The 445,562-nt window shown below is 43.1% G+C and overlaps 3 protein-coding genes across 7 annotated transcripts; 1 reads left to right on the forward strand and 2 right to left on the reverse strand.

The window, feature by feature from the left end:
* The first annotated feature begins 43,453 nt into the window (after positions 1-43,453).
* SLC4A10 (solute carrier family 4 member 10) lies at positions 43,454-316,499 on the forward strand. Of its 3 annotated transcripts, none has more exons than XM_073545734.1 (26): positions 43,454-43,764; positions 118,488-118,569; positions 211,537-211,689; positions 216,578-216,716; positions 229,311-229,471; positions 243,261-243,449; positions 255,805-255,896; positions 259,980-260,137; positions 260,588-260,675; positions 264,818-264,964; positions 267,266-267,366; positions 268,731-268,905; positions 269,016-269,149; positions 270,762-271,007; positions 272,212-272,317; positions 283,738-283,899; positions 284,064-284,177; positions 287,667-287,828; positions 288,616-288,867; positions 290,036-290,104; positions 290,783-290,956; positions 291,568-291,690; positions 292,457-292,524; positions 294,140-294,256; positions 298,258-298,295; positions 302,488-316,499. In XM_073545734.1, exons 1-25 carry the CDS (start codon positions 43,717-43,719, stop codon positions 298,268-298,270), a joined length of 3,273 nt encoding a protein of 1,090 aa, XP_073401835.1. In that variant the 5' UTR covers positions 43,454-43,716; the 3' UTR covers positions 298,271-298,295; positions 302,488-316,499. The 3 variants fall into 3 exon arrangements, with proteins under 3 accessions (XP_073401835.1, XP_073401836.1, XP_073401837.1); XM_073545735.1 differs by having other exon boundaries at positions 255,808-255,896; XM_073545736.1 differs by lacking the exon at positions 298,258-298,295 and having other exon boundaries at positions 255,808-255,896.
* LOC141049357 (dipeptidyl peptidase 4-like) lies at positions 316,361-409,831 on the reverse strand. The gene is made up of 27 exons (XM_073545737.1): positions 409,698-409,831; positions 403,748-403,785; positions 403,393-403,480; positions 375,603-375,698; positions 373,452-373,546; positions 373,294-373,368; positions 372,426-372,478; positions 369,585-369,657; positions 367,626-367,746; positions 365,555-365,715; positions 360,012-360,115; positions 355,033-355,162; positions 353,879-353,917; positions 346,229-346,330; positions 342,311-342,378; positions 340,868-340,915; positions 340,158-340,279; positions 332,752-332,799; positions 332,424-332,522; positions 329,683-329,752; positions 328,878-329,072; positions 327,841-327,895; positions 326,107-326,206; positions 325,473-325,537; positions 321,590-321,662; positions 321,026-321,099; positions 316,361-319,699 (listed from the first exon to the last, which is right to left on the reverse strand). Exons 1-27 carry the CDS (start codon positions 409,738-409,740, stop codon positions 319,601-319,603), a joined length of 2,334 nt encoding a protein of 777 aa, XP_073401838.1. The 5' UTR covers positions 409,741-409,831; the 3' UTR covers positions 316,361-319,600.
* Positions 409,832-419,270: 9,439 nt separating this feature from the next.
* Positions 419,271-431,702, reverse strand: GCG (glucagon). 3 transcript variants are annotated; one of them, XM_073545239.1, is made up of 7 exons: positions 431,576-431,702; positions 429,769-429,866; positions 427,387-427,548; positions 424,339-424,473; positions 423,645-423,758; positions 422,723-422,863; positions 419,271-419,836 (listed from the first exon to the last, which is right to left on the reverse strand). In XM_073545239.1, exons 2-7 carry the CDS (start codon positions 429,858-429,860, stop codon positions 419,815-419,817), a joined length of 666 nt encoding a protein of 221 aa, XP_073401340.1. In that variant the 5' UTR covers positions 429,861-429,866; positions 431,576-431,702; the 3' UTR covers positions 419,271-419,814. The 3 variants fall into 3 exon arrangements, with proteins under 3 accessions (XP_073401340.1, XP_073401342.1, XP_073401341.1); XM_073545241.1 differs by lacking the exon at positions 427,387-427,548; XM_073545240.1 differs by lacking the exon at positions 419,271-419,836 and having other exon boundaries at positions 422,719-422,863.
* Between the last annotated feature and the right edge of the window lie 13,860 nt (positions 431,703-445,562).

A 445,562-nucleotide genomic window follows, 5' to 3' on the forward strand; every position in this document is an offset into this window, starting at 1 on the left:
AGGGGACGGTGTGTGCAGACACGTCTCCAGTGTACGGTGTGAGAAGCGGCTCTGGAAACGGAGGGCCGCGAGGTGTGCCGTCAGTCGGACGGCAAGTGAAGAAATAAACTTGGACCTGTTGCACCCAGAATCTGCCTCCATCGTGTCTCTGTTGTCATCTCTGCGCGGTATAAAAGTAGGACCACCCCCCCAGCTCGGCACCCCACCACCGACACTACAATGGCTATCCCAATGTAATAAAGAGTTTGTTGATGTCGGTTTCCTATATGTCGAAGTCACTATTTCCCCTTTCTCATCCTTTTCAATCAGAATATCAAGAAAGGGCAGTCTCGATGTCTCAATAACTGAAGTGAAAAACAGGCCTATAGCATTATGATTAAGAGCGACAACAAATTCCTTAAATTCCTCAACAGAGCCCCTCCATACAACGAAAATGTCGTCTATGTACCGCGTCCATAACTCAGGGACACGGCACATAGACGACCCCTCTTCTTCACCACCACCAAAAACCAAGGTCTCCTCCCACCAGCCGAGGAGGAGATTAGCATAAGCCGGTGCACAGGGACTCCCCATAAATTTACACTGAGAAAGTGACTTCCTGTCCACAGAGAAATGCCGTTGTGTGCCGACTGGTTACAACTGCGGTCACATGATTCAGGCGAAGAGCAGTACAGAGCTGGAAACGGCAGTGGACAGCAACTAGTAAGTATTTCAATCCATACAAATACCATACTTTAGTTATAGTTAAAGGAGAGGGAAATAAAAAACAAACAAACACTGGAGTGGTATTTTAACCCTTTCACTACTTTGCGATTTTTCGTTTTTGCTTCCCCTCTTTTCATAGTCAGAACCTTTTTATGTTTTTGGCAAAGTAGCCATATGAAGGCTTGCTTTTTGCGGGACAAGTTGTGCTTTTGAATGACACCATTGAGTGTACTAGAAAAAAATTCCTAGTGCATTGATATTGCAAAAAAGTGCAATTCTTCATTTGTCTTGTGGGTTTTTATTTACCATGTTCACCAAATGCTAAAACTAACAAAAAATAGCAATAAACTAGCGAAAATAACAATTCACAATGACAGTCACGGGGGTCTTCTGCAGACCCTCGGCTGTCATGACAAACCATCGGTGCCCCACAATCACGTGACAGGGGCGTAGATGGTTGCGACTTGTGACGCGCTTCTGTCCGGCGCATATTAAATGCAGCTGTCAATCACTGGTTAACAGCAAAGGGTGGATCTCCGAATCACCCACAGTTGTTAGAGGCACATGACAGCTGATCAGATCATCTGTCATGAGGGTAAAGCGTTTTTCATACATTTCAACTTATATTGTTCCTTTGGTAATTTCAGCTATGTCAGTGGTTTTCATCTCAATTTATAGCAGTGGTCAAAATAATTATCATTAAATTCAGTTTGTACCTTGTCATTATATGCAGTGTCCTCCCTTATTATATGCAGTGTAATCTTTTATTACATTCAGTTTTGTCCCTTTTGGTGTGTTTCTTTTTTATTATATATAATGTTTCACCCTATTACATATATCACACAGATACAGCATTGTTACTTTTCATTAGAAATGGTGGGTTCTTTATTACTATGCACAGTGTGTAACCTTATTATTAGATACCATTCATCTTAGTTTGTCAAGTCAGGATGCATTACAATATTATATTGCTGGCTTTTCTTTTGTTTGCACATCTAAACAGCCTGATACATTGCACCATTGTCAGTCACACTCTTAGGGACTTGTAGCTCCCCTACACCAGTGGCGATCACTGGTGCACATTCATATTACACTCTGTTCCTTATTGGTCCTATGCTTAGATGTATGCCAAGTGGTCAAATTGCTGCCCTAGTTAATTTTTCCATTTGCAATATACTTATGGGTAGATCTATCTCTCTGTAGCTACATTTAAGTAGAACACCCATAGCATGAAGAACAAGGTGTGTCGTCCATTATCGTATAATCAGGGATTGTATCTGATTTTGTGATGTTCAATCACCAAAGGAACAAGATGTTAATAAAATAGAGAAAGCGCCTCCGGAAAACATGTTTCACCCTTATGGGCTTCATCAGGGGAATGAGGCAAATGGAAACCAAGATGGCAGAACAAACTACTTATAACCACCCCATCTGCCATCAAACCGGTGTCATCATTCTGATTCCCAATCTGCAGCCAATCTGAGCTTCCATAATGCCAAGCCAATGTTCATCTGTCAGAGTCGGGTCAGAGGTATACATCCATGTCACATGTATTATTACTGAACTATCAGTATGGTCTCTTGTATGTAGCCAATACAGCTCAGTTCGCCATGTGATTATTTGATGCTACTTTGGTGCAGATTAGAAACTGTGTTTTTAATGTGTTTTTTATAGTAGAGAAAAGTTTTGATTCTGCACTTAAAAGTATCTGGAGTTTTTTTACGTGTGTTTTTCTTAGGCTCCAAGTAGAAGAAAAGTGAGAAAAAAAGCGCCAAAACTGCCCAGTTCTATCTCTTTTTTTTAATTCACTTTGCTTGGACAGCTGTGCAAAGAAAAAGCAGCAGAAAACATGCAAATTTGCGACAATGACGCCACATGTGAACAATGCCTAAACTGTTAAGCGAATGTGATTCCATTAAATCTCCACCCTCTGTTCATCCTAAGACGCTGCTGAACGCTGCAGTTTTGCAGAATTTTTTTCTCTGCAAGATTCTTCTGAAAAAAAAAAATGCATGAGAAAAAAAAACGTCACTGCATTTTAAAGCTTTTCTGTACTTTTAAAAAAAGCGTTAAAAAAGCTCCGTGTCATATCTGCACCAAAATAAGAGAGAAAAGGCATAAAAAATGCAGCAAACATGCAATAATCTGAGAAGATTGTTATTGCGTTGTGTGGTGAGAACACCTGCAGAAAAAAAGCAGCAGAAAGAACACATTTACGCTACGTGCGAACACGGCCTCAGAGTTACAGTTTTATTGAAAATTTTATGGGTTTAATACAGAAATATCAATCACGGTATTTTTTTTACATTTTTCATTATTATTTTTTTAGTAATTTTATAGGATAAAAAAAATCTCTTCTCTCTCTAGAATAAAAAAAACGTAGAAATCCACTGATGTGCACAATGTACAAGTATCTCTATGTCTCAGTGTAATCTGCCTATGGAGTCAGAGCCTGCAGTACAGATGAAGTACGCACAATTCTCCCAATTACATCATCACAGCTTGTGCCTCAGTAGCTTAGCTACCTGCCTGTAATGTTACGTTTGGGGGTTCAAGACCTGGGTGAACTCACAGATTAGAGAAAATGACATTTTTGTAATTGGTACTTATTATTTTTACTACTTTTAGGGTAAGTGCACATGCTGCGGATTCACCTGCGGGTTTTTTCCCGCGGAAACGCAGGTAAAACCGCAGGTAAAGTGACCTGCGGTTTTGCTGCGGTTTGGCCTGCGGTTTCACACCTCTACTATGTTAAAGGTGTGAAACCGCAGCAGAATCCGCTGAAACAATTGACATGCTGCAGAAAAAAAACACAGCTTTTCCGCAGGTAAAAAACCGCAGCGTGAGCACTGCGGTTTTGAAAACCCATAGGCTAACATGGTGAAGTACCATGCCTGCGGAACTGCTGCAGTTCTGCAGGGCCAAAACCGCAGCAAAACCGCAGCAAAACCGCAGCGTGTGCACATACTCTTACAGGAACAAAAAAAATTGTTTTTCTTCACCTCAGTATACAGGGACAGTAGACATACATTGTTATATATACATGTATTTTTATGGACATGTATAATCTGCCCTGGGTTCACTGCCTGCAGTAGAGTTCAAGATTACAAAATTCTCCTGTCTGCATCCTTACATTACGTGGCTCAAAGATATAGCAGCTCCTTAATATAACCGACAAGCAACAAATACCTGTACATCATCAACTAATAAAAAAGAGTAATCATTTGCAAATAAAAGGAGCAAAGTTATATGTAACGTGCAAGATGTAACATAAATTAATGGTGTAAATAAATGTAAAACTTAAACATACATTAATTTATGTTTACCAGCCTATCAGCAAGGACTATGGCAGAGGCGGACATATCATCGGTGCATCCTGTGCAGCCGCACAGGGGTCCAGGAGATAAAGGGGGCCGCTACCACTTCCAAAGCAGGTGGAATTGTGCATTATCATGAAATATTGGACTGCAAAGGGCCCATATATTGTTCTTGCACAGGGGCCCTTTTCTGTCTGTCTCCGCCAGTGGTCTATTGTATGCAGCCAATACAGAGCAGGTCATCATTCGATTTCATCATCGGTGTAAACTAAAGCATAAAATGAATAAGACCCCCGTACAAGAACAGAATATAGTCCCTTTGCAGTGTAAGAATTTGTCTAACAGAAGCTGCTTGCTACTTTGGAGGTGGAGGTGGACCTCGGGCCCCCTTGTCCTTTGGGAGCCTGTGCGATTGTACGGGTTGTATAAATAATATATACTGCCCTACACATAAAACATTTTTTTGTATTTTAGGGGGCACATAGCATTGTATTATTTATTGTTCACAGTGTACAGAATGATTTATTACAGAGTGCGCTGTGTAATGTATTAGTATTGTTTGGGGGGATATGCTATGCATCATTTTGTATTTTGTTACAAGAAACCATAAAGCCTGTTAATCAGGAGAAAAGAGGCCTAGCATGTATTTTGCAATTAAATTCAAATGATAGTACATTTTTAATTTCCTCCAATATCAGGCAGGCCCATATTTACAATAGAGACCCCCATCTACGAAAGCAGGGGGGAGCGGGGGAGAGGTCAGCAATGTCTGGCGGGGGAGAGGTCATCATGTCAGGTGGGTGTCAGAGCATCATGTCTGGTGGGGGAGAAGGCATTTTTTCTGGCAGAGGAGAGGGCATTATGTCTGGTGGGGGAGAGGGCATCATGCATGGTGGGGGGAGAGGTCAGCATCTCTGGTGGGGGAGAGAGCATCATGTCTTGTGGGGGACAGGGCATCATGTCTGGTAGGGGAGAGGTCAGCATCTGTGGTGGGGGACAGGGCATCATGTCAGGTGGGTGTCAAAGCATCATGTCTGGTGGGGGAGAAGGCATTTTTTCTGGCAGAGGAGAGGGCATTATGTCTGGTGGGGAAGAGGGCATCATGCGTTGTGGGGGGGAGAGGTCAGCATCTCTGGTGGGGGAGAGAGCATCATGTCTGGTGGGGGACAGGGCATCATGTCTGGTAGGGGAGATGTCAGCATCTGTGGTGGGGGACAGGGCATCATGTCAGGTGGGTGTCAGAGCATCATGTCTGGTGGGGGAGAAGGCATTTTTTCTGGAAGAGGAGAGGGAATTATATCTGGTGGGGGAGAGGGCATCATGCGTGGTGGGGGGGAGAGGTCAGCATCTCTGGTGGGGGAGAGAGCATCATGTCTGGTGGGGGACAGGGCATCATGTCTGGTAGGGGAGAGGTCAGCATCTGTGGTGGGGGACAGGGCATCATGTCAGGTGGGGGAGAAGGCATTTTTTCTGGCAGAGGAGAGGGCATTATGCCTGGTGGGGGGAGAGGTCAGCATCTCTGGCAGGGGAGGGCATCATGTGCTTGATTGTTTTTTGACTACATGTAATAGAAGTCATAGTATGTACTAGTATAAACTTTTCCTTAGTTCTTTTTAACAAAAATAAAAAAAAACATTTCCCTAAATATAAATAAAAAAGATACAATTCATTATACAAATAATGAAATTATATTATATATATATATATATATATATTTATAATATAGTGAAAAAAAATAAAGTGCATGTGAATTGCTAAATGAGTGACCTACATATAGAGTATATCTTATATGGTCTTTTTGTCTTACAATGAATTTCGCAGCTGACATTTCCCTTGAAACACTTGCAATACATTTCTCTTCTTCCCCTCCCCCATGTGCAAGTGCTTATTTTTTTTCCAAAAGCCTCATAGATGCTGCTACATTTCCATGTCGACTGTCATCGGCAGTGTTTATGTGCCTGTAACCTTGAAAAGAAATCACTATGTTTTCTACTGTCAGAGTATTTTCTAGCATGGCGCCTTAAACAGATGAATGTTGTTAATCCATCGGTGCCGTTGTCAGGCCACATTGTGCATTGTACACATTAAGATGGTAATTAGAGTTACATTAAATAGCAGGTGTGCATTATGTTATAGATTGCAATATATTTTAGTATATTTTTGCTGATTGAATTGTTTTGTGCTTTACTTTATGATGTTGTGTTGCACCGTAGTATAAACACTGCGTTAGACACTTTCACACGTCCTAATATTTCCGGTGCTGGAAAAAACAGTACCGATACTATCTGTGTCCATGTGTTACATACAGTTGAAACCATACGGTTCCATACTGACCATATGTAAAGGTCGGCCAGGGACGTAGTCGTGGCTGAGCTTTTCGGGCTTTGCATGCCCTGGCATGGGCACGGTCTTTCCTCTGTGCCTTAAGGTCACAGTCAGCCACTTGTGGAATAACAGAGACACAATCTAATTGTAACAGAAAACTTTACCCTCATGTCTTTGCAGCACATCCAGAGTTAATACTGCATTTACATCAGGTTCTACATTGCTTCGGCTTTCCCATCACTTCTTCCCCTGTCACACAGCTCGAGATCGGGTCGCACCGTTCTGTACGTTTTCTCGGTGTCCTCACTGTCCTGACTCACTGCCTTTGGAGATCCCTCAGCCATTTCTCCCTGGTTCTGAGGGCATCCACCCATACTATGACCTGCCACATAGTGAGCAACTCCCGTCTGTTCTGCCGAGTTGTTCTCTGCAGCTTTCACACTGATAGTTCAATATTCCTGTATCTATTTTGTTTCCCACACTCTGTATGTGTTAGGCATCAAATTCCTGGCACTGCACAGCGGGAATCCAGAGCCAGACATCCTGCGGTCTCCCATTCTCCTCCGACCGCTCAGACTCCTGCTCAGCAGTCACGGCGAGCCAGGCATTCTCCTCAGACTCGTTCTGTGAGCCTGGATGTTGCTGCCACCTCCGGTGCAGCAATGGTAGCGCAACCTGCTCTGCAGGGAACCGCTCCAGAGGCTAAGTCCTCGTGCCGTGCTACTGGGCATGCTCGCAACGTGCCCTCTCACTGGAGAGCAGGGGTCACATGTGCAGGTCCTGTGTCGGATCTGATTGGTCCTTCCCAAAGTATTGGAAGGTCCCGGAAGCGCATGGCTATAAAAGCCCCGCATGGCGGCTCGGCCATGCGCTAGTGTAGCATATTATTCTGTGTGTGTATGGTGATGGATGCATGGACTGGTGTCTGACTCATTATGAAACCCCTACCCTCTGATATTACGAGTGGTGACCGAGTGTGTATAGTCAGCTCCAGGGTTGTGGCAAGCTACACGCCACTTGCTCCACGCCTACACTAGCGTCCGTCGGCGACTGGTCCTCGGCGCCGACGCTTACGGCTTTCTCTGCCGCTGCACTGTAGCAACAGCAGCTATTGGTGTTCGCGGCTGCGACGCCACACGCAGGCCTCTGTGACGCTAACAGGGTCCGTGCCATTGCTTTAGTGTTCGCCAAGCGACTCTGTGTTTGTACGGAGCCACCCTTAGCGTTCGGGTGACGTTAACCCGAGCGCAGTACCGCACCTACTAGGTGCATCTGCCATTGTTCAGCAGCGGTCTTGTCACCTACCGCACGGTGGACCCCGGGCGGCGAACGCACCTACTATTATTTATATTTGGTGCGTTCCGCCGACCCTAACAGTATGTCTGGGTTCTTCCTTGAACCTAACGTTATAGGGTCTTACACTTGCCCAGGCCAAGAGCCCGCCCGAGCTCTATGGGTGCCCTTTCCCTTCCACCTCTGTCCAGGAAGCTCCCTTCCTCTAATCACAGTGACCCCTCCTACAGTTAACTATTTACACTATTGCCAAGCCGTATCCTATATTATGCTCGTTATCTCCATCTAGTGGTCTAATACTAATATTCCACTTTCCCTATACAAAACATATATTACAGCATAGTTACACGTAGAAACGACACTACGGAGCAACAGAATATACTGTATATACATACAATATTTACACTTTAGACCGGAGGACATGCTCAGGGATTTAGGACGGCTACTCTGACCCCCTTACATTCTCCCTTCATTAATAATGGTCATCCCTGACCATATAACGCATAAACCAAAAACTTTAATATTACATTAAAAACTCCACGCAGGGAGACCAATGTAGCACAGTAGCTCAACATGAGGCAAGTCCAAGCAAAGTAAATGTCCACTACATCTTTAAAACAAGCGTATGTAAAAACAGTCCTCAGGTAGTGTCCCTTAAATCACCAATGTACAAACAAGTGACCCTCCTTGTTGGGTCTACAGTCCTTGAGGGTGACCCCCCCTTCCTAATGGGAGCACTATCCCATGCACCAGTGCAGCATGCCTGGTCCTAGAACACAGTCCATTGCTGCATCCGCACCCGGTCCATCAGTCCGCAGACCCGTTGTTTCGCCAGACAATTCCTGCTATTCAGCAGAAAGGGCGCAACAGGCGCAACTAAACATGTGTACGAATGTTTTCTTTAGGCCGTACCAGCCGCATTTGCTCCTGATTCTGGGAGTATAACAGGGCTCCTTTGCCCATAGGTATGCAGAAGATTCCCGTGTACTGATCATTTGTTAATAGTGCAACGAGCACAACATCTTACAGTTATGTTTTCTTCTTTTTAAACACACGCAGTTCAACGGCATACGTCCCGTGCCACTTTTTCATCAGGCTTCAATGCCCGCGTGCAAGCTGATGAGGACACTGAAACCGCAGAGTCCTTGGGCTGCTAGAGTGCAGCAGAAGCTGTATTGGAGGTGGAAGTCGAAGAGGCATGGGGTAAAGTTTTTCACGTTTCGGACCCGCGTACAGTTCCAGTCCATCATCCTCCGGGCACAATGTCACCGCTACGGCATAATAGCCCCTGGGGCAGTCCTCTTTAAAGTAAGAGACCCAGTCTTCTTCTAGTAGGGGTCTCCCTTGTTATACCAAGGCAGCATTCACATAAACTTTGTCATCCGTTCCTGCCTCCCGAATAAAGCCGTATCCTTGTTCTATAATGGCGTAAACTAATTGTCCATGAGAGCAGCGCCCAGCCATAGCACCCTCCTTGTGTTGGTGTAGCTGGGCCCAAATTTCTTTTTCCAGCAATTTCTTTTGGGCAATTATGTCCGCGATCCATACAGACTGTCCAGGAGTTGAGGACGGACTCTGCTCTGCTTTGAGTTCCCGGGGAGTGCCCTGCTCTGCACCTGCGCCCATCATGGGTCTGACCTCTCGTTCCCATCAAGGGGCTCGCTCCCCGGGACAATGGGTCGAGGGACAATACAGCATGGCGGGGTAGAATGCTGCGGCAAGGACCAACCTTCAGATGTCAAAGGTCATGGTTCACTCACCGCTGGTGGCCTCGAAGATACGGCTGCATTCACCCTGCATCCGACAGATCCTTCCGCGGATGCTGCTTTATGCACCGGCTCCCGATGACAAAGTTCCAGCCTGGCCTTCACTACCGGTTCAGGCTCCTCAGGAGATGGCACTGCTTTCGGTCCCCGCTGCTGTTGTGAAGCCGACTCCGAGCACAAAGGTTCTGCCTCCCGACGATGCTCCTGCTCCTGCCGTCGTGGAAGCTTCAGCTCAGCGTCCCGTGGCTCCGGTACGGCACGTTCCTCTAGCAGGTGCTCCTTCGGGGTGGTCGCTGTCTCCAGCTCCTGGCGGTGGCGTTCCTGTTCATGATGACGTGGTGGCTCAGGCTCTGGCAGCTGCCAGAGATCCTTCTCTGCAGGTAACGGACACCATTCAGCCATGTCGTCCTACTTCCGTCCAGGCCGAGTTCTGTCCTCCTCCTGCCGCCACTTCCATTCTAGGTGGCCTATGCCCCTGCAGTGGAGGGTACAGGAGTGGTGCATCACTGCCGACGCCGTATCTCGCATTGACGTTGTGCAACTGCAAACAGGACTTTCTTCTGGGCCTATCCGTTCCAGGGTGGGGTCACTTCCAGCCGCTCCACCCAATTTCTTGCAACCTGCTGCAGGGGGTGAGTCCTTCTCCTTCTCCAACATACCCACCAAGGGCGGACCAGGGGAGATTGCCAGCTTTTGACGCCATTAATGCGCTGTTACTCCCACGAAGGGCATCATCATAGTGGTTGCTCTCCTTCTTGGCGCCGAACCCCGCCATCTTTGTTATCACAATGTCAGTTCCAATCAAGGTTTTAGACAAGTCCAGCATTTCTCTCATATCCAACATTTCAGTAACATCTACAAAATGTTCAACTCTTTCTTCTCTGGTCAATCTGTTGCGCTCAAATTATCATCATCATCTTTCTTTGCGGTTCCTCCGCAGTACAAGGTAGCGGCATCCTGCTGACTACCCTAATTGTAAAGGTCGGCCAAGGCCGTAGTCGTGTCTGAGCTTATCGGGCTTTGCAAGTGGGTCGCCCTCCCAGGGCTGTGGGGTACTCGGTACCGGGCCGGTGTCAGGGGGATATGCTGCGGTGGCGGTGACTCAGTCCGTGGCCCTGGGCTCCCAATGTCAATGTTGGTTTATGAGATAGTTTATATGGATAGTCGTGACGCCACCTGTGGTGTTCGGCAAATATGGTGTTAGGCCGATGCTGCGTGCAGATCCTCTGGGACTGATGGTGTGTGCAGCATAGATGGTAAAGCTCCCCACAGGTGGAGCTGTAGTCCCAGGGCAGTGTAGATGTGGTGGGCACGGTGATGTAGCAGTGACGACAGGGTAGGAAGCTGACAAGACACAGCGGGGTGCAATTTTCTGTACCTTTACTTGGTAACTGCAGTCCAGGGTCCTGATTACAGATGGTAGCGGAGCAGCTTAGCCTGGAAGCAACTCTGGGATTCCCTCTCACAGACGGGCTGTGCAGTCTCCTTCCTAGCGCTTTGTGGTGTGAAGCACTCCAGTCTTTAGTTACTCTGAAGTTCCTCCTGTCAATTGTTCTTAGAACTCTCACTTGCACGGCAGACAGCTGTAGCCTATCTCAGGGACGCCTAGCTCCCGGCTCTCTATCCGTTTCGCTGTTGTGCCTCAAGTCTCAAATGGGTGCAGGGCATTTACAGCCTCCTACCCCTCTAGTATCTGTGGTAGGACCTTTAGTATCCTTGCCACCTTGGAGACCAGACTCCAGTTCGTGCGCTCTCAAGCTGAGGGAGCTCGCCTGCTGCAGGTCAACCTCTCAGCTTCGTTCTCCACATCTGCACACTTCACCCTCCGCAGACTAACTAACTCCACTTCCTCCTGGTCCTCAGAGGTCACTCCTCACCTTAATCCAGGTTTAGAGCTCCCCCTGCTGACCCGGAGTGGAACTGTGTTGCATGTAAGGATTGACTGTGAGAGAGATCCATCATTGCCTCCAAGCCTGGCATTACCCTGCCCTGGAGGAAGGCAATGCCAGTGTGGCGACCATACTCCTGGGGGAGCCACATTCCCCCCTAGTGCAAGTCAGCACTCCTGGGCTGAACAAAAAGAAACATATATAACATACAAACATTTGAACAATAATAATTGTACAAGATTGAAAAAGGGAAAAATGTACAAAAACCAAATGTTCCCAAAAATGGTCCTATGATGATAAGTCCAGCATCAATGTCCATGGTCCATTCCTGGGCAAATGGTAACTATTTATAAAGAAAGTTTTTGACCACACACAAGTCCTGTGGTTCAGTGTCCATAAAACAAAACTGGTAACTTTTAAAGGGAACTCTTACAGGTTACCTGTAGGTACAAAACTTGGAAAACAGTTACATATTTACATTCAATTTCAAGATTCACATTTTACTTTAGATGCGAAACCTAACTGGCAATATCTCCTGTGTGGTACGAGTGGATCTACGTAACACTGGTGTTGTAGTGTGTGAAGTACTGGCACAGGAATACGTGACTGTCTAGTAACTCTTGGACTCAACCGGGATACAACAGGTTCACCACTGGCAGGGCGAGGGTTCTCTGGCTCCACTGCTGGTGTGGCATCTGCTACCTGATTTTCCCGATTCTCTCAAGTCACGTCCTCCTGTGCTTCCACTTGGGGGAATAACAACACTGGCACCACGATTGCATCATTAATTCTGGTCCAATTCGCAGGGAACTCTCCAAGCACTGTGCTGACCTTCTCTTCTGCCTCTACAGGTCGGATGTCTTCTGACTCTTCTACTCTTGCTTTCAAGGGCATAACTTCAAATGGTCCCTGGATACCGCTGCTGAGGTCTCTCCTCCATCTTTACTCACAAGGCATACTTTAGCATTATCAAAGTTTGAGGTCAGAATGGTATAAGGTTCAGCCTCCCACTGATCATCCAGCTTGTGCAACCTCCTCTTCCTTTTGAGGACTTGTTCTCCCGGCAAAAAGGGAACAGCAGGTGCATTCTGGTTGTAAAGCTTCTCCTGCTTTTGCCTTGCCTGGGCCAGACTCTTCTCCTCACACTCCTGTACTCTTCTGTACTGCTGCTGCCTTTCTGTGTCCCAATCAGCATCTGGGGACGCGGCTTCCGGCATGAGGACTCCCATGTCCAAGTCAATAGGCAGCTTACCAGGTATTGCTCTCATCAGATATGCTGGAGTACAGTTGGTTGAGTTCACTGGGATATGATTATAGAGATCCACCAGATCTGGCAGCTTCTCTGGCAGCTTCTCTGGCCACAGATTCCTCTCCTCTAAGGTCAGTGTCTTTAGTAGGTCCATCACTACCTGGTTCATTTTCTCACACATGCCATTGGTCTGTGGGTGATAAGGTGTTGTCCGGATCTTCTTACAACCATACAAGTTGCAGAACTCATGGAACACTTCTGCTTCAAAAGCTGGACCTTGATCTGTGAGTACTTTTTCAGGATACCCATGTGGCCTACAGAAGTGCTGTTGGAAGACTCTGGCTGCTGTCCTGGCAGTTAGATCTTTGACAGGCACAACTAACAGGAATCTGGAATAGTGGTCCACAATGGTAAGGGCATAGAGGTAGCCTGTCCTGCTTGGAACCAACTTCACATGTTCCAGGGCGACCAACTCGAGGGGCTGTTTGGTGATTGGCTGCAAGGGAGCTCTCTGGCTGTCTCGATCCTTTCTGCGCAGGTTACACCGTCCACACTCTCGGCACCACCTCTCAAGGGTCTTCCTCATACCAGCCCAATAGAAACTCTCTCGGAGCAATGCTTCTAACTTCTTCCATCCGAAGTGTCCAGCTCCATTGTGGTATGCTTCCAGGACCATTGATGCCTCTCTCTTCAGGATTATTACCTGCCAGACCAGCTCATGTGTGCGGGCATTGATACTCCTCCGACACAGCTTCCCTTCATAAATGAACAGCCGACCCTTCTCCTTCCACAGCTGCTGGGTTTCTTCAGGAGCATCTGACTCTGGGCGTGAGTCAGCTTGTGTCAGCGGCTCCTTCACCAGGCGGACTGCAGGGTCGCTATCTTGCATTTCTGCCCAGTCATGATTGGGCAATGGGTTCAGGGTGACCGCCTTCAAGCCAGACCATCGATCTCTCACTCCTTGAGCACGTTGGGCTGCAAGTGGCTGGTGGAAGGGAGGTAGCTCTATTTCTTCCAAAGCTTCTGGGTCTTCTCCTGCATCTGGTAGGTTCGGCATTCTGGACAGCGCATCAGCATTGGCATTCTTTTGCCCTGCCCGGTACTTGATAGTAAACTCATAGTTAGATAGCCGAGCCATCCACCGCTGCTCCAGGGCACCCAGTTTTGCAGTGTCCCAGTGGATCAACGGATTGTTGTCCGTGAAGATTGTAAACTTGGCAGAAGCTAGGTAATACTTGAACCTTTCGGTGACAGCCCAGACTATGGCCAGGAACTCCAGCTTGAAAGAACTGTAATTATCAGGGTTCCTCTCAGTGGGACGCAGCTTCCTGCTGGCGTAGGAGATCACTCTCTCTTTTCCATTCTGTACCTGCGCCAGTACTGCTCCTAATTCCACGTTGCTGGCATCCGTGTACAGCACAAAGGGTTTCTCATAATCTGCGTAGGCCAGAACTTTGTCACCTGTGAGGGCCATCTTCAATCTGGTGAAGGACTTCTCCAATTCTTCAGTCCATTCCAATGTGGAGTTTTTCTGCTCGCCTTTCTTGGACTGCCCCACCAGAAGGTTTTGCATAGGGGTGGCTATTTCAGTAAAGCCCTTAATGAATCTTCGGTAGTAGCCTACCAGTCCAAGGAATTGGCGGACTTTATGGAGATCGCTGGGCTTCGGCCAGTCCCGTATGACTGTGACCTTGTCAGGATCTGGTGCCACACCTTCTGCACTGACCACGTGACCAAGGTACTGTACCTTAGGCTTCAGGAGGTGGCATTTGGAGGGCTTCATCTTCAGGCAAAAATTGGACAAAGCTTCAGATACTTCAGCCAGGTGTTCGAGATGCTCTTTGTAGGTCTTGGAGAAAACAATAACATCATCCAGGTACAACAGGACCGTTTCAAAGTTCATGTGTCCCAGGCAGCACTGCAGAGCCCAAATGGCATATAATTGAACTCACAGAGACCCATTGGAGTGGTAAATGCGGTTTTCTCTTTATCTGCCTCTGCCACGGGAACCTGCCAATACCCACTGGTGAGATCCAAGGTGGAAAAGTAATTAGCAGTTTTAAGTGCAGCTAAGGATTCCTCAATCCTAGGTAGTGGGTAGGCATCTTTATGTGTAATGCTGTTAATTTTCCTGTAATCAACACACATTCTCATGGTACCATCCTTTTTCTTTACAAACACTATTGGAGCTGCCCAGGGACTACAACTGTCTCTGATAACCCCAGCCTCCTTCATCTCCCTCAACATACTCTTAGCGCACTGGTACTGTGTTGGGGGTATAGGTCTGTACTTCTCCTTTATGGGTGGATGGTCTCCAGTGGGGATATGATGTTGCACCCCTTTTGCCTGCCCAAAATCTAGTGGGTGTTTACTGAATACCCGCTCATTCTCTTGTGTCACTCTGTTTACCCCATTTCTCTTGTATAAAAGTGTAGAGTCAGTTCCCACCTGCAGTTGCTGGCACCACTCCTCTGGCTGTTTCACAGAGCCATTGTCCTCCACCTGATTGGATGAGACCAAGGGTTTTGCTGCCTGCAAAGAGTTGTTATTAACTGTGAGCAGCTTGGCAACTGTGGCGTACCGAGGTATTGTGACTTCCTCTTCCCCACAATTCAAAAGACGTACAGGTACTCTCCCTTTTCAGACATCAACCACCCCTCTGGCTGTCAGGACCGTGGGCCTGCTTTCGGAGTATACTGGTTCTACCAATGCCTGGTAATCTCTCCCTCTAAGGCCTATAGCTGCCCGACACCATACCAACATTTCACATCTGGGGGGTATTGCAATGGGGAAAGCATCACTCACTCTGACGCTGCCAATCTCTCCGCCATAGAGTTCTACCTGTTGCCTTTGCATCAGGGCTCGGATCTCCTTCTGCAGGACTCTTTGTTCTCCGGATCCAGCAGTCTCAGCCACCTGTTGCAACAAGACAATAACCTCGGACAGACAATTTTCAATTACATTGGTGCCAAGAGTCATCATGGGATTGCATTCTCGTCGATCAATATCAACAATTATCAAACCTTGAGACTTTAACTCCACCCTCCCCACTATAACAGTAATTTCCTTGCACCCAATCTGCGGCAAGGTATGACCATTACTCGCAACTACTGTCAGTTCATCAGTGGGACCACGGGTGAGTTCAGAATCAGCCCAATACCTCTTGTAAAGAATATAGGGCATGGTGGTCACCTGGAAGCCAGTGTCCAGCAAAGTGTTCATGGGGATACCGTCAATCACCACAGGAAGGATTGGTCTCCCTCCCACATACTTGGCTCTCCAGTTCTTTGGGCCTGGGGATCCTACTCCTGGGGGTTGGCCCTCTTCCCCAAGGGTTGCTCGTTTAAAGGACAGTACCTTGCCATATGACCTGCCTTGTAGCAGCGCCGACTGATGGGACGTCCGTCCTGGTCATAGCGATCGTTGTTCCTTCCTCGAAGTGGCGGGGCTCTTCTCCTCCGGAGCCACGGGACATCCTGGACTAGAAGCAAGCTGAATCTTTTCTTTGGAGGACACCTGCAGGGACTGCATGGTTTTGGTAAGTGCAGCCATCCCTTTGGTCAACTCCTGGACCTTAAGACGCAGCTTCTCCGTGGGGTCTTTATCCAGGGTCTGTGCATCAGCCTCCACAGGGATGGAAGGGAAGGATGTTGCTTCCTGATGACAGGTGATCACTGGGCGCCTAGGGTGCGCTGGACGGCTGTCAGTGGATTCCTGCAGTACCCGGATAGCCCTGTCCTTGAATTCAGCAAAGTCCAGATCAGGGTTTTGCAGGGTTATTATCCGTAACTGTCCTCTGTGGGTACTGGACAGGAGTCCTTCGATGAACTGCTCCTTTAACAGCTTATCTTCTTCCTTTACACTGTCAGGGTCAACTTGTTTAACTGCTCACAGCGCCTCCTGCAGGTTGAGGGCATAGTCTCTGATACTGTCCTGCGCCCTCTTCTTACAGCCAAAGAACCTCATCTTGATTTCAGCTGCAGTGCTGGTGTCAAAAGTGCTCTTCAGCTTGGCCAGGACCTTTGCAACAGTCTCTTTATCAGTGTCCTGCCAGGCTTTCACCTCTCGCAGTGCTGCACCCGTTAGCTGTCCAATCAGGATATTCACTTTCTGGCTTTCAGACAGGGGGTAAACTTTGAACAAGCTACACAGTCTCTCTTTAAACTCACTCAGGGTATGCGACTCACCCGAGTACTGCGGTAGCCAGGCCGCTCCCGGTATGTAGGGCATGGACAGCGGCATGATGGGGACCACTGTAATGGGTCCTCCTCCTGGCGTTGCCACGGGGTTGGCAACGGCGTCCACCGCTGCATCGCTGTCTGGCGCGGACATCTTCTCCCCCCTAGTTAACGCTAGCCAGGGCCGGGGGGTTGTAGGAGCTCACCGGCGGCCGCTCCGTAGGCTCGGTGCTCCGGCTGTAGGCCCCATCTCCTCCTCCTCTCGCGCGCTGTCTTCTCTTCCCGCGCGGCACTTCTCTTCGCGCTCTGCGGCAGGCTCCGCCCACGAAGGCCGTCCCTCTTTCTTCCCACGCGCGCCAAGCAGCGCGGCAATGGCGGCAACTGGCGCCAAATTCACACAGTTCACAATCACAGTCTATGGCACACAGGACCCGGGGATACCGGGCTCCGTAATCCTGTTTGTGACGCCAAAATTGGGTCGCCCTCCCAGGGCAGTGGGGTACTCGGTACCGGGCCGGAGTCAGGGGGATGTGCTGCCGTGGTGGTGACCCGGTCCGTGGCCCTGGGCTCCCAATGTCAATGGTGGTTAATGAGACAGTTTATATGGATAGTCGTGACGCCACCTGTGGTGTTCGGCAAATATGGTGTTAGGCCGACGCTGCGTGCAGATCCTCTGGGACTGATGGTGCGTGCAGCATAGATGGTAAAGCTCCCCACAGGTGGAGCTGTAGTCCCAGCGCAGTGTAGATGTGGTGGGCACGGTGATGTAGCAGTGACGACAGGGTAGGAAGCAGATAAGACACAGCGGGGTGCAATTTTCTGTACCTTTACATGGTAACTGCAGTCCAGGGTCCTGATTACAGATGGTAGCGGAGCAGGTTAGCCTGGAAGCAACTCTGGGATTCTCTCTCACAGACGGGCTGTGCAGTCTCCTTCCTAGCGCTTTGTGGTGTGAAGCACTCCAGTCTTTAGTTACTCTGAAGTTCCTCCTGTCAATTTTTCCTAGAACTCTCACTTGAAAGGCAGACAGCTGTAGCCTATCTCAGGGACGCCTAGCTCCCGGCTCTCTATCCGTTTCGCTGTTGTGCCTCAAGTCTCAAATGGGAGCAGGGCATTTACAGCCTCCTACCCCTCTGGTATCTGTGGTAGGACCTTTAGTATCCTTGCCACCTTGGAGACCAGGCTCCAGTTCGTGCTCTCTCAAGCTGAGGGAGCTCGCCTGCTGCAGCTCAACCTCTCAGCTTCGTTCTCCACGTCTGCACACTTCACCCTCCGCAGACTAACTATCTCCACTTCCTCCTGGTCCTCAGAGGTCACTCCTCACCTTAATCCAGGTTTAGAGCTCCCCCTGCTGACCTGGAGTGGAACTGTGTTGCATGTAAGGATTGACTGTGAGAGAGATCCATCATTGCCTCCAAGCCTGGCATTACCCTCCCCTGGGGGAAGGCAGAGCCAGTGTGGCGACCATACTCCTGGGGGCGCCACACATACCTTGGCCTCCTTTCACATACAAATCATGTTTAACTTTCAGCTTACTTGCCTATCCGTCTTTTGCGCCATCAGGGTCTTTCTTCTGTTTCTTAACCCCTTAATGACTGGAGCTTTTTTTTCGGTTTTGCGTTTTCGTTTTTTGCTCCCTTTCTTCCCAGAGCCATAACTTTTTTATTTTTCCTTCAATATGGCCATGTGAGTGCTTATTTTTTGCGGGATGAGTTGTACTTTTGAAAGACATCATTGGTTTTAGCATGTCGTGTACTCGAAAACGGGAAAAAAATTCCAAGTGCGGTGAAATTGCAATAAAAGTGCAATCTCACACGTTTTTTGTTTGGCTTTTTTGCTAGGTTCACTAAATGCTAAAACTGACCTGCTATTATGATTCTCCAGGTCATTATTAGTTCATAGACACCAAACATGTCTAGGTTCTTTTTATTTAACTGTTGAAAAAAAATTCCAAAGTTTGCTAAAAAATAAATTGTGTCACTTTCCGATACCCGTAGTGTCTCCATTTTTCGTGATCTGGGGTTGGGTTGCGGCTTATTTTTTGTGTGCCGAGCTGACTTTTTAAGGGTACCATTTAATCAATACAGCATTTACATCACGTTCTACATTACATATTGCTTCAGCTTTCCCTTCACTTCTTCCTCTGTCACATGGCTCGATATCGGGTTGCACCCTTCTGTACGTTTTCTCGGCGTCCTCACTGTCCAGACTCACTGCCTTTGGGGGATCCCTCAACTGTTTCTCCCCGGTTCTGAGGGTATCCACCCATGTTAAGACCTGCCACATAGTGAACGACCGGCCCATCTGTCCTGCTGAGTTCTTCTCTGCAGCATTCACACTGGTAGTTCAATTTTCGTGTAGCTCTTGCAGCTGTATATATGCTGTTTCCCACACTCTGGATGTCTGGGCTCTTCCTTGAACCTAACGTTACGCGGTCTTACATTTGCCCAGGCCAATAGCCCGCCCGAGCTCTATGAGCGCCCTAGCCCTTCTACCTCTATCCATGAAGCTCCCTTCCTCTAACCACAGTGACCCCTCCTATAGTTAACTATTTACACTATTGCCAAGCCTTATCCTATATTATGCTCTGTCAAGTCGGCAGCCATGCCTGCCGCCGTTTCATCAGCGGCAGGGTCCGCCACCGCTCCCACTCACCAACCCACGTCACGCCGCACTGTGCTCCCCATCCAGAGGATTCCACCTGTCTCCTCCTCACTCCCTTCCTCCCGGCTAGCTGCGGCCCGCGCATGCGCCTTAGGCCGCGGGCGCACGCTCTGCAGGTTTCTTAACCCTGCAGCGTCTGCCCAGAAGCTCCTGCCATCCAATCACCTGCTGGCACAGGGTATATCAGGCGGCTCCTCCTTCTTGGAGGCATCTGATTACTGTGTACATTTCATGCGTTATTCTTGGCCACGTTTATAGGGGTTTGCCCTGTAACCAGTACCTCCTGCCCTGTATCCAGTACCTTGTGCTCCGTCCAGTACCTCCTGCCCTGTATCCAGTACCCTGTGCTCCATCCAGTACCTCCTGCCCTGTATCCAGAACCTTGTGCTCCGTCCAGTACCTCCTGCCCTGTATCCAGTACCCTGTGCTCCGTCCAGTACCTCCTACCCTGTATCCAGTACCTTGTGCTCCATCCAGTACCTCCTACCCTGTATCCAGTACCTTGTGCTCCGTCCAGCACCTCCTGTCCTGTATCCAGTACCATGTGCTCCGTCCAGTACCTCCTACTCCGTCCGGTCCCCTCTGCTCCTTCCAGTAACCTCGGTTCCGTCCAGTACCTCTCGCTCCATCCTGTACACCTAGTCCTGTCCGTAGCGTTTCCCTAGTCCTTTGAGCTGTCCCTCTTGGTTCCAGCTGTTGCGGTATCTGACTCCCTCGAGTCTGCCCCTAACGATCCTTCTATAGGGGTCGGCTCCACCTGGTCCACTCGCTCTCGGGAGCTTCAGTACCGCGACCCAGAGGGTCCACTCTCGGACGCCCACCATTCTCTAAGCGTCACAGTGTAATCAGGCCATGGACCCCGCTGGTACCTCGGCTGCTACACAAAAAGAGTTGCTCTTTTTGTGGGAAAACCAGACATGGATAATGTCCTATATGAAATCCATGGACACCTGGCTTTCTGCCCTACAGACCACCGATCCAGGGAATGCTCCTCAGCTGGCTGGGCTCCAGCAGGAGCTCGCACAGCAGCTTGATACCCAGTCCCACATCCTGAGTTACATGGCGTCCTTCGATGATCGACTACTCTCTCTTCAGTCCTCTGCTGCTGCCTCATGACCCAGTATCTCACCCGCCGCCACGTTTGGGAAAGCCTCCTAGATATAGCGGAGATCCCAAATTGTGTCGGTAGTTTCTGAATCAGTGCCATCTGCACGTTGAGCTCCTGCCCCAGCAATACCCCTCAGATCAAGCCAAAGTGACGTTTATCGTGTACCACCTTGAGGGGGAGGCCTTAGCTTGGGTAAATCCCCTGTGGGAGAGGGATGATCCAGTTGTATCTAGCATACAGAATTTCCTGGACACTTTCCACAGGGTATTTGATATGCCTGGACTGTTGGCCTTCACTACCGAGGCCCTTTTTAATCTCCGACAGGGAACTCTCACAGTGGGACAGTACGCCATCCGCTTCCAGACACTATCCTCAGAGCTGGGGTGGAATAATGAGGCATTGGTTGGGGCCTTTTGGAGAGGGCTCTCGGGTAAAATAAAAGATGAGCTTGCTGGCCGGGACACTCCCACCACCTTGGAGGATCTCATATCCCTTGCCACCCGTATAGATTTACGGTTCCATGAACGCTCTCGCGAGTCGGTTAGAGAGAGGAGACCCTTTAGGTCATACCAAGCCCCCACTCCCTGTTCTTCTGCGCTTCCTAGTAGTTCCGCTCCTGAGCCCATGCAGGTTGACCAGATAAAGTTGTCGGAACAACGGCGGAGGGAGAGAATGGCGCAGGGCTTGTGTCTCTATTGTGGCGGAGCCACTCATTTTCTGCGCACCTGCCCGGAGAGACCAGGAAACTTCACCTAGGCCAGGTAAGAGAGGCCTCCCTAGGTGACTCTTATTCCTCTCTGCCCCTTAACATTTCAGCTCTAGTTATTCTAGGTCAGGAGCGTAGATCTGTGGAGGCGTATGTGGACTCGGGTGCTGCTGTAACTTCATTTGACTCGAAGAAGTGGACAAGTTTCGGATTCCGGTTGTTACCCTAGAAAACCCATGCGTGATTACTTCTGTGGATGGCAAACCGTTACCTGAGCCCATCACCATGGTTACCACCGAAGTGGAGTTACAAGTGGGAGCACTTCATCTGGAAAGAATAGCCTTTTACATCTTGCCCAACTTGTCTCACGCCTTGCTCCTTGGGATACCCTGGCTCAGGTCGCATGAGCCGGTTCTTGACTGGCGCTCAGGGGCCACTCCTGCCATGAACGCTGTCTGCTGTCTGTTGCGCGTCCCAGTCCGCTACAAGTTCCTGCCGATCTTCCTGGGCTCACCACTGCTTATCACTCATTCGCAGATGTCTTCAATAAGAAGGAGGCGGAGACCCTGACGCCGCATCGGACCTACGACTGCCCAATCGAGTTGATCCCGGGAGCTACCCCTCCCACGGGGAGATCTTATCCACTGTCTCCAGCAGAGACCTCGGCCATGTCCGAGTACATTCAGGAGAACCTGGCCAAGGGTTTCATTCGGAAATCATCTTCTCCTGCGGGCGCAGGTTTTTTCTTTTGTCCAGAAGAAAGATGGATCCCTTCGGCTATGTATCGACTACTGAGGCCTGAACAATATCACAGTCAAGAATAGGTATCCCCTTCTGCTAATCCCTGAAACTCTTCTACTGCCTAAGGGGGGCCCGGATCTTTACCAAATTAGATCTGCGGGGTGCTTATAACTTGATCCGAATTCATGCTGGAGACGAGTGGAAGACTGCCTTCAACACAAGGGATGGCCATTATGAATATTTGGTCATGCCCTTTGGACTCTGCAAAGCCCCGGCGGAGTTCCAGGAGTTTGTTAATGAAATCTTCCGGGACCTTCTGTACTCGTGTGCCGTGGTATATTTAGATGACATCCTCATCTTTTCATCTGACTTATCCTCCCATAGGAGGAGTGTTCGTCTGGTCCTGCAACGCCTATGGAAAAATCGACTCTATGTTAAGATAGAGAAATGCCTGTTTGAGCAAACATCGTTGCCCTTCTTAGGGTATATTATCACGGACTCTGGGTTGAAGATGGATCCCAAGAAGTTGTCCGCCATGCTCTCATGGCCGCGTCCAGTCGGAGTAAAAGCCATCCAACAGTTTCTGGGCTTCGCAAATTACTATAGGCAGTTCGTCCATCACCTTTCCTCGGTGACCAAGCCAATCGCCGCTCTTACCCGGAAAGGGACAAAACCAAACGTTTGTCCCTCAGAGGCCGAAGACACCTTTCTTGCCCTGAAATGGTCCTTTGCAGTAGCACCGATCTTACACCAGCCAGTAGCCAGCAGGCCCTTCGTCCTAGTGGTAGATGCCTCCTCCACCGGAGCCGGGGTTTCCTGTGGGTTCTTTTCTAAATCATTTTATCCCACAGAATGCAACTATTCAATTGGAGATAGGGAATTACTGGCCATAAAGATGGCTCTGGAGGAGTGGCGGTATCTTCTGGAAGGGGCGATCCATCCCTTTATAATCTTCACTGACCACGAAAACCTAGCTTATCTTCAGTCAGCTCAAAGACTCAACTCCAGGCAAGCCAGGTGGTTTTTGCACTTTTCTCGCTTTGACTTCAAACTTCACTTTCGGCCCGGTAATAGAAATGCCAAAGCGGATGCACTTTCCACGTCTTTGCAATCACCTGAGATGGAGGAGGTCCCTTCACATATCATCGATCCTGCCAAATTCATCACAGTGGCACCCGTTAGTCTTTCCCGTATCCTGCCTGGCAAAACATTCGTCCCACAAAGTAGAAGAGTAGAAGTGCTACGCTGGGGGCACTCCTCCAAAATTGCATGACACGTCAGGACCAAGAAGACCCTCGTCCTCCTCTTCCGTTATTACTGGTGGCCTTCCCTTCGCCAAGATGTGATGGATTTCGGACCCTCCTGCACGACCTGTGCTTGGAACAAGGTACCAAGGCTTCTACCTTCCAGCCTTCTTCACCCTCTGCCTCTTCCTGAATCTCTTCTGGACTGCCCATATGACAATGTCATGTGTTTGAAAGCTTCTGATAGGTTTTTTGGCAACATCTGAGTTAATTAGAGACACACCTGTGGATGTATTTTAATGCACACCTGAAACACACTGCTTCTTTGTGTAGCATCATGGGAAAGGCTACAAAAATCTGCCAAGATATCAGAAGAGAATTTCAAGATACCTGAAGGTGCCTTGTTCATCTGTACAAACAATTATATGCAAGTACAAACAAAATGGGAATGTCCAGTGTAGGGATTCGCTCTGGTAGGTATTGGCAGGTGTTATGAATGGGTTACCAAGGAGGAGAGCAAGCCCAAGCTAAACCACAGAAAACCAGAGAGGTTGGTAACTAAGCGGATTGCAGACCCCTGATCCTATCCACACAATTAGCAGTAGCCGTGGAGCGTACCTACAATGATCCTAGATGCCTCGGCACAGCCGGAGAGCTAACTAAGCCTAAAGCAAGAAAGGGGAAATCTAAACTGCCCCAGAGCAGACCCCAAAGGAATAGATAGCCCCCAAACATATATTGTCGGTGAGACAAGGTGAAACCACAAACGCAGGCAGGAAAATAGCCTGAGCAAATGATGGGGCCCATACTGACTAGACAGGACAGAAAAGGAAAGATGCTGTCTGCAATCACGCAAAAAAACCCTGCAAAAAGTCCAACACGTCTGATGCAAAAACACTGAAGTTGCACGACTTCGTCCACTATATCACCACTCTGGTATATTCTGAAAGCAGAGCAAAAAGAGGCCAATCTTATAAGGGAGAAAAACAAACTGGCACAAGCAGTAACATATGGACGGTGATTCAGCACAGCCCCAGCCGGAGCTGGCTGACCCACACAAAACGGAAATTGACAAAACCAGTTCAAATGCAAACAGAATAGCAAATGAACACTTAGCTGAATATGCAGGGACTGAGCTGGAAACATCAGACCTCAGGAGGCAGAAGAAAATCAGCAGCAGGGATAGAGGGAGCCGGCTGTCTTAAATCCCAATCTGAAACCCCAGATCTCCAATTGTCGTCCTCATTATCATGTGGCAAGCCTCTGTTAATCAGATCAGCTCCATTACCTCCAGTAACCACCAGAGGGAGCCCAGAAAGAGAACTCGCAACCCCTCTGTCAATCTCATCCAAGAAAATCATGGAAGCATATAGCCATAAAGTAACACCGCTTTATTAGAGTCAATACAAAAACACAAACATATATACAGTACAATCTTAAAAGGAGATGAATATCCAATAAAACACCACAAAGTGCATATGCAATATAGAGATAGTGCGCCTGATGCTGGCACTATAAAAATCACCTGGGAGACATCACAGAACTAATTGTTCTAGGGTATAGCTGCAAATACACCCATATCTAACAGTGTTGGGCCCATATGGTATGGTTAAATAGGTCTCCACCCATAGGTGAGTGAACAGGGCTCATAAAATTCAAACAGTAGCAGGAGCAATGCTAAAACATTACATGAGAACTGCTTCCATACATATATATGCCTGAGTAGTATTATATCCCAGTGATGTAGTTAAGGTTTACATACATGATAGAAAAAATCTATTAGGTAAAGCAGGTTTTCAAACCAATAAATGGAGCAACTCATATTACAATATATAATACAAAAGTGACATCATAATAAAAAGAGTTGCTACTGCAGTCAAAAAAGACACATAAATGGTTAATGGTAGCAATACCAAGCAGTTGAATAGGATTACTGCATGTGCAAAGCAGGAGTGATCAAAGTGAACCCCATAAGGGTCCTGCATAGCACGGCTCCCATACTGTGAATGAATAATGTCAACCCAGTGAGACAAATAGTGAATGAAGCATACGACCTTGAGGTGTTGTAATCCCCAATGCGCGTTTCGCGTGAGCCTCGTCCTGGGGGGTGAGTATGGTTATGTGACCACCATAACCTTATATAGGAAGCCCCTGATGTAAATGTCCCTTGCATATGTGTACGGTCGGAGCCGCGGCTCCCAGCATGTGGCGTCACATCTGGTCGCACCCCCCAGCGCCGGGAAGGACGCGTAACCAGGACAACAATCAATGCTATGCTAACGTCACCCCAGTTCACGCCTCCCCAGCCGCCCAGCCACTCCTCCATCCAGCGCACCATGGTGGGGAGGCAGCCAGAGCGTGCCAGGGAGGGCACGTAACCAGGGCGACGTTCAACGCTATGCTGTGTCAACCTAATAGGTTGCACCCCCTTCCAGCATCTCAGCCCATAATGAGCATGCCTTCCCATATGTGTTACCGGGGCCAAAACTCCCAACATGCGACGTTAACCCAGGAGGCGCCTCCCGGCCACTCAGTCACTCCCCCACCAGACACGTCATGGTGAGGAGGCGACTAGAGCATGTCAGGAAAGACGCACTCCCAGGGCAACGCACAACACCGTGCCATATCATCACAGACAGACAGCTGGCAGCCCCGTCCGGCGTGTCAGGATGAAGAGGCCAACTTGGCAAAATCCGCAAACATCTGTAACACTGCAGAAAAAAATCACCAGCGGTGATAGAGGGAGTCGGCTGTCATAAATCCCAATCTGAAACCCCAGATCTCCAATCGTCATCCTCATTATCATGTGGCAAGCCTCTGTTAATCAGATCACCTCCATTACCTCCAGTAACCACCAGAGGGAGCCCAGAAAGAGAACTCGCAACCCCTCTGTCAATCTGACCAGCTCCACTACCTTCCGTAATAACCAGAGGGAGGCCAGAAAGCGAATTCACAACAGTACCCCCCCTTGAGAAGGGGTCACCAAACCCTCATCCACGCCACCAGGCCGATCAGGATGGGCCCGGTGAAAAGCACAAACCAATCTTTTGGCATGAATGTCAGAAGCAGAGACCCAAAAATTCTGCTCCTGGCCATAACCCCTCCGTTTGACCAAGTACTGGAGTTTCCGTCTAGCCAAATGAAAATCCAATATTTTCTAAACCTCATATTCCAAATTGCCTTTAACCAATACAGGGTCAGGAGGCACCGCCATAGGAACTACTGGCTCCACAAACCTCTTCAACAAAGATTTATGAAACACGTTATGGATCTTAAATGTAACTGGAAGAGCCAATCGGAAACAAACAGGATTAAGGATCTCCAAAATCTTATAAGGTCCAATGAATCTTGGCTTGAATTTTGGAGACGCAACCTTCATAGGAATATTCTTTGAAGACAACCAAACCATATCACCACTTTAAACCGGGGAACAATGGTCCTATGCCGGTTGGAAAACCGTTGGGCTTTATCCTGAGAGTGGGACAACTTATCCACCACTTGGTCCCAAATCTACTGCATTCTCTCTACCACAGTGTCCACACTTGGGCAGGTCGAAGATTCCACCTGCCCTGAAGAAAATCGAGGATGAAACCCAAAGTTACAGAAAAAGGGCGACATCAAAGTGGCAGAACTAGCTCTATTGTTTAGCGCGAATTCGGCCAAGGGCAAAAATGAAATCCAGTCATCCTGATCAACAGATATGAAACATCTCAAATAGGACTCCAAAGTCTGGTTTGTTCTCTCAGTCTGCCCATTGGTCTGAGGATGAAATGCAGAGGAGAAAGATAACTGAATTCCCAGTTTGGAACAAAAAGCTCTCCAAAATCTGGAAACAAACTGAACTCCTCTGTCTGACACAATGTTCTCAGGAATCCCGCGCAACCAAACCACCTGTTGTAAAAACAAGGGCACCAACTCAGAAGAAGATGGCAACTTTGGGAGTGGTACAAGATGGATCATCTTAGAAAATCTATCACAAATCACCCAGATAACAGTCATTCTCTGAGAGACAGGAAGATCGGAAATAAAATCCATTGAGATATGGGTCCATGGCCTCCTGGCACCGGCAGGGGCATCAACAACCCACTAGAACGAGAACAGGGCTTGGACTGAGAACAGGACCCACAGGACTGCACAAAATTCCTGACATCACGAGATAAGGCAGGCCACCAAAAAGACCGACTCACCAAATGTCTGGTACCAAAAATACCTGGATGACCAGCCAACGCGGAGCAATGAATTTCAGACATTACTCTCTTCCTCCACTGGTCAGGGACATACAATTTTCCCATAGGGCAACGTTCAGGTTTGTCCTCCTGAAATTCCTCCAGGGCACGTCTCAAATTGGGTGAGATGGCGGAAAGAATTACACCCTCATTTAAAATGGTAGTAGGCTCGGTCACATTAAGAGAATCCGCAAAGAAACTCCTAGAAAGGGCGTCCGCCTTAACATTCTTAGTGCCCGGAAGAAAAGAGACCACAAAATTAAAACGCGTGAAAAACAAGGCCCACCTAGCCTGTCTAGGATTCAAGCGTTTGGCTGTTTCAAGATAAATCAAATTCTTGTGGTCGGTAGGACCACAGCTTGATGTCTAGCTCCCTCCAACCAATGTCTCCACTCTTCAAATGCCCATTTCATGGTCAACAATTCCCGATTCCCCACGTCATAGTTACGTTCAGATGGGGAGAATTTTCGAGAAAAGAAGGCACAGGGATTCATCTTAGAGGTCACAGGATCTTTTTGGGACAAACGGCTCCTGCACCAATCTCAGAAGCATCTACCTCCACCTGAAATGGGAGTGAGACATCAGGTTGCCGTAGAACTGGAGCAGAAGTGAATCTCCGCTTAAGCTCCTGAAATGCCGAGACTGCCTCTGGAGACCAATTCACCACATCAGTGCCCTTTTTGGTCAGATCAGTCAGTGGTTTAACAATACCAGAAAAATTACTTATAAATTTACAGTAGAAATTAGCAAAACCCAAAAACTTCTGGAGAGCCTTCAAAGAAGTGGGCTGAACCCAATCATAAATGGCCTGTATCTTGGCCGGGTCCATTTCAATAGCAGACGGGGACAAAATGAATCCCAAAAATGAAATCCTCTACACCAAAGAGGCACTTCAATCCCTTAACATACAGAGAATTTTCCCTCAAAATCCGGAACACAGTCCGGACATGTTCCACATGAGAATCCCAATCACTGGAAAAAATCAAAATATCATCCAGATAAATGATCAAAAACTTATCCACAAAGTCCTGGAAAATATCGTTCATAAAAGATTGGAAGACAGAAGGGGCATTAGTGAGCCCAAAAGGCATCACCAGGTACTCAAAATGTCCCTCTGGAGTATTAAACGTCGTCTTCCATTCATCCCCGTGCTTGATGCGAATAAGATTATACGCCCCACTGAGGTCAAGCTTGGTAAACCAACAGGCACTTTTAACTCTGGAAAATAAATCAGAAATCAGGGGTAACGGATACTGATATTTAACAGTGATTTTGGTAAGGGAACGATAGTCGATACATGGCCTTTATGAACCATCTTTCTTGGCCACAAAAAAAACAGCACCTAAAGGTGAAGAGGATGGTCTAATATGACCTTTCTCTAACGACTCCTTGATATAAGATCGCATAGCATCATGTTCGGGTACTGATAAGTTGAAAAGCCGACCCTTGGGAAATTTACACCCGGGCATTAACTCAATTGCACAGTCATAACTCCTATGAGGAGGCAAAGACGCAGACTTACTCTCACTAAATACATCAGAAAAACCAGCCAAATAGTCAGGAATATCATGAGACTGGGGAGAGGTGGAGAAAACAGGAGTGTCACTAAGAACACATTGACAACCCCAACTCACCACAGACACAGATTTCCAATCCAAAACAGGATTATTAGTCTGCAACCAAGGAAAACCCAGAACAATAGTATCATGCAAATTGTGCAACACCCACCAAAAATTTACAATTTTCTTGGTGGTCCGGGGCGACCCGCATTATCACCTGGGTAGCCAAACTGGGGTTTATTCTCCGCCAAAGGAGTAGTATCAATACCCCTCAAAGGGATAGGAGTCCGTAGGGGTATCATAGGAAAACCACAACGTTTAGCAAAGTCTAAATCCATCAGATTCAAAGCTGCTCCTGAATCTACAAAAGCCTTAGCGGAAAATGTAGACAAGGAGCAGATCAGGGTAATTGCCAAAAGGAACTTAGGCTGTACACTGCCCACAGCAAATGTGTGAGCAAAACGCTTTTCTTGTTTAGGGCAGACAGAAATAGTATGAGTGTCGTCCCCACAGAAAAAACACAGCTTATTATGCCTTCTAAACTCCTGACGTTGCGCCCTAGACAAAACCCTATCACATTGCATGGGTTCAGACGTTCGTTCAAAAGGCGGCAACGCCTCTCGTGTAGTTTTACGTTCACTTAAACGCCGATCAACTTGAATGGCCAATGACATAGAGTTGTCTAGACCAGAGGGAACAGGAAATCCCACCATAACATCTTTTACGGTTTCTGCCAAACCCTTCCGAAAGAAAGCTGCTAGGGCATCGTCATTCCATTTAGTAAGGAATTTTTGACAATATAACTCTGCAGAATCCTGACCCTGGTCCAATGCCAATAAGGTTTTCTCAGCTTGATCAATAGAATTAGGTTCATCATACAACAACCCCAAGGCTTGAAAAAATGCGTCCACATTAGCCAGAATAGGATCTCCGGGTGTCAAAGAAAAGGCCCAATCCTCGGGATCGCCGCGCAGCAGGGAGATGACAATTTTAACCTGCTGCACAGAGCTCCCTGATGAGTTAGGTTTCAAAGCAAAAAATAGTTTACAATTATTCTTAAAATGTAAAAATTTAGACCGATCCCCAGAAAACACATCAGGAGTAGGGATTTTTGGTTCAACAGCAGATGATTGAGCGAGATAGGCAGAAATTCCCCGCACTTCAGCAGCGAGCTGCTCAACACGATCAGACAATTGCTTAGTCTCCATTTAGAAAAAGAAAAAAAAAATCTCCGCCTGCAGCCCCAGAAAAAAAGAGGAAAAAATATACAAGAAAAAAAAATTCTGACACCCTTTTTTTTTAAAAAAAAATTATTTCCTACTTTAGAGTACCCTAGAGTCTACAGTTAGGCTGGTGATTCTGTTATGAATGGGTCACCAAGGAGGAGAGCAAGCCCAAACTAAGCCACAGAAAACCAGAGAAGTTGGTAACTAAGCAGATTGCAGACCCCTGATCCTATCCACACAACTAGCAGTAGCCGTGGAGCGTACCTACAATGAACCTAGATGCCTCGGCACAGCCGGAGAGCTAACTAAGCCTAAAGCAAGAAAGGGGAAATCTAAACTGCCCCAGAGCAGACCCCAAAGGAATAGATAACCCCCAAATATATATTGTCGGTGAGACAAGGTGAAAACACAAACGCAGGCAGGAAAATAGACTGAGCTAATGATGGGGCCCACACTGACTAGACAGGACAGGAGAGGAAAGACGCTGTCTGCAATCACGCAAAAAATCATGCAAAAAGTCCAACATGTCTGATGCAAAAACACTGAAGTCGTACGACTTCGCCCACTATATCAGCACTCTGGTATATTCTGAAAGCAGAGCAAAAAGAGGCCAATCTAATAAGGGACAAAAACAAACTGGCACAAGCAGTAACATATGGACGGTGATTCAGCACAGCCCCAGCCGGAGCTGGCTGACCCACACAAAACTGAGATAGACAAAATCGGATCAAATGCAAGCAGAATATCAAATGAACACTTAGATGAACATGCAGGGACTGAGCTGGAAATATCAGACCTCAGGAGGCAGAAGAAAATCACCAGCAGGGATAGAGGGAGTCGCTGTCTTAAATCCCAATCTGAAACCCCAGATCTCCAATCGTCATCCTCATTATCATGTGGCAAGCCTCTGTTAATCAGATCAACTCCATTACCTCCAGTAACCACCAGAGGGAGCCCAGAAAGAGAACTCGCAACCCTTCTGTCAATCTGACCAGCTCCACTGCCTTCAGTAATAACCAGAGGGAGGCCAGAAAGCAAATTCACAACAGGCAGGGCTGCAGCAATGAGGTAACACACAGGCTTAAACTCTAATTTCAGTGGTTTAATGTCACTTTTCAAACAGCAGGTTAACAGAAAATAAGGGAAAACATAAATGTACTCCAGCTTGGAGAATCACTGGTCCCAGACTCACCCCTTGCACGGGACGGGCTTAGCTAAGCGGCTGCCAGGTCCTGCGGCATCCGCCAGGTGCCATTCCCAGGGTTGTTGAGAGTCTTGCTGCTATAGTCCCGCAGCACGGGGGTCCTGTATATAAGTTCAGGCTAAGTCCAGCCAAGTTCCTGTAACTTCCAGACACACACTCACCATGTGCCAAATACCAACCTCCATTACATAGCCCATAACCCCTCCCACCGGTGAGGTAGACATCACATGAGCTGATAACGTGACCATGACATCATCTCCCATCCAGTAAAACACCCTTTACTGTACCACATACCACCCTCCTATGTTCAACCCTAGAGAGGTGGACACATGACATACAGTGAACTCTGGACAGGGCATCTGCATTCCCCTGTAGTCTGCCTGCCTGATGTTCTACTGAAAATTTAAAATTTTGCAGGGACAGGAACCACCTGGTGACTCGGGCATTCCTCTGCTTAGCTTGACTCATCCACGTAAGAGGGGAATGATCTGTCACCAACCGAAATGTTCTCCCCAGCAAATAGTAGCGCAATGACTCCAGTGCCCACTTGATGGCGAGGCACTCTCTCTCCACAATACTGTACCTGGTATCAGCTGGGGTAAGCTTCCGGCTTAGGAAACTAACGGGATGCTCTTCCCCGTTAACCTCTTGAGACAGCACGGCACCGAGCCCTATCTCAGAGGCATCAGTCTGCACAACAACTCTCTTTTGAAATTTGGAGTGATCAGAACTGGTGTACCACACTGTACCTCTTTTAACTTTGTAAAGGCCCCCTCTAACTAATCATTCCAGTGGACCATCACAGATTTCTTTCCTTTTAAGCAGTCTGTTAAAGGCGCGGACAGGGTTGCAAAGTTGGGAATGAACCGCCTGTAATATCCCACCAAACCTGAAAAGGCTTTTACCTGTTTTGTTGTGAGGGGACGTGGCCAGTTCTGAATTGCCTCCACTTTGTTTACTTGAGGCTTTAGAACTCCTCTCCCAATGACGTAACCCAAGTACCGAGCTTCCTCCAACCTTATGGAACACTTCTTTGGGTTGGCAGTTAGCCCTGCTTGTCGCAGAGTCTATCACTGCCTGTACTTTTGCTAATTGACTTTCCCAGTCGGTGCTGTACACAATAATATCATCTAGATAGGCTGAGGCATAGCGGCGATGGGGACAGAGAACAATATCCATTAATTGCTGGAACGTTGCTGGTGCGCCATGCAATCCAAAGGGTAACACCTTAAACTGGAACAGCCCCTTGGGCATTACAAAAGCCTTTTTTTCCTTTGCCGCCTCTGTTAGGGGTACCTGCCAATAACCTTTTGTGAGGTCCAGAGTTGTAAAATACCATGCCTGCCCAAATCGCTCTATCAGCTCGTCAACCCGGGGCATAGGGTAGGCGTCATTAAATTTTCTAAAATCATTACTGAATCTTAGAGACCCATCAGGCTTGGGTATTAGGACTATTGTGCTGGCCCACTCACTTTGGGACTCTTCTATGACCCCTAACTGTAGCATAGTTTTTACCTCTTCCGAGATGGTTTGTTGCCGGGCATCAGGCACCTGATATGGCTTTAGTCGGACTTTGGCCTGTGGCTCCATGACAATGTCATGTTGGATTAGGGAGGTGCGTCCGGGGAGCTCTGAGAAAACATCTGTAATTCGGCTAATGAACTCCCGGACATCCTGAACCTGTCTAGGAGACAAAGTATCTGCAATTTTGACTGCGGGTTGGGCTTCTCCTGCCTCGCTCTGAGGTAACGGAGCCTTCTTCATCTGAAACGCAGGCAGCGAACTATCCCCATCAAGGTTTTCTCTATCTTTCCATGGTTTAAACAAATTAACATGGTAAACCTGTTCTGGCTTTCTCCATCCTGGCTGGTGTACCTTGCAGTCTACTGGCCCCACCTTTTCCATGATCTCGTAGGGTCCCTGCCACCTTGCAAGAAATTTGCTATCTACGGTAGGCACAAGTACCAACACCCGATCCCCAGGGCTAAAGATTCTTACCCGAGCCTCCCGCTTATAGATCCAACTCTGTGACTGTTGTGCTGCCTCCATATGTTCCCGCACTAAGGGTAGGACTGTCTCCATTCTTTCTTGCATTTTTGCAACATGTTCTATCACACTTTTGTGGGGGGTAGGTTGGTTCTCCCAGGCCTCTTTGGCTATATCAAGTAAGCCCCGTGGATGTCTGCCGTACAATAGTTCAAAGGGCGAGAACCCCGTAGATGCCTGAGGCACCTCCCGCACTGCAAACAACAAATGTGGTAATAAGAGATCCCAGTCCTTCTCATCTTTGGAAACTGCCTTTTTTAACATGCTTTTCAGCGTCTTATTGAACCTTTCTACCAGACCGTCTGTTTGGGGATGATAGACCGATGTGCGCAACTGCTTAACATTTAGCAAACGGCAGAGTTCCTTCATATTTTTTGACATAAAGGGGGTTCCCTGGTCTGTTAAAATCTCTTGAGGAATTCCCACCCGCGAAAACATACCCATGAGTTCCTTTGCTATAAGCTTAGCTGATGTGTGGCGCAGAGGAATGGCCTCAGGATATCGGGTAGCATAATCTAGAACTACCAGGATGTGTTGGTTTCCCCTTGCTGACTGATTGAGAGGCCCGACCAGATGCATTGCCACTCTCTCGAAGGGTACCTTTATAATGGGCAAAGGCACCAAAGGACTCTGAAAGTGAGGCTGCAGACCGGTTAGCTGGCACACTGGACAGGAATTACAGTACGGTTTAACTTCTTCATAGACCCCTAGCCAGTAGAACCGCTGCAGAATTCGGTCTAGGGTTTTCTCTTGGCCCAAATGCCCACCAAGTACATGAGCATGCGCTAAGTCCATTACCAGCCTACGATATGTCTGAGGTACGAGTAACTGTTCTACCAGTTCCCCACGTATTTTCTCCATTTGGTACAACAAATCTTGGTGTAGCTCAAAGCGTGGCAGCACTGTAGCTGCCCCAAGTTGTTGAGGTTCCTCATTGACAAACAATACATTTTCTCTGGCCCGGGCCAAAGTAGGGTCTCCGAGTTGCGCCTTACCAAAATTGTCACCTGACACATTCAAGTCTGACAACTCGGGTCCCGGCGGCAAGTCTTCCACCTCTCCAGCCAATACCTCTATGGGAGAATTTTTCCCCTCGTCCACTGAAGGGAAGGTTACCCCTACCGCCAGCACTTCTTCCTCCGGGCCACCAGGTTCATGCCCTACTTCTGGAGAATGTAACCTGGTTGCCTCTGGTGCCTGCAGTTGCTCTGTGGGTGAGACAACAGATGGCCACAGCATAGAAAATAAAGAAAAGTCTCTTCCAATTATCACCTCATAATGCAAATTAGTCACAACCCCCACCTCATGGCACCGCCTCCCCGCTGATGTGCTGATCACCACAAGTGCGGTGGGATAGTCTTTTAAGTCCCCATGTATACACAACACCCCAATTTTCCGACCCGTATACTCGCTGGTTTGTATCCAGCTGGCTCGTACCAGGGTTACAAGACTCCCTGAGTCCAATAGGGCCACAGTCGGGGTGCCCTCCACTTCAACCTGACACAAATGTTCCATATTGGGACCTTTCGGGGTGCCCATTGCACACATCGGTTCGGCATAGTGAGACTGGCGGTACCCAAAATTGGTGTCCATGGGCTCAGCCAGGTGGGGGCAATCAGCTCTCATATGCCCTGCTTCCTGGCACCGCCAGCAGATTATGGGGCTCCTTACTTCCCCAGATAAGTCCTGAGCCGCCTTCCTGGGCTCCGCTCGCTGAACCAGGGGGTGGAGACTTAGGGAATCTTCCTGTTACCTTCCGGGGAGTCCTTCCCTGTAGCTCTTTGGTAGCCCCACACCTTTCTATGAGGTCTATAATCTGCATGGCATTAGTAAGGGATGCCTGTCCAACCCATGTCTGGAGGGAGTGGGGCAAAGCCCTCGAAAGCTTATCAGTCACTATGCGGTCCAGCATGGCCATGGGGGACAACACCTCAGGCTGCAACCATTTTCGTAACAGGTGCAACAGGTCGTAATACTGGGACCGAGCTGGCTTGGAGGGGGTAAACTCCCACTGGTGTACCCGCTGGGCCCGAACTAACACATTTACCCCAAGACGTGCCAGTATCTCACCCTTGACGACCGTGTAGTCCGCCCTTTGCTCCGTGGGTAGGTCCTGATACGCTTTCAAAGGTCCTGGGGCCAGAAATGGAGCGATGATTTCTGCCCACTGGTCCCGGGGTAGCTTCTCTCTCTCAGTGACTCCTTCGAACATCTCCAGGTACGCCTCCACTTCGTCCAACTTCTCCATTTTGGGAACCGCTGTACGAACCGCTTTCCGGACTTAATGGATTCCCCGGTTAGTTCCTTTTGTCTGTGCTGTCGTGATATTCTGTATCAACAGCTGATTGGTTTCCTACTGCTGCTGCATAGCCTGCTGCTGCATAGCCTGCTGTCGCATGGCCTCCTGCTGCTGCCACATGGCCTCCTGCTGCTGCATAGCCTGCTGTTGCTGTCGCATGGCCTCTATGAGCGTTTTGACCGTGGCCTCCATTTCTAGAAAGTTCCCCACCTTGGTCTGTGCCACTTGTTTCACCCAGGACATAGGCTGGGGTACAGATCAAAAATAAGCAAAAACAGCCTGGCCTCACTGCGATTGCCCGCATTCAGTCCACCAATTGTAGGGATTCGCTCTGTTAGGTAATGGCAGGGCTGCAGTAACGAGGCAACACACAGGCTTAAAATCTAGTTTCAGTGGTTTAATGTCACTTTGCAAACAGCAGGTTAACAGAAAATAATGGAAAAACATAAATGTACTCCAGCTTGGAGAACCACTGGTCCCAGACTTACCCCTTGCACGGGACGGGCTTAACTAAACGGCTGCCAGGTCCTGCGGCATCCGCCAGGTGCCATTCCCAGGGTTGCAGAGAGTCTTGCTGCTATAGTCCTGCAGCACGGGGGTCCTGTATACAAGTTCAGACTAAGTCTAGCCAAGTTCCTGTAACTTCTCAACACACACTCACCAGTGCCAAATACCAACTTCCATTACATAGCCCATTACCCCTCCCACCGGTGAGGTAGACATCATACGGGCTGATCACGTGACCATGACATCATTGCAGGTTCTGTCTTTAGGGAAAAACCCGGCCAAACATTAATCTGCTGGGAGAAATGTATCTCCCATCAAGTAAAACACCCTTTACTGTACCACACCAGCCATCATACCGTTCAGGAAGGAGATGGGTTCTGTGCCCCAGAGATGAACGTGCTTTGGTCCGACATGTGCATATTAACTAAAGGACAAAAGCAAAAGACCTCGTAAAGATAATGGCAGAAGCTGATAAGATTGTGTCAATATCGACAGTGACACGAGTACTGTATCAACATGGGCTGAAAGGCCAGTCTACCAGAAAGAAGCCATTACTCCAAAAGAAACATCAAAAATAAAAATGCCAGATTAATGGTTGCAAATGTACACAGGAACAAAGACCTTAATTTTTGGAGACATGTTCTGTGGTTTGATGAAACTAAAATTGAACTTGTTGGGCATAATAACCATCGTTACATTTGGAGGAAAAGGGAGAAGCTTGGAAGCCTAAGAACACCATCCCAACTTTCATGTTGTGGCATTGTTTTACTGCAGGAGGAATTGGTGCATTTCAAAAAATAGATGGCATCATGGGAAAAGAAGATTATGTGGCAATAGTGAAGCAACATCTCAAGACATCAGCCAGGAAGTTAAATCTTGGGTGGAAATGGGTCTTCTCAATGGACAATGACTCGAAGCATACTGCCAAAATTCTAGCAATGTGGCTTAAGGATAGCAAAGTCAATGTTTTGGAGTGGCCATCACAAAGCCCTGATCTCAATCGTATTGAAAATTTATGGGCAAAACTGAAAAGGCTGGTGTAAGCAAGGTGACCTACAAACCTGGATCAGTTACACCAGTTTTGTCAGGAGGAATTGGTCCAAATTCCAGCCAACTATTTTGAGAAGCTTGTGGAAGGAGATCCCAAACGTTTGACCCAAGTCATTCAGTTTTAGGGCAATGGTACCAAATACTAATGAAATGTATGTAAACTTTTGACTTTGCACTAAGTAATAAAAATGCCTTAAAACATTCTCTCTCTCTCATTATTCTGGCATTTGGCAAATATTAATAATTATGGTAATCCTGATTGACCTAAAACGGGAAAGGTTTATTCTGACTTCATGTTAGATATTGAGAAAAACATGCAGATGTCTTTTATATAATGTATGTGAACTTCTAATTTCAACTGTACATGTGGTGCCTGAGAAGAAGCGCTGGGTGCTGAAGGCAGCTCTCATCATTGTCACCTGGTCTCCCTGCGACCAGGTGATAGTTGTATTTAGCACCCACTGTGTACATCGTGTATGAAATAAACAATTAAAAAAAATGTTGTGGGCTCTCATGTAATTTTCATAACCATCAGCGGGAAAGCCAACTGTTGGAGGCTGATTTTAATAATGTGGGAAAGGGTCCATTAGCCCAAAAGATTCCTAGGCTATCAATAGCAGCTCACAGCTGTTTGCTTAGCCTTTACAGGTTAGCTTACAGAGGACCCAAGAAAAAAACGATGTGGGGTCATCCTATAATTTCTAACCAGCAAAGGCTAAACAGACAGCTGTGGGCTGAAATTAATAGTTTGGAAAGGGGTCAGGGATACTGGCCCCTTCCCAGGTTAAGAACATCAAACCTCAGCTGCCCCAGAAATGGTGATTAACCTCGCTCTTCCCACTTGCCCGGGTGTGGTGTTTTATGGCCGCTGACAACAAGCCCATGGGTTAGTAAAAGAGAGGCGCCTATAAGTCAACCCCTTTACTAACCCCATAGGCAAATGTTAAAAATACACAGACACAGGAAAATTGATTAATTTGATATAAAGATGCCTTCATTTGAAATAAACACCCCTCTCTTTTTCTAATTTATTACTGTAAAATTAAAAATAATAAAACACAATATTCCTCACCTGTCCGAGGACAATCCATTTGTCCCATGAAGATCTCCAGCTCTGTTACATATGGATTGCATGGTTGAGCATTGGGATGATGCAACTGCTCAGTCATGAATCCAGGAGACACTGAGCTGAGCTTGGGCACAGCTTTAATGATGAGAGGTAATGTCATTGAGGCTACTGCAGGTCATAGTAAGCTGTTTCTATGCTCAGTTCAGTGTGAGCAGGCCAATGAATTGTGGTAACCTTCATGTTGTCACTGCTAGCACTGTGAGAAATTTCCAAACAGATGTGCCATTTCTGGGGTAACTGAGGGTCTTAGTCTGGGAGAGGGGCCAATATCCCTGGCCCCTTCCCTGGCTATTAATATCTGCCCACAGCTGTTTGTTTAGCCTTTGCTGGTTAAAAATTATAGTGGGATCCTATGTAATTTATTTGCTGGGTCCCCCGTAAAATAACCAGTAAAGGCTAAGGGAACAGCTGTGAGCTGTTATTAACAGCCTGAGAACCTTTTGGGCTATTGTCCCATTTCCCAGATTATGAACATCAGCCCCCAGCGATCGGCTTTCCCTCTGCTGGTTATGTGATTACGTGAAGTAATTATTCCCTGCTAATCTTGGTCAGGCTGCATCTGGAATACCTTGTCCAATTCTGGGCACTACGTTTTAAAAAAGACAATGAAAAACTGGAGCAACTTCAAAGAAGAGCTACCAGGATGGTGAGCGGACTGCAAGGTACTGTATGTCCTATGAGGAACGTTTAAAGGATTTGGGAATGTTTATCTTGCAAAAAAGAAGGCTAAGCGGAGACTTAATAGCTGTCTACAAATATCTAAAGGGCTGTCACAGTGTAGAGGGATCATCCTTATTCTCATTTGCACATGGACACACAAGAAGCAATGGGATGAAACTGAAAGGGAGAAGATACAGATTAGATATTAGAAAAAACTTTTTCACAATTAGAGTGATCAATGAGTAGAACAGGCTGCTACGAGAGGTGGTGATTTCTCCTTCAATGGAAGTCTTCAGAGGCTGGACAGACATCTGTATGAGATGGTTTAGTGAATCCTGCATTGAGCAGGGTTTGGACCAGATGACCCAGGAGGACCCTTCAAACCTTACCATTCTATGATTAAAAAAAATTACAAATTTCTTAATAATTCTGCACACAGGATAAGCATAGTCTATATGGCAGTAATGCTAATTACAAGTAAAGCTTATATAGCTTTAATGCAGTATGTCAGTATAGTCTATATGGCAATAATGATAATGATACCTTTATCTAATCAGTATATATGGCACAACTGTCTCTCTAGGTCACTGATCCCTAGTGCTGGAGAGCCCACAATGCTCCTGGCAGGTGAGGTTGTGCGCAGCGAGTGGCAGCAGGGTCCAGGCTGTGGGTAGCAGTGAGCAGCAGCAGGTGCAGGTACAGGCTGTGGGAAGCAGTGACGGGCAGCAGGGGCAGGTACAGGCTACGGGTAGCAGTGAGTGGCGACAGGGACATGTCCAGGCTGTGGGTAGCAGTGAGCGGCAGCAGGGGCAGGTCCAGGCTGTGGGTAGCAGTGAGGGGCAGCAGGGGCAGGTCCAGGCTGTGGGCAGCAGTGAGTGGCAGCAGGGGCAGGCCCAGGCTGTGGGTAGCAGTGAGTGGCAGCAGGGGCAGGTCCAGGCTGTGGGTAGCAGTGAGTGGCAAGAGGGGCAGGTCCAGGCTGTGGGTAGCAGTGAGTGGCGGCAGGGGCATGTCCAGACTGTGGGTAGCTGTGAGTGGCAGCAGGGACATGTCCAGGCAGTGGGTAGCAGTTAGTGGCAGCAGGGGCAGGTCCAGGCTGTGGGTAGCAGTGAGAGGCAGCAGGGGCAGGTCCAGGCTGTGGGTGGCAGACGCAGTGAGTGGCAGCAGGGGCATGTCCATGCTGTGGGTAGCAGTGAGGCAGCAGGGGCAGGTCCAGGCTGTGGGTAGCAGTGAGTGGCAGCAGGGGCAGGTCCAGGTTGTGGGGAGCAATGAGTGGCAGCAGGGGCAGGTCCAGGCTGTGGGGAGCAGTGAGTGGCAGCAGGGGCAGGTCCAGGCTGTGGGTAGCTGTGAGAGGCAGCAGGTCAAGGCTGTGGGTAGCAGTGAGTGGCAGCAGGGGCAGGTCCAGGCTGTGGGTAGCAGTGAGAGGCAGCAGGGGCAGGTCCAGGCTGTGGGTGGCAGACGCAGTGAGTGGCAGCAGGGGCATGTCCAGGCTGTGGGTAGCAGTGAGGCAGCAGGGGCAGGTCCAGGCTGTGGGTAGCAGTGAGTGGCGGCAGGGGCAGGTACAGGCTGTGGGGAGCAGTGAGTGGCAGCAGGGGCAGGTCCAGGCTGTGGGGAGCAGTGAGTGGCAGCAGGAGCAGGTCCAGGCTGTGGGTAGCTGTGAGAGGCAGCAGGTCAAGGCTGTGGGTAGCAGTGAGTGGCAGCAGGGGCAGGTCCAGACTGTGGGTAGCAGTGAGTGGCAGCAGGGGCAAGTCCAGGCTGTGGGGAGCAGTGAGTGGCAGCAGGGGTAGGTCCAGGCTGTGGGTAGCAGTGAGGGGCAGCAGGGGCACGTCCAGGCTGTGGGTAGCAGTGAGTGGCGGCAGAGGCATGTCCAGGCTGTGGGTAGCTGTGAGAGGCAGCAGGTCCAGGCTGTGGGTAGCAGTGAGTGGCAGCAAGGGCAGGTTCAGGCTGTGGGTAGCAGAGAGGGGCAGCAGGGGCAGGTTAGGCTGTGAGTAGCAGTGAGGGGCAGCAGGGGCAGGTCCAGGCTGTGGGTAGCAGTGAGGGGCAGCAGGGGCACGTCCAGGCTGTGGGTAGCAGTGAGTGGCAGCAGGGGCAGGTTCAGGCTGTGGGCAGCAGTGAGTGGCAGCAGGGGCAGGTCCAGGCTGTGGGTAGCAGTGAGGGGCAGCAGGGGCAGGTCCAGGCTGTGGGTAGCAGTCAGTGGCAGCAGGGGCAGGTCCAGGCTGTGGGCAGCAGTGAGTGGCAGCAGGGGAAGGTCTAGGCTGTGGGTAGCAGTGAGCAGCAGCAGGTGCAGGTGCAGGCTGTGGGAAGCAGTGACGGGCAGCAGGGGCAGGTACAGGCTACGGGTAGCAGTGAGTGGCGACAGGGACATGTCCAGGCTGTGGGTAGCAGTGAGCGGCAGCAGGGGCAGGTGAGGTTGTGCGCAGTGAGCAGCAGCAGGGGCTTGTCCAGGCTGAGGGTAGCAGTGAGTGGCAGCAGGGGCATGTCCAGGCTGTGGGTAGCAGTGAGTGGCAACAGGGGCAGGTCCAGGCTGTGGGTAGCAGTGAGTAGCGGCAGAAGCATGTCCAGGCTGTGGGTAGCTGTGAGAGGCAGCAGGTCCAGGCTGTGGGTAGCAGTGAGTGGCAACAGGGGCAGGTCCAGGCTGTGGGTAGCAGTGAGGGGCAGCAGGGGCAGGTCCAGGCTGTGGGTAGCAGTGAGGGGCAGCAGGGGCAGGTCCAGGCTGTGGGTAGCAGTGAGGGGCAGCAGGGGCAGGTCCAGGCTGAGGGTAGCAGTGAGTGGCAGCAGGGGTAGGTCCAGGCTGTGGGTAGCAGTGAGGGGCAGCAGGGGCAGGTCCAGGCTGTGGGCAGCAGTGAGAGGCAGCAGGGGCAGGTCCAGGCTGTGGGTAGCAGTGAGGGGCAGCAGGGGCAGGTCCAGGCTGTGGGCAGCAGTGAGTGGCAGCAGGGGCAGGTTCCAGGCTGTGGGCAGCAGTGAGTGGCAGCAGGGGCAGGTCCAGGCTGTGGGCAGCAGTGAGGGGCAGCAGGGGCAGGTCCAGACTGTGGGTAGCAGTGAGGGGCAGCAGGGGCAGGTCCAGGCTGTGGGCAGCAGTGAGTGGCAGCAGGGGCAGGTCCAGGCTGTGGGTAGCAGTGAGGGGCAGCAGGGGCATGTCCAGGCTGTGGGTAGCAGTGAGGGGCAGCAGGGGCAGGTCCAGGCTGTGGGTAGCAGTGAGGGGCAGCAGGGGCAGGTCCAGGCTGTGGGCAGCAGTGAGTGGCAGCAGGGGCAGGTCCAGGCTGTGGGTAGCAGTGAGTGGCAGCAGGGGCAGGTCCAGGCTGTGGGTAGCAGTGAGTGGCAGCAGGGGCAGGTCCAGGCTGTGGGCAGCAGTGAGTGGCAGCAGGGGCAGGTCCAGGCTGTGGGTAGCAGTGAGTGGCAGCAGGGGCAGGTCCAGGCTGTGGGCAGCAGTGAGTGGCAGCAGGGGCAGGTCCAGGCTGTGGGTAGCAGTAAGTGGCAGCAGGGGCAGGTCCAGGCTGTGGGCAGCAGTGAGTGGCAGCAGGGGCAGGTCCAGGCTGTGGGTGGCAGTGAGTGGCAGCAGGGGCAGGTCCAGGCTGTGGGCGGCAGTGAGTGGCAGCAGGGGCAGGTCCAGGCTGTGGGGAGCAGTGAGTGGCAGCAGGGGCAGGTCCAGGCTGTGGGCAGCAGTGAGTGGCAGCAGGGGCAGGTCCAGGCTGTGGGTGGCAGTGAGTGGCAGCAGGGGCAGGTCCAGGCTGTGGGCGGCAGTGAGTGGCAGCAGGGGCAGGTCCAGGCTGTGGGGAGCAGTGAGTGGCAGCAGGGGCTGGTCCAGGCTGTGGGCAGCAGTGAGTGGCAGCAGGGGCAGGTCCAGGCTGTGGGCAGCAGTGAGTGGCAGCAGGGGCAGGTCCAGGCTGTGGGCAGCAGTGAGTGGCTTCAGGGGCAGGTCCAGGCTGTGGGCAGCAGTGAGTGGCAGCAGGGGCAGGTCCAGGCTGTGGGTAGCAGTGAGGGGCAGCAGGGGCATGTCCAGGCTGTGGGTAGCAGTGAGGGGCAGCAGGGGCAGGTCCAGGCTGTGGGTAGCAGTGAGGGGCAGCAGGGGCAGGTCCAGGCTGTGGGCAGCAGTGAGTGGCAGCAGGGGCAGGTCCAGGCTGTGGGTAGCAGTGAGTGGCAGCAGGGGCAGGTCCAGGCTGTGGGTAGCAGTGAGTGGCAGCAGGGGCAGGTCCAGGCTGTGGGCAGCAGTGAGTGGCAGCAGGGGCAGGTCCAGGCTGTGGGTAGCAGTGAGTGGCAGCAGGGGCAGGTCCAGGCTGTGAGCAGCAGTGAGTGGCAGCAGGGGCAGGTCCAGGCTGTGGGTAGCAGTGAGTGGCAGCAGGGGCAGGTCCAGGCTGTGGGCAGCAGTGAGTGGCAGCAGGGGCAGGTCCAGGCTGTGGGTAGCAGTGAGTGGCGGCAGGGGCAGGTCCAGGCTGTGGGGAGCAGTGAGTGCCGGCACCCTGTGCTCAGCCTCCACACTCCGTGTGAGCCATGTGACTGTCAGGACGTGGAGTGTGTAATTTCCTCTGCTACATACACAGCTACCTGACCCGAATACTAAGCAGCAGCTCCGCCGAGAGACACTGCAGAGACGGCTGATCGCTGGAGCAGGGAGACATCCACAGGCAGTCATGGAGATCAAGGACCAAGGGGCACAAATGGAGCCATTGCTGCCAACGGTAAGAGCCCATCACTGTGCATGTATGTGCTCCTCAATGCCCCTGCATAGGATGCTGCTGGGGATGTGTGCCCCCGACTGATGGGCTATAATGGGGGCTGCAATACAGCAGCACTGCTCTCCAGACTGCAGGGCTCCTGTGTACACATGTGTGTATCAGCTGGAGATGATGATATTGCAGATATGATGCATTGTGTTCTCCTGTGTTGCTTGTATGAGTATGTAATGAGCCTGTCCTGTGGATGCATTGGGCAGAGCACAATTTACACATTTGGTGCATAATATAAAATCATCCCCCCCAGGCTTTCCTGTAGGCTGGACCCCATGTCCTCACATTTGGTGTGTCCCCCATTCCTTCTTTTGTGCCATAGCTCCATTCTTCATATCTGGTTTGTCTTATGTCCCATTTTGCATATCCCAGGCGTCCATACACAATGAATGTCCCATGCCATGATATCTGGTGTATGAGCCCTTTTATAATGAATGGTTCGCAATCTATGATTCTTATATGGAGAATTATAATAATATATTGTTATATGATGTATATCTTTATATATGGTGCGTTCCCCAATCGTCATATCTGGTTTATAATTGAGTCCCCTGTGTATCTTTATATTAGGTATACCTCATATCTGGTGTATATGTCATTCACTAATATGTGGTGAGCTCCATAGGTTTCCCCTATAGTAGATGTCCTGCTTCCATGTGATGCTTACCCACTGTCTCCATATGTAATGCACAGCCGTGCTGCTGTATATGGCGCACAGTCTATTTTTACATATATTCTATCTTAATAAGGTCAATTTTGCATCCATATATACTGTATAACCTGCTCTTCCCAAATGGCGTATACATCAATTCTTAATATACAGTTCAAACCCCATTCCTTCATGTATGATGTAGCCTGCCATCCATGCATTGCCCATGTCTTCATATAAAGTGCATGTCCCCGTCTACATACACAATGTCTTCATGTCTGATAATCATTGTCTTCATATGTGGTGTATATATCATACCTCCATGTTTGGTGCATTGCCAGTGTCTCTTTATGCTCTGTATATAGCTCATGTCTCCATATAAAGTGCATGTCCCAGGTTGCACACAGAATGCCTTTTATATATGATGCATATCATTGTCTTCATATAGGGTCTATATACCATATCTCTACATTTAGTGTATAGCGGATGTCCCTCTTATATTGTGTTTATAGCCCATGTCTCTATATAAGGTGCATGTCCCAGGTTGTACACAGAATGAATATCATTGTCTTCCTATATGGTCTGTATACCATAACTCCATGTAAGGTGCATAGCCAGTATCTCCTTATATAATGTATATATCCCATGCTCCCATAGATGGTGTATACCTCATTGCCCTATGCAGTCAAATATGGCTGCATTCACTGTCTTCATATACGGTGCATGCCCAGTCTACATATACAATGCCTACATATATATAAATATATATATAGTGACTATGCTTGTGTTCTCATATGGATGTATACAGTCTACCATCATTTTATGTTGCATAGTCGGTCTCTCCTTATGTAGTGCCCATGCTTTCGGAGATGGTGTATTATGCACCATGCATTTCTATATGGCTACTGCCACCCTCTTCCTATGCGGTGCATGCCCATTTGACGTACACAATGCCAGTGTCTCCTTATGTATTGCCCGTGTTTTCATATATGGTGCATGCTCCAGCTTGCACACAGTGTCCTCCCATATGGTCTGTAGACCATGCCTCCATACTTGGTGTGTAACCATTGTTCCCTTATATTATGCATAACCTATGCCTTCATCGATCTTGTATACTCCACGCATTTATACTATGTATGGCTACTACCACGTCCTCATATATGGGGCCTCTATATATAATCCATAGCCCAGTGGTGCCAGTCTTTCCGTACCCGGACTATTACTCTTGCCATTGTATGTGATGCGTACTTTATTCCTTTATGCGTCGTTGTAAAACTACTTGGACTCTGCACGTAGATGTATGTATGGGTAATTGTAATTTTGTAGGTATGACGGTGGTCAGCTTGGAATGGCTTTGAACCAGTATAGCCTGTGAGACAGGTACCATGTGTGGGTGTAAAATGTCGGAAATTATCATGTACTTTCGGCAATGACAAAAAGCCCCATGCTGCTTAAATCAGTCAATTAATCAGCGCCGGCACTGCTGATTATTCCAATGTAACAGCCTCAGAAAAGACCTGGTTCCTGACTCATCGACATCTATAATTATTGTCAAGTATTCCGAAGTGGAAAAAGAACATTGCCAGGAAAGGTTTCCTCTGTAGATATTTTTTGTGCTGTTCACTTGGTGAGCCATTTCTGCCCCATTAAATATCATCTTATGGAAGAAAATGATATTTGTGCCTTAGAGGGTGTATTGGAGTTTTCTTCCGCTTGTTTGTGTCTATGAGATCAATAGGCTGTAGTGTGAATTAAAAGGTTTTCTCGTGTTCCGTAGCTAATAAATAACCAAAATGTTGCTCTTAAAAGAGTTGTATTCGTAAGTCTTCCTATATATAAAGGGAGGTACTATAATAAGTCACAAATTATAGCCCAATCCTTCATAGATGGGGTATAACCCGCGCCTTCATGTATGGATGCTATCATGTATGCTACACAGTGCCTTCATGTATAGTGATATGATTGTCTCCTTACATAGTCCATAGGGTATACCATTATTTTTGGGACATATCTGGTGACTCTTTTGGTGTTGCCTTGCAGTCAAAGACGGTGTATTATACCCCATGCATTCATATGTGACAACAATTTGTGCAAATTTGTTGCTTTTTGCTAAATTGTGCTTTTCTTGACAAGGGGCAAGGGAAAGTTCATGGGGGGTTTAGTGAGAGCAGCCTCCTGTGATCCAACAGATTTGTGCCTAATGCAAGTCTACACCTGCTTATAGATCATCATGTTCCCAGTTATCCGGCATATCAGTTGTCCTGCTGGAAGGATCTTGGAGCCAGATCTATTGAGCTACGAACGCTGGACAGGTGCACAAAGTTCATAACTTTAAGGTTGTCCACTATTTTTACATTGATGAACTATCCTTATTATAGGTCATCAATTTCTGATCGGCGAGGGTCCGACACCCAGCACCCCCCGCCAATCAGCTGTTATCGGTGTTAGGGGTGGTGGCAACCGGCCACCGGCCAGAAGTGCTCACTTGCTATTGCTAAGCTGTTCTATCTTCTGATAGTGGCCAGCGCTGGGAACTACACATTCACCTTATATTGATTTGAATAGGAGGCGGATGAGCTATGCCAATTACCGCCCCGGAGAAGCTCAGCAAGTGAGAACTTCCGTCCAGCGGCAACTTCCTGATCAGCGGGAGTGCCGGGTGTTGGACCCCTGCCTATCAGACATCGATGACCTATGTTAAGGATAGATCATCAATGTAAAAGTAGTGGGCACCTCCTCTTTTAATCAGTTGAGTCTGGCTCAGGCAACTGGACACAACTAATGTATAGAAACCCACTTTAAGGACAGGTGCAGACGATCGTGTAACCTCTCATCCAAGAGAATCAGACTGATCATGCAAATCACACTCTGATCAGAGTGTGATTATACTCTGACCCGATTTTCTCAAATGAGCAGAAGCTGAAGAAAAAAATGTCTCCATCTTCAGCATTCTGTCCGTTGAAATTGGACTGCACTCAGATGTGATCTGGGTGCGGTCCAATGTTTTCTATGGACTCATTGACTTCCATGGCCGAGTGCGATGTTAATATCAGATCAAACTCAAGCGTGCAGAAATTTTTTTTCTTGAAAAAAAAAAATCAGACGTGCACGGCCCCATAGAATAACATTGGTCCCAGTGCAATCCGATGTTTTACCTGATCACACTCGGACTGAAAATGCAGACGTATGCACAAGCCCTTAAACTAATGTATTTATCAAATATTAGTCTTCGTAAACTCCCACCGTAGTTTTTTTGGTGCTTTTTATGGCTTCATGGGTTTATTCAAGCATTTTTGTTTTTTTGTTCAATTTTTTTCCATCAACTTAACAACATATATTTAGTTGAGATTTTTTTTTAAGTTGGCCGCATATTTTTAGTATTCAAATGATTCAGTCATTGGTGATGCCATGTATGATTCAGGGAATGCAAAGAGTCATGTAATTTTTTATTTTTATTTTTCATTTTGGAACAGTTCTGCGTTTTATTCAATGTATTAACGGATTATTCCCAAAATAGTAAGTTGGCCTTAACTTTGTCGCCCATTACTGGTCCCTCTCTCATCACGGGGAACATCATATTGGCCCCAAGAGATGCCTTTGTTTTGGCGTTAGACAGAAAGTAAAAGAGACAAAAAGTCTCTGCCACGTTCCTTGCTTTCCGGTACTGTAAAAATGTCTCTATCTCAATGGGTCTACGACTGAAGCTTGGTGACCTCCACTGACGAGTCTATGAGTGCGGTAAGAAGATATTTTAATTCCTATTTTGGACAATTGGATATAGACAAGTATGGTTTGGTAACTTTCAAGTCTCATTACCTGGTGGGACAGACAACCTCTGGTTATTGTGCATTGGATCTGTGCCACCCACCCTCACAATCATGAATCTGCTGTTTGGATCAAATATGGATTGGCGCCCTACTGTGCTTTCAAGACAAGCGCCATAAAATTCCTCCAAAGGTCACTTCCAAATTGTAAACATTTAAAAGGTCACCAAAGAAGGAGGGTTATCCTAATTTACAGTTAAAGGGTTAAGTTCCAAGGGAGGACATTTTGAATTAAAATGTTGGCTATTATAGAAAGTGGAAACCCATTGTTTGTCTTGATACTGTGCATCCAGGCCAGTAACTACAATAGGTGCAGGGTTTTTCAATGGCACCCGGGCCCTGGAGCCCAAGTTGCCCGATATGTCCCTTAGGCCAATGTGAATAGACTTTTACTATTAAAGAATCATAAAAAATGTGGGCTCCATTGGAGCTTTTGCATTGAGGCTTCAAGTTACGACACTGTGTAGCCTATACAGTGTTATGTCCTTTATTAAAGGGTCTCTGCAGAACGCTTTTGACTATTGAAGTTTCAATTCTCCATCTTGCGGCAAATAGAGAAGACCCATGTTCACAATGGGGCAGTATGCACCAAAAAAAAAAATAATGATAAAAAAAAATTCTAGGTGCATGGACTACCTGGTTTCTGGATTTTACTATCAATAACATGGGGATTTATGATAGATTTTCAAAATTGCACTTTTCTATTGCGAAACATTGTAAACAAGGCTTAGTACAAAAGCTGCATAAAAGTCGCCTGTGCAAGCCCAAAAAGCATAAGCCATGTTTTGTTGATACCACAGATTATTTTGGGGTCGTAATAAGCTCACTAAATTGCAAATTCTCTGGGTTTTCCTGCTTTTCTTCTTCATTGCACCAAGTCACGACTATATTCGTTACCTTGTAAATATACAGTCATATCTGGAATAAAATAAGATTCTTAGTACAGTTTTAATCAAGCTGTGATCTCCTTAATTTTGGCCCAGCATCCATATGTCTATAGCTGATTTTAATTAGTGCGGCATATAGCCAGGTTCCTACCAGGCACGCTCTACAGCCTGTGTGCTAGAGAGAGTTGAGCTTACTGTTTCTTAAACACTTCTCATCAAATACACATTTATACATTAGTATTTACTGTATGTCATATACACTATATCATACTTTCCTACCTATATAGCCCATACTTTGCCAATGATACATTACTTCACCAATTTTTCAAAGTGATCATAATTATCAAGTGGCAGTAAAGTCACTTGCTACATACCCATTACCCATTATGCTGCAATATAGCAAAACAGAGCACTCCAAGCCCCACACTAGTTAATCTTAGATTGGGGTTGACAGAAGGGATCATTATAAGTCTATTTTTCAAGGGCCCTTAAATACCTGGTGCTGGACCAAACAGGGGTTTCTGTTCTCTTCTTTTCCAAGCTAAGTGTCATATTAGAAAAGGAGTGTAACATTAGGAATACTAACAGAAAAAAACTGTCTGTATATGACTGAAAATATGAAAATCGCATACAAATGCTATGTGTCCTGAACTTGCCTGGAAATTCTCAAATTGTCAGACACAATCCTGGCAAATTACACTGAAGTGGGTGGAGTTTATGTAAGCACCGCCCAAATGTGGGTGCATTGGGCTTGCTCAGAAGGGTTACTAGGTGTGTCGGGCCTTCCTAAGATGGGTTGGTAGGTGGGACTTAAACGTTTCTATTAACCCAACAGAAAAATTGGTAAGTATTGATATGAGCAGTCACTTGACGTCACTTGACACAAAGTAGAATCCTAAAAGTGTGTACATTACTAAACTTGCCCATGAAAACCTCATGAAAAAAGGGGAACATTAAAATAAGCAATATGTACCAATGGAATCACTCTTCCTCCACTCCCGCAGGACCTAAAGTGATTATGCTGTGGTCACCACTGACCTGACTACTAAGACCACTGATGGTGGTTAGGATGTCGTTATTGCCAGTCAGAGATAGAGAATGTTTATTTAGGACTTGTTTACATTTAGGCCATTTTTACTCCGTTGGGGTTTTGTCAGAAATAATATCCCAAAAAATGGGATTCGGATATTTCCCCGGCAAGTTTTTTTTTTTTTGAGGAAGACACAGTATGGTGGTACCCTACGCTTTTTAGTCTGCCTTAGCAGAAATTTTTTGTTAGTTTAGAAGCAACTCCTGAAGATGCGATTGTGTGGCCCAAATTTGATGTCGTTAGGCCCTTATCCTGTCTGAGGCAAAGTCACATGGCCGTATGAATCGGACTGAGATCAGACCGCTATGCATGGATTTGCTGGAGGCTTTCACAACCCGAACATGTTAACGTCATATATTTCTATGCAGCTGTCACGCTCGGGTCAGTAGAGCCATGGCCAGACTACTTTACAATTCCAGCTCGGTCGAATTTTTATGGCCGTCTAACTGCGCCTTAATAGAGGAGAATACAGTAGATCTAATTAGACAACCACAATTTTTCAGTTTTCAGAAATGGAGAAAGTTGATAGTTAGCTCTTTGTCTACAAAGACATTATGATGGTGGCTTTTCTAAAGAAAAACCTGTAGATATAGGAGAACGCAGATCAGAAGAAAAGTTAGCAATGTAGTTAAAGGGTTTCATTACCTAAGTTCCAAGAAATGATCTTTTACATGGACATATTTCAGCGCTTTAAAAATTGCAAGATGTATTGAAATGTAATTTGACCACTATTATGTATGATATGTGACGTGATTCATCAAGTGACCGGCACCACTGTCAATACGTTGTTTGAAGGGGCCGAGGTGCTATGGCAAGTGACTTGTCCCTCTCAGTGTATACCATTGTGTTTAGTACAACCACTGACGACATTATGGAGTAGTGCCAGGAGGCCAGTGTCCTATCCAATGCAACTTTTATTGAGTGAGTGTTGAGAGTTGAACCTACAAATAACTGATATATATTCATCAGTTTTGTAGGACTTTAATGTCTATGTATAAAGTAGAGTTGCCCCTTGAAATTTTGGGGTTCATGCAGGACAAATGGCACCTCTGATTACACTGCAAGAATTTTACTGAAAAAATATATAATAGATGGAAAAAGTGAATTAATAGTTTGGTCATTTGAACGTTACAATATTTAGTCTTTAGGAGTTAAGAAGATTGGAGACCTTTTCCGTTCAGTAAACCAGTCAAAGCTAGAAAGCTAAGCCCGTTTATCTACCTTGACCTCTTCTTTGTCTTCTGCGTTTTCTGTCCATTCCTGTATACAGTGTATTATATCTTCCTATTATACACAGATACATAGTCACTTGATGGAAGCACAAACCGTACACAACCAATCTACTTCTATATTTGGAAGGCCTCAAGGTTGGATTGACATTGCCTTGATAAGCCAGGAGCGAGATGACTTATTTTCATCACGATCTTTAGAGTTGATTTTTTTAATTAAGACATCACTTTACGTTGTTTTACTTCTTGAAATATTATACAACCCTGGGTTCAAATATATAATAACCCTCTGACATCTCACCATCCGCCAAGATATCTTCTCGTCTCACCTGTTTAGGAGCCAATTTCCTTTTGTGTCATATGTTCATGCTTCATATATCTAGACTTCAGTAATATATATTCACAATTTTTATTTTGTTTAAGGTCTTAAATTATACTATATGCACAGGCTTGGTTTAAGGTTGGTGGTAGCCACTGTACAAAAAAATAGTTGAGGCTTCCACATTACTACTGGCATCTAGTTGCTACCTGGCCTTTGCCACCAATATCTATGTCCCACATTGGCCAAGTTGGACGAAACACGTTGAGATGGGCCATGGTGTGGAAATAAAATTCTCTTGATCTGATTGATTTAAAAGTTTTTATTAACACTGCTTTTCGACGCCAGTTTGGTTGTGAATGATTGTTGTAACAGCAACAGTAATAGGTCCCATCTTTGCTATTGGCCACCATTATCACTATGTTTGCATATACTAACCACATGATCATTTCTTTTAGAATCCAAACTTTTATGTAAGTATCCTCCAAGCATTGAAAGGTTATACATTGTTGAAATTACTTCATTATCTTATTTTTCTTCTTTCTCAACTAAACACTATGCTGTAGTGATTATTTTTAATGCCAAGTTCATGCTCCTTTTAGAAGCTGCTTACAACTGCTGATCAGCAAACATCTATACTCTACAGTACATACAAACAATTTGAGTACAGGACATTCCCTGTCTAAGCCTCTCTTCTTCCAAACTTGGTACTAATGCAGAGGAATTAACATACTCCGAGTGCCTGAATATAATGTATAGATCTTTACTGAGCAGCAGTTTAAAGGAGCTCCTAAAGGAGCATATAATTGGCATTGAGTCAGCATTGCAGCATAGTCTTTGGGAGAGAATGAAGCAAAGTAAGAAAATGAAGTATAAAAGTATGGTACAAAAAATTAAAACTTTGCAATATCTGGATGATAAATAAAAACAAAAGTAAAGAAAAGACAAAAAATGATTTATTTTGTGATGAACGTAAACGGAAAATCAGAATATTGGCACATAAGGAGTTAAATGTAAAACAAGTCTTATAAGAATAGTTACCATTAAATTTGCAGAGTCTCATAGCGATGACTAATTGTACATACTTAACTTCGCTAAACAGAAGAATCAGTGATAAGGCTGTCTTATTTTTAAATGTTGTGAAGAAACCTCTTTATATGGTTTCGTGGTGTGACTTTCAGATGCCCAAACTACACTCAGGCTTAAAGAAGACAGGTTGTCACATAAAAAAAAGACATTTTTTTTGCTTTTATTTTATTTCCGCTGCTTTCATGAATATTTTCTGTTGTTGTTTTTTTTTTTTAATCTGTCATACGGTTCCAGAGATATGGGACTTTATCCTTAGTGTTGGTTTTTATTGTTTTAACTAAGCGGAGAGGTGGCTGACCAGGTAATTATGCAGAGCAACCTAAAGACACGCCCCAGAGGATCATAAATTAACTCTACATAAAATGTCCCACTCGTAGGACCAGTATAGTGGATCTTGTAAAGGCAAAAAAAAAAAAAATTACTCAGGGGATCAGTACGAATGAAATAAAATCAAAACTGGTCACTTTTCACCTGGCAACAGAGCAAATGTGTTCTTAACGCTCCCCAACACTCATTGCGCATAAAACAGCCTAAGCTCCATAAAGGTCTTAATTTTCCCTACAGTCTATACAGAATACTTCCTCCACTGGACCGTGTGTTACTGAATATTAATATATTATTTGTACTAAGGACTACGTAAATCATCATGGCTCTTCATTAATTTTTTAAACATGATATGCAAGAAAGTAGGCTGGGGCAAGCTGCAACATATGATGGGTGAAAACTTTGTGATTGACCACTGATTTTGAGAACGAGGTTCTTAAAGGTCTTTGGTCTAATGATAGTGGCAACACATGAGCACCACCTCTAAGTTCACTTTCCATGGAACTGCCTAATCCTATGGATAGCTGATAGCTTTCAATGTACAAGTCATAAGGTTTCCAGAGATATAGGCCTTTCTGTTAAGTGCTACTTCTTATGCTGTTTTCAAGGGCGTAGTGCTCTCATGGTAAAAATGCAAAGCAGACTAAAGTCACACTCCCAAAGAATTGTGTGAGCCACGTCTTTTTGTGTAATAACCATACAATTTAGCATTTAAAGAAAAAGGCCCATATCTCTGGAACCATATGGCAGATAAAAAAACAAACAAAATAATAATTCGGAATACTCAGGGGAGTAGAACAAAATAAGACCACAAGCTGGCCATTTTTGACCTGGTAGCAGGTTTTCTTTAACTTGGATTTCTTCATCTCATGAAAATGGCATGACATCACTTTATGATTTTGTAGAGTCTGACCCCTGGGACCTCCACCAAACATGAGATTAGTGAGATTGGAGAAGCAGAAGGGTATCTAGAGATGGTTTGGAGCCAAGTCCCACTCTAATTTGTCCTTGGCCACCCGGTTGTGTTTGGAAACACAATCTGTTCCAGAACGAAGATGTTCTGCAGTAAAGGGGAAGTAGGACTGCAAGCTACAAGAGGTTGAAAAGACAGAAGGGTATCTAGAGATGGTTTAGAGCCAAACCCCTGTCTAATTTTTCCTTGGCCACCCGGATGTGTTGGGAACCACACTCTGTTCCAGAACAACGCTGGACTACAAGCTACAAAAGGTCGGAAAGGAAAATCCTTTTGAAGAGAAACCTTGGTCCCGGGTTCCTTCTTCTGGGATCTGCCCTCAGTTTTGTTGACAATAAATTGAGAAGAGAATGGATCCTCTAGCTCACGTGAGGAATGAGTTTGGATTGATATAGGATCAGTAATGGTCATGCCATGGTGAGCTTACTGCTATAGTTGTAGAGCTGTGATCTGTACGTCAGACTTTTCATTTAGCAGCGTCTTACGACTCAATGAGCTGGAATGAGTTACCGAAAGATGATGCTGGATGTGCGTGCATGGCTTGTGTCAAAAATGAAACCAAGCGCATCCTATGGCACAAATCCGCTAATAAGCTAGATTCAGATGTCAAGTAAGAGGTTTTTTGGTTGCTTATGAATGTTTTCTTTAAGCTATTTCTATGAACATGTTACCTTATATGTTGTCTAATATACATTTTCTTTCTGCATCAGTATATATATATATATATATATATATATATATACACAAGGTGGTTTTTTTTTATATATAATATATATATATATATATATATACTGCTGCAGAAAATGACACATTGTCAGGTTTTTCTATTAAATTTATTTAAAAAATAGCATTATTTTCATATCACAATCTGTGTTTTTTTAAAAAATGAAAGCTTGTAACTGTTTTCTGCTTTTTTTTGATAGATTCATACTTGCATAGTTTTCAGAAGTCTCATTATCATCACAGGCAGGAATACAATGACATGCAAAAACTTCAATATAAAGTAGAAAATGCAGGATCCAACATATGCTGCAGGTGATGTCTCAGCTCACCCCCAACTCCCTCAGTAATTGACAGTGACCACACACGCTCATTAAATGCTTCAATACTAAAGGAAGGAAAAGATAGGGCCTGAGTCAGTCTATTGCTGCTAATGTACATGGTGCATTTGCTGATGAAGTAAAAGTGCGTATTCAGTAAGACAAATCCTGGACATAGGAGCTTTATGCACAATTTTTGCAATACTTATATTTAGTATTTGCAGAATTCAGTTTTATTTTAGATTCATTTTAACAATGAAAAGATTGATTGTAAAATTGTGCACGTTGTGGGGACCTGTGTACAACCCTTCCTTTTCCCTTCTGCTATCTCTAACACCGAGTAAAGGGAGGGAGAGAGCAGAGAGCCGTCAGAATAGATCAGAAGTTTTTCCAGATTTGTACTTTTTTTTGTAGAAGCTCTAAGCTAGATAAATGACTTACAACCACTTTGCAGCAGCAAAATAGTAGGACGTTTTTGAAGAAGACTAATTAGAAAGGATGTAAATCAACAATTAAAACAGTTTGATGCAAAGGTGTAAATAGCCTCTTAATACAAATTGTGATTGATTTTTCTCTAAGTAAATTAAAGCCGTTGCACATAGTACATATTTTGACTCTCAGGTAGCTTCATATCATGGGTAACAAGCCTCTTTTCTCTGATTTTGGATAAAAATTTGGGCCTCGATTATAAAAAGCTCTTACCGGCACATTAAAAACGATCTAGTGATCATTAAAATAAGTTGGTTTTTCTGGACAGCAGCTGCCGTTTGATGTAAAATCAATCTGTTGATGAGGAAATTAAAGTGCGCAGTGTTCCCCGGCCCAGAAATCTGTTCCAAAAATATTCTGTAAATGCATTAAATCTCCCCTGACTTGATTTTCGTGTATAATTAATAATGACTAAAGCAGTGGGCACAAGTCGCCTAATCTGCTGCTATATCCGTTTTTGGCATCAATTCTTTAAATATGTATATCAGAGACTGGACATGTGCAATGTAACACCTAACACTTCAGTTCACAAAAATAGAATGTATACGGAAGAATGGGCCCTTTTTATAATAATATGATATCTAGAGATGAGCAAACCCGAACTTAAAAGTTTGGGGTTCGTACCGGACAGTTAGTGTCCAGAGCTAACCACCGAACATGGACTTCTCCCGGAAGTCCGTTGCAGTGTTCGGAGTTCCAGGGGAAGAGAGATATAGATATTTTTTTTTGCTGATCTGAATTTCATGTCTCCATTGTTTTCAATGGGGTTCAGGTTCTGGTTCGAGTTCGGGAACAGTTCTGGTACCCGAACCGAACTTTGGACTAAAGTTCAGGGCCGGTAGCAGAATCCAGACTTCCACGTGTCCGTTCAACCCTAGTGATGTACAATCGCTATAAACTACTCTGTGGCCTTATGTGCACGCAATGTCTTTTTCAGGGGGATTGCACCTGGAAACCCCCTGAAAAAGCGCTACGAAACTGCCCCCAAAAATGAACATTGTGCACAGCAATGTTAAAACGGAAAACTTAAAGCAGTTAAGAGAAGTATCATGTTCATTCTTCTGGCGGGTTCATTTGGAAGTTTCCTGCTCTATATACTTGAAAGTAAAGAGCAAGAGCTACTGCAAAATGGCTAGCGATGACGCTTCAGGAAAATAACCGCCTCAGTGGTTGTGCTGGTGTCTTAAAGACACTGTGGGAACATACTCCAAAAAAGGTTTCCAGTATTAAGATAAAAAAACTGTGGTGCTGTTTTTTCCCTCCCGTAATTAGCACCGGCATCTGTCCAGGGGCTGTTTTTGCAGCTTAGCTCTATTGAAGTGAGTGGGATTGAGCTGCAGCGCCACACACGACCTCTGGACAGATGTGGCGTTGACTTTGTAAGAAAGCAGTCACGTTTTTCTAATCCTAGAAACCCCATTCAGCAATCGTTATTTTACACATTGGTTTTGTGTAATTACCCATATTATTTTCAGGTCTGTAGTATAATACAAGGTATGAAATAATGTATGGGAAAAAATGTAAATGGGCTCCTTGGTGGTGGTGTTAATTCATGTCATTACTAGTCTTGCATTTTAGGACTAAACTGTACGTTAGTGTTAGTTCAGTCACATCAATCCCATTCCTCTATAGGAAAAAACTACAAACTGACCCTCTAGACCATTTTTATTCTACCTTCCATGCTTTTATTGTGGTGACTATTGGGGTCATAGTCTCTAGAGATTCTGCTAATATCTGTACATAGTGAATAAAATATACTGGGTCACATACTGCTCATGTTGGGAGTAAATGGCTTACTATTGCACAGGGGCCCACTGGAGGATCCACCTGTCTTGCTGTGGGCCAGTCCAAACCCTGTGACTTTGAACATCTTAATGGGTTCATCAGCAAATAACTTTGCGTCTGAATAACCAAGAGCATGTACTGTAGGTATGCGTCTCCATCACTATATTACTTAGGCTAAATGCACATTGCATTTGTGCACTTAGCCTACAGTTTACATTGGAAATTTTTTCCCGATGAAAGCTGTAATGTTGCCATAGGCTACCATTCACAAGACGGAGGAAAAAGTGTGCTCTTTTGTCCTCTGGCTAACAGATATGCATCTGCATATCATTTGTTTTACTGTATCAGTGTCATGATCTCAGTGCGGGTTTGACTTGCTCACGTGGGGTTAATGTCTGGAACCAGTGCTGATGACTGGCATTTCTGGGGTTAAAGGTTGTGATCCTAGTGCAGGCTTACCTGCACACCTGGGGCTGTGATTGTGGCCTCTCCCTGGTTCTGGGGGAGGCTTCTTATAGCCTCAGGACGCTCCCATCCCTGTCAGTTATACTTTCGCCCTTGGCATTGTGTGGTGACCCCTGAGTGTGTTAGTGCTGTGTTCTGGTTGCTTTGTAGTGTCGGTAGTGGGCCGAGCTGGGGGATGATAGGGGGTGGTCCCACTTCTTACCGCGCAGAGATGATAACAGAGACACGATGGAGGCAGATTCTGGGTGCAACAGGTCCAAGTTTATTCACGCTGGCCGTCCGACTGACGGCACACCTCGCGGCCCTCCGTTTCCAGAGCCGCTTCTCACACCGTACACTAGGGACGTGTCTGCACACACCGTCCCCTCCTTTACTGTCGACGCTCCTGACAGGTCCGTCACTGTGGCCGCCTTAGGCCCGTAAACCAACAGCGCTTCTACTGCTCAGTCGTCGTGTTACATACGGTGTCCTTCACCAAGAGCCTCGTCTCTGCTGCGCTCCTTTCCTGTCAGGACCACCCCCCTGACGTTTCCTCTCCTCAGTCCCCTTGGTCGGATTCTCCTCAGGGCACACAGACTGGCGTAGTCCTCCTGTCACCTGAGCTCCCCCTGGGGACTGGAACCTTCTGGAACCCTCCCTCAGTATTTATAACTCTCCCGGTTCCTTGAAACTGTCACTCTAATTGTCACCACGCCCCCCATGACCAACGGTTTCTAAAGCCCTAAGCTGCTGTAAAGTCCTTTGCTCACACTCCTCCCTGCCATCTAATGTCCACCCAAGGTACTGCACGTCCACTACACTTTCCTAGCTGTTTCCCCTCTATAATAACTGACACCTACCTACACTGTGCATACCTATCTTTCTCCATTCTGACACGTCCGTCCGTACGTCAGGTCACCTTCCCTACAGCTTGATAATCTGTGTATGACTCGGTCTCTTCTCTGGATATTGCTTTGGATTCTGCTTGGTACCTTCTATGTCTGTTTGGTTTTGACTTCTGCTTGGCCCTGACTATCCGTTCTGTCTCATCCCTGGTACGTTACTGCTATCTCTGTGTATGACCTCCGTTTTGCCTGACTCTGAGTATTTCTGTATTGTGTCCTGCCATCTCTGAAAGCAGGACGCTAAGTCTGCCCCCTTGCAGTCACATGACTGTAGGTCCTGTGACTGCTTGCTAAACTTCAGCGTCCACAGGTCCTGTGTATCTGTACTTTCCGGCTGTACCTGACCCCGGGCCCCCCTACAGTGCGGGTGAGTCCCTGCTCAGCGGAGGCTGCACGCCAGCACTGACAGGATCCTGACAATCAGAAAGTACATCAGACCTCTCTTCCCTATACAGAGGGCAACTGCAAAAATACTTTACTATATAGTATTCGTCTTTTTCACAATGGATCTCTATGGTGGATATATGCTTTGGCGTCCATCGTGACTGGGACCACTGTTCAGCACATGCCTTTTGAGTGTATGCATGGACAGTGGGCACAGGCTTAGTAGATACGTAGCCTCAAAGGGGTTGCCTCATCTTCTTCTGCATGAGTGTGCCCTTCCCCTGCCTCCTCGTTTACTGCTTGCCTAGGAAGGGTGGGTGGTGGTGACAATTCTGACCAATGGTATTGTTGTGCCTCTGGCCTTGACTGTGCACTCTCCGATGCTGCATGCAGAGGCAGCATTGCATCTGCAGCATCATTGGAGCGCAGGGGCATTGACGATTTCTGGATCCAGTGATTCTGCTAGCTTCAGAGCAGAGCTTACAAGCTCTGTATAAAAGGAAATTGCAAAGTTGTTTGTTTTTACAAACACTTTGCAATGTTAACTATATATAATGATGTAAATAACCCTTTAAACAGAGTAAGTTTCCACACTTAGGTAATGATGAGAAAGCAGAGAATGAGCAGAGCACAGCAGCCCATGATGATATGATAGTGCCGCTGCGCTCTGCATATTATTGTTATCTGGAAGTGGGTTCCTCTTATGAAAGTCCAAAGAGCCGAAGATGGTAACATATTGGTAGGATATTCAGGCTGCACGTTTCAACCCTGAATTGTGAAACGCGTGGCCTGAATGTCTGACTAATAAAGGAACCTTCACTACATCTAATCTCTGGATGGTCGTTATCAGCAAAGCCCGTGTCATGAATTTCCCCTTCTCTATATATTGGGAGTTAACAGAATAGTTAGCGGTGATACACTGCCACTCTGAGCGGACGAATAATGTCTCTCAATTTATCAACCTCACAATGAAATCCACTGGGAGCACCAAACAACAGTGATCTCTAATTAACTGTAGGGTTTAAGAGAACTGAAAAATGTGTTTCTATGAACGTTTTCTCCCTGATATTGTAGTTACAATACCAGATACGGCCACATAGAGAAGAGTGGCGCTGTTTCAGTAAAAACGATCAGACCATTTTCTAAGACCTATAATCTTATACATCCGTTTTACTGAAGTTTTAGTTGAATTCTGTATTTAATGAATAGTAGTAAAACATTACTAAAGATAGAGTGTAAGCATTTTCTATTTTATTATAGGTGTTTTTCTTGACTTGATGGCTCATCCTTAGGTTTCTTTTACACTGGCAGATTATTTGGAACAAGCGATCCTAAGTGTAAACAGGTTGCTCTTCACTTAACAAAAAAGTAAAATGTTAGTAGGTCGGGTGAAATTATTTTTAAGCTTTGCTCCAAAATAATCATTCTCGGCAGCACATCCTGCTGTGTAAACAGGACATGTGCTTCCGAGAACAATGATATCCTAGGTACACAGGACAATTGCTCTAAAAATTGCTCTGTGCACATAGAATTGCGGTCGGTCTGTCTAAACAGGCTAATAAACGACCGCCACTTACCTTCTATGTGTGCAATATGCAGGTATTTAGCAGTCATATGAAGCCCAGCGACCAGAGTGAGAAGCCTCTTGGCTCATGTCTACCACACAGAACTTCAGGCTTGTACATCTAAAAGGAATATAATTTAGTCACGTTTTCCATAAGATCATGAGATGTGCAGATTAATGATGATGGCTTTAAACTGCAACGCATTTTGGGGCACTTGGTTGGGATCATTGCGTTCTTCAAAAAAGCAAACAAAGACTGACGTGACCGGTAAAGGTCTGCTCCTGGCACCGGCACATATTGCCGTACCCAATAATGTGCTCATGCTCCTTTTGTTATAGAACACGTTATTTTTACCATTCCATCCTGTTCTTCAGCTATTCTAAGCACGTTTTGTGTCCAGGTCTTTTAGTTTTGTGTCTTTCCATCTTCAAAGCGTCAGAAATGGAACAAGACTCAAGAGACTCACAATAACTCATCTGTACGTAGACCGATAGAAGTAGAAAAAGGAATAAAACTAATTAAAAGTCATCATGCTTTTATCAAGTGAGAAATACGTGCAAGAAAAAACATACCCCCAACTCCCGACCTTCTGCTCAAATACAATATCAAGTAAAGTCAGAAGACCTGACAACTTGTACTCATCTGTCCTTTTTCACCGATTCTCTTGACTCAACATGTTATTAGATGAGTGTCATGGGATTACCAACTTTGAAAAAAGCAAAAAAAAACATGATTTTGTGATGCTTTGTCGGGAGACGTTTATGGTATGTTTGTCTTATGTGGCTGCCCTTTGGTCCTGATGTCAGTTACGACTCGGCAAGAGTTGTGCTATCACGTCACGATAACGTATTGACTTTCTTTTGGGAGTCCTTTATAGTGATGAGCGAGCGTGCTCGGGTAAGGCGTTATCCGAGCATACTCATGTCCTAATCGAGTCGCTGTGGCTCCACATAGGACAATGTGAGTGTACGGTCAGAGGAGCGCTAAGGACACAAGGACAAAGCAAAAGTTTCTTTAGCCCACAACGCGTTTTGACAGCAGTCCGTCTTCATCAAGTGGCAGGAAAACTCCCCTTTGAGAATCAACATCATGACGTCTGTTCTTCATTCCATTGGTGCTAGGTAAAATCCGCCCTTTTCCCCTTTCTACAAATCTGATAATTTAGGGATAAATAACAAATTTCTAAGTGTATTCATTAACTGGATATTTTCTTGTTTGTATCATTAATATTTTGGAAAAAAAAATTACTGTAGGTCTCGGGGAGAAAAAAAAAAAATCAGTGTCCTGATCTCTCAAATATAAAAGTCTTCAACTTCTTCCATGTAAAAATAAAAAAAAGTTAGAGAAGTGCCAAAAGGTAAAGTTCTGAAAAAACGTGTGCAGTTGCGTGTGGTTTTATGTACAGAAAAACATGACGCAGCGAAAAGTTTTCCATGTCAGCATGAGAGTTGAAATTGAAGAAAACTTTATTGCGAGAATAGGCAAGCAAGAGTTTTTTTTTTAACACGTTTCGAGTCTTGATAAATAGATAAAATAACAAGATACAAACCAGTGGTATAAAAAAAACAGAACAACAAACAATCTAATAACATCACGGCCGGTTATTGTTTCTGTGATTTTTCGTTTTTGAAAAGTCGTCGTGCTGGAGCGGAAAATGTTTCGGCATGACTTTGATTACAGCCGCTTGATGCCTCACAAGCCGTGTCCATCCATAGAGGAATGGATTGCCTTTAGCCCGAAACAAGCATCATATATATGTTGGATGGAGCCGTATCTATATAGTCTTTTATGCCATAGAAACACATGCCTTATCATTGCATTTTTTTTGCCTGCGTGACCCAAATGTAATAAGATTCATTTAATGATCATGGAACCATTGTGGTACTTACCCCGTTAAATGGCATCCAGTCAAATAGCGCTCGGTCAGGGCATGTTTTTCTATGCAAAATTCAATCTGGCCAACTTCAGAGCAGCACTCTCAAGCTCTAAATCAAAGAACTTGTAAGTGCTGTGCTCCATGGCTAGGAGGTTGACTACCTCTAATAGACTCCAGAGGTGGCCGATAACCTAGCAAATGAGCAGTAATCTAAAATTAAAAATCCAACTCTTTCTTTTAAAAGATTTTTAGTAAGACTTAAATTCCGAAGTTATTTTTTACACTCACTTTGCAATTTATCCATTTATAATTATGAGAAAACCTCTTTAACTTGTCATTATTAAAACACGTTGATTGCTATGAAAACAAAACGTTGAGCGCAAAATTCCCAAAATTGCTGTATTTTTTGTTTGGTTTTAGTTTCCCCAAAAAGAGTAACACCATTATTTGAATACATTATTTATATCTTGAAATAGTAGAAATAAAAAGTAGAACTCTCTTACGTCTACTCTGATGGAAAACCTGAAGAAGTTGTGACTAGAGATGAGCGAACATCATTGGAGTCAATGGGAGTAGAAATTAACTAATATGTTCAGAATCGATCATCGAATTTGGTTCCGGTACCAATATGGCAAATTCAGATTCGGCGACCGATTCCAAACATATTCGCTCAACTCTAGTTATGACTCTCAGAACGCAAAGATGCAAAAATTAAAAGGAAAACACACGATGCAGCGTTAGCACCCAAAATGGCAAAATTCTTAAGGGGGATAAAGAAAAGATTGAAATAATCAGTGGCAGCCATATGCTAAAGGGCAATTATACATCAATACTTTCATGTCTGAAAAATAGTTCTCATTAATGTCTTCATTCATAGGCTTCTCTGAAGATCCTTGGTGGCTACTCACTTCGAAATGCTAGGTCTTTGGTTTTTTTTTGCGACGGTAGAAGCGTATCACTATATGTTTTCTCCAAATGGCAAGCGTAATGATGCAGATTAAAAAAAAATGAAGTTACATAACAGAGCACAGTTTTGCTTCAATTTACATTTTCATCCATGAGAAACTGAAGAATAGCATCAAATAAAATGTGGGAAGAAGCCTGTGTACAAACCCACTGGGATGCGGTGAAACAACATGAAAAGACGAGGTTGAAAAATCTTAATCTTTGCTAAGTAATCATGGAATTACTCTATCATACCAGTACAACATCCTCTCCTCATCAGTATTTATGGTTTTTATGAGGGTCCGGATTCATGTCAGTATCTTTTTCTTGAATGTCTTTTGAAGGTCATCCGGATTATTAATATTTATTGAATGTAATACATAATATATCCGGAATTTATATTGAACATTAATGTATGATGTCTACAGGAGTACAAAGACTTGTTTCCATTACTGTTAGGGCGTATTTTGCGAGGGAGACAAAAGTTGCCGATTTCTGGTAAGGAATATTTGATCTGCCTTATATGGTTTACAAGGTCCATTTTCAAATAGTTTAGGGTATGTGTGATGACTCCTGTAGCGGACCCTCTGGATCGTGGCACCAACCCACCCTAGGCGAGCTGACCTAGTGAGGACCACCCCCTATACAGGGAGTGTCAAGGGCAGACCCAGGGGGGTAAGGTACCACAACTGCTGGAACCAGGTGGCCGGCTCAAAGGAGTCACGAGAGACCGTGTCTAGCAAGGTGAAGACGGGGACACGCAGGATATAGGAGTGTGTAAAGCGTGGACACGCAGGGTACGGGATGGTTCAGAGCATGTACACGGGGGCACGCAGGGTACAGGATGGTGCAGAGCGTGTACACGGGGTCACGCAGGGTACAGAATGGTGCAGATTGTATACACGGGGACACGCAGGGTATAAGAGTGAGTATAGCGTGCACTGACAAGCACGCCCGGGTAAGAGGCAAAGCAGAGCACGTGCTGGGAAGCATGCCTGGGTACAGAGCAAAGCAGAGCGCGTGCTGGGAAGCACGCCGGGGTACAAGGCAAACAGAGCACGTGCTGGGAAGCACGCCGGGGTACAAGGCTAAGCAGAGTGTGTGCTAGGGAGCACGCCATAGTACAGGGTAGTGGACCTGAGCACAGAGAGTGACCAAGCAGGCACAAGTAGCCAAGTAAGGAAGCCAAAGTGATAATCAGGCGCTGCCTACAGGAAGAGGCAGTCTGATATAGGGAGTTTGTGCTGGGACTTCCGGGTCAGGTCCTCCAGGACCATAGAGATGTCAGAGATGGTGAGGCAGCAGTCAGGCTATGGGGTGAGCGCATGTACGCTCGACGAAGCCCTGGAGCCGAGTATGAAAGCCATGGAGTTAAGCGCGAGAGGTGTGCATGCGCACCCGAGGGGACCCCTGGTCCGGCTGCGACACCTGAAGTGAGGACGTCGGGCGCTGTGCCTCTGCTCCGAGGGAATGCGGTGAGAGCGGCATGACAATATGTGCACACTACGACTTTTTCAGGTGGATTCTGCAGGGGAAACCTCCTGAAAGAGTATCGAGAAACCTTTAATACGAAAGAAGTACTTTGTTATTTTGCTCACTTATATAGTGCCATTATATTTCGCAGCACTTTACAGACATCATCATCGTCGACCCCATTGTGACCCATAATCTAAATTCCTTACCAATATGTCTTTGGAGTAAAGAAGGAAACCAGAGAACTTCATATGATGAGACTTTTGAGAGTCTTTTAACTGGTTCAGGTTTCCAAAGATGCCAAGCGGATAAAAGAATTGAACTGACCCTTCTTCAGGTGAATTCTGCTCTGAAAGCGCTCATGGCTTTACGATACGTCAACAGAAAGGCTTGCAAGATTCCCAGAATGTGTCTGGGCGCCGTTTTAAGCGTTTTTTCAGCGTTTTTGCTTCAAAAACTACTAGTGGTTTCTTCATTGTGAAATGTTAAAAAAAAGTAAGTAAAATGGCAAAAAATGGACCCCCCAAAAAATGCTGTGTACACATACCCTTATAGTCTACTTGTACATTGTTCATTATTCTAATCCCCCAGGCACTCATCTATTAGGCAAAGCCTAGAACAGCTGTACATAGCATCTTTCGCTCTGGAGGGCCTGATACAGTATGTCTGTACACTACACAGACAGCACATAATGTAATGCCTTGTTTCTCCTGAGCTTGCGCCGTGGAGGAATATAACACTTGCTGTCAGGTTCTCCAGCCGCAGATGATTGCTTGGGTCCTAGAGACGGGTAACGTAGATAGGTCACCTTATTAAGAAAGATTGTGCAACGCAGACAACCTCTTTAATCAAGGTAACTATACATGATTTGATTTGTGTCTTCCTAAAGGATGTTTTTTTCTGCTAAATATAACCAGATACTGATCGATATTCTTTTTTTTCCGGTGGCCATAGTAAAAACTTAATTCTGTTTTTTTGAAACACTGTTATAAATTAGAGCACTAAATTGTCTTCACTGCACATACTGAATATAAAAAACTTATTATTATTTATCCTTGACATCATCTTTTGTGTTTTTAATTATGTTTGAACATGCTTCTATTTGGTTGGAGGAAGCCTAAGGACACATGTCCACAATATGTATAACCAACTCTAAATCATCTTTATTAGAGCTGAACATAAACATTCTCCGCGCACTTGCCCATTGGCCACATCAGTATTTCATGGCTGCCGGACCTGCAAACATCCTTCTACCTGCCCGTAACCCCGGCAGCTCTTCTGATTAGTATTCTTGTGCTACGTCATACAGAGGTACGCCACAATGATGACATTGCACTGGTCCTACTAATCAGAAGAGGGACTAGGACTACCAGCAAGGTAGAAGGAGGTTCCCAGTGCTCTGGTCCATCAACCAAGGACTATTGGCCCTATGAAAATTTTTACTCGACTATAATCATGATGGATACATACTAAGCCATCCTGGGGAAATCATACTGATGATATGATGGTATGATGGAAAAATGAAGCATATCAAGAAAAGAACACTGTGCCTACTGTGAAACATGGAGGAGGCTCTGTTATATTCTAGGGCTGCTTTGCTGTATCTGGCAGAGGGTGTCTAGAATCTGTGCATGGTACAATGAAATCTCAAGACTATCAAGGGATTCTAGAGAGAAATGTGCTGCCCATTGTCAGAAAGCTTGGTCTCAGTCGCAGGTCATGGGTCTTGCAACAGGATAATGACCCAAAGCACATAGCTAAAAACACCCAAGAATGGCTAAGAGGAAAACATTGGACTATCCTACTGCACAGCACTTTCCAGACATCTTCCCTGTTTCCATTGGGGCTCACAATTTAGATTCCCTATCAGTATGTCTTTGAAATGTGGGAGGAATCTGGAGATCATGGAGGAAATCCACAAAACACCAGGAGAACATACAAACTCCTTGCAGATGATGTCCTTGGTAGGATTTGAACCCAGGACCCCAGCGCTGCAAAGAAACAGTGCTAAGCACTGAGCCACCATTCTGCCCTATGTTCTCCCTGTGTTTGCGTGGGTTTCCTCCTGGAATTTATATTGTGATGCTAATGGCTCTAAGGCGTTGCAGAACAAACAAGCACAAATAAATACATTTTGGTAATAAAAGGCCAACTTGAGGCTCTCTGGTTTATAGACGGTGATCTAGACCGTGCAGCCCCCTCTTTATGGCATATGATATCTATGAGAAAACCCCTTTAATTTGCCTAAACTGAGAAAACATGAACATTTCCACTGTTCATTGTGTGACATTGAACAAATTAAACAAATTAAGACTCCAACCTTATTGATATAAAAGAACGTTATTGACGGAAAAGTATACGGTGCACATTCCGACATCCCCCAGAAATAAACCGCTAATATACTATATTCATATAAGAAAGACTTAATGTACAGCATTATTGCTAAGCCAGGTTTAAGTAATTCATGACTAATTCTGTTTGACCTCTGACATACTATGTCAGTAAAGCTCCTTTAATGTAGAGTCAAGTTATTGAATTCTGAAAATAAGAAGGATGAAAAGAATTTGTAATCATGTTTACTAAAATGCCCATAACCTGGCGTGCAGGAACAGGGCAGTTGCTAGATTTTGCAGATTATCTCAATATCAACTATGATTTAATATTCAGAACCAACCAAATACCTTTGAAATTTTTAAAGAGATTGTCTCATAAAGGCAACTCAAGTCCATATGCCATCTGACCTATGCTAGTGGACCTATACTGGTCAGCTTTTGACACTATGCACATCTTAAAGCCCATTGGACCTTCTAATAAAGATAATGGCTCATCACTCGGGGTTCCAGATTCCAGACCTTAGCCTCAATATATGTCCCAATGTCCAATACCTCCAGGGGAAACCGGGAATAGTGAGATACTAATTATTATAGCTGTACCTGGTAATGCAAGTGTATCCCACTCAAGTGTTCAAAAAAGAGCCATCAACATATTAAAAGTCCAAAAATTATCCCTTTACCTCATCATTATGATTGTGCGTTAGGCCAGTGATCCCCAACTTATGGCTCTCTGGATGTTGGGCAAATGCAATTTCTTTATTTCCATAATGTTGATGCCAAGTCCTTCTAGGAGTTGTAGTTTTGCAACGGTTGAAGAACCACTGGTCTGAGACGACTGCATTAGACCAATGCATGCATTTTTGAGATATTTAGGTTAAAGTCTCCATTGGGTCTTGATGCAGAAGCTGGAATGTTCTTCTTTTTATGGGTCAATGTATTTATTAGAATGTATTGGCATAAGCTGATATTGCACAAGGACGTTATTAACCCTTCAAACCTATGTCTTTGCCTTTCATATTTGTAAGGCACATCCTTATGTGCTAAAAATAACTTTGGCATTTCATTCATAGCATTACTGTTTATATAAATTGGCTGCCTTCCAGGCATACCAGCCAGGTTGGCCATGTTTGTCCGGTATATCTTACTAGCTTAACTTCAAGGAAAGCATTTCTTGAAAATAAAGGACTTTAGCATGCAAAATAGAAAGCTGAAAAAAATCATCTCCGTGGGAAGATTTCTTTTTGCCGACTGCAAAACAAGATGTCACATAGTCAAGGTAACGGGGCAAGAGTTAGGCTATGTGCACACGTAGTTTTTTTGGTGTCCGGATTTTGTAGCGAAAACCGCTGGTAAATCCACAGGACAAAAGTCCTGCGGTTTATCTGCGGTTTTTCCTGTGGTTTTGCCCTTCAGTTTTACACCTCATAATGGATGAGGTGTAAAACTGCAGCGTTTCTGCACCAAACAATTGACATGCTGCGGATTGTAAACTGCAGCAAAACCGCGTGGAAAAATCCGCAGCATGTGCACAGCTTTTTTAAATTTCCATAGGAAATAAAGGTACTGTACAACGCAGCAGAATCTGCACCGTGTGCACATACCCTAACAACGTCAAAGCTCAAAAATTATACTTTGCTGAGAAAAAAAGATTACGTAATTTTTCTGACATATTTGATGATATTTTGCTATAAAAGTAATTGCTCAATCTTTGACACATTGTATCGGATCACTTTATCCCCATCCTCATCAATAGATCTCATCAGGTCTAAGAGATCTATTTAATATATCTGGTTTATATTGTGAAATCTGGTGACATATTTGATGATATTTTGGTAAAAAAAAAGTAATTGCCCAATCTTGGACACTTTGTATCGGATCATTTTTAATAAATGTAAGCCAAGGTGTGCCTATGGATGCCTAGGGCATAAGTACTGTAGCAATCACACAAGTCCTGGTGCCTGAAGAACCTCAATGGTCCATTACAAATATTTTTTTATAGGGGCCCATGACTCTGAATTTTTGTATGTTACAACTATACCCTAATTTAACCCCTCTCCCCCTTGGTCCTGAAAGTTACCGTAATAATCTATTGGTTACCTAATAAAAATCATTTGGCTCCTCTTCCATGACTACAAAGAGTTTTCATGTTAACTTGCTTGTATGTTCTTTACAGAAGGCAAAGGATCCTGCAAATTAAATATTACTTGGAACTGAGTCTTTATCATATTAGCCTCAATCACTACTTCAAGGCTACAATTTTCCCTGCAGTGTCCGGACATTTCTAGGAATTGTTCTTGTGTTCCAAATAGATTATTAGGAAACACGAATCAGAAATTTGCATAAATCCTTGAGATAAGGAAAACACTGAAGATAGCTTCTTGGAAGAGTCTCCCCAGCGAAACATTACGTTTGTCGTTTAGCAAGACTTAAATAGTCACAAGTATGTGGAACAGAATGAGATTATCCGTCGTTATTCTGAAATGTGATGGTGTTTGGTGAGAGGCCAAGATGTGATCGTTGGGGACCTTATTATGCAGCGATTATGAGGAAAACTGGTACATTATTAAATTAGTAAGGTGATTCCAGGGGTGTCCATCGGTTCTGTGCTATACAATGTATAGCCAAGTGCTCTATGTCCATTATGAAGCACTTGGACAAGTAGGAGGACAGCCTCTTGGTTATTCCTTCAATGATGTAAGGATTAGTCAGGTTGGGTCTTAGCTTGTCTGACCCATCTATGCTCCCAAGTTTGGTGGTGCCAGAGAGAGCCGCCACTTGAACCAATTTGCACCTTTGTCCAGGCTAAAAGAATAATTGTTTTAATTTTATAAAGAAATTGTGCACCTGAAAATATGTAACTTTCTAATGTATCAGATAAATCTGCTTCTTTCTCCTCCTGGACTGATCTGTCGCTTGCAATTCAGTGGTCAGGTCTATAGTCAGTGAAGATATTACCGATAAAGGCCATTTTGGGAAACCTTCACTGATGATACCCTCTCTACTTGCCATAGCCGAGTGAGCACCGCACTCTGACAGTCCATGTTTTATGTGGTGGCCATTTTTAACACCTGTGCAGATTCGTGCCTCTTCTGTTTCCGCTTTGGCCGCTGTTGCTTGTGACATGTGACAGCACCAGTCCTGTTTTCTGCCTGAGACTTTTAGTGCTGCTTTATAAGGGAGCTATTGGGTTAATTTTGGTCTAGGTTTTGATCACTCCTTCCTGAGAGACCTGGGAGGGGCAGCCAGCTATTTAAACCCCTGAAGCTCTGACTCAACTGCCAGTCAATGGTATTACTGTCCTGGTTAATACTGTTGTGCTCTGAACATGTTTGTTGTTCTGCTTGATCCCGTTCCTTGATCTGGGCTAAACTCATGACTACCTACAGTCATGGCCAAAAGTATTGACACCCCTGCAATTCTGTCAGATAATACTCAGCTTCTTCCTGAAAATGATTGCAAACACAAATTCTTTGGTATTATTATCTTCATTTAATTTGTCTTAAATGAAAAAACACAAAAAGAATTATCCTAAAGCCAAATTGGATATAATTCCACACCAAACATAAAAAAGAGGGTGGACAAAAGTATTGGCACTGTGCGAAAAATCATGTGATGCTTCTCTAATTTGTGTAATTAACAGCACCTGTAACTTACCTGTGGCACCTAACAGGTGTTGGCAATAACTAAATCACTCTTGCAGCCAGTTGACATGGATTAAAGTTGACTCAACCTCTGTCCTGTGTCCTTGTGTGTACCACATTGAGCATGGAGAAAAGAAAGAAGACCAAAGAACTGTCTGAGGACTTGAGAAACCAAATTGTGAGGAAGCATGAGCAATCTCAAGGCTACAAGTCCATCTCCAAAGACCTGAATGTTCCTGTGTCTACCGTGCGCAGTGTCATCAAGAAGTTTAAAGCCCATGGCACTGTGGCTAACCTCACTAGATGTGGCCGGAAAAGAAAAATTGACAAAAGATTTCAACGCAAGATTGTGCGGATGTTGGATAAAGAACCTCCACTAACATCCAAACAAGTTCAAGCTGCCCTGCAGTCCGAGGGTACAACGGTGTCAACCCGTACTATCCGTCGGCATCTGAATGAAAAGGTACTGTATGGTAGGAGACCCAGGAAGACTCCACTTCTTAACCCGAGACATAAAAAAGCCAGGCTGGAGTTTGCTAAACTTACCTGAAAAAGCCTAAAACATTTTGGAAGAATGTTCTTTGGTCAGATGAGACAAAAGTAGAGCTTTTAGGGCAAAAGCATCAACATAGAGTTTACAGGAGAAAAAAGAGGCATTCAAAGAAAAGTACACGGTCCCTACAGTCAAACATGGCGGAGGTTCCCTGATGTTTTGGGGTTGCTTTGCTGCCTCTGGCACTGGACTGCTTGACCGTGTGCATGGCATTATGAAGTCAGAAGACTACCAACAAATTTTGCAGCATAATTTAGGGCCCAGTGTGAGAAAGCTGGGTCTACCTCAGAGGTCATGGGTCTTCCAGCAGGACAATAACCCAAAACACACTTCAAAAAGCACTAGAAAATGGTTTGAGAGAAAGCACTGGAGACTTCTAAGGTGGCCAGCAATGAGTCCAGACCTGAATCCCATAGAACACCTGTGGAGAGATCTAAAAATGGCAGTTTGGAGAAGGCACCCTTCAAATATCAGGGACCTGGAGTAGTTTGCCAAAGAAGAATGGTCTAAAATTCCAGCAGAGCATTGTAAGAAACTCATTGATGGTTACCAAAAGCGGTTGGTCGCAGTTATTTTGGCTAAAGGTTGTGCAACCAAGTATTAGGCTGAGGGTGCCAATACTTTTGTCCGGCCAATTTTTGGAGTTTTGTGTGAAATGATCAATGTTTTGCTTTTTGCTTCATTCTCTTTTGTGTTTTTTCATTTAAGACAGATTAAATGAAGATAATAATACCAAAAAATTTGTGTTTGCAATCATTTTCAGGAAGAAACTGAATATTATCTGACAGAATTGCAGGGGTGTCAATACTTTTGGCCATGACTGTACTTGCTTTACATTTTTGCCCCTGACGTGACCTCTTGGCTTCGACCCTGCTTGATCACTCTTCTTGCCAGATTGCGCCACCAAACAGCAGCTGACTCTGTTGGACCCCCAACTATTAATGGTCTTTGGTAGTACTAGTTTTCTTGTATGGATCAAAGGAACCTTCTTGGCCTCTCTAGGCTCCAGGACCCTGGGTGCAACTACAACCCCACACTCACTGTAGTTACACCCATGCTCATAAACACAACTATACTACGGCTGTGTATCAATTATGGGTTATATGGAGCTGTAATATTGTACATATAGAAGCCCATTCCATAGAGCTATATTGTACCTCCATATGCCTCAGATTTTATGTTAAGGCACACGGGGGTCAGTCCAACCCAAAAAATGATGGCATGATATCAGTATGAGCGTAGGCATCCTGTGTGCCTTCTACAAGCATTTCATGAGTGATGAGGCACTGACTACAGAATATCTTTGGGTGCCAAATTATGATAGGAGTGAGGTACTACTCACAGCTGCATATGGCTTACATCAAACGTGCTCCCTGAATGGCTTCTTTTTATAACCGAACAAAGACTCCTCGCACTGTTACCATGGTATAAAGATTGTTCTGCGTCCTTTGCTTATGTTAGAATTCCATGTCCTTGTGTTTTGCATTTTTCAGATCATCTGATCTGTTCTGTACATCGAAGGACATTGAGAATTAGCCTAAAAGTTGATTGTAAAAACATAGCAAATGGAATAGTCATAAAAGTAAAGACACGTTGATACTGGTCATACTAAGCTAGCAGCGTCTTCTGGTGTTAGTCATGCAGCCAAATCATGTCTTATCGGTTCATTATTATCATGTATGTTTGGATAATTTCCCACAAGCCTATGCCATTTTATGCAAGTGGAAGAAGTTGGGGTAGGATTGGCTGTTGGCGTAGACAAATAATCCCAATTTAGCAAAATCTCAGGTGCATTGTCAGCTATAAAGGTCTAGCGCCAAATTTACAAATCGGTAATAGATTTATTGGAGAGTCAAAAGGTTGCCGAAAAGTATTGTAGGAAATATGGAAGTAAATGTAATCCAGCCCCACTGACTTCCTGGCTCTTCTCGATAGGTGGATGGAACTCTTGAGAAAAACTGTCCTTTTGATATTGGGATTGATAGAAATGATGAGACCCTTACTGGTCAAGAAGTGATGGCCTATCTTGGCAAAGGGGATACCATCAGTCAATTTCTAGACTGAATTAGAAAAAGGAAGTCTTCACAGTATGTTGCAGTTGGACCAATGTCAGAGTGTATTAGGGTCCAAGTTATCTGCTTACGCCTACCCCCTGGACCGTCTAGGACAGAGTTACTAGCAAAAACCATTTTAGAAACCATACATAGAAAAGACACTTTTGAGTGGCCACTAAGTCACCATAAGATTCCAGTAAGTACATAGAGGAACTTTTAGAAATACCAAGGACACTAAGCTTCTAGGAGAGAACACTTAGTACTATGACATACAATGGGTCAAGCCAAAAATATATGATATATAACCTCTGCATGGAATGGTAGGAAGAGACTTGGCGCCTAAAGTACTAAATGCAAAATCTGCAACAGGGCTTAGCAAACTATTATACAACAGCTGATATACTAGTATCCTCTTGGGCTGTGTTCCCATGATGAATTTTTGGTGATTTTTTTTACACTACATATTTTTGAAAGAAAACGCAAGTAGCCTATTTTACTTACTAGGTGCTGAAATGCTGCAGAAAATCTGCAACATAAAAACTCAAAAAAATTTCAGGGAATATAGCCTAAACGAGGTCTCAAGGTTTTGCAAAAACCTCGGTGCCTCAGCTGCAGTTTGCTTTACAAAACCCAAAATGAGCGTTACTCACCTTCCCCGGGTCCAACACTGAGTCTCCGCCGCTGCTCCAGGTGTCTGTTATTGTCTGTAGCACTGATGCCATATTAACAGCGCTGCAGTCAATAATTGAGGTCAGTGGCTCTGCCGATGTTGACGACATGAGCTGTTACAAGCAGATGAGCTGACTGATTGGCTGCAGCTCTGTCAATATAACGTCAGTTCTGCAGACAATAACAGACACCGATGACGGGGGGACTGTGCTAAGGTGAGTAAAGCACTTTAAAAAAAAAAAAAAACACCTGCAGCTGGGGAACAGGGCTTTACCAAAATGAAAAAAAAAATAAGTTTTTGGACCCCTCTAATTCCACGGGCAGATGTGACTATTACTTCTTCACTACATATAGTTAAAACGCTTCAATGGCTCACAGAGATAAAAAAATATGGGTACATGTCAGGCTAGGGTCGCCATATTACAGATTTTGTATAATTATCGATCCGTGAGTTTCTTTGAGGCACCATTGTTACAGCTTTGAGCTGAGATGCTAGAAAATGTGCAGCAATTATATTTTAAAGCAGATTTATGTAGGAGGAAGTTACATACATTTTTCTTCACTCTAAGCAGCGCGAGAGCATTAAAATTCCTTCTACACAGGAAAAAAAGTAAAATTGGCATAAAACCAGCAGAGTGAAAATCTAGGAAAACATTTCTAAAAGAAAATCCGGTGCTAGCAAAAGCTGTTTCTTATTTATAGATGGTCCATTAACAGAAAAAAATGTGTTAATTGCGTTTTCAGAAGATAGAAAAGACTACAAATAATAATTCAGTTGCACATAATCTTTAATTTGTGATAGTTGAGCCTCCGGTTTATCCAAGGTAATGAGTTATTAGAATTTCAGATTAGTGGACAATAAATCAGACCGGTCCTGATCTTTTGGGGTTACATACAGTTGAAGCTGGAAGTTTCCATACACTAAATAAAAAAACACAACTGCACGTTTTTCTCAATATCTGACATGAAATCAGGATGAACCTTTTCCCGTTTTAGGTCAATTAAGATTACCATAATTATTAATATATGCCAAATCCCGGAATAATGAGATAGAATGTTTTAAGGCATTTTTATTACTTACTGCAAAGTCTAAAGTTTACATACATTTCATTGGTATTTGGTGCCATTGCCCTTAAACTGAATGACTTACGTCAGACCTTTTGGGATATCCTTCCACAAGCTTCACACAACAGTTGGTCGGAATTTGGGCCCATTCCTCCTTACAAGACTTTTGTAACTGATCCAGTTTTGTAGGACGCCTTGCTCGCACCAGTCTTTTCAGCTTTGCCCATAGATTTTCAATAGGATTGAGATCAGGGCTTTGTGATGGCCACTCCAAAACAATGACTTTATCCTTAAGCCATTTTGTTACCATTTTGGCAGTATTCTTTGGGTCATTGTCCATTTGGAAGACCCATTTCCACCCAAGCTTTAACTTGCTGGCTGATGTCTTGAGATGTTGCTTCAGTATTGCCACATAAACTTCTTTTCTATTTTGTGAAGTGCACCATTCCGTTCTGCAGCAGAACAACCCCACAACATGATGCTGCCACCCCTGTGCTTCACAGTTGGGATGGTGTTCTTAGGCTTCCAAGCTTCTCACTTTTTCCTCCAAATGTAACGATGGTCATTATCCCCAAAAAGTTCAATTTTAGTTTCATCAGACCACAGGACATGTCTCCACAAATTAAGATCTTTGTTCCTGTGTGCATTTGCAAACATTAATCTGCCTTTTTTTATGTTTCTTTTGGAGTAATGGCTTCTTCCTGGCAGAGTGGCCTTTCAGCCCATGTTGATACAGTATTCATTTCACTGTGGATATTGACACAATCTACCAGCTTCTGCCATCTGCCATCATCTTCACAAAGTCTTTTGCTTTTGTCCTTGGATTGATATGTACATGTCGGACCAAAGCACGTTCATCTCTGGGACACAGAACCCTCCTTCCTGAGCGGTCTGATGGCTGGACATTCTCATCTTGTTTGTACTTTTGTATAATTGTTTGTACAGATGAATGAGGCACCTTCAGGTATCTTGAAATTGTACCCAAGGATGAGTCAGACTTGTGTAGGTCTACAATTCTCTTCCTGATATATTGGCTGATCTTTTTAGATTTTCCCATGATGCTACACAAAGAAACAGTGTGTTTCAGGTGTGCATTAAAATACATCCACAGATGTCTCTAATTAAATCAGATGTTGCCAAAAAAACTATCAGAAGCTTCCAAACACATGACATCATCATATGGGCAGTCCACAATTGTTTAAAGGCATAGGAACCTTAGTGTATGTAAACTTTTGGCTTTGCAGTAAGTAATAAAAATGTCTTAAAGCATTCTGTATCTCTCATTATTCTGGCATTTGGCAAATATTAAAAATTATGGTATTCCTAATTGACCTAAAATGGGAAAGGTTTCTTCTGTTTTCATGTCAGATATCGAGAAAAACATGCATATGTGTCTTTTTTTATAGTCTATGTGAACTTGTGGTTCAACTGTACCTTCGAGAAGTCAAATTCCTACAGTACTGTAGAACCCTCATGGATTTTTTACTATAAATGATATTTCTGGGAATAGTTTTAATGCATAATGGGATTCTAGAGTCAATGAATTACTTGGTGCTAGATTAAGCTCAATATCGTCAAAATGATTCAACAAAAAAAAGGAACTTCACTCCTCTACTCAACTACTCCAAAAAATCTACGTATGTAAGCAAGACTACACTAAGACTCCACGTTCCCAAATTTGTAGCTCTTATTATACCTAATACATAAATCTAACAATACTAAGGCGATGTTGTGTGCACAGATCCTGAGACTATGTATGGGATTAGAGATGGTCCCTGATATTCTGTATGTTTCCTGCTATGAATATTTAGGTACACCATGTTCTGCTGTATGGTGGCTCCATAAGCAATGCTTGCAAGGAACTAATTGTAGGGCACTACAGTTTTTCACCATCTAACCACTAAAGAAAGAGCCGGTGAACTGTCTATGTTGTCTTTTCTGCATTTGTTTGATACCAGTAACAATGTTCCTGGATGTCATTCTGTAGGACAAAGACAGTGGGTGGGTGCATTGTTATGGTGCCCTTGTTGAGGAGGACCCTCCCAAAAAGTGTGTTCTGGTGTCCTGAGTGTGTACAACAAGGTCTGGGCCTACACAGCCACCAAGGAACACATTGCTGGCTGAATAAGAGACAAAACGTGGTTGAAGCTTAAGACGACTTGAGATCAAGTTGATAGGCAATGTTGAATAGAGAGGGGGAGTAGAGATGAGTTTTGTATTATGGAAGCTCTCCCTTAATACTCCACTTCTCTACAAAGTGTCAGCTTGCGCTCGAAGTGGCTGCCATCTTTTACTTGCTCTTCAAAGAGCTGTCAGTCTCTGGAAGACGACTATCCCCTTGTCACAGCCTGTTTTTGTGGGGTTACACTAGCAATTCTGTATAGGGATTCCTTGTGCTTCCATCGGGCCTTGTGACTAGTAAGACATTATTTTTTGCAGAATTGCTACTAGGCACCGCCAGCTTTTCTTTTTTTCAGTGCTGTGGTCTTAGGCAACTTACAAATTATTGACGTCTCATATTGTTAAAGTTTCTACACAGCCCAAAGCATCTCCCCAATTCCATCTATTTTAGTGTTGAAGGTCTCTCCCAGCTGACACCGTCTCTTAAGGGGGTTTTACACTAAGCGATATCGCTAGCAATATCGCTAAAACGTCACTGATTTTGTGACGTTATAGCGATATTGCTAGTGATATCGCTAAGTGTGATACTTACCAGTGACCGGCTCCCCCGCTGTCCATCGCTGATCGCGCGAGAATGTCCGGCTCCATTTCTCGTCGGGCTCTTCCTGCTGGGGCTTCCTGCTGTGACGTCCAGCGACGCGTGGAGGCGAGCGGGAGGACGCAGGATCGCTGTGTGTGAATGGTAAGTATCGTGCGCTGCGTCGCTGCTGCATCGCTGTGAGGTCTTTCTGTATGAAAGCTCACTAGCGATCATTTAGCGATGCACCAGCGATCCTGACCGGGTCGGATCGCCGGTCGGATCGCTGGTGCATCGCTAAATGTAAAAGGGCCTTTAGAGTTTCCTCCATCCATGGCTGATGTCAACCACCATAGTGAATAACGCAACTTCTAGTCATCTTATTGATTTTCTTTAAATGGTAACACTTTATCTTTGGTGTACCATGCCACTCAGACTACTTTGGAGCTCTTCGTCCCTATCTTTAGTCTCGTCTTTCCCTGACAATTCTCTGACAGTTTTGTATTTAACACTTCACCATACTGTCCTCATGTTTTTTTTTTCTTTCCATACCATATTCTTCCACACGCCTTTCATCCTCTGAGGCAAGTCTCATGGGGTTGAACTGAAGACTGCAGCAATCAATTCACCAATATCATGCCTATCCATAGCTGCTTACCAGACTTCTCTTCCTTTGGAAGATCCTTTCTTTGAAAGCCACTCCATGCCTCCAGCTTAGTTCTCCTTTTTTCTTGAGCAACCAGGAACCACTGCCTCCCATGTGGCTTCAGCCACACACTAATTCACTTCCTGCCAGCAGCTCCTTATATAACCTATTGCTGTCATTTGCTGAAACAAAGCCAGCTAATGCTACCAGATAATATTACAGCATAACATAGGAGCTAAAAATGCAGCACAATGGTAAGGCATCCCTCCTCCCTTACAGGAATGCACAATCAATGTTACTGACAAAAATACTCTTTAGATTACTCAATTTTATGGCTTTACACTTTTTTATTTCATTAATTTATGAAAATATGATGTGATAAGAATGCTCAAAAACTGAGGTCAGCTTGCTTTTGGGAAAACAGTCTGAAATACGTGAAAAGAACGTCTCCAACAATTGTAATCTATTACTATAAAAAAGTAAAAAAGTCTTGTTCCGCACAGATCCCCGCATTGCTATTACAGAGCTCGAAGACTTTTGATGCCAAAAACTGCTTGCTTCATCTGGGGCTTATGTAAATTTAGAGGGTAAAGTGCGATTGATTCCTTGCCACTAATTATCATATTAATAACTTATTTTAACACCCAAATAATTATCAGCTGTCAACAGAAATTTTCTTTTTTTTCGAATTTGTTAAAAATGTGCTTAAGTTAAATCAAAGCTATGAGTAATGTAAGAAACACTGATCCTGCCTGATTATTTTCATTAGGCTAATTCCCCACATTGCAGATTTGTTGTAAACATTTCTGTCTCAGGGTTTATTTTTTGTTCTCATGTGGAGACACTAATATGCAGTTTTTAGGAAATTCTATTACTTTGCAATAAAGAGTGATTTAATTTTCTCAAAGTTATTTCCTGGGCTCCTGATCCCCAACCTATAGCTCTTCAGCCTTTCAGATCTCAACATGATCAGACATGGTCGGCAAGCTTTAGGTTCAGTAGTTCTTTACTAGAGTACAAGTCCCTTTTAGGAAACCTGACAGGTAGCTCATGCTGTCCGAATCATTGGCAGCATGATTCAGAGTCCGGCGGTGATACTTTAGCCAGTTTTGCTTTACTGTGAAGTGTTCCATCGTTTCAGAGAAAACATACTGTACATGTGGCTTCTCCTTGCTCAGCTCCCCTTGATCAACAGGACTCTTAGTCTCTCCCTATGAGGAAGAGACCAAGGGAAAAGTCCTGAGGAGAGAATTTGCATATTCCCAGTGCCTTGTGGGATAAGTGAAGAGTCTCCGCGAGCTCAAAGAACACTGGATTTTGGCCGTTGCAGCTGAAAGGAGGAAATCAGTAAACCGCTCACGAATTTTGGCACATTTTTCACCGCTTTGATATTTCTTTAACAATAAGAACATGGAAGAGGCCAGGAGCCATTTGGTGAGCTGCATTTCTTGCTACATGTTCACAGACTTATCAGTGGAAAAGCCAAACTTCACCTGCCAGAAATGCAAGCTTGTGTCCCTGTTGGAGGAAAAGTTGCAAAATCTAGAAGAGAGGTTAGCTACATTGAAAATAGTTAAGGAAGCTGAAGAGTTCTTAGACAGAGCAGAATTATCTCTTCATGTTACAGAAAGAGAAGAAATTCGAAAATGCACCTAAAGAAACAGAGGAATGGAGACATGTGACCCAGAGAAGCAGGAGGATCGGGAGGCAGTCAGCACCCATACTGCTCAGGAACCAGTACCAGGCTCTTACACAGGAGAACGATGAAGAAATACATCAGGATAAGACTTTACCCACAAACAGCAACCTTGTACGCCCTCAGAGTCCTCCTTGATGGAGAAAGAAAAATGTTGTGAAGAAGAAACGGAGAGTGGTGGTCATGGGGGATTCCCTGTTGAGAGGAACAGAGGCCGCTATCTGCAGACCGGATCTAACTTCAAGAGAAATGTGCTGTCTTCCAGGTGCAAAAATTAAAGATGTGTCTGACAGGATATCAGGACTCTTCAGACCTACAGATGACTACCCATTCCTGCTACTACATGTGGGGACAAATGACACCGCAAGAAACGACCTGGAAACAATCTGCAGAGACTTTGAAGACTTAGACAAGAAAGTGAAAGAACTGGGAGCGCAGGTGGTCTTCTCTTCCATCCTCCCAGTGGATGGCCATGGACCAAGGAGGTGGAATAAGATTCTGCAGGTGAACAACTGGCTACGTCGAAGGTGCCGCCAACAAAGATTTGGATTTCTGGATCACGGCGTGAATTATCTATATGATGGACTACTTTCTAGAGATGGGGTACACCTTACGAAGACTGGAAAACATGTATTTGGAAGTCGCCTTGCTACACTTGTAAGGAGGGCTTTAAACTAGAACAACATGGGAAGGGAAGCAAAAGACCAGAAAAAGCCATACACCTGACAAATGCTATTGACAATTCTGCTATTAGAAGTGGGAGGAAAGAACAAAGACAAAAAAAAATCTAAATAATATAAATATTGGAGAAAGAGAAACCAGTCACAAGCTAAAATGTTTCTATACGAATCCACAAAGCATCAACAACAAACATGGAGAATTGGAACTACTAACGCAGGAAAAGAAATATGATGTCATTGGAATCACTGAACCTTGGTGGGACGATACACATGATTGGAATACAAGGCTAGAAGGATACAACTTATTTGCAAATAACAGACTTGATAAATGTCGCATTGTATGTTAGAAACGCGTATATCTGCACAGAGATTGAAGCTTTAGAGACTGGGAGTTCTGTGGAAACTGTTTGGATAAGAATACAAGGACAGAACAATGGAAAGGACACCATTGTAGGCATTTACTACAGGCCGCCTGTGCAAGCTGAAGATATGGATGAACTCTTTAAGCATCAAATGGACAAATTCTCCAAAAAATATGACATAGTTGTCATAGGAGATTTCAACTATCCAGACTTTTGTTGGGAATCTCTCCCAGGCAAAACTAACAGATCAAGGAAATTCTTATCCTCTCTTGCTGACAACTTTATCTTCCATAAGGTAGGCGAGAAAAAAAGGGCATCTACTATCTTGGATCTAATCCTTATAAACAGGGAGGAAATGGTTGAGGAGGTAAAAGTGGCTGGGACCCTAGGAGGTAGCGACCATGCTATTTTAGAATTTTGGATAACTAGAGGAGGAAGACCTGTGAAGACTCAGACGTCAAGGTTAGATTTCAGAAAGGCAGATTTTAAGGGACTCAGAAAGAGAATTGGAGGGATCCAATGGATGATATACTTAAGGACAAAAATGTCCAGGAAGGATGGGAAATCTTGAAAAATGAGATTCTCAAAGCACAATCATTAACAATTCCAAATAGAGGGAAGAATAGGAAGCATTTAAGGAAACCAGGATGGATGAACACAGAGCTTAAGCACATGCTAAAAAGGAAGAAAGAAATGTTTATCAAATGGAAAGAGGGAAGCATATCTAAAGAAGAATATAATGCTATCTGCAGAACCTGCAGGGCACGAATCAGATTATCTAGATTATCTAAAGCTGACAATTAAGGCTTGCAAGAGACGTCAAAAGCAATAAAGAATTTTAGAGATATGTCAAAAGTAAAAGAAAAGTCAAAGATGCTATAGGATTTTTACAGGATGAAAATGATGAAATGGTAAGACAGGATGTTGAGAAGGCCGAACTTTTTAAATTCCTATTTTGCATCTGTTTTCTCTCAGAAAGGAAATGTAACATCAGATGATCTTCACTTCCCTATTAAGGGAATAGAAAAATCCAGGATATCGATAAACAGAAAGATAGTGAGGAAACACTTATCTAACCTAAGTAAATTCAAGTATACAGGCCCAGATGAATTACACCCCAGAGTACTGAAGGAGATAGCAGAAGAAATTTTTGAACCACTCTCCATAATCTTTGAAAAGTCTTGGAGAACAGGAGAAGTCCCAGTAGACTGGAGAAGAGCAAATGTTGTTCCTATCTTCAAAAAGGGCAAGAAGGTAGACCCAGGGAACTATAGGCTGGTGAGTCTGACTCCTATGCCAGGAAAGATCTTTGAACAAATTATTAAACAATATGTATGTAAGTACCTGAATAAGAATGAAGTGATTAAAGTCAGCATGGGTTTTTAACTAATAAGTCATGTCAGACTAACTTAATTTCCTTCTATGACAGAATCACTGACTGGGTGGATCAGGGAAATGCTGTAGATATAGTATATCTTGACTTCAGCAAAGCATTTGACAATGTATCTCACACAATCCTTATTAAAAAAAGTATTGAATGGACAAGGCAACTGTTAGGTGAATTCATAACTGGCATAGTGATCGGACCCAAAGAGTGGTCATAAATGGCTGCACATCCAGTTGGAAGAATGTCTCAAGTGGGGTACCACAGGGCTCTGTCCTGGGCCCTGTATTGTTCAACATCTTTATCAATGATTTAAATGAAGGAATTGAGGGTAAACTGATTAAATTTGCTGATGACACAAAGCCAGGAGGGATAGCTAATACTAGAGAAGAGAGAGAGAGGATTCAAAAAGATATAAATAAACTGGAGCAGTGAGCAGCAACTAACAGAATGGTTTTTAACAGGAAAAAAGGAAAGTACTACATCTGGGCAATAAAAATGAAAAAAAGCATATACAGAATAAGAGGAATAAGGCTAAGCAACATTACATGTGAAAAAGACTTGGGTATACTAATAGATCACAGACTGAACATGACTCAACAGTGTGATGCAGCAGCAAAAAAGGCAAATACAATTCTAGGATGTATTAACAGAAGCATACAGTCTAGATCACGTGAAGTAATTATTTCCCTCTACTCCTCTTTGGTCAGACCTCATCTGGAATATTGTGTCCAGTTTTGGGCACCACATTTTAAAAAAGACGATCAACAAACTGGAGCAAGTTCAGAGAAGAGCGACCAGAATGGTGACTGGTCTGCAAACCCTGTCTTATGAGGAACGGTTGTAGGATTTGGGATTGTTTAGCTTGCAAAAGAGAAGATTGAGAGGAGACGTAATAGCTGTCTATAAATATCTTAAGGGCTGTCACATTGTAGAAGGATCATCTTTATTCTCATTTTCACAAGGAAAGACTAGAAGCAATGGGATGAAACTGAATGGGAGGAGACACAAATTAGATATTAGAAAAAACTTCATGACAGTGAGGGTGATCAATGAGTGGCACAGGCTGCCACGAGAGGTGGTGAGTTCTCCTTCAATAGAAGTCTTCAAACAGAGGCTGGACAGACATCTGTCTGAGATGATTTAGTGAATCCTGCTTTAAGTAGGGGATTGGACCAGATGGCCCAGGAGGTCCCTTCCAACTCTACCATTCTATGATTCTAGGTGAGACCTGTCACTCAAGGGGAGCAGGGCAGGGTGAATAATATTATTATTAATATACCTACTACATATTGACATAGGATCTTGGAGATGGGAATACTATTGAACTCCTTTATTCACTTATATCTTACCCAGATGGTCTTGCACTAATATGAGTGCAATCTAAAGTCATGTATCGTCTCCTAGAAGGCTCCTCTCCATCATTACAGCATGGTGCCCCTTTCACGTCCTCTGGCCAAATGATGGTTCAGGTGATCGATCATTGGGCCGGCAGTCATATCGGCCATCTCTGCCATACACAGTAGCACTCCGAGCGCTCCTATGTTCTCTATAAGTGCCGCTTGCCAGATATTTTTGATGGTGGCTCATCTTTTAGGGAACAAAAGGACAAGCAGTCCGAAATCAAGCATGCCGGATCCTTATCTCTCCCATTATTGTCGAAGCCCTCCAACACATTAGAATGTTGGCTGAACCCATTAATTATATGCAGGTTCAGCCGATGATAGACCAATGTGTAGGGAGGGAGGCCTTCACGAAGGAATGTCATGCCGCTTCTACTCTCGGGATTATGGCACGGGGTGACATAATGTATGCTAGCTGGACCCTCTAATCTTCATTCCAGGTACGTTTACAGGTTGGCATTACATTTGGTGCTGGAACCAATTTTTAGAAATTTCTCCAAAGTATCCCAAGAACCATGTTGCTCGTTCTACTGTGAGCACACTGTGTGGCCTTAATGTTCTACCATGGCCTGCAGCTTCTCCAGACTTGTCTCCCATAGAACACATCTGGCAAATCGTTGGCCAGGAATTGCAAAGGTTGCTGCCAGCAGCGGTTATTTATGATTTTTCCAAGTGCATTCAACGTGGCAGATCATTCCTTACACAAAAATGAATAACCTCATTAATAACATCCAAGTCTGCTTGGATTTCTGCTCATACTAGATACTGAATAAACAGAGATATTTTGAATATTTTGTTTCCATTTTTTCATCATTTGCGCATCTGTAACATGTCTATCCATCCGGTGATTTCCAAAATTCCACCACTTTTCCTTCTTGGAAAGTTTCCTTGTTGAGGAGGGTAGATAAGGTGAAATGCATCCTAGAAATAGTTGACTGCATTGTATTATGTCGCAGTTTTGATCTCAGTTTACCCTACATATCTGCACTTTCCCGTTCTGGCGGCACATGCTGCTAGTCATTGTGGCCTGCCAGCAGTATGAGATGTGAGTGGGGGGAGGGCCCATGTTACATGAGCGAGCATCTGTCACACTGAAAGAAATTCACCATTCAGCTCCATGACAGAACACCACGTAAAAAGCCGAGGGGAGGGGGGCAACAACACTTTTATTTTTATATTTGTCATATTCCACTGGAACGTCGTCTTCTTTTTCTCCCCCCCCCAATCTGTGAATCCTCAGGGTAATGTTAATTCTGATTTGGAAGATTTTTTTTAAATTTTTTTTTAACCAGCTGACCAGTGAATCTTGACTTCCTTTTGATTTGGGTACAACCGAGATAGAAGGAAAATAAATCCATGGCAGCAAGATGGATTTTCCTGTGACAGTGATGAGCCGAGAGATGCTCTCGTTGGCCGAGGCTGAGTAGCTCTGGGCACTAAGCCTACCCCGTTCAGATAGCATTAACGTTACCACCGAGCAGATATCGGGGGCTGCGCAGCCCAGATCTTTTTAAGGCAAAGTCACATACAAACACGATTTTTTTTTTTTTTTACTTCTATGAAATCTCACAACAATAGGAAGATAAATGGGTCTCGGAGATCGTACGGAGATTAGAGACACAATTGATAGAGGCTTCTGGTATTAGTGGAGCCATGCTGTCTGGAAGCAATGACTTGTTCCAGGCTCTGTGTCACCAGGTAAGGCCTATTGGATTTTAGCTTTTTTTATGTTACTTTTTTGTATTGTTTTTATTACATTTATATCCAAAACATTTTCCAAGGCAGTTACAGGTGTAATGTAGAAGACATAGGGGGTGTAAATATTAAAATGCAATGATAAATATAAAAATAATCAATATCATTCTATTCTATTCTATTGAAAATTTGTAATAAAATCTAATAAATATTTACGATTTGTTCATTAGTAAACCTAACAAGGACTGCTAGGTAAAAACATGGAGATTAATGGTCAGATGATGACTTGCTTGTCTGATCCAGGAATTATGACATTTTATGGGAAACCTAATATTTATTTTTCTGGAATATTTTGGTGATACTTTCGTTACTAGGTCACCCGTTAAAGCCCTCTTGTCATAACAGCGTTAACTAATGCATGCTCAAACATGGCCAAGTCTGTCATGTTGTGTTAGGTGCCAGACCGGTGATGGCATCGCTCATTCATTATACATATTGATATTAACAGTCATTGTCGGAACGTTTCTAAACCATTGTTTCATATTTATTTATATATATATATATATGTGTGTATATATATATATATATATGTTTATTTATTTTTTATATTATAAAATTATATTTTTATAATTTTTTTTATATAAATATGATACAGTTATGCAATTAATCAAGGTCCTGACATGATGTGATTGCATTTTTTCGTCCATTTTACAGTCACAAGACCCAGATCCCTTTTTGAACAGAAATTAGAGCAAAAAGTAGATTATATATTGCTTTTCTATGCTCGTCTTGTTTCATAAAGGTCATATGGCCAAAACGTTTCTAGGTTGTTTTGCTACTATTTTTGTCTGCAAGACCGGATTCGGCTTGCAGTGCTAACACTTGGGCCAGTCACGTCTACAAATTGCACATGTGATTGTCTCTGATTTTGCAAAACTGACGAGCGCAGCGCAGGAGCCGTCTGTTATCAACATACACTAGTCCGGTCTGTAAATCGGACTGATTAGTGCATGGTATGATTTTTTTTTTGCGGCAAGTAAAATTGTGCATGTTGTACAGTGTTTCTCTTGTCAAACAACACATTTTTAGTACAGAATAATCTGCTGCAAATACTCAACACGTGGCACGTACCCATAAACGGATGGAATAAATAAAAGATGATGCTTTGATCTACCTCTGGTGCCTGGGAACCTTGACCAATATTGGAAATTAAATTACTGTAGATCCCCAAGGAAATCAATCTGAGTTCAGCTCTCTTGTTGGAATCTTGATCTTGCTACCCAAATACAGATGCTAAAATATACATTATGGCTGTCTGAGAACGGAAATGTTCAATTTTCTGCCCCCCCCAAAACTAGTAGAGACTAACCATTTTAATAAATATTACAAAATAGGGAATTATGACATGTATCATTGAATAGTCGGTTGTGTGAAACTGGGACCTACATAGGTGAATAAAAGGGGCAGAAGGCCAAAAAAAGATTAAAAAAAAGGTAAAAAAAAAAAGTGTTATTTTGAGTTTTGATGACTGGACAGCAGGGATAGAACCAGAGTCTTTTAGGCCCCAGAGTGTATGTTTATATACTCCAGGGCCTCAGCAAGTCACTTGCACGTGCTGCTTCCAATAATGATATCATACAAGTTATAAATAATACCACCATGTCATAACCACATATTAATACCGTATAATGAGTAAATTATACCATCAAACTGTTACTGAATGAAAAACCATTTAATCATATCAATATTATAAAAGTATCCACAGCGGCAATATAATGGTCGATCAGTAGATCAGTTTTGCACAGGCGCTCTGCAGACTATATAAGTGAACGCAGTACAGTTTAAGGTGTGGTCCAGACTTGGGTTTCAATTCTGCAGACTTGTAAATCCCAAAGTCAGGAGCAGGTGCGCAAGTTACCGCAAGTATGGAATTTGCTTACATGAGGTCACATGCCAACTAGACATGCTTGGACTCACTCAATACAAGTCTAGTCAGCATGTGGCTGAAATTATGTATATTGCATAATTGCTGACATATGAACACTATGTTATGATTCCACCACACGGCAGGGGAAGAGGGTGCCACTGAGCTCCACCCACCACTGACCCTACCTACTTGCCGGTCCCACCCTAGCCGGTGGGCGACAACTGGGCGGCGGTCCCTACCTCGGCGTAAGTGCAGGGAGCTACAGTGAGGGTAAACCGAGGGTGGAATGAGTGCAGGACAACCTAAGGGAGACAAGCAGCAGCAAGGAAGACTCCTAGAGTGAAACTAAAGAGTGAATGAACCTGAAGGGTAAAACCACGAAAACCCCAAGCTAACACAAAAATACTAAGATTTCAGCAAAGACCAAAGCGGAAAGCTGGAGTCCCAGAGGTACTCAACGAAAGGGAGACCGGGAGGCTGTCAGAGGTTGTACCGGACAGCGCTGTAGGGAAGACAGGAATCCGTACCACAGAAGAGTCACCGGCAGGGAGTGAGAGCCCTGTGGAGTGCTAAATAGGAAAAAGGCGGGACATAAGCACAGGAAACAGTGAAGCAGCCATTCACCAGAACGGAGGAAGAACAATGAATGAAAAAGAACTAGTTGATCAGAAACTGTATAATACGAATGGTTGTGTGGCACAGCAAGTAAGGCAGCGAGACTTGCTGTGGAAAACAGACTAGACCCCGGTACGAATCCTGACATTACCCCCTCCCTTATGAGGGGCCCCTGGACCCTCACACAGGGAAGGCTTCTCAGGAAAATTGATATGGAACCTCTTACATAACCTGGGATCATGAACCTCAGAATGAGACACCCACAACCTCTCCTCAGGGCCATACCCCTTCCAGTCCACCAGGTACTGCAGGACCCACGAACTTTCCTGGAATCCAAGATCTTTCTTACCTCAAACTCGGGGTGACCAAGTACAACAACAAGAGCAGGAGGTGTGTCAGCCGGACAAACTGGAGGTACATAAGGTTTTAGGAGAGCGACATGGAATACCTTATGCACTCTCATCGCCTGGGGGAGATCCAATTTGACAGAAACAGAGTTGATTATCTGAGAAATTTTAAAAGGACCAATGTACCGGGGAGCCAGTTTACCAGAGGGGACTCTTAGTTTCAGATTTTTAGTAGAAAGCCACACTTTCTGCCCAACTTCAAAGGAAGGACTTCTCCTCCTTTTCATTTTAGCAAAGTGGCATTGTGACTCCTGAGCCTTTTTGATGTTGCCTTGGACTTGCTCCCAAACTGACCGCAGATCAGAGGAAACAATCTCTACCTCAGGATTGTCCGAGGGGTCCTCAGAGAAAGAGCTGGATTTAGGGTGAAATCCCATGTTGCAGAAGAAGGGAGATATCCCTGTGGAAGAGTTTACCCTATTATTTATGGCAAACTCTGCCAGGGCAATAAAAGATGCCCAGGTCTCTTGCTTATCAGCCACATAGCAACGTAAGAATTGTTCAAGGGCTTGATTGGCCCGTTCTGTCTGCCCATTGGTCTCCGGGTAAAAGGCCGATGAGAAAGCAAGGGAAACGCCAATTTTACTACAGAAAGCTCTCCAGAATTTGGAGACAAATTGGGTACCCCTATCTGACACAATATTAGAAGGAATTCCATGCAGCCGCACCACATGATTTAGAATCAAGGGGACCAATTGCTTGGCGGATGGCAATTTGGGTAAAGGAATAAAGTGTGCCATCTTACTAAAGCGATCCACCACAACCCACAAGGTAGTCATTCCCAGGGAGGAAGGTAAATCAGTAACAAAGTCCATGGAAAGATGGGTCCATGGCTTGGAGGGAACAGCTAGAGGACATAGTTCACCCAAAGGCCGTGAGCGGTTAACCTTAGACCGGGCACAAAATGTCACACGCCTTGACATAGGCAGTGGCATCCCGGCGTAAAGTCGGCCACCAAAAATTTCTGGAGATTGACTCCATCGTACCAGAGATACCAGGGTGACCTGAAAGAGGAGAGTTGTGGTGTTCATTCAGCAGTCTCAAACGCAAATGACAGGGAACGAACCATTTATTATCAGGAGAGCCGGACGGAGACAAATGTTGAAATTGCTTAACTTCAGCAAACAAATCAGAGGAATTGGCAGCCAAAAATACTTTATCAGGTAAAATGGGAACAGGTGTGATGTTTGACGGTTGTTCAGGCAAGAAGCTTCTAGATAGCGCGTCTGCTCTGGCGTTTTTGCAGCCGGGTCTGAAAGAAATCACAAAATTAAAACGTGAAAAGAACAACGCCCACCTTGCCTGTCTTGGATTAAGCCGTTTGGCCGTTTTGAGATATTCAAGATTTTTATGGTCGGTGAGGACAGTAACAGGATGTTTGGCCCCCTCCAGGAAATGTCGCCATTCCTGGAAGGCCAATTTTATAGCGAGCAGTTCCCTATTCCCAATATCATAATTTTTTTCAGCTGGGGAAAACTTCTTTGAGAAGAACGCACAGGGTTTCAAACGAGTCAAAGACGAAGTCCCCTGTGAAAGTACTGCCCCTACCCCTGCCTCCGAGGCGTCAACCTCAACAATAAAGGGTCTCTCCTGATCGGGCTGGGTAAGAACAGGAGCAGTGGCAAAGCTCTCCTTAAGAAACGTGAAGGCATCCACTGCATCCTTACTCCAGTTTACCAAGTCGGAACCTTTCACAGTAAGATCTGTGAGAGGTTTCACCACAATGGAGAAGTTTTTTATAAACTTGCGGTAAAAATTGGCAAACCCCAGAAATCTTTGAAGAGCTTTCAAAGATACAGGACGAGCCCAATTAAGAACCGCTTTTACCTTCTCCGGCTCCATTGTGATGGCCTGGGGTGTCAAAATATGACCCAAAAAAGATAGACTTTGGACCCCGAAAATACACTTTTCTTGCTTGGCGGAAAGTTGGTTATTGCGGAGTACCTGGAGAACATCCCTTACATGATTTAAATGTGAGTCCCTGTCAGGAGAGAACACTAAAATATCATCCAGATAGACAATTACATAGCGGCCAATAGCATGTTGGAAAATATCATTGGTGAAATTTTGAAAAATCGCCGGAGCATTGCACAGCCCAAAGGGCATAACCAGACACTCGAAGTGGCCCTCGGGGGTATTGAAGGCGGTCTTCCACTCGTCGCCAGCCTTTACACGAATGAGATTATACGCCCCTCTCAGGTCCAACTTCGAGAACCATCGAGCCCCCTGAACCTGGTTGAACAGGTCCGGAATCAACGGAAGAGGATATTGGTTACGGACAGTTATTTCATTAAGACCTCGGTAGTCTACACACGGCCTAAGTCCTCCATCCTTTTTACTGACAAAAAAGAAACCTGCGGCCAGAGGTGAGGTGGACGGACGGATATGCCCCTTTCTTAGAGCCTCTTGTACATATTCACGTAAAGCTTCTCTCTCAGGAGGTGATAAATTATACAGGCGTCCCTTAGGGAATTTACAATTGGGAACCAAATTGATAGTACAGTCATAGGAGTGATGAGGTGGCAACCGCTCAGACTCCTTCAAAGAAAAGACATCTGCGAATTGGCCCAAAAGACTCTGAAGAGAAGCTTGTGCGGAGACGATACCACAAACGTGTGTTAACAAGCATTTCTGTGAACAAGCTGCACCCCACTTCTCCAATTCACCAGAAACCCAGTTAGTGTTGGGGTTATGGAGCTGGAGCCATGGAAGCCCCAGTATGACACTAGTTGGGAGGTCATGCATAACCAAAAATGACAGTTGTTCCACATGCAGTACACCAACCTGAAATGATAGCAATGGAGTACAGAGACTAATCTCCCCATTTGCTAGTGGGGTGTTATCAATACCAACTAATTTAGTGGGGTGAGCGAGTGGAATTAAAGAAATACCCAATGAGACAGCAAACTCATAACACATAAAATTAGCAGTAGCCCCTGAATCAATCATGGCAACTCCTTCTCCCTTAGAGGAGGTGAAAGCAACAGAAATTGGCACTAAGAGTCTCTTATAACTTAAAGGAATTACCTGTCCACCCACAGGCCTAGGTGGTGTATTCCGAGAAGATTCCTGTGGAGTGCCAGGGCGCCGCGGGCAATCCTTTATCCAGTGCCGAGGATCTCCGCAGTAAAAACAGGTTCCAAGTGCGTGGCGTGGACGGCAAGGACTTGGATCTGTGGCAGCTTGCATGGCTCCCAATTCCATAGGTTCGGCAGCTGGCAGATTCGGAACAGCCGGAGTGACCCTAGAGAAAACGGGAACTTGTGCTGCTGCCTGCTCCGATCTCCTCGCCCTTAACCTGCGATCTATTCTGACCATTAAAGCCATCAGCTCCTCCAGAGACTGGGGCAGTGTGTAGTGTACCAATTCATCCTTTAGGGCTGGTGAAAGGCCCCGCTGAAATTGATTCTGAAGTGCGGGATCATTCCAACGGGTAGCTAAGCTCCATCTACGAAACTGGGTGCAATAAACCTCTACCTCCTGATCACCCTGGGTCAGGGAGGTAAGGTTTGCCTCGGCCAGAGCAACTTGGTCAGGCTCATCGTAAATATTCCCTAAGGCTTGAAAGAAGTTGTCTACAGAATCACGGAGATTTGAATCTGGCGGCAGAGAGAAGGCCCACTCTTGGGGTCCCTCCCGTAAGCGAGAGATTATGATACGGACTCTTTGAGCTGGGGGGCCAGAAGAGATAGGTCGTAATTGAAAATATAATTTACAATTTTCTCTAAAAGAAGCAAATTGGCTTCTATCTCCGAAAAATGGCTCGGGTAAGTTAACTCTAGGCTCAGAATTAGTTGTCCCTGCAACGGCAGCTGCTTGAATTTGCTCCTGACGCTGGACCTGCGCAGCAAGATCTTGCACCAGCTGAGTAAGGCCCTGCATTTGATTGACTAAAGAGGTCATAGCGTCCATAGGGAAGGCCGGTGATTCTGTTATGATTCCACCACACGGCAGGGGAAGAGGGTGCCACTGAGTTCCACCCACCACTGACCCTACCTACTTGCCGGTCCCACCCTAGCCGGTGGGCGACAACTGGGCGGCGGTCCCTACCTCGGCGTAAGTGCAGGGAGCTACAGTGAGGGTAAACCGAGGGTGGAATGAGTGCAGGACAACCTAAGGGAGACAAGCAGCAGCAAGGAAGACTCCTAGAGTGAAACTAAAGAGTGAATGAACCTGAAGGGTAAAACCACGAAAACCCCAAGCTAACACAAAAATACTAAGATTTCAGCAAAGACCAAAGCGGAAAGCTGGAGTCCCAGAGGTACTCAACGAAAGGGAGACCGGGAGGCTGTCAGAGGTTGTACCGGACAGCGCTGTAGGGAAGACAGGAATCCGTACCACAGAAGAGTCACCGGCAGGGAGTGAGAGCCCTGTGGAGTGCTAAATAGGAAAAAGGCGGGACATAAGCACAGGAAACAGTGAAGCAGCCAATCACCAGAACGGAGGAAGAACAATGAACGAAAAAGAACTAGTTGATCAGAAACTGTATAATACCAATGGTTGTGTGGCACAGCAAGTAAGGCAGCGAGACTTGCTGCGGAAAACAGACTAGACCCCGGTACGAATCCTGACACACTAGCTCCAAGCACAGGTACTGAAGAATCCTGACAGCATGCACTGTGTGGACTGTGGGGATTCACAAGCCTGCACAACCCCTTTTAAATTCAGTGTTTTACATCTAGAGTCTTCTCTGCTTGCAGTTATTCTATTTCCCCTTTCTTTTCCTGCCAGCCCAGACCACCATGAAGCATCCTTCCAGCCAAAACTCGTTCCTGCAAATTTTCCAGACTTTTTACTCAGCGCCATAATAATACTCCTTACACAGTTAGTTCTTATTTAGACGCTTGTGTTTTTCGCTTGTAGAACATTGCATTTCACGTGTATCCATTACAGTCTATGGACTTGTTTACATCTGCTTTCCACAAATTGATTGTAAAAATGTTTGACAATTTTTACTCAAAAATGGATGAAAAATGGATCCAGCAAAATGATGAAAAGCAGTCTGTTTTTTTGTGTGCGTAAAACAAAATGGATGTCTGAAAGAAGCCCAAGGGTCTGTTCACATAGTAATAGGGCCCCCCAACTGTGCCCCAATATGCTCCATACAAAGTATTGCTTCCCTTTGAGTCCTCATATGGTAGTAATGTCCTCTATTAAAGAGAATCAATCAGTAGGATTGACGCTTCTAAGCCGTCTATATGGACATACAGGTCATAGGAAGCTGAATAAAATGATACATTGATATCTGTGATCTGATGTCTTATTCCAGGGAAATCCATGTTTTTCTTAAAATGTAAATGAGCTGTTAAGATCTATGGGCCGGACATAGATCTCTTTGAGAATCTGCATGCAGAGCTTATTATAAATGAAAAAGAGTTGTGGAGACATGGGGTAAGTGGGTCCTCTTGTTCACTGGCCGGAGACCGCAGGGCCCAGGGCTCATCCCACTGAATGCTTGCTCTCCTTTTACCATGGGCTTAATACTACTCAGACAACACCAGGTAAGGGAACAACAGTGTGGCAATACTTTATTGAACCATCAACAGACAATAACACATAGAATAGTTCCAGCAAAATACCCAAGATGGTGCAAAATAACAGTCTCACCCTTCCGCGACTAAACGGGATTAGAGCAGCTGTCACTACTGAGCTTCCAGGGCCGATTACCCCCACAGTGGCATGCACAGAGAGGAGGTAACAACAAGCTTAGGAAGCTGAAAGTCCATTGAGGTACAAGGCCAGGTGACTGGAAGGTCACAACCTGGCTTCTCCGAATGTCTCCATGGAGCCAGGTGACTGGTGGGTCCCAATCCTGGCTTCCCCAAATGTATCCATGGGTTCAGTAATGGTCATTGGAGCAGATCTGTATTTTTTCAGCTGGGGCCGGGGTCCCATGAGCTGAAATCCTGTAGAATGTCGAATCAGTGTCCCTTTTGATGGAGCCATGTTGTCCTTGTGGAGCGTTCCTTTATGGAATTATGGTGTCCTGGCTGTTGTTCTGTCAAGTCACTTGATTCTTCTTGCAGAACAACAAAAATACCTTTTTATACCCACATCTGTGGCTCAGGTCACTATCCACAGGTCAGGGGGAGGAGGGCTGAATTTTACTCATATTGTTTGAGTATTTAATCAATCTGCATAGTTTTTCCTTATCTGTTTTATACATCAATAAACTAACAAGACTGGACAATGTGTAATCAACATATTAACAAACATCTATTAATCAATTACTCAATTACCCTGTGTCTCAGGCATCCAAGATAACACAATATGCTACAACAAACCTCAACTCAAGAGTCAACATTAAAGGCTCATACAAACAATAGTCTGTCTTTCTTTACCAACCAAAGAAAGACACATAAATTCAAAAATCAACATAAAGATAACGTATGTCTTTTGGCCTACTAAAAATAGACATCTAGATAATTAAGATTAAATGCTGTGTCTTCACAGGGGCACTACCAATGTGAGCCATGTAATGACTGACAGTCTGCTCTCCTTATCTGCATATATCACACTGGTAACGGTGCTATCTGTGATAGATGGTTCAGTCCGCATAGGTTGCCATTGTTCTCAGCAACCTGTTTAAACAGGACGATGCACCGCCAAGAACAATGATCTTTTAAGTTGCAAAAAAAAACATTTCACCCCTGTGAGCGAACGCTTTGGTACATTATTGGTTCATCAGCAGCCTTCTTTGGAACGCTCATTCACAATTACCTTTCAGTATAAATGCAGCTTAGAGAGGTTGTCTGGGATGCTAACATTCATGGCCTATACTTATGATAGGTAATCAATGCCTTATTGATGGGGGTGTGATGTAAGGGAGCAGTTCCACCTGCTGACACTAGGAGCAGCTGATCAGCGGGGGGGGGGGGGCATCTGGTGTCACACCCCCACCAATAAGGCATTGATTACTTATCATAAGGATAGGCCATCAATGTTAACATCCCAAACAACCTCCTTCAGCTTCTAAAGATAGGTCATCAAGGTCATTAAGAATTTTGTGCGCCATATTTCTTTTGATTGTTTTCCCTTTTTGCCAACAAAGAAAAAAAAACTTTTGAAACTTTTGTAACCTCATTTACACTATTAATGGCTGGGTCCTCTCTCTACTGCGTTTTGCACTTTGTTTGCACACAACGAGATGTAATTACATCATTGCACCACCTGCGCGGGGACAGTGATGCACGCTCTCGACCTCTCGTAGCCCACTGGTCTTAAGCAGCCTGTGTTTAACGAGAGCCGTGTACGAGGCAGTGCAGGAAGCCAGTGACACCTCCTGTGACCGCAGCCATTATTCCTCTGCTGCTCAGTGCTGAGTTTCTTTAGCAACTGTTTGTCTTCTAGGTGGAGAGATGCATCCAAAACATATAATGACATTTTTAGGTACATTTTACTTAGCAAATCTCCTCCGTAATTTCCATGCAAAAGCAAAAACAATGTGCATTGGCCTATTCGTTACCAATTGATATTTGAAACTTGCTCTGTGATATCTCGGGGTGAAGATCAGTCCTTGAGAGGGGTTGTTACCTTGAAGAACCCGCTTTTCTTTCTACAGATGTGAAATCATTCATCAATAACTCGTCTGTATAGAGAGATGATATACTGTAGATAGAAGGTAATGTGTCCTTTTAGAAAGGTTGTAGAGACAAAGTTTCTGATTCATCATCTGAGTCACTTTTCATCTTTTGGCATTCATTGACTTTTTTTGCAGTGCCAAATTCTTCAAAATGGCGCCTGTGGTTCTTGAATTCTGCCCCAAATAAAAAATGATCTTTATTTTTGCGTTTAACCTTTTATTGCAAACTTTTTTAGTGCAAAAAGTCGCAGGTTCTCACTACAATGTTGCAAAATTTACCCCAATTTTTTTCTTAGATGTACTTAAAAGTGCACGTGGTTCCAGAGGTAGCTCATTTTTGCAAAAATTTTGCAAATTTTTGAAAACATTGCAATTGATGAATCATCCAAAAACATTTGGAAAAGCCAATGACAAAGTCATAGGCCACGTTCCCATGATGAGCTTTTGTTGAGTTTTTAATGTTAAGAAAAGCTCATAGTGGAAGCGTAGTCTTAAAGGGAATCTGTCACCCCTTTTTTTCGAGTATCAGCTGCCGGCACCGACATCAGGGGCTTATCTACAGCATTCTGTAATACTGTAGATAAGTCCCCGATGTAACCTGAAAGATAAGAAAAAAGAGTTAGATTATACTCACCCGGGGATCCGGTCCGGTCCGATGGGTGTGGCCATCCGGTCCGGCACCTCCCATCTTCTAACGGTGACGTCTTCTTCTTTGCTGCCTGTCGTGGTTCCGGCGCAGGCACACTGCTCTGCCCTATTGAGGGCAGAGCAGAGTCTTGCAGTGCGCAGGCGCCGGGAGAGGTCCGGCACCTGCGCACTGCAGATTCCCTTGAGGCTAAGTGCACACGTAGCAGAAATTTTCTGCTGAAAAACAGGACGCCCTTCCCAGAAACTGCGCGTTTTTTTCTGCGTGTTTTCCGCGCGTTTTTACCGCGATTTTTGCTTGTTTTTTTGCGTTTTTTTTCCACGTGGTTTCTAGACACATGGAAAAAGCCAGAAACGCAGAAAAAAAACACGAAATTAATGAGCATGCTGCGTTTTTTACCGCGATGCGTTTTTTTCACGGTAACAAACGCATCAATGTGCACAAAAAGTGCTAAATGCATAGAAATGAATGGAAAGCTTCTTTTTCGTGTTTTTCCCTCTGATTTTTTGGCAAATCCGCGGGAAAAACGCAAAAAAAATGCTGTGTGTGAACACAGCCTTAATGTTTTGGGGATAAGCCACTTTGAGCCAGATTGAACCATACAACAGTCTCTTCTTCTGAATCTCTGGATCTGTCACTTCCTCGTCTGACTATGACATCTAGATTTTACCCAGAAATGAGATTACGTTATTAAATATGAACACTCAAAGTGAAGGACTCAAGGACCATCAACACAACTAAATCATTTAACATTTATGAAATTTTCAGCTGTAATTTCTGATGTAAGGTCAGCCCTGGATGTGATATTGTGATCACAATGACCCTCAGCGGCTTCAGCATAAATTCTGTTCATATCTTTTCGTATCTCATCAGCACAAAGGGCGACAATGAGGGTTATAGAAGTTGTCACTAACCTTGGCACAGAGCGAGTTTTTCATTTTTCTTCGTTTAATGAAAAAAAGAATTGTAATTTTGTGAACTGTTAGAAGTCTGAGCAGGAAGACTGTGGAATAATGAACCGAACATGACTCATATGAAATATTATAAGTATAAATCCCCTGCAGCAAGGAGGCGAGATTCATCTGCTGCTGAATCCTTATAGATCCCAGAATCTTTAGCATTGGAGATTCTTTCCCTTCTTCCTTCGCTTCATCCCTCTTGTATATTTTTTTCTTTTTCCTCCTTTCCTGCTTCCGACACCCCAATCTTCCTCTTCTGTGTTGCGCTGGATTTTTGTCTTAAAAGGGTTGTTTTATCAATGCCTTTTTCGTAGAACCCAACAACTCTACAAGACACCCAACAATCAGTGGTAAAATGTAACAGGAAGCCTGAAGTGCCCACTTTCCCTGGAGCGACGGCGCTAACAAGGGGGGAAGAAACGTTACTCTGATCTTATGGACTTCGATGGGTTGTTGGCATAATGCATGGAAAGGTTGGGGAACTTTCACAGTGAAATATGTTTTTTGTATCCATTCTTCACTGTGGCTAATAGATGAGGGTCTAAATGAGGGACATCCATCTATTCACTCAGAATTCCCTAAGAGGGTCACCTACCTTTTTACAGTTCAGAAGTATGGTATATTACTATTCCGAGACGATGTTTCAGCACCATCATTTACAAGAGTGGATCATTTTGTAGACAATGGTAATTACGACTAGTTAGGGCTACAGACTTGGACTTAGAGCGGTCATTTACCGTAATTATAAAAAGACTTTGGAATGAGAATAAAATAGTTATACAACCTACTAATTTATTTCTGATAGCCAACATACCCCAATTGTCCCCTCTAGTCCCAGATTTTGGCAGCTTCACTTCCAGTCTGGTGTTTGGCATAGTGGAGTGTTTATATCGTCAGTGCTGTATGTGAATTGGGCAGGCTGCTGGTCTTTAATGAAACCAGACCCTTTTTCATGGCAGATGCATAAACAAATAAAGGTGTCAACAGAAATGAGTCAGTCAGTTATGTTGCATAAAATACTATTTTAATATCCTTCTTAAATGCTAAGTCTACCCCCCATCCTCCCCCCTAAAAAAAACTTCATATGGTCACCTCTCAGAACTCTTGGACATCGCAAGTCCATCGACGTTGACTGTGTCTCCTGGCGGTCACGGGACATTATGTCAACATTGTCTCTGATCGGCTTCAACTTTTACAGCTCCATCAGACATCGGCTGCAGCCTTCACAGCTATGTCAGACATTGGCTGCAGCGTTCACAGCTTCGTCAGATATTGGCTGCAGCCTTCACAGCTCCAACAGACATTGGCTGCAGCCTTCACAGCTCCATCAGACATCAGTTGCGGCCTTCACTGCTCCATCAGACATCGGTTGCAGCCTTCAGAGCTCCAACAGATATTGGCTGCAGCCTTCACAGCTCCTTCAGACATCGGTTGCAGCCTTCACAGCTCCATCAGACATTGGTTGCAGCCTTCACAGCTCCATCAGACATCGGTTACAGACTTCACTGCTCCATCACACATCGGTTGCAGTCTTCACAGCTCCGTCAGACATCGGTTGCAGCCTTCACAGCTCCGGCAGACATCGGTTGCGGCCTTCACAGCTCCTTTAGGCATCGGTTGCAGCCTTCACAGCTCCATGAGACATCGGTTGCAGCCTTCACAGCTCCGTCAGACATCAGTTGCAGCCTTTACAGCCCCGTCAGACATCGGTTGCAGCCTTCACAGCTCCATCAGACATTGGTTGCAGCCTTCACAGCTCCTTCAGGCATCGGCTGCAGCCTTCACAGCTCCATGAGACATCAGTTGCAGCCTTCACAGCTCCGTCAGACATTGGTTGCAGCCTTCACAGCTCTGTCAGTCATCAACTGCAGTCTTCACAGCTCTGTCAGACATCGACTGCAGCCTTCACATCAGACATCATCTGTAGCTTTTACAGCTCTGTCAGACATCAGCTGCAGCTTTCATAGTTCCATCAGACATCAGCTGCAGCCTTCACAGCTATGTCAGACATTGGCTGCAGCGTTACAGCTTCATCAGATATTGGCTGCAGCCTTCACTGCTCCATCAGACATCGGTTGCAGCCTTCACAGCTCCACTGCTCCATCAGACATCGGTTGCAGCCTTCACAGCTTCAACAGATATTGGCTGCAGAGTTCACAGCTCCATCAGACATCAGTTGCGGCCTCCACTGCTCCATCAGACATCGGTTGCAGCCTTCACAGCTCCAACAGATATTGGCTGCAGCCTTCACAGCTCCTTCAGACATCAATTGTAGCCTTCACTGCTCCATCAGACATTGGTTGCAGCCTTCACAGCTCCGTCAGACATCGGTTGCAGCCTTCACAGCTCCTTCAGACATCGGTTGCAGCCTTCACAGCTCCTTCAGACATCGGTTGCAGCCTTCACAGCTCCATCAGACATCGGTTGCAGCCTTCACAGCTCCATCAGACATCGGTTACAGCCTTCACTGCTCCATCACACATCGGTTGCAGTCTTCACAGCTTCGTCAGACATCGGTTGCAGCCTTCACAGCTCCGTCAGACATCGGTTGCAGCCTTCATAGCTCCGTCAGACATCAGTTGCAGCCTTCACAGCTCCTTCAGACATCGGTTGCAGCCTTCACAGCTCCATCAGACATCGGTTGCAGCCTTCACAGCTCCATCAGACATCGGTTACAGCCTTCACTTCTCCATCACACATCGGTTGCAGTCTTCACAGCTCCGTCAGACATCGGTTGCAGCCTTCACAGCTCCGTCAGACATCGGTTGCAGCCTTCACAGCTCCGTTAGACATCGGTTGCAGCCTTCACAGCTCCATCAGACATCGATTGCAGCCTTCACAGCTCCTTCAGGCATTGGTTGCAGCCTTCATAGCTCCATGAGACATCGGTTGCAGCCTTCACAGTTCCGTCAGACATCAGTTGCAGCCTTCACAGCTCCATCAGACATCGGTTGCAGCCTTCACAGCTCCTTCATGCATGGTTGCAGCCTTCACAGCTCTGTCAGACATTGGCTGCTGCCTTCACGGCTCCGTCAGACAGAACAGTTCCGTCTGTTGCAAGTGTGATGGTTGCAGCCAGTCAGAGAACACTAATCGACTTTAGTCAATGTCACAGGACAACCAGAAGAATGTCACAGGACAACCAGAAGACACAGCTCCAACATCGCTGGAGCAACACCGGTTTTGGGCCCGAGTATGTATTTTTTCTTTTTTCATTTATCTGGGGGGCTTAAGCATTTAAGAAGGGTTTTTTTTCCCAGTAGTGAACAACCCCTTTAAGAAAATTTAAGCTTATTTTATTGTAACTGGAAAACCCTTTAAATTATACAAGACCTAAAGCAGTTTTACAATCTTCGGACATGCCATTTAATCACCCTTATGTCATCAACAGACGGGTTTACAGACTCTTCGGTAAATGGACATAAGCCTTTAGCTCTGGTTGGGTCCAGTTCATAGATCTCTGAATGGTCCGTAAGTGCATTCACTACTGCATGCAGCCATTGAAAAATGAAAAACCTATTTAGATCCATTATTCATAAATTGTATCCAGTATGCTGGCTTATTGTACCCCATAACATGTACCAAACCTTATTCACGGATTCCCTCCTATTCCTATTATGAACAACTTAAAATCTTACTTCTAATATTTTAATTAAACTTTTATTTCCAAGTTGTGCCTGATATTTTGTAAGTTAGCATTTTCTCCCATCTGCTTATCCGGCTTACAATCTTTATTTAATAGGAACATTCGGATATATTAGTTTAGAACCAGACGCAGTTTACCTTTTCACTTGCACAAAACCCAGCTTAATCTGCTGGAATGTATTCACCGTATTGTAATGTATTAGTTTCCATGAGTACATTCTGTTACTTGGCCTTGAAGTGAAATTCCTGTCAGTGCATATTCTAGTTTCTCTTTTTACAACTATTGATGAATTTAGAAAAATTCAAATCCTCTGGGTGCATAGTAAATGTACACAGGCCGTCTAATATAGCAGATTATTCACTGTTCTATGGTAATCAAAATTAGAAACTCCACAACAATTGTATAGAAAAAAAACAAAAAGGAGTTTTTATTTGCTATAAAATGTTATTAGATTAAATGTGTGTAGTACGTGTGCCAACTGGGGGGTGGTCCCTTTCGGCTGCGGAACAGACTGAAGACAGACGCAGAAACTTATTCAATCAGATCCACTTTATTGGGTGTCCTCTTGACATCCACAGCAAACATGACAGCTTCTGCTCCTAGGCCCGGGTAGTCACCTCCTCCTACTCCTGTTTGGCGAAGACCCCTAGGTTCCTTCACTGTGGCTGCCGTCAGGCCCACGGCCACAGCATTTCCCCCGACCGAGTCTGCCCGCTGCAACACATACTGCCTCTTCAGTGTCCAGCCGTCCGGTACCCCAGGCCTCCTTTGTCCCGCGTCCCACGTCCTGCAGCAGTCCGGTCAGGGCCACCCCCCTGCGAGTCTCCGTCTCTCACCTCTGTTTCTCCTGAGCTCTTCCTTTTTATGTCCTTTCCTGAAATCTCTCTTTTAATTCTCCTGAGTGTCTCTCCTGCCCCTGGGACTCTCCTTTCTTTTCTCTCCTCACCCTAGAAATCCCCTTCTCAGTCCCGTAACTCCGCCCACCAGGATTCTGCAGTTTTTCTAGCCTAAAGCTTGCTGTTGAGTCCTTTGCTCACTACTCTATGTCTCCATCTTGTGTCCACAACCCGGTACTACATGATCCTGTACTACTCCAGCTGTTATCCAATACATATATATTAAAGCATAGTGCACATCATCTTTTACATGTTCTTTCCACATCAGACAGGTCCATAGGTCAGTCCACCCTCCTACTTGTGTACAAAGCATTAAGCGAGCCAAAAAACCATAAGACAACAAAAACCAGGACAATGACAACACAGTGGCAGGTGCAGACTGGGACTGAAATTCAGCCCTGGCATTTGAAATCACACAGGCCCATGTTATCCCCATCCCCATGAACCAGATGGGAATATATTACTAATATTATCCTGGATGGAGGAAATCAAGATTTACTACAAGACCAATATTTCTAATGATACCTGTGGCCTGCTGGGGTAAGTGATGGAGTCAGCGACTTTGTGCGCCGTCACAACTGTTAACAGTATGGGTGTCTTGAGAACACCGATTCTGCTAACAATGTAGCAGACAAGGCAGCCCCCGATCAGACAGGCCCTTCTAGCATTTGCCAGAATTGCCAGATGGCCAGTCCGGCCCTGCGCGATGGTCCTAACCTCCATAAAATATGTATAAAAAATTTAGTACATGTACCTATGTATATGTATCTGGCAAACATGCCTTTACCCATGACGGCTTTCACTATGCAGAGTTGCTATAAGACATGCTCCCCAATGCATGTTTCGCATACTTGATCTTGCTTCTTCAGGGGAATTGATAAATGTTGGAAAGCATCATATACTAGCAATCTACACTACAAGTAACATAACAGTAGCTCTCTGATTCTAAGCTCTCAAAGAAATGAGCACATGTCAGATATATTTATTTAGACCTGTTACAAAGTGACTTTTGAATGTTTACACCCACCTGCAAGTGCAGGCGGCGTACCCTTAGAGTGAGCCCCAATAACAGTACCAGCTGACTGTCCCCATCCAAAAATAATAAAGCTAGTGTGACACAGAGGAGGCACCTTAAAGTCAGAGATGTTTCCAAAGACAGTTTTTGAGGAAGGATCCAAAAAAGACAGCTGAGTATTTACCACATTCCTCTAGTAGTTGGTCACTAGCCCATTCTGTAGTACATGCAGTTTGTTAGGTGGGGATGGTGGCGCTAAAATGACTTATATCCAGTGGTGCTGGAATGTAGTATTTGGAGTGTAGGCAGTGAGGAGCTGCACCAGATAGTATCCGTGGTACACCAGAAGAACCGGAAAGATAAAAAAAAGGTTATGTTGGTGCCCTGCCAATATCATTAGGGAGGATGCGGTAATGAAAGGAAATGTCCACTACTCGGACAACCCCTTCTTGATCTAAATCTTTGGCACCAATAAAATAAAAAAAGCCTATACTCACCTCCTGTGCTGGTGCCGTTCCAGTGGTGTCGGCACTGGTATTCCCGTGCTCTCGTGTGGTTGTTATGACATGTGAGGCTGGTGCCCAATCAGCGCTGGTATCACTGTCTCCGCCTTCGGACAAATCGAACATTAAGAGGAAGGGAGAGCAGCCGAAGACCTGACTTCCTCTTGATGTTCGATTTGTCCGAAGGCGCCAGCCTCACATGTCATAACAACCGCACAAGAGCCCTGGAAATGTAAGTACCGACACTGCAGGAGCGGCGCCAGCAGGGGAGGTGAGTATAAGCTTTTTTATTTTAGCAGGGCCAAGCACGGGGTACGATAAGGGGTTGTCCAAGTAGTGGACAATTTCTTTAAAAATAAGTACCTTTTTTATTTGGGATCAAAATCACAAACCAGTTTTCTGCTCCTGACCGGGGCCTTCATCAGCTGGTGTATTGTAGGCGCGCAGAGACGCTGTTTAAATACACATTTAGGCAAGAATGATAGTTTGAAATTTTTTTTGAACATATAAATGTATCTAATAATAAAATATAATTAACATATATAACATGATGAAGTATTTAGTAAAAAATACAGAATTAAGACTGTTCAAAAAGGAAAATTAGAAAAATTAAAAGGTGCAAAATAAAAAAAAATTATAAAAATGGATAGTATGAGTGAATGTAGATAATGTATAAGTATTAAAAACTGTACATATCATAAAAGGTTCATTTTTAATATTAGTAATGGCCTTTTGATGAAACATATATAATTGAGTTTCAGTTCACTGTTGAGATGAGTCCACTCATCTCTGCAGAATTGTTGTAATTCGGCCACATTGGAGGGTTTCTGAGACTTTTTAGGTCATGCCATGGCATCTGAATTTGGATTAAGGTCAGGACTTTGACTAGGCCACTCCAAAGTTTTAATTTTGTTTTTCTTAAGCCATTCAGAGGTGGACTTGCTGGTGTGTTTTGGATCATTGTCCTGTTGCATGACCCAAGTGTGCTTCAGCTTGAGGTCATGAACAGATGGACAGACATTTTCCTTCAGGATTTTTTGATAGACAGCAGAATTCATGGTTACATTTACCACAGTTTTCCAGGTCCTGAAGCAGCAAAACAGCCCCAGGCCATCACACAACCACCACCATATTTTACTGTTGGTATGATGTTCATTTTCTGAAATGCCGTGTTGCTTCTATGCCAGATGTAATTGGACATACACCTTCCAAAAAGTTCAACTTTTGTCTTGTCAGTCCACAGAGTATTCTCCCAAAAATCTTTGGGATCATCAATATGTTTTCGGGCAAAACTGAGAACTTTATGTTCTTATTGCTCAGCAGTAGCTTTCATCTTGGAACTCTGCAATGCAGGCCATTTTTTGCCCAATTTCTTTCTTATAGTGGAGTCATGATCACTGACCTTAACTGTGGCAAGTGAGGCCTGCAGTTATTTTGTTATTGTTGTGGTGTCTTTTGTGACTTCTTTGAGTCGTCGCTGCGCTCTTGGGGTAATCGACCGGCCACTCCGGAGAAGGTGCACCACTATTCCATGTTTTTGCCATTTGTGGATAATGGCTCTCACTGTGGTTCACTGGAGTACCAAAGCTTGAGAAATGCCTTTATAAACTTTTAGAGACTGATAAAACTCAATTACTTTGTTTCTGATTTGTTCCAAAATTTCTTTGGATCTTGGCATGTTGTCTAGATTTGGGGATCTTTTGGTCTACTTCACTTGGTCAGGCAGGTCCTATTTAAGTGATTTCTTGATTGAGAACTGTTGTGGCAGTAATCAAGCCTGCTTTTGGCTGCGAAATTTGAAGTTGGCTTCCAAAAGATGTAATAAACCACAGATAATTTTTGTTGTTAAGTGGGGGGCAATCATTTTTTCACACAGGACCCTGTAGGTTTGGATTTCTTTTTCCCTTAAGAATAAAAAACTTCATTTAAAAACTGCATTTTGTGTTTACTTGTGTTATCTTTGTCTAATATTTAAATTTGTTTGGTGATCTGAAGCATTTAAGTGAGACAAACATGCAAAAGAATAGGAAATCAGGAAAGGGGCAAACACTTTTTCACTCAGCTGTAATAAATCATTGTATTTTATTGTAGAAAATGAGATGATTTAAAGACAAATGTTAATATTTTCCACCTAAGAACATACTGTGTTTTTTTTTGTGTTTTGGATTTTATTGGCTCATGTGCCATTGAAACTCTTCTTTTTCTCCTTCTTGTATTTGCTGAAGGCTATGATGAACTGTCAGCTATTTCACATCCAATCCATTATTATTCTTTGTTATTCTCTCAGTTATGTAGTCACTTTTTTCCAGTCCAGTAATCAGTAATTTTTGTCTGTGCATAAAGCTTGCTTTTGGGCATTCTTCACATAAAACAACACAGGCTGCAAAGTAAAGTAGGCAGTTGTTGACATTCACTTATATATTCCAAACCTGGCCTGCAGCAACACTACTGTGATTTGGGAATGGTATATGGTTCTCGCTCTTCCCATATCTCAATGTCTCCCTAATCTCTTTTTCTTTCTCTGGCATATTTTTCGTTGTACCGTAACAAGGTCCCATGGGCACAAACCTTAGGTTTTTCAAACAATTTCTTTGACTTTTACTGAACAGGGCACCTGTATATTTTGTGGATTGCATAGGAAAATGTACCATTAAGACTGGGACTAACATGCCGCCGCTACATCACAGAATAATGCAAGTGAAGTAGTCATATTGAGACCAAGAAGATACTACGACCATGACAAGGAAGTTGCAAAAAATCAACTAGTTCCAACTTTTTCATACTTGCTTATCACGGGACGTTGTAGGATGGATTGTGGCTCCATTTACTTGCATTATGCTGAAATATAGCAGCGATATACAGCAATCTGTTTCCCCATGTAGTCGAGGTATAAGTGTCAATAAATCCAAGGCTTTAGGTCTAGCCTGTATTTTGAGGAAAGGATTAAAGCGACCACATTTGGTGTGTTGGGCACTACTAACATTATGAGCGCACTATTGCCTACCCTACTTGTAGGACCTACCCTACTTGTAGGACTTGTGGAAGAGTTTCTTTGGCCGGGGTGGGGTGGGGGATCATATCCATGGATAAAGGGTTTTATACCAAGATGATTATACAATATGTTGTATCTGCAAATAATATGCCTTCAATTAGTCTGTGTGATTCTACTAATGAGACTTATGTCTCTATGGAACCACATTGGTTGGGTCTACCCATCCATAATTGAGTTTTAAAATGTAAGTTATATAACATAATAATATAGTTCAAGTATTCCAGATGCCCTGATTTCCAGGTCATTAGCTAAGCCAATCTCCTTCTTTGTCATGGTCAATACATAAAGAATGAGTCTGGCTTAGCTATTAAAATTAGTCATCCAAAACCCAGTGAGTGACTCTTCAGGTGCCAACACAGGAAGCTCTCTCCTTTTGTCGACCACAGGACAGAAGTGGAACTAGAGCAGATCCTTAAAAAATTGGAGCACCTAAAGTAGCATTCTCTGCCCATTAATGGGAACTGATTCCTGTATCGGAACAAGCTGATCTCTTAGGCACAGTGAGGATGGATTGCTGAATATTACCGTCTCTACTGATTTGTGTGATAAAAGGTAGAGGATTAGAGTGTCTGTGAAGTTACATTCGACTCTTGATTAGGTTTGGTGCTGTAGCAACACTCTGCATTTGTAACCAGTTTAATACAGACCCTACATGTCATACTTATCAACTCTTCCGGAATGTCTGAGAGTTTCCTGGAGGAAGGAGAGTTTTCCCGAACTCCTGAAAGAGTCAGTAAGAATCCCAGAAACACTGAAATCTCTAAAGATTCTAGAGGTCTTCTTGTGCGCTAGCTTCTCACAAAGGCGGGAAAAGGATGTGCAAGGGGCGAGAGAGTGGAATAGCAATTGGTGTAGAGGTAGGGGGCCTTAAAAAGGGGGCAAAGATATGTAAAAAATGTAACTGACATGCAACGCTTAGCTATCAATCTCTTGGGTGGCAACCTCATAATTGGCAAATATACTTAAAATGATACCTTCTAAAAGAATTACTCCTTCCATCAAAATTTTTATTATGTTAATATATTGTGATCATCATATTATATAGCACTGTGCACTTTCATTTGCTAATTTTTCCTTTCTATCCAGATAATTCTCTTTTCCATTAGGTCTATGACTTCACGTGATTAAAATCATACTAGCTTAAGCCTTCTAAGCTCTATGTAGAAACAGGAGGTCAATTTTCTTAGCACAAATCATGAGTCACTGCAAAAGAAGAGGGGAATGATGCAATAGAAGAGGGAAATGATAAATTCAGGGACAAGAGATTTCCAGTTTCTACATAGAGCAGAGAAAAGAGAAGAATTAACTGAGTAGAAAGGCAAAACGAGCAATTGTAAGTACACAGTGCTATACAATATGATGACTGCAATATATTAAGAGGATAAAATCTTTGGTGGGAGGAGGAGGAGTGCTTCTTTAACCCCTTTCTGCCATTAGACGTACTATCCCGTCCATGTGCCCTGGGACTTAATTTCCAAGGACGGGATAGTATGTCTAATGCAATCAGCGGCACCCACGTGGTGAGCGCCGCTGATCGCGGCCGGGTGTCAGCTGATTATCACAGCTGACACCCGGCACAATGTGTCAGGGGCGGTCACGGACCGCCCCCGACACGTTAACCCCTTGTACACCGCGATCAAACACGATCGCGGTGTACCGGGAGTTAAAGGAAAGCATCGGCAGGGAGGGGGCTCCCTCCGTGCTTCCCTGAGCCCCCCACGGCAGCGCAATGTGCAGCGCTGCTGCCGGGGGCTCTTTCCCTACAGGCCCCCGGATCCAAGATGGCGACAGGGGCCTTCGGGGGCCTGTAGGGAGCTGACTTCCTCACTGCCTGCAAAGCACAGGCATGAGGAAGTCTGCAGAACTGTCTGTGACAGATTGCTGCTCTGTCACAGTGATCTGTGATGTGACAGATCAGCGATCTGTCACAGGACAGTGATGTCCCACCTGGGACTATGTAATAAAGTAAAAAAAAAAAAAGTGTAAACATAATTATAAAAAAATCGCTAAATAAATTAGTAAAAAAAAAAATATTCCCCAATAAATTCATTTTTTGAAAATAAAAAAACAAAACAATAAAAGTACACATATTAGGTATCGCCGCGTCCATAGCGACCCACCCTATAAAACTGTCCCATTAGTTAACCCCTTTAGCGAACCCCTTAAAAAATAAAAATGAAAAACTAAGCAAAAAATAATGATTTATTATCGTACCACCGAACAAAAAGTGCAATAACGCGCGATCAAAAAGACGCATATAAATATCCATGGTACCGCTGAAAACGTCATCTTGTCCCGCAAAAAACGAGCCACCGTACAGCAACATCCGCAAAAAAATAAAAAAGTTATAGCTCGCAGAATAAAGCGATGCAAAAATAATTATTTTTTATATAAAATTGTTTTCATTGCAAAAAACCGACAAAACATAAAAAAACGACCTAAATGAGGTATCGCTGTAACCGTACCGACGCAAAGAATAAAAGCGCTTTATCAATTTTACCGCACGCGGAACGGTGTAAACGCACCCCCCCAAAAGAAATTCATGAAATGCTGGTTTTTGTTCATTCTGCGTCCCAAAAATCGGAATAAAAAGCGATCAAAAATGTCACATGCCCAAAAATGGTACCAAAAAACCGTCAACTCGTCCCGCAAAAAATAAGACCTCACATGACTCGGTGGGTCAAAATACGGAAAAATTATAGCTCTCAATATGTGGTGATGCAAAAACTATTTTTACAATAAAAAGCGTCTTTTAGCGTGCGACAGCCGCCAAACATAAAAACCGCCATAAATAGTAAATCAAACCCCCCGTTATCACCCCCTTAGTTAGGGAAAAATAATAAAATTAAAAAAAGGATTTATTTCCATTTTCCCATTAGGGTTAGGGTTAGGGTTAGGGCTAGGGTTAGGGTTAGGGCTAGGGTTAGGGTTAGGGCTAGGGTTAGGGCTAGGGTTAGGGCTCAGATTAGGGTTAGGGGTGTGTTGGGGTTAGGGTTGGAGTTATAATTGGGGGGTTTCCACTGTTTGGGCACATCAGGTGCTCTCCAAATGCAACATGGTGTCTGATCTCAATTCCAGCCAATTCTGCGTTGAAAAAGTCAAATGGTGCTCCTTCCCTTCCAAGCTCTGCCATGCGCCATAACAGTGATTTACCCCCACATGTAGGGTATCAACCTACTCAGGACAAATTGCAAAACAACTTTTGGGGTCCAATTTCTCCTGTTACCCTTAGGAAAATAAAAAATTGGGGGCAAAAATATCATTTTGTGTAAAAAAATGATTTTTTTATTTTCACGCCCGGGCGTTATAAACTTCTGTGAAGCACTTGGGGGTTCAAAGTGCTCACCACACATCTAGATAAGTTCCGTGGGGGGTCTAGTTTCCAAAATGGGGTCACTTGTGGGGAGTTTCAATAGTTTAGGTACATCAGGGGCTCTCCAAACGCACATGACACCCGCAGACCAATCCATCAAAGTCTGCATTCCAAAACGTCACTACTTCCCTTCCGAGCCCCGACATGTGCCCATACAGTAGTTTTCTCCCACATATGAGGTATCAACGTACTCAGGACAAATTGGACAACAACTTTTGGGGTCCAATTTCTCCTGTTACACTTGGGAAAATAAAAAAATTGGAGACTAATTGATCATGTTTGTGGAAAAAATATGATTTTTTTTATTTTCATGCCTGGGCATTATGTACTTCTGTGAAGCCCTTGGGGGTTCAAAGTTCTCACCACACATCTAGATAAGTTCCTTAGGGGGTCTAGTTTCCAAAATGGGGTCATTTGTGGGGGGTTTCCACTGTTTAGGTACATTAGGGGCTCTCCAAAGGCAACATGACACCCGCAGACCATTCCATCAAAGTCTGCATTCCAAAACGTCAATACTTCCCTTCCGAGCCCCGACGTGTGCCCATACAGTAGTTTTCTCCCACATAAGGGGTGTCAGCGTACTCAGGACAAATTGGACAACAACTGTTGGGGTCCAATTTATCCTGTTACCCTTGGGAAAATAAAAAAAAGGGTACTAAAAGATGATGTTTTTTGAAAAAATACGATATTTTTATTTTCACGCCCGGTCGTTATAAACTTCTGTGAAGCACTGGGGGGTTCAAAGTGCTCACCACACATCTAGATAAGTTCCTTAGGGGGTCTAGTTTCCAAAATGGGGTCACTTGTGGGGGGTTTCCACTGTTTAGGTACATCAGGGGCTCTCCAAAAGCAACAAGACACCCGCAGACCATTCCATCAAAGTCTGCATTCCAAAACGTCACTACTTCCCTTCCGAGCCCCGACGTGTGTCCATACAGTAGTTTTCTCCCACATATGAGGTATCAGCATACTCAGGACAAATTGGACAACAACTTTTGGGGTCCAATTTCTCCTTGTACCCTTGGAAAAATGAAAAAATTGGTGACTAAAAGATCATGCTTGTGGAAAAAATACGATTTTTGTATTTTCACGCCCGGTCGTTATAAACTTCTGTGAAGCACTGGGGGGTTCAAAGTGCTCACCACACATCTAGATAAGTTCCTTTGGGGGTCTAGTTTCCAAAATGGTGTCATTTATGGGGGGTTTCTACTGTTTTGGTACATCAGGGGCTTTCCAAATGCGACATGGTGTCCGATCTCAATTCCAGCCAAAAACGTCAAATGGCGCTGCTTCCCTTCCGAGCTCTGCCATGCGCCCAAATAGTGGTTTACCCCCACATGTGGGGTATCAGCGCACTCAGGACAAATTGCACAATATCTTTTAGGGTCCTGTTACCCTTGGAAAAATAAGAATTGAGGGTGAAAAGATCATTTTTGTGGAAAAAATATGATTTTTTAATTGTACGGCTGTATGTTATAAACTTCTGTGAAGCCCTTGTGGGATCAAAGTTCTCACCACACATCTAGGTAAGTTCCTTGGGGGGTCTAGTTTCCAAAATGGTGTCATTTGTGGGGGTTTCTTCTGTTTTGGTACATCAGGGGCTTTCCAAACGCGACATGGTGTCCGATCTCAATTCCAGCCAAAAACGTCAAATGGTGCTGCTTCCCTTCCGAGCTCTGCCATGCGCCCAAATAGTCATTTACACCCACATATGGGGTATCAGTGTACTCAGGACAAATTGCACAATAACTTTTAGGGACCTATTACCCTTGGAAAAATAAAAATTGGGGGTGAAAAGATAATTTTTGTGGATAAAATATGATTTTTTAATTGTACCGCTGTACGTTATAAACTTCTGTGAAGCCCTTGTGGGTTCAAAGTTCTCACCACATATCTAGATAAGTTCCTTGGGGGGTCTAGTTTCCAAAATGGGGTCACTTGGGGGGTTTCCACTGTTTAGGTACATCAGGGGCTCTCCAAACACGACATGGCGTCCGATCTGAATTCCAGCCAATTTTGCATTGAAAAAGTCAAATGGCGCTCTTTCCCTGCTGAGGTCTGCCATGCGCCAAAACAGTGGTTCCCCCCCACATATCAGGTATCGGCGTACTCAGGACAAATTGCACAATAACTTTTGCAGTCCAATTTCTCCTGTTACCCTTGGTAAATTAAAAAAAATTGAACCTGAAGTATTTTTTTTGTGAAAAAAAGTTAAATGTTCATTTTTTTTTAAATATTCAAAAAATTCCTGTGACGCACCTAAAGGGTTAATAAACTTCTTGAATGTGGTTTTGAGGACCTTAAGGCCTTAAGGGGTGCAGTTTTTAGAATGGTGTCACTTTTGGGTATTTTCTATCATATAGCCCCCTCAAAGTGGCTTCAAATGTGATGTGGTCCGTAAAAATAAAATGGTGTTGCAAAAATGAGAAATCGCTGGTCAACTTTTAACCCTTATAACTTCCTAACAAAAAAAAATTTTGGTTTCAAAATTGTGCTGATGTAAAGGAAACATGTGGGAAATGTTACTTATTCAGTTTTTTGTGTGCTATATCTCTGTGATTTAAGGGCATAAAAATACAAAGTTGGAAAATTGCGAAATTTTCAAAATGTTTGCCAAATTTCCGTTTTTTTCACAAATAAACGCAAGTTATTTGAATTAAATTTTACCACTAACATGAAGTACAATATGTCACGAGAAAACAATGTCAGAATCACCGGGATCCATGGAAGCATTTCAGAGTTATTACCTCATAAAGGGACAGTGGTCAGAATTGTAAAAATTGGCCTGGTCATTAACGTGCAAACCACCCTTGGGGCTTAAGGGGTTAAAGTTATGTGAAACTGACCTTAAAGGGAATCTGTGATGCGATTAATTTTGCAAAATCATTGGCAGCAGTTATCAGATCCAGGTATATTTTTCTTTGGAATGCTCTGATATTTCAGAGAATGGATATTTTGAAGATGCCCGCATAGCTCCAGCTGATTGACTGGTCTCTTCCATTATGATAGACTTGTCAATCACCTGGAGTGGCGCAGGAAGAGGGTGGCTGGGGGCAGAGCTAGATTAGATTGTCCCCCTCATCAAACTATATTTTCTTGGAAATTCAAGAAGGTTTTAGAGAAAAATATACTTGACATCCAGGATCTGATTCATTCCATTAATGGTTTGGGCAGCATGAATCACATTACAGGTTCCCTTTAAGTCTTACAAAAAGGGGGTTGTCTTACAAAAGACATTTATCACTATTCCATAAATGTCCTACAGAAGGGACTCATACTTTTCTCCAGAACAGTGGTCCTCTGGTCCCCGAACCATGAGTACGATCAATGAGTGGAGAAGTGGTGGTGCATGTTGTTGCGTGTACGCCGCTAGGTTCAGATAGGGGCGGGACAGGTCTCATGAGTTCTTTGGAACTCTGGGGGAACCGTTACTCAAGGTGACCATGCACTGCAGCTTCCTCAGGCACAAGATGGATTCACTTGCTCACACAGACCCAATGTAGTTTAATATCACATCATGTCCAGTGCAATTCAAGTCTCTTAAGCACAGGAATCATAATCAGTACAGCTGCTTCTTAAAGGCACATTGACTAACAGTCTCTTTTAATGACACAGTTTAGCATAGATGAAGACTCTTTACACTAGCACAGTGAGATGGAGAGGGGGGGTTGTTGAGGGAGATGATCCATGTGACACCATTCCTTCCAGTCCTTATCTTCCTGGTCCTGATAGACTTTCTTAAGTAGCAGTACAGGGGTTAGCCCAGCTTCACTCTTTAATGGAATCCAGTGTCCCTATCGTTCACTTGCCTGAACTTTTGTGAGAGACAGATCACACACCACTCATCCCTTTGGCTGCTGCCAGAATAGTAAACAAGTTCTCCACAATTCCCCTGGGGCTCTGCTAACCACTCCCTGTCTCCTGTGACTGTGGTAACCCCTCTAGTTGCTGGATGCTTTTGAAGCCACAGCACTCAGCACTACTTCTGCATGTCACAATGTGCTTGTGTCTAGAGACAGATAACAGGTCCCACCTCTGGAACAAACTTCTATTAGACATTTATGTTATATCCACAGACATATCGCATGTTAGATAACCCTGCTAAAATCCCTTTGCAGAGAGACACTTGCCAATACATCTTTTTTAATGGTTCCCCTATTTCATAGGTCAATGTGTAATCTCTTTTCAGCAAAATGGTGTAGTCATGTTCAGAAACATCATTCAGAAGTGACCCAATTCTGGCAAAGATTTAGCCTCCTTACCAATAAGGTTTAACAAAATCACATAAAAAATTAGTTACTAGAGCAGTCCAGAAAACAAATAGTTAAGCGGTTAATTGCATTAGTAATCCACCCTGAAGGGTTTCATCTACAATGTGTAGAACTTTCCATGGTTGTCCATCATTTAACACTCTCATGCCCTGGGAGTAGTGATATATAACAATGAGATGTAATAATTGATGGTCGGATCCAAGCAGACGGACGTTCGTTATTGTGTGTGCCGCTTTGGGATTGTGTGTAGAAGAACGAGATATATTTTCCCTATCTGTTTTGGTAACTTTCCCATAGGCTTCAGATTGATTGATTCTATATGACCTTGGCACTGGGACGTGACAGCAACGTACGATTATTCTATAGGCTACACAGATCTATAGCATTGCTGTAGAGAGAAGAAGTCATGACATCCAATCATCTGTGAATGACTTTTCTCTCTCTATCCTACATCTCCAGCAACATCACAACCCATCTAACCTTAATTATGGAAAATCTCATTATCTATATGTACGCAGACATGTGAACATATCATGTATAGCCCGGAGGACAGAAGGGAAAGGGGGGACGTGATCGAAACCTTTAAATACCATATGTGAAAACTTTAATTAGAGAGGAAATATTCTTCATAGGAAACTAAGAACAAGGGAGCCTAATGGCAATAATATGGAAATTATTTTGAGGAAAAAGTAAAAGCTATGTCCAAAATTTTCGGAAAGAGTTGAAGATGATGGGAATAAAATTCCAGTCGATATGAAAATCAATGTGCTTGAGACATATGTCTATCCGGAGTGAAAGGTACTGTATTTTTCAGATTATAAGACTCATTTTTTCCCCCCAAATTTGGGGGGAAAATAGAGTTGCATCTTATAATGCGGATATACCTTACCGGCCACGGTGGAGTATGGTCCCAGGGTCCCTGCAGGCTGCAGGCTGGGATGAGGGGGTTTCAGACGTGCAGCATGCCGCTGCGGGTGTTTGGTGCTGCGGGTGTCCGCTGCTGCGAGTGTCCGATGCTGCAGGGGCTCTGCCGACATTTTGTGAAAGGCCAGAGCCCTGTAGTTGCATGGTTTCCTTTGGGGTGTACTACAGGAAAATGGCTGCCGGGAGCGGCGCATGCGCAGATGGAGATCTTGGCACCAAGATCTCAGGAGATGAGATTTCAGCCCTGAGATCTTATCTCTTGAGATCTTAGTGCCGATATCTGCACAGGCGCAGCCCCCGGGAGCCATTTTCCCAGAAAATGACTGCCCAGAGCGGCGCATGCGCAGATGGAGATCTTGGTACCAAGATCTCTGGAGATGAGATTTCAGCACTGAGATCTCATCTCCTGAGATCTTAGTGCCGAGATCTGCACATGCGCCGCCCCCAGGGATCCATTTTCTCCTCAATTTGGGGTGAGTCTGATAATCCAGTGAGTCTTATAATCCGCAAAATACAGTAACTAGATAAGGGAGGAGTAAATGTCGTTAATCTTCTATTTTCCTTCTGTATTTGTAGATTGTACATTATTCATCAATGGAAAGAAAGAGGCAAAGAAAAATATAGAATCACACAATGCATAGACGTCTTTGGTATTTTAAAGGGAATGTTTAAATCATGCTTTTATCTTAAATGCATTTTTTTACATTTTATTTTTTTTTTTTATTTCCAATATTACTATCTATCACAAAAATATAAATCTCGCGCACTGGCTACTACACCTTATATTAGACACTCACTTCTTGTTCTCCACAGAATACTTTTCAGATGTCTCATTATCTTCACAGACAGCATTACAATGAAAGGCAACACCTCCAAATTGAGCAGATAACACAGGACCCAACATGTCTAATAGGTGATCGTTATAGCAAACTTCCTCCTCCACTTGTACAACGACCTTTGTCCAGACTAGAGGTCAGATTATGCTACTACTTAAAAGATGGGGTCTGAATTAAGACTTCTGTGCCTATTTATCTAAAGTTGGCCAAAACAGCTGTTATCTGTGGAATCGAACATCAGTCTATTGAATGGGGCCTCCGGACTTTCCCATGACAGATGATGTCGGGGGAGATAATTGTTGGGCTGTTTGGATTTTCACCCTTGACCTATTTATTATTAAAGGGGTATTCCCATCTCCAAGATCCTACCCCAATATGTAGTAGGTGTAATAATAATAATAATAATAATAATATTATCAAATCCCTCCAATTAGAAATGTAGTATAGTTTTTCTGATTCGCTGTGTCTCTTTTCTCATGTGCAGGAATTGCAGGACCTTGGTAGCCATGGTTCCGACCACAAGCATCTGGCTGTCGTTATATCAGTGGTCGTAACCATGGATACCTAAGGTCGACATATGAGGAAAGAGACATAGCGAATCAGAAAAACTGTACTACATTTCTAATTGGAGCTAATTGCTAATATTATTATTAATACACCTGGGATAGGATCTTGGAGATGGGAATACCTCTTTAAGGAAATAACTCGCAGCCAGATCTGTTTGGCAGCAACTTTCTCCACTATCCCCTTTAATGACACATAAACTTTTGAGCCAAAAAATCCGAGGTAGTCCGTAAGGGTAGCTGTCACCCGAACAATCATTTATCCGATCTATTCAATGTGTATGGAGGCCTTTAGTCTGTTGCTGCTAATGTTCATGTGCAGATTAGTAATATTAGACACAGTGGCTGGTGTGAAAATTGTAAGATTTTTGTTTCTCATAAATATAGTACGTGATTCCAGAAATGAAAAGAAAACAAACATTATGAACATTTTAAAAAATTATTCACCAAAAAAAAAGAATTTAAACCATATGTAATATCATGCTGACACATTCCCTATAGTGAAAAAAGAAGCAACAAAGATCAGCTCACCTGTCCAGTCCCACCGCGTGGATCATGCAGTGCTGCAAGTAGTATGAAGGTGAAGCAGAAGCCTAGCGTGGGTGATATCCATAAAAAAAACTTTTATTCCATTTTCAGTAAAAGCACATAAGTCCAAAATCGATCTTTATATCCAAAGACACAAAACCGGGTAATTCCTACCAGTGACAGTCACAGACTTACCGTATGTGCTTTTAATGAAAATGGAATAAAAAAATTTTTTATGGATATCACCCACGCTGGACTTCTTTTCACATTCCCTATACTGGTTACATCATATTAGGCAATTAGCAAGTCTTGAAGGTCTTCATAGGCATAGGCAATGCCATCATGATGACCTTGCTTATAGGCAATGCCAAAGACAACGTCATGATAGGCAAAGGACATTAACAATGCTATAGGGGAAATGGATAGAAATTAAAAATATTGTAAAATTTCATCCAAAATATTAATACTCAGATAATCTTCCACTTGGATTCTCACTGTAGGTGTAAATATTGTAAATCAGTACAAATTTCAAAGACACGTGAAATCTTCTTTAGACGTAACTATTATTTCTTTGCTGAGCATAGAAGCAAATGACAACGTTTAGGCCTCCAAGGGCCTTTTTCGAACTCAACACGAATCTCAACCATATATAAATGGGCACTAATTACAATATTTTGTTTCATTTGCCCATGGCATAAGGTATTACAAATACTGTACAGTATATTATATCATTCTATGTATTTTTCTTTTTTTGTTGTTGTAGAGAAACGATGAAGAAGCCGTAGTGGACAGAGGAGGGACCCGCTCGCTTCTCAAAACACAATTCGAGAAAGAAGATTTGGAAGGTAGGAGGAATGGTCATCTTTTGGTCTGGTCATAACGGAGGCATTATAACAAATCAAGTGACGTGATGTCTCATTTCTCACAGTTGATATTACCAGTAAGATATATTCATCACTTATGTGCTGCACGGTAGACCTAGCTTAAAGGGAAGTAGTCGGAAACTTCTATACTCCCAAACCATTTATATAATTTTGCAGCTCTTTAAAATATAAGCAAGTTGATCCCTTTATGAACCCAAAGCGATGCTCGAGCAGTGAGAAATCGTATTTTGAAGTTTTGCATACAAGTACCTGGAAGTGCACTGGAATGTGACGATGCACTTACAGCAGGGAACACATGAGGCTGAGAAGCTGTAAGTGCATCATCATGCCCTAGTGCACTTACATTTATGCACAACTTCAAAATACGATTTCTCACTGCTCGAGCATAGTTTGGGGTTAATAAAGGGATCAACTTGCTTATCTTTTGAAGTGCTACACAGACATAAAAAGTTTAAGGGTGTAAAAGTTTCTTACAAGCTCCTTTTAAATACTTATATACATGGTTGATGGATGGAAAATTAGAGTGCAAAAACTGCACCAATCATATTGCTTAGGTCAGGTCCGATGATGTAAAAAAAAATCCATTTGGTTGGCCCCTGTGGTCATTGGCCACTCATTGCGTCGCATGGAAAAATGCCCCTCTGCTAGTAATATTTCTTTATTGCCTGCAGGAAGGCAGGTGCATAAGTTCCAATGGGATGAAGTCGGTATGAGATGAGTCTATTTCATTCTGCAGTCTGCGATAGATTCAGTTGTGTTCACTGAACATTTTCAGTAATTTTCTTCTGTATCTTTTCGCATAAATGTTCTGCGCCATTAGAGTAAATTGCATGTGTGGTACATTATCTCTGACACATACTTGCGGTATAGAGACAGAAACAATGATCTTGTCAAACCCTATACAAATGGCCCCAACTGCAGAATGACATATACAATTAGATCGAAGTGTCATACGGCTGGGTAGTAAATGACTCTAATTTGCGTATGATTAAAATGACTTTTAGCATTGTGGACAAATTGTATTCGTGACAGATACTTTTATTTCTTTGATTTTTTTTTTATCTGTTGTATTTCAGTTGATTTCATTTATTAACTCCTATCACACATCTATAAGAATAGTGGAAAAAACTAATGGCCGAAGATACTGATATTAGGTCCTCTGCGCAGGACTGTAGTAGGGAGCAATAATGCAGCCCTTATTGAAATCTGTGGGCTTCTGTTGGATTTTTCTCATACTGGTATGGGGCATACTATTGATATACACTCACTGGCCACTTTATTAGGTACACCTGTCCAACTGTGTGTTAAGACTTAATTTCTAATCTGCCAATCACATGGCGGCAACTCAGTGCATTTAGGCATGTAGACATGGTCAAGACAATCTCCTGCAGTTCAAACCGAGCATCAGTATGGGGAAGAAAGGTGATTTGAGTGCCTTTGAACGTGGCATGATTGTTGGTGCCAGAAGGGCTGGTCTGAGTATTTCAGAAACTGCTGATCTACTGGGATTTTCACGCACAACCATCTCTAGGGTTTACAGAGAATGGTCCGAAAAAGAAAAAAAATCCAGTGAGCGGCAGTTCTGTGGCCGGAAATGCCTTGTTGATGCCAGAGGTCAGAGGAGAATGGGCAGACTGGTTCGAGCTGATAGAAAGGCAACAGTGACTCAAATTGCCACCCGTTACAACCAAGGTAGGCAGAAGAGCATCTCTGAACGCACAGTGCGTCGAACTTTGAGGCAGATGGGCTACAGCAGCAGAAGACCACACCGGGTACCACTCCTCTCAGCTAAGAACAGGAAACTGAGGCTACAATTTGCACAAGCTCATCGAAATTGGACAGTAGAAGATTGGAAAAACGTTGCCTGGTCTGATGAGTCTCGATTTCTGCTGCGACATTCGGATGGTAGGGTCAGAATTTGGCGTAAACAACATGAAAGCATGGATCCATCCTGCCTTGTATCAACGGTTCAGGCTGGTGGTGGTGGTGTCATGGTGTGGGGAATTTTTTCTTGGCACTCTTTGGGCCCCTTGGTACCAATTGAGCATCGTTGCAACGCCACAGCCTACCTGAGTATTGTTGGTGACCATGTCCATCCCTTTATGACCACAATGTACCCAACATCTGATGGCTACTTTCAGCAGGATAATGCGCCATGTCATAAAGCTCGAATCATCTCAGATTGGTTTCTTGAACATGACAATGAGTTCACTGTACTCAAATGGCCTCCTCAGTCACCAGATCTCAATCCAATAGAGCATCTTTGGGATGTGGTGGAACGGGAGATTCGCATCAGGGATGTGCAGCCGACAAATCTGCGCCAACTGTGTGATGCCATCATGTCAATATGGTCCAAAATCTCTGAGGAATGCTTCCAGCACCTTGTTGAATCTCTGCCACGAAGAATTGAGGCAGTTCTGAAGGCAAAAGGGGGTCCAACCCGTTACTAGCATGGTGTACCTAATAAAGTGGCCAGTGAGTGTATATCATTCTGTAAGAATTACAATATATGCTTTTTTTAACCTTCGGACATAATCTTGCAATTTAAGTATAGAAGTGATCTGCACAAAAAGCTATTTATCTTTGTAAAAACATTGCTTTACTTATCTTATACTGTATTTTACTCCAGAGCTGCAGCCATAGATCTGCAGTCTTCTTTTCTGAAACCTTCCAGCATTTTCTTGTTTGGCCAATATTTATGCAGAGTTCACACTGGTGAAGTAAAAGAAAAAGTTTATGAACTGCAGTTTTGCTAGGTTTATTAGATTATTATTGATCCCTAGATGAAGCATTTCAGTGCGAAACGCGCGTCGGGTGTGGTGGGTCCCTGGAACAACTATTGTGGTAGCTACATATGTGTTTAATGGTTATATTGCTCTCCATTATGTTGTCTTTAACAAATGGACATATGCTTTTGGGAGTTTTGGCAGAGCTACCTTCATAACACTGGGGTTATTATTATACAATTTGAATACTTTTTTCTCTAATTGTGGCAACTTTGCCTTATTCTAAAATATGACCTAGTGTTTGGCTGTGGCTCTGCTGGATACCCTTGTGTATATTCTGATAAAGAAGAGTGGGCTTCTTCAAATTCTACACAAAATGTCACTTTTGCTGACTACTAATGTCTCAGAATTTTGCTTTCCCTTCATGATAAGCATCTTTAATAGATAGTATAGCCCCTCTAGCTGTTATGACCTGCTATAGACATGATGCATAGCCAGACACCAGCTTCTGGCACTGTTACGGAGGATTTACCCATTCCTAATGTGCAGTGGCCTCCAACTCACTAATATTCTTGGGTTGTCTAGAGAGATTGGTCCAAGAAGAAGTTATGAGAAGAGATAATTACCTTGTACAGATGAGTAAGATGATCTAAAAAAATATAAAGGCATTGAATGGTCCTAGAAATAGTGTTGTAAGGAGAGTTCTCAAGATCAAAGCAAAAGGACTACACTACCTAGATATGGCAGAAAGGGGACGCTGCCTCCATCTGCGATCAGATTCCTGGGGAGACAAGAGATCAAAAACCCTCGACTGACTGAAAAAGACTCATAGCATGATTTGGTTGCCACAGGTTCTCAGGTTTCAGTTTGCAGAGTAAGGCACATACTGAACACTGAAGATCTTTGTGCCTGACTTTCAAGACATCATCTCTACTGATCCAAAATCACAAGAGAAGTCATCTTCAATATGCTCCAAACCTTGTAAATAAGCAACAGAAGTTTGGGAATTCTTTTTCTGTGGAGACAAACTCAAACATTTTGGACCTATAGGTCAGTGGTATGTCTTGAGACGGAAGAATGAAGCATATGCTGAAAGATCACCCTGCCTACAGTAAACCATGGTGGTATCTCAGTGATTCCCACAATAATGCATGACTTTGTGCTGTGTATAGGACACATCATAGCAGATGGTCTCTTCAACTCCTGACCCAGCTGCTCCCTCCTCTTTCTGCCAGGGACTTTTGCAGTGATGACTCATGCGCCATGCAGTGAAAAGAGACTTCCTGTTTCTACATAAAGCTTAGAAGGATTCAGTTAATCAGTCTTTAATCACGTTATGTCATAGACCTAATGGAAAATAGAAGAATTAGTTGGGTAGAAAGGCAAAATGAGCAATTGTAAGCACACAGTGCTATATAATATGATGACTGCAGTATATTAATAGGATAAAAACATTGATGGCAGGAGTAGTGCTTCTTTTACTACATTGCATGTTTAGCTGTAAAATGTCCATTGAGACCCATGATGCTTCTCTGCACCATTGGTAGGGAAAGCATAGCTAGATAACCAGGACCATCTGTCAGCATGTCCTAGATTCTCTATCATTGCGAAATCTGCTCAGCTTATATTTCTACTATGATGAAAGCATCAACAAAACTCAACTGAAGTAAACGTACTTCATCCTCCTAATTCTGTAACGTAAGCGCTAATACACATAGTAAAGTATGCAGATTATCTAGGCTGCTGGATAAAGATATCCTGTTGTGAGTCGTGACCACTTTGGGTTTCACTAGTAAAACATAAAAGACATTTCTTGTATCAAAACATTAGTACTGGAAATGTCCATTTTGCTGCCCTTCTATCCCAATATTACTTATGGTCAGCCATGTTTATATTTAGTCTGTTTGTATCTTTATTTTTTTTTACAAAAAATTGGGAATTAGATGTAATAACGATTAGCAGTACCCTGATCCCCTGCCAAATTTGCAATTCTGAATTGGCATTAGGAGAAAGCACAGTTCCCCTAAATCCTCTAATATTTCATTGCTCTCATCACGTAGCAACCAAATTAAAGGGTTTGCACAGTTTAGCAAACTCATTTTCATATACTGTGTTATTAAAAGAATGGGGTCTTCTGTTCAGGATTCTGACCTTTTGGCTCGAGAATAGATCAGTTTTGAAGAACACCTAAAATGAAATCCGTCAGCAGGATTTCACCCCCTACACCACTTATATGCAGATGTAGCTCTTCCAAAGATAAATCCAGCAGTACCTTTACATGTCCGCTTCGTTACTCCGTTGCTGACAAATTAATGTTTGAATTGATATGCGAATGAGTCTGTGGATCTGAAACTTCTGTCACTCCAGCTCCGCCTCTTCCTTCTTGACAGATAGCTCCTCTGCCTAAAGTTATACACCCTGTCAGTTAAGCAAGAGAAGGCGGCGCCGAGCAGGGAATAGAGCTGGAGTGACAGAGGCTTCAGATCTACCATAGCTCTTCAGCCTCCTTTGCATATCAATGCAAATGCTGATTTCTCAGTAAAGGAGGTACGGAATGACCATGTAAAGGTATGGCTGGACTTGTCTTTGAAAGAGCTACATACTCTTAAATAGTTTGTTGGGTGAATTCCTGCTGACAGATTCCCTTTAATCTCTGGAAGACCTTTTCTGTTGCATTACACAGACAGCTTATTGATTTAAATGAACACTGTATAATGCTTTATGTTCCCTGAGGTGGCGCTGTAAGAAAATGGAAAAGAGAAAAGAAGATGCGGCACTCACCCAATTTGCAGTGCAGTGTTTCTTTATTCGACCATTAAAGGTCACACAATAAAGGACGGGCAGGTAACATGAGGCATGCGGACCTGTTGAAGCGTCTGTGTACGTGAAACGGCTGTCGTCCGCCTTTTCCCCGCATGCCTCATGTTACCTGCCCGTCCTTTAATGTATTGTGTGACCTTTAATGGTCGAATAAAGAAACACTGCACTGCAAATTGGGTGAGTGCCGCATCTTCTTTTCTCTGTTTAAAAATTCTACATGTTTTTTCTGATGCAGAGCACCGTTATCCCTAGCAGTGTGTTGCATACTGTGTGCCCGTAATTGATCCTGGACTAGTTGCTGGTAAATTAGTGCCTTGTTGCCGTCCATCTATGTTTTCTTTGAATTAAAGAAAAAGGAACACTTACTGCCAAGTTCCTCACACAGATGACAGCTGATCGCTGTTGGTCACAACTTGAATACACTTTCTGATAAGTTTATTATCAATAAACCATATTAACCAGCATGGCTGTGGATTCGGTAAGCCAAACCACTGACTCTGACTCTGACTGCTCAATTGCCCTGACTTCTGACTCCAACTCTGACTCCACACACTGGTCACTACTGAGCATGTGCATAAAGTGCAGCACAGATTAATCTCATCTACAACTCCACTGCATTGGTCACTACTGAGCATGTACATAAAGTGCAGCACAGATTCATCTCATCTACGACTCCACAGCACCGGTCACTACTGAGCATGTGCATAAAGTGCAGCACAGATTCATCTCACCTATGACCCCACAGCAGTGGTCACTACTGAGCATGTGCATAAATTACAGCACAGATTAATCTCATCTACGACTCCACTGCACTGGTCACTACTTAGCATGTGCATAAACTGCAGCACAGATTCATCTCATCTACGACTCCACAGCACTGGTCACTACTGAGCATGTGCATAAAGTGCAGCACAGATTCATCTCACCTATGACCCCACAGCACTGGTCACTACTGAGCATGTGCATAAAGTACAGTGTTATGATGAGTCACCGAAGGAGGAAAAAACAAAATACTAGCTAAGTCCAGAAAAACCAGAGAGGTTGGCAGCTATCGGATTGCAGACCCCTGAACCTATCCACAACAACTAGCAGTAGCCATGGGGGGTTCCTACGGTGCCCTAGACCCCTCGATCACAGCCGGAGAACTACATAGCCTAAAAACAGAAAGGGGAAAAACTAAACTGCCCCAGAGCAGACCCCAAAGCAATAGGCAGCCCCCAACATATAATGACGGTGAAGCAAGATGAAAACACTAACACAGATAGAAAGATAGGTTGAGCAAATGATGGGGCCCAAGCTAAATAAATAGGACAGGATAGGAAAGCCACTGTCTGCCATCCGCAAAAACCCTATCCAAAATGTGCCAACCGACTGATAGGAAAAACAGGCCCTGAAGTCGCTAGGCTTCAAAAGACTATATCAGCACTCAGGTATATTCTGAAGACAGAGCAAAAGATCAACAGATCAGAGACAAAAATGGAATTCAGCTCACCCCCGGCCGGGGATGGCAGAACTCCCAAAAAACAAGGCAAAACAAAAACAAAACAGAAGTGTACAAAGCAGAGCAGAAAAACTTAGCTTTGAGACGCAGGAATCAGACTGGTCTCCAAGAATCCAGCAGGATCACCAGCAAGGCAGAAGGGCGTCGGCTGCCCTATATCCAGTCCTCAATTCTAGCCACCCAGTCATCATCTAGCTGCCCAGGTGTTTGGTAATCAGCCTCACTACCTTCCTTCACCAGAGGAGGGAGTTCATCAGACCTCAACGGTGAAGGGAAAAATGAACTCACAACAGTACCTCCCCCTTGAGGAGGGGTCACCGAACCCTCATCCATGCCACCAGGGCGATCCGGGTGAGCCCGATGAAAGGCACGCACCAATCTTTCGGCATGAATATCAGAGGCAGAGACCCAGGAATTATCCTCCTGACCATAACCCTTCCACTTAACCAAATACTGGAGTCTCCGTCTAGCCAGACGGGTATCCAGTATCTTCTCTACCTCATATTCCATGTTACTTTCAACCAATACAGGGTCAGGAGGTGCCACCACAGGAACTACTGGTTCAACAAACCTCTTCAACAAGGACTTATGAAACACATTATGAATTTTAAATGTGACAGGAAGAGCCAACCGAAAAGAGACCGGATTAATAATCTCCAAAATCTTGTAAGGTCCAATAAATCTAGGCTTAAATTTAGGAGAAGCCACCTTCACAGCGATATTTTTTGATGACAACCAAACCATATCACCCACCTTAAACTGGGGACCAACGGTCCTACGCCGGTTGGAAAACCGCTGGGCCTTTTCCTGGGAGAGAGACAACTTATCCACTACTTGGTCCCAGATCTGGTGCATTCTCTCCACCACAGTGTCAACACCTGGGCAGGCAGAAGGCTCCACCTGCCCTGAAGAAAATCGAGGGTGAAACCCAAAGTTACAAAAAAAAGTTGACATCAAAGTGGCAGAACTAGCTCTATTATTTAAAGCAAATTCGGCCAAGGGCAAAAATGAAACCCAATCATCCTGATCGGCAGAAATAAAACATCTCAAATACGACTCCAAGGTCTGGTTTGTTCTCTCCGACTGCCCATTGGTCTGAGGGTGAAACGCAGAGGAGAAGGACAACTGAATTCCCAGCTTGGAACAGAAAGTCCTCCAAAATCTAGACACAAACTGAACTCCTCTGTCAGATACAATGTTCTCAGGAATCCTGTGCAAGCGAGCCACCTGTTGCAAAAACAAGGGCACCAACTCAGAGGAAGATGGCAACTTAGGGAGTGGTACAAGATGGACCATCTTAGAGAATCTATCACAAATCACCCAAATAAGTCATTCTCTGAGAGACAGGCATATCAGAGAAAATCCATTGAAATATGGGTCCATGGCCTCCTGGGCACCGGCAAAGGCATCAACAACCCACTAGAGCGAGAACAAGGTTTAGACCGGGAGCAAGACCCACAGGACTGCACAAAATTCCTGACATCATGAGACAAGGCGGGCCACCAAAAAGACCGACTCACAAGATCTCTAGTACCAAAAATACCTGGATGACCAGCCAATGCAGAGCAATGAACTTCAGACATCACTCTCTTCCTCCACTGGTCAGGAACATACAACTTTCCACTGGGACAACGCTCAGGTTTGTCCTCCTGAAACTCTTCCAGAGCATGTCTCAAATCGGGCGAGATGGCAGAAAGAACTACCCCCTCGCCTAAGATGGTAGCAGGCTTAGTCACAACAGGAGAATCAGCAAGGAAACTCCTAGAGAGGGCGTCTGCCTTGACATTCTTAGTGCCCAGAAGAAAAGAGACCACAAAATCAAAACGTGTGAAAAACAAGGCCCACCTAGCCTGTCTAGGATTCAAGCGCCTGGCCGACTCCAGGTAAATCAAATTCTTGTGGTCAGTAAGGACCATGACTTGGTGTTTGGCTCCCTCCAACCAATGTCTCCACTCCTCAAATGCCCATTTCATGGCCAACAGTTCCCGATTCCCCACATCATAGTTACGTTCGGATGGGGAGAACTTTCGGGAAAAGAAAGCACAAGGATTCATTTTAGATGTCACAGGATCTTTTTGGGACAACACCGCTCCTGCACCAATCTCAGAAGCGTCCACCTCCACCTGAAACGGGAGTGAGACATCAGGTTGCCGCAAAACCGGAGCAGAAGTGAATCTTCGCTTCAGCTCCTGAAAGGAAGAAACAGCCTCCGGAGACCAATTCAGCACATCAGCACCCTTCCTAGTCAAATCAGTCAATGGCTTGGCAATACCAGAAAAATTAGCTATAAATTTCCGATAAAAATTAGCAAAACCCAAAAACTTCTGGAGGGCCTTCAAAGATTTGGGCTGAACCCAATCATAAATGGCCTGTACCTTGGCCGGGTCCATTTCAATAGTTGACGGAGACAAAATAAATCCCAAAAATGAAATCCTCTGTACCCCAAAAAGGCATTTCGATCCCTTGACATACAGGGAATTCTCCCTCAAAATCCAGAACACAGTCCGAACATGTTCCACATGAAGTCCAAATTCTTGGAGAAGATCAAAATATCATCCAGATAGATAATCAAAAATGTATCCACAAAATCTCGGAATATATCGTTCATGAAGCACTGGAAGACAGAAGGGGCATTAGTGAGCCCAAAAGGCATCACCAGGTACTCAAAATGTCCCTCCGGAGTATTAAACGCCGTCTTCCATTCATCCCCACGCTTAATGCGAATAAGATTATACGCCCCCCTGAGGTCAGGCTTGGTAAACCAGCAAGCACCTTTAACTCTGGAGAATAGATCAGAAATCAGGGATAACGGATACTGATATTTAACAGTAATTTTGTTGAGGGCACGATAGTCAATACAAGGCCTTAATGAACCATTCTTTTTAGCCACAAAAAAAAAACCCCAGCACCTAAGGGTGAAGAGGATGGTCTAATATGACCCTTCTCCAACGACTCCTTAATATAGGATCGCATAGCCTCGTGCTCGGGTACAGATAAATTGAAAAGCCGACCCTTGGGGAATTTACACCCCGGGTTCAGCTCAATTGCACAGTCATAACTCCTATGAGGAGGCAAAGACGCAGACTCATTCTCACTAAATACATCATAAAAGTCAGCCAAATAGTCAGGAACATCATGCGACTGGGGAGAGGTGGAGAAAACAGGAGCATCACTAAGGGCACACCGACAACCCCAACTCACCACAGACAAAGATTTCCAATCCAGAACTGGATTATGGATTTGCAACCAGGGAAACCCCAGAACAATGGTATCATGCAAATTATGCAACACCAAAAATCTGCAATTTTCTTGATGGTCTGGGGCGACCCGCATTACCACCTGGGTCCAAAACTGAGGTTTATTCTTTGCCAAAGGAGTAGCATCAATACCCCTCAAAGGGATAGGCGTCCGCAGAGGTGTCATAGGAAATCCACAACGTTTAGCAAAATCCAAGTTCATCAGGTTCAGAGCTGCTCCCGAATCCACAAAAGCCTTGGCGGAAAATGTGGACAGGGAGCAGATCAGAGTAATTGCCAGAAGAAACTTAGGTTGAACACCACCCACAGAAAACGTGTGTGTACAACGTTTCTCTCGTTTAGGGCAGACAGAAATAATATGCGAGGCATCTCCACAAAAAAAACACAGCTTATTACACCTTCTGAACTCCTGACGTTGCACCCTAGACAAAACTCTATCACATTGCATAGGTTCAGACATTTGTTCAACAGGTGGCAAGATCTCTCGTGTAGTTTTGCGTTCACGTAAACGCCGACCCACCTGAATGGCTAATGACATAGAATCGTCAAGACCAGAGGGAACAGGAAATGCCACCATAGTATCTTTTACAGTTTCTGACAAACCCTTCCGAAAGAGGGCTGCCAAGGCACAATCATTCCAGGTAGTAAGGACCGCCCACTTTCAGAATTTTTCACAGTACAACTCTGCCGAATCCCGACCCTGGCTTAATGCCAACAGGGTCTTTTCAGCCTGATCAATAGCATTAGGTTCATCATACAACAACCCCAAGGCTTGAAAAAATGCGTTCACATTATTCAGAATAGGATCATCAGGTTTCAAAGAAAACGCCCAATCCTGGGGATCGCCGCGCATCAAAGAGATGACAATTTTAACCTGCTGCGCGGAGTTCCCCGACGAGTTAGGCTTCAAGGCAAAAAATAATTTACAATTATTCTTGAAATTCAAGAATTTAGACCGATCCCCAAAAAACACATCAGGAGTATGAATCTTTGGTTCAGCAGCAGGTGAATGAGCAAGATAGGCGGAAATTCCCCGCACTTCAGCAGCGAGCTGCTCCACACGATCAGACAATTGCTTCATCTCCATTGAGAGAAAAATTCCCCCTATGGCCTCAGAGATATAGAGGAAAAAATATGCACAAAAAAAATAAATTCTGACACACTTTTTTTTTTTCTCCTACAATTCTCTCCTGCTATTGAGTACCCTAGGATCTGCAGTATGGCTGGTGATTCTGTTATGATGAGTCACCGAAGGAGGAAAAAACAAAATACTAGCTAAGTCCTGAAAAATCAGAGAGGTTGGCAGCTATCGGATTGCAGACCCCTGAACCTATCCACAACAACTAGCAGTAGCCGTGGGGGGTTCCTACGGTGCCCTAGACCCCTCGATCACAGCCGGAGAACTACATAGCCTAAAAACAGAAAGGGGAAAAACTAAACTGCCCCAGAGCAGACCCCAAAGCAATAGGCAGCCCCCAACATATAATGACGGTGAAGCAAGATGAAAACACTAACACAGATAGAAAGATAGGTTGAGCAAATGATGGGGCCCAAGCTAACTAAATAGGACAGGATAGGAAAGCTGCTGTCTGCCATCCGCAAAAACCCTATCCAAAATGTGCCAACCGACTGATAGGAAAAACAGGCCCTGAAGTCGCTAGGCTTCAAAAGACTATATCAGCACTCAGGTATATTCTGAATACAGAGCAAAAGATCAACAGATCAGAGACAAAAATGGAATTCAGCTCACCCCCGGCCGGGGATGGCAGAACTCCCAAAAAACAATGCAAAACAAAAACAAAACAGAAGTGTACAAAGCAGAGCAGAAAAACTTAGCTTTGAGACGCAGGAATCAGACTGGTCTCCAAGAATCCAGCAGGATCACCAGCAAGGCAGAAGGGCATCGGCTGCCCTATATCCAGTCCTCAATTCCAGCCACCCAGTCATCATCTAGCTGCCCAGGTGCTTGGTAATCAGCCTCACTACCTTCCTTCACCAGAGGAGGGAGTTCATCAGACCTCAACGGTGAAGGGAAAAATGAACTCACAACAGTACAGCAAAGATTAATCTCATCTACGACTCCACTGCACTGGTCACTACTGAGCATGTGCATAAACTGCAGCACAGATTCATCTCATCTACGACTCCACAGCACTGGTCACTACTGAGCATGTGCATAAAGTGCAGCACAGATTTATCTCATCTATGACTCCACAGCATCGGTCACTGCTGAGCATGTGCATAAAGTGCAGCACAGATTCATCTCACCTATGACCCCACAGCACTTGTCACTACTGAGCATGTGTATAAAGTACAGCATAGATTCATCTCATCTACAACTCCACTCCACTGGTCACTACTGAGCATGTACATAAAGTGCAGCACAGATTCATCTCATCTACGACTCCACAGCACTGGTCACTACTGAGCATGTACTTAAAGTGCAGCACAGATTCATCTCATCTCTGACCCCACAGCACTGGTCACTACTGAGCATGTGCATAAAGTGCAGCACAGATTCATCTCATCTACAACTCCACAGCACTGGTCACTACTGAGCATGTACATAAAGTGCAGCACAGATTCATCTAATCTACAACTCCACAGCACTGGTCACTACTGAGCATGTACATAAAGTGCAGCACAGATTCATCTCATCTACGACCCCACACCACTGGTTACTACTGAGCTGAGCATGTGCATAAAGTGCAGCACAGATTCATCTCATCTATGACTCCACAGCACTGGTCACTACTGAGCATGTACATAAAGTGCAGCACAGATTCATCTCATCTACAACTCCACAGTACTAGTCACTACTGAGCATGTACATAAAGTGCAGCACAAATTCATCTCATCTACAACTCCACAGCACTGGTCACTACTGAGCATGTGCATGAAGTGCAGCACAGATTCATCTTATCTACGACCCCACACCACTGGTCACTACTGAGCTGAGCATGTGCATAAAGTGCAGCACAGATTCATCTCACCTCAGAATCCACAGCACTGGTCACTACTGAGCATATGCATAAAGTGCAGCACAGATTCATCTCATCTATGACTCCACAGTACTATTCACTACTGAGCATGTGCATAAAGTGCAGCACAGATTCATCTCATCTATGACTCCACTGTACTAGTCACTACTGAGCATGTGCATAAAGTGCAGCACAGATTCATCTCATCTATGACTCCACAGCACTGGTCACTACTGAGCATGTACATAAAGTGCAGCACAGATTCATCTCATCTCTGACCCCACAGCACTGGTCACTACTGAGCATGTGCATAAAGTGCAACACAGATTCATCTCATCTACAACTCCACAGCACTGGTCACTACTGAGCATGTACATAAAGTGCAGCACAGATTCATCTTATCTACAACTCCACAGCACTGGTCACTACTGAGCATGTACATAAAGTGCAGCACAGATTCATCTCATCTACGATCCCACACCATTGGTCACTACTGAGCTGAGCATGTGCATAAAGTGCAGCACAGATTCATCTCACCTACGAATCCACAGCACTGGTCACTACTGAGCATGTGCATAAAGTGCAACACAGATTCATCTCATCTACAACTCCACGGCACTGGTCACTACTGAGCATGTACATAAAGTGCAGCACAGAGTCATCTCATCTACAACTCCACAGCTCTAGTCACTACTGAGCATGTACATAATGTGCAACACAGATTCATCTCATCTACAACTCCACAGCACTGGTCATTACTAAGCATGTACATAAAGTGCAGCACAAATTCATCTCCACAGCACTGGTCACTACTGAGCATGTGCATAAAGTGCAGCACAGATTCATCTCATCTATGACTCCACAGCACTGGTCACTACTGAGCAAGTACATAAAGTGCAGCACAGATTCATCTAATCTACAACTCCACAGCACTAGTCACTACTGAACTGAGCATGTGCATAAAGTGCAGCACAAATTCATCTCCACAGCACTGGTCACTACTGAGCATGTGCATAAAGTGCAGCACAGATTCATCTCGTCTATGACCCCACAGCCCTCGTCACTACTGAGCATGTACATTTGTGTCCAAAAGTATTGACACCCCTGCAATTCTGTCATATAATACTCAGTTTCTTCCTGAAAATGATTGCAAACACACATTCTTTGGTATTATTATCTTCATTTAATTTGTCTTAAATGAAAAAACACAAAAAGAACTGTCCTAAAGCCAAATTGGATATAATTCTACACCAAACATAAAAAAGAGGGTGGACAAAAGTATTGGCACTGTTCGAAAACTCATGTGATGCTTCTCTAATTTGTGTAATTAACAGCACCTGTAACTCACCTGTGGCACCTAACAGGTGTTGGCAATATCTAAATCACACTTGCAGCCAGTTGACCTGGATTAAAGTGGACTCAACCTCTGTCCTGTGTCCTTGTGTGTACCACATTGAGCATGGAGAAAAGAAAGAAGACCAAAGAACTGTTTGAGGACTTGAGAAACCAAATTGTGAGGAAGCATGAGCAATCTCAAGGCTACAAGTCCATCTCCAAAGTCCTGAATGTTCCTGTGTCTACCGTGTGCAGTGTCATCAAGAAGTTTAAAGCCCATTGCACTGTGGCTAACCTCCCTAGATGTGGACAGAAAAGAAAAAATTGACAAGAGATTTCAATGCAAGATTGTGCGGATGTTGGATAAAGAACCTCGACTAACATCCAAACAAGTTCAAGCTGCCCTGCAGTCCGAGGGTACAACAGTGTCAACCCGTACTATCCGTGGGCGTCTGAATGAAAAGGGACTGTATGGTAGGAGACCCAGGAAGACCCCACTTCTTACCCCAAGACATAAAAAAGCCAGGCTGGAGTTTGTCAAAACTTACCTGAAAAAGCCTAAAACGTTTTGGAAGAATGTTCTCTGGTCAGATGAGACAAAAGTAGAGCTTTTTGGGCAAAGGCATCAACATAGAGTTTACAGGAGAAAAAAAAGAGGCATTCAAAGAAAAGAACACAGTCCCTACAGTCAAACATGGTGGAGGTTCCCTGATGTTTTGGGGTTGCTTTGCTGCCTCTGGCACTGGACTGCTTGACCGTGTGCATGGCGTTATGAAGTCTGAAGACTACCAATAAATTTTGCAGCATAATGTAGGGCCCAGTGTGAGAAAGCTGGGTCTTCCTCAGAGGTTATGGGTCTTCCAGCAGGACAATGACCCAAAACACACTTCAAAAAGCACTAGAAAATGGTTTGAGAGAAAGCACTGGAGATTTCTAAGGTGGCCAGCAATGAGTCCAGACCTGAATCCCATAGAACACCTGTGGAGAGATCTAAAAATGGCAGTTTGGAGAAGGCACCCTTCAAATATTAGGGACCTGGAGCAGTTTGCCAAAGAAGAATGGTATAAAATTCCAGCAGAGCATTGTAAGAAACTCATTGATGGTTACCGGAAGCGGTTGGTCGCAGTTATTTTGGCTAAAGGTTGTGCAACCAAGTATTAGGCTGAGGGTGCCAATACTTTTGTCTGGCCCATTTTTGGAGTTTTGTGTGAAACGATCAATGTTTTGTTTTTTGCTTCACTCTCTTTTGTGTTTTTTCATTTAAGACAAATTAAATGAAGATAATAATACCAAAGAATTTGTGTTTGCAATCATTTTCAGGAAGAAACTGAGTATTATCTGACAGAATTGCAGGGGTGTCAATACTTTTGGCTACAACTGTACATAAAGTGCAGCACAGATTCATCTCAACTAAAAGCCGAGATCCTGAGGTCAGACACAGAACAGACATTTATAGGACATGTCATAACTTTCCCAAAATCTTATGAAAACATTCACAGCTCATTCTGCATTGTACTACTGTGCCCAATGTATTATATATTTTTGGAGTTGAAGTCGGTCCAACTCCGACTCCACCAAAATGGTCACCGACTCCATGACTCCGACTCCACAGCGCTACTAACCAGTAGTGTTATTCTTGTTTTGGTCATTACTTTACCCTGTTTTGTATTCAGTTTAGCAGCCATGTATAAGTCAGAATCCGAATGCATCAGGTTTGGAAACAAATCCACAGTTTACAAATTCTGGTTTTCCTAATTAGGAAAAACAATGAGGAGATTGATAACGCTTTAGGCGCATCTTTGCGCACATTTTTGTACATCCGTACAAATCAGTCCGAGATCAGACCACAATGCGCGAAACAGCTGGGGGTCTCCTGACCCGAGAGTGACAGATTCATGGAAAAAACAAGGTGAAAGCCATAATCAATTATTGCTAAAAAAAAGTAGCAAGGTGGATTCTAAATTATGCTGCCCAGGGTTGTTTGAGACTGAACGATAGATTGGACATGTCCACTTTTTTGGAATTGTGTGTTAAATGTTTCTAAACTGCGCAATGTTTTGTAGGCAAGGAACCAATAAATGCAGTTACGGATCCCACGTGCCTGTCTAACTACAAAAACGAAGTAGTCTCAAGCCTTTGTGAGCTGTAGAAGCGCTGGCGTAGCGCAAAACAGCCGTCGTCCTCTCCTCCTCTCCGAGTGCAGACCGATTTCCACAGACTCACAATATGGAGAACATGTAGAAATTTTGTTCTCCATCTTCTCCTCATCTGAGAAATCGGACCAGACTATGCCAACACTATGATCAATCTTCCATCAGAGTTTGATTGGAGTGTCATTGCCATAATCAATCCGATTCTCTCGTAGGAGAGAATATACGCTTGCGTCACCATAACCTTATCCAAATGTTAAGCTCTGTATAACTCCGCCCACACTACTGATTGGCAGCTTTCTGTGTACATTGTGCATAAGCAGAAAGCTACCAGTTAGTGATAGGGGCGGGGTTGGACTACCTGGTAGCAGGTTTTCTACTCCCGTAGTGATAATCTCATGCTGATCAAGGAGTGATTTTATCAAAATTCAGCAAGCAGCCCAGTAAGTGACACATCGCTGGAATCAGGGTCTCTGCCCCTACATTATTCTGCTCTCAGATTTGGTAGCAGAAACCTGTTGACAGATACCCTTTAACCCCTTTCCGACATCGAGCATACATTTACGCTGATGTCGGACTCCCTCCCTTTGATGTGGGCTCCGGGGGTGAGCCCAAATCTGTTTTGAACAGCTGACATGTGCCCAGAATAGCCGCAGATGGAATCGCAATCCACACGCGGCTATTAACTAGTTAAATGCCGCTGTCAAACGCTAACAGAGACATTTAACAAGCACTTCCGTCAATCACGCCAGAAATCCGCCCACCGTTGACCCCGTCATGTGATCACGGGACACCGGTGTGCTGGCATGACAACCAGAGGTCTCCTGCAGACCTCTATGGTTGTCAGTGCCGGATTGCTGTGAGCGCCATCCAGTGGTCGGCGCTCATAGCAAGTGAGTAATTCTGCTATATATCGGCGATCTGATCATCGCCTGTATGAAGCAGAGCTGATCTGGTTATGGCAGCTTCTAGTCTCCCATGGAGACTATTGAAGCATGCCAAAAGTAAAAAAAAAAAATGTTTTTAAAAATAAAAAAATATAAAAGTTCAAATCACCCCCTTTCGACCCATTCAAAATAAAACAATAAAAAAATAAAAAAATACACATATTTGGTATCGCCACGTTCAGGATGGCCCGATCTTTCAATAAAAATAAAGGATTAACCCGATCGATAAAAAAAGTCAAAATGCCAGAATTATGGGCGATCTAAAGAACGTATCTGCGCCAAAATGGTATGATTAAAAAGGTCAGCTCGTCACACAAAAAATAAGCCCTCACCCCACCCGAGATCATGAAAAATAGAGACGCTACGGGTACCGGAAAATGGCGCAATTTTTTTTTTTTAACAAAGATTGGATTTTTTTTTTCACCACGGAAATAAAAAAGAATGTAGACATGTTTGGTGTCGATGAACTCGTAATGACCTGGAGAATTATAATGGTAGGTCAGTTTTAGCATTTAGTGAACCTAGTAAAAAAGCCAAACGAAAAAAACAGTGTTGGATTGCACTTTTTTTTTTTTTTGCAATTTCACCGCACTTGGAATTTTTTTCCCGTTTTCTAGTAGACACCATGGTAAAGCCAATGGTGTCGTTCAAATGTAAAAAGTACAACTTATCCTGCAAAAAAACAAGCCCACACATGGCCATAGTGAGGGAAAAATAAAAAAAAATCATGGCTCTGGGAAGAACGCTCATGGCGCTGTCTTAGAACTAGACAGTAATGTCTACATTTTAGGGTTGTGAATAGGATTCTGTACTTATATAATTACTCGTACCTATTAAAAACCAAACACGCATTACAAGCTGCAATACTGCCATTATCTACATCAGGTTGACACTCGCACAGAACACCCTGTACTCGACGTTATCTCAACAGCTTCCAAAAATCTCTACGGAAGATCATTTTGGATAACTGCAGCAATTTATAAGCCTGGGTAGAAGCCCAAAACATCTTTCTCTGCCTGCAAGTAATGTAATGTAATGTGACAATAGCTCGTTGTGTTTCTCTATGACCTCGGAGACTGATGCTAGATGATTACAATATGCATTGTACCGTGTATTACATTACTTTATATACTTGTTCAGTAGGAGTGAAAGTTTAAAATATAGGTAACGGGGGTCCGCAATACGAAAGACAATCAATTTGTCAGATACTTATCTGATTTTCCTTGACATGATGTTGTGTGGTTGCATGAGCTAGCGGCACCGGGTGGACATGCTGTCATCAATCATAAAAGGGTTATCTCATATCGGTCATTTATGACATATCCATAGGTTTCCCAATAAATGTCTGATAGATTTTGGAGCCACCATTGGTATCCTCTTTTTCGAGAACGAGGCGCCGCTGCACGCAATCAGGAAATTACAGGATGATGGATTGCAGTGTGTGCGCAGCTCTCTCCATTCATTGGCTCTCGGAAAATGGTGTCACATAGGATCTTATACCAAGCAGGGAGGATGCTAGATCAAAATTAAATTAATATACAATTAGACGCCCACTGGTCAAAAAAAAAAAATTCCTACTGTCTTCTTCTATTTTTCCACTTACTAGGCTTTCACCCCGAAAATGCAATTGTAATGTTTTTTTTCACTTCTTGGAGTTCTGAAAAACCAAAACTGATCCCCATTCAAGTCACAGCAACACATTAGATTTTAGCATGTTTCCTTTTTCATTTCTTATATAGCACAAACATATTCTTCAGTGTTCAGCGCATTACGACCAAGACATTTTTCAGATTATAAGACGCTCCGGATTATAAGACGCACCTCATATTTTGAGGAGAAAAATAGGATTTTTTTGTAATAAAATGGTGGTGCCGAGATAATCTTTCGAGATCTTGGTGCCGAGATCTCCATCTGCGCATGCGCTGCCCCCCGGCAGCCATTTTCCTGGAGTCCACCACACAGGAAACAGTGGAACTGCAGGGGCTCTGGCCTTTCACAAAATGTCGGCAGAGCCCCCGCAGCACCAGAGACACCCACAACAGCACCAAAGACATCTGCAGCAGCACCGAACACCCTCGCAGCAGCACCGGAAACCCCCTCATCCCAGCCTGCGGCCTGCAGCAATGGTACCGATAAGGAATATCCGCATTATAAGACGCACCCCCATTTTCCCCAAAAATTTTTGGGAACAAAGTGTGTATTATAATCCGAAAAATACGGTACTTTTCTGCATTTTTTTATTTGTATGTCTTTGAAGGAAAGGAAACCCATGCATAAAAAAAGTTATAGAGCAAATGCTGTTCATGGTTGGATCCAAACCCAACTTTCTAGTGTTAGAATATGAGTGCTAATCACTGCGCTACCACACTGCCCCCTATAGCTTAAAGTGTAAGCGGCATTTTCATAAAGGGAATCTGTCATCAGGTTTTTGCTATGGTATGTGAGATCAGTATAATGTATGAGCAGTACACAGAAAGCAGCCAATCAGTGGTGTGGGCGGGGTTACACAGGGCTCAGCATCCTGAGATCTGCTGCAGAGAAAACTGTGATTGTATTACCACTGCGGCACCCAGTAAACTAAGTGATACATCGATGGAATCAGAGTCTATGCCCCCATGTCATGCTGCCGTCGGATTACATAACAAAAACCTGCTAACAGATTCCCTTTAAGGAAATGTGTTGTCTCTTTGTGATTCTTTTTGTGTTGGAACAGATCTCCTAGATGTGATATTAAATGAGATAATATTGGAAAAAGGAAATTCCTTTAGGTTTTTATCATCTAAATGATGAGTAATTGATAGAACTTTAAAAAATGCCTTGTATTCCTGGAGAAAAAAAATCTAAATTAGATCGATGAACTGAGTCCGAGGATACCATGCCAGGAGCCAATCTCAAATGCCACAGACAAACTGTGAACAAAGCATTTCTTCGGAAAGACCAACGATTATATAAATTCTCCAAACACAGCGTAGATTTCACGTCAGATTGAGAGCAACAGTGATGGTTAGGAAGAAAGACATTAGGAGTGCGAAGTAGCAAATGCTTGGGAAATGACTGTCTAAATGACATTTAGTGCCAAGAAAGCATCTGCGAAGCATGATATCAGAATGTTTATTATACAGAATTTTATGTTATACCGTATATACGGCGCCTTCTTTCTACTGATAGGGCATTCTGTTATCACCTTTTCAGAGCACACGTGATAGCTTCTAGATCAGTGGGAGTCCGACCTCTGACACCCCCACTGATCTCCTTAATTAGGCACTTTTGCCCCCCTTCCCCGTTTACGTGCTTGATTGCCACTCCATCCATTGTTTGTCGGATTGTGGTGGACGGCTGAAAGCTTTACGCAGCTTTCTATAGCAGTCCCATAGTGAATGAATGAAGTGGAGGTTGAGCATACAAAAACTTTCTCCATTTAGATCAGAGTTTCCAAACTCCAGTCCTCAGCGGCTCCAAGACCATGTTTTCAGGATTTCCCTAGTATAGCACAAGTGGGAGAGCCTGCGGCATTTCCTGATGCCTTGATGATAATCCAATCATTTGTGCAGTGCTAAGGAAATCCTGAAAACACGACCTGTTGAGGCCCCTGATGACTGTAATTAGGGAAACGCTGATTTTGATGGAGGATAAAAATGCCTCTTTCTGGTGGTGACTCCTGAGACTCCCCCTGATCCTGGAGTCATCACCTACCCTGCAATGTTAAGTAGAAAGTACCCCATTCTGGACATCGGTGAGGGTCTCAGCAGTCAGACGCAAATTGACGACTAAGTTATTACTTATCCTGCAATGTGAAAGACAATCTGTCTGCCATTTTTTTGCTATGTAATCTGAGGCCAGTATGAGGTAGGGGTTTAAACACAGAATTCAATCATGTGTCACTTGTCAGGATGTGTGCAGTTGATTACTTAGACTAAAGGTTTAATCGCCTGATTATCATTGCTGTGACTAGGCGACACTAGCTTCCAACTCTGACTCCACCTCCTGTGATAAGCAGCTCACTGGCTATAGACTATGCACATAGAGCCTGATGTGGGCGGGGCTTGCTTTCTCAGCTCTGCTGTTTTGCTAAATCTAAAAGCTCTGATTGTGTCAGAACCACGGCACCCAGTAAACTAAGTGATACATCTTTGGATTCAGGGTCTCTTTGCCTACATCATGCTGCTCTCAGATCAGGTAGCAAAAACCTGTTGACAGGTTCCTTTTAAATAGACAGTGCCCCTTTATGGCCCCAATATGTGCATAGGTAAATTCTAGTAACAGGAATGCCTCTTTAAAATGCAGTTTTGAGATTGAAGCTTTACTTACATATAATATTCAAAGATACAGAAGATACATATGCTTAGGATAGTTCAAAGGGAAAAGATGGAACGGCTGACTGCCGGCCTTCCACTGACAGTTTCTGTACAAAGGTCCTGCAACGTACTGTATGTGTGTTGTGCGCTATGATGGCAGGAACGTGGTAGCCACATAACAATGCCCGCATCAGAGATAATTTGGATCCCAGACGTCTGAAACCTTTTATGTGATTTTATTCTGCAAAAATAGTAAAAAAATAAAATTACTATTTGAATTTGGTATCATCATAGTCATATCTACCGCACAATTCATTTTTCCTGTTATACAGTATAACGCTAGTCAATGAATACATACACGCAATATAGATTCAGGATTGCTGTTTTATTTAAAGCCCTCCACCCCTGCAAAGAAAAAAAAGAAAAAAGAAAAGAGCTAAATTCTCCACCATTAAATGTTACAACACTAACACTTTTCATATATATATTTTTTAGACTGATACAGCGACATTGATGCATACATAAAATGTCAGCTATGGAAATGCAGAAATGGAAACAGGAAAAAAAAAAATGTCCTCTCATTAAGTATCAAACAAAGGGTTGAATCGCATTGAGGAGATGGAGATAAGAGAGCGATCGGCAGGTCAGGGAAAGCCGGAGTCCAGTCATCTTGTGCTAGGATCCTACAGTAGTATGAAGCAGGAACATGAGAATTGGCTGCAGTCCCAGTGCGAGAGAATTACACGAGGAAGGCAATCAGGGAGGACTCGCCTCCTAGCTGGAAAATCCCAGGCACTGATGGACAGAAGTCAATTATGTCTTATTTTAGAGATTATCATATATCAAATTCGCAGTGCGTTCCCTGCCATTATCTAGGTCGTGCCTTGATGAGTCCCATTCCCATCCCATTGATGGACTGCAGCATGCCATTAGCACAGATGTACGGGGATTGTGCCGCTCCTTGTTGTGTTCACCTTTGGGAACATTTACTTAAAATGTTTTTTTTTTGTAACTGTGTTTCTTTAAAAATTACTGTTACTATTTGCCTGCTATAGCCTCGGTGTTGCTCTCGCTATTGCTGGCTGCCAAGTGAGTTAACTGAGGATCCGTCAGCGAGCACATTCTAACGGTCCAGTGGAAGAATTTCTAAGCCTTATCTGTTTTTATTTTAGCTGCTCTCAGCTGATTTATGACCACGAATGTGCCGGGGAAACAAAGAGCCTGTAAAAACCATATGGTTTATTTATTTATTTTACTCATTTATATAGCGCCATTAATTCCACAGCGTTTTACAGACCTTATCGGCACTGTCCCCATTGGGGCTCACAATCTATGTTCAAAACCAAATTGCAAAAATGATTTTTATCCCCTAATACATACATTGAATTAAAAAAAAAAAAATTGTCCAAAGAAGTGATCAGTGCCCCACAAAGCGCACGTCAGTTACATCGCATTGCACTGATAAAATAAAAACAGAGATTTCCTGGAAATATAAGTCTTTCAGTTTTTTTTTTCCAGTAAATGTGACAATCTTTTTGACCCTTTCTCAGGCCTTATTCAGACGTCTGTGAGTCACGTACGTGTTCTGTGTTCTTCACGTGTGGAACACATGTCCTCAATAATCTATGGGTATGGAGCTGTTGGCATGTCCGTATTTATGTGCAGATCACGGAGACATGTTCTTCTGTCATCCCCGTCACGGATGAATATTTCCCATGTAAGTTTATGGGTCTGTGCAAAACACTGACATCACACGGGTGGCATCAGTGTGCAATCCATGTGCTGACCGTGATTAACGCCGTCAGGTCTCGCACACATGACCGTATTATTGGCCTGAGTGCAATCCGACAAAACATCACACTCGGACCAATGTTAGTCTATGGGGCCATATACACACGTCCGATATTTTCCTTGGACAGACTGCATGCCCGAGTTTGATCCGATATTCAGATCGCACTCAGCCATGCAAGTCTATGAGTGCGTGGAAACTGTCGGACTTCACTCGGATGACATCTGAGTGCAGTCCGATTTCCCTGCACTCAGAAAAGAGAAGATGGAGAAACTTTTCTTTTTCTCCATCTTCTTCTCATCCGAGAGAATCGGATCACACTGTGATCAAACCCTGAAGAGAGCGAGATCAGAGTGTCCTGTGCATATTTGACCCATGGCGGATAAGCGGATGAATAAGATAGAAAATTGCAGCATTTTTTTTTTATCCCATCAGTGAAAAATTATTGATGAAACACTTATGGCAAGAATCGACACACTGACCAAACACTGATGGAAGTTGAATTGGTGAACAATATGTTAGGGTTGGTGGATTGCACTAAATGAAATTAATAAAGTGCAATCACAACCCGGGGTCCACCGTGCAGAGATGTATGACTGCTGCTAGAAAGCAATGACGGAGCACTCAGTGAGCGATTGCTTATACACACCGAGCTAGCGCCACTCGGCATGTGCAGGACACCGAGTTTCAAGTTCTGTTGCTCCACAGAGCGGAACTGCAAACATCACAGGGGTAAAGGCACATAGGACGCTAGGTGTGGAACCCTATCGCTCTCCCAGGGAAGGCTAAGGATTGGATTTGCTTTGTAACTCAGCTGTGCTAACCGCACACAAGACGGAAACAGATGCTAAGCCAAGCGGGGGCTTCCCACCCTACACTGCCTGCCTAGACACACCGTCACTGGTAAAAGAGCAGCGCACACATATGCAAGCAGAGCGGTAGCGCATCCACTCACACACACAACCACAAATGATACTAGAACGCCCATGGGCGTCGCTGGGAGCCTTCTATACACAAGGCTCCTCCCCAAACACGCAGACATCGCCCGTGGGCCAATCCGGTGCTGCCGCATCACCAGAGCAGCTGACATCCGACCACCAATAGGAAGATGCCACATCACAGACTTGCCCAGTACGGTGATCTCGGGACTTAGTGTAGGGTCGGTGGGCCGGGCTGGGGGGTGGTCCCTCTGTATACCGCGCAGTGACGTACAGACACAAGCTGGAGGCAAGATTCGGGTGCAACAGGTCCAAGTTTATTCTCTCTCGCCGTCTGCCAGATGGCCTCACAGTACTCCGCACTTCCTTCACAGCACTCCGGTTACAATACTCAAGGGGACACCGTGCTTTCTCCAGGGACGTCTATATACGTACCGTCCCCCTCTTCACTCTGTGACGCTTCTGACAGCTCCGTCACTGTGGCTGCCGTAGGCCTGTACAACAACAGTAATGTTACTGGTCGTACGTCATTCCAAACACGGTGTCCTACACCCGGAGCCTCGTCTATACGGCGGTACTTCGTGTCAGGACCAGCCCCCTGACTTTCTCTCTCCTCAGTCCCCCTGGTTGGGTTTTCCTCACAGTGCTACAACTGTCACAATCGCCTCGTCACTTGAGCTCCCCCTGGGGACTGGAACTTTCTGGAACCCTCCTGTCAAATTTATAACTTTCCCGGTTCCCTCTAACTCCACCCCCCATGACCAACGGTCTCTTAAGCCCTAAGCTGATGTCAAGTCCGATGCTCACACTCCTCCTTGCCCTCTAATGGTCAACCCAAGGTACTGCACGCCCACTACACTTTCCTAGCTGTTTCCCCACTGTACTAACTGACACCTGTCTAAACTGTGCAAACCTTCCTTTCTCTATTCTGACAAGTCCGTCCGTCAGGTCACCTTCCCTACACTCCCCCTTCCTTTGTCTATTGCCGTCCTCGACAATCGTAATCCCTGCCTTCGTCGTTCTGAAGCTTACCCTAACTTCTGTTGTTGGACCAGCTGTTGGGCCAAACCCACTACCTGCGGGGACCGAACCAAACCGAGAGCACCATGTTCCGAGCAGCCTACTGCTACTCGCCAGCGCGCACGCCACATGACAACGTCTTTCAAATTGGGCTAGGTACACCTGGATTCTCTTTCCGGTGTGTACCTTCCCCTACTCTCCCCTTCTGTCATCTTCCACTATCCGGTACACCATGATCAAGGCCTTACACCTACCAGATCATTGTCGGCGTCCGCCTTCTTCCTTCGGGTGTCCGTGGTGTCAGGACCTGAACTAGGACGACTGTCTTTCTCACGTCTTCCATCTCTTTGCCTTTCTTTTGGTTACACGTCGTGGTCGGCGTCTCGGTCTCCCAGACCTTCTCAACACATAGACCCCTTTGGATCTCACACTTCCCTTTGGTCGCTCAGACCCTCTCTTACCCGGACCTGTTGCATTTTCTTGTGCATATTATACATCAAAACAACTTTACAATATCACAAGTACCCCATTTTCTTACATCTTTTCTATTGCTTGTTAAAACCAACATATAATAAACATAACTATAACAGATTTTCTTCTCCCCCTTCCTTTAACATGGACACTTCCTCTCTCCTTACATCCCCGCTTTTGTCAGGCATAACATACAAAAACTTCAATTTTTATATTAAACTTTTTTTTTCATTAACTTGGACGCAAACTGTCCTTGTGATTTGCACAACGGTGCAACGAAAATTCGAAAGTCCAAGCCACCTCCTAGTGGCCGGCAGCGAGGGGCCCCACAGCCGTGGAGCTCCCGGGATGTAAGGAGTGTCCTATGAGTTCTTTCTACGGGGGCTCGTGACCTTCGGACTCAGCAATCACAGCTACCGCGTAGTAGCCGCGGGGACAGTACTCTTTGTAGTACGACACCAAGTCCCCCTCGTGTAGAGTCCGGCCGTGACGAATAGAGGCCACATTAAGATAAACCTTCTGGCCGGTAGCCAGATCGCGTATGAACCCATACCCCCTGGGTATATTTGTATACACGAACGTCCCATAGAACGTGTCGCCGCCATGCCAGCCTCCCCCTTTGCATGAAGCAGGTTCCATACTTCCTGCTCTCTGGCTTTCTTCTTTTTCACCACTTCTGCGACCCAAACGGAGGGTTCGGTGTGAGCCTGGGAGTCCGGTAGGCGGGACTTAGCCGGGGACAAAAACAGGGCAGAGGCGGCAGGTGATGTCTGTGGCCCAGCAGCCTCTGGGGCCGGGTGGCGGATAGGGGCAGACAGGTCTTCCGGATGTTGGGCCACAGGGCTTGACAAATAGGCCTCAGACGGCTCCCACACCGGCATAGCTGCGGCCGCGGGGTAGGCCACACCTGGAACTTCAGACTGAGCCAGAGCAGCGGCCGCTTTCAGAGATGAGGTCACTATCAGCAGAGATACCGCAACAGTGTCTTCTGGCGGCAGGCTCCGCACCGGCGACACCGGGCAGGATGGCTCAGGGTCGGGAGCGGAGGCCTCGCTTAGCTCCGCGTAGACAGTAGGACCTTCCCTGGTCAGGCTCTCGGGGGTACAAGATACTGCGTGCTGCGGCTGTATGGTGGGGGCCGCCTGCGGAGCCACTGATGGGGCCGGGGGAACTCTTACCTTCCCCGGCACCGTGGCCTTCGTCACGTTTTTACGTGGCTCCTCCTGCAGTGTCCGCTCTTCACCCCGCCGTCTGGCGGGGCTAGCCTCCAGGCTCAGGAGCTCCGTGGGAAGGTTCCCAGCTGGTTTCTTTGGTGGCCGCTCCCGCTGGCTCCGCAAAGACTCCACTTCTCCGCTCGACATCCAATTTTCTGCCCATGACTCTGAAAAAGGCGTTTTCTGGCGTGACTCGACCTCCCGGCGCCACCGCCACTCCAGGCGCCCGATGCCCCGACATCCACAGCGCCGCATATCGTCCAATGGGCAGCACTCGAATGGCGCCAGACAGCCGCAGCCAAACTTTTCCTCTATGCCACTCCCTCTGTTGGGTGGGGCCACAGCAGGCCTTTCCACCCATTTGTCAGGGTCCAATATGTGGGAGTATCGGCCTCCTGGTACATATCGCAGTCCCCAGGGGTATGTAGGAGGGGGCCCCAGTTCACTGGGAACAACGGCAAACACCCGGATCTCTCCTCTGCGCTGAAGCAGCACCGCCATCCTGCACCGGACCTGGTATCATCCCGGATCCTCTGCTGGCAACGCAGGTACGCCACACCACTCTCAATTTGTAATCCACTGGTTGGTAATTTGTAATCCACAGGTATTTGTAATCCACACAGTGCAGTACAAGTCCGTTCCCACTCCTCGGAGGCAGGCCTGCCGCAGAAGATATTGTATTAGCGGCGTTGATCCTGCCGACTACGCCAAGTGTAGGGTTGGTGGGCCGGGCTGGGGGGTGGTCCCTCTGTATACCATGCAGTGACGTACAGACACAAGCTGGAGGCAAGTTTTAGGTGCAACAGGTCCAAGTTTATTCTCTCTCGCCATCCGCCAGACGGCCTCACAGTACACCGTGTTAGGAATCTGTGTCCTGCCATACTTTTGCAGAGATCCAGATCCTCACATTTGTCTCCAGAGGCTAAGTCCTTTCAGCCAGCTTCTGAGCATGCTCCTGGAATGAGCTCCCATTGGAGTTCAGGAGTCAGGTGCTCAGGTCCTGCTCCTGATTCCATTGGTTCAGCTCAGGGCTCTGGAGATTTCCGGAAGGTCCCGGTCACTATAAAAAGTTCACATGGCTGTTCCGCCATGTGCTAGTATTTTTCATACTTGCTGCGGTGTGTTTGGTATTGGATGCTTGGACTGGTGAATGACTTATTATGAAACCCCTTCCCTCTGAAATGACGATTGTGTGAGTGATTGGGTAGCTGCCAGTAGCAGCGCTAGCGCCAGCGCGCTCCAGCAATACCTTTTGCAGCAGCTAAGCGTCCTGCATTGCGCCAGCGTCTTTGCAGCGCCTTGCTTGCGGCTCTGTTCACGCCGCGCTGCGGTTGCAGCCTTCCGGGTGTTCGCAGTTGCGACACCTCATACCTTATTTTTTACGGTAGGTCTATAGGGGATAGTCCTGGTGTTTAAGGCTATTTCTGTGACCTTTAATACCGTGTCCACATCGCTGAAGTCTGTGACCCTATACAAACTCAGCGGTATTTATGTTTTTGTTGGCAGCTCTGTACATATAACAGAGTCTGCTTTAGTGCACGGAGTTCAGCTAAAACCCTGCGCACATTACCGCCTGAGTGCCCTGCCTCTTTTTGCAGCGGTTGACCCATCTACCGCACGGTGGACTCCGAGCGGTGAACGCACTTTATTTTAATTTTATTTAATGTGTTCCACCGCTCATAATATAATACTAGCGCCAGGGTCTGGCTAGAGATGGCAGATCAGCAGCAGCTGTCACAGCTTGTGCGTCAGCTCGAGGCTCGTCTTGCTACTCTTGAGAGGTCTCCTGCAGCTGCGCAGGCTACAGATGCTGCCGTCCAGGCACTCACAGATGCGGTAGGACGTATGTCCATGTCCGCCCTTGCACCGACAGTTACCCGCCTCCCGTTGCCCGATAAATATGCTGGGGATGGCGCCTCCTGTAGGGGTTTTATTAGTTAGTGCTCGATACACCTGGAGCTGCTGGCTGCGCAATTCCCTACAAAGCGGGCCAAGGTGGCTTTTGTTATCTCCCTACTGTCGGGCAAGGAGCTGGAATGGGCTACGCCTCTGTGGGAGCGTGGTGACCCCGAGATTCGGTCCGCGGCTAACTTGCTAACTGCCATCAGGCAAGTTTTTCTCAGCCCTCGGGTCACGCATGATACGTCCCTGCAGTTACTCGCCCTTACTCAGGGGTCACTCTCGGTTAGCCCGTATGCCGTCCGTTTTCGGACACTGGCGTCCGAGTTGGAATGGTCCGACAAGGCCCTTATCCCCGCTTTTTGGCGAGGTCTAGCGGAGCATGTGAAGGATGCTCTCTGTACTAGAGAGATTCCCACTAGCTTGGAAGAGCTAATCTCAGTCTCCTCACGCATCAATCTCTGTTTTTCGGAGCGCGGTATGGAGCGAGCTCACTCCAAGCGCAAATCCGTTTCTGCTCCCAAATTTTTTGTACCCCTTGAGCTAAACGAGCCGGAGGTTCTACCTCCTGAGCCCATGGAGGTGTCTCGCACCAACTTTAATACAGACTCTGACCAGGAATCCATCTGCGGTTGTCACCATGTCTGTGCGTTTACTCCGGAAACCGGCTCCTCGCAAAGGTCGGAGTCTGAACCGGCTATCGAGACCTTTGTCCCTCCTCATCTCAGGGCTCAGGTGCTCGCCTGGGCACATGCGCCTAACACGCACCACCATCGGGGCAATATGCAGGTCTCAAAACTGTTGGCTGATGCGTATTGGTGGCCCCATAGAGCTCGGGACATGAAAAAAATGTATTCAGGCTTGCACCTTATGTGCTCAGCCTAACACTCCTAGACAGAGGGTGGCGACATCTGCTGACACGCGGCAGCGTGCCTCTGTCACTCCCGCTCTTACTATCTCCCAAGTGTCCCTCTTGAAACCTGGTGACCTCGGTTCCTCTGATGCCTTCCAGGTGTCTCGGGTTACTGTAACCCCTACCTGGACACCAAGCTCGCCCTCGGACGAGTTTGAGCCCTATGCCACCGTAGGGCACAGGGTATTCTCCCGGAGGGCTCGGGGAGGAGGGGGCCTTAGGAGGGGGGGTAATGTTAGGAATCTGTGTCCTGCCATACTTATGCAGAGATCCAGATCCTCACATTTGTCTCCAGAGGCTAAGTCCTTTCAGCCAGCTTCTGAGCATGCTCCTGGAATGAGCTCCCATTGGAGTTCAGGAGTCAGGTGCTCAGGTCCTGCTCCTGATTCCATTGTTCAGCTCAGGGCTTTGGAGATTTCCGGAAGGTCCCGGTCACTATAAAAAGTGCGCATGGCTGTTCCGCCATGCGCTAGTATTTTTCATACTTGCTGCTGTGTGTTTGGTATTGGATGCTTGGACTGGTGAATGACTTATTATGAAACCCCTTCCCTCTGAAATTACGATTGTGTGAGTGATTGGGCAGCCGCCAGTAGCAGCACTAGCGCCAGCGCGCTTCAGCAATACCTTTTGCAGCAGCTAAGTGTCCTGCATTGCGCCAGCGTCTTTGCAGCGCCTTGCTTGCGGCTCTGTTCACGCCGCGCTGCGGTTGCAGCCTCCCGGGTGTTCACAGTTGCGACACCTCATACCTTATTTTTTACGGTAGGTCTATAGGGGATAGTACTGGTGTTTAAGGCTATTTCTGTGACCTTTAATACCGTGTCCACATCGCTGAAGTCTGTGACCCTATACAAACTCAGCGGTATTTATGTTTTTGTTGGCAGCTCTGTGCATATAACAGAGTCTGCTTTAGTGCACGGAGTGCAGCTAAAACCCTGTGCACATTACCGCCTGAGTGCCCTGCCTCTTTTTGCAGCGGTTGACCCATCTACTGCACGGTGGACTCCGAGCGGTGAACGCACTTTATTTTAATTTTATTTAGTGCCTTCCACCGCTCATAACACACCGCACTTCCTTCACAGCACTCCGGTTACAATACACAAGGGGACACCGTGCTTTCTCCAGGGACGTCTATATATGTACCGTCCCCCTCTTCACTCTGTGACACTTCTGACAGCTCCGTCACTGTGGCTGCCGTAGGCCTGTACACCAACAGTAATGTTACTGGTCGCACGTCGTTCCAAACACGGTGTCCTACACCCGGAGCCTCGTCTATACTGCGGTACTTCGTGTCAGGACCTCCCCCCTTGACTTTATCTCTCCTCAGTCCCCCTGGTTAGGTTTTCCTCACAGTGCCACAACTGTCACAGTCTCCTCGTCACTTGAGCTCCCCCTGGGGACTGGAACTTTCTGGAACCCTCCTGTCAAATTTATAACTTTCCCGGTTCCCTCTAACTCTGCCCCCCATGACCAACGGTCTCTTAAGCCCTAAGCTGATGTCAAGTCCTATGCTTACACTCCTCCCTGCCCTCTGATGGTCAACCCAAGGTACTGCACGTCCACTACACTTTCCTAGCTGTTTCCCCACTGTACTAACTGACACCTGTCTAAACTGTGCAAACCTTCCTTTCTCTATTCTGACAAGTCCGTCAGTCAGGTCACCTTCCCTACATTAGACTCCGGAGTGCCAGGTTGCACCTGAATATTATTGGTTAGTAAGGACTTGACTGGAGAACCAGTAGTAACCAACCGCATAGCATGGGCCTGAGCAAGATGCTGGGACCGATGTCTATGCTGAGCATCACCCACTGTGGCCACAGCAAAATCAGGGACCGCAGAGGCAGACAAGGCTTGGAATCTTTCCCGTGCAGTGGAAGAATTCCGATGCCTAACACAATAGTCGGCGTGTCTACATCTGAGAAAAATCGCAGACATCTGAATGATGCTTTAGTTACGTCAGACGCCTCTCACACAGCCAAACCAGATCTCATGCTTTGCGCTGATGAGGGGCAGTACCCCGAAACACAGTGTCTGCAAATTGAGATTCTGGTTTTGGCTTTTATCCTAAGTCATGTAACAAGGCTCGTTAAAGGGTCGACATTGACTTTTAGGATTGCTACTTCCAATAGGTGGCACTAGAGTTCTAGTCCTCGTCCTCTCTGAAGAGACAATTTTCTTTAGTTACGTGCATTATTTAAAAAAAAAAAATTGGCATTTTGAGTCTTAGATTTGTACATAAAGAACAACTAGTGTATAGGCTGAGCTGTCAGTGGGAATGCTCATTTTGTTTCTTAGGTGCACAGATACACGCTGGGCATAGGATATGATGTTGTGCGATCCTGAGCCGTGATCAGCAGCTTGTTCAGTCTGTGGAAAGAACTTTTCTAATTCAAAATGAAATGAAACCAGATGGTATTAACAATAATTGTGCCCTTATAAGTAAAGCAGTCTCCAATTATCATTGTTTTTCAGGAGCACCTGCTATTACCAATGTGTACGGAATCTTGGAACTGCGCGTAACTTGTGGGATGTTCGGGCTTCATTACACAAATCGCTTTTTAATTAGTGGCACTATGTTATTTACTTAAAGCTCGGTGATTTCCATTACTTTAGTTCAGTAGCCGAAGCTCCTGAACGGTGCAGTGTAGTTATCTCGGCCTCCAATGGTCACCATTTCGAATCTGTAGTGTTGAATCTGTAATAGGCTTTACAGTGCTTTTGTGTCATTCATTGTGTTCTCGGATCCTAAATAATTCACAATCTAAGATGAGGTCCGCATGCTGTTTACAGCCCTTTAATGACCTTTATCTGGCCCCTGGCTTCTTTTTTATCAATTTCTCTCTGCCGACCACATCCAGGGAGATTTGCTACAGTGCAATGGGTTGTAAACTTATTGATTATGTTGCACATCGTGCCCAAAGGAACATTAAGATCTCTGGAGATGGACTTGTAAGCTTGAGATTGATATTTTCAAACAATTTTGGTTCTCAAGTCCTCAGACAGTTCTCTTTTCTTTCCGTTCTCCATATGTAGTGTGGCACACAGAGACACACAGTGCAAAGATTGAGTCAACTTCTCCCCTTTTTATCTGGTTTCAGGTGTAATTTTCATATTGCTCACACCTGTTACTTGCCACAGGTGAGTGTGAACGAGCATCACATGCTTAAAACAAAGTTGTTTACTCACAATTTTGGAAAGGTGGCAACACTTTTGTCACGCCCATTTTTGGAGTTTTGTGTGAAATTTTGTCCAATTTGCCTTTTTTTGTCACTGCTTTTTTGTGTTGTTCCATTACACACAAAGGAAATAAACATGTGTATAATAAACATGTGTAAGTACTATCATTTTCTGGGATAAATAATTCATTTTCTGAAACAATTTCAATGGTGTCAACGCTTTCGTCCATGACTGTATATAGGTTGGTGGGAAGTCAAAGTGGTTGGTTCAGGGGTGATCATGTCATTGGTTGAACCTTTTCAGATATACAGGGGCCCAAGAGGTTAGGGGCCCATTTATATCACCAAAGCAGGTGGAATTGTGCATGAACTGCAAAGAGTCCATATAATGTTCTTGCACAGGGGCTCTCTATCTGCATCCGCCAGTTGGTTGGTTGAATAACCTCTTTGCCCGTAGCCATCTTTAGGGATTTAGAGAAGTTTCATTTTGGTCTTTTTTTCCCAGAATGTTGTTTAAACTGTTATCTTTAGAATTTTCATTGGTTCATATTGTTTTTGATGCCAGCTGACTATGTGATAACACAGGATCCACCAATCACAATAGGTGATATCGCATCTTACCCTGCTCCTCCTTTCTGCATGATGATCTCTGCACACGCTCATTAGATGCTTCAATATTTAATATAGGGTCTGAGTCTGTTTATCGTGGCTAATGTATATGTGTATTTCCTGATGCAGCAGGAAGTTAAAATCAAAAAATGTCTCCAGTCGTCAGTGTGAAAATTGCAAGATTTGTAATTTTTACTATTAATAAAGATTGTGATATTGGAAAAAACCTATCTCCAAAAATAACAAAAAAAATATATATTTAAAACAAAAATCTGATTTAAACTATAAGTTGTCATTTTTTTTGATGACACATTCCGTTAAGCAGGTTTTGATGCCTACAGACTCAAAGCTGACTCATGTGTTCTTAGGTCTTTTGGCTGTGCAGTGTTCACAATTTCTGTGATTTTACCCATCTTGTTGACATTCTCCTTATTTGTTATAATTGTCTTTTTTACTGAAATATTTACAATGCAATCTTCAATCTGGTAAGTTCTGAAATGGAAAAATAGATCTGATTTGGCCAAAAATCCTGATGCTTATTTTTCTTGATGACCTCTGTTAAGATAGCCTCCTGTTGTGAGTTCATTTTCCCCTTCACCATTGAGGTCTGATGAACTCCCTCTTCTGGTGAAGGAAGGTAGTGAGGCTGATTACCAAGCACCTGAGCAGGATGATGATGACTGGGTGACTGGAATTGCTGACTGGATATAAGGCAGCCGACGCCCTTCTGCCTTGCTGGTGATTTCTCAGAGGGATTCTAGGTGACCAGTCTGATTCCTGCTCCTCAAAAGCTAAGTTTTCTGCTCTGCTTTTTGCATTTCTGTTTTGGTTTTGTTTTGCCTTGTTTTTCTGGATTTCTGCCATTCCCTGCTGGGGTGAGCTGAATTCCTTTTTGCTCTGTCTTCAGAAAATACCTGAGTACTGATATAGTCTTTTTGAAGCCTAGCGTCTTCAGGGCTTTTTTCCATATCAGTCTGTTGGCTCTTGTTTTGATAGGGTTTTTGGCGGATTGCAGACAGCAGCTTTTCTATCCTGTACTATTTAGTTAGCTTGGGCCCCATCATTTGCTCAGCCTATCTTTCTATCTGTGTGAGTGTTTTTTCATCTTGCTTCACCGTCATTATATGTTGGGGGCTGCCTATTGCTTTGGGGTCTGCTCTGGGGCAGTTTAGATTTCCCTTTCTGTCTTTAGGCTATTTAGTTCTCCGGCTGTGATCGAGGGGTCTGGGGCACCGTAGGAACCCCCCACGGCTACTGCTAGTTGTTGTTGATAGGTTCAGGGGTCTGCAATTCGATAGCTGCCAACTTCTCTGGCTTTCTGGACTTAGCTAGTATTTCTGTTTTTGCCTCCTACGGTGACTCATAACAGCCTCCAGCTCATAGAATGGAAGTCTTGAAATCTGAATTTATAGAGTATGAGTGAAGGTATATGATGTGCTCAAAGTACAAGGATTAGGGTTGGCAAATTCCTGGACAGTTTGTAATACAGGGCATTGACTGGCAGCCGGCTCAGTATTGATGCACTGCAGAGCGAGCTGTCAGTCAGTGCCGGGGTGTGGTTACAGCCGCCCCTCACTATGTACTGAGTGGTGACTGGAGCCACGCCTCCATGACTGAAAGCCGGAGGCTGCCAGGAGGAAGAAAGTTCACTTTCTCCCAGCAGTGGGGCTTTCAGTGCCGGTTTCGGGCAGCTTTAGGATGCTATTAACATGCAGATTAACAACATATCAGCAGGTTAATAGTGTTTTGGGGCATCACAGGTTCAATGGGTGAGAAATACCTTGCACCAGAAGAGTTTTGTCATTCAGGACTCAGGAAAATAAAAAAGCTGGATTGACAGCCGTGTGTGAGATTAAGGCCACTCTGACAAGTAGTGGTTTCACTGCTGAAAATCCATTGCAGAATATAGTGGCAGAAAAGTTGATGAGATTTTAACAAATCTCATTCACGTTCTGCAAAAAAGAAATCTGTGCGTGAATTGACATGAGGTTTGGATTTTATATGTGCAGCATGTCAACTCTTTTTATGATATTCCCTGTGAATTTCACATTTTACTATCCTTAGTGTTAAATCTGCTGCAAATCTGAAACACCATGCATGACAAATGTGCTTGTAAAACATATCGTTTTTTATGTCATCTGTGGACCACAGTTGGCACCTCTAACACCCTGTCTCTCTGCTACTCTGGTGTTCCTGCTGTTGAGTGACAACTCAAGCAGCATACTCACCTCCCCTCCTTAGCCAAGCAACTCTTCCTCGCCCATATTTTCTCCTCTGCACTACCTCCTTTTTTCTTCATGCTCCAGTCATGTCTTTCTGTACAGCAGTGCCCTGATTACTTTTGATGGCCTGGGAATACTGCACTTCTTGGTGCCCAGAACTTGCGGGGACCCATGCGTCACCATCCGATAAGTTGTGGTTCATATAGTATGCTGAAGAGAGCTGCTTTAAAACTTTATTTCTGAATTGAAAATTACTAGGATCTGTAACTAGTGACTTATCATGGGGTTCCAATTGTTTAGGGGCATGACTCTAGGGAATGCCAAGGTAGCAGGCACTGGCACCTGTGGATGTCTAAAGACCTCTCTGCCACATATGTAGATAGTACTGATTAGTTGTTGCACTGGTGCTCAGGAGCTTTAACAGCTCTGCCACTACTTTAAAGCCTGCAAATGTGTAGAAGAAAGTGGCAATATTTCCTTGAAAGTACTAAGCAAATTTAGATTCTGTTGACTCTGTTCAACTGATTTGGAAGAATTCATAGTCGCATTCGACCATAATGCTTTTAAATGAAAGCCAGGTTGAGCTTATGGAGCAGCAATGGCAAAGAACATTCTTGACATCATTGCCACATTGACAACTAAAAATAGCTCATTGCATTTATAGCCTAATTCTATGCCATCAATATCTGTAGTGAGACGACCCCCATTAACAACCAACATGTTCTAAAAGTTAAAGCTCACTTTTAATATTTTTCTCCTATAAACCCGTCTAATCGTACACATTGTACAGTTTGCACACTTTGTAAATGACCTTTCCATCTTTTGCCTGTTGATTATCCACAAATGAGTTAACACATATCTAATAATGAGACACGGTTCTGTTCATTACAAAGTAGCGTAAAGTTAATATAATCATTAAAATTATCACTTTATAACCATTACATTTGGAGATTTTTTTTATTTGCCTCCGGACACATTACTCCAATTTTTACATGTTTTAATTATCTTTTTGTTCCCAACTTTTCAATGTAAATTGCTTCTCACATTTTGCTTATTAACTATATATTACTTTCATGATTCATTGGGGACAAGGATTAAAATCTTTTCGCAGATTAATTATTTTATTCACTAATATGCTGCACGTAGCATAGGCACCGCCATGTAAAATACATTGTAACATTTACTCTAAAGTAAGGGCTGATGTACAAAGGATGAAAGATTCTTGAAATGTTATTCTGGTTCCATCAAATAAAACATATTTATTGAATATGCAAAAGTTATTTAATTCTATCATATACCTACTTTATAGAATCATAGAATCATAGAATCGTAGAGTTGGAAGGGACCTCCTGGGCCATCTGGTCCAACCCCCTGCTCAAAGCAGGATTTGCTAAATCATCCCAGTCAGTCCGTCATAGATTTTAACCCCTTCACAACCTTGGGGTTTTCCATTTTTATGCTTCCGTTTCTTGCTCCCTATCTTTCCAGAGCCATAACTTTTTTTTATTTTTTGGTCAGTGTGGCCATGTGAGGGCTTGTTTTTCGTAGGACAAGTTGTACTTTTGATCTACACCATTGGTTTTACCATATCGTGTACTGGAAAGCGGAAAAAAATTCAAAGTGCGTTAAAATTACAAAAAAAAAATGCAATTCCACAATTTTTTTTTTTGATTCTCCAGGTAATTTCTGAACAGGTGATACCAAATATGTGTTGTTGTTTTTTTTATTATTCCCGTATTTTATTTTGAATGGGCCAAATGGGGGTAATTTGAACTTTTACATTTTTAAAATTTTTTTAAATATTTTTGAAAACTTTTTTTTAAACTTTCCATTGGCTTCAATAGTCTCAATGGGAGGCTAGAAGTTGTGATAGGCTGTTCTGCTTCTAATCAGGGCCCCTAATCGGCTGATATGGGAACATGTCAGCTGATAAAATCATGCAGGCTTAGTACCAGAGCCCGTGTGGAGTGCGGGGATACGACCTATGACCTATGAATCTGTCAGTAGGATCAACCCACCTAAGCCGTCTATATGGGCATACAGGTCATAGGAAGCTAAATAAAATGATACCTTGATATATGCAATCTGATTTGTTATTTCACAGAAATCCACGTTTTTCTCGATATGTAAATGAGCTGTTAAGATATATGGGCCAGACATAGATCTCCATGAGAATCTGCCTCCAGAGATTACTTTATATGAATAAATAGTCCAATGCTTTGCTCCTAGCTATTCCTGCATGTTTTTATCTGTGTTTTGGGCCATTATTCCATGTCCTGCGACTCAAACCAAATTTCCTAACGATGGGCAGCAGATTTCGTTCCAGAATGACTTGATAGTCTTGAAATTTTATTGTAGCTTGAGCAGATGCAAGACATCCTTTGTGAGATGTAGCAAAGCAGCCCCAGAACAAAACCAAGCCTTCTCCGTGTGTCACAGTAGCTACAAAGTGCTTTTCTTTGTAGGCTTTACTTTTGCATCTGTGAACATAGAGCTGATGTGACGCCAAAAAGCTCTAGTTTTGTCTCATCCGTCCAAAAGGACTTTCTCCCAGAAGCTTTGTGGTTCGTCATTATGCATTTTGCCAAATTCCAGTCTCACTTTCTTATGATCTGCTTTCAACAGTGGTTTCCACCTCGGTCGTCTTCCATGAAGTCCACTTTGGCCAAGACAACAGTGGGTGGTGCGATCTGATACTGATGCATCTTGACCTTGGAGTTCACCTCTAATCTCTTTGGAAGTTGTTCTGGGCTGTTTGGTTACCAATCGTATTATCCGTCTGTTCAATTTGTCATCAATTTTCCTCTTGCAGCCACATCCAGGAATGTTAACTACAGTCCCATTAACGTTAAACTTCTGAATAATATGTGCAACTGTAGTAACAAGAACATCAGTCTGTTGGGAGATGGTCTTACAGCCTTTACTAGAGTTGAGCGACTTTTGTTTTTTTAGGGTCGAGTTTCGTTTCGTGAAACCCGACTTTTCCAAAAGTCGGGTCGAGCAAGATCGGCCGATTATAGGGAAATGTCAGGGTCGTCCCGAAACACGAAACCCAATGTAAGTCAATGGGGAATAAGAGTCGGCAGTGAGAGGAGGACAGGAAACACACCTACAGTGCCCATTTGAATGCCAAAAGCATCAATTCTTCTTACTTAAGCTTGTCAACCTTAATTAACTTCATAATACAAGTTACGCACTGAAAAATGGGGGTTATTTGGCTAAAGTTGTGGGGGGGTAGGGCTGGCTCCAGGTTTTCATGTGCCCTGGGCGAAAGAGCGCCCCTTTAACACATACCACAACTCATCATGCTCCGATACGGCAGAGAAATAGCGGTATAGTACAATGAAAAATACTTCACTTTTTACATCTCATGACGAGGCCCATCTATTTCTCCATACAGAATCATTGGTCCCATATAATGTTTGAAACAGTATATGATGAGCTCCACATAATGCTACAGTATATGTTGGTCCCCATGGATGAAGCTCCACTGTCTTATGGGCCCAAATAATGCTCCAAACATAATGGGCCCCATTTCTAATGCTATAGTGTATAATGGGCCCTGTAAATGCTGCTCCAGTGTCTGATGTCCACCTTTGGAATGTTCCAGTGTATGGTGGGCCCCATCTATCATTCTCCAGAGTATAGTGCTCCCCAAAAATTGCTGTCCCAACATTGAAAACAATCAAATAAGTCTCCTCGCTAGGGAATCCCTGTACTAGTCTGGACTCCTCGTCGTCCCCATCTTCCATCTCACTGCACAGTATTTCAACCTTGCAAGTGCTGTGATCCTGAGCAAGCAGGGGGGGCCCACTCGTTGGCGACGGCACTGGCACAGGGCCCCTGATAGTACGGTGGTGTGTCTGATGGCGGGTGGGCCGAACCTGCACTTTCATCTGCAGCTTCCTCTTTGTCACTGTGTAAGATGGAACTGTATATGGGACGGGTAACCTGAGTTTCATCAGGGTCAGATTCAGGCCGTGTAGCGTGCGAGGGGAATGTAGTGGTCTGGGTCAATGTACCAGCAGATTCATCGAGCAGTGGCTGGGCATCAGTGCACTTGTGTCGCCCCCAGGAGTACGGTCACCACAGTGGCATTACCTTCCTCCTAGGGAGTGTGATGTCATGCTTGGGAGCAACGAAGGATCTCTCTAGCAGGTTAACTGATTGGGCGGCGTTATTCCTACGAGTCATGACCCTCCAAACAGCGTTCATGAAGGCAAAGTGTTTGTTTTACGTGGGCAGTATGGTTGCAAAGCTGAACCTTAAAGGAATGTCCAGAAGGGCACCACCAGGAGTGGAGCCTATGGTTAAATTCGACTCCACCTGGGAAACCTCAACCATGCCAGCTACAGAAAAGATGCACACATTGCAAGCTTAATTCCGTTAATGAACGAGACTCCGTCATGCCCCGCGGTCCGAGTCCGGCTTACTAGAGGGACACGTGAGGCTCTGGCACATGAGATTGGCCAATAACTGGTGGGTCATGCCCTTACATGTCCGTGGCTGCATGTGCGCTACACTGAAAAGGCCAGCGTTTGTCGCTTACAGGTGCAGATAACCCGCTGAACAACGTTAGTGATAGGGATCACTGATTACAATTATTACCCGTGGACGATGATTTCCCAGTAAGTGCAGGTCAACCGCAGTTCCGGAATTAGGCCTAACCGTCATTCCTGAAAAAATGAAAAACTTACGTGTGCAAACCACAGGTGCTGTAGCTTGCTTAACAGCTCGCCAGCCGTTCTCACGCCCAGTATGGATTACACGTGATTGCACAAAGGTGAGAAAGGGTACCGTATCCCCGGATAACATGTATGGATAGCGTACACATTCAAAATATATGTCTATACATAAGGAGGCAGGCTCAGACGGTGTTAGGCCCAGTATGGCTTGCACGTGATTGCACAAAGGTGAGAAAGGGTACCGTATCCCCGGATAACATGTATGGATAGCGTACACATTCAAAATATATGTCTATACATCAGGAGGCAGGCTCAGACGGTGTCAGGCCCAGTATGGATTGCACGTGATTGCACAAAGGTGAGAAAGGGTACCGTATCCCCAGATAACATGTATGGATAGCGTACACATTCAAAATATATGTCTATACATCAGGATGCAGGCTCAGATGGTGTTAGGCCCAGTATGGCTTGCACGTGATTGCACAAAGGTGAGAAAGGGTACCGTATCCCCAGATAACATGTATGGATAGCGTACACATTCAAAATATATGTCTATACATCAGGAGGCAGGCTCAGACGGTGTCAGGCACAGTATGGATTGCACGTGATTGCACAAAGGTGAGAAAGGGTACCTTATCCCCGGATAACATGTATGGATAGTATACACATTCAAAATATATGTCTATACATCAGGAGGCAGGCTCAGACGGTGTCAGGCCCAGTATGGCTTGCACGTGATTGCACAAAGGTGAGAAAGGGTACCGTATCCCCGGATAACATGTATGGATAGCGTACACATTCAAAATATATGTCTATACATCAGGAGGCAGGCTCAGACGGTGTTAGGCCCAGTATGGATTGCACATGATTGCACAAAGGTGAGAAAGGCTACCGTATCCCTGGATATCATGTATGGATAGCGTACACATTCAAAATATATGTCTATACATCAGGAGGCAGGCTCAGACGGTGTCAGGCACAGTATGGATTTGACGGCCCAGACTACACAGTGGAGGAGCAGGGAGAGGTAAAGATTGCAAATGCTGGGGCCCTGCCCAAGCAAGGGGGGCCCACTCGTCGGCGTCGGTACTGGCACTGGGCCCCTCATAGTACGGCGGTGTGTCTGACGGCGGGTGTGCACCACCACCGTCAGAGACACTTGATTGCACTATGAGGGACCCTGTGCCAGTGCCCGCGCCCAAGAGTCGGCCTGCCCACCTGTCCAGGGCAACGGCACTCGCACGGTGTCGTGCGCTAGGTGGTGACCCCGGCCATGGGGGGGGGGGGCAGCACAGTTAGGGAGTTTTAGAAAGTGGCATATGTTGATGTTGGACATTCAGCTGATGCAAAAGGCGAAATAGGTCGAGTCCCAGGAAGAGGTGGACCAAAGCAAGCCATTTTTCTGTCACCCTATGTGTCATCAGGGGAAGGTGGGACAAAATCCTTGGAAACCCATGCATGGTTCATTTTAATGAAGGTTAGATCATCCACATTTTGGGTTGACAGACGGGTCCTTTTTTCTGTCAGGATTGATCCAGCTGCACTGAAGACTCTTTCCGATAGCACACTTGCAGCTGGGCAAGCTCCTGTAAGGCATATTGTGCCAATTCAGGCCCGGTGTCCAGTTTAGCAGCCCAATAGTCAAAGGGGAATGACCTGTGTGGGAGAACATCGATATGGGAGGAAAAGTAGTTTGTAACCATAGTTGACAACTGCTGTCTCCTGTCACTTTCCATCGATGCAGTATTACCAGTTGTGTGAGCGGTACTTGAAAAATCAGTCCACAACATTGTCATGAAACCCCTGTCTCCAACGCCACTTCTGCTGTGTGCACCATGAACACCTCTGCCAAGCTGCCCCTGGCCGTACGGCTCGTGTGAGAACCATCACCGCTGCTGTGTGCTGGGAATGCCTCAAGCAACCGATTTACCAGAGTTGCTTGTTTATTAGCCAATATTAGGTCAAGGTTCTCCTGTGGCATGATGTTTTGTAATTTGCCTTTATAGCGTGGATCCAGGATGCTGGCCAACCAGTAGTCGTCATCGTTCATCATTTTGGCAATGCGGGGGTCCCTTTTTAGGATCTGCAAGGCATAATCTGACATGTGGGCCAATGTTCCCAGTGTCAATGATGCACTGCGAGTGCTGGTTGGAGGAGCACTTTCTGGCAAATCCACATCCCTCCAGTCACGCACAAACCCTGTACCAGACCTTGCCACGCCAACATTTTCACTTGCCCCACGAGATGCATCCTCCTCCCCTAAGTAATCATCCCCATCATCATCCTCCTCCTCCTCTTCTTCCTCCACCTCGTCCAGGAGAGGTCCCTGAGCAGACAATGGCTGAATGTCATCAAGGATTCCCTCCTCATCAACATTGGCTGCAGACGCCTGCTCCTTAAGGTGCGTCAAAGTTTGCATGAGCAGACGCATAAGTGGGATGCTCATGCTTAGGATGGCGTCGTCTGCGCTTACCAGCCGTGTGCATTCCTCAAAACACTGAAGGACTTTACAGAGGTCTTTCAGCTTCGACCACTGCACACCTGTCAACTCCATGTCTGCTCTCAAAGTGCCTGGCCGTGTATCCTCCAACAAATGCATTATGGCCTGCCTCTGCTCGCACAGCCGCTCCACCATGTGCAGGGTGGAGTTCCACCTTGTTGCAATGTCGATAATGAGGCGGTGGTTGGGAAGGTGGAGCAATCGCTGCAGCTTCTGCATACGAACGGAGTGTACAGGTGACCGGCGGATGTGCGCGCACAGTCTTCGCACCTTCTGGAGCAGGGCTGTTAACTCTGGATAATTTTTGAGGAAGCATTGCACCACCAGGTTCAAGGTGTGAGCCAAGCAAGGTATGTGGCTGAGTTTTGAAAGGGCTATGGCTGCCAAAAAATTACAGCCGTTATCACTAACTACCTTGCCTGCCTCAAGATGTACACTGCCCAGCCATGACTCAGTTTGTCGCTTCAAGTACTCGACCAGCACCTCGGCGGTGTGTCTGTCGCCCAAACACATCATCTGCAACACAGCCTGCTGACGCTTTCCACTAGCTGCTCGATAGGGGGACACCTCGTGTGCAACAGTGGCAGCTGCAGATGGAGTGCTCGTACGACTGCGCTCTGTGGACGAGCTTTCGCTTCTGGAGGAGGAGGAGGAGGAGGGTCGAACGCCTACAGCCAACTGTTTCCTATACCGTGGGCTAGGCAGCACTGTCCCACCACCGCTGTCCCCTGTGGACCCTGCATCCACCACATTAACCCAGTGCGCAGTGATGGACACGTAACGGCCCTGGCCATGCCGACTGGACCATGCATCAGTTGTGAGGTGCACCTTTCCACTCACTGACTGCTTGAGTGCATGGACAATGCGGTCTTTTACATGATGGTGGAGGGCTGGGATGGCTTTGTGAGAGAAGAAGTGGCGACTGGGTAGGTCATAGCGTGGTACTGCATAGGCCATGAGTTCGCGGAAAGCTGCGCTTTCCACCAACCGATAGGGCATCATCTCAAACGAGATTAGTTTGGCAATGTGGGCGTTCAAACCCAGTGTACGCGGATGAGAGACTGAGTACTTTCTTGACCTACTCATAGTGTCTGGGAGGGTGAGCTGGACTTGAGAGCTGAATATGGTGGAAGTAGCGGTGGACAGGGCGGACTGAGAGAGGGTTGATGATGGTGATGGAGTTGGTGTTCTTTCTGATGGCCTAGATTCAGTATTTCGTTGATATAACAGTGGGATTCCCTGACTGCTGTGGCCTTGCAACGACATCTCAACATTTGCTGCTGTGCTAACCGGTGGGCTTACAGTGGGGGAAACAATGTAGCGTTGCTGACTACCTTCTTTGTGATCAGTTGCACATGTGGCACTTGAGGTTTGGTGTTGTGTCCACGCTTGCAAGTGCATGGTGGTTAAATGTCTAAGCATGCAACTGGTATTCAAATTTTTCAGATTTTTCCCTCGGCTAAAGGTCTTTGCGCACTTCTTACAGATAACCTTGGCCTGATCATGAGGATTTTGTTCAAAAAAGTGCCACACTGCACTCTTCCTACTTTGGCAGACATTTTGCGGCCTAGCACGCTGTGATCTTTTGACCCTCTGGACAAGCTGTTCAGCAACTCTTTTGATTTTTGGAACCTGTCTTTGGAGTGCTCCGGGCCTGCCAGATAACAGCTGTTGCGATGTCGATGTCTGCTGTGGATGCTCCTCATCTGAGCTATTGGAAGCAGCACCCTCTTCCCCCAATGGATGCCAATCTGGGTCAACAACTGGGTCATCCATCACCTCCTCTTCAATGTCATGTGCACCTTCCTCTGTGTCACCGTGTATGGTGGTATAGTGTGCGGGAAGGGGCACCTGAGTCTCATCAGGGTCAGAATCTGGCTCTGTACACTGCGAGGACAATGTAGTGCTCTGAGTGAATCAGTGCACTCCATGTCAGATTCATCTTGGCCTGGGTAATTCACCATTTCACTTGATAATCCAGGCATGGTATGTGAAAACAGCTCCATGGAGTAATCAGTAGTATGGCCTGCGTCATCCTTCAATCTTGGTTGGGGTGAAGGACACAAGGAAAGGTGTGGTTCATGAACATGAGCCTCCAATGACGACTCAGTGCTTTTACTTTTTACAACTTCAGGCGAACTTTGAGGCGATAGAGCTGCAGGCTGAGTCAGCAATGTAAGACAAAACTTTTTCCTGATGCTCTGGCTTTAAAAGCGGTTTGCCAACTCCTAGAAAACTAAGCCTTTGAAGCCTTATGGAGCCAGACGATGACGCAGGCTCAACACCTCCGGCATTCGGTCCTATTTTGCTCTTGCCACTACCATCAGATCCACCACCAACACCATCATTACCAGCTGCCAACCCCCGCCCAATTCCACGGCCTCTTCCACCAGCCTTCCTCATTTTTTGTAGAAATGTAGACAAAATCCAACAAACTATATAGTAATGTAAAACAAGGTACAAGGTGTCTATAGGACAGGGGAGATTTTGAATTTCTGCACACACTTGTGGACACTGGACACTTATGGATTGTGTGAGGCCCACTGAATATCAGAGCGCTATGTCACAGGCTCGATGGCACAGGTGTGAAAAAAGTGACTACAGGATCACAGAGATTTTGAATTTCTGCACACACTTGTGGACACTGGACACTTATGGATTGTGTGAGGCCCACTGAATATCACAGCGCTATGTCACAGGCTCGATGGCACAGGTGTGAAAAAAGTGACTACAGGATAAGGGAGATTTTGAATTTCTGCACACACTAGTGGACACTGGACACTTTTGGATTGTGTGAGACCCACTGAATATCAGAGCGCTATGTCACAGGCAGAAATTGGCTAGTGTATCACAAACTACAAGATGTATGTAGAATTGGGCAGAATAGGAATCTCCCTAGAGTGTAGGTCTGTAAGAACGGAACAAGTCCTCCACTTATCCTTCCACAGTGACACACAGATTGCTTCACTGTGGCCGTGATAACAGCCGTTACACGGTACTGAGAGGAGCGTGCACGTACACGGCTGTCCGGTGTACGTAAAATTGTCAAGCTCCGTGTTTTTTAAGTATACGGACTGACACACGCTGTCTCTCTATAGTTTTGAATGTGATCAAACAGCAAATATATTTAACTGTTTGAAAGCTAGACAAAACTAGTAGGTGCAGGTCTGTAAGAACGGAACACGTCCTCGACTTATTCTCACAGAGTGTTACACAGATAGCTTCACTGTGGCCGTGATAACAGCCGTTACACGGTACTGAGAGGAGCGTGCACGTACACGGCTGTCCGGTGTACGTAAAATTGTCAAGCTCCGTGTTTTTTAAGTATACGGACTGACACACGCTGTCTCTCTATAGTTTTGAATGTGATCAAACAGCAAATATATTTAACTGTTTGAAAGCTAGACAAAACTAGTAGGTGCAGGTCTGTAAGAACGGAACATGTCCTCGACTTATTCTCACAGAGTGACACACAGATAGCTTCACTGTGGTTGTGATAACAGCCGTTACACGGTACTGAGAGAGGAGCGTGCACCGCTGTATGGTGTGAAAAAATGCACGCTCAGTACCTCAGCAGGACAAAAAAAAAATTGGGATTGCTTTTAAAAAAGCAGTTTGCAGAGCAGTGGGTAAACAGCAATGCAGCTGTCAGGAAGCCTTAGAAGGCAGCCTAACAACCAACACCGCTGATCCACCACAATATAGCCTCCCCTTGCACTGCACACACAGTGACTGGTGTGTTGTACAGGCAAAATAGCTAGCAGCAGAAGCTGCCTAACGCTCTCCCTACAGAATCAGCAGCAGCAACCTCTCCCTATGCTAAGATCGGCAGAAGTAAGATGGCGGTTGGCGTGCACGCCCTTTTATAACCCCTGTGACGCCCACCAAAGCAAGCCAATCACTTGCATGCCCTTCTGAAAGATGGTGGTGACCCCTGCCTATGTCATCACGTTGCCCACAGTGTCCGTGGATCCTGATTGGCTGAAAAAGAGCGCAAAACAAACTTTTGAAACGCGACTTTGGCGCGTAAGTCGCCGACCTCGTGGCCGACCTCATCCTAGGGTCGGGTTTCGTTTCATGAAACCCGGCTTTGCCAAAAGTCGGCGACTTTTGAAATTTTTCGACCCGTTTCGCTCAACTCTAGCCTTTACCTTTAACATGTTTGTCTATAATTTTCATTCTGATCTCCTGAGACAACGCTCTCCTTAGCTTCTTTTTGGTCCATTTCTGTGTGGTACACACCATGATTCAAAACATCACATTGACTACTTTTCGCCCTATAAATAGGCAACTAACTGATTCCAAGTTTGTAGACACATGATGCTATTTTTTTTTACTTTACAAGAAGGGTACCAACAAACCAACAATTTTCTCCACATCTGTATATATATGTTTTTTTCTAAACAGCTAGCAATGGTGTACAGTAACTAAAGGAGTAAATGTCGGCTTACCAATTTCCTGACTTTTTCCTGGTCTTCCATCTTCTATTCACCTGGCCCCGCCATTCACATGTGACCTCAGCGTAGTCGGCATGTCATTGCTACAGCCAGTGATTGATCATAGTGGCCACATAGCATGTTAACAAGTCATCATTAGAACTGACTAAACTCCACCCGGCGAGGGACAGATGAATTAACGACACAGTTGTTTCACGGAAATGATTGGAGAACTTTTTTAAGACTATAGCAAAAGTTTTTGTTTGACATTTCTGCAGCAGATATTTGTGGAGCGTCTAACATGTAGACACATTTGAAGAGAATATTCATGAATGGTATGTGATTTCTCCTGCTAGAGGTCTTAGGAAACTATGATCACAGCTATGCGCATGGGTCTAAGAGCAACTGGACAGATTTCATAGCTAGATGTGAGGATTCACAAGTCTTTAGACTTGTAGCTTGTCTGCTGACGCCGCGTAAAATTCAGATACCATGTGGGTCTGTAGGTACCAGATTATGAATCTGTTCTATGGGTATATGCATGAAGCCTAAATTTGACACTTCTTATTCCTTAGCGCACATGTATCATCAGGCACAGCACATTAAACCACGGCTGAAGCATATTGATTGTATAATTCCTCTAGAATTCCATTTACTATTGCAGAAGCAATGCGGCGTCCATGGGCAATCAATACCAGTTTTTAATTCTGTATATCGCAAGACACTAGAAAATCACTACCAGATTGTCCTCAAGAGTTTAGTTTTAGAAAGCGAGTCGCTCATTGCACCACTAATCCAACTTCTTCACTTCCAGCAAGGAACATCTGTTGGATGTAATGAAACCATTATGGTAAAACCTGTACATAGTATCACGGCGCTCTCAAATGGACCATCTTTGTCTGAATGCAGTAAATCTAGACTATGACTTTGGTCTTAAAAGAAATGTAATGAAAGATAATTCTTTTTTTTTTTTAAATAAGTTACTGTCTTTTTCTAAATGGTCCCAGGCCGGGCTTGGGGCAAATGCTTCATCTAGAACAGGGGTTCCCAACCTTTTTTTTACCTTGAGAGCCACATTGCTTCAATAAAATAATAGGCCCTCAAGGTCCTACATAAGATAATGCCATATGGAGATGACTTTGGAGCTAATCAGGTCCATTTCTTAGCTGAGAGAGTAGGCTTCAAGATTGTTGTGTCATGGTCACGTGTGACTGGACACACCGCCTCCAGCAGGGCGAATTTATATGACACACGTGACCCTGGATACACCGCTTCCAGCAGGGCGAATTTAAATAATAGAACGTGCAGCAGGATACACCGCCTCCAGCAGGCGAATTTCAGTAGTACACATATGCCTGGATACACTGCCTCCAGCAGGGCGAATTTCAGAATAAAGGGGAAAACCAGGAAAACAATTACAATGGTGGCCCTGCGACAGGGAACGGGGACATGGAGACCTCCTGCACTCCCCTGAGTCAGTGTCTCCACACTCCTAACGATCCCTAGGCCGGTTCTGCACCGGGCGCCGATCAGGATACCTGAAATCCCTAGCTAACCCTGAATCAATCCCTTACTAGTGAAGTGGAAGGTGCAGAAACTAATCCCACCACTGCACTAAAACACACATTGAGGAGAGTGACAAACAGGGAAACACCACTTAGCTTTGCTCTGTTGCTAATGCTCCAAGCAACAGAGTCTGACACCTGAGTGCATCTTTCCAGCAACAGAGTCCAGCATCCGAGTGCAGCTCTCTTCTAGCAACAGAGTCAAGCATCTGAGCGCAGCTTTCACCATAGCTGACACTCCACCAAGCTTTGCAAGAACTCCTCGCTGACACCACAGCTGCCACTCCACCAAGCTTTGCAAGAACTCCTTGCTGACACCATAGCTGCCACTCCACCATGCTTTACAAGAACTCCTCGCTAACACCATAGCTGCCACTCCTCCAAGCTTTGCCAGAACTCCTCGCTGACACCATAGCTGCCACTCCAGGATTCTGACTGAGCTGCCAGGAACTCTCTCTAGCTCCTTCCTTCACCAAGGATGGTTGGAAAACACCAATATCACCAAACGTGAGTGAGAACACATGACACACCTTTATAGTTAGGAGCCAGAGTCTCACACCTGTTAGAGATTCCCGTGCAATAACGCTCACCACCACCGGGGCAAAGTAGAACAAAAGACACCACTGTGTAATAAGCCTAATGGCCACCGGGGGCAAAACCAACTCCAAGCAACCAGCTCAAAGAAAAAAAAAGGTTACTTATTCAAAACCTGTCATATCCAACCTGGATCATAACATGTTGCCTATACAGTTACTTACCAAACAAGGCATTTGCTGCCAAGAAATGTGATCATGAGAAGGTGCTGTGACATGTGCCAGGGTGAAGCAGGAGCTGCTGAGAAGATTGCCAGCAGCCTGCCACATGACAAGTAAAGTGTGCAAAGTAAAATTAGAGTTATTGCAAGCACAGTTAAACTCTCACAAGTATAAATAGAGTGTTGCTAGTATACGTATTCAACCGAGATGAAATCATTGGGGTAAAGGCAGAATTGGAGCATGGATAAATGAATATAGTTGAGCGGATTATTTTTAACAGCTGCAACCCAATGAATAAAAAAAAATTATCCCGGACAACCCATTTAACAACATATTTGAAGGTTGTCAAGCAATTTATGTTTGATTGTAAATTACTACATCAAGTGAGTATTTCATGATGCTAATCCCTCCTCTATAGAGAACTGACTGGTCAATTAACCAATCGCCAGGGTTCCAAAATCCTAATTTTACAATTATTTAATCTGGCCAAACATTTTTTTTTTTTTCAGTTGGGAAAATCTAGTCCGGTCACTGCAGGACCAATCTAACAGTACATAATGGGTATTCTAAAAAAATTGGGCAATTATATCAGCCAAGGAAAGGCTTGGTCCACCATAGCAGGCGCTCTGGCTCGGAACCTGTCTACGCCCACCATACACAGTAATTGGGCATCTAGACAGGTCTCGTCTTTAGATCTTTCTTTTTTTCTGATCCATTCAAAAATTGAAAAAAAAATAAATAAAATTACAGTTTTTACCTGCCAAAATTGTGAATTTTTATAAGAAAAGAAGTTGACGAAAAGAGAGCAGTAAACCTCAAGAGTTTAAAAGCAGCTTATAGTCCCTGTGTGTAGATCTTACACGAACAATATACTTTTGTCTCAGCTATTCCAGAAATGTGTTACCTGATTATAACCGTCCTGCACTAATTATGCTATTTAATTTGCAGCGGTTGCTGAAGGTGACATGGTAGATTGGGTCCGTCGTTCTCAATGATATCTGGGCTCATTGTACAGAACATATAGATTTAGTAATTGTTTACAATGTATGGAAAGATTATGAGATTTAAAAGAAATTACCAAGATTTTCAATTCAGTGAGTGTTTTGCAGATCACAGCCTATCCATGGTGGAGGAGGGGTGTACTATTCTGAGGATTAGGAGAGTATTACAAGGAACCTAAGGTCAATTGTAAAGTAGAAAAAGAAAATTGCCAACAGCAAATATCAAACAATGGAAACTCATGTCCACTTTTTCCAATTTTAGAGATCATGAAAAAAAATGCCATAAAGGGAAATGTATAACAAAAGAATTTTCCGATGTCAGTTTTACATGGGGCTGCCTTGCCTTTATTTACGCCAAATTTGGCACAAAGTCTTATGCAAATTTAACGCATCCTTATATGCTTGTATAACGCTTCTCTCTAAAGCTGTATCTCCACTTTTTATGCCAACCGTGCTAGAATAAAAAATACATTTTTTTTACATTGCAATTCATAAATCTGACTTAAAATTATTTTTATTAATGATTTATTATTTTTTTACTATCATTTGCGTAGCTAACCGCATCCATTTTCTCAGGCAGTGTCCAAAGTGTTGCAAAATGGTGGCAATTTTTTTTACATAATGTGTAACTACATTTACAACTTTTTGCCCGAAAAAAGACGAAAGACAAAAGTCTTGATAAATTCCCTCCTAAGTTTATGATGAAATGAAACAAGGGGCATCTAGAATAAATGACTTTGAATTTGGCCAAGAATCAATTTAGCACACCACTTATGTGTTAAGAGATATGGATCCCAGGAGACTTCCAGGGTGGACAGTCTGGGGTCTGGGTGAGGTGCATGGCGTATGTACTGGTCGAGCTTCCAGGTCAAATAGCTCTCTAGAAACAAAACCTCCACAGAATAATTTAGGATTATATAATCAAAAAAAGAACCAGAAAGCACATAATAATCCCTAAAAATTAACTTTTAATTCAATCACTAAAAACATATAATAGTAGAAATAACTAAATACCCAGGGGGTCAAAGATCAGAGCCAAGTAAGCAAAATCAATATTACTCATGCATATAGTTATAGACCTCGGGGCAAAAAGCTACCGTGCTCTAATAAGCCCTATTGAGGCCCTTCCTAACCGCGGAGGTTGGCACCCTAGTTGTTGATGATATGGCACCCCCCGCTCAATGTCGGCGTCCCTAGTAACGCCCAAGACCACCCTACGTATACAAAAATGGGGGACACAAAAATAAACACACTCACACCTACAATGCCGAAAACACAAAAGTGAAGAGACAGTTATTGTCTCGTGCAAAAAGTGCTATAGTGCTGTAAACTTATCTCGTAGTATAGAAACCCATCAAAACCCAATTCTTATCTCGGAGTACGGGTTTTTGCAGCTTAAACAAGACTTATCTCGTAGTCAAAAATACTAACCTGCTGCAGTAGGCAGACCCATAGAAAGAAATGAAAAATACAGAAAAAAAGTTTAGGCTAGTTTCACACTAGCGTTTATTCGACGCAGCGCATGGCGCCGCTAAGCCCCGCCCCCTGCCAGCTCCCTGCCCGCCCCATCCGGTCATCGCCGCCTACTATCGCACATGGACGCTTGCGATCTGCGCACCCTATCTTTAGCATAGGGTGCGCAGATCGTGCGCTGGCCGTGCGCTAGTAGGATTTTGGCGTGCGCTGCGCACTTTTGAAGGTGCGCCGTGCGCGCCGAAATGCAACATGCTGCGTTCGGCGCGCACCTTCAAAAGTGCACAGCGCACGCCAAAATCCTACTAGCGCACGGCCAGCGCACGATCTGCGCACCCTATGCTAAAGATAGGGTGCGCAGATCGCAAGCTTCCATGTGCGATAGTAGGCGGCGATGACCGGATGGGGCGGGCAGGGAGCCGGCAGGGGGTAGGGCTTAGCGGCGCCGTGCGCTGCGTCGAATAAACGGTAGTGTGAAACTAGCCTTACAGAGAGATCAGTATATAATAAACAGCACACATAAAAATACATTTGTCCGAATTTAAGGACAAGCACCTAAAATGATACGAACACTGCACATTTAAATGACAGAAATAGAATGTCAAGTTATGTCTGTCGCAGCCGTTGCAAATAAGCCAGGGATTTTAATCACCAAATAACTCCTGAGGCTGAATCCACCTCAAAAATTTGCACAAGGAAACAATACACACCATATGCGATATTTAAGCAACAGCATACATACTGTATAGAGCAATATTTCATGAGGCTTAAAATAACATCACCTCAATAAAACTTATCTCTCATGTGGTGCCAAAAAAATCAAGCAAGATATAACACAGTACATGTGCAATGACCCTTCAAAAAAATGCAAGCACACTATATAGATGGACTGCGCTGAATATACTCCCCAAAATTATATAAAAAACAGTGGGGATTCATATATCAAATATCAATGCAGTGCTCAGCGTTTCATATATCAAAATGGAATAATACAGAGAAATCTCCGTCTCATAGGGTTAACAGTGTTCATTTATATGGTACCACATAAGGTCTGCCAAATGTAATGTGCAGCAATATACTTGTCAGCCATAGATGCAGACGGAACCCGATGCGTTTCCCCCTCTAAGTTGGTGAGAGTTCATCAGGGGTCAAAAAGTGGGGACTCATTACTCCCGGCACACTGCATTGTCCATGGTCTAAGAGGAGATGTTCTCCAGCACCAAAGAAAGTCGTTAAAACTTAGCCTTTAATCATATAGGATAATAAAAAATTGGGAGAATGCGCACATATAGAAAAAAAAATCCTAATGTTTACCCATTTCAACCCGAAACACATTAGCCTTATGTTTTTTTTTATTATTATGTGCACATTCACACTATTTTTTCTGATCCTATCTAATGTAAAGAATAAGTGTTAACTACATCCGTTTGGTGCTGGAGAACATCCCCCTTTGGACCATTGAGGGCTTTATTTTGTATCAAGCTTTAATTAATGCGGTTATCCTGTTAATTATTTAGCCTAGTTAGAGAATGGGTGACAACTGTATGATCAGTGGAGGATTTGATTCCTGGGACCCCCAAACAATCACAAGAATGGAGTTTAGGGGTGCCTCATGCAAATTGCGTGGTAGTCTGCATGTGTGACCAATCACCCCTCTATTCACTTCTATGGGCTCTTAGGTAGGGTGCATATTTGACTCTATTGCCAAAAAAACAGTAAATGGAGTGGTGGGCATGCATATCCAGTACCACTACATTTAGAGAGATTCATAGTTGTGATCAGTGAGGATCCCAGGGGTCTACACCCTCTGATCATATAGTTATCAATTATGCAGATACTTGATGAATTATGGAGGGACAGCCCCCTGTTGTGAGTTCATTTTCCCCTTCACTACTGAGGCCCGAGGAACTCCCTCTTCTGGTGAAGAAAGGTAGTGAGCCTGATTGTCAAACACCTGGGGCTGATGATGATGACTGGCTGAGTGGAGTTAATGACTGGATATAAGGCTGCCGACGCCCTTCTGGCCTGCGGGTGATTTCTCTGTGGACTTCTAGGAAACCAGTCTGATTCCTGCTCATCTAAAGCTAAGATTTCTGCTTTGCCTTTTTGCATTAGTGTTTTTTTTTCCTTGCTTTTCTGGATTCTGCCATTCCCTGCTGGGGTGAGCTGAATCTCCTTTTGCCTGTTGCTCTGTTTTCAGAATATTCCTGAGTACTGACATAGCCTTTTTTGAAGCCTAGCGTCTTCAGGGCCTTTTTTACTGTCAGTTTGTTGGCTCTTATTTTCATAGGGTTTTTCACGGATTGCAGACAGCAGCCTTCCTGTCCTTTCCTATCTAAGCTAGCATGGGCCCCATCTTTGCTCAGTCTATCTTTCTGTCTGTGTTTTGTTCTTTCTTCTTGCTTCACCGTCATTATATGTGGGGGGGCTGCCTTTTGCTTTGGGGTCTGCTCTGGGGCAGTTTAGATTTCCCTTTCTGTCTTTAGGCTATGTAGTCCTCCGGCTGTGATCGAGGGGCCTAGGGCATCGTAGGAGCCCCCCACGGCTACTGCTAGTTGTGTTGATAGGTTCAGGGGTCTGCAATCCGATAGCTGCCAACTTCCCTGGTTTTCTGGACTTAGCTAGCATTTCTATTTTTGCCTCCTATGGTGACTCAATCATAACAGAATCACCCGCCATACCGCAGATCCTAGGGTACTCAATTGCAGGAAAGAATTGTATAAAAAAAAAAAAAAAAAAAGGTGTGTATATTTTTTCCTCTATATCTCTGAGGCCGTAGGGGGAATTTTTTTTTCTCTCAATGGAGATAAAGCAATTGTCTGATCGTGTGGAGCTGCTCGCTGCGGAAGTGCGGGGAATTTCCGCCTACCTTGCTCATTCACATGCTGAACCAAAGATTCCTACACCTGATGTATTTTTTGGGGATCCGTCTAAATTTTTGAATTTCAAAAATAATTGTAAATTATTTTTTGCCTTGAAGCCTAACTCGTCAGGGAGCCCCGCGCAGCAGGTTAAAATTGTCATCTCTTTGCTGCGTGGCGATCCCCAGGATTGGGCGTTTTCTTTGAAACCAGATGATCCTATTCTGACTAATGTAAACGCATTTTTTCAGGCCTTGGGGTTGTTGTATGATGAACTTAATGCCATTGATCAGGCTGAAAAGACCCTGTTGGCATTGAACCAGGGTCGTGATTCTGCAGAATTGTACTGTCAAAAATTCCGAAAGTGGGCAGTACTTACTACCTGGAATGATAATGCCTTGGCTGCTCTCTTTCGGAAGGGGTTGTCAGAAGCCGTAAAAGATACTATGGTGGGATTTCCTGTTCCCTCTGGTCTTGACGATTCTATGTCTTTAGCCATTCAGGTTGATCGGCGTTTGCGCGAACGCAGGATTACACGAGAGGTGTTGCCACCTGTTGAACAGATGTCTGAACCTATGCAATGTGATAGAGTTTTTTCCAGAGAGCAGCGTCAGGAGTTCAGAAGGCGTAATAAGTTGTGTTTTTTCTGTGGAGATGCCTCACATATTATTTCTGTCTGTCCTAAACGCGAGAAACGCCTTGCACACACGTTTTCTGTTGGTCGTGTTCAACCTAAGTTTCTTCTGGCTATTACTCTGATCTGCTCCCTGTCCACATTTTCCGCCAAGGCTTTTGTGGATTCGGGAGCAGCTCTAAACCTAATGGACTTGGATTTTGCTAAACGTTGTGGATTTCCGATGACACCTCTGCAGACGCCTATCCCTTTGAGGGGGATTGATGCTACTCCTTTGGCTAAAAATAAACCTCAGTTTTGGACCCAGGTGGTAATGCGGGTCGCCCCAGACCATCAAGGAAATTGCAGGTTTTTGGTGTTACATAATCTGCATGATACTATTGTTCTGGGGTTTCCCTGGTTACAAATTCATAATCCAGTTTTGGATTGGAAATCTGTGTCTGTGGTGAGTTGGGGTTGTCGGTGTGCCTTTAGTGAGGCTCCGGTGTTTTCCACCTCTCCTCAGTCGCATGATGTTCCTGATTATTTGGCGGACTTTTATGATGTATTTAGTGAGAATGAGTCTGCGTCTCTGCCTCCTCATAGGAGTTATGACTGTGCAATTGAACGGAGCCCGGGGTGTAAATTTCCCAAGGGTCGGCTCTTCAATTTATCTGTACCCGAGCATGAGGCTATGCGATCCTATATTTAGGAGGCGTTGGAGAAAGGTCATATTAGACCATCCTCGTCACCCTTAGGTGCCGGTTTTTTTTTGTAGCCAAAAAGGATGGATCATTAAGACCTTGTATTGATTATCGTGCTCTCAACAAAATTACTGTTAAATATCAGTATCCGTTACCCCTTATTTCTGATCTATTCTCCAGAGTTAAAGGTGCTTGCTGGTTTACCAAGCTTGACCTCAGGGGGCGTATAATCTTATTCGCATTAAGCATGGGGATGAATGGAAGACGGCGTTTAATACTCCGGAGAGACATTTTGAGTACCTGGTGATGCCTTTTGGGCTCACTAATGCCCCTTCTGTCTTCCAGTGCTTCATGAACGATATTTTCCGAGATTTTGTCGATAAATTTTTGATTATTTATCTGGATGATATTTTGATCTTCTCCAAGGATTGGGATTCTCATGTGGAACATATTCGGACTGTGTTCCGGATCTTGAGGGAGAATTCCCTGTATGTCAAAGGATCTAAATGCCTTTTTGGAGTACAGAGGATTTCTTTTTTGGGATTTATTTTGTCCCCGTCAACTATTGAAATGGACCCGGCCAAAGTACAGGCCATTTACGATTGGGTTCAGCCCACTTCTCTGAAGGCCCTCCAGAAGTTTTTGGGTTTTGCTAATTTTTATCGGAAATTTATAGCAAAATTTTCTAGTATTGCCAAGCCATTGACTGATTTGACTAAGAAGGGTGCTGATGTGTTAAATTGGTCTCCGGAGGCTGTTTCTTCCTTTCAGGAGCTGAAGCGAAGATTCACCTCCGCCCCGGTTTTGCGGCAACCTGATGTCTCACTTCCGTTCCAGGTAGAGGTGGATGCTTCTGAGATTGGTGCAGGAGCTGTTTTGTCCCAAAAGGATCCTGTAACATCTAAAATGAATCCCTGTGCTTTCTTTTCCCGAAAGTTCTCTCCATCTGAACGTAACTATGATGTGGGGAATCGGGAACTGTTAGCCATGAAATGGGCATTTGAGGAGTGGAGACATTGGTTGGAGGGAGCTAAGCATCAAGTCGTGGTCCTCACTGACCACAAGAATTTGATTTACCTAGAGTCGGCTAAGCGCTTGAACCCTAGACAGGCTAGGTGGGCCTTGTTTTTTACACGTTTTGATTTTGTGGTTTCTTTTCTTCCTGGAACTAAGAATGTCAAGGCAGACGCCCTCTCTAGGAGCTTCTTTGCCGATTCTCCTGTGGTGACCAAGCCTGCTACCATCTTAGGCGAAGGGGTAGTTCTTTCTGCCATCTCGCCCGATTTGAGACGTGCTCTGGAAGAGTTCCAGGAGGACAAACCTGAGCGTTGTCCCAGTGGAAAGTTGTATGTTCCTGACCAGTGGAAGAAGAGAGTGATGTCTGAAGTTCATTGCTCTGCTTTGGCTGGTCATCCAGGTATTTTTGGTACTAGAGATCTGGTGAGTCGGTCATTTTGGTGGCCCTCCTTGTCTCGTGATGTCAGGAATTTTGTGTAGTCCTGTGGGACGTGCTCCCGGTCTAAATCGTGTTCTCGCTCTAGTGGGTTGTTGATGCCTTTGCCTGTCCCCAAGAGGCCATGGACCCATATTTCAATGGATTTCATCTCTGATATGCCTGTCTCTCAAAGGATGACTGTTATTTGGGTGATTTGTGATAGGTTCTCTAAGATGGTTCATCTTGTACCACTCCCTAAGTTGCCGTCTTCCTCTGAATTGGTGCCCCTGTTTTTACAACAGGTGGTTCGCTTGCACGGGATTCCTGAGAACATTGTATCTGACAGAGGAGTCCAGTTTGTGTCTAGATTTTGGAGAACTTTCTGTTCCAAGCTGGGAATTCAGTTGTCCTTCTCCTCTGCTTTTCACCCTCAGACCAATGGGCAGACAGAGAGAACAAATCAGACCTTGGAGTCATATTTGAGATGTTTTATTTCTGCTGATCAGGATGATTGGGTTTCATTTTTGCCCTTGGCCGAATTTGCTTTAAATAATAGAGCTAGTTCTGCCACTTTGATGTCACCTTTTTTTTGTAACTTTGGGTTTCATCCTTGATTTTCTTCAGGGCAGGTGGCGCCCTCTGCCTGCCCAGGTGTTGACACTGTGGTGGAGAGAATGCACCAGATCTGGGACCAAGTGGTGGATAAGTTATCTCTCTCCCAGGAAAAGGCCCAGCGGTTTTCCAACCGACATAGGACCATTGGTCCCCAGTTTAAGGTTGGTGATATGGTGTGGTTATCATCAAAAAATATTGCTATGAAGGTGGCTTCTCCTAAGTTTAAGCCTAGATTTATTGGACCTTACAAGATTTTGGAGATTATTAATCCGGTCTCTTTTCATTTGGCTCTTCCTATCACATTTAAAATCCATAATGTGTTCCATAAATCTTTGTTGAAGAGGTTTGTTGAACCTGTTGTTCCGGGGGTTGCACCTCCAGACCCTGTATTGGTTGAAGGTAACATGGAATATGAGGTAGAGAAAGTACTGGATTCCCGTCTGGCTACTGACATAGCCTTTTTTGAAGCCTAGCGTCTTCAGGGCCTTTTTTACTGTCAGTTTGTTGGCTATTTTCATAGGGTTTTTCACGGATTGCAGACAGCAGCCTTCCTGTCCTTTCCTATCTTAGCTAGCTTGGGCCCCATCTTTGCTCAGTCTATCTTTCTGTCTGTGTTTTGTTCTTTCTTCTTGCTTCACCGTCATTATATGTGGGGGGCTGCCTTTTGCTTTGGGGTCTGCTCTGGGGCAGTTTAGATTTCCCTTTCTGTCTTTAGGCTATGTAGTCCTCCGGCTGTGATCGAGGGGCCTAGGGCATCGTAGGAGCCACCCACGGCTACTGCTAGTTGTGTTGATTGGTTCAGGGGTCTGCAATCCTCTGCCAACTTCTCTGGTTTTCTGGACTTAGATAGCATTTCTATTTTTGCCTCCTATGGTGACTCAATCATAACAGCCCCCTTTAATAGGTGAGATACTAGTAATCCCAATAACATCATATATTGTTTTTCAGTTTTAAAGTAATCTGTAAAGTAATTTTGTTCTAGTATTTTGAATCTCACTTTGTTCGTCTAATATATGCTACTAATGGTGGGCTCTAACTAGACTCAGTTTCCTCCTCCATCAAGCTGGTTTCACACTAGCATTTGATCGCGCAGCGCATCGTGCGCTATCGGGCACACGCGCAATGTTCCCTATCTTTAACATGGTGGTCGCAGGGTCTTGCGATTGTACGTGCTAATCAGCGTTTAGTGTGCGTTGCGCATTTTACAGGTGTGCACCCAGACGCGCCATACGCTACATGTTGCATTTCTTGTTCCGCCTACATCGTTAAAATAATCGCGCACGTGTGCGCTTGGTGTGCGCCCAAAAATAGCATTACAGTCTATGTGGTCGCTGACGAGCGCTTGGCAGCGCGCACGTCAGCGCCTTGTGCGCGCACGCGATTTGAGTAAACAATGTCTAGACACTTGTCTAAAACTCCCTCTAAATAAGCAACATTGTGGTGTCATCAGGGTCAGACAATTACTCTACAGACAGCCTTGCAAAGAGCAGACAAGAGCCTAGAAGAGCCTTCCAAGTGTGGATTCAAGCTTCAGGAGCCAAAATGTGAGTATTCTTTAACATAATGTCTGTGTGTCCTGTACAATTTTATAATGTACTAATGTATTTTTTGTTTTCATTTCAGCATGTCTTCTTCTGGATCACTGTATTCGCCATCTCGGCAAGAACTGGCCCAAGCTGATCATGAGGTGAGAATCTTGCTGCCTTTGGGTAAGTATATCTGCCTCTAGAAATGTGTTTTAATTTTTTCTTTCTTTACAGACATCGGACACGGCCAGTGAAGGTGAAGTGCGGGAGCGTTCTGAGCGGGAGCGTTCTGAGCGGGAGCAGTCTGAAGGGGGGGATTCTGAGCGGGAGCAGCGTAGTCAAGTTATGGTGAGGAGACGCAATGTTAGTATATATTACTAATTTTTTTTCTGTCTTTATTTATCTTGCTTTTTCTCTGTTTCTTTTTGTATCTGTTTCATTTTCCAAAATTCAAAACATTATAATATTATTTTTTCTAGGTTCCACAACGGGATGACGAAGAAGTAGTGTACATCGACAACGAGCACCTGATCCGCCTCGTTGAGGAGCATATCCCGTTGTGGGACAGTCGTGACCAGCAGTACAAAGACACAGTGGTGACCCGGCAGCTCTGGAATGAGGTGGCCGCAGCGATGATGGATGGCTGGGACAGCGCCTCTCCAAGTTCAAAAAGGGCATTCAGTAAGTATAAAGATGCTCTCTGATATTGCATTGATTTTTGGACCTGATGGAGCTGATGTGTTTTTTGCAAGATATATTCTTGCATTAAACACATCAATGCCTTGTGAAATACATTGATTGATTTTTGTCTTCAACTGCTGCATTGATTTATGGTACTGATGGTGCTGGTGTTTTTTTGGCAAGATATATTCTTGCATTAAACACATCAATGCCTTGTGGAATACATTGATTGATTTTTATCTTCAACTGCTGCATTGATTTATTGTCCTGATGGTGCTGGTGTTTTTTTGGCAAGATATAGTCTTGCATTAAAAACACCAATGCCATGTGGAAAACAGTGATTGATTTTTGTCTTCAACTGCTGCATTGATTTCTGGTCCTGATGGTGCCGGTGTTTTTTTGGCAAGATATATTCTTGTATTAAAAACACCAATGCCATGTGGAAAGCAGTGATTGATTTTTGTCTTCAACTGCTGCATTGCTTTATGGTCCTGATGGTGCTGGTGTTTTTTGGCAAGATATATTCTTGCATTAAAAACACCTTTGCCATGTGGACAACAGTGATTGATTTTTGTCTTCAACTGCTGCATTGATTTATGGTCCTGATGGTGCTGGTGTTTTTTTGTCAAGATATATTCTTGCATTAAAAACACCAAGGCCATGTGGAAAAAAGTGATTGCTTTGTCAACTGCTGTCTTGATCCGGTTTTCACTCTTGCTCCGGATGATACTGTTGTTTTCGCTGCTACATATATTCTAGCAGGAAACTTAACAGTGTCCTCAGTATCAACAGTGACTACATTGTGTCTATAATTTTATTTGTGCTGCAGCATTGACTGTTTGCAAAGATCTATCCGGTGTGTGTGCTGATAATTAAGTTGCCTTAAGTGCATTTTCTAATTTTTTTTTCTTTTTTTTCCCAACAGTGAACAAAATCCGCACACGTTGGCGCTCGATGAAGGACCGCTTCAACACTGATGTTCGTGCTGAGGGACAGGTTTGCAGTGGTTCAGCGGCAAGGTGCAGAAGAAAGTACCGCTATCATCGAGAGTTGGCTTTTCTGAGACTGGTCCTTGCCAGCAGAGCGTAAGTTTGTTTTTTTTTTGGTTTGTTATTACTATGTGCTTTTCTATTCCACAGCTGATGCTTCTTGTGAATACATGATACTAATGTTTTCCCTTTCTTTCCACAGCATTTGGAGCAGCACCCTGCAACCTGTCCCGGGAGCGGTTCTTCATCGATCGACCTTGGACCCGTCCCAGCCATCCGACAGCCAGTAAGTATCTTGCAGGTCAGCAACACAGACAGCTGGTGACCAGGAAGCTGGTCCATCAGGTGTTCCCCTGTCCCAGGTCTCTGTCACTGGTTATGCGGGCACTACCCGCCAGTGGCAGAGGGCCTCGGACAGGCCTGTCATGCCCGAGTTCATGCTCTTGAGGGAGGCCTTTAAGGGCAGCCTCAAGGCGCTGTCCGCCAGAATGGAAAGCGTTTTTTCCCTGATGGAACATGGTTTTAACCACATGGAACACCGCTTCCACTCTGTTGACCAGCGCCTTGACCGTCTGGAGGCCGACCTCAACAGACCAGCGCACCATTTTTTCAGTAAAATTGAACAGGACATGGCGGAACACCTTAGTCCTGAGCAACAGCTGAGTGTGCTACAGACCTGCAACACTTTTTACTTGCAGGCTATGCAGCAGAATCGGTATGTGCAGGAATCAGTGGTTTCATTTCCAACAGTTCCACCGCTGACTCGCTTCAACACACTACCGACTTCTGCTGCATACCACTGCACGGCCACCTGCATTCCCAGCGAAGCCAGACACCACTACACCACCCCAAGTCTGAATGCTGCTGGACACTCCTCCGCCACCACCACTATGGCAAGCGCTGCTCCTGTATGGAGCACCACCACCGCCACAGCACCACCAGCTTGGAGCCAAACCACCACAGAACCTGCTTGGGCCACAGACACCACCAGTCAACACCAAAGGATCACCGCCAGCACTTCTCAGCAACAGAGCACCACCAGCACTGTTCAGCAACAGAGCACCGCCAGCACTCTTCAGCAACAGAGCACCGCCAGCACTCTTCAGCAACAGAGCACTGCCAGCACTCCTCAGCAACAGAGCACCACCAGCACTCCTCAGCAACAGAGCAACGCCAGCACTCCTCATCAAAGGAGCACCGCCAGCACTCCTCATCAAAGGAGCACCGCCAGCACTCCTCATCAAAGGAGCACCACCACCACTCCTCATCTTAAGATCACCGCCACCAATACTCCTCCTCGGAGTCCCCCAAGAACTTTGGCTGAGATCCCAGACAGGCACCCTCCTGCTCAGAGCACCGACCCAACTTTCTCCCCTTCTAGGAGCACCACCACTGCCACTTCTAGCAACACCGCCACCACCACCACAGAGCAGCAAAGGGGTGATCCGCATTCCCTATTTTACGGGGCAACGACACAGTCCACCACCACCAGGCGGTCGACCAAAGTAAGGTAGTCACAGGCTGCAAGTCGGTCCGGGCAGGATATTCCTGCGCCAAAGAAAAAAAAAAAAACTTTGTTCGTCCATCCACCCTCTCCTCCTAATGTGTCTCAACCTGCCTCCATGTCCATTCCAGAGCTCCCTTCCCCCAGTACTTTCATCGCCCCTTCTCCTAGAACCCCTTCCTCAACCTCCAGTCATTCCTCGTCTCTCCACACACCCAAAGTATCCCAATCTTCCCCCAAATGTCATTCCCAGTGGCGTAGCAACTGTTTGTGGCGCCCGGGGCGGTCGAAAAATTTGCCGCCCCTTTGGTCGATGATAATCCGGAAGCATCAGGAGAGCCCACACTACACTCAAAGATCTAATTTTTAGTCTGCTACTAACTCTGCTGTTATTATTTCTACATTTCTAGACTTTCATCTTCTTGCAGTTCTCTCTCTATATATATATGTATGTATTAGCTTGATGATGCTGGATGAAGACCTAATGGCTTTTTTTAATAATAATTTTTAATAATGTGACAGAAAAAAACAGAAAATATATGGGGAGGAGATGTACGAGGACACGTATATGGGGGGATGTACGAGGACACGTATAGGGGGAGATGTACGAGGACACGTATATATGGATATGGGGGATGTACGAGGACACGTATATATGGGGGGGGATGTACGAGGACACGTATAGGGGGATGTACGAGGACACGTATATATGGGGGGATGTACGAGGACACGTATAGGGGGATGTACGAGGACACGTATATGGGGGGATGTACGAGGACACGTATAGGGGGAGATGTACGAGGACACGTATATATGGATATGGGGGATGTACGAGGACACGTATATATGGGGGGGATGTACGAGGACACGTATAGGGGGATGTACGAGGACACGTATATATGGGGGGATGTACGAGAACACTTATATGGGGGATGATTATTGTATTAGGACACCTGTGGTGTGATGTCTATGTGGCATGTGACAGCTGTCTGTGGCTTCTCCCGTACAGATGTTGGTGGTGCATTCTCCGGTAATGGCCGCGGTGCACCCAGCAGCCTCTCCCACAAATCGCCCCCATACCATGCTCCCCAGTATCCCACCTCACCCCGTGCAGTACTGTCCTACCCTTTTCCTCTCGCTCCCAGCCGGGGCAGCAGCACCGCCATATTCTTTCCTCCTCCCGGGAGCATCAATAGGGCGGAGCCTCTGCAGCTGCTACGGTGCCAGGACGGGACAGAAAACCTAGGAAAGCAGAGCTGCTGCTGTGCTGTCACATGCGCAGAGTGTACACACACAGGTGTATACACACAAACAGACACACACACACAGGCATACACACACACATAGGTGTATATACACACACACACACAGGTGTATACACACACACACACAGACACACACACACAGGCATACACAAACACAGGCATACACACACACATATGTGTATATACACAGACACACACACACAGGCGTACACACACACAGGTGTATACACACACACACAGACACACACACACACAGGCATACACACACATAGGTGTATATACACAGACACACACACACAGGCGTACACACACACACAGGTGTATACACACACACACACAGACACACACACAGGCGTACACACACACACACATAGGTGTATATACACACACACAGACACACACACAGGTGTATACACACACACAGACACACACACAGGCATACACAAACACAGGTGTACACACACATAGGTGGATACACACACAGGCGTACACACACACAGGTGTATACATACACACACATAGGTGGATACACACACACAGGTGTACACACACACACATAGGTGTACATACACACACATAGGTGGATACACACAAACAGGTGTACACACACATAGGTGTACATACACACACATAGGTGGATACACACAAACAGGTGTACACACACACATAGGTGTACATACACACACATAGGTGGATACACACACACGGGCGTATACACACACACACACACAGGTGTATACACACACACAGGCATACACAAACACAGGCATACACACACACATAGGTGTATATACACAGACACACACACAGGCGTACACACACACACACAGACACACAGGCATACACAAATACAGGTGTACACACACATAGGTGGATACACACACACAGGTGTACACACACACACACACACACAGACACACACACACAGGTGTACACACACATAGGTGGATACACACACAGGTGTACACACACACACACAGGTGTACATACACACACACACACACACAGGTGTACATACACACACACACACAGGTGTACATACACACACACAGGTGTACATACACACACACACACACAGGTGTACATACACACACACACACATAAGTGTACATACACACACACACAGTGTGGCTGCATGCACAGATCCTTTCGCTGCTGCACATGGTGAGGCAGCGGTGTTGGTGGCACATAACTGCACACAATGGAGGCAGACACACACCCAGCGCAGCCTGTGATGAGGATGACAGCTGCCTGCACACAGGGCCGCCGGGGGCAGCCGCAGACCACCTTACCCCAGCCCCGCACTCACCAGCTCACTGCTCGGCTCTTCCTAACATGGCTCCTTGTGTGCATCACATTCCTGGCAGTCGCGACCATCCCACCATGACAGTCCTCCAGTGCAGCGGGGCTGAAGTCAGCACTGCCTCTGCCCAGCGCAGCGCTGCTCACTGAGGGTCCAGGCGGAGAGGAGGGAGAAGCTGCTAGGTAGCAGGGGTACAGAGACTCCCGATAGGCGGAGGAGAAGGATGGAGGAAGGGTGGGAAGAGGCTGCATTACATTACCCCCTCACTGCACAGCCCCGCAGGCCGAAATGTACAGTCAGTGAGTCCAGGCTCCGCGCTTCTCCCACAGAGGAGAGGAATTGCTTCTGCTGCCGCGCCGCCCCCACACACGTGCCGCCTGGGGCGGACCGCCCCCCCCCCGCCCCCCCCACGCTACGCCACTGATCATTCCTAATAAAAAGTTTTTTTAATTTTTTGTTACAAAATAAATGTGCAATTGTGCTTTCAAAATATTTGGATTGGTTACTGTGTCAATCACCGACTACACACACTGCGCCGTACACGCACTGCGCCATACACTTAGCATTTTTGCCACCAGATATCTCCATTACTGAGACATGTTTCTTGTGTCAGTCTTGGAGATATGTGTTGTCAACGAAACAAATCTACATGACTTGTCTTTTCAACAACAGTCTCTACACTCTTGTAATATTGCACAGACTGGATCCAGCAGAGTTCCACAACTCTAGTCCTCAAGATACACCATCAGATCATGTTGTATGGAATCCTCTTTTTTGTGCTCTTGTGAAGCAGTTAGCAATGGAGCTATGCATTTCATTAAAACATGATCTGTTGGTGGACCTTGAGGAGTGGAGTTGGGGAACCCTGCTGGATCCAGTCTGTGCAATATTACTAGAATGTAGAGACTGCTGTGGAAAAGACAACTCATATAGATATGTGTTGTCCAAAAAACAAAACCAATCTACATGACTTGTCTTTTTCACATCAGTCTCTACATTCTTTTAATATTGCACAGACTGGATCCAGCAGGGTTCCCCAACTCCAGTCCTCAAGGTCCACCAACAGATCATGTTGTATGGAATCCTCTTTTTTTTGGGCTCTTGTGAAACCGTTATCAATGGAGATATGTATTTCATTACAATATGATCTGTTGGTGGACCGTGAGGAGTGGAGTTGGGGAGCCCTGCTGGATACAGTCTGTGCAATATTAAAAGAATGTAGAGACTGCTGTGAAAAAGACAAGTCATCTAGATTGGTTTCATTGACAACACATATCTCCTTGACTGACACAAGAAACATCAGTAATGGTGATGTCATGGTCCAGTCCGGAGTTTATTTTCTGCTGTCTTCACTCCGGACTGGTCATGCGGGAGTTAATCTCCTCAGCCTCGTTCTGGGGCTAGCTGGGCTATTTCAGTCTCTCACAGCCTGCTGACCAGTGTTAGTGATAGCTCAAGCTTCCAGTTTAGAGCCTCTGACCCTTGTACCTTGGTGTTCCTCCTGCCTCTGACTGATATTCACATGTATGACCCGGACTGATTTCTGACCTCGTCTCTTGGTATTCGTCTCTGCTGTTACGTTCCCTCTCTGGCATCTGACTCCCCGGCTTGTACCCCGACCACGTATTTCGTCTCACGTTTTGGACCCCGCGCTCATGTTCTGGCTTTCTGACTCGGCTTGGTATTTTGACTACGTGTATTGCTGCTCCTTCTGGTACGTCTGCTCCTCCTAGTTTCTGACTCGGTTCGTCTGACTATTCTCTCTCGTTACCTGTGGCACCTGTGCTGTTGCTCAGGGTTGCTGTAACCTCTCTTCCCTCTCCAGCTCCCCCTGGTGGAGGTTTCACTACAGGTGATATCTGGTGTACTGCACACACTAAATTATGGTAGGGTTCCCCAACTACAGTGTTTAAAGCCGACAAACAAATCATGTTTTTAGTAATTCCATTTGAGTTAAAAAAAAAAAAAAAAGGAAACATGATCTGTTGGTTGACATTTAGGACTACATTTTGGAAACCCTGGCATAGAGGATGGTGTTGAGTGCAAGGCATATCTATTGTTACCTTGCCTTTTTTTTCCGTTCGCATTTAACTATTAGAGAAAAGGCAAGGAACTATAGATATACCTTGTAAATAACCACATACTCTACGTGTTTGTGGAAGAAACACATTACTGATGGTGAAAATAAATGTTATATATGCTTCCCAAATACCCTGACCTTGCATCACTATCACACCTGGGCAGGTGAATTGATTTTGAACCTGCAGCGTTGCTATAACTCTCCATATATTTTGCAGAAGAGTGTAGTGATGCTGCAGTTTAACCTGTATTGTAATGGCCATTTGTGATAAGTATTCAGCATGACACAAGGCCTGGATATTTTACCTGACACAGTTGTATTATCTCCACCATCGCTGTTAATTGAACACACTGTGGAGATTATAAAGGTTATACAACTTGTGTGTGTGTATGTCACCTACTCAGGAGTATTAGTGAATTCATGATGCACAAAACACAGCATCATAAATGCACTGATACACCTGGCTACTTGCTAATGGTATTGGGAGTGTAAAAACAGAGAATGCACTCAGTACAGGTATCAAAACAGTTTTTTTATTAACATACCAACAACATGCAATAAAATTTTTTTACACCATTTGCTCTTGCCTGTCCTACATCTGAGTTGAAGTAGGCCGCAAATTGGTCCCTCATTTGGCCAACTTCGACGGATGACCTGAGAGGGTGCTGTGTAAATTCAGGCAATGAATTAGGAGCAACATCATCAAGATCTAAGTTCGGGGGCTCTCGAGAAATTACAAAATTATGTAGAACAACACAGGCCTTGACCACCTCATCCACTGTTTCCAGTTTCAGATTAATAGCTGTGCCAAGAATGCGCCATCTAGATACAAGTATACCAAATGCACACTCTACTGTTCTCCTGGCCCTGTTGAGCCTGTAATTATAAATTTTTTTGTGGAGGTCCAAGTCCCGGCTGGAGTAGGGTTTGAGCAGGTTTTGGCACATCTAGAACGCTTCATCACCAACCATTACAAATGGCTGTGGCGGACCTTCGGTGTTGGGAAGAGGCCGTGGCATGGGGAAATTGAAGTTGTTGCCATACAACCTCCTGCCCATGTCAGAGGTCTTAAAAGCCTGGGAGTCATTCCCACGGCCAAATGCCCCAATGTCCACTGCAATAAACTTACAGTCTGCATCCGCAATGGCCATCAATACAGTAGAAAAGTTCTTTTTGTAGTTATAGAACTCAGAGCCTGTTCTTTTGGGCTTGATAATCCGGATGTGTTTCCCGTCCACCGCTCCCAAACAGTTAGGGAAATTGCATACAGTCCAGAATCTGTCGGCGATTTCCAACCACTTTTCTGCGGTTGGCAGGGGCATGAATTTGGGACAAAGAACTTTCCACAAAGCCCGGCAGGTGTCCGCTACAATTCCAGACAACGTGGAGATTCCAATCCGGTACTGGAAGTGCAGTAACGAGAGGGTCTCTCCAGTAGCCGGGAATCTGTGACACAAAGAAAACAACAAAAATTAATATTTGTGTATACGTAATTTTTTATTACACGTTTAATTAAAAAAATATCTGCAGCCTTTGGTTCAATACATGCCATCAAAAAATTACCGCAGCCTTTAGTTAACTACATGGCAGAACTATAATTCTGCCAGATTTGGAAGAGTACATTTCACAACCAAGAAAAATCAGCAGGCATTCGTTTAGCAAAACTACGTACCTTAATGTGACCAGGAGCCGTTCCTCAGGAGTAATCGCACGCCGGAGCTTCGTGTCCTGTCTCCGGATGACATCTTTTATCCGACCAAGCAAAAAGTTAAAGGTTTCTTGGGTCATCCGGGTATAATCCGTAAATTTCCCGGGTTTGGCTGGAGCTCGCTGTAGAGGGTGTGCTACGCTCCACGGCTCTCCCGGAGTTCAATAATGGGATGTATCCACAAACGCCGCTGCTGCCGTCTTCGCTGCCTCTCTCTCTCCCTCTATTCATGGCAAGCAACGGCATAAGCCTGAGCCATCCTCATGTCCAGATCCAAGTCAAAGTCAAAGCTCTTCCAGCGCAGATCCATGTTTCTCAAGTCAAATGCAAGCAAATGTGAAGAATTCAGCTGTAAACAGGATCTATATAAAGAATTTCCATAAGACACGCCCAATGCTGTCCCATTGGTGGAGTGTGTTGCAAGAATTTTTCAAGGATTTTTTTCTCCAGTTTATTGCGCATAAAAAATGCAAACGCTTGAAAAACGCTTACAAACACATAAAAACGCTGTGATTTTTTGTAGTTATGCGCACAATAATGCTGCAAAAAAACGCAGCGTTTACAAGCGTTTGCATGCGCTTTTGACATGCGTTTCATGTGCGCTCCAAGCGCAGCGCAAAAAAAGCTAGTGTGAAACTAGCCTCAGACAGCTTACATTATAGTGTTTTTAGAAATTCCACTATAAGTAGTTTGTATTGCTAATGTTGGGTTCTATATAGAATCAGTCTCCTCATCCATTTGGCAAGTAATAGTATAGAGCTTTTATAATTTCCACTATAAGCAGTATGTGCTGCTAAGGTTGGGCTCTAAATATCAGGATCCTGACAGCGCCGGCGTACAGCCTCCACTGAGCAGGGACTCACCCGCACTGTAGGGACCTGTTATGATTGAGTCACCTTAGGAGGCAAAAACAAAAATGCTAGCTAAGTCCAGAAAACCAGAGAGGTTGGCAGCTATCGGATTGCAGACCCCTGATCCTATCACAACAACTAACAGTAGCCGTGGGGGGTTCCTACGATGCCCTAGACCCCTCGATCACAGCCGGAGAATTAAATAGGCCTAAAGAAAGAAAGGGGAAATCTAAACTGCCCCAGAGCAGACCCCAAAGCAATAGGCAGCCCCCAACATATAATGACGGTGAAGCAAGATGAAAACACTAACACAGACAGAAAGATAGACTGAGCAAAGACGGGGCCCAAACTCCCTAGACAGGAAAGGACAGGAAGGCTGCTGTCTGCAATCCGTGAAAAACCCTATGAAAATAAGAGCCAACAGACTGACAGTGAAAAAGGCCCTGAAGACACTAGGCTTCAAAAAAGCTATGTCAGTACTCAGGAATATTCTGAAGACAGAGCAACCGGCAAAAGGAGACCCAGCTCATCCCAGCAGGGAATGGCAGAATCCAGAAAAGCAAGGAAAACAAACACAAAACATAAATGCAAACAGGCAAAGCAGAAACTTAGCTTTAGGGAAGCAGGAATCAGACTGGTGTCCTAGAAGTCCACAGAGAAATCACCCGCAGGGCAGAAGGGCGTCGGCAGCCTTATATCCAGTCAGTGACTCCACTCAGCCAGTCATCCTCATTAGACTCAGGTGCCTGATAATCAGGCTCATTACCTTCCTTTACCCGAATAGGGAGTTCACCAGACCTCAGTGATGAAGGGGAAAATGAACTCACAACAGTATCTCCCCCTTGAGGAGGGGTCACCGAACCCTCAACCATGCCACCAGGGCGATCAGGGTGAGCCCGATGAAAGGCACGCACCAATCAACACAACTAGCAGTAGCCGTGGGGGGTTCCTACGATGCCCTAGACCCCTCGATCACAGCCGGAGAATTAAATAGGCCTAAAGAAAGAAAGGGGAAATCTAAACTGCCCCAGAGCAGACCCCAAAGCAATAGGCAGCCCCCAACATATAATGACGGTGAAGCAAGATGAAAACACTAACACAGACAGAAAGATAGACTGAGCAAAGACGGGGCCCAAACTCCCTAGACAGGAAAGGACAGGAAGGCTGCTGTCTGCAATCCGTGAAAAACCCTATGAAAATAAGAGCCAACAGACTGACAGTGAAAAAGGCCCTGAAGACGCTAGGCTTCAAAAAAGCTATGTCAGTACTCAGGAATATCCTGAAGACAGAGCAACCGGCAAAAGGAGACCCAGCTCATCCCAGCAGGGAATGGCAGAATCCAGAAAAGCAAGGAAAACAAACACAAAACATAAATGCAAACAGGCAAAGCAGAAACTTAGCTTTAGGGAAGCAGGAATCAGACTGGTGTCCTAGAAGTCCACAGAGAAATCACCCACAGGGCAGAAGGACGTCGGCAGCCTTATATCCAGTCAGTGACTCCACTCAGCCAGTCATCCTCATTAGACTCAGGTGCCTGATAATCAGGCTCATTACCTTCCTTTACCCAAATAGGGAGTTCACCTGACCTCAGTGACGAAGGGGAAAATGAACTCACAACAGTATCTCCCCCTTGAGGAGGGGTCACCGAACCCTCAACCATGCCACCTGGGCGATCAGGGTGAGCCCGATGAAAGGCACGCACCAATCTTTTGGCATGAATATCAGAGGCAGAGACCCAGGAATTATCCTCCTGACCATAACCCTTCCACTTAACCAAATACTGGAGTCTCCGTCTAGCCAGACGGGAATCCAGTATTTTCTCTATCTCATATTCCATGTTACCTTCAACCAATACAGGGTCTGGAGGTGCCACCCCAGGCACAACTGGTTCAACAAACCTCTTCAACAAGGACTTATGGAACACATTATGGATTTTAAATGTGACAGGAAGAGCCAAACGAAAAGAGACCGGATTAATAATCTCCAAAATCTTGTAAGGTCCAATAAATCTAGGCTTAAACTTAGGAGAAGCCACCTTCATAGCAATATTTTTTGAAGATAACCACACCATATCACCAATCTTAAACTGGGGACCAATGGTCCTATGTCGATTGGAAAACCGCTTGGCCTTTTCCTGGGAGAGAGATAACTTATCCACCACTTGGTCCCAGATCTGGTGCATTCTCTCCACCACAGTGTCAACACCTGGGCAGGCAGAAGGCTCCACCTGCCCTGAAGAAAATCGAGGATGAAACCCAAAGTTACAAAAAAAAGGTGACATCAAAGTGGCAGAACTAGCTCTATTATTTAAAGCAAATTCGGCCAAGGGCAAAAATGAAACCCAATCATCCTGATCAGCGGAAATAAAACATCTCAAATACAACTCCAAGGTCTGGTTTGTTCTCTCTGTCTGCCCATTGGTCTGAGGGTGAAAAGCAAAGGAGAAGGACAACTGAATTCCCAGCTTGGAACAGAAAGTCCTCCAAAATCTAGACATAAACTGAACTCCTCTGTCAGATACAATGTTCTCAGGAATCCCGTGCAAGCGAACCACCTGTTGCAAAAACAGGGGCACCAACTCAGAGGAAGATGGCAACTTAGGGAGTGGTACAAGATGAACCATCTTAGAGAACCTATCACAAATCACCCAAATAACAGTCATTCTTTGAGAGACAGGCATATCAGAGATGAAATCCATTGAAATATGGGTCCATGGCCTCCTGGGGACCGGCAAAGGCATCAACAACCCACTAGAGCGAGAACAAGATTTAGACCGGGAGCAAGTCCCACAGGACTGCACAAAATTCCTGACATCATGAGACAAGGTGGGCCACCAAAAAGAGCGACTCACCAGATCTCTAGTACCAAAAATACCTGGATGACCAGCCAATGCAGAGCAATGAACTTCAGACATCACTCTCTTCTTCCACTGGTCAGGAACATACAACTTTCCACTGGGACAACGCTCAGGTTTGTCCTCCTGGAACTCTTGCAGAGCAAGTCTCAAATCGGGCGAGATGGCAGAAAGAACTACCCCTTCGCCTAAGATGGTAGCAGGCTTGGTCACCACAGGAGAATCAGCAAAGAAACTCCTAGAGAGGGCGTCTGCCTTGACATTCTTAGTTCCAGGAAGAAAAGAGACCACAAAATCAAAACGTGTAAAAAACAAGGCCCACCTAGCCTGTCTAGGGTTCAAGCGTTTAGCCGACTCTAGGTAAATCAAATTCTTGTGGTCAGTGAGGACCACAACTTGATGTTTAGCTCCCTCCAACCAATGTCTCCACTCCTCAAATGCCCATTTCATGGCCAACAGTTCCCGATTCCCCACATCATAGTTACGTTCAGATGGAGAGAACTTTCGGGAAAAGAAAGCACAGGGATTCATTTTAGATGTTACAGGATCCTTTTGGGACAAAACAGCTCCTGCACCAATTTCAGAAGCATCCACCTCTACCTGGAACGGGAGTGAGACATCCGGTTGCCGCAAAACCGGGGCGGAGGTAAATCTTCGCTTCAGCTCCTGAAAGGAAGCAACAGCCTCCGGAGACCAATTCAACACATCAGCACCCTTCTTAGTCAGATCAGTCAATGGCTTGGCAATACTAGAAAATTTTGCTATAAATTTCCGATAAAAATTAGCAAACCCCAAAAACTTCTGGAGGGCCTTCAAAGAAGTGGGCTGAGCCCAATCATAAATGGCCTGTACCTTGGCCGGGTCCATTTCAATAGTTGACGGAGACAAAATAAATCCCAAAAATGAAATCCTCTGTACTCCAAAAAGGCATTTCGATCCTTTGACATACAGGGAATTCTCCCTCAAGATCCGGAACACAGTCCGAATATGTTCCACATGAGAATCCCAATCCTTGGAGAAGATCAAAATATCATCCAGATAGATAATCAAAAATTTATCGACAAAGTCTCGGAAAATATCGTTCATGAAGCACTGGAAGACAGAAGGGGCATTAGTGAGCCCAAAAGGCATCACCAGGTACTCAAAATGTCCCTCCGGAGTATTAAACGCCGTCTTCCATTCATCCCCCTGCTTAATGCGGATAAGATTATACGCCCCCCTGAGGTCAAGCTTGGTAAACCAGCAAGCACCTCTAATTCTAGAGAATAGATCCGAAATCAGGGGTAACGGATACTGATATTTAATAGTAATTTTATTGAGGGCACGATAATCAATACAAGGCCTTAAAGAACCATCCTTTTTGGCCACAAAAAAAAAACCGGCACCTAAGGGTGAAGAGGATGGTCTAATATGACCCTTCTCCAACGCCTCCTTAATTTAGGACCGCCTAGCCTCGTGCTCGGGTACAGATAAATTGAAGAGCCGACCCTTGGGAAATTTACACCCCGGGCTTAGTTCAATTGCACAGTCATAACTTCTATGAGGAGGCAAGGACGCAGACTCATTCTCACTAAATACATCATAAAAGTCCGCCAAATAGTCACTAACATCATGCGACTGAGGAGAGGTGGAAAAAACCAGAGCCTCACTAAAGGCACACCGACAACCCCAACTCACCACAGACACAGACTTCCAATCCAAAACTGGATTATGAATTTGCAACCAGGGAAACCCCAGAACAACGGCATCATGCAGATCATGCAACATCAAAAATCTGCAATTTTCTTGATGGTCTGGGGCGACCCACATGACCACCTGGGTCCAAAACTGAGGTTTATTTTTAGCCAAAGGAGTAGCATCAATCCCCCTCAAAGGGATAGGCGTCTGCAGAGGTGTCATCGGAAATCCACAACGTTTAGCAAAATCCAAGTCCATTAGGTTTAGCGCTGCTCCCGAATCCACAAAAGCCTTGGCGGAAAATGTGGACAGGGAGCAGATCAGAGTAATTGCCAGAAGAAACTTAGGTTGAACACCACCAACAGAAAACGTGTGTGCAAAGCGTTTCTCTCGTTTAGGACAAACAGAAATAATATGCGAGGCATCTCCACAGAAAAAACACAGCTTATTACGCCTTCTGAACTCCTGACGTTGCGCCTTAGACAAAACTCTATCACATTGCATAGGTTCAGACATTTGTTCAACAGGTGGCAACATCTCTCATGTAGTTTTGCGTTCACGTAAACGCCGATCCACCTGAATGGCTAATGACATAGAATCGTCAAGACCAGAGGGAACAGGAAATCCCACCATAGTATCTTTTACAGTTTCTGACAAACCCTTCCGAAAGAGGGCTGCCAAGGCACCATCATTCCAGGTAGTAAGGACCGCCCACTTTCGGAATTTTTGACAGTACAACTCTGCCGAATCCCGACCCTGGCTTAATGCCAACAGGGTCTTTTCAGCCTGATCAATAGCATTAGGTTCGTCATACAACAACCCCAAAGCTTGAAAGAATGCGTTCACATTAGTCAGAATAGGATCATCTGGTTTCAAAGAAAACGCCCAATCCTGGGGATCGCCACGCAGCAAAGACATGACAATTTTAACCTGCTGCCCGGAGCTCCCTGACGAGTTAGGCTTCAAGGCAAAAAATAATTTACAATTATTTTTGAAACTCAAAAATTTAGATCGATCCCCAAAAAATACATCAGGTGTAGGGATCTTTGGTTCAACAGCATGCGAACGAGCATGGTAGGCGGAAATTCCCAGCACTTCCGCAGCGAGCTGCTCCACACGATCAGACAATTGCTTTATCTCCATTGAGAGAAAAAAAAAATTCCCCCTACGGCCTCAGAGATATAGAGGAAAGAATATACACACACCTTTTTTTTTTCTTTTTTTTTTTTTTAAACACAATTCTTTCCTGCTATTGAGTACCCTAGGATCTGCGGTATGGCGGGTGATTCTGTTATGATTGAGTTACCGTAGGAGGCAAAAACAAAAATGCTAGCTAAGTCCAGAAAACCAGAGAGGTTGGCAGCTATCGGATTGCAGACCCCTGATCCTATCACAACAACTAACAGTAGCCGTGGGGGGTTCCTACGATGCCCTAGACCCCTCGATCACAGCCGGAGAATTAAATAGGCCTAAAGAAAGAAAGGGGAAATCTAAACTGCCCCAGAGCAGACCCCAAAGCAATAGGCAGCCCCCAACATATAATGACGGTGAAGCAAGATGAAAACACTAACACAGACAGAAAGATAGACTGAGCAAAGACGGGGCCCAAACTCCCTAGACAGGAAAGGACAGGAAGGCTGCTGTCTGCAATCCGTGAAAAACCCTATGAAAATAAGAGCCAACAGACTGACAGTGAAAAAGGCCCTGAAGACGCTAGGCTTCAAAAAAGCTATGTCAGTACTCAGGAATATTCTGAAGACAGAGCAACCGGCAAAAGTAGACCCAGCTCATCCCAGCAGGGAATGGCAGAATCCAGAAAAGCAAGGAAAACAAACACAAAACATAAATGCAAACAGGCAAAGCAGAAACTTAGCTTTAGGGAAGCAGGAATCAGACTGGTGTCCTAGAAGTCCACAGAGAAATCACCCGCAGGGCAGAAGGGCGTTGGCAGCCTTATATCCAGTCAGTGACTCCACTCAGCCAGTCATCCTCATTAGACTCAGGTGCCTGATAATCAGGCTCATTACCTTCCTTTACCCGAATAGGGAGTTCAGCAGACCTCAATGACGAAGGGGAAAATGAACTCACAACAGGGACCCCTGGGGACAAGAACAGCCAGAAAGTACAGATGCACAGGACCTGAACGCTGAAGTTTAGCAAGCCGGCACAGGACCTACGGTCATGTGACTGCAAGGGGGCGGGGCTTAGCGTCCTGCTTTCAGAGAAGGTAGAAAACTCAGAGTCGGGCAAAACGGAGGTCATACACAGTATGGGCAAACGAGGTACAGGAGGGGTAAACAGATGGGAGGTCAGTCAAAGCCAAAGGTCATACACAAGAGAGCGGTGCGGTACCAAAGGGACGATTAGAGAGCAGTCGAGTCATACACGAGAGAGCGGTGCGGTACAAGAGGGGCAGGCAGAACTCGTAACAGGGACAGAACCGGATCACAACCAAACAAGCAACAAGTTATCAGGCACAAGGCACATGTATACAAGAGGTCAACTAACTCAGCCGAGGACAGGAGTATAACTGACACCAGACCTAGGTCCAGTGAACATTAAATAGCCGCCCTCTGCCAGAGAGAGGCAGAACAATTAACCCCCCAGTCTGACCAGGATGGGCCAAAGCGAAACCCCGTCCTGGATCATGACATAAATATAATCGATCTCCTTCTCCATCTGGCAGCTAAAAGTATAGAGCTTTTAAAATTTTCACTATTATTATTATTTATTATTATAGCACCATTTATTCCATGGCGAGGAGGGGTATACAAAATAAAAAAACAAGGACAATAATCTTAAACAACACAGGTCACGACTAGTACAGAAGGATAGAGGACCCTGCCCTCAAGGGCTCACAATCTACAGGCACTATAAGGAGTATATGCTGCTAAGGGTGGGCTCTAAATAGAATCAGTCTCCTCCTCCATCTGGCAGCTAATATTATAGGGCTTTTATAATTCCCACTATAAGGAGTATGTGCTGCTAAGAGTGGTCTCTAAATAGAATCAATCTCCTCCATCTGGGAGCTACCAGTACAGTACTTTTATAATTTCTGCCATAAGGAGTTTTCTCAGCAATAGTATATTGGAATGCTACAGTAGAAGCTCAGCTACTGGTTCCTCCAGTAGTGATGAAGCTCCTGCTGCCACATGTGAACATAGTTGTTCTTATTCATCGCCAGTCTCTGTCACAGTTCACATAATGACAATGGAGCATTTACCAAATGTTTTATTGTAATTCAGTTCAAACACCAGAACAAGAACACAGAGCGCTAACTATTCCCAAACCATCTGGTGCGTGAGCGATCTCTACGTGGAAATGATCATACAGTTGTTCATTATACAGTTGTCAACATCCGGATTATTATACTATACCGCAGGGGAGACGGGCAAAATAAAAAAAAATGTAATTATGCTGCATTGTAAGTTTCAGTCACGGGCTAAGAAATATATATTTTTATGTACTTCAATACACTTCATTTAGAACCGTTAATGATCTTCTGCTTTTCTTTTGCATATTTGTATCAACACGGGAAAGAAAATGTTCTCCCAACTTCAAAAATATTATTTCTAGTGTTTTTACACAACTTGTAGAAATCTGCAATGTAGTATATTGGATCATTTTCTCATTCTTCTTAAAGGGAATCTGTCACCAGATTTTTGCCACCTCATCTGACAGTAGAATAATGTAGAGGCAGAGACCCTGATTTCAGTGTTGTGTCACTTACTGGGCTGCTTGCTATAGTTTTAATAAAATCACTGTTTTATCAGCACAAGATCATCACTAGATCACTACTTGTTCTGCAGCCACGTAGTCCAACCACGCCTCCTCACCACTGATTGGCAGCTTTCTGCCAATTCACAGTATACACAGAAAGCAGCCAATCGGTGATGTGGGCGGGGTTACACAGAGCTCAGCATTCAGAGAACTGGTGAATCTGCATCAGAGAGAACAGTGATTTTATCAAAATTGCAGTACCCAACGATACATTGCTGGGATCAGGGTTTTTTTTCTACATTATGCTGCTCTTAGGTGAGGTAGCAAAAACCTGGTGACAGGTTCCCTTTAAAGCTTTATGTGCTGTCCACAAAATTAGCTGACAAAATCTTCGATGCCACTTATTGTACTCCGGAGTCCAACCCATACAAAGTTATATACTACCTCTGATAGGCAGAACAGAAGCCATTCTCTGTATATTAGGCCCCTCCCATGAGGATCTTCACAAATAACTGAGTGGTGTAATATGTGACTGGCGCCTGAACTAAGAAAATAGAGCATGGCGACTCATTGACCTAATCTACCTCTAGATTTCTGCTGAGTTTTACACATCGTGAGGGAACTTTACACCTTCCTTCACAGAGTTTTTTTTTTTTACTCACCTTTTTGTCCCCACCGCTCTGTCCGGTGATCCATTGTGGTCACTTCTATCAGTTCCGTACCGTAAATGCATGCGTGACCGCCATATACAGTGATTACTTGCAGTTCTCATGAGATTGATGTATCATGTGATGGGAGGGAATTGTATAGTTAATAGTTCTGATTAGAGTTGAGCGACTTTTGGTTTTTTAGGGTCGCGTTTCGTTTCGTGAAACCCGACTTTTCCAAAAGTCGGGTCGAGCAAGATCGTCCGATTATAGGGAAAAGTCGGGGTCGTCCCGAAACACGAAACCCAATGTAAGTCAATGGGGAATAAAAGTCGGCAGTGAGAGGAGGACAGGAAACACACCTACAGTGCCCATTTGAATGCCAAAAGCATCAATTCTTCTTACTTAAGCTTGTCAACCTTAATTAACTTCATAATACAAGTTACGCACTGAAAAATGGGGGTTATTTGGCTACAGTTGTGGGGGGGAGGGCTGGCTACAGGTTTTCATGTGCCCTGGGTGAAAGAGCGCCCCTTTAACACATACCACAACTCATCATGCTCCGATACGGCAGAGAAATAGCGGTATAGTACAATGAAAAATACTTCACTTTTTACATCTCATGACGAGGCCCATCTATTTCTCCATACAGAATCATTGGTCCCATATAATGTTTGAAACAGTATATGATGAGCTCCACATAATGCTACAGTATATGTTGGTCCCCATGGATGAAGCTCCACTGTCTTATGGGCCCAAATAATGCTCCAAACATAATGGGCCCCATTTCTAATGCTCTAGTGTATAATGGGCCCTGTAAATGCTGCTCCAGTGTCTGATGTCCACCTTTGGAATGTTCCAGTGTATGGTGGGCCCCATCTATCATTCTCCAGAGTAACGTGCTCCCCAAAAATTGCTGTCCCAACATTGAAAACAATGAAATAAGTCTCCTCGCTAGGGAATCCATGTACTAGTCTGGACTCCTCGTCGTCCCCATCTTCCATCTCACTGCACAGTATTTCAACCTTGCAAGTGCTGTGATCCTGAGCAAGCAGGGGGGGCCCACTCGTTGGCGACGGCACTGGCACAGGGCCCCTGATAGTACGGTGGTGTGTCTGACGGCGGGTGGGCCGAACCTGCACTTTCATCTGCAGCTTCCTCTTTGTCACCGTGTAAGATGGAACTGTGTATGGGAAGGGTAACCTGAGTTTCATCAGGGTCAGATTCAGGCCATGTAGCGTGCGAGGGGAATGTATTGGTCTGGGTCAATGTACCAGCAGATTCATCGAACAGTGGCTGAGCATCAGTGCACTTGTGTCGCCCCCAGGAGTACGATCGCCACAGTGGCATTACCTTCCTCCTAGGGAGTGTGATGTCATGCTTGGGAGCAACGAACGATCTCTCTAGCAGGTTAACTGATTGGGCGGCGTTATTCCCACGAGTCATGACCCTCCAAACAGCGTTCATGAAGGCAAAGTGTTTGTTTTACGTGGGCAGTATGGTTGCAAAGCTGAACCTTAAAGGAATGTCCAGAAGGGCACCACCAGGAGTGGAGCCTACGGTTAAATTCGACTCCACCTGGGAAACCTCAACCATGCCAGCTACAGAACAGATGCACACATTGCAAGCTTAATTCCGTTAACGAACGAGACTCCGTCATGCCCCGCGGTCCGAGTCCGGCTTACTAGAGGGACACGTGAGGCTCTGGCACATAAGATTGGCCAATAACTGGTGTGTCATGCCCTTACATGTCCGTGGCTGCATGTGCGCTACACTGAAAAGGCCAGCGTTTGTCGCTAACAGGTGCAGATAACCCGCTGAACAACGTTAGTGATGGGGATCACTGATTACAATTATTACCCACGAACAATGATTTCCCAGTAAGTGCAGGTCAACTGCAGTTCCGGAATTAGGCCTAACCGTCATTCCTGAAAAAATGAAAAACTTACGTGTGCAAACCACAGGTGCTGTAGCTTGCTTAACAGCTCGCCAGCCGTTCTCACGCCCAGTATGGATTACACGTGATTGCACAAAGGTGAGAAAGGGTACCGTATCCCCAGATAACATGTATGGATAGCGTACACATTCAAAATATATGTCTCAGGAGGCAGGCTCAGACGGTGTTAGGCCCAGTATGGATTGCACGTGATTGCACAAAGGTTAGAAAGGGTACCGTATCCCCAGATAACATGTATGGATAGCGTACACATTCAAAATATATGTCTCAGGAGGCAGGCTCAGACGGTGTTAGGCCCAGTATGGATTGCACGTGATTGCACAAAGGTTAGAAAGGGTACCGTTTCCCCGGATAACATGTATGGATAGCGTACACATTCAAAATATATGTCTCAGGAGGCAGGCTCAGACGGTGTTAGGCCCAGTATGGATTGCACGTGATTGCACAAAGGTTAGAAAGGGTACCGTATCCCCGGATAACATGTATGGATAGCGTACACATTCAAAATATATGTCTCAGGAGGCAGGCTCAGACGGTGTTAGGCCCAGTATGGATTGCACGTGATTGCACAAAGGTTAGAAAGGGTACCGTATCCCCAGATAACATGTATGGATAGCATACACATTCAAAATATATGTCTCAGGAGGCAGGCTCAGACGGTGTTAGGCCCAGTATGGATTGCACGTGATTGCACAAAGGTTAGAAAGGGTACCGTATCCCCAGATAACATGTATGGATAGCGTACACATTCAAAATATATGTCTCAGGAGGCAGGCTCAGACGGTGTTAGGCCCAGTATGGATTGCACGTGATTGCACAAAGGTTAGAAAGGGTACCGTATCCCCAGATAACATGTATGGATAGCATACACATTCAAAATATATGTCTCAGGAGGCAGGCTCAGACGGTGTTAGGCCCAGTATGGATTGCACGTGATTGCACAAAGGTTAGAAAGGGTACCGTTTCCCCGGATAACATGTATGGATAGCGTACACATTCAAAATATATGTCTCAGGAGGCAGGCTCAGACGGTGTTAGGCCCAGTATGGATTGCACGTGATTGCACAATGGTTAGAAAGGGTACCGTATCCCCAGATAACATGTATGGATAGCGTACACATTCAAAATATATGTCTCAGGAGGCAGGCTCAGACGGTGTTAGGCCCAGTATGGATTGCACGTGATTGCACAAAGGTTAGAAAGGGTACCGTATCCCCAGATAACATGTATGGATAGCGTACACATTCAAAATATATGTCTCAGGAGGCAGGCTCAGACGGTGTTAGGCCCAGTATGGATTGCACGTGATTGCACAAAGGTTAGAAAGGGTACCGTATCCCCAGATAACATGTATGGATAGCGTACACATTCAAAATATATGTCTCAGGAGGCAGGCTCAGACGGTGTTAGGCCCAGTATGGATTGCACGTGATTGCACAAAGGTTAGAAAGGGTACCGTATCCCCGGATAACATGTATGGATAGCGTACACATTCAAAATATATGTCTATACATCAGGAGGCAGGCTCAGACGGTGTTAGGCCCAGTATGGATTGCACGTGATTGCACAAAGGTTAGAAAGGGTACCGTATCCCCGAATAACATGTATGGATAGCGTACACATTCAAAATATATGTCTCAGGAGGCAGGCTCAGACGGTGTTAGGCCCAGTATGGATTGCACGTGATTGCACAAAGGTTAGAAAGGGTACCGTTTCCCCGGATAACATGTATGGATAGCGTACACATTCAAAATATATGTCTCAGGAGGCAGGCTCAGACGGTGTTAGGCCCAGTATGGATTGCACGTGATTGCACAAAGGTTAGAAAGGGTACCGTATCCCCAGATAACATGTATGGATAGCGTACACATTCAAAATATATGTCTCAGGAGGCAGGCTCAGACGGTGTTAGGCCCAGTATGGATTGCACGTGATTGCACAAAGGTTAGAAAGGGTACCGTTTCCCCGGATAACATGTATGGATAGCGTACACATTCAAAATATATGTCTCAGGAGGCAGGCTCAGACGGTGTTAGGCCCAGTATGGATTGCACGTGATTGCACAAAGGTTAGAAAGGGTACCGTATCCCCAGATAACATGTATGGATAGCGTACACATTCAAAATATATGTCTCAGGAGGCAGGCTCAGACGGTGTTAGGCCCAGTATGGATTGCACGTGATTGCACAAAGGTTAGAAAGGGTACCGTTTCCCCGGATAACATGTATGGATAGCGTACACATTCAAAATATATGTCTCAGGAGGCAGGCTCAGACGGTGTTAGGCCCAGTATGGATTGCACGTGATTGCACAAAGGTTAGAAAGGGTACCGTATCCCCGGATAACATGTATGGATAGCGTACACATTCAAAATATATGTCTCAGGAGGCAGGCTCAGACGGTGTTAGGCCCAGTATGGATTGCACGTGATTGCACAAAGGTTAGAAAGGGTACCGTATCCCCGAATAACATGTATGGATAGCGTACACATTCAAAATATATGTCTATACATCAGGAGGCAGGCTCAGACGGTGTCAGGCACAGTATGGATTTGACAGCCCAGATTACACAGCGGAGGAGCAGGGAGAGGTAAAGATTGCAAATGCTGGGGCCCTGCCCAAGCAAGGGGGGCCCACTCGTGGGCGTCGGTACTGGCACTGGGCCCCTCATAGTACAGCGGTGTGTCTGACGGCGGGTGTGCACCACCACCGTCAGAGACACTTGATTGCACTATGAGGGACCCTGTGCCAGTGCCCGCGCCCAAGAGTCGGCCTACCCACCTGTCCAGGGCAACGGCACTCGCACGGTGTCGTGCGCTAGGTGGTGACCCCGGCCATGGGGGGGGGAGGCAGCACAGTTAGGGAGTTTTAGAAAGTGGCATATGTTGATGTTGGACATTCAGCTGATGCAAAAGGCGAAATAGGTGAAGTCCCAGGAAGAGGTGGACCAAAGCAAGCCATTTTTCTGTCACCCTATGTGTCATCAGGGGAAGGTGGGACAAAATCCTTGGAAACCCATGCATGGTTCATTTTAATGAAGGTTAGATCATCCACATTTTGGGTTGACAGACGGGTCCTTTTTTCTGTCAGGATTGATCCAGCTGCACTGAAGACTCTTTCCGATAGCACACTTGCAGCTGGGCAAGCGAGCTCCTGTAAGGCATATTGGGCCAATTCAGGCCAGGTGTCCAGTTTAGTGGCCCAATAGTCAAAGGGGAATGACCTGTGTGGGAGAACATCGATATGGGAGGAAAAGTAGTTTGTAACCATAGTTGACAACTGCTGTCTCCTGTCACTTTCCATCGATGCTGTATTACCAGTTGTGTGAGCGGTACTTGAAAAATCAGTCCACAACATTGTCATGAATCCCCTGTCTCCAACGCCACTTCTGCTGTGTGCACCACGAACACCTCTGCCAAGCTGCCCCCGGCCCGTACGGCTCGTGTGAGAACCATCACCGCTGCTGTGTGCTGGGAATGCCTCAAGCAACCGAATTACCAGAGTTGCTTGTTTATTAGCCAATATTAGGTCAAGGTTCTCCAGTGGCATGATGTTTTGTAATTTGCCTTTATAGCGTGGATCCAGGATGCTGGCCAACCAGTAGTCGTCATCGTTCATCATTTTGGCAATGCGGGGGTCCCTTTTTAGGATCCGCAAGGCATAATCTGACATGTGGGCCAATGTTCCCAGTGTCAATGATGCACTGCGAGTGCTGGTTGGAGGAGCACTTTCTGGCAAATCCATATCCCTCCAGTCACGCACAAACCCTGTACCAGACCTTGCCACGCCAACATTTTCACTTGCCCCACGAGATGCATCCTCCTCCCCTAAGTAATCATCCCCATCATCATCCTCCTCCTCCTCTTCTTCCTCCACCTCGTCCAGGAGAGGTCCCTGAGCAGACAATGGCTGAATGTCATCAAGGATTCCCTCCTCCTCTTCCTCCTCATCAACATTGGCTGCAGACGCCTGATCCTTAAGGTGCGTCAAAGTTTGCATGAGCAGACGCATAAGTGGGATGCTCATGCCCAGCCGTGTGCATTCCTCAAAACACTGAAGAACTTTACAGAGGTCTTTCAGCTTCGACCACTGCACACCTGTCAACTCCATGTCTGCTCTCAAAGTGCCTGGCCGTGTATCCTCCCACAAATGCATTATGGCCTGCCTCTGCTCGCACAGCCGCTCCACCATGTGCAGGGTGGAGTTCCACCTTGTTGCAATGTCGATAATGAGGCGGTGGTTGGGAAGGTGGAGCAATCGCTGCAGCTTCTGCATACGAACGGAGTGTACAGGCGACCGGCGGATGTGCGCGCACAATCTTCGCACCTTCTGGAGCAGGGCTGTTAACTCCGGATAATTTTTGAGGAAGCACTGCACCACCAGGTTCAAGGTGTGAGCCAAGCAAGGTATGTGGCTGAGTTTTGAAAGGGCTATGGCTGCCACAAAATTACGGCCGTTATCACTAACTACCTTGCCTGCCTCAAGATGTACACTGCCCAGCCATGACTCAGTTTGTCGCTGAAAGTACTCGGCCAGCACCTCGGCGGTATGTCTGTCGCCCAAACACATCATCTGCAACACAGCCTGCTGACGCTTTCCACTAGCTGCTCGATAGGGGGACACATCGTGTGCAACAGTGGCAGCTGCAGATGGAGTGCTCGTACGACTGCGCTCTGTGGACGAGCTTTCGCTTCTGGAGGAGGAGGAGGAGGAGGAGGGTGGAACGCCTACAGCCAACTGTTTCCTATACCGTGGGCTAGGCAGCACTGTCCCACCACCGCTGTCCCCTGTGGACCCTGCATCCACCACATTAACCCAGTGCGCAGTGATGGACACGTAACGGCTCTGGCCATGCCGACTGGACCATGCATCAGTTGTGAGGTGCACCTTTCCGCTCACTGACTGCTTGAGTGCATGGACAATGCGGTCTTTCACATGATGGTGGAGGGCTGGGATGGCTTTGCGAGAGAATAAGTGGCGACTGGGTAGGTCATAGCGTGGTACTGCATAGGCCATGAGTTCGCGGAAAGCTGTGCTTTCCACCAACCGAAAGGGCATCATCTCAAACGAGATTAGTTTGGCAATGTGGGCGTTCAAACCCAGTGTACGCAGATGAGAGACGGAGTACTTTCTTGACCTACTCATAGTGTCTGGGAGGGTGAGCTGGACTTGAGAGCTGCATATGGTGAAAGTAGCGGTGGACAGGGCGGACTGAGAGATGGTTGATGATGGTGATGGAGTTGGTGTTCTTTCTGATGGCCTAGAATCAGTCTTTCGTTGATATAGCAGTGGGATTCCCTGACTGCTGTGGCCTTGCAACGACACCTCAACATTTGCTGCTGTGCTAACCGGTGGGCTTACAGTGGGGGAAACAATGTAGCGTTGCTGACTACCTTCGTTGTGATCAGTTGCACATGTGGCACTTGAGGTTTGGTGTTGTGTCCACGCTTGCAAGTGCATGCTGGTTAAATGTCTAAGCATGCAACTGGTATTCAAATTTTTCAGATTTTTCCCTCGGCTAAAGGTCTTTGCGCACTTCTTACAGATAACCTTGGCCTGATCATGAGGATTTTGTTCAAAAAAGTGCCACACTGCACTCTTCCTACTTTGGCAGACATTTTGCGGCCTAGCACGCTGTGATCTTTTGACCCTCTGGACAAGCTGTCCAGCAACTCTTTTGATGTTTGGAACCTGTCTTTGGAGTGCTCCGGGCCTGCCAGATAACAGCTGTTGCGATGTCGATGTCTGCTGTGGATGCTCCTCATCTGAGCTATTGGAAGCAGCACCCTCTTCCCCCAATGGATGCCAATCTGGGTCAACAACTGGGTCATCCATCACCTCCTCTTCTATGTCATGTGCACCTTCCTCTGTGTCACCGTGTATGGTGGTATAGTGTGCGGGAAGGGGCACCTGAGTCTCATCAGGGTCAGAATCTGGCTCTGTACACTGCGAGGAAATTGTAGTGCTCTGAGTGAATGTACCAGCAGAATCATCCATCAGCGGCTGTGCATCAGTGCACTCCATTTCAGATTCATCTTGGCCTGGGTAATTCACCATTTGACTTGATAATCCAGGCATGGGATGTGAAAACAGCTCCATGGAGTAATCAGTAGTATGGCCTGCGTCATCCTTCAATCTTGGTTGGGGTGAAGGACACAAGGAAAGGTGTGGTTCATGAACATGAGCCTCCAATGACGACTCAGTGCTTTTACTTTTTACAACTGAAGAAGAGGAGGCGATAGAGCTGGAGGCTGAGTCAGCAATGTAAGACAAAACTTTTTCCTGATGCTCTGGCTTTAAAAGCGGTTTGCCAACTCCTAGAAAACTAAGCGTTCGAGGCCTTATGTAGCCAGACGATGACGCAGGCTCAACACCTCCTGCATTCGGTCCTATTTTGCTCTTGCCACTACCATCAGATCCACCACCAACACCATCATTACCAGCTGCCAACCCCCGCCCAATTCCACGGCCTCTTCCACCAGCCTTCCTCATTTTTGGTAGAAATGTAGACAAAATCCAACAAACTATATAGTATGTAAAACAAGGTACAAGGTGTCTATAGGACAGGGGAGATTTTGAATTTCTGCACACACTTTTGGACACTGGACACTTTTGGATTGTGTGAGGCCCACTGATATCTGAGCGCTATGTGACAGGCTCGATGGCACAGCTGTGACCTAAGTGACTAGAGGATAAGTGAGATTTTGAATCTCTGCACAAACTTTTGGACACTGGACACTTTTGGATTGTGTGAGGCCCACTGATATCTGAGCGCTATGTGACAGGCTCGATGGCACAGCTGTGACCTAAGTGACTAGAGGATAAGTGAGATTTTGAATCTCTGCACACACTTTTGGACACTGGACACTTTTGGATTGTGTGAGGCCCACTGATATCTGAGCGCTATGTGACAGGTCGATGGCACAGCTGTGACCTAAGTGACTAGAGGATAAGGGAGATTTTGAATCTCTGCACACACTTTTGGACACTGGACACTTTTGGATTGTGTGAGGCCCACTGATATCTGAGAGCTATGTGACAGGCTCGATGGCACAGCTGTGACCTAAGTGACTAGAGGATAAGTGAGATTTTGAATCTCTGCACACACTTTTGGACACTGGACACTTTTGGATTGTGTGAGGCCCACTGATGTCTGAGCGCTATGTGACAGGCTCGATGGCAAAGCTGTGATCTAAGTGACTAGAGGATAAGTGAGATTTTGAATCTCTGCACACACTTTTGGACACTGGACACTTTTGGATTGTGTGAGGCCCACTGATATCTGAGCGCTATGTGACAGGCTCAATGGCACAGCTGTGACCTAAGTGACTAGAGGATAAGGGAGATTTTGAATCTCTGCACACACTTTTGGACACTGGACACTTTTGGATTGTGTGAGGCCCAATGAATTTCTGAGCGCTATGTGACAGGCTCGATGGCACAGCTGTGACAAAAGTGATTAGAGGATAAGGGAGATTTTGAATCTCTGCACACACTTTTGGACACTGGACACTTTTGGATTGTGTGAGGCCCACTGATATCTGAGCGCTATGTGACAGGCTCGATGGCACAGCTGTGACCTAAGTGACTAGAGGATAAGTGAGATTTTGAATCTCTGCACACACTTTTGGACACTGGACACTTTTGGATTGTGTGAGGCCCACTGATATCTGAGCGCTATGTGACAGGCTCGATGGCACAGCTGTGACCTAAGTGACTAGAGGATAAGGGAGATTTTGAATCTCTGCACACACTTTTGGACACTGGACACTTTTGGATTGTGTGAGGCCCACTGATATCTGAGCGCTATGTGACAGGCTCGATGGCACAGCTGTGACCTAAGTGACTAGAGGATAAGTGAGATTTTGAATCTCTGCATACACTTTTGGACTCTGGACACTTTTGGATTGTGTGAGGCCCACTGATATCTGAGCGCTATGTGACAGGCTCGATGGCACAGCTGTGACCTAAGTGACTAGAGGATAAGTGAGATTTTGAATCTCTGCACACACTTTTGGACACTGGACACTTTTGGATTGTGTGAGGCCCACTGATATTTGAGCGCTATGTGACAGGCTCGATGGCACAGCTGTGACCTAAGTGACTAGAGGATAAGTGAGATTTTGAATCTCTGCACACACTTTTGGACACTGGACACTTTTGGATTGTGTGAGGCCCAATGAATATCTGAGCGCTATGTGACAGGCTCGATGACACAGCAGTGACCTAAGTGACTAGAGGATAAGGGAGATTTTGAATCTCTGCACACACTTTTGGACACTGGACACTTTTGAATTGTGTGAGGCCCAATGAATATCTGAGCGCTATGTGACAGGCTCGATGGCACAGCTGTGACAAAAGTGACTAGAGGATAAGGGAGATTTTGAATCTCTGCACACACTTTTGGACACTGGACACTTTTGGATTGTGTGAGGCCCAATGAATATCTGAGCGCTATGTGACAGGCTCGATGGCACAGCTGTGACCTAAGTGACTAGAGGATAAGGGAGATTTTGAATCTCTGCACACACTTTTGGACACTGGACACTTTTGGATTGTGTGAGGCCCACTGATATCTGAGCGCTATGTGACAGGCTCGATGGCACAGCTGTGACCTAAGTGACTAGAGGATAAGGGAGATTTTGAATCTCTGCACACACTTTTGGACACTGGACACTTTTGGATTGTGTGAGGCCCACTGATATCTGAGCGCTATGTGACAGGCTCGATGGCACAGCTGTGACCTAAGTGACTAGAGGATAAGTGAGATTTTGAATCTCTGCACACACTTTTGGACACTGGACACTTTTGGATTGTGTGAGGCCCACTGATATTTGAGCACTATGTGACAGGCTCGATGGCACAGCTGTGACCTAAGTGACTAGAGGATAAGTGAGATTTTGAATCTCTGCACACACTTTTGGACACTGGACACTTTTTTATTGTGTGAGGCCCAATGAATATCTGAGCACTATGTGACAGGCTCGATGACACAGCAGTGACCTAAGTGACTAGAGGATAAGGGAGATTTTGAATCTCTGCACACACTTTTGGACACTGGACACTTTTGGATTGTGTGAAGCCCAATGAATATCTGAGCGCTATGTGACAGGCTCGATGGCACAGCTGTGACAAAAGTGACTAGAGGATAAGGGAGATTTTGAATCTCTGCACACACTTCTGGACACTGGACAATTTTGGATTGTGTGAGGCCCAATGAATATCTGAGCGCTATGTGACAGGCTCGATGGCACAGCTGTGACAAAAGTGACTAGAGGATAAGGGAGATTTTGAATCTCTGCACACACTTTTGGACACTGGACACTTTTGGATTGTGTGAGGCCCAATGAATATCTGAGCGCTATGTGACAGGCTCGATGGCACAGCTGTGACCTAAGTGACTAGAGGATAAGTGAGATTTTGAATCTCTGCACACACTTTTGGACACTGGACACTTTTGGATTGTGTGAGGCCCACTGATATCTGAGCGCTATGTGACAGGCTCGATGGCACAGCTGTGACCTAAGTGACTAGAGGATAAGTGAGATTTTGAATCTCTGCACACACTTTTGGACACTGGACACTTTTGGATTGTGTGAGGCCCACTGATATCTGAGCGCTATGTGACAGGCTCGATGGCACAGCTGTGACCTAAGTGACTAGAGGATAAGTGAGATTTTGAATCTCTGCACACACTTTTGGACACTGGACACTTTTGGATTGTGTGAGGCCCACTGATATCTGAGCGCTATGTGACAGGCTCGATGGCACAGCTGTGACCTAAGTGACTAGAGGATAAGGGAGATTTTGAATATCTGCACACACTTTTGGACACTGGACACTTTTGGATTGTGTGAGGCCCAATGAATATCTGAGCGCTATGTGACAGGCTCGATATCACAGCTGTGACAAAAGTGACTAGAGGATAAGGGAGATTTTGAATCTCTGCACACACTTTTGGACACTGGACACTTTTGGATTGTGTGAGGCCCAATGAATATCTGAGCGCTATGTGACAGGCTCGATGGCACAGCTGTGACCTAAGTGACTAGAGGATAAGTGAGATTTTGAATTTCTGCACACACTTTTGGACACTGGACACTTTTGGATTGTGTGAGGCCCACTGATATCTGAGCGCTATGTGACAGGCTCGATGGCACAACTGTGACCTAAGTGACTAGAGGTTAAGTGAGATTTTGAATCTCTGCACACACTTTTGGACACTGGACACTTTTGGATTGTGTGAGGCCCACTGATATCTGAGCGCTATGTGACAGGCTCGATGGCACAGCTGTGACCTAAGTGACTAGAGGATAAGTGAGATTTTGAATCTCTGCACACACTTTTGGACACTGGACACTTTTGGATTGTGTGAGGCCCACTGATATCTGAGCGCTATGTGACAGGCTCGATGGCACAGCTGTGACCAAAGTGACTAGAGGATAAGGGAGATTGGATTGCTTTTAAAAAAACAGTTTGCGGAGCAGTGGGTAAACAGCAATGCCAGCCTGTCAGGAAGCCTTAGAAGGCAGCCCACAACCAACACCACTGATACACCACTATATAGCCTCCCCTTGCACTGCACACACAGTGACTGGTGTGTTGTGCAGGCCAAATCGCTAGCAGCAGAAGCAGTTTTTTTGTCTTCTTCCCTGCCTAACGCTCTCCCTACAGAATCAGCAGCAACCTCTCCCTATGCTAAGATCGGCAGAAGTAAGATGGCGGTCGGCGTGCACGCCCTTTTATACCCCCTGTGACGCCCACCAAAGCAAGTCAATCACTTGCATGCCCTTCTGAAAGATGGTGGTGACCCCTGCCTATGTCATCACGTTGCCCACAGTGTCCGTGGATCCTGATTGGCTGAAAAAGAGCGCAAAACAAACTTTTGAAACGCGACTTTGGCGCGTAAGTCGCCGACCTCGTGGCCGACCTCATCCTAGGGTCGGGTTTCGTTTCATGAAATCCGACTTTGCCAAAAGTCGGCGACTTTTGAAATTTTTCGACCCGTTTCGCTCAACTCTAGTTCTGATCTCATTGTATGGGAACTTTGGATATGAGGCAACTTTTAAAAACAAATCCCAGACATCTCCTTTAACCATAGGTCTTGGAAATGGGAAGCCGGGGATTTGAAGCTGTATGACAGAAACACAAAGCTTGAATTTAACCGATGCAAACTATTAGTGAATGTCACTTTTTTATGAAAAATAGATTTTAGTGCAATAATTAAACTTCTGCCCTTTTTTTAATTTTTTTTTTTTCCGCAGGACATCGCACTTTGTTTATTGGAGTTCATGTACCTCTTGGTGGTCGAAAAAGTCATCGTCGTCACAGTCACCGACATCGTGGACACAAACACAAAAAGAGAGACCGGGAACGGGATTCGGGTTTAGAAGATGGACGAGACTCTCCTACATATGGTAAAGCCTATTATTCCAGTGGATTGACGAGTGCGAACGATCTATTTTCGGTGGCAAGGATTGTCTACTTTTAGGGACATTTTTTTTCCTGTCAATGAATAAATATAGGGCTAAAATTAATTTTTACAACTGAGTTCCAGTAAAAAATTTGCCTTTTATTGCCTCAGTTTACACCGTCTATTGCTGACTACAAAATCTGCGTATTTGCAGCATTTTTTCACCCATAGGAAACAATGGGTAAGTGCAAAAACACAGTAAAAAAACCCGCAGGGATCAGTTTTCGCTTTTTTTTTGGTGCAAAATCCTAAGGAAGTTAAATCAGGCCTTTTTTGAGGCCACTAGACTTTATCACCATACACAAGAGACAATAAAAATGCAGCAAAAAATCAGCAAAACCTGCTTATTGGAAGCAGCATCTTTACTGCCAAGACAGCACGTTTTGATTATGCAGCAAAAACGCATTGTGTGAACATAGCCTAATGAGGAGTTTGTAACTCTTTGATTTGTATTTTTATGGACTCCTTTCCTCTGATTTATGACCACATGAAAGTTGAATGTGCAGGGAAACAAAGACTGTAAAAGGCCAAGTGATTCAAAATTTTGAATGAAACCCAATTACAAAAATCATTTTTAGCCCCAAACAAATGCATTTAATAAAAAAAAAAGTCCCCAAAGTGGAGCAACCCTTTTAAATAAGAGGAATGCATATATGGGAGAAATTATTAATTTTTAGAGCTAGAAGATATTAGACTGACAAATGCGCTCGGGCGATGTAAGATAGTAACGTTTCACTTCCCGAAATCCAATTGTGTGGGGTGTCTGAAAACCAAGGCACCATAGAAAGACGCCATATATCGATGTGCCCTTGCGGGTCTTCCAATTAAAGTGAATCTGTCACCCGATTTATCAGTGCAAACTGCGTACAGATATAAGCAGATCTCTTAGATGTGATGAGCCTGGTGTACTTATTATTAAAATTAATATAATAATAATCTTTATTTTTATATAGCGCTAACATATTCTGCAGCGCTTTACAGTTTGCCCACATTATCATCGCTGTCCCCGATGGAGCTCACAATCTAAATTCCCTATCAGTATGTCTTTGGAATGTGGGAGGAAACCAGAGGAAACTCACGCAAACACGGGGAAAACAAACTCCTTGCAGATGTTGTCCTTGGTGGGATTCGAACCCAGGACTCCAGCAATGCAGTGCTATCCACTGAGCCACCGTGCTGCCATTAATATCAAAATGGCTGAGTAATCCTGATTACAAAATGAGCATTTTATGAGACACGCTAAAGAGTGAGAGAGCTCATGAGTCTAATCTTATTAAGTCTCCTCCCACCCATCCTAACTGACAGCCACAGCTTGCACTGAGCAGGGTGAGATCTCAGCAGGGAAGAGGGACACTGAGGCACTGTCAATCAGGCTAGGTTGGATTGAGCTTAAACATTCAGAAAAGATTATATTGCCATTCTAACATGGATTATCACATTTGGCACTCTAGCCTCATCATTTCTAATAGATTATTTAATAATATATGCATTTTGTATTATTTATATTGTGTATTGTGACAAATCCACTTTAGGCTATGGGCCCACGGTGCGTGTTAAAACGCACACCAAAAACCGGACTCCTTCCCAGAAATTGCGCGTTTTTTCCGCGCGATTTCACCGCGATTTTACTGCGATTATGATCGCGATTTTGCCGCGATTTTCGCGTGCGATATTCAAGCACTTTCCAAGCGATTTGAAGCATCGCTTGGAAAGTGATTGACAGGTTGATCACACTCGTCAAACATAGTGTTTGACAAGTGTGACCAGGTTTTTACTATTGAGGCCGCCTATGCGGCATCAATAGTAAAAGATAGAATGTTAAAATGCTAAAAAAAATAAAAAAATCGGGGTATATTTACCTTCCGGCGTCCCGCGCTGCATTCCCGGCCTCAGCGTTCCCAGTAATGCCTTGCGAGACCTGTGATGATGTAGTCTCGCGTTGCTATAGCGATCTCGCGAGACTACGTCATTACAGGGCCTTGCCGCAAGGCATTACTGGGAACGCTGAGGCCGGGAATGCAGCGCCGGAAGGTAAATATACCCCGATTTTTTATTTTTTATTCTTTTTTTTTACAGGGGTATGGTACCCAGGGCCTGGAGGACAGTCTCCTCTCCTCCACACCGTGGGTACCAACCGCACATGAGACGCTTAACTTCCCGCATGGTGGGCATAGCCACATGCGGGAAGTAAGCGATTCTCATGCATTCCTATGGGTGCGGAATCGCGGCAATTCTTTGAGATTCCGCACAAAAGAATGAGCATGCTGCGATTTTTTCCACGATGCGATTCCGCCGCGGAAAAAGCGCAGCATTAGCACAGCATGTGCGGAATGCCATAGGAATGCATGGGGGGCGTTCTGTACACGATTTTTAAACGTTTTCGCTGCGTTTTCGCGCCGAAAATCGCGGCAAAAACGCTTAAAAATCGCTACGTGGGCACACAGCCTTAAGGTTTAAGTGAATGACAGAAACAGCTGAGCAATCTTGGTGTATTACAATCTAGGCCAGTTTGTAATTATAATCCATCTCTTCAAAATGATTCTCATTCATTAACGCCAAGCAGAGATCTTGGAAATGGTGAGACACTGAGACAAAAAGTTGATTTTTAGTATTCTGTAATTAGGCCTTATTTGGATGTAACCCTTGTAGCTTTTATTGTGCGTATATGACATGGATGTACCGCGCTGTCCATGGTGCTGACCCCTTTAGTGCTGAATATATTAGGACTGTTTGCTTGATAAAGTGTCGTTTTTTTTTTCTGTCCTTCACAATACATTTTCTGCCTTACATTTTAATTCAGAATATTTTTTTTCTGCTATCCGCCCTCAAATTTTCTCTTCCTGCTCAGATCTGCAGCGCTCCTTCTACTGTTGTATTTAATTTGTATTGAAAGAGTAACCTACATTTTATTTTATTTTTTTCATTAATGCAGTAATACTCGGAGGCCTAAAAGTCATTAGACCATTTAAAAATATGAACTGTCTTTATATATATATATATATATATATATATATATATATATATATACAGTATATATCTATTAAAAAAAAAATCACATTTATTCTTTTATAAGCAAGAAATATACTTCAAAAATATTTTTGTAGATTATGTCCATATGGTTGGGTGAACGTGGAGGCCAACTGAATTCAGAGTTTTGGGAAATTATCCGCCGTCTAAAAATTAGCCTTACAAGCGTTTTGTGCCTCTTTCTCAAAGAAATGAGGACCAAGAACTGTTTCTCCACCTACACCGCTCCAAACTGTTACTTTTATGGGTTGCAACTCACAGTGATACAGTATTCTTGGGTTTCCCCCCCCCCCCCCACAAAAAAAAATGCATATTTTGTTTATTGACAAACCCATTTAGATGAAAGTGAGCCTCATCAGCCATAATGAGATTGTGAATGAAATCATATTCTTGTCTTGAGAAACCTTGGATCTTGACAGCATGCACTAATCGTGCACCATAATTTCTGCTGGTTTCAATTGCTGCGCCACCTGTATGTTGTACGGGAATAGAGTCAGCATCCTTTCAATCCTCTGCAGTGAGCTTTTGGATATGTCCAGTACCTGGGATCACCTTGCGGTTGATGTTGAAAATGCACAAATGATTGTTGATTTTGTAGATAAAATTGGATTTTTTTTAACTTGCTGCTCTGTCGTGAATTTCTCCATAACTATTTTCCAAGGATTACATATAAATAATCTGAAAAAAGTGAAAAAACGAATAGCAAAAAAGTTATTATATTTTAAAATGGTCTATTGATTTTGGGCACCAGTTACTAGTGATGATAAGAAACTTTGTAATACATCTTATCAGAGAAATCCGTTTCTTTCTCCTCCTGGATTTTTCAGTCATTTTCAATTCTAGTCCTCTTCCCCTCTGAGGAGACCATTTTCATATTTAATTTCCCAGAGGAGCATGCATGACTTATAAGTCTCCTCACTCTGACATACCAGGCTTGGCTTGTCACTCTCCACAAGGAGAAATATTACCCCTTAGACCCCAGTCCAAAGCTACTCACCTAGCTAAATCAGACCACATACTTTTCACTGATGAGGGGCAACAATCCAAAACATGTGTTTGCATATTGAGATTCAGGTTTGGTCATATTTCAAGGTTCGTTAAAGAGTCGATATTGACTTTTAGGATCGCTACTTCCAATAGGATGCGCTAGTGTTCTAGTCCTCTTCCTCTCTGAAGAGACAATTTGCATATTCAATTCAGGGGCAAAATCTTTCTTTAGGGAATTACAAATGTTCCCATTATTAAGATAGAAGATGAGAGTATCTGCTCATAATATTCTGTGGAAGACAGAGGAGGAGCATGAGGCTGGCATAGATATTCTGCTGTAAGTTCTCTTAAAAAATGTAAAGATTTCCTACATGTGCAGCGCCCGACGTGTGCTCCCATAACAAGAGTCCATGGAGTTTCAATGTCAGCCCCAAACTGTGAACCACTGGGATTCATGATTGGGTTAGAACAAGACCTACTAGGTCATCTGATAGTACTCCGATGCCTGGCCTGTTGAGGCCATCATTAGAAAAAATAGCTGTTTGTCAGGAGTGATTTTGCGGACTGCATTTGACAGGGTTTGAATCTTATAAGACAAGTCCTTTAAATCATACTGAGCTGTTGAACCGGCCACAAAAAAATCAATTTATTGTCCTGATCAATAAGGTATAAGAAAGAATTTATTTTACGTTATGTTCTACAGTTCAATAACCCAACTCCATGTAAGCGGATGAAGATCAGTCTGAGGGCTTAGTGGGGCTTTAGAGGTGCACACGTCTTACTTTTTTTACTCTTTCCTGTTTTCCCGTTGGTTGTAGACACACCATCTCAGAGGGTGCAGTTCATCCTGGGAACTGAGGACGATGATGAAGAACACATTCCCCATGATCTGTTCACAGAGCTGGACGAAATATGCCTACGTGACGGAGATGATGCGGAATGGCGAGAGATGGCCAGGTCAGTGTTCATGCAATACGTCAGGTACACTATAAAGGAGTACATAAACCTAGAGAAGAAAAAAAAGAGTAAGAGCTTAAAATAAATAAATATATGAAGTAGAAAGATATGCAGGGCATCTCAGGGGCGGAAATATAATTGACGCAACCTTTGTGACCGCACAGGGGCACAAGAGGTAAGGGGGACCAATTCTAACTCCAAGGCAAGTGCAATTTTGCATTTTTAGGAACTCTTGGGCTGCAAAGGGCCCATAAGTTGTTCTTGCACAGGGGCCCTTTTCTGTCTGTGTCTGCCAGTGGGGCACCTAGTGGTTTTTATGTTACCCTAGAATAATTATTGTGTGATTGGAGGGGATCCAACTGCTGGGATCCCCTCAGATAATGATAAATGAGTGACTTGTTGGAGAGTCATAGGGGTGTACATATTATTTACAGACACATGCACTTGAATAGCAATGAGCTGAAATACATGAATAAGGGCAGTTGTTACGGACTGACATGGATGGAGTAGTGATATTGCAACCACTAGGGGCAGCACCGGGCAGGTAGCGTCATCTGAAATAGCCAAGGAGTCGATACACAGGAACAGCAATGTAGTTTGAAGGAATAAGCAGGAATCGTAGTCAAGGAAGTCAAGGGTCTTTTACCGAAGGAGTAGCAGGGGGAAGGAAGCTTGACTAAAGGCAGGTATCTCAATAATCACGCAAGGAACTGAGAGCAAGGCCAGGTTTAAATAGGGTGTGCAATCAGAATGAACCAATCAGGAACTCAGGTTGGTAACCAACCGGAAACTCAGGGAGGAGACATCAGCAACAACATAGGTTCAAGTATTTGGATACAGGAAAGATATATATCTTTCTACCGTGTTAGCCAGTAGATAGAAGAATATTTAGAATTGAGAGTCCTCAGTGGTTGATACCTTTTAATGGCTAACTGAAAAGATGGTAACAAATTGAAATCTTTCGAGACGACTCAGGTCTCTTCATCAGGCGAAGACTAATGCAACATCTGAACATCACATATTTATGCACAAAACAGCACAGAAATAACTCAATAGATAAGATAGATAGATACTGCAGTCAGTAGGATTTATCAGGTAATTAGTGTGCATTTTATCCTTGTGATTAATGTTGACTCTAGAAGTGAAATTCCCACAGATCGTAAAAAATAGTGTTAAAATATAAAAATAGGTAGGTTCCTTTAAATTCTCATCAATGAAAAAAGTAAGTATCGAGGTGTCCATGTTTGGAGACTTTTTTTTTGTAGTTTAATGTATTTATTTCAGAATAAAAATCATTTTTGTAATTGGGTTTCATTAAAAATTTTCTACCGTTTGGCTTTTACAGGCTCTTTGTTTCCCGGCACATTCAACTTTGATGTGGTCTATGGTTATAAACCAGCTGAGAAGAGCTCAGAAAATACAGATAAAAGAGTTACAAACTCTGCTAGAATACCGCCAGAATGACCTCACTGAAGAATTCTCAGTTAATTCATTCTGCAGCCCACCATAGATATTGTAAGGACAGTCAGACAGCCGTATAACTCGTGCGAGAATCGCATCGCATTGAACGGACTGGCCCGCCACCTCTCCTGACCTGAGCAAGACAGCATGATGGATTACTATGCAGCTGTCAAGCTCAGGTCAGGAGAGCCGACAGCCAGTACGAGGTTTACCATGCGATTCTCGCACGAGAAATACGTCAATCTGTCTCTGCCCTAACACAGAGGCTATAGAAGTTTTTTTAATCAAATCCGATTGCTTAAGTTATTTATAACCCAAAATACATGCATTTAAGTCATAAAAAGAAAATTGTCCCCAAACGTGGATAACTCTCTTTATTCCATCACATCAGTTACAAAATAATGTTAAAGATTAATTTTAATTTGTTTTTTTTTTCATAAATTAATTTTAATAATAATAATAATAATAATAATCATCATCATCATGAAAAGTTTGTGATATATTTTATCAAATAAATCTTCTTTCTCCTCCTGGATTGACCATTTGATCTCAATACATAGGTAAAACTTGTATTCGGTAAAGACAGATTTTCCAATTACGGTATCTAGGTAGGAAATGACATTTGCTGCTCAAAAAATTCTATGGAATGTGGTGGGTGGAGAAGGAGGGAAAATCTGAAGGCAGACACAAGTATTTATCAGCAAGTTCTCCTGAAATTACAGTTTTTAAAGTTTTCCTCCTATTTTCTAAAACTTTCTGCCACGCTCGGATAGAGTTATATAAAAAAAAATTGAGTGTTACTTACTCTTCACAGGTCCAGTGCTGGGTCTCCACTGCTGCCAATTTCTTAATTGTTTAACTGCAGCAGTGACATCACAGTGCAGCCAATCACTGATCTTAGCAGCTCTGCCTGTCTAGATGGCCGAGCTGCTGAACTATGTGATTGGCTGTGGTGCTATCAATGTGATGTCACCGCTGCAGCCAAACAACAAAGAAATTGGCAGTGGAGGGGACCCAGCACTGGACCAAATACCAGAGATTAGGGCAGTAGTGGAATGCTGGACCGGGGGAGGGAAAGTACTCCGTTTGGTTGTTTAGAGCTTTTATTAATGTATGGAAGAAAGTTTTCTAAAAGAAGACAAGACCTTTAAATGGTTTTGTACACCGATCTCTTAAAGGGTGCCACCACTTAAAGCATGTCATCGTAGTTCAACTGTAATAGAGTTGGTGCGATTCGATTCGCTTGACTCAGTCATTGGATCTGTGTCTGTTGGATGGGATCCATGTAAACCGTCTTCTACCTCTCGACATCCGCGGCTCTTCATTTGATTTAGCCGGCCTTGAGTGACGTCTAGTGTTGAGCGATACCATCCGATATCGTGAAATATCAGATCGGATTGGATCGGACCGATACCTAAAAAGTATCGGATATCGCCGATTCCGATATCGGAAACCAATGCAAGTCAATGGGACAGAAAGATCGGAATTAAAATAAACCCTTTCTTTCCTTGTAGATTAATTCTACATGAAGGAAAACAACTAAGAATAATGTAGAATGTATTTGGGGAGGTGGAGGAGACATTAACCCCTTCACCCCCAAGGGTGGTTTGCACTTTCATGACCGGGCCAATTTTTACAATTCTGACCACTGTACCTTTATGAGGTCATAACTCTGGAACGCTTCCATGGATCCCGGTGATTCTGACATTGTTTTCTCGTGACATATTGTACTTCATGTTAGTGGTAAAATTTAATTCAAATAACTTGCGCTTATTTGTGAGAAAAACTGAAATTTGGCGAAAATTTTGAAAATTTCGCAATTTTCCAACTTTGAATTTTTATGCCCTTAAATCACAGAGATACGGCACACAAAAAACTTGATAACTAACATTTCCCACATGTTTACTTTACATCAGCACAATTTTGGAACCAAAATTTTTTTTTGTTAGGAAGTTATAAGGGTTAAAAGTTGAACAGCGATTTCTCATTTTTACAACACCATTTTATTTTTAGGACCACATCACATTTGAAGCCACTTTGAGGGGTCTATATGATATAAAATACCCAAAAGTGACACCATTCTAAAAACTGCACCCCTTAAGGTGCTCAAAACCACATTCAAGAAGTTTATTAACCCTTTAGGTGCGTCACAGGAATTTTTTTGAATATTTAAAAAAAAATGAACATCTAACTTTTTTTCACAAAAAAAATACTTCAGGTTCAATTTTTTTTATTTTACCAAGGGTAACAGGAGAAATTGGACTGCAAAAGTTATTGTGCAATTTGTCCTAAGTACGCTGATACCTGATATGTGGGGGGGAACGACTGTTTCGGCGCATGGCAGAGCTCAGAATGGAAGGAGCGCCGTTTGACTTTTTCAATGCAAAATTGGCTGGAATTCAGATCGGACGCCATGTCACGTTTGGAGAGTCCCTGATGTACCTAAACCGTGGAAACCCCCTACAAGTGACCCCATTTTGGAAACTAGACCCCCCAAGGAACTTATCTAGATATGTGGTGAGAACTTTGAACCCACAAGGGCTTTACAGAAGTTTATAACATACAGCGGTACAATTAAAAAATCATATTTTTTCCAAAAAAATGATCTTTTCACCCCAATGTTTATTTTCCCAAGGGTAACAGGACCCTAAAAGTTATTGTGCAATTTGTCCTGAGTACGCTGATACCCCACATGTGGGGGTAAACCACTATTTGGGCGCATGGCAGAGCTCGGAAGGGAAGCAGCGCCATTTGACGTTTTTGGCTGGAATTGAGATCGGACACCATGTCGCGATTGGAAAACCCTTGATGTACCAAAACAGTGGAAACCCCCCACACATGACACCATTTTGGAAACTAGACCCCCTAAGGAACTTATCTAGATGTGTGGTGAGAACTTTGAACCCCCAAGGGCTTCACAAAAGTTTATAACATACAGCCGTACAATTAAAAAATCATATTTTTTCCACAAAAATGATCTTTTCACCCTCAATTCTTATTTTTCCAAGGGTAACAGGACCCTAAAAGTTATTGTGCAATTTGTCCTGAGTACGCTGATACCCCACATGTGGGGGTAAACCACTATTTGGGCGCATGGCAGAGCTCGGAAGGGAAGCAGCGCCATTTGACGTTTTTGGCTGGAATTGAGATCGGACACCATGTCGCGATTGGAAAACCCCTGATGTATCAAAACAGTGGAAACCCCCCGCACATGACACCATTTTGGAAACTAGACCCCCTAAGGAACTTATCTAGATGTGTGGTGAGAACTTTGAACCCCCAAGGGCTTCACAGAAGTTTATAACATAAAGCCGTACAATTAAAAAATCATATTTTTTCCACAAAAATGATCTTTTCACCCTCAATTCTTATTTTTCCAAGGGTAACAGGACCCTAAAAGTTATTGTGCAATTTGTCCTGAGTACGCTGATACCCCACATGTGGGGGTAAACCACTATTTGGGCGCATGGCAGAGCTCGGAAGGGAAGCAGCGCCATTTGACGTTTTTGGATGGAATTGAGATTGGACACCATGTCGCGATAAGAAAACCCCTGATGTACCTAAACAGTGGAAACCCCCCACAAATGACACCATTTTGCAAACTACACCCCCCAAGGAACTTATCTAGATGTGAGGTGAGCACTTTGAACCCCCAAAGGCTTCACAGAAGTTTATAATGCTAGGGCATGAAAATAAAAAAATTGTATTTTTTCCACAAACATGATCAATTAGTCCCCAATTTTTTTATTTTCCCCAGGGTAACAGGAGAAATTGAACCCCAAAAGTTGTTGTCCAATTTGTCCTGAGTACGCTGACACCCCATATGTGGGAGAAAACTACTGTATGGATACACGTCAGGGCTCGGAAGGGAAGTAGTGACGTTTTGGAATGCAGACATTGATGGAATGGTCTGCGTGTGTCATGTTGCCTTTGGAGAGCCCCTAATGTACCTAAACAGTGGAAACCCCCACAAATGACCCCATTTTGGAAACGAGACCCCCTAAGGAACTTATCTAGTTGTGTGGTGAGCACTTTGAACCCCCAAGGGCTTCACAGAAGTTTATAATGCCCGGGCATGAAAATAAAAAAATCGTATTTTTTCCACAAACATGATCAATTAGTCCCCAATTTTTTTCATTTTCCCAAGGGTAACAGGAGAAATTGGACCCCAAAAGTTGTTGTCCAATTTGTCATGAGTACGCTGACACCCCATATGTGGGAGAAAACTACTGTATGGACACACGTCGGGGCTCGGAAGGGAAGCAGTGACGTTTTGGAATGCAGACTTTGATGGAATGGTCTGCGGGTGTCATGCGCGTTTGGAGAACCCCTGATGTACCTAAACTATTGAAACTCCCCACAAGTGACCCCATTTTGGACACTAGACCCCCCACGGAACTTATCTAGATGTGTGGTGAGCACTTTGAACCCCCAAGTGCTTCACAGAAGTTTATAACGCTCGGACGTGAAAATAAAAAAATCATTTTTTTCCACAAAAATGATATTTTTGCCCCCAATTTTTTATTTTCCTAAGGGTAACAGGAGAAATTGGACCCCAAAAATTGTTTTGAAATTTGACCTGAGTAGGCTGATACCCTATATGTGGGGGTAAAACACTGTTTGGGCGCATGGCAGAGCTTGGAAGGGAAGGAGCACCATTTGACTTTTTCAACTCAGAATTGGCTGGAATTGAGATCAGACGCCATGTTGCATTTGGAGAGCCCCTGATGTGCCCAAACATTGGAAACCCCCAACACACCCCTAACCCTAATCTCAGCCCTAACCCTAACCCTAGCCCTAACCCTACCCTAGCCCTAACCCTAGCCTTAACCCTAATGGAAAAATGGAAATAAATACATTTTTTTAATTTTATTATTTTTCCCTAACTAAGGGGGTGATAACGGGGGGTTTGATTTACTATTTATGGCGGTTTTTATATTTGGCAGCTGTCGCACACTAAAAGACGCTTTTTATTGTAAAAATAGTTTTTGCATCACCACATATTGAGAGCTATAATTTTTCCGTATTTTGACCCACTGAGTCATATGAGGTCTTATTTTTTGCGGGACGAGTTGACGTTTTTATTGGAACCATTTTCGGGCATGTGACATTTTTTGATCGCTTTTTATTCTGATTTTTGGGACGCAGAATGAACAAAAACCAGCGTTTCATGAATTTCTTTTGGGGGGGTGTGTTTACACCGTTCCGCGTGCGATAAAATTGATAAAGCGGTTTTATTCTTTGTGTCAGTACGGTAACAGCGATGCCTCATTTAGGTCGTTTTTTTTATGTTTTGTCGGTTTTATGCAATGAAAACTATTTTATATAAAATATAATTATTTTTGTATCGCTTTATTCTGCGAGCTATAACTTTTTTATTTTTTCGCTGATGATGCTGTGTGGCAGCTCGTTTTTTGCGGGACAAGATGACGTTTTCAGCGGTACCATGGATATTTATATGTGTCTTTTTGATCGCGCGTTATTACACTTTTTGTTTTTAAATTTATTTTAACACTTTTTTAAATTTTTTTTTAACTTTATTAAATAGTCCCAGGTGGGACATCACTGTCCTGTGACAGATCGCTGATCTGTCACATCACAGATCACTGTGACAGATCAGCGATCTGTCACAGGCAGTGCAGAAGGCTTCCTCATGCCTGCGCTTTGCAGGCACTGAGGAAGCCAGCTTCCTGCAGGCCCCCGAAGGCCCCCGTCGCCATCTTGGATTCGGGGGCCTGCAGGAAAGGAGCCCCCCGCAGCAGCGCTGCACATTGCGCTGCTGTGGGGGGCTCAGGGAAGCACGGAGGGAGCCCCCTCCCCGCCGATGCTTCCCTTTAACCCCCGGTACACCGCGATCGCGGTAGACGTACTATCCCGTCCATGGGCATAGGGGCCCGGTTCCCATGGACAGGATAGTACATCGGATGTCAGGAAGGGGTTAAAGGCATAGAGGTTTAGCCCAATCAAATGGAATAGCAGGAATTATTTTTTTTTTTAAGACGTTCGGAGTTACAAAGATATTGAGAATGTTAACCTTTTTTATATTTTGTCAGATATGTATGTTTCACTACTTCCATGCTCTTGACCTTCTTTTTTACTTCTCCCACACTTTCTCCTTCATGATCCTCAGCAGCAGCAGCAGCATCTTTTTCATCAACTTCTTCTTCACCTTATTCATCTTCTTCGTCTTCTTCTTCTTCTTCTTCTTCTTCTTCTTCTTCTTCTTCTTCTTCACCTTCTTCCTATTATTCTTTTTTTTTACATTCTTCATATTCTTCTTATTCAACTATTATTCTTCTTCATATTCTACTTCTTCATCTTCTTCCTACTCTTCTTCTTCTTCTTCTTCATCATATTCTTATTTGTGACAGGCATTCCTGTAGTTGTTATCTATAAAAGTTTGAAGATTACACCTTCCGTTCTGCCTGTCACAAAAGATTTACAACAGGATTTGGCCGCGTTCAGTTTGGCCTGCAGCACTAGTAGTGGGAATGTGGACAGAGCAGGAGAAATTGCCGGACACACAGCAGGGGATCAGCTGACGTTACTGAACCCCACTAACACAGGAGCAAGTGTTGATTGTGCAGACGGCACTTCTCAGCAGCAACTGGCGGTGTTGGAGGCCAGTGTAAATACTAGAGACAGAGTGGAGCCAGAGGCCTAATTGGAGCAAGTTTGAAATCAGTAGTAGTATGAATGTGGACAGAGCAGGAGACATTGCCGGACACACAGCAGGGGAGCAGCTGACGTTACTGAACCCCAATAACACAGGAGCTAGTGTTTTTCTGTGCAGACGGCACTTCTGAGCAGCAACTGGGGGTGTTGGAGCCCAGGGATTACAGTTCAGGTGGTAGAAACATGAACACAACAAGAGACCTGGATATTGTTGCCAACCAATTATTTAATCTGGAAGAGGACTGGCAAATTCTGGCGAGATCCAGGCCTTGTTCATTTTCAGAAAAGTAAGCCGGTCAATGTTATCGGAGGATAGTCGCAGGCGACGGTCTGTTAGTACACCACCTGAGGCACTAAAGACATGTTCCGATAATACACTAGCAGCAGGGCAAGCCAGCAGCTCCAATGCATACTGGCTAAGCTCTGGCCATGTATCCAGCTTAGAGACCCAAAACTTGAAGGGGGAAGAGCTGTCTGGGAGTACACTGAGAGGGAAAGACATGTAGTCTGTCACCATCTGACGGAAATGTTGCCTCCTGCTGACTGGAGCCGTCTGTGATGGTGTAGACATTTGTGGCGGGGACACAAAACTTTTCCACATTTGGGCCATACTGGTCTTGCCTTGTGCTGAGGCACTGTGTCTGCTCCCTCTTTGGGCAGAGCTTCCTCCACTGCCTCGACGGGCAGAGCTTCCTCCACTGCCTCGACGCACAGAGCTGCTTTGTAAAGCACTAGCAGCACTGCTCTCGGGTGGAATGGAGAACATGATGGACTGCACCAGTGTGTCTTGGTAATCCCGCATTTACGCTCCCGGTTCAACGGTGTTATGAGGCTTTGTAAGTTGTCCCGGTAGCGAGGATCTAGGAGGGTATACACCCAATAATCAGCCGTGTTGAGAATGTGGGCGATGCAGCATGAAATCAACCATGTACTGCAGGCTCCCAACTGGCCAAGAAATGCTGTCCCCTCCTTGAGCCATCATCTCTGCCTGCTCTGCATCACCCCACCCTCTCTCTACATACTGACTACTAGAGCATTGTGTACCTTCCTCCTCTGGAGAGATGTCTTCCCCCTCCATTGACTTCTCCTCATCCTCCTCACAAAGTGTCCCCTGCCTAAGCCTTTGTGAGGAGCCACGTTGCGCAGACTGTCCAGAAGCAGATGGCATTTGTGACTCCTCATCCTCCACCTCTTCCAAAACCTCCTCCCTTAGTGCTTGCAGTGTTTTTTCAAGCAGGCAGATAAGGGGGACAGTCATGCTGACTAGTGCATCATCTGCAATCGCCATCCGCGTGGAATCATCGAAGGCACGCAAAACGTAGAGGCCCACTCAGTGGTGGTGAAGTGTGAACGGCGCGCAGTGCGACTTGTTTGCGCCTGATGCAGCTGGTACTCCATTACTGCTGCCTGCTGCTCACACAACCGCTCCAACATATGTAACGTTGAATTCCACCTGGTGGGTAGGTCACATATGATGTGATGTTCCGGAAGGCAGAATCGGAGCTGCAATGCGCGATCTTGCCATGCTGGAACGCCGCAAGTGAGCGCACTCTATGCGGACCTTGTGCAGCAGTGCATCAAGATCCAGATAGTCCCTCAAAAAACTCTGCACGACCAAGTTGAGCACATGTGCCAGACATGGGATGTGAGTGAGGTTGCCTAGGCCCAGAGCTGCCACCAGATTTCGGCCATTGTCACACACTACCAAGCCTGGCTGGAGATTCGCTGGCACAAACCACACGTCGCTCTCCTGCTTGATGGCATTCCAGAACTCCTGCGCTGTGTTGCTTCGATTCCCCTAAGAAATTAATTACAGTACGGCCTGTTGACGTTTGGCCACGGCTGTGCTCATATCGGTCGTAACAGGTAAGCGTTCACGGGTCCATGTGGAGGTAGACCGTGACGGCTCCTGCAGTGCTGATTCAGAGGAACTGGAGTATGAGGAGGAGTCAATGTGTACAGATTGGATTCTTGCAATCGTTGGAGTTGGCAGAACACGTACAGCACCACTCTCAAGATCTGTACCCGGCTTCACAACATTTACCCAATGGGCAGTGAGGGAAAGGTATCATCCCTGTCCATGGTTACTGGTCCACGCATCAGTGGTCAGGTGGACCTTGCTACTGACGGCGTTTAGTAGCGCATGTTTAATTTTTCCCTCCACATGCTTTTGCAGGGCAGGGACGGCTTTCCTGCTGAAATAAAAGCTGCTGGGCACGTTGTATTGTGGGACCGCCCGTTTTTGGTTTTGGAAGAGGAATGCTCCTAATGGATGCCGAAGTGGAGGCTACAGGGAACCAAGTCTGCCCCCTCCCTCTCCCTCCTGTTTTGGCCATTCGGTGAATCTCTTAATCAGAGCTGCTCCCACCACCTTCCTGTTCCTCACGCCATGATGGGTCAAGGACCTCATCATCTACAGTACCCTCTTCAAACACCTGCTTCTCCTGGGTAGTCTCGCCAGCACAGTACACACCACAAAGTGGCAACTTAATCTCATCATCAGATGCGTACTGAGGTGTGCTGACCATAGGCACTGGCCCACCCGCCTCTTCAGATTCAGAGAGACAAAGCTATTGCGCATCACTGCATACTACCTCTTCTTCACATTCTAGAATACTGCTTGGCTGGCCCCCTCTTTCCAAGCCAACAGATTCAGAGAACAGAAGTAGAGATGGCTCCTGTCCAGGGCTCTCTGACTGCCTGGGCAATTTGGCAGGTGGTGAAGAGACAGATGGTTGCTCTTCAGTGCTCTGGACCTGAGAGGATGTGGAAGTAATTGAAGTCAATGCGTTAGCTGCCATCCATCCGACAACGGCTTCAATTTGTTCCTCCCGCAGCAGTGGGGTACGGCGAGCTCCTACAAAGCTGCGCATAAAGGACTGTCCCCTGGGAAAACTGGGGGATGCTGAGTCACTGGTGCCCGCAGCAGGCACAGAATCCCCACGTCCTCTCCCTGCTGAAACTCCACGACCACGTGCCTTACTCCCTGCCTTCTTCATCTTGGTAGACTGATAAAGATAGGCAGAAAAGTACTAAGGGCTTAGTGTGCTTATTCCTGAACAGCTGCTAACAGGTATAAGAAACACTAATTTGATAAAGTATGGACTACACTTTAATATGAGCTAATGTGGCCTACACAACTGTAAAGTGGAGTGTTTGGTGAACTTTATTTACGTGGTTTTTTTTTTTCGCAAAAAAAAGGATGTGACCAAAGATGTAAAAGCGATAGTATCACAAACTTTTTGTAGCTATTACAATGCGGGAAGGTAACCTACAATGCAATAGACGAGGCTACAAAAAATAGGCTAATGCTAATCTGGCTGGGGCTGCAGGGCACAAGCCAGCAGAAAGGCTCCTCTATCTACTCCTATATAGTGTTTGTAACCAATCTAGCTGGATACGGATGGAAGCACACTAATAGGAGAAATTCAGGAAAAATAAGCAGCACTACAGCAAAAAAGGACAATGTATGAGGCAGTGACGCACGCTGAGCGGGCTACAACCAGAGATGGCCAGAACACACTACAGTGTGAGCTGCACTCACACACAGAGACCTCACAGACAGTCGTGAACAGTGCAGAGAACTGAGCACTAGCACTGAAAGGCTGCAGAAAGGCTCTGCTATCTACTCCTATAGTGTTTGCAACCAATGTAGATGGATACGGATGGAAGCAGACTAATAGGAAAAATCAGAAAAAATGAGCAGCAATAAAACAAAAAAGGACTATGTATGAGGCAGTGACGCATGCTGAGCGGACTACAACCAGAGGTGGCTGCAGAACACACTACAGCGTGAGCTGCACTCACACACACAGACCTTGCAGACAGCTGTGAGCAGCGCTGCAAGGCAAAAGAAAGCTTCACACAGCGGTTGCTAAAGTAGCCTGGGTAAAGCACAATATAGCTAATCGCTATCTCTAACTGTCCCTCAGAGTCTTGAACAGCAGCGTCCTGTCCCTAACTGAATTCACAGCAGAGTGAGCCCAAAATGGCGACGGCAGCTTTTATAGTGCATCATGACATCATTTCAGCAACAATCACAGCCATGCCATTAGTTAACATGCCTACATGCCTAACAGGATGTACCCACACTTCTGAGGATTCCTCATTGGCTGAATCAAATCAAACTGGCTCATAGCATTATGGGAACTTCCGATTCCGTTATTCGATAAGCAAAAAGTATCGGAATTCCGATACCATGAATATCGGCTGATACCTGATATTTGCAGTATCGGAATGCTCAACACTAGTGATGTCACTTGAGTGTCACGCCACAATAACGACGTCCCGCCAAGACATCTAATGAAAAGGAAAGCCGCGGATGCCGTCAGGTAAGGAGATAAGTAAAATCCATTATGTGCAGATCATCTGCAGTAGTAGATAGCCTGCTATTTAGAACAGCTTGTTAGATAGAAATTTGTATGTTTGACTGTGCTTCACCAACACTTGTTCCAACAGATGGTTGAAGTTTGAAGAAGATGTGGAAGATGGCGGAGAGCGGTGGAGCAAGCCCTATGTGGCCACATTGTCTCTTCACAGTTTGTTTGAGTTGAGGAGTTGTATTCTGCATGGGACGGTCTTATTGGACATGAGGGCCAACACTCTGGAAGAAATTGCAGGTACCATAATATTACCCATACTGGATCTGCATGACCTAATGTGCAAAAAGTGCTAAAACATTATCTTCTTTATGTAGCTGTGTATCCCTTGTATTCTAGAATCCGACAATAATGATGACCTCAGATCGGCCAACTGTCCATCCTTTCCGGCGCCAAGCTCGGTGCCCCATAAATAACCCAATTACTTGAACAGTCACTTCACTGATGTTTGCTACATTCCCATTTACTTACGTACTGCAGGGTATTTTCTCATTGTTTTTATCCTAAGTTTTATCTGTTAATGGACACTGTATAAGTGTGCACCTACACAATGCACTTATGCCAAGAGGTGTGTCTAGATACGCCAGCTCATTTTTTTGGTTTTGCTTTAGTTTTTTTGTACATTGTACATACAGGGGTGTGCCACGTCCCCCTGCTTTCTGCTGGGTACCTGGTTTATTTAGCTTTCCATAGGCAGGTGTAAAGTAGTCAAGTGTAGATCTGTCATATTTGAGGCCTGCTGGCACATAACAAGATGAGATACTAGAGTTAGGGTCTATCCTGATTGGGTACACCTTGTAACGGCGGGATAGCCGTAACTCTTTTTTTGATCAAACATTGCCAACTAAGTACCCTATGTACATATACTACTATTTATTTACTTTCTGTATGATATTTGCTCATTGTTTTTAACAAAGGCTTCGTCTGTTACTGGCCGCAGTGTGAATGTGCGCCTACACATTGCAATCCTACCAACAGGTGTGGCGGCACATTTTTTTTCGATTTTACATTCCCCAGTTGTTGCACTATAGAGAATAGATTTTAAAAGGGTTTCACAACTACTTAGATATTGATTCCATATCCCTAAGCTAGGGCATCAAGATCAGATAACCTGCACCCTCCACCTCCTGATCAGCTTTGGCGGCAGCCAGATTTAGAGTTTATACAAAGCCGTAAGAGAACAGTGCTGTACTATGTGTAGTGGCTGTTGTCGAAAATTGCAGCTCAGCTTGCATTTGAGCTACAGTTCTTGACAACCCTTTTAAAGACTATTCCATTTACACCATGGACACTGGACATAATGCTGACCAAATACCAAAGTACGAAAGTGTGACTAAGGCCTGAATGCTACAATTTTTAGAGTTTATTCCTCTTCGTGTTCTATTCAATAAAAGTTATAGAAGCTGCTATTATTCTCTACTTCTTTCTCCCTCCAGCTTCTCTCTTCTCCCATCTCTGTAGACTTGTAGGTGTATCAGATGTAATTTGTTCTCTTGAAGACAGATCTGTAGACAGATTTGAGCACTTAGAGGCTTAATCAGCAGAGAGCAAATTACAAAATCACAAATTTCATATTTATTCTTTTTTTAGATGCTTTCAACATGAGGTTAACTACTTTTTTTAAACAATTCTGCATTATATTTTGGTTGAGCCGTATAACATATGATAAGATACAGATTCCACGTCTCCAATTAATTGGGCTCCAAAATGTCAACAATTCTGCTTTGACAACTGCTGTCCGTAACAAGATAAAACCACAGATGTTATACTTAACTGTTCCCATCTATAATGACTTAATCTGACTAAAGTTGTATCAACCAAATATGTTTTATATGTTTTCTAAAATTAATGAAATGTTAATTATTATAATGTATTCCGCAGCATAAAGTTTTTTTTTTCTGCTTTGGGCTATCCCTTTTCATCAGAAGGATTCCCTAGAATAAAGCTGACTAAAAGATTTCATTCTGCTTGGACCCCAACAATCTGCTTTATTTTGTGGTAAATCGTGACAAAAAGTGTTCAAATCCTCTGCAGCACTTCCGCAGGTGAAATGAGGCATTACACATGTTTGTCCTCCAGAGGAAGAAAGCTTCGCTTTCCTCTAGCTGATGGATGAAGGTCTTCATAGGGGTATTCCCCTGTTATCTACCCTCAAAATACTCCAGTAAAGTGTACCATCTTTTATATATTTTTAATATTAGACATATCCGTTATAAAAGCAGACAGGAAGAGATCAGAAGCGATAGAAAGAGCAGGATTTGTATGACAAATCTTCTTGCCCTCATTATGTCCATATGTCAGCGGACCAGTGAAATCTAGGACACATTGGTTGACAGGCTGCCTGACAACTTCTTAGATAATCATTACTTAGATGTTCCATTTCAACCATTCTCCTCTATAACATTTAGGCTGAAATAACATGTCCATGAAATACGGACCGTACTCTGATTGCAATATCTAACCCAAATGGCGGGTCTCCTGACCTGAGCTAGCTAACAGATATATGCCCATAAAACAGTAAGCTCAGGTCAGGAGGCCCGCCAGTCTGACTGGGCTTTCAGATATTTGCACGGGTCGTGTTCTATGAACTTGCAAATTTGACCTTCAAGGGAACCTTACAATTGATTCATGCTGCCTGAACGACGGACAGCACATATCAGAGACCGGCCGCAATATCGCAGCCAGGTGTGTTTTGCTGTAAAATGCTGGAACGTTTCAGAGATACCATACTTTATAATGCAGAATGGGGACAATGTGACTTGGCTGACCAGTCCAAGAGGCAGGTCCCATGGGTTCTCTCAGCCCCAGTCCCCTAGACTGACTGGTCTCTCTGGAAAAAAATTTTTTGTCAGCTCACCAAACCGTAGCAGATGTGAAGTCTGGAGGAATGCAATCAATCCTGGGCGGTGCAGGGAACTTGGATTCCGGAAAATCTTGTAGGCACAATACTTAGGAGATGTTCCAGCAACTTCGACCAAAGGATGGTTAAAATCAAAAGACTTTATTCCAAAAAAATGATTAAAAACAGAATAGATGCATAAAAAACATATGGTTCACCAATGTGACAGACGCTTACGCGTTTCGGACTAGAGGGTCCTTAATCAAGCGTCTGTCACATTGGTGAACCATATGTTTTTTATGCATCTATTCTGTTTTTAATCATTTTTTTTGAATAAAGTCTTTTGATTTTAACCATCCTTTGGTCGAAGTTGCTGGAACATCTCCTAAGTATTGTTGACTGGTCTCTCTGTATACATACACATATATAGGCAGACCTTCAGTCTAGGGGAGTGGGGCAGAGCGCATCTACTGAGGACCGATCTCTTGCATTTATTTTTTGTATAGTTCCCGGCTGGCTTTTAAAAATATTTTTTTTCTCAGAATGGCTGCAGAGAAAAATAACAGAAGCAGTCTCTGATTCATTCTGCCTAGGCTTTGTGCCTTAAGAATCAGCTGTCAGGCTTACTTTAAGTTCAGCTTAAAGCTGGATCAGCATTGAGCTAATAATAGCGAAGTGGGACATATAGCATGGCCAGGGGTGGACACAGGCAGAACTGGGCCCCTCTGTAAGAACTGTGTATGAGCCCTTGTGTAAAAACCGTATATATAGGCCCCTCTGTAAGAACTGTGTATGGACCCCTGTGTATAAACTGTATATGGGCCCCTCTGTAAGAACTGTATATGGGCCCTTTGCAGCCCAATAGTTCAGTTGATGCTGCTATGGAGGTGATAGTGGCCCCCTTATCTCTTGGGCCCCTGTGCGGCTGCACATGTTGCATCAATGATATGTCCACCCCTGAGCATGGCATAGTTTTGACAACCTCTTTTCCATTTCAGCCTGTATTTTAAAAGGAAATATATCACGATGACCCATTGTTTAAATGGCTATTCTCATCTCCAAGATCCTATCCCAATATGTAGTAGGTGTAAATAATAATATTAGCAAATATCTCCAATTATAAATTTAATATAGTTCTTCTGATTCACTATGTCACTTACCCCATGTGCAGGGCATTGCAGTAGCTTATGTATCCATGGTTACGACCAATGATTTAGTGACAGTTAGTTGTTAATGGTCATAACCATGGATACCTAAGCTACTGCAATACCTAGCACTTGGGGTAAGCAACATTGTAAATCAGAAGAACTATACTACATTTCTAATTAGAGGTATTTGCAGTCGCCCCTCTGAAAAATTCCCACCACACATACTGCCCCTCTTCAAAATATCCAATTCTCTCTTACACACATACACCTAGGTAGACATCAGTAAAAAGTAGCATTAAATATAATGCCCATATCTCTGGATCAGTATGGCAGATTTAAAAAAAAAAAAAGCCAGATCAATAAGAGCAAAAGCGCCCACTTTTGACCTGGTGACAGGTCCCCTTAGAATACAATTTCAATGTCAAATAGTAATATACAATGCTAATCAGAACCCAGGGTCCAGAGCGGAGTTTCCAAGAGTCCAGAAATTCCCAGATAATCCAATAAAATAAGCCACTTTTTTTTACCCGATCCATAAAAAAATTGACTTGTCCATGATTTTTTTTTGATGCTGGAAAAACTTGTACTCATTACTATAATCACCATTTTCCTGTTCACAGTGAAGGCAGCCGATGTCTTCATATCAGAATTATGGGCTGTAGACATGGATCACTTATAATCATAATGGTTTATTAGGGTTTTCAAATGTATCTTAAATCTTAATTACCGTATGTTTCAAGAATTTTTTAATAAGCTGTCCAGAAAAAAAAGTAAAAAATAAGTTTCCAACTCAATATCCAGAGTGGGGTTTTTTTTTGGGTGGAAACAAACAGATTATTTTTTTTTTTCAAATCCCAGAAAATCTTTTAAGTTCTTGGTCACCTTTTAATTAGGAACTTCAAATGAATGTTTTCAGAGTGAGAAATAATTCAAAGTTATTTTTAACATTTCATTTCATATCACATTTTCATGATAACAGTTAATTATTCATAGTCCAGAAATACACATACCTTTTTTATCATCTTCAAAGTTTCTGCGAGTCTGTGATCCCAACAGCTTTCTATTGAGAAGGATTGGAAGGAATGAGGACAATGCTGCGACTTTTTGGTATAATTAGGTTATAGTTAAAGGAACGGAACTGAACATGTTCTCATATTATCATTCATATTCAGCCATGTCTTCTACCACACAAAGATGGTCCTAACAGCTTATCCTACTATGCGTATCATGGATAATAAAAACGGAATTCTTTACAATTGAGGCTGCATTCACATTTGCGTTGTAGAGCCTCCATTGCAGATCTCAACAAAAATCCAGGACAAGTCCCATGACGGGTACAGTTCCTGTACCAGCCAATGGGGTCCACTGGGGTCTTCAATAATCAGGATAGCAATGCTCCGCCTCTGGCCATCAGGATGGGTTAAATATCAAAGTCCTTCGCCTCCTTCCAGCTGATCCACCAATCCTGGGTTTCCTTTACAGTTGAGGATGCGTTCACATTTGCGTTGTAGAGCCTCCATTGTAGATCCCAACAAAAATCCAGGACAAGTCCCGTGACGGGTATAGTTCCTGTACCAGCCAATGGGGTCCTCTGGGGTCTTCAATCTTCAGATTAGCAGTGCTCTGCCTCTGGCCATCAGAGTGGGTTAAATATCAAAGTCCTTCGCCTCCTTCCAGCTGAACCACTAATCCTGGGATTCCTGGATTCTGGTGGGAAAAGATTCTTCAGTGCTCCATATCTGCCCATCGACAGGATACCTCCAAAAACTCATCAGGGTTAACCCTTGAAAGAACTCAAAAAAACAAACAGCATTAGTCACACTGGTCTTAACCCTATACACGCTCATTATATTAAAATGTGCCCCCTTAGTTTATTACACAGGGGCTAACATTTTGGCCAAACCACTTTTCCTTTGTTCGGTACCCAGACAAGTAGCATCTGATAGCTAGTATCAGTGGGTAAGTACAACACTCAAAGAGGACCTGTCACCAGGTCAAATGTGCTCAGTTTTCGTGATTATATTATTTCTGCTGCTACCCTGAGAATTCCAAATTTTTCTAAAAAATCTGCCAAGGGGGTGTTGCTCAGAAGGTAACTGTGCAGAACAGCCTAAAAACACACCCTAGAGGATCTTATGAGCCCTCTTGATAAAAAATAATAAACAGTAGCACTAAATACAAAGGCCAAAAGCAAACAAAAAATGTAATATTCAAGGGAGCAGTGGAAATAAATAAGGTCTAAAACTTGACAGCCGCAGGATATGATAAAAATGTACAACAGATGTCCTCTTCATGGCATGAATAGAGAGGTGGCTTTGCATGTGCAGCTCTCTGCAATCACTTCTATCTGAATTCCGAAAATACTTTAACAATTCTGACTATGTTGAATGTTTATCAATGGGATAAGTGTGATATTACAATTTTTTGTCATTCTCTTCAGTGGAGGTGATCTGCAATACTAAAAAGAACACATATGAACAAGTGTAGGTATTAGAAGAAGGCCTCCATGTGTTTAATAATGGATAGCCCTGTTAAGAATGTATTTCATGCTCTTTAATTATTGACTGATTTTAATGTATTAAACGTCATCATAGACTTTAGATTAAACTCGTCCGAACTCATCTAATATATATTAGGGCCCTACCCACTGTCTCTAAACCTTTAATGAGGTTTTCCAGGAGTTGGTTATTGATGACTGTGGGGTCAACGCTCTCACGTAGGTACTAGAGTGTGGCGCCCCTGAGGCTCAGTCGCCACAGAGGTACTGCACCTTCTCATAAGGTGTAGTGCCCCACCGCCTAGGTAAGTTGGGAACTCATTTCCACACTCCAACACCTGCATCCCACACACATGATAGTTCAGCAGGTCCGCCTAGCAGCTTCAGGCTGGGGGTAGCAGAGCACCCTTTGTGGAACCCTACTTCGTAACACAAGATGTGCTGGGAGGTGGGTGGAGTTAGTATAAAAGAGAGGGAAAGTTGAGAATTGTAGGTCAGTCTGGGGTGAGTCCCAGAGAAGGAGAGCAGGTTGACAGCAGGTCAGTCTGACGGGAGGTCAGGCGAGAGGAGTTCAGTTCTGAAGTTAGTTTTGAGTTCAGTTTGAGTTCAGTTTAGAAAGAGTGCTGCAGCTGCCTCAGTGATCTGAGCCAGCTGGCACGGGAAAGAGAAGAGAAGGAGAAAGATGTAGATCTGCAACCTAAGCTTCCATAAGAGAGAGAAGGAACAGCACGGAACGAAGGAGTAGGAGAACAGAGAGGAGTTGTGGGTTGGAAGAGGAACCCTGCCTATAGGTTCTCAGCGCAAGGCTGGGGCCCGGTCCCCGAGGTTGTATGGACACTTATGGTTCTGCAGCAGACACCGGTGGAGTAGTTGGCTGTAAATGCATTACTCCCATCAAAGACTTGGGACACAACAGCAACTGGATAGAGAGCCAGGACTTCTGAGAAGGGAGTCCCCGATAGAGGCTACAGCTGTCTGTCATACAAGTAAGGTTCTAGGAACATCTGATAGGAGGAATTCCAGAGAACTACGGTACTGGAGTTCTTCACACTAAAAGGCGCAATAGAGGAGTCGTTCAGGAAAGGCACATGTTGGCGGAGTGTTGGAAAGGAGAACACTGACTTGCCCGGGATGTTGATTGAGTCTCTACCCCGGAGGACACGGCACGGAGGCAGGCACCAGTGGGTACCACGAACTGTGAGTAAAGCATTGAAACTACAAGCCCTGGTGTCCTCCATTCATGCGTCGCTAACACCTCCAGCACCACTACACCTGGGTACCAGCATCTATACCATCCTGCGCCTCTCCTCGTCCATTGCACCTACACTGCCCTGGGACTACAGCTCCACCTGTGGGGAGCTATACCATCTTTGCTGCACCACACCATCAGTCCCAGCGGATCTGCATGCAGCGTTGGCTTACCATCTCCCTTGCTAAACACCACGGGTGGCGTCACAAACTATTCAAATAAACTTTAACACCATCAACATCACCGCCATTGATATTGGGCACCCAGGGCCACGGACCGGGTCACTTCTGCTGTGACACATTCCCCCTGACACCGGCCCGGTACCGGGTACCCCGCTGCCCTGGGTGTGAGGGCGACCCAAGAGCGCATACAGGAATCGGATTCTTGTGTCCTAACAGTGTGAGGTTTATTAGACTCCATAAACTTTCACAGTTCTCAAATGAATAACAGACGTTTTCCAGCACAAATTTACCAAAAATCTTTTTTTTTTTCCTCGGGAAAGTAAAGCAACAGCAGGGTCTCAGACAACAATACTGGTCCGGCGCAGTGTGATCACCATTACTGGTTTCTCTCCAGTTCCAACACGTCACACCCACCTGAGCCTACCCACCTGCCTTTTTTAGGGCCTGCAAGCCCCAGACTGGCATGCAAGGGAGAAACCTTTCCTACCCAAAATCTTTTGGTCACTCGTAAATCCTTCGTTCCCAATAAAAACCTTCTCATCAACTTACCATTACTAGAGCCTTCAGTTTTGGGACTTACATCACTAAGGCTAGCCACCTCGGTGACGCATACCTGGACATTTCCTCCTTCTCCTTTACATAACCTATTGACTCAGCAACACGTGGCACCCCCACTGCTCAGCTGTTTGCAACTCCAGCGGCACCTGGATGTGCAAAGTTTTCAGAGCTCCAACAGCGCCACTCCACACACTGTCTAGTGGCCATTTTCAGGTACGGCAGCTCAGTTCTCATTCACTTTCATAGGAGCTGAGTCGCAGCATCCGAGAAAGGCCAAAATTTCTGTGTTTTTTTTTTTACAAGCTTTGCAGATCATTTTATATTAATAAATTAGAGTTAATTTTGATTTAGCTTTCGGAGCCAACAACTACTGCGTGCTTGAAATGCGACTTGGATATTTTACAATTATTCAAGGTTTTAATAAATGAAACATTATGACTTTGCTGGAAGGAGATTAGTGGAATGAAATACATTGTGGGCAGAGCCTTCTAAATAAGAGCGCTGATAACTGACGGGCTTCTTAAATGAACCTCGGGGACTGAACAACACGTTATATAATCCGTGCTCAGGTTCTCTGTCGACATGTAACAGGGTTTTTCTTTAATCTCCATATTTAATGTCGTGGATCAAAATAATGGACCTAGCATTATGCAAACTGCACTAGGTTGGTTTTGCATGACATGTATTTCATAAAACGTTTTTGCAGAAATTTAATAAAAGCCAAGTTTTAGTAATAATCCACTTTGACTATCCACATTTATTGTGCAAATGTGAAGAAATGCTGACTATCTATGCCGGGGAAATATGCCTTGACTGCAATGTTGTGGCCAAGCCTGGATTAACTATTGTTGGGTTTGCCATGTGTTCCGGTTTTTCCAGGACAGTAGCTCTTTAGCTGGTAAAAATCCTTTACTGATATTTTTTTAAGGCTATTAATGTATTGCAATATTCATAACATACTTGGATTTAGAGGAATTTGTAGCTAAATACAGAAACGAAATGTCAAATCTTCAATCTTGGAACATAAACAACTTTTTTCAGCAGTCCATCAGCTTGGTGATAAATATATGATCACTGGGGTCCCACTGCTAAGACCCCCATTGATGGAGAAATAGTCACACATACATATTACCACTTTATTCATTATCTAATGGACTAATGGACATAACACTGGCATCTCGTTAATTATACATTTATCACCTCTCATGTGATGTTTATGGTCTAACCCCTTTAAGTAAGAAAATTAAAAAAACTCCTTGTCATAAAGGGGGCCTGTCACCAGGTCAAAAGTGATCAATTTTTGCTCTAATTTTATTCGTGCTGCTTCCAAGTATTTCTTTTTTGTTTCTTTTAAAAATTATGTTATGGTTCAAAAGATATGGGCCTGTTCTTTTTTCTGATTTTTATGGTCTTTACTATCATGCAGATCAGCCTAAAGTCACGCCCCAGAGGATCTTGTGGAGCCACGCCCCTCTGGCAAAACCCATAATAACTAACACTAAATAAAAAGGCCCATATCTCTGAAACCATATGATGGCTTTATGAGAAACAAAACACTGCCTACTTAGAGGAACAGCAAAAGTAAAATGAGAACAAACACTGGACACTTGAGACCTCATGAACATTTGGCAAAGCTTGATGGTACGCTGAGTCTCGTATGCTACCAAGAATGCAAGCTAGGCAAAACACTGAAAAAAGGAGTAGCCATAAACTACCAATGAAATAAAAAAAAATATTTATTGAAAAAATTCATAAAACCAATTACCGTACCATAAGTTACAAATGTGTCAGATAAGGATGAATAAAAAGTGGATCCCAAACATATCTAACAGCACTCAATGTACAAAACACCTATACAGATGGTCTTTGAACACGATATGTAATGACAAAGCACAGATGGCTATAAACAAAGGGGGAAACAGAGAGGTAGATATAGGTGATATTACTTACTCATAGTAGGGGAGAATCAAGTTGGCCCTGCCAGCACAGCCCCGACGCACGTTCTCAAGGGGAGGTGTTGGAAGAATGCAAGTTGTTATAACAAAAGTGAGCATAGTTACTGAAACTGAGTGCCAGGTCTTCTCTCCTGGTGCTCTAGAGGATATCCTTTAGAGGGCTGAAGTATTGATCTAAGATTGATACCATATCTAGAGGGACATCTCCACTGATATGCTAAGTTTTATGTAGAACTGGCTAAACTAACAAATGAGGCAGATTTATGAAGCTATTTAAAAAAATATTCTTAGATGCCTATAACATTTATTTTTTAATTCAGATTCTGTAATTAAAAGATGAAACTTGCGCTGTGATTGGTTGCTATGGGCAGCAAAGACCCATTTTAATTTAAGACAGCTTTCTATATCTGCCCCCTTGACTTTCAATCTGATCAGTGAAATCTATTCAAATCAACCACGTCCATGTGCATATAAACATTAAAGAAAAGGATCTAATTTTTACAAAAATGAACGCCTGATGAACCTTTTTCATGGCACACCCAGAAAATGAAGTCAACCCCTTTCTGTGGTCTGTAGGGCAGTTCCACACCTTACTTAATTCCCAGCATACTGCTGCGAATTGACAGATATTGTGCTTGGATTACACCCTGGACTCTGGTGCTTTTTAGTGTTGTGTATACCCTGATTTTCATACAGCTTATTCCCCCTTATTACATCTGTTTCTGTCATCCCCCCTCATCTTGATCATGGCCTATCTGACCACGCTTTGACTGATCATCTGGTATTCAAACCCGGCTGTTTCCCTGAGTATGGTTTTATCTTCTAATTTTGTACCTGGCTGGTTCTATACCGCAAGTTACTGACAGTTTTGACTATCCTTCCCTAAGGTTGCAACTCTGGATAGCAACTACTTTGTGGAAACAACCCAGTGGGCCCCTTAGTAAGTCCCTTAGTAAGTCCAGATCAGACCACTTTGTCTGAGCCAGATTTTTTGCGCTGACGGCCTCAGACAGACTTGAAGTCTATGACTCCATCAGGAGCATGTCAGAATCCCAATTTTTCAAGGAGTCAGGCAGAAATCCCTGACAAAGTCGGGAACAGAAGCTCCATCGTGCTCAGCCTTAACCAGTCGTAGTTCATTTGTGTAGCCTTTGGAGTCAGCTTGGCTTACTAGATTATGAAAGTCATTGAGCATAGAGCCGTGATAACTAATGATATAAATAGTAATAAAAAATTGTAATGTCAAAGACATCTATTTATAAAATGAATTTTGTGCATTTATTTTCATTTGCATGACTCAGAATCGTGATGAATCAGATTGCCAGGATTAGTGAGAACATCACTCATTTACCTGCGTATTAACTTCCCAAAGATAAAATAACTGACTTTACGAAACTGTAAGAAACCATTGTGAAAATAAAATGCTGTAGTTGCCATTTTTAGCATTTCCACCCACATCATATTTAGACAAACAGCAGTTTATTATTATTATGACATTTTACCTTAAAGGCACTTTTAATGGTCCTGAAATCCAGGTCACTGCTGCTATCAGCACGGAGCTTTATTTAAAGCGTCGTAGCCGGGATAGGTTTATCCTGGACTATTAGCACTTAGGTCATGCTCTTTTTTTGAAAATGACAATCTTTCTGTACACATTTATGGGGTCTACCTAAAAACAACAACTACCAAACTGTAGATCTTCTAGATCAGGGGCTTCCAGCCTTCTTCACTTTGTGAGCTACATTCAGTTTGGAGAGATAGTTGTGAAGAAAGTGTGTGTTCTTTTGAAAATTAGAATTCCCCAAGTGCTCCATTATACGCATGTGGATCTAGGTTTTACGGCACCCGGGCAAGAATTCTATTTGGCGCCACCCCTCATGCGGTTTGAGTAGTAGTCATGTGACCGCCCATTCATATGCAAATTGCTTACATACATTTATGTAACAACAAACTGCTTTTCCTATTTCTCAATGTTCAGTGAAAAAATTAGAGAAGCAAGAAAAAAGGCTAATTATCATGTGACCATAAGTTTGAAAATCGCATGTAAGTGACGTGGCCGTGTGATAACTGCTGCAATTAGCAAGCAGAGCTGAATCCTGACAGTGAGTATAGTGCACACTGTTAGGATTGGATACAGGGCTTTATCTTACAATTAAAGGGTGCGTCCAGGTTTGTGATGAAAGTCTGCAATCACTCTAAGTGACTGCAGGCTTTTGAAGTGTCACAGCGTGTGCGCTGCACAGTTTTAGGATTCTCCAATGATGGCGTCAAAAGTGGACGGTCATGTGAACGCAAGTATGCAATTTGCAAACTTCCGGCCACATTCCAACTGGATGTGTCCGGCCTTGCCTAATTTATTTTCAGTGAACAAGGCATGTCTAGTCATCACATGAACGAATGCATATAAATCACATACCTGCGGTTTCATGACTTCTTCCCCCTCTCACTGCTGGCACCAGAGAATCCTGACATTATGTACTGTGACAATTCAGAAGTGTGCAGTCACATAGACTTACGGGGTAGAAAGGCAAAATGAGTAATTGTAAGTGGAGTTGAGCGAATTTGTTTGGGTTCCTTCTTATTCGGCAAGCTGTATCGCTTTTCGAATAAACTGCAGTGGGAACCAGGCTTCCTGGATTGCGCCGGCTGATCAGCTGATCGGCGCCGCTGCTGCACGTGTCGCGGCTGTGTCACTGTCACAGCACATGCATGGAGATCCCAACAAATGGACTTACCATGCATGTGCTGTGACTGTGACACAGTTGTGACACATGCAGCAGCGGCGCCGATCAGCTGGTCATCCGGCTCAATCCAGGAAGCCGGGTTCCCTCTGCAGCTTATTTGGTAAGCACTATGCGTTGCCGAATAAGAGGGAACCCGAACAAATTTGCACAACTCTAATTGTAAGTAGACAGCGCCATATAATATGATGATTGAAATATATTGAGGATAAAAACTTTGATGCGAAAGCTTCTTTAAGTGCTCCGTTAATTTTGCCTCTTGTTATTGCCTTGAGTTATATCAGGTAGTATTATCCTGGGTGACCCTAATAAATTTAGAATGCCCATTAATAAGTAATAATGACCTTTGTGGACACCGATATTTACTGCTCTTCATCGGAAAATACAGCCAGTTGGAAATCGGGTGAAATGTGTTTACAGTAGAGATGAGGGGATCAATCCACAGAGGATCGAGTTCGAGTTGAATTTCCTAAAAATCGTGGCTCTACACAAATTCTAACACCTTGATTTAGGATTAGTAATAAAAAAAGCCCTACTGCCATTTTTGTAAACTATTTAGGACTGACAAATGGTAGAACCTAATTCTAATATCATCAACGGTCGCCCCTCTACTCGCTGTCTGCTGCCTGGTCCTCTTCTTTTTGCCATCAAATTCCACCATCTCCAGCCTCTTCTCTACAGGCCAGATCTTCTGGCCGTGATCAAGCCTTGGGGGCCAGCGTGGGCTGCCACCTTACATCGCACTGTGACCAAGTCCTGGCCTTTAGTGAAGCATACCTGGGTTATTACCGGGAGCATTCTGTCTAATTAGATAAAAAAAGAATGATAACTAACACATCTCCAACTTTTTTCTTACTCAGATATGATTCTGGATCAGCAGGTCGCATCTGGGCAGCTAAGTGAAGACGTCCGTCATCGAGTTCATGAAGCTCTTCTGAAAAGACACTATCACCAAAACCAAAAGAAGCTCAGCAACAGGATCCCAATAGTGCGCTCATTTGCTGACATTGGCAAGAAGCAGTCAGAACCCCACTCCATGGACAAAAATGGTAAGTTATCCCTTCATCTTATTCACATTTTTACCAAAGGAATTTAAGTGGTGATTGAGAATGGTAATTTTTTTAGATCAGATTTTCAGCCTGATTCTTCATTTGCATAATTTTTTTTATTCAGTCTTCTTTTTATACCTTGTGGTTTCGTTAACTCAAATTCTTCAAGATGGCGGACAGGGTTCAAGAATTTTGCGCAAAATAAAAAAATGTTTTTTGTTTTCTTTCTAGTCTGAATGAGAACTTATTTTTCTTGCAAGACAGATTCAGGGCAAAGAAATATTGGGCACATGTGAATCCAACATACCCATGACATGCCCAATTTTTGTTTTTCCTAATCGAGATACAGTAAACTTCTGCCGAAACTGCAGTATGTTACTCTTGTTGAGGAGAGCTTTAAGATCAAATTCTTAATTAAATGCAAGACATAAGAGATTGAGGGGAGCTACCCAAAAAGTGTATTATCTCACCTTACATGAGCGTTTTCAGATCAAAGCGTGACACTAAAAATGGCTGCCATTTCCTGTTTTCACCACACACCATGTGCTCATGGATCTGGAATTTCCTGTTTCACCACACACCATGTGCTCCATGGATCCGCCCACAATAACGCCCACTCTGATCACCTCATGGACCAACCCAGCCTGATGACCTCATGGATCCGCCCACGGACTAGCTCACTGCCCAACCCACTAACCAATGGAATACATCCGAACACTCCCATTTTATAGTTAACTGAGCCCCCTTAAAGGGGATATACGAACCTATGTTTGAATCAATAAAGCTCTCTCTCTCTTGGAGCTGTGCCATAGATTGATCAGAGAGGTTACATCCGACTGAGACTCTGTTGTGATTCTTTTAGTGCGCACTGATCAATACCCATTGGGCCAGGAGTAGTCAACATTTATTATTGTTCAACCTAACACTCTCTCTATATTTATGTATTTTATTTCTATAGCGCCTTCATATTCCACCGCACTGTATAGCCAGCCTATTCTCTTACCGAGAGGTTGGATGCCGGGTCCTGCCGAGCATTCTCATTACAAGGTTATGGAGTTTTCAGGAGACCTAGCTGGTGGACAAACAAGCTTTTGTAAAGTGGCCAGCTTAAGAATTCACAAGACGCCTGTAGTTGTTTTTTCATTTGTCTTGGAGCCATCTTCTATTATCTTCAGCATTCCATCATAATAAGATCAGTCCGTACAATACAACCTGGATGAGACGTTGGTGACATTTTCTTCTGATGCAACATTAAAGTTGATTAGCAGTTACTAATTCTCACTGCCCACCAGTAACATCGATCTGCCGGTCACTGCACTAAACCATGCGATTACGATGATTGATGATGGATTGTGCTCTTTGGAGTCGTTCAATAGAGATGAAAAGAAAAGAATATTGTTACTCTGAGGAAATAAATACTGTTTTTCAGTTAGAAGCTTGATGGGCGAAGAGAAATCCAGAATTAAATGGATGTTATAATTGTGTCTATTTATCACAAATCTGATTTTCTTAGATGAGGAGAAGATGGAGAAAAAAAACGGATTGATCAGTTAGGGTCCGGCCAGTGTAACCTGCTCTGATCACTTTTATCCCCATTAAAATGAATCAGAGAGCATATCTCATAACCCCCATAGAGATGAGTGAAGAGGCGGACGAGCATGCGCACTGCCGCTTGATTCTAAGGGGATAAAAGTTCCCCCATGCAGCAAATTCATTCCGTTCCCAGCAGTCGGACCCCCATCGATCAATATGTTATCACCTCTCCTTCAATTTTTTTTTTCTCCAGACATCCACTTTAAGCTTGGAAAACCCCTTTAACCTGATAAAAAAAATATACAGTACGCTTCATTTGTGCAGATCCTCTAAGTGCCTATGCAGCGCCTCCTGGTGTTCACTAGTGGTACAATGGCTTTTGTTTGCCTTTATTTTACATGACAAATTCTAGGAAATTTGTGTCGTTTTCACGTCATCCAAGCGGAGTGATAAAGTCTTTTACAGTACATTGCTGTTTAGAAATGCTCTTTACTATGTACAAATAAAAATATGTACAGTATATATTCAGTACACAGAATAACAATTACCTATGGAAATCCCTAAACCCTCCAAGGATTTCCAGTTCTGTTCATCTTATAGATTGTCTCGGAGTAGAAGTCATTTTTTTATATTTTCATTAATTTTCAGTGAATTTGACAGTCCTCGTCCCACAGTCATATGATTTATGGATAGATTGCTGCCAGTACGTGTCACAGATATAATTGGCAAATATCATGTGTCTGCAGTTTGGCTGATGTAGGATTGTCATTTTTGATGGCTTTATTATGTACGTGTTCCTTATAGGGAATGTAGGTCTTTTTTGTTTTATATTATTGTCAAACAATGTTTATTGGAAATATTTGAGTTAATGCGCAGAGTTTGAGCGAGAATTGTCTACCAATAGGGTCACTCACTGGTGGAGGGCTCGGCGATCCTCCATATTGCTCAGACAGACAGCTGATTTCAGTAAGCCGGGTGCACTGCTATACTTTCCCTGTGGTGGCGCTACACATACTACAGCTGACCACTGCCACGCACAGTACTGGCACATTCTATAATCAACTTATTGTTTAGGGACCATCATGACAAAGTAAGGGAAAGTCCAAACTCCTTAGAAGACTATATGGCTATATCTGATTTAGTGACTTACTTAAAGCACATTTTGCTAACCTGAATTAACACATCTCCCAATTTGTCAGAATTTAGTTCTCCAGCAGTAACAGCATTGTCCTCGCTTGCAGAAATTAGGCACAGCATCTCTTCCACTTCTCCAGTAGTCACAGCATCTCTTCCACTTCCCCAGTAGTCACAGCATCTCTTCCACTTCCCCAGTAGTCACAGCATCTCATCCACTTCCCCAGTAGTCACAGCATCTCTTCCACTTCCCCAGTAGTCCCAGCATCTCATCCACTTCCCCATTAGTCACAGCATCTCTTCCCCTTCCCCAGTAGTCACAGCATCTATTCCACTTCCCCAGTAGTCACAGCATCTCTTCCACTTCCCCAGTAGTCACAGCATCTCATCCACTTCCCCAGTAGTCACAGCATCTCTTCCACTTCCCCAGTAGTCACAGCATCTCTTCCACTTCCCCAGTAGTCACAGCATCTCATCCACTTCCCCAGTAGTCACAGCATCTCATCCACTTCCCCATTAGTCACAGCATCTCTTCCACTTCCCCAGTAGTCACAGCATCTCTTCCACTTCCCCAGTAGTCACAGCATTTTATCCACTTCCCCAGTAGTCACAGCATCTCTTCCACTTCCCCAGTAGTCACAGCATCTCTTTCACTTCCCCTGTAGTCACAGCTTCTCTTCCACTTCCCCAGTGGTCACATCATCTCTTCTACTTCCCCTGTAGTCACATCATCTCTTCCACTTCCCCAGTAGTCAGAGCATTTCTTCCACTTCCCCAGTAGTCACAGCATCTATTCCACTTCCCTAGTAGTCACAGTATCTCTTCCACTTCCCCAGCAGTCACAGCATCTCTTCCACTTCCCCAGCAGTCACATCATCTTGTCTACTTCCCTAGTAGTCACATCATCTTTTCTACTTCCCTTGCAGTCACAGCATCTCTTCCACTTCCCTAGCAGTCACAGCATCTCTTCCACTTCCCCAGTAGCCATTGCTTCTCTTCAACTTCCCCAGTGGTCACATCATCTCTTCTACTTCCCCTATAGTCACAGCATCTCTTCCACTTTCCACTTCCCCAGTAGTCACAGCATCTCTTCCACTTCCCCAGTAGCCATTGCTTCTCTTCCACTTCCCCAGTGGTCACAGCATCTCTTCCACTTCCCCAGTAGTCACAGCATCTCTTCCACTTCCCCAGTAGTCACAGCATCTCTTCCACTTCCCCAGTAGTCACAGCATCTCTTCCACTTCCCCAGTAGTCACAGCATCTCTTCCACTTCCCCAGTAGTCACAGCATCTCTTCCACTTCCCCAGTAGTCACAGCATCTCTTCCACTTCCCCAGCCGTCACAGCATCTCTTCCACTTCCCCAGTAGTCACAGCATCTCTTCCACTTCCCCAGTAGTCACAGCATCTCTTCCACTTCCCCAGTAGCCATTGCTTCTCTTCCACTTCCCCAGTGGTCACATCATCTCTTCTACTTCCCCTATAGTCACAACATCTCTTCCACTTCCCCTATAGTCACAGCATCTCTTCCACTTCCCCAGTAGTCACAGCATCTCTTCCACTTCCCCAGTAGTCACAGCATCTCTTCCACTTCCCCAGTAGTCACAGCATCACTTCCACTTCCCCAGAAGTCACAACATTTCTTCCATTTCCCTGGTAGTCACAGCATCTCTTCCACTTGCCGAATACGAATACTTACAGCATCTCTTCCACTTCCCCAGTAGTCACTCCATTTCCTCCAATTTTGAAATTAGGTTACATCTACTGTACAAAGTAATATGATATTTTTGGCTTAGTTGCTGCTACTTTGCCCCTATTGAAATATATATAGGCAATTAGCCTCTTCAGAGAGGAAGAATCTCTAGTGCCACCTGTTGCATGTAACAATCCTAAACGTCAATATTCACACTTTAAAGTTTCTTGCTGCATGAATTAGAATTAAAAAAACAATCCAGAAACTCCATTTACAGACAAGTGTTTCAGGGGCTTTGCCCTTCATTGGTGCTGGTTTGGCTGGGTAAAATGCCTCAGACAGGGGTCTAGGGATTAATGAAATGAACGGCTTGTGATATATATAAATTTAAATATTTTTGCTTCGCTTTTATACATAAGTAAGTCAGAACAGGCCATTTTAGCGTGCTCATTGGACGAATGAAGCGGTGGACAGTACATCTTCCTTCTCTGCGTATCTGTCTTTAATAAGAGACTTGCTGGAGCCATTTTTTGCCGTCAGCATGAGAAAGTTGAGTTTTGGAATTTATCTTATTTCTTGTAATATACTGTAATTCTCATTAGTGTTTTACACTAAATTTTAACACATTTGTCTACCACATCAACTATTGTGACAAACCTTAATGTGTCCAACATTAGCCTTTTTATGTCCATTCTCATTAAAATGATACCTATAAAAACTGAATAAAGCGATGCCTGGGCCCTATATAATAAGAAGTCACGCAGAACCATCTACAAGGATTAGGATCTTGTTTGCAGGCCTGATCTGAATAAAATGTGTGCTGCTGTCTTAAGATTTCCTCTCCTGAACAACATCACTCATTGTATTAATGTTGTCTCTAGAGCAGTATTATATTTCATTACATTTCTACCTGGACAAATTGGGAAACTCCGCCAAGCAAATCATTAAATAACAAGTCTTAGATTGGTGGCGGATATTATGTATCGGGAGTAGAGTTGAGCGAGACAGGTCGGTCAGATTCAAAAGTCGCCGACTTTCGCCAAAGTCGGGTTTCATGAAACGAAACCCGACCACGGTGTGAAGTTGGCCATGCGGTCGGCGACCCAAGCGCCAAAGTCGGGTTTCGCCAAATGCTTGCACGTGACCTTTTTTCAGCCAATGAGATAAGCGTAGCGTAGCATAGCTGGAGTGGGAGTGGGAGAGAGAGAAGAGAGAGAGATTTTGCCGCCTCTGGGGTTAAAATTTATGCCAGGTGTGTTTACAGTCCTCCACTCACTGCCGACTTTTCTCCCCATTGAATTGCATTGGGTTTCGTGTTTCCCGACTTTTCCCTATAGTCGGCCGATTTCGTTCGACTCAACTTTTGAGAAAATCGGGTTTCATGAAACCCGACTCGACCCTAAAAAAGGCAAAGTCGCTCATCTCTAATCGGGAGATTCACCTTGGATGTATTTTGTAAACCATTTTTAAAGAGATAAAACAGACGATTCTTATTAAGGGGAATCTGTCACCCCATATTTCGACTATGAGCTGCCGGCACCGACCTCTCCCGGCGCCTGCGCACTGCAGTATTCTGCTCTGCCCTCAACAGGGCAGAGCAGTGCACCTGCGCCGGAGCTACGACAGGCAGCAAAGAAGAGGATGTCACCGTTAGAAGATGGGAGGCGCCGGACCACAACACCCATCGGACCAAGACCGGACCCGGACCGCCCCTGGGTGAGTATAATATAACTCGTTTTTCTTCTCTTTCAGGATACCTTGGGGGCTTATCTACAGCATTACAGAATACTGTACATAAGCCCCTGATGTTGGTGCCGGCAGCTCATAGTCGAAAAATGGGGTGACAGATTCCCTTTAAAGGGAACCAGTCATCAGATTTATGCTGCCTTAAACACAGGCAATCTGAAACCCTGGTGGGCTCCTTCAATTGAAGGAACGATATTTTACTCTGAAACACTGTGGCGTGTTAGTGGAGATATGCTTTTAATGCTTTTAAAAAGTTACAGTTGTGGAAGAAGAATCTGTAGGGCATCTTCCCTCTGGCTTCTCCGTGCCCGGCTCGGCTTGATTGACAAGAGATACACCAAAAAAGAAAACGGATGGCACTCACCGGTTAAAATCTTCTTTATTCCAATACTTTAAAACATCGGCATAGGGAGGATGGGAGCGGGTGTGTAAATGCCGACAGCCGTTTCGCGCTGCATTAGCGCTTCTACTGGTCCGATCATTGATGTAATCTGCTATGTGTTGTGTCATTCATCGTTCTCCTTCTTTATTTTACTCTGTCTTTGTTGTATGTGTCTCTAACAGGCTCATCATCTCATCTCTGTTCCTCTCTCATCTTCCTTCCTTGGCTTTTGAGGTAGTGTAAAAAGTAGACATTTGGACTCTAGATGTCTGTTACTATGTGTATACTGCATGCCACTAACTACGGGAGATATTCACCAATGTTACATTTATCAAGGACAGATTGGTAGGTATTGGCCACCTCTAGCGAATTGGCTGCTGATTGCCAAATTACCTAACAAATTTATTGCATTTGTGAAAAAATAGTCGACACCGGGTCACTTGGGTGCCGTGGGGGAGTAGGCAGTCAGATCTCTATGTACAAGTAATACCAATAATATAGTGACCTGCTTTATAATTTGGAACATTCTGGCAATCTGCTCCTTAAAGGTCACATTCACACGTTCAGTATTTGGTCAGTATTTTACGTCAGTATTTGTAAGCCGAAATCAGGGGTGGGTGATAAATACAGAAGTGGTGACGTGTTTCCATTATACTTTTCCTCTGTTCAACTCCTGGTTTTGGCTTACAAATACTGATTTAAAATACTGACCGTGTGACAATGGCCTAACATGTAGAGAACTAAAGTCATGTTGTTGTCTTCTTCATGTCAGCTTGTTGTTTGGTCTAAGTCTGCTATTTCTTTGATGTCCTGAGCCTCGGTTAAAAAGAAAATGTGATTGTGCCTCCTATACATACAGACAGCCAATTTGTAGGAAAATCTAAGAATAATTCAGATTACTGATTCCAGTGGAAGTCGATTATCTGTGACCATTGGTTAGAACCACATTATGTCTCCATGAAAGATCACGTAGAGTAAAACGAAAAGAGATAATAGAAAAAAAAGTAAATAAAGGAAATGTCATTATAAATAAATTTCTAAATACATTTAGGCTATGTGCACACGCTGCGGATTCACCCGAGGATTTGTATCTGCGGATCCGCAGGTAAAACCGCAGCTAAAATGACCTGCGGTTTTACCTGCGGATTGGCCAGCGGTTTTCCCCTGCGGTTTGCACCTGGACAATGGAATAGGTGGCAAACCGCAGCGGAATCCGCAGAAAGAATTGACGTGTCAGTTCTTTCTGCGGATTCAAGACCGCAGCTTTTCTGCAGTTGAAAATCCGCAGCATGTGCACTGCAGATTGCAAATCACATAGATTTACATTGTACTGTACACTGTCTGCAGAACTGCTGCGGATCTGCAGAGGCCAAATCCACAGCGGATCCACAGCGTGTGCACACAGCCTTACGGTAATTAGTAAATCACAAACCTTTGTCTAGAAAGGTAATGACTATAGAATTAAAATGACTACTGCCTTGTTACACTGACGGAAAACCTGTCCTAAAATGTTAGGACAGGAGCCTGTGACTCTGAGCATGTGTAGTAGGACAGGAGCATGTGAGCATGTGTAGTAGGACAGGAGCATGTGAGCATGTGCTGTAGGACGAAAGTGTGTGAGCATGTGCAGTAGGACAGGAACGTGTGAGCATGTGTAGTAGGACAGCAGCTTGTGAGCATGTGCAGTAGGACAGGAGCTTGTGAGCATGTGTAGTAGGACAGCAGCTTGTTAGCATGTGCAGTGGGACAGGAGGATGTGAGCATGTGCAGTAGGACAGGAGCGTGTGAGCATGTGTAGTAGGACAGGAGCATGTGAGCATGTGCAGTAGGACAAAAGTGTGTGAGCATGTGCAGTAGGACAGGAACGTGTGAGCATGTGTAGTAGGACAGCAGCTTGTGAGCATGTGCAGTAGTACAGGAGCTTGTGAGCATGTGTAATAGGACAGCAGCTTGTTAGCATGTGCAGTGGGACAGGAGGATGTGAGCATGTGCAGTAGGACAGGAGCATGTGAGCATGTGCAGTAGGACAAGAGTGTGTGAGCATGTGCACTAGGACAGGAGGATGTGAGCATGTGCAGTAGGACAGGAGCATGTGAACATGTGGAGTAGAACAGGAGCTTGTGAGCATGTCCAGTAGGACAGGAGCATGTGAGCATGTGCAGTGGGACAGGAGCTTGTGAGCATGTGCAGTAGGACAGGAGCATGTGAGCATGTGCAGTAGGACAGGAGCTTGTGAGCATGTCCAGTAGGACAGGAGCTTGTGAGCATGTGTAGTAGGACAGGAACGTGTGAGCATGTGCAGTGGGACAGGAGGATGTGAGCATGTGCAGTAGGACAGGAGGATGTGAATATGTGCAGTAGGACAGGAGCTTGTGAGCATGTGTAGTAGGACAGGAACGTGTGAGCATGTGCAGTGGGACAGGAGGATGTGAGCATGTGCAGTAGGATAGGAGGATGTGAACATGTGGAGTAGAACAGGAGCTTGTGAGCTCTGCTGCTGTGACCTGGTGATACTTATATTGTTATTCAGAAAGACAGAGCTCACAGAAGCTTGAGCGGCCTCTTCTTACCTCAGCACTTCTGGGATCTCCAGTAGTGTTAATGGAGCACAGCTCTCTACATAGGAAGGAGTTCAGAGGTTCCTACTAGGGATAAATGGACCCCTGGAAGTTTGGGTTCTGGTACCTGAACTTTGGCTTTGGGTACCTGAACTTGAATCAGTACCTAAACCCCATTGAAAGAAATGGGGACCCTAACTGCCTGGTACGAACCCTCATCTTTTAAGTTCGGGTTCGCTCATCTCTAGTTCCTACTGCACATGCTCACAGGCTCATGTCCTAACTTTGTAGGACAGATTTCTCTCAGAGAAACAAGGCGACGGACATTTTTTGTTCCATAGTGATTACCTCCATAGACAAAACAGTTGTGATTTGCTAATTACAACATATTTGGGAATTTATACTATACGATTAGCTATTTAGAATTTTTTCTATTTCCTAATAACCCCTTTAAGCATATGCCTCTTATGGTATGCAGCAGTGATTTTCAATCTATTTTCTATGGAGAACCCAAACAGTGTCTGTCTCCTTCCTTACCAGCGGACCTCTTCTCTTACCCCAACAGATGCGTCCACCCTCAACTTTCCATTAATTTTTCTAAAGACTCTTAATTTTTTACAATATAAGTTTCTCCTAAACACTTTGGATCTTTTCTTCTGAATATGGAAACCATAGTGTGCACTACGACCATAGAGTGAATACGGCTTATACAGGACCTATGACCATGTTAAAAGGGTACAGTTTTTGCACTTATTTTATTGTCACTGCCGCCAGAGTTTTCTGTCTTTTTTATTTTTTTTTTAATCCACCATACTGTTCCAGAGATCTAAGTCTTTTGTAATTAGTTATAATTTTTATAGACTTTACAAGAGGGCGTGGCTCACTGGATTTCTCTATATTATTATACAAGTTGGTGTGGCTCCCGGGATTTCTCATCATCATTACTGTGTATGCACCGTCCCCTTGTTAAAATCATAAAAATTAGCCCTAAACAACACTCCATTGATGGTTGGACCTGGGCGTTGTCCGTTTTTGAAATCCCAATACAGGACCCCAGTGATGAGACATTTATGAAGTGTTTGATTAGCATTTCATACAGTTTTTTTAGGATCGCACTGTTAGTAATTAGAATGGGTTTTGTGATTTTTTTTACATTTTATTTTACATTTTTATTAAAAGTGTTGGTTATTTTTATTAACATTTCAATACCAGTGTCTCAATGTCTGATCAGCTGCAGCGGGACTGATGAACCGTGGCTGAAAGACTGAAGATCAATGGAGCCGATTGGTAGCAGCGCTAGGAAAGTGCTGTGCTTCACTAACTCTTTTTGACTCCACTATTATTAACATTTTCTGCAGAAAGCTTTATGGTTTCCTTTTTTATTGAGAATTATTATTACTATAAAGACTGAATACATAGTTAAATAAATCTCTTGAGACCTGGTAAGGCCGGTGTACTTGCTTTAAAAATCCGTGTCAAAATAGCTATAGAATCCTTTTGAAAGTTCCCTCCATCCAGTAGTCAAATGAGCGTTTTATGGGTCCAGCTTCATTCGGTCTTTTAATGTGCTCATTTTATTATCAGGCAGATATAGCCATTTTTATATGAATTTTCAAAATAACCCTAATTGTGATCTCCTGAGGAAGAACTTTGCTACTCCGAAATGCGCTGAGATTAAAACCGCATAGACATCTCTACGTCGCTTTTGAATCTTTATTGTGGATGTAGTACCAGCAGCGCAGATTTACCAGCTTATTCTCAACTGCTTGTACATGAAGAATAACACTATTTTTTGGTCATTACAGTGACAAGGAAAAGTTTGGGTATCCCTGGTCAAAATTTCTGTTGTTGTGAACAGTTAAGCGAGTTGAAGATGAAATGATCTCTTAAAGGCCTAAAGTTAAAGATGACACATTTCCAATGTATTTTAGGCAAAAAAAGAAATCTACCGTATATTTTCATCTTTTACATTATAAAAATTATAAAACGGAAGCTGGGCCGAAGCAAATGTTTGGGCATCCTGGATGGTTAGCACCTAGTAGCACCCCCTTTTGAAAGTATCATAACTTGTAAATGCTTTTTGGAGCCATACAAGATTCTTTCAATTCTTGTTTGAGGGATTTTCATCCATTCTTCCTTGGTAAATTCCTCCAGTTCTGTGAGATTCCTGTGTCGTCTTGCATCCTCTGCTATTTTGAGGTTTAGCCACAGATTTTCAATGATGTTTAGATCAGTGGACTGTGAGGGACATTGTAAAACCTTCAGCTTGTGCCTTTTGAGGTCGTCTATTGTGGATTTTGACGTGTGTTTAGGGGTGTGTAGATAGTTCCTAAATGACAAAGACATTAATGCCATTGACTGGTCTTCACGTTGCAACTGAATACCTCTGGGACATTATATTTTAGTGCATCTTATGTGTGTAGTACCACCACAGACTGTCCAAGATCTCACTGATGTCCTGAACCAGATCTTGTAGGAGAGCATCATCCACCGTCTCATCAGGGGTGTATACCGTAACGTGGAGGACAAACAACCTACTGAGTCAGATTGTAGACTCCCATGATGACATTCACAGTGATTGGATCCAATTAATTTGGATCCAGTAATTTGGAATCCCAATTTGTTGATAACTTAGGTTTCCGCTGAACATTGATAACGAGTGATACAATTTACATCTACAATTTACATCTGCATTTTCACTTTGAATCTATTTCAGTCTTCCCTTAATTTTTTAAAGCGGTAGCTATGACTTTACCTTCATGATTTCATCATCTGTACAAAAGTACCCCATAAACAATGAGTGCCCTCAACCCTAGAGTGTAACCCTTACCGGATAGCCTCTAATTACTGTACCCGTGATCTCCCATGATCAGTGCCAGAGTACCCCCCCATAAATGGCTCAGTTATCAGTAAATTTCATTGCGTTCTGCTGCATTGCCCACTCAGAGACGCAATATTTCCTCATGTGGCAATGGGCATTAGGAATCACGTTTCATATCCATCATCTAATATCTCTATCGGTGTCTCATCTCCTTTCTTATTTGTAGTGCTTTCCGTAAGCCACGTCAGAAGCCAGACTTGTCTTATGATGAAGGACCACCACCATAATACCATTAGAGCTATCGCTATGTATATTTCCGGGATTTTCTTGACATTTACGTCATGCTGCTAATCTATTGTAGTTTATAGTCTTTGTATTGTAACAGAATATAATGTCCTTATAGGAGGAACATTGCTCTGTATTCAGGAGGCTTCTTGTAAAAAATGGTTTCGACACGACGGATCGGAAAATAACAGTTTGTGTCCTTTAGCAGGTCAGCTCATGTCTCCGCAGTCTGCGCCTTCCTGCATCGAACATAAGAATGACGTCAGCAGAGAAAACAGCACTTTAGATGTTTCCAAGGTGAGTGATGCAGAAGAAAATCATTCAAATGGCACATGCAATTCTAAAGAGCAAATTAAACCTCTGTACAGTATACTACTTATGAAGGGTTAGATATAGAGAATTCTCAAAGGGTTTGCCTCTGAAAGAGCACCACTCTTGTCCATTGGTTGCACTTGGTATTGGAGGTCAGCCTCGTTTACCGGAATGGCGCTATCCATGAGCAAGAGTGGTGCTTTTTTTTGCAAAAAATGAATATTTCCCCCCCCTCCACTCTTAGACAATAATTTTATGCAGTCATACACAAATTACTATGGATATGGACCAATAGGACCAATAGTAATGTGTGTATGAATGAATAGAATTATTGGGTGACAACTAGTGATGAGCAAATGATGCGCCCCAGAGGCCGTGGGATACTCGGTACCGAGCCGGTCGTCTTAAAGGGATAAGTCGCAGTGGCAGTGACCCGGTCTGTGGCCCCAGGCGGCCATGTAAAATGGGAGTATTGATTAAGGATAAAGTTTATGTAGTGATTCGTGACGCCAGTTCGAGTGTTCGACTATAGTATAGCCGGCACTGCAGATGATCCCTGGGGGAGTAGATGGTGATAGGAGTGCAGATGTTAACCCTCTCCAACCAGGGCTGACCCCCAGAGATTGTGATGGAAGTAGAAGACACGGAGTAATAAGGCAGGAGACAAGGAAAGTCACTTATTATTTACTGTAGTTCAGGTGCAGTTCAGAGGAGACATTACAACTCTCATCAGGTTACAGTCTGCTCTGCAGAATAGGAGTTATCCTTCACTCTGCTGTGACTTGGTGTAAGCTTCCTGCTATTCTAATCCCTTCTGGGACCAAGGCTTCCCGGAGTCTAGAACTTCCAGTATAGCCCCTACTCACTGTGTTTTCCTCCTCTGGCAACTGGCAGCTTGGATCCTGTGTGAAGCTCAAGTTCTTTCTTGCACAATCCTTCACTGATCCTAGTTCACTGCAGTTTTCCCAGGGAAAACACTTTGCTGTTGGTTGTATAAACTCACACAGTCTCTCAGCTTACCACCCTGCTCTGAAAGCATGGATGGCCTAGGGGCTGATTCCCTGATGCTTTTTAGCTTTACTCGTGGAGGGAGCTCATGTCATCATGGCTTCCAGGAGCGTTCTTCTCCTCCTTCTTCTTCACCACTCAAAACAACAACTCTGACTCCTCCCCCTCCCAGTTAGGGTATGTCTGCAAAGCTCTATGCTTCAGACAAGTAAGGGAGTGAGGTAAATTGTGTGTGTGTGTGTGTGTGTTGTGGTCTATAGCAGAGAAAACATAACTCCCACTGCTTACAAAACACATACAAAACAGTACATATTTAACCCTTTTGTGGCGGTAAAGACGCAGGGCTCCACACGAACGTGCCGGGATAAGGTGTTATTCGAACACACTCGGGTGCTAACCGAGTGACTTTGGCGTGCTCGAAAAATATGTTTGAGTTCTCGTGTTTCGACAGCCACAACACATACAGGGATTGCCTAGCAAACAGGCTATATATGCATGTGTGGTGGCTGTAGAACAGCTACGGGAAATGCAGTAAAGTTAACCTGTCTCTAGAGTTTTACAGAAGGAACCAACACCATTGTGTTATAATGCTTTGTAATACCTTTACGAACCATCCCCTGTTAGAATTGCCCATTTCACTGCATAAAACAGTTACAAAAGAGCATGCAGCACTCACCAGGAGTCATGTAGGCGGTGCTAGTGTGGAAAAGAGTCATAATACCATCATGCCCACTCTGTCTTGATTGATTTCCTTTGGGAGTAAGGTGGAGTTTTTCAGCGCAGCTTCCTGTCTGCTTGATTTCCTCTGTTTCAGTCCTCTTCTGGCTGTCAATCAAGAAGAGGAGGCAGAGATACAGTAGATGAAAAACAAGCAGTTGTGAAATGTTTGGCCATGCCAAAGACATACCAGAAGTCTGTGATTGGTTTGAAAAGTAATTTTGTGCTGAAAGACTTCCTTTAAGAAATTATAATGGGGAAATAAAACCAGGTCGATGGACACGTTGATAAAAAGGCCACCATAAATCGAAAGCAGTTTATTTAAAATACAACGCGTTTCGACAGTCTTCATCAGGTGGCGCTGGTGTTCTTCTCATTCTCCCTTTTAGGGAGATAAGTTCCAATTAAGAAAATAATGAGAACAATTTCTGGTAGGAAAACCCCCAGGAAAGTAAAAATGTTCTGTGGTTTCCCCACAAGAATAGCACCACTCCTATTCACGAGCTGCATCTGGAGCCACAATTCAGCTCCATTGATTTAATGAGCAATTAGCTGCAGTAACTGAAACAACCCAATTTTTAGAGAAATTTTTGCTCCAAACCAGGAATGTCATAAAAAGCACAAATTATTTTTCGTTTGAAGAGTTTTTATACTTAAGGCCTCTAACTGCGTGGTGTGTATATTTTATTTTATTCTTTTTGGAATGCCAAATGTATAAATATTTGACAAAATACAGAAATGTCCGGTGCCGTATTCACAAACTCTGGGGAGATGCCAGCAAAATTTGCATAGATAATCTTGTAAATGTTAACACAGAAATGTGTGCAGATATGTAAGTTGCCAGATGGCTGATGGAAGACGCTAATCACAATGTCCGTTCGCCTAGTGTATCCGGGAATGTGGTCAGTGTAGAGTCTGCAACGATAAATTTATCCTTTAGACCTGATGAGGTTGGTGTAATTATTTTTAAAAAATTCTTTCCTTGTTATCTGTTTTAAGAGTTTTCTTGCCTGATATTAAGATCTATATTATATGAGTCCAGCTGATCCTAATGTCAGGATTATATAACTATGCTGATATGGATTTTCAAGGCAAGTACACCTGCCTCATCAGGTTATAGAGATCAATATACACTTCGTATCTGGTGACAGATCCTCTTCCTCTCATGAAGTAGAGAGACAATTTATATTCCATTAAATTTCGCAGCACTGCTTTTAAGAAGACAATTTTCAAAAATGTAAATCGCCAGAGTATGCAACATGCAGAGCCAGCAAGGAATGCTGGGAGATTTCAGCTCTGGAGCATTCAAAATCGCGAATACAGCTCTGTAATATTTTAAGGCGGTATCAAATTATTAGTGGAATGTATTTATTTTCAGTTTTTATGTAGATTGATTCTGCATGTAATGGGGAAAACTAAGTTGGAAGCTGAATGTATGATTGAAAGTAGGAAAATTGAATCCTTAGGCTATGTTCATACACTGCATTTTTACTGCTTTTTTTTTCAATAGGTAAAGAACCTGCTTAGGCTAGTTTCACATTAGCGCTTTTGAGCACAGCGACAGCCTGCGCACGGCCGCCGCTAAGCCCCGCCCCCTGCCGTGCCTCCGCCGGTAGCTCCGCCTACTGGCGCATGACGCTGCATGCGTCCTGCGTCCCCTATCTTTATCACTGGGGGTGCAGGCCGTGCGCAGTATGCGTTTGGCGGCGCATGCGTCCTTTTGACGGTACGCCGACCTGCGCCAAACGCAACCTGCTGCAGTTTGGTTACACTCGGCGCACCATCAAAAAGGCGCATGCACCTCCAAACGCATACTGCGCATGGCCTGCGCCCCCAGTGATAAAGATAGGGGACGCAGGGCGCCAGTAGGCGGAGCTACCGGCGGAAGGGCGGCAGGGGGCGGGGTTTAGCGGCGGCCGTGCGCAGGCCGTCGCTGTGCTCAAAAGCGCTAATGTGAAACTAGCCTTACAAAACGCAGGTTTCGCTGCTTTTTTTTGCTGCGCTTTTGCTGCGTTTTTATTGCTGCTTTTTGTTGTCTCTTGTGCATGCTGAATAAGTTAAGTGGTCCAAAAAAAAGGCATAATTTACCTTCCTTAAGGTTTTGCACCAAATTTGCAGCAAAAACTGCTCGCTTTACTGTGTTTTTACACTTACCCATTATCCTATGGGTGAGGAAATGCTGCAAATACGCTGAAAAACTTTGAAAGAAGTGACACGCTGAACATAGCCTTATATATGAAATTAGTTGTTGTAAAATTACCACTACCGTACATCTTAGGACCAGATGAAACTGACGGAAGATACTGAACCTAGATCCAATTTTTTTTTTTTTTTCCGTTATAGTTTGACTTGCATTTCATGAAAAAGATCCCTCCTGGAGCTGAGGCATCAAACATCTTAGTTGGTGAACTGGAATTCTTAGACCGCGCTGTTGTCGCGTTTGTCCGGCTTTCTCCGGCAGTCCTGCTTTCTGGTCTTACAGAAGTTCCCATTCCTACAAGGTATTAAACGGAGTATGTACTATATAAAATGAAACCTTATGACATGTCCTGATATGATAATAGTAGTAATGGACTCTGCACTCATGTGGATGCTTTGCAAAAAAAATAAATGTGGATTTTATTCACAAACAACAATAGTCCATAAGAAACAACTAACAACGTTTCGGTCATTTATGGACCTTCATCAGATGCTGCTGTACGGTTGTGATTTATTGTGTATGTTAGTGGGGGTAATGCCGACTGTGCTTGCTATGAAGATATATGTTGTCTTCTCTGGAGAATGGGGATGTGGTCACTGTCAGGAAAAGCGCTGTACCTCCGCTAACATAACGCTGGAATCAGGGCTTCAGCCCATACATCATGCTGCTCTCAGATGGGGTAGCAGAATCCCAATGACAAATTCCCTTTGAATGTAGAGAACTTGTCCCCAATCTTTCATTCCTTTTGCAGATTCTTGTTCATACTTCTGGGGCCTCTTGGAAAAGGACAACAGTATCATGAGATCGGACGCTCCATCGCCACATTGATGACAGATGAGGTAATTATCATTCAGCTATTGCAGAATTTATTAACCCCACAGTATGAATTATGTTATTAAAAGGGGTTTTCAGATTCGAGATAAATTTCTGCATCAACTCCATGTGACTGCAGATTGACAAATCGCGATGGTGTGCAGAATGTACACTGTCAGGATTCTCCTTTATTTCCAGCACGAGTGGGCAGTCACATGCCGACAAGATTCTCATCCTGCTTCTCTCAAAATCCGCTCACTCACACTGAAAATATAGCGGAATCCTGACAGTGCACATGTTTTGTTTTCAGGTGAGCTAGTCTGCTGTCAGATGTGTCAAGCACTCCTGTGTATGGTCGACTCGGGGATAGCTGTCTGTTGAACGAACATTTTCCTGACAGCTTTCCCATGTGTAAAGCCAGATTTGTTTAGAGTCTCTCTGCGTAATGGAGTTGGATCCTGAATGGGAGATCCTGCTCTAAGATGTCTACATGTCCAAATGCACAGTATGGACAAACATAGTGTTTAGACAACCCTTTCAAATAAAAAAATAAACATAAAAGTCTTAATGCGTTGTGATTAAGGTATTAGGTGAGTAAGGCTAGTTTCACACTAGCGTATTTTACATACAGCGCACGGCGCCGATAAGCCCCACCCCCTGCCCTCCCCGTCCGGTCATATCCTCCTACTATCGCACACGCCTGCATTCGATCTGCACACCCTATCTTTAGCATAGGGTGCGCAGACCGTGCGCTGGCCGTGCGCTAGTAGAATTTTTGCGTGCGCTGCGCACTTTTGAAGGTGCTCTAGTGTGCGCCAAACGCACCATGTTGCATTTTTGCGCACTCGGCGCACCTTCAAAAGTGCGCAGCGCACGCAAAAATCCTACTAGTGCACGGCCAGCGCACGGTCTGCGCACCCTATGCTAAAGATAGGGTGCGCAGATCGCATGCAGCCGTTTGCGATAGTAGGAGGAGATGACCGGACGGGGTGGGCAGGGGGCGGGGCTTAGCGACGCCGTGCGCTGTATGTAAAATACGCTAGTGTGAAACTAGCCTAACCTCTACAAATTCTCACTACCAAGACTATTTCTTTAATGGAACAAAATATAGGTTCTTTCATACAAATGTGTCCTTTGTTATCTTTTCTCTTGGCGCAACATATGTCAAGAATAGTGATGAGCGAGTATACTCCTTACTCGAGTTTTCTGAGCATGCTCGGATGTCCTCCGAGTATTTTGGGCGTGCTCTGAGATTGTTTCAGTCCCCGGAGCTGCCTGATTTGCAGCTGCTAGACAGCCTTAATACATGCAGGGATTGCCTGTTTGTTAGGAAATCCCCACATGTATTCAGGCTGTCTAGCAGCCGCAAATCATGCAGCTGCGGCGACACAAACTAAATCTGAGAGAACATCCAAAATACTCGAACACTCGAGCATGCTCAGAAAACTCGAGTAACAAGTATACTCGCTCATCACTAGTCAAGAAGAAAGAGCAAGATGTCAAGCTTTAAAACAAACAAACAAAAAAAAACAGGATTTTGTGATACTCTGCTGTGAGATGTCTATGTGACTACCCAGTGGAAGTAATGGAAATCGCAGCCTATCAGAGGTTTCGCTATAATGCCATGATAATGCGCTCAGCTTCTTTCATGAGAGTCCTTAACGTAATTCAAGGAAAAGGACCATCTTTGGACTGGGGTGTCAAGGGCCCACCTGTGAGATTGATTCTGGGGACTCCCGTTTAGCTACATGCCGTACTACCTGACCCTTGTTCACAAATTTGCCTATGCGTCTATATAATAATAAACTGTGTAGTTTGTTAAATGAGTGATGAGGTGCTGCCCTTGTCTGTACTTGCTTAGCTAAGTGTTCTGTGCCAAACACTGCTGATCTATGGGTGTGTGGGCCCACCAGGAGATTCACCTGTTCGCCTATGGGCCAGTCCAATCCTGAAAGGGACACATCTGTATATTCGGCTGATTTGAGATGTGCCGAATGACAATTATAGTTCTGCTAGATCTGCATATGATTGGATATAAGGGCATGTGAGAACACAGAGAATCTAGTTTGCCAGCTCTTAATGGAAAAAAATGACTCATTCTGCAGATACAATGTACCCTGCAGTAAATAGGTTAAGAATGATTCTCATTAATAATGAATGACAAGCACATTGAAGCAGCATATTCCCAAATCCACTGGAGAATGGCGCTGTGAATACCGAGCTTGAAAACTGTAACTAATTGTCATGGAGAAGGATGGATAAATTTAGTTTGTGACTCTGGGTCTCTTTTGTCAGTCTGCCTATTCAGTGCTTGGTATTAAACTCTGTAATTGTGTTTTGCATCTATATTATAACCTGAGCTTAATTTTCTAAAGTGGCAATTTCTTGTTTCTTCTCTATTAAATTCCTTAATCTCATATTGGAAACACACAGAACGTTAAAAAGAGGCCAAAATCTGTACTTTCTTATCTTACCGGAATCGGTCCTTGTGCCATTTCAAAAATCTCTATGGAAAAAAAGAAATAGCATATGTGACCTCAAACCCCCCACCTCCTTGACCTGCACAGTATACCCAGTAGAGTTTCACTTCGCCCACTTGACTTAGTGCCTATCACAGTTGAGTGTTGATTTGGTTTATGTTTTAGCCAAGCCAATATCATTTGTGAAGAACTTTCTTGGCAGCTGACATCTAACTTACCTGGTTCCTTCCAATAGAGGAAAACAGTAAGTAGAGTTGAGCAAAAAAAAAGGTTGCAGGATCTTGAATCGACAGCCACTTTGGTGCTTCATGTGAACTTCTTCATGGCGCCCGATTGCTGAAATCCCGGCTCCTCTTGCGATTACTAATCGAGTAGGCTTCACACAATGTCATTGACACAAGCAGGTTTTTGCAAGTATCACCAACTGACATGGAAGCATCAGAGTCAGAATCTCAGTTAGTCACATGCTGTGGGAGAATCAGACATGTCTTGTCTCCTTCTATATATGATGGCTTTGCTATGCAGGAAATGCCAGCTATAGTCAGTCTTTCCTGGTTTGGAGAGGTGGACACAGCCTGATTGACCGGTGGTTATTCCATAGATGTTGCGAGCAGTGTTTCCTTTTCCCTTGATGTCTTTATGTTACTTTGTTGCTTCTCGGGCTTTACACGTTTGTTCTTTAGTGTTTTTCCCTGTGAGAGTGCTATGTGAATGCTTCTGTTTTGCCCTATTTGTCTTGCTTGTGTTCACCCCATACATTTAACAGATTAGTGCTATTTAGGAGCATAGTGAGGAACGAGACCCAGTTGTCCCCACCAACAGGGGTTAATCCTTGGGACAAGGATAGCTAGGGACCCCTAGCCTAAGTAACAGTATAGGAGCCCATTTGATATTCCACAGTCATACCATGACAGTCATAACATGCATTGCAACAAAAAATAGAGACAAGGAAGCTGGCATTCAAGTGCCTGCCGAGGAAGTTCACACTTGATTCTTTTTGCTCGACTCAGGGCCGGACTGGCCATCTGGCAAGTCTGGCAAATGCCAGAAGGGCCTCTGTCTGGTTGTGGGCCACTTCGTCTGCTACATTGTTAACAGAATTGGTGTTATAAAGACACCCATACTGTTAAGAGTTGTGATGGAGCACAAAGTTGCTGACTCCGTCACTTACCCCAGCCTTCCACGGGTATCAGTAGAAATATTGGTCTTGTTGTAAATCTTCCTTTACTCCAATCCAGGGTAATATTAGTAATATATCCCCATCTGGTACTTGGGGATGGGGACAACATGGGCCTGTGTGATATCAAATGCCAGGGCTGAATTTTGGCCCCAGTCCGTACCTGGCTTGACTCTAGATAGATGTCTTTTGACTGGGAGCTTCTTCCATCAGATCTCAAGCAACTTTTGTCATGACCAACCAACAAACCTGAATATTGTGTTATTCACTGTTTATTATTTGCTAATAAGGTTACTTAATAAGTTACAACAACCATAGTCCAGTATTAGAGTTTTCAGGCAGCTGCTGGAATTGCTACAGTACTCCCATAGATACCCCAATTTATAGGAACCCTACAGTAGAGGCGCCATATGATTACTAAGCCATTCCTTATTACCATTGATGTTGAATATTTTATTTGCTATCCAGCTATTCTGATTGCTAATGCAGTCTTTTCTGTTTTCTGTAACAGGTATTTCATGATGTTGCGTACAAAGCTAAAGATCGGAATGATTTGGTCTCTGGAATAGATGAATTTCTGGACCAAGTTACAGTTCTTCCTCCAGGAGAATGGGATCCATCGATTCGCATTGAACCACCAAAAAATGTCCCATCACAAGTGAGTTACACCGTTCTCTTCTTATCCCTATTTCTTTTCAAGCATTTAGATAAACCAAGGCTCAAAATCTTAATATTTTATCAAATAGCCCTAAACTTTGACCCTTTGGAACCCCAAGGATTTTACATGGGGCAAAAGTAATAACATTTTTTCCGTCTGCTGGTAGGAAAACGTAAAAGGTTAAACATTAGTTCTATCTACCAGTACATCTTGAAGGCATGGGAAGCATACGAGGGCTCAGAATTTAGAAACTTGACCACTATGGATGACTACTGGATGGTCCCCAGCTAGCCATAGTCATTGGTTCACTATGGGGTGAATGTGAAGGTGTATTTTCAGCAAAAATCCTTCCTCTGACATTACATGCTCCAGATGGGGTTGGAGATAGATGGGAAAAAGTAGGTGGGATGTTGGTACCCCGAGGATGCACCAAGTGCCTGTGTCACATTGTGACTGTTTATAAATAGGGAAAGAGGCCCTAAAAAGTCCCTGGGGTTGGGACCTTAACTATCCCTGCTCCACAAAGATACCTCTAATTGTGTGGCGATTTGGGCCACCAGCCTTACTGTTCTCCTGTTATATCCTAAGCTGTCCCTTCTCCTTCCCCAGTAGGCCTGAAACAGAAATGCTAGTGTATAAACACTTAAGGCAGACAGGAATATCTAAAAGCAACTAACATGTAAAACACTCACCAAAGGTAGAGAGGTACATAGGGAAGTTTAGGAATGTACAAACCAAATGGGAATAGGACAATGAGGAAAGCAAACACCCAAAAACAGCATTCAACAATCTCCCGCAGCAACAACAACAATCTTCAACTCAGCACGAAGACTCCCAGAAGCTAGGAAGTAAAACTTTCACTGGCGAGGAAGAGAAGGTCTGGACAGATTTTATAGGGAGAGGAAATGACCAGGTCAGGAACAGCTGTGAGATGGAGTTGCAAATTTCTAACCTGCATAGAAAGGGCTGCTAACCTCTGCAGCACCAATGGAAGCTATGTGATTCATAATACGCAGTGATTTTCTATCCCCGAATCTCCCAGGAGGACGTGACTCACTCGTGACAGCCTTTGATTGGTTTGAACAGTCATTCTGTTGAGTTCTTAGACATGGATCATAGCTGGTTCCTCTTTTTTTGCTTTGTGGTGTTTTTTTTTTAAGGTACTGTTAACTAATGGTCATATAATAGTAATTATCATTGAATGAGCATAGTTGCTATAACTTTTATTCCTGAGCCCTTGAACTGTTAGGATTCAGGGACTTTTGTAACACAGCTGTGATTTCTGCCCTCTGTGCTATTTGTGTGACAAGCAGGTGGTATTCTGTGAAGTGAAATTGGAGTTAAAAATCCAAAGAGAAATGGAAAATGTATTCAGCGTCATAGACTATTGGTGTATAAGTCATCATGGCATCGTGCCGTACTATGAAATGGTAGGAACTTTGTGTGGTGCCTAATGCTGCCACCATATTATGGAGATATTCTCCACAACGTAATACACAGCTTCTATAGGAGAATGCCTCCATTATATGGCACTCAGTGGAGCAGGGCACTCCCTTATGAAATCAGAGGCATTCAGGATCCTATATTTTTACATTTAAAGGCAAAAGTTTCCCTTTTTCTATCATCTATAGTAAAAACTCTGTACACATTTTTGTGAAGCAAAGTCCCTTAGGCTCTGACACTCTTGGCTTAAATAGTGGTCTCTCCTAACACCTTTAACCCCCCCACCCACCATACACATGTACAAGTGGCTTGGATGAGAATTCATATATTCATGAGAGTTGCAGGGTCAGCCAGAAATCTAATGTGTGTGGTTGGCCTCGCAACCGATGATATTGTGGCGGGAGAAGGATTAGCAGGTTGGAATTCCAATGGCCGATCCTTTTGCGCCACCTGCAGATAAGCCACCACTAGGAGAGTCTGGCCGCCATTTTTCATTGCAAACACTGGAGCGCTTAAGCCAAACCGAGCATTCATGTGTATTGGAGAGGTAGTTGTTGAATGATTGTTTGGCCAACAGCTATCTAATATTAAAGGAGGCATTAAATGTCAGCCAGACATTTCTGGTGGCGGCTCATATCAGGCTGGAACAAAAGGATCTGTCATTGTAATTCAACAGGCCAGATTCTTTGCTCCCCTGAGATCATCTGTTGGGGAAAGTTTGGATACCCCCCTATTGACATGGGGCCAGTCACACTGAATTTGGCAGATTCGGCTAACAATAATCTAATGTGTATGGAGGGCTTCAGGCTAAAGTGGTCTTTCAATAAATGAAACCTATCATTTTGCAATTACATTTAGGAAAAAAGAAAAACCCCGGGAGTGCCCAATGGGACAGCGTCATTAGGAGAGTCAGAAGAACATGGGGGTCACAGCGGACCTGAGCTACAAAGGACTGGAAGGTTGGTTTTATTTCATTATCAATTATTTGGGGCAGCTCCGTTCATGGTACAGATGCCGTCATTGTATCAGGGTCATGAAATATTTTTTTTTTTTACATACTCTCCCAGCATTCAACAAGTATGTGCTCCAGATTTCTCCCGCACTCAAAAAAAATGCATTTCTAAAGGCTTTAGGGGCTGGCCCAGGACTTTGATATTGATGACTTATCCTTGGAATAATTTATTAATATCGGATCAGTCCACCGATCAGTTATACCCAAGAATGGCAGCTACACAGTCTATGGAGGTTTGGTGTTTTATTTTTGGACACCACTGGACCTGGCTGTAAGCAAATGACTAATGGGGGTGCCAGATGTCGGCCCTCACTGATCTGGCAATGATGGCTTGTCCTGAGGCTAGGGTCACATGACCGTATTTCTCTCATCCAAGAAAATCAGTCCAATTATGCAAATGAAACTCTGATCAAACACTGATCAGAGTTTGATAACAGTGTGATCCGATTTTCTCGGTTGAGGAGAAGATGGAAAAAAATATTTCTCCTTCTTCTCCCTTCTGTCGGTCCGTGAAAATCAGACTGCACTCAGATGTCATCCGAGTGTAGTCCGATTTGTGCCATGGACTCCTTGACTTGCATGGCCGAGTGAGATCCGATTTACAGATGAAAACTTTGTCTGCAGAAAGGATCGGATATGTGCACTGCCCCATAGAATAACATTGGTACAATGTTTTGTCTGATCGCACTCTGACCAAAAATATGGGTGTCTGCACAACCCCTGAGAGTAGACCACCAATATTGAAGTCATAGATAACCCCTTTAAGCAGCACATGATGAATGTTCCGATGTCTAGTGGTGGTTAGCGCTTCTCCACCATCCCAAGCTCCACTTCCACATTGGGTCTTGTGCAGGAGAAAGTTTCCTGCGACGGGAACTTCATCAGTGCAATGTGTGAAGGGGGCTGGCTGCCAGGCTGAAACTCTTTAATATCTAACTCCTTCTCTGTCCTTTTATCAGAGTTGTCAAAGACAGTGGTTGGTTCATCTGTTGAAATGAGCCAATTAGTCAGCTCCCTTCAAACACCGGTATGTTCATGTTCTGGCACAGGAAGGTGTCTCCGATGTCGAGCCCAAAACTGAGTGTGGAGCTCTCATCCAAAAACACTGCCATGCCTGTCCATAGGTTGTCTGTGGTATTGCAGCTCAAGGTGTATTTATATTTATTGGAACTGAGCTTCAGTACCTGGCATGTCCGTAGACAGGTGTGGCAGTGCTTGAGAGGGGAAGCAGACATGTCTTTCTGATTCCGGACACTCTCTTGGAAGTCTTTTTAGTCCATTCAGCACATTTGTATTGTTTCTCCTTTCCAGGTTTTTTGGCGGCTTGATCCTAGATGTCAAGAGGAAGGCTCCTTTCTTCTGGAGTGACTTCAGGGACGCTTTTAGCCTGCAATGTTTAGCTTCATTTCTGTTCCTGTATTGTGCATGCATGTCCCCTGTTATCACGTTTGGTGGTCTTCTCGGAGAGGCAACTGAAGGACGTATAGTAGGTGTTGTACCCCATACAATCATAGCGTATGGTATTCTTACTTACATTCATTGTTTAGTTTATCGAGTGGAGCAATGGACCCATCTGTGCTTTATTCTACTGCCTAGAGTGCAATCGAATCTTTGTTTGGAGCCTCGATGACGGGGATCGCATTCTCCCTGTTCGGTGGACAACCTCTCACCATCCTAGGAAGTACAGGACCCGTGCTGGTGTTTGAAAAGATTCTCTTCAAATTTTGCAAGTAAGTGATAAAACCTAGTTTACTGATATAATGTCTGCAATATTTACAGTATCTATCTATCTATCTATCTATCTATCTATCTATCTATCTATCTATCTATCTATTATCTATCTATTTAGGCAAAAAAAATTGGAACAGCACCAAAATACCTTACCAGTGTACACACTTCCCCAACCAGCAATCAATTTGCTCTTTTGGATTTGAAGCAAAAAACGGGGAGACAGCACATAAATTCAAAAAGGGCTTGTGAAAGGATTTCATATCCGAAACGTCGCCATGCCATTGGGCATTAAAGTTCATCTTTTTGAATTTATGTACTGTCTCCCCGTTTTTTGCTTTGTATCTTTCTATCTGTCTATTATCTATCTATCCATCCATCTAATAGTTATCTATCTATTTATCTCTCATTATCTATCTATCTAATATCTATCTATCATTATCTATCTGTCTATCTATCTATCTATCTACTTTATCTATAGCATTATCTATCTGTCCATCCATCCAATATCTATCTATTATCTATTTATCTATCTCTCATTATCTATCTTTCTATCAATCTATCTATCTATTATCTATCATCTATCTATGATCTATCTATCTCTCATTATCTATCTACGTGTCTATCTATCTATTTATCTATCTGTCTGTTATCTATCTATTTATCTATCTATCTATCTATCTATCTATCTATCTATCTATCTATCTGTCTGTCTGTGTTATTTATCTATCTATCTACTTTATCTATATCTATCATTATCTATCTGTCCATCCATCCAATATCTATCTATTATCTATTTATCTATCTCTCATTATCTATCTTTCTATCTATCAATCTATCTATCTTCTATCTATCTATTATCTATCTATCTATCTATCTATCATCTATCTATTGATTATCTATGATCTATCTATCTCTCATTATCTATCTACGTGTCTATCTATCTATTTATCTGTCTGTTATCTATCTATCTATCTATCTATCTATGTCTGTCTGTCTGTTATTTGTCTATCTATCTACTTTATCTATATCTATCATTATCTATCTGTCCATCCATCCAATATCTATCTATTATCTATTTATCTATCTCTCATTATCTATCTTTCTATCTATCAATCTATCTATCTTCTATCTATCTATTATCTATCTATCTATCATCTATCTATTGATTATCTATGATCTATCTATCTCTCATTATCTATCTACGTGTCTATCTATCTATTTATCTGTCTGTTGTCTATCTATCTATCTATCTATCTATCTATCTATCTGTCTGTCTGTCTGTTATTTATCTATCTATCTATCTACTTTATCTATATCTATCATTATCTATCTGTCCATCCATCCAATATCTATCTATTATCTATTTATCTATCTCTCATTATCTATATTTCTATCTGTCAATCTATCTATCTTCTATCTATCTATTATCTATCTATCTATCTATCTATCTATCATCTATCTATTGATTATCTATGATCTATCTATCTCTCATTATCTATCTACGTGTCTATCTATCTATCTGTTTATCTATCTGTCTGTTATTTATCTATCTATCTATTATCTCTCTGTTATGTATTTAGTCAGTTTCTCGTTCCACCTCTCCTTCTGCAGGGAATATGGGCTTTCGTACCTCTCGCTCAGAGCAAGCATCGGTCTGTGGACGGCTTTTAATTGCATAGTCCTGGTGGCCACTGATGCCAGTTCCCTGGTGTGTTACATTACACGGTTTACTGAGGAAGCATTTGCGGCTCTCATCTGCATCATTTTCATTTATGAGGCCTTAGAAAAGCTGATTCATCTAGGTGAGAACTATCCAATCAACATGAATAATAATTTGGAACTTCTAACACAGTATTCGTAAGTACAGTCTCTTTTTCCTCAAAGTTCTGAATTCAGGAGGCAGGGAGAGGTTAGGAGTCAGTAATATAAGACTATCAGTCATAGTGCTCTTATATGATCTTATAGTAAGTACTCCCCCAAATCACAGACCTGTTCCCACTGATTTCAATGAATGATTTGACAAAGAAAAGATTTATTAAAGTCTGAAATGGGAAAATGTAAAACAATACGACCAAAACCATCAATAAAATCATACGTGAGCAGACTAGTTATTCATGTTGCCTAATTGTTTGCGCCCTCATTAGTTACCCCTACACTAGATATAAAAGTTGTCTTATTCATTAGAGGAGTTTCTGATTTTAAAGGGAATTATGAGAATCTATCACCGGGTTTGTGCTTCCTAATCTGAGATCAGCACAATGTAGAGACAGAGACCCTGATTCCAGCAATGTATCACTTACTGTGCTGCTTACTATACTTTTAATAAAATCACTGTTTTATCAGCCGGAGATTAACAGAAGAGGATTAGTGAACCTGCTGCCAGATAGTCCTCCATATTCATAAGCTCTGTATAACCCCACCCCCATTGCTGATTGGCACAGTGTACACAGGAATCGGCCAATCAGCAGTGTGGGCGGGGTTATAAAGAGCTCAGTATTCAGAGAAATGCTATATCTACAGCAGATAAAAGTGTTTTTATCAAAACTGCTGCAAGCAGCCCAGTAAGTGCTATATTGCTGGAATCAGGTTCTCTGTCCCCGCATCATGCCGCTTTTCAACGGGGCTGCAAAAACCTCATGTTTAATTCCCTTTAACGATAAATTTTTATCAGTTACTATCCTTGCACAGGTTTTCAATTCAGACTTTAGTAAATTTACATAATCAAAACACATTTAGAATATATTTTTTTTCTACAGTTTTGATAATTAGAAATGCACTTATTATTAGTTCATCATTTGCTTTTGGGAAATATGTTGCGTGATTACAAGGTCATCCTATAGTAGATGGAGATTACTTATTTGTGCCGGAGTAATGAAAATCCAAAATAAAGGAAGCATAGCATATGTCACAATGCAGCAAATGTTAGAGTTTTCTTACTAGATAAGCTTTATTTGATGAAACCAATTCAGATACTGTACAGGAAAATGTTCAGATTTTTACTCCTGCTTCCTCGGTCAAACTGTCTCCCAAAGATCTTGTTTGGGTCTTGTGTCTTTGTCAGGTGCAGTTGTGCGGAGCCCGCTAACCCTACTAACGAGACTCTGAAATATTGGGATGAAGCCAATATAACCACGTCGGACATAACCTGGACTAATCTGACCGTCAGTGTAAGTGGAGAGGTTTTTGTATGTTCTATGCTAAAAAGTGAATTTAGATTCTGAAGGTTTAGCTGTAGTCCCATCCTATTTGTTTGTAAAACTTGTAAAACCACAGCACGGCATCTTATTTTCAGTTATTTGTGTCTACAAGGTGAACTTAACGGGTTTCTAGAGATTAAAGGAGACTGATCACCAGGTCAGAATTAACCAGTGTTTACTATTATTTTATTCCTGCTGCTCCTCTGATTATACAATTTTTTTGTTTCTCAAAAATCTGCCATATGGTTCCAAAAATATGGGCCTTTTTATTTAATGCTAAATTTAATGGTCTTTATAAAGGGGATGTGGCTCATATGATTCTTTGTGTGTGGTCTGAATACTAATTACAAAGCGAGCCACGCCCCTTTAGTGAAAACCATAAAAATCAACACTAAATAAAAAGGCCCATATCCATATGGCGGATTAAAAATATATATATAGCTCTCTCTCTCTCTCTCTCTCTCTCTATATATATATATATATATATATATATGCTATTTATTGATTTATTGTCAAACTATTGTGATTTCTCTTGTTAAATCATAATGCCATCCTAAAACATCCAAATGACCCTGATCAAAAGTTCACTTACCCTGGTGATTTGATTTTGGCCTGATAACATGACACAAATAGGTTTGACTGGCTACTAAAAGTAACATCCTCATCTGTGACCTGTTTGCTTGTAATCAGTGTGTGCGCATAAAAGCTGAGTGAGTTTCAGGGATCCAGACAGACTCTTGCATCTGTCATCCAGCCACTGACGTTTCTGAATTGTGAGTCATGAGGAAAGCAAAAGAATTGTCAACGGATCTATGGAAAAAGGTAGTTAAACTGTATAAAACAAGAAAGGGATACAAAAAGATATCCAAGGAATTGATCATGCCAGTTAGCAGCATTCAAACTGTGATTAACACATGGAAAATCAGGGGCTCTGTAAAAACAAAACCACAGTCAGCTAGACCAACAAAAATGTCATCCACAAATGCCAGGAAAATTGTTTGGGATGCAAAGAAAAACCCACAAATAACATCAGATGAAATACTGGACTCGCTGAAAACTAGCGGTGTGGCTGTTTCAAGATGTACTTTAAGGAGGCACTTGAAGAAAAATGGTCTGCATGGTTGAGTCGCCAGAAGAAAGCCATTACTGTGCAATTGCCACAAAGTATCTCACCAACAGTACGCAAAAGAGCTCAGAGACAAGCCTCAAAAGTTCTGGAACAAAGTAATTTGGAGTGATGAGACCAAAATGAAACTTTTTGGCCACAACCATAAACTTTACATTTGGAGAGAGGTCAACAAGGCCTATGATGAAAGGAACACCATTCCTACTGTAAAGCACGGAGGTGGATCACTGATGTTTTGGGGATGTGTGAGCTACAAAGGCACAGGAAATTTGGTCAAAGTTGAAGGAAAGATTAATGCATCAAGTTATCAGCAAATACTGGAGGTAAATTTGCAATCATCAGCCCGTAAGTTACACATGGGACGTACTTGGACGTTCCAACATGACACGATCCAAAACACAAGGCCAAGTCGACCTGTCATTGGCTACAGCAGAACAAAGTGAAGGTTCTGGAGTGGCCTTCTCAGTCTCCTGACCTCAATATCATTGAGCCACTCTCTGGGGAGATCTCAAGCGCGCAGTTCATGCTAGACAGCCCAGGAATTTACAGGAACTGGAGGCTTTTGCCAAGAAGAGTGGGCAGCTTTATCATCGGAGAAAATAAAGAACCTCAGCCACAACTACCACAAAAGACTTCAAGCTGTCATTGATGTTAGAGGGGGAAACACACGGTATTAAGAAATGGGGTATGTGAACTTTTGATCAGGGTCATTATGATTTAAAAAGTGAAAACACAGTAGTTTGACAATAAATGGCTTCACCCAACCACTAACCATGAGGGAGAAAAAGTTTTGGTGTTATCATTCATATTCTCTGTAAAAAGGGCAAGAAAGCAAAAATTCTGCTGGGTTATGTAAACTTTTGTGCACAACTGTATATATAGATAGATAGATATTGGTCATGGGAGCGTTGGGAATAATGCAGAGATGACCAAGTCCTCTTTAAAATTGATGGCACATAGCCTTAAAAATCGGTTGGAGTCAACTCTTGACACTTCTGACAATCAGCTGTTTGAAGGGATCCGCTTTATTAATTACCAAGCATCTGTATTTGGTATTACAGATGAGAAGTGCACTGTAATACCAAGTATAGCAGTTGCTAAAAGTAATGAGTTGTTTTTGGGAAACAATGAAGGATGCATGCCAACGTCTTCTAACCGCTGATTGTTGAAAGCACCAAGCGTCAGACCTCCAACAATCAGATTTGAAAGTATATAGAAAACCCCTTTAACTTTTCAAGTTAATTTCAGTTGTGGATATCCATGCAAATCTTCTTTCTTTCAAAATAAGACATGTCTTTCTCATGGACCTATCTACAAAGGTAAAAATCTTCCATCATTGCTCTCCTATGGCAAGGACAGGGCATAACTTGCTGGTTCCTGGAGATTCAACTGATGGAACGTACACTCCTCCGGAGAACAGGGCTTTACAGAACCCCATCTGAATGGAGCAGAGGTTGAACAGGTTAAAAAAAAAACAACTGCTGTACTCGGCTTTCTCCGACAGTTCCATAGTAAATTAATAGAGTGGAGGAGAGCGTGGTCAACCTTTTCAAGGCAGGGCCAACTTCTCACGATCACTAGGAGTCCCAGCAGAAAGACCCCAAGTGATCAGCGATCCTATGGATAGGGGATAAGGTACTATGTTAGGAAACCACTTTACAATTGGTGAAGCCTCCATACCAGCAAAGGGACTAGGACCCCAGCTGACACCTTGTAGCAGCCAAGGAGTCTATAAGTACTTAACGGAAATAAAATTGAACCATAATTTGGCTACAATTGACTGCTTGGCCACCTTTCTCTTGTTAGAAAGATGGGGTCACTGATCAATCTTCAAGAAGAGAGGGCGCCATGGCCCCATTTGCCCTCCCTATAATTTCGGCCTCTACGTTACCTTCATTGGGATCCCAGAAAAACTAATCCTCACTCCTATTCTTAGCTGAAAATTCGATGTTTTCTCCAAGATCTCTTTAAGTCATTTCTTTTTTTCATTTTTCTTATTTTTCCCATTAAGACTCTGCATTGTAGTTAAAATAAGGAAGATCCAGTGTTAATTGCCCCTTAATCCTTCATTTAATATCTAGTGATTTCTCAAAAGATGTTGTTTATGTGAAATTTCCATTTGGGGGTGAAAGCCAATAAGTTTACCATCTTGTGAGCTCCTTTCTGTCAAATAAAATTATGATTTAAATAGGGGAAAAAAAAAATATCCTCAAGTATCTGATACGTGACATTTTATGGCTATCCGTTCTCAGATAAAGCTAAAGCCCCGCCAATAAAATATGTTTTTGTGTTTTTATTTTAGAAAATCAACTTATACACATCATAGAACAAAGAGGATTTCTGCTGATGCGCGACAGATGGCACAGTCAGACTATTCTAAAACGTCTCCAAAAGCTCATATTTCCTCTAAAATATTTTTTTTTCTCCAGCTGTTCAGGATATGTATTGAAATATAATTTTTTTTTTATGTTCAATTCCTGTGCTTATCATAAGCTCTGCTTCCTATTTAATGGATGGGTGCTATCAGCATATCAGTCTTATCTGTAAATTTTTAACCATAATTTCCTTGTCTATGATTTGGATGCACGATTTTTCGGGAGGGGATTAAATGGGAAAATTAGAAATGAACCTAGAAAATCTAGACATCTAAGATGGAGGAGAGGATTGTTGGTTAGTAGGGATAGCCAAGTGTCAGGTAATGGGATCCCAAAAATTGGATTGCCTAGTAGGGATAGTCAAACCAATTTTGGCCTGCTTTTACCCTGCTATAGCCACATCCAAATAAAAGTACTACGCTGTGCCCCAAAAGTAAGTGTCACACAGTACCCATCTAATAATCCAATATAATGACTAGAGGTGGTACCCAGGATCCAGGATCAAAACTAGGGGGGTGGAAGCCATGGTCGTTCAGAGCTCAGTTCCTGAGCTTGCTTCATACACGTTTCTGTGTATGATGTACATACCAAGGTGCGAGAAGGGGTTTAACTATTGCCTCATGTGATACATTTATGGTACAATTTCATACTGGGGCACTGACTCATGCTGCTGGCTGGGAAAGGACAGGTAGTACACCTGAAAGGCATGTAGAAAGCTGTAGGACATACAGATTTTGCATCTGTTGAACCTGGTTACTGATTCCTAAGAGTTCCTTATCCCTTAATATTTTGCGTTGTTTCAGTCATAGGGTCAGACCATGTGACTGCTATGGTGCTCATGAGTCAGGGGAGCCCTGTAACCGGCAACCCATCTAACCCCTGGCGTCAAACTTTCAACTGTATCTGTATATACGTCACCAGCCCAGCACCTGTATATACATCACAAGCCCAGTACCTGTATATACATCACAAGCCCAGTACCTGTATATACATCATCAGCCCCAGCATATGTATATACATCAACTGCCCAGCACATGTATATACATCAACTGCCCAGCACATGTATATACATCACCAGCCCAGCACGTGTATATACATCTCCAGCCCAGCACGTGTATATACATCACCAGCCCAGCACCTGTATATACATCACAAGCCCAGCACCTGTACACTGCGTGCAGAATTTTTAGGCAAGTTGTATTCGAGGGGATTCTTTTTATTATTGAACAACAACTATGTTCTCAATCAACCCAAAAGACTCATAAATATCAAAGCTTAATATTTTTGGAAGTTGGAGTGGGTTTTTTTTAGATTTGGCTATCTTAGAAGGATATCTGTTTTTTCAGGTAACTATTACTGTGCAGAATTATTAGGCAACTTAATAAAAAACAAATATATACCCATCTCACTTGTTTATTTTCACCAGGTAAACCAATATAACAACACAAAATTTAGAAATAAATATTTCTGACATTCAATAACAAAAAAAAAATCAGTGACCAATATAGCCACCTTTCTTTACGATGACACTCAAAAGCCTTCCATCCATAAATTCTGTCAGTTGCTTGATCTGTTTACGATCAACATTGCAATGTGCCGCAGCCACCACAGCCTCCCAGACACTGTTCCCAGAGGTGTAATGTTTTCCCTCCTTGCAGATCTCACATTTTATGAGGGACCACAGGTTCTCTATGTGGTTCAGATCAGGTGAACAAGGGGGCCATGTCAATATTTTCTCTTCTTTTAGACCTTTACTGACCAGCCACACTGTGGAGTATTTGGATGCATGTGACGGAGCATTGTCCTGCATGAAAATCATGTTTTTCCTGAATGATACCGACTTCTTCCTGTACCACTGCTTGAAGAAGGTGTCTTCCAGAAACTGGCAGTAGGTCTGGGAGTTGAGCTTCACTCCATCCTCAATCCGAAAAGGTCCCACAAGTTCATCTTTGATGATACCAGCCCATACCAGTACCCCACCTCCACCTTGCTGGCGTCTGAGTCGGAGTGGAGCTCTCTGCCCTTTACTGATCCAGCCTCGGGCCCATCCATCTGGCCCATCAAAAGTCACTCTCATTTCATCAGTCCATAAAACCTTAGAAAAATCAGTCTTAAGATATTTCTTGGCCCAGTCTTGAGGTTTTATCTTATGTTTCTTGTTCAAAGATGGTCATTTTTCAGCCTTCCTTACCTTGGCCATGTCCATTAGTATGGCACACCTTGTGCTTTTTGATACTCCGGTAACGTTGCAGCTCTGAAATATGGCAAAACTGGTGGCAAATGGCATCTTGACAGCTTGACGCTTGATTTTCCTCAATTCATGGGCAGTTATTTTGCGCCTTTTATAATCAACACCCTTCTTGCGACCCTGTTGGCTATTTGCCATGAAACGCTTGATTGTTCGGTGATCACGCTTCAAAAGTTTGGCAATATGTCACCAGCCCACCCCCCAGCCCAGCACCTGTATACGTCACCAGCCCACTCCCCAGCCCAGCACCTGTATACGTCACCAGCCCACTCCCCAGCCCAGCACCTGTATACATCACCAGCCCAACCCCCAGCCCAGCACCTGTATATGTCACCAGTCCCAGCCCAGCACCTGTATATATATCAACCCCATTGTATTACAGGTGCTGGCTGCTGGGGCTGATGTATTTTACTTTAAACGTCTTTCTGGCATGGGATTATTATTATTATTATTATACACTCTGGCTTTCTCACTCACCCAGTCCCAGAGTCTCTGGGTCAGAGAGATCGGCGTCACTGATGTGATGATACGCCTAACGCCACACGATTGCAGCAGGTAGGCCGCAGGCACCAGGAACGCATAGGTGGGGAGTGTGTCCTGCCTGGACTCCCTGATGCCTGATACATTGAGGCTGCAGCGCTTACAACCAACTGCTGAAGGTCTGCAGCCAGGGGCGTGAGAGCAGAGCGCGTATAACATATAACGTCAGGACGTTCTTAACCCCTATGTGCGTCGCAAGCACCACCGACTGATGCTTTTGCTCGCACCCTTTAAAGGGATGGCGGAGGAAAAACGGGCCGGTGACCGCATCAGCGGGCAAGCGGCCAGAAGAGCGGGTGCCGCCAGCCAGCGGCTGCCGCCCCACATGTCACCAACACATCGCAGCCCAGCGGGAAAATGTCCGCTTGGGCAGATTAGCAATCCGGGCCTGTGGCCTCATCATGATGGGGCGTGCGCGCCCCTGCTTCTAGCTGGCCCCCCTCCCCTCGGTGGGTACGCCCATGAGAGATGCATTTAGACTGCACCCGTGATCGTGATTGAGCAGTCGTAGGATTACTCATTTTCCTATAGTCTTGGCAGCTGATCACCCGACAAATAAGCAAAATGCTCTTTCTTCAAGATAAATGTTCTTTCAGTTTCCACAAAATATCATTCTCAGCAGCGCATTGTGTGAACAGAACATATGCTGCCGAGAACAATGACAATCTACGCGCACTGAACTCTCAGTCAAACCTTGGAAATCACATGCTTGTCTATTTTTTCAATTCATTATACAAATTGCCTCTTTGAAGAGGATGACGACTTGAACTCCATCGCCACCTATTGGGAATAGCAAGCCTAAAAGTTAATATCGACCCTTTTATGAGTCTTGGCGCATGCCTTAGGATAAGAGTCAAACCAAATCTTAATTTGTAGACACATTTCGGGTTGTTGCCCCTCTTCAGTGCAAAGCATGAGATCTGATTAGGCTGTATGAGAGGTCTGAAGTGTAACATTCCTCTTCCTATTTGAAGAGGCATTTTGGATTATTCTACCCCTGAGGAAGGTAAACAACACAAAGCGAGTGTCTGCAAATTGAGATTCTGGTTTATATTTTATTCTAAGTCATGTGGCACGGCTCGTTAAAGGGTCGATATTGACTTTTAAGTTTGCTACTTACCCGGGCATGTCTTCTGTTCAGTGCACATCTGAAGCAGTGACTCTCTGTGTAAACAGGCTGTCAAATAACTATTTAGTACCCCGGGTCAACAGGCGGAAACAGACCTTTAGTAACGTTGATGTACGATGTCATTAAGTGCCTGACTAATACTGTCGTACAGTGCCTATAGGATATTTTTAAAGCAATTAGCTCATAAAGATAGTCTCGATTCTTCATCAAACCTTGGAGATAGTTGAAAATCACATGTTCCTGGTGTATTTCTTCTGATCTCATCAGCCAAAACTGAATCCCAGAAACTCTTGAGTTGGAGTGATGTCTACTCTACCAAATGTGTATGTAGTAATTGGAACAAGGAGGTGGAATAAGATTCTGCAGGTGAACAACTGGCTACGTCGATGGTGCCGTCAGCAACGATTTGGATTTCTGGATCACGGAGTGAACTACTTATACGATGGACTACTTGCTAGAGATGGGGTGCACCTTACGAAGACTGGAAAGCATGTATTTGGAAGTCGCCTTGCTACACTTGTAAGGAGAGCTTTAAACTAGAACAACATGGGAAGGGAAGCAAAAGACCAGAAAAAGCCATACACCTGACAAATGCTATTGAGAACTCTGCTATTAGAAGTGGAAAGGAAGAACAAAGACGAAAGAATCTAATTAATAAAAATATTGGAGAAAGAGAAACCAATCACAAACTAAAATGTTTCTATACTAATGCACAAAGCATGGGCAACAAACAAGGAGAATTGGAACTACTAACACAGGAACAGAAATATGATGTAATTGGAATCACTGAAACTTGGTGGGACAATACACATGATTGGAATACAAGACTAGAAGGATACAACTTATTTGCAAGAAACAGACTTGATAAACGAGGAGGGGGTGTCGCATTGTATGTTCGAAACGCGTATATCTGCACAGAGATTGAAGCTTCAGAGACTGGGAGTTCTGTGGAAACTGTTTGGGTAAGAATACAAGGACAGAACAATGGAAAGGACACCATTGTAGGCATTTACTACAGGCCGCCTGAGCAAGCCGAAGATATAGATGAACTCTTTATGCATCAGATGGCCAAGTTCTCCAAAAAATATGACATAGTTGTCATGGGAGATTTCAACTATCCAGACATTTGTTGGGAATCTCTCTCAGGCAAAACTAACAGGTCAAGGAAATTCTTATCCTCTCTTGCTGACAACTTTATCTTCCAAAAGGTAAGGGAGAAAACAAGGGGAACTGCTACCTTGGATCTAATCCTTATAAACAGGGAGGAAATGGTTGAGGAGGTAAAAGTGGCTGGGACCCTAGGAGGTAGCGACCATGCTATTTTAGAATTTTGGATTACTAGAGGTGGAAGACCTGTGAAGACTCAGACGTCAAGGTTAGATTTCAGAAAGGCAGATTTTAAGGGATTCAGAAAGAGAATTGGAGGGATCCAATGGCTGGATATCCTTAAAGACAAAAATGTCCAGGAAGGATGGGAAATCTTGAAAAATGAAATTCTCAAAGCACAGTTGTTAACAATTCCGAAAAGAGGGAAGAATAGGAAGCATTTAAGGAAACCAGGATGGATGAACACAGAACTTAAGCACATGCTAAAAAGGAAGAAAAAAATGTTTATAAAATGGAAAGAGGGAGGCATATCTAAAGAAGAATATAATGCTGTCTGCAGAACCTGCAGGGCACAAATCAGATTAGCTAAAGCTGAAAATGAACTGAGGCTTGCAAGAGATGTCAAAAGCAATAATAAAGGATTTTGGGGATATGTCAAAAGTAAAAGAAAAGTCAAAGATGCTATAGGATTTTTACAGGATGAAAATGATGAAATGGTAAGACAGGATGTTGAGAAGGCTGAACTTTTAAATTCCTATTTTGCATCTGTTTTCTCTCAGAAAGGAAATGCAACATCAACTGTTATTCACTGTCCTATTAAGGGAATAGAAGAATCCAGGATATCTATAAACAGAAAGATAGTGAGGAAACACTTAGCTAACCTAAATGAATTCAAGTCTCCAGGTCCAGATGAATTACACCCCAGAGTACTGAAGGAGATAGCAGAAGAAATTTTTGAACCCCTCTCCATAATCTTTGAAAATTCTTGGAGAACAGGAGAAGTGCCAGAAGACTGGAGAAGAGCAAATGTTGTTCCTATCTTCAAAAAGGGGAAGAAGGTGGACCCAGGCAACTATAGGCCGGTGAGTCTGACTTCTATACCAGGAAAGATCTTTGAACAAATTATTAAACAACATGTATGTCAATATCTGGATAAGAATGAAGTGATTAAACAGAGTCAGCATGGGTTTCTAACTAATAAGTCATGTCAGACTAACTTAATTTCCTTCTATGACGGTATCACTGATTGGGTGGATCAAGGAAATGCTGTAGATATAGTATATCTTGACTTCAGCAAAGCATTTGACAAAGTCTCTCATACAATCCTTATTGAAAAAATGACTAAGTATGGAATGGACAAGGCAACTGTTAGGTGGATTCATAACTGGCTTAGTGATCGGACCCAAAGAGTGGTCGTAAATGGCTGCACATCCAGTTGGAAGAATGTCTCAAGTGGGGTACCACAGGGCTCTGTCCTGGGCCCTGTATTGTTCAACATCTTTATCAACGATTTAGATGAAGGAATTGAGGGTAAACTGATTAAATTTGCTGATGACACAAAGCTAGGAGGGATAGCTAATACTAGAGAAGAGAGAGAGAGGATTCAAAAAGATTTAAATAAACTGGAGAAGTGGGCAGCAACTAACAGAATGGTTTTTAACAGGGAGAAATGCAAAGTACTACATCTGGGCAATAAAAATGAAAAAAGCATATATAGAATGGGAGGAATAGGGCTAAGTGACAGCACATGTGAAAAAGACTTGGGTATACTAATAGATCACAGACTGAATATGAGTCAACAGTGTGATGCAGCAGCAAAAAAGGCAAATGCAATTCTAGGATGTATTAACAGAAGCATACAGTCTAGATCACGTGAAGTCATTATTTCCCTCTACTCCTCTTTGGTCAGACCTCATCTGGAATATTGTGTCCAGTTTTGGGCACCACATTTTAAAAAAGACATCAACAAACTGGAGCAAGTTCAGAAAAGAGCGACCAGAATGGTGACCGGTCTGCAAACCCTGTCTTATGAGGAAAGGTTGCAGGATTTGGGAATGTTTAGTTTGCAAAAGAGAAGACTGAGAGGAGACTTAATAGCTGTCTACAAATATCTAAAGGGCTGTCACATTGTAGAAGGATCAACTTTATTCTCATTTGCACAAGGAAAGACTAGAAGCAATGGGATGAAACTGAATGGGAAGAGACACAGATTAGATATTAGAAAAAACTTTTTGACAGTTAGAGTGATCAATGAGTGGAACAGGCTGCCACGAGAAGTGGTGAGTTCTCCTTCAATGGAAGTCTTCAAACAGAGGCTGGACAGACATCTGACTGGGATGATTTAGCGAATCCTGCTTTGAGCAGGGGGTTGGACCAGATGGCCCAGGAGGTCCCTTCCAACTCTACGATTCTATGATTCTATGATTCTAGTGCTAAGTTGTGCATAAATACTGTCAAACAGTGGTCTCACAGTATTTGCATACAGATGGATCAAGCAAAATAAAAGCCATAAATTAGGATAAGCTTGCTATACTTATTCATAACAAATCAGGGGCAGACATATTATTGATGCAACCCAAGAGTTATGGGGGCCACTATCACGTCCAAAGCTGGTGTCATTTGGTGTTATGATGAGCTATCGGACTGCAAAGGACCCCTATATTGTTCTTGCACAGGGGCCGTCTTCTGTGTCCTCCAGAGTACCACATGAAATCCTACCAGTATTGTATTTTCCTTACGATCCACCACACCATTCATCAATGCCAACCACTTCCGGTTAACAAAATCTGTGTGCAACCCTGGTAATAATAGACTACAGTAATAAGATGTCTGTTGTAATTGTAAAACTCAATTGTATATTCACAGGCATGTCATGAATATAAAGGAGTTTTTGTGGGCAGTGCCTGTGGTCATGAAGGCCCTTATGTACCCGACGTCCTCTTCTGGTCAATCATCTTATTCTTTTCGACCGTCGTACTTTCATCAACCTTGAAACAATTCAAAACCAGCAGATATTTCCCTACAAAGGTACAGACCCTGCATCACATATTAACCAATGGACCCATGGTTGCCCCTGGTGAAATATTTTATCTTAATCTAATTTTTTTTGTATAATTTTAGTAATTTTTTTTACAACCGTTGGAATCATTAAGCTACAGATTATTTTTTTCTACCTTTTGTTTTCCATATAGGTCCGTTCAATCATCAGCGACTTTGCTGTGTTCATTACCATCATGTCAATGGTTTTGATAGATTACGGCCTAGGGATCCCATCTCCGAAACTTCAAGTTCCTAGTGATTTCAAGGTAATATAAAAATCAATAAAGAGTAATATATGTTCAGTGTTTGACCTGTTAAAGGATTTTTATAGAATGTTACATTGACCATTTGGGGTCCCACCTTTGGGTTTCTCATCATGGAGAAAAAAAGAAGGGTCTTGAATTCCTTTTACCCAGCACAGTAATAGCCATACAAACGTGAATGCATCTCAACCATAATCTCCATTCACTTAAATGGTCTGAGATGCAGTACAAGTCACAATTACAATTATATGGATGAATCTATGTCAGGAACTGCAGTTAAGGAACCAGATTGTTTTGCCAATTAGCCGGTGTCCCTGGGGTAGAGGCAGCACCAATCATCCTAAGGCATTTATAGGACATTTCATAACTTTCCCAAATTCTCATGAAAATATTTATAGCACATCCTGTACTGTACAACTGTAGCCAATTTATTGTATATTTTAGGAGTTGGAGTCAGTCCATTTTGTACCATCTCCAACTCTGACTCCCCCAAAATGAACACCAACTCCTATTCCACGACTCCAACTCTACAGCCCAGCGTGGAATATCATCATGATGCCACTCTGGAAGCTGCCCCAATGGGGCAAACATGCACTGCCTTCCGTAATCCCAATAAGACATCGTCTGGATTGATGTCCCTGACACTTTCCATCTAAGGCTGTAGGAAGGAGATAAAATAATTTGGAAAATCAGACGAAGTTCACTGGCAGGATCACGTGACCAGACCACTAAGGAACGAGGCATCATACGTAAATCATTTTGTTTAGAAAAAGGGTATTTTTGCAAATGTTAATTAAAAGGGGACAATTTGAAAAGGTAGTGAACAACCCCTTTAATATAATATACAAATATTCCTGTATTTACTTGTAAATTAATATGAAAATGTAATATACTGTAGAATATTCCGACTGATTAATACAGTAAAGGGTTCACTCCAGGGCTGCTGTTTAGATAAAAGTATCTAGTTCTGAATATAAATGAATTTTGCCTTCAGATTGTATTATTCCATCCTGAGACATGAAGCTGAATATGTTAAAACACTTGTCACCGTATATAGTTATGCATCAGATTGCTTTTATAATAAGCTGCTTTGTAAACTCCTGCAGGGAACTATTCATCAAGCTGGACACATTTTCTAGCTGTAATAAATAAGCCTTGAAGTCATGGAGACATCGGGAAAAAGGAATCTCTAAGTCGAGATGATCGAACGTGCTGCAGAATAATCTGCAGAGAGTGTCATTAAGAAGCCTTCTTGCTTCCATTTCGAGTGAAAAGACTTTCTTTTGAGTTGCATCTTATTACTTACACCTCATTCCTTGAGTCAGCTCGGAAGTGATAACCCTATATCTGTTTTCTAATAAACTGTCATCTTCATGGTTTCGGAATAGAAAGTCATAATGGCGTAGCTTTATTTGACAAAATCAGTCTATATTCCTGTAAAGTAATTGAAGATCAGGTTCTGTTGCAAACTGCAAAGTCAGTAGGAGAAAATTATGCAATATAAATATGCCTGTGGTATATGTTAACATACTTATATGTGCACACAGATGATTACCAAAAACTAGGCTTAAGTTGCTTTTTGTTGCTTCTTGCTTCCTAAAGGCAAAATGAAGCAACTTTCTACATAGTCTTCTTAGAAAAAAAACATCATTTTGCTGATGTAGAGACTGTGTAACTCCTTCACATAGCTGGCTGCGCTTCTGCTTTTAATAGATCCCACTGCACACTGCTCTTTGCTGTGTAATCTCTCTGCTCCTCTTTCTGCCTATCAGTAATAGAGATACCAGAATGAGGGTAATAGAAGAGCGTGAAGAGTGTAGAGAGGTAGATCTGCACTCAAGTCCTTAGGTGGGCAGATCACACATAAAATGGACACATTGGAGGAAGTTTCTCACCTAGGCTGTGTATTGGTGTACAGAGAGAGGACATAATCTAGGCTCTGCAGGAGGTGGAGGGATTGCACATATCATAGTATAGATGGCTGTCACCACAACGTAGAAGAGATCCCTCAAAGGTTGGAGAAGGATACAGTTTTCCAGGAATGAAGCTGATGAGATAGTGAAAGCAGCAGCCCCCTGGATATACAATCCTCATATCCAGTATGTGTTACTGGGAGGGACAAAAAACCATATGAGAAAGGTCAGAAATTAGGAGCAGGTTGCAAATTCGACATAAGTAGGTTTGAAAATGAGGTAACAAAAACAACAGCCTGAAACTTGGGGAAAGTTTCTAAACTTAAGGTAACCAATAACATATGTAGAATAATTTTTTCTTTCAGAGGTGTCTATAACTCCTAAAAGTTATATATTGTCCTTCTCTCTAACCATAGAATTTGCACCAAAGTGTCTAGAATGAAAAATGAAGCAAAGTTTGCAAATGGCCTTATACTTTACTGTATAACAACCTCATATACTCTTATGTATACAGCTCATGTGAGAGATCTATGTAGCTTCACAGTAAAAAAAAAACTGCAAACCCTGTGTTTTCAGATCCTGAAGTCACATGCTTTGTCCCACGCTTCTTACTTTGATACATTTGGTGGGTGTGCAAGAAATATGGACATTTTGGTAATGTGACTACAGTAAATGACTACAGAGGGTTTGTTTGTAGTCTGTCACCATGGAGATACGTAGCTCTGCATTGAAGCTGTAGACATAAAAGGACAGGAGATTTTAAACTGAAATCTTTTTCGGAAAGTTGCTTCATTGTAAATGTTAGCAGTGGAAAAATAAAAAAAAGGTTGTGAAGGTGGACCTTTCCTTTAGGCTTGTGTAACAATTGATGAGTCCATGCCACACTGTCACGCACAGTGTGGGAAAGACTAAGTGCAACATGAAGAGATGAGGGGAAGGAAGCCCAGACACTAGGGAAAGGGTGACTGGAGACCCTTAGGCAGATCTAATTACACCCTACCTTCCCTTCAGTCCCTAAATTGGTTCCTCACCAAATGCCGAGCAAGAAACCTAGGCCCTGTATCTCCCTTGAGGTAGGCCCTGGATTGGGAGGGGGAGAGGATGAACACAGGTCTGTCCCCACTGCAAATTAAAGACAAAAAGTTAGACAGACAAGGGGATTGAACTTAATTTGAGCAGACTCAGAGAGGTAACACCAAACGTCCTTAAACAACTGCAGAGAGGAAGTAAACTGACTGCTATAGCGCCAAGCCTTCACAGGGTAAAAATGTGAATATCACCGGCGATTCTCGTCAGCAGACTGGGGATTTATAAACACCCAGGTCCAGGTGTGTCAACTAGAGCCGGAGGGAGGTTGCTGCTGGGTCTAAGAGTCAGAAGGATTAAGGAGGCATCTGTAATGCCAAACGCAGAGACCTTCTGCAGCCAGATGCAGAGCAACAGTCTGTTGCATGTGACACACCTGTGACACACACAGTGGAATATGTCGAAACAGATCTTCAGATGAGTGATACGATTTGAAAATATATTATAACAATATGGCTTCCAAATAAATGTTCTGTTTGTTTTTATTTTGTAGCCCACTAGAGATGATCGAGGCTGGCTTATTAATCCCTTAGGACCTAACCCTTGGTGGACGGTGGTGGCAGCCGTTATTCCATCTCTGCTCTGCACCATTTTGATCTTCATGGACCAACAAATCACAGCTGTCATTATTAATAGAAAAGAACACAAGTTGAAGGTAAAATGAATATTAGTTAAGTGGCAGAGACACTAATAGTCATGATGATCGCTGTCGTTTTTACATTTTGGACCACCCTTAGGACATTATATGTTAGTTGCTCTTGTAATTCTGTATGTCTGTAGTTCTACAAACTCAATACAATTTCTGATCCTCAAACAAGATGATATTTTGGGTACATGCTTCTGAAATGAGGTGCACACAAAATATTTGACGAGTTTGTCATTGGCTGTAGATGTTCAGTAGGCAGATTGCTAAACTGTGTACAACCCCGCCCACACCACTTATTGGCAGCTTCCTGTGTACATTGTCATCAAGCTGCCAATCAGTGGTGTGGGCGGGGTTACACAGATTAGCTAGACTGCTGGGCACATGACATCTAGTCCTGCATTGATGATTTCATGCTGATAAACCATTGAAACCAATTACAGAAACAATTTATTTCATCCTTAGGTACAATTTATTGAGTGTTATGTGATTTTGCTGATATTCTCAGTTTTTACTAAGGAAAATATAAAAAGGGTCTTTTTGTAAAAAGGCCCTTTTTTCATAAAACTAAGGCTCCTATGAAATGGCTCCTTTTCTCTGTGGAGTCAATCATTTAATGCCTGAAGAGGTGCGTATTAACGTGGTGTCAGGATCTGATACTCAACATATGAACTGTTTTTGAGTCGATCAGTAATTATGGCAAAAAAAAAATTAATAGAAGATTCACCCTGGTTCTTCAAACTAAAACTAATGACATCAATAAAGTAATAAGCATTTTTTTATTACATTGTTGCTACAGAAAGGCTGCGGTTACCATCTCGATCTTCTCATGGTTGGGGTTATGCTTGGCGTGTGTTCTGTGATGGGCTTGCCCTGGTTCGTCGCTGCCACTGTACTGTCCATCACTCACGTGAACAGTCTAAAATTGGAATCCGCGTGCTCCGCTCCAGGAGAGCAGCCAAAGTTTTTGGGAATTCGGGAACAGAGGGTGACGGGACTCATGATTTTTGTTCTTATGGGATCATCAGTTTTTATGACGAGGATTCTTCAGGTTTGTAAAATTCAGTTTTTATTAGTTGTGACTTAATTGAAAGATACTTTTAATACTTCTTACCTTAATATTGAGAAATAGATCTCATTAAAATATTTACCGTAATATTGTATGCAAAATGATTAAAGCCATATTTATAAATTAGAATGAGACAATGATGTGCAATTGGCATAAAAAAATCCCAAAGTGAATTCAATGATTGTTCAAACCAGTAACTTTTGTAAAATCAAATTTTGATTCTTAAAGGGAATCTGTCAGTAGGATTAACCCTCCTAAGTCATCTATATGACCAGGCAGGTCATAGGAAGCAGAATAATATTATATATGGATATCTGCAATCTGATGTCTTTTTCCCCAAGAAATCCACATTTTTCTTATTATGTAAATGAGCTGTTGAGATCTATGAGCCAGACTTAGATCTCCCGGAGCATTTGACTACAGAGGTTATTATAAATGAAAGGGAGCATTATCAGTGTGAGACATGTAATGACTGACAGACTTCTCTCCTGATCTACATGTCTCACACTGGTAACTCCCCCTTTGTTTATCTCTGGAGGCAGATTTTCAGGGAGATCTATATCTGGCCCATAGATCCTAATTGCTCATTTACAAACTAGGAAAAACGTGGATTTCTCTGGAATAAGACTTCAGATCACAGATATCAAGGTATCATTATATTCATTTTTCTATGACCTACATGCACAAAAAGATGGCTTAGGAGGGTTGATCCCACTGACAGATTCCTTTTAAGGGTCTGGTCACGTGGACCCTCTAGTTATACATGCAAGGTCTCCCAGTAGATGTCTCCTTCTTCTTTCGACCCAATTGCTGAGCGTGCTTCTTTTTGCTATTTTGTAGGATACTACTTTAAAATAAGTACTTTCGAAGGCCTTAGAAAATAGAAAAACAATTTTAAGTGTTGGAACTTTTCAAGCGTTATGTATAAAACAGAAAAATAGTAAAATGTATAGTTTAACTGAAAAAATTTAAAATGTAAGATGTTTTACTTAAATATCTTTAACAACTGACCCTTCAAGACAAGTATGTATGTAATCGAGTGTATGTTTTTATAATTGTAGAATTGTAAAAATATGTAGTGTTTATGAAAATAGAAACACTTGTATTTAATTTTTTACATTAAATTTTTTGTTTTTTTTCTGATAATCAGTTTATTCCTATGCCAGTTCTTTATGGCGTCTTTCTCTATATGGGGGCCTCGTCACTAAAGGGAATTCAGGTAATATTTTGAATTGTTATAATAAATATATTAACAATAAATATGAAACTAATTTTTTTATTTATTGCTTTTACATTCAAATGCCCATTAGGCTTTTTTTAAAAAAATATTTTTAAACTATTTTATTGATTTAAAAAATACTAGGAGAGCTAAGATCTGTTAGTATATTTAATGTCCAGTTCTATGTTATTTACGATATAATATAATTGAAGTGATTGGTGGAATACTTGATAGCAGTACATCTTGCGTGGGCCTCAATAATTTTTTTTAAATATACTGGCCAACCCAACCATCTATCCCTGAGCCCTCCATATCCGGAACACCCAAGGCAGCCAAATCCTTTGATCCAAATCATTGGCCAATATATTACCTCACCATCTATGCCTGAGCCCTCCATATCCAGGTACACCCAAGGCAATCGAATCCTTTAATCCAAATCATTGGCCAATATATTGGCCTACCCAACCATCTATCCCTGAGCCCTCCATATCCAGGTACACCCAAGGCAACCGAATCCTTTGATCCAAATCATCAGTCTCCACATGGTATGGATGGTAAAACTACCATAATTTAACGTCCAAAATTCAAACTCGAATCTCAGTGGCCTTAGGTAGTTCAGATGCAAATAGAAAATTCAAATAAATGAAGTCAATGGTTAAAACCAATTGTGTTTTGTAGTTCTTTGACCGAATCTTATTGTTCTGGATGCCAGCAAAACATCAGCCAGACTTCATCTACCTGAGACACGTTCCCCTGCGTAAGGTTCATCTCTTCACCGTGCTGCAGCTAAGTTGTCTGGTTCTTCTATGGGTCATCAAAGCCTCGCGAGCCGCCATTGTGTTTCCTATGATGGTGAGAAGCTATACTGGTTACTTAATAAAAAGGAATGGAAAAAATAAATGTTGTTTTGCGGTCTAAATCCCTAACAAGATTTTGGTGATTTCGTGACCTCAAAGTTCCAATCTAACATTCGACAGTACAGAAAACATCGCCTCTTCCTGCTGGATTACGTATTTTAATTTATGCCAAAGCAATAGGTCAAAAGAAGTGAGAAATTTCATGTGGATTTTGAAGCAGATCTGCTTTAAAATCCACATGAAAGATTATTAAAGCTGTTTTTGATTTGATATCTTCAAAATCTGCCTAAAAAATCTATGTATGACCAAAGCGTTATGAATCGGGAAAAGGAAAAAATTACAAATTGAAGTTGAATTCAAATAACAAATCTAATTAAAATCTTATTTTAACTAAAATATAATCAAAATCTCTTTAAAAAAGTCTTGTTTTGTTCATTTTGTCAGTGTTCATTATTCTACCTTTTTCCTCTTCTTTGTCTTTTCTGTGTTTCCCCCTTTTCCCTCTTTTTCTTCACCTTCCCTCCAGGACTGGCTTCACGTGTTCTACATTTTATTCCTATCTGCTTTTATTAATCCACAGTTCTGCCATTTGCTTTTTCCCATAAGGTTCTGGCATTGGTGTTTGTAAGGAAACTTATGGACTTTTTCTTCACAAAACGGGAATTGAGTTGGTTAGATGATTTAATGCCTGAAAGTAAGAAAAAGAAGTTGGAAGATGCTGAAATAGAGGTTTGTTAAGTTTTGCTCTCAAACTTTCTCATGTACTTAGATATCTATACCTTACAATAGAGCTATATTATAAGTTTCTACGTTGCCTTGTAATTTTCTTTTCCAGATAGATTATGGTGGCGTAGATATAGGGAGTTTTTATAACAATTGTTACCGGACCTTTAGGCACAAAAACAATCAAAAGTGACACTATATGAAAACAACTAGAACTAGGGTCTCTTTTTTTTTCAAGGATTTCATAGCAAAAAAATTATCATTAGGGAATAGAGACAGATTTAAGACTGTAATAGCAGGATCCTGAAATTTCTTTTTGACATCCTGCCCTTGGGTAACCAATATAAAGTGAAATGCCCAGATTTCGAAAATATAAATTTCAAGAATAACTATTGTTTTTTTTTAGAGATTTCCGCTCATGATTGTCAATTTATTGACATGAGTGTAAACTAAGTAATTCTAAAGACCACGATGGTGCACGATGTGTCGAAAGAGTGCAAATACCAGCATGTCCTTACCGGTGCAGATTGTAAGGACATGATAGGCGTTGAAGTTTTTTAACAGCCAGTTTAGAGATCACGGCTCCAGGAAGCCTGACACATGGGTCACTGTAAGCAGAAATAAGGAACATGCCTGAGAAAAAAAATTATCCTCCATTGACCGGCGATAATGTGTTTAGTCAAGGAGAACACAATTCTGCTCTCATCCGTCGTCGAGCCATCAGCTCTGACCTCATTCAGTCTGACATTATTTCTGTATTGTGTCTCTTTAGGAAGAGCAAAGTATGCTTGTGCTGGAAGATGAAGGAACAGTACAATTACCAATGGAAGGGAATTGCAGGTAATCCTATGACATGTATTCACTACATTTTACGTGTCGTCTTTTATTTCATTGATGGACCCCAATAAAACAGCGGAGTCTACATGAGGACATCGTAAACTATTCTCTAAATGTAGACCCTCTGACGTTGACATGTATTGCCAAAATGTACTCTGCTGCTCCACACAACAGAGCTGTATGGCCTCTATGTAGTGCGCTCCATCAGTGCCGTATATGAAAGTCTGTCCTAGAAGCAATGCAATATTTCTCTTTAATGCATCATAATCGGCATGCCAAAATGTATAAATGGTACAGAATCAAACCTACATATCCTTTCTGATGTCTGATTTTACAGATTGCCCTTAGAGATCAGCAAGTATATTCAAGCGGAATTAAACTTTATTAGAATTTTATAAAAATACGTATATTTTTTTCTAATTTGCTTCCGCGCGGATTCAGAAAAAAGGCCACCATTTTGCTGAATCATAAAACGCCATCAAAAGGTTAAAAATAAATTTCTTAGACTCATCTTACCACTCACCTCTCTGGGCCCTCCACTCCACAATGTCCCCCATCCTATCCTTGTCGCATCTTCTCACCACTAGTGCTTGTGCTGAAATCCTGGGCCTCTTCACAGTAGGCAGGGACTTTTGCCTCTGATGAGTCCCGGGAGAGTTCTGCGCATGTGCGCCCAAAGTCACGGCGTCACAATATCACGGCATGTGCCATAACCTTATGTGCATGCTCAGAACCGTCCTGGGCCTCATCAGAGCCAAAAGTCCCAGCCTAGTATGAAGAGACTCCAGATTTCAGTACGAGCAGCTGTGATTAGAAGATTCTACGAGGATCAGACAGGGAACGTTGAGGAGCAGAGGTGCCGGAGAAATGAGCAGTGAGATGGGTATGAGGATTTTTGTTAATTTTTACATTTTACGTTATTATGTTTCGGGGTCTAAAAAGAGCTTAGAACATAATAAGGGACATTAAATTCGCAAAGAATAACTTAGCTGAAAATTGAAATTCCCAGGAAAATTTGCTCGATCTAGCGAATTCTGATTTTGCCTGATCTTTATTACATGCCCCATTACAGCTCTGTGCAAATCATGAGCGTATGCATTAATCAAAACAAAGGCTGGTCTTAGGCGGAGGACCTACCCTCTATGGCGTCCATGTATTATAGCTAATCAATAGGGTTTGTTATGATGGAACAACCCTTTTCAATGAATATTCCACTCTTAATGGTAATTAACAACATCTGCTGTTAAAAACTATATGAAAGGTGAAGTGAGTCTCCAATTATTTTTATTGATTTTGATTCCATTTTCTTCTTTGTTTATGTTTACAATTAGTGATGAGCGAGTCTGCTCGTTGCTCGGGTTTTTCTGAGCATGCTCGGGTGATCTCCGAGTATTTTGGGCGTGCTCGGAGATTTAGTTTCTGTTACCGCAGCTGCATGATTTGCGGCTACTTGACATCCTGAATACATATGGGAATTCCCTAACAAACATCCAATTTTTTTTTGTAATTTTGCAAATATTTACAAATCTTCAATTAGTAACTTCTGGGAAGAGAACTATAAAAAAAAATAACTAGTCCAATTATTTATTGTGTGCATTATTGTGTTAATTCTGTCTAGAGAGGACCCATCAGTAATAAACATTTCTGATGAAATGGCAAAAACCTCTGTGTGGAAGACTCTGCTAATAACCTCAGAAAATGCAAAGACTAAGGAATCAAGCTTTTCTTCTAAAAGGTTTTAATTTTTTTCTTAGTAATGTCATTCCTCATTTTGTATAATATTAGTAGAATGGAACTTTTTTTTTTGTAGTAGATTCAGAACATTTTTTTGTTATTCAATCATATTGCAGAAATAATTAGCTTAACATGGTATTCACACCTCATTCTCAACATCCAGAGTATAGGTCATAAATGGGTGTACACTTAAAATAAATAAATAAAAAGGCATCCCAAATAAATGTGTTTTATTTTTTCATCGTATTTTTTGTAACATTGTGTATATACAACCTTATTATTACATAGTGCACTGTATGCACAATTCCTTTTTTTGGGGGCTTTATTAAGGTTTTATTTTCCCTTTCTTTTTGAGCCTGTGCCTCATGGGTATATATTGAAACCCTATGTTGTAGGTTATTATAATCCAACATCACACATTTATTTGGGATGCCTTTTTATTTATTTATTTTAAGTGTACACCCATTTATATCTTAATAAAGGTGTTTTTATTCATTTTCACGTGTTGCTGTATATATTATCTCTACTTCGGACTCTGTCAGCATCATCTTCCACCATACTCACTGGTATTGGGTTCTTTCACCGGATGGTTTGCCATCCATATTTCCTGAGGGGTTGCTTATCTTCATTTTTCATTATTTTTATTAGCATATTACCCTCATTGTTCTAGGTGATAGAAATGTTAAAATAGTCCTACCTGAATGCCTCATATCTGTGGTCTTGTTGTTGAAAAATTGTCTTTTATTTCTTCTTTATGCCAATGATTTCTTCCAGGCTCTGGGACCTGGGACAAATCTCTGCCTCCTGTCTTCAAGTGCATACCAGTCCCTTCCCATCAGTGTGACAGTGCCCTGTGACATGTAATGGTGGCCCTGGAATCCCACTCCTGAGCCCTGCAATTGTGTGATTATACTTACCTATTCCACCCTTCTATGGGCATTGACTACAGTGTTCTTGTGCGCAGGCATGCTCTCCCACTTCCTTCTTCCCTGCATATTTAGGAACCATACAGTTTCTGATGCCTCATGTATGCATGGTGGGGAGAGAACCATATCGACACGCACGCCGAAGGTCACTGCAGTGTCTTGCTGGCACCTGTGCAGAAGAACGCTTTAGCTAATTTCCATAGAAGGGCAGAATAGGTACTGTATAATCACGCTATTTAAGGGTGCAGCATTCCGGGTCCACCATTACATGTCACAGGGCACTGTGATGCTGACGAGAGGGAGGTGGTACGCAAATGAAGACAGGAGGCAGAGATTTCTTCCTGGCACCGTGCGCCCTGGAGCCTGGAAGAAATCATTAGTATACTGAAATAAAAGATGATTTTTCAACAAGACCGCAGATATGAGGCTTATAGGTAGGACTATCTTAACATTTCTATCACCTGTATGCCCATATTAATAGTTTATATATGTCCCAGTGGGTGACGGATTCCCTTTAATTGTTGATCAGCATGTTGTGAATTTTTGTACTCCATGACCTTATTTTGCCTCCTCTTACAAACACTGAGCTACGGTGCTGTTTTAACTGCCTGGTTGAAGACTTTACTTTCAGCTGCAGCTCAGCAGGGATTCCACATTCAATTTACAAACAATTTGTGTATGGATCTTTCCCTGCCTGAGAATGGCTGCGCCCGTTCCCCGTACTCCGGTAGTGGATTACCCATACTGGTTGTTTATAACAGAGTATAGGTTCTTGGCTGTAAACCTGCGGAAAGCAGATTATTAGGGAACATGAACCAAGCAGTTAAAACAGCACTGCACCTTTTTGTTTGGAAGAGAAGAATATATATAAAAAATCATAACTTTTCAATGGCCAATGAATAATTAAAGAAAAAAAAAGTAATTACTCTTTAAGACTGAAACGTATGTAAGAGAGTGATTTTGATAATAGTAGAATATATTGAGTTTTTATTACACCCGATCCCTGATAAAATCATTATAAATGATTCATAACTGAAACATGACTTTATATGGATACAGATAATTTTGTTTTAACGATCTAACTTGGTTTAGGCTAAGTTGTTGAGTTGTGACGAGCATCATTGTAATTAATTTTCCCTGCATGATATAAATCAATGCAGTATTCTCCCATGCATCCTTAGGTGCTATGGATAATTAATGGAAACATGCTATTAGTCAGTGATCGTTTCTTTTCCTTCACTACATATATTTTTCCATTGTAAGGATCATTTACTTTGTTCTAGTCTTCAAACCAATTTGCAATTTTTGTCTTATCTTATTTGTCCTGATGAGAAATTCTTGGCCTATTTATGTTATGAGCAAATTACTGTTCTTAAAGGAGCTTGGCTTTTTTTGTTTTCTCCAGAAACAGCGCCACTCTTGTCCACATTCAGCGTCTGGTATTATATCGCTATTGATAGAAATAGAACTAAAACCAGACATACACTATGGACAAGGAGGGAAACTATTTCTGGGAGAAAAAGCAGATCCATTATTATAGTTACGTTAAGAAAGTATTGGTGATTTATGTGTTTGATGCAAGTGTAAAATACGAAACATACAGTATTTAATATAAATTTTAATCAACAAATTGTAAAACAAAATTTGAAATAAAGTAAATTGCTATTTTTTACTAAGCAATTTGTTATTATTGTATAACACAGACCCCCACCTCATTCAATCCTAATAGTCAAGTCTGTATATTATATATATTATGACGTGAACGGAAACCTGAATGACTGAAGAGATTTTCCCAAAATCAGACATTTATCACCTACACACAGAATAGGTGGTAAGTGTTTGATTGTTGGGGGGTCCACCAAGCATTGAAACACCCTCACCCCCATTACTTCTCACTGCAAATTCCCAGTGGGGAGAAGTTATAATAGATTGCCAGATGAGCATACGCCATTCCCGCCATAGACCTTGAATAGAGCTCCAGGGCGCATGCTGAAATGCCGCTCTATTCGATCTGCTACTCACTGTGATCGTACAGTCAGTAATAACTGGTGATCCAGGACCACTACATAAGTGATCATTGACGGTCTGATTGGACATTTGGTAACTGCTAGATTGGTGAAGATCTGCGTGCTAAGACTCCCTCCACTTTCAAGGACATGGGGTCTTTGTCTCGTTTGTCTGGAGCGGTGGTTGCACATGTGTACTGCCATTCTATTCTTTCTCAAGCACTGTACTTGGGTTTCTCCATCAGACCCATAGACTTGGGATTGAGTGGTAGTCTCAGTGGTCTAACCCCCAACAGTCTAGCAGTATCCCCCATCTTTCGGATCAGGAGCAGATATACTGTATCATAGGTGTAACCTTTTCTCCTGGTAATGGGGCCATCCCTTTCACTTGAGTAGGAAAGAGCTTTTAGGACCATTCACTGGTACTGCAATATCTGTGGAGCTGGGTCACATCCAGCATCATCCTTCAATCCAATCAGCTGACCATTGGTGGTGCCAGGATACGGAGTCGCACCAATCTGGTATTGATAACCTTTTAAAGGATACATCATCAACAATAAAGTCCCAAACAATCTCTTTAATCTTGGCAGTGAGTGTGCAGTTAGCCTGCGCTGCCTCCACAGGTGAAATAAAGCAGTACACAGTTATCATATAAAATCAGTGATTGGTCCGCCAGAGTAAGAATCACTCATTGGTCAATAGAGGAGTCTGTCCTGAATTTAGTACCCTCCGCCATTAAGTCAGAATTCTCTAGTAGGGTATTTGGAAAAGGGTTTTGAAAACCAGACAGTCCTTTAAACTAATAATTTCGGATTCATTGTTTTTCTCCCAGCTTTGATTAATGTTGCCTATTAATTTGTATTCTGTTCATATAGAATTGTATTTGGCCTCACTAAATTAAATAGAATTTACCCTAAATTTGCAAGTTGTATGCTATATTACGTAGGTAGAAGACCCATATAGCCACACATCTTCATTATGTTACCTAATAGACTTAGTATTTTCTGAATTCTTATATCCATGCCGAACAACTGTATTTAATGCATTGCATATTACATTTCTATCATAAGCTCCCCTTCATAATCACTGTAGAAGCTGATCCCTAAAGGTAAGATCTTTCTGCATCTACATGCCATTAAATTAACCCTTGTAATAACAAGAGTATGATATGTCTACCTCCATATTCATTGATAAGTCTCCACCGGCTTTACAATTGGAACTACAAAAAGAAAATTGGGCTAAATCTACAAAAATGTGAATGCCAAATCAATGACTTTGATTTTTAATTTAATAGAAATTTTCACTTAATCAGAATTCAGATTCTGATTCGTCACGCCACAAATACTCTAAAAAATGACAAGCACTACCGAGAATAAATAATATATTGTGTTCAAGTTTTGTGAAAATTGTCTTTTCTTTTTGTGGTCCTCCCAAAATTGGCATGCTGCTTCTCTATTGTACTTGTCTGTTGTAAATAGTAATAAATCTGTATCAAAATAATCCAAGGGTTTGATCTCTAGTATGCAGTTTCTACAGTTTCCAAACAGTTTCTACAGATCCTTTAAAAAAAAAAGTTTTTAATGTTTGTTGCCAGTACAAAGCTAAAGTGGCAGCACTCCATCACATAGCAGGTAGGTTATTTTGCAGGAGCCCAATGACATTCACATTTGACATATTTGATGAGCCAAAAGGGAAAGAAGAATAGTTGACATATCTGATGACTCTTATCGTTCGGGAGTGGAAACAATATGGTTGGATAGGCAAAATCCAAACTCAAAAATCAATTTTTTTCCTAAATGGCACCACTACATCATGGATGAGCCAAGTGCAGATAGATAATAGATCGTAACCCAGTGTCTATGGTCATCTATAGGGCAGTGGTTTATTGTAAACCCTTAGCTCATACTTCTATGAAACTTAAAGTCCTCAAAGGAAATATTTGAAATAATTCCAAAACAAACAGGCAATCCCCACATGTATTCAGGCAGTCTAGCAGCCGCAAATCATTCAGCTGCGGGGACTCAAACATAATCTACGAGCACGCCCAAGAAACTCGGAGAACACCCGAGCATGCTCGGAAAACTCGAGTAACTAGCACACTCGCTCATCACTAATCAGATTTTATTATTTAGCCTTACAATGAGCTCTAGAGGAGGGAAGAAGAATAACATTTTTCAAAGACATAAATAATTCTTGATCATTTCCTCTGATATTTTCCTGGTCCGGTATTATATCATTACCAAGATAAACCTTGGTATTGATGTGGGTTTTTTTTTTTACTCAAATTGAACAAAGTGATTGAAATCAGAGACACAATGACTCCCAATTCTTCATTTGCAATTTTTTGAAGTCCCTTTTCTTTTTTTGTCAGACAGGGAATGGAGTGAGATGTGTCATAGAAACGTGACCTTCAAAAAAGGTCATATATCATGATTCTGTCCAAAATATCCGGATAAGCAAAGTTGCCAAGGAAAAATTTAAAAAAAGACAAAAAAGAAAGACAAATTAAAATGTGGCTTATATCTTATAGAGAATAATGTGCTAATACCAAAGCCGCTAATAAGAGAAAATTATTCCAGAAAACCATAGAACAAGTAATGATGCATTGGGGACTTAGTGTTCATACCTTGAAATTCTGATTGTCAAAAAATTGCCTACCTTTTTAATAAAAAAAAGCTACATTTTTCCCCTTCCATCACGTGATTGTCTGAATCCCCCAAAATGTAGTAGTTTAGGTTCTGTGTCCATCTGCATAAGTGCACGACACCGGAAAAAACACAAACGAGAATCCATTTTAACTTTTTTTGAGTCACTCTGCTGTATGGCCCCATTCGTGGTTCCACCTGAATATGTTTGAATCTCCCCACAAAAAGACACCCAATAAAAGGGTTCAAATACAATGTGAATGGCACCTAAATCCCATGAACTGTTAATACATGAAGTGGTTACTCACATGCATTATCACATCGATCACATATGGGACTTTGGGACCCAGGTTCTCCTGGCTGTTGGCGGTCACAACAGTCAGATCAGCAATCAAACATTTATAATTTATCCTGAAGCTAATGACAAACGCAGGGGTAGACAATCCATAAATGGTAAGGGGGCCACCACCACCTCCAGAACAGGTGGATTTGTGGATTATGATGAGCTGTTGGACGGCGAACGGCCCATATATTTATTTTGCACAGGGGCCCTCTTCTGTCTGTGTCAGTTTCTGGACTTATGTGTTTAGTTTTGGAATTCCTTTAAGAAGCAATAAAGCTGGACCTCCAGAGGATCTCCCACAGAATGGTGATCCAAGTCTAGTTCAGTTGAAGTGCAGGAGATCCGGGTATTGCCAACCATAGTATTGATGCCACAATTCACCCTGTGAAAGTAGCCTACAAGTGACACAAGAATATTCCTTAAAGTAGATTTTAAAACTTTAAATTATCCAATTATACCAATCTGAGAAAATTAAGCTTCTTTACTCAGATATTTCTTTTTTTTTCCACAAATCTCATACTCTTAAAGGTAGGGTGACATGGGGACAGCATGTGGTGAAGTCATATCTCACTGAGGACCATAGCCATAGCCAGAGATCTTCAAGTTGTAGTCTCCTAGCTGTTGCAAAACTACAGCCATAGGTTAGAGACCACTTGGATAAGTTACGGACTTATTTTACAAAGATTGAAATGCAACATGGAAAAGTCAAAGTGACGTTGGGTAGAACTTATTCTTTGGTAGCATTCTATTATGAAAGCAAGCTGCCACCAAGAACACCAGAGCTTTTGGGTAACCCTTGACTAACATGAGGAATGTCGTAATTTTCATGATTTGTGGAATGTATCGGAATTCTTAGTCTAAATGCTATCAATGTGCATGCAGAAATACTGTGGAGGTTCACAAGCTTGCCTTTGTAAATCAAAATCTGCATATCTGCTTATCTGCATGCTGCAGTTTCCTTACAAAAGTGTAATTCTTATGTAAAATGCTTACTATGCTTACTATGCCTTCTTCCAGTATCCTTGTTGATTGTTTGCCGATTGTCTTGTATCGCATGGCTAATATATTGCTGAAAATTGAATTGATGTCAATCATTGGCGACGCTGTGTAGACGCCACATCATACTTACCATAGAGAAAGCCATTTTTGGTGCTCAATCAATATGGAATCATGAACTGGTGACTTGGAACTATTGACATCAGCTATAAATCAGCGTGTGCTATGTCTAAGGGGGCACTATTTCTCCTTGTAAAGAATGCCAAGCTGGGACTACCCATTGACTTGTAGAGTAACTACTTCCAATGGTTGGCACTAGAGAGACAGCTTTTCTTTCTTTTGGAGGAGAACTAATTTGCATGTCTAAAGGAATAGTAGAAGGTGTTGACAAAGAGTGTAAGACCTGGAATAATCTGCAGGAAATCCTACAAAATATCAAACTAAACCAAGCAATGCCTATCAAACCTGCAGCAGCTCCAGCAGCATTATTCTTATGGTCTGACACACAACGTCATGCAAAGGTGGATCGCAAATGGTAGAAGGTAGAAGGTGCTTTGCGACCACCATCCACCTGTCAAGTAATACTGACCTGGCTGTTGGGCCAGGGACCTGCAAATTTATTTACGTTCAGATAATACCTTTAAAGGGAACCCATCACGTGCAAAAAAAAGTAAATTGAGCTATAGATATGTAGGTTATCTGCAGTTCAATAGCATTCTGAATCTGCCAGTGCCTGCACTGAGAGCCCCGGTACAGGGAGGGAATGACCTTTATTTCTCCCAGTAGTGTTCCGGTTTCACTCATACGGGCGATGCCAGAGCGGCTTCAGTCACCGCTCTGTGTATAGAGAGCGGCGGCTGTAACTGCGCCCCTAGCACTGAGTGACAGCCAGCCCTAATGCTGAGTCTGCTGTCAGTCAATGCCACGGTGTGGTTACAGCCACTGCTCTCTTTTCACAGAGAGGCAGCCCCAGCCACGAGCGCCGCCTCTATGACTAACGCCAAAATGCTACCGGGAGTGAAAAATTTCATTTTCTTCCTGCAGCAGGGGTCTAAGTGCAGGCGCCAGGCAGGTTCAGAACACTATTAACCTGAAGATTAACCCCATATCTACAGTTTAACAGTATTTTTTCACGTGACAGGTTCTCTTTAAGACTTGCTGATGGTCAAGTCAATGGCCAATAGCGCTGATGAAATAACCGATTATGTCATTAGTTCCTAGTGCTTAGAAAATGGCCTCCTCTATGACATGATTTATAACGCAGAAGCTTTACATGAATACTTGACTAATTTCATGCATTTTCCATTTATTTCTAGCTCTGAAAGCAAGACAGAGAAGAAATCTGCCTCAGGGAAAGGTATCGACAGGGAGACATGTCTCTGACTTGCTCTTCAGTCTATTTTTACAAGCAAATTTGAAGAATACATGTGTCGCTCTATGTGTGTTATTTACACCGTAAACCATCACATCCGTTAGCAGTGCAATATATAGCAGTGCAATATTTTTTTAAACAAATGTATTAGCTCACTTGCTGTCGGAGGATTTGGCAATAAAGCCTTCCTGGCAGAGGGGGATTTCGTTACTGTAACTTTCTTTTACTGGTGTATGGATTTCATAGTTCTTATTTCTTCGCGTAACTCTTAGGCTCGTTCTCATTGTTACATTGTTGTTATCATCCATATCAAAGTTTTCCATGTGATGCTTAAAAATAATGCAGGTAGCCATTTTGTGCTGCCAAAAAAGAAGGAGCCAATCAAAACACTTATAAGCAGTGACATCATCAAGGATTGAGATGATTGGCTAAGAGGGGCAATATTCTTGTTTTTTTTCAGGAATATTTCTTTTAATGAAAAGTATGTCTCAACTATGTTTAGGCAATGGTTACTAGAATGGTTGAACGGGAACATGTCTTACTTTATATTATTCTACTTGATTCTATTTATAAAGTAGCACAGAACTATAAGGTAATACTATTGATGTTAAAGGAGGTTTTCCAATTCTAGCGATATTCTCATTTTAGTCCCATACGTTGGTATGGGTCCACGACCTTCTTCATTTTTGGTTAGACACCACAGACCTAGAACATGATCCAGTGGTCCAAAGGGGTTCTCCCTTCTCATTCATTTATGGCATATCCAAAGGTCATGCCATAAATGTATAGTAGCTCATATAGTAGATCACCAGTGCCAGTGGGACCTGAACGTTGATGCCCGCCGCTAGCAGTGGAGAGAAGGTCAGAATTCCCATGAATTTGTAAGGAAATTGTGATCATCTCTCCACTAAAAGCAGTGCGATCGGACCCCATACTGGAGAAAGATGAAGGTCCTATCGGTGGGACCCACATCTAATATACATTTATGGCATAACTTGTGGATATCCCATAAATTTATAAGATGCTGAGATCTGATTTGGACAAAAGCACACAATAGGGCCATACCGCAAGAGACATGAGGTGTGAGTGATGGTAGGCCTCACAAGCCTTAGAATCTGCAGCTGCAGGAAAAAAATTCTTCCAGCTAGCCATTCAATTTAGTGGAGATATCATGGTACCTGGCTTGCGCTTGTAGAAATGAAGAAGCCAGTCTGGCGCCAAAACTCTTTGGTGTAATAAAAACCTTCATTTTATTCCATTGAGGATCCTTGATTTCCACAAGTGTAACCCAGGTACCATGATCTCTCTACTAATGTGAAATGTACAAGATACCTCTTTAAGAGAAATGCTTACATAAAAGTTAAAATAAGGTTAAATTGAATTAAAGTGAAAAAAAGAAAAATTAAAATACCTCCTTCACCAGAACATGTTGACGTGTATAATTTGGGCAATCAACATCCAGTATCTGCTTGTTGAACATCCTGCAAAAGTAAGCCACCAACGTTGTACAAAATGATCAATTTTTTTTTTAGGATTCCCCAATTATTATGATCAGTGGGAATGATGCTTTCAGAATAAAGGATATTTGTCATTATGCCTTTAATTATTAGTGCCATCATGGGAGAATTGGACTATGAAATGACAATAAACTATTCGGATCCTCCATAACGAGAGATACTATATTTATCCGTTGTGCACTCTCTCGTTTAGATGGGATACCCTTAATGGGGGAGCTTCCCTCTATTGACTTCTAAAACGTATTTGATAATAGGTTTACTATAGCAGGTGAGATCATACGGCGCCCTTCCACTTTATACACAGATACACCAGCAAATATGCCCACAAGTTTCATTGAAAGGCGTTGTCCAATTCCTAATTTAGAGAACCTCCTTTAATTTTCAATTTTAGAAAAACATTAAATATATTTTGCAAGAAATCGTCACTCCTCTCTGCCATTAATGCACATAATAACTCATCCTTCTTTCCTGTACTCATCAACATCATCCAAAGCCTATTTATTAAAGGGGAACTATCACAATATCTTTGTCATAAGAGTGAAAGTTACTTAAGCTCTACAATGTATTTATTAGTATTTATTTAGAGTTATAGTTTATAAATTCTATTGTCTTTATGGTCTTTTATTGTTCTGCATAGAAGGAACTAATTTTAATATTTTAGAATAAAAAAGGTAAAGACGTTGGGAAACTTCACCTTTCAATGTACCATATGTCTGATGATACATTTCCTGTTTTAAAGGGACTGTCCACAACTCAAAACAACCCCTTCCCAATCAGCATGTTTGTCCCCCCCTCCAGTAAAATAGTAACACTTATACTCTGGTGCCGGTAGAGTTCCAGCGGTGTTGACATTGGCTCTCCCAGGGATCATGTGGCATTTAAGTCATGCGATCGCTGCAGCCAGTCAGTGCTGGATTCACTTTCCCCGCTTTCAGACAAATCGTATATCAAGAAGAAGTGAGCGGGTAGCTGCAGCTCTCACTTCTTCTTTATGTCTGATTTTCCGCTGATTGGCCTTATGGATCATGTGACATAACAGTGTTACACGAACCTCGGGAGAGTCCGTGCCGACACCGCCGGAACGGTGCCAGCATCAGAGGTGAGTATGGAGTTATGTTAAAATTGTTTGACCCCTTCCTGATTTCCTTTTCTTTTGCATGTTTTTCACACTTAAATGTTTCAGATCACCAAACAAATTTAAATTTTAGACAAAGATAACAGAAGTAATTACAAAGTGCTGTTTATAAATGAAGGTCTTTATTATTAAGGGAAAAATAATCCAAACCTACAGGGCCCTGTGTGAAAAAGTTATTGCCCCATAAAGCTAATAACTGGTTGAGCCAACCTTAGCACCAACAACTTCAATTAAGTGTGTGCGATAACTGGCAATGAGTCTTTTACAACGCTCTGTAGGAATTTTGGCCACTCATCTTTGCAGAATTATTGTAAAGCAGCCACATTGGAGCAGAGGTGTATCTAGGCTTTCTGGCACCCGGGGCAACAATTTGGTTCGGCGCCCCCCCCCCCCCCGCCCCGCACACATGCGATTTCCACACATAGAAATGCTCACCCTAATGCTCTCAATGTTCAGTGAAAAACTGAAAAAAGCAGAATAGAAGCTCGCTGTCACAGGACCATAAGTATTAAAATCGCACATGAGTGAGGTGTCCATGTGATGACTACTGGAACCTGCAGAGCTAAATCCTGACATTGCAGCTTCTGAACTTTCACAATGAATGCACTGCACATATTTAGGATTCTCCCGTACTGGTGGCAAGAGTACACGGTCATGTCAGCACAAGTATGTGATTTATATACTTCTGGCCACATTCCGACTAGACGTGCCCGGCCTCGCTCCGTTCATTTTCATTGAGTGAGGCCACACATGTCTAGTCAGCATGTGATCACATATATGTAAATTACCAGCATGCTAGAATCCTGACAGCGTTCAGTGAGCACTGTGATAATTCAGAAGTCTGCAGTCACATAGAATTACTGCAGACTCAGCACAAACCTGGACAACCCCTTTATTGCTCCTAACATAAATAAAAGCATAAGAATTAGACAGTATCACAAATAATATTTACATCCAGGTACCTTATAGATGACGCCGTCTCTGGAGTCGTTCTCCTTCTTTTCTTCTTCTTGTCCAGAACCCATGATAAGTTTTCTCATCCACAGCCGTCTCTGCAGACTTCCATCTTCTCCGGTCTTCTGCACACGACGTCCTTAAAGATAGAAGTGTCATTATAATGCTCCTGAATAAAAATATCTGCAATATAATGTCGCCTGAAAATATTCCCCTCCCTCCTCATACTGTCTCCTCTAACATCCCCTCTGTTCACCATACTGTCTCCTCATATATTTACCCCCTCACTCTCTATACTGTCTGCTCACCCATACCCCCGACTCTCCATACTGTGTCTGCACACATCCCATCACCCTCACTCCCCATACTGTGTCCACATACATTTACCCATTCACTACTCATACTGTGTCCACATACATTTACCCGTTTGCTCCCCATACTGTCTGCACCCATCCCCTCATACATACTCTTCATTTTGTGTCCTCAAATCTCCCCACACACATTAAGTACCCCTCATCCCCACTCCAAACACCACCACACATTAAATCCCCCCATCCCCATGCCAAATCCCCCCATCCCCATGCCAAATCCCCCACACACATTAAGAACCCCTCATCCCCACTCCAAATCCCCCCAGACATGAAATCCCCCCAATCCCCACTCCAAATCTTCCCACACATTAAGTAACCTCCCACTCCAAATACCACCCCCCATCTTCAGTGGTTTCTTCAGCTCCTCAGTGGAGCACACTTAGGGCTCACTCTCACTTGCGAGAGACTCGCACGATTCTCGTGTGAGTCTCTCGCATGAAAACCCGGCACTGCCACTGGGACCGGAGCGTGCGACTACATAGAAATACATGTAGCCACTCACCCTGGTCTGAGTGTGGGCGGCAGTCCCAGGTTTCATGCGAGAGATTCGCACAAGAATCGTGCGAGTCTCTCGCAAGTGAGTATGAGCCCTTACCACCAGTGTTCGCTCTGTGTGCCAGCGAGTGACGTCAGCAGCGTGATCACATGACATGATCACGTTGCTGGCGTCGCTCTGACCTGGCTGTCAGAGCTTCAATTGTACTGGCGTCTGTACAGACGCCAGTACAATTGATCCCTGGGAGCCGGCGCAGAGAACTTGACAACCGACTCTAAGAGCGGCCGACTCCCAGGCTGCGGGGCTGCAGAATGCAGCCGCCAGGGGAGACACTGGTGGCCCGAATGTGCCTCTCTGCCAGTTGCCCCCCCCAGAAATGCCTCTGGCCCCCATAATGTCCTCAGATTTCTGCCCCCATATGTTCCTCATATTTCTCCCCCCTTGCCCCCCGATATATTCCTCATATTTCTCCCCCCTCGCCCCCATATGTTCCTCATATTTCTCCCCCCTCACCCCCCATATGATCCTGATATTTCTCCACCACACACATCTGTCTGCACCCTGGCCTTGCTCCTCACACACTGTCCTCAGTTTACTCCCCCTGCTCCCTCCCTATCCATGAGACTGCACCCATCCCCCAATCTCACACATTCCCTTGCGCTGACTCCATATACAGTCATGGCCAAAAGTATTGACACCCCTGCAATTCTGTCAGATAATACTCAGTTTCTTCCTGAAAATGATTGCAAACACAAATTCTTTGGTATTATTATCTTCATTTAATTTGTCTTAAATGAAAAAACACAAAAAGAATTGTCCTAAAGCCAAATTGGATATAATTCCACACCAAACATAACAAAGAGGGTGGACAAAAGTATTGGCACTGTTCGAAAAATCATGTGATGCTTCTCTAATTTGTGTAATTAACAGCTCCTGTAACTTACCTGTGGCACCTAACAGGTGTTGGCAATAACTAAATCACACTTGCAGCCAGTTGACATGGATTAAAGTTGACTCAACCTCTGTCCTGTGTCCTTGTGTGTACCACATTGAGCATGGAGAAAAGAAAGAAGACCAAAGAACTGTCTAAGGACTTGAGAAACCAAATTGTGAGGAAGCATGAGCAATATCAAGGCTACAAGTCCATCTCCAAAGACCTGAATGTTCCTGTGTCTACCGTGCGCAGTGTCTTCAAGAAGTTTAAAGCCCATGGCACTGTGGCTAACCTCTCTAGATGTGGCTGGAAAAGAAAAATTGACAAGAGATTTCAATGCAAGATTGTGCGGATGTTGGATAAAGAACCTCCACTAACATCCAAACAAGTTCAAGCTGCCCTGCAGTCCGAGGGTACAACGGTGTCAACCCGTACTATCCGTCGGCATCTGAATGAAAAGGGACTGTATGGTAGGAGACCCAGGAAGACTCCACTTCTTACCCCGAGACATAAAAAAGCCAGGCTGGAGTTTGCCAAAACTTACCTGAAAAAGCCTAAAACATTTTGGAAGAATGTTCTCTGGTCAGATGAGACAAAAGTAGAGCTTTTAGGTGCAAAAGCATCAACATAGAGTTTACAGGAGAAAAAAGAGGCATTCAAAGAAAAGTACATGGTCCCTACAGACAAACATGGCGGAGGTTCCCTGATGTTTTGGGGTTGCTTTGCTGCCTCTGGCACTGGACTGCTTGACCGTGTGCTTGGCATTATGAAGTCAGAAGACTACCAACAAATTTTGCAGCATAATATAGGGCCCAGTGTGAGAAAGCTGGGTCTACCTCAGAGGTCATGGGTCTTCCAGCAAGACAATAACCCAAAACACACTTCAAAAAGCACTAGAAAATGGTTTGAGAGAAAGCACTGGAGACTTCTAAGGTGGCCAGCAATGAGTCCAGACCTGAATCCCATAGAACACCTGTGGAGAGATCTAAAAATGGCAGTTTGGAGAAGGCACCCTTCAAATATCAGGGACCTGGAGTAGTTTGCCAAAGAAGAATGGTCTAAAATTCCAGCAGAGCATTGTAAGAAACTCATTGATGGTTACCGGAAGCAGTTGGTCGCAGTTATTTTGGCTAAAGGTTGTGCAACCAAGTATTAGGCTGAGGGTGCCAATACTTTTGTCCGGCCCATTTTTCGAGTTTTGTGTGAAATGATCAATGTTTTGCTTTTTGCTTCATTCTCTTTTGTGTTTTTTCATTTAAGACAAATTAAATGAAGATAATAATACCAAAGAATTTGTGTTTGCAATCATTTTCAGGAAGAAACTGAGTATTATCTGACAGAATTGCAGGGGTGTCAATACTTTTGGCCATGACTGTAGTATCCCTGACCCCAACCATCCCTTCCTAGCCCTTAGGCCATGTCCTTACATTTCTTAAATCTTCTTTGGTGTCTTCAGCTCCATTGCCCTGTATGGGGCTGGAGCACTTACCACCAACCACAACGCTGCCTCACTGCTTGCCTGCCCTGTTGTCTTCGCCTCTGAAGAGCCGGCGAGTGATGTCAGCAGCGTGATCATGTGACCTGATCACGCTGCTGGCGCTTCACTGATGCGGAAGTGCCGGCGGCGTCAGGGCTTTGGGATCAGCAAGTGAGTGTACTAGCGTCTGAAGACGCTAGTACAATCCTTGAGAACCGACGCGCAGCACTTTCTCTGAGCTGGCTGTCAGTTTGACAGCCGGCTTAGAGAACGGGAGAATCCAAGTGTGGGGGGCGGCTGAATGCCGCCAACGGGGAGCCTCCTTCTGGACCGCCGCATCAGACGGCCCGATGGCGCCCCTCTGTGGGCTGCGCCCGGGGCAAATGCCCCGGCTGCCCCCCCCTGGATATGCCCCTGCATTGGAGGGTTTGTGAGCATGAACCGCCTTTTTAAGGTCATGCCACAGCATCTCAATTGAACTAAGGTCAAGACTTTGACTAGGCTACTCCAAAGTCTTAATTTAGTTTTTCTTAAGCCATTCAGAGGTGGGCTTGCTGGTGTGTTTTTGGATCATTGTCCTGCTGCATAACCCAAGTGCGCTTCAGCTTGAGGTCATGAACAGATGGCCGGACATTCTCCTTCAGGATTTTTTGGTAGCAGAATTCCTGGTTCCATTTACTGCAGCAAATCTTCCAGGTCCTGAAGCAGCAAATCAGCCCCAGACCATCACACTATCACCACCACCTCCATATTTTACTGTTGGTATGATGTCCCTTTTCTAAAATGCTGTGTTACTTCTATACCAGATATAATGGGACATATGCCTTCCAAAAAGTTCAACTTTTGTCTTGTCAGCTCACAAAGTATTCTCCCAAAAGTCTTGGGGATCATCAAGATGTTTTCTGGCAAAACTGAGATGAGCCTGTATGTTCTAATTGCTCAGCAGTTGTTTTTGTCTTGGAACTCTGCTATGCAGGCAATTTTTCCCCAGTCTCTTTTTCATGGTGGAGTCATGAACACTGACCTTAACTGAAGCAAGTGAGGCCTGCAGTACTTTGGATTTTGTTGTGGGGTTTATTGTGACCTCTTGCATGAGTCCTCACTGCGTTCTTGGGGTAATTTTGGTCGGCTGGCCACTCCTGGGCAGGCTCATTACTGTTCCATGTTTTATTCATTTGTGGCTATCACTGTGGTTAGCTGGAGTCCCAAAGCTTTAGAAATGGCTTTGTTACCTTTTCTAGACTGATAGATCTCAATTACTTTGTTTCTCATTTGTTCCAGAATTTCTATTGATCACGGCATGATGTCTAGGTTTTTAAGGATCTTTTGGTCTACATCACTTTGTCAGGCAGGTCCTATTTAAGTGATTTCTTGATTTTAAACAGGTGGGCAGTAATCAGGCCTTGGTGTGGCTAGGGAATTTGTCCTCAGCTTCCCAAAGATGTGATAAATAGTTAATTTTGTTTTAAGAGGAGGAGCAATCACTTTTTCATACAGAACCCTGTAGGTTTGGACTTCTTTTTCCCTTAATAATAAAGACCGTCATTTAAAAATTGCATTTTATGATTACTTGTGATATCTTTTATTGAATATTTAAATTTGTTTGGTGATTGGAAACATTTAAGTGTGACAAACGCGTAAAAGAATAGGAAATCATGAAGGGGCAAACACTTTTTCACACAACTGTTATTTTACTGCAGAGAAACATAGGGATTCAGAAGGGGTTGTCCTAGTAGTGAACAACCCGTTTAGATGTATTATTGGCCTATGGGCATTCTGTTGTTGTCAGGTGTATTAATGAGCTGCCTAATGAAATTCTTTACCAAAAAAGGCACATGTCCATCATAAATCAGTGCTTATTTTTAAATACCCCAAATCATGTTCTTAAGCAATCCTTTCTTGAAAATGTGCAAATCATGTTCAATTAAAGCGCACTATATGCAATCTTTATGCTATATGGCCCATGTCACTATTTACTGCTGTTTGTACCCCAAAAAAATTTAGCTAAAATAACCTCTCCTTCTCAGTGTTGATCTCAGTATTCTAATTTTCTAACAATCATTTTTTTATACTAGAGATGGGTGAATTGATTTAAGGTAAATTTTTGCAATTCGCTGTGTGTAAATTCAACAAAATTTGGACAGGTGAGAGCAGTGGGGGTGGTGAATATAATTGTTTTCATTTTTTAACTTTCATTTATTCTGCTCTGGTGTCTAAATACATTTGATGTGAGTCGAATTCCCAAATGAGTGAGTCTTACCTAATTTAACAAATTCCAACTATTTTTTTTATTTAGCCTGTTGTTCCCATTTCTCTGTAAATGTTTAAAAACTATTTTTATCAGCAAAAAAAAAAAATCATCCATTACATAATAGAAAATATAAATAGATAGGAGGGGAGAGGAGGGAGATGCAGCTGCATTTTCCAACTTCAGAAATCAGTAGAAGGAAGAAGACACAAAATATGCAGCTTATACCCCACATTTCTCACTTTTAAATCTGTATTTAAAAAATATCATGTAGGATCAAAGGCAAGGTGACAATTTTGGAAGCCATTGTTATTGGTGCACCATTTAAATGTACGTGGACTCAATCCTTTAGATTTTCGATGTTTGATGTTAAAGGGTTATATGAGATTTTAAAAAAAAGGTCAACTTTGTATTTCTTTTTACAAACAGCGCCACACTTTTATCTGGGCTGTGTCTGTTATTGCAGCTCAGCCCCTTTGAATTTACTTAGAAAACATGGCCCATGAACCAACAAAATTGGCTATAGACAAAAAAAAACTTTTGGGCTTTTGGGCATTTAAAAAAATGTTTTGCATATACTTTCAGATTTAGAATTTTATATTCTTTTTAGTTTTGTTTCTGTCATGTATAATCTAGTTAAGTTAGTTTTGTAACTGTATTTTAAGTTTTAAACTGTAAAGGCAGGTCAGTTCCAAATTATAGCCATAGTTCATTATGAAAGTGAAATATTTTTTAAAACCTTTTAGAATTTATAAAAATAAAACAATATTATATTATAAATTAAAATAATAAAATACAGTATTTCTAAAAATATATCCCATTTCCTTAATTTAAGTGCTACATTTATAAAAGTATAGGCTGTAAATAGATTTCAAATTACCTAGAAATACACTAACAGACAGAATTACGTTAACAGATTTTTGCTGCAAAGTAGCAGTAAATGTACGAATAGTCAGTCAATGAAACATTTATGGGGAAACACTAGCTCTTAGAGAAATAGGTAAACTCACCATCATTTTTAGGTCTGCACTCTTTCTTTCTTAGGTAGAACATTGACTTTATTTAGTGACTTTTAGAATTTTGTGTCATTAAAAGTTTTCACGATCAAGATTTTTAATTGTAATTTCGTAACCTATTAGCAAATTTGAAATAAAATTTGGGCATTGAAGCAAAAAAAAAAAAAAAAAAAGAAAAAAATTTAATTTTAGTAGCTAGCGAGCTGATATAAATTTAGTAGTAAGAAATAGAAACATACTACTTACCAGATTACATACATTTAGCATATTGTTAATTGAAGTCTTGAAAAGGAAGACAATCGGACCTCGATTGCAACTTCTTCATTTTTTAATTGTAGTGAATGATGTTATATTTTTATATTCACCCCAATTCTTTTTCATATTCAGTAACCTAAAAAAAACTCTACAAAAATTATAGCTATCAAATATGGCGATGCAAAGAAAACAAGTTTTTTTTTAAAGTGTGGGGGAATTATATGGGGAGCTAATATATTAAAAATAATTATTTATGGAATAGAAATTTAGAATTTCAGATTTTGTGAAATATTTTCCTTCTTATTGTTGCAATATCATCATGCAGGAAAGGGAACCTATCAGCTGATTCATGCTACCTGAACCTCAGATTGGATGAATCAGACATTGGTCAGAGGCCGTGTATCTTTTACTCTAAAACATTTGAGAGAAAACATAGTTTCTAAAACGGGCCATTGACTATATGTCTCAAATCACTAGTCCAAGGCAAGTCTCTGGTTTCTTCGCTCCTCTAGAATAGCAGGTCTCCCATTATGTTGAGAGTCCTGTAAGTCGGAGGGAAGCAATGTGGGAACAAGCTGCTAGGGAGCTGCCTTGGGCTAGTCATCTGAGACACATAGGCCCTACATAAATCTCTGGTGTAAATTGCTTTGAAAAGTTGAAAAAAAAATTGTGCAACTTGGAGTTGCTCAAAAATGTTGCGACACTTAGGTGTTATCGTATCAGTTTCTCCTAGTTCTGCCAAAATGCACAGAGCTGGGGATGGACAGGAGCACAAAGGGGGTGAGATTAATTAGATGAGCAGTGGCGGTCCTTACTCTTGAAATATTACACCAGTCAGCCACTGGTCAGATGTTCCTGATTGATTACGGGGCATGCACTTCTTAATGAATGAGGAGCATTTGACTCCCCCATGCATCCTCATCAAGACCGATAAATCTTAGGACAGCTTTTTAAAATATGTTTTCCCAAAATACAGTTTAGAGTGAAAAAAAACATGACTGCAGAAGTGCATCCGGTGCCTGACGTTGTTCGGGTAGTATGAATCAGTTGACAGGTTCCCTTTAAACAGAGTCATTTCAAGTACAAAACATTTTTTTTAATTGAAAAGGTTCCCCAGAATCAGACGACATATCATTGAAATGTGGCAAGAGAGAACATAAATGGGCATCTGAGATTGGACAAGTAGTGTGGTGTGGGTTCCTTCAGTTCTGATCATAGATTTCTATATTGTAAATATTGGATGATCGTCCGTGACAGCATGACGAAGCAAACTACTCTAGCATTAGCTTCTCGATAGGCAGCATAGGGAATATTATAACTGAAATGAACAAGTTGTTTCATGTTTGATTTAAAAATTTCTCTTGCTTTTTAGCTCCAAACAAGTCTAACTTTTGAAAAATTAGTCCATAATTGCCATTTTTGGTAAGAATTACTGCAAAAATTATGTGATTATTTTTTAATAATTGTTATATGTTTTTGTTTTTCGGCCACAAGAAAATGAAGTGCATTATCTATGGATGACTCCAGCAAAATAAACTTGTTAGTCTGATCTAATTTTTTTTGTGTAGCTTACAATATAAATGGGATGATTATTCTGTATGTTACCAGTGATCACTGGGTATTTTGCTATTATTCTTTCTGTAAAATTTTAAATGTAATTTTGTTTATAAATTATTGTTAAGCACCCAATAGTAGCCTGGCCCTCCAACATGACTCAAAGCCATGGCCCTCCAACATGACCGAAAGCTATGGCCCTCCAACATGACCCAAAAGCCATGGCCCTCCAACATGACCCAAAGCATAGCTCTTTAACATGACCCAAAGCTATGGCCCTCCAACATGACTCAAAAGCCATGGCCCTCCAACATGACCCAAAGTCATGGCAATCCAACATGACCCAAAGCTATGGCCTTCAGCATGACCCAAAAGTCATGGCTCTCCAGCATGACCCAAAAGCCATGGCCTGCCAATATGACCCAAAAGCCATGGTCCTCCAACATGACCCAAAGCTATGGGCCCCAACAGGACCCAAATGCCATGACCCTCCAACATGACCCAAAGTTATGGACCACTAACATCACCCAAAGCAATGTTTCTCCAACATGATCCAAAAGTCATGGCTCTCCAGCATGACCCAAAAGTCATGGCTCTCCAGCATGACCCAAAAACCATGGCCCTCCAATATGACCCAAAAGCCATGGCCCTCCAATATGACCCAAAAGCCATGGCCCTCCAACATGACCCAAAGCTATGGCCTCCAACAGGACCCAAATGCCATAGCCCTCCAACATGACCCAAAGTTATGGACCACCAACATCACCCAAAGCAATGGTTCTCCAACATGACCCAAAGCCATGACCCTCCAACCTGAGCCAAAGCTATGGACTCCTACAGGACCCAAAAGCCATGGTCCTTCAACATGACCCAAAGTCATGACCCTCCAACATGACCCAAAAACCATGGCCCTCCAACATAACCCACAGTCATGGCCCTCCAACATGACCCAAAAGGTATGGCCTCCAGCATGACCCAAAAACCATGGCCCTCCAACATGACGCAAAAGCCATGGCCCTCCAACATGACCCAAAGTTATGGACCACCAACATCACCCAAAGCAACGGTTCTCCAACATGGCCAAAAGCCATGGCCCTCCAAGATGAGCCAAAGCCATGGCCCTCCAAACTGACCCAAAGCCATGGCCCTCCAACATGACCCAACTGATATCCAATCCTCTTCCCCTGAGTATTTTATATTTATCTTATTATAAAATCTTGGAGTTAAAGGGTCCCTTCTCACAGGAAAACCCTTTTATGACATTTTCCATTAATATTTCATAAAAGTCAGGTGGGGGCTACTATCTCACCAATATGCTTCTATTATTTCTTTAAAATATCTGTGCAAATGTCTACTTAAAAAAAGGAAGGGAACTGCCTGCCTCCACCAGTCGGACTGTTAAAGGGCTTGTACAGGATTAGCAAAGCAAGGCTGATTTCTTCTGCAAACAGCTCCACTTCTCTCTACTGGCTGTGTCAGGTATTGCAACTCCGCTTCATGTAAAGAGAGGGGGAGCTGTGATAACACACAACCTCTAGACAAGTGTGATATTGTAGGAAAAAAAAGCAGCCATGTTTCCTAGTCTAATGCTTTTATAATCCCTTTTATATGCAAGATTTTTCAAAAAGTCTGTCCTGGGAAAACCTGTTCATGTTGAAGGATCAGACTAGCCTTTCTCTTGATTGATAGCCTGCCTGATTGTTATGGGCAATTTATATATCTATATATATGCCATTGAAAATTCCATTGACTGTTTATTTTCTTTCTAGAATAGTTTGAGCTTGAAGTACATTCGCTCCAATTGTTTCAGCTGTGTAAAATTGCATTGAAAAAAAAAACGAGACGCTGACTGCAACTTGATACATTTGATTCATTTTTAATTTTCTATTTTGTCAAAATCACCCAGATTTGGATGTAATTTATTACAAATGTTTATGTATCGTGTGCTTTTTGCATTAACATTTCTGTCATGTGACAATAAATATTTAGTAGAACTATCTCCGCTGTGTCGGGAAATGTTTGACATCAACAACTGCTTTATACCTTTAATCACGCAGTCAACTTAAGGTTGAATCAAAACAGTAGAAAACAAAATATCGGTCACTGGTTGGGTGGCCTAAATGGCCAAAGACAAGATATTCATGGTTTCTTTTGTGAAATTCCATTGTTCTTCTCCTAATATGCAAACTGTAGCTTCAGAGAGGAAGAGGACTTCAATTCTAGTGCCCCTTGTTGGAAGTAGCAATCCTAAAAGTCAATATCGACCCTTTAACGAGCCATGCCACATGACTTGGGATAAAAACCAAACCAGAATCTCAGTTTTCAGACACGTGTTTTGGGGTGACTGCCCCTCCCCAGTGCAAATCATGACATCTACTTTGGCTGTATGAGAAACCTCTGACAGGGGTCTAAGGGGCAACGTCTCTCCTTGTGGAGAGTGACAGGCCTGACAATTCAATATGGCGACATGATGGCAAAAAAAGCAAAGGGTAATGAAGGACATAACTGGACTTTTCTGCCTATAAAGTACAGTTGTGATCAAAAGTTTACATACCCCGGCAGAATTATTGCTTTCTTGGCCTTTTTTTCAGAGACTATGAATGATAACACCAAAACTTTTTCTCCGCTCATGGTTAGTGGTTAGGTGAAGCCATTTATTGTCAAACTACTGTGTTTTCTCTTTTTAAATCAAAATGACAACCCAAAACATCCAAATGACCCTGATCAAAAGTTTACATACCCTGGTGATTTTGGCCTGATAACATTCACAGAAGTTGACACAAATGGGTTTGACTGGCTACTAAATGTAACATCCTCACCTGTGACCTGTGACAAATGCCAGGAAAATTGTTCGGGATGCAAAGAAAAACCCACAAATAACATCAGCTGAAATACTGGACTCTCTGAAAACTAGCGGTGTGGCTGTTTCAAGATGCACAATAAGGAGGCACTTGAAGAAAAATGGGCTGCATGCTCAAGTCGCCAGAAGAAAGCCATTACTGTGCAAATGCCACAAAGTATCTCGCCTGCAATACGCAAAACAGCAGAGAGACAAGCCTCAAAGCTTCTGGAACAAGCTAATTTGGAATGATGAGACCAAAATTGAACTTTTTGGCCACAACCATAAACATTACATTTGGAGAGAGATCAACAAGGCCTATGATGAAAGGAACACCATTCCTACTGTAAAGCGTGGAGGTGGATCGCTGATCATAGTCTTTGAAAAAAGGCCAAGAAAGCAAAAATTCTGCAGGGGTATATAAACTTTTGAGCACAGCTGTATTTATTATAGTAAATCAATCACTAAAAGTTGACACTTGCTGCAATCACTAGAATAATGTAGTATTACAAATGTTTCCTTCATTTTCTCATGGCTTAACATACCGCTAGATGAGTGGTGCAAGATAAATGGCTTTTAAAAATAACATAGTTTTATGATACTCTGTCACATGTCTATGATATGTATTTCTAAGGGTGTGATGACCCAGTGATTGTGATATATAAGTTACAGCTAGTAAAGAGTTTTGTTAGAACCATGATATTGTATTGTATTTGTTTCCTAAGAAATTCAAGTGTTTAAAGGGGTTTTCTGGTTTCAGAAAATCCCTCTTCCCTCCTGACTGCAGTTTGTTTTACTCTCCCCAGGTCCAGTGTTGAGTCTCTGCTGATGCTCCTGGTGTGTGTTATTGTCTTCAGCATTGATGTCACATCAACAGGGCTGTGGCCAATCAGTGAGCTTATTGATTGGTCATATCACTGTCATCACGACAGCAGAGCAGACAATAACAGTACTGGATCCTGGGTGGGTGAGAAAGTTTTGTAGTTTTTTTTAGCAAACTGTAGCCAGGGGACAGGGCTTTTGTGAAACTGAAAAACCCTTTTAATTAAATTAAGGGCCATCACCGGGTGGTCAACTGGTAGAAGGGGTGATTCTAAGACCACACAACCCTTCTGTGTGTATGTACTGTATATGTGTGTATATATATATATATATAGTATATATATATATACACACACATGTACACACATGTTATAGTGAGCACCACCCACCCCCTGTTGTACCCATTATCCAAAATTATGCGGAGGTCTGTGAACTTAAATGGCTTGTAATGCCACGTTTCACCTGCAGTGGCCACTGCAGCAGAATTGCATGGCTTCTACTTGCAGAAACAACTGATCGTCTGCGATTAAAGAAGCAAAACCCGTGTCGATAGGCTGATTAACTGAACACGTACCATTATATAAAAGGTTGCCCTGATTAAACAACGAGTTATACATTTTATATTAAATTGATGTATTAATTTCCTATTTAATAAATCATCCACATTCCTATAAATATTATCATACAAAATGACTCCAATGACTTCTCCAACCCAACATCCAAAAAATGTATTCATACAAAATATTTGGCATTTCTTCATAATTTCTTCAATGCAGGCATGAAGGTCAAAATATGCTGAAAAATAAGAACAATTACTGTCGGACGTACAGTACAACAACTGGATTTGCAGGGCGTTTAACATGGCAAGTAGTATAGTAATTTTTAGTTTGGAAATTGTAAAGTAATGGGTTAAAACTCCGTCCCCAGAACCTGTTTTAATTTTCTTTGAATTTAAGACAAGCGCAATAGGTTTACTAATTAAGACGATATTATTGAGTACATTCTGTTTTAATTAGACATCAGTTAAAAATTCATAAACATAAGGAACAATTCCAAGAGTTCGAGTATTCCCTGAAGATCACATCTCTCGCAGTATAAAAGAACATGGATATTAATGCGGCCAATTCCTCCTATCATTTGGGGAGTTTACATCAACATATAAATAGTTTATCCTCCTAATTATTCATCCGCTATAAATTAGGAAATAGGATCTCATTTCTTAAAAATACATATACAGTATATGCGACACATGTCCAAACGATTCGGGGTTTTATTCATTAATACAGTAGTTGCAAAAAGTTGTGTTCTTGGCTTTGTTGCTTTGGTGTTTGGTTCTGAATTTATTGATCTTTGGTTATTAATGATAATTTAGAAAAAAAAAGTGTCTTTTTGTTCGTCACAGTGTAAAGGTCGATGTCCCATTTTGGTTTTATTCATTGTCACTGTAGATTGAAGCATTGCTTCAGGTAATGGCTCATATGGGTGTAGATGTGTCTGCTGGCCAACCCTCCGATTCCGTGGTCTTTGTCAGTGTACCACTAAAAGAAAAAGAATGTACAATTGTAAAAGGTCATTTCCCATCAGTTAAATAGGGTGAACACTGATCACATCCGTAGCTGTCCTCAGTAGAAGATATGAGAGATAAATAATAAAGAGGAGTGAGAAAACACCAACAAAGGGAACCTATCAGTAAGATCAACCCCAGGCAGATCTTTGAAATATAAATCCATCAACACCTTTTATATCTTTTATCTGTTGCTGCATACTCGAGTAATCAGATTGTTAATTCATATGCAAATAAGGCATTAAGTGATCTGGCATAACAAAGCAATTCCCCAAATTTTACATTCTGAGATTGTTTCCCCCCACAGCAACAGCCTCCTTAGCTTGATTAATAGCTCACTGTCTGTATTCCTTGCCAGGAGCTGGATGTCACACAGGCAGGGAACAGTCAGTGAAGCTACAGAGTCTGATACTGCTTGGGGTAATGACCTCGAAAGGCATTGGCATGATAAATGCTTAACCACACCCAGAGCACCTAATACATCATTTTCGTATGAAATAAAATGAAAATTTCTTGGGAATGCAACAACAGATGGAAGCTATAAAGGTGTCTGTGGTTTTCGCTTTCAAAGACGTGCACGCTCATAAAAGTAGTTTTTTTGGGGGGGGTTGACCTTGCTGATAGATTCCCTTTAAACTGCTGTCATTGAGGACACTGAGTAGCCAGAGAAGATATCTGCAACAAGGACTGGCTTTGCTTTCTAATTTACTACATCTATAACACAAAAGTGTAGACATGGCCCAATAATGTCCAAAAACGAAGCAATGACACTCAGACTGCCCTTGTTTTCCCTATCTACGCGCAACATCAATACTAAAAAGGTTGTCTGGGACTTTAACATTGATGGCCTATCCTAAGGATGGGTCATTAATGTCTGATCGGTGGGGGTGTGACACTAAGCACCCCCTCTGATCAACTGTTCCCGGTGTTGGCAGCTTTCGGAACTGCTCAGTTGCAGAGCTTCATGGTACAGTCCAGTCACCTGAATAGTGCCCTTTGCTGGGTGCTGCACATATACCCCCTTTTGATTTGAATAGGGGGCGGATATACAGTATCTGGCCATGGCTGCTATCTGGTCAACGGAGCTGTGTGCAGCTCCATAACTTCGCAGTTTGGGCTGACGCCTGGAACAGGTGATCGGCGGTTGTACCATGTGTCGCACTCCCACCAATCAGAAATTGATAACCTATCCTAGGGGTAGGCCATCACTCTTAAAGTCCTGGATAGCCCCCTTAACACTCCAAGTGTAATTCAATTATATACATTTACAATATAGCAAGACATTGGTTGAAAGACTTACCATAGTCTCAAAGTCCACTCCAGCATCAACAAGAGCTTTGGAAATCTGTGCTGCTTGTTGGAAATGAACATTGTCTAAGAAACGAAATAAAAGATAACAATAAATTACTTTGTATGAGTTATATAAACTGAAACCCCCCTAAAGGATCACATTTTTTTAGAAGACCCCTCTGTCATCTAGACCGGATTTTTCTGTGATGGATTTTCAGTTCCTATGTTAGACTTATTAGAGAGGACCATCCCTCCCGAAGACCACATTGCATTTTTGTGTGGTCATCATCATCTCAAACAGGTGTCGTTGTACATTGACGTCTTATGACATATCTCTGCCAGGAGCAAAAGTGGTTAATAGCGAACATGTGTTAGCTTCATGGTAGATCCAGACTTTGATTTCCAGGAAATAATTACATTGCTAATAATTTACATTATCACGACAATTAGTGATAACATAAAGAGTTCTGTCTCGGTCATCAGGATATAACATTTGGCCATCAGGTTTTGTTTTGCCAGTTTTGATGCTAGAAATCTGTCACGGGGAGTAGAAGACTAATTAGAGGAGGCTCACCATCTGCTGTGCCGTGGATTAGAAGGTATCCCACATCCTTAAACTTTGCTGCTCTAGACATGACCGTTGAACTCTGCAAAACAAAAAAAAAACAATAGTTTGATTTTAGCTATGATATCACTTAGGCCTGTTTCACACTTGCTTTTTTTTGCAGCGCGTTTTTCCCGCAAAAAAACGCATTGAAAAACGCATACAAAAGCATACAACTGCTGCGTTTTTTTCAAGCATTTTTATGAGCATGCATGAAAAAAACGCAGCGTTTTTATGCGTTTGTATGCGTTTTTAGTGCGTTTTTACCGCGTTTGCGTTTTTTTCCAACATTAGGTGGCCCCTCACACTAACCCAAACCATGACTTTACTAACCCTAACCCTGACCCTAACCCTAACCCTTAACCAAACCATACTTAACCCTAACCCTGACCCTAACCCTGACCCTAACCCTGACCCTAACCCTTAACCAAACCATACTTAACCCTAACCCTGACTCTAACCCTAACCCTAACCCTAACCCTTAACCAAACCATACTTAACCCTAACCCTGACCCTAACCCTAACCCTAACCCTGACACTAACCCTAACCCTAACCCTAACCCTGACCCTAACCCTAACCCTTAACCAAACCATACTTAACCCTAACCCTAACCCTGACCCTAACCCTAACCCTTAACCAAACCATACTTAACCCTAACCCTGACCCTAACCCTGACCCTAACCCTAACCCTAACCCTGACCCTAACCCTTAACCAAACCATACTTAACCCTGACCCTAACCCTAACCCTGACCCTAACCCTAACCCTTAACCAAACCATACTTAACCCTGACCCTAACCCTGACCCTAACCCTAACCCTGACCCTAACCCTTAACCAAACCATACTTAACCCTAACCCTGACCCTAACCCTAACCCTGACCATAACCCTTAACCAAACCATACTTAACCCTAACCCTGACCCTAACCCTAACCCTGACCCTAACCCTAAACCCCCTTAACTAACCCTAACTCTAACCCAAACCCCTAAATTCCATGGTTAACAAAAAAAAACGCATGTGCAAAAAAACGCATACATAAGCATGCCAATGCGCACATATGCGCACCCATAGACTTATATTGGGTGTCTTGCTGTAAAAAAACGCATTGCGCGCGCATGCGTTTTTTTGAGGCAAATCGGACGCACAAAAAATGCAACAAGTTGCATTTTGTGCGCCCGAGCGCATACCGCAAAAAAACGCATGCGCGGTAAAACGCGTACAAATGCATGTGTATGCGCACATAAGCGCATCCCATGCAAAGTATAGGAAAAAAAAACGCATGCGCTATTTAGCGCTAAATTACCGCGAAAAAAAACGCAAATGTGAAACCAGCCTTAATGTCTCTTTCCTGATACTTGCACAGACTGAGGACTTTGCTTTTGGCATAATTATTCTTTTGATAGCCCTAATTACTTATTCATTAGCACTTTTTTCTATTTGTAAAGGGAATCTGTCACGTCGTTTTTAGCTATTCAACTGCCCCCAGTGCGTTGTAAGGGATGCAATGTGCATCATGAACATGGTTCTCTCTAAGAAAAGGTCCAAGATTGCCGTGAGTTGCTCGACATCACGGCAACCACCTAGCAAATCCTGCGTGTGCGCATTTCCCTCCACTCCCCGGGCACGCGCACTGACTCTGGTTGTACGGCCCCAGCTTCATGTCAGATGTGCGCATGCTCCGGGTGTACAGCCCCAGCTTCATGTCAGATGTGCGCATGCTCCGGGTGTACAGCCCCAGCTTCATGTCAGATGTGCGCATGCTCCGGGGGGGCAGCCCCAGCTTCATGTCAGATGTGCGCATGCTCCGGATGTGCAGCCCCATCTTCATGTCAGATGTGCGCATGCTCCGGGTGTGCAGCCCCATCTTCATGTCAGATGTGCGCATGCTCCGGGTGTGCAGCCCCAGCTTCATGTCAGATGTGCGCATGCTCCGGGTGTGCAGCCCCAGCTTCATGTCAGATGTGCGCATGCTCCGGGTGTGCAGCCCCAGCTTCAAGTCAGATGTGCGCATGCTCCGGGTGTGCAGCCCCAGCTTCAAGTCAGATGTGCGCATGCTCCGGAGCCGCTATGAGTCAGGGGCTATATGAAGTGTGAACGTGCACTCTATGCTTGCCACTGTGTCCCCTCCACTCTGTGCTCTGGAACATGCGCCCATCTGATATGAAGCTGGGGCTGTACACCCAGAGTCAGTGCGCGTGCCCAGAGATTGCATGAACATTGCGCATGAGTGGGATTAGATAGGTGGTTACCGTGACATCGAGCAACTCACGGCAATCAATCAAAATGCTATGTGCATGCATATTTTCAACAGGACACTGACTGAGTCGTGACTGAAACAATGAAATGCGCCACCCCATGACTGACAGAAAAAGGATCAGTGGAGGGTCTCATCACCAGATATCCTGTGGACAGGTCACAAGTTTAAAGGGAATCTGTCAACAGGTTTTTGCTATGTAATCTGACAGTAGCATGATGTAGGGTAAGGTACCTAGATTCCAATAATGTATATCACAGTTTACTGGGTGATAAAATCACAGTTTTGTTTGCTGTAGATCTACCAGTTCTCTGACTGCTGAGCTCTGTATAACACCACCTACACCACTGATTTTCAACTTTCTGTGTTCACTGGGGATAGGCAGAAAGCAGCTAATCAGTGGTGGTGGTGGAGTTGGACCAGGAGGCACAAGACACCTATTCCTGAGGTGTTAATCTCCTACTGATAAACAAACACTGATAAAAACAATTCTGGACAAAGCATTTCATTGTGAAACGCGCGTCAGGTGTGGTAAGCTCCCAGATACACATCCTTTTGGTAATTTTTATATGCCTATATTTTCACATGGACATTTAATTCACTTATTGTGGAATACTCTATAGTGGATGTTATGAATGAATACACATAGTTTGTCTTGGATAACTGAGCTATACAGTCATGGCCAAAAATGAAGGCACCCTTGAAATTATTCCACAAAATGAAGTATTTCTCCCCTCCAAAAATATTGCAATTACACATGTTACGCAATACACATGTTTATTTCCAGTCATCGAGGCTGTTACAGTCACTGCTCATTATCCAGTGAGCGCATTGTAATCACTTCTCTGCACATAGATTAATACAGTTCTACAGTGATTGTGTGTAGAGCATGCTGTTCATCAATGTGCCATGAAGTGATAACAGTGACAGTAACCGTTCCCAGCATTGTCCCAGTGACTGGAATCAAGCGGCTGCAGGGAGAATATAACTTCATTTTTTCTTTCTTCCCTGTAGCTGCTGCTCCAATAAGGCAGTTTTTCATGACCACAGTCTTTGGTCCAGGTCAATGCTCTCTGGCTATGGACAGGAGCTGCGTGCATTTCCTTACTCTCCAGGATCCCAGGCTCGGCGTATGAATAACCAGGTTGGCAAGACATCACCTGTGTGCTGCACAAATGACATCAATCCAGGCCAGCAAATTGAACGCTCCACCGGGGAACCATGAAGCTCAGGAAATTCTCGCAGTTCCGGTCTGCAGCCAAAGAGCATTGACCTGGACTGTTGACCTGGGTTGGGTGAAGCAATCCTCTCATCTCCACACTTAAGCATTATAGACATGGTTATCATGAAAGCATCTAGAGTCAATGACCAAAAATATGCTACATCTGCCGCTTCCACCACTCCACATGAAGTTTGGAATTTTCCACCATGAATGATGCCGTCAAAGAAACCTTTCTGTGTTAAAGATATGATGCGCTTTGTCATTCCTCAAGTGTCGCTGATGAAGAAATAATTCATTACAGATAAAAAAAAAATCAGATTAATAAAATGGTGGGTATTTATAACTGAAATTCCTCTTCTATGTTCTGTTTCTCCTACCTCGTAATTTTCAAGATTGTCTTCTGGTGTAGGAAGGCTCATGTACCTCTCTGTATAAATAGTGTCTACAATGGAGAGATTTCACAATGTAAAACTTTATTACATATTCTTTAAATATTCATACATTTACTGACAATTTGACACAGATGCAACTTTATTTTTTTCACTTAAATGTATCTATTTGAGGCTAAAAATCATTTCTGCAATTGGGTTTCATTAATGGTTTTGAACTGTTTGGCTTATACAAGCTTTTTTTCTCTGCAAATTCAACTTTGCTGCATTCTGCAGTCATAAATCAGCTGAGAAGAGCTCCGAAAAAATAGATAAGAGAGTTATAAACTCTACGTCAGACCATTATAGCGGGCTGACTGAGGAATTGTCAATTAACGCATTCTGCAGTCAGCAATGGCTTAGTGTAACACAGAGGCCATAGAAGGCAAACGGTGCAAAATGATTAATGCAACCCAATTGCAAAAATGATTTACAGCCCCAAATACTGTACGTGCATTTAAGTAAAAAAAGTCATCAAAGTAAACAACCCCTTTAAGTGTTAAGTTTCGATTAGCTAACAAAATAGGTTGCTAGATAAATATACTAAATCAGTAAAAAAAAAATGAAAGAATTAGTAACGTACCATAATAAAGCCAGCTGGATACAGGGGCTACTGCAATTCCACACTTGAACTCGCCACTTCCACTGCCTAGTACCATTGATGTTACATAACCACCATAAGACTGTGAAAAGAAAAGATTTTACGAAATCTATTCCAACTGATTGCGAACCAAAGTACAACATTGCCCCATGAGACTTAAATATGTAAAGCAGCTATCCTCCAAATAAAAGTACAAAGTGTGTAACTACATTACAGTCTTTTATTCATAGGAAATAATTTTCAGCAAAATGCATTTAGAGTATTTTAACTGTATACATATCAGTGTTCCATCTTCATATAAAAATTGGTTACAACTAAAGAGGAGCAGATCAGGAAAGGAAAAATTTGAATTCGCCTCTTCAGACATACAGTATGTTCCCTGGAAATTTGATTTGTGGAGAAGTTATTCTCCAAAAATTTATTGTCCCTTATTATGCTCTTTGGTCTCACTTTCTCATCCCCAAAACATAATAAAAGTAATATTTAAAAAAATAGAGAAAATCCTTATGTTCACCTCTCCAGCCCCTTCGCTCTTCACTGTCACCTGTCCGGTCCTCTACGCATCTTCAGTTGTAGTTACATCTGATGAGGCCTGGAAGAGATCTGAGCAAGCATGTGCCATGACTTCAAGTTCACATGCGAAGAAATCTCATGGGCCTTATCAATCCTGGAAGCCCCAATACTGTGTGAAAGCCCCAGGTCATTCAGTGCAAGTGTTGGTGATCTGAAGAGGACTGGATGGGGGATGGTGAGAAGCGGGAAGGTGGGGTGGAGAGATGAGCGGTAAGGTGAGTATAAGGATTTTATTTTTTAGATTTTGATGGCTCTTTACGGCTCATAAAAATAGCTGCCGATGGCCATAATTTTGGCTCAATCTGCCAATAAAGCAAATTACAAAAAAATCTGCATTTTGCAATAGAAATCAATTCCAGTTTTATTAAATTATTTTGCGACAATGTTTAATAAACTTATGGTTATTCCAGCTTGATCCCATAGAATTACCGGGGCCTGGTGGTTTTAAAACACCCCAATTTTCCATGTGTACCATTTTATATTTTATTTAAAATCTCTTTTTAAATTAATAGAGAAGAGCAAATTAATCAAAAATGTTTTCAAGGGGTTTCACAAATTTTGTGGATTCAGGTAATTCCAAATTTTGGGTCAATTGATTCATGCAAATCTAGCAATATCTGATCACCATTTTGCAAGATTCTGAGGGCTATGAATAAGTTAAAAAAATAGTGAACTATTATATTCACCTCTTCCCAGGCCCCCTACATGCCTGTTCTGCCACCACTACCTTCCCAGTCCTCCCATCGGCTCCTCTTTATCATTTTTCTCCCACCAGGTTTTCCGGTGGGTACCACCACTGCAGACTTGGTCTCATACTGTCATGTGAGGCTAAACGCACATCAATGACCTAGTCAACAGTCAAGATGTTAGAGTCTGAGGCGAAAGAGGAGCTAATTAGAGGATCGGATGGGGAGCGCAATGTAGTGGCGTTTGCTGGTCAGGTATGGGGAGTGTAGGGGAGAGAGGAATATAAAAGTTTATTTTTTTAACCCTTTATAGCAGATTCAATTTGCTCCAAATTTATTTTTGCAAAATGGTTTTCCTCCCTGAGTTGAGCGAATCTGTCCAAATAAAATTTTGGAAGATTCGCTCATCTCTTGAATCTAACCATCTATACCTTTAAAATGGTATTTCAAAACTTACCCATCCCCAAATAGCCACTCTTTTTTCATCAACGAATCCCAGAGATTTGAAATATCTAAATGAGAAAGCACACACCACGATTTAACTAAAAAGGCAAAGAATAATCTAAAGTGATGATAATAATATGTACTTGTCTTAAAGGAAAACACACTGTAAACGCTTCTCAGAGCCAAATCAAGGTCATTGGACAACCCTAAACAGGCAATTTGATGGGGCACTTCCCTTTCCAGTAATAATGGATTAAAACATGAGGCCAACTTCTAGGAATTTTTCTGAGTTTTAAAAGCTGTGCACTTGACTGCAAAAGCAAATATAATAATACAATATCACTTTTCCCGTGTCACTGGAGTTTCAGACGTCACATCAAGAGCACCTGACCGTGATGGGTTGTAAGATTTCTTCTAATTAGCGGCTCAGATTTTATGTACACCAGATAATTTTGGTGCAAATTTTTCACTATATAACAAAACGTGTGCAAAATACATGAACTGGGTGCATCATGTTGAAGAAAATTGCCATAAAAAATGGCACTGACTGCCAGCCACAGGACAAAAAAAAGAAAATTGACTCAAAAGCATAAATGGTGAGTAGGGCTTTAAATATTTATATTGTCAGAGAAAGCAAAAAACTTTTCAAATTTTTCAAACCTCTATGTCTTATGTGGAAAATGCTGGAGGAAACTTTGAAGTTAGAGGTAAAGGGGTTATTCACTACTAGGTTGACCCCTTCTCAATCAGAATGTTTACCCCCATTAAAATATAAAAGCTTATACTCATCTCCCGTGCCGGAGTGCCGGTGCGTTTCAGTGATGTCGGCACTTGCGTTCCCAGATCTCACATGAGGTTATTATGACACGTCATCCTGGAACCCAATCACTACTAGTGTCACTGTCCATTGCATCGGACATATAAGTAACAAAGAGGAAGTGAGAGCTACGGTTGGCCGATCACGTCCTGTTAAGCACTTATACGTCTAAAGGCAGACAACTCCTTTAAGCCAATTTTTTTATCTTTGACACTATAAGAATACAATCTCACCTGGCAGCTGAAATCTGATCAGCTACTTCTACCGTTCCAAGGCTTCGATATAACTGATGAAGAATCTGGTCACCCTGATATCCACTCCCTCGGCCATCAAAGCTGGCTACAATAATCTTCTCAGTACTGGCAAGGTAGGTGGCCCAATTAAGTCTGAAATATTGATCAACCTTCTGACTGCAAGGACCCCCATATCTGCAGAGAAAAACACTATCAGAAGAATGACATTCTAGCAAATCCACCTACAGGCTGCAATTCACAATACAACCACTGGGTGGTTATAAATAGATACATATAGCATGAGCATCTCCCAATAGAGTATCGCAAAGTCATGCTTTTTTTTTTCAAAACGGGTCATTTTGCACCATACATCTTTGGATATCTTGGGAGATAAGATAAAAGGTAAGGAAAGGCACATCTGTGCGTGCAAATCGCTTTTCTAAGAGGGCACAAATGCTTGATGCTCTTCCTGCAACTGCTGTAAAGTAACACCACCAATCCCGAGAATAGAGGTATTAAAAACACTCTTTATTCTCTTTGGGTCAAGGATGGCTCCCTTTCCCCCAACAGTCTCATGAATGATAAACGGAGCAGTGGAATACATGCACAAAAACGCCTCTATTCCAATGGGGCATTTCAAAGTCCCATTTTTGGGATCGCTGGAACTCCCATTGATAGGCAAGTTGTCATCTATCCTTTACTAATTTTTGATGATTGGAATAACCCTTTAGATTCATTAATTTGAAAAGATATGTTAAGTACACATACAGTAATGCTGATTATGTCGCGCATGCAGACTACTTACACATCAATCAGTAGAGGGTATTTCTTGGATTTATCGAAGTGAGGAGGCAAAATCAACTGATACCACAAATCTAAATGAAGAAAATGATAGTTTTTGTAAGAATGCAGATCTAGAAGGCACTGACATGACTTCCTGACTTTAGATTTACCTCTTATATCAGTCTTGGTCACACACAATACAACATAAATGAGATTTCTAGCAACGCTCAGAGAAAAAGGGCATCTGTCCCCATGGTACCATCTTCATGGTTTTACCAAGTGCAAGAGTGGATCGTATGATTGAGAAAAAGCTGCCTCAATGCAGTCCGGGAAAAGTGGCACTTAAAGAAAATTACTTTAGTTGCTCCACAAATGAAGCAGAAACCATGGAATGTCTAGTTCTGGATTAAGGGAAGATGTATATCTTTGTACCGTGTTAGCCAGTAGATAGAAAAATATTCAGGATTGAGAGTCCTCAGTAGTTGATACCTTTTAATGGCTAACTGAAAAGATGGTAACACATTGCAAGCTTTCGAGACTACTCAGGTCTCTTCATCAGGCTAGACTAATACAAAATCTGAAGAGTCACATAGTTCTGGATTAATTCTCTCTGTCTTACATCTGTGCGTAGAATCACATCAATGCTACATGAACTTGCAAACATTTTTTAATGTTATGGCTTCTGTGCAGTGGAGTTGATTGGTAGGGATGGGGTGTTCATCCAGAAACCCAATAGGCAAAGTATGGGGTGGGATCACTGGGCTTATAAACATAGCAGTAGAACAAACGAGCAGTATCAAAGAAGGAAACAAAATCTTTAATGTATAACATGGCTAAAATGATAGTATAAAACCATTAGTTTAGTAAGAAGGCAAGTAACCGGGGAAACTCATGGCTTTACGTGCTTCAAACCTACTGTTTTTAAATAATTATTCACCAATGGGTCTGTTGCTGGATACCTTTCCTTCTTTGAAGCAGCAGCGGCTAAGTATTGGGGTATCCGCAGGACGAGTAGTTTATGCAGGTTGGGAATGAATGGAGACAGTTTTAAAAATGTGACAAGTCAAATGTGTCTGTGTTGTAAACTCTGCAGCCGAGTCCTAGCTGGAGAAGTTGTCATGCCAGTCTGGGCAAGAAGGAAAATACGGGAAAAGTGAACGACTCCATAAGAAGGAACGTCATCTGTAAGTCATCATCTATAACAGTGCTGTAGTCTATTACATGTTTTGCAGAACTGGTATCTACCGCTATAAGATCACCATATGGCAGTAATATTAGTGTTGGTCTTTGTATAGAGACTGTTTTCAGTAACAGCACAGAGGTTACCCTATAGCCACCGTTAGGGGCTGCCACCATAGTTAGAAACATAGTTTCCTGGATAGGGGCCCAGTTAGATGTGCTTAACCCCCTTCCCCTGTACTGAATTCCTAGCTAGGCCTGTTAGGCGTCGGGTTCCTGCAGCTGTACAGAGGGAATCCAGAGCCTTGCATCCAGCGGTCTCCCATTCTCCACCGACCGCTCAGGAGCCTGCACAACAATCTCGGCATCCCAGACGCTCTGCTCAGACCAGCTCTGTAGGACTGGTTGTTGATGCCAACTCTGGGTCAGCAATAGCAGCGCAGGCTGTCCTGCAGCAAGCCACCCGAGTGGCTAAGTCTTCTCGTCGCGCTACTGGGCATGCTCACGAGACGTTCTCCCATTGGAGATCGGGAGTCACATGCTCAGGTCCTTCTCCTGATCTGATTGGCCCATCTCAGAGATCTGGAAGGTCCCGGAAGCACACGGCTATAAAAGGACCGCATGGCCACTCGGCCTTGCGCTAGTATAGTCTCTAGTTGCTAACCGTGTGAATGATGATGGATGCATGTACCTGCGAATGATTCATTAAGATCCCCTCCCTCTGATATTACGAGTGTGTATAGGGACTTAGCTTAGAGTCAGCGCCAGCCAGTGGCAAGTCACAAGCCACTATAGCATCCTCCACAGTGCTAGCGTCCGACAGTGCGCCTGCTACCGGGCACTGTCGATCAGCGACAGTGTCTGTCACTGCGCTGCAGTCTGCAGCTCTGCTTGGCCTCCGCAGTAGCGACGCCGCACGCACGGTAGGTCTAGACGGACGCTGACCCTTTGCCTAGAGCCCAGCTCTTGTGACCATATACCATGCGTGCACTTTTCTGAGACCTGTGACGCTAACAGGCTCAGCATTTTGTGTTTATTACACTTAGGCGTCTCTAAGATTAAACAGAGATCACTCAGTGCACCCGGTGACGTTTAACCAGCGTGAGTCATACCGCCATATTGTACGTCCGCCATTGTCTAGCAGCAGTGTTAACACCTTCTGCACGGTGGACCCCGGGCGGCGAACGCACTTCACATTATTTAACATTGCCTCTGTTTTCTGAAAAAAAATTGTGACTCCAGAGATGAGAGCCCACTAATCATAAAGTAATGTTATATCCAAGCAATATGCCATCACATGACAAGATGGGGAAAGCATTTTAAATAAGTTATATGGTAATAAAAAACAAGGTTGTGTTCTTACAAAAACAGCTCCCCACCAGTACTCAGTTTATATGGAGTATTGCAGCTTAGTTCTATTTTCATTAATGGACCTTTGCGACAATATCAGCCACGACCCACGAACTGGTTAGGCGATTTTTATTTTTTTTTTAAAGAAAGCAAACGCGTTTTTAGAATCATCTACGATCCATTTTAAGCATGAGAATAAAATACTTTGAATGGGTCAAAAATGCAGAAACTTACTGAACTCATGCATTGTTGTAAAATTTCTTTCCTTAGTAGGTAGCTGAATGTTGTCAAGCAGGGCTCCTAATTCATCATTGCTCTCCAAAACTTTTATTTCTGAAAGAAGACATTAAGAGTGTTTAATAAAGATGGTTATGGTTAATTGTGATAAGAAGAAGAGTTACATTTTTAGTTATTTTATTATTTGTTGTATATAGAAATCAAAGAGCGTAAGATTGGGAAAAGAACATTCGTTCCTTGGCCTGAAAATGGGACCTACCGATCCATAGGCTGTAATGTCTCATAACATTAGCTATGAATTATAGAGAAAAGTGTCGTATCTTACGTTTATCATCGCCGCTGCTGTGGAGAGTATAGTAAGGGATTCCTGGACCTATTCAAGAAGGAGATATAAAATACATAAAGCAAGTTTAAAAAGAGTTCTAAATTGTACGGAGATTTGGAAGATTCATTCTATTTGATGTATTTTTCAAATACTCGTAATTAACAATTTCAAATAGAAAATGGTGTTACTTAAACTTGTGGGTCCAATGCAAAATCTCCAATAGGATCCCCAACTTTAATAGTCTTCTCACATTATGGAACTTATGAGCCAAACTAAGTCAGGGTCCAGGTGTGACTGCGACCCCTGCACCCTCTAATAATAATAATCTTTATTTTTATATAGCGCTACTATATTCCGCAGCGCTTTACAGTTTGCTCACATTATCATCACTGTCTCCAATGGGGCTCACAATCTAAATTCCCTATCAGTACGTCTTTGGAATGTGAGAGGAAACCGGAGAACCCGGAGGAAACCCACGCAAATATGGGGAGAACATACAAACTCCTTGCAGATGTTGTCCTTGGTGGGATTTGAACCCAGGACTCCAGCGCTGCAAGGCTATCCACTGAGCCTCTGTGCTGCCTCTATAAATTGAAGTGCTATAGATAATGCAATAAAAGATGTTTCTGAAATTTTAGACTGATGAGCTATTTGTGGCACCCCTGAGGCTCAGTCGCCACAGAGGTACTGCACCTTCTCCTAAGGTGTAGTGCCCCACCAACTAGGTAAGTTGGGAACTCCTTTCCACACTCCAACACCTGCACCCACACACAGGATAGTTCAACAATGGACCGGATTGTGGCTCCATGCTTAGAGGATGGCAGAGCACCTTTTGTGGGTCCTTGCTTCGTAACACAAGATGTGCTGGGAGGTGGGTGGAGTTAGGTATAAAAGAGTGGGAAAGTTTAGAATTACAGGTCAGTCTGACGGGAAGTCAGTGGAGAGAGAGGAGGCTAGGGGGTCAGTCAGTCAGGAGAGACTAAGGACGGAGCCCTAGAAGGAAGGACGGAGGAAGGAATGCTGCAGCTGCCTCAGTGACCTGAGCCAGCTGGCACGGGAAAGGAACAGAAGGAGAAAGACGTAGAACTGCAATCTAAGCTTCCATAAGAGAGAGAAGGAACAGCGCGGAACGAAGGAGTAGGAGAACAGAGAGGAGACGTGGGTTGGAAGAGAAACCCTGCCTATAGGTTCTCAGCGCAAGGCCGGGGCCCGGTCCCCGAGGTTGTATGGACACTTATGGTTCTGCAGCAGACACCGGTGGAGTAGTTGGCTGTAAATGCACTACTCCCATCCAAGACTTGGGACACAGCAGCAACACGGATAGAGAGCCGGGATCCAGGAGGTCCCTGATCAGGCTACAGCTGTCTGTCATACAAGTAGAGTTGTTAGGAAAATCTGACAGGAGGAACTTCAGAGTACCACGGTACTGGAGCTCTTCAAACTAAAGGCACATTCATTCAGGAAAGGTACATGTTGGCGGAGTGTTGGAGAGGAGAAGCCCAACTTGCCCGGGAGGTTGATTGAGTCTCTACCCCGGAGGACACGGCATGGAAGCGGGCACCAGTGGTTACCAAGAACTGTGAGTAAAGCGTTGAAACTGCAAGCCCTGGTGTCCTACATTCCTTCTTGCGTCCGCAGGCACTGCTACATTCCCTGCACCGGACACTACACCATCAAGGTGTCCCCACATCTACACTGCCCTGGGACAACAGCCCTGCCTGTGGAGGGCTATACCACCATTGCTGCATCCCACCATCCGTCCCAGAGGATCAGTCTGCAGCGTCGGCTTAACATCTTCCTTGCCGAACACCACAGGTGGCGTCACAAACTATTCAATTCCACTAACCACACACCACCATTGACATTGGGCGCCCAGGGCCATGGACCGGGTCACAGCTGCCGTGATACTTTCCCCCTGACACCGGCCCGGTACCGAGTACCCCACAGCCCTGGGTGTGAGGGCAACCCATATTCATAGGATAGGTTGTGGTCTTATTGCTGGCACCCCCCAGATGCAGATTTAGTGTGCCAAGCCATGGGTCAGTATAGTCAAGAAGTCCAGGGTCAGAAGCAAGGAGGGTACATCATAAACACCATCTACTGAAACCGGAGGAGGCGTGGATTAGGGATATAATGCAGAAGGGGTTAAACACACTGAGGGGTGGAGCCATGAGATTTAGTTCATTTAAGTGTCTCACTGTGCAAGTGCACTGTAGTCCACTCAATCAGCTGATTAGTGGATGTGTCCAAAGTCAGATGACCCTGCTGACCTAACTTAACGAAAATGAGAAGCACACATCTGAGTGGTAGCTGAGAGGTGTCAGCAACCCAACAACATAAATATACAAAAATGAAAAAATATAGCTTACTTTTTTTAATTTTTAACCTATCTTATATATACATCATCAATGTCATAAATACACATCTATAACATATTACGAGAAAGATCAGATATTGTATAATGCATCATTTTTGGAGATGATTAAAATGGCACAAACTGAATCAAATTTTATCAAATGGCACATATGGAATGACAAATTTGACGCAGCCTGCTTGACACTTTAAACAGTTTCCTTTTACCTAAAAAATTGTGCATTTCACAACTGCTTTTGTTGCAATTTTGCCAGTTTTAAGGGATAAATAAAAAAAAATTAAAACCCAATGAAAATTATTCTTTTTTTTAAATTTATTTCTGTTTTGGAAAGGTGAATGGACAAAGAAGCTGAAATCTAATGTTTGTTTAATGTCACTTTTGTAGCAATTTTAGGTTCTGCAGCTCGGGGTAACACATTTACTTTGCTTTGGTTGTTTAAATCCAAAGGCTTCTTTAAGGAACATGGAGCAATACCAGGAAAACTGCTTATGCAAAATGTCAAAAAAAAAAAAAAGCCTTAAACGGATGCCCTAACACAATGTGAACCTTAAATATGTATATAAAAAAGCCATTAAAAATGCTTAAAACAGAATTAAAGAGGACCTTTTACAAGTTTGAGCATGTTAAAGTGGTCAAATTGTGGAAGAGGAGCTGCAGAGCTGAGTAAAATGTAGTTATTATTTTTTAATTTCTTCTCTCTATTGCTGAGATTTAAGCTTTTAAAGTTTAGGTTACAATTTAAGCTAAGCCCAAGTGAGCATTAACAGAAATTCTTTCCTGGGGGTGTGTAGTTGTTCTCCTATATGTGTTGTTCAATCATAAGCAAACAGCAACATACGAGAGGAAATTAACACACCCCACAATAGCTTAGAGCAGGTTTCTCAGTGTGAGACATGCAATAGCAGACAGTCCGCTCTCCTCACTGATCTCACTGCAGAGATGTATGTGACTACAAATACCGGGGAGCAGAGAAGAGATTGTTAAGCTTTTACTCTCAAGGCATTCAGTGTGGAGAGTGTTGTGAGCTCATTTTCTCGTTCACCTTTGATGTCCGATGAACTCCCTCTGCTGGTGAAAGGAGGTGGTGAAACTGATTTGGATGGGAGAAACCTGTCATCTGAACAGGTGGATTGCGATTGGACATCCGGAATCTCTGAGTGGATATAAGGCTGCCGCCGCCCTGTAAGGTTGCTGGTGATTTCTCTGCTCTGAGCTCTGGCCTCCAGTTCAGTTCCTGTCTTCTGAAAGCTAAGTTTTGCTCTGTTATTGTTCCATGAGATTTTGTCTGATTTGCTTAGTTTTGTGTTCAGCCAGCCCCGGCTGGGGCTTTGCTGAATTTCCATTTTGTCCCTGATCGGTTAAATCTCTTTTGCTCTGTCTTCAGAATATATCGGAGTGCTGATATAGGGATTTTGAAGTCTAGTGACTTCAGGGCCATTTTTCTTATCAGAAGTGTTGGGACATTTTTGGTAGGGTTTCTGCGGATGGCAGCTAGCATCTTTTCTGTCATTTCCTATCTAGTTAGTTGGGCCCCATCGTTTGCTCTGCCTGTCTTTCTGTTTGTATTTGTGTTTTCACTGACAATACATGTTGGGGGCTGTCTATTGCTTTGGGGTCTGCTCTGGGGCAGTTTAGATTTCCCCTTTCTTTCTTTAGGCTTATTTAGCTCTCCGGCTGTGACGAGGTGTCTAGGATCACCGTAGGAACACTCCACGGCTACTGTTAGTTGTGTGAATAGGATCAGGGGTCTGCAATCCGTTAGCTACCAACCTCTCCGGTTTTCTGGACTTAGCTTGCATTTTTGTTTTTTCCTCCTCCGGTGACTCATTCATAACAGGAGAGGGAGTGAGTACAGCAGAACTTATAGCACTGTAAGAGGAGAGCTGCAGCTGTAAACCTGTTTGTAATGAGCCAAAGCTCAGCTATGATGTATTCCCCTCTCCCCCCACACTGACTGCTGTGAGATGAAAGCTGCAAAAGTATATTCACACTCATTTGTGCTCTGTTCCTAGCACTTTGTAATTACACACAGCTTTGCAGTGAGACCAGTGAGCAGAGCAGACTATCTGTCGTTACATGTCTTACACCGGGAAGCCTGCTCCAAACTATTGTGGAGGTGCATGTTATGTTTGTACACTGTATGTTTCTGCTTGATTTATGATTAGTTATTTTCGTGCAGGGGAAGAAGTACATGCTCCCAGAGAAGAATCTTTGGCAATGCCCCCTTGGACTTAACATAAATTAGAACCTTTAGGCTGTGTGCACATGTTGCATTTTTTTGTTTTCCCGCTGCGGAATCCCCACGAAAATGCAAAAAAACACATCCCATGCAATCCTATGGGATTCCGTAATGCTGTGCTAATGCTGTGGATTTTTCCACTGTGGAATCGCATAGCGGAAAAATACACAGCATGCTCATTCTTTTTGCGGAATCGCGGCGATTCTGCACCCATAGGATTGCACTGAAATGCTCATTTTGCGCATGTGGCTATGCCCACCATGCATGAAGTGAACGCTTCATGTGCGGATGGTACCTAGGGTCTGGAGGAGGGGAGACTCCCCTCCAGGCCCTGGGTACTATAATCCTGTATAAAATAAAATAAAATAAAAAATAGAGCTATAATCACCTTCCGACGGCCACCGGAGTCCTTCCCACCTCTCACCATGCTCCCGGCATCTTCCAGTCCCAGTGATGCTTTGTACGAATCACCTGAGATGACGTCGCGCTCTCGTGAGCGTGACAACATCATCAGCGGTCATTCGTGCAAAGCATCACTGGGACCGGAAGTTGCCGGGAGCATGGTGAGAGGTGGGAAGGACTCCGGTGGCCATCAGAAGGTGAGAATAACTATTTTTTTTATTATTATTTTTAACATCCTATCTTTTACTATTGATGCTGCATAGGCTGCATCAATAGTAAAAAGTTGGTCACACTTGTCAAGCACTATGCTTGACAAGTGTGACCAACCTGTCAATCACATTTCCAAGCGATGGCTGAAATGACTTGGAAAGCACAATCATTCCACAAGCAAAAAACGCTTGCAAAACACTTGTTTTTCGCGGGAGAAACACATGCGAATTCGCATGCGTTTTACCCGCGGCAGGAGTTTCAGAAATGTTGCGGAAATTTCCGCAGCATTTCCGAACGTGTGCACATAGCCCAAGTTTACACTGTGTTCCAAATTATTATGCAAATTATATTTTTCTCTGATTTTCCTAAATAGTCGGTACAAATGACAGTCAGTCTAATAAAAGTCATCACCGGTTAGAGTATACATCAAATTTTATTGAAGAAACCTCCCAATAATAACAGTATAATCTCCAAAATGAATAAAAACTCAAATTGCACTGTTCCAAATTCTTAGGCACAGTAGAATTTCTAAACATTTGATATGTTTTAAAGAACTGAAAATGCTCATTTGTGGGATTTGCAGCATTAGGAGGTCACATTCACTGAACAAAAAGGAGATTTTGGAGTTAAATAGCTTAACAGGCCAAGTTACATGTTAACATAGGAACCCTTCTTTGATATCACCTTCACAATTCTTGCATCCATTGAACTTGTGAGTTTTTGGAGAGTTTCTGCTTGTATTTCTTTGCAAGAAGTCAGAATAGCCTCCCAGAGCTGCTGTTTAGATGTGAACTGCCTCCCACCCTCATAGATCTTTTGCTTGATGGGACTCCTAAGGTTCTCTATAGGGTTGAGGTCAGGGGAAGATGGTGGCCACACCATGAGTTTATTTCCCTTTTATGCCCATAGCAGCCAATGACTCAGAGGTAATCTTTGCAGCATGAGATGGTGCATTGTCATGCATGAAGAGGATTTTGCTCCTGAAGGCACGTTTCTGCTTTTTATACCATGGAAGACAGCTGTCAGTCAGAAACTCTATATACTTTGCAGAGGTCACTTTCACACCTTCAGGAACCTTAAAGAGCCCTACCAGCTGTTTCCCCATGATTCCGGCCCAAAACATGACTCCACCTCCTTGCTGACGTCGCAGCCTTGTTGTGACATAGTGGCCATCCACCAACCATCCACTACTCCATCCATCTGGACCATCCAGGGTTGCTCGACACTCATCAGTAAACAAGACTGTTTGAAAATTAGTCTTCATGTATGTCTGGACCCACTGCAACCATTTCTGCTTGTGAACCATGTTTAGGGGTGGCTGAATAGTAGGTTTATGCACCACAGCAAGCCTTTGAAGGATCCTACACCTTGAGGTTTGAGGGACTCCAGAGGCACCAGCAGCTTTAAATATCTGTTTGCTGCTTTGTAATGGCTTTTTAGCAGCTGCTCTCTTAATCCAATGAACTTGCCTGGCAGAAACCTTCCTCATTCTGCCTTTATCAGCACAAACATGTCTGTGCTCAGAATCAACCACAAATCTCTTAACAGTACAATGATCACGTTTAAATTTTTGGGAAATATCTAATGTTTTCATCTCTTGACCAAGGCATTGCACTATTTGATGCTTTTCAGCAGCAGAGAGGTCCTTTTTATTTCCTAAATTCCTTGAAACCTGTGCCCTGCTTAATAATGTGGAACATCATTCTTAAGTAGTTTTCCTTTTATTGAGCTCACCTGGTAAACTAACTATCACAGGCATTTGAGATTGATTTCAGTGATCCAAAGAGCCCTGATACACAATACCATCTATGAGTTTATTTGAAAAACAAAAAATAACATCTTTATGACACTTAAATCTAATTTGCATAATAATTTGGAACACAGTGTACATGCTAAGATCTCTGAAACAAAGAGGAGAAATTAAAAAATAAAAACTACATTTTATTCAGCTTCGATTATTCCATGATGGGGTCAGTTTAACATGCTGAAACTGGTGAAAGGTCCTCTATTACACTTTGATAAAAAAAAATGAAAAAAATTAAAATAGACGAAACCATGTGTAATAAAAAATGACTAAATTGTATAATATAAATGTACATAAAAATAGATAAACTTATACAGAATTACAATGTATTTTTGAAGAAGCTAAAACCTGAATGAAGGTAGGTATGCAGAACTCACCATTGCAATTTAGTGAGTAATATTTTCCATCTTTGCTAAAATATGCAGAATACTGTTGGCATCTGTCAGGAAGCAGTTTGCAGGTCACACATTCTGTGGAAAAGGGGTGAATCAACTTCATCCTGTAAAGAAGATTTTTTGTTGTAAAGGCCTGTCAGTGCATAACCGTTTAGATTACATGAACAAAGGATGAAACGATCGGGTGCATTGAGTTAAATTGTCCATTTTCATATTACGGTATCTTTCTCCATTCATTGCCAAAAACATATGAACCAAAAAAAAATTGTAGGCATTGACCACATTTACAATATTTTTTTATTCCTCCAATGCCAAAGAAATTAACCAATTCATAAAAAAATAAATACAAATGAAGAAACCATGCAAGAAAGCCATACCGTAATTAAAAAAAATCTAAACACCTCGTGAGTACATTTCCAATTCAATTCCGTGTCTCCATAGTAACAGACTACAAACAAAAACTTGCGTAGTCTGATCTTTCAGTCATAATTTTTTCTATCTGCCTCCTACTTCTTACTAATCTACCAAACTTATACCAGCAAGAAGTAGAGGACAAATTTAAGACTGAAGGATCATAATACAAAGGTTTTGTAGTTTGTATTCATGGCGACACATAGGGCCTGTATACATGAAAGTGTAGGAGACTTTTCATTTGAGCAATAAGTTGTCACATTAACAAAAAAAATTCTTACCTGTAGAGGTGTCTTTTTGATGGAGCTTCTTCATTACTTATAAAATATCTAAAATGAGAAACACATTATTAATCTCCTTCTCTAAAAAAAAGCCTTATTGCCATAAAATAGAGTCACTAGTAAATACAAGTCCTTAAGAAGCTGCAATAAAGGACCTGGAACGCAGGATTCGTCTTTATTCCAGTCTAAGCTTTTTTGTAATATAGAAGAGAAGTAAAGAATGAAGTAGCACAGGGAGGTGCAGAAGATAACAAACTCAACTATGGTAAGGTGGACATGCGACAACAGCAAGTATACAAATTATCATGCTTAAAGGGGTTTTCCTCTACTGGATATACCCTGTTTAATCAATTCAGAACCCCAATAGAAAAAAAGCTTGGATATTCATGCCCTGCAGTGGCATCGTTCCACAAAGATGTCGGTGCCACTGTTGCAAGAGATTGAAGGATCCCCAAATGAACTAGTGTCAAAACGCGCGTCGGGGGACTGAGGTGGTGGCTGATGTTGTAACAGTCTATTATTATTTTTTTGAGTATGCTTGATTATCATGTATCTTTATTTTTTCACTACTGATTTTATTTTTTGTTCATTACATTGCACCAAATCTCTATATGTCTAACTCGCACACAATTGCATTGTAATTAACATGGTGTATATATATGTGCCTATACATACCTCTTATCTTTACTCCTTGGTTGTACTCTGCCATCTCATGACTAACCTCTGCAATCTTATTTTCATTATTTTGTGTCTTTCATCACCCTCCCTTCGCTTTCATTGTTTTTTGTTTTTACTGTTACTTTTGCATTTTATTTTTATTGTGTGATTGTGTATTTCAATAAAATATTTGTTGCTTATACATACATTTGTATGATTTTTTTATTAAATTGGAGAAACATTTATTTAATATATTATGTTGCTAAAGATTGCTGTTTGGCTGTAGCTTAGCAATTTTCCATTAGGGACGACGTCCAATCTGATGAAATTTTAAAGGCCGCAACCAAACAGGGGCTGTTCATTGGCTGCAGTCTGCACGTGACACAACAATGCCACGTCACTCCCACAGCGGCGCTGCTGCGGAAGGTGAGTATATATATTTTTATTTAAAATGGGACCTGAATTGATTAAGCAAGGATTGTCTGGTAGTGTAAAACCACTCTAACGTCAAGGACGAAGGAAGGTGGGCACATCAAGAGAGCTTTATACTGCAGAAACTTCTGTTCCAACAGTGCCTGTTACCTTGCCCTCCTCTCGAACGGCAAATATGCCTGCTAATACAGGAATATAGAGAGAACAGTAGGAGTAGGGTGATTGACCTATCAACTGGGTAAAATTGGTTCTTATTTTACTTTTCATCAAGGAAAAAAGTACTAAATATATTTTTTTCTCCAACACATGCAATGCATTTCACACCAATTTACCAAATCAGTGTCCATTACTTACAAATCATTGTTGACTATCTTATAAATGCTGGTAACTTCATATTTTCCATTTGTTATTTCTGTTGGTCTCTAAAAAATGTAAAAAACAAAAAAACAATTGTACATTAGTTACCATTAGAGATGGGTGAACCCGAACAGTAAAGTTCAGCGTTAGTACCGAACACCAACTGTTCGGGCACGGACACCGAACACGAACACTGTTTGAGTTTGGCTGCCCGAACGCCGGGTGTTTGTTGCGCTGTCATGTGCATGACAGCGCAGCAAACACCATTTCTGATCGGTGGTGAAATCATCCTGGCCGGTCAGAGAGCCGCGGTTCCCACGCTGTCAGAAGATCGGAGGTATAAAGTTTACCTCCGGTCACTGGTGTCAGCTGATGGGACTACTGATCCCATCACTCGACACTTACTACCGCTAATAACAGTGAGAGCAAGAGCGGCGGATGGGAGTATTCAGCCGCTCCTGCGCTGTAAATGAATAAATAAAAAGAAACTCGGCGTGGGTTCCCCTGTATTTTTGATAACCAGCCAGGCAAAACTCACAGTTGGGGGCTGCAACCCTAGGCTGTTCGCCTCAGCAAGGCTAGTTATCAAGAATAGAGGGGTCCCCACGCTGTTTTTTTAAACTATTTAAATAAATAATTTAAAAAAAGTCGTGGGGCCCCCCATTTTTGATAACCAGCCATGCTAAAGCAGACAACTGGGGACTGGTATTCTCAGGCTGGTAACGGGCCATGGATATTGGCCCCCAGCCTAAAAATAGCAGCCCGCAGCTTCCAGAAAAAGGCACATCTATAAGAAGTGCCAATTCTGGCGCTTTGCCCAGCTCTTCCCACTTGCCCTGTAGCGGTGGTAAGTGGCGTTATAGTTGAGGGGTTGATATCACCTTTGTATCATCAGGTGACATCAAGCCCCGAGGTTAGAAATGGAGAGGTGTCAATAAGAAACCTCCATTATTATCCCCATAGTCACAATGTAAGAAAACACAGACACCCAGAAAAAGGTCTGTGAGAGTTTTTCTCACGGTGCAAGTGGGGATCTCACTGAGGTCATCGCAGTTCAGCCTGGCTGGGAACAGAGCCTCAGTGACTGGGCATAACCTTGATGATGTCACCACCGGTTACTGAGGCCGCTCAGTCACCAATGGTTCTCAGTCTTGATGGTCGCATCTTGGCACCGTCCAGGTTGAAAACTGTTTATCCCCCAGACATGGATTATGGCGTGGGACAGAACGACAGACAGGTATGGTTTAAGTATTTAAGTATGGTTTAATTATGATTATTAAAGCAGTCTGTGTCATTCTTTCAATTAACGGACTTTTTCTGGGTGTTTGCGTTTTCTTACAATGTGACTTTGGGATTAGTAATGGGGGTGTCTTATCCGTGGGCTTGATGTCACCTGACAATACAAAGGTGACATCAACCCCCCCAACTATCACCCCACTTGCCACTTGCCACCACTACAGGGCAAGTGGGAATAGCCGGTATCCATGGCCCCTTACCAGCTTGAGAATACCAGCCTCCAGTTGTCTGCTTTAGCAAGGCTGGTTGTTAAAAATGGGGAGGACCCCACACCGTTTTTTTAAATTATTTATTTAAATAATTTAAAAAAACAGTGTGCGGACTCCTCTATTCTTTATAACTAACCTTGCTGAAGCTGACAGCTGAGGGTTGCAGCCCCCAGCTGTGAGTTTTGCTTGGCTGATTAGCAAAAATACAGGGGAACCAATGACGTTTTTTTATTTAATTATTTGTTTACAGCACAGAAGCGGCTGATGAATACTCCCATCCGCCACTCTTGCTCTCACTGCTATTAGTGGCTGCAGGTTTTGGATTATGGGATCAGTAGTTCCATCAGCTGACACCAGTGACCAGAGGTAAACTTTATACCTCCGATCTCAGATGAGTACTCAAGCTGTCTTCTGACAGCATGGGAATCGCGGCTCTCTGACTGGCGGGGATGGTTTCACCAACAATCAGAAGAAATGTTTGCCGCGCTGTCATGCACATGACAGCGTGGCAAACACTTGATTTTCAGGCCCCCTATTCAAGTGAATGGGGTCCGGGTTCGGGTCCGGGTACTGTTCTTGTACCTGAAGCTGAACGTTTTGTAACTTTTCGGTTGAACCCGCCAGACCTGAACATCCAAGTGTCTGCCCATCACTAGTTACCATCACATAAATCTGCTAATGAGTTATACATGGTTGTAATATAAAATACCTATATTGTAATGCGAATGTACTGGTCGTTCACCCCTCTATTAGTAAGTGCAGCAGGGTGTATGCACTTTATGGCAGCTGTAATGAATGAAGACCCCTCCCCGCGGAGCTAAGTGCTCCCTGAGGCCAAAGCTGATACCTCTTCTAGGCCTGAGAAGCTCCCTGGCCCCCAGTGATAGATTAGCGGTGACATGACTTGCATGTCACTGGCTCATTAGTTGTTAGGAAGGAGGCACTGGTTGGTGGCACAAGTGAAATGGAATTAGCCGGTCCCTTTATGTGTTGAGTGGTGACGTGGATAGGCTTGCATGGTACCAAATCATAAAGGGAGGACAGTAGGAGAGATATTATTAAAGCACGAGATGGCACCATTTTAGGTCAATACAAGTGCTCTTAGAGCAACAATGTAACGCACTGTCACCTTGTATGACGCTCTTTCCTCCTTAAAGGAGTGCAGGAAAGAGAAGTCTCAGCAAAGGTGGGCAGCGTCTGCAGGCTTGGGTGAGAGCATGTGCAGGTGGGAGAGGGAGTCTTCCCACCTGGTACCTATAGATGCTGCCCAAAAAGGAAAAGGCACTCCCGGTAAGTCTAGAGAGTTTACTGAAGAATCGTCATCATGTATAGGTAGGAAGAGTAAGTGGACGATAATGATGTCCCCACAGCAAGAAAGCACACTGCGTACTCTTGCAGCCTACTCCTCAGTTCCTGTCTATAGCATGGCAATCCTCTTCAGACTTGAACATCAGCACTCAGACTTATCTGTTGTGGCAGTCCTCACAAGTAGAAATAAGTCAACATTTTCCTCTCTTTTGTGACAGATTCTCACCTCTTATGGCAGCTTATCTTCATTCTCTACCATTCACTCTCAGTAATAAGCTTATATGTTCTCCTCTGTGGTGCCAAAACTTGATCTCAGTAATGGCAGTACCTTCATTCTGGTGGGCTGATTTCCTACAACTGGCAAGCACCTATGGCTAGAGCACTTTACATGCTCTTATGTATCTCTTTCTTTAGCCCAAGGGCGCTACCTTAACTGGAATTTGTCAGTAATATCACCCCTCCCCCCCAAGTCAGATGAAACATAAATCCACCTATACCTTTACATCTTCTATCTGTTGCTGCATTCCTGAGTATTTCTGAGCCATTTTAATTAATATGTAAATAGGGTATTAAGTGCTTTGGGTGTGATAGGGAACTTAGAAGATCCTGCCATCTGAGCTTGTTTCCCCCCAACATACAAGTGTATTTAGGTGAACTGATAGCTAAATGAAATGACACGTTCATGAAGTAATGCCCAGAGCAATGAATGCCTCATTTGCATATCAATTATAATGCAGTAACAGATAGGAGACATAAAAGTGTCAATGGATTTCTATCTCAAAGACCTGCTTTTATTTGTGAGTTTTTTTGGGAGGGGTTGAACTTACTATCAGATTTCCTTTACCAGAGAGTGCTACTTTTTCCCACTAGCTAGCCAGCTAATATGCAGTCTTTCCTGCTCAATTGCTCAGATTATTTCTTTTTCTTATCTGCATGTGTCTGACCTTTGGTGGTGTGAAAGTGGTGTATTTTATACTCTCTGTACAAGGCAACCAGGTGGTTTTTCCACCTCACCAGAGTGAATGCTAACCCAAAGGATCACACAGTCTTGACCAGTTCTGCAGGTAAAGTGTTTCCATTAAAACTGATCCCTATTACTTACCCCTGCACCAAGGAAATGATGTATATGTTTGTATCCATTTCCATTGCTGATGATTTTATAAAATCTATTTGCTGAAGTGAAGTAAGGTTCACTAGGCCCAAACTAGAAAGATAAAAAAAAAGAAAAATAGGAATCAGATGTCATTATAAAAGAAAAAATATAAATTCCCCCTTCATGATTCTAAAACCCCAACATTTCATAGGCAAAGCATCCAAATCATTGTTAAAGTGATTAAATTAATAGGAAATATTATTAACAAAAATAAATTGCTCTCCCCAAAAATAATTTGTTATTCAATAATTTATATGTCCCCCAAAATTGTTCTATTAAAAAGAGTTGTAAAGTAAAAAGAATAAGTTTTGGCTCCTGGCTTGTTACACCGTAAAAACAATTACTTTGTGTTCCAAAAAATGAGCAGAAGATGAAAAAATAATAAAAAACTAATCAGCTTGGGAATTACTACAATTGTACAGAACCACAGAATAAAAGTAATTTCCCACAATCCAGAAAGTGTTAAAGGGGTATTACAACCCTAGCAAGTTATCATCAGTACCCAGGTTTCGGACAGCCACCATTCAAACTTACATGGCTGCTATCCAATTGCAAAGAAAAGGAGACACAAAAGCGCAATAGGGTCTTATCCAAGTTACAAGGAGAGATTACACCAAGAAATTTGCTAACCTGGTTAGCATGAAAAAAAGCATAAAGTCTGGCAGCTGCTGCAGATCCACAGGTCCTCAACAACCAGAAGCAATCACGTATTCAGGGGAATTTGTAGTTATATTCCGCGCTGCCGCCAGAAAGTATTCCAGGAGATAGATGTCAAAGATTCACAGTGGGTTATTCAACGCGTTTCGGGGGTCTCATGCCCCCTTCGTCAGGAAATACCACACAGTATGTACAGGCATCACACGTATATATAGATAAGACAGGACGCTGGGATTCAAAAAAACGAGCATCAAACAGATCAGATGACAGTGTCAAAGTTCATAGCCACCACAGGGTTAACAGTTCACATGGATTATACCACAGAAAAATGTATAATAAAGCGATTATTAACTGGTGACATTAATAGTGTCTTACATTTATAGGATACAAATCCAGTTTACAGCGTTCAAATAGAAAAAGTAAAAGAAGAGAGTGAAAAATGCCGACTTTCACTGAGAGGACAAGAACTCACAATGAACATTCAAGCGTGGAAGCAGATGCCTTAAGCTGGAGTCACACATAGCGACTTACCAGCGATCCCGACAACGATATCAACGTGTCAGGATCGCTGGTAAGTCGCTATGTGATCGCTGGTGAGCTGTCACACAGACAGCTTCACCAGCGATCAGCACGCCGACGCCGAGGTGAGGAGCGAGCCTGGGAGCAGCGGACAAGTGTGCCTGCTGTTCCAGTCCTCCACCAGCAGAGGGCGCGCCTGCATACCCGGCCTCTCCTGGCGGCGTCCTGCTGCCTCTTGGTCCCCAGCGTGCGGTGGCGGTGGCAGGTACACACTCCGCGGGCTCCTAGTCCCCAGCGTGATGCGGCGGCGGCACCTGTATCTCGCTGGTTACTAACGTACACATCGGGTATCCAAGGGACGCGTGTCCCTTGGATACCTGATGTGTACGTTAGTTACCAGCTGATCGCTGGTCTCCCGCCTGTCACACGCAGCGATGCGTGCTGGCCAGCGGGAGATCAGTGACGAAAAAAATGAGGTTTCTTGCAGCGATCAGCGATACCGGCAGGGGGGGGGGGACGGTCGCTGATCGCTGTCACACACAGCGATCTCGCTGGTGAGATCGCTGTTGTGTCACAAAACTTGAGACTCAGCAGCGATCTTGCTAGCGAGATCGCTATGTGTGATGAGGCCCTTACACCTGGACTAACAGATGGAACAAGAAAACTTCCTTATTTCTGGAAAGTCCAATTAAATCTTTATATTAAATGTGGAAAATAAAATTGTTTTTTATTAATTTCTATTAAAATAAACTAAAAATAAAATCATGATAATATAGCAGTTCGTGTGGTATATGTTAAAAAGGTTTCTCCATATGAGATATATGCAATAAGAATGATCTAATAAGTATTAAATGAAGACAAGTGAAAAAATATATTTATAAATCTACAGCCGACACTCTGTATTACCGCTGAGTAGCAGCATCAAAGACAATTAACCGTTTCAATTAACCTAAGAGTTAAAGCAGGTCTGGTAAGTAGAAAAAACTTCTTAAAATCATTCTTTCCAGGAGAGCAGAAACGAACTCCCGGGCAGCGCTCACCATTACAGGAGGAGAGGGAGCGCATCACGGCACGACAGAGAAAAAGGAGCCGTCACCGCTTGACAGGTTTACCACACTCCAGGATCGCACCACAACAAATTACATGCCTCAGAGATCAAGGAGAAAAAGAGATAAAAAAGGAAGAAAGGTAAAAGTCACAAAAAAAAAGTCATCTGATCTGTTGGCGCTCGTGTTTTTTAAATCCCAGCGTCCTGTCTTAACTATATATACGTGTGATACCTGTACATACTGTGTGGTATTTCCTGACAAAGGGGGCATGAGACCCCCGAAATGCGTTGAATAAACCACTGTGAATCTCTTGCAATACTTTCTTGCGGCAGCACAGAATATAACTACAAATTCCCCTGAATACATGATGGCTGCTATCCTGATACTCTGTGACAATCCTGTCTTACGGTATGTGCACATTGTGTATTTTTGAGGTGGATTTTACTATGGAAACCACCTGAAAAAAATTATCAGAAAACGCTCAAAATAATGAACGTGCTGTTCATATGTTCAAGTTTTTGAAAGGCTTTTAACTATTTCAGGCTTCTAAAAATGCCAAGCAGTTAAAACAAGTGATCGGTCCACTTTTCTGGCAATTTCTGCTTCGAAGACGCTCTGTACTTTACAATACAGGCCAATAGAAAAGCTCAAAAAACCCCTGGAAGAAGATCAAACATCTTTGGGAGCATTTTGCCATTTTTTTGCTTAAAATCAAAAACCTCTTACAGCTTTTTTAATATTGACTGAAACAAATGACCAGAAAACAACAGTACAAAAGACTTCACAAGACACCATGAGAAAAGCCTTCAAAAACCACCAGCAGCCAAAACCATCAGAAAAGTGCCCAGGAAACAACTGAGAAAAGGACTCAAATTATTCTCTCTCCCTCTGCCTCTCTCTCTCCCTCTGCCTCTCCCTCTACTTCTCTCTCCCTCTCCCTCTCTCTCTGCCTCTGTTTTTTCCTCTCACTCTCCCTCTGCCTCTCTCTCTCCCTCTCGCACTGCCTCTGCCTCTCTCTCTCTCCCTCTCGCACTGCCTCTCCCGCTGCCTCTCTCTTTCCCTCTCTCTTTCCCTCTTCTTCTGCCTCTTCCTCTGTCTCTCCCTCTGCCTCTCCCCCAGCCTCTCCCTCTGCCTCTCCTTCGCCCTCTGCCTCTCTCTCTGCCTTTCTCTCTCCCTCTGCCTCTCCCCCTGCCTCTCCTTCTCCCTCTGTCTCTCCCTCTTCCTCTCCTCTCCCTCTGTCTCTCCCTCTTCCTCTCCTCTCCCTCTGCCTCTCTCTCTTTTCCTCTGTCTCTCCCTCTGCCTCTCCCTCTGCCTCTCTCTCCCTCTGCCTCTCTTTTCCTTTTTTCTCCCTCTATCTCTTGCAAAATGGAAAAGCTTCCCGAATTGTCCTTTGATTGAAAAACTCATTGAGTTTGCCTATGTTTTTTCAGGAGTTTTTACAGCAAAAAGTCTCCAAAGCTCTGTGCACATGGAGACATTCTGCTGAATTTTCACAGAAGAAACTCTAATTTTTTGGGAGTTTTGAAATTTGGAGGACAATTTGGTGAGCTTCAACTCAGTTTCGGCTCCAAAAACACTGTGCACAGCATAACTCTCTAAACATAATGTGTGGTTTTTGAACTATTCAGGGTGTTTGGTAAGTTTGGAAAGTTCCAACTCTAAAAACTGCTAAACAAATTAGAATGAACACACCCCTTAGGCCTAGTTCACACAATCATTATTTAGTCAGTATCCTACATCAGTATTTGTAAGCAGCGTCGGACTGGAGCACCATGGCCACACAGAGAAAATCATTCTTGGGTCCCACTATGTAGCTACATAGAAATAAATACAAGACCACCAATTGTGTGGTAAAACATGCTAATATCTGGGCAAAATATAAGATAGTACAAGTCTTAAGTAGCAGGAGTTGGCGAAGCCCCCCTCATACAATATATAGCAGCCCCTCATAGAATATAGTGCAGCCCCCTCATAGAATATAATGTAGCCCCCCCATCGAATATAGTGTAGCCCCCTCATAGAATATAATGTAGCCCCCTCATAGGGTATAATACAGCCAGCCTGATATAGTATAATGCAGCCTCCCACAGAATATAATGGTTCCCGCTCAGAGAATAATGCAACCACCTCATAAGGTATAATGCAGCCACCTCATAGGGTATAATGCGGCCCCCCTATAGAATACAATGTAGCCCCTTTATAGGGTATAATGCAGCCCCCTTCATATAGTATAATGCAGCCCCCCACAGAAAATAATATAGCCCCTTAGGAGTATAATGCAACCTCCCTCATATAGTTTAATGTAGCCCCCCACAGAATATAATGTAACTCCCATAGAATATAATGCAGCCCCCTCATAGGGTATAATGCTGCGCCCTCATAGGGTATAATGCAGCCCCCCTCATAGGGTATAATTCAGCCCCCTCATAGGGTATAATGCAGCCTCCACCATAGGATATAATGCTGCTCCCCTCATAGGGTATAATGCAGCCCCCCTCATAGGGTATAATGCCACCTCCTCATAGGGCATAATGCAGCCCCCCACAGGGTATAATGCAGCCCCTCACATAGGGTATAATGCAGCCCCCTTCATAGAGTATAATGCTGCCCCCCTCATAGAGTATAATGCTGCCCCCCTCATAGGGTATAATGATGCCCCCTCATAGGGTATAATGCTGCCACACTCATAGGGTATAATGCTGCCCTTAGGCCTCGTTCACACAGTCAATATTTTGTCAGTATCTTACATCAGTATTTGTAAGCAGCGTCAGACTGGCGCACCTTGGGCCCACTAGAGAAAATCAATCTTGGGGCCCACTATGTAGCTACATAGAGATACGTAAATACAAGGCCACCAATTGTGTGGTAAAATGCGCTAATATCCTGGGTATAATATAAGGTAGTGCACTTCTTAATTAAGTAGCAGGAGTTGGCGTAACCATCCTCATAGAATATAAAGCAGTCCCTAATAGAATATAACGTAGCCCCCTCATAGAATATAAAGTAGTCCCCTCATAGAATATAATGCAGCCCCCTCATAGAATATAAAGTAGCTCCCCATAGAATATAATGCAGCCCTCATATAGTATAATGCAGCCTGCTCATAGAATATAATGTATCCCCCTCAGAGAATATGATGCAGCCCCCATAAAATATAATGTAGTCCCCCATAGAAAGTAATGTAGCCCCCTCATAGGGTATAATGCAGCCAGCCTGATATAGTATAATGCATCCCCCACAGAATATAATGTAGCCCCCTCAGAGTATAATGCAACCCCCTCATAAGGTATAATGCAGCCTACCATAGAATATAATGTAGCCCCCTCATAGGGTATAATTCAGCCCTCTTCATATAGTATAATGTAGCCCCCACAGAATATAATCTAACCGCACAGAATATAATGCAGTCCTCTCATAGGGTGTAATGTTGCCCCCCTCATAGGGTATAATGCAGCCCCCTCATAGGGTATAATGCTGCCCCCTCATAGGGTATAATGCTGCCCCCTCAAAGGGTATAATGCTGCCCTCCTCATAGGGTATAATGCTGCCCCCTCATAGGGTATAATGTTGCCCCCTCATAGGGTATAATGCTGGCCCCTCATAGGGTATAATGTTGCCCCCTCATAAGGTATAATGCAGCCCCCTCATAGGGTATAATGCTGCCCCCTCATAGGGTATAATGCTGCCCTCCTCATAGGGTATAATGCTGCCCCCTCATAGGGTATAATGCTGCCCCCTCATAGGGTATAATGCTGCCCTCCTCATAGGGTATAATGCTGCCCCCTCATAGGGTATAATGTTGCCCCCTCATAGGGTATAATGCTTTCCCCTCATAAGGTATTTTGCATCTATGATACCAATACAGTTGAATGTGGCATGCACCGGAGGGCGGTGATGATGCCGGGCCCCCCTGACTTAGTACTCCATAGTGCCAGCATGGGCTAGGGGCCCCTGGGAGAGCGAAGCCCTGGTCTGCCGGCCCTGATAGCGGGCAGTGTTAGCCAGCTGCTGCAGTTAACACTGACCGCTATTAAGTGAAATGAATATTCACCTCTCTCCATGTCCATGGGGGCGTGGGGAAGAGTGAATATTCATTTCTCTTTAGCAGCGGGGACAGGCTTTAGCTGCAACAGCCGGCTCCTGCCTTCTGTCACCCGCTGCTGCTCCGCTGGCATCGGGGGCCCCCATAGCTGCTGTGTGGTGTGACACTGGCTGGGGGATGCTGGAGTAGCGGTGGCCCTAGGCAGCTGCTGGCCCTGTATGCCAGCAGGTGTCAGTGCCTGGGCCCACCAGAGAATCCTCCGGTTCTCCGGAGGGCCAGTCCGACCCTGTTTGTAAGCCAAAGCCAGGAGTCGGTGAAAAAGACAGAAGTGGTGACGGGTTTCTATTATACTTTTCCTCTGATTGTTCCACTCCTGGTTTTGGTTTACAAATACTAATGTAATGGCCTTAGAATGTAAATAGAATAAGTCTTGTGCTGCTCGATACCTGTATGTACCAACTGTCAAAGGATTGAATGTAATCTGAGCTGCAGTACCTGAGAATCCCCACTAAACAGCAGCAAGATGTGAGACCCCCACTGATCTGATAATAATCACAATTCTACAGAAATATTATCTGCTCTTCCACAGTCTGCAGCCATGGTCCATAGGCCCTGACACGGCGCATGCTCAGGTTTGCTGCTCATGCGGCATGTAACCCTCCCTATTTGCAATCTCGGACAGGTTTTTACAGACAGTACCAGGAGAAACCTTTGATGAGGGGTTTTGGAGCTACATCAACAGAAAAATATCAACTTGACTGCACAAATTCACCTATAAAAAGAATGAAAGCCAAAATAGTCCGACCACAGAAGCAACTAATGTGCATAAACAATTTCACCTCTAAATACATACAATTATTTCTATGATATTTATTTAACTATTTAGACACTTAAAGGGGTTGTCCAGGGCTACAATATCGATGAGCTATCCTTAGCATAGGTAGAGCAATCAATATAAGATCAGAAGATGTCCCATACCTTGCACCTAAACAATTACCTGTTTGCAAGTGTAATAAACAGTAATTCACTGATAATGACATCAGTTCCAAACCTATTACTGAAAAATAAGGTGAGCCAAACTGCCACAGCGCCGTGCACTGTTTAGTGGCTGTTTTGGGGTACTGCAGCTCAGATTACATTGCATTGAATGTAATCTGAGCTGCAGTACCTGAGAACCCCCACTAAACAGCAGCAAGATGTGAGACCCCCACTGATCTGATAATAATCACAATTCTACAGAAATATTGCAGCTCAGTGCTATCAGATCTGACCATTTATATATTTAAAACACTATTATATCCAAACACTGTATCCCTCTACATGAACACTTACATTTCCAACCCAGCCAGTTGTGCTTTCTTCATATCCAAACTGCATTACAGAAAAAAAGAGAAATTCTATAAGTCAGAATAATAGAAGGTACAATTAAAAAAATGTATTACATTTAAAGGGCTTGTCCAGTATAAAGCTACAAGTCAGCATACTCCTGGCCACACTAGACTGTTTCCGGCCTCGCTCCATACACTTGCATGGAGCAAGGCTGTGACCATTTAGTTGGTAGTCACATTGTGGCAGGGAGAATGTAAATCGTCAGCTCCGGACAATCCTCACAGTGCACAGTGCGCACAATGTGAGGATTCACAAGTCTGCAGTCTTGGTGTGACTGCAGACTTGTAGCCTCTTTAATTGACAATGCCCATTTATTTAGTAAGAACAGTTTTTTCTAACCTACCAACTGTCATAAATATATTATAAGTAGGATTACGGCAGACCCTCACCAATCAGGTATTGAAAGACCACCTTAAGGACTGATTGAATGGGGAGAGTGGAATAGTCCTTTAAATGATAAAAATGTGTCTCCTTGCAGTCGCCACAAGGGGGAGCTATGGAGCAGAAGATAAATGGATTATTGAATATAAGGAAAGCTGTAAATCCCCAAACTCCCCAATTTGTGGCTTGATCTATAAGTATTACATCAGGAAGCAGATATGAAGATCTGTTTTAAAATAACTAGATTCCAGTCACTATGACGATATGTAAAATGGATCAAAATGATTCGCAGGACCTTGGTTCTGCGGCCACATCAGTAGTGTATGACCACCAGTCCAGAGAGCCATAGACCTCCTTCTTGCCCGCATCCCCGGCTCCACTTTAGATTTGTAGTCCTGGCACAGTGACAATATTCCCGCGCGATGCGCACGTTATGTCACTCAGGGTTATTAATCAAGAACCAATGATTTCGGCAGGTAGAAGGAGCTTTGCAGGGCTCTGGTGGCCTTAGACTACCCATACGTCTGGTGAACCGAGGTCCTGTAAATCTTTTTTATCATCTCTAATGATTTTTCATATTAGCACAAAAATGTTTAAAAAATTAAAAAGTGATACGTTTGAAGGCTCGTCCCGTTAGAATGGCCATTTTTGACAAAGATGATAACTTTTTAAAAAAACATAAATACAAAAGTAAAAAAAGAAAACAATCAACATACTGTCAAACAGTTCCATGTGGGTTCTGCCTGGGAACACAGTACAATAGCTGAAACATTCTGAATCCTTCGAAGCCACTGGACCGCCATTCTTTCTTTTGTGGCCCAAGTCACCCCACACAAGTAATGGTCTCTATAGTCACAAGAAAACCAGGAATTAGAAACCACCACAGACCTGTAGAGTCAGTATACAAACTGCTGCAACATTTGTCCCTAGTTTTTAGAGTTTTCCTCCTGTTTTTCAGTTGTTTCTTATTCTTCTTTTATTTAATTTGCGTCTTTTTTTAATAGGGAATCTGTCTACAGGTTTTTTCTACCCCATCTAAGAACAGCATGATGAAGGGAAAGAGATTCTAGTGAAGTATCACTTATTGAGCTGCTTGCTGGAGTTTTGATAATTTTATCTGTTGCAGACTCGGAGAATGAATGGAGCGGTGATGGATCATGTGCACTTCCGCTCTATTCACTCCACTGAGATGATTAGACAGGGTTGGACTGGCCCACCAGACAACCGCAGAGTCCTCCAGTGGGCCCTGGCTTCTCCTTCAGGAGAGTTCATAGTTAGAGTTGAGCGATACCGTCCGATACTTCAAAGTATCGTATCGGATGGTATCGGCCGATCTTTAAAAAAAGTATCGGTATCGCCGATTCCGATACCGGAAGTCCCATTCAAGTCTATGGGACTTCCGGTATCGGAATAAGAAAAACCCTTTCCTGCCCTTGTACAGCCTCTCTGGGGTCTGTACGGGCCTTTCGGGGGGCTGTGCCGGCCTGCCAGGGGGTCTGTGCAGGCTCCGGTGGTCTGTGCCGGCCTGCCGGGGGGCTGTGCAGGCTCCGGGGGGCTGTGCCGGCCTGCCGGGGGGCTGTGCCGGCCTGCCGGGGGGCTGTGCAGGCTCCGGGGGGCTGTGCCGGCCTGCCGGGGGGCTGTGTCGGCCTGCCGGTGGTCTGTGCAGGCTCCGGGGGTCTGTGCAGGCATCGTCCGATGGGACTACAAGTCCCATCGGGCGATGCCTGCTACCATGACAGTGATTGACACATTAGCCAATGATGGGACAGTAGTAGTCCCATCATCCGGCTAATGTGTTAAATGTAAAAAAAAAAAAAAAAAAATTACATGCTACATACATACAACATGCATACTACATACATGCTACATTCATACTACATACTACATACATGCTACATTCATACTACATACTACATACATGCAACATACATACTACATATATACTACATGCATGCTACATACATACTACATACATACTACATATATACTACATGCATGCTACATACATACTACATGCTACATACTACATGCATGCTACATACATACTACATGCTACATACTACATATATACTACATGCATGCTACATACATACTACATACATACTACATATATACTACATGCATGCTACATACATACTACATGCATGCTACATACATACCACATACATACTACATGCTACATACATACCACATATATACTACATACATACAATACATTCATACAATACATACATAGACATACAGTACATATAACATAGAGTAACATACTTACCAATACTTGTCACATTGTTCCCCGAAGCCATTGTCTATTCCGGGATAAATATTAACATAACAAACCACAAAAATACTCACCCACGATCCGAAGCAGTCCACGAGTGTGTCCCACGACGATCTTGGGTAGAGAACTGCAGCATCAGATGATGCTGCCGTTCTCTACGGGCTGCAGGAATCCAATGACGGAAGGTAGGTATCCTTCCGCACTGTATTCCTCCGCCACTTAAAAAAAAAAAAAGTCCCTAGTCTCACTTTATGCCATTGCTGTGTGGGAATTTCCCACACAGCAATGGCATAAAGTGAGACTAGGGACTTTTTTTTTTTTAAGTGGCGGAGGAATACAGTGCGGAAGGATACCTACCTTCCGTCATTGGATTCCTACAGCCCGTAGAGAACGGCAGCATCATCTGATGCTGCAGTTCTCTACCCAAGATCGTCGTGGGACACACTCGTGGACTGCTTCGGATCGTGGGTGAGTATTTTTGTGGTTTGTTATGTTAATATTTATCCCGGAATAGACAATGGCTTCGGGGAACAATGTGACAAGTATTGGTAAGTATGTTACTCTATGTTATATGTACTGTATGTCTATGTATGTATTGTATGAATGTATTGTATGTATGTAGTATATATGTGGTATGTATGTAGCATGTAGTATGTATGTGGTATGTATGTAGCATGCATGTAGTATGTATGTAGCATGCATGTAGCATGCATGTAGTATGTATGTAGTATGTATGTAGTATGTATGTAGTATGTATGTATGTAGTATGTATGTAGCATGCAGTATGTATGTAGCATGTATGTAGTATGTATGTAGTATATATGTGGTATGTATGTAGCATGTAGTATGTATGTGGTATGTATGTAGCATGCATGTAGTATGTATGTAGCATGCATGTAGCATGCATGTAGCATGCATGTAGTATGTATGTAGCATGTATGTAGCATGTATGTAGCATGTATGTAGTATATATGTAGTATGTATGTAGTATGTATGTAGTATGTATGTAGTATGTATGTAGCATGCAGTATGTATGTAGCATGTATGTAGTATGTATGTAGTATATATGTAGCATGCATGTAGTATGTATGTAGCATGCATGTAGTATTTTTTTTTTTTTTTTTTTTTTTTAACATTTAACACATTAGCCGGATGATGGGACTACTACTGTCCCATCATTGGCTAATGTGTCAATCACTGTCATGGTAGCAGGCATCGCCCGATGGGACTTGTAGTCCCATCGGACGATGCTTGCACAGACCCCCGGACATCGGCACAGCCCCCCGGCAGGCCGGTACAGACCCCCACAGGGTGCACAGACCACCGGCAGGCCGGCACAGCCCCCCGGCAGGCCGGTACAGACCCCGGGCAGTCCACACAGCCCCCCGGCAGGCCGGCACAGCCCCCCGGCAGGCCGGCAGAGACCCCCGGAAGGCCCGAAATGACGGCGCATCATGATGCGCACACACCGCGCATCATGATGACGTCAGGCCGTCAATCAACTGAACTTCCGATTCCGATGCCGAATTCCGATATTGAAAAAATATCGGAAGTCGGTATCGGAATTCCGATACAGCAAGTATCGGCCGATACCCGATACTTGCGGTATCGGAATGCTCAACACTATTCATAGTGCAAACCTTACAGATGCCATGGGGCTCTTCAGTGGGAGAGAAAGGTGGGCCCTCAGAATCAAATCCTCAGGTGAGCCCAATGCTCTTCAGTGTAACACTGCCGCCAGAGGTAGCTGGGGGCTGTTAGTCTGATCTTTAGGCACTCCCATAAAAATGAATGAAGGAGATGTGCGCATGATCAATCACGGTTCCATTCACATGGATCTCATCAGAGCCCCTCTTTTTTGGTCCCAGAGTCTAGACCCCGCCAGCATTCCAGAAGTTATTCACTATCTATAGGATAAGGAATAATTTCCAAATTTTGATCCATTTTCTACCATTTTACTGCTGCAAAGTGTTTAAAAGTTCTTCATGTAGTTGACAAAGAGCTCCTGCTCAGTTCTGCCAGCCCTCTCTGTTCCCCACTGCCACTCTTCTCTCAGGGTTAGAGATAACAGGAGTGAAGAGGAAGAGATATGACACTAATCCAGGAAGGAATGAGGAAAAATGTTATATAAAAGGAGCAAAAAACATGAAGAGGAAATAAGTGCAGGATAGGAGCTGTGCTGATAACAGAAACAGCCTAGATAAATGCAGACCTGACATCCAGCCTATATTACTGGCAGAGACACTCCCACAAGAGAAGAAGCATAAGACTTGGACTAAGTGGTAAATTACATATCAGGGGCTATAAAAATGAATGAAGGAATGAAAATTTGTGCAGTTTTATTAAAGGTGGCCACCAACATATGTAAAGAATGTTGTTTTTTCAAAGTCAAAGGTATTTCTGATCTTTAACAGTTCTTAAAGGGTCTGGGACAGGTCCAATTTTCTTTGAGTATCGTAGATGTTTTGGAAAAGTCGTCAAGTATAGGCTCCATGGCCTTCATGTAAAAATGTATAACAGGCTCTATTATACATTCCAATATGTCTTGGCTCCCTCAGGCCAACAGCCAAAAGACCTTGCAGTCATATCACGATTTTTGCAATATCTCAGGAAGGAATTATTATTTTGCTGTGATTTTATGAATAGCATAAATACCTATTTTTCTGTTCATTGCTCCCTTTTTCTTGTTCTCTCCTGCGTTTACAACATTGACCAGCAGAGGGAGCGGTGTTACTACATATCCTGCATTCAAGCCGTATTTTTTTTTGGGACTCAACTTTTTCCAATTGCTGCAATTGATCTGCTTAACGTAGCTCATATAGTAAACGAGTTCATCTTTTAAATTTAATTTACGCATTTTTAATATTTTATTTATTAATTTTTAATGCATTGACCCACAGGATGGAATGATAGCTTCGAAACACGTGGGTCTGTTGGATTTGTTTCATCGAATTGCCAGACATAGGCCTACAATTTTTTTTTTCTTTAAGGGGTTGTCTACTACGAGGACAACCCTGTCTTAATTTGTAACATCGAACCATGTAAAATAAAAGCACCATATACTCACCTCCCAAAACCGCACAGTTCCAGCAACGTTGGTGCTATGCGTTTCAGCACTCGCTTGACATTATTATGTCAAGTGAGCACTGCAGCCAATCAGTGGCTACTGATGGGCTGCAGGGCTCATCTGACACAACAATATCACATGAGTGCCTGCATTCACAGCACCGATATTGCTGTAACGGTGCCGTTCTGGAAGGTGAGCATATTGTGTTTTCATTTTACATGTTGGATTTAGCAAAGGATTTTCCAAGTGGTGGACAACCCCTTTAAGATCCCAAAAAAGTGACATCACTGTCACTACAGCTGTGTGTTACTATAATAATCAGGTAAATGATAATAATCACTGTTACTTACCCATTTCTTATGTCATCCGGTGCTAAAATTTCCACTAATGACACATTGTTAAGAGATTCTATATTTGCAACATACAGCCGCACCGTGGGGTTTTTGGTTCCTGCCTTAAATGCAAAAAAAATATGGAATCAGTATAATAATATGGAACAGGTTTAACACATAGGGAGAATAATCAGATCAGTAATAAAAATAATTATAATAAGAATAGTTGGACGTGTTTTAGCACAGATCCCCGCATCCGAAAAAGCGGCGTTAGGTATCATTCACATGTTGCGACTTTCTTTGCTCCATTTTCTGATGTGTTTTTGATGCAGTTATGAAAAAAAAACCCACAGAAAGCAACATGGCCACAACATGAAAATAAACCATAATGCTTTACTCCTAAGTTATTACGAATGCAGTCGATGTCGTCATGTCAGAATTATGGGCTGTAGACATGGATCACTTATAATCATAATTACCGTATATACTCGTGTATATATTTATTTGTGCTGAAAACGCCCCCCCTCGGCTTCTACACGAGTCAATTGTCCCAGAGGGCCAGCGGGGGAGGGGGAGAAGGTGACAGAGGCAGGAGTTGGATGCTGCGGCTGTAACTGTGTCGGCTGCTAAAGAGAAATGAATATTCATTTCTCTTATAGTGCGCACAGTGACACCTGCAGGCACCAGCTTCCAGAAGACATTCTACTCACCCTCCTGCGCGCCCTCGCTGCATCTCGTTCCGGCACCAGCAGCTCTTCCTGCTGAGCAATCACATGGCCCCACTCATTAAGGTAATGAATATGCACTGCTCTAAACTCCCATAGGCGTGGATTTGATATTCATTACCTTAATGAGCATGGCCACGTGATCGCTCTGCAGGAAGAGCTGCTGGTGCCGGAACGAGATGCATCAAGGGCATGCAGGAAGGTGAGTAGGATATTTGTTTTTTTTAATAGGAAACATGCATACAAAGATAAGGGATAAGGAGTCATGCATACAAGGACAGCGATGGGGGAGCCATGCTTACAAGGACAGGAACGGGGGAGCCATGCATATGTGGGGAGGAGGACTCCCAGACAGTGAAAGGACAGGTACCCCGAAGACCGCCATCAGGGTTCCTGAGGGAACGATACTGGGAGGACAGTAAAAGGAAAGACTTGACTGAAGTTGTCAGGGAAACAGGGGGCGGGGCAAGCTTAAAAGGAGCAGGGGGCGTGCTGAAATGGCAGTTGACAGAGAGCAGGACAACAGACAGGAAGCCGTGTGAGACAGAGAGGACCGAGGGAGCAGATGGTGTGTTGTGGACAGACCTACAGGGGCCTGTGAAAGGAAAGTTGCGGACTCACCGACTAGTGACATGTGAGAGACTTGCACCGGCGGCCACTCCCCGCGTACGGTCCCATACAGCCACTCCCGCTGCTTCCCACCCTGTTGTGACAAGGTGGCTACCTCAGGCGACCGCTGCGACGACAGACCATTCCTTTACAGCGGTCAGGACACTGCCCCCCTGCCTTCTCCCACAGCTGTGGCCCTGTCATCACCGGCCCCAGGGGGCGCCACTTTGCTACAGGCGGTAGTAGAGGCCCCCGTCCAGTTTGCTAAGGGACCCTGAGCAGAGGTTGGTGAATGCTTATATTTAGAGACTGCGTCATTACCGCGCCCCATCAGCACCGTTTCTTCAGGGCCTGTTGTGCCCGACCGGCATCGCTTCTTCAGGGCTGTTGCGCCCCACCGACACCGTTTCTTCAGGGCCTGTTTCGCCCCACCGGCATTGTTTCTTCAGGGCCTGTTGTGCCCCACCGGCACCGTTTTTCAGGGCCTGTTACGCCCCCTTGGCACCGTTTCCTCAGGGCCTGTTGTGCCCCACCGGCATTGTTTCTTCAGGACCTGTTACGCCCCACCGGTATAGTTTCTTCAGGGCCCGACGAGCCCAAACCTTCCCGGAAGATCGAGGCGTCAAGGTACCTGCATCAACGACCTCTAAGCGGCCGCATCTGCAATCCTGAGCGATGCATGGAAGGATAAGTGGACTCTAGAAAATAAGTGTTATAGTTTGGCCATAGTCTGGCTTAGCCGGGTTACTCGCAGTTACACAAAAAGTACCGTTTAGTTCATTGAGTCCCCGCGAGGACAGATTGCTTGTTCCCCCGTTTTGTCTGTTCAGTATAGCCCTAGTGGCTTCAATTTATAAAAGTTCATTATACAAGTCATACCCTGTCTCGTGTCTCGTCACTGCATCCTGAGAACCTGCTAGAACCCTACACATAGAAGGATAGGGGATAAGGAGCCATGTATACAAGGACAGGGACCGGGGAGCCATGCATACAAGGATAGGGGAGAAGGAGCCATGCATATCAGGACAGGGATGAGGGGACAATGCATACCCAGCTTATACTCAAGTCAATAAGTTTGCCCAGTTTTTTGTGGTAAAATTAGATGCCTCAGCTTATACTCGGGTCCGCTTATATTTGAGTATACACGGTATACATCATGATTTTCCAACGTGTCTGTAAAAAGTATGGTCTGTCCGTCATTTTTTGTTAAACAATGATGAGTGAACATGATTGGATAACGTGTTATCCGAGCATGCTCCGGAGTTATCTGAATACCTCGGGCATGCTAGGATAATATATTCAAGTCCCTGCGGCTGCATGTTTTGCGGCGGTAGAAGCCACAAAACATGAAGGAATTGACAAACCGCCACAAAACATGCAGCCACAGGGACTCAAATATATTATCCGAGGACGCCCAAGATACTCGGATAACACCCGAGCATGCTCGGATAAAACGTTATCCAAGCACATTAACTCATCACTATTGGAAAGCTCTCGAGAAAAAATAAAAAGTTAAGTAATCAATCCTGTGTGTAAGTCCCCTTTATGCCTCCACAACGGCTTTGATCTATCATGGTATGGGCTACCCATGACCTCTATTGATGACTTGTGGTATCCAGCACCAAGGTGTTAGGGGCAGATCCTTTAACTCCTGTATGTTGAAAGTTGCGAATCCCACACGTGCTCGATTAGATTGAGATCTGGGGAGTTTAGAGGCTAAGTTCATCACTTTGTAATCTATGTAATGCTCCTCAAACTATTCCTGAATAATGAAGAAGCACAAGAAGAACATTTGGGAAAATCCTCACCGTGTGGTAAATGTAGCGTTGCGCCTTGTTAAAACAGCATTGGTCCAATACCGTTGACCACCTTGGAAAATTTTATGACTTAGGGCTTCGGACAGAAATGTACGTCAGAATGGGCAATATTTTTTAATTGTCTGGACGACTTTTTTTAACCATAAAGTTACATATTTTTTATCCATACGTCCATGACACTTTACTTCCTTTTTTCTCCATTCCTGAACAATATCTGGTTGTGTGATAGTGGCATTATCCTTCTAAAAGTGGCTGAAGTCAACCATTGGGTGGGCTTGGTCTGTATGATATTTTGAAAGGAATCAGCAGTCTCCCAGCAAAACACTGCATCTACTGGCTTGTCTTCTCCCCTAGTGCCAGCTTTTATTACCTGGTAAGTGATGATTCCCCTTCCAAATGTTGCAGAAAATATGAACAATCAAACCAGGTCCCTTCTTCCATTGCTTCATTGTCTACTTCTGATGTTCACATGTGTATTGTTGGAAAATAAGTTGAATGATAAGGATCGTCAATGGCACCTTGATCAATCTACATAGCCCAATGAACATCGAGCTGTGATGTTCCTTGTGTTCTGACACCTTTCTTTTATTGCCAGCAGTCACTTTTTTAGCACTTTCTGCTACAGTAGCTTTTTATAGGATGGTTAGCCTTAACTTTCCATCCCGTTCACCGATTGTCCTTTCTTGGACCACTTCTGATAGGTGCTAACTAAAGTTGGTGTGACTCGAAGCTGCAACCTGGTCCATCAGCCACGACCGCAAACTATGGCCAATGGACGGGAGCCTTGAAAACATCTGGTAAAAGTGGTTCTCAGGGCTCCCATCCAGTGCAGACAGATTACTGTCATGGCCGATGGACCAGGTCCTATGAATTGATTCGCAACAACTTTGGTACTATCCACTGCATGCCAGGAACATCGTAAAACCAGGGATGCCAACTTGATAATTTATTTTTCTGGTCCGCTTATTAAAAGATCACGGACAGGCAATATTTTTTACGGACACATTGGAAAACCATCGTAAATCATCAGGATATAAGTGATCCATGTCTACGGCCCATAATTCTGATATGAAGACATCAGCTGCATTGACTGCAGACTGTACAGTGATGATAATTAGTCACAATCATCTAAATATGTTTCTTTAGCTTCAAAACAATTAATGACGCCTTAATTTTTTTTTCAATGGACTGGGCAAAAAAGTGCCTTATTCTTACAAACCGTTCTGTATTTTTTGGACGGTAGGCCACTCTGGCAACAACTCCTGTCATTTTGCAGATACTCCGTCACAATTAAGCTTTCGGCAAAATTGTCAACTTTTGATTATTTTTTTCTGCTTCTAGGGCATTTACTACAAGAGTCAACTCTTACTCTCTAATATTATAATATCACAAGAAAATCAATATTAATGGCTTTACCCATCAGTGGTTATAACGTTATATCATGAGTGACAATGTCTAAATCTCTGAGAGCAATTCATGTGCTGGCTTTCTACAGAATAGGACACCATATGGTCCCTTTTTTATCCTACAGAGGATTCCGAGTAGTGATGTAAAATGCCCATTTGCTGCTAGATTCCTTGTACAGATGCTTTAAACATATGCCTGACATTTTATCACCTCCACAAGAGAATGGGGGATGTGTGCCAACATTCCTTTGGCACATGAACCTGACTTGGCATCAAATGTGCAATGGTTGTTTCCTGGCTACGGGGATGATACGTACAGAATTGTGGTGCACATAACTCAGACATTCGAGTGAAAACATTTTAAGTCGTCAAAACTATCACAAAAGACTGTAAGAAAAGACTTAGTATTAAGTAATGAACGTTAGACGTACTTTTCAATCGCAGTTGCTTCTGGCGCCAAAGGAAAATCAGCACAGATGTGTCAAACACGTTACAGTCTATGGCAAATGCTTTAGTAAAAAGCATTAAAAAAAACATTGTTCCAGAGGAAGGAGGAGGCAATAGGACGATCAACATTTGGCTTGGTGAAAGCCTTATACTATTTGCTGCAATTTCACAAATAGCGCAAGGACTTCCCAAACCTCCGTCACTCCAGCTCTATTCTCCTCCCAGCATAGCCTCCTCCACCTGCTTGTATTGACAGTTTCTTTGCTTGAGGTCACACAGAATAGAAGCTGCCAGTCAAGCAGAAGGAGTTAGCTCTGGGCAGAGAATAGAGCTGGAGTGACAGAGGTTTTGGAAGAGCTTCCACAAGATGAAAGCTTTTCAACCTCATTTGCATATCAATTCAAGTGCTGAGGGTGGAATGGACTGGCCATGTAGAGGTATTGCTGGACTTGTCTTTGAAAAAGCTACGTATAAATAGTTTGTGGTGGGGGGGTAGAATCTTGATGAAAGATTCCCTTTAAGCATCATGTAGCCTTATTATAACTCAGATGACTGACCTTTGGATACGGGATATGAATTGTCTGCGGATACTGTTCGGATTCATCTCCATAAAATGTATATTCTATAATTGGAACTTCTGTGTCATTAAATTCAGCATAGGTCAGGAATTGACCACCCGGTGACCACCATATGGCATTATTTGTTGAAAACATTTCCTCTTAAAGAAATAATAATAATAAAAATAGTTATAAAAATAGTAATGCAAATACTTTACTTTTATATACGATATGGGGAAATAATAACATTTTACAGACAAAGGGTGGCTGAGTAAATTTTTATTACAGTCAGTAATAATGTTAGATAATAGAGAACGGGCAGGAGCTGAGGCCGAATCTTTGCCGGTAGATGATGGCTTTGTTATTTTGCCATCATCTGCCTTTAACAGCTGTGTGTGGAGAGAAGCTTCACCAGCGGCTGTTAACCCGTTAAATGCCGCTGTCGATCTCTGGGGCGCCATGTTGTGAGCGCCCATTAGTATCCCGTAACCTGATTACCATGATGGCAGGGGGTCTGATGAAGACCCCCGTGTCTGTAATGATGGTACTCCTTTTAATGCAAGCCTCTGGCTGGTGTTCATAGGGTACCATAATTTTTGTTATACATGTACAGCTCTATATGTGCTGTATATAACCCAATCAATCAGAAGATCACAGGTTCCAGTCCCCTTATAGGACAAACAAACACAGTGTAAAGTAAAAAAATTTTTTTAAAAAATATGAAAAAAAAAATAGAGAGAAGTTTGAATTATCAATCGAACCTCCACTGAAAAAGAAATAAAAAAAACTCCACATCGGTAATATAATTAATTCACCTTAGTGGTAAACATTGTAATGATAAAAATGCCAGAACTGCAGTATTTTTGGCCGCTACAACACCACAAAAATACAATAAAAGGCATTAAACACATTGTATCTATTCCACACCAAAATGGTTTCAATAAAAATGTCAGCTCCGAGCTAAAAAACAAAACAACAAGCCCTAAAACAGCTCCATTGACTGAAAATTGAAAACATTACGGCGGTCAAAAAAAAAAATGGTGACAAAAGCAAAATTTTTTTTCACAAGTATACATAGATTTTTTCACCACTTACATAAAAAAACACAACTATGAAGGTTTGGTATCACCGTAATGGTACTGACCCGAACAATCATATATTTTTACTGTATAGCGAAAGTTTTTATTAAAAAAAAAAAAAACAACAATTGCGGAATTGCTCTTTTTCACAATTTTGTCACACTAAGATTTTCCAGTACATCACATGATAAAATGAATGGCGTAATTCAAAAGTACAAAAACCAAATGTTTTATTTGTTTTTTCCACTTGAAAAAGATGCCGGTATGACATTGAAACGCGTTGAATAAAAAGCCTTTTCCTCATCATCATTTCTGAAGAATTGATTTACTCCAGCAGCGCAGCCCAACTACGTGCTCATCCAACTGGATCCAATATCTTCTGGACCACCAGCCAAGGGGCAGCAGCTATTGTTCTTCATGCCTACATAGGAGTTGTGCCTGTCAGAACGCCATCGGGTGAGCGTAACCAGCACTCCCCTACTCTTCATCTGTAGAGTATCCCCCTATTGTGCTCTCTGTTTCCCACTTCTAGATTTACACATTCAAAAGTACAACTCGTCCCGTAAAAAAACAAGTCCTCACACGGCTATGCCGATGGAAAAATAAGAATTGCTCTTGCTCTTGGAAGAAGGGGGTGAAAAAAATGAAAGCGTAAAAATGGAAAATTGCCATTTCGGGAAAGGGTTAAGGGAGCAATTGGCTGGGACATTGTTTTTGTAGATTTTTTTTTGCCATTTTCTGTGTTTAGTTTTCCTTTAAACTGTTCACCTTTTTGTTGATGGAATGAGGATTTCGTGTCGTTGGCTAAAAATGTCTTTTTTGTTTTCAATCTGCAGATCTGTGGTTACTCTCCGGTTTTGCCTTTCACCTCTATTTCACGCTGACATTATGATTACATGTTCAGTGTTTCTTCCTCACCACAAGATCTCTATATATAAGTAAGACAATTTCCGAACAGAAGGTCAGCGCACGACAAAGTAAGAGATTCTTACCTTCATACACCCAATCTGGTATTCCATTTAGGATTTTATTTTCTTCACCATTGTGAGTAATTATAACACTTGGCTCCTCTGGAGAATTTCTGGCATAAATGTTGTTTTCCCAGACATATACCTGTTAGGAAAATAAATTGTTACATACAAGACTTCTCCCGTGCTTCCCCCATACTCTGGAACTCTCTACCCCAACACATCAGACTCTCGCCTACCATGGAAACCTTCAAAAAGAACCTGAAGGCCCAGCTCTTCCGAAAAAGCCTACAACCTGCAGTGATCCTCAGTCTATTGAACCACCGCACGACCAGCTCTACCCTCTCCTAGTGTATCCTCACCCATCCCTTGTAGACTGTGAGCCCTAGTGGGCAGGGTCCTCTCTCCTCTACTTATGTGTGTCTTGTTTTGCTCATGTTTATTGTACTTGTCTATATTTGCCCCTTTTCATATGTAAAGTGCCATGGAATAAATGGCGCTATAAAAATGTGTAATATTAATAATAATACATGAAACAAAAAAACACAATACCACATACTATATTATTTTAAAATAAGAAAGCGCCAGAATTGGGTGAGTTAGATCTGCCCCTATGAGGCATGAATGAGATTGGGATGATTCATAAATGTTTAAAATGGACGTAGCCATTTAAAAACTTTGAATCTCTGTGTTATTTGCAGACTAAAATATTCATCTTTGACAATACTGCAGTTGTACAACACATTACGGACTGGAGGCCAATGTTTTATAGCTTTTTTCTTTTTTTTACCTTTTCTCTATTGCTGTGCTGTAACATTCTCTCATGAGTCAACTTCACTCTTAAATAGCTGCTGAATTCCCTGCCTTGGCTTTTATACAGTCTCTCATAGTCCCTGCTGATGTAATAGCTGCATTATGATAAACTCCATGGATTTAGAGCTTCAAATAATGTTTAGCAATAGATCTATAAAGATGGGGCATAACTTAGGTCCTCAGCGGCAACATATGCCCATTTCTTCAGTCCATATGCTGTCCGTGTGCACAGTAGACAGCACATGGACTATAAATTAATTGATAGTACAATGAGTGAGCTTCAACATGGTTTAGGACTAAGGTGTCAGAAGCACCCCTGTAACATTGATTCTGGGGGCTCACTCTACAGCTACATGGAAGGATTGCCTCACCCTTGTTTGCAAATTTGCAGCCAACACATTGTTCATTTATTCAAAAGGAAAGATATCTGCACTGTGTATTAAGTCTCATCTCCATGGAATAAAAAAGGAGAATGTAGTGGGGTGGAATTGGAGGACCCCGATCCACTTGATCAATGAGGATCTCAAAGCAGCATTATGAAAGTTTTGATGATATATATTAATACTGTGGCAGTTGGCATGTCTGTATACAGTGCATTAAGTGTACTGTGCCAAGCACTGCTCAGGGGCCCACCAGAAGATACACCGATTACCCGGTGGGCCAGTCCGAGTCTGCAGGGAAGGCCGTGAACAAAATGAAGGGATGGGTATGCAATGTTTTCAGTTTTTATTCTGAGAAGACAGAGACTTTGATTCCAGCTACGTCACTTACTGCCCGGCCTGCTGTAGTTTTAGGAAAATGTTTTATCATCAGAAAATTATCACTAGTTGACTAGTAAGCCTGCTGCCATGTAGTCTCTCGCAGTCATGACCTTTATATAACTGTGCCCTGACCACTGATTGGCAGCTTTCTGCCTATGCACTGTGCATACAGAAAGCTGCCAATCATTGGTGTGGGCGGGGTTATGCAGGGCTCAGCATTCAAAGAACTGCTAGATCTTCAGGACATCAAAACTGCAGCAAGCAGCCTAGTATTGCAGAAATCGGGGTCTCTGCCCTTAGGCTGCTTTGGTGGCAAAAACATGGACACAGATTCCCTGTAAGCATTCCCATTCCAAATCACTTATTAGCTTAACAGTTGTTTTGTGTGCGGTAGGGTTAGAGGACTTACCAGTCTATGACCAACAGGAGACCATGAAATATACTGAATCCTTGGAGGTAGTTCATTTACAGTTACATACTGTCTAAGAAAGAAAAAAACAATGCAGAGGGTGATCCAGTATCAGAGTGATAGAAACCACTAAAATGCGGAAAATACCAACATCATAAACCAGATCCACAGAGGTAATGGATCAGATGAGCTGCCCTCCAGGCAATGAGCGCGATTAGCACTTTATGGCCCCTTGTTTGTGTCTTTATGACAACTCATTACGTGTATTATAATTGCAAATTTTATTGTAAACGATTGTAAAAAATGTAGGATATAGACAGACTTCTCATCATTAACCTATGCACATACAATAAAGGGATACACTCCGTTACCTGGCAGGCCTAGAGAAGTTTCTTTGTTTTTTTGGTAATTATTCAGCTCTATATGTTAAATCAACAAATGATCCTCTGATGGACCGAGGTTTTGACATTAAAGGGGTATTCCAAACTTATGCTATATATCTGATATATTCTTGACCCCAGACCTACTCGGCGAGATGTTCGCCGACTGCGGCATCCTGTAGGAAATGAATGGCGAGGTGGCTGCATATATACATGGCTTCATCTATCTACTTCTATAGGAATCACAGACACAGCTGAGCTTGGCTGACTCCCATTGAAGTGAATGGAGGGAGTTCCACACGTGTGGCCATCTCTCGATTCCTTTTCCTAGAGTTGTGTGATGTGGATCAGGAACCTGCATCTTTCATTCTTTTATGTCCTATCCCATATATGTTAAAAAAACAGGATATCCCTTTAAAGCGGACGTTTCACCGATTTCACAATGCAAACTGCATGCAATATTAAATGTATCTCATAGACCTGATAAGACTGTTGTATTTACTTTGAAATCCATGTTAGAATGGCTGCATAATCCATTATGAAAGTTTAACTCAATCTCCACCTTGCCTCAGTGTCTCTCCTCCCCGCTGCTATATCTCACACTGCTCAGGGTAAGCTGCAGCTGTCACTCAGGCTGCCTGGGTGGAGATAGACTAATCAGCTCTCTAACTCTACAGCTGAATGCATAAAATATTAATTTTAATATCAGGAGGACTGTGAAGCCTTTCTGGCAAGGTTTTTCAAAGTATATACACTAGCCCCATCTTATTATCTTCTGGTATGTAATAATATATACAGTTTGAATCGGGGAAATATGGTCACAAATTCACTTTAAGTAGAAGAACTTTCCACTAGAGCTTATAATAGAAGAAGAATGATAACCGCACATCACATTAGGCTAATCAACACATTGACTCAATGCCCCCCATCCCGCCTCAACGACTTACTGTTTCATTTCCCATTACACTGTAGATTATAATCCCGTGAGAGCTGGCTCCTCTCCCCCTCTGTACCAGCTGCCATTATTAGACAAGATGGGATGTGAGAACACCCGTCTGACAAATTCATAAAAATTGTCGGTGTTCTTAGGCTAGTTTCACACTAGCATATGGCAGAGCTGCGGAGGGATGCGGATGTCCTCCGTGAAGCTCCGCCCACTGCTGCGCCTCCTCAGGTCAGTTTCGCCTCCGTCGGCATGCGCCTGCATACCCTATCTTTAGCAATGGGTATGCAGGCCGTACTGATGTATGCGGATGCCTCTGCATGTGTCTTTTTGATGGTGCGGCGACCTGCGCCGAACACAACGTGTTGCATTTTGGTGCAGTCGCCGCACCGTCAAAAAGACACATGCGGAGACATCCGCACACATCGGCACGGCCTGCGTACCCAATGCTAAAGATAGGGTACGGAGGCCGCATGCCGACGGAGGTGGAGCTGACCGGAGGAGGCGTGGCAGTGGGCGGAGCTTCACTGAGGAAGTCCGCATCCCTCCGCAGCTCCTCCATACACTAATGTGAAACTAGACTAACGCCCCTTAATAAATTTGGAGCATTTTATTTCTGCATACCTATTATTAAGACTGGCGGATGAAACACCAGTCTTAATGTATTTGGGCGACAGTGAATCTCTAAAAGTGAAAAACATTAATGAAGGAAAAGATCTATCGTTTTTTTTCTTCAGAATACTATTTAATAGTTGGTATAAATTCTATATCTCCCACACAAATTATCTTAAAGGATTTTCTCATGATTTTGCTAAATGTGCACAGGGTAGCCATTACTATTATAAACAAAGAAGTGAACATTATATATCCCCTTACTCCTCCTCCACTGTAACATTGTCATTTCAGATGTGATGTTATTCCATCCATCATGACTGATGCAGCCAATCACTGTCCTTAAAGGGAATGTGTCAGTAGGTTTTGCTATGTAATTTGAGAGCAGCACAATGTATGGCAAGAGACTCTGATTCCAGCAATGTGTCACTTATTGGGTTGCTTAGTGCAGTTTTGATAGAATCCCTGTTTTCTCTGTTGTAGATATAGCAGTGCTATGAATGCTAAACCCGCCCACACCACTGATTGGCTGCTTCCTTTGTACACTGTCAGCAAGCAGCCAATCATTGGTGGGGGTGGAGATGCACAGATTAGCTGGACTGCCCTGCAAGTGAAACTTAGTCCAGCAATAATAATCTCTTGCTGATAAAACACTGATTGTATTAAAACTACACTAAGTAGCCCAGTAAGTGACACATCCCTGGAATCAGGATCTCTTGCCCTACATTATGCTGTTTTCTGATTACATAGCAAAATCCTGCTGACAGATTCTCTTTAACATTGAAGTTAGCAAGTCTGGCATGTGATCAATGAGGCCAGGGGATATCTGCAGCTAAGGCAGATTTTGGTAAATGATTAAGAAACCCCTTTAACCCTATTTGACCCTGGAATATTGAAGTTACTTACTTTGTTTCAACATTTATGATTCGATAAGATGCTGTGTATGAATGCCTCCAAACCTGGAAGACAAAAATATTTCCAATTATGTCCATATCTAAGCAAAGCATGAGCAGAATATGGCGGACTCTTATGTTTTGTAGTATGGATTTAGCCTCTGGATCAGATCACCGTAGAACCCAATGGTCACTTAGAACCATTCAGGATCCATGTGTCATGGCCGTAATATGAACCTGAAAATTTTATCCTTCAATTAAAAATCCCAAATTGTATAGTGTCATCAGAAAATTAAATGTTTCCAATTAGTTTGTAGATATAGATTATTTCTTTACATTTTTAATATTACGATTTATATTTAAAAAAAAAACCTATCCTAAAATCTTACAATTTTTCCTGTGGCCAATAAGCCTAATATTAAGCTGACATTTCCTGCTCTTTAGGGATCCCTGTTCTATAAACATCACATTATGCTCACAGTACAGAATCCTCCATAATGTGATGGTCACAGCTCACCTCCTCCATAATGTGATGGCCACAGCTCACCTCCTCCGCCTCTCTGCATAATGATCACAAAGCATGCCACTCTCCCATAACTGAGCCAGAGCCTATCTATTGCTGTCTATGGTCCTTGTGGATGCTGTAAAACATATCTTTAAATGCTGCTGACAGAAGCTCAAGTGAGATTGCCGAAATCATGCGCAGAAAATAGAATGAAAATCAGAAAATAAAAAAGCTTTAAAAAAGAAGATATGTATTACTATCTGGATTTAATTCATAAAAAATAATATAGAAAAAAATAGCTTACTCCTTTCAAAAATGACAAACTGTGATAACAAAAAAATCCATAAAAAATACAACAGGAGTAGGAGGCCGTTACCTTCTCATAGTTGTACTGCAGCAGCGCATATTTCCTGTCTTCTGACAGCTCGTAGAAAGATTCATTGTTTTTATCCTGCGGATATATAAAAAATGATATTAAACCACATATATATGACAAGTTTCATCTCCCTAGAGGAGGTTACAGCTGTGACATACTATTGTGGTGTTTGACAGAAGCACTGTCGTCTCTTTGGTGTCCACGTTGTATACAATCACATTATATTCTTGCGTCCGATGGAGATATTCATTATCTGAAAGGAAACAGAAGTTATAGTAACACTTTGAATAAAAAGATGAAATTACTTTTTACATTTTAATCTGATCCTACGTGATACAGGAGTCATCAGGTAGGCGTCCGTTTTACGACTGGATGTCCTGAGATCAGGAGTGAGAAGAACAAGGGTTCTTGTCTACATGTGGCCAGAAAAGTTACCGATGCGGCATTGTCTTCTTTAGTTATCCTTTCTGAAAAGTCATAATGCTTCAAGTGGCCTCTTGAGTAGAAGGAGTGTAAATAATGGAGTACTCTCATGCTAGATCGCGAGCTGCAAACCAAAGTTAAAGTCAAGTGTAAAGTCCTTCATACTCTTTATAGACAACTGTCGGCGTTGGGCCAGCAGATATTTCTCCTGATTTCCTGATGCACACGAGCGTTTGATGTGCCCAGTGCTAATTTGTTTTCTATGAGAGAGCTGCTGCCAGACATCTCTCATGGCGGCTTATCTCTTAAAGAACAAAAGGATCAGTATCCCGAAAGTGGACATGTAGAATCCTTATCTCCCCTGACATCATCTGAGTCAGGGGCTCCCATGCACATTAGACTGCCAAGTTTTTTCCTTTTAATGTCGTTTGGCTCAATCTTGAGCCATGGCGACTTGATGGATGAACAATCTGTAGATATATCGATGTTGTCCAAGCCTAGATAGCTCTACTCCGCCATTATCTTGATAGTATCAAGTCATCGGGTTACTGGTCTTCCTCTTCACCTTCTTTCTTCTATTCTTCAGACCATGATGCCCTTCTCCAGTGAATGCTCTCTTTGTATGATGTATCCAAAATAGGCAAGTCGTAGATTGGTAATCCTTGCTTCAAGTGACATGTCTGGGTTGATTTGTTCCAAAATTGATTTGTTTTTTCTTCCTGCCATCCATGGTATTGATAACATCTTTCTCCGGCGCTACATTTCGAAGACGTCGATTCTTCTTCTGCCTTCTTTCTTTATCGTCCAGGTTTCGTATCCATATGTTACTACAGAAAAAAACAGACTATGTACGAGCCGTGTCTTCATCGCTAGTGAAATGTTCCTCTATTGACCTTGTCCAGTGATTTCATTGTTGGTTTGCCCATTGCTAGTCTGAACTGTCAGGTAACCAGTTGATATTGGTGGTTTCGGACAACATTTTTCCAATGTGTATTGGAGTCTTTACTTTAAAAACAGTTGCATCCCAGTTTATGGACAGAAGACATGGACTGTGTTAATTGGAACTGCTCTATAGGTAAGTGTTCACTGGATGTAAGCTATGGCATAAACTCTGAGTGGTTTAGGGTCAGGGGTAAATCTAGAAATGGTAGGGGTTGCCTGTTAACCAAAGGCACCATTGGATTTATTATAAAAAAGGCTGGCACAACCATGCAAAAGTGATGCAGTAGGCTGTGGCAGAGAGTAGCCTCTCTTAGACTTACAGTGGCTGCCGGACACATAGTTGATGGGAGGTATGTATCATAGAGGTGGTTGTCATCTGTGATGTAAACCTTGAGTATTGCTCTAGTGCACATAGTACTAAGAGGTTTGTTAGGTTTCATCTGGGACAGGTTTTACGGGCAGCTTGAGAGATGGGCAGATCAGGCTGTCCACATACCCCACCCATGGGTGTGATTCACATGTTAAAATGGAGTCTGTTGTTTGACACATGGTCTGGAGGAAGAATGCTTCCTGTGTGTTATCTCAAGACTAAGCCAGTATACTTGATGCCATACAGCCTGTGTATCTTGGACTGGCTCTAAAGAGACTTTATTAAGAACTGTTTACTTTGTTTTGCCTACACTGAAAGGCTGTTTACTTTTCCCCTGCTTGGGGCATGGTTTATAAAGCACCAATAAACCAGCCTGGACAAGTAAATGGAAACACTTTCTGTGTTGCCTCACAACGCACCCAAGTGAGTAGCGATCCCACATAGCCCAAAAAGTATTGAGCAAGAGCCATCAGCCATATTTATATATAATAGTTATTGCATCTTTGTGAGCCAAAATAAATATTGTTTGCTTGCATCAATATATTTTGCGATCATGAAAAAGTAAAATATTTACCAGAAATCCACTGCAGTCCATAGGATTTATATCTTAATCGATCACCAAAGTAGTCATCCAATGTGTATGTGGGTCGAGGGTCTGGCACTTCTTCTTCTGGAGAGACAGAATTTAATAGTAATATATGTGAATCACCTGTTTTTGCTGCACTAAATCATAAAGTATAAAAAACAATTATAATTAAACTAGCTTGGCCGGTGCGAAATGTTCGCACATTGGACGTCAGGGGCGCAGGCAATTTCAGAAAAAAGCAAGCTGGTCAAATGTAAATGTACTTCATGAGCTGATGATCACAGACAGGTATTTATATATGTAGATTGGTAATACAATAAATTGGTTTGATAAGCAGAGGCCAAAAAATGTCTTCCGGTTGAGGTGCCACCTGCAGGTCATTGTTTCTTTCTGCAGGTTTATGGAAATGAATGTTTAAACTGTGGTTAGTGATAAAATCATGAATGTGTGGTTTGTTTGGCTCTTTCTTGCTGAAGGGGGCAAGTTTACCTTTCAAATGGTGTATCATTTGTGTGCGTGGGGCGAAGTAATCAGCAAAAAACCAGTGCATGTTTACGAATGTGTGTGCATATGTGGCTCACCATTTGTGTGTGTGGGGCAAAGTAATCACCGAAAAAGCAGTGCATGTTTAAAAATGTGTTTGCATATGTGAATCACCTACAGTGAAGTATGCAATCCTCCAATTTGGCTGAAATAGGCTGGGCAAGCAGTTCGGCAAGCTGGAAAGTCCCCAAGGCAAGTGTTTGGATTTGTTTGTGATGTGTGTAAGCAGCTTTGTGGTACTGCGCTTTGGGGTAGTGTGGTGCCACCTGCAGGTCATTTTTCCTTACTGCAGGTTTATGAAAATTAATGTTTAAACTGTATTTTGTGATCAAATCATGGATGTGTGGTTTGTTTGGCTATTTTCTTGCTGAAGGGGGCAAGTTTACCTTTCAAATGGTGTATCATTTGTGTGTGTGGGTGCAGTATGAACAGGGATACAAAGGAATCACCGAAAAATAGTGTTTAGAAATAATAGAATAGATGTCCATAGATATGACACTATATTACTTTATTTATTTTCTATGGATATCAGTGAGGTACGGGCCTGTATTTCCATAATTTAAACGATCACATCATGAGTTTAATGAAAATATTGAATATTATTTTTTCTCACTGCAGACACTAGATGGCATTACGCCGACAGAACCCAAAGCCATCTGGCAACAGTTCATGGTGGAGAAACTGCAAACTGACAGAACGCATCTCAGTATGACCAGAAGTTTCTTAGGGTAAGATGTCAATCAGACGTCAATATTTTTTCTTGTAAGTGAAACAAACTGATCAATTTCTAGCAGCGTCTTGGATCAAATTTTGGCCAGTGTGTCAATTTTTGTCATGAGAGATTCATCATTTTTTTCTCATATGAAAAAAAGTCTGATGGAGATTTCTCAAGCATCTCCTATCAAACACTCAGTGAAGAAAAGACGGCACACAGGTGCAACTACAGTCATTGCAAAAATCAGGGCCTCACATGGCTCCATCAAGAGAGAAATAAAATTGCTATGGTTCTCGGAAAATTATAATAGAAACCAATTTTTTAAATGTTTTTTTACAAAAGTCTGATTTTTTCACTCAATTTAAAAATAATCTATTAAATTTTAGTATTGCCATATTTCTATTGACCTAAAAAATTATGTTTACGGGCCATTTTTACAATAAATACCATCTGTATATAAAAAGCTGAGTGTATGTATGTGTGTGTGCATGTATCAAGTCACTCCCACTCCACATAGCCCTGCCCACTCTGCATAGCCACACTCACTCCACATGCAAAGTTCGGTCCACACGGCCCACATTGTTAGCGCACACGGGCAGAAACACATTCACCTCGAAAGCCACTCTGCAAAACTCACTGGCTGCAACATCCCAGCCACTGTGAGCTACAATCAGGGCCACCACCTTCAGAGTATCAGTGCGCGGCCGGCACAAGCCACATCTAGCTCCGTTGTGTCTAGAATGGAGTTGCACCTGTGAGGCATGACATCAAGAGAAATGGAGGAGCCTCAAGGATTACACCACTGTGCTCATAACAGGAAGTTGCTGTGCATGTGTGAGGGGAAGAGAGGAGCGAGGGGAAAGTGAAAGGAGTGAGGGGAAATTGAGAGGAGTGAGGGGAAAGTGAAAGGAGTGAGGGGAATATAGTGGAGTGAGGGGAAAATGAGAGATGTGAGTGGAAAATGAGAGGAGTGAGGGGAAAGTGAGAGGAGTGAGGGGAAAATGAGAGGTGTGAGGGAAAATGAGAGATGTGAGTGGAAAATGAGAGGAGTGAGGGGAAATTAAGAGGAGTGAGGGGAAAGTGAAAGGAGTGAGGGGAAATTGAGAGGAGTGAGGGGAAAGTGAAAGGAGTGAGGGGAATATAGTGGAGTGAGGGGAAAATGAGAGATGTGAGTGGAAAATGAGAGGAGTGAGGGGAAAGTGAGAGGAGTGAGGGGAAAATGAGAGGAGTGAGGGGAAAATGAGAGATGTGAGTGGAAAATGAGAGGATTGAGGGGAAAGTGAGAGGAGTGAGGGGAAAGTGAGAGGAGTGAGAGGAGTGAGGGGATAATGAGAGGAGTGAGGGGAAAATAGTGGAGTGAGGGGAAAATGAGAGGAGTGAGGGGAAAATGAGAGGAGTGAGGGGAAAATGAGAGTTGTGAGTTGAAACTGAGAGGATTGAGGGGAAAGTGAGAGGAGTGATAGGAAAGTGAGAGGAGTGAGAGGAGTGAGGGGAAAATGAGAAGATTGAGGGGAAAATAGTGGAGTGAGGGGAAAATGAGAGGAGTGAGGGGAAAATGAGAGGAGTGAGGGGAAAATAGTGGAATGATCGGAAAATGAGAGGTGTGAGGGGAAAATGAGGAGTGAGGGGAAAGTGAGAGGAGTGAGGGGAAAATGAGAGGAGTGAGGGGAAAATGAGAGGAGTGAGGGGAAATAGTGGAGTTACAGAAAGAAGAAAGGGAGGGAAGACTTTCAGAAATGAGTACAGAAATGGAAGAAAGGGAGGCAAGAGCTGCTTCCTCAAGGGCCACTGAAATGTCTCAGTGGGTACATTACAATTTGTAACTATAACTAACTACAGTTACTATGCCCGGCAACGCCGAGCTCTTCAGCTAGTACTACCATAAAAACAACCTCAAAAAAACATTGGCAGAATTAATTTTTTTTTTACTATTTTACTCTACTTGGAATTTTTTTCCCTGTTTTTTTTCAGTACATTGTATAGTAATATGGTGTCATATCAAAACTACAACTCGTTCTTAAAACAACAACAACAAAAAAGCCCAGAAATGGTTATGTCGATGGAAAAATAAAAAAGTTATGGCTCCTGGAAGAAGGGAAGGAAAAAATGTAAACTTAAAAAAAAAACAGTTGAAGAGATTAATATATGAAGCCCTTCTAATGGGTGTAACAAGAAATGATAATAAATATATAGAAATGTTAGACATCTTTCTTCATATACCACACTAAAAAAATCCCGACAAAGTCCTCTGAGAAGATCGAAACCATTATTTTTTTCGTAGCATTTTACAATAATCAAACAGCAAAAAGGTTATAACCACCAACAAAATATGAAACTGAAACTTTAAAAGTAATTAACTCAGAGTAGAATATTCAGTTTATCTGTGGCATCTTCAGGGGTGCACAACTTGTGTTGTATAAGCTGACACTGCCTTTGGACACAAGCCAACTTTTTGTAAAAGTTAGAAAGTTGGAAAGTTGTTAATAATACCATATGCTTCTTAGCTGTTCTTCAACTCACATGCCCGTTAAAAACAGATGAATGTCCCTCTGTTCTACAAGTCCGTATATTTTCCTAAGATGCTGTGAGATGGTGTGTAAGTGTGACACATGACACATGCAAGGAGGGGAAACTATGGGCTAATATGATTAAAAGAAACTAAATCTTTCCTAAATATTAACAGGTTGTAATATATATATTGTTATTTTTTTTTTTATTCTGTGTTTCTGGAAAAAAAAATATTTTTCTAATCTAAACTGTTCCCTTTAAAACCAGAGTTAGAAAGGGCTAAAACTAATCCAAATGAAAAGGTATGATGATAAATGAAACACAAACAATCAAAAAGTAATAATGGATCGAGGTCTATGTAGATGGGGTCCCATAACTTAATACCCATTTTTGTTTCGCTTTAATTTTTGTGGAACAATAAGAAAAGAGAAAAAATGATTTTGGCACAAGTCACACCATTTGAAGTAGGGGGATGAACCCAGTCTGAGCTTATACTCTACACCTTGTGCCAAATAACACGAACAGAGTCTACCTTGATGGAAAGAATTAAGCCATATTCACACTATCAGTACTTGGTCAGTATTTTGCATCAGTATTTGTAAGCCAAAATCCCTAGTGGAACAATCAGAGAAAATTTATAATAGAAACCCATCACTACTTCTGTATTTATCAGCCACTCCTGGTTTTGGCTTCCAAATACTGATGTAAAATACCGAACGTGTGACCATGGCTATGCTAAATTGGTCATATTATACAAGCATAAACCTCTGTGATACAAAAGTCAGAACTTGAACAAGTGTTTTTTTTTAAACTAGTGGAATTATGTGTTATCTACACTATTATTGGGTTGGTAGTTGTTTTTTTATATATATATATTCTTGGTATTAATAACAATATCATGCAATTTGTTCCCATCAGCTCCCAGTGATTGCAAAATGTTGTTGGTTTTCCAAATGACAATGGAGGTAATTTATCTTGTCTATTGCACCAATTTTCTTTTGTCACATTTTTCTCTATTTCCTATTGTTTTTTTATACAATTAATTAGTATTGCGTTTGCACCTTTTTTGTATGCTTTTATTCCTTTTCTGTCAGTTTATATATATATTTTTTCAGGTATAAAGGGTTATGGCTTTTCTGGAATAAGAATGAACTGACATTTATTCTTTTAAAGTTTTGAACTTTTCAACAAGTCCTCGAAAATTACTACAATGGCACTGCAGCCTTTGGCTAGTGAAGAAACAAGAACGACAAGATCAACAGGAACTGCAAGATCAATAACAAGAACAACAATAACAAGATCAATAGCAACAACAAGAACATGAACAGCAGCAATGTGAACAACAACCACCACGAGCATTGTGGATTATTTTAGGAAATTTGGCATAATTTTGCGCCATCAGGGGAAAAAAAAGGAACACCAGAAAAGTAACTTAAAAATTACTTTCATGATAAATTCCCTCCAAAGAGTCTTTAAATTCAAACAAAACCACCTGATGCTCAATATAAGATGTGACATGTAGCAAAAGTAATGCGACCATATTCCCATGGGTTTCTTTAATCTTAGTGTATTAGTCGTCCAAATTCCTAAAACATTCCAAGTTGTGGATTTCCGGTAATAAAAACCAGGGCCATCATACCAAAACGAGACAGATATTTATATTTTCACATGTTCTGTCATTTATAGTGCAGTGCCCCAAATACTTTGTAAGGTTTATACAAGGTCTACCCTTATTTTATAGACTGCTGTAGTCTTATGGATAACAGTGTCCATCTAAATGTCCTTATCTGAGGTTATCCTATTCTAGCTAGATAGAATGGCATCCATAAACCATGGTGTCTACTAAAAAAATAAATCCTAAGACAATAGAAACCTGGAAGTCTTACATTTTCCCATCTGTCACATAATATCAATAAACGTTGGGTAAAATGCCAAATGTGAATTACTAAAGGTCCAATGTACTAAAAATACATAGGATTAAAGAATGAAAGAATAAGCAAACAATCTTACGCCTTATTATTTGCCATGCCCTGGAGCCCAAACCTGTCTCTTATTACAATGACTCATTATTTCCAAATTCAGATATTAAGAAAATATTCAAACATCTGTCAAAAAAAAATGAAAATGTCCAAGGTCAGTATGTAAGAAGATGCTAATATTTTCTTTTTAAAACTAAATGTGGATGAATTTGTAATCATGGCATACAAGGTGGCATTAGTTGGCAGTGCTCGGAATGCGGAGGGATGTAATCAGTTGTTATTTTCTTAAAACAAAAATCAACAATTATTTTTAACGATGCGAAAGTTGAGCCAAATTCCAGATAACTGTTAGTGCCAATTAATGAAAAACATATATCTTTCCCTCAGAAAGTATATTACTCTTCACTCAATAAAAGTTTTCTGCTATTCACAGAATTCGGGAAACTTGCTTAGGGGCTTCCTTGATACTAATGTTCGGGAAACTAAAAGCTGCAGAAAAACCTATTGCAATGAAGTAAAGCCTTGAGACGGCAGAAGACTTAATACATCAGAATGCCAAGATATGTTGGACAATTGTAGCTTCCAACTTTGTGGGAACAGTTTGGGGAAGGCACATTTTTGTGCTCTATGACTGTAACCCAACGCGTAAAGGAAGATCCATAAAGTCATGGTTGGGTAAGTCTGGTGTGGAAGAACATGACCGGACACACAGAGCTCGGACTTCAACCCATCCAACAACTTTGGGATAAACTAGACAGGAGATTGTGAACCCGTCCTCTCCCCGACATCAGCGTCTGACCTCACTGACACTCTTGTGGATGAAGGGGCAAAATTTCCCACAGACACAAAACCAAAATCTTGTAGGAAGCCTTCCCAGAAGAGAGGGAGATGATGTAGGTGCAAAGGATGACTAACTTCATTTCAATGCCTATGGTTGTAGAATGGGATGTAATAAAAGCTTCTGCAGGTGTAATGTGGAGGGGGCACAAAACTTTTGTCCATATAGTATATATATGAAAAAGAAGGTGAAACCTGGCGCCAAAACAAGATTTTGCCAATTACACCCATGCCCCTTCTGTCACTCTGAACTGGTTTTTGTTACTGAGCTATTCACTTTAGAAGTTAAAGGGAACCTGTCACCAGGTTTGTCCAATATAAGTTATGGCGATCACCTTTCAGGGTTGATATAGAGCATTCTATAATGCTGTGTATCTGCCCCCAACCCGACCTGTAAGAGAAGGAAAATAACTTTATTATACTCACCTGCGGGACGGTCCGGTTCGAGGGGTGTCACTCTTCTTGGTCCGGCGCCTCCCATCTTCTTATGATCGCACTCCTCCTTCTTGGTTTGAGTGGATGACGCATCCACACAGTCTCCTCGGCATTGCGCTCATGCGCAGGTGTACTTCTCTGCCTTGTTGAGGGCAGAGCAAAGTACTTAAGTGCGCAGGTGCGGGAACTCTTTGACCTTTCCTGGTGCCTGCGAACTGTAGTACTGTGCTCTGCCCTCAACCGGTGAAAAACAGTGACCTAAAAGGTTCCTTGGTTACCTCGACAATCCATTGATCTTAAAAGAAAAATGTGTAATGCTTAATTTCCCCTGTGGAGGCACTGCAGAGAAAACAAATACTTCCTGCTAAGCTCCTTCACAGATCTTCATTTTACCATCAGGGAACCATTCTACCACATTGACATTGTTCTAAATAAACAAGCCTGTTAAGTCTTGGCCTGACATTTGGACTAATAACGTTTTTAAAAAGGTCATGTACTCGGTCTTGTTTATTCACACATTCTAGGATTATGTGTTTCTTATTAAATTTAATATCCAAGTAATGACATCTAGTATTTAACATGAAGGAAAGTTTGCCTTGGAATTGTTTTCTTCTTCTAATGAACTGAAATTCACCTTATCCATCAATGTGCCTACAAGAGTAAATTACGGCTGTCCACCATTTAACCTGGGTTCAGCATAAAAGATATGTATCAATTAAACACCGCTGTGCTATACAAAACGATTAGGATGCAAGGAGGATACCATAAAGATAAGGCGCACAGTAAAACATTTGACTCTGACCTTCTTATGTTCTGTTATCAAAGCATCACTTTCCTAGGTGAGAGGTTTCCTGCATCCAGTCATCTGCTGGGGATGATCTGATCGCTTGCAAAAAGCATTGCCAGATAGATGAATTCATGGAGATGTTTCACACTTTTCATTTCACATCTTATTTTTTTAATTCATACTGACTGTAAAAAGGATGAATTTAAAATATATACAGAGAGCATGGAGGAAAGGCTCACCATTAGAAACGAGCAAAGAGATTTGAAGAAAATTGAATTCGCTACATTTTTTTTGCGATCTGGTTCACTACAATCCAGCAAAATGATGGACGGATGCCATTTTGGGGGATTCTTTTTAGGGGTTTACTTTTTTTATATTTACCACGCCCCTCACTTGTGCTACCACTGCAGCTCAGTGCTTGGTCCTCACCTGTGCCACCTCTGCGGCTCCATGCTTGGTCCTCACCTGTGCCACCACTGCAGCTCCATGCTTGGTCAGAAGCCAAATCAGATCTCCTACTTTGCACTGAGGAGGGGCACCACCCAGAAACACGTGTCTGTAAATGGAGTTACTGGTTTGGCTTCTTATCCTAAGTCATGTGACAAGGCTCATTAAAGGGTCGATATTGACTTTTAAAAATAATAAATCCAATAATTGGCGCCAGATATTAAGTTCTCTTCCTTCTAAAGAGGCTATTTGCATACTTAAATTCCCAGAGGAGCAGTGCATTGCCTATAAGTCTCCTTACACCAGAGTAGCACTCTCCATAAGGAGAAAAGTTCCCCCTTAGACTTATGATAAATCATTTTTTATGGTTTTCAAATGTGTCCTTAAAAAATGTTGCCTGTCCTTCAACTCAAATAGGTAACCCTGAAAGCAGATTCAGAGTAGGACAAATTTGAATGTAAGGCAAGAAATGTGATAATTCTTTTCAGAATTATCCCCTTATCCTGTCTATTGTTTGTGCTTGGCATTATAGATCAGCTTCACTTAAATGAATAGGACTGGGCTGCAATACTACACATAAACTGTGGTCAGGTGTGGCACTGTATGAGGCTGGAAGCCACCAAGTTTTTCAATCCTGTACAATCCTTTTAACCTCTTAGTGGGTCAGTGGTGATCTGGGTAGTTAAATGGTTTTACTGAGGGTAGGGTTCCCCTGATAACTTATCAATGCCACCACAACCTGGTATCAATGGTTGCCTAATATCTTTGATACTGACATGAATCGGAGATAAAAAAAAAAAAATGTCAGGCTACCCCCACAGATTTTACTCTCACAAATTGCTATACTGAATGAATATAACATAACAATCCAAATATAAAAAGCTATAATAAACTATACAAAGTTGGATATGCTTCAAAATGGTTCCATTAAACTTTTTAACTAGTTTGAGACAAAGTAGGCCATTATAAAGCACCATCCATGCGAAATAAATATGAACAGTATTTAACTAGTAACTAAAGTTTATATAGGCCATCACAATTCTTTTAAGTTAAAAAAATAACTACACTTAAAGATATTTGTAATATAGTTTATTAGAGAAATCTGCTTATTTCTTCTCCTGGGCTGATCATTCAGTCTCAAAATGTTTAGTTAATGAGTTAAATCTATCTTTGGTGAATATAGATTTTCCCATTACTGAGATAGGAGACGACAGTTGGTGCTTATTAAGTTCTATGGAGAACTGTAACTGCTGTAACTGCTAATAGAATGTCTCTGTAGCCTCTAGCTCCTCTGTGGACGTCGGGCACTCAGACCATCCTCATGGAGTTGGGTTCTAACCATTTGTGCAGACACATGCATGTGTGGCCTGCTGGAGCTCATTTTGCAGGGCTCTGGCAGTGCTTCTCCTGTTCCTCCTTGCACAAAGGCTGAGGTGGTTGATGCCCTCCTATGGCCCCCTCCACATCTCCTGGTGTACTGACCTGTCTCCTGGTAGCGCCTCCAGCCTCTGGACACTACACTGACAGACAAAGCAAACCTTCTTGCCACAGCTCCCATTGATGTGCCATCCTGGATGAGCTGCACTACCTGAGCCACTTATGTGGGTTGTAGAGTCCGTCTCATGCTACCATGAGTGTGAAAGCACACCCAACATTCAAAAGTGACCAAAACATCAGCCATAAATCATTGGTAATGAGATGTGGTCTGTGGTCCCCACCTGCAGAACCACTCCTTTATTGAGGGTGTCTTGATAATTGCCAATAATTTCCATCTGTTGTCTATTCCATTTGCACAACAGCATGTGAAATTGATTGTCAATCAGTGTTGCTTCCTAAGTGGACAGTTTGATTTCACAGAAGATAGTTTTACTAGTAGTTATATTCTGTTGTTTAAGTGTTCCCTTTATTTTTTTGAGCAGTGTATATATAAAACAATACAAGCCAGCAGACAACAAGCCCCTATTCACTAAAAACAATAGCTCTGGGAATACAACAAGAAAAGTTGCTTAGTCATGAAGTGAGGGGATAAGAAAACCTACAAATTGCAAATATTTTGCTTTAAAGAATTACTCCCATAAATTGTTTTATTCTCTTAATATACTGCAATCATCATATTATACAGCACTGTGTACTTACAATTTCTCATTTTGCATACTTATGAATTTTAGTGATGATATTGATTGAGATGAAAGCTTGATTTAACAATTTTGCTAAAAGTTGAGTTTGAAAATGTTCTATTCTTATTATACATGAGTGATTTAAAGAAAAAGCTGGAGCCAAAGATGGACTCTCACACACATTAGATAAAAGTCATCCAGTGTCTATGTGGACCTCCCAACGTTCCTCCAACAAATTACGGCAGAGGAGATAAGGATCCGTTGGTTGGAATCCAATAACTCAATCCTTTTAATACAAGAGCGGATAAGCCACTGCCAGATGATATTGGCAGCAACTTATTCCACTTGGGAAACCTTAGCTCTGCCTATGAGGAAAGATAGATGTCGGATAAACGATCATCCTACTGTCACTTATCAAATGAGTGGCCAGCTGAAGTTTGACTTGCCAACTCGACAGCCCTTCTAAGTCAGGAGCCTACCTACAAAATACTCTGCAAGAAGTAACTACAGTAACCTCCAATCTCACTTCCCTCCTCAAGGAAAGTTTTAGTGAAGTTTTGAAAGTTTAAAAAACATCTGAATCCCTGAGAACGGAAGGGATCTTTATAAGTTATGATACGGCTTGGACGCTTTTGCGGTAGATTTCCGTTCCCCGGGAGAAACATCTCTCTAAGTACTTGTAGCCGTGCAATGGTCATGGTATTATGTTAATGTTTGGGTTATAAACCCAACAGCATCTGCTATCCATACAGCCCAGGGGAATAACAATTATAAAGTAATAGACAACATCCTAGGATTGACAGATTCTGGGTTACAATATGAAATTACATTTTTTTTAAAGCATTTGTGGTTTAATTTCTAAATAACTACAACCACGAGAAAGAAAATAATTAAAAAAAACTAATAAATGTATTTTTAGTGGTAACATCTGCTGCATAGCAAAACTTTTCAGAACCATCTTTGTTACAGTTAGGATATCCATGATTGGAAAAACATGGCTGCTTTCTTACAGAAACAATGCCTCAATGGTCCGAGTGGTGTCTCTCGTATTGCAACATTATTCCTTTAATGGGGGTTCTCAAAGTATAGGAAACAATATAAAACATAGAGAAAATGTCGTTATATATAGATTCCTAAATACCTTTAATTATTAAATCACATTAGTATTATCCACACAGGGAATCACAACAGTACAGTATAATGGCTTCCATTTAAAAAAAATGTTAGGACCGGTCCCTGTGAGCATGTGCAGTACATACTGGTCAGCTATATAACTAGGTCATAGCAGCAGTAATTCCTTCTGCACATGCTCACAGGCACCTGACCTGTCCTAATACTCTAGGACAGCTTTATCTCAATGTAACAAGATGGTATTTTAAAGCGGTTGTCCTGGATCTTAACATTGAGGGTCTATCCTTAGGATAGGTCATCAATGTCTTGATGGAGGTGTTACACTCGTCACCTCCGCCGATCTGCTGTTCCTAGTGTCCAGCAGTGGCCGGAACTGCTCAGCTGTCAACGGAATAATGGCCGCGGATGGGTACTGCACATCCACCCCTTACTGATTTGAATAAGGGGCGAATGTGTAGTACCTGGCCGCAGCCACTATACTGACGACGGAGCTGTGCTGTGCAGTTTCATAACTGATCAGTTCCAACTGCCGCTGACACTGGGAACATCAGATCGGCGTGGGGTGCCGGGTGTCACATCTCCACCAGGCAGGCACTGATGATCTGTCCTAAAGACAGGCCATCACCGTTGAAGTCACTATAACCTCTTTAATACTTTCTCAGTTCAGACTCCAGTTTTTTATTCATATCATTGTGCATCCAGTGCATATAAGGGTGTGACCGCCCTCTTTCTGAGCTGGGAAAGCCATCCAGTCTGGCCTAAGCTGTTACTAGTGGTTCAGTCCATCGATCCTTGTTCACATTCACGTCACTTGGCAAGTGAAAGGGTTTTAAATACTATAGTAGGACTGTCCCACAAGGGTTGCCGTGACGTGGCGGGATGGCTTGTACATTATTTTGATCAAAATTATGTTTACTAAATACTATTATTATTATTATTATTATTATTACTAGAGTTGAGCGACTTTGGTCGGATCGGGTTTCGTGCGACTAGAGCAAAACAAAGTCGGAGTTTCGTCCGAAACCCGACCCCAATGCAAGTCAATGGGAAATAAAAGTCGGACGAAACTCCGACTTTTTTTGCTCTAGTCGGACGAGTTTCATCTGAAACTTATTTTGTTTCATTCGGGTTTCACGAAACCCGATCCGACCAAAGTCGCTCAACTCTAATTATTACCTTTATGCATTATTTGCAGTTTATTTTTTACTTTTTATTTCAGGATATTAGTGCTTTTTGCTTTTTGTAACCTCTTTAATATACTGTAGTGATTACCTCCATAGACAAAACTTATGTGATTTTCTAATAAAAGGTATTCAACAATTTATTTATCATTACTTTTTTTTTTAAATTCCTATACAACCGTTTTAAAACAAACTGGTATTTTATTCTTCAGAAAAGTGATTTTAGACATCTGGTCCCATATGGCATGCTGTTACTCCATGAACAATCAAAGTTGAAGAAAAAACAGGTACGGTAAATCATGAAAAGTTAAAATGAAAGCAGAAGTTACATCTAATGTGTAGTTGGTCTGAGTTTTGTAAGTTTTGTAAGTTTTTAGATTTCACATCTGTATCTGGGGATCTGTTTCTTATCATGATGGATGGGACACAAGGAATATGCATGTAAGAGTTATTCTTCTCAAAAAACCTACAGAACCTTGACAAACGTCAAATTAACACACAAAAAAAACCTTTTTTTAAAAAAGTTTTTTTTATTCTGAAAATGTAAAACCCCTTCAAAGGTGTCCCTACTGTTTTAGGTGATTTTTCAAAAAAAGTTGTGCATGTGTACATGAGAGAAAAAGTCTATTTCTGGTAATTATATGAACTGCATCGTGTATTTTAAATTCATTTTGTTGGCTGCAGGCTCAATCTCTAATTTTAAATTGTCTCTAAACTAGAGGGTGTGAGACCAGATGTTTTAATGTCTTCCGTACATGTTTTTATTTAGCACATGTTCAGAAGCAGCAGCAGCAGAAGCAGCATTGATGACATTATACCGAAGTACTCAGCAATCAGCTGTGAATACAGCCCATACTGTAAATATTTACTAGAAAGCAGCAGCTGCATTGAGGACATTAAACTGCAGTACAGAGCAGTTGCTATGAATCCAGTGCATAATCATTTACTATAAATCAACAGCTGAAAGAAGGACATTATACATTAGTATTGAGCAGTGTAGCTGTGAATCCAGCACATACACATTTACTATAAAGCAGCAGATGTATGGAGGACATTAAACTGAAGTACTGTGCAATGTAGCCATGGTCTAGCACTTACAAGATATCAGTAGCTGCAAGAAGGATGATAAACATCAGTACTGAGCAGTGTAGCTTTGAATTCACAACATAAATATTTACTAGAAAGCAGCAGCTGCATGGAGGACATTCTACAGCAGTACTGAATAGCATAACTATGAATCCATCTCTGTTGTGTGGTATAACACTTACTAGAACTAGCATCACCATTTTTCTGCTTCTCTCTCTCCTTCTAATCTGATTATTCCTTTTCCTAATCTTCAACTGGCAGCTGTAATCTAATCTATCAGTGAGTTTGCAGTCTATATTGACTTGAACAAGACAGATTTTAGCATTTTTTTTCCAAAGTGAATAAGTTCAGTCGGTAGAGGAGCAGTGGCTGATAAGTGGAGAAGGAAGTATATTTCTATGATGAGATATAGTAGATTACAAAGTTCCGAATATTTGCTTCTACTATTGATTTCCTCAAAGTTTGTCTATAGACATTTACCGAATAAATATCTACATGTGCATAGAAATAGTATTTCTTGGTGTATTTTTTTTTCTTTTCTACTGCATTGGTTATATGAGGCTGTTATCACATAGACCACTGACAAATCAAAACCTTTATTTTATATATAAAAAATGGATATAGTCTGGAGTAGAGTTGAGCGACTTTGGTCGGATCGGGTTTCGTGAAACCCAAATGAAACAAAATAAGTTTCAGATGAAACTCGTCCGACTAGAGCAAAAAAAGTCGGAGTTTCGTCCGACTTTTATTTCCCATTGACTTGCATTGGGGTCGGGTTTCGGACGAAACTCCGACTTTGTTTTGCCCTAGTCGGACCAGTTTCATCTGAAACTTATTTTGTTTCATTCGGGTTTCACGAAACCCGATCCGACCAAAGTCGCTCAACTCTAGTCTGGAGATCTAATGATATTGCATGGGTCTGTGATCTCCTTTCGATATATAGATAGATAGATAGATAGATAGATAATACATACTGTCGATAGATAATAGATATATAGATATTCAATCACTTATATATAAATTAATTTATATATAAATATTTATAAACTATAAATATTCATAAATTTTGAAAGGAGACGGAGAACGCAAAGCCATACAATATCATTAGATCTCCAGACTCCGTCCCAACTTAGTAAACAGCATCCATTAAGACATCAGATATGTTGCACTGTGTAAAATGTGTTATAGAGCAGCTGTTAATGTCTGGACTTGGTTTCTTTCCAGTAAGTAATTTACCTCCCCTTGTACAGTGTAAAGATAAACAAATGATAAAGTAAAAAACGCCAGAGTCAGGCGCAACCAAAACATCCTATCTCATTATAAGAAGGTACGGGACGTAGATTATGATGTGCGCCAGCTGGAGTTTTCCCGTGGGTCACAAAAGAGGACATTTCCATCACTACCCCTAATTGCTGAGATTATCACCCTTGCGATTTCTGAGATCATACAACCAATTGTCAGGGAAATCTTGCATAAAAGATTGAGTGCATTTAGAAATGAAGCATAATAGACCATACCAACGTGTATTGAACTTCATAAACCTCTCGAGACATCTCTGAGGATGCATTTTCACCGGCCGATTATCGGGAATGAGCATTCCTAGGAACGCATGTTTAAATAGACTGCCAATCACCTGATAAATGAGCAAGGCCAAGAAAAAAATATTTGTAAGCTTGATTAAAAAAAATCATAATTTTTGGCATCTTAAAGTCCTTTGTAAACAAGTGATGTACTGCCAAGAACAAACATAATCTATGATCATGGAGTGATCGTATTAATGATCATTAAGTGCTCATGGGAAGCATGGATGATCTGTTTAACCTCCTTCATTACCTTTTATCTACTTGTACATCAAACATCATGTTCCTGCCTTTAATATGAGCATGCATATTTCCCGGCACATGATGGCTGATTTAATCAGCCATCATGTGCCTTTAACAGCCGCAAGTAAAATAGAGCTTCACCCATGGCTGCTCAGTCCACATTCCCATCGTCACGCCCATGATGTGATCGCTGGGGGTTAATCAGCGTAGCGAGAAAAACATCAGTTTTAAATGAATTTCTTGAAATGCACAGTTTCACTAGAATTCGAACATTTTGAGATTTGATTAGCTGTTCTCAAAAAAAAAAACTTGCCCGAAACCATTTCGCACACTGCTAAATGTCCTGGAATAAGATCAAGCTTATGATTTAGACCATGGAATATGAGGATGTTTAATTAAAGAATTATCCAAAATGCTTCAAAATGATGACGCTAAGAATGATGGTCTTCTCTTCTCAGAAGAAGGACTCACAACATTCACCCCTTGCACTTATATGGACCAATTAATTATTAGTAGGGAAGTCCAAAGTGTAGAAAAAAAATACAGCCTTCCACCCCTTTGCACGTCTCTTTTAGTATCCCTCCCCTAAACAAATGTTCTTGATTATCTTTTCTTACAACTCTGTTTTCTGCTGTTCCTTTATTATTCCTCCTATAAAATATTTCCCCAAAATCGCAATTTATCCCATAATCTTAGGATAAGGAATACATTTCTAACTGCTGGGAGTCTGAAAGCTGAAATCTCCGGTGATCCTGAGGATGGGGTTCTGGGACTCCAAGAATGGGGCTCTATAGAGTCCGTCTTGCATGCAGTGTACGCTCACATGCTCGGCCTCTCAATGGAAGTGCCAGAAATAGCAGAGCACTGTACATAATGCTTCTGTGGCGCCCCTGAGGCTCAGTCACCACAGAGGTACTGCACCTCCTCCTTAGGTGTGGTGCCCCACCATCCAGGTAAGTTGGAGGCTCCTGACCACGCTCCAACACCTGCATCCCACACAACACAGAAGTTCAGCAAAGCCACATTGTGGCTCCCTGCTTGGAGTGTAGCAGAGCACCTTTTGTGGCTCCCTGCTTGGAACACGAAACGTGCTGGGAGGCGGGTGGAGTTAGAATACATAAAAGAGCGGGAAGGTTGAGGATTTGAGGTCAGTCAGTCAGAGAGTCACTCAGAGAGGAGTGAGGAACGAAGATCCCGGAGAGAGGGATGGAGGAAGGAGGTGCTGCAGCAGATCTCAGTGACCTGAGTCTGCTGGCATGGGAAAGGAAAGAAGGAAAAAGACATTGAACTGAAACTTGATCTTCCATAAGAAGGAAAGACTAGTACGGAACGTAGGAGTAAACGGGAACAGAGGACGTGGGTTAGAGGAAGAACCCTGCCTAGAAGTTCTAAGCGCAAGGCCGGGGCCCGGTCCCCGAGGTTGTATGGATACTAATGGTCCTACAGCAGACACCGGTGGAGTAGTGGGCTGTAAATGCACTACTCCCATCTAAGACTTGGGGGCACAACAGCAACCTTGATAGTGAGCCGGGACTCAGGAGTAAGGAGTCCCCGAAGCAGGCTACAGCTGTCTGCCGTACAAGTAGAGTTCTTGGGAACATCTGTCAGGAAGCACTCCAGTGTAACTCAGTACTGGGAGTACTTCACACTTAAAGGCGCTATAAGAGGAGACGTTCAGAAAGGCACATGTTGGCGGACCGCTGGGAGCATTCCATCTGGCGGAGCGTTCCATCTGGCCTGGAGGTTGATTGAGTCCCTGACCCGGAGGACACGGCACGGAGGCGGGCACCTGTATGTGTACTACAGACTGTGAGTAAAGCTTTGGAACTACAAGCCTGGTGTCCTCCATTGATTCTTGCGCCGACATACCCAGCACCGCTACATCTGGGTACCAATTTTTACACCGCTTGTGCCTCTCCTCTACCCCTACATCTACACTGCCCTGGGGCTACAGCTCCACCTGTGGGGAGCTTCACCATCTTGGCTGCAACACACCACCAGACTCAGAGGATCTGCACGCAGCGTCGGCTCAACAACTCACTTGCCGAACACCACAGGTGGCGTCACGAACTATTCCATTAACTACATTCCACCATTCAACTTCCCCTGTTAATTTGGCGCCCAGGGCCACGGACCGGGTCACCGCTGCTGTGACACATCCCGCCGACACCGGCCCAGTACCGAGTACCCCACAGCCCTGGGAGGGCGACCCAATCTTGGCGTCACGAACAGGATGACGAGACCCGATGCCATCGGGTTCTGTGTGCCTAAGACTAAAAGTTTTTGAAGATGTGCCGAAGACCCAATTTAATAGATTGTAAAATGAACATTAACCCCTTAACCCCCAAGGGTGGTTTGCAAGTTCATGACCGGGCCAATTTTTATAATTCTGACCACTGTCCCTTTATGAGGTAATAACTCTGAAACGCTTCCATGGATCCTGGTGATTCTGACATTGTTTTCTCGTGACATATTGTACTTCATGTAAGTAATAAAATTTCATTCAAATAACTTGCGTTTATTTGTGAAAAAAACAGAAATTTGGTGAAAATTTTTAAAATTTCGCAATTTTCCAACTTTGAATTTTTATGCCCTTAAATCACAGAGATACGGCACACAAAAAACATAATAAGTAACATTTCCCACATGTTTACTTTACATCAGCATAATTTTGGAACCAAAATTTTTTTTTGTTAGGAAGTTATAAGGGTTAAAAGTTGACCAGCGATTTCCTATTTTTGCAACACCATTTTATTTTTACGGACCACATCACATTTGAAGCCACTTTGAGGGGTCTATATGATAGAAAATACCCAAAAGTGACACCGTTCTAAAAACTGCACCCCTTAAGGTGCTCAAAACCACATTAAAGAAGTTTATTAACCCTTCAGGTGCATCACAGGAATTTTTTGAATATTTAAAAAAAAATGATCATTTAACTTTTTTTCACAAAAAAAATACTTTAGGTTCAATTTTTTTTATTTTACCAAGGGTAACAGGAGAAATTGGACTGCAAAAGTTATTGTGCAGTTTGTCCTGAGTACGCTGATACCTGATATGTGGAGGGGAACCACTGTTTCGGCGCATGGCAGAGCTCAGAAGGGAAGGAGCATTGTTTGACTTTTTCAAAGCAAAATTGGCTGGAATTCAGATCGGATGCCATGTCACGTTTGGAGAGCCCCTGATGTACACAAACAGTGGAAACCCCCCACAAGAGACCCCATTTTGGAAACTAGACCCCCCAAGGAACTTATCTAGATGTGTGGTGAGAACTTTGAACTCACAAGGGCTTCACAGAAGTTTATAACGTACAGCGGTACAATTAAAAAATCATATTTTTTCCACAAAAATGATCTTTTCACCCCCAATTTTTATTTTTCCAAGGGTAACAGGACCTAAAAGTTATTGTGCAATTTGTCCTGAGTACGCTAATACCCCATATGTGGGTGTAAATGACTATTTGGGTGCATGGCAGAGCTCAGAAGGGAAGCAGCGCCATTTGACTCTTTTGGCTGGAATTGAGATCGGACACCATGTCGCGATTGGAAAACCCCTGATGTACCAAAACAGTGGAAACCCCCCCCATAAATGACATCATTTTGGAAACTAGACCCCCAAGGAACTTATCTAGATGTGTGGTGAGAACTTTGAACCCCCAAGGGCTTCACAGAAGTTTATAACATACAACCGTACAATTAAAAAATCATATTTTTTCCACAAAAATGATCTTTTCACCCTCAATTCTTATTTTTCCAAGGGTAACAGAACCCTAAAAGTTATTGTGCAATTTGTCCTGGGTACACTGATACCCCACATGTGGGGGTACACCACTATTTGGGCGCATGGCAGAGCTCAGAAGGGAAGCAGCGCCATTTGACGTTTTTGGCTGGAATTGAGATCGGACACCATGTCGCGTTTGGAAAGCCCCTGATGTACCAAAACAGTGAAAACCCCCAACAAATGACACCATTTTGGAAACTAGATCCCCTAAGTAACTTATCTAGATGTGTGGTGAGCACTTTGAACCCCCCAGTGCATCACAGAAGTTTATAACGACTGGGCATAAAAATAAAAAAATTGCATTTTTTCAGCAAACATGATCATCTAGTCCCCAATTTTTTTATTTTCCCAAGGGTACCAGGAGAAAATGGACCCCAAAAGTTGTTGTCCAATTTTTCCTGAGTATACCGATACCCCATATGTGGGAGAAAACTACTGTATGAGCACACGTCGGGGCTTGGAAGGGAAGTAGTGACGTTTTGGAATGCAGACTTTGATGGAATGGTCTGCGGGTGTCATGTTGCCTTTGGAGAGCCCCTGAAGTGCCTAAACAGTGGAAATCCCCCACAAATGACACCATTTTGGAAACTAGACCCCCTAAGGAACTTATCTAGATGTGTCGTGAGCACTTTGAACCCCCAAGGGCTTCACAGAAGGTTATAACGACCGGGCATGAAAATAAAAAAATCGTATTTTTTCAACAAACATGATCATTTAGTCCCCAATTTTTTTATTTTCCCAAGGGTAACAGGAGAAATTGGACCCCAAAAGTTGTTGTCCAATTTGTCCTGAGTACGATGATACCCCATATGTGGGAGAAAACTACTGTATGGGCACACGTCGGGGCTCGGAAGGGAAGTAGTGACGTTTTGGAATGCAGACTTTGATGGAATGGTCTGCGGGTGTCATGTGCGTTTGGAGAGCCCCTGATGTACCTAAACTATTGAAACTCCCCACAAGTGACCCCATTTTGGAAACTAGACCCCCCATGGAACTTATCTAGATGTGTGGTGAGCACTTTGAACCCCCAAGTGCTTCACAGAAGTTTATAACGCCCGGGTGTGAAAATAAAAAAAAAACATTTTTTCCACAAAAATGATATTTTTGCCCCCAATTTTTTATTTTTCTAAGGGTAACAGGAGAAATTGGACCCCAAAAGTTGTTTTGCAATTTGTCCTGAGTAGGCTGATACCCTATATGTGGGGGTAAAACACTGTATGGGCGCATGGCAGAGCTTGGAATGGAACGAGCACCATTTGACTTTTTCAACGCAGAATTGGCTGGAATTGAGATCAGACGCCATGCTGCATTTGGAGAGCACCTGATGTGCCCAAACAGTGGAAACCCCCCAATTATAACTCCAACCCTAACCCCAACACACCCCTAACCCTAATCTCAGCTCTAATCTCAGCCGTAACTCTAGCCCTAACCCTAGCACTAACCCTAACCCTAGCCCTAACCCTAGCCCTAGCCCTAATGGGAAAATGGAAATAAATACATTTTCTTTTAATTTTATTATTTTTCCCTAACTAAGGGGGTGATAACGGGGGGTTTGATTTACTATTTATGGTGGTTTTTATTTTTGACAGCTGTCATACGCTAAAAGACGCTTTTTATTGTAAAAATAATAGTTTTTGCATCACCACATATTGAGAGCTATAATTTTTCCATATTTTGACCCACCGAGTCATGTGAGGTCTTATTTTTTGCGGGACAAGCTGATGTTTTTATTGGTATCATTTTCGGGCATGTGACATTTTTTGATCGCTTTTTATTCCGATTTTTGGGATGCAGAATGAAAAAAAAACAGCGTTTCAAGAATTTCTTATGGGGGGTGCGTTTACACCGTTATGCCTGTGGTAAAATTGATAAAGCGGTTTTATTCTTCGGGTCAGTATGGTTACAGCGATGCCTCATTTATGTCTTTTTTATGTTTTAGCGCTTTTATGCAATGAAAACAATTTTATATAAAAAATAATTATTTTTGCATCGCTTTATTCTGCGAACTTTTTTATTTTTTTGCTGATGATGCTGTGTGGTGGCTCGTTTTTTGCAGGACAAGATGATGTTTTCAGCGGTACCATGGATATTTATATATGTCTTTTTGATCGCGCGTTATTACACTTTTTATTCGGCAGTATGATAATAAATCATTATTTTTTGCTTCGTTTTTTATTTGTATTTTTTAAGGGGTTTGCTAAAGGGGTTAACTAATAGGACTGTTTTATAGGGCGGGTCGTTACGGACGTGGCAATACCAAATATGTGTACTTTTATTGTTTTGTTTTTTTTATTTCCAAAAAATGAATTTATTAGGGAATATTAACGATCTGTCACAGGCACTACACAGGCTTCCTCCTTGCCTGCGCTTTGCAGGCATGAGGAAGCCAGCTCCCTGCAGGCCCCCGAAGGTCCCCGTCGCCATCTTGGATTCGGGGACCTGCAGGGATAGAGCCCCCCGCAGCAGCGCTGCACATTGCGCTGCTGTGGGGGGCTCACGGAAGCACGGAGGGAGCCCCCTCCCTGTCGATGCTTCCCTTTAACCCCCGGTACACCGCGATCATGTTTGATCGCGGTGTGCAAGGAGTTAACGTGACACATTGTGCCGGGTGTCAGCTGTGATAATCAGCTGACACCCGGCCGCAATCAGCGGTGCTCACCACGTGGGCGCTGCTGATCACTGTGACGTACTATCCCGTCCCTGGGAATTAAGTCCCAGGGCACATGGACGGGATAGTAAGTCACATGGCAGTAAGGGGTTAAAAATGGCAACTGGCATGGTGAAGAAGGGCGTGATGACATGGGAGGTCCTAAGAAAAGACCGCGAACTGTCCTGGGCCTCCCCTGCCTGAATTACTATGCAAGGGCAACATGGCCCACCCCCTGAGGGGTTCGTATACTGGCTTGGTATGGAGGAGCTGGAAGAAGACGCCGCCCCAAGAAGGAGGAGCGGAAGCCAGTGGCGGGAAAAGAGCCACGACAGGAAGAACGCCAGAACGCCATGATGAAAAAGGAAAAGGAGTCAGAAGAACGGGGGAGGAGAAGACGCTTGCCCCCAGGCCGCCCCTGCGGAGGCTACGACCGCTGATACATCCCCTGCAGCGCCCGCCACCACCTCACAACCGATATTGCCATTGGATGAGCCCCGTCCGGAGGAGATATATGAGGGTTCTGGAGCAGAATGGAGGGTTGGGACCGCGTCCCCATTTGGTTCGGGTGCGGTTGCACAGGCCTCCACCGACGGCCCCGACAGAAACCGGTCTTGCCCCTTCCCGAATCCAGCTGCGATCCACCCCATCGGCAACTCCGGGAGTTGCGGCTGCCACCGTCCACTACCAGGTACCGAAACCGCAGCTGGGAGCGCCAGGTATGATTACCGCTCCAGGTCTGACCCTAGTTTTAGGAGCGGAACCCATGAATAGGAATGGCCCCATTGACCTCCGCCGGCGAGCCCCGACTGCAGTGCCGCTGGCTGAGGTCCCGATGGACACAGAAGAATCGGACTACGAGGTAGCAGCGTCAACACCGTCTGAGTCGCCGGCCGCAGCCGGAGTGCCATCGGTGGTAGCTGATATATGCCGTCCCCGCAAGCAGTTGACATTTCTATGGCTCTTTCAATTACCCCGACCAGTCCTTATCTCTCCCTTTGGGAGGCAGAGTACATGCAATTGGCAAGCAACCAGAGACAGGATGAAGACACTCAAAGTATTTCCCCTAAAAGCAGTTCCAGTCCAGAAACCCCAGGAGGGGACAACAATTAGTCAAGATGCTTCTTTAAAATAACTCTCATTACCCAGGAGGGTATTTGCACCGTTGTGCCTTTTGTTTCTTATTTTGACCATCATGGTTTAGTTTTGTTTTTTCCAGTTGTTTCCCAGTTGTATTGGCAGCTTCCCCACTTGAACTGCAGAGATCATGAACGCTGAATGGTCCAGAACTGTTATTGTATATAGTTTGCACCTCTTTAGGTGCTCTCTCTTGGTTTTACATAGGACTCTCTCTTCTTGAAGGAAGAATTACCTCAGCATAAGGACATTTCCAGACATGTTAGCCGGACCCGTGTCTATTATTTGTACTTATTAATAATGGTTAATATATTTTTGAAACAGAAAGCTAGAAAGTGATAATGCTTAATGACAGATTTTATAGTGAATGTTTTACAAATGTTGAAATTTAGTAAACGGTATACTAAAGAAATTTTGAAGTCCAAATGCCTTGAATGTGAATAATGAATTGAAGTTACAGGTGATGAACCAGACACCAGCGGTTGTCATATGAGAAAGTAAGAGAATGTATAGAGTAACAGAACAGAGATGTGTTGCTAGGAAAAGGTGAATTGATATTGAGTTGCTTCCATAGCACTTTAAATTAGGTAGCATAATTTTGAATTTAGATAGCTAGTGAAAACTGTTTGCAACGTTCAAGAAACCGTGCCTCCCACATTGGGAAGTTTAGTATAATAAATGTTTATTCAGCATTATGAAAATTTGTATGTTCCTGTATTGTCAACTTTGTTTGCCTTGCAGCCCGCGGATGTGCTGTGTTTAACGGGGGGGTATGTGGCGCCTCTGAGGTTCAGTCGCCACAGAGGTACTGCACCTCCTCCTGAGGTGTGGTGCCCCACCATCCAGGTAAGTTGGAGGCTCAGTGACCTGAGTCTGCTGGCATGGGAAAGGAAAGAAGGAGAAAGACATTGAACTGAAACCTGATCTTCCATAAGAAGGAAAGACTAGTACGGAACGTAGGAGTAAATGGGAACAGAGGACGTGGGTTAGAGGAAGAACCCTGCCTAGAAGTTCTAAGCGCAAGGCCGGGGCCCGGTCCCCGAGGTTGTATGGATACTAATGGTCCAACAGCAGACACCGGTGGATTAGTGGGCTGTAAATGCACTACTCCCATCTAAGACTTGGGGGTACAACAGCAACCTTGATAGTGAGCTGGGACTCAGGAGTAAGGAGTCCCCGAAGCAGGCTACAGCTGTCTGCCGTACAAGTAGAGTTCTTGGGAACATCTGTCAGGAGGCACTCCAGTACTGGTAGTACTTCACACTTAAAGGCGCTATAAGAGGAGACGTTCAGAAAGGCACATGTTGGCGGACCGTTGGAAGGGAGCATTCCATCTGGCCTGGAGGTTGATTGAGTCTCTGACCCGGAGGACACGGCACGGAGGCGGGCACCTGTATGTGTACTACAGACTGTGAGTAAAGCTTTGGAACTACAAGCCTGGTGTCCTCCATTGATTCTTGCACCAACATACCCAGCACCGCTACATCTGGGTACCAGTTTTTACATCGCTTGTGCCTCTCCTCTACCCCTACATCTACACTGCCCTGGGGCTACAGCTCCACCTGTGGGGAGCTTCACCATCTTGGCTGCAACACACCACCAGCCTCAGAGGATCTGCACGCAGCGTCGACTCAACAACTCACTTGCTGAACACCACAGGTGGCGTCACGAACTATTCCATTAACTACATTCCACCATTCAACTTCCCCTGTTAATTGGGTGCCCAGGGCCACGGACCGGGTCACCTCTGCTGTGACACATCCCGCCGACACCGGCCCGGTACTGAGTACCCCGCAGCCCTGGGAGGGCGACCCACTTCCTCTGGCTATCCTACAGACCATCAATGGAGCAGAAGTTGAGCATCTACACCTTTGTTCCTTTCAAGGCAGATCTCTGCATCTGCTGTTTTCAGTATTGCTGGCGCTCCCAGCAGTCAGCTCCCCAGCAGTCAGCAAGTCACCCCCTATCCTGAGGATAGGAGATAATTTGACATTTTTTTGGGAAAGCTCTTTAATGAGTGTTAATATTCCTCTTGTTCAAGGGGTGTGTTCCTGAACACTCTCCAACTCTCAACATCGATTTGACACCTTTTTCAGACTGTGCAGCCCTCCCCCAACTAGAAACACCTATTAATTAATTTATCAAAAAACAGAAGGATGGCACAAAATAGATCTAGAAAAGATGAGTCAGTATTGCTATTTCATGGTTATTAAAAGTATTTACTAATGCAGACATACTAGTCGGGGTGGCAGTATGGCAAGAGGACACGGTTATACTGTAGATTTTAAAAAAAGTCTAAGTAAAATAACTTTTAAGAATTAACTAATATAAAAAATAAATACCTCTGATTAAGAACAAGGTAAAAAAATGCAAAGTCAACAGAAAGTATTTCTAAACTTTGGTTGAACTTCACAATCAGATTGGAATGAAAACAAGTTGTAGGTCAATTGGATTCGCCGCGCATTTCCCACGTGTAATGAATGACTGAGCAGAGTTACTGAAATGCCGACCAAAGATACATTTTATAACTTAATCGGCAAGAAGACGTTGTAGTTACGTAGGTTGTGGAAAAAAACTTGGCTCTATTCAATTCAACCTTTCTCGATCAATTTCTCATTATCGCCTGATTATTATTTTTATTGTCTAGAATCTCCCCATCCGTGACACTGCCATCGGGCGTGAATAGCTCCGCTACAATTGCATTAATTGGTCTGAATTTAAACACATATGATTACACAAAACAAATCACCCTATTGATTCCAAGATCATATAGAATTTTAATAATTAACTAGTTGTAATAAATACGTGCGGAATCGAGATTCCAATTCGACAAATCTCTTAATCCATCAGGGAAATTCAATATTAAATGTTCTTTATTATGCTCAGACTCCATAGCATAATAAACATAGTATGTACAAAAAAAAAATAATTCTCACCTCACCGCTCACCTGTTCTGCTGACCCGCAGCCTGCGTCCCATCCTCCGCACCTCTTCTTTTCACCTTCCCTCCTTGTGTTCATTTTCTTCAGCTTACTTCGCTCTGGGCCAGGGTTTTGGCGCTGAATTCGCCTCTGATGTCAACACATGATTTGCCATCACTGTGCACGGCGTGACATCACAGCATTATCTCATGCGCTGCCCGATCCCTAGTCAGAGCCGGAAGCCCCTGCCCAATGTAAAGCAGGCTTAAGAGGATGCGTCCAATGGGGGAAGACAAAAGGAAGAGGTGCAGAGGTGTGGAAGTTCGGATGACAGGCTGTGGGACTGGCGGGACAGGTGCGCAGTGAAATGAGCACTATTACGGTAATTTTTTTTCTAACCTATTTCTGGCCATCTATGGTTCAGCAAAATGGTGGCCGGATGGTCACTATTTTTGCCGAATTTTCATGAGCCAATTACAATAAATGTGTCTTCGGTAAAATACGAATTGGTAAAACCCAAGGAGAGTTCGATTCCACTTGAATATACTTGCTCATGTCTAGTGTTGAATATTTATTTTTAGTGCATTGTTTTAAAACTTTTATGCTTTTCAGTGCCTCTGTTTTGGAAATCTAAAAGGCCAGCCCCCAAAAATAGCATTTGTACATCTGTAAGTGTAAGATGTGGACCAACCCCCGCGGTTCCATTGAACTTTATTTACCTCACCGTAGAACCTAGCATTATCCTAAGTTCAGTTCTGCAGATCCACTGAGGTCTGAGCCTTGTGGCCACAATTATTCACCTAATTTCAACATTATGTTTAACACATACAAATACATATAATTAAAAAAAGTCAAATACTCATGATCCTGTGTCTACATTCTAACTACAAAGACATAAGAGTTGTCTCATAAATGATATGATGTAGGGGCTGAGACTCTGATTCCCGTGATGTGTCATTTACTAGGCTGTGTGTTACTGTGTCAATAAAATCAGAGTTATATCAGCATATCTAGATGTCTCGTGCCTCTTAGTCCAACCCTACCTCCACCACTGATTAGCAGCTTTCTACAAATATTCAGTGTACACGAAAAGCTGCCAATCAGTGGTGTGTGCGGTGTTATACGGGGCTTAAGACCTGTGCTGCTATATAAAAAGCACAAATGAAATATGCAAAGTATAAAAATAATAATAACAATAATAATAATATTTCATAAATCATATCGAGCTGTAATCTGGAGATGGATTTCGGTCAAATTTGCTTCTAATATCCCAATAAATGCTATTTTTTACAATTTTATATTTTATTCTTTAAGCCCAACGTCCTAACTCATCATCACACTAATGTACTAAGCACAGAGACAAAGTAAAGATCCTAGGGGCGTAACACAAAATCTTTACCAGGTCACCTACCTACCAATGCAATTTAATATGTCTCTTTTATGTGCCAGAGGGGGCTTTGGACCCCTTCATACCCCCGGGCCTGTGTGCAACAGCTACATCTGTACTCCCTATAGCTACGCGAAATCTTAATTTTTCAGCTCTAGCACATCCAATCTTTCTCCATATTTATATATAGTTATCCCTATGAGTGTGTATAGAAAAAAAATCTATATATATTTATCATTTTCCATATCTGTATGTTTCCACCATGGACTTTCCTCTATTTCTACAAATCTATTCCGAGAAGCGTCTGTCGACCTTACCTTTAGTCGCAAGCAGGGCCACAGGGACAGCGATGGCAACCACAACAACTGCCCCAACCAGCAGTCCGAGCAACCACTTCACCCACGTCTGCAAAACACATGAACACAATCACATCTCCCATCCAATCACATGCAGAAGTTTTTTGTTTTTTTTTATATATATATAGTAAAAGTTTCATGAACTTCATACATTCCTGAACTTTGAGCTTAGCAATAAGTGATATTTAAATTTTAATCCTAAAATCTGATTTGTACTAACTTGTATCCTTCCGGAAAGACAATTTCGAGATCCATTTTTGCCTATCCAAGGTTAGGTTTGTAAGTGACGAAATATCCTAAAATCCAATGGACTTACCTTCATCTTTTCTGGCTCCTTCTGAGGAATGTATTCCCCTGATCCAGGGTGAAGCAGAGCAGTAAAGGCAAAAAGAAAAAAGTTGAAATATTATTTATCCCGTGACCGGTCAACAGCTCCAGTCTAAATAGTTAAACATTAGTGGAGTAAATCCAGAGGTGAGGCTGGGCATAGTCCTGGAGGCTCGCAGGCAATTTTTTCAGGATACTTTATTACTACAACTGCATGATCTTTGCAGCGCAGACTCGGGTCTACAGGCAGCTTATATAATAGCCAAGAGGAAAAGTGCAGGCTGTAATAGGATCAGCTTCAAACAGAACAAGGAAGAGATAGAAGAAACTTTCTGCCAGCTGTTTTGGACTGTGAAGGGGGGGGGTGGTGAATACGACTATGGCGAGAGCAACCACAAACCCAATCAGACTGCGAATTTCACAACATTTAGGAGTTGGGGTACTTGATTCATGAGAATGTGGTACAGCGAAGGACTTTAAAAGTCCCATAAAAAAAAGCAGAGCATGAGACTGACTTTCTTAATGATCAACTTGAGCTGCAGAGAATAAATGGCAAAGTTGTAAAAAACGGCGGCACATTGTGTTATGGAGCGGATGCGGACCGGAGCATGGCTTGTGTGTGAGGTTTATGAAGAAGACCCTCTTTGCTCCTCTCCATCCAAAAGTTATAATAACTTATATGGAGTATATGAGGGCATTTTTTTTTTTTGCAGGGTGAGCTGTAGTTTTTATCACTACCATTTGGGGGTCCATACGACTTTCGTATGCATTTTTATTCTTCTTTTTGGGGAGGCGATGTGACCATAATAATATTACATCAATCCTCCCTTTTAGGATTTTTTTAGCTCTTCTGTATGTGATAGATGTTATGATTTTTTTTATTTTTGTTTTGGACGGTTAGTCGTGTGATAAAACGAATTATGGTCACTGTTTAGATTTAATTTTTGTTCCTGGAAAAGGAGGGTAACTTGAACTTTTATATTTTTTCATTGTTTTAAGGGTGCTTTTCACATTGCGTTCATTATCCCCGTCAGGGTTTAAGTATGATCCCCCCCTGCAAAACGGCATTTGGATGTATGCGTCGATGGGGCCATAGACTGTAGTTGTGATGGCAGAGCAACACGCACTTTTTTGGGAGTGTACGCTTAATGCAGGCGACACCCAAACATAGTAGACTGCGTCTATTTAGGGTAGCTGAATGACATGACGGGGCCATCAGCTCTCGATTCCCTTTTTGTGCCCAAATGAAGGTCAACTCTGTTGCATGAACCTGCTTTGTCCATGAAATATATGGACAGCCATTCACCTCTGGATCTTGTAAGCTGCAGGCTGCAGATCTTCTGTTTTGTTGGAGGCCTGGTAGTCACTGTTTATATGAGAATAGCATACATGGTCTGTCACCTCTCTATTAAAAGTGGTCTCTTGAAAGCTGCTTGGTGATCCTATACCATTGCTTCCAAATTTCCCATAAAGGCCAGAACTATCCCAATGTTTCAGGAACAGTCCTTGTAAATTTATTGCCGTTCTTGAACAAAAAGGCATGGTGTTTGTGGAACCCATGCCCAAAAGTAGTCTAGATAGGTCAGGGGTGTTTCCGGATTTGACTGATGGTAAGATTAAAAGACTTCTATACTACTAAAAGTAATGTTGTTCTGCTGTTCAGACAAGAACCGGGGAAAAAGTGGTCAGGCATGTTTCTTGTTTGGAGATCAGCCCCATTTACTTGGATGCAGCTGAACTGCATTACCTGACATAGTCCATGTAACTGAGTGGTGACATTTTTGGATATCTGACATCTCTTTTAACACATAGTTCAAGCAAGTTGATCCGTTAACAGATCACACAATTTCTTCCCCCTTCTCACAGTTCCTGACAATTTCGGATTTCAGCTCATGAAGTGACTGGCACAGTGTCAAGGGTGGAGCCCATGTTTCCGACTTTCCATCCCAAGTAACATCAAACGCATCCAGAATAATGTTCCAAGTACAATGAAATTCAGTTAATTGCTCTTATTCCACTTGTATTCTGCCGAGAGGCTCCAAGCACCACTGCTAGATTTGTTATGTTATTATATTTGTTTGTTTTCTAATATGTATTTTACCAGGAACATTAATTACTATGTGAGGGGCAGAAGGTGTGATCCACCTGTGCTCTGTATCCGGCAGGATCCCCAAAGGTCTGTGCCCCAAATGAGAAGACCATTGGGGGCTTTGTTACAGATTTTGTGTCTCATTATGCAGTGAGGAGGGAGGTAGAGTCACATACAAGATATCCATATCATACAGTACAAGGAACAGCCAGTACAGTACAGCCAGCGTAAAACTCGATGTTTCAGGAGATAAAATTGCTTCATGTTGCAATTGGCATTGTATATGGAATAGCACACACCCATATAAGTCTATAGGTGCGTGCAAAACATTGGACTGCACTCGGATATCATCTGAGCGCAGTCCGATATGCGCCGACTCACACAATGGAGAAGATGGAGAAATTAAGTTCTCCATCTTCACTGCACCCCTGGTCTGATTCCCAAATGCGAGCGAATCGGATCACAGTAAAATGATACTTGGATCACACATGCTGCAGAGTTTGAGCCAAGGTACATTTGTATATATCATCCATTTATCTCGCATGAGAGAATCATCGGATGCTGTTCGCTAGTGGGAGCGAAACCTTATAGGATGTGGTTACCAAGTAAACTGACGAGAAGGAAAGAGTAAAAACCACAAATCAGAAAAAGAAACTGAAAATGTGACAAGGTGCTATGAGATAGGAGTGTTGAAATGCACACTAAACCTGAATGAGGAGCTGCCTGACTCTCTGCGCATCTGTCCAGCCAGCGCTCAGTTTTCCTGATGCACCTTCATTCCTCTCTTCCATCCACTTACACTACTGCCGGTATCTTATCTTGTCGAGAGCTCTCTCACCCCTCAGGGTGGGGCACAATTGCACCCTGAATAGCAATATATAATTTTGCATTGCACCACAATCCAAAATTTTGGCCAAAAAAAAAAAAGGACAATTGCAGAGAACAGACCCAGATTAACCTTTTTCCAGAGATCAACTGGCCCATTCCCAAACATAATAAAGATTAGAACACCATTTTATGTTTTGAAGGTCGGTCACACCATTAATTGATAATTCTCTTACAGTAAAGCCAACGTCATGTGCCCAATGTTGAATGTGACACACGATGGACCAACAGCTACCACAATACCATAATAACCACCAGTGGGAATAACAGTGGCCTAATAGCAATATTGATGGGAGAATGATAGAATACACACACTGTATCCAAGGGAGTAATAAAAAATGTGGATCCCCTAATAGTGGAGCCACATTACTTTCAGAGTGGATCACCAAACACTTTTTCTACAGACTGTGTTTTCAGGTTGTTAAACTCTTCCTATCCTGACTTTGTAGGCCTAATATCTATTCAATCAATCCCTTACTAATGTGTCTACTAGAAGAGTGCCAGATCTAAACAGTTTAACCCCTATTAAAAACTTTAATTGTCCTCCTTGTTGAGTTTTGGTCCATGGCCTCATGGCCGGTTCAGACACAACATGACGTTCTTCCGTGCCAACTATTAAAATCGCAACATGCTCTATTCTGGTAGATAAAATGAACCATAATGGCGTTAGTAATAAAATGCAGCTCCTCCACCCACTTACGTATGTGCACATTGAGCCCATCACATCTGTTCGGCAAAGATCTCAAGACCCCCAGCAGGCCGACCATCAGAGATCCGTAAATTATCCCCCCATCCTTAGATAGTTGTGGGAATTTTAATGACTACCTATTTCACCTTTTGCCGACATTTGCCAAACATGTACAATGGATGCCTAGTGTATAGAGGTGACTTTGATAGATCATCAATATTTTCAGTCCCGGATAATCCCTTTAAGTCAATAGGGAGTTAATAAATGTGCTACAAATGGAGCAATATTTTTTGAGGTCTTTGGTAGAGTTGAGAGAATATGTTTGGAATCGGTCGCCGAATCTGATTTTGCCATATTCGTGCCATATTGGTACACTATTTGTGCCAAATTTATATTTGAAGATCATTTCCGAACATATTCGTTCATTTCTACTCCCATTGACTCCAATGACGTTCGGCTGTGTTCGGCAAATAATGCAAAAACAATATTTGCCGGTGATTGTAAGCCGAACCGAATAATGAAAAATTCGTTCACCTCTAGTCTTTGGAGCTTTTTTTTTACAACTGCAGGATGCTATAGATAAGAAATTTGTATTTTTTTTTACATACTTGTTTATACTAAAAAAAATACATAAAAGACCATGTGTGCATAAAAAAGGCCACATAAACACTTGTAAATATATATATAAAATACGTGTCATTTTTTATACTGCCGTCTGGACTTGGTGTTAGGGTTGGTATGGAAATGGGTGGTTCACTCTTTTTCTATCTTTGCCATTGCCAGCTAACTCATATGCTATATTTCTTATTAAATCAAGAATTACAATTAATACCGGGCGGGTAAATAAATCTCATTTTAGTCTGAAGCATAGAGCTGAAGGTTAAATATCTAAGCCAAGGGACTTTTTTCTTTCCAGCACAGTAAAACACAATGCCACTTGGCTGGACAGTCGATTACGTGATGTTTTCAATTCCTCTCCTTTCATGGATCTAAAGTTTAGAATTAACCTACAAGTTACAAGTTCTGAGTTTAATTGGAGCCAAGAATCCTATCATAAATCTATACTGTGCACACTCTGGGGGGAAAATCGACTGACAAAAATACATTTTGCCTAAATTTAAAGGAGTTATGAAGTCAAGAAAACTCATTTTTATAGACCCTATTAATGATTTATGAGTTCTCTGAGAGGGGTTCCCATTTTTGAGAGTCCCATTAGAGAAAAGTTCTGGAGGACCCAGCATATCTGCACATTACATGAAGATTACATAGTAATTGTGTAATACTTCATTTTCCCTGTGGAGGCGCTGCAGAAAAATGGAACATTCAAATTCCTTCACATATTACAACACATTTCTTGGCTCCGACAAAGCAAATCATCCTATGAGTAACTTGTCACCAGGAGATGTTTTTTTTAACTTTATGATTCATTGCAGCTCTTGACAAATATTTTCTGTATCAATTGAATGTCAGTGATTTTTTTATTCATCATTGATATTTTGTACAGATGGAGAACAATGCCTAAAAAATGATATACTGTAAAATAAAAAAACAATGCCCCCAAAACATTCTTGATAACCCTATGTTGCTAGTTTCTATGCAAGCATTGTCCCATACTAAACAAAAACCAAATGGAATTTCCTTGGGCATGGCTGTCCAGTGTGGGCACTTCTGCTCCATGCAAGATGGGGTTCTGCAAAAATGTCAGAACCCCCAACAGTCAGGACCCCCAGCAATCAGTAAGGAATCCTCCATCTTTGGATAATTGTGATGGCAATAGTAGGGATACCCTCCCTTCCCTACGTATGCTGTGTATGCACAACAGATTTCGGGAGCGAGTGTATGGATCGCGTTCAAATAGGACATCAATATGTTAGTCCCAGACAACGTCTCTATTTTTCTTCCAAGCACAACATTCTTTAGGTATGGCATTCTTAATGTGTTTTTCCATCACCCTCTATAGGAAAAAAATGCATATAAAAGGATGTAGGAATATAATACAAGGTAACCAAAACATTTGTAAAAACACAAAACTCATGGCATGTTTTACAAACCTTCAAAAAGGAGCCAAAAAACTTTTGTTTGAAGGAAGCCTGATGGCATATACACAAAGTGCAATTGTATCACATTTTTGACATCATATTAAAAGTTTGTTGCCAGTACTAACATTGCACAATAGAGACACAATCATAATCTACAAGCAGTAATATCAATACATAGATGATACAACTAAATAAATTCTCTTACTCCTTCTTGAAGTTTTTAGATTTTCTCACTTACCGTCGTTGCTCAGGGGATCTCTTGTGAGCAGTGTATATGACATTTTAATACAAAAGTAGGATCTAAACCAACTCAGAGGCAAGTATCATTTGGAAAGTGGTAAAATGAAAGTCACACTTAGCTTCTGCTGAAACTAGACAACAACTGATTAAGGGACCAGCCCAACTCCCCTAACCTGTTTTGTCACTTATGTCAGGTGTAACATCCGTCTCTTTCCTTATTATAGAAGGTAGGAGGATATTAAACAAGTATTATTTGTCTTGGCCATATACTGTACAGTAGTGTCAAAAAGTTTTAGGCAGATGAGTAAAAAAAATGCTGCAAAGTAAGAATGCTTTAAAAAATAGAAGCGTTAATAGTTTATTTTTATCAATTGACAAAATGCATAGTGAATAAACAAAAAAAACTGAACCTAAATCAAATAAATATTTGGTGTGACCACCCTTTACCTTCATCATTTTTTCTAGGTACTTGCACACAGGTTATGAAGAAACATTTCCAGATTCTGTCCTTTACTCAACCTTCACTCTACCAAAATGCTTGTGCATGCCCTAATCATCTCCCGCCTCGACTACTGCAACACCCTCCTCTGTGGCCTACCTTCTAACACTCTCGCACCCCTCCAAACCTTCCTTAACTCTGCTGTCCGACTAATTAATCTCTATCCTCGCTACATTCCTACTTCCCCTGTTTGCAAATCCCTTCACTGGCTCCCAATTTCCCAGCGTATCCACTGACCTAACACTGACCTACAAAGCCATCCATAACCTTTCTCCTCCGTATATTTCCGAACTAATCTCTCAATATCTTCCCTCACGTAATCTCTGGTCCTCCCAAGACCTCCTTCTCTCCTCCACGCTTATCTGCTCCTCACCCAATCGCCTCCAAGATTTCTACCGAATATCCCCCATCCTCTGGAATTCTGTGCCCCAACACGTCCAGTTATACACCACATTTGGATCCTTCAGACTGATCCTGAAGATCCATCTCTCGAAAAAAGCTTACAACCTGTAACAACCACGCGGCCACCTCAACACCATCGGAGCTACTGCAACCCCCTACCTGCTGTCTCCTTCCCCATAATCCTGTAGAATGTAAGCACGCATGGGCAGGGTCCTCCCCTCTCTGTATCAGTCTGTCATTGTTAGTTTGTTTACTGTAAGTGATATTTGTATTTTGATGTAACCCCGTCTCATGTACAGCATCATGGAACTAATGGTGATATATAAATAAGTGCTATATAAATAAATAATAATAATAACTTGGCAGGAGGTTGCTCCAAACATCTTGGATAACTGACCACAGATCTTATGTTAAAAAAACTGTACACATTGCGGCTGCATCCAGCCTTCCTCTGATGTATTAATAATAAAACCTCTGCTGGAACTGCAGTATATTTGCACATTATACCAGTTTGGCTGCACCCATTGGAATCCACTCTAGTGCAATTGGAGTAGTGCCTATAGCACAATTTGGCCAGGTGAGAATATTTTCTACTATTGGTTTTATAGTTTTAACTTTCTTCCCTCCTCTCTTTCCTTTTTCCACCAAGGAAAATCCACTATTGGTTTACAGATCTTCTGTGGATGTCGCTAGTACATATCCTTCTGTCTCTTCGTGTAATCAGAAACTGGAAGCAAATGGGTTAACCTGCACTGCCGTTCAGAATGATGAAGAATCCATTTTGTGGAATCCAATTGTAAGTGGTTGTGATGACACAGCATTTTAACTAATTTAACCAGACCTCTATTTTCAGTAAGCCAGGAGTCATTGACTGGTATCTATATGTTGACTTTTGAATGTATGTGTTTCTTTCTGGTTGGTCAATAAAATGCAGACTTTTGCTCATGTAAACCAATGCGAGTCAACCTCTTCACGTCTTCTTGACCTCTGGATACTGGTTTGAATATTTGTGAACTATAAAAAGGGGATACATACATATATACATGCAAATCATCGAGACAGCCAAGAGATCCAGAGATCCAATGACCCAGAGACTCTTTGTAAGACAGCAGCCAAGACATCATGAGAGACACAGATTTTGGTCAGCTTAGGGGACCACAGCCCGGCTGAAAGAATACAGATCTACCCCACTGACCATCGCCGAACCATGGATACAACTGGGGTAGTTGGGATTTGGACTCACCGGTCACCTGAACCCCATGGATACATTTGTGGAAGCCATGGATGGGATTCATCGGTCACCTGGCTCCATGGAGATATTCAGAGAAGCCAGGCTGTGACCCTCCGGTCAACTGGCCTTGTACCTCAATGGACTGTCATCTTCCTAAGTTTGTTGTTACCTCCTCTCTGTGTGCATTCCACAGGTGGGGTAGTCGGCCCTGGAAGCTCTAAAGTAACAGCTGCTCTTATCCCGGCAAGTCAGTAAAAGGGTGAGACTCTGTAATTGTGCACCATCTTGGTTATTGTGCTGGGACTGTTCTACTGTATGTGTTATTTTCCTATTTTGTGGTTCAATAAAGTGTTACTACACTGTTGTACCCTCACCCTGTGTTGCCTGAGTTGTATTGTGCTTATGGCAAAAGGAAAGCGGGCGTTCTGTGGGATGTGCTCTGGTCCATGCGGTTTAGGCTAGCGGACTAAGGTGCCCGCTGACTCCAATGTCTCCACAGTGGTTTATTGTCCAACGCATTTCAAACTTATTAAAGCTTCTTTATTGGGACAAACCATGATCATGTAATCACGTAGACTTGATTACTTGATGATGTAGGGATCAGGGCTCCGTGGGACCAAATCATCACTTCCAGGACTTCTTGTTCTTCTTTACGCTGAAAATAGTTGTTTTTAATGACATTGACTGTATGTTTGGGGTTGTTGTCCTGAAGCAGAATAAATTTGAAGCCAATCAGACACCTCTCTGAAGAAATTGCATGATAGCTAAATATCTGCTTGTATTTCTCAGTGATTTTCTAACGTGACTGTAAAAAATGTTGGCTGTCCATGATTTTTTGAGAAGCTATCGAAACAAAAAATGAATTCCTACATAAAGGTTTAAAGATCTTGTTATTGTTGTGGGGGCTTCTTTATGTTTGCTACATTAGAATATTAGTTTTATATTAGACAAGTGACAAAGAGTCAGTAAAAGGAGAAAAATAAAGAAGAAAGGCTCTTTGCTTCATATTATTGGACAGAGAAAAAACAACCCTTTTGGAGAGCCTAAAGATCCCGACAGCTTCTTGAGGTGGGTGGAAATATAAAACATGACACTCCGCCAAGGACAAAAACTAAACATAGCAATATAATACACACTAATAAAAAACAATCAATAAGGCTTTAATACCATAAAGTTTTCAATGTTGGGGATCAGGGGTCATTGTCCATTTATGCTTATTATCATCCAAAACCTTCAAATCCTCCAGAAATTCTTAATGCTCTTATGCATGGCTTCTCAAACTTTTTTCTACTGCGGCCTCATCATAGAACTAAGAAAATGAACTAATATCAGCCCCCTATGTGTTTGAAGGATTTTCAGACTGGATATATTATTCTGTACATGACCCAGTCACAAGCATTTTGTGCAAGGAAATTTGTGATGCCTCCTTTCAGCAGTGGCATCTGATGTAACCTGTGCAACAATGTATACCCCTGAGGCCTGTCCTGGTGGAAGACACAATTTAAGCCCATAAAACATAGAAATGGACATGTAGGAGGACACTTAACGAGTGGTAGAAAGAACAGTAGTAGAAAAAGCCATTTTACCAATTGTAAAAGATCTCATGACCTAGGCAGTGCTTCCCTGAAGCTTGTAGCGATCAAATCATATGTTATAGCACAGCCAATCAGCAGGAACTATCATAACTTGTATAAAAGCAGAGGCAGGGAATACAGCAGACATTTTATGGTGAATCTGGATAGTGAGAGGTCGTCACAGGTCATAACTTAGCCATAATGATAGGACCAAAAAGCCATAACAAAAAATGAAGAAACTGTACAGATAGTGCGTGACAGCAAAGCAGTGAAGAAATTAATAAGTGAGGATAAGAAAATAATGTCATAAACGTTTTTTAGGGCAATTGGAAGCTTTGTAGTACTCTGACATCTCCTCAGATTCACTATGAAACAAATTTTTTGAGACAAATTTAGTGAATCTGGTAAATTCTCATTTCAAAAGATCTACTTATTAGTGATAAGCACAAGTGCTCGTTACTCGAGTTTGCTAAGAGTGTTCGGGTATGCACTGAGTATCGCGGGTGCTCGGGTGAGATGTTTGCGTCCCCGCCGCCGCATGTTTCATGTTCATGGCTGTTAGACAGCCACAAACACAGGCAGTCACTAGTACTCATTTCTACTATATACCAAAATACATTGCTTAGCGCAAGAATACATAATCAGCAGTCAGCAATGCTATTCTGTGGGGACCTCTCAACCATTGAAACGCATACATACTTGCAAACTTGTTTGTGTCCCAAATTCTCAGAAGAGAATGCTTTTCAAAAGAATCAGGAAAAACTATGTGTTTTGCTTATTGAGAGCCTAAGGAAGCTGAGGTGGCATGTTGCAGTGACAAACTATATTCAAGACACTACTAATCCAGCACCCGAGGCTCCCCCATAAAGAGAGCTTATGCAGTTTGCAAGAGGAAGTGGAGGATAGCACCCACAGAGACAGTAGCTGCAAGTTCAAGAGTCCATGGGGTCTGACGTTTGTAAGAGTACTTGGAGACAAATTGTGAGTTATTCTCATTGTGGAACCATTGCTCTATGTTCATAATCTATTCAGTTAACCCTAGGGACTGTTTTAGCCATCCCAGTTATAAGTATTTTTGAAGATTAACTTGCTATCTTGTTGATGAATAATGCAGTTTCCCTGACTTCAGGTATCGGTAAAGTTGAATTACGGTAAATACAGTCCAGTCTCCGTGGTGTTGTCACCTATCCACCTGCATCTCACTACAGTATATGAGTGACCAGTAGTGATGAGCGAACGTGCACGGAAAACGTCATCCAAGCATGCTCGGGTGTTGTCAGATTATCTGGGTGTGCTCATATATTATGTTAGAGTCCCTGCAGCTGCATGATTTGTTAGACAGTCTGAACACGTGGGGATTGCCTGTTTGTTAGGGAATATCCACATGTGTTGTGTCTGCCTAACAGCTGCAAATTATGCAGCCGCGAAGACGCAAACATAAAATGCAAGCACTCCCAGATGCTCAGATAACACCCCTGAGTATGCTCGGATAAGATGTTTTCCGTGCACGCTTACTCATCACTAGTGACCAGTAGCGAACCAGTCCAAGAAACGCCTATTGCAGGGAGTCACTGATAGGTGAAGTCAAAGGTGCTGTCATTACCGGGCGGCATGGTGGCTCAGTGGTTAGAACTGCAGCCTTGAAGTGCTGGGGCCAAGGACAACATCTGCAAGGAGTTTGTATGTTCTCCTCGAGTTTGCGTGGGTTTCCTCCAAGTTCTCCGGTTTCCTCCCACATTCCAAAGACATACTGATAGGGAAATTACATTGTGAGCCCCATCGGGGACAGTGCTGATAATATCTGTAAAGTGCTGTGGAATTAATGGCGCTATATAAATGAGTAAAATAAATAAATTAAGAGCAATAGTTTTGCACTCCTTACGTGTAACTGGTGACAAGAGTAAAGGCACCCCTCTCACATAATGAGATAGTTAGCGAGATCGCTGAAATGTCATAGGTTTTGTGACGTAACAGCGACCTCGCCAGCGATCTCGCTATGTGTGACACATAGTGGCGACCCCCCCGCTGGATATCGCTGATCGTGCTCGAATGTCCTAGGACATTTTTTGATTGTTGGCGTCCCGCTGGCCAGCATGCATCAATGTGTTTAACGCCGACGAGCGACCTCGTTGACGACTCAGAACTCAGGGACGCAGGCGTGAGTCGTCAGAATAGCTGCTGTGTGACAAGGTCCCAACAACCGCCGAGGTAGTTATACAGATCGCCGTATCGTTGCTGCGTCGTTGAGTAGATCTGCCTGTTTGACAGCTTACTAGTGACCATGTAGCGACGTACCAGCGATCCTTACCAGGTCGTATCATTGTTGGGATCGCTGGAGCGTTGCTATGTGTAACGGGACCCTAAGTCAGAGGGCAACGAAGGGATAGTGCCATGAGTACATCCACTAACCATGGTAGTGACCACAGAGCATAAAGTTATCATAATACTAATTGGGATCAGACACACACTGATGGACAAGGACAGACAGAAGGAGGAGAAGCTGTGCAGCAGCTCAGATTCTTATACCATGTGTCCTATTCCAGGCTTACTGAGCGCCACAGAGTAGAATGCATAATGCTGCAACCTAAGCAGCAGTCAGTGTAATTTGTCCCAGGAGAGGTAGACAACTCATCTAGATGAAAGTATTGTTATTAGATAAAGGACAAGAATTGCTAATATATAGTAGAGCAGAGAAAGCTTATTCTCTCTATGAGTGAAGAGTGCATCTCTTCATTGGCTCCCATTCCCTCAGCGTATCCAGTTCAAATTACTAATACTGACCTACAAAGCCATCTATAACCTGTCTCATCCATATACCTCTAAACTAATCTCCCGATATCTTCCCTCACATAATCTCCAGTCCTCCCAAAACCTCCTTCTCTCCTCCACACTTTTTCGCCCCTCACCTAATCGCCTCCAAGACTTCTCCCGAATATCCCCCATCCTATGGAATTCTGTGCCCCAACACAACCAACTATCAACTACATTCGGATCCTTCAGACGGAACCTGAAAACCCACTTCTTCAAGAAAGCTTACAGCCTGCAATGACCCACTGCCTCCTCACCACTACCGGAGCTACCGCATCACCAACACCGGAGCTGCCGCAATCCCCCAACCTACTTTCTCCTTACCCACTATCATGTAGAATGTAAGCCCGCAAGGGCAGGGGCCTCTTCCTTCTTTATCAGTCTGTTATTGTTAGTTTGTAAACTGTTAGTGATATCTCTAATTTGTATGTAACCCCTCTCATGAGCAGCACCATGGAATCAATGGTGGTATATAAATAATAATAATCTTTCATAAGGGTTTAAAATGACAGAGAACATCATTGAGACTTATTTCTGCCTGTGAAGAGATTATCCATCATAAATTGTGAGGCCACAGCAGTGAAAGTTCAGAAAGTTCAAATTCTGATGTATATGTATAAGGAGGAGTGTTACACCAGAGACAGATAAGACACTGATACCTGAGTGTTAGGGTACCGTCACACTTAGTGATGCACCAGCGATCCCGACAACAATATGACCCGGTCAGGATCGCTGGTGCATCGCTAAGTGGTCGCTAGTGAGCTGCCAAACAGGCAGATCTCACCAGCGACATAGCAGCGGTCGGCGTTGCTACTTACCTGTCAGACGAGGCGATGAAGACGTCCTCCCGCCCGCGTCCACGCGTCGCTCGTCGCCACAGCAGCAAGCCCAGCAGGACGCAGACAACGAGAAACGGACCAGGATGTACTTGCGCGATCAGCGATAACCAGCGGGGGAGCCGGTCGGAGGTAAGTATCACATGTAGCGATATTGCTAGCAATATCGCTGCTGCGTCATAAAACCAGTGACGTTATAGCGATATTGCTAGCGATATCGCTCAGTGTAACGGGCCCTTAAGGAAACCTGACACAGTAAAGGCCCCGTCACACACAGCAAGATCGCTAGTGAGATCGCTGATTTTGTGACGACACAGCGATCTCACCAGCGATCTTGCTGTGTGTGACATGCATCAGCGACCGCCCCCCCCCCCCGCCGGGTATCGCTGATCATGCTTGATCGTCCTGGGTCATTTTTTGATCGTTGGTCTCCTGCTGGCCAGCACGCATCGCTGCGTGTGGCAGTGGGAGCCCAACTATCAGCGAGCTCCCAGCACTGTAAACAGACGCTAGTATCTAAGGTAAATATCGGGTAACTAAGCGGCGCACGTCACTTAGTTACCCGCTGTGTACCTTAGATACCTGCGTGCTCGCAGCTCCCAGCGCCAGCACGCTGGTATATAAGGTACACATCGGGTAACTAAGTGATGCGCATGCTTAGTTACCCGATATTTACCTTAGATACCAGCGTCCTCGCTGGTCCTGATCGCTGGTGAGTCTGCCTGTTTGACAGGTCACCAGCGATCATGTAGCGAGGCACCAGCGATCCTGACTAGGTCCTATCCTTGTTGGGATCGCTGGTGCATCTTTAAGTGTGACGGGGCCTTAACTGATCAAGGAGTCCCACAAGAGTGTGAAAACTACAAGACAAGCAACTCTAGAACACACCATAGTTATCAAGAGAGTTGACCAAAAGAGGGATTATAAGTACCACTATATATACTGTGCTGCATAAAGAGTGACACAGAAACTATGCAAAAGAGATTGAGGTGCTGCTGAGGAGATTGCCAGCAGACTATATTACATAACAAGTGATGCAAAGATTATGGCAAAGAGAGTTGTTCCTGAAGAGATTACTAGTAGATTATAGCAATTAACAATAAAGTGTTGCAGGTGTTAGTAAACTGTACCAAGTGTCAGTAAAGTGTTCCAGGTGTGATAAGGGCAAGGCGTTTTCCAAGCAGAGAACATAATAGAGACTTATTCTTGACTTTGAAGAGATTAGCAATCATAAAGTATGAGGCCTCACCAGAGAAAGTTCTAATTTTGAAGCCTGTGTGTTAGGAGGAGTGCCACAGCAGAGACAGGACACTGATGCTTGAGAGTAATAAGCTACAATACAGTAACTGAGCGAGTAGTCCACAAGGGATAGAGGTGCTGCTGAGGTGATTGCCAGCCAACTGTAGCAAGTAACAGCAAAATGTAGCAAATATCAGTGTTGTAAGCGTCAGTAAAGTGTTTCAGATGTCATCCCATCGTTATATTTGCAAGCCATCTACATCTATTCAAGTAAGCTGTTGACTCATGTAATATCCTTTAACCATCAAGCTTATTGCTTCTAAGTGAATAAAGTTGTTAAACTAGTATCTCTGTATGCCTGCATATTTTTCACCATCTTTGAGTTGTGAAACACTCTAGCATCAGGGAAACTAGGCCATATCTTATATGTAAAGGGACACACCACTACCAAAGTAATATAAAACGCTCTTCAACACTCAGTTATGATGATTAATACTTCAAAATTCAAGAAGGGCCCTTCTTTATATTATAGGCATTAGATTCGATGTTGACTCAGAGATTTAGGATTATAGGTTAGACTTGATGGATCTGTCATTTTTAACCTCAACAGCTACTTTATGCATGGGACAGATTTCATTTGCAGAAATTTTTACAGTAAATTTCCTGAGTGTTAGGCCGGTGTCCCACTTGCAACTGCAATGCGAGAAACTCGCGTGAGTCTCTCGCCTCAATACCCAGCACTGCCGCCGGCGGATCGGACCGGAGAGTTCAGCTGCTTAGAAATACATGCAGCCGCACACTCCGGTCCCGAGTGCCGGCGGCAGTGCCGGGTATTGAGGCGAGAGACTCACGCGAGTTTCTCGCATTGCAGTTGCAAGTGGGACACCGGCCTTAGACTACTTTGTCCAAAAGACTTTAGTGATCTGTTAAGGTGATGATTGCATTAGTTCCAGATAAGTTACAAATTCATCAACAATGAAAATGACGCTTGAAAAACTTTATTTAAGGCTGCTAGTTAATATTTTGAAAGCTTACCACTTCTGTAATAAACATTTCAAACAGGGTAACCTTTTGTGACATGATTGGAGTCAATTCTATGTACAGTTTATATTTATAGAAAAATAAGTTATATCTTTTTTATTTAAACTAGATATATTTTTCAGAACTATATTTTTCTTTTTTTTTCTTTTTTCTTTTTTTTCTTTAAATAATTGGGCGAGAAAATGGCACTTCTGGATTCAAGCCCTCATAGTTATGGAAGGACAGCCAAAGCATGTGCTCTAAGTACAATACCAGCCCAACCATTACCGAAAGCGTTAAACCTTTTATGGTTGATGTGTGTTTTAGTAGAATCAGCTCTAAGTGTCATTCCCCAACAAGAAAACACTATTGTAAATTTCTTTTTACTTTGCATGCAAAGCTATACTGTATGGCTTAATGATACACCTGCTTGAATTTACACAACACAAATTCATCATTTTCAAGTGACAGCCGGGTAGGTTCCTTGTTGAAGATCTTCTGTTTTCTTATTGTTCATCCAGCAAATCCCTTCATTAAAAAAAAAAACACAAAAGATATAAATACCAATTCTGTAAAATTCACAATTTTCTTAAATTTCTATGATAAATGTCCAATGTAGAGATAACACATACTGATATAGTTTACATAACAGGACATCGTAGGGTTCGTCAATAGTTCGGTGGCCACCTTGTATCTGGCCATACATTAGTCCTGTAACGGCAACCGTGAAAAATAATATTTCCCCCAAGGCAAGAGCTGCTTGTTTGCACCACATCTCCATTCTTGATCAAAGAGAAATTCTTAGCCTCTAGGGTATCTATATGCCCAGAAGGCCATAGACAGAACAGTCTTTAATTTATTTCTGTAAGCTGTGTCTTTATGGAATGATCTCATGCTGCCTTCCATTCAAGCACAAAAAAACTACGATTACGGTAATCGGAACGTATAGATATGTGACTGTAATATATTCCCAGTGTTACGTTTCTAATACACAGCCAGAAACCTTTGACTTAATTTTAGATATTTTGTCTTTAACAGGAGGAAGCACTTGTAATAGTAGACAAATAAAAGTTATTTGATAGATTTACAGGGCACTTCGGCATCATGGATTGTCCTACTTTTAATATTATATTACTGTAAATAAGTCCAAATTTCAAGACTGAATGATTTATTAACACATATTTATAGCAGTTGGAGATTCAGTTCTCTGATTCAGAGGCCAAAATCGCATGCATAGTCATAGAGGTAATAAACCAAATTCTTCAGAGTTGGACACAGACAGAAAAGGAATTCAGTGTGTGGACTCTTTGCAGTCCATTAGCTCATCATGATGCAGAGTTCCACTTGCATTGATGGTAGGAATGGGCACCCTATGTTTTGGGTCCCAGTGCGGCTGCACTAATAATATGTCCGCCCTTGAAATTCTTGCTACCTACAGCCATCATTGAAGTGAGCGTGGGAGCATATTGTATACTGTGACTGTCCAAGCATTGCCCTGGATCGATGTTACAGCCATCACTCAAGGAATTGGGGAGTGTTCAGTTCAGAGGCCCCAGGACATTTGCAATGGAAGTATGAAAAGGATTTAAAGGGTTGTTTATTAATGGGTAAACTTGCAAAAGCAGGAAACTTTGCGATTCACCTCTTATTAAAAATCCTCTCTGTTTACAGGAAAGGAGGGTTTTTCAATGGTGTACTGGACATTGCCAAGATTACTGGTCACCTCAGAGGTTTTCTAGACAAGGAGCATGTGCTTGCAGGCTATTTTCTATACAGCTTGCAAGTAACACGTTGAAGAACTTCAATGCTTACAAGCTCTTCCCAATAAGGCTTGCAAGTGCTGCACTCCTCTGATGCTACAGAGGCATAGCTGCCTCTGCTAACAGCACAAAAAGTGGGCAAGTCAGGCAAGCAACATAGCCATGTCACCGACCTGAACCATCAATCTTCAAAAGCACAGCACAACTCAGTATGAGCAGAGATGCGCATGCTCGACCTCAACTCCATTCTTTGTCTGTGGGAATGCCGGAAAAAGCTTCTGGATTCTGGAGGAAAGACCATCACTTCTGCTCCTGAAGAGTATGTGTTCGAGGATAGGACCGCTGTCTCGACTTTATGTGGACAAAAAGCCTCAGCACCGAAATGATGATGGAGAATGTTCTCCATCATCATTATAGTGCAGAGGTTTTTTTGTTTACTTGCCAGCGAAAGCTGTCAGGATTTGTTTTTCTTCTCAATTCCTACATTACTACAAACATACAAGTCCTAAGAGCACAGGTTCTAGAACACATTCACTATTTATTATGGTAATGTTGTTGTGTTCTTTGAAGCTGACTTTGCGCTATGCTGGGTTTAAAGATCATTCAAGATGCATTGAGGTTATCACTAAAGTGATTATTTCCGTATTATTAGGAATAACAGATGAATATTCTATATCTACAAGTACTAGCAAGAATATGAAGTGGTAGAGAAATAGGGGGCGCAGAGACACAACTGCACCAAAGCTCTGGTGGCTAAGGAGGTTCAAAGACCACATTACCACATGAGACGGCACTATTATTACAAATAATATCGGTGAAGATTATTCTGTAGAACTAGATGCAATTTCCATATAATCCATTCAAGTTTCTCTGGTTAAAAATTAATACTTGACTATTTTGCTTCGTAGATTGAGAGAAGCACAATTGACCACCAAACAGCTCAGTTATCTTGAGATGGTCCAATTTTAACAGCACAAAAAGATTGGGTACAACTGGGTACATTAGGAATGATTTGTGAAATCAAATAAGTATTGAGAAAATATATAGCATAAATATTTTATCTAAAGCCATTTCACTTCGCCTATCATAAGAACGGGGATGCCCTAACTTCAGCACTACATAACAAGGTGGCTGGAAGAGCAACATACCAAGTCCAAAATAAGAGAGGTTGCTGCACATGTGTTTGCCTCTCTCTCCAGTACATTAGAGAGATGTGGATTGAACACTGTAGCTGATTGTAGATTGTTAAAGGGGTTGCTGGTTCTTCTGGAGCGGACCACTGTGCTCCTAAATTAATCTATATAATAAAGTCATTTGGAGGAACCGCACATCAATAGGCACAAATCTGCTCGAGTGGTTTTATTAGTTGCTTCTCATACCCAAATGTTACACCATTGTAGTTGATTGACATAAGGTGACGTTTCGGGTTCTAGGCCTTCATCACGCCCTTGACCCAGTAGAAGACCTTTTGATGAGTGCAATTCCAGGAAAACAATACAGGGTAAAGTGGATGAGAGTACGTGGTGCTAGGGTTGTAGAAGGCCTTTGGACATCTTGAGTGTTATCTGGCAAGAGAGATGGTGCAGAAACTCCAGGACCAAGTTCTCTCTTCCACCGGCTTTAAAATTGCCTGTACAATATATAACATAACTACCTTTCTTTAACTGGGGTGTTGATGATCCAATCCAAAAATTCTTGGGCAGCCTTAATATCGAGGGCTTTGTTGAAATCACTGGTAAAACTGCCATCAGCGTGTCTTCTGTCCAAGTCATCTGCATCAGAAACCTCTGCGAAACTTACAAGAGAAATAAACACGTCAAAAAACTGCTGTAACAAGAATAAAACAAAAAGCCAAATATCGACAAAATGTAAATGTACAAAGAATGTAAAACAGTAACTGAACTAAAGTACAAGTTTCTTAGCATTGAATAAGTATATATGTAAAGTGCGCTGGAGTGTAGTCTTAGGCTTTTTTGGGGTGCTAGTTGCCACTATGTTTTCTGTTTTAAAGTACAAATTATTTCCAAGATTTTGACTAATTGAAAAATCTTTTTTTCAACAAAGCCATTGGAAGTTACTATTCTATAGTTTTTTGCTCTACTTTCCTATTCTTTTATTGTATCTGGCAGAAAAGTTATGCTTGGATTACATTTATTGGTCTAAATATTTCTGTCCAGATCAGCTGAAATTTTTGCTTTTTCAATTCTACCTTCAAAAGGCTTTTTACTAGTAAAAGCAAAAAGAAGAAAATACGAAATAACATTAGAATCATAGAATCATAGAATCATAGAATTGTAGAGTTGGAAGGGACCTCCTGGGCCATCTGGTCCAACCCCCTGCTCAAAGCAGGATTCGCTAAATCATTCCAGTCAGTTGTCTGTTCAGCCTCTGTTTGAAGACTTCCATTGAAGGAGAACTCACCACTTCTCGTGGCAGCTTGTTCCACTCATTGATCACTCTAACTGTCAAAAAGTTTTTTCTAATATCTAATCTGTGTCTCCTCCCATTCAGTAAGCTATTATTATTGATATTACGACATTCGGCATTTATTTAGTTAAACAATATAAAATTCTTACTTTCTCTTTGGTCTTCCTTTAATTAACCAATCAACAAATTCTTTGGCTGCTTTTTCTTCCAAAAAGCTGGACATATCACTAGTGTAAGTTCCCTCTGCGTGCCTTTCGAGTCTCCTAAACAACAAAAAAAGGCCTTTAGATTGGTAAATGATTGAAAACTTTAGATTTTTTTTTAAAGATGTTCTCTTTTTAATTATTTTTATAAAATAGATTGCGAAGAGGGATTTTGATCACGATAGTTTGCCTTATGCTAATAAAAACCCTAAAACGCGTTTACAAGGGTCATAAAGCAAAGAGGGTTTCTTACTGCCAAAGTATCTCAGCTCCATTATATCAGCTCTTATATTATACACCCCATTATATCAACTCTTTAAAAGGATATCTGTCTTTCCACAATCTGTTTTGTATATTTGCAAATTTTTTGATTTTAGATTTATTATTTTGATAAATACTCTCTCAATGAAGAATAAACTAATTAATATAATAATTTACCAAAGGAAACTTGTATTTCTAGGTTCAGATTATACAGATTATAAGAAAAAATCTATAAAAAAAATATAAAGACATATCTGGTAACTTTTTATATGGATTATTACTAGATGATTATTAGTAGAAATGGAAGTGTGAAACTTGTTGACAATATGGAAAATGGTATTGAAACCAATGTTTAATGGATTCAGAGAATCATTCTTACTGTTTCTTTGGTTTTCCTTTTATCAACCAATCAATGAATTCTTTGGCTGCCTTTTCTTCCAAAAATTGGGTAACATCATTGGTATATGATCCTTCTGCATGCCTTTCAAACTGGACATTACGTCTTGATATTCCTCTACAAAAACAAGTTGAAGAATTAAAGTTGTACCCATAGTTAGAAATGGTATGAATTGGTTCCCAAGACCATGTCCAGCGGCAATGTTAGTAATCTGTGGCCGTTGGTCAGGAGCCCGGTGAACCACCTGCTACCTGTTGGAATCTGAGGCTCTTCTTTTGATTAGCCAATCTAGCACAACATTACATCATGCATGATGCCCCAATGATGACCATGTTAGTAAACCAAAAGAGAATTCAGTGATGCCATCAGGTAAGAGGTTTTTTTTGCAGGGCTCCCATCTGGTCGCCACAGATTACTGACGTGTGTGCTAGACCAGTTCCTGCAAATCGATTCACACCATCTCTACCCATAACAAAAGTGATTAACAAAAGTATCATAACACATATAATATTGAGAATTTTGTTCTATATGGAGGGAGTACATACACTCAACGCAGACCATGTGAAGGTGGATTAGTGGTTAGTACTGTTGCTTTGGGGTCCTGCGTTCAAATCCCACCAAGGACAAAATCTGTAAGGAGTTTGAATGTTCTCCATGTGTTTGCGTGCATTTCATCCGAGTACTCTGGTTTCCTTCCACACTCCAAAGACATACTAATAGGGAATTTAGATTGTGAGTCCCATTAGGGACAGCGACAATAATGTCTGTAAAGAGCTGCAGAATATGATGACGCTATCTAAGTAATGCATAATAATAATTATGGGGCCCCTTGAGAGAGTGGGCCCAGGCCAGTTTGACTGAATCTCCCCAAGTCCGTTCATCTCAGGTTGGTACAGATGCAGTATTATCAACTATTACCTGAATGGGACCCTTGCAATCCTTGGTGGGGGTCACTTAGCCCTATGTATACCCCGGCTGCAGGTCTTAAACCTGTTCACATTTTTTGACTGGTTTAAACTGAAGATCACATATTCCCCCATGTCAGGAAAATGATAAATAGAAATTCAGGACAATTTCTGGGTCAATAGGACAGATCTAATGTCTATAACGGTGATTCCCAACTTCACTACTGTTGGGAACCCATTGTAAAAATGTCTCAACTTCCGGAGAACTCTTAGAGTATATCACAGAAGCTTAGTGAAGGGGCAGGGACAATATTTCCATATGCTGGTCAGGTATGTTAGTTGTCACGGCAAGCATCTGTGTTCAGGATAAAACTGGTATAAAATTTATGTTGTAAAAGTAACAGATTTTGATGTTGCCATCTTCTGGAGGACCCCTAACAAGGTTCCAAGGAACCTCAGATTTCCAGTAAATGGTAATGGATAGCCTCGGAAGAATATACCCTATGTTAAAATTTTGAATGGCTCTATAAACGCGCGAGACTGTATCCTTTGTTAACATTTTTTTACAATCTTAGACAAAAAAAAGTGATCAGAGCTACTAGAAAAAAAGGTAAAAACAAAAATATACTCATGTCTCTGTATCCGTGTGGCTCTATGTTGCCGCTGTATGAATTTTTATTGAAAAGTTACTTACTACAGTCCTCACAGTATATGGGGATAAACAAGAGTTATCGAAAAAAAAGACCCTTTTCCTAATCTTAGACATCTCCTTTATTAATATATTATTTTGTGAGCAGGGACAATATTGGATTTATTTGACCCAGTAACCCCCGAGAATAGAAGTTCTGTATATTGCTAGCAAGTATAATTAAAATGAATGGTTACAACATGCTTCATCTTAAGTAAATATGAAAACTTTTATGAACTTTTACCCATCTCACAAATATTAACCACCTTCTTTGTTGTTCGAGTTACTGTAAACCATTATATGAGCCGGTAATTGCACTAATTAAGGATTTACTTGTATTAATAGCTAAGCGAGAAATTTGGAATGTTCAAAAGTGAAGAGTAGAACCTTATGGGAAATTTGTGCACTGTTCTCCAAAGTAAACTACTAATATTATATTCACTACACATGTGAGAATCATCCACAGCTGAATTTTGGATGACTGTCCTCTATTTTGCACTGATTAAGTAGGGTTTTTATGATAGCAGGCAAATGGGTGCAACACAGTCGAGATCTGCGATAAAACTGCCCATGACTTACGTCAAATCGTAATGACTTTCTGGTAAGTTCTAGTTAAGCATGAGGTTTTTTTTATGTGCTTCATCTGTAGTTGCACCAAATCTCAGTTTAGTAGTGCGAATCTCGGGTGCGCGGCACACTATTAATATACTAGCGCTTAGGTAAAACTCATCCTAAGACTGGAAAATTTGGCAAAAAGCTGTAATATCGATCTGAATTAATTCAATACACTGATTTAGTTCCAGTAGAGGTAAATGATAATAAAAAGTCAAGATGGAGTTTCTGTGTTTTCTTTACTTTTAGAATTGGTCTACTCAGATGAGTTTAAAAAAGTAAAACTTTTAAATTAAAAAAGTCTACATTTTAGTGAATTTACAATGTTGGGCATTTATATGTCATAAAAGCTACATTTTTAGAGTAATCATCAATTGTGCAATGGGGCTATATGTATGTTCAAGACACTGGGTGTACATACTTATGTGCACTGTCAAGCATCCTAATGAGCATCTTCTGAGCCAAAAGAGTGGCCAGAAGTGTTACAGATAGGAAGCATTTTAATTCCATCATTGAGACCACCTGAAAATAGTCAAGATTACCATTGCTGATCCATCATGGCACACAACAGATCAAATGCTGGCAGAAAATTCACCATTACATCTCCAGTGTATCATCACATTGGACACACACCACAAAAAAAAATCAAACAAGGAGACACAAGTGGGATTTCTGAACATCGATGGTGAGGTTGATTGGACAAACAGGACTGACGGTAGAGTGGTGAAAACAAACAAGGTTAACTCAAGGGTAACGGACTTAGAGGGACCCGGACTTGAATTATCTCAAACAAAAGGCACACGCTGTGGTCTCCAGATTTCTTACCCGCTTCTTTTTGAGTTCATTAACCACTGGACAAAGTCTTGAGCCCGCCTGGAGTCTAGGTACTTGCTGTAATCACTAGTAAATGTGCCTTGTGAGTGACGTTTAACTTCATTGTGGTGATCTGAATCATCTAGTGCTTCAGTCCTTGCGGCTTTGACTGATCTGCGTATACAATTTTTTAATTTGTGATATAGATTGCTATTAAAAAAAACCCTGAGGGGATAGATAGCGCCGACTTCTACACCTGTAGGTAATATTGGAGGTAGTTCACGTACAAAATTGAAAACAGAGAGTGTGACCTGAGCCGCCTGTACGCTCGAGGACCCAAGTGCTTGGACGCTCTTTCAAAAGTTACTTGTAGATATTTTAGATATTGTTTCAACCATCAATTAATCTTTTTTTTTTTACAGTTCATTTCTTTTAAAAAGTCTAGTTCACATTCCTGTTCCCTTATGGCTTTTCTGGAAAAGTTGAAGGAGAGGTGATGGCACAAGTCACCTCATTGTTAATTGTTTTTGTTGTGCCATTCTTTCCGAAAAAAAAGTGTTTGTCTTTAACATGGATGGTCTTGATAATTTGTCAGCCGAGACTGAAGTAACCTTGCATGCTATGTTCATTTGGGTCTATTGAATATGTTTGGCAGGTTATTGTTTGCTTTTTACAGGGGTATCAAATTAAGCCACCTCTTTGATGTATGTCAATTCAGACTAAGATTATTTAATAAAACAAAGAGCAAAACACAAAGTAAAATAGTTTTATATTATATTATGAACATTTGATTATTATTTTAGTATTATTATTATTTTAGTGTTATTTTATTATGGTATTTTTATTATTATATTATTTTACATTATTATTAGTAGTATTTAATTTTATATTACTATTACATTTTTTTCTACAAAATCTACACTATCATTACTTTAAACTACTGGGTCCTTTTTATTTGTTATAAGGAGAGGACTTCTTCCATGATTTTTCCGATGTAGAAAACAACTGACTTATGTAATAGAGACCATATAAATGTCATTAAAGATTTACATTATGCAGATATAACTTTTCCAACCAATGCCTATACGCTGTAATGATCCCATCATCGCAACGTACATCACAATTCTCAGAAATGCAAAGTCTTCAAGGAGCTATGAACATGTGGTTTCTATGACTTGTTCTGTACAGAACATTCAATAAGACAAGCCTACCGCACATGTTTTTTCTATTAGACAGATTACAGTATCTGACCGGCAAGACTTTTTTTTTCTGCCTAAACCTTCGGTTATTTACTAAGATGAAACTAAAACTCTGGTTTACATTGCTTATATTGGAAAAAGTTTTTCAAAATGTCTGTCGATAAAGGGGCATTCCCATCTTATCTTACCGTGCCACAACGTAATGACCGTGGGGGGTAGTCTGATCTCTGACACCTTCAGATATTGACAGAACAACTGACAGTTGATTAGTAATGTCATTTTTCACATGAAAAAAGTGTTCAGTGGAGTAATTTGAACTATTATTAGGATATGTCAGAAGTTGGTCTGACTTCTAAGGATCCCGTTGATCATAATACTAAAATGACTGAGGTCTCTCCAGCTTGATTTATGCCAAAATCACAAGAAACAGCATCATGGTGCACAAAATTTTTCACAAAGTAGCAACGATCAATCAGAGGTGCTGTTCTTCATTCTGAGGATCGGTAAATGGTGGCGTATCTCATAGATATGGCTTCAGTTTGCCTTATGGGTTAAACCCCTTTAGCAAAAAGACCTTTAAAGATATCAGTCCCGTTTTATACATTTGTTCAGAAGGGATGGTAAGGTCAGTGACCGGCCAAATGGGAAGCTACAGAGTAGATATAATTTATATACAAAATATAGAATAATTACCATAATCTAAATAAACCATAAAGGGGCTGTCCAGGGAAAACAAGTTATCACCTATCCATCGGGTGGATTATAACTTCAAGATCTGTGGGATCTGACTGATAGGACCTACACCAATAGGCAGAATGAGGAATTCCATTCCAACTGGGATAAAAGTTTCCAGTTCTGCCAACCGATGGGGTCCCAGCAGTCAAGGGCCCACCCGTCAACAAGTCATCAACAAGTTTAATAATCTAATGGAAAAATATAGACTGCATTTCGCACTTCATAAAGTAGCTCAGAAGCAACGAGTAGTGGAACTGTTGGAAACTACGAACATTCCGCTAATGAATATCTAAATTAAGATTCATTTCAACATTTTGGCTTCATGGAAAATTCTTAAATTCAAAAACATCTAGGATATATGGAATAAAAAGTTTGACACTGTAATAATGCGTATCGTATGGACTTTTAAAGACTGGAGATTTAGCAGGTAGATATTTTCTAGTAAACTCTAAGCGTATACCTGGATTTGTCTTCTGTTTCCTGGACTGGATTTTGGAAACTTCCTTGTAGAAGCATGAAAAGAAGCCCCAACATGTAGAAAATGCTTTTCATGATTTTCTGGAAAAGATGTGAAGTCAAATGTTATTTTTTTATAATAACTATTTTAAGAAGAGAAATTATAACTTATAGCGTATATTATTTTATTTGCCATTTTAACAATGTTATGGATCTGATTTCTGGGATTATGGCCCTCAGAGTCCGTTAACAGAACGACTGATTCATTGGGATCAGAAATGTCCATATATTGTAAGAGGCTTGTATAATTTAAGAGTGTGATAGATATTTTGATATTTGATATTCTAATATGGGCAGCACGGTGGCTCAGTGGTTAGCACTGCAGCCTTGCAGCGCTGGGGTCCTGGGTTCGAATCCCACCAAGGACAACATCTGCAAGGAGTTTGTATGTTCTCCCCGTGTTTGCGTGGGTTTCCTCCGGGTACTCCGGTTTCCTCCCACATTCCAAAAGACATACTAATAGGGAATTTAGATTGTGAGCCCCCATCGGGGACAGTGATGAAAATGTGTGCAAACTGTAAAGCGCTGCGGAATATGTTAGCGCTAAATAAAGATTATTATTATTATTATTATTCTAAGCTTGGATGTATCCTGCAACAAGAAATGTACAATAAAGACATAGACTGAATGTAGAAATGCATGTTTAGTCCGAATCATACACACCATACACACACACACACACATATATATACAGTATATATATATATATATTAGGGTGCCAAGGAAAAATGAACTTTGCAAATTGGTAAGTCTTACCCCTCAAATTTGTTCCTTTTGTCCTTTTGGCATAAGGATTCACCATGTAATATATGTTGACATTAAATTTAGATTTACCACTTGCTCAAGGCATGTGAATTATTCCATTTATTTCATTTAGCCCCCTAGGGGGACTAGTAAAAAAAAAAAAAAAAGTTAAAAAAAATTTTTTTAAAAATTAAAAAAAAATAATAATAAAACCTAAAAGTTCAAATCACCCCCCCTTTCGCCCCATTGAAAATGAAAGAGTTAAAAAAATATACACACATCTGGTATCGCCGCGTTCAGAAACGCCCGATCTATCAAAATAGATGACATACCATACATAACGCGGAATATGCATGACGGATAAATACTAAACAAACATTTAAAACTACAATATGATGTGCCATTGAGCAACCAGTAAATGATAACTAATCTTAAAAAAAGAAAATTATAAAATATCAATCACCAAAAAGGAACAAAATTAGGAGGTAAGACCTTCAAAAACTTGCTACTTAATTTTTAACATGCATTTCCTTGGCACCCTAATATATAACAAAACACAACAAAAAACAAGCTTGATGAATAAAAGTATATCTATTTATATACATGATAGATATATGTATATATATATATATATATTGCATACATCTAGTATTCAAAGTGAGATAAATATGTAAAATGAATGCAATGCAATTTTTTTAATAAAGAAAAATACCCCAAATTCACCAAAAATTATAAATAATGAAAAGAATTAAAGCTAAAATAGGATATATATATATATATTTTAAATCTAAATATGTATTACAATCATAAAATACGTGACAGAATCAGCAAAAGACAAAAGTGCTGCAATTCATAATAAAATGAATAAAAAACACAAAAAAAGTCTGACTGAGCAAAGTAACCTAAATTATCAGTAATATTATATTAATAATACAGATGCTATATTTTAACATAGTTTTTGCATTAATCTTGTCCACTTTATGGCATGGTAAAAAGAAAGAACTTACCGTGAAGTGTACGTCTGAAAATGGACACAATGATGCTCTCAGCAAAGCAAGTTTCAGATCTTTCCTGATGATGATTCCGACTGCTGATGCCACAAAGCATTTTATACTCTTTTCAGCTTCATTGAACATTGTGAGGATGCATTATACGCATTAATTTTGACACAGATGATCATGTGATTGCCGATGCTTTAAATGTTTCACATATGACTGGCTGCTTTTTGTTTAATTTACACATTAGAGACGGCTGGCGGGTCATTGGGAAACAATCGCACACGTACAAGTGCTTCCTTTTCAGGTGTGCAAGTGCAGGTATAATGCAATGTCCGATGAGAGATTATGTGAACTCCTTTTGATTCAGCTATCTTGTGTATGATATTGATCTTCACTACAGATGAAAATGCACTTAGCGTGAAGTGAGGATTTAACGAATCTCCAAGCTGATTTATTTTCTTATTTTTATCATTGATTTCTTACTTATTTATCATTTATTAATCAATTTTCTTTTTTTTAACCTTTATGTCTTCTCTAATCTTATTTTATTATTTTTATCGTTTATTATTATTTTTTATTTTTTATTTTATTTTTATTTTTTTTAAACTTTATGCCTTTTTTTACCATTATGCAAAGATATGATCGAATAAAGAGAATTGCCTCCAAAATATGAACCCGTCTTCAAAGACAGCCATCGCAGCCGTCAGTTCATTTGGTCAGTCACATATTTCCCTTATCAGAGTCAGTAATGAGCGGTCATATAGGAGCGCTTAGGAAGCAACCCAGGGGGAGACAGGATGTTGGGTCTCCACCACAGCTCCAGACGAAAACCTCAGATGGAGGATAGGAGCACTGAGAATATGAAAAACATTCTTAGAAGCGCAGGAAAGAGACTTAGATGAGAGATGGGGTTACACCACAACGAGTTTCGACAGAGGATCCGTCCGGGGATTACATCCGAACACCCTGCAAAAGGTGAATCAGGTGTATGTGGCAACAGGACCACTGACTAAAATTCTCCTGACAGAGTCAACGTGTGCTTTGATGTCACATATAGTGTAGGACAGACTAAGTGCAACACAAAGGGATAAGGGGAAGAAGAGGTGTCCAACACTGGGGAGGTGGAGAGTGGAGACCCCTAGGCAGATCTAACATCATCCTGTCTACCCTAATAGACCCTAAATAGGTTCCACACCTATCGCCGAGCAGGATAACTAGTCCCTGTCAGACCCTAGCAATAAGCCCTACTTAGGGATGGAAGGGGTAAATGCTGGTCGAACTCCACTAACACTAAAGATAGCTAGGATACACAAAATAAGGGGAAACTTAGCTTGAGTAGACTCAGAGAGAAATACCGTCATCCTACTAATGCCAAAGAGGACACTAGCCAACTGCTGCAGCTCCAAAACTCAACAGGGAAGTGCAAATAGAAAATAACACTTGCAACTCCAACAGTAAGTTGGGAGTTATAAACACTCAGATCCAGGTGACTGCATTAAGGCCAGGAGAGGTGGCCAACAGTCTGCAAGGCCAACCGCAGAGACCTTCTGCAGCCAGATGCAGTACGACTGTCTGAAGCCTCTGACACACCCAGGACATTTGATGTGCATCATTTTGGGGCGTAAATGTCTTGTGGATGCAGACACACAGATCTAAAAGATTGTGTCTGGGGGGTCAAATTCGATTTGGCGTATACATCCGAAAATGATGCACATCAGAGCACATGTTGGCGCTATAATAGCTAAAGGCCCTGTCGGAGCATACACCTAAATCGGGTTTTGCAGGGGGTTTGGACATAAGTCCCGACGGGACCAATGAACTTAGGACAAAGTGCAGTGTGAAAGCACCCTTAGGATGATCAACTACCACGGCATTGAAAAATGGTCTTTTAGCTGGTGGTATTCTCAAAGAAGATGGTAAAGTCAACTTAATAATGGGAAGAACTGAAAATCTTGCCTAGATAAAGATATGGACTGCACAGAGAGATGTCTCCCCAAAATGCCGCTTTTATACATTTTCCCTTTTTCCAGCAGCAGAGGAGTAAGAGAGCATTGCCATCACAATGGATAACGTCAGCGCATCTTCCAAAGAAGTTAATCTGTGCCGAAACTCGAAAAGCTAAATATATTGTAAAGCGAAATAATTCACTATTTGTATCATTACAAGACTCCAAGAACATTGTAGCAATTACTGATCTCTCTATACGAGCTCCGAGACTCGATCTTCATATGTTTCATTTATTAACTCTAATTAAATTAGACGATTTTGCATGAAATGATCAGGAGAAATGTTCATCGCTCCCCTGACTACATTCACTTACTTACAACGCTTTATTTTTATATGACCCGGCACAGTAACAATTGTAGTCAATGGCTTCCGTCTGTAGAAGGCAGAATATATGTAATGGAGGCAGAGGCGTCACCTGAAGTTACCATGCCTCAATGCAAAGTCTACAACAAAGCTTCTACCAGCAGACGCCAATTACATTCCTTATGTTTCCTCCCATGGCAGAGGGGCCACCGGTGCCTCTCAGATGCCAGAGCCCAGGTGCGACTGCAATCTACTCTCTGCCTGCAGCTATGCACCTTGTGCAGAGATACGAGGGCAGCAACCATCATGTTAAAAGAATTTCTTTATTGATGCATTTTCTCTGCACAAAAAGGCAGCATAAAATTACATTTTTATGCAGTTTTGATGCCTTTTTAATGCATTTTTTAGTACATTTTTTTGGAGCTAAACCAATCAGATCTCAATGGGGAAAAGCAACAGTAAAACGCTGAAAGCATTGACCTGATGCAGTTTTTTTAAATGCACCAAAGGTCACGAAACTCAATGGAAAAAAAGTACCTTGTGAATGAGATTTTAGAAATATAGTTGAAGCTTTGTCATTTATTTGTTTCTATATTGTATAGATCCACCATATGAGTGGACGGGGATTTACTCACTTGGCCGGACTTTGAGGCATACGCAGGGACACTCAGGGTTAAACAGTTCATTCGGTTTATTAAACTGCAGCATAAACCGCTCTTCATGAACTACATAGCATATAGCTTCCAGTACAGTGTCCATCAAACATTCAGTTTTACAGCATACACAGTCTCTTACTGACCCCGGTCACGGGTTATCAGGGAAGTGGCTGCAGTGGGATCACCGTTCCAGACAGTGCCTTGCTCACTAGGCCGTCTACAGTTCCAGACCCACAGCCGGGCAGTAGTTCCCCTACGTTGAGCCGTCACAGACTCTACCAGGTCCGGGCCTTTCCATGTGCTCTACAGAAAGTTTATTCTCAGACACTTTCAACACACACAGGCCTTCTGGGACCTTGCACTCTGACCACTCAAACACACAATCCCATGTGACCCGACCTCAGTCACACTATATGGTATGTGACCACACCCACAAGTGAGGTATGGATCAGATGGTTATGACCTCACTACAGGTCCTATTACATACAGCCAGACACATACAGGCTTTATCTTGGGCGTTCAGACATACGCCCACGTGAATATTCTGAGTAGCATATACAGTGCCCCCTAGCTTTAACAGAGGTTACTGCATCTGTGAAAAACACTGACAACACACTGATGGTAAAAACGGACACTCTGATGACACACTGATGGTAATAAGATTGCATAGATGGCACACTGATGCAATGCACTGATTGACAATGGTATTATTTTTTCAAGTACATGTTTAAACACAGATGTGTGAATGAGGCCTCACTAGTGATGAGCGAACGGGCTCAGATAATGTCTTATCCGAGCATGCTCGGGTGTTAGCCAAGTATTTTGGGGGTGCTTGTATATTATGTTCGAGTCCCGCAGCTGCATGGTTTGTGGCTGTTAGACAGACTCAACACATGTGGGGGTTCCCTAACAAACAGGTTATCCTCGCATGTGTTCAGGCTGTCTAACAGCTGTAAATCATGCAGCTGCGGGAACTAGAAAATAATATACATGCACGCCGAAGATACTCAGATAACACCTGAGATGCTCGGATAAGACGTTATCCGAGCACGTTAACTCATCACTAGGCCTTACTCTATGAGGTTGGATAATTGCGACTGTGGATTTCCTGTTCTTTCCCATAAAAGCTCTCCAGGTCTTTAGTCATTGCTAGATAAGCATTTCTGCTTCCACGGATTTACTTCAATGAGTCTGAGCTGCCATGCCAAACACAATCCCCCAGACAGGTGAGGAAGAGTTTCCGGGGGAAAACATCTCTTGTGAATTTATTTAGATGAACACCTTGTATTGCTTCATTATAATGCATTATAGGATGGATATAGGCCCCCGAGTCATCATTTGCAGATTTTTTTTTTTTTAGTCACCTCCCATTTTCGTCTCATGGTATTCCTTGCCGGACATTTTTTAAAATGGCTCTCGTGGTTTGTGAACTTGAAGCATAGTAAAAAAAATTGTCTTTTTTGCTGTCTTAAATTGTTTTTGCAACATATTACAGCAAAAAAAAGACACATTTTAGAAAAATTGTGCCAAAATAGCGGCGTACTCAAAATTACACCAGCGGGGGGGGGGGGGGGGGGGGGGGGCTGGCGTGAAGTAGTGCCTTTTTAAAAGGTCGTAGATAAACAATTTGCCTAAAACAACTGGAATCGCTAAACACCGTCCACCAAGCAGAAAAAAACCACAAACACAGGTGAAGACGTATCAAATAGACTTTAAAAAATAGGCGTAAAAAGAATAATGAACAAAATATGGAGCAAAATACACAAAACCAGACAAAAAACCGGCCAAAGGCAACGATGATTCTGGGCCATAGTGTTTACAGTGGGGTCTAGAAGGCCCAATGAAAGAGATTAGCCATGATGCATATGTACAAAGCTGATAAATGCTGTTATTGCATACTACTGATTCATTTCTGGCTTGCATTGCATTTCTGTAGTTTTGATGCCTTTACTGTACATAGGATCCAGCACATAAAACTGCTTCATCTCTTCTACAAGGACAAACGACACACTTGTCACTGGGTCATATCGGTGTCTCCAGCACACTACCTAAGGAACTGTTGCTTTGATTAATATTAACACTGACAGGACTCAAGGTGTATGTTGTGATCTCGTCTCAAATGAACTGAAATGAGACGCATCTGATGACGCACAGCACTACTGGTACAGTACATCTAAGCAGCAAGGAAGTGTTATGTGCCATTATTCATGCCATCGGCGCTATGAGTAATTGATGATACAAGTAAATAAAATGAGCCATGTGTTCTTTATCACAGTAGACGGCATCATAAAAATCTGATGCTGAAGATACAATTAATTCCGTACCGATAATATACTATCAGCAATCATAGAATCATAGAATCGTAGAGTTGGAAGGGACCTCCTGGGCCATCTGGTCCAACCCCCTGCTCAAAGCAGGATTCGCTAAATCATCCCAGTTAGATGTCTGTCCAGCCTCTGTTTGAAGACTTCCATTGAAGGAGAACTCACCACTTCTCGTGGCAGCCTGTTCCACTCATTGATCACTCTAACTGTCAAAAAGTTTTTTCTAATATCTAATCTGTGTCTCTTCCCATTCAGCTTCATCCCATTGCTTCTAGTCTTTCCTTGTGCAAATGAGAATAAAGTTGATCCTTCTACAATGTGACAGCCCTTTAGATATTTGTAGACAGCTATTAAGTCTCCTCTCAGTCTTCTCTTTTGCAAACTAAACATTCCCAAATCCTGCAACCTTTCCTCATAAGACAGGGTTTGCAGACCGGTCACCATTCTGGTCGCTCTTTTCTGAACTTGCTCCAGTTTGTTGATGTCTTTTTTAAAATGTGGTGCCCAAAATTGGACACAATATTCCAGATGAGGTCTGACCAAAGAGGAGTAGAGGGAAATAATTACTTCACGTGATCTAGACTGTATGCTTCTGTTAATACATCCTAGAATTGCATTTGCCTTTTTTGCTGCTGCATCACACTGTTGACTCATATTTAGTCTGTGATCTATTAGTATACCCAAGTCTTTTTCACATGTGCTGTCACTTAGCCCTATTCCTCCCATTCTATATATGCTTTTTTCATTTTTATTGCCCAGATGTAGTACTTTGCATTTCTCCCTGTTAAAAACCATTCTGTTAGTTGCTGCCCACTTCTCCAGTTTATATAATGTTCAAACGAGCTGAAACATTTCTTCTGTCAGTCATGATAATTATTATTTTTACAGAAATATCTGGTTGTCACAGTACAACTTCCAATTTGCATTGATAAACCTATATATTTCTATGGTATCAGTCTATTAATTATGGAGGTGTCCTCCTCTAAATCGCAATTTCCTATTGAGTAGGCGCCTGATGACAACTTGATCATGTGCGAGTTCTGTTTCTGGGACAATTCTGCACTAAACGATTATTGTCACTAATACTGATCAGAAAAGCGCAATTATTTTATAGCAACTTGACCAGTAATAATGAAGGACTGTCACTCATGGGTGCTCCATGTGCCGGTCCTTCGTTATTATTGTTTGCTGAGGACGTCATCTCAGACACGAGCACCGAAGATCATCAGAGTGCGCTTTGGATTAGACTATGTTTATAGCAATGTGACCAGACATTGTGGTTCTTAAAAATTTCCTGTTCTAGATACGAAAAAGCTTGGGTTTGGGCAAGTAAAGGAAAAATGAACTGATTATGTTGGGTAATACCAGAGCCAACATAGTGGATGTCAATGTAATACAATATCAGATCAGGTCTAGGAGATTAAGTGCATTTTATTGCTCGAAACGCTTAAGCCAGTTTACCAGAATAATGATGGCTGGGTGCTGATTTTGGCCAAACTTGGTGACCATCTAAGGTGTATTGGGACCTCCAGACTCTCCTTCAACAAATGATGTTGAGGATAGAAGGTTCAAACATGACTTTCAACACTTGATCTTACCAAGAATTTCTCAATTCTTGCTCGTAGACTATGATCATGAGTGAGGAACCCACTTCTATGATATCTACAGCCATATGTTAAAGTTTGGGCACCCCTATTAATGTTAACCTTTTTTCTTTATAACAATTTTGGTTTTTGCAACAGCTATTTCAGTTTCATATATCTAATAAATGATGGACTCAGTTATATTTCTGGATTCAAATGAGGTTTATTGTACTAACAGAAAATGTGCAATCTGCATTTAAACAAAATTTGACCGGTGCAAAAGTATGGGCACCCTTATCATTTTCTTGATTTGAAAACTCCAAACTACTTTTTACTGACTTCCTGAAGCACTAAATTGGTTTTGTAACCTCATTGAGCTTTGAACTTCATAGCCAGGTGTATCAAATCATGAGAAAAGGTATTTAAGGTGGCCACTTGCAAGTAGTTCTCCTATTTGATTCTCCTATGAAGAGTGGCATCATGGGCTTCTCAAAACAACTCTGAAATGATCTGAAAACAAAGATTATTCAACATAGCTTTTCAGGGGAAGGATACAAAAAGTTGTCTCGATTTAACCTGTCAGTTTCCACTGTGAGGAACATAGTAAGGAAATGGAAGAACACAGGTACAGTTCTTGTTAAGCCCTGAAGTGGCAGGCCAAGAAAAATATCAGAAAGGCAGAGAAGAAGAATGGTGAGAACAGTCAAGGACAATCCACAGACCACCTCCAAAGACCTGCAGCATCATCTTGCTGCAGATGGTGTCACTGTGCATCGGTCAACAATACAGCGCACTTTGCACAAGGAGAAGCTGTATGGGAGAGTGATGCGAAAGAAGCCGTTTCTGGAAGCACGCCACAAACAGAGTCGCCTGAGGTATGCAAAAGCACATTTGGACAAGCCAGTTACATTTTGGTAGAAGGTCCTGTGGACTGATGAAACAAAGATTGAGTTGTTTGGTCATACAAAAAGGCGTTATGCATGGAGGCTAAAAAACACAGCATTCCAAGAAAAACACTTGCTATCCACAGTAAAATTTGGTGGAGGTTCCATCATGCTTTGGGGCTGTGTGGCCAATGCCGGCACCGGTAATCTTGTTAAAGTTGAGGGTCACATGGATTCAACTCAGTATCAGCAGATTCTTGACAATAATGTGCAAGAATCAGTGACGAAGTTGAAGTTACGCAGGGGATGGATATTTCAGCAAGACAATGATCCAAAACACCGCTCCAAATCTACTCAGGCATTCATGCAGAGGAACAATTACAATGTTCTGGAATGGCCATCCCAGTCCCCAGACCTGAATATCATTGAACATCTGTGGGATGATTTGAAGCGGGCTGTCCATGCTCGGCGACCATCAAACTTAACTGAACTGGAATTGTTTTGTAAACAGGAATAGTCACAAATACCTTCATCCAGGATCCAGGAACTCATTAATAGCTACAGGAAGCGACTAGAGGCTGTTATTTTTGCAAAAGTAGGATCTACGAAATATTAATGTCACTTTTATGCTGAGGTGCCCATACTTTTGCACTGGTCAAATTTTGTTAAAATGCAGATTGCACATTTTCTGTTAGTACAATAAACCTCATTTGAATCCAGAAATATAACTGAGTCCATCAGTTATTAGATATATGAAACTGAAATAGCTGTTGCAAAAACTAAAATTGTTATAAAGAAAAAAGGTTAACATTAATAGGGGTGCCCAAACTTTAACATATGACTGTATATGCCCTTATAATCCATGAAGGCAAGTGTTGTCTTCATAAGACAAGCCCTTTAAAGAAATACCTCCTTCCCCACACATTTCAATAACTGTTGCTCAGTTTTTAAGGTTTCTGGACTAAAATTAAAAGGTAGCACGGTGACTTAGTGGTCATCACAGAAGCTTTGCAGTGTCGGAGCGTTGGTGTCCCATCAAAGACGTTTGAAGGTTCTCCCCAACTTTGGTGGGTTTCTTCTGACTACTCCATTTTCCACACTCTCCCGAGACATACTGATAGGGTAATTAGATTGTGAGCCCCAATGGGGACAGTGATGATAATGGTTGTAAAGTGCTGTAGAATTAATGGCGATGTATAAGTGAGTAAAATAATCATAGATGTGAGCAATATTTTGTTTGTTTTGGGTCAGGTAAAAAATTGCCTTTAAACAAGAGGACAATTGACATCAGGGAACTTATAAGATTAATACCTTTTGGTCTAGAAAAGTGTGGAGACATGAGATAATGGGAGATGTATAAGGAACATGCATAAGGATGGATCACCTGTAGATCTGTGGAAATGGGATCATAGAAGATACCCAATGCAATGTCTAAATTATCATCCATTCAATTCCAACACTTTAGTTTTTCCAAAGTGCCTACTGGCACCACTTTTTCTACGGCTAATAATAATGATAATTAGAGTTGAGCGAAACGGGTCGGTCATATTCAAAAGTCGCCGACTTTCGCTGAAATCGGGTTTCATGAAACGAAACCCGACTATAGCGTGAGGTCGGCCAAGAGGTCGGCGACCAGAGCACCAAAGTCGCGTTTCAAAAGATGCTTCCAGCGCCCTTTTTCAGCCAATGATGGAGGATGCACACTGTGGGCAATGCGATGACATAGGCATCGGTCACCACCATCTTTGAGAAGGGCATGCAAGTGATTGGCTTGCTTTGTGTGGCGTCACAGGGGCAATAAAAGGGCATGTACGCCGACCGCCATCTTACTTCTGCCGATATTAGCATTAGGGAGAGGTTGCAGCTGCTGATTCTGAATAAGGGAGAGCGTTAGGCAGGGAAGAAGAACCAAAAAACTGCTTCTGCTGTTAGCGATTTCCACTTACAACACAACACTTTGTGTGCAGTGACAGGGAAGGCTCTATTTTTGTGCATCAGCTCTGTTGGTTATTAGGCTGCCTTATAAGGCTCCCTGATAGCTGCATTGCTGTTTGCACACTGCTGTGCAAACTGCTTTTTTTAAAAGCAAAAATACTTTTCTTCCTCTTTTCTGCAGTTACCAAGGGTTCATTTTTCCACCCTTTTGTGTGTGCAATGTGCAGCAGTCCTGCTTATTAGGCTGCCTGCGTCCATACTTGGACTGAGAGCATCATTGTCAGCGTCCTCAAATCTCTAGTGAGATCCAAAATCTCACCAATCCTATAGACACCCTCCACCTTGTCCTACACCATCCAATTTCAGCCTGTTACATTGAGGTATAATATCTCTTGGGCCAGAGACAATAGTTCTGCATCCTCAAATCTATAGTGAGATCCAAATTCTCACCAATCCTATAGACACCCTCCACCTTGTCATACACCATCCAATTTCAGCCTGTTACATTGAGGTGTAATCTCTACTGGGCCTGAGACAATAGTTCAACGTCCTCAAATCTATAGTGAGATTCAAAATCTCACCAATACTATAGACACCCTCCACCTTGTCATACACCAGCCAATTTCTGCCTGTTACACTGAGGTGTAATCTCTACTGGGCCAGAGACAATAGCTCTGCGTCCTCAAATCTATAGTGAGATTCAAAATCTCATCAATACTATAGACACCCTCCACCTTGTCATACACCATCCAATTTCAGCCTGTTACATTGAGGTGTAATCTCTACTGGTACTGAGACAATAGTTCAACGTCCTCAAATCTATAGTGGGATTCAAAATCTCACCAATCCTATAGACACCCTACACCTTGTCATACACCATTCAATTTCAGCCTGTTATATTGAGGTGTAATCTCTACTGTGCCTGAGGAAATAGCTCAGCGTCCTCAAATCTATAGTGAGATTCAAATTCTCACCAATCCTATAGACACCCTACACCTTGTCATACACCATCCAATTTCAGTCTGCTACATTGAGGTGTAATCTCTACTGGGCCAGAGACAATAGTTCTGCGTCCTCAAATCTATAGTGAGATCCAAATTCTCACCAATCCTATAGACACCCTACACCTTGTCATACACCATCCAATTTCAGCCTGTTACATTGAGGTGTAATCTCTACTGGGCCAGAGACAATAGTTCTGCATCCTCAAATCTATAGAGAGATTCAAATTCTCACCCATAGTAGATACACCTTCTACCTTGTTTTACAGTACCATATAGCTGGTGGTATTTTGGGTACATTTTCACAAAAATGAGCAAGTATGGTGGAAGACGCTATGGAAGTGGGCGGGGGTTGCCAGCTGGTCCCGTTGGTGGTGGTGGTGGTGTTGTATCTGTTAGTAGTGGCAAAATCACAATAGCACCTAAGGCAGGAGGTGTTGAGCCTGCGTCATCGTCTGGCTCCACAAGGCCTTGAAGGCTCTCTTTTCTGGGAGTAGGTAAGCCACTTTTAAAGCCAGAGCTTCAGGAACAAGTTTTGGCTTACATTGCTAACACAGCCTCCAGCTCTCTCGCCTCCTCTTCTGAAGTTTCAAAAAATAAAAGCACTGAGTCATCATTGGAGGCTCCTGGTCAGGAACAACACCTTTCCTTGTGTCCTTCACCCCTACCAAAAGTGAAGGATGTGGCAGGCCACACTACCGATTACTCCATGGAGCTCTTTTCACATACCATGCCTGGGTTTGAAGTCAAATCGTGAATTCCCCAGTCCAAGATTAATCTGACATGGAGTGAACTGATGCACAGCCACTGCTAGATTTTTCTGCTGGTACATTCACTCAGAGCACTACATTGTCCTCGCAGTGTACTGAGGCAGAATCAGACCCTGATGAAACTCAGGTGCCCCTTCCCGCATACTATACCACCATACACGGTGACACAGAAGAAGGTGCGCATGAAATTGAAGAGGAGGTGATGGATGACCAGTTGTTGACCCAGATTGGCATCCATTGGGGGGAAGAGGGTGCCGCTGCCAATAGCTCAGAAGAGGAGGAGGAGGATCCACAGCAGGCAATGACATCGCAACAGCTGTTATCTGGCAGGACCGTAGCAGTCCAAAAACGTGTTACAAAAAACAAAAGAGTTGCAGGACAGCTTGGCCAGACGGTCAAATTAGCACAGCGTTCACGGTCTCAAAATGCCTTCCATAGTAGGAAGAGTGCAGTGTGGCACTTTTTTGAACAAAATCCTAATGATCAGGCAAAAGTTATCTGTAAAAAGTGCGCAAAGACCTTTAGCCGAGGGAAAAATCTGAGAAATTTGAATACCAGTTGCATGCTCAGACATTTAACCACCATGCACTTGCAAGCGTGGACGGACTACCAAACCTCACGTACCACATGAGCACCTGCTCCGAATGGAGGTAGTCAGCAACGCTACATCGCTTCCCCCACTGTAAGCCCACCGGTGAGCACACCACCAGCAGCAAATTTCGAGGTGTCGTCGCAAGGGCAAAGCAGTCATGGAATCACAATGTTATTGCTACAAAAGACTGAATCTAGGCCATCAGCAACACCACCAACACCATCACCATCACCAACCCTCTCTCAGTCCGCCCTGTCCACCGCTAGTTCCACCATATGCAGCTCTCAAGTCCAGCTCACCCTACCAGAGACTCTGAGTAGGACAAGAAAGAACTCATCCTCTCATCTGCGTACACTGGCTTTGAATGCCTACATTGCCAAACTAATCTCATTAGAGATGATGCCCTACCGGTTGGTTGAAAGCAAAGCTTTCCACGAGCTCATGGCCTACGCAGTACCACGCTATGACCTACCCAGTCGGCACTTCTTTTCGCGAAAAGCCATCCCAGCCCTCCACTTGCATGTGAAAGACCGCATTGTCCATGCACTCAAGCAATCAGTGAGTGGAAAGGTGAACCTCACAACAGATGCATGGTCCAGTAGGCATGGAGAGGGCCGTTACGTGTCCATCACTGCACACTGGGTTAATGTGGTGGATGCAGGGTCCACAGGGGACAGCAGCAGTGGGACAGTGCTGCCTAGCCCATGGTATAGGAAACAGTTGGCTGTAGGCGTTCGACCCTCCTCCTCCAGAAGAAGAAGAAAAAGCTCATCCACAGAGCGCAGTCGCACGAGCACTCCATCCGCAGCTGCCAGTGTTGCACACGAGGTGTCCCACTATCAAACAGCTAGTGGTAAGCATCAGCAGGCTGTGCTGAAGATGATGTGTTTGGGAGACAACAGACACACCGCGGAGGTACTGGCTGACTACTTGCAGCGACAAACTGAGTCATGGCTGGGCAGTCTACATCTTGAGGCAGGCAAGGTAGTTAGCGATAACGGCCGGAATTTTGTGGCAGCCATAGCCCTTTCAAAAATCAGACACATACCTTGCCTGGCTTACACCTTGAACCTGATGGTGCAGTACTTCCTCAATAATTATTCGGAGTTAACACCCCTGCTCCATAAGGTGTGAAGACTGTGCTCGCACATCCGCCAGTCGCCCGTACACTCCAGTCGTATGCAGAAGCTGCAGCGATTGCTCCACCTTCCCAAGCACCGCCTAATTATCGACGTTGCAACAAGGTGGAACTCCACCCTGCATATGGTTAAGAGGCTGTGCGAACAGAGGCAGACTGTAATTCATTTGTGATAGGATACACGGCCAGGCAGTTTGCAGGCAGACATGGAGTTGTCTGGTGTGCAGTGGTCAAAGCTGAAAGACCTCTGTAAAGTCCTTCAGTGTTTTGAGGAATGCACACGGCTGGTAATCACAGACGACGCCATCATAAGCATGAGCATCTCACTTATGCATCTGCTCATGCAAACTTTGATGCACATTAAGGAGCAGGCGTCTGCAGCCGAGGAAGAGGAGGAGGGAAGCCTTGATGACAGTCAGCCATTTTCTGATCAGAGAAGTCTCGTGGATGAGGTGGAGGAAGAAGAGGAAGAGGAGGAGGAGGAGGATGATGGTGATGATTATTTTGGGGAGGAGGATGCTTCTCAGGGGGCAAGAAAAAATGTTGGCGTGGCAAGGTCAGGTACAGGGTTTGTGCGTGACTGGAGGGATGTGGATTTGCCAGAAAGTGCTGTTCAACTGTAAAGCGCTGCGGAATATGTTGGCGCTATATAAATAAAGATTATTATTATTATTAAGTGCTCCTCCACCCAGCACTCGCAGTGCATCATTGACACCTGGAACATTGGCCCACATGTCTGATTATGCCTTGCAGATCCTAAAAAGGGACCCCCGCATTGTCAAAATGATGAATGATGACGACTA

The sequence above is a fragment of the Dendrobates tinctorius genome, unplaced genomic scaffold, assembly GCF_039654945.1.
Source record: "Dendrobates tinctorius isolate UK_male_01 unplaced genomic scaffold, ASM3965494v1 ptg000143l, whole genome shotgun sequence".
Taxonomy (NCBI): Eukaryota; Metazoa; Chordata; class Amphibia; order Anura; family Dendrobatidae; genus Dendrobates; species Dendrobates tinctorius.

Excerpts from the sequence above, each read along its gene's own strand:
- GCG (XM_073545239.1), bottom strand. The coding sequence starts at position 429,860 with ATGAAAAGCATTTTCTACATGTTGGGGCTTCTTTTCATGCTTCTACAA. Across the intron at positions 423,759-424,338 it reads AAAGGAAAACCAAAGAAACA|GAGACTCGAAAGGCACGCAG; the intron begins GTAAGAATGATT and ends TTTGTTGTTTAG. Across the intron at positions 419,837-422,722 it reads AACACCCCAGTTAAAGAAAG|GGATTTGCTGGATGAACAAT; the intron begins GTAGTTATGTTA and ends TTTTTAATGAAG.
- LOC141049357 (XM_073545737.1), bottom strand. The coding sequence starts at position 409,740 with ATGTCATATACACTGCTCACAAGAGATCCCCTGAGCAACGACG. Across the intron at positions 367,747-369,584 it reads CTCCTGTTGGTCATAGACTG|GTATATGTCTGGGAAAACAA; the intron begins GTAAGTCCTCTA and ends TTTTCCTAACAG. Across the intron at positions 360,116-365,554 it reads TTCATATCCCGTATCCAAAG|GCAGGAACCAAAAACCCCAC; the intron begins GTCAGTCATCTG and ends TTTGCATTTAAG.
- SLC4A10 (XM_073545736.1), top strand. The coding sequence starts at position 43,717 with ATGGAGATCAAGGACCAAGGGGCACAAATGGAGCCATTGCTGCCAACG. Across the intron at positions 272,318-283,737 it reads GGACTAATCTGACCGTCAGT|GCATGTCATGAATATAAAGG; the intron begins GTAAGTGGAGAG and ends GTATATTCACAG. Across the intron at positions 287,829-288,615 it reads GAAAAGAACACAAGTTGAAG|AAAGGCTGCGGTTACCATCT; the intron begins GTAAAATGAATA and ends TTGTTGCTACAG.